At 39.0% G+C, this 576716-nt stretch overlaps 6 protein-coding genes, 1 long non-coding RNA gene, 2 pseudogenes and 8 gene segments (V, D, J or C); 14 read left to right on the top strand and 3 right to left on the bottom strand.

Moving 5' to 3' along the window:
* The first annotated feature begins 3268 nt into the window (after nt 1-3268).
* On the top strand, nt 3269-3847 carry LOC130888604 (T cell receptor beta variable 13-like). The segment is given in 2 exon segments: nt 3269-3347; nt 3450-3847. Coding segments are annotated over 2 exon segments (477 nt in total).
* An 11331-nt stretch (nt 3848-15178) lies between these two features.
* Nucleotides 15179-16702, top strand: LOC130888568 (T cell receptor beta variable 13-like). The segment is given in 3 exon segments: nt 15179-15257; nt 15360-15704; nt 16626-16702. Coding segments are annotated over 3 exon segments (501 nt in total).
* Nucleotides 16703-32312: 15610 nt separating this feature from the next.
* On the top strand, nt 32313-32786 carry LOC130888511 (T-cell receptor beta chain V region C5-like). The segment is given in 2 exon segments: nt 32313-32358; nt 32452-32786. Coding segments are annotated over 2 exon segments (381 nt in total).
* A 3873-nt stretch (nt 32787-36659) lies between these two features.
* Nucleotides 36660-37217, top strand: LOC130888465 (T cell receptor beta variable 13-like). The segment is given in 2 exon segments: nt 36660-36738; nt 36841-37217. Coding segments are annotated over 2 exon segments (456 nt in total).
* Nucleotides 37218-92615: 55398 nt separating this feature from the next.
* On the top strand, nt 92616-93187 carry LOC130888376 (T cell receptor beta variable 28-like). The segment is given in 2 exon segments: nt 92616-92664; nt 92793-93187. Coding segments are annotated over 2 exon segments (444 nt in total).
* Nucleotides 93188-105980: 12793 nt separating this feature from the next.
* LOC130872023 (T-cell receptor beta-1 chain C region-like) lies at nt 105981-554888 on the top strand. The segment is given in 8 exon segments: nt 105981-106034; nt 106157-106454; nt 220461-220467; nt 549607-549646; nt 553306-553683; nt 554121-554138; nt 554230-554336; nt 554648-554888. Coding segments are annotated over 8 exon segments (918 nt in total).
* On the bottom strand, nt 135514-149180 carry LOC130872145 (uncharacterized). The gene is made up of 5 exons (XR_009056887.1): nt 149066-149180; nt 143138-143280; nt 141132-141398; nt 135838-135978; nt 135514-135659 (listed from the first exon to the last, which is right to left on the bottom strand). It is a non-coding gene; the product is annotated as an uncharacterized LOC130872145 (long non-coding RNA).
* On the top strand, nt 216041-219875 carry LOC130872071 (trypsin-4-like). 2 transcript variants are annotated; one of them, XM_057765873.1, is made up of 5 exons: nt 216041-216080; nt 217092-217251; nt 218689-218942; nt 219325-219461; nt 219726-219875. In XM_057765873.1, the coding sequence occupies exons 1-5, from the start codon at nt 216041-216043 to the stop codon at nt 219873-219875; spliced, it is 741 nt and encodes a 246-aa protein (XP_057621856.1). The 2 variants fall into 2 exon arrangements, with proteins under 2 accessions (XP_057621856.1, XP_057621862.1); XM_057765879.1 differs by having other exon boundaries at nt 218689-218948; nt 219331-219461.
* On the top strand, nt 247993-251791 carry LOC130872106 (trypsin-4-like). Its single transcript, XM_057765925.1, has 5 exons — nt 247993-248032; nt 249046-249202; nt 250605-250858; nt 251241-251377; nt 251642-251791. The coding sequence occupies exons 1-5, from the start codon at nt 247993-247995 to the stop codon at nt 251789-251791; spliced, it is 738 nt and encodes a 245-aa protein (XP_057621908.1).
* On the top strand, nt 284195-288016 carry LOC130872116 (trypsin-4-like). The gene is made up of 5 exons (XM_057765935.1): nt 284195-284234; nt 285239-285395; nt 286819-287072; nt 287461-287597; nt 287867-288016. The coding sequence occupies exons 1-5, from the start codon at nt 284195-284197 to the stop codon at nt 288014-288016; spliced, it is 738 nt and encodes a 245-aa protein (XP_057621918.1).
* On the top strand, nt 328994-332779 carry LOC130872051 (trypsin-4-like). The gene is made up of 5 exons (XM_057765849.1): nt 328994-329033; nt 330058-330217; nt 331635-331888; nt 332271-332407; nt 332630-332779. Exons 1-5 carry the CDS (start codon nt 328994-328996, stop codon nt 332777-332779), a joined length of 741 nt encoding a protein of 246 aa, XP_057621832.1.
* Nucleotides 358067-362499, top strand: LOC130872061 (trypsin-4-like). Its single transcript, XM_057765860.1, has 5 exons — nt 358067-358106; nt 359500-359659; nt 361313-361566; nt 361947-362083; nt 362350-362499. The coding sequence occupies exons 1-5, from the start codon at nt 358067-358069 to the stop codon at nt 362497-362499; spliced, it is 741 nt and encodes a 246-aa protein (XP_057621843.1).
* On the bottom strand, nt 389043-481016 carry LOC130877434 (trypsin-4-like; annotated as a pseudogene).
* LOC130872082 (anionic trypsin-2-like) lies at nt 470654-474238 on the top strand (annotated as a pseudogene).
* On the top strand, nt 537024-540264 carry LOC130872101 (trypsin-4). The gene is made up of 5 exons (XM_057765912.1): nt 537024-537063; nt 538006-538162; nt 539063-539316; nt 539707-539843; nt 540115-540264. The coding sequence occupies exons 1-5, from the start codon at nt 537024-537026 to the stop codon at nt 540262-540264; spliced, it is 738 nt and encodes a 245-aa protein (XP_057621895.1).
* Nucleotides 554889-558917: 4029 nt separating the features above from the next.
* Nucleotides 558918-564904, top strand: LOC130872135 (T-cell receptor beta-2 chain C region-like; the record flags this gene model as incomplete). The annotated part of the segment is given in 5 exon segments: nt 558918-558993; nt 563278-563655; nt 564162-564179; nt 564310-564416; nt 564691-564904. Coding segments are annotated over 5 exon segments (600 nt in total), but the record flags the coding sequence as incomplete, so codon positions are not given.
* Nucleotides 564905-573632: 8728 nt separating this feature from the next.
* On the bottom strand, nt 573633-574331 carry LOC130888273 (T cell receptor beta variable 30-like). The segment is given in 2 exon segments: nt 573633-574009; nt 574286-574331. Coding segments are annotated over 2 exon segments (420 nt in total).
* Between the last annotated feature and the right edge of the window lie 2385 nt (nt 574332-576716).

The following is a 576716-nucleotide window of genomic DNA, read 5'->3' as shown; positions in this document are numbered from 1 at the left end:
AAAGAAAAAACCCCACATGATTCTCACAATTGATGCTGGAAAAGCCTTTGACAAAATCTAACACCCCTTCATGATAAAGGGCTTGAAGAAGATCAGAGACACAAGGAACATACCTAAACATAGCAAAGGCAATATACAGCAAGCAAGATTGCAAACCTCTTCCCACTATAAACTCAGGCCATTATGTGGCATAAACAGCAACAGTGTTAGATGAGCTGAAGTTACCTCTCTGTCCTACACAGAGGCTTATACTGATTGGCAGAGAAAGATGTAGAAAGATGGTTAAAAGTATTCTATATAGATATAAAATATAAACATTGTATTATGCCAGTATTTGAAGAATAACTGCACCAGTTTTGGAGTGAGGCTATTTCTTGGGCACTCTGACCATTAAGAGTTAATAACACACTGTTTGAGACATGGCAATATGCCTGGGATGGTTTGAAGTTTGTCTTGCTCTAATGTCCTTGTAATCACAAAAGCAACTAACCTGCGAACACCCTGTCATATGCCTCTAGATTCTTAAAAATTGGGTTATAGGGTTAATGAGTAAGAATGATTAAAAATGAAAACTGTTTATCAATGATATCAAAACTTAAGGAAAAATGATTGGAAATGATAATTCTGTTCTATCACACCTTATCAATGATGACTAAAAGATAAACAAGAGGAAGAAAAACACATGTCCAAAAACAAAATTGATATGGTCTATGTTTTGGAACAACATGAATGTATCCCTACTTACCAAATTCTGTATAAATAAAGAAACACTGTGGCTGCTAGGCAGTCAGGCTTGTCAGTAACATTCACCCGACCCCCTGGCCTGGCTCACTCTCTTTCCTCACCAACTCCTTTTATCCTTTGCTGGCACATGACCAGAGCCAGGGGTGGATCCCAGCAGAAAATCTGTGTTTTGTCTACCAGGAGATGCTGAGAGAAAGGCTTTTTTTCTTGTATTTGTTTTTTCCCAAGAACCTTTAGGTTAGAAGAAGAAGGAACCAAAGTAGAATAATGGACAGTCATTTTTTGAACGTCATAACTGTTTTTATATCTATAACTACCTTAGTTAGGTTTTCTATTACAGTGAGTAGACACCATGACCACATCTACTCTTACAAAGGACAGACATTTAATTGGGCTGGCTTACATTTTTTAGATGTTTACTCCATTATCATCATGGCACAACATGGCAGCATGCAGGCAGACATGATGCTGGCTACATCTTGATCCGACAGAAGCAGCAAGTGAACTGAGTGTCACACTGAGCAAAATTTGAACAAAAGAGATCTCAACGTCCACCTCTACAGGGACACATAATGTCCACCAAGGCCGCACCCACTCCAGTAAAAGCCACACCTCTTAATAGTGCTATTTCCTATTAGTCTAGGAGGGAGCAGCAATTATACTTAAACTACCACAATAAACCCCTGGTATTGTATAAATATTCAGTGTATTGTAGTACCATCATCACTGTGTATTTCCCAATTCTTTCTCCTCTATACACCATTGAAGCTCTATTTTCCTCTTAAACCAGGATTTTGCCTATTTTTGGAAGCCTAAATTTTGAATTATAATTTCTTTCCCTTTGTGCCTTATTTCTATTTTCATATAATATTCATACTTTTTAATTTGAATAAAAACTCGACTTATTTTAATAATTCATGGGATTGAAATTGTGCATTTTTATACCTACCCACAACTTTATGGTTTTTTTAGGTCATGTCCATCTTTATGTTATATACCCATCTTTGCCAAAGTCCACGAGGAGCAACGACCTCCTGGGAATTTCCCTGATGTTGTTTCTCAGTGACTTAAGCCCATTGCAGAATAAAGTTATGAATGTATTAATAAGAAAATCATGGTATTTAACACCACCAAACATAATATATACAATATGGTGTCTAATAAAAGATTTTAGAGTCACAAATAAGGAAGAAAATAGGACTCACCACTAGGGAAAAAATTAACTACTGGAAACCAACTTATTTCTGACAAATTGGCTGACAGTGGCATTAAACAGTAAAAATGCAGCTCATGCCTTGACAGGTTGGGCAAAAAGGAGGGAGACATTCAAGTTCCCAGGCAAAATTACAGAAGTAAAATTTGCAGTATCTGTGACAGGAAATAGGTGACTGTAAGACCAGGAGACTGGATGCTCCATAAGGAAAGATTGACGAATTTGAAGATGGTATTCATAAGGAAACACAGAGAAAAGGAGAACAAGGTGTAAGTGAGCTGGATACAACCTCAAATGGTCAAATAGGCAATCATAGACTCAGACCTAGAATTCCAATATTTAAATTTCTTCAAAGACAAGCAGGCTGTCTACAACGATAATTCCAACCTTCTACCCTCCTCAGTTTTCCATTCCTTAGGCAGGATGAACTTCCAATTGCTTAGAGATTTCTCCACTAATGTGGGTGCAGTCAGGCCTTCTAGGTATTTCCTTTGATCAAAGACTGTTTTTGCCATGACCAGCCCTGTCCAAGAGAGCCAAACAACCAATGACTAGTATGAAATAACTTAGGTTTTATTCTCTTGTTTGGTTTGAGTTGGGGGGGGGGGGACTTGGTTTCTTTGTTTCATTTTGAAAAATGAAGTTTCCTTCATGCACCTCGCTACCACAGGGAATATTTGAGATTATAGTAGGTAAAGGGTTACTGGTAACAATTCTGTGATGTTTTCTGTCCTACCTCCGATGCTTGATTTTGGGAGCTCTGAGCCTCTACCATAGCTAGTAGAGGTACAGTCCAACAACCGCATAGCTGGTCACTAGAGGGCACTGCAGATGCACCGACACAGCTGTGGTCAGTGCTTCAGAAGGTGGATGCAGAGTTGTAATATGCAGCCCGCAGTAGGGTAGCTGTGTAACCAGAAACAGTGCTGGCTCAGGAGGTAGAAGGCAGGGGATAGCTAGTCAGTCTTTGCACACACATTGAGCATCACCACAGCAAGCCATGAGCTGTAACCCTTCCAATCCGAAACACCCTGGATATAGCAAAAGGGAAGGAAGCAACTGCCTCAGAGGAAGAATGAGAAGAACTTCCCCACATTCAGCCATATTTATTCAGCACAGTTATCTCCCCTTCCACAAAGAAGGCTGAGTCTTAAGGGGGAAGGGTTGAGCCAGCAGAGTATGCTAAGGGCACAGAGAGCCTATGGGAGCCAACAAAATCACTGACCTCAGAACCTGACATCACAGGCAATGAGCTGAAAGGAGGAGCTGACTCCTGCTCTCACCAGGGAGAGCAGCATGCTGAGGAGAAGGATGTGGGGCACTGCCCTCCCTGGCTCTGCCTGGGGCCCCAGTATGCTCTGCTGTGTCACTGTCTTTCTCCTGGGAACAAGTGAGTCCTGAGCTCTGGGGGGACTGCTCCTGAGTTCCTCTACTGCTGCTGCAGCCATGCTCTCTTTCTCTAGATGCTCACTCCTGTTTCCTACCTCCCCAGGTTCAGCAAATCTCGGGGTCATCCAGTCTCCAAGACACATAATCAAAACAAAGGGAGGAAGGTCCAATCTTAAATGTATTCCCATCTCTGGACAAGACAATGTGTTCTGGTACCAGCAGACTCTGGGGAAGGAACTCGCGTTCCTCATTCAACACTATAAAAGCATGGAGAGAGCGAAAGGAAACATACCCAACCGATTCTCAGTCCAGCAGTTCAGTGACTCCCACTCTGAGATGAACATGAGTGCCTTGCAGCTGGAGGACTCTGGGGTGTACTTCTGTGCCAGCTCACCACAGCCTTACAGAGTGACTGGGTTTCTGTCCTTTAATCTTCCTGCTCCCACTGGTGATATACTAGAGAGGGCTGTGGAGGGCATACTGCACACTGTTCCTCGCTAAGACACAAGAATGCATTAATTCTGTACTAACACCCCCCACCCCCGGGCCGCCTAGCTGAACTCATACAGAGTTCTAAACCTTGCTTTGGGCTCCAAGACTCCAGATGTTCTCACTTGTCTTCTAGTATTTTCCAGCTCCAGGCCAGTAGTAGAACGCTAACTCTATGTTTGGTGCTTGTGTGTTGGCATAATCTAGATGTTTCATTACAAGGGGATACATTAGCGATCCATTTGTCAGTAAAGATTTCTACAAACCACTTTAAATATAGAAATGGCAGCTTATGAAATTACCCAACTTTTTATGTATGAGATTATCAATACTAGGTTTGAATCCTACAACTCTTCATTTTCAAAATCAAAGTATGACTTTCCATGATATTCTCTGCTTTGGTGAAAAATGTAGCAGCTCGGTGTCCCTTGTGTTATAAGACAAGCTGAGCTTAGTCTGTGTACGTTGAAGAGTTGACAGGTTATAGGCATATGTTAAACCATGTAATGTTTTCTTTTTTATAATTTCATTATGAAACTTTCATTTTCAACAAAAGAAAATTTGTTGCTCAATAATGAAGCAACTAAGTTGAAAGGAATATAAAGTGATATTTATGGCAGAGGCTTCTTTCTCCAATGAAATTAGAATATTGTATAGAAGACTAACATTACGGGTAGATTAGACCTTATTCCTGAAATGAGCCGAAGAGCTATGAAATTTCATGCTCCCCTTTTCAAACATCTAAGTCTTAAATAGAAAGTGAATCCTTTTTAGACAAAATTCACCACGAACAGTTGTCTTTTTTCTTGGTGAATTCTGGTCTCTGCAGACCAACCAATCTCAGGCCATAAATGAGAATGTAGTTTTTAGATTCTAGACTCTGTTTCCAGATTCTTCTTATGGATGCTCTGCTGATCTTCTTTGTCTCTGCTTCTGATGTTGAGTCCTTCCTCACCAGGGTAGCATAGTAGAAAGTATCCGTGGCAATTACACCAGGATATGTGGTCAAAGAATGGAGGTTTCAGACTTTGCTATTGTCTGCGTAAGCGATAGCTGGGATACCCTTTACTTAGGAAGGATCCTATATTGCCTTTGAGTAGAGGTAAGTGTTTCAAGTTAGTAAACTATGACAAAGGTGGTGCAAGAGATTTTGTATGATTTTGGTACATTTCTCTGGGACGCTAGAGTCACCAGACCTGCACATTATTAGGCAAACAGCTCACCCACATTGAGAAGGGGGTTTACCCTTGACACGATGCAATCCAGTCTCACTTGAAACAAAGGCAGAAATCCATTGAATAAAGATGAACTCTGGGCTGAGTCTAGAATTTAGTGTCTGTGTCCCTGAATTGGTATAAGACAGCTTAAAACAATGGTTCAAGTGTGGTAACCTCAACCTTGGTGTTTTATAAACTTCCTGGTGTCAAGCAGTCCTTGGAGTGATAGATGGCACTAAAGGTTTATCTGGAGGTATTTAGGCAGAGTGAAACACTAGGAGAAAACTCATTGAATACAACAGGTCATGACAGTGCAATAGAAACTATGAAAATAGTGAGAATTAAACCAATATAAAATAAGGAATCACATCACAGTAGGAATAAAATAAGTCTAGTATATTAACTAAAATCAGAGAAAGAGTACATGCATGTATAATTAAAAAACAAACCACAAACTCTTTCCTATATGTGCTGCTATTTTGATAATACAATTGGAAATGTTGTATATTCCAACTATGTGATTATAATTGAAAGTTGACTTCCTTCTAAAGGAAAGGGATGTGGCAAGTTTACTGTGCAGCTCAATATTTGCTGGAGACAGTGACATCGCTAAGTCACTGAGATACCCGTTTCAAGTTTACAAAAACAAGGCTGAAAGGCATCAGATCTTGACGTGGTCCTGAGATGGATTTTAGGCTCTTTTTTTTTCTTTTTTTAAAATTGATATTCATTGAGCTCCACACTTTTCTCTGCTTCCTTCCCTGCCTCTCCCTCCTCCCTTCAATCCTCCCTCAAGGTCCTTATGTTCCCAAATTACTCAGGAGATCTTGTCTTTTTCTACTTTCGTCTTCTCATGTAGATTATATCTATGTAAGTCTCTCTTCGTGTCCGCATTGTTGTCTAAGTTCTCTGGGATTGTGGTTGGTAGGCTGGCTTTGTTTGCTTTATGTAGGCTCTTATGTGTAGCCTTGAGTCTCCTGTGTTCAACTGAGTGCTGGACAGGCCACGGTTGTGCTGTTCTCAAAAGAATTCCCAGGTCTTTTAGCTAAGATGACATCATCATTCTCTGCCTTCCTCTATTACAGAACACATGGAGGCTGCAGTACCCAAAGGCCAAGAAGCAAGGTGACAGTAACAGGAGGAAAGGTGGAACTAAGCTGTCACCAGATGGATAATCACAACAATATGTACTGGTATCGGCAGGACCTGGGTCATGGACTGAGGCTGATCCATTACTTATATGGTGCTGGCAGCACTGAGAAAGGAGATGTCCCTGATGGGTACAAAGCCCCCAGACCAAGGAGGGAGGACGTCTCTCTCATTCTGGAGAAGACTTCCCCCTCTCAGACATCTGTGTACTTCTGTGCCAGCAGTGATACACATCAGTGTGTGTCTGCCTCCCCTCTGCACAGAAAGTAAACTAGGAAGTCAAGATGCCTGTGTGCCCCAGGAAATCCCTGCCTCTGTAAGAGTCCCTGGGCTCTGAAAAAAAGAACACTTTAGCATGAGTCAGCCTCACTGAAGTCCACTCTAACAGCTCTTCATGGCTGCTTGTCTTATCTCTACCCCTTATTTCTGCTTTCAGGGAGAAACCTGAATCCTTCATTGAAGTCCTTCTGACTCTTTTGAAAAGCTCATAGCCACCATCACCCTCCCTGTGGCCTCAGTGAATTCTTCAAGATCTTTATCATGCAACTGAATCACTTATATTGTCTCTTTCCAGACTGTGTTTACTGAGTCAGTAGCTCCTTTGTTCTATAGGACAGTAGCCCATAAGGTCCTATGTTGTTTCCTTCACTCATCTCTATCATCAGCCTTCACCCCGACTTCCCTGGTTCTTTCCTCTATAGCTAGAACTATTCTACATTCTTTTACTTCTTCATACATGCTGTGTTGTTTACAGCTCTGGAGATATTTTCCTAGGACATTTCTTCAGCACTGAAGACATGTTTTTTCCTCTTGCTCTGGATCTTTAGTTCCTGTGAAAATATATTTCAAGTAGGATTATTTTTCTTTTGCCTTTTAAAGTTTTAATTTAATTACATTATTTATTCCCTTCTTCTTTTTCTAGCTCCCCACATGATTCTTTCTGCTTTCAAATTCATGGTCTCTTATTCTGTTATAATTGTTATTTTTGTTTGTTTTTGTGTATGATATGAGTAAATAAATTCAATCTGTTGAGTTTATTTAGTGTTACTTATTTTTACATTTTTAGGAATGCCTGCTTGTGATTGGATAACCTTAGGAACACTAACTCCCCACTCTCTGCAGTTCTTAATTGCAAAAAAACAAAACAAACAAACAAACAAAAAAAAAACCAGAGGAATTACCATGTTAGATTTCAAAACATATTACTCTTTTTAAATATATTTTGGCTAGTTTACAAATAAAGTATCAGATTTCCTTGTTATAATGTATCAGTACCTTTGCCCTTTGCTCCGTGGGTGGTAATTGGGTAGACAATTGTAGGACGTTACTCATGCTATACTTTCTTTTACAGAATGAGCAATAAACCTGAGTTTGGATCAGCATTGAGTCTGGATATTCATGTCATAGTCATCTTTTTGGTCTCTTGCCATGTCTAAAATAGTAAAAGAAGAAGGTGTGTTTTACCTCAGTAATTCAAAATTTTGTTCCATGATTAATTGGACCTATGGTTTGGGTTTCTGTGCTGTGGCGGTACAGGCTGCCAGAAAGAATATAGCAGATTTGTGTTGCCCATCTCTTGACATCCAAGAAGGAAAAGAAAGAAGAGAAGAAGATAGAAGAGCATAAGGAGGAAGAAAAGGGGAGGAAAGAGAAAGTGTATATGTGAAAGAGATCTTTTCGCCGGGCGGTGGTGGCGCACGCCTTTAATCCCAGCACTCGGGAGGCAGAGGCAGGTGGATCTCTGTGAGTTCGAGGGCAGCATGGTCTAGAAGAGCTAGTTCCAGGACAAGAACCAAAAAAAAAAAAAAAAAAAAACTGTCTCGAAAATCCAAAAAAAAAAGAGAGAGATCTTTTCTTTTCACTGCATTCCTCTGACAACCTATATCCTCCTACATGGCTCTGCTTTTCATTATAAATCTATCTATATATTCGTCAGTGGAGAAATGAAAGTTTTGTGATCCAATCTTTCTCAAAGTCATTCCTCTGAACATTTGTAGACAAGTAAGCTTTTTAATGTGCGAATCTTTGGGGGAAATGCTTCTCCTCTAACACAATAAGCACTATTTTTGCTTTGTAATATTGCAAACTTTGCCTAATATAATAAACTAAAGTAGAAAAATAACACTTATTTATTTTTATTGGAGATAGAAACTTCTTTTATATAGTACATTCCAACTACAGTTATACCTCTGTCTATTTCCTCTAGCTTCCCCCTTCTTCAGATCCTTTCCCACTCTATTTAAGAGCAGGCTTCTAAGAGAAAGCAGTCAAAGAACACAAAACAAGGAGCAATGGAGGGAAGGGGAATTGTGCTTGGAGGTACTGTATTAGAGAAGAATGAGAAGAAGAGGAGGAAGAAGAAAAAGAAGAAGAAGAAGAAGAAGAAGAAGAAGAAGAAGAAGAAGAGGAGGAGGAGGAGGAGGAGGAGGAGGAGGAGGAGGAGGAGGAGGAGGAAGAAGAAGAAGAAGAAGAAGAAGAAGAAGAAGAAGAAGAAGAAGAAGAAGAAGAAGAAGAAGAAAAGACTGATGGAGGTGGGTCTTGTATTAATCTGTTGCTTTCATTGGTTAATAAAGAAACTGCCTAGGCCCATTTGATAGGCCAACCCTTAGGTGGGTAGAGTAAACAGAACAGTATGCTGGGAGAAAGAGGCTGAGTAAGGAGTCGCCATGATTCGCCCACCAGACACAGACGCAGGTTAAGATCTCCCTGGTAAGCCACCAGCTCGTGGTACTACACATAATATTAGAAATGAGTTAGATCAATATGTAAGAGCTAGCCAATAAGAGGCTGGAGCTAATGGGCCAGGCAGTGATTAAAAGAATACAGTTTCCATGTAATTATTTCGGGGCATAAGCCATGCGGGTGGCCGGGTGCCGGGGACGCAGCCCTGCCGCTCATATTACAACAGAGTAGCACCCAACGTGCTAATGAACTCCACGTAAAACCTGAGAGGGCTTAAAAAGGAGAGAGAGAGAATTCAAGACAGTTTTTTGCTGTTTGTGGGTTGCGTGTGGCAAAGAAATTGTCCTGACTCAGCAACAGGAAAAAACTGGCTGTTTTAAAATGCCGGCTTTCTGGGCTGTGCCGCCATTGCGATCTCTGTCTGGCTCCTGCGGGAGACAGAGCTTTTAAACGGAGCATTTGGAGTAAAGTGCTATGGCTTGCTTGATGGCAATGTGGACTACTGTGTGCCTGGAACTGTGAGTGGTTCAGGGGCACCAAACGGCTCAGAGGCACAAGCAGCTCCACCACGCTACTGGTACAATGTGCAAGGATCAGAGGCACGAGCGGCTCCGCCATGTTGGACTGGGCGGGGCAAGCAGGCAGTACCTGTTTTTGACCTAGGAATGTCACAGCTTAGATTCTTAAGCGCTTAGCGATTTAAAAGCACAAAACAAAGTGCTCCTGGATAGTAAAAAAATTACAGATTCACAATAGAACAGATTCAGACATAAAAGACCTCTATGGGTCACAGTGTTGGATGAATGTACGTAGGCTTGAGAGAGAGAAAAATATATATATATATAGAGAGAATAAAGTTAATGCCCTTAAAAAGGGGGGGGGATAAAGTCTTTAAAGAGACAGAGTACAGATAATTATAGATTAAAAGAAATAAAGAAAAATAAGCCACGTAAAAATGGAAAATTCACAGAGAGTCTGGATTCTTTGTATTATTGTGTTTTCTTTGAAATTTTTGACTGTAAAGGAGCTAAGTGCAGAGAGACATTTCATTATATGGGCTACCAAGCTAAACCACAATGGATACAAGGGTATTATGATTTCAGAATATGGGTCTAAGGATATGATGCTTTGGAGAGGGTCTTCTTTTGTTTTCACAGGGGATGAGACTCTGTGGATTGTGTCTATCCTGATATGGTATGATAGACCACGCCCTCCTGAAAGGTTGCTGTGAACAGCTTCAGAAAATTACTTCACTCAACTGCCGACTGAGATGACCCTGACACACAGGTTACACCATGAAAGACTTGAATAACAGCGCCCCCATTCAGCAGGAAGCAGTTTGGAGAGAAAAAACTACGCCCATATTCCCAAATATTGTTTATAAATGTTCTTTTACATTTAAAGGGGGATATGATATAGATATGAATAATTTGCATTGGTATGGATTTGAAGGTCAATTTTGTTATATGTATATGCATATTTCTAATCTTGATTAAGGTATTGTGATTGTATAGTTCATTTAAAATGTAATGTATAATTAGGAAATATAGGTTGTTAATGGACAATCATCAATAATAGTCAAGCTTGTAGTCATGTTAGTTAGATTTTCTAGATATATAGAGATATATTTCAGCTAGATAGGCATTCTTCATATCTTTCAAAGACTGCAGAATATGGCATTTAAATGTTTTAATAACTTAGGGCTTTTCATGACAATGAAACACGTCTGCTCATGGCAGCACCAAGCTACTTCAAGAGGAAGATGGGCATCGAAGACGCTCCTTATGGAGTTGGTTAGCCATTTGGGCAAGAAACTCCTCTTGCCTGGACTGATACATAAACTGGACACAGAGAACCCTCAGAGAGAGGACTGTTGAACTTGCCTAAAGGTAAGATGGTCTTTCGGGGTTCCTGACTCATGCAAGAGTCTGCAAGACATTCTGCAGGACACAGCAGAAAATGACTGAACTGTCTTTGGAATTTCCTGCTTCATGAAAATGTCTGCTGGATACTATGGGCCTGAAGGCTGAAGATGGATGCCCCAACGGTACAAAAGAACTTTGGGTGACTGTCCAGGCAGCGAGATGTCTCTGTCATTTCTAGAGTTTTGGATCTCTTATTTGCTTAGGTAATATATCCTTCTGGAGTCTTTGATGGAGTTGAAGAATGGTTAGTTATAGTTATAGTTTTCCTTAGTTATGATAAAGGATAAAATAGATATAAATATTGCAACTGTAATTCTTGCTTGATAACTGTTTTGTTATATGTAATCTTACTATGTTAAAGTGAAAGCCTTTCTTTTTTGTTTAAACAGAAAAAGGGGAAATGATGGAGGTGGGTCTTGTATTAATCTGTTGCTTTCATTGGTTAATAAAGAAACTGCCTAGGCCCATTTGATAGGCCAACCCTTAGGTGGGTAGAGTAAACAGAACAGTATGCTGGGAGAAAGAGGCTGAGTAAGGAGTCGCCATGATTCGCCCACCAGACACAGACGCAGGTTAAGATCTCCCTGGTAAGCCACCAGCTCGTGGTACTACACATAATATTAGAAATGAGTTAGATCAATATGTAAGAGCTAGCCAATAAGAGGCTGGAGCTAATGGGCCAGGCAGTGATTAAAAGAATACAGTTTCCGTGTAATTATTTCGGGACCTAAGCTAGCCATGTGGGCGGCTGGGTGCCGGGGACGCAGCCCCGCCGCTCTTATTACTACAAAAGACAAGAAAAGTCCCCATACTGAGGTTGGACAAAGTAACACAATAGGAAGAAAAGAGTCTCAAGAGCAGACTAAAGAATCAGAGATACTCTCACTCCCACTGTTAGGAGTACCACAAGACATACACACAAGGGACCTAGAACAGATCCATGCAGGCTCTTTGCTTGCCATTTCAATCTCTGTGTGCCCATGTGAGTCCCACTTAGTTGATTTGGTGGAATCCTGACTTCTATGTTGTTCCCTTACTCTCTTCTGCACAGAACCTAGATCTCAAAAGGGAGGGACCCTATGGAGAACTCCAGTTTAGACTTTCCAAATAATGTCCGGTTGTGGGTCTGCACCCACTCCCATACTGCCTGAGAAAGCTTCTGTAATGATTATTGGACAAGGCTCTCATCTTTGAGTATAGCAGAATATCAATAGGAATCAGTCTGTTGGTTTTTTATTAATAAAGAGGACTACCTAATACACACAGCAATATTCAGTATATGATATCAAGTTACAAAAGAATAAATAGGAATTAGCACAAATGTTAACTTTTTCATTGTCACTTAAAACAACACATCAGCAGCTGAAGTGATGAGTCTTGAATTCAAACTTATCAGACAGGAACATTTTCTGACGAATTACAAAACAGAATGTGGAGCCATGAACTTCCAGGAACTGTGTTAAACTACAGAAGAAAACTACAACCACATCAATAAACATTCCATGGGCTGTAATCTAAAAAAGACCATCTCATTAATTACCAGTGCATCTGAATTACTTGGGTTCTTTTCCTTTAAGTATGTCTATGGAGGATTCAGTTATATTCTCTTTTCTTCTCTTTGTCGTTTTGAAGATAGTCTTTCTCTCCTTTGTAATTTTTATGATTGTAATGAAATTCATGGTAATAACAAATTTACTTTGATGTTTATTGGGGAAGGTATAATTGTTTACTCTCCGCATTGTGTTTATTTAATAAATTCACAGATTAAATTGCAAAAAAGGCGTGCAAGCTAACTGCATGCCTCTGGATGTGAAAGGAAAAGACAGTGGCTATTGGTACTGAGAAACTTCTATTTCTTTTTCACAGGCTGGGTTGTCGGGAGATCCACGAAGACTGAGGAAGGATAAATATTTAGGGGAAAACAGAAAATGTCCTTAGGAGATGGATGTTAACTGCTGATAATTCTGAGTATAGGCCTTCATGGTGACCTCCTTTGATACAGCTTAATCCTCTGGTTGGCTGGACTTCCATGAAGAGGTTCACATGCTTCTTTAGAAGATTCTGTGTTTTGTTGTTAACTAAAGTTTCTGTCCCGCCTGGTCCTGTAGCCACTCAGTCCCAAAGAAACAAACAGAGATCTACATTAATTATAAACTGGTTGGTCTATTAGCTCAGACTTCTTATTAACTCATAACTTACATTAACCCATAGTTCTTGTCTGTATTAGCCACGTGCCTTGGTACCTTTTTATCAGCGAGGTATTCTCATCTAGCTTCCTCTGTGCCTGGGTGTTGACTGCAGACTGACCCTTTCCGCTTCATAGAATTCTCTTTTCTGGTTGCCCCACCTATACTTCTTGCCTGCATTCTGGCCAATCGGCATTTTATTAAAATATACACATGACAGTGTACAAGACCATTGACCCACAATATTTTGTCTACCAGGGAAGCTGAGAGGAAGAATTTTATCCACACTTGTTTTTCCAAAGCACCTTTTTTTCAGAAGAAGCAGAAACCAAAGTGGCATACTGGACTGCTGATTTTGAATTCCATCACTGCTTTTATATCTATAATCCTGTGGTATTTTACACATATCCATTATGAAATTCAACTATCATTACTTGTTTTAAAAAAGTTTTCACCTCTAAATCCATTAATCAGATACCCCATCCTGCCTGTTTTAGAAAGTCTATATTTAGAATTATATTTTTTCCTTTGTGTCTAATTTCTTTCACTTCACATAATATTTGTTACATTTTAATGTGTATAAGATTTTGACTAATTTAAATATTTCTTTGCATTAAAATTGTACATTGTGTACCTACCAATCAGTTTGTGGATTTTTAAGTTGTGTCCACCTCTATATTTTATATATACCTTTGCAAATGTTTGCAAAGAGCAACACTGATATGCTAGGAATTTCCCTAGTTTTTATTTCTCAGAGACTTAGGAACATGGGAGAATAAAGCTATGAATGTATTAATTAGAAAACCATGGTATCTAAGACTGCCAAATATAAATATACAGTTTAACATCTAATAAAAGATTACAGATTTGCAAAGAAGGAAGAAAATAGGATTCATCACTAAGGGAAATCAATCACTAGAAAGCTACCAATTTCTGACAAATATGCTGACAATGACATTAAACAATGTAACTGCAGCACATACCATAACAGGTTCTTGGAAATGAGGAAGAAATGCTAACTTCCCAAATAAAATTATAGAAATAAAATTGTAATGTCTGTTATGAGAAATAAATGACTACAAGTACCAGAAGATTGGATTTTAATGAATTTGAAGGTGATATTCATAAGGAAAGATACACAAAATGAGAGCAAGGTATAATTGAGCTGAGGATACTCAAATGGTCAAAAGGCAAGTGGGATTCCAACATAAAATATTAATATTTAGATTATTTCAAAGATAAGCTAGCTGTCTGCAACAATATTTCCAATGTTCTACCCTTCTCAGCGTTCTCTTCATAGGACTGGTTTAGGTTCCAACTGCTCAGGGGCTTCTCCACTGATGGTGTCTGCAATCTGGCCTTCTAGGAATATCCTTTGACCAAAGACTGTTTTCCTTTACATCTTACATGTTCCTGAAACACTGTGATGAGACTCGAATATATTCTGTTGTGATTTTATTTAGTTTTTGATTCTTTGTTTTTCTGTTTGTTTCTTTTTTGAAAAATTAGTTCCATGAGTGGCTCTCTCACAACCACAGGAAAATGTGGGATTTCGGTAGGGAACTGTAAAAAGAACAAGTCGATGATGTTTTCTGGCCTACAACAGGCTACTGATTTTGATAGCTCCCACCCAACCTCCCCCAGAGTCAGTAGAGGTACAAACCATTGACAGCCTAGCTGGTCACTAGGGGGCGATGCAGAACCAAACAGTGAACTGCTGACTTCAGGAAGTGGATGGAAGCAGAGCTCTGGTATGGAGGCCACAGGAAGGCATTGGCTGTAGAGCTAAAACTGTGCCGGCTCAGGAGGCACAGTGTGAAGGGCCGGTGGTCAATCATCTTTGCACATCGACTGGACATCACCACAGGGAGTCATGAAATGTAGCCATGCAATCCAAAACCCATGGAGATTGGAGAAGAGAAGAAAGCAACTGCCTCAGAGAACATCATGAAAGAAGTCCCCACAGCCTGTCATTTCTATTCAGTACAGCAGCTGTCTCCCTTCTCTTTAGCACAATGACCTTAAAGGGAAAAAGGCTGAGCCAAGAGAGTATGCGCAAAGGTACAAATAACCTACAGGAGCCCACAGGATCACTGATCTCAGAACCTGACATCACAGGCAATGAGCTCAAAGGCGGAGCTGACTCCTGCTCTCACAAGGGAGAGCAGCATGCTGAGGAGAAGGATGTGGGGCACTGCCCTCCCTGGCTCTGCCTGGGGCCCCAGCCTGCTCTGCTGTGTCACTATCTTTCTCCTGGGAACAAGTGAGTCCTGAGCTCTGGGGCGACTGCTCCTGAGCTCCTCTACTGCTGCTGCAGCCATGTACTCTTTCTCTAGATGCTCACTCCTGTCTCCTGCCTCCCCAGGTTCAGCAAATCCCGGGGTCATCCAGTCTCCAAGACACATAATCAAAGCAAAGGGAGGAAGGTCCTTTCTCAAATGCATTCCCATCTCTGGACATGCCAGTGTGTTCTGGTACCAGCAGACTCTGGGGAAAAAAATGACATTCCTCGTTCAGCATTATGAAAAAGCGGAAGGAGAGAAAGGAAACATACCCAACCGATTCTCAGTCCAGCAGTTCAGTGACTATCACTCTGAGATGAACATGAGCGCCTTGCAGCTGGAGGACTCTGCTGTGTACTTCTGTGCCAGCTCACCACAGCCTCACAGAGTCACTGGCTTTCTGTCCTTTTATCTTTCTGCTCCCACTGGTGATATACTAGAGAGCGCTAGGGTGCCATACTTCACACTCTTCCTAGCTAAGGCACAAAAATGCATTACTTCTGTACTAACCTCCTCTGCCTAGCTGAACTCATAGAGTTCCAAACCCGGCTGTGGGCTACAATACTCCAGATGTTCTCATTTGTCTTCCAGTATTTTCCAGCTCCTAGCCAGTAATAGAACGCTAACTCTATGTTTGGTGCTTGCTTGTTGGCATCATCTAGATGTTTCAATACAAGAGGATACATTAGTGATTCATTTGTCAGTAAAGATTTCTACGAACCACTTTACAGATAGAAATGGCAGGTTATGAAATTACCCAACTTTTCATGTATGAGATTTTCAATACTAGGTTTGCATCCTACAACTCTTTGCTTTCAAAATCAGTGCTTTCCATGATATTTTCTCCTTTCGTGAAAAATGCAGCAGGTTGTGATTGGATAACCTTAAAAAGCCTAACTCCCCTCTCTCTGCAGTTAAAAAAAAAAAAAAAAAACAAAACACAGAGGAATTACCATGCCAGATTTAAAAACATATTACTCTTTCTTTTTATATCTTGGCTAAAGTACAAATAAAGTATCAGATTTTCTTGTTATAATGTATCAGTACCTTGGCTCTGTGGGTGGTAATTAAGTATACAATTGTAGGAAGTTACTCATGCCATTCTTTATTTTACAGAATGGGCAATAAAACTGAGTTTGGATCAGCATTGAGTCTGGATATTCATGTCATAGTCATCTTTTTGGCTTCTTGACATGTCTAAAATAGTAGAAGAAGAAGATGTATTTTTACCTCAGTACTTCAAAGTTTTGGTCTATGATTAATTGAACCTATAGTTTGGTATCCTGTGTTGTGGCTGAACAGGCTGCCAGAAAGAATACAGCAGAGTTGTATTTCCCATCTCTTGACAGCCAAGAAGGAAAAGATAGAAGAGGAGAAGATAGAAGAGGAAAAAGAGGAAGAGCAGGGGACAAATGAGAAAGTGTAAGTGTAGGAGAGATCTTTTAACTGCCTTCCTCTGGTGACCTCTATCCTCCTACGAGGCTCTTCTCTCCATTATAAATCTATCTATACATTAGTCAATGGTGAAATAAAAGCCTCCTTGATCTAATCTTTCTCAAAGCTCTGCCTCTGAACATTGTGTAGACAAGTAAACCTTTAATGCATGAATCACTGGGGAATGCTTAACGTCTAACCAAATAAGCACTATTTTTGCTTTGTAATAATGCAAGCCTTGCCTAATATAATTAACCAAAGTAGAAAAAGAACATTTTATTTATTTATTTTTATTGAAAATTGATCCTTTTTTTATATGGTGCATCCCAACCACAGTTACCTCTCCCTCCACTTTTCCGAGCTTCCCCCTTCTCTAGATCCTTTCCCATGTCATTTAGGAGTAGGCTTCTAAGAGAAAACAGTCAAACAGCACAAAACAAGAAAGAATAGAGGGAGGAGAAACTGTAATTGGATGTACTGTCTTAGAGAAGAACAATAATGAGAAGAAGATGAAGAAAAGGAGGAGGAAGAGAAGGAGGAGGAGGAAGAAGAAGAAAAAACAAGGCAAAAGTCCTCATATTAACATTGGACAAATAACAAAATAGGCAGAAAAAAAGTCTCAAAAGCAGTCTAATGAGTCGGGGATACTCTTACTCCCACTGTTAGGAGTACCACAAAATGTACTCACAAGGGACCTAGGACAGACCCATGGAGGCCCTTTGTTTGTCATTTCAGTTCCTGTGAGCTCATATGAATCCCGCATAGATGATTTGGTACAATATGTTCTCCTGGTGTTCTATATCTCTCTGACTTCTAAGATGTTCCCTTACTCTCTTCTTCACAGAACTATGGTCTCAAAGGGGAGGGACCTTATGGAGAACTCCAATTTAGACTTTCCAAATAATGTATCTTTGTGGATATGCACTGACTCCCATCTACTGCCTTAGGAAGGTTCTGTGAGATTACTACACAAAACTCCCAACTTTGAATATAGCAGAATATCACTAGGAATCAGTTTGTTCATTATTTTTATTAAAGAAGAAGAATATACATAGCAATATTCTGTATATGTTATCCAGTCAGACAGGAATAAACAGGAATTACCACAAATGTTAACTTTTTTATTATCACTCAAAACAACCTATCAGCAGCTGAAGTGATGAGTCTTGAATTCAAACTTATCAGATAGGAAGATTTTCTGAAGAATTACAAATCAGAATATGTGTGGAGCCATGAACTTCCAGGAACTGTGTCAAACTACAGAAGAAAACTACACCATATCATAAAACATTCTGTAGGATGCACTTTAACAAACATCATTTCATTAATTACCAGTGCATCAGAATTACTTGGGTTCTTTTCCAAAGTATGCCCGTGGAAGATTTGTTTATTAATACTTACTTTTCTTCTCTTTGTCCTTTTGAAGATAGTCTTTCTCTCCTTTGTATTTTTTATGATTTTAATAAAATTTATGGTAACAACAAATTTACTTTGATGCTTATTGGGAAATGTATATTTGTTTATTCTCTGCATTGTGTTTTTTTAATGAATACACTGATGAACTTGAAAAAAGCTATGCAATCTAATTACATGCCTCTGGATGAGAAATGAAAGGACAATGGCTATCTAAAGACTGACTGGTATCGAGAAACTTCTATTTCTTTTCCATAAGCTGTGGTGTAGGGAGATGCAGGATGACTAAGGAAGAATAAATGTTTAGAGGAAAACAGAAAATGTCCTTAGGAGATGGATGTTAACTGCTGACATTTCTATCTGTGTATAGGCCTTCAGTGTTACCTCCCTTGATAGAACTTAATCCTCTCTGGTTGGCTGGACTTCAAGGAAAAGGCACACATGTTTTGTTTTTTTATTTTGTTGTTGACTGAGGTTTCTGTCCTGCCTGGTCCTGCAGCCGTTCCATCCCAAAGAAACAAACAGAGGTCTAATTAATTATAAAGTGCTTGGTCTATTAGCTCAGACTTTTTATTAACTCATAACTTACATTAACCCATAATTCTTGTCTATATTAGCCACATGGCTTGATATTTTTTATCAGCAAGGTATTCTCATCTAGCTACCTCTGTGTCTGGGTGTTGACTGCAGACTGACCCTTTCCTCTTCCCAGAACTCTCTTGTTCTAATTGCCCCACCTATACTTCCTGCCTGGTCACTCTGCCTTTACTTCCTGATTGACTACTTGATAATCAGAGTTTTATTAAAATATACAAGTAACAGGCTACTGACCATTGTCCCACAATACTTTGTCTACCAGGGAAGCTGAGAGGAAGATTTTTATCCACACGTACTTTTCCCCAAGCACTTTTAATTCAGAAGAAGCAGAAACCAAAGTAGCATACTAGACTACTATTTTCTAAATTCCATAATTGTTTTTATATCTATAATTCTGTTGTATTTTATACATATTCATTATGATATATAACAAACATTATTATTTCCCAAAAATGTTTTGACCGCTGAACACATTAAACAATAAATTTTTTTCTATACACAATTCTGCATATTTTAGAGAGTCTATGTTTCGAATTATAACTTTCCCTTGGTGTCTGATTTCTTTCACTTTACATAATATTTGGTTCAATTTAATGTGTATAAGAACTTGACTTATTTAAATATTTCTTTGTATTAAAATTGTGCATTGTCTACCTACCCATCAGTTTATGGATTTTCAAGTTGTGTCACCTCTATATTTTATATATACTTTGCAAATGTCTGTAAAGAGCAACAGTGATTTGCTAGGAATTTCCCTAGTTTTTATTTGTCAGTGACTGAGGCACATGGAAGAATAAAGCTATGATTGTATTAATTAGGAAAACAAGGTATCTAAGACTGCTGAACATAAAATATGCAGTTTGGCATCTAATAAAAGATTACAGATTTGCAAAGAAGGAAGAAAATTGGTTTCATTAATAGGGGAAATCAATCACTAGATAGCTACCGATTTCTGACAAATTTGCTGACAATGACATTAAACAGTGTAACTGCAGCACATACCATAACAGGTTCTTGAAAATGAGGAAGAAATGCCAACTTTCCAAATAAAACTATGGAAATAAAATTGTAATGTCTGTTATGAGAAATAAGTGACTGCAAGTACCAGAAGATTGGATATTAATGAATTTGAAGGTGATATTCATAAGGAAACACAAAGAACATGAGAACAAGGTATAAGTGAGCTGAGGATACTCCAAATGGTAAAAAGGCAAGTGGGATTCCCACGTAAAATATTAATATTTACATTATTTCAAAGATAAGCTAGCTGTCTGCAACAATATTTACAATGTTCCACCCTCCTCGACATTCTCCTCATAAGACTCATTTATGCTCCAACTGCTCAGGGGCTTCTCCACTGATGGTGTCTGCAATCTGGCCTTCTGGGAATTTTCTTTTACTAAAGACTGTTTTTCTCAAGAATAGTACTTTCCAAGGGCAATGGCATCAGGTGATGTACATCTCCCTGAAACACTGTGATGAGTCCCAAAAATATAATGTTGTTATTTTATTTGGTATCTGGTTCTTTGTTTTTCTGTTTCTTTTTCTTTCTTTCTTTCTTTCTTTCTTTCTTTCTTTCTTTCTTTCTTTTTTTCTTTCTTTCTTTCTTTCTTTTTTTTTTTTTTTAATTAGTTCCATGAATGCCTCTCTCACAACCACAGGAAAACGTGGGGTTTCGGTAGGGAACTGTATAAAGAACAAGTCGATGATGTTTTCTGGCCTACAACAGGTTACTGATTTTGAGAGTTCCCACCCAGCCTCTCACAGAGTCAGTAGAGGTACAGACGGGGGCGCTGCAGAACCAAACAGTGAACTGCTGACTTCAGGAAGAGGATGGAAGCAGAGCTCTGGTATGGAGTCCACAGGAAGGCATTGGCTGTGGAACTAAAACTATGCTGGCTCAGGAGGCACAGTGTGAAGGGCCGGTGGTCAATCATCTTTGCACATCGACTGGACATCACCACAGGGAGTCATGAAATGTAGCCTTTGCAATCCAAAACCCATGGAGATTGGAGTGGAGAAGAAAGCAACTGCCTCAGAGAAAATCATGAAAGAATTCCCCACAACCTGTCATTTCTATTCAGTACAGCAGCTGTCTCCCTTCTCTTTAGCACAATGACCTTAATGGGAAAAGGGCTGAGCCAAGAGAGTATGCGCAAAGGTACAAATAACCTACAGGAGCCCACAGGATCACTGATCTCAGAACCTGACATCACAGGCAATGAGCTGAAAGGAGGAGCTGACTCCTGCTCTCACCAGGAAGAACAGCATGCTGAGGAGAAGGATGTGGGGCACTACCCTCCCTGGGGTCCAAGCCTGGGGCCTCAGCCTGCTCTGCTGTATCACTATCTTTCTCCTGGGAACAAGTGAGTCCTGAGCTCTGGGGCGACTGCTCCTGAGCTCCTCTACTGCTGCTGCAGCCATGCACTCTTTCTCTAGATGCTCACTCCTGTCTCCTGCCTCCCCAGGTTCAGCAAATCCCGGGGTCATCCAGTCTCCAAGACACATAATCAAAGCAAAGGGAGGAAGGTCCATTCTCAAATGTATTCCCATCTCTGGACATAACACTGTGTTCTGGTACCAGCAGACTCTGGGGCAGGAATTGAAGTTCCTCATTCAGCATTTTGAAAAAATGGAAGTAGAGAAAGGAAACATCCCCAACCGATTCTCAGTCCAGCAGTTCAGTGACTATCACTCTGAGATGAATATGAGCGCCTTGCAGCTGGAGGACTCTGCCGTGTACTTCTGTGCCAGCTCACCACAGCCTCTCAGAGTGACAGACTTTCTGTCCTTTAATCTTCCTGCTCCCACTGGTGATATACTAGAGAGGGCTGTGGAGGGCATACTGTACACTGTTCCTTGCTAAGACACAAGAATGCATTAATTCTATACTAACCTCCTCTGCCTAGCTGAACTCATACAGAGTTCTAAACCTTGCTTTGGGCTCCAAGACTCCAGATGTTCTCTCTTGTCTTCCAGTACCTTCCAGCTTCTAGCCAGAGGGAGGAGAAGCTGTAGTGGGATTACTGTCTTAGAGAAAAAGAACAATAAAAAGAAGAAGAGGAGGAGGAGGAAGAGCTGGAAGAGGAGGAAGAGGAGCATGAGAAGGAGTAAGAAAAGATAAGGAAGAAGTCCTCATATTAAGGTTGGACAAAGTAACACAATAGGAGGAAAAGAGTCTCAAGAGCAGACTAAAGAGTCAGAAATATTTTCACTCCCACTGTTAGGAGTACCACAAAACGTATACACAAGGTACCTAGGACAGACCCATGCAGGCCCTTTGCTTGTCATTTCAATCTCTGTGAGCTCCTATGATTCCTGCTTAGTTAATTTGGTGGAATATGTTCTCCTGGTGTTATCTACCTCTCTGACGTCTACAATGTTCCCTTACTCTCTTCTGCACAAAGAGTGGGAAACCTATGGAGAGCTCCAATTTAGTCTTTCCAAATAATGTCTGGCAATGGGTCAGCACCCACTCCCATCTACTGGCTGAGCAAACTTCTGTAATGATGACAAGGCTCCCATCTTTGAATATAGCAGAATGTTACTAGGAATCAGTTCATTGATTTTTTTTTATTATTGAAGACTACCTAATATATACAGCCATATTCAGTATATGTTATCAAATCATACAAGAATAAACAGGAATTACCACAAATGTTAACTTTTTTCATTGTCACTCAAAACAACACATCAGCACTGAAGCGATGAGTCTTGAATTCAAACTTATCATATAGGAACATTTTCTGAGGAATTACAAAGGAGAATGTGTATGGAGCAATGAACTTCCAGGAACTGTGTCAAACTACAGAAGAAAATTACACAATATCAGAACACATTCCATGGGATGCACTCTAACAAACATCATTTCATTTGTCACCAGTGCATCTGAATTACTTGGGCTCTTTGCCATTAAATATGTCTGTGGAGAATTCAGTTATTAATATTTACTTTTCTTCTCTTTGTCATTTTGAAGATAGTCTTTCTCTCCATTTTACTTTTTATGATTTTAATAAAATTTATGGTAACAACAAATTTACTTTGATGCTTATGGGGAAATGTATATTTGTTTACTCTCTGCATTGTGTTTATTTAATGAATTCACTGATTAACTTGCAAAAATCTATATAAGCTAACTGCATGCCTCTGGATATGAAATGAACAGACAGTGGAAATCTAAAGACCTAGTGATATCTAGAATCTTCTCTTTATTCTTACAGGCTGGGTTGTAGGGAGATGCAGGATGACTAAGGAAGAATAAATGTTTAAAGGAAAACAGAAAATGTCCTTAGGAGATGGATGGTAACCACTGACAATTCTGTCTGAGTATAGGCCTTCAGTGTCACCTCCCTTGATACAACTTAATCCTCTTTGGTTGGCTGAATGTCAAGGAAGAGGCTCGCATGTCTTTTTTTTTTTTTTTTTGAGATTCTGTCTTTTGTTGTTGACTGAGGCTTCTGTATTAACTGGTTCTTCAGCCATTCAGTTGCAAAGAGACATACAGAGGTCTACATTAACTATAAAGTGGTTGTTCTATTAGTTTAAACTTCTTATTAACTCTTATAACTTACACTAACCCATAATTCTTGTCTGTATTAGTCACATGGCTTGATACCTTTTATCAGCAAGGTATTCTCATCTTGCTTCCTCTGTGTCTGGGTGTTGACTGCAGACTGACCCTTCTCTTTTCCCAGAACTCTCTTGTTCTGATTGCCCCAACCATCCTTCCTGCCTGGTCACCCTGCCTTTACTTCCTGCCTGACTACTGGCTAATCAGAGTTTTATTAAAATATACAAGTGATAGGCTACAGACCATTGTCCCACAATATTTTGTCTACCAGGGAAGCTGAGAGGAAGATTTTCATCCACACGTACTTTTCCCTAAGCACTTTTAATTCAGAAGAAGCAGAAACCAAAGTAGCACACTGGACTGCTGTTTTCTGTATTCCATCACTGTTTTTATATCTATAATCCTGTGGTGTTTTATACATATTCATTATGATATAGAAACATCATTACTATTTCTCAAAAAGTTTTGACCTCTGAACATATTAAACAATAAATTTTTTCTTCTATACCCAATTCTGCATATTTTAGGAAGTCTATATTTAGAATTATAATTTTCTCTATGTGTCAGATATCTCTCACTTCACATAATATTTGGTACATTTCAAGAACTTGACTTTTTAAATATTTCTTTGTATTAAAATTGTGCATTGTCTTCTTACCCATCAGTTTATGGATTTTTAAGTTGTGTCCACCTCTATATTTTATATATACCTTTGCAAATGTCTGTGAAGAGCAACAGTGATTTGCTGGGAATTTTCCTCATTTTTATTTCTCAGTGACTTAGGCACATGAGAGAATAAAGCTATGAATGTATTAATTAGGAAGGCATAGTATCTAAGACTGTCAAACAGAAATATGCAGTTTGGCATCTAATAAAAGATTACAGATTTGCAAAGAAGGAAGAAAATAGGATTCATCACTAGGGGAAATCAATCACTAGAAAGCTACCGATTTCTGGCAAATTTACTGACAATGACATTAAACAGTGTAACTGCAGCACATACCTTAAAAGATTCTTGGAAATGAGGAAGAAATGCCAACTTCCCAAATAAAATTGCAATGTCTGTTATGAGAAATAAGTGACTGCACGTACCAGAGATTGGATCTTAATGAATTTGAAGGTAATATTCATAAGGAAGCACAAAGAACATGAGAACAAGGTGTAAATGAGCTGAGGATACTCAAATGGTCAAAAGGCAAGTGGGATTCCAAAGTAAAACTTTAATATTTACATTATTTCAAAGATAAGCTAGCTGTCTACAACAATATTTCCAATGTTCTACCCTCTTCAGCATTGTCTTCATAGGACTGGTTTATGGTCCAACTGTTCGGGGGCTTCTCTACTGATGGTGTCTGCAATCTGGCCTTCTAGAAATTTCCTTTGACCAAAGACTGTTTTCCTTTACATCTTACATGTTCCTGAAACACTGTGATGAGACTCGAATATATTCTGTTGTAATTTTAATTAGGTTTTTGGTTCTTTGTTTTTCTGTTTATTTCTTTTTTGAAAAATTAGTTCCATGAATGCCTCTCTCACAACCACAGGAAAACGTGGGGTTTCGGTAGGGAACTGTATAAAGAACAAGTCGATGATGTTTTCTAGCCTACAACAGGCTACTGATTCTGAGAGTTCCCACCCAGCCTCTACCAGAGTCAGTAGAGGTACAGACCATTGACAGCCTACCTGGTCACTAGGGGGCGCTACGGAACCAAACAGTGAACTGCTGACTTCAGGAAGAGGATTGAAGCAGAGCTCTGGTATGGAGACCACAGGAAGGCATTGGCTGTAGAACTGTAACTGTGCTGGCTTAGGAGGAACAATATGGGGGGGCAGGTGGTCAATCTGTTTTTCATAACCTGGGAAATATAAAAACCTCCTGAAACTAGAAGGGAAGGAAACAATTGTCTCAGAGGCGATCATATAAAGGACTTCTCCAAGCCAGCCATCGTTTTTTAGGAAGACATTTCTCCTTCACTAAGCAGGGTGACCCTAAAAGGGATAGGGCTGAGCAAACAGAATATGCCTAAGGGCACAGTGAGCCTATGGGAGCCAACAAGATCACTGATCTCAGAACCTGACATCACAGGCAATGAGCTCAAAGGAGGAGCTGACTCCTGCTCTCACCAGTAAGAGCAGCATGCTGGGGAGAAGGATGTGGGGCACTGCCCTCCCTGGCTCTGCCTGGAGCCCCAGCCTGCTCTGCTGTGTCACTGTCTTTCTCCTGGGAACAAGTGAGTCCTGAGCTCTGGAGGGACTGCTCCTGAGCTCCTCTACTGTTGCTGCACCCATGCACTCTTTCACTAGATGCTCACTCCTGTCTCCTGCCTCCCCAGGTTCAGCAAGTCCCGGGGTCGTCAAGTCTCCAAGACACATAATCAAAGCAAAGGGAGGAAGGTCCATTCTCAAATGTATTACCATCTCTGGATATAACACTGTGTTCTGGTATCAACAAACTCTGTGAAAGGAACTGAAGTTCCTCATTCAGCATTATCAAGAAATGGAGGGAGAGAAAGGAAACATACCCAACCGATTGATTCTCAGTCCAGCAGTTCCGTGACTATCACTCTGAGATTAAACTGAGCACATTGCAACTGGAGGACTCTGCTGTGTACTTCTGTGCCAGCTCACCACAGCCTCACAGAGTGACAGGCTTTCTGTCCATTAATCTTCTTGCTTCTATTGTTGATGTGTTAAAGAGTGGTTATGAGATACCACAGAGCCTTAGCAAAGCCCCAGAAATATTTCTAGATCGTTACTAATCCTTTCACTGCCCTTCCGAGTCCATACTACAAGATCTAAACACTGGGGTTGTCCCACGACTTTAGATGTTTTCACATCTTTCCCAGTACCTTCCATCTTCTATTCAGTGGTAGGAACCTTAGTCTCTATTGGGCTGTGGCCATAGACAAGATGTTTTAAGACAAGGGTAGAGACAATATATCTCTTTTGTACATTAAGATTCCTATATATCGGGGCTGGAGAGATGGCTCAGAGGTTAAGAGCATTGCCTGCTCTTCCAAAGGTCCTGAGTTCAATTCCCAGCAACCACATGGTGGCTCACAACCATCTGTAACGGGGTCTGGTGCCCTCTTCTGGCCTGCATACACACAGACAGAATATTGTATACATAATAAATAAATAAATATTAAAAAAAAGATTCCTATACATCACTTCAATACAAATAGTAAGTGGCTCATGAAAATTGTCATCAGTTCATGTTTTAGAATATTGACACAAGGACTGAAACTTGTAACACTTTTACTTCTAAGTAAATGTTCTGAATTTCTTTGGTGTTTCCCAGTTTCGGTCAAAAAACTGTAGCAGCTAATTATCTCTTATGTTTAAAGACTAGCTGGGGTTAGTGTGTGTGTGTGTGTGTCTGAACAGGGTGTGCAACATGTTATAGATGTATAATATTAAGTTAGATAATATGTTTATGGTTGTAATTTTAAAATGGTGCATTCATTTTTAACAACAAAAAATTCATTACTCAACAACTCAACAATTAAATTTAAAGGAATATAAAAAGATATTTTTTGCAGGTGCTTCTCTCCAATGAAATCAGAGAACTGTTCATCAGATTAATATTACTGGCATATCAGACCATATTTCTGAAATTAGGCTCGGAGCTATGAAATTTCATGTTCCCCACTTTTAACATCTAAGTCTAAAAGAGAAAGTGACTCTTCATTGGATAGACTCAACCATGGACAATGGTTCCCTTTGTTGGGGCAGCTGGTCTCTGAGAACCAGCCAAGTTTTAGACCTAGATGAAAATATCCTTTCTGGGATGGCCACACCCTGTCCCTAGATTCTTCATATGGATGCTGTGCTGATCCCCTTTGTGTCTGCTTATAATTTCGAGACCTTCCTTACCAGGGTAGGATTAGAGAAATTCTCCATCGAGATCTGACCAGGATGTGGTGACAGAAAGTGCGCTTTTTACTTCAATATTATCTGTGTTGTCAGTAGTGGATATAGGCTTTATAGGAAGGAACCTATACTGTCTTTGAGTGAAGGTAAGTATTTCATGTCAGGAAACTTATGACATGAGGTTTTGAATGAAGTACTTACATTTCCCTAGGAACCAAAACAAACCAGACCTGCACATTATAAGGCAAAGAGCTCACCCACATTGCTGAAGGAGATTTTCTTTTGACAGGAATCACAGTGTGAAAAGCTTAGGTAGTCCTCTAGAGCATTTCGTGAAACAAAGGGAGATTTTTTTAATATATATATGTAGTGGGGGCTGTGGGCCTCTTCCCACAGCCCAGCTCATGGCTGCCTAGCTAGCTTATGACCCGAAATAAAAACACACAAATTGTATTTTTTTAAACACTGTTTGACCCATTTCTGTTTATATGTGTAGCACCCAAGGTGTGCTTACCGGGAAGATTTTAGCCTACGTCTATCCTGGGTTGGAGTTTTATCGCGTCTGCTCTGGAGAGGAGAGCATGGTGTCTGTCTCTGAGAGGAGCTGCCTTGCATCTGCCCGGGAGAGGGGAGCATGGCGTCTGTCTCTCAGAGGAGCTGCCCTGCATCTGAGCTCACTTTCTCTTCCTCCCAGCATTCTATTCTGTTTACTCCACCCACCTATGTTTTAACCTATGAGGGCCAAGCAGTTTCTTTATTACTTAACCAATGAAATCAACAGATTGATATGACACTCCCACATCACTTCCCCTTGGTGCCACTCTGTTGAAATATGAGCGGCAGGGCTGCTTCCCACCGCCACCTGGCTAGCTTTACCGGAAATAATTACACGGAAACTGTATTCTTTTAAACACTGCTTGGCCCATTAGCTCCAGCCTCTTACTGGCTAGCTCTCATATCTAGATTAACCCATTTCTAATATTCTGTGTAGCACCACGATCTGGTGGCTTACCAGGGAGATCTTAACCTGCGCCTGTGTCTGGTGGGTGAATCATGGCGACTCCTGACTCAGCTTCTTTCTCCCAGCATTCTGTTCTGTTTACTCCGCCTATCTAATTTTCTGTCCTATCAGGGCCAAGTAGTTTTCTTTATTAATTAACCAATGAAAGCAACAGATAAATACAAGACCCACCTCCATCATATATATTGGTGAGGACACACTGAGGGCCAAATCTAGATATAGAGCTTTTGTCCCTGAATTGGTATGAGATCGCTCAAAACAATTGTTCAAATTGTAATGACCTGACCTTGGTGTTGTATAATCTTTCTGGTTGTCACACCGTACTTGGAACCAGAGATGACACTGAAGAGTTATCTCAAATATTTAAGGCAAGGTAAAGAATTAGTAGAAACTTCACAGAATACTACATGTTGGAGGCATGCAACTGAGATTGTACATATAGTAAATAACAAAACAATGTAAAATAATGAATTTTATCATAGTAGAAATAAAAGAAAACTAATGTTAACTAAAAAAGTAAACATGTAAGTATAAATACAAAGCAAAACTCAAATTTCTCAAATCTGAGTCGTGGACTTCAAAATATTGTTGTGTAATCCAACTATCCAATTATACTTGAATTTGCTTGCTTCTGGAGGAAAGGGGTATGACATGTTAGCTGTGCAGTTCAACATTTGATGGAGACACTGATGTCACTAAGTTCCTGAGAGCCCCAGTTCTAGTTTCCACAAACATGACTGGAAGACATCAGTTCTTGCCTGGTCCTGAAATGGACTTCAGGCTCCTGTGTGTGACCTTGAGTCTCCTGTGTGCAAGTGAGTGCTGGACAGGCCACAGGTGTGCTGTCCTTAACAAAATTCCTTAGACTGTTTCTTTTGTTTTCTCCCCCATGTTCTCAGAGGCTTCTCCACTGGCAGCATTCACAGTCAGGCAGTCTTAAAAATTCTCTTCAACTAAAGGTATTTTGCCTAGGTTCACTGCCTTCCAAAGGTCTGGCATCTAATGACTAGTATATGTCTCCCTACAGCAATGTGATATGACCTAGACGTAGACTTTTTCCTTTCTTTTTCCTTTTTTAACGAGATGCTTTAATGCCTCTCTCACTAGCACAGGCAATGTTTGAAATTTTGGTGGGTAAACTGGAAATGGCAACAACCTCTACCATTACCAGAACAAGTAGAGCACAAACATTGCACACTTAGTCGCTAGGGGGCACTGTGGATCCACCGAGTGAGCTGCTACAGAGCTCTGGCATGGAGCCCACAGGAGACTATATTTGCTGTGGAACCAGAAATAGTGCTTTCTCAGGAGGCACAAGGCAGGGGACAGGGGGTCAATTAGCTTTGCATACCTACTAGGCATCACCATGAAGTACAGCTTGGAAAATACAAAATCTCCTGAAACCAAGAGAAGAAAACGACTGCATCAGAGGTGATCAGGTAAAGGACTTCTCCAAGCCAGCCATATTGATTCAGCACAGACATTTCCCTTACACTAAACAGGCTGAGCCTAAAAGGGAAAGGAATGAGCCAACAGAGTTTACCCAAGGGTACAGAGAGCCAATAGGAGCCAATGAGATGACTGACCTCAGAATCTGACATCACAGCCAATGAGCTGAAAGGAGGAGCTGACTCACCAGGGAGAGCAGCATGTTGAGGAGAAGGATGTGGGGCACTGCCCTCCCTGGCTCTGCCTGGGGCCCCAGCCTGTTCTGCTGTGTCACTGTCTTTCTCCTGGGAACAAGTGAGTCCTGAGCTCTGGGGCGACTGCTCCTGAGCTCCTCTACTGCTGCTGCAGCCATGCTCTCTTTCTCTAGATACTCACTGCTGTCTCCTGCCTCCCCAGGTTCAGCAAATCCCGGGGTCATCCAGTCTCCAAGACACATAATCAAAGCAAAGGGAGGAAGGTCCATTCTCAAATGTATTCCCATCTCTGGACATGCCAGTGTGGGCTGGTACCAGCAGACTCTGGGGAAGGAACTGAAGTTCCTCATTCAACACTATGAAAAAATGGAGAGAGCGAAAGGAAACATCCCCAACCGATTCTCAGTCCAGCAGTTCAGTGACTATCACTCTGAGATGAACATGAGTGCCTTGCAGCTGGAGGACTCTGCTGTGTACTTCTGTGCCAGCTCACCACAGCCTTACAGAGTGACAGACGTTCTGTCCCTTAATCTTCCTGCCCTGACTGATGATGTACTACTGAGGGATGGGGAGATGCCACACAGCCTTAGCCAAGGCCCAGAAATGCCTCTAGATTTTTACTAATTTTCTCACTGCCCTACCGAACTCATACAGAGATATCTAAACACTGGGGGTCCCAATTCTCCAGATGCTCTCATATCTTTGCCTTCCAGCTCCTACAATACCTTCTAGCTCTTATCCAGTGGTAGGAACCTTACTCTCGGGTGGGGTGTCGCTATAGGGAATATGTTCTAAGACAGGATAGACATTAAACATATCCATTTTGTAGATGAAGTTTTCTCTACATCACTTCAATAGAAATCAATAGTTCATGAAATTTCCAACACTTGATGTTTAAGAATATCACCGCAAGGATTGAAACTTGTATCTCTTTGCTTTCTATGCCAAAGTTCTGACTTTCTTTGGTTTCTTCCATTTTTGGTAAAAGTATAGCAGCTCACTATCTCTTCTGTTAAAAGACAAGCTAGGGTTAGTGTGTGTGTGTCTCTGTGAATGGGTATTTGTGACAGGTTATGATGTATATTATTAGCTATATAATATGTATGGTCATAATTTCAAGAAGGTGTTACATTTTAAACCACAGAAAATTCATTATCCAACAATTCAGCAATCAATTTTAAAGGCATATAAGGAGATATTTTTATCTCTCCAATGAAATCTGAGTATTTGTCAGACGACTAACGTTACGGGTAGATCAGACCTTATTTCTGAAACGAGCCTCAGAGTTATGAAATTTCAAGTTCCCCATTCTTAACATCTAAGTCTATAATAGAAAAGGACTCTTGGACAGAGACAACCATGGACAATGGCCTCCTTTGTTGGGGCCTGTTGGTCTCTGGGAACCAGCCAAGTTTTGGACCCACATGAGAATATCTTTTTGGGATGGCCACACCCTGTTCCCGGCTTCTTCATATGGATGCTGTGCTGATCTCCTTTGTCTCTGCTTTTACTTTCAGGACCTCACTCACCAGGGTAGGATTATAGAGATTTTCCATCAAGAGCTTACCAGGATGTGTGGCCATAAAAATGAGGCTTTTACTTTGATATTATCTGTCAAGGCAGTAATTGAGATATGCTTTGTAGGAAGGAACTTATACTGCCTTTGAGTGAAGGTTAGTGTTCCATGTTAGGAAACTAATGACATGAACTTTTGAATGAAGTACCTACATTTCCCTGGGAATCAAGACAACCAGACTTGCATATTAAGAGGCAAACAGCTCACTCACATTGCTGAAGGGGACTTTATTTTGACAGGAAGCACAGACAGAAAAGCTTAGGTCGACCCTCCAGAGCATCTCCTGAAGAAAAGGAGATTTGTTCTAATAGTGAGGACACACTGATGGGCCAAGCACAGAATGTAGAACTTGTGACTCTGAATTGGCATGAGATAGTTTAAAACAATTGTTCAAATTGTAATGACCTAAACCTTGGTGTTTTATAATCTTCCTGAGTGTCATACCGTCCTTGGAGCCATAGAGGGTACTGAAGTTTTATTTTCAATATCGAAGGTAATGGGTAAAGAATTTGTGGAAACTTCACAGAATACATCATGTTGCCAGCATACAACTGAGACTTTACAAACAATAAATAATCAAGCAATGTAAAATATTTTTACCATAGTAGGAATAAATGAAAACTAAGACGTTAACTAAAATCAGAGAAAGAATTCATATACATATAAATACATAACAAAGCACAAATTCTTTAAATCTGAGCTGTAAGCTTTTGTATATCTACTCTAAATACTGTTATGAAATTCATTTATTCTTGAAAGCTGCTTGCTTCTGGAGGAAAAGGATGTGACATGTTAACTGTGCAGTTCGAGTATTTGTTGGAGACAGTGACATCACTAAGCCACTGAGAGGCCCAGCCCTAGATTTCACAAACAGGACTGGGAGACATCAGATCTTGCTTTGGTCCTGAAATGGACTTCAGGCTCTTCTGTGTGACATTGAGTCTCCTGTGCGCAAGTGAGTGCCGGATAGGACACAGGTGTTCTGAACTGAATTCCTAGGTCTTTTAGCTAAGATGACATCGTCAGGCTCTGTCTTTCTCTATTACAGAACACATGGAGGGTGCAATCACCCAAAGACCAAGAAGCAAGGTGACAGTAACAGGAGGAAAGGTGGAACTAAGCTGTAACCAGACGGATAACCACAATTATATGTACTGGTATCGGCAGGAACTGGATCATGGACTGAGGTTGATCCATTACTCGTATGGTGCTGGCAGCACAGAGAAAGGAGATGTCCCTGATGGGTATAACGTCATCAGATCAAGCCAAAATGACTTCACTCTCATTCTGGAGAAGGCTTCTCCCTCCCAGACAGCTCTGTACTTCTGTGCCAGCAGTGATACACATCAGTGTGTGGCTGCCTCCCCTCTCCACAGAAAGTAAACTAGAAAGTCCAGATGCCTGTGTGCTCCAGGAAGTCAGTGCCTCTGTAAGAGTCCCTTAGCTCTGACAAACTAGGAACATTTCAGCATGGGTCTCAGGCTTACTGAAGTCTACTCTAACAGCTTTTCATGGCTGCTTGGCTCATCCCCACCCCTTGTTTCTCCTTTCAGAGAGGAAAATGAATCTTTCTGTTTTGTTTTGCTTTAGTTTTTTGTCACAATTTTTCTGTGTAACTGTCTTGACTCTACTGGAACTCATTCTAAGGCTAGAGAGGCCAAAACCTCAAAGATATCTCCCTGCCTGTGCCCCTCTACTGCTAGGAATAAATGCTTGTGCTATTAATTCTATGACCAGGTGAAAAGGAATCATTAATTGAAGTCCTCATGACCCATTTGATAAGGTCAAAGCTACCATCTCCTTCCCTGTACCTTCAGTGAACTCATCAGCCATTTTACCATTCGACTGAACCTATTATATGATCTCTGTCCAGGCTGTGTTAACTCTATATGTCAGTAGTGAATAGCCATAAGGTCCTATGTCATTCTCTTCACTCATCTCTATTACCATCCTTTATTCAGCCTCCCCAGGTCTTCCTTTCCAGATAAACATGTCTACATTCCATTCCTTCCTCATATGTACTTTGATATTTTCATCCCTAAAGATGGTCTCCTAGTACATTTATTCTACTGTCCGGAGCCACTTTTTGGGGTGACTTCTGCCGCAATCTTAGCTGCAGCAGATTCGTATGTTCTAGAATAGGTGCATGAGGATTAGACAAGTTAGGTTTGAAGAAACAGAGATGTGAAAGAAATACAGAGACATAGGGTAGTAAGGGCAGGGCAACTCAGTGAATACTGAATGCTGAATTCACCAGGTTTGTTCATACACTTTCATACCCCAATACAAAAGGGAGGAAAAAGGAAAAGTCTGCTTTAACATGGTACAAAAGACAACCAGAACAGCCATTTACTCCAATACTTGAGACATCAAGCCATTAATTCTTGAGAAAATTATTTGATGCTTGGTGCAGTACAAATACGCTAGACCAAATGTCCTGCAGGCTGCTGCTCACTAAGTCAAACCTCCTTTTTCAAAAGAAGGAGAAGTATGCTTGAATTCTCTGACCATTGGTCAGGGTGGAGAGGATCTACCTCTGTGGACCATCTTAAAGTCCAAACACCAACTAACCACAGCCTAGGTCAGGCTGTGTAGCCACACTTTGTTGTCATCAGCTTTAAGCAAGTAAAATAAATTCAAACTCTCTGACCATTAGACAGCGTGGACAAGGCTCATATTTTTGGGCCTGCACATTCTACTCTGAGGACATACCTTTTCCTCTTGTCCTGGATCTCTTCTTTCAATGAAAATCTATTTCAGGTCGGATTATTTTCTTTACTTTTTGAAGATGTTAACTTAATTACATTATTTATTTCATTGCACTTTCCTCTAGCTCATCACATAATTTTCTCCTCTTTCTAGTTCTTGCCTTCTTATTCTGTTTTATTATTATTTTTATTGAATGTTATGAGTGAATAAATTAATTCAACCTGCTGCATCTATTTAGTGTTATTTATATTTTTACTTTTAGGAATGTCTGCTTGTGTTTGGTTAGCAATTGTAGTATTTTAAAAGTAGTTCCCCTAGAAGCTCAGAAGGAATTCTACTATTAGGAGGTATGGCTTTGTTGAAGTAGTATTAAACTGCCAAAAATGCTGGAGGAATTGTCATGCCATTTTTTCAGGATCTATTATTCTTTTTCCATATCTTGATGAAATTACAAATGAAAGTATCAGATTCTCCTGTTGCAATATGTCACTAACATGGAGCAGTGGGTAGAAAATGGTAGGAAGCTGCTCATGCCACACTGCATTTTACAAAAGGGGCAGTAAAACTGAGTTAACATTGTGTTTGGAGTTTCCGTCATATAGTTACAATTATGACGTCATGACATGTCTGAGAAAATAAAGGAAGGAGTTATCATTTGGATTTTGGCTCAGTATTTCAAAGGTTTTTGTGTATGATTAATTGGACTTTCTGTTTTGGAGCCTGTAGTGTGGCAGAACAGCATGGCTGAGCTGCTTATCTCATGACAGCCAAGAAGGAAGAGAAAAGAGAAGAGAAAAGAGAAGAGAAGAGAGATCTTTAACTGCATGCCTCTATTGACCTATATTCTCCTATAAAATGCTGTTTTCAAAAATTGAAATTTCAAAAAGCATCACTCAATGTCCATTCTAATATAAACCAGTTCATGTATTAGACATTGGAGGTATTAAAACCTTCATGATCTAATATATCTCAAAGATCTTCCTCTGAACACAGGGTAGACAACTAAATCTCTAATATGTGAATCTTAGAAGGAATATGTCTCATCTAAACTGAATAAACACGATTTTACTTTGTAATATAGCCAACCTTGCCTAATATAATTATTATCCAAGATGGAAAAAGAATATTTTGCAATAAAGATTACCTGATAAATACAGTAACACTCTACCTAAATTTTCAAGTTTCAGAGGAGTAAAGAGCAATTACCACAAAACATGACCTTTTTTCACTTTTACCCAGAAATAGAGCATCAGCAATTGAAGTGAAGAGTCTTGAACTCAAACTTATCAGATAGCAACATTTTATAAAGAATTACCAAGCGGAATGTGATCAGAGCTGTGTGCTACTAGGAACTATGTTATACTAGAGAAGAAAATTACAACCACATCTAACAAACATAATTTATGTTAGTTGCTAATATATCTCAATTACTTGGGTTCTTTCTCTTTAAGTACCTCCATGGAGTAATCAGCTAATTATTATTTACTTTAATTCAGTTTTGTAATTTTGAAGACGTTCTCTGATTTTTACTTTTTAATAAAAAATACACAGTAATATAAAATTTCACTTTAACAGCTGTACAGAAGTGTATTTTGCTCTACTCTCTGCATTGGGTCTATGAAATAAATTAAAAAATGAATAGGGAAAAAGCTATGGAAACTAATTGCATTTCTAGGGACATAATATGAAAGAAAAATTTATATCAAAACACCTATTGGTATCTAGAAACTTCTCATCCCTCTTTACAGGATGATGTAGGCAAGCTGGGGAAGAACAATTTGTTTGGGGAAAGCTGAAAATGTCCTTGCATATAGATGGTAGGCTCTGAGAAGTCTGTCTGGACATGGTACCGGCCTCCAGTGTCTCCTCCTGTGATAACTTAAATCCTTCCTGATTGCCTGGTTCTCGGGGAGAGACTCACATACTTATTTTGAAGAATCTGTGTTTCGTTTACCAGGTGAGGCTGAGAGAAACATTTTTTCCATACTCGTTTTTTTTTTTTTTTCCCCAAGCACTCATACAGAAGAAGCAGAAACTGAAGTAGTCCAGTAGAGGTATTGACTGCACACTTTGTCACTAGAGGGCACTGCAGATCCACTGAGTGACCTTGGGCAGTGCTTCAGAAGGTGGATGCAGAGCTATAATAAGGAGTCCACAGTAGGACATTAACTGTGAAACAAGAAACAGTGTTAGCTCAGGAGGCAGAGCTCAGAGAACAGGGGATCAATCATCTTTGCCCATAAATGGGCATCACCACAGAGAGCCATAAACTGTAGCCTTGGCAATCCAAAATACCCTGGAGCTAGGAAAACAGAAGGAAGCAGCTGCCTCTGAAAAAGAATAAAAAGAACTTCCGCACATCCAATAATAATTATTCAACACAGCCCTCTTCCCTTCCACTAAGCAGGCTGAACCGAAAGGGGGAAGGGCTGAGCCTATGGGAGCCAACAAGATCACTGACTTCAGAACCTGACATCACAGGCAATGAGTTGAAAGGAGGAGCTGACTCCTGCTCTCACCAGGGAGAGCAACATGCTGAGGAGAAGGATGTGGGGCACTGCCCTCCCTGGCTCTGCCTGGGGCCCCAGCTTGATCTGCTGTGTCACTATCTTTCTCCTGGGAACAAGTGAGTCCTGAGCTCTGGGGGGACTGCTCCTGAGCTCCTCTACTGCTGCTGCACCCATGCAGTTTTTCTCTAGATGCTCACTCCTGTCTCCTGCCTCCCCAGGTTCAGCAAATCCCGGGGTCATCCAGTTTCCAAGACACATAATCAAAGCAAAAGGAGGAAGGTCCATTCTCAAATGTACTCCCGTCTCTGGACATAACACTGTGTTCTGGTACCAGCAGACTCTGGGCCAGGAACTGAAGTTCCTCATTCAGCATTATCAAGAAACGGAGGGAGAGAAAGGAAACATCCCCAACCGATTCTCAGTGAAGCAGTTCCGTGACTATCACTCTGAGATGAACATGAGCACCTTGCAGCTGGAGGACTCTGCTGTGTACTTCTGTGCCAGCTCACCACAGCCTTACAGAGTCACAGACTTTCCATCCCTTAATCTTCAGGTTCCACCTGGTGATGTAGTAGAGAGGGTTGGGCTGCCCTAGCCAAGGCACAAGAATACATTAATTATTTACTAAGTCCCTCTGCCTAGCTGAGCTCACACAGAGACCTAAACCTTGTTGTGGGTTCCAAGTCTCCAGATGTTTTCGCATGTCTGTCAGTAGCTTCCAACTCCTAGCTAGTGGTAGGAACCTTACTCTGTGTTGGGTGCTTCTGTGTTGACATAAGCCACAAGTCTCATTACCAAGGTATACTGTAGTGATCCATTTGTTGATGAAGATTTCTACAACCCACTTCATAGACAGAAATCGATGACTTATGAAATCATACAACTTTTCATGTTTGAGAATATCAATACTAGGATTGAAAACTACATCTCTTTGCCTTCAAAATCAAAGTATGACTTTACATGATATTCTCTGGTCAAAAATGCAGCAGTTCACTGTCCCTTGTATTATAAGACCAGCTGAGCGTAGTCTGTGTATGTGGGGGTGGGTTGACAGACTATAGATGTATGGTATTAAACCAGGTAATGTTTTTCTTCTTATATTTTCAAGATGAAACTTTCATTTTCAACAAAAGAAAATCTGTTACTCGATAATCAAGCAACCAAGTTGAAAGGAATATAAAGAGATATTTATGGCAGAGGCTTCTTTCTCCAATGAGATTGGATTATTATAAAGAAGACTAACATTCTTGGTAGGTCAGATCTTATTTTGAAAATGAGTCCTAGAACTATGAAATTTCATGTTCCCCACGCCAAACATTAAGCCTTAAGTAGAAACTGACTCTTTTCTTAAATAGATGGACTCCACCATAAGCATTTGCCTTTTTTTTTGTTGATGTTGGTACCTGGGAATCAGTGGGAGACGAGAATAAATTTTCTGAAATGGCCAGACCCTGTTCCCAGATTCTTCATATGGATGCTGTGTTGATCCTCTTTGTCTCTGCATCTGCTTTTGAGTCCTTCCTCACCAGGGTAGGGTTATAGAAAGCATCCATCAAAATCCAACTAGGAAGTGTGGCTTCAGAAAGAAAGTTTCATACTTTGATATTATCTGTGGAGGCAGTTACTGAGTTATGCTTTATAGGAAAGAACTTATACTGCCTTCGAGTACAGGTAAGTGTTTTATGTTAACAAATTAAGGACAAAGGTGATACAAGAGCTTTTGAATGATTTTCGTACTTTTCTCTGGGATCGTACAATCACCAGACCTTTACAGTACCAGTTAGACAGCTCATCTACTTTGCTTAAGGGGGCTTCATCTTGAGAAAAAAACATAATGACAAAGACTTAAACCTACTTCCAATAGCCTCAGCTGAAACAAAGGCAGAATTCCTATTAATGAATTCTGGAACTTGTGTCCCTGAATTGATATGAGATAGCTTAAAACAATTATTCAAATTCTTATGTTCAAATTCTAATAATCCTAACTTTGGTGTTTTATAAGCTTTCCAGGGGTCAAGTAGTTATTGTAGCCATAGATGACACTGAGGTTTTCTTCAAATGTTTAGAGAAAGTAATTAGTAGAACCCTCATAGGACACAGCATGTTGTATTGAAGTGGTACAACTGAGACTATTCAAATAGTAAAAATAAAGCCATTTAAAATAGGGAATTGTATATTGCTTTTATTATGTTTAGGTATGTTTCTTGTATTCCTGCTCTGTCAAGACCTTTATCATGAAGGGATGTTGTATTGTGTTGATGTTTTTTTCAGCAACTAATGAGATGATCATATAGTTTTCTTTTTTTTTTTCAGTTTGTTTATATGGTGGATTGCATTGACAGATTTTTGTATGTTTAACCATCCCTGTTGACCTACTTGGTCATGGTGGATGATTTTTCTGATGTGTTCTTGATTCAGTTGGCCAGTATTTTATTGACTATTTTTGAATCAATGTTCATGAGTGAGATTGGTCTGTAATTCTTTTTCTTAGAAATGTCTTTGTGTGATTTGTATATCAGGGTAATTGTAGCCTCATAAAAAATTTTGGCAATGTTCCTTCTGTTTCTATTGTGTAGAATAATTTGGGGGAGAATTGGTATTAGTTGTTCTTTGAAAACTGTGTATAATTCTCCACTGAAACCATCTGGTCTTGGGTTTTTGTTGATTGGGAGACACTTGATGATGGTTTCTATCTTTTTTAACAGTTATAGTTCTATTTAATTTGCTTATCTGCTCTTGATTTAATTTTGGCAAATGTTATTTATCCAGAGAATTGTCCATTTACTTTTAGTTTTCCAATTTTGTGTAGTACAGTTTTTCAAAGTATGATCTGATGATTCTTAGGATTTCTTCCATGTCTGTTGTTATGTCCCCTTTTCGTTTCTGATTTTGTTAATCTGGGTATTTGCTCTCTGCCTTTTAGTTAGTTTGGATAAAGATTTGTCTATTTTGTTGATTTTCTCAAAGAACCAACTTTCTGTCTCATTGATTCTTTGTATTGTTTTCTTTATTTATATTTTGTTGATTTCAGCTCTCAATTTCACTATTTTCTGCGGTCTAGTCCTTCTCAGGAAGTTTCTTTCTCGTTTTTTCTTGAGTTTTCAGGTGTTCTGTTAACTCAATAGTGTGAGATTTTTCCAGCTTCTTTCTGTAGGCATTTAGTGCTATTAACTTTCCTCTTAACAGTTTTCATCGTGTTCCATAAATTTGGGTGTGTTGTGTGGTCATTTTCACTGAATTTTAGAAAGACTTCAATTTCCTCCTTTATTTTTTCCTTGACCCATTGGTGACTCAGATGAGCACTGTTTAATTTCCATGTATTTGTGGGCTTTCTGAAATTAGTGTTGCTGTTGAATTCTAATTTTAAGACACGGTGATCTGATAAGATACATGGAGTTATTCCATTTGTGTGTGTGTGTGTGTGTGTGCCTGTTGAGGTTTTCTTTGTTACCTAGTATGTGGTCAGTTTTTGAGAGGTTCCATGAGGTGCTGAGAAGAAAGTTTATTCTTTATGTTTAGATGGAATGTTGTATATATGTCTGTTAAGTTCATTTGAGTCATAACATCTGTTAGTTTCCTTATTTGTATGTTATGTTTCTGTCTGACAGACCTGTCCAGTGGTGAAAGTGGCATGTTGAAGTCTTCCACTATTAGTGTATGGGGTTTACTGCCTGACTTAAACGTTAACCGTGTTTCTTTGACATGTGAGGGTGCCCTTGTATTTGGGGCAAAGATATTCAGTATTGAGATTTCCTCTTGATGCATTTTTTTCCTGTGATAAATATGAAATGTCCTTCTTTGTCTTTTTTGACTGCTTTTAGTTTGAAGTTTATTTTGTTAGTTATTAGGGCACCTACACTAACTTGTTTCTTAGGTCCATTTGATTGGAAATTTTTTTTCCCAACATTTTACTCTGAGGTGATGTCCATCTTTGAGGTTGAGGTGTGTTTCTTGTATGCAGCAGAAGAGTGGATTCTGTTTGTTTCTGATCTGTTAGCCTGTGTCTTTTTAGAGGTGAGTTGAGTCCATTTATATTAGGGGATATTAGTAACTAGTGATTGTTAGTTCCTTTTATTTTTAGTTTTTGTTGTTGGTTATGTTATTTTGTGTTTTTCCCTCCTTTGCAATTTGTTGCTGTGAGACCATCTATTATCTGTGATTTGGGGGATGTAATTAATTTCCTTGGGTTGGAGTTTTCCTTCTAGTACTTTGTATAGGGCTAAGTTTGTGGCTAGGTATTGATTAAATCTGGTTCTGTCATAGAATATCTCGTTTTGTTCACCTATGGTGATTAAAATTTTGCTTGGAATAGTAGTCTGGCATCCATGGTTTTTTAATGTTTGCATAAGATGATAAATTGGCTGAGAAAAAAAATCAGAGAAAGATCAACCTTCACAATAGCCACAACTAACATAAATTATCTTAGCGTAACTTTAATCAAACACGTGGAAGACCTGTATGACAAGAACTTTAAATCTTCGAAGAAAGAAATTGAAGAAGACACCAGAAAATGGAAAGATTTCTCATGCTCTTGGGTAGGTAGAATTAACATAATAAAAATGGCAATCTTACTAAAAACAATCTACAGATTCAATGCACTGCCCTCAAAATCCCAGAAAAATTATTCAGAGACCTTGAAAGAACAACACTCAACTTTATATGGAAAATAAAAAAAACCCAGGACAGCCACAACAATTCTCTACAATAAAGTATCTTCTGGAGGCATCACAATCCCTGACTTCAAACTCCACTACAGAGCTACAGTACTGAAAACAGCCTGGTATTGGCATAAAAGCAGACAGAAGGACCAACAGAACAGAATCAAAGACCTAAATATTAATCCACATGCTTACAAATAGCTGATTTTTGACAAAGAAGCAAAAAAATATAAAATGGGAAAAGGAAAGCATATTCAACAAATGGTGCTGACATAACTGGATATCAACATGTAGAAGAATGAAAATAGATCCATATCTATTGCCATTCACAAAACTTAAGTTCAAACAGATTAAAGACCTCAATATAAATCTGATCACACTGAACCTGATAGAAGATAAAGTGAAAGATAACTTTCAATGCATGGGCATAGGAGACAACTTCCTAAATATAACCCCAGTAGCACAGACACTGAGAGAAACAATTAATAAATGGGACCTCCTGAAACTGAGAAGCTTCTGTAAAGTAGAAGACATGGTCAATAAGACAAAACAGCAGCCTACAGAATGGAAAAAGATCTTCACCAACCTCACATCTGACAGAGGACTGATCTCCAAAATATACAAAAACCTCAAGAAACTTGACATCAAAAGAACAAACAATCCAATAAAAAATGGAGTACAGACCTAAACAGGTAATTCTCAACAGATGAATCTAAACTGACTGAAAGACACTTAAGGAAATGTTCAGCATCCTTAACTATTAGAGAAATGCAAATCAAAACAACTCAATATTCCATGGAGATTCCATATTCCATCTCTAAGAATGGCCAAGATCAATAACACTGATGACAACTTATGCTGGATAGGATGTAGGGTAAAGGAAACACTCCTCAATTGCTGGTGGGAGTGCAAAATGGTATAGCCACTTTGGAAATCAGTATGGTGATTTCTCAGAAAATTAGGAAACGATCTATGTCAAGACCCAGCAGTACCACTTTTGGGTATATACCCAAAGGATGCTAAGTCATACCCCAAGAAATGTGCTCAAATATGTTCGTAGCAGTATTATTTTTCATAGCCAGAACCTGGAAACAACTTAAATGTCCCTCGACTGATGAATAAATAAAGAAAATGTAGTACACATGGAGTAGTAAACAGCTGGGAAAAATAATGACATCTTAAATTTGTGGGCAAATGGATTGATCTAGAAAACATCATATTGAGTGAGGTAATCCAGACACAGAAAGACAATATAATATTTACTCACTCATAAGTGACTTTTAGACATAAAGCAAAGAAAAATCAGCCTATAATTCACAACCCCACAGAACCTAGACAACAAAGAGGACTCTAAGAGAGATATACATTGATCTAATCTACCTGGGAAGTTGAAAAAGATAAGATATCCTGAGTTAATTTGGAGTGTGGGGATCATAGGTGATGGTAGAAGGAAGTGGAGAAAAATATATAGCTCAATAAAAGCAATAAAATATGTTAAAAATAAATAAATACCATTTATACAAAAATAAAATAGAAAATTGTATCATAGTGGGAATAATATAACCCTAATATGTTGACTAAAATCAAAGTAAGAGTACATGCTTCTAGAAACAAACAAGCAAAAAAACCCACAAATCCTTTCTGATTTGAAGTAGAAATTTGTAAATATATACTCCAAATATTGTTTTGTATGCCAACTATGTGATTATAATTGAAATTTGACTTGCTTCTGTAGTAAAGGGGTGTGGCATGTTAATTGTGCTGCTCAGCATTTGTTGAAGACAGTGACATCAAAAGCAACCAAGAGTCACAGCTCTGGTTTCCACAAGCAGGGCTGGAAGACATCAGATCTTGCCTTGGTCCTGAGATGATCTTCAGCCTCCTCTTTGTGGCCTTGAGTCTCCTGTATGCAAGTGAGTGCTGAACAGGACACAGGTGTGCTGTCCTTAACAAAATTCCCTAGTCTTTTATCTAGATGACATCATCAGGCTCTGTCTTTCTCTATTACAGAACACATGGAGGCTGCAATCACCCAAAGCCCAAGAAGCAAGGTGACAGTAACAGGAGGAAAGGTGGAACTAAGCTGTAACCAGACGGATAACCACAATTATATGTACTGGTATCGGCAGGACCTGGGTCACGCATTGAGGCTCATCTATTACTCATATCGTGCTGGCAGCATCGAGAAAGGAGATGTCCCTGATGGGTACAACGTCACAAGACCAAGGACAGAGGACTTCTCTCTCATTCTGGAGAAGGCTTCCTCCTCTCAGACAGCTGTGTACTTCTGTGCCAGCAGTTATACACAGCAATGTGTGGTTGCCTCCCCTCTGCACATAAATTAGGAAGTCAAGATGCCTGTATGCCACAGGAAGTCCCTGCCTCTGTAAGTATGATATCTTTCCAGGCTGTGTCTACTGTACAGGTCAGCAGCCCCTTTGTTCTTTAGGACAATAACCTGTAAGGTTCTATGTCTGTTTCTTCACTCATCTCTTTACTTAGCCTTCCCAAGTTCTTTCGTCTCCTGCTAAACTTGTCTACATTCAATTACTTCCTCATATGTATTGTTCTGTTTTCAACTCTGAAGATATTTTCTAAGGATATTTCTTCTGCACGGAACACATGCCTGTCCCTTATTTCTGTATATCTTCTTCCCATAAAATATATGTTAAGGTAAGGCTATTTTTCTTTTTAAGACTATAATTTAATTACTTTGTTTCTTCCTCTTCTCCCTCTAATTGTTCACATTTACCCTATTCAAAATTAATTATCTCTCAATTTTTAATGATTATTTTGGTGTTTTTTTTCGGTGTGGTGTGAATAAATATATAAATGTAACCTAATACCTATTTTGTGTACCTACAAGTATATATACCCATGTTTGTAAAATGGAGGACTAAATCCCATCTTCCCGAAAAAGAAATGGCGTGATTAGCATTCCAGAAATCAAGCTATATACCTCGTTCTCCAGTTCTTGATGAATTTAGAAATATAAATATCATATTCTCTTCTTACAATGTGTAAGTAACTTGGCTCAGTGGGTGGTAATTGGGTAGACAATGAAAGAAAACTGTTTATGCTACACTGCAGTTTACCGAATGGGCAATAAAGCTGAGTTGACTTTGAGTTTGGAGATTCATGCTGTAATCACTTTTCTGGTGTCATGACAATTTCAAGAAAATAAAGAAAGGCCAGGCGGTGGTGGCGCACGCCTTTAATCCCAGCACTCGGGAGGCAGAGGCAGGTGGATATCTGTGAGTTCGAGGCCAGCCTGGTCTACAAGAGCTAGTGCCAGGACAAGAACCAAAAAAGCTACGGAGAAACCCTGTCTCAAAAAATCAAAAAAAAAAAAAAAAAAAAAAAAAAGAAAGAAAATAAAGAAAGGTCTATTTTGCCTCTGTATTTCAATGGTCTATGTTTAATAAAACCTGTTGTTTGGGAGCCTGTGTTGTGGCGGAACAGCCTTGTAAGAAGATTATGACAGAGTTGAGGTACCCATTTCATGGTAGTCAAGAAGAAGGATAGAGAAAGGGAGAGGGAGAGGAAGAGGGAGCGGAAAGGAGAGAGACAGAGAGAGAGAGAGACAGAAAGAGAGAGAGAGAGATCTTTTAGATATGCCTCTACTGGTCTATGTCATTCTACCTTTCCCTTCTTTCTAAAATTGTCTTCATGATTAATTGTCCTTTCTATTTTAAACCTATCCATAGATTAGCCATTGGTGAAACCTAAACCTTCATGATCTTCCTTTGACACTGGGTAGACCAGTAAGTCTTTAATAACTGAATCTTTGAGTATCAGTTAATATCTAAACAAAACAAACATTATTTTGCTCTGTCATATAGAGCAAATAGAACTCTTATCCCCCCCAAATAAATAATACTGTTTTTAATAAAGAGATAAGCCAGGAAATATAGAATGCTTCTCCTGAATTGTCAAGTCAAGAAAGAGTAAATAGGATTAGCATAAAACATTAACATTTTTCATTGTCACTTATCAGCAACCCATCAGCAGCTGAAACGATGAGTCTTGAATTCAAACTTACCAGAAAGAAACATTTTCTAAAGAATTATAAAGCAGAATGTGTGTGGAGATGTGAACAGGAGAAAATTACAGCCACATCAGAAGCATTCCATGGGACACTTTCTAGAAAATCCCATTTTATTAGTAACCAATATATTTCATTTACTTAAATTCTTTACTTTTAAGTATATTCACAGAGAATTAAGCTATTAATATTTATTTTATTTTCTTTGTCATTTTGACGATAGTCTTTCTTTCCTCTCTTTTTTAATCTTTAGAATCACAATGAAATATAAGATAATAGCAAAGTTTATTTTGATGTTAATAGGAGAAGATATATTTGTTTACTTTGCATTGTGTCTAGAAATAAATTCACAGATTAAAAAACAAAAACATATAAATGCTGATTGCCTGGGGACATTAATTTAAAGGAAAATGAATAAACACCTACTGATATCTAGAAACTTCTATTCCCTCTTCACATGCTGAGGTGTAGGGTGATACAGGAAGGCTGGGGAAGAATAAATGTTTGGGAGAAAATGGAAAATAATCTTAAGAGATGGATCTTAGCTGCTGACAAGTATATCTGGGCATGGTATGGACCTCCAGTGTCTCTTCCTGTGATAACTTTATACTCCCTGGTTGCCTGTACTCCCAGGCAGAGGTTCACATGCTTATTTTGGAGAATCTATTTCTTGTCTACCAGGAGAATCTGAGAGAAAGATTTATTCCGTACTTTAATCCATAGGCATGATCTTGTCTATTTTAGGAAGTCTCTGTTCAGAAGTATAATTTTTTCTCTTTGTGACTGGTTTCTTTCATTTCTCATAATATTTATTACATTTGTAATCTGTATAAAAACTTGACTTATTTTAATACCTCATTATATTAAAATTGTACACTTTTCTACCTACCCATTACTTTATGAATTTTTAAGTTGAGTCCATCTCTATGTTTTATATAATTTTTTGAAAAAGACTGAAGAAGGACTCTTAAAAGAAATCCCACACTAGCTCAGAATTGAGTATACTAGAGGGTTATTTATTTAGGGGTAGACTCACAGATCACAATTCTCTGCTGGAAAGGGGAATAGCAACCAAATCCCGCAGCAGGAAAAAAGAGGCCCTTGTGTGCTTTACATTGTTATAAGTTGTATAAGAGTCCATGCCTAAGTGGGTGGGTAATTTAAAGCCTATTGGTGGTAGGAATTCCTACAGCACCACCCCCTTTCATTTAAATAAGAAAGTTCTAAGTCTAATGTAAAGTTATATACAATAAGAACAAATATCAGGCATAAAAACTAGGATTACAACCAGCATAAACAATATCAAGCAAGAAACATATGATAAATGTTTCATTAATTATTAATATTCATTAATCCTAATGAGTTTATGTCTTGTATATAAATAGCTTTGCCAAGTCATGAGAGGAAAGTAGCTACAGCTATCTAGTCTGCAGCCCCAACAAAGATCTAAGAAGGGAAATAATATTACTTAAGTAAACAGAAAGTGCAATCAAGCAACTTCTAAAATTTTCAACAAATGACAGAAACAACTGGTCACCTGAGAAATCACCCAAATTGTCATTTGCAACGTTGGAGCAACCAACTTTGACTAAGGCCTAGAATAACTGACAGACCGTTTTCAGAGGCAGGAAAAACTTTCAAAAACATCTTATCCTTTTCTGTGAGTTTGAGGCCAGCCTGGTCTACAAGAGCTAGTTCCAGGACAGGAACCAAAAGCTACAGAGAAACCCTGTCTCAAAAAATCCAAAAAAACCCATCTTATCCTGTCTTGGCAAGATTTGACAGTCATTTTTCTTGTATCCTGCTTATTCTGTCTGGACATCATGCATTTTGTCAGTGATCAGTACATGGGCAGTTCCTTGCCCAAAGGCCAGTTTTGCCTAGAAGAAAACAAGCTCCAAGTGGAGTGTCTTCGGTGCTCAACATTCTCTCAGGAATAGATCAGTGCTGCCAAGAGCAATCGTGTTTCATGTCAACAGAAACCTAAGTTACTTAAATGCCATATATTATAGCTCTTTGAAGTGGTTGAAGACTACCTATCCATGTAGAATGAAATCTCTATGTATCTAAAGAAATGATTAGTCTAACTATTAGTATGACAAACATAGAGACTATTGTTCTATAATTCTTAATACCTATATAACTTAAAGACTAAGATTTCATATTAGAATATTATATAATAAACAGCTGTGCAACAAATGAGGACAATGACATCAAAATGTAAACAATGTATAAGTATCTTCATCAGAGGTATAAATGTTTGTTGCAATATGATAAATATATCCTAAAATTTTATCAATAAATAAAATGTCTTAAGCAGAGGTAGAAGCATGCATGCATACAATATCACAAAATAACTTTGCCTAGGTATACAAATATTGTGGATGAAAATAGGAACATATTCAATATAATTTAAGCTTGTATTAATATACAAGAATCTATACCAATGTAAATTGCCTATAAATAATAGCTCACAAGTATTCACTCTATTACTCACTATTATTATTAGTGTGATTAAGCTCACACTAATCTATTATCCCATCCAATTTTCTCTTTTTCCAAAAGAAATCCCTGAGTCTACATAATTTCCCCCAACCCCCAACCCTATAGAAATTATAATTAACCCCTAAATGATGCCCCATCCCTGAGGACAAACTTTGGTGGATGTCATCTTCTAGAATTACTTCCAGCTGTCATGGGGCGATGTTCTTTCTATGGGATTTTGTGAAAGTAAAATAATGGTTAAGTTCCAAGAATATTATCTGGTATAATTGCAAATAGTCTCTGAGTATTTTGTAGGGTTTTTCTGAGGTTCCTATTTGGAGTTCTGGACAGAAGGTTGTAAAAAAGTACACCCCACATTGGGTGCCAGATGAAGAAGGATGCTTAAAAGAAATCCCACACTAGCTCAGAATTGAGTATAATAGAGGGTTAATTGTTTAGGGGTAGACTCATAAATCACAATCCTCTGTTGGAACAGGGAACAGCAACCGAACCCCACATCCAGAAAAAAGAGGCTGGATGCGTACTTTACATTGGCATAAATTGTATAAGAGGCCACGCCCAAGTGCATGGGTAACTTAAAAGCTACTGGTGGTAGGAATTCCTACAGCAAAAGACTGCCGACAAAGACCAGGAATGATCTTCTATCTATTTCCCTGATTTTAATTTCTCAGTGACATCAGCATATTGCAGAATAAAGCTATGAATTTGTTAATTACAAACCATAATATCTAAACGTGTTCAAGATAAACCATACCATTTGGTAGCTAATAAAAGATTACAGCTTTACAAAAGGGGAAGAAAATAGGAATCACCACTATGGGTCAAATAAATCACTAGAAAACAACCTATTTCTGACAAATTGGCTGACAATAACCTTAAACATTGCAACTGCAGCACATACCTTAACATGTTAGTAGACATGAGGGAGATATGCCAAGTTCCCAGTCAAAATTCTAAAAACTGTAGAGTCTGTGATGAGAAATAACTGACTGCAAGTAACAAAGATGGATGCTCCATAAAGGATTAATGAATAAGATCATATTCTTAAGGAAACATAGAGAAAGTGATAACAAGGTGTAAGTGAGCTGAGGGTAACTTCAAATTGTCAAATTTTGCAAGTGAGAATTTCAAAGTAAAATTTTAATATTGAAATTTCTTCAAAGACAAACTAGGTGTCTACAATAATTGCAACATTCTACTCTTTTTGCTTTCCCTTCCTTAGACCGATTTAGTTTTCCAAGCGTTCACTAGTCCTATCCACTGACAGCATCTACTGTCAGCCTATTATATATATATATATATACATATATATATGTATATATATATATAATCACTGTGATTCATGTTAGTCCTTCATTGCTGGTGGGAGTGCAAATTGGTCCAGCCCCTTTGGATATCAGTATGTCCATTTCTCAGAAAATTAGGAAACAACCTTCCTCAAGACCCAGGAATACCACTTTTGGGTATATACCCAAAGGATGCTTAATCATACCACAAGGACATGTGCTCAACTATGTTCACAGCAGCACTGTTTGTCATAGTCAGAACCTGGAACAACCTAAAAGCTCCTTGACTGAAGAATAAATAAGGAAAAAGGTGGTACATTTACACAATGGAGTACGACAGAGCAGAAAAAAATAATGACATTTTAAAATTGGCAGGCAAATGGATGGAGCTAGAAAACATCATATTGAATGAGATAACCCAGACCCAGAAAGGCAAATATCATATGTACTCACTCATAAGTGGCTTTTAGTCATAAAGCAAAGAAAACCAGCCCACAAATCACAATCCAGGAGAATTTAGACAACAATGAGGACCCTAAGAGAGACATACATGGATCTAATCTACATGAGAAGTAGAAAAATACAAGATCTCCTTAGTAAATTGGGAGCATGGGGACCATGGGAGAGGGTTGAAAGGGGAGGGGAGATGAAGAGAGGGGAGGAGAGAAAAATGTGTAGCTCAATAAAATCAATAAAAAAAAATCTTTTAGACTAAAGTTTTTTTGTTGCCAAGGTCCATCCCCCTTCCATCGGCATCTGGCATCTAATGACTGGAATATGTCTCCCTGCAACACTGTGATACAACTTAGAAATTACTGTGTATTCTTCTTCTCCTTTTAAATGAGTTCCCTTTATGCCTCTCTCACTAGCACAAACAATATTTGAAATTTTATTAAGTAAACTGGAAATGCCAACAACTCTGCAGTGTTTTCTGGTTGACACCCGATACCAGATTTTGAGTTCTGAGCCCTCAATCACAGCCAGTCAAGGTACAGTCTAGTGATTGCAGAGATGACCACTAGGGGGCACTTTGAATCCACGGGATGAACTGCTGCAGAGATCTGGTTTGGCACCTGCAGTAGAGTATTAGCTGAGGAACCAGAAACAGTGCTGTCTCAGGAGGTAGAAGGCAGGGTCCAGGGGATCAATCATCTTTGTACACCCACTGGGCGTCACCACAGGGAGTCATGGACTGTGGCCTGCGCAATTCAGAACCTACTGAAACTAGAAGAGAAGGAAGCAACTGCCTCAGAGGGAAACATGTGAACGACTACTCCAAGCCAGCCATAGTTATTCAGCACAGCAATTTCCCTTACCATTAAGCAGACTCAGGCTAAAGAGGGAGGGCTGAGCTGGCAGAGTATGCCCATGGTTACAGAGAGCCTATGGGCGCCAACAAGATCAGTGACCTCAGAACCTGACATCACAGGCAATGAGCTGAAAGGAGGAGCTGACTCTTGCTCTCACTAGGGTGAGCAACATGCTGAGGAGAAGGATGTGGGGCACTGCCCTCCCTGGCTCTGCCTGGGGCCCCAGCCTGCTCTGCTGTGTCACTGTCTTTCTCCTGGGAACAAGTGAGTCCTGAGCTCTGGGGCGACTGCTCCTGAGCTCCTCTACTGCTGCTGCAGCCATGCTCTCTTTCTCTAGATGCTCACTCCTGTTTCCTACCTCCCCAGGTTCAGCAAATCCCGGGGTCATCCAGTCTCCAAGACACATAATCAAAGCAAAGGGAGGAAGGTCCTTTGTGAAATGTATTCCCATCTCTGGACATGACAATGTGTTATGGTACCAGCAAACTCTGGGCCAGGAACTGAAGTTCCTCATTCAGCATTATCAAGAAATGGAGGGAGAGAAAGGAAACATCCCCAACCGATTCTCAGTGAAGCAGTTCCGTGACTATCACTCTGAGATGAACATGAGCACCTTGCAGCTGGAGGACTCTGCTGTGTACTTCTGTGCCAGCTCACCACAGCCTCACAAAGTGACAGGCTTTCTGTCCCTTAATCTTCCTGTTCCTGCTGGTGATATACTAGTGAGGAATTGGGAGATGCCACACAGCCTTACCCAAGTCCCAGAAATGCTTGCAGCTCTTTCCCTTCAGTGCTCTGCTGAGCTCATATATTGAGTTCTAAACACTGGAGTGTGCCCCAAGTCATCTAGATATTTATGTCTCTGCCAGCACCTCTCAGTTCCTAGCTGCTGCTAGGAATCCTGCTGTGAGCTGGGTACTGAGGGGTGGGCATAAACCGTATGTTTTTAAAAGAGGGTAAACATTAATGTATCCATTTGCTGATGAAAATTTCTTCCTTCCTCCCTTCTTCCTTCCATCTTTTCTTCCTTTCTTCCCTTCTTCCTTCCTTGCTTTTTTCCTTCCTTCCTTTTTAACTTTTTTTTCCCCCTTTTTTCTGAGACGGAGTTTCTTTGTAACCTTGTTTGTCCTGGAACTCACTCTGTAGAACAGGCTAGCTTCAGATTCACAGAGATCTGCTTGCCTCTGTCTCTGGAATCCTTGGATTAAAGGCATTCTCCACTATGTTTTTTCTATAGAAGACTATTTCTACATGTCACTTGATACATAGGAATTGATGCTCATAAAATTTTCCAACATTTCATGTCTAAGAATATGAACACTAAGATTGAAATCTACGTATTTTTGTCTTCAAAAATCAACATATGGTTTTCCAAGGTGTTCTCAACTTTGGCCTAAAACTTAGCAGCTCACTGGCTCTTGTGTTATAAAACCAGCTGAGCTTAGTGTTTCTGTCTCTGAATGGGGTGTGTGACAGGTTATAGATGTCTAATATTAAGCTATATAACATGTGTATTGTCATGATTTCAAGAAGGAGGTTATATTTTAAACAACATAAAATTCATTCCCTCATAATTTATCAATTAATTAAAAGGAATATAAAGAAATATTTATGGCAGATACTTCTCATTTGAATGATATCAGAATATTGTTCAGCATCCTAACATTACTGGTAGATGAGACCTTATTTCTGAAATGAACCTCAGAGATATGAACTTTCTTGTTCCTCACTCTAAACATCTAAGTGTAAAGTGGAAAGAGCCACTTTGAACAGACCCAACCATGGGCAATGGCCTGTTCTCTTGGTGGTTGCTGGTCTCTGGAAACCAACCAAAAACTGGACATAGATGAGAATGTGGGTTTTGGAATGGACAGACTCAGTTTGCAGCTTCTTTATATGAATGATGTACTGATGCTCTTTTTCTCTGCTTCTTCTTTTGAGTTCTTTTTCACCAGGACAGGATTATAGAAGCTTTCCATCAAGATCCCACCAGGATGTGTGGCCACAGAAATGAGGTTTCAGACTTTGATATTATCTGTGTAGGCAGTAACTGAGATATGCCTTATACAAAGAAACCTATACTGCCTTTGAGTACAGGCAAGTATTTCTTGTTAGCAAATCTATGACAGAGGTGATACAAGAGCTTTTGGATAATTTTGGTACATTTCTCTGGGACTCTAGAGTCACCAGTCCTGCACATTTCCCGGCAAATAGCTCACCCACATTGCTGAAGAGGGCTTCTTCTTGACATGATGCACAGTGACCAAGTCTTAGGTGCACAATCACAGTCTCACCTAAAACAAAGGCAGAATTCTATTGAATGAAGTCACACTCTGGGCTGAGCCTAGAAGTTAGAGCCTTTGTCTCTGAATTGGTAGGAGATAGCTTAAAACAGTGTTTCAAACTGTAATGACATCAACCTTGGTGTTTTATAACTTTGCTGGGTGCCAAGCAGTCCTTGTAGGCATAGAGGACTTGCTGGGTGCCAAGCAGTCCTTGTAGGCATTAAGGCAAAGTGAAAATCTAGTAGAAACTCCATAGAATACAGCATGCATAAGACTATAAAAATAGTAAAAATTAAAGCAGTGTAAAATAAGGAATAGGTCATAGTAGAAATAAAATAAGCCTAATATGTTAACTAATTCAGAGAAACAGCACATGCATGTATAAATACAATATAAACGACAAACTTTTTCCTATATGTACTCTCCTAAATATAATTGAAAATATTGTTGTATATTCCAATTATGAGATTATAATTGAAAGTTGACTTGTTTCTGTAGGGAAGGGGTGTGGCATGTTAACTGTTCAACTCAAGCATTTGTTGGAGACAGTGACATCACTAAGTCACTGAGAGCCCCAGCTCTAGTTTCCAGAAACAGGGCTGGAAGGCATCAGATCTTGCCTTGGTCCTGAGATGAACTTCAGGCTCTTCTGTGTGGCCTTGAGTCTCCTGTGTGCAAGTGAGTGCTGGACAGGAAACAGGTGTGCTGTTCTCAAGGGAATTCCTAACTCTCTTAGCTAGGATGACATTATTAGACTCTGTCTTCCTCTATTACAGAACACATGGAGGCTGCCATCACCCAAAGTCCAAGAAACAAGGTGACAGTAACAGGAGGAAAGGTGGAACTGAACTGTCACCAGACTTTCAACCATGGCAATATGTATTGGTATCGACAGGACCTGGGTCATGGACTGAGGCTGATCTATTACTCATATGGTGCTGGCAACATTCAAAAAGGAGATGTCCCTGATGGGTACAAGGTCACCAGACCAAGGACAGAGGACTTCTCTCTCATTCTGGACATGGCTTCTCTGTCTCAGACATCTGTGTACTTCTGTGCCAGCAGTGATACACATCAGTGTGTGACTGCCTCCTCTCTGTACAGAAAGTAAACTAGGAAGTCAAGATGCCTGTGTCCTCAGGAAGTCCCTGCCTCTCCAAAAAATCACTGAGCTCTGACAAACTAGGAACATTTCAACATGCATCTCAGCCTCACTGAAGTCCACTCTAACAGCTTTTCATGGCTGCTTGACTCATCCCCACCCCTTGTTTCCGCTTTCAGAGAGGAAAATGAATCTTTAATTGAAGTCACAACGACTCTTTTGTTAAGCTCACAACCACTTTTTCCCTCCATGTGGCCTCACTATGCAACTGAGTCACTTACATGCTCTCTTTCCAGGATGTGTTTACTCTACAGGTCAGTAGTCCCTTTGTTCTATAGGACAATAGCCCATAAGGTCCCATGTTTTCTTCACTCATCTCTATCATCAGTCTTTACCCAGCCTTCCCCGGTTCTTTCCTCTCTAGCTAAACTTGTCTACATTCCATTACTTCTTCATTTATGTTGTACTATTTTCAACTCTGGAGATATTCTTACTAGGACATTTTATCTGCACTAAAGGCATGCCTTTGCCTCTTCTTCTGGATGTCTTCTTTCCTTGAAAATCTGCTTCAGTTTGGATTATTTTTCTTTTACCTTCTTAAGATTTTAATTTACTTATATTATTACTTCCCTTACTTCTTCCTTTAGCTTCCCATATGATTCTCTTCACTTTCTATTTCACCCCTCTTATTATTTAGTTAAATGTTTTTTGTTTGTTTGGCTTTTTTTGTATGTGCTATGAATAAACAAATAAATTCAACCTGTCAAGTCTATTAAGTGTTCCTTATATGCATGTTTTAAGGATGCCTGATTGTGATTGGATAGCCATCCTGTAGAAAACTACTTCCCTCTCTCAAGAGTCTTTAAATTCTTTTTTTAATGTAATCATTTCAGCATTTTATGCATATTTACTTTTCAGTTCTCTCTTTTTTAAAGATTTATTTATTATGTATACAACATTCTGCCTCCATGTATGCCCGCATGCCAGAAGAGGGTGCCAGATCTCATTACAGATGGTTGTGAGCCACCATGTGGTTGCCAGGAACTGAATTCAGGGCCTCTGGAAGAGCAGCCAGTGCTCTTAACCACTGAGCCATCTCTCCAGCCCAACAGTCTTTAATTTCTAGAAGAAAAAATCTGGAGGAATTAACATGTCAGATTCCAAGATGTATTGCTCTTTTCCTATGTCTTGATGAATTTATGATTAAAAAGTCAGATTCTCTTGTATAATGTGCCAGTGACTTGGCTTAGTGGACAGTAACTGGGTAGACAACCACAGAAATCTGCTCATGCCACACTGCATTTTACAGAATGGGTAGTAAAACTGAACCATTGTTGAGTTAGGAGACTTTTGTCATAGTCACCTTTCTGGTATCATGAGAGGTCTGAGAAAATAAAAACATAAAAAGAAGGAGTGTTTAACCTCAGTGTTTCAAACGTTTGAGTCTGTGATTAATTGGACCTATTATTTTGGGACATGTGGTGCGGTAAAACAACTGGTGGAAAGACTATGGCAGAGCCTTGCTGTCCATCTCATGACAGCGAAGAAAGATGAGGCGAGGAGAGAGAGAGAGAGAGAGAGAGAGAGAGAGAGAGAGAGAGAGAGAGAGAGATATTCTACATAATTCAACTGGTTGTTGCTCTTTGAAACTGTCTCCATGATTAAATGCCCTTTCTCATACAAATCTATCCATTGATTAGCCATTGGTGAAATAAATGCCTTCATGATCTAATCTCCTCAAAGCTCCTCCTTATTGAGTCTTTGGGAATTTCACATCATGAACCCTAATTCTGCACACCTCCCAGACCTTTCGTATCCTCCCCTTATGCCTGCAGTACCCCCCAAATGGAAATTCAAATAAACCAAACCAAGCAAATAATAACAAGAAAAACAAAAAACAATAAAACCCAAACCAAACGAAACATCCTCTTAGCTCCTCCATCTTCCCTGCCTCTCCAACATTTCTTCATTTGTCTTGGTGGCACTGGGAGCTGAGGTGTGTCACACAGGATACCCCTTTGTCCAATCAGCTTTCCTTGCAAATGTTCATTGCACTGAGTCACTGGTCTGGTTCAAGGCATCTGGATTCTGGTACACCATCATCACTGGATGTTCACTGAAACTCCTCTTAGCTTTCTCACAGTTGTCCTGAGTCTTAGAAATCCTGTGGGTATTGTTCCACAGGACCAGTCCCTTCACGAGCTTCAGCAGGTCCCAGTGAGGTTAATTGTTACAGTGGACCAAGCCCCAGTTGTGTGCCTTGGTGGGAGTTGTGTTGTTCAGTCCAGGCCAGAGGGCCTCTGCTCTCAGGCAAGGGTGGAGGTACTTCCCTATGCCTATTCCATCAGCATTGGATCTCCCTCTCTCATGGTTAGAGGTGGGAATGTTTCTCCCAAGTCGTGGATAAGACAGCTCTTCTGTGAGGGTCAGGGCCAGAAAGCTCTCTTATTGCAGTAACCAGTGAGGTGCAGGGTCAGCTCTCCCAAGACAGTGGAGGGTGGGGCCTCCTCACCCTAGCCTTCTGATCTAATCATACATGGTTCTTATGGCCCCCTGAAGTGACATGAGTCACAGACATCAACACAGACCCTACAGCAGGGTCAATAACCTAAACATGGCCCGTAGGAGCAGCTTGGGCTCCAATGACATCCTGGCTCCAGGTAGAAGCAGAAGTCACTCAGATCAGGATGGATGCTGGGAGCAACATGGCACCAGGCACTAAGAAGGCCACAGGTTGTGATCCATAATCTTTTGGTGGCAACACGGGCCTCAGATTTCAACACATACCTTGACTGTGGTAGGGCCACAAATTCAGACATGGTCCTCGGCATGCTGCCAGGTTTGGATGTCACCATTGTCCCAGATGGCAATGCAGGCCACTCAGATTGGCAGGCATCCAATGAAAGTACAGCCCTTGGACACTAACATGGCCCCAGATTTCGGACATCCACATGGCTTTTGATGGCAGCAGGAACCCCAGATATCAACACAGACACAGCCTGCTGTAGAACCATGGATCCAGACATGGTCCTCAGCAGCAGTGCTGGAAGGCCTGCACATGACATGGCTCTTGACAGTAGCTTGAGCCTCTATGCCACCATGGTCTCCAGTGGCAACAGGCCTTAAAGATTAGCGTACTCTGTACAGCCTCTATTTCTTCCATTCTGCCTCTTTCCACAGCATATGAACCATTCTGCTTCTCTTTCTCTCATTTTTGTCCACCACATACTTGCTCATGGAACCAGGTGGGCCTGGAGATGTTATCCCACCATCCTGTCTTGAAGATGCAGGCTGGCCTGTGGGTGGCTTGTAACCACTGACAACTAAGTGTTTGGAATCACTAATTTGTTTTGTAACATGGCACACCTTGATTATTATGATTCATATACAAAGTAGATCAATAATAGTATTAATAATATAGAAAACAACTTAATAAATATAGCAATACTTCAATATTGTCAAGTCACAATAAATAGAAATTACCACAAAACCTTAACTTTTTTTCATTGTTACTTGTAAATAAATCAGAGCAGTTGGTATTGAGACTTGATTTCAAACTTCTCAGGTAGGGATATTTTCTAAAGTATTGCAATGCAGAACAGGTAAGGAGCTGTGGACTACCAGGATCTCTATTATTCTACAGAAGAAAATTACAGATACTCTGGAAAACTTTGCATGGGATGCTCTCTCTCTCTCTCTCTCTCTCTCTCTCTCTCTCTCTCTCTCTCTCTCTCTCCCCTCTCTCCTCTTTATTTCTCTCTCTCTCTGATGCATGCACGTGCACACACACATTTCACTTTGATGATTGTGCATGGGAGTTTATTTGTTTACTTTCTGATATAAGTTGATGAAATAAATTCACAAATAAACAGTCAAAAAGTTATGCAAATGAAAAGAAAATGAATATCTAAACACCTACTGGCACCTAGAAGCTTCTATTCCTTATTTACAGACTGAGATGTAGGGGAATGCACACAAGTTGGGGAAGAGTAAATTATTTGGGGAAATCTGAACGTGTCCTTGTGAGACGGAGGGTAGACTCTAAGAAGTCTGCCTGGGCATGGTATGGGCCTCCAGTGTCTTCTTCTCTGGTAACTTAATCCTCTCCGGTTGGCTGGATTCCCAGGGAGAGCCTCACATGCTACTTTAGGAGAATCTGTACAGGGGAAGCTGAGAGAAAGTTTTTTTTCCTTCAATGTTTATTCCCAAATTCAGAGGAAGCAGAAGCCAAAGTAGCATACTGGTCTGCCATTTTCTGAACTCCATAAGTGTTTTTATATCTGTAACTTTGTTATTTGACACATATTCATTGTGTTGTGAATATGTATGTGCTTCCCAGAAGGTTTTCATCTGTCAGCCCATTAAGCACTAACAATTCTTCCCTCAAACTCATTTTTGAGTCATAGGAATTGTGTCTGTTACAGGAAGTATATGTTTAGAATTATAATTTTTTTCTCTTTGAGTTGGATTTCTTTTACTTCACATAATATTTGTTACTTTGTAATGTGTATTAGAACTTGCCTTATTTCAATACTCCATTGTTTTCAAATTGTATATTTTTCTATATAGCCATCACTTTATGTATTTTCAAGTCTCAGTTCTTGTGAATAATACTCAATTGACATTGACATTGAACTTTAATTATCTCTTTACCTCCTAGTCTTCAGCTTTTTTGAATGTTTGTCTGTACATGATTGCCGAGTCATTCAGTAATTCTCTTTGATATTTTCAGTAACCATCAAACTTTTGTTAAGGCAGATGTACCATTTTTATCTTCCCAGTATTGATGTGTGAGGGTTCCAGTTTCTCCACAGCTTTGCCAGTGTCTTCATTTGTTCCATTAATGCTGTTGCTGTGACTGTCTCTGTGTGAATTGTCACCACACTGTGCAGTTTTGAGCTTCTTGGGGACCAATGAGATCAAGCATCTACTCACATGTTCGTTCATGGCATATTTGTATGTCTTCTTGGGGGAAAGTCTTTTATTTTTTCAGATGTACTTTAGATATTATTGCAGCCCTTAGATTTTTAAAAGTTTTCTGTGATGAGGTAGAAGTTAAAAATATAGTTTTACTGATTTTAGACAAAATCTCTCCATTATTTTGGCTGAGTCCAGCCTTTTTTATGGGAAGGGACAGTAAACACATACATGCATGATTCTTCCAGAACCTGGAGTTATATTCATCTTATAGGATTTGAGCCTGTCATCAATGTGCTGATTTAACACTAGGTAGTGCTCTACGCCCAGGTTTGCAGTGATTCTGCTTTATACTTAGAGACATAGAAAATAGCAGCTTGATAGGGAAGGAGCTGGTAACTTAAAGCATGCAGCTGTCCTACGTACTTGTTCTTAGGACTAACTACTTGAGATTAAATAACCTATTATCAAGAAGTTCCTCCCTTCTTCAAAAGCCTGTAGCTCTCTCTCTCTCTCTCTCTCTCTCTCTCTCTCTCTCTCTCTGTCTGTCTCTCTCTGTCTTTCTTTCTCTCTCTCTCTCTCTCTCTCTCTCTCTCTCTCTCTCTCTCTGTGTGTGTGAAAATATACCAAAAATAATAATTATGTATATATGTAACCACAATAATTATAAAGATGTCATTAATTCAAGAAGGATTTAGAGGAAACACAACAAGAGCTGGAGTCTAGGGAGGTAAGAAAATGATGTAGGTATGGAAATAGAATATTCACACAAAAAATCCACAAATCACAATCCCAGAGAACCTAGACTACAATGAGGACTCTAAATGAGACATACATGGATTTAACCTACATGGGTAGTAGAAAAAGACAAGATCTCCTAAGTAAATTGGGAGCATGGGGATGTTTGGGAGGGTTGAAGAGGAGCGGGAAAGCAGGGAGGGGAGCAGAGAAAAATGTAAAGCTCAATAAAAATCAATAAAAAAATTCTCAAAATAGTAAAGAAATTAAAGATGCAACTGTCAGTCAAAGCTCACCACTTTCTATGGAATCTCACAAAACTCATTTTATTCATTATGATAAATTTTGATGAGCCACTCTTTGGCCTCTTGGAGCTATACATGTCTGGAGATAGATGTAAATTCTATGTCTCTACAGTGGTTATCAACTCTAACTTTGAGAAACTGATTAAGTATAAACAGAAGTAGAGTGGTGCTTTCCCCAAATTGTTGCCTGACAAAATGAGCGGTAGAGGCAGGCCCAGCACATGACTGATTCCAGCCTAGCTCTGACTTTAATGTATACAGAACAGAAGTCGCACCATTGTCCTTGAACCATGGTGAGGAAACCTCTGAGTCAGCAGCCATCAAGAGGCACTGGAGTTTGGTGAAGACCCACATGGTTTGCCAATGAGCATGAATGTGGAGTGTGGCTTAATATCATTGTCTAGTGGTTTGGAGATGCCATGAATAGTCAGTAATACATGAAATACTACACAAAGGTTTTTTTCTTCTTTCACTGACATAGGTGGATGCTTCTCAGTGGGAAGAGAGAGCTGTAGCAAAATCATTAGGTGGAGAATATTTTCATCCTGTCCAGTACAAGGATGCTGGAGCACAAGTCAGGCTGAGCACTCAGAGACCTCTTTACAAGGAAGGAATACTCAGAAGCACATGAGAGTAGCGTTAACCCTGCACCTATCCCCTTCATTTAACCACACTGGCCAATGCATAGAGTGACATAAAATGTGTATATGTCAGAAGGATAAAAGCAAATATTTCTAGATATTTCTAGCTGGACTTGTTTGAAATTTGGGCAACAACACTACAAGTATCCTTAACATGAATTGGTTTTCTCAGAATCACAAATTATTCTACTCTGAACCTTACATGGGTTCTGTATTCTATTTCTTTGTCTTTCTTGAGAAGTAGGGGATGTCATGGAACACACAGGAAATTTCATCCCTGATCTTTTTTTTTTTAATTTTTTTATTAAAGATTTCTGCCTTCTCCCCGCCACCACCTCCCATTTCCCTCCCCCTCCACCATCAAGTCCCCCTCCCTCATCATCCCTAAGAGTAATCCGGGTTCCCTGCCCTGTGGGAAGTCCAAGGACCACCCACCTCCATCCAGGTCTAGTAAGGTGAGCATCCAAACTGCCTAGGCTCCCACAAAGCCAATACGTGCAGTAAGATCAAAAACCCATTGCCATTGTTCTTGAGTTCTCAGTAGTCCTCATTGTCCATTATGTTCAGCAAGTCCGGTTTTATCCCATGCTTTTTCAGACCCAGGCCAGCTGGCCTTGGTGAGTTCCTGATAGAACATCTCCATTGTCTCAGTGTGTGGGTGCACCCCTCGCGGTCCTGAGTTCCTTGCTCGTGCTCTGTCTCCTGCTCTTGATTTAGAGTACTACTCAGCAGTAAAAAACAATGACTTCCTGAATTTTGCAGGCAAATGGACGGAAATAGAAAACACTATCCTCATTGTCTCAGTGTGTGGGTGCACCCCTCGCGGTCCTGAGTTCCTTGCTCGTGCTCTGTCTCCTGCTCATGATATGGACCTTGAGATTTCAGTCCGGTGCTCCAATGTGGGTCTTTGTCTCTGTCTCCTTTCATCGCCTAAATGTTTTTCTTTGGGTTCAATTTCTGTGACACTTCAGAAACTATCTGAGGAGCACAATCTTTAACACTGACTTACGAGCAATCTCTAGCAGTGTCTAAGAGCACAGTCTCTAACACTGACTGAGGAGTACAGTCTCTAACATTGACTGAGGAGTACAGTCTCTAACACTGACTGAGGAGTACTGTCTTTAATGTTGTCTGAGGAGCACAATCTCTAGCATTGTCTGAGGAGCACAGTCTCTAACATTGTCCGAGGAGCATAGTCTCTAGCATTGTCTGAGGAGCACAGTCTCTAACATGAGGAACACAGTCTCTAGCATTGTATGAGGAGCACAGTCTCTAACATTGTCTGAGGAGCACAGTCTCTAACATGAGGAGCATAGTCTCTAACATTGTCCAAGGAGCACAGTCTCTAGCATTGTCTGAGGAGCATAGTCCTTAACATTGTCCGAGGAGCACAGTCTCTAGCATTGTCTGAGGAGCACAGTCTCTAACACCCTTACATGCTGCTGTCACTCAGCATGCTGGTCAGAGAATGAAGCATACACTGTCCTTTTGCTATGAGGAGACCCTGTATCACTGAGTTATCAGCAAACACAGCTTACGCTGACCTCACACCAGCAACTTCCCTTTACTGTTGATGGAGACCAAATGAACAAAAACCTGTTGCTCTGGTAATGAACTTCATACCTGGTGTCATAGGCATGTGTTTCCTAAACGTGGGAGACTGACAGCTTATCTTCGACCACTGAGCTACACCATTCCATGTCTCTGTGCACAAATCATCGCTTTGTTTCTCCTGCCAACTCCTAAAGGTTCTCAACTCCCTCTCCCACCCCACCCCACCACCCAGGCAAAAAGTATATGTCTTTGTACCCAGTATTTCTCCAAATATGGATTAAAAACAGTCAAATGCTAAATAGTGCAGTTTGTAAATTGTATCTGAGTTGTCAATTTTTGAACATTCGTAAACCTTAAAAATATGTTTAAATTTGTTTTCATTATTACAATGTCCACAATGATGATTTCTAGGCCAAGAAAGATCTCTATATTAGAGAAAACGTAAATTCTAACATTTATTCCTTGGTGTTCTAGAAATGCAGGCTGTATGACAGCGAAGGCTTTGGAATGTAAAGCATAGAGAAGGCTAGTGAAAGTTCACTAACTGGAACTTCAGACAAAAGAAAACCTACGTGTGCTGAGGGCATCACTTTACCCCTCTTGGAATATATCAGCTAGTTTAATATGGTGCCTGGATTATACTCTGCCAGAACCTGATAAAAGAGACATGCCCAAAGTGAGAGATAATGACAAGGACAAAGAGATCACCAGCTGATAATGTGTCTTTGAGTTGCCTTTGTGATACTCAGGTAAAAACATCAATCGGACCTTAGAAAAAGGGTGTCAAGATGTTGAGGAAGGCCAGAGCTGCCTGTGAGGACATTGGATGAATTTGCAGGCTGTCTGTGCTTATGCTGGCCATTCACATTCACAGTCGCTGCTCTACGACTGTTTCTTAGAGACAGTAACATCATTGTGGGAACTGTCATGTGGTAACATGTAACGCAGCTCACAGGCCCCTTGATGTCTTGGTGAGCTTTCTTCTCTCTTGACCCAGCCATGGGCACCAGGCTCCTCTGCTGGGCAGTGCTCTGTCTCCTGGGGGCAGGTGAGTTTTTAGAAAAGCAACGACTACATTTCTGCATTTCTCTGGGGATTTTTCTAATCATTTCCAGTTTGAAACCACCATATTCTTTTCCCGCAGTACTGTCTGAAGCTGGAGTCACTCAGTCTCCCAGATATGTGATCATACGGGAAAGGCAAGAAGTTTCCTTTTGGTGTGACCCTATTTCTGGACATAATACCCTTTACTGGTATCTGCAGCCCAGAGACCAGGGCCTCCAGTTTCTAGTTTACTTCCAGAATGAGGCTGTTATGGATGATTCACAATTGCCCAAGGATCGTTTTTCTGTAATGCGGCCTGAGGGAGTCAGCTCCACTCTGAAGATCCAGTCTGCGAAGCTGGAGGACTCAGCCACATATCTCTGTGCCAGCAGTTTAGCCACAGCAGTGCAGAGGCACCTCCCTGCTGTGTACAAAACTGATGGTTTTCCTCAAGCCAGCATTCAGCAGAGACCTCTGCTTGCTTCTCATCCCCCATAGACGGAATGGGTCCTTGGACATAGGCTATGCTGCATATAACCAGAGGTCACAAATTCTTTCCTGAAACACGAGGACAGCCAATGTTTGAAAATAATATCCCAGAGACTCGAAATACTTCTCGGTGACAGTTCAAGAACCCCAAACTGAAAGTGACTTTTCACAGATGCAATCATTTGAATCTGGAGACACCTGTTTTGTAAAATATGCAGTCAGGAAATCTATCTAAAATAGTAATAGAGATGGAAGCTATCTGTGAGCAACAGGCAACAGACATTTCCCCTGGAGCAGGAACATCAGAAAGTTTAAAATGCTACCCTTGGTGACATCTTTATATGACATTGCTTCTATTTCTTTATACTAGAACTTTCTATGGAACAAGTTCTCTGTGCTATATGTTTGTTGGGAGGAATTCTTTCTACTCTTCCTTATGTGGAAATATACTACTACTACTAATACTGTTGATAATATTTGTGTGTGTGTGTGTGTGTAATTTTAACTCATTTTAAGCAATGTTTTAACTTCATAGAAATGCACAAAAGGGAAAATTTAGCAAGGATTCCAGAGGTTTTTTTTTTCAGAATATGTTTGAATTCCCATGAATTTTTGGTTCTCTAGCCCATAGCTTCCAAGCTATGGGTTAGAGGCATATGACAGCATGCCCAACTCAAATCTCTGCTCAAACCAAGCACTACTTTCCACAGCATGCTGTAACTTTCCAATATCAGAGACACAGCCTCAAACTACTGCAGGATTGATCCAGGTAGTTCAGAGGCCGTTGGAAATGTTTCATCTGTCTACTTTTATCTATTAAAATAGTACCTTAGCATGCTAAAAATACACCTTGTAAGAGCTTCTGAAACAACCCAGAGCCCCCATGTTACCCCCAATGATACCTTCTTTATGTATGTCTTTATATCTCTATTAACTTCCTCCTGATCCTCTAAGAGAGATCAGGCTGAACTGTTGGGAGTGCTTAAAGAAGAGCGCAGTGGGGACGCTCTGCTGCACCTCCACTCGCAGGCCCTCTTGGTATTCCTGCTGTCCTTACAGAGTCTAAGGGCAGGCAGTTCACAGCTTCTGTAAATTTGCATTCACTTCAGATCTTCTTGTCTATTGGGTCACAAGTTGCGTGGTAGGTGATGACCATCCGTCGTCTCTTTGTCAGAATCTAAAAATTAGACCAAAATAATGCCAATATTGATTATTTATTCTCTAACACTAACACATTATAAAATCTCACACCTCTTAGATTAAATGAAGGCAGTCAAAACTTCTCTGTGTTTGTGTTGCTGCATGTCACTGGCCACTAGAATGCACTGTGGCTTCACTGTCACTTAGAATCTGTGGAGGGCTTAGAAAAATATAGTTAAATGCCATTCACTCTGTATTTTTTTTTTTTTTTTTTTTTTTTTTTTTTTTTTTTGTGATAGGGTTTCTTGCTGGCCTGGAGCTTTCAAAGCAGGCTAGGCTGGTCAGTCAGGGAGCCCCAGTGGTCTTCTTGTCCTGTCTCTCCAATATAGGGAGACAAGCTCACATCATGGCCAGCTTTTAAAATGCAGCTTCTAAGAACTGAACTCAGGCATTTTTTTCTTTTTGCAATTTTCCTCTTTTAATTAAAATAAATTATTCTTTTATACACCATGCTCTGATTACAGTTTCCTTTTCCTTTTCTCTTCCCAGTTCCTCACCACCTCCCCTCACCTCCAGATCAACTCCTTTTCTGTCTCTCAAGAGTAAAAGAACAGATTAACAACTAAACATTTCAAAATAAAATATAATAAGATAAACAGTAACCATCACATCAAGGTTGGACAAGAAAACCCAACAGAAGGAAAAGAGACCCTGAGAGAAGGCACAGAACTAGAGAGTCATTTATTCACAAACTTAGGAGTCCAATAAAAATACTCAGCTGAAGGCTGTAACAAATACACAGAAGACCTGGTCTGGGTGAAAGCAGGCTCATGCTTGCTGTTTTAGTCTCTGTGTGCTCATAGAAACCTTGCTTTTTGAGCCGGGCGGTGGTGGCGCACGCCTTTAATCCCAGCACTCGGGAGGCAGAGGCAGGCGATCTCTGTGAGTTCGAGGAACCAAAAGCTACAGAGAAACCCTGTCTTGAAAATTCAAAAAAAAAAAAAAAAAGAAAGAAAGATTTGCTTTTAAGCAGTTAACTGCCTTAACTGCTTAACAGAGGGCTTTGTCCTTCTGACATCCTCCATTTCTTCTGACTCTTACTCTCCTTTCACTTTCTCTTCTTCTGTGGGGTTCTCTGAGCTCTCGGGGGAAAGATTTGAGGGGAACTTCCCATATAGAGTTATGAGTTCCAAGGTCTGTCTTTCTACATGATGTCTGGCTGTGGATTTCTGCTTCTCTGTTGATGTCTGAATCTATGAGTATACCAAAATGTCACTAGGGGTTATTTCATTGATTTTTTTAAAAAAAGGTTTGTAGTATTTAGTTTTACCCTAGGTCTCTAGGTTATCTAGTCTCTGGTCCCTGGTTACGCAAGCATTATTGGATGGGTGTGAGTTCCAGCTCACTGAATGGGCCTTAAGTCAAATTAGGTGTCATACTCCCACCACGTTGTGCCAATATTGTCTGAGCATATTTTGTAGGCAGGACTGGTTGTGACTCAAAGGATTTTTGGCTAGGCTGGAGTTTAGTTTTCTCTTTGATAGCCTGTGGAATACTTTCCAGCACTAAAGACACTAGAATGTAGGGGTGAAGGTTCTATTTAGGCACCAGATAAGAATACATGGTAAATAAAGTTTGCAAAATTTTATTTGCAAATCACCTTTAAGAACAAGGAATCTTTGCTTGCTTCATTTTAGGAATATAGGGGAGATTGTGGAGTTCAGGTATTTGATATAATTTAAGAATAATGTATCACAGAGGTCTTTTAGCACACAGAACTTTTCAGTATAACCAGTTATCAGTGAATCAACTCCTGGCCTGTAATTTCTAACAGAGCTGACATCATTCCTGTGGTGTTTAAGGGACAGTTCTTAAATGATCACGGGAGATCTGAGTGTGACAGTGCGAGGACCATGAGGAAATATGGCAGTTTTCAGAGAAGCTGGCTTGCGAGAAGACTGTGAATTCGTCTTTAAATACTGGGGGTTTGGAGTGCAAATGGAAATAACAGCTTCTTATAAGAGGAAACGTATAGGGAAGGACTCAAGAATTGACAAAGCCAAACAAAGCTATCAGGAACCCCCAAACATGCCAGTCTTCACCTTAGTTCAGTTGTAGCTGCATCCAGCCCTCTTTGATTCCTCTCCAGAGCTGCAGCCTTCCCTTAAAGAAGCTTTCAGGCTGGGACTGGGGTAGGAGGTGTTTGTGGCTGATTTGATGATGTCACTGACCAATAGACTCTTATGAGAATTCAGTCTCCTCAGAGTCACTTCTCTGCTCATGTAAAGCCCTGGTTTGGATGTTCTTCACCTGGAGTCATCCTGCTATGGGCATCCAGACCCTCTGCTATGTCGTCTTCTGTGTTCTGGTAGCAAGTAAGTCCCGAGGATACTTAAACATCATCACACTGGCTTTCCTTATTCAGGTCTCCCCAGAGTTTTCTTATTCTCTCTTCCACTTTGTCTTTTTAAATATAGATCACACGGATGCTGGAGTCACCCAGTCACCCAGACATGAGGTGGCAGAGAAAGGACAAACAGTAACTCTGACGTGTAAACCAGTTTCAGGTCACAATGATCTTTACTGGTACAGACAGACCAAGGCACAGGGACTAGAGTTGCTGAGATACTTTCGCAGCAAGTCCCTTATGGAGGACGACAAGACAGGAGAGGACAGATTCACAGCTGAGATGGTAGAGTCATCTGTTTCCACTCTGAAGATACAGCCCACAGAACCCCAGGACTCAGCTGTGTATCTATGTGCCAGCAGCTTAGCCACAGAGCTACACAAGGATGCTCTGCCAGTGAAGAAACCTTGGGTACCTCTCTCCCTCCAGTCCCTATCTCTTCTGAGTGAAGTTTTCTGTGCTCCTTCATATTAAACACCAAGGGCATTGCAAAGACAAGGAATAATACTGCATCAACACAGCAGAACTTGGGTAGGAAATGATCTTGAAGGGAGTTCAGAGATTCCTCATGTATTGTTTGTGGGCTGAAAGCTCAAATGCCATGTAAATATAAGCACCTGTGTTACAGATTCTATGTTTTCTATCTCCAACTAAGTTTGGCAGTTCTGGTAAGGTCAATGTCCTGTAAACTGTTCTGTTCATTCATTCTCTTTTCACTCTAATTTGTAAAGATGGTATTTTAATGTTAATTTCAACTTAGCATTTCCATAGCATTTTGTTTTTATCATGCATATGTGCAAAGCCTGGTCCCAATGGCCATCTCCTGTAGTATCAGAATGCTTACGGTTATGGAGACTATCTTGATGTCCCGGATGGTCCCAATATGGAGACATCCCAAAACAAAAGAGTTTTTCCTGTCTTGTTTGTCCTCTCCTTCCCAATTCCATCCCCTTAATTCTTGTCTATATTTCCTTCTGATCTGTGTTATGTATGCTGCCCAGGAAATGTGTCTCACCAGTTTTAGCAAGAGCTTCTACTATCTTATTCCACATTGATGAGTTCCTATCAAGATTAAACCATGCAAAAGATGCTTATATTTGAGTCACCAAGGCAATTAGGTTGACCCACGTTCTGCCATATAGACAAATTCCTTCTCTCCTTGAGCTAATTGTGTCACTTAAAGTGCTGACTTTTGAATTGAAACAATACAGAGTAGCAAGCAGATATTCTTATGTTCACCAAGAGACACACTGTACATCTCTCTACATAACTTATCCTGGCTCCTTCTTGTTTCCTCCTGATTATTTCCCCCTCCTACTATAAGCCCAGCTCATTTTCATACGGCATCTTGTCTCATTTAGTCCTTCTGTGCGGCATTTACCTTGATGTCACCATCACATGGAAAATGTACTCCTTGTTTTATTTCTCCATTTTGTGACCTTATTACTCTGGAGGATTTTGCTTTCCTCCAAATATTTTCAAACTTGGTTTTGTGATTATAGTATATGCATGTTGATCAGAAGAACTTTTTTTTTCTTCTAACCTTAATCATCCAGAGAGGTGAGACATTGTCTGATATTTTCTCCACAAATCCTAACACTAAAGAAGGTTAAAAATGAATAACTCAATGCATTTGAACTGAAAATGCCAGGGAAAGTTGTTTAGAGTTGCTGTTCTGTAGCACACAATGTGCTCGGCATTCCCATAATCAGGCTGCTGAATGAGACACCAGTGTTTTCAGTAGAAACGTGTGCAGATGCTCTGACTTCTTTTTGGTCTTCCAGCAGCCCACAAGGCTACTTTGCCTTTGTGCATACTTCAAAAGTCCTCAGTATGTTACAGCGTGACCCAGTGGTCTGGAGACACACTTTCCATCTCTTCTATGTTCATTGTTTGTCCATTGAGAAGAGGATCACAGCCCCATTGAGTGTGGCAGCTGATGTTTCAGATGGTTAAGTAGTCAGATGTTCATAATCTTCTTGCTAAACATTCTTAGACAATCTATCATCTCTCTGTGGATTTACTTTTGCAGATTCCACCACCATCAACACATTTTTCAGCTCTCTAACCTCTCTTGGATGATGCTGTGTGAAGCAGAAACAGTTGTACTTACTCTTTTTCCGCCAGAGGATACAACAAGGCTCATATGCTGGAGGAAGAACATGGAGGTAGGGCAACATCATTTTTACTGGTTACAATATGATAACCAGGGACTTCATGAGCATCACTCCAGTCTCTTGTGCTTCTATTTAAGTGCCCAGTGCTCATCGTTTAGCATCATCCAAGACAACATTTCTTCACTAACTTTGTTCTTTGAAAGACCCTGTTAAGAGTATCAAAACGAAAGCTGCAGAATAGAGAAAGTGTTTACAAATCATCCCTTTAATGAAGTGGCTAACATTAAAAATACTGAGTCAAGATTCACAAAAGCATCCCTCCAACCCATAAATTCAACAGTGTAAACGCACAAGTTGTGCTCTAACCCAGTGAATTTTGAGGATGCTCTGTCTCACAGCTTTACTTGATGAGTATCATGCATTAGAAAACATCTCTGCTGTCTCTCAGTGATTCAAGACTGGGAATAGTATTTACTGAGGCCGGTACTCCAGCATTTATTGTTCTTATACACATAAAAGTAAATTCAATAATGTTTCTTCTAAAAAATATAATATAGGAGGCTGGATAAATGGCTCACCACTTAAGAATACTCACAGCAGTTGGGCAGTTGTGGTGCACACCTTTAATCCAAGCACCTGGGAGGCAGAGACAGGTGGATCTCAGTAAGTTCAAGGCCAGCACGATCTACAAAGTGATTACCATGACAGTCAGGGCTACACAGAGAAACTCTGTGTTAAAAATCAATAACAAAACAAAAACAAACAGATAAACATAAAATAAAGAATACTTCCTGCTTTTCAAAAATACCTGAGCTCACTTCCTAGTATCTTACCAAGGGTAGGGCCCCTTATAACTTCATGTAACTCTTGCTTTTGGAGATCTAACGCCTTCTTATGGTCTCCACAAGAACCTGAACACACTTAGGGTGTGTGGGCATGCACATGTAAAAGTACGCCTTAAAATGTTCAAATACTTCACCTACAAGGACAGAATCTATTTATCTTTGCACTGGGTTACTATACGTGATGGTAAAACACAAAAGATGTAATTGGGATTAATAACGGGGATATTAACATCTCCAATTGTTCATTTCAAATGCAAAATAGATATTTGAATGTTGCTGCTGCAGGCTTTGGTTTGTCTACAGCATACAGAATTATCCAATAGCCACTGTTGTTGTCTAAATATTTTCTAGAATGATGGATGATTACAAATTCTCTGTTCAATGGTAAGAGATTAAGAAAAAAACTAAAGGCTTATCTGATATTCAGTTTTTCAGACAGTGAAAAATTGCTCATTGAAATGGGCTCATCAGGTAGATTATCACAGGAGAATTTCTGTTTCTAAATGTCTCTACAAAGTCAAGAAGATAAACTATTCATAAGAGTGAGCTCCCAGGCAGAAATAATTTAGAGTCTGTGATAGTCAGCACATCTGGTCAGGCTCTTTCTGATGAAGTAAATGTGCTTAAGAGGACTCTCAAGGCAAAGGAAATTAGACTATGTATACACGAAAATCCAAAATCAATCAACACAATTATTACAACAGCTCAATGGATGATTATTAGGAACACCGGTGGTCGATGCAGTGTGCCAAAGGGAATTCAAATCTCCTGAGAAAATATATAAGATTGCACTGTGGTTTGAATTTTGTTTCCTCCTTACCATCAAAGCAACGAAAGGATTCTTAAAATTGAGAGATGCCATAGGTACCTACTACATATATCTTGAAGAAGGTGCTGGATACACTGTACTAATTTCCATCCTTGAAAAGCAGGAAACAAAAAGGCAATGTATATTAGGTTGCACCAAATAAACTGTGGATAAACAAACTCACATACATTATAACGTTAAGAACCTAAATTAAAAAATAATCTACAAATTGCTACAAACAAAATAAAAACATGGGTTCTTATAGAAAATGATTTCTGTATGAGAAAAGCAGCACCTTTGAACACACACACCATCATGTGGAAGAAAGGAGGGTCTAATTGGATTCTTACAGCAAGAAGAAAAGGACTTAGGTTTCATGTCTCTCAGGGGAGACAAGAGAGAGGTTTATTTTTGGTTTTACTAAATCTGGAAAACCAGTAAGATAACCAGAAAAATACCATTAGAGGGAAAAACCAAGCTCTTGGAAGCAAACTGGAATGGCTCCCCAGGAGATGACAGGATCCAGGAGACTGTCAAATAATAGCTCTGAAAATCACAAACATGGGGAGTTTTGACAGAGATGTCTGGGGAGATTAAGGAAAATATTTAAGTTACATGATCTTCAGCTATTTGACAAGGGCACCTACTGAGTTAATTATTAAAATTACAGCTCTCAGAAAAGTGTGGTGTATATGAAAGGCAAAAAGTAAGGAGAAAAATATAACTATAAATTTGTGTGACAGACAAAATAGAAGGTATTAAATATTTATTTTAATAGTTTTTGTTTAAGAGATTCCAGAGTTTATAAATTTTATCTCTTTCACCAGGAAAGATCATAGAGATAAAGTTTAGTAGAATATATTTTAAAGACTAAAGCTGTGGGCCTGGATGCAGACATAAAGTTAATGAAGTTAGGATATGCCAGTAAATACTATTTGTTGGGTTAGAATTTTAAAATAAACCACTTTCAACATTGACAAATTCAATTTAATCTTCCTTAAAAGATTGGGCAATAACACATTGAGAGAAAAATGATAAAATGTGTGTTATAGTAGTGGAAATAAAAATATTGTAATAGAAAAATCTATTAAAGCCTGAAACAGAGCAGAATTGAGAAAAGTTACTGAATTGATAATTAAAAAGACAGATTTGTTTTTCCTAGGGCATTACAAAGATTTTTTTCCTTTTTTATACTTATTTGTTTATTTACTTTTATTTGCACACACATGCATCTGTATAAGTTTATGTGTACCACGTGAAAACAGGTGCCCACGGAAGTCAGAGGGTATTGGGTTCCCCTGGGACATGAGTTCCAGGTATTTGTTTGCCTCCTGATTTATGTTCTGAGAATGAATCCAGAGTTCTCTACAATGGAATATATACTCTTAACCATTGAGGCATCTGTCTAATTCATGAAAGAAATTTTGAAGAAAAGTAGTTCATATCATATCCAAATTTAGGTCATCTATGAGTATTGCTGTTATGGTATTGGTAGTTCATTCTGATACCGCTGAAGCTTGTCGTTGGGTGCTTTTCTTCATACTAGGAGATAAAGCAGAACAGACTGTCAAAATAATAGCACCTGGAAGTTGGTATCAGACCTGGAAGCTCTTTATGATAATATTGACAATTTTTGTGTGTGTGTGAGGCTTAGCTTAACTGTCCAACAGTGATGCCAAGGTTCTACTGTAGAGAGTACTGAAGGGTATCCTTCAAGACTACTGGAACAGGGAGGTCCTCACAGAGTAAGTCTGAAGTGTCTGGGCAAATATTGTGGACCTCATAAGGGCTGAATCTGCTAAACAATATCTCTAGTCAGCCTCTGCTCTTCCTACCCTTCTCTGCAGTAGGAGAACTGAGTCTAATTACATGAAAAAAGAAACTGGGCATATTAAACTCAAGTCCTCTACATTTTTCTTTGTGTTTGTTTGCCTAAGAGAATATGAAAATAATGTCTATTTTCCTGCCTCAGAATTACTGAAAACAAATTGAGTCTCTGTCTCTATCTCGATCCATCGCCAGATGAAGGTTCTAAGGTGATATGTAAGATATTCATCAGTATAGGATAGGATCATTTCAGGTTCCCTCTCCTCAGTTGCCCAAGGTACCAGCTGGGGACATCTCTCTGGACACCTGCAAGCCCCTCTAGAGTCAAGTCTCTTGCCAACCCTAAGATGGCTCCCTTAGTTAGGATATATACTTCGCTGCTCCCGTATCCACCCTTCCTATATCCCAACCATCCCAATCCCTCAAGCTCCTCCCATCCTCCCCTTCTCACGTTTCTCACCCCATTTCCCCTTAGCCCCAAGCCACCTCACCCACAAGTTCCCAGTTTTTGCCCGGCAATCTTGTCTACTTCCCCTATCCAGGCGGATGACTATACGATTTTCTTTGGGTTCACTTTCTTATTTAGCTTCTCTAGGATCACAAATTATATGCTCAATGTCCTTTATTTATGGCTAGAAACCAATTATGAGTGAGTACATCCCATGTTCCTCTCTTTGTGTCTGGGATACCTCACTCAGGATAGTATTTTCTATTTCCATCCATTTGCATGCAAAATTCGAGAAGTCATTGTTTTTTACCGCTGAGTAGTACTCTAATATGTATATATTCCACACTTTCTTCATCCATTCCTCCATTGAAGGGCATCTAGGTTGTTTCCAGGTTCTGGCTATTACAAACAATGCTGCTATGAACGAGATAGAGACAGAGACTCAATTTGGAGCAACGGTCTGAGCTCTTAAGGTCCAAATGAGGAGCAGAAGGAGGGAGAACATGAGCAAGGAAGTCAGGACCATGAGGGGTGCACCCACCCACTGTGACAGTGGAACTGATTTATTGGGAGCCCACCAAGGCCAGCTGGACTGGGACTGAATAAGCATGGGTTGAAACTGGACTCTCTGAACATGGCGGACAATGAAGGCTGATGAGAAGCCAAGGACAATGGCACTAGGTTTCGATCCTAATACATGAACTGGCTTTGTGGGAGCTTAGCCTGTTTGGACGATCACCTTCCTGGACCTAGATAGAAGTGGGAGGACCTTGGTCTTTCCGCAGGGCAGGGAATTTGTACTGCTCTTCAGTATCGAGTGGGAGGGGGAATGGAGTGGGGGGAGGAGAAGAGGAGTGGGGATAGGGAAAGGGGAGTGGGGGGAGAGGCAATATTTGGGAGGAGGGGGAGGGAAATGGGAAACGGGGACAGGTGGAAATTTTAATTAAAAAAGAATAAAAATAATAAAAAAAAGAAAAAAACAGAATTACTGGAAACATAATTATCAGAGGCTTCTTTCGGTTGAAGAGGCTGACTTAGAGAAAATCAGTCAAAGTTTGGTGTACTCTATTCAGAATGAGGCAAGCTGGGCAATTTAATTGAGTAGGTTATTCCTTCCATCACCAAGATCAACATCGATGCTTTGACGTTTGCTTTATAGACTTTGTTATCCCATTCTCAAGTCTTTTTTCCATGTCAGGTGAGAAAGAGTTATATCATTTTTGAACCCATACAATTCTAACAACTGTAATTTGCATTGCTGCAGCATCATCCACACTGGCCAGAGAGCTTTTTCTAGAGCATCTGCCCCAGTGGCCACCAGCAAGCACTGTGGGGACTCTACAGAGACTAGACAAGAGGACTGTGTGTCAGTGGGGATTCTGAAGAAGATGCTCAGGCTCAGGCTTTGAATGATCAGTCCTTACTACCAGGTAGATAATGGAAAAATGAAAAGAGTTGGGTCTAACCTTCTCTTGTGTAAATTTGTTAAGAACAATCGTGAGCATGTGATTCTAGAAAAGTTTGGATGTTTCTCCGACAAAGCAGCGACTAACTCACCATGGCTACTAATTTCCAAATTGAAAACATGTTTATTGAAGGGATTTGGTGAGAAAAAATGCAAAGAAACAAACAAAAAGAACGAGTGTTCTGTTCCTTCATATCCTCCTACAGAAGGCTCCCTTCCAAGAGATGTTCTCTAAGGTGGAACTGAGACAGACTGCAAAGATTGAGGTCAGTGTTGCAATTCTGTGATGGAGAAAGCCTCTGCCTTCTCACCCCTTGGGGGCCACTCAGATGGGGCACCAGGATGTATCTCTATGGCCGTGTCATTGCTCCTACTATGGAATATATTCTTGATGAAAACAAACAAGACAGTTGTGAGCTGTCGCGTAGGTGCTGGGAATCAAACCCGGCTCCTCCAGAGCAGCCAGGGCTCTTAACCACTGAACCATCCCTCCCTCAAGTCCATAAATTTATTTTATTTTTAGATAAAATATAATTACATCATTTCCATGCTCTGTTCTCTCCTTCCAACTCATCCCATACCTCTTGATTCCCTCTCAAATTTGTGGCCTCTTTTTCTTTAATTTTTGTTGTTATATATAAGTATATAAATACAACCTGCTGGATCCCCTTAGTTTTGCATATATATATATATATGCATATGTATATATGTATATAATTTTCTTAGTGCAGGCTTCTTGGTAGTGCTGGCTTCTTGGTATTGGAGAGCCAAATGGAGTCATGTCTGGGAAAGACTAATTGCCCTCCTCTCAGCAGTTATGAATTGCTTGCAGTACTTTATCTAGTAGTGGGCGACCTTGAGATAAATTTTCTCATCTCTGTTGGAGAGTAAACTAGTATTGCCATTGCTGAGATCTTTTTATACAGTCACATTTTTGATATTTCATGGGTATAGTGCTCATCTCATCTAGAAATCAGAAACTTGCTGTTGACTTGTGATTTTCAGGTGACTTCCTGGTTTTATCATCTATCTGCTCCCTCTTCCACGGTGTTCCTGAGTCTTAGGTGTAGGTATTACATTGTAGTTCTATTAATTGAGCATGGACAGCCACCTGCCAGTTGTTCTTTGCCAGTTTTGACCAGCTGTGGCTTTCTGTAAAGTTCTCCATGTGCTTTAAAAAGAGGTTTCTTTGATGAGAGATAAGATCTACATTTATCAGTGGGCACAAGGATAAATGTTTTGAATGCATACAGCAATTATACTAGTTTAGGAAAGTGGTGGGAACAGATTCTCTTCTATGATCCATGGTCTCAGCAGCCATGAGTAGTTGGCTGTATTTCCAGTCGTATGGATGACTTTTCTCCTGCTATGTGGGCCCTAAGTTCAATTAGACAACTGTTGGTTACTGCCCAGATGGATGTGCTACTATTGCATCGTTAGGGCTATCTCACCATACTCGTCATTGTTGTGGTTCTTAGGTTTTACAACCAGGTAATATTAACTGCCCTTCCCTTTTGGCAGCTTCCAATGAGCTTTTTGGTACTGTGAAAGCTGGTCCTTTCAGATCAGATCTGGCTAGATTTTGTTGTGTCCAAAGTTCAAGGTGTGTGGTTTCTTTGGTGATGAGGGCTTGCTTTCAATTTTGGGAGAAAATCAAGGGCAACAACAGTAGCCTATAATGTTTTAGTAGTATCTTGGATTCCACTAAGACTTGAAAGGAAATTTTTTACACCTGGTATTGGAGTTTTTATTAGATACTTTACAGCTGTTGGGGAGATCATTATTACCCCAAATGACATACATTCATTTTTTTTTATTCTTTTTTAATTAAAATTTCCAACTGCTCCCCGTTTCCCATTTCCCTCCCCCTCCTCCCACACATTGCCCCCTCCCCCCACTCCTCTCCCCCATCCCCACTCCTCTTCTCCTCCCCCCAGTCCATTCCCCCTCCCTCTCGATACTGAAGAGCAGTCCAAATTCCCTGCCCTACAGGAAGACCAAGGTCCTCCCACTTCCATCCAGGCCCAGGAAGGTGGGCATCCAAACAGGCTAAGCTCCCACAAAGCCAGTTCATGTATTAGGATCGAAACCTAGTGCCATTGTCCTTGGCTTCTCATCAGCCTTCATTGTCCGCCATGTTCAGAGAGTCCAGTTTCAACCCATGCTTATTCAGTCCCAGTCCAGCTGGCCTTGGAGAGCTCCCAATAGATCAGTTCCACTGTCACAGTGGGTGGGTGCACGCCTCGTGGTCCTGATTTCCTTGCTCATGTTCTCCCTCCTTCTGCTCCTCATTTGGACCTTAAGAGCTCAGACCGTTGCTCCAAATTGGGTCTCTGTCTCTCTCTCGATCAATCGCCAGATGAAAGTTCCTGTGCCATTCTCCTTGGCCTCTCGTCAGCTCTCATTGTCCGCCACATTCAGAGAGTCCGGTTTTATCCCATGTTTTTTCAGTAGCAGTCCAGCTGGCCTTGGTGAGCTCCCAATAGATCGGCCCCACTGTCTCAGTGGTTGGGTGCACCCCTCATGGTCCTGACTTCCTTGTTCATGTTCTCTCTCCTTATGCTCCTCATTATAACCTTGGGAGCTCAGTCCGGTGCTCCAGTGTGGGTCTCTGGCTCTATCTCCATCCATCGCTAGATGAAGGTTCTATGGCGATATGCAAGATATTCATCAGTATGATTATAGGATAGGTTCATTTCAGGTTCCCTATCCTCAGGTGCCCCAATGAACTAACTGGGGACATTGCCCTGGGCATCTGGTAGCCATTCCAAGTTCAAGTCTCTTGCCAACCCTTAGGTGGCTCTCTTACCTAAGGTATGAGTTTCCCTGCTCCCCTATCCAACCTTCCTTTATCCCCAATCACACCGATTCCCCCAGTTCCCCTCATCTTCTCCTTCACACTTTTCTCTCCCCATCACCCCTCATCCCCATCCCACCCCACTCCCAAGATTGCAATTTTTTGCCCATCAGTCATGTCTATTTCCCATAGCTGGGAGGATATCTATATGTTTTTCCTTGGGTTTACCCTCTTGTTTAGCTTCTTTAGGATCACAAATTATAGACTCAGTGGCCCCTATCCATGGCTAGAAACCAATTATGAGTGAGTACATCCCATGTTCTTCTTTTTGGGTCTGGGTTACCTCACTCAGGATCGTATTTTCTATTTCCATCCATTTGCATGCAAAATTCGAGAAGTCATTGTTTTTTACCGCAGAGTAGTACTCTAATGTGTATATATTCCACACTTTCTTCATCCATTCTTCCATTGAAGGGCATCTAGGTTGCTTCCAGGTTCTGGCTATTACAAATAATGCTGCTATGAACATAGTTGGACAAATGCTTTTGTCATATGATAGGGCATCTCTTGGGTATATTCCCAAGAGTGGTATTGCTGGGTCCAGGGGTAGGTTGATCCCAATTTTTCTGAGAAACCGCCACACTGATTTCCAAAGTGGTTGCACAAGTTTGCAGTCCCACCAGCAATGGATGAGGGTACCCCTTTCTCCACAACCTCTCCAGCAAAGGCTACCCTTGGTGTTTTTGATTTTAGCCATTCTGACAGGTGTAAGATGATATCTCAAAGTTGTTTTGATTTGCATTTCTCTGATCGCTAAGGAGGTTGAGCATGACCTTAAGTATCTTTTGGCCATTTTAACTTCTTCTGTTGAGAATTCTCTGTTCAGTTCAGTGCCCCATTTTTTAATTGGGTTAATTATCCTTTTAAAGTCTAGTTTCTTGAGTTCTTTATATATTTTGGAGATCAGACTTTTGTCTGTTGAGGGGTTGGTGAAGATCTTCTCCCAGTCAGTAGGCTGCCTTTTCGTTTAATGACAGTGTCCTTTGCTTTACAGAAGCTTCTCAGTTTCAGGAGGTCCCATTTATTCAATGTTGCCCTTAATGTCTGTGCTGCTGGGGTTATACATAGGAAGCGATCTCCTGTGCCCATATGTTGTAGGGTACTTCCCATTTTCTCTTCTATCAGGTTCAGTGTGTTCAGATTGATATTGAGGTCTTTGATCCATTTGGACTTGAGTTTTGTGCATGGTGATAGATATGGGTCTATTTTCATTCTTCTACAGGTTGACATCCAATTGTGCCAGCACCATTTGTTGAAGATGCTTTCTTTCTTCCATTGTATACTTTTAGCTCCTTTATCGAAAATCAGTTGTTCATAGGTTTGTGGGTTAAAATCGGGGTCTTCTATACGATTCCATTGGTCGACTTTGCTGTTTTTATGCCAGTACCACGCTGTTTTCATTACTGTAGCTCTGTAATAGAGTTTGAAGTCAGGGATGGTAATGCCTCCAGAAGTTCCTTTATTGTATAAGATTGTTTTGGCTATCCTGGGTTTTTTGTTTCTCCATATAAAGTTGATTATTGTCCTTTCAAGATCTGTGAAGAATTTTGATGAGATTTTAATGGGGATTGCATTGAATCTATAAATTGCCCTTGGTAGAATTGCCATTTTTCTATGTTGATTCTCCCAATCCAAGAGCAAGGGAGATCCTTCCATTTTCTGGTATCCTCTTCAATTTCTTTCTTCAATGCCTTAAAGTTTTTGTCAAATAGATCTTTCACTTCCTTGGTTAGAGTTACCCCAAGATATTTTATGCTTTTTGTGGCTATCGTGAAAGGTAATCATTCTCTTAGTTTTCTCTCTGCTTCCATATCCTTTGTGTATAAGAGGGCGACTGATTTTTTGGAGTTGATCTTGTATCCTGCCACATTACTAAAGGTGTTTATCAGCTGTAGGAGTTCTTTGGAGGAGTTTTTGGGGTCGCTCATGTACACTATCATATCATCTGCAAATAATGCAAGTTTAACTTCTTCCTTTCCAATTTGAATCCCCTTTATCCCCTTATGTTGTCTTAATGCTATTGCTAAAACTTCGAGAACTATATTGAAGAAGTATGGAGAGAGTGGACAGCCTTGGCGTGTTCCTGATTTTAGTGGGATGGCTTTAAGTTTCTCTCCATTTAATTTGATATTAGCTGTTGGCTTGCTGTATATAGCTTTAATTATATTTAGGTATGACCCTTGTATCCCTAATCTCTCCAAGACTTTTATCATAAAGGGATGTTGAATTTTGTCAAATGCTTTTTCAGCATCTAATGAAACGATCATATGGTTTTTTTCTTTCAGTTAATTTATATGATGGATTACATTGATAGATTTGCGTATGTTAAACCAGCCCTGCATCTCTGGTATGAAGCCTACTTGATCATAATGGATAATTTTTCTAATGTGTTCTTGGATTCGGTTTGCCAGAATTTTGTTGAGGATTTTTGCGTCGATGTTCATGAGTGAGATTGGCCTGTAATTCTCTTTCTTGGTTGGGTCTTTGTGTGGTTTTGGTATCAGAGTTACTATAGCTTCATAAAAGGAATTTGGCAATGACTCTTCTGTTTCTATATTGTGAAATACATTAAGGAGAATAGGTATTAGGTCTTCTTGGATGTTCTGGTAGAATTCCGCATTGAAACCATCTGGTCCTGGACTTTTTTTGGAAGGGAGGTTTTTGATAACAGCTTCTAATTCTTCACGACTAACAGGTCTATTTAGGTTGTTCACCTGGTCCTGGTTTAACTTTGGTATATGGTATTTATCTAAAAAAGCGTCCATTTCTTTTACATTTTCCAGTTTTGTGACATACGGGCTTTTGTAGTAAGATCTAATGATTGTCTGAATTTCCTCTGTGTCTGTGGTTATGTTCCCCTTTTCATTTCTGATCTTATTAATTTGCAAATTCTCTCTCTGCCATTTGATTAATTTGGATAGGGGTTTATCAATCTTGTTGATTTTCTCCAGGAACCAGCATTTTGATTCATTGATTCTTTCAATTGTTTTCTGTGTTTCTATTTTGTTGATTTCAGCCCTCATTTTGATTATTTCCAGTCTTCTACCCCTTCTAGGTGAGTCTGCTTCTTTTTTTTCTAGAGCTTTCAGGTGGGCTGTTAAGTCTCCAATGTGTGCTTTCTCTGTTTTCTTTAAGTGGGCAGTTAGTGCTATGAACTTTCCTCTCAGGACTGCTTTCATAGTGTCCCATAGGTTTGAGTATGTTGTTTCTTTATTTTCATTGTCTTCAAGGAAGAGTTTAATTTCTTTCTTTATTTCTTCCTTAATCCAGGTATGGTTCAGTAGTTGACTATTCAGTTTCCATGAGTTTGTAGGCTTTCTGCGGGTAGCATTGTTGCTGAATTCTAGCTTTAATCCATGGTGATCTGATAAGATACAGGTGGTTATTAATATTTTTTTGTAACTGTGGATGTTTGCTTTGTTACTGAGTATGTGGTCAATTTTTGAGAAGGTTCCATGAGCTGCAGAGAAGAAGGTATATTCTTTCCTATTTGGGTGGAATATTCTATAGATGTCTGTTAAGTCCATTTGATTCATTACCTCCATTAATTCTCTTATTTCTCTGTTAGGTTTCTGTCTAATTGACCTGTCCATTGGTGAGAGAGGAGTATTAAAGTCTCCTACTATTAATGTGTGCGGTTTGATGGCTGCCTTGAGTTTTAACAATGTTTCTTTTACGTACGTGGGTGCTTTTATATTAGGGGCATAGATATTCAGGATTGAGACTTCATCCTGATGAATTGTTCCTGTTATGAGTAGAAAATGTCCCTTTCCATCTCTCCTGATTGATTTAAGTTTGAAGTCAACTTTGTTAGAAATTAGTATGGCCACACCTGCTTGTTTCTTAGGTCCATTTACTTGATAAGCCTTATCCCAACCCTTTATTCTGAGTAGGTGCCTGTCTTTGTGGTTGAGGTGTGTTTCTTGTAAACAGCAGAATGTTGGATCCTGTTTTCGTATCCAATCTCTTAGTCTGTGCCTTTTTATAGGAGAGTTGAGTCCATTGACATTAAGTGATATTAATGACCAGTGGTTGTTAACTCCGGTCATTTTTTAAGTTGTAAATTTTGTGTGTTCCCCTTCTTTGTGTTGCGCTGGTGAAGGGTCTCTAGTTGTCTGAGATACTGTGGTCATTGTTGGACTCCTTGGTTAGTGATTTTCCTTCTATTCCTTTCTGTAAGGCTGGATTTGTGGCTACGTATTGTTTAAATTTGTTTTTATCCTGGAAAATTTTGTTTTCTCCATTTATAGTGAACGAAAGCTTGGCTGGGTATAGTAGTCTGGGCTTGCATCCATGGTCTCTTAGTTTCTGCAGTACATCTATCCAGGACCTTCTGGCTTTCATGGTTTCCATAGGGAAGTCAGGTGTAAGTCTGATAGGTTTGCCTTTATAAGTAACTTGGCCTTTTTCCTTTGCTGCTCTTAGTATTCTTTCTTTATTCTGTATGCTTTGTGTTTTGATTATTATATGGCGAGAGGATGTTTTTTTTTTGATCCAGCCTATTCGGTGTTCTGTATGCTTCTTGAACCTTCATAGGTATATCTTTCTTTAGGTTGGGAAAGTTTTCTTCTATAATTTTATTAAATATATTTTCTGGACCGTTGAGCTGCGCTTCTTCTCCTTCTTCTATTTCTATTATTCTTAGGTTTGGTCTTTTTATTGTGTCCCATATTTCCTGAATGTGTTGTGATGAGAATTTGTTGGCCTTGCTGTTTTCTTTGATCAGCGTGTTTATTTTCTCTATGGTATCTTCAGAATCTGAGATTCTTTCTTCTATCTCTTGTATTCTGTTGGTTATGCTTGCTTCTGTAGTCTCTATTCGTTTACCTAGATTTTCCCTCTCCAGCTGGCCTTCTGTTTGTGTTTTCTTCTTTGCCTCCATTTCAGTTTTTAAGTCTTGAACTGTTTCCATTATCTGTTTGATTGTTTTTCCTTGGTTTCCTAGGGTATCATTCACTGATTTTCTCAATTCTTCAAACTTTCTGTTATACTTCTCATCCATTTCTATAAGGGCATTTTTTACATGTTGTTTAAGGGCGTCAATCACTTTCATAAAGTCAATTTTATCTACTTCTTCATGATTAAGGCGTTCATGTCCTCCTGTTCAGAGGTCGCTGGGTTCTGGTGGTTTCATATAGTTTTTCAGATTGTTAGGTGAATTCTTGCATTGGCGCCTGCCCATCTCTTTCTCTGAATGCTCCCCTATGGATCTTCTTTTACCGGATCAGGTCTCCTTGCCTACTGATGTACCTTCCCAGTGATGGCTCTCTGCAGTGATAGCTCTCCTGGTGCTCCAGTGATGTCTCTCCTTGCTTGTTGCAGGCAGGCCAGTGAAACAAAGGAAGTCTCCTCTGCCTACTTGCCCTGAGGATTTGCCCCCAGTGCCAGACAGACTGAGCTGGATGGTGTTATGTGCCCAAAGAGGAAAGGGGGCAGAAGGAAGAAGGGTTCTGGATGCAAGCTGGGTGGGACAAGAAGAGAGAGGCAGTATGCGGGGTATAGAGCCCCTGCAGGGAGCCCAGGGAGTATAGGGAGGGGGATGAGGAACTTCAGAGTTCCCTGTCCAGGGCTGCTTCTGCCGCCACTGGTCACAAACTCACCCCACTGCTGTCTTTCCTGGTGCCGAGATCAGATCTCCGTGCAGGTTGGGTAGTTCGTAAACAAAGCGCCTACCTTGGTTTGTGCAGGCAGGCCAGTGAAACAAAGGAAGTCTCGCCTGCCTACTTGCCCTGAGGATTTGCCCCCAGCGCCAGACAGACTGAGCTGGACGGTGTTATGTGCCCAAAGAGGAAAGGGGACAGAAGGAAGAAGGGTTCTGGATGCAAGCTGGGTGGGACAAGAAGAGAGAGGCAGTATGGGGGGGTAGAGCCCCTGCAGGGAGCCCGGGGAGTATAGGGTGGGGGATGAGGAACTTCAAAGTTCCCTGTCCAGGGCTGCTTCCGCCGCCGCTGGTCACAAACTCACCCCACTGCTGTCTCTCCTGGTGCCAAGATCAGATCTCCGTGCAGGTTGAGTAGTTCGTAAACAAAGCACCTACCTTGGTTGGTGCAGGCAGGCCAGTGACACAAAGGAAGTCTCGCCTGCCTACTTACCCTGAGGATTTGCCCCCAGCGCCAGACAGACTGAGCTGGATGGTGTTATGTGCCCAAAGCGGAAAGGGGGCAGAAGGAAGAAGGGTTCTGGATGCAAGCTGGGTGGGACAAGAAGAGAGAGGCAGTATGCAGGGTGTAGTGCCCCTGCAGGGAGCCCAGGGAGTATAGGGAGGGGGATGAGGAACTTCAGAGTTCCCTGTCCAGGGCTGCTTCCGCCGCCGCTGGTCACAAACTCACCCCACTGTTGTCTCTCCTGGTGCCGAGATCAGATCTCCCGCACTGCTGTCTCTCCTGGTGCCGAGATCAGATCTCTCGACATACATTCATTTTAAGGACATACACAAACACACATACACACACATACACACACACACAGAGAGAGAGAGAGAGAGAGAGAGAGAGAGAGAGAGAGAGAATTTTAAATAAATATAAAATAATATGATTTCCTTTGGCTTTTCAAACATCCTCAGTACTATTTATCCTTTCTCTCTCCCTTTTGTCTTTGTTCATAGTTTATTTTATAACTTCTCATATGCTAGGGTAGTTGTGTCCTAGGCACATCCAATGATGCTGTGGCCCAATTCTGAATGTTTATGAGCTATTTGTCTTTCATCTTTCCTCCTCACTCCTGCAGCCAGCTTATGCCTTCTCAGTGTGTGCGTGCCAGGATGCTTCAGAGCATCAAGATACATCATTAGAAAGGGAGTATAAAAGGAACTCAAGGCATACACACATATATGCATGCTTATACACAATCACACATACACACAGATACACATATACACACAGAAAAAACACACATATGCACACATACACTGACACCCATGCATACGCTTGCATACACACACATGCATACTGGCAGCAATACTAGAGAAGGAGTGGGCATTACTGAACTTTCAACATTAAGAATATTTCCACAACTACCTTCCAAACCTACCTGTAATTTGCTTCTCTCTGTTGCCTTGACATAACAGAAACTGTATTATTCTGCTCTGCTCCCCCACAGATGGTCAGCACTAATTTAACTCAGTGAAATAATAATAGCAACAATAATAATAGTACTGCTGACAGCAAAAGAGAACATGACATTGTGGGGAAGAAGAGGGAACTTAGAGAAGGTTAGATTAACTGGGAATGTGGATCTGACTAAAACACATTAAGCACACATATTTTCCAAATTTTCAAAGAAGAAGTAAGAATTACAACTAAAAGAAGAAGTGTCCAGTAGGTTAGTAGGTAATTTGATATGTGATGTATCAGGGAAAGTGGAGTGGGTGTGGGGGTGGGACAGTCATGGAGGTACAAAGGCTTTAGGAGATAACTCTTGGCTGGGGTGCTTTGTGTCTTTAGATGAACTACCCACCCATGTGTCAGAACAATTGTTTATTTCAGTTTTTCTTCTGCAGAGGATCGATGCTCACTTTTGAAAGGAGGTTCTCTGATGTCACCATGAGGCCATGCCCCACCTTGGGGAGAGAGAGGTCCTAGAGCCTTCAGCTCTCACTGATCATTCTCATGTAGGGTTAGTATGGATGAAGCCACTGCCTCATCTTGCTATGGCCACCAGGCTCCTTTCATGCATGGTCCTTTGTTTCTTGAGAGCAGGTGAGTTTCCCAAAAATAAAGAATCTGCAGTTTCGGACAATGCTTGTTATGTTTGTAATTGAATTCTTTATTCTCTACTCCTTTCTGTTTCTTTTCAGAATCAACAAATACTGGGGTCATCCAAATACCCAGGCATAAGGTGACAAAGATGGGACAAGAAGCAACTTTGAGATGTGAACCAATTTCAGGACACCGTGGTGTTTACTGGTATAGGCAGACGACTGTGCAGGGACTGGAATTTCTGATTTCCTTTAGTAACCAGGCTCCTATAGATGAAACAGGGATGCCCAAAGAACGATTCTCAGCTCAGATGCCTAATGAGAAGCTCTCCACTCTGAAGATTCAGACCACACAACCCCAGGACTCAGCTGTGTATCTCTGTGCCAGCAGCTTAGACACAGAGCTACAGAATCATATCCGGCTGGGTCAGAAACCATGCTTCCCCTTCCCTGTCTATCTCCCAGAAACAGTTTTCAGCAGTGATCCTGGGGTCTTCTCAGAACAGGAAGGATGTGGGTTTAATGTCTTCTCTGTGCCTAGAGAAGACATTCTCCTGTAGAAAAGTATGTATGTGGAGAAAGGTATATGTGTGGGGGAGTAGTGAGCAGGCAGAATTGGTTCTTGGGGTTCCTCACGTTTTCCACAGGGGTGAGTGAGTCTAAGATTAAGAGTATGTGTCCTTCATTGGGTCCTTCATGAAGACTGAGTAGTCAGGCAGGCACAGGAGGAATGATCATCTCCTGTTGTTTTTCATTATAGCTTTACCATTTTTGTTCCCTCTCCTTAAAAGCACCCAGTTACCTTAATGGCTTCCAGTATTGATGGGATACTTTCACTTGGTATCATGTCCTCACCTGTTCACCTCTTTCGAATCCTCACATTTTATGGCCATAATGGCACTTGGCTCAAGTCCCTATAAAATAGCTTTATATATAGTATATGATATATATAATTATACATTACATGTTTAATGTTTTTATAATTGTCAAAAGTTTATGATGTATGAATGCATCCAACAAACTCAACTAAAATAGAAAATATGTTGACAAAGTAACATACAATTTCCTATGCATGCATGACTTTACATACTTCCACACATCCTCCACAGCTACAGTGCTGACGGACAAGAGTTAAGGACCTAATAGGGTATTTGTGTCATGCAAAGAGGTGCAGAAGAGACACTTTTTTTTCTAGTTAAGAAACAGATGACATTTGAATTTCTTCTGTTGAGAATTCTCTGTTCAGTTCAGTGCCCCATTTTTTTAATTGGGTTAATTAGCATTTTAAAGTCTAGTTTCTTGAGTTCTTTATATATTTTGGAGATCAGACCTTTGTCTGTTGCAGGGTTGATCAAGATCTTCTCCCAGTCAGTGGGTTGCCTTTTTGTCTTAGTGACAGTGTCCTTTGCTTTACAGAAGCTTCTCAGTTTCAGGAGGTCCCATTTATTCAATGTTGCCCTTAATGTCTGTGCTGCTGGGGATATACGTAGGAAGTGATCTCCTGTGCCCATATGTTGTAGAGTACTTCCCACTTTCTCTTCTATCAGGTTCAGTGTGTTCAGACTGATATTGAGGTCTTTAATCCATTTGGACTTGAGTTTTGTGCATGGCGATAGATATGAATCTATTTTCATTCTTCTACAGGTTGACAACTAGTTCTGCCAGCACTGTTTGTTGAAGATGCTTTCTTTCTTCGATTGAATACTTTTAGTTCCTTTATCAAAAATCAGATGTTCATAGGCTATAAGGGAATGCAAATTAAAACAACTTTGAGATACCATCTTACACTTGTCTGTTGAGGGAGCTGCGGGCCTCTTCCCACAGCCCGGCTCCCGCATGGTTAACTTTATACCCGAAATAATAACACACGCATTGTATTCTTTTAAACACTGCTTGGCCCATTAGCTCTAACCCTTACTGGCTAATTCTCATATCCCGATCAACCCATCTCTAATAATCTGTGTAGCATCAGTCTTACCAGGAAAGATTCAGCATGTCTGACCTGGCGGCTTGCTTCATTGCTTCTGGCTCTGAGAGGAGCTGCCCTGCATCTGAGCTCACTTCCTCTTCCTCCCAGCATTCTATTCTGTCTACTCCAACCACCTAAGGGATGGCCTATCAAATGGGCCAAGGCAGTTTGTTTATTGACAAATAACCTTCCTCCATCATTATGTTAAAGTTAAAGCCTTCCTTTTTTTTTTTTTTTAAACAGAAAAAGGGGAAATGATGGAGGGGGCAATGGATGGGAGGAGGAGAAGGGAAATGGGAAACGGGGAGGAGGTGGAAATTTTAATTAAAAAATAATTAAATAAATAAAAAAGAAAAGAAACAGATGACAGAAAATGGTGTTCCTTGAGTATATGTATGAAAACACACATACTTCTCTTAGACTGTGGAGTTAATAAAGAAAGAGAGAAATCCTATCTAGAGATGGCAGTTTGGAACTGCTGCAGTCACAGCATCAGAGAAATGCACAATAAAAGAAAGGAACATGGTAGGACAATAGAAGAAATCCAAAGCAAAATGGTCACATTTACTTATTCACTGGGAGAGACAGGTAAGATAAACTGTCAAAAGAGAATATTCTGCAAAAATTCTTTGCAAAATAATATAAGGAATATGATCTTATTTAAGAAAAGAACAAATTCCCATCATAGTCTTGACCTCTTTGCTCATATACACACTCCTCCCACTCTTTGACTGGACTTTGAGAGCTCAACCCAGTGCTCGGCTGTGGATCCCTGCCTCTGATTCCATCAGTTGCTGGATGAAGGTTTTATGATGACGTTTAGGATAGTCATCAAGCTGATTACAGGGCAAGGCCAGGTCAGGTACCCTCTCCACTATTGCTTCGGGTATTTGTTAGGGGTCATTCTTGTTGATTCCTGGGAATTTCTCTAGTGCCAGGTTTCTTGCTAGCCCCATAACTACCCCCTCAAACTACTCCCTAAATCAAGATATCTCTTTCCCTCCTCTCCATCTGCAGTTTACCTGAGCTAATGGTAGCCAACAACTCCAGCCCGATAGGGAAGGAACCAGCATAGGACCAAAGTAGGCCCTCTGAATGAGAATTATATGGTTAGGGAAGACTGTGGGGCCATTGGCAGTGGGACCAGGATTTAGTTCTACTGTTTGTGCTGGCTTTTTGGAACCCATTTTCTTTGGAGAGATACCTTGCTCATATAGTAGCGAGGGCCTTGGTTCTTCCTCAAAGCAATGTAATAAACTTTGTTGAATTTCCATGGGAAAGTTTACCCTCTCTGAGGAGTGGATGGGGGATGAGTTGGGGGGAAGGTGAAGGGAATGGGAGGAGGGGAGAGAATGGGAATTGGGATTGGTATGTAAAATGAGAAAAAATAATTTGTTTTTAAAAAATAAAGAAAAATTTTAAAAATGTAAAAAAAAAGAAAAGAGCAAATCAATAAATCAATATAGGTACTAGTTGAAGTTTATAGCCACTTTCTTAAGGAAGGAGAAAATTACACAAAACATTTCTAGTTAGCATGAGAAGGTGAAAAAACAGAGGCAGGGCAAAGAAACCATCAGTCTTATCTTAATCTATTTTCTTTTCTTCTTAAATTTGAAGCACTATTTACCATGACATTTAAATGTAAAAGTAACAAAATATTCATGCAGTATAAAAGGAAAAACAATTTTACTTTTTAGAAAGAGATAGTTGATAAACTAATATGTTGGAAAAGTTAAATTCCTAATAACCTACATGCTTTTGGGCCAAATGTGGGCATCATAGTGAGAACTGAAAGTTTAAATACCATTTAAAGAACTAGTACAAAGAGTTCTAGAATTACATCTCCTGTATTATTCTCAGAGCCTCAAAGTGGTCTCATTCTTCATGAAGAAAGATCATTACAATTGAAAATCCAGACATGAAGTTAGAATAGTAAATGTTTGATCAGGCCTTTCGGTGAAAGGTAAAAAACATATATTAGCAGAGAGAAACAAAAATTTCTTTCTGTGTCCTCTATGTTTGTGAAATGCTACTGTATAGAAGGAAAATCACATTCTTAGGGCCTGGGAAGCTGGCTCAGCAGTGAATAAGATGTATTGCTCTTAAAGAGGATCCAAATTTTGTTCCAACCACCCATGTCCTGCAGCTCACGACTGTCTATAATTTCAACTCTAGAGTATTTAAGACAAATTTATGGCCTCCAAGGGAATTTACACATTTAATGCATACACACACACACACACACGTTTCAAATTAAAAATAAATCTTTGAAAAGAAAGACAAAGAACCATGTGCTCAGAATCCTGTTTACAACATTCAAGCAGAAAGCACTTGGATTTATTGTGTGTGTTAGAGCTGAGCCCTACTACAACTAGAAACCTGTTTTTCCAGGGAATAATGCAATCTTGGGGTTCACAGTGTGATCAAACTCCCTGCAGCAGTGCACATTCATAACATGAAAAAGAAGACAAGGTATCATGTCTTCTTGATGTGAATATTATACTGACTGGGAAGTACAAAAAAATAGCAGGAAGTAAATAGTATGTTTAAATATGCCACCTACTACAGACAGAAGGGTGGGATTGGAGTTGCCAGAGGAAGAGTCTTGAAACTCTAAATTAGTTGTTCAGAGAAGAACTCAACAATGAAGTGGCCTTTGAAACTGCAATACTTAGACACCAAGAGACTTGCAGAGATCAGGGGGAAGAGAATTGAAGCCAGAGGTAAAAGTGGAGACACTCAGCTCTTGGATGAGAGCCTGGGAGATGTGTCCACACTGAAAGCCTGCAGGACTTGGAGGACACTGGCGCTTATTTCTTTGTTTGATGCTAAAACACTGTGGCTATTCATGTTCTTCAAATGTAGGCAACATCCCTCTGTCCTTCCAACTCCAGAAGCATTCACAGAACTCTGTCTCCACGCTTGCTTCACTAAGAAGCTGGAAATCTCTTGATTTCATTCTTGAAATGCATAAGCACCAAAGAAAACGTGGTTGATCACATTTAGGTTTTGAGAAACTCCTCAGTTTCCTAACGTCAGAGACAAAATTTGCATTCTGATATTTTATTTTGTTTTTGAGTTTATGGTACCCTGCTGGACTGAAAGGAAAAGTTTATGACACTGAGTGTCAGCCTACATCTTTAAATCCCTTCTTATAATCATATTGGGGATACTTCATGATGGAAGTAAAAACAATGAATCATAAACTATTCACTGTTGGTTCATAGGGTTCTCAGCGATGAGGACAGAAATAGGGTCAACAGGTACTCCAGGTTACATTTGTATAGCTTGTGTAAATTTCCAAATATCTTAGTAATTCCCATGGTTGACTGGATTAACCAGGTTCTTTCTCAGAGATTAAGGCTAACCTTCCTACCTAGAACAGGTATGAATTTTTAAATTTGAAGCCTGGATAACAGTATCTCCAGGTGCATTTCAGCCAATCCAGAGCATTTTTAGAGCAACCTCAGTTGTAGAAATATAGCTGTGTGGCTAATGAGTAAAAAGACATTAGCCTGGATCCAATAGTTCTTTGTAAATGTTTAGACTCAGGAATTCCCTCCCTTCTGTTGTCCATATTTTGAAAATTACCCTGAAATTCATTAAAGTAATTTTTATTTTCCCTAGCTTCATCAGATTTAGTACTTCAAATTATCATCCAATTCATTTCCTACTTTTTTTAGATAAAATGGAAAATATATAGTGACCTCAACTTCCAGTTTTTCCAAACTTTTCAAATCTCATTTTTCTATTCCAATTGTGAAGGTTTGAAATTTTAGACCATGTGCACTCTATTATTCTTTTTCTTTATATAAGTGGGGATATTCAATTTTTCTCACAAAACCATGAACACATTCCTTACCTATAACTTGCCATTACCTTCTTTAGAATAATAAGCACAATGGGAAATTGATTTCTCAAATACTTATATTTTGAGCTTAAGTTTTCACTTAAAATTACAGGTAGAGGACACATGCAGAGTGTTCTTTCTTTTGTTATACTGTGTAAGTCCTGACCATAATGTGTAGCAAGTTGTCCATTTATTCTTCTACTTTTTAATCTTGCAATAACAACTGAAAATAGCAGCTACTTAGCAAACCAGGCTCTCAATGTGTGAATTGTTTGACTCCAAAGCACAGTCAGTGAGAGTTTAATTAAGTACTTTGACATTTGAGAATATGAACACTCGGTATTACCTCCTACCACATAACACTGTTCCTTTTATAGTCTTGCTACCTTGGACATTTTATTTTTCTTCTTTCATTTATTCAGTTGTCTAAGCATTAGGAGATATGATTGACAGATAAAAATGATACATGTTTGATCTTTTCAGGGAATGCTTTGATGTATGCACATTTATGTTACTACTTAAAGCTAAATAACATATTCATCATTTAGTTCCACTTTTCTTCCTTTCATTTTTTTTGTGTGATAACAGTTTTTAAGAACAGTGTTCTTACCAATTTTCAAGCATGTAGTATCATATGATTCATCGCAGTCACCATGTTATACAACAGATTTCCAGAGCTTTCAAGCATACTTCCAATCACCATTTTCTCTTTTGATTAAGTCTAAAATATGTCTCAGTGTTCCAAATAATAGATATTATTAGACGGTTAAATGGCAGGGAGGGCTACAACAAAAGGCAGCTTCTTGGAGGAAGTAGCAACGAGAGTTTTCAGGTCTTTTCATTCCCCATAATATATAAAAGCTACAATTTGAATCCAATATGAATAAATCAAAGACGACTACTCTTTTAAACAGCTGGCCTTTTCTGACCCAGGATGTCTAGAATTTATATGTCTAACATGACAGAGGAAATTCTATATGAATCTGGAAAAAATATAGCTCTGGGAATGAAAAGAAGCTGTGTACTGAAGGCTAGAAGAACCACAGGGTCCTTTGTGGGATGAAGGGGATGAGGGGCCAGTGCCTTATTTCCTCATACTGACATTAGACCTTGTATATTGCTTTTAATTAATAAATTTCCCTCCTCAAAATAACTATGATGTGAAACACGTCTTTAAAACCAGAACCCAAGATGTATGTCAACTATGAAGGTATCTCCTAGAAAATACTACCACTCACTGCCACATCTAGAACAGATTTAAGAATGATTCACCTGTGAATAACACAGTTTCTAGAAAATTTATTCATATATGGCTGTAAGTGCCTACAACCAGGAATATAAAACATAATGACGAATGAGCTCTGAGCTACCCTGCAAGAAACTAGAAAGCAAGATGGAAAGTCCCAGATAAACACAAGACAGATAAACCATGAAATCGCCCAGAGAAGCAGTAAATGATACAGGAAATAAATTTCTGCTTCACACCTGGTATATCTGAGACAGATTTCCCTACCAGCAGGAAGCTGAGCACACATACTATTGCAATGAGCAATGATCCTGCCCTCGTGAGTCACAGGCAGGTCTTCCTATAAGGGACCAGGGACTGTCAGAACTCCCACCTCTCAAGGAGTAGAGGTAGGCTTAAAACTTTGAACAGAGAAATGCCTTCCTGTTCTGGCCCTTCCATGGGTCTTAGACTCCTTCACCGTGTAATCTTCTGTCTTCTTGGAGCAGGTGAGTCCCGAGCAGGAAGGAAATCATTGGATAAGACTGTCATGTCCTCACTTCTGAGCCCTGCATTTCATGATGTCTAATTGGTGTCCACCTTGACTCACTTAAGGCTTTACTTTTCTTCTCTGCAGCTTGTGTGGATGCGATGGTCATGCAGAACCCAAGATACAAGGTTGCCAGGGTTGGAAAACCAGTGAATCTGAGCTGCTTTCAGAATCTGAATCATGATGCCATGTACTGGTACCAACAGAAACCAAACCAAGCACCAAAGCTTCTGCTCTACTACTATGATACGACACTGAACAGGGAGGCGGACACTTCTGAAAACTTCCAATCCAACCAGCCCAACACTTCTTTCTGCTCTCTTGGCATCCGCTCTGCAGACCTAGGGGATTCTTCCATGTACCTCTGTGCTAGCAGCAGAGACACAGGGCTACAACATCACCAAGCCTCTGTGCATAAACCTTTCTCTTTCCCAGACCCAAGCCTTTCATTTAGAACAACCCCTCCCTTCTTACAACAGTAGGAAGTGGGTTTATGGCTGTCATTTCTCATCCACAGACAGTAGTTGACTATAAACCAACAAAACCATTGGCAGTTATGTCAAAAGAAGAATAGTGGTTACGTAGTGCCCAATATTCAGTTTGTGATATTTTCTTATGATCTCCAATTCTTTCTTCTTCAGTGGAAAAATAGAAAATAGTCCAACTATTTTCTTTAAATCTAAGTTGGATTCTTAGCATGATCCTGTTATATGAGGGATGATAAAGAGCTAATGCTATAAACAGACATTTAGAAATTTTGTTGTATTTTGTATTCTATAAGAATTCATACAATTTTCAGTCCAGTCACCAAACAACTACTTGTCTAATGGGAAAGGGAAATTAACAGTTCCTCAAGATGAAAATCTCTCAGAAAAAAAGTCATCTCAGAGGAAAATATCCATATATTGATCTGTTCATACTTGCATAAGAGGTGCTGTTGACATGACTAAATGGAAATCATTAGTAGGTTAAGAAATTATACCGAGAAAAGAATGTGTTTGTGGCTAAAGCCCTCACAGTCATCTGTATATAAGTAGATGATCATGCCACCAAAGTAGACAAAAGCTCAGGAAACTGTTCCAAAGGAAAATTACAGAGTAAGGACAACTACAGATGAGAGATCCTTAACCACTTGTGCAAGCTAAACAAGATCGGAACAGTAAATATTGTAACCTTATAAACAGTTGCATATAAACATATATTTTATATTATAATTAGCATCATTGGTGATAACAGTGTTCTGAAGAAAAATAGAAACTATAAAGTAATAGGCTAATCATAAAACATCCACTCCCTGGGCACCTCTGTGCTTGATTTAAAATTGCCTTTTGTTCATTAAAAGTTCAGAAATGTTTCACTGTTTCCATTTTTTTGGTATGATTTCTCACATTCTATTACCTCATGTGGACTCACAACTCATAACTAAAAAAAATCTATGTCCTATAGAAATACATGATACAATATAAGGGCCAAGGATTTTGTGTAAGAAGGGCACTAGAACATAGGAAGTATGCTTTATGCTTCATGCGCAGTATTCTCCTTGGTTTTCTCCTGCATCCAAAAAGAAGAAGGAAGAGGAGGAGGGAAGAGAAGGGGAAGGAGAAGAAGAAGATCAATCTGAAATGTCTTCTCTTACTAATTGAAGTTCAAAGAGAGTCAGTATGATGTACAATAAGTTGATCACTAGTCTGACATTTGAAATAGTGTTTCATTGGATTCAATTCACTGTTATTATCATGTTTAATTAAAAGTGACAAATGAGTTAGACAAGCAGATAAAGAAAACTCAAGGGTGCCGACAGCTAAGGGCTGGCTATTAGAGGTAGAAAAGCAGAAAGTCAGATGGTGCAGATGATACCAGGAAAATAAAAAGCAGCAATTTCTCTGGAGAAAGATAAGGCTGAGTGTATTTCCCAGTATGGGGCACAAGTCTGAGCTCCGATGGTTCTTTCTGTCCTGTGACTACAGAACTTGTGAACAGCTTTGGAAAACTCTGGTATCATTTTCTTCATTGTCAACTTGACTGGATTACGAAATATCTAGGTGAATTAGAAATAGCCGGGTGATTAAGAAATACCTGGGTGTGACTGCGGTGTTTTCATAGATGATTTGGCTATATGGGCTCTGACTCAGTCAGTGACTGGGTTAAGCCAGGGATGGATTCAAATCCTGAATAGGATGTGTGGAGTGGTGAGCTGTGAGTGACAGGTCTGGCGGGAGGATCTGGGTTAAAGGAGATGTGTCCTTCGGGGTTGTGTCTGAATGTGGTCCCTCTCATATGACTGACTCCCTTCTGATACCTGTCCATCAGGATGGAATATCCTCTCTGTCTATTTCCTGAATGATGAGGTTTAAGCTGCACTTGTCCTGGGGTGGTTCTTTTCTAACTGTGAGCTAAATAAATAATTCCTCCCTTACACTCTTTATGACAGATAAGTTGGTCACAGTTAGCAGAAGCAACTAATGCACGTTGCCTGAGAAAAGTAGGAATTTTGACCATTGAGAAGCCTGGTATGGGGTCGAGTGGCTGTCAATATAACATTTTGGCTACAGCTTTTTTTTTTTCTTTTTTGTTTTATTTTTTTATTGGGCTTTAAAAAATCTTTTCATTGAAAATGGATTTTTTTCATATAATATATTCTGATCACAGCTTCCCATTTCGCTATGCCTCTCAGTTTCTCCCTACTTCTCCTCCCATCTGGAACCATACTTTTTCCGTCTCTCTTTAGAAAATAAACAGGCATTGAAGAATAATAACAAAATAAAATATAAAACAAACAAATCAAAAGAAACAGGCATTGAAAAAATAATAAGAAGATGAAATACATATATAAACAAACAAATCAGAATCTGACAAAACAACCAATCCAGAAAAAGCAAAGAAAAAGCACAAAAAGTTCATAATACATATAGATGCAGAAACCCAGAATTTGCACACCAGAATATCATAAAATCCCAAACTGGAAAATATAATATTTATGCAAAGAACTTGCAAGGTTGAAAACAACAACAGAAAGAAAAAATGTTGTACTAAGAGCGGTGGGCTAAGTTCCTAGCACCCGGCCGCCCGCATGGCTAGCTTATGTCCCGAAATAATTATACGGAAACTGTATTCTTTTAATAATTGTCTGGCTCATTAGTTCCAGCCTCTTATTGGCTAGCTCTTACATATTGATCTAACCCATTTTTAATATTTTGTGTAGCACCATGATCTGGTGGCTTACCAGGGAGATCTTAACCTGCGTCTGTGTCTGGTGGGCGAATCATGGCGACTCTCTTACTCGGCTTCTTTCTCCCAGCATTCTGTCTGTTTACTCCACCCACCTAAGGGCTGGCCTATAAATGGGCCAAGGCAGTTTTTTTATTAAATGAAAGTAACTCCTCCATCAAAAAAAAAAACAAAAAACCAAGAACCCTTCAGCAAAGCTGGGCTTAATGTTATTTGTTATTTGATGAGAACCTCCAAAGATGCCATTGAATTAGTTTTATGTTAGCCGTCTACTAATGTGTGCGGGGCCTGCCCTTAAGAGTGATTTCTCCAGTGAGACTCCCTTATAGGAAACTAATTTTTCTTTTGCAAGCTATTATCAATTGGAGATAGCTCCTGTGGTAAGGAAGGGGGTGTATGTACATCCACTTCCCTTTTCAGCTCTAGGGCCCTGTCTGGTACAGACAGATCAGGCCCTGTATATGCTGCCACATTCTCTGAGTTCTTAACTGTTCTTAACCGTCAGCCCTGTTATGTGTAGAAGAACTCTTTTTCCTGGTACCTTTCATCCTCTCAGGCCTTTACACTCTTTCAGCTTCCTCTTTTTCGGAGTTCCCTGAGCTCTGAGAGGAGGCATTTGATAGAGATAGCTCTTTTAAGGCTGGCTGTTCCACTCTCTACCAATTTTCTGGCTGTGGGTCTTTGTTCCTCTCCATTGAAAGATAAACACGGCATGTATTAGCTTATACGTGGATGTTAGCTGCTAAGTCATTGATAAGCAGGGACCAAGGGTGGGGACTGGATTTTTCTAGAAAGAAGAAATAGAATAGATAGTGGTGGCTGGAAAGGGATAAGCCAACTTAAGTAGAAGGGTCAAACACGGAGGCAGATAGAGGGGAGTGAGAGAGAGACAACTAAAAACTAAGGGCCATTTGAGGTGTCATATGGAAACTACTATAGCTTCCTATACTATGCACATATATGAAGGCGATCTAAATGAAATCACCAAATCATGTTTTGTTTTAAATAAATGGAGATAACAGCAAATTCCAGTGCTGAATTTCCATGGTGGATATGAGGTGGGCCAGTGCTCGAGTTCACAGGCTGCTGTGATGATTATTCCAGCCTCTCCCTCAACTTCTGTGAAAGGTGTCTATTGACCTAAGAGCTGAGTCAGCAGGTTCCTAGGTGCCCCAGAGCAGCCCAGAGGAATTTGAGCAGGGGGAGCGGCAGAGGCATAAATGTGCACGCTCATGCCCAGCATTGTAGTTCTGAGATACCCAGAGAGAACGAGACTCTCCATGCTTCATTTCCACTGTCCAGGCCATAGACTGATTGACATGTTTCTCTCGAGGTCCCTGGCTCTAAGAGCTGCCCTGACATTTTCATTAGTAAACTGTCTCTTCTGCTCATTTTTCAGGTTCTGCCTCTTTGCCCTTTAGCCATCAGAGGTGATTATATCCGGTGAGATGCACACATTTGGACAGGCTAGGGAAGAGACTGAGGGCTATCTTGTAGTCTAGCACACACTTCCGTGTTGAGGGATGGAGGAATAGCATGCTTTTTCTTGCAGCAGTCACCCCTAAGGATTTGTATTCAATCTTTCTCACTTTAAATCTACCCTCCCTTATCTTTTCCCCTGCTGTGATAAAGGAAAAAGTAGAAAGAAAAAAACACAGAAAAGAAAAAGAAAGAAAAACCGAGAAAAGCAGCTTAAGAAACAAAGGGTTTGTTTGGCTCACAATCCAAGATCTTCGTGGTTGGGAAATACCGGTGACAGTAATTTGAAGTGTCTGGTCATGTTGCATCCACCACTAGGAAGCAGAGGGAGATAAATGTTGGTTGAGTCAGAGACTGTCTTAGCATCAAGTTACACAGCTGAACAAGTAGATGTCTGTCTCTGAAACTTAGAGAAAATCAGTGAGCCCAGACCTAACAAAACTCAGTAACTCATGATATTATAAGCAAACCAGTGATTCCCAGTGAAGGAGAATGACAAGGCCAAAAGAAAAAATTAATGATTTAGACTTCCTCAGTGTATATTGATTAGGCTTGTCATCAAAGACAAATTCATCTTTTTAAAGAACAGACTTTGCTTTATCATTTTTCTATTTCATTTAATTGATTATTATCATCCTTCTTTTGCATGGTTTTATGAATTGACTTTATTTCTTTATTTACTTCTTTTTTTATTTTTTTATTAATTAATTTATTTAATTATTAAAGATTTCTGCCTCTTCCCCGCCACCACCTCCCATTCCCTCCCCCTCCCCCAATCAAGTCTTCCTCCCTCCTCAGCCCAAAGAGCAAGCAGGTTTCTCTGCCCTGTGGGAGGTCCAAGGACCACCCACCTCCATCCAGGTCTATTAAGGTGAGCATCCAAACTACCTGGGCTCCCACAAAGCCATTACGTGCAATAGAATCAAGAACCCATTGCCATTGTTCTTCAGTTCTCAGTAGTCCTCATTGTCCGTTATTTTCAGTGAGTCCGGGTTTTGTCCCATGCTTTTTCAGACCCCGGCCAGCAGGCCTTGGTGAGTTCCCGATAGAACATCCCCTTTGCCTCAGTGTGTGGGTGCACCCCTCGCGATCCTGAGTTCCTTGCTCGTGCTCACTCTCCTTCTGCTTTATTTACTTCTTTATTTTACATCCTGGCTGTAGTTTACCCTCACGCCTATCTTCCCAGTCCCTCCCCCTCCTCACTCTGCCCTCTCCCTCTGCCCCATCCACTCCTTCTCTGTTTCTATTCAGAAAGTGAAAGTCTTCCCATGTACACTGATAAGACATGGGATATCATGTTGCAATAAGGCTAAGCACCTCCCTTTGTATTAAGGCCAGACAAGGCAGCCGAGTTTGAGGAATATGGTTGCAAGAGCCAATAAAGGAGTCAGAGACAGCCCCTGCTCCTGAAGTTAGGAGTCCCATAAGAAACCAAGCTCACAGCTGTCACATCCACACCGAACACATCTGATCTCATCTGGTAAATTCATTTCAACTCAGGGAAATCTCTAAGAGTTGTTGAAGAAAATTTGAAAGAGAGAAATGTTTTTGTTTTGTTTTTCAGGTATAGATTGACAGACTTTTAAGACTTATTTAATGTTAGAAGTAGCAAAGTTTAGAAAGATAGAAATGGTCCTAAGATTCCAAGAATAGCTGTACAACCAACAAACTATAGTCTGCAAACAAGAATATTTAAGAAATGAGAGCTATGTATTCAAACTCAGCTATATTTAAGGCATATCTATACTAAAGATCGAAGGAAAACAAGTTTTCCCTTTTCATGAAGACTGAGTCTTCACCGATTGCTGCACCACATGGCAGGACATGTGCACACATGCATCCACATGTACACACGTGTACATTTATACACACATACATCAATATAAAGACTCACCTTAGCCTTCTTTCTACCTTCACTCCCATCTCTTCCAGCAGATGGCAGTATTAGATTCACAAAGTCATCTATTTTAACATTTAAATAAATTTTATTGCATATACTTAATAAGAGGATGCATTTAGGTAGTGAAATGGTTGATTAGGCACAAACATTTACCTGTCATCTTACATAACTACTTTATTTTTGTGACCATGGCAGTGAGAAAATGATTAAATAAGAATCTTCAGTGTGATGTGATATTAACTACAGTGCTACAGACTCTAGGCTCATGCATCCTAGAAACCTGTAATTTATATGCTCTGAAGTACATTTCTTCACTGCTCAGTAGTACTGACTTTATCGTTCCAAATATAAGTAAGATCATGCACTATTCTTTCATGTGTCTGGCTAATTTCCCTTGGTATAATGTTATTCATATTAAATTATTCTGTGGAAAATTTCAAGATGTCTTTTTTAAGGTTAAATAACTTTGTGTTGTATTTCGTTACCACAGTTCCACAGTTCCTTGTCTATTTGCACATCCATAGACACTGAGTTATTTACTCTCCTGTCTTTTGTGATGAATTCCCCGATGAGCCAGAGAGCTCAAACATTTTTATGAGATGCTCAGCTTATTTTCTTCATGCGTGTATCCAGGTGAGCATCTGTTGGGTCTTCTGGTAGTCATATTTTTAATTTCTTTGAGAATGTTCATAATGTTTCTGGTATTGACTACATTAATTTATATTCCACAGACAGAAGAGGAGGTGCTTCTTGCTCACACTTCAGTAAGACACTTGTCATGCCTTGTCTTTTGACAATAGCTCTCCGAATGGGCATGAGATAATTTCTCATAACAGGTTTGACTCTGATGGTAAGTCATCTGAAGCACCTTAGCTACCCATTGGCAAGGGTTATCTATATTCATTGAGAATTTTGCCACCAGAAGAAAAAAATCTCACTCCTGGTGTAATATCAGGATGGAGAGGGAGACTTTGCTTTCTATCCTTTCTGGAGGATCTGAGTTTGAAGATTGGACCAGGCAAATTCCAAGAGTAAAGATAGCAATGTCCATTATATTAGTACCTTTAAAGCCAAGAGAGTCTAGCTGGATGTGAGAGTGACTTTTTTTTTTTAAATTCCCCTTTTTAGTAGTTGGAAAAGAGAGTAAATATTGACATAAATTTTATTAAAGGAGACAAAAATAGAAGAAAGGAAGATCTCTCAAACCTAGGCATGTATCCATAGTTACAGAGAATAATCAAAAGTAGATGTATAGACTCAGGGGACATGGGTCACTGGAAGAATTCATAATTATTAAATGTTTGTATTTAAGCTATTTACATACATAAAATTCAAATGAAATGACATAGGAAGAGAAATATGCATAACAAACTGTAATATAAATTTATTCCAATATTATTGAAGCCTTGCTGAGCCGAGATGGGTGCAGGGAAGGAAAGTGAGAAAGGAGAAAGGTGGAACCTTTTTCACCCCTGGTGATGTTCATTTTTACTTCTCTATCTCTTAATGTGTGTATTTAGATGACCTTTGGTAAATACCTCTATCTAGCAGCAGCCAGAAAAAAACAAAAATATGCTTAGAGACGGTGAAACAAAGATAACGGAATAAAAAGCATGCTTGAGAATTTTAAAGACTAATAATAACAAAGTAAAAATGAAACTCTGTCCTGAACTCTCCCTACTCCAAAAACATTCTGAGTCATATTATGTATAGTTAAGACTAAAGTATTCACCATTTCAACTGAAATACAGGATTAGTTCTAGAACACTATCCACTGGGTAATGGAGACCTCACAGGACATCTACCTTAGAAGAAGTAGCTGTGAGTTCTAGCCTCCTGACCTGAGGCTGAAAAGACCCGGCCTAGATCTGTTTACAGCTCACTTTCATGCCTGTGTCTACAGTGGGCACTTAACTTCTCTCCTATGTTGCCCATTTGACTCCTTGGAATAGGTGAAAACGGAGCCAATAAATCGGCACCACTGGGTCTGTGGTTCTGTCTCTCTCTGTCTCTGTCTCAAAAGTGTATCCTGGACCTATATGCTACCCACAGATTTTCTGGAAGATACCAACACCTATGAAAATAAGTAATTGCATTGTTGAGTAGAATGGAACTTCATGTGAATTTTCACGGGCATATAAGGAACTGCAAAGTCACCTAACATCACAGTGGTCTACTCCATTAAGACACATAGTACAGCTCTGTCTCATGAACTCTCTTCTTCCCCAATGTCACCCTGAACCCAGGATACATGGTGAGGAAGAGAGGACAGTATGCAACCCTTTGGTGCACACCAATGAAAGGACATAGTCATATTATGAGGTATCTACAGCTCCTGGTGGAGATATCATGTGATTTATGTCCAGAAAATGTCATAGGCAGTTCAGTAATGCTGGAGAAATGGTTCTCTGATAAATTTCCCAAAGAGAATCCCAATATCATAAATATGGAGCCAACAGAGCTGGAAGATCCAGTGCTGTAATTCTGGCCACCTCATTACCCACATCGATACAAACTCAAGTGTTTGCAGGGCAGAAATATCTACCTGGCTCTATCTGGAAGCAGCATGGCTGAGGGAGACACATTTGGGTTATGAACATACCAACTACAACACACTTTGCAGGTTGATGATGAAGGTAGGGGAATATTATAGGACATGGAACATCTCATCCCACTATGCCCAGGAAATAAAATTTCACTTAAAAAGCATTAAGGATTAAAATGATCATAATTGTTAAGTTAAGCATGTATTGATCAACACAGTTCTCCTATTTCTCCAGACTGCATATGAAGTCACATATCTTGTTTCATGCATAATTTTATGTGATCCATAGGAGAGTTAGGAAAGGAAAGCCTTTTATTAATTTTATCACAAGGAAATTTGCTTCTACCAGTTAGTTATTAATTCTAAAAATGAAAAAAATAAATTAAAGGAAGAAAAGCAAAGATTAATAAGTTACTAGGACAGGATTCAAATACAAATATGCCTGAATAAAAGCTGTGTGCTCTTATATCACACAATACTGTTTGGTATTTATTGCATAATTCTTGCTTTGTTCTTTAAGTAGTTCCTGTACAGGCTTGACTAGATGCCAGGATACATAACTTCTGCCACAAGATAAAAATGTCGACGAGATGGGCTGGATATGTAGCTCAGTGGGAACAAAGCTTGGTTAGCATATATGGAGTCCTGGGTTACATTCCCAGTTCTGTAAACCTGGTAAGGTGGCCCTTGCCAGTAATCATGGCCTATATTCTCAACACTTGAGAGGTAGAAACAGGAATATCAGAAGTTCAAGGTCATCCTTAGTCACATAATTAATTTAATACCAACTTGGGCTACTTAAGATCCTGTTTCAAAAATAAAACAAATCACAAAAGTAGAATATCTGACAGATGTTAGACATGGAACTGGATAAATACTGGAACACAAGAGAATGCTCTAGCCCACAGATCTTGCTTATTGAACTGTGTCACCTACACTTTTTGCTACCTCAATGAATGTGTGTTTGTTTAGTCTCTTGATTTGACCAGTATTGGGCACTGGGATGTTATTTCTATATACTTGTATAAAATAATTTTTGAATCTCAAAAGGCAGACAAGTGCATGGTCATTGGAGAAGACCAGACATGTGACAAGTCCAGCATCACCAGGTGGGGAGATAAACCGTAGCACTGCTCTGCATGTTTTATACATCTTGATTTCCTCAAATTATTTCAGGTGGTTCTGTTTTAGCCTCACCTACCTCAGAAAGAAATAAAGAAAACAAATAGCAAAATAGAAAAATTCCCCGCTGGCAGGAGACAGTTCTAGAAAGAAAAGATACCCTTGATTACCCAAGAAGAAAAGACGCGGTGAAAGAGAAAGTGAAAGTCCATCTATTCACAGAACAAGGCACATGGTTTATTTATTTTATATTTTTATTTTATTTATTACTTCTATTGTATATTTGTACAATTGATGTATGTGTATGAATGTTTGTGCACATATGCCATGTGCATATGTGGGTCAAAGGACACTTGTGGAAGTTCATTCCTACAATCTGGGGATTGAAATCAGGGATCAGACTTACACAGATAACACTTTAACCAGTTGAGTCATTTTGCCCACCCAAGGCTTGTGACTTATAAGGGGAGTTTTCTAAAAGTATTACTTCTAAGGGAGACCAAAGAAATCATGCTGCTGCTGGTTATAACAATAATAACCATATTGTTATTAATAACAATAATAACAAATGACCCAAGGAAGGTAGAGAGTTCTAAGACAACATTTAAGGATGAGAAGAGGAAAATGGGGAAAAATCAGAACTCTACAAAATGGAAGAGAAACATAAAGAGGACCCATAACCAACAAACAAAAGGTTCCATACACAAAACTTAGGAAGATTTAGCTAGGATGATAGTAAAAAACACTTTCTTCTCTTTTTTATTGTTTTTATTGAGCTATACATTTTCTCCACTCCATTCCCTTCATCTCCTTTTCCTTCTACCCTCTCCTGTGACCCCCACTTCCCCAATTTGCTCAGGAGATTTTTTCTTTTTCATCTTCCTATGAATATCTATGCATTTTGCTCTTAGTGTCCTCTTTGTTGTCTAGGTTTTCTGAGGTTGTGGATTATGGGTTGGTTTTTCTTTGCTTTATGTCTAAAAGTCACTTATGAGTGACTACATACTATATTTGTCTTTCTGGGTCTGGGTTACCTCACTCAATATGTTTTTTTTTTTTTAGATTCATTTATTTGGCTGCAAATTTCAAGATACCATTATTATTTTTACCACTGTGTAGGGATCCATTATGTAAATGTACCACATTTTCTTTATACATTCTTCAGTTGAAAGGCATCTGTGTTGTTTCCAGATTCTGGCTATTACCAATTATGCTGCTATGAACACATTAGAACAAATGTCTTGTAGTATGATTGAGCATCTTTTGGGTATATGCCCAAGAGTGGTATTGCCGGATGCTGATATCCAAAGCAACTGTTCCTGTTTTGTATTCCCACCAGCATTGGAGGAGTGTTCCCCTTACTTCACATCTCCAGCATAAGCTGTAATCAGTGTTTTTGATCTTGGAATCTCAGACCTGTTTTATTTGCTTTTCTCTGATGCCTAGTGATGTTGTGCATTTCCTTAACTGTTTTTCAGTCATTTGAGATTCATCTGTTGAGAGTTCTCTATTTAGGTCCATACCCCATTTTTTTATTGGATTATTTTTTGATGTCAATTTTCTTGAATTCTTTGTATACTTTGGAGATCAAACCTTGGTCTGATGTGGGGTTGGTGAAGAACTTTTGCCATTTTGTAGAATAGAAAAAACTTTTCCAACACATTGAAGGACATGCCTATGAAGGTACAAGAAGCTTGTGGAGCACCAAGTAGACTGCACCAAAAAAAGTCCCCTCGCCACATAATAATTAAAACACTGAATGTACAGAATAAACAAAGAATATTAAGAGCTGCAAAGGAAAAAAAGACCAAGTAACATTTAAAGGGACATCTATTAGAGTTACACCTAACTTTTCAATGGAAACATTGAAAGCCAGAAGGACCTGGTCAAGCCTTATGTAAGCATTAAGAGACCACAGATGCCAGCCCAGACTACTATATCTAGGAAAACTTTTAATTTTTCCTAGACGGACAAAACAATATATTCCATGACAGAACCAGGTTTAAACAATACTTAGCCACAAATCCAGCACTACGCAAAATACTAGAAGGAAAACTCCAACCAAGGAAATCAGGTTCAACCACAAAGAACATTTTTAAAGAGTGTCCCCAAAACACAAATAGGCAAAAAAGAGGTCTATCAATAAAAGTAAAAAGAAAAGCAGCAAAACCAAAAGAAACAAAAGAAGAAATTGACTGAACTCAAGAAAGATATGAAAGAAAAATCATCAAAATAGATTTTACAAAAACATGTGGAAGAAAAGAACTATTGCAAATGAGAACTTATTAAGGAGCATTTAAAAAAGGCAGCAAAACACATGTGGGGATGATAAGATCTTTTTTTTTTTTTTTTTTTTTTTGGTTTTTTTCGAGACAGAGTTTCTATGTAGCTTTGAAGCCTGTCCTGGAACTCCCTTTGTAGACCAGGCTGGCCTCGAACTCACAGAGATCCGCCCGTCTCTGCCTCCCTAGTGCTGGGATTAAAGGCGTGCACCACCACCGCCCGGCTAGGGGATGATAAGATCTTAAAGAGGTAGAAACAACCGGATGAGGGTGAGGAAATGCCAAAAGTGAGCCTGGAGATGAAATGGGTTCAGAACATCACTGGTGTTAGATGTGTCTGGCCCCTTGGCCACACTACCCCTAACTTCCACCACAGACACCGTACAGACTCAGAGAAAACTGAAGGCATTGAAAACAAACCCTGCAGCTATGATAAGCAAAGGTCTACAATTCTCCCAAGGTAGTCAAAACAACATAACCCCAAAGATAAAAACCAGAGGGCTGGTTTGAGTAAGAACAACCCCTCCTCCCAGAACTGGTGCAGATGCCTGGAACCAGTACCTTGCTCTCTATTCTCTCTCCCCTTGTAGCTCACTGTGAACATCTTAAGACTCTTCCTTCCAGTCTAGTCTCTGTATTTACCCAGGTGGATCCACTAGCCAAAGAGGTTTACTTGTTTCTCTTTTAACTAAAGTCCAGAGTCAAAGAAAACTCCTTCCCCACTATGAGCAAGCAGGCGCTCTGCTGGGTAGCTCTTTGTCTCCTTGCAGCAGGTGAGTCCTGGGCTCTGCGGTAAGTTCCCATCCCCAGATGCACATCTTAAGGCCCCTGCTCTGGACAGCAGCACCAATTCCCTCCATGCCTATTTCCTGACTCACTCTTTTACTTCCCCCAGGAACCACACACGGTGCCATCACTCAGATACCCAAATTCCTGATCGGACTGCAAGGGCAGAGACTGACGATGGAATGCCAACAGGATTTTAATCACGATACCATGTACTGGTACCGGCAGGATCCAGGGAAAGGGTTGAGACTGATCTACTATTCATTAACTGAAACAGATATCCAGAAAGGGGAACTATCTGAAGGCTATAGCGTCTCTCGTGAGAAAAAGCCACTTTTCCCTCTTACTGTGACATCTGCCCAGAAGAACCAGATGGCTGTCTACCTCTGTGCCAGCAGCATTACACAGTAGAACACAGCCATCTCCTCTCTATGCATAAATGTGTCCAACTCCTGCTCCCCCTACCAGGTGGCTCTTGGGTTCTCCCCCAGCCCCTGCCCTTTACATTAGCTAGACAATTGAAACAAAGTAGTTACCTCCTGCCTTCTGTACTTTCTGTGGAAAGGTGTAAAATCCAACCCATTCATTAAATTGGCTTCTAAAATTGCACACATATTCATAATACATAAATATACATCAATTACATATACATGAGAGAAGGAGTCAGAAAGACATGGAGAAAGGAGAAGAAAGAGGTTGATTTTTATCACATAGAGCTTTAAGATAATTTTACTGAACATTAGAAAGAGAAAATTGTTCCTTCCCTTGAAAAACATTAAAAGTGCGGTGGAAGAGGGGAAGATGTGGAAATAAACCTTACAGTGATATGTGTTATGTGTGTGCTTCAGTCAAAGGTGTTGGACTGCAGGGGCTGCTGCAGCCAGTTTGGCCTTGTAACATCGAGAAGGGCTTCAGAAGGAGTAACTTCTGTGATTAAAAGAAAACACACACACACACACTCACAAGACAACCACCACAGCAAACAACAACAACAGCAAAACTGAGGAACAAATGGGACAAGAGTGTAACAGGCGTAAGGACTTGTGAAGAAAGAGAGATGAGAAGAGATTGGCAAAGCCGGCCGGCAGGTCCATCCTACTCTAGATGTGATAAGAAGGAGGACTAGGAATAATAAAGCTATTGAAAAACATATAAGTGGGAGGCATATGTAAATCTTTGTCTGGTGGTTATAAAAGAGATTGGGACTGGAGAGGAGTTTCTGAGTCACTGCTGAGCAGACAGATAGATAAAACTATGCAAATAACCTTGATGCTGTCTGTAAGTGTTCCTCTCTATACGCTATCCTCTTCGATTGAATGAGAAATGTAGTGTAGTGTTAATTCTTAGGACTGTTTATAAATATTTATATGATCACATAGCTCTCTTCCTTAAAATATGTAACTCTCCACAGCATAAAGCTGGTATTGCTTATTTTTTAAAAAGTACTCTCAGTAGAAATGTCAAAGAACTCTAGTTTTTCTGATATTTTTTTTTTTTTAAATCTATAGATTAACTGAATTAACCTGGGGTTCCTGGAGTACCTTTGCAGAGTACACAACCTTGACTCTAAACATTATCTTTGAATTTCAACTTCTATACTGGGTTTAGCTTTGAGTTTTCCTCACAACTGTGGAAGTTTAACTCAGACAGTCACACAAAGACCAAAAATCCCAAAGATCTGGTATGTTGTTTTTCTTGTTACTTCAACAGGATGCCAACCAGAAACGATCTAAGGAAGAGAGGTGGTCCCGAAAATCTCATATGTTGCCTTTCTTGCTGCTCCAATAGCATGCCAGCCAGGAGCGATTGAAGGAAGGGAAGTATTTACAGCTTAGTGTTTCAAATGTTTCTGTTAAGGTGGAGAAGGCCAGACAAATGGAGAATGTTGGTCTATAACGGGGGGGAGGGGAGTATAGCATCAGCTTTTTTGTTGTTTTTTTTTTATTTTTTTATTGATTTTTATTGAGCTCTACATACATCAGCTTTTTCTTGTTAATGGCACCAAACAGAAAGTAGAGAGCTGAGGCCAGAACTAGAAACACTGATGCTTGCCCCAGCAACTTGACTTCTACTAGCTAGGCCACACTCCCCAAGATTCCACAATCTCCGCAAACAGAACTACCATCAGACAACAAGGGTTTAAGCATATGAGCCTACTATAGGGTAAATTTTACATTTAAACCTTAAAATGCCACTCTTGACCTCAATTAGCTGCTTTTCTTATAATGCAAAATCTATTAGATGCACCTTCAGCAATCTATGTAGTCTTCCTTTGAAATCCAAGGCTTTGGTTTACCTGTGACCCTTTTCTCAAACTTAAACAAAACAAAGTAAAGGCCCGACCAGAGCAGGAACCTGCAATACAATGGAATTTGGTAGTCTACCATGATAAAGTAGTACCTTTTTCTTCATGATGACCTCAAACTTGGAAAATATCCCTGTAGCCATCAACAATGGAATTAGTAAGTCAAAAGAGTTATACTTGGTGACATGATGAAATTAATTTTTTGAAAAGATCGAATATTGCTTGAAACAAGATGGATGATGCTGAAGGAAAGTATACAGACAGACAAATGCTTCTGTGGAGGTCAAAACTCTGCTTTCCTTTGGCTATGGCATTTGTTTTTCTTAGAGGGGATAAAGAAGTTTTGGAACTCTAAAAATGTGTTATACCTTGATATAGGTATGGCTACATGAATACATTGATTTGTTTCATGGATGAGTTTGGTTTATCACTTAAGAACTATATGGTTGATGATATATGTTCTTTGCCTCATTGGAAATCTTAGATAATTCAAAGTCTCAGGAACTATCTTGGAAAATGGGGCAGAAAGCTTGTAAGAGCAGAGGTTGTGGAGGACCAAAGAGATGTATTGTCTTCTGGTCATGACTGAACCACGGCACTCATGAACTCACAGCAGCCTTGGCTGCCTAGGCAAGAGTTTTACATGACCAAATCAATCAACATTCCATCTTGGAGTAGGGAGGGATTCGTGAGGTTCTTCATGGCTTGACCATGCTACAGTTAATGACTTTGCACCATACATAAGTGTTTAGTGCAAATTAAATTCACTGTGTTATTAAAATAAGGAATGAAATTTAAAAAGAGGCCATAAAATTGGGAGTGGTAAAGAATAGAAGGTAGATCTGAGGTGGAAATAGAAGAACTAGGGAAAACAATAAGGAGTGGCTATGATCAAAACATACTGTATGAATGTATGAATGTGCATTCTCAAAGAATTAATAAAACTGTGACCTCAGAAAGGGAGAGCTCTTGACATGAATGTGAGTGCTGGAAGGTGACATTGGTCTCGTGGCAAGGCACCCTTAAAGGCTAGATGTCACAGCTACCTGAACCTTTGTGAGCTTCTATTAATATTTTTTCTTTAAGTACAGCTTTATTTAGTATGTATTTACTACATTTAGCTTTATTGTCTTTGTAATTTTTAAGTGAAATTTATTTTAATATATGTGTAAATGGAAAGTTATACATCTTGATGGGATTCTGTGTGGTGTATCAAGACATGCATGTATTTGTGATGTTTTAATCACTATAGTTAGTATTTTTTGTTTTATAGATTTTTTCTGTATAAACTAACTCAGAGTAGAGAGTTCACCATGTTCTAACTTTTCTTCTTTCTACATAGTGCTTTGTTACTTGCCTTTAATTACTGATGGCATACATATCCTACAGTAAAGCTGTAGAGCCCCATTCAGCTCTCAGGCCCCAGTACTGAGGGTTTGCTATTGTTGTTTGTTCTACAATCCAGTGATCCCTGGACTTTGACTCTGGCTTCTTTATCAGTGATTCTCACAGATATTAAGATACTAATTGATAAAGAAAATGACACTGAGATATTCTAGAAGAAATAAGGAAATACAGCATGTGTTGACTATTGACAAAAGACATGACTAGGCCATGGTTAATCCATAACTGTAAGACAGCATCAATGATGACACAAATATTATGTTAGTGTTAACTAACATACAACCGGAGGAGAAACACTGCCACTATTCAGGAACAAATAGTTTTTTTTTTATTGAAATCAGGCCTCATACAAGTAGAGAATAAGTTAGATTTTAAAAAATGAGTTGAAAATTCTTCTACCTACTTATGGGGAGGTGAAGGGATATATAAGGTTGCTGACTCTGAGTCCCAATTGTCCCTTAAGTTCTTAGGCATGCATCTGGAGGTGGCCTGCAGGTAACTATGGATGACCAAGGAGGTTACAGGTCCCTGTTGATCAGTAAAGTGGTCTTCAGATTCCTATGGGTCAGTGAGGTGGGCGCAGGTGCCTGTGGATCAGCATGCAAGACCGTTGGCATGGAAAACTGGATATCAAATAGGGAGAAACCTGAGTAGTTAGTACCTCATGAATAACTCTCTTCTTCTTCAGTGTTGGAGAGTGAAGTTGACCAATGTCCTACAACTGAGTTGTAAACACAGCTTAGCACTTTGAATCTTGTTTGCAATGGTTTCAGACCAATTGTGACATTCAGTAAAATGATGACAGCCATTTTCCTTTGTTTTTTCCACTCTGTGAACAGCTCCAATCCCAGAATTGTATCAAAATAGAACTTTATGGCAGAAACACACTGATGGCTAGTGTCATTCCAAGAAAGGAGGAAGGGTTTGTTACGATTCCAGATGTATTTTCACTAAGATGTTCTTGTTCATTGCAGAAAAAGAGCAGTTTCCCTGAGGTAGCCCCATACTAATCAGACCCAAATCAGCCAGAAACAGAAGTGCAGCCCAGGATCAGACAACTGCCCTTCAGCAGCTGCATTAATGTAAATGTGGCTCTAACGATGTTTCTAATAAGAGCTGTTTCAGTCCACACAAACAACATCTATGGGTCCATTTCTACTTCACCTTTCTAACGACTCAGCCACAGAAACCCAAATGTACAAATCAAACGAAAACATAGTGAGAAGGGTGGAAGTGAAAGCAGAGTGTTTTAGGAAAAACAACAAAACAGGAAACCATGCAGCTCATGGCAATTCCTGTGCATTTTCAATACTTATCCATTAAAAAGATGAACCCAGCATGTGCAAAACAGTTTCCTAATCATCATAAACTGGTGATTGGCCAGTAGCTAGTATGACTGTCATTGCAGTAAAATTACTATAAATAATTTTAAATATCATGGTAATGTAAAGACATAGATCACAAATAAGTATTGTCATAATTAAGTCTACTGATATTAAGAGAACATTATGTTATGTCTTCATGTTATAATCATGATGTTATGTTTAAAAGATAGGAAGTCTTCAGTACCATTGTGAAGAAACACTGAACTTGCAGCCTAGGCTCTGCCTGGCCTTTGTGGACACATAGGACAGTTCCAACCTGCAGTTCTAGTGGTTAGCAACAATCCAAAAGTCTTGGTATGAGAACTTTGAGGTTATGCCACAGAGGGAAAGGGTGGATTCTAATGCTGTTTATCAACCAAATACACATCCATTTCCGTTTAAGAAACACACTGAATCATTTTACTGTTACAGATACCAGTGTGTCTTCTGTGTTTAGAAGTAAATCAGGGTGTTTCTGAAGCTTCTCTAGGCATATATGTTTGATCATCAGAGATTGAGATAGTCTGTATCACTGACAAAAACTACCACCAGGGGGCAGACTCTAGTGTTCCTAGGATTAAGTGATCAAGCATCCATCATCCTAGAGCTTGGCCAGACCTCTCTTCAGAGAAGGTGTGTGAGGATAACACTGAAGATGCTGCTGCTTATATTACTCCTGGGGCCTGGTATGAGCTTTGTTGTACCTTGGAGCTTGTGCGTGTGTGCGTGCGTGTGTGTGTGTGTGTGTATGTGTCTGTACTCATTCATGTGTGCAAGTGTATGTATTAACCTGAGTGAACTACTGAAAAGTTTTTATGAATTGTTTGTGCTGATCACATAAGGAAATACATCTAGGGTGCCTAAAGTATATGAGTCACCATCCAATGAAAGTGGTGGATTGTGTCTCAGTTATCTCAGAAGACGCTTGTCTAAGTCCAAAGGAAGACTTTCCAGGAGCTTAAAGAAAGATGATGGAATGAGCCAGAGTTTTCTGGGTATATCTGACTCAGGTTCTATCTGATTCTGGGGCTTCTGATGTCTTTCATAACCTTGGCCTCTGTTTTGGCAGGCTGTGGACTTGGTGCTCTTGTCGATCAATATCCCAGAAGGAGCATCTGTAGGAGTGGAACTTCCATGAAGATTGAGTGTCACTCTGTGGGTGTTCAGGCGACTACTGTGGCTTGGTATCGCCAGTTCCCTCAAAGGGCCTTTGAACTGATAGCAATTTCTACTGTGAGCTCTACAGTCAAGTATGAGCAAAATTTTCCCGAGGACAAGTTTCCCATCAGTCATCCGAACTTAACCTTTTCATCTCTGACTGTTTCAAATGCATATCCTGAAGACGGGGGCCTCTACATCTGTGGTGCTAGGGACACAGTGCTGGGCAGGAACATGACACCACAGCAATAACCTTTGCAGCAGCCTTCCTTCCCCAGTACTCAGAAACTGCATGAGGTGTTAAAGAGTAAAAACCACAGCTCATCTGGTTGAGATCTCTCTCTCTCTCTCTCTCTCTCTCTCTCTCTCTCTCTCTCTCTCTCTCTCTCTCCCCGTGTGTGTGTGTGTGTGTGTGTGTGTGTGTGTGTGTGAAGAAATGGGGAGGGAAGGGATGAGGAGGGAGAACCTTTGAAATGATGCCCTCTATATTCAGGGTGTGGATTCTCACTTCAGTAAGGAAAAATTACAGGCATGCCAGCAGGTCAACCTGATCTAGGCAGTCCTCAAAAGCAGTGGTTTTTTTCAACCTTCTTAATGCTTTGACGTTTTAATAGAGTTCCTCATGTTGTAGTGACCCCCAACCACTAAATTATTTTCATTGCTACCATAGAAACCAGGTGGTAGTGGTGCACGCCTTTAATCCCAGAACTAGAGAGAATTATGAAACGGCAGGAGACAGCTCTCAGGCTCAGGCTCATTCTGATATTTGTGGAGCAGGAAGAGGTTTAGACCAGAGTCATTTGTATAGGACACTCTATTCTGTTGAGCTGCCTGCAGACTGTAAAGGGTGCTCCAGGTTTCTCAGATCTGTGAGTTGTCATCCATACTGGGGTGGGATTTGGTTTTACAGCTATCTCCGAGTCATTTCTGATCCTGTAAGTAACTTCTCACCTATGTTTCAGGATCACCATTTTTGGACTGAGGTCGAGGTGAGAGCAGGTGGCTGACTGCTTTTTTTTTTTTTTTTTGTCTTTATGTTGAACCCAAACTTCTGCCGAACTTCTATCTCATATAGCCATTCATGCTTGTTCTAGTGTGGATTCATTTCCCTAACAAATTAGAGTTGTTCAAGCCACTAATGTCTAATGTTTTCTCAAAGTCATCATTGTGAACAAACCAATTCTGCAATGAGTATGGAGTCACTTACATTCGCACCTTGGCTCTGTTTTGCCACTGTTGCTGCTGCTGCTCAGATAACTCACCGGGGTGCAGTCATTTCAGACTGTGCCTGTTAATGCTGGAACAAAGAACTCAGAGCTGCAGCCTTTCACTATACCAATGGATTCAGTTTAGAGAACTAGTGAAATGCTTCTCAATACTTCAACATCACCAATACAGACTTCACCAATGACATGGATGGTAAGAAAATTTAAGTCTGATCTATGTGAGAACCTGGTAACACGGCTATTGCCTGGAGTCATTTAGTCCCCTCCACACAATGAGCTGAAGAATATCTAAGGCCATCTTCACAGACAGCTTCTGTGTTCAGACCCGACCCCAGCTGCCTCAGGGACACAGCTGCTCAGTGTGCTGCTTTTAGGGAGTATGACAATAGCATTGAACACAACACAGTGCTCACGTCTTATCTAAAGGAGGGTCATGGAAATAAAGTCTTAATAACATGCTCCCTAAACATCTGATAGTATAAACAAAGAGACTCTTTTTTAAGTGTGTACTTTCCATACTTTTATTCCATGTTTTGGGTTATATTTCATTAAAACAAAGTTCACCTTTGAGATATACTCTTAACTACCCTTTAGAAAACACAAACATAGACATACGTATACACATCTACACATGTACACAGACTCACACACACACACACACACACACACACACACACACACTGAAACACTGGACTGTGCTATAAAAGGAGATGCCATAGGGGAATTTTAAGAGATGCTATCTGTGCCTTTTAAGATCTTCGTTTCTGCCCAATTTATTTTCTGTCGCTGTGATAAAGTACTAACCAAAATCAACCGAGGGTGTGGGGGAGGGTTTACTTGGCTAATACTTACAGAAAGAATCCATCTTTGCAGGAAGTCAAGATAGAAGCTCATGAAGGAACCTGAAGGCAGAAACTTAAACAGAGCACTGTGGAGGGGAACTGTTGACTAGTTTGCCCAGTTTATTTTCTTAAACAATCCAAGATCACCTGCCCATGAATTGCACCACCCTCCAAAATCAGTTCCAATACATCCTGTATAAATGTCCACATTCACAGACGAATGTTATAGAAGAATTCCTCAGTCATGTTTCTTCTTCTCGGGTAACTTATTTATGTCGCGCTCATAAAAATTAACCACAATTCCCTTGGACAGGAAGAACACACCCTTACTCTGTTTTCTTACACAACTGCCTAGCTGTTGCAAACGAAGTTAAGTGGCACTGCAGTTCACTACTACACAAGAATAACATTCCTTGGCAGTAGGTTATGGAGTTTTCACCCAGTCGCTACAGGTCTCAGACTTCAGGTGTCTGAGTATCATCATTTGATAGCTATTTCTCAACTTCTAACTGTAGATGCCAGCCTCCCCCGCCCATGGAATATGGAAAGAGTTTTTTATAGACTAATATCAATTCCAAATATCCATGAATATTTAGTGTCTTTTTTATCAGAACTATACTCTCTGGGTCAATTTTAAAATCCAGTTAAGATGTTTTTGAAACAAAAATTGATATGATTAACTTACTGAGGGTAACCCTTGACCCAACCCCCTGCAGAATGTGAATTACCTAATTTTATACTTATGTCTTATTTTCCTTTTAAGAAAAATTATGAGAAAAACTGTAAATACTGTTATTGAATGTTTTGCATGTATACTAAGTGGAAGTGGGGATAATGAAAGTTAAAAGATCATTTAAGAAAGATGGAAGAGCCAATGAAAATGTTTTGTTCAGGAAAGAAATGCAATAATTAATGTATTGAGAGAGGGGAGCAATGAAACAATGAAACTTGGCAATTGCTTAGGTATGAGTAGCAATACACAGGTTTGGAAATGACTACCTCAGCCAGCAGGGTTAAGGAGGTCATGGGACAATGATCTGAATTTATGTTGAGATTCAGGAAGCTCTGAATCTGGGAAAATGCTGACGTCATTCCGATGGACCCACCAAGGATCAGAAAATGGCTAGTATAAGGGGAGTATAGTTGGGATATTTAGCATAGTTGGAAAAATGAGTGTGGATGACTGTAGACAGACATATGCTGAAAAGAACAGAGAACTTAGGGCAGATATTAGGGCTGTCAGCACACACACCCTGGCCAGAGAAAGTTTGTGAAAGCAAATAATAACAAAACATCCGTCAATCCGTGTGCCGATGAAACAGACTGCTAATATCAGTTCTCTGGACTATGTGAAGATAACCACGCTAAGTACTGCCTCCTTTATAATTTTTCTATGAAGCTTAATATGCCTTCTGTTCACTCACACAGGGACAATAAAACGGACAGATGTAGATGAATTTGCCGTTTGAACACTAGGGGGCGATGTGGGATTTTCTGTAAAATACCTGTGCGGTTTAAAGAGCAGACCAAATCAGCATTTGGAAAGATTTTCAGATGGCTGAAATGCTCCCGATGAGAGGGATTAAAAGACTGACTTTCGATATCTGAGAAGCTATTTGAATAAAAAATTATCGAGATTTAATATTAAATCTTTCCATCCCCAGAATATCTATCCATAGATGTGGAACCTGAAATAGATTGTTCTAGTTATACATGACCGATAAATAAGTGATCAACACCACTCATCTCTTTGATTAAACATTGTAATGATTTTGCAGTTAGTGGAACAAGAAGAAATGTGGCTATGAGAAACAGGGAAGAGAAAAGTAACCACTGGGAGATGAAGTTTAGAGAGACGGAAAAAACCATAGGAGCATTGTACCGCTAGCAGCTAAATCCAACAGGTTTGCTGGGTATAGTGCAGATATAAAAGGTCAGTTTGCTGGGCGGTGGTGGCGCCTGCCTTTAATCCCAGCACTCAGGAGGCAGAGGCAGGCGGATCTCTGTGAGTTCGAGGTCAGCCTGGTCTACAAGAGCTAGTTCTGGGACGGGCACCAAAGCTACAGAGAAACCCTGTCTCGAAAAATCAAAAAAAAAAAAAAAAATCAGTTTTCATTATACATACAGCAGTCTTATCACACAATAGCTAAAAATTTAAAGAAAGAAAAGTTCTTAAACATTTACAAATAGAGGCACCTTAGCGATATACAACAAATAATCCAAAAGGAGGCAAAGAAGGGTAAATAGCAAAATTTGGAGGGAAAAAAAAGTGTGAGGAAATAATTATAACTATATTATAATATGGAAAATAAAAGAAGTATTTAAAAATAGTAGCAAAATGTAAAATTTAAATAGTCAGGAACATATACATAAAAAGAACAGCAAGATTCTAATACAAGAAATTATTTAGATTACAGAGGAATACATTTCAGAAGTCTGAAAAAGTAAAAATCTACACTATGGTCAGAAATAAATAAGATAATAGTGAAAATACCGAGTCTCAGCAGTATTATTCGAGTATCCAGAACAACACTAATTTCAAAATTAGTGGAACTTTTCTGTAAAATTTGGAAAAGATTAAAATTTAAGTGGAAAAGGGAAGTGTATAGGAGAGTAAAATAATATTGGAGAACTAGAAGCAAAGTACTTTGCCCTATGGCTATCAAATTATTTTGCCACAACTGACACTTAAAAAAACATAGATAATGAATGGAAATAATAGTGAAATAATAAAATAGACATTCATAGATGAACTTAATATACAAGAGAAATGCCCCTGCAGATCTAGAAGGGGGCAGTGTAGCATATTATAAATTATTCTAGAACAAGTGGCTTTCCTGATAAAGAATGATGCATTTAAACCCTTCTTCATGGGTATAAAACAAGATGAATTACATATTGATTAAATGCTTAAGTGTAAACTCAAAATGCTAAGTACCTTGGTAGATAATCTAGTAGATATTTGTGAGGTTGATTTTAAAGAATTTCTTATAAATAATACAAATATTCATATACTCCAAAGAATAGTAATTGTACTACATTTAGAAATGTAACAAAAATCTTTGCAAAAATGGTGTATATATAAATCATACAAATGAAGATCAGCAAGACAGACAGCCAAGAAAGGATTAGTATCCTGGAGACACAAAAAAGTCATGGGTAAATAATAACTAATCAGCCAAAAACTAATGTGGGCAGCGTACCATGTCTGGGACATACAGGTTGTCTGTGAATGTAAAAAGTATTCAGTCTCCTTATCAGACGTGAATATAAATCAAAATTATATTTTACCATGAAGTACAATTGTAGCTTAATTAACAAAATCAGACAACTACTGAACATTAGTTATAGTCCTGAATGTTGTTTATTGAAAACACTCCAAACTATTATCAGAATTATTTGGCTTCATCATTTCAGAAAGGATTTTGCCATATCATGTAAAGTTGATGTGGATGTCTGGATTTTCCCAAGGTCAGAGAAAATCTATATGTATAAATGAAACGTGTGTACTGTCAAGACATGTAGAGTATGGTTTGTATCCGTAAGAAACCTGTTGTGGCAAAAGTACCAAGTGGGCAATGAGCTCCAGCGATCGAGCAGAATGGAATGCTCAGTATGAGTGGGAATAAACTGTCTACAGTTGTTCATAGAAAAATGAATATGAATGGAAAATAGCATACTAGAAAACATAAACATAACTCCTCTTAGTTACATTAAAATGACAAGATTGCATGACATCATTCTATATATATGTATGCGCATATATATAGTAATGAAAATGTAACGTAAGTTGTAATGAAAGCGAACAAATGGCAAGTGTAAATGTCAGCGGTTCAGCTCTCTGGACATCAATGGAGTGTGGTGAAATCTAAGAACAGTACAGATTAAACCTTCTCAGCCGCCTTCTATCTCTTCAACTCTGGTTAAGGCAAGGCTGTTTGTTGTATTAATTCTCTAACTGCATTGAGCATTCGTCTAAATAGTCTTGTAAATTTCACTATTTGAATCTCTAAAGGGGCTGCTATGTGGTGTTGTGGCTGTGGTAAAAGCTGTGGAGCTCATCAGGAAATACCCAAGTTCACTTCCCACACTGAAATGGAGAAAGCAACTAAGTTTAAAGTAATTACATAAATGAATAGCATATGAACAATTTTATTGAAAAGAAGCAAAACAGTAGGCACAGGAGAAGATAAACAAAAGTAGGCTGAAACTCATCTCATCTAAGACAGCTTCAGCCTCCCCTCCCACATCCTGTACAACGTTTCTGCCTCATAGATCTAACAGTTGTGTAGTCCATAGGGAGAGATTATGTCATGAGAAGATTGCCTAAGGCAACAAGGAAGAAGAAGGCAGCTGAACAAGAGTCTCTATGAATCAACCATGCACTTCAGTCTTCTCTACTATGTGGCCCTTTCATTCTGGACCACAGGTAAGTCCCTGTTTTGAGCGAGTTGTATTCCAGTTTCAGCAGGTTCTCTGACATCTGTGACAATGGACTTGTTCTGGACTTATCTTCAGTTTCTGTTTCCTTTCTTCACAGGCTCCATGGGCACAGAGGTCATCCAGAATCCCAGATATCTGGTCAAAGGAAAAGAACAGAAAGCCAAAATGAATTGCACCCGTATAAAAGGGCATAGTTATGTTTATTGGTATTACAAGAAGCTGGGAGAGGAACTCAAGTTTCTGGCTTACTTTCAGAATGCCGACATCTTAGACAAAATAGACACGATTGGTAAAAACATTTCGGCCAAATGCCCCACAGATTTACCATGTACCATTGAGATCCAGTCCAGCCAGCTCACAGACTCAGCTGTGTACTTCTGTGCCAGCAGTCAATCCACAGTGCTGACTGCTGGCTTTTCTTAGAACACAAACTCAGTATGGACCCTGCTCAGGAAATAAGTGCCACACTAGCTTGTGGAGAGCTAACAGAGACACAGTGTGAAAGAATAGAAGCCAGAGTAGAATCTGTAGATAATGGATCTAGGTGAACTAAAAAAATCAAATAAACAGACAAAACAATAAAAAGGTGAAGGGACAGTAGTACAGGGAAGGGCAAGGAGAGGGTGGAGAGGCCCAGTTCCACTGTGGGCTGGATCTTAGGAAAGATTAGCCTTGGTTCATTGATTTTATTTCCTCTCCCCTACCTCTGATTGATGAATTTCTGTCAAACATAATTATACCTCCGGTAAGGCTGCATGCTGCAGAGTAAGAGACAAACACATCAGCTTGGCTTTTTCATGGACCCTGGTGATTTGGTCCAGACTCACGGGGATATGCAACTTCTTCTCAAAGCCACTCCTTTCCCATAGAAACTTGCCTGAGACTTTCAGCAGCTCTTGTCCTCTGAAATCTTAAACCACACACTTTTAAAAACAACATTATCTACAAATAAATAAATATCCTAAAACACACCCTTTGAAGTATGCAGTTCTACAAATTTTGATAATTTTTTTATATACAAGTAACCACTGTGCATTGAGATGAAGGATATTTCCAATTTGCATGAACTTCTCCAGCATTTCTTTGTTGAGATCTTTGATATTAATAATAAACCCTCAGTATTGATATGCCATTTTACTATGTAGGTATCCCACATATTTTATTAATTTTTCTGAATGTATTTTATTTTATTGATGCAGAATCCCGTTATTCAGCTTATTCTGACTTGATTCTCAATCTTCCTCTCTCAATTTCCTGAGTTCTCTAATTACAAACATCAGTTACCACACCCAGCTTCTAAACTTATCTTAATAAGCTTATTAATTATTCTATAATATTCACCAGAAACTTATTTATTAAATCATTTCTACAAATAATTGACATCAGATTAATTCTGTATAGTCTTTATACTTCTCTACTGATATCTCCCCCTCAGCATATTACATAAAATCCTCCAAGTTATGGAGTTGTGAATATGATCAAAATATGTTTAATGCTTGTATGGTACTAACAAAATAAAATCCATTACATCACATATGGATACACATGAACTAAATGCCTTCTACAATGGCTGTGACTTCAAGCAAACCTGTGCGAGCCAGTGACATCAGTTGTCTTTTACAGGAATCAACCTTTGTCGTTCTAGTTTAATATAGACAATGTTCTTTCTACCCTGTGAGGAAACTTGTAAAACTTATGCAAGGTGCTCACCAAGAAATATATTTTCTCATGAAAACAAGCTTCCATGTTAGGAATAAAGGGAGCCCAAATGGGGAAGTATGTGATGTGGTGCAAAGAATTTGGCATTACTGTGGGAATCATTCATGGTGCCTGAAGTCTTGTATCACAGAGAAGATGCTAGGCTATGGGTTCCAGAAGCACTAACTTCCACTTTCCCACTTGTTTTGCTGTGAACTTAACATGGTCTAAAAATAGTTTACTAATTTAATAATATGTAAAAAGTCAGAAGAATAATTACCGCTAAGGAGTGATGTCGTAAGATATCAGTTGAGAAGTGTAAAGACAACAACAACAATAATGATAAACCTGATGTCAGTTCTTTGCAGAAATAACTTTCTGTATATATTTCTCATAGTACATTGTCTGATAGCATATGGGGCAAAGATAACAGTAAACCCTTCTTCATGATGTACTCCTTTGAGTTATCTTTGAACTACAAAATGTTTACAATGAATAAAACAAAGATCTTTAATCCAGTAGAACTGTACACACTTCTCTCAAAAAGACTAATGTGCATATTACTTTACCATATTGCTAAGTTCTAAGGCAGAGTTGAAATTAGTAGCTATGGCAAAGAATTTTTAAAATACGATGTTCTGCTATATAATCCTGGCTGGCTAAGAACTCCCTAAGTAGACAAGGCTATCCTTGAACACATAGAGACTCTTCTACCTCTGTCTCCTGATGCCAGAATTGCAAGGAAGTATATATATCTTTCTGTGATTCTGATTATGATTATTTTTTGCTGATTACAGGATTTCTTAAGTTGACATTTCAATTTTTATTTTTGAGGGTATGCACTAACCTATGACAGTTCAACCATACTCCTGGGGAATCACATGCAAGTGAGGAGGAGGATGGTGATGATGGTGGCTCAGGTTAAAAAAAAAGTGTGTCTGTCAGTAAATATATCTTGTAGAAGGACTGATTGTGGAAAATTTCTTCATGTTCCCAACATCAGGATACAAGTTTGGTTGAATGCTTATTATATTTTAAATCTAAAAGTCAGTACGAAGAAATAGTTCTGGTTACCCTTGGACAATGTTGAGAATTATACATCTACACAGTGCATTTGGAAGATATTCAAGCTTCTCATTATTTCATATGCATGGATTTAAGTGTGAAGCATGCTTTTTCTTAAGGTAGAAATGTTTTACCCATAATTGCACATCAGGAATCAGCCTCGACAAAAATACCACTTGCCAGGATAGGGCATGAAGATTTGAAAATATTAGTAAAGAATACAAAGACTTGAAAATAATTAGACAGAAAAAAAATAGAATAGTATTGGGAGAGAGTCCCCGTGAATACTGAAATTGCCTGTGTTTAATTTCCAATTGCTTAAAATACTCCTAACTCTGAAGGTAGGAGTAAGAAAACAAACAAACAAAAAACAAAAAAACTGCATTAAGATGATATAATGAAAGGAACCGACCAATTGAAGGTCAAAGGCTACTTCCATGGTTAAACATTCTATTACTACAACAAAACAAGTCACACTTACACCCTAGACCAAAAGATTCTGTATGCAAGCCATTCTTTGGGTGGAATCCAAAATTATCTCCTTAACGAAACTGAAACCATAGTTGGATCCTAAGATTTTTTTTTTTTTTTTGAGGTAGAAGCATATCTACTTCTCTATTCCTGAAATACAAGGTCTGGATATTAGTCACACCTGTTGACAATAACCTTGAGAGAGCAGAACTCTGATCTAAATCTAGGTGGGACCTAGAAGGAATAGATGTAAGTTCCTACTCTCTAACCTTTGGTCAACATAGAAATAGGCTCACATTTTTGGGGCTCCACAATCACTGGCCTCTAAGGGCTACACAGGTAAAATTTAGAGAATTCATGGGTTTGAATAGAAAAATACTTCTTTATTTTCTCTCATGTCTTAACTGAAACACATCATTTCCATCCACAATAAAAATAGGGAGAGGTAGGGAGGGGAGCAGAGAAAAATGTAGAGCTCAATAAAAATAAAAACATAAAAAAATGGTGAATAAAAAATAACAGCTTTGGCTACATCTGTGACAGACTATAATGTAAATCACATTAATTTTTATTTGCATGCAGTTGAAGTCAATTTTGTTTTTTATATTGCACTACACAGAGCAAGCATCATTTGCCTTCATCACTGTTTTGAAATCATGATAGTTTTCAGATTAATCAGTATATATTTTATTCATTTGATTTGAAGTTATCTATACATTAATACGTCATAAAATTTTAAGTAATATTTTGATATCTGCACTTGAAAAGAGCTGGTTTCATTTGTAATATTATGAATCTCACTTCACACATTTAGATGCGATTCTCAAAATGGATTCTTGGGGTTTGCCAGACTTACAAAAATGAAGAGGCCCTCATAAGGGATGAGGCCCCCACCTCTGTGGTGTGATTGAAAGCCTAAAGCCAAGACGTAGACATTGCAAGTGACATAGTGCTTCTTTAGTGAGTGTTACTCATTCCCGTTCCTTCTCTCCTTTTCCCCCACCCACACATTCTACCCCTGACCTTTCCCTTGTAAAGTCATGGTGTCTCTAACTTCACCCTCTCATCCAGCAGGTGTCACCAACAGCTGCGAAACCATTGTGTTCCAACCAGAAGGTTTATATGAAACCATTATACCTTATATTACAGATGACCTTGGACGAAATACAAATTAGCATTTGTTCAGCAGATTAACAGCATTTGTTAAGCAGTGATTACCATTCCTTTGTTTACCTCAGACTCTTGAGAAGAACCTATTTTGTACAATAAATTTACACTTATACAAATTCTAATTCAAATTCAGTGCTGGGAAATACTTTAATTACCAGGTAAAATCCCATGTCAATAAATGTCTGATTCCTCTTGACATGGTATTAAATTCTTAATGCTTTTTTGATTAGAATACCAGATCTTAAAATTAATAATAAGAAACACAAATGTGTTATTTGTTATGGAGTAATAACTACTCTAATTCTGTATATTATTTTGACATGGATGCTCATTATTTCATATTACAGAAGATAACATTAAATCAGGGAGAGGTCAGTAATGTTACAAAGAATGCTTGGCTGACAAATGGCATTGCTGGGATTTGGGCCTCTTCTATCTCCCAGTGCTAGGCTCTAATCTATTGAGGGGAGCTTCTGCAGCTGCTAAGCTTCCAGAAATGGTCTCACTACATTACCATGTTAATTGCTTATGGCAAATACAGGCAACGGATAAAAAACAGCCTTAAAAAGAAAAACCAGAGCATTTGAAATGCCTGTTATGTGTGGGTTTCTTCATTTCAGCAGTATTTGTGGGAATGAGAGGAGTCGAATCTGAGAGGTGTATGTGATTACCTTCCCAACTCTAGCCATAGTTGCCACATGTGACATTCTGGATGCATCTTTTGACAGGAAATAATGGATACTGGCTTGTCCCATTGCTATTTTTACATTTAGAAAGAATATACACAGCTTCCAGAAACAGAAGGAAAAGTATGAGAGCCTGGATGTTTCTCAATCTTTTCTCACTATCAGAAAGAGTAGCTGTGACAATTGTTATGTACCAGTGATGGATTCTACACACAGTACAGTGGGGGATACCTGCCTTTTAATTTATGAGAGCCTTTATGATGGTGTTTCAGAGAGAGGTTTGTCATTGAAAGTGGCAATTTCATTGTTTGCCTCGTGATTTTCTGTCTTTTTTTAAATAATGACTTGCTCTTATTTACTTGGGAATGTCAACATTTTAACAGCTCTCAAATTCAATGGGATCAGTGCATGTCTTTCTATAGAGCTGGATCTGAGTTTACATTGATGGTTCATGAACTCTTGGTTCTTTTTTTTTTTTTTTAACAAAATACAACATCCCATGTTCTTGGATAGGTAGAATTAACATAATAAAAATGGCAATTTTATCAAAAGCAACATACAGATTCAATACAATGCCCATCAAAATCTCAACAGAATACTTTACAGACACCAACAGAACAATGTTCAACTCCATATAAAAAGACAAAAAACCCAGGACAGTCAAAACAATCCTGTACAATAAAGGGACTTCTGGAAGCATCACAATTCCCAACTACAAACTCTACTGAAAACAGCTTGGTTTTGACATAAAAACAGACAGGAGCACCAATGGAATCAAGTTGAAGATCCAGATATCTGTTCACACACCTACGAACACATGATTTTTGACAAAGAAGGAAAAAATATAAAATGTAAAAAAGAAAATATATTCAACAAATGGTGATGGCACAACTGCATATTGACATGTAGAAGAATGCAAGCTAGTACAGTCACTTGGGACATCAGTATGGTGATTTCTCAGAAAATTATGAAACAACCTACCTCAAGACCCAGTAATACCACTTTCGGGTATATCCAAAAGATGCTCAATCATACAAGGACAAATGCTCAACTATGTTCATAACAGCATTATTTTTTTTTATAGCCACAACTTGGAAACAACCTAAATGCCCCTCAACCGAAAATGGATAAGGAAAATGTGGTACATTTACACAATGGAGTAGTATACAGCAGAAAAAAATAATGCATCTTGAAATTTGCAGACAAATGGATGGATCTGGAAAACATCATATTAAGTGAGGTAACCCAGACCCAGAAAGACAAATATCATATTACTCACTTATAAGTGGATTTTAGACATAAAACAAAGAAAAATCAGCCTACAATTCACAATCCCAGAGAACATAAACAACAAAGAAGACCCTAAGAGAGACATACATGGATGTAATCTACATGGGAAGTAGAAAAAGGCAAGATCTCCTGAGCAAATTTGGAGCATGGAAATCAAAAGAAGGTAGAAGAGGAGTGGAAAGAAAGGAGGAAAAATGGAGAAAAACATATAGCTCAATACAAACATTTTTTTTTTTTTAAAAAAAATATGTCCTTTGAGAGAAGGTGAGTCTGAGTTCAATACATGCAAATTCCCTTCCTAGGCTTGCCAGATCTCTGCCTCACAACTTCTTTCAGTAGCATCATGCTCCCCTCTGAATAGTCTTCAGTCCTTGTCTCTTCTGCCCACAAAATCTGTGGATGCTACAGCCTTTCAGAGACTATTACTATTTATTACAGTTTGACAGGATTGACTCTGTGATATCAGCATAATTGGTATATAGTGCCATGTACTGGTAAGAGCAGGACCTAGAGAAAGGACTGAAAATGACTTTTACTCAATCATTGAAAAGGATGCCCAGAGAGGAGATGTGAGGAAAGCCTGCAGTGTCTCTCTCAAAGTGAAAGGACTCTTTTTTCATTCATGAAGTTGATCCACACCAAAAAAATGGCTTTGTACCTCCATTCTGGTAGCACTCCACAGTAGCACAGGCCAATCTCCTTTGTGCGTCACACTCTCTAGTCCTTCTCTCAAAACATATCCTCGTTTATTTCATTTCTTCTACTAGCTGTTATTCCCTGCTCTCCCTGCCTAATTCTCACTGAGAGATCACGAGAACAGTTCCACAAGATCCACTTTTATTCTTGAGATTTTACTCTGTCATGCTAGTTTTTCAAACACTGAGTGTTAGCAGAATAGAAACCAGATTTCTCCACAGTGCTAATAATCCAGTGAGTCCACAATTGTAATGGAATTTAACATGACTGAATAGCACTTGCCAGGGTGGTCAGGGTACATGCCCATTTCTTTCTGGTTAGATCAGAAGGAACTGAAAGACTTCTTTGAATTTTGCTAGATTAACCTGGTCTAGAACAGAATATGATGGACAAGAGGAATAATTTCCACAAAAGCCTGTCAAAGAAAGCAACATTTGAGGAGCAAGTATCAAAGAAGCTAGCATGCTATGCCCGATAGGATAAGTTTAAGAACATAAACTGAATATGGATATGTTTTCTTTTAATTGAGTTTCTGGTTCTGTGAATATGAGTGTGATTTCCCTGAACGTTTTGCTCAAAAGAGACAGGCCATCAACACAATCATTTTAGATTTTCTATCTATGTTATTGGTTCTGTGCAAAGACAAACATTTAAAATGAAACAGGATCTTGCCAACAATAGTAATTCTCACTTCAGATATAACATTCTCAAAGGTTTGTGGAACACTTGGTGAAAATATTAGTAGACTGGTATCTCAATGTGAAATGAAGATACAGTATAGCTAAAATATAATTTAGATTATACAGAAGTCAGTGTATAAAGGATCAAGCTATGGGTCCAGAAATTCCACAAAAAATAAATATAGACAGGGGAGAAAAAAATCATTGGAAAGAAAAACTATAGCTTTCTAATAATTTCAGATAATTAAAGTAATCCAAGAGCTGGGAGCAATCCTATTGTAAAATACAAATGCAGAGGAATAAGGACTAATGTTTGATATTTCTAGGAAAGTAAGAAGAAGCAGAAAGGTTCCAGAATTCACCAAAGGTATGTTCTGTAAGCAGGTGGAAGTGTATGTAGTGTTGTGTGCTGTATGTTAGTTGTATGTGGTATGTTAGTTGAAGTTTCTTTAGGGTATTTTCAGAAAGACACAGGCTATAGATCATGCACGAATACGTGCACACACACACATGCACACATACACACACACATGCTCAAACACTGTAAAGATCAATGGATGAACATGAATCACCATCCACAGGCTGACTGGACATAGGACTTGATGAGATGGGCATGCTGAAAAGTATGGGAAGAGGATGTGATTAGACACGTGATATCTTTCCTAACCAATCACTTTATGGGACTCTGGTATACATATTTCAGATATTTCAAAGTCGAACATATTTAAATCAGCAATACTTTTAGAAAAGTTAGTCAAAGAATATTAAAAACATTTACATGACCTCAGAAAAAAATGGTCAAAAAATTCCTCATTGAAAGTATGGGTTGTCTCTAACTTTATTGCCTGCTTTTGGAACCCTTTTCCTTTCTGAGTTACCTCCTCCAGTCTTAATAGGAGAAAAGGTGCTTAGTCTTACTGTAACTTGATATACCATAGCTAATGGATATACGTGGGAGGCCTCCCCTTTTCCTTCCTCCATCCACTTCTCCTTTCTCTTCAGAACTTGTAAAAGAGACATAAAAGAGTCATCCACATAGGTAGGCATAGTAGCACATGCCTGCTTTCCTAGTGCTTGGAAGATAAGTTCAAGAGTCAAGAGAACCAAGGTCATCCATCCTCACCTCCATACTGAGTGTGAGCTTGAGGCCAGTCTGAGCTACATGTGACACTATCTCATACAACCAAAATTGAAAAAGGGTGGTTCTCTGCACAAAAACTTCAGCGTTATTAGAAAACAGAGAGCATGGATGCAGGAAAAGAAACAAGAACTTTCAAAAAGCATGGTAACTATTTCTTAACTCAAATTAACTACATGTTTACTTTGTTAGCATTATCAAAGTTTATTGAATATATTCAATATCAATTTAGAAGGTGGAGGAACCTTTAACTGAATGAGTAAGGAAAAATTCATGGAAATGCATACGTCAGGCTGTTGACCTATTTGCCTAGAAAGAAGATAGGAAGAGGGGCAGAGAAAAAATCAAGACATAAAAGTCACAAAAAGATTGTACAACTTAAAATAAACATGTACTGGAAACTGGGGCAAGAAAAAGCGAGACTAACTAAAAACAAACCCTGGTAAATGGACAAGCTGAAAGACAGAAGAAAATAACCACAGGAATAAGTGTCTTCAAAGCAGTGGGTGGTAACAAAATTATAAAACAGAAGTGGTAATAGAGATCAGTTACATAAAGTTAAATAGGTGATAAATAGCCAAAGACAATGTCCATCTGTGAGAAAGAAACCAATGCACAAGTTTATGTAAAAGGATACATAGGAGCCAATTGAAAAACACTGAACATAAACTAAATAATGTATAAAATGAATATACACTGACAGGGAAGGATAACAATTAGCTAAAAAGGGTTATGAGACCAATTAAAATAATTTAGCAAAATAATGTGTCTCAGTACATATATGTACATATGAAAATAATCATGCTTACACACACACATACACACATATAAATACTATGGAAAGAGGGACTAAGACAGAGAATATCAGAGATTATCACCAGTGTGTGGACAGTGTGGTCATTGTCTGGTAGTCATAGATGCTTCGTGCTGTGACTTATTTTTAGCTGTCTAAAATATGTTTGTGTTGTTCATATTAGTAAAAAATAAATGTATTCATTGTAGAAATTTTTCTTCTATACTGTGAAATGTGTCATCAACATGTGTCTGTATCATGATGACTATGAATCTGAAGAGGGATGATGTCACAGGAAGGTTGCTAACAAGGTCTGATGCCTCCATTTGCTCTTTAGTGCGACCATGAACATGAGGCTTCTCTTTTGTGTAGCTCTTTGTCTCCTGGGAGCAGGTGGGTCCTGGTTTTAGGATTGCTCACAGTAGCTCTAATATTTGCTTCTTGGGCTGTTTCAGAAAACCTTCTACTTTCTCATCTTTTAGGATCTTTGGATGGACAAGTTATCCAGACTCCAAAACATCTATTCAGAAGGAAAGGACAAGAAGCAAAGATGAGCTGTATTCCTGAAAACGGACATACTTTTGTTTATTGGTACCAACAGAGGCAGAATAAAGAGTTGAAGTTTTTTTTTTTTTTTTTTAATGAATGCTTTTTTTTTTTTAAAGAATCGTAGATTTTATTTATTTATTATGTATACAACATTCTGCCTCCATGGATGCCTGCAGGCCAGAGGGCGCCAGATCTCATTACAGATGGTTGTGAGCCACCATGTGGTTGCTGGGAATTGAACTCAGGTCCTCCGGAAGAACAATCACTGCTCTTAACCGCTGAGCCATCTCTCCAGCCCTCAAGAGTTGAAGTTTTTGATTTATTTTCAACGTCAAGAAGTTCGTGAAAGAATAGATTTTGTCAAGGAGCGATTCATAGTCCCATAAACTCACCCTGCAGCCTGGAAATCCAGTCCTCTGAGGCAGGAGACTCAGCCCTGTACCTCTGTGCCAGCAGTCTGTCCTCAGCACTGAAATGTGCTTTCCCCTCAGTGCACAAACCCTCCATGGAGCCAGCTCAGGAAGCAGGTGCTGCTCTGGGTGGGAAGGAAGCAGCAGAAATTAACTGGAGCCAGTGCCAGTCACAGCAGGATTCCCAACCTGGCCGTTCTGAAAGACCATGGGGCCAGAACTGGAAAGAGTGATCTACATATGGTGCTCTTCTCCTCTTTTCTCAGCTTTGTCAATTTCTGTTTTTGTTTGCTTTCTATCTCTTTTCATGTGGTACTCATGTGAAAATAAGGGGGTCACCGAAGATCTGAAATCACTTTCAATATTACATTATTACCAATAAAGATCAACCTGGCTCTTTCATAGCCTGGGTGTAAAGATCTCAAAAGAAAAAAAATACATAACCAGTTATGTGATTATTGATAAATGAAGTAGATATTTTGTATATCTGCAGAATATGAGAGGACTCTTGAAACTCATTGTTGGTTCTAGTCTTAATGTAGAAGTTCAAAGCATTTCTTCCAAACCTTTTGTCTCCCTACAATGTTTCCCACCATTAAGCAGTGCCAAGTAGAGATTTCACAATCTCTTTCTCTCTCAAGACATCATCAGTTTTATTATAAAGTTGAAGAGGATGATTTCAGAAACATAAAGTCAGTACTTCAGTAGAAAAGAGCGAGTGCAAGAAAGAAGAGAAGGAGAAAGATGCTGATGGTACTGTGGTAGCTAGTGCCTAGGATCCAAGCTAGCAAGATATGAGAGGAATTCAAGTGCAAGCAAGTTATAGACTATAGTGTAAGTTTTTAATATCCTGATACAAAATCCTTGAGAGAGAGAACACTAAAATACCATCGTGTTATAGGTTAAGGATTTATTATTATCGAACAGTAACATGATATTGTAAATTTGATATTGCTTATTTTATAACTTCTTAAAATACAGATGTGCTATTATGACAACAAAGTAGATATAATTTTTTTTAAATGAGTGAAACTTTAACAAATTATATTTCCTTATTACAGAAATGCTCTTCCCAGAACATGAACTGCTTTGGTGGTAACATAAACCAATAACATAACAACTGAGTCTACCAAAGACTGACATCACAGGAAGGTTCGTGATGAAGCATACAAACACCACATTCTTTGCTGCCCCAGTGTGGCCATGGGTGCATGGCTCATCTGTGTAGCACTTGGCCTCCTTCAGGCAGGTGAGACCTGAGCTTATAGGATAAACTCTTGTTTACATTTCACCAGCAAGACCCAAATAATTTTCCTTGTCAGACCTGTTCCTGGCCTATGTTCATATTTTCTGTTTTATTTTCTTCTAGGCTTTGGTGATGCAGCCGTTAACCAGACTCCAAGACATCTGATCAAAATGAAGGGACAGAAAGCAACGATGAAGTGTAGCCCTGAAAAGGGACACACTGCTGTTTACTGGTACCAACAGAAGCAGGACAAAGAGTTAACGTTCCTGATTTACTTTCAGAATAAACAGCCTCTTGATCAAATAGACATGGTCAAGGAGCGATTCTTGGTCGAGTTTACCTCAGATTCAGACTGCAGCCTGGAAATCAAAAGTTCAGAGGCAGGAGACTCTGCCCTGTACCTCTGTGCCAGCAGTCAGTCCACAGCACTGAAATATGCATTCCCCTCAGTTCACAAACCCACCATGGAGCCAACTTAAGAAGCAGGTGATGTTCCGGGTTGGAAGGAAGTGAGAGAAATGAGCTGGAGCCAGTGTAACCACAGCAGACTTCATAAAGAATGAAGAACGTTTAGAAGCCACAGTTCAAAACCAGGGATGTCTGCTCTTCATGTGCTTCTCTCCTCACTTTGTCTGTTTTGCTGTTCTGACCCTGCACACCACACTTTTCCCTTCATGTGGTCTTCATGGGGAGGCTCGGGTGATTACCAAGAGATTACCGAGATCATAAGGTTGGCTGGCATCATTTTCCCACACTGATAAGTCTAGTTATTTCTGAGCCCATATTTAAAATTTTAAGAGAAAATGGATTTGTAATGAAAACAGTCATGGTTTTCTTACGGAGCACTGAACTCTGCCCACTCATAGAGTATCTTAAGATCAAATAATACAGTGTTACTGCTTGTATTTACCTTGAGCTCAACTTGAACAAAACACTTCATGCTTCTTTATGTTCATCTACTCTGCCCCTTCTAAATGAAAAAAAAAAATTCAAAATCTACTTTTTTTTTTCCAGAAAGGAAATAAACCACCCACAGATTTCTTCCAGGATTGAAACTCTTATACGTTACCTACATCATAGACGATTATAATAACTTTATAGTATTACATGTCCTGGCATATGAGTGCTGGAACCTCAAGAATATTCGCAATTGATGTATGTTTTAGTCCCATAATGAAGCACACAAGTCTTTCTCTCATATCTCTCCCACTGGCTTTATCTAATAACCAGAACAAGCCCCTTCTAGCAGTGATAGTAGTTTCACTCTATTCCACAATCCCCCTTGCTCTGCCTCAAGACATCATCAATTTTATGATAAAGATGCAGAGGGAGACTTAAGAAAAAATAGATAATGTCAATAGTTTAATAGGAAAAAATGATGGAAGATATTTTGGTACATTAATATATGTAGAGATGAGAGCAGGAGGAAACTGCTGTGGTGGTTTGAGCCTGTAATCACAATAATGGGGTGGCTGAGAGAGAGAATCACTATTGAATTAAGAAAATAGAAGGGAGACTTGGGAAGAAAAAGTGGTTCATTGGGAAGGGAAGGCAAGTGGAAACAGTGGCAAGAATATGATCAAAGTAATACATATATATACATACATAAAACATATATATATATACATACATGTAATGATTATGTATGTAATGAGATCGTGAAATAATAAAATACAAACATAGTGTAAGCATTATCTAGCTGTTGTATATTTCAATTCCGATATTCCTATAATTTCATGATTTCACTAACCGGGAATGCAGTGTTTATGTTAGTAAAATACACACAAACTGTTCTGCATGATTAGTCAATGAGTTATCTTTATGAAGGTGAGGAAAATCCTTTTCTTCTGATACTGAGAACGTCCTCAGTGGTAGCATGAGGCAGAAACACATTTGAGTCTGCAGAGGATCACGTCACAGGAAGGCTGTGGATGGAGCATGAAAACAGTGCATGTATCCTCTGCTTGCCCTGGTGGGGCCATGGGTGCAAGGCTGCTCTGCTGTGTAGCACTTTGTCTCCTTGGGACAGGTGAGTACTGAGGAAAAAAGGCCGTGTCTTCACACGCCAGATCACAGATGTGAATCTTTTACCTTGTCAGGGACCCCCTCAAGCTGTTCTCATTTTCTGTCTCCTCTTCTTCCAGGCTCTTTTGATGCCAAAGTAATACAGAATCCTAGACATCTGGTCAAAGAGAAAGGACAGAAAGCAAATATGGATTGTTTCCCCGAAAAAGGGCATACTGCCTTTTACTGGTATCATCAGAGCCAAAAAGAATTTAAACTTTTGATTAACTTCCGGAATGAAGAAATTATTGAACAAACAGACATGGTCAAGAAGCGATTCTCCGCTAAGTGTCCATCAGACTCACCCTGCAGCCTGGAAATCCAATCCTCTGAGGCAGGAGACTCAGGGTTGTACTTCTGTGCCAGCAGTCAGTACACAGCACTGCAATGTGCTTTCCCCTCAGTGCACAAACCCCATTGTGGACAGACCTCAGGAAGCAGGTGATGCCAGACTCTGGAAGAAAGTAGCTGTTGTAATATGAGCGGCAGGGCTGCGTCCCCAGCACCCAGCCGCCCGCATGGCGAGCTTATGCCCCGAAATAATTACACGGAAACTGTATTCTTTTAATCACTGCCTGGCCCATTAGTTCCAGCCTCTTATTGGCTAGCTCTTACATATTGATCTAACCCATTTCTAATATTCTGTGTAGTACCATGAGCTGGCTTACCAGGAAGGATCTTAACCTGCGTCTGTCTGGAGTGGGAGAATCATGGCGACTCCTCACTTGGCTTCTTTCTCCCAGCATTCTGTCTGTTTACTCCACCCACCTAAGGGCTGGCCTATAAATGGGCCAAGGCAATTTCTTTATTAAATGAAAGTAACTCCTCCATCAAGTAGCAGAAATTTACCAGACATGGCATCAGCCACAGCAGATTTTACACAAGATCGGAGGGTGTTTAGAGGAACAGGAGCAACAAGCTATGACATCTCTGAAATAGACCTCTAGGCCAGGTCTTAGATACCTGTCTTTCCTATCACAATCTCGCCTCCCTTTCTGGTCTCATGCTTATCTGACCCTACCTGCCATCACTCCCCTTTCACACCATGCCCATGGTTGGAACTAGATGGTCACTTAAGATCAGAACTACTTTTAGCCTCCTTCTATCCCATTAATTTTGCTTTGTATCATATTTTTTGAATTTGTATTTGAGGTTTAGCTTAAAAATATTTGTGTGTGTATATATGCATGTATGCACAAATACATACACGTACATATTTGAGTGCAGATGCCCATGAAACCCAGAAGACATGATCATATCTCCTAGAGCTTGAGCTATAGATATGGTCATCTGATATGAATGCTAGGTTCTAAATTCCTGGCCTCTCTTGGAGCCAGATGCCCTTAGCTGCTCAATATCTCTCTAGCTCCTGAATTTGGGTAAAAATCTCAAGAGAAAGAAACAAGTCTTGATGGTGCAGTCACTGTCTTCTTGAGGACATCTGTATGTACACAAGTCATGCAAATGTTAGTGTATTATGGGTGCAACTCCGGCACTCCATTTCTCTGCTAGCATCAAGTTAGCAAAGCCCTATTTCTGCAAGTTGTGCAGTCACCCTCTTCTAATGACCACAACAGTCTGCATCCTCTTATGGAAAAGAAAACAAGTTTCCCTCCGTCTTCTGCCAGCACTGAAAGCACTCATATAGAGCATTTATACATGGTTATCATGTGCCTTAATAATTGTATTATTGTATTGTATTTCCAGAATCATGATTATTGATACTTGGAGGGGACTTTTTTATTTTATTTTGTTTTATTTATTGACATGGCACCAGAGAGTGCCATTTTAGAATATATCAGAGTCCCCCTTTAGCCTCCTATCTCCTCATGAAGTTATCTTGTTGTCTAGATCAAGGTAGTTTTGCAGTGCCTCTATATTAAGATATAGCAACCTTTTGCCCTTTTCAAAGATATCATTTGTTTTATCATAAAATGAAGATGACAACTTAAGAAGCAATAAATCAAGTTTTTAATAGAAAAAGGCACAAATTAAAGAAAAAGCATGAAGTGTGGTATCCACTGACTGTAATACCTGCAGTGGGCATGTGGAGGACAAAGCATCACAATTTAGTCTGGAATGGCAGAGGAGTGGAAGAAAACAAACAGTATTTCTAAAGATGACATTGCTAGCAGTATAGTGCTTTATTTTGACAGTGGGCAAACCTGCATAGGACCAAATAAAACCCACTGAATGAGGGAACAGTTGTGGGGCTTGGACAGTCTGTAGGGGTATTGACAGTGCAATCAGAATTTACCTATAGTGCTTGAACTGGCATCTAGAAGCACATTCTTTTTCGTGGGATACCTTACTCAGCCTAGATATAGGGGAGAGGTCCTTGGTCTTCCCTCAAAGTGAAGTGTCAGACTTTGTTGACTCCCCATGGGAAGCCTTACTTTTTCTGAGGAGTGAATGGAGAAGTGGGATGGGGGAAAGGAAGAAGGAGAGGGTTGAGTGGGGAACAGGGATAGCTTTGTAAAATGAGAAAAGATTGTATTAAAAATTCTTAATAAAAAGAAAAATATGGATTATTGTACATTTTAAAAGACAACTTAAAATGTTTTATGAACTATATGGTATGCAACCATATTTGCTAACTTAGCATATTTGATCAGCAATATGACAGTTGTGAGTCTGTGGGGCGCACATCACAGGAAAGCTGCAGGTGAGGTGTGAGACCCTCATCCTTTCCTTAGCTTGAAGACATCCTCACTTCAAGGCTCCGCTGCTGCACAGTCCTCTGTCTTCTGGGAGCAGGCAAGTCATCAGGATAAAAGGACAGTTCTTATCCTGAGATTGCTAACTACACATCCAAGACTATTTTTGCCAATATTCTTTTTGGTCTGCATTCCATCTTCTGTTTTCTTCTCTCCTAGGTTATTTTGATGTCAAAGTTATGCAGATTCCAAGTGACCTGATCAGGAGGAAAGAACAGAGAGAGAAGATGAAAAAGGACATATTACTGTTTCCTGATAGCAGCAGGACCAGAACAAAGAATTTCAGTTTTTGATGTACTTAGAGAATCGAAGAGTTCTTTCAACAAACAGACATATTCAGTGAGTGATTCTTAGCTGAATGTTCCCCAAACTCACCCTCCAGCTTGCAAACACAGTCCTCAGAAGCAAGAGACTCTGCACTGTATTCTGTGCTAGCATCCAGTCCAGATAGATGAAATTGCATTCTCCTTAGCACACAAACCCTATCTGGAGCCCACGCAGGGAGCAGGTGATGCTCTTGATTGGAAGGAATAACAGAAATTAACTGGAATAAATGCAAGCAGCTGAGAACTTTGTTTTTCACAGGTCCTAGAAGTCAAGGACTGATAGGCTGAGAATTCTGAAAAAGTTCTCCCATGCCCAGAATCTGGACTAAGATAGTTGTTTTCACATCACGATTTTCTCCTCCTGTGTGTCCCTTATCATTTTATCTTTTGATCTATAAATATTTTCCCTTTATCCACTGTTGTCGGAGTTTCTGTCATGCCCAGTTCCTGTAGTCATTAAGTCCCAAAGAAATCACACAGAGGTCTACATTAACTATAAATTGATTGACCCATTAGTTCAGGCTTCTTATTAACTTTTACAACTTATATTAGCCCATTATTCTTATTGGTGTTAGCCACATGGCTCAGTACCTTTTTCAGTGAGGCAGTCACATCTTGCTTCTTCTGTGGCTGGGCTAGGACTGTGGAAGGAACTTCCTTCTTCCCAGAATTCTCCTGTTCTCTTTGACCTGCCTCTACTTCCTGTCTAGTTGTCCCACCTATACTTCCTGCCTGACTACTCACCAATCAGCGTTTATTTAAAATATATTGACAGAATACAGGCAATTGTCCAATAATCCACTACTAATATTGATGATAAAATGGTCATCAAGATTACAAATAAACCACATATTGCTCTACCATGCTGATAAATATCAGGTTAGCTGCAAAAATAGTCAGGGAGACTAATGAATTGAATAGAGCATCCATAAATAAATTCACCTATTTACAACCTCCTAATCTTTGAAAAAGACATGATATTTATAAACAGAAAAAGAGATAACCTTTTTAATAAATAATGCTTAGAAAACTGAATACCATGTATATAAGAATGAAACAAGTTACACATCTTTCTCTGCTAAAAATCAATTCAAAATTAATCTAAGATATCAATGTAAGATCTGGAACCTTTAAAATACTAGAGGAAAAGAGAAGTAAAATACTTCAAGATACAAACACAGGGAAGGCCTTTATGAAAAAGGATTCTAACAGCACAGGAAATAATCCCAAGAATGTCATGTAATTTAAATTTTCTCGCAAAAGAGCAAGTTATCTCTAGAGTAAAGAGATAGTTTATGTAAATGGATAAAATCCTCTCTTCTGTGTATCTGAAGGAGATTTTTAATCTATAATCCATGAAAAGTTTCAAAGGTTAAACATTGCCTCACATCAATTATCCAGTCAACAAATGAATAAATAAATTGAATATACATTCTCAAAAGAATAGATACAGATGGTTAATGTAAATATAAGAGCTCAACACCCTTAGCCATCGGGGAAATTCAAATTAAAAGCACATTGAGATGTTATCAGAGGCTATTGTGAAGAAGACAGGTGGCAAGAGACAACTGTTGGTAAGAACATGGAAGAAGAATCATTTTATATTACTGATGGGAGTGCAAATTGATGCATCCGTAGAGCAATTGGTATGGAGGGACCCCAAAATTGAAAGCAAAAGCATCATGAACCATTTCCACCATATACTATGTGGGAAAATTCCATGGATTTACACCAGCATACCAGAGAGATATTTGTAGACCCTTATTTTATACTTCACTGTTCACAATGGCACAGTATAGAATGAGACCAGAGCTCAGATAAGTGGAGAAATTATATATATATATATATATATATATATATATATATATATATATATATATAAGTACTGTAGAATTGTATTATTCTGTAAAGAAGAATGGAAAAATGCAAAGAAGAAATCAGTGTAAAAAGAAAAATTATCCAGGTTTAGAATGAAAATATCAAATATGCTTTAACTTAAAAGCAGAAAAATATCCTGTTTTCTCTCATATGTGAATCTAGGATTAAAGTATCTATATGGCATGAAAGCACTAAAGGAACTGTGATACAGGAAGAAAGAACCTAACGGGTAGAGGAAAGCATGGGAAGGTACTGGAGTGTGTACAACAGGAAAATGAGAGGGGGTCTTTGGGAGGGGGAGGGAGTGAGAAAAAGAAGGAAAGAAAATGCCAGTGTACTTTTCAAATGCGTTTAATGATTAATGCATATATGAGAATGAAAAAGTCATACTAAAACAATGATTTGTATGTTAATTTTATTTTGTTTCTAAAGTAAGCTTGACTCTTTCTAAGTTTGGCTTAATATCCCAAGAACACAAATGCTGCATTATAATCCAGCCATAACTTTCTCAGTGAGTTCCAAATCCAAGTCATGTGAACATGTACTTAAAGTCATATCGATGTTACTCTACCATGAATGAAATTCTGCCTCTTAGCGTTTCCCTCTAAGCTCAAGTAAGTGACACACTTCATGTTTTTGTTTGCTTATTCTCTTTCTTTTAAATCACACATAGTATCCCTTTCCATATTTGCTTATTCCAGGAAATAAACCAATTTTATTTCAATCTCCTGTCAGCACAGAAATCCTTGAACAGAACAATGAAATATAATTATATATATAATTATATATATATAATAAACAACATATAATATATATATATATATAAACAATGGATGGTTATAATCTCTTGATGTAGTATAGATGGAAGCACGAGGGTAGAGACACAAGCTATTGCAACATGTGTGTTTCACCTTACATAACTGAATATTAACAAAATACTCTACAAAAATCACCCATTATCTGCAGTTCCACATAAAGGTACACAAGCTATCCCCCACGCCTGACACTCTCCACTATCTGGATTAAGCCAGTCTAGCAGTGACAGTAGGTTCAATATATTCTACAATGTTATGCTCTGTCCCAAGATGTCACCAGTATTATGATAAAGAAACACATGTATTGTGTGGCCACCAGTAGTGGGGCCAGGAGAAATCCCTAATGAATGATCTACCTTTTTGGAGTCCATTTCCTATGAAGTAGGAAGAGGAGAAGGTGGAGGGTGCAAGAGGGGAGAAAGGGGGAACTGGGATTGGTATGTTAAATAAAGAAAAGTAAAGAAATAATAAAGACAATGATCAATGATGTAAGAAGGGGAGATAGTTAAAGATTAGAGATATGTTAGTGGAGAGAGAGAGAGAGAGAGAGAGAGAGAGAGAGAGAGAGAGAGAGAGAGAGAATTGTGACTTTGTGACTTCCAGGGGAGGGAAAGTCATTTTTTTTTTTTGGTGGGTGGCCATTAAAAGGGTATTCATACCCTGTTGGATGACTTCATGTCCACAAATGTAGGGATCTCACTAACTGATATCAGGGGATCATAATCAATTAATTGATGGAATTGGGAGGAATATGTGCTGGCAGTTCCTGGGAGGGTGTTGAAAGTGGAAGTGGAAAGACACATTGTCCTCAAGCATGAATCTTTCAAAGTATAAATTAAAAATATTCTTTAAAAAGAAAAACAAAAAAAACGGGGCCAGGCAGTGGCAGTACATGCCTTTAATCCCAGCACTCGGGAGGCAGAGGCAGGCAGATTTCTGTGAGTTCGAGGCCAGCCTGGTCTACAAAAGCTAATTCCAGGAAAGACTCCAATGCTGCAGAGAAACCCTATTTCGAAAAAAACAAAAAACAAAACAAAAAAAAACCCAAATAGGTAAGAAGTAATTACAAGAAAATATTAATGTAAGTGTTACATAACAATTATATAGCATTTTTAAAACTAATATTTGTTGATTCTAGGATGTCTCAAAATATGGCTATACTGTTTATCTTAGGAAAACAATTATAAAATAGTTTTCTGTAGATGAACCATCAACAAATTATAGTTACTGTGTAGGGAACTTTTTTTTTTCTGTTACCATGAACATTTTGAAGATAACATAAAACAGTAACATAACTGTTGAGTCTGCCAAGGAAACATGTCATTAAGGTTGGTGACAAAACTGAATGTATTGCATTATTCTTTCACTGCTCCAGTATGGCCATGGGTGTATGGCCCATATCTTTTTGTCTCCTGGGGACAGGTAGTACCTAAACTTAAAGAAACTTCCTGGTACTGAAGTTGTCAGTCCCAGATCCAACTCTCTATCTTTGTCAACATTTATACCAGGCTATATTTCCATCTCCCATTTCTTTCTCTTCCAGGCTCTTTAGATGTCAGTATTGTCCAGACTCCAACACATCTGGTCCAAGGGAAAGGACAAAAGTCAAAGATGAGCTGCAGTCCTAAAAAAAAAAAAAAAAAAAAAGCAAAAACCAAAAAAACCAAAAACCAAAACAAAAAAAAACCCTGCTGTTTATTTTACTAACAAAGGCAGAACAAAGAGTTAAATTTTTTGATTTGCTATGAGAATCAACATATTTTTGAGCAGTTAGACTTGGTCAAAGGAAGATTCGGAGCTGAGCGTCCCTTAAACTCACCCTTCACCCTGCAAATCAAAACCTCAGAGGCAGAAGACTCAGCACTGTACTTTTGCAGCGGTCTGCCCACAGTGGTGAAATGTGCATTCCCTCAACTCAGAATCATGATTTTTAAGAAATGGAGATGTGTATTTATGTTATTTTTGTTATTGACCTAGTCTCTGGAGGGTTCTTCTAAAATTCTAAAATTCCACTAAATTGTGTTAGACTTCCTCGTTTTCCTTTCTATCTCACGAAATTATCCTGTGATCTTTTAGAGACAGTCTAGCAGTGTTAGGACACCATGACATTTTAGACTATCACTTTTTCTAAAGACATCATTTAATTATAAAACACAGATGGGAACTTAAGTAATAGTAAGTAAAATCAAATATGTAGTTTTAAAAATAACTTGAAAAAGTTAGAATGCTAAGTAAGGATAGAAGATGAGAAGTTTGAGCCTAACTTAGGCTAAATAGAAAATCTTACACATATACATCCAGAGAGAGAGATTGAGAGAGACAGAGAGAGAGAGAGAGAGAGAGAGAGAGAGAGAGAGAGAGAGAGAGAGGAGAGATTAGGGGGACTATGACCAAGCCACTGCTGATGGTACTGTTACAAAGTTTTTATTTTGTTATCTGCTTTATAATATTTTATAGATTGTCTGGATTTTTATGAGGTCAGTATAAAATATGTTTAAATGTATAAACTATCACCCAGTCAATTTGATGACTTCATGTAAAAGCTATTCTATTGCCAGCATGAGGGAGTTCAGCGAATAATGAACAATCATGAGTTTGCAAGGGGATCATGTTGCAGGAAGGCTGCTGATGAAGAGAAAAAGTACCTCACCATTTTCCTAACTATAAGGTGCCATGGATTTTAGGCTCCTTTACTATGTAGCACTTCATCTCCTTGAAGCAGGTAGGTAGGTCCTGAACACAGAAGGACCATCCTTGTCTTGAGATGGCAATCCTAGAATCAACCCCTTTTTGTCAGCATCCCTCCTGTATTCAACACTTCTGTGTCCTCCTTTCCGGGTTCATTTGATGCTGACATTACTCAGACTGCAAGCCATCTGGTCAAAGGGACAGGACAAAAAAAAGATGAGGTGCAATCCTAGAAAAGAACACAATTTGTTAGTTGGTATCAACAGAAAGAAAACAATTAAAATTGTTGTTCTGTTTCAGAGTCAACAAGTTTTGGAACAACCAGACTTTGTCAAGGAGTGATTCTCCATTGAATGTCCCTCAAACTCACCCTGCAGACTGGAGATCCAGTCCTCAGATGCTGGAGAGTTGGCCCTGTACCCCTGAGGTGGCAGTCTGTCTACAGTGCTAAAGTGTGCACTTTACTGAGCGCACAAACCAGTCACAGACCTAACCCATGAAACAGGTGATAAAGTGAGCTAGAAATGAGTAACAGAAATTAACAGGAGCCAGTGTGAGCTACAGCCTGCTTCTCAAAAAGCCAGAGTGTTTCAGAAGTAAAGGGCCAGCAAACTGATAGCTTTGAAACAGCCCATGTCAGATGTGGAAAGGTTGCTTTCCACATCACACATTTCCTTTTCTTCTTTTGTCTGCAATGTGCTCTTCTCTCTGTGACATACCCAGCATCTCTCTCCTTTCCTGCAGTACTCACAGCAGGGATAAGATGCTGGCTAAAGATTACAGATTCTTCAGGTATCATTTCACCAGACTGATAAAGATCAGCCTCAGTCTTTCTCAGCCTGGATTTTAAATCTCTAAAGGCAGAATCAAGTTGTGATGATCTCATGGGGGACTTCTCAGGGAATACCCAACTCTGGTCACATCTGTATATGTTTAAAGCCACACTGGAGGTATTTTATTTTGGATGCAACCCCTTCACTTTTATTTTTCCCTTAGATTCACAATGAGAAAAGCACTTCATGTTTCTGTGCATTCATCTGTGTCCTGTTACCTGGTTTTCCATAGCCACTTCTTCCAGAAATAAAGCCAATTTTCTGTCAATCTTTGGACAACAATAGAAATATATGTACCAAAAATTTTATAGTTAATCACCTACTTTTATAATCACTCTAAATTATTATATTCCCAGAATTGTGGCTATTGAAACATGGTGTACTGTCATGTCTTATGTATTTCTTATTTTTTGTCTTATATATTTCTCCATTTAACACTAGATGTCTATTCAAAATTACTGTGTAGTCTACTGGCAGTGTTGAGTCATACATTCAAGGCAAGCACTTTCTCACTAAAGTAATACAGCCTTAAACCTAGAAAATAAATTTAAACATAAAAAATATCACCCATTCTGTTTGCCATTTTAAGGTAAAAGATATCCTCAAGTACCATGAACGACATTGGGAAGTAACGTGAATTAGGAACGTGACAATTATGAGCCTACAGGGGTCACGTCACAGGAAGGCTGCTGCTGAAGAATGAGAAAACCTCACCCTTTTCCTCCCTCTAAGCCACCATGACTACAAAGCTCCTCTGCTACACAGCCCTTTGTCTCCTGGGAGCAGGTGAGTTCTGAGCCCAAAATGACAAGCCCTGTCTTGTAATTGTCAACCCAGATACAAGTATTTTTCCTTGTCAAGGTTCTTTCTGGGCTGTGTTCACATCTTTTGTGTCCTTCTCTTCTAGGCCTTTTAAATGCCAAGGTCATTCAGACTCCAAGATATCTGGTCAGAGGGAAAGAACAGAAAGCAAAGATGAGCTGTAGCCCTGAAAAGGGGCACGCTGTTGTGTTCTGGTATAAACAGAATAACAACAATGAGTTTACATTCTTGATTAGCTTTCAGAATCAAGAAGTTCTTCAACAAATAGACATGGTCAAAAATCGATTCTCAGCGGAGTGTCCTTCGAACTCACCCTGCAGCCTGGAAATCCCGTCCTCTGAGGCAGGAGACTCAGCCCTGTACCTCTGTGCCAGCAGTCTGTCCACAGCACTGAAATGTGCCTTCCCCTCAGCGCACAAACCCTCCCTGGAGCCAACTCAGGAAGCAGGTGCTGTTCTGTGTGGGAAGAAAGTAGCAGAAATTAACTGGAGCCAGTGTCAATCACAGGAGATTTCATATAAGTAGGCATTTCACAGTCTAGGAGTGATAGGCTGACAATTCTGAAATAATTCCTTTTGGGTCAGGTGAGGCTGACCGCCTTTCCAGCTCTCATTTTTCTTCTCTTTTGTCTGCTTTGTGCTTTTTCTCATCCTGCACAGTCTTTCTCCTTTCATCCAGTATTCATGGCAACAATAATAATGTCACCAAATATCACACTTTTAGTAGGCACCATTCCACCATTTTGATAATGAGCAGTATGCTAGCAAAAACAGAATAGTCTTGTGTAATAGAATTGAGAACTCAGAAATAAAGTCACACAGCTATAGCCACCAAATTTTTAAAAATGTTTCGAAAACATACTTTTGAAAAAAGACAACCTCTTCAACAAAGGATATTGGGAGAAACAATTTACCATTTTCTGATCAGACTCAAAATCCGCTTGCTCTACAGAAGAAAGTTCATGCATGTTACTGCAAACCTGGCCAGGAATCATGGCTAGCCTCTAAAGGAGAAACTAGTTTTGCTTTGCTTAACGGGTATAGTATCAAACTGCCTTCTACAAAATGATCTCTATATACATAGATTAGTACAGCTCTTGGGCTTCCTAAGAGAAGTGTCTTTGTATAGTGGGCATGATTAATACAGAGATTCACAATTGGTCAGTGTGTGGAGAGTAAGTGTCTATGTAGTGCTCAGCCATAAATAGAACATCTGTGTCACATATCTTCCTAGCCAAGATTCGGGGATGTTTCAGAAGGGGGGCAGGACGATTGTAAGAAGAGTTCAGAAAGGACTGGGGTTAAACAGTACCTTCTGGACATGACTGGGTCCTGCTGTTCATAAACTCATGGAAACTGTGGTTACCTGCAGAAGACCTATACAAGGTTATGACATTCAACATTCTAGCATAGACAAAGGAGGGGCTCATTAATCTCTTCCCTTTACTGAATAACTACCTGTAGTTTGTTTCTGGGCCAGGACAGGGTGAGAAAGTTGTTTTTTTTAAGGATGTGGACCCTGGTTGAATGATCATGCTCCTGGTGGTGTTTCCGCATCCATGAGTATATGAGCAGCACTTATTAGATTCAGCAGGTTATAAACAATATATAAAGGAAAGATTTAAAAAAAAAAGATAGGGCACAAAGCTGGGATAGTGACATGAAGGGGAGTTGGGGGAATGATGAGACGGTGAATATTATAAAACTACAGTGTGTTTGTTTGTGTTTATGTATGAGTGTATCAAATAATACATTAACATATTTCTGAATGATGTTGGAAAATCTGAATGTACACATATAGAGTAAAATTATATCCATATCTACTCTCTTCTCAAAACTAAATTTTAAAGAGAAAAATATTTAGGATAAAATCTGACACCTGAAAGATCTAGTGGGAAATATAGGCAACACTTCAAGATCATCCACATAATAAATAAAAAATTATTAAGTAGACATACCACTCACTGTCTTTCATTATCACTTACATATTTGAGGAACATAGAAAACTTCTGTCCATTACTTCACCACAAAATATCCTAATCCATAAACAATTGCCTTTCACTCAAAAATTCTGTGCATTTTAAAAACAAACAAACAAGTGAACAATTTATTTTACATTCCAACTGCAGTTTTCCCTCCCTCCTCTCCTCACCATCCTTCCCCCCAACCCCGTTCAGTTCCCATACCTCAATCCATTCCTCCTCTTCTGTAACATTAGGGGCCTGCTTGTTGGGGTTTCTGTCCTGCCCAGTTCCTGCAGCCGGTAATCCCTCAAAGAAATTACACAGAGGTCTACATAAGTTATAAATGGATTGGCCCATTAGCTCAGGCTTCTTATTAGCTCTTAAACTTATATTAACTTATTATTTTTGTCTATGTTAGTGACATGGCTCAGTACCTTTTTCAGTGGGACAGATCACATCCTGCTTCTTCCGTGGTCTGGGCAGGACTGGGGAGGAGTGGGCTTCCTTCTTCCCAGCATTCTCCTATTCCTCTTTCTACGTATCTACTTCCTGTCTAGTTATCCCACTTATACATCCTGCCTGGCTAATGGCCAATCAGCATTTATTTAAAGCATAATTGACAGAGTATAGAATTGTCCTATACCACTCTTCTGTTTAGGAAAGGGCAGGTCTCTCATGAATATCAACAAAACATGACATTTCAAATTGCAGTCAGACAAAGGACCTCCCCATGTATTAGGGTAACCCAGTATGAGAAGAGTCCCAAAGGCCTTCAAAAGAGTCAGAGACAGCCCCTGTTCACACTGTTAGGATTCCCACAAGAGGAACAAGGTTGACAACTATAACATATGCAGAAGGCCTATGTTAGTCCCATGCAGTCTCTCTGGTTGTTGGACCCATCTCTCTGAGCACCTATGAGCCGAGTTTAGTTGATTCTGTGAGTTTTCTTGTGGTGTCCTTGACTCCTCTGACTCCTACAATCCTTTCTCTCTTTCTTCTACAGGATTTCCCAAGCTTTGCCTAATGTTTGGCTGTGGGTCTGAATCTGTTTCCATCAGTTGCTTGGTGAAGCCTCTCTGATGACAATTGGCTTAGGCACCAATCTGGTCAGAGGGGATGGTCAGATCAGGATATGTATCTGCTATTGCTAGGGGGTCTAACCTGGTGTCATCCTTTCAGATTTCTGGGAGATTCCCGTACATGAGTTTTTTTTACCTGCCTTGCAATGCCCCCTTTCCCAGTATTGTCTTTCAGTATTCTCCCTCTCTATCCCCCCAACCTGATCGTTCATGTTTCCATTCAGAATCACCCTCAGTCCACTCATGAAAGCTCTTCTATTTCCCCTTTCCAGGGAGATCTGGATATCCCTCCACGAACCCTCCTAGTTGCCTAGCCTCTCTGGATCTGTGGATTGTAGCATGGCTGTCCTTTATTTTACAGCTAAAATCCACTTGTGAGTGAGTAGATAACCTGTTTATCTTTCTCACTGGAACCTTACCAGTATGCCACAGCCTCGTTAATAATAGACATGAGTTAATGTAAGATGAAGGAGTTAATTAATAAGAGGCCTGAGCTAATAGGCCAAACAATGTTGTAATCAATATGGTTTCTGTGTGATTATCTGAGTCTGGGTGGCTGGGAAATGAATGAGCAGTCTTCGACTACACTCCTCCAATGCTGGTGAGAGTGCAAACTTGTACAACCATTTTGGAAATCATTTTGGTGGTTTCTGAGAAAACTTGGAAACAACCTAAAATAAGACTCAGTTATACCACCCTTAAACATATACCCAAAGAATACTTAATTGTACCAATCATGCCACAAGGACACTTGCTCAACTATGTTCATAGAAGCTTTACTTGTAATAGCCAGAACCTGGAAACAACTTTGATGTCCCCCAACTGAGAAATAGATAAAGAAAATATGATTATTTGCACAATGAAATATTACTCAGTGATTAAAGAGAGGAATACCAGGAAATCTGAAGGCAAATGAATAGAACTAAATAAACTGTGCATTTTTTTGGTAAAGTTCATAGAAATTATTTTCCTAGTCTTTCCCCTAATTCTATCATGCTGTCCTATAGCAAGGGAGCATCAAGACCTCACACAATTTTTTCTTAAAAATTCATTTCTTTACATTTACACAATGAAGTACTACACAGCAGAAAAAAAACAACATCTTGAATTTTGCAGGAAAATAGATGGAGCTAGAAAACATAATTTTCATAAAGACAATTATCACATGTACTCACTAATAAGTGGTTTTTAAACATAAAGCAAAAAAAAAAAAAAAAAAAAACCAGGCCGGGCGGTGGTGGCGCACGCCTTTAATCCCAGCACTCGGGAGGCAGAGGCAGGCGGATCCCTGTGAGTTCGAGACCAACCTGGTCTACAAGAGCTAGTTCCAGGACAGGCTCCAAAATCACAGAGAAACCCTGTCTCGAAAAACCAAAAAAAAAAAAAAAACCAGTCTACAATTCACAATCCCAGAGACTTTAGACAACAATGAAGACCCTAAGAGAGACATGCATAGATCTAATCTACACGGGAAGTAGAAAAAGACAAGATCTCCTGAGTAAATTGGGAGCATGGGGACCTTGGGAAAGGGTTGAAGGGGAACAGACAAAAATGTAGAGTTCAGTAAAAATCAATAAGAAAAGTAAAAAAGATTGAACTTTTGTCTGTACATTGTCCCTTCCATAGTCCACTCCTATCCTCTGACATCATCAATCTCATTAATTTCTTGAGTGGCAGCTCAAGGTCAATTTATCCTTTCAGAGTAGCTCTCACTGCACTAGAAAAGACTGGAGAATCTCTAGTTGTACTACACAGAATATCAGTCTATGTAAGCAAAGGAGGCTAGCAAGAAGAACCATGAATAATGTACTTCAAATATGTGACGATGACAAAAGTATAAATTTTAAATGAAAATCTGTCACATTCTCTGTAAGAGAGATTTATCGCTAGATAAAATAAAATAGTGCCCCGAGGCCAAAATTCTAAAAACTGTTAGCACTGTGTCATCCACAATTCTAATTCTGAAATGAATAAAGGCAATTCCTGCCTCTCGGTGTCTTCACCAGATCAGATGGCAAGGTTCGCATCAGATTCACAGTGATGGGTCTGTGACAGAATTCACAGCCACGCCTTACACATGTGTGCAGCATGCGTACAGCTTGTAGATTCAGGCTTTGTTTGAACTGAGCCTTGTTCTAAGACAAAATATTTAATTAATTACCATAACTCTGTGATAGATTGTGGTTTCTTTGGCAAGTGTTTGTGGCAAATTATGTAATTATGTTATTCAGCCTCAAAGATTGACAGATTGCCACAGAGTAGAAGTTACACCTTTCTAGAAGGGCACATTACAGGCTAGGTAAAGGCGTGCTCTCTCTCCCTCTGTGTATTTCCATTATCTAGTAAAATTGGTTCAAGTATACAGATTATTTTTCAGTATAAATTTCTTATCAAAGAGATTCCTGCATCCAAACTGACATTATTCCTGAAAGCAATACATTTAGAAGACAACAGAATTTCACTGGTGTTGCAGTTGCTTTAGATTCAGAGCACAATTGTAGTGACCACATGAAAATACAAACAAAATGTATTTTCTATGGAAATTCTTAAAATATAATAGGATGTTTTGTCTGTTTCTCAAACTGGCACAACCTCTGGGGACTGTAATTCATGTGTGTGTGTATGTTTGAGTAGCCTAGGTACCCACCTCATGGATTCAAACATATTTCTTTTTTTTTAATATAATATTTTGATTTATTATTTGGGAATTTCACATCATATACCCCAAACACATTTATTTCCCGGTCTTTCCATGTCCACCCTTAGCACTTGTGACCTCCCCCCCACCAAAATATAAAGGAAAAAAAATGAAAAATAAAGAAAAAACCCAAGTCCAATTTCTGTGATCAATGTCAATGCAAATTACTGGGGTTGTATTTTCGAAGTTTGCCACCCCAAAACAACTAGAGTAGGCTATTGCTGTGGATATTAGCATAGTCTGAAACCTGAAATGCTGGGCAGATGTAGGAAAAACATCAAAACACCTGTCCTTGGAGAAGTGTGGTATAGAATACACCTGAAAATCACAGAAATAAACATTTTTGTCCTTTCATTTGGAGCATCTTCTTAGCCCTGGGCACATACTGTTGAGGCTTGAGTTGCCCAGCTCTAACTGACTATATCAAATTGTACTTTCATAGACTCTGAAACCTGAAGAAGTTTATGAGAGAAAACATGACACAAAAATGAAAGCCAGTACCTAAATTCCTTTGAAGGTCTTTGACTCGCCCAGCAGGTCCTAAGTTACTCCAGGGTCTTGAAGAGGCACTATCTGACATGCGGGGAGGGGGAGAGAAACAGACGCCAAACAGTATTCCTTGTCAAGGCATCCCGTTTATTGAAGCAAGTTTTATGTCTTATATACTCCTCAGAAAGGAGCTAGGGCAAGGGGGAACTGAGGAAAAGGGGAAAGGAAGGAGGGGCTCGGTAGCTAGGCAACTAAGTGGGGCGGTTTGGCAGCTAAGCAGGGCAGTTGCAAGGTCAGTGGCTAGAACACCTGCGGTTAGTGATAAGTAGGAAGCCATGAATACACTCTGTGGTGCTTTCCAGAGCTTGAGTCTCCATGGTCAGCACCTAATGTTTTGGCTAACTTTAAGTTTTCTTGTCTCAAGATTTTTCCTTCAAGGCCCTGTGAGATGTGAGAAAGGAGAAGCCTGAAATGGCTCCTGACAGGTCTTAATAAAGATGAGATAGAAAGAGGGGATAATTTTTAAGATTAATCTCTCACTGAATACATGATGCAGTCTGGGTGAGATATATAAAGCCCTTCACATTTTTCAAGATACCACTGGTGAAGAGATACATCAGCAAGACATGCTGAGATCATGCTGTACAGAGTCCAAGGCAGTCAGACAAAAATAGCCTCTGTGGTCTGTCACATATCTGCTTTCATATTTCATGGGAATATGTCTACTTCTAAACTTGAATAATTTTGACTCCAAGAAAAGTATTAGATATGGTAAGAAATAAGAAAATATAACCATACATAGAAACCAAAAAAATCAATAGAGAGAAACCACAAAATAACACAGAAGTTGGAAATTTCAGTCAATGAACTGATGTCCACAGGAGTTAGAGGATAGAGGATGATATTCTCATAATCTGATTAGTTGGTTTATTGATCCTAGGAATAAAGACAAGGGAGCAAAGATGAAAACTACCAAGCCAATGAGGCAAGATGGAATTTCTTTATCACTGCAACAGACATTAAAATGATTATAAGGAATCACAACAACTCTGTGCCAATCAATTCTATGTGAATCTTCATTACTGAAGAAACAGAGCTTAGAAATAGACTCACATTGAGATCTGTGAAGAACTGTGTATCAAAAGTAATTTTTTAAAAAGAAAACTATAAATCCAGATTTCTTTCTTGGTCAACCCTGTAACAACAATAGTTGTAGTTATTTGCACAAGATCAAGTAAAGTCAACCAAGCTACAATTCCAGCATGGATTGGGGAGGGATGGGGCTGGTGAGATATCTAGCTGAGGAGCTATCGGCAGTCAAGGGTGGCTGGAACACAGTAAGCAATTTTTCTTTGGGCATTCAGTCACTAGTATGTGTCTCATGAGCCAGTGGATGGTCCTACATACACACACACACACACACACACACACACATTGGAAACATGAGTTGGACACAATGAGATGTGAAGGCAAAATAGAGGGGAACAGATCTGGGGAAGAGGGGAGGCATTTGTGCAAGATAAATGCTCTAAGAAAACCAGTCACACATGCAAACTTTCTCAATCTGATGGAAGTTACTGACAAAAATTTGTAGCTAATATCATATTTAACAGTTATTAAAAATTTTCTTCTTATAACAAGGAACAAAGCATCAAATTTTCTTGCTCCCATTAATCAAATTTTAACCAAAATGACAAAGCAACAAAAATGAGACTAAAACAAAAACAAAATTTTGTAGACTACAAAGTTCTTTAAGTTGAAAGGCCCTGTGGAATCATTAAACAAGTAGAAGCAATTAGTAAATTTAGTAAGATCACATGATATTAGATCAACATAAATAAATCAAATGTTAAATTTACTATTTTTAAAGATGTGGAGAATGCACTTCATAAAATAGCAATATTTAGAATAATATCAGTGACAAATGAATTACAAAGGAATTCAGCAAAAACATTGGATAAGATCTATAATACACTGCTAAGGAAAATTAGGGAGGACATTAAGAAGAGAAACCTATATCATTCTGTGGACAGCAAGTTATAGTACTTTAAGATGGTTAGTTCATAACAAATGATACTGAAACAACCAGACACAAAAACTGAACCTGTACTGTCACTGACACCATAATGAAAATAAATGAGGTGTAACACAGACTTAATTGCAAAAATCTCAACTCAAAGTTCTAGAAGAAAGCAGAGGAAAACACTTCTGTAAGTGAAGAGTGGGCACAATTTTCTGCTTCAGCATGCCATTTATCAAAAGTTGTGTGTCATACAGAGAAATAATTCCCAACTGAGGAAAGAGTGTTCATCAATTCCTCAGAAGCCAGGCAGTTGCAAGCAAGTGAGGAGTGTGGTATGTGAGTTAACCTGAGTGTTATACACTATGCCTGTTGTAGAGGCCCACTCAGATGGAAAGTGGACCATAAATATGGCTTAAAGGATAGGTGTGCCATTCAAGAGTAGAAAAATATAGGCCTACATCATATAGAACACAACTAGTTGGTCAGGAATTGGGTTGCCTTTTCGGTGCCTTCGCCATTCATTTCTCCGATATTTTCTCACCTGTCCTGGGCTATAGATTCTTCCCCTGAGATAATTATGCTTCATTTCTCCTCACCACACATCTAAAAGTTTCTGTCAAGCATAGCTGAGCAGTGACCTCATAATCATGTTATTGTGCTCTCCACTGGTGTGACATCCCAAGATAGTTTATAGTCATCCCAATCTCACTTCTAGCTAGTTGACTCTACAGCAGGGTCAGCAGGTCAGAAAATCTACTTCAAATTTTCACATCAGAGAAATGCTATTATTTTATTAATACTAAGGACAAACTCCAAAAACAGCTTTAATTAATCAAGCACCCATACAAGCAATTCACTGGAATAATCTCTATTTCTTCTTGTGCTATAAATAGAGCATTTTAATGAAATTCAGAAGAAGGGGAATACTTAAATAATTTACAAGATATATATATATATATATAGTGTCAGTAAAATGTGCTTGGGTGCTCTTGAATAAAGAAGAAACTAATCAAAATAGTACAGAAGAAATAAAATTGTATCAAGGATAGATACAGCAGACAGTCCAAGAGCTGGTAATTACAAAACTTGAGTAATTTGGTCACTTTCAATAAGTTTGAAATTTTGAAATTAATAAAAATGAAGATATGGAAACACTCTGAGTGGATAGGTTAAAAAGAAATGGGGAGGAGGATAAGAAAGAGGAGGGTAGAAGACAGAGATGTAGCCATTTCTAATAATACATTTAAAAAGCCATATGGAAACCTACTAGTTTGTAATTTTATTGAAACTATAATCTAAAATAAAAAATAAACCAGATGTGCCTTTCATGGATAAGTAATGCGCTTCCTAGATGCCCTGGGCCATGAAAATTCCACTGCCACTTGTGGAAAACCCCTCTGCCCTATGAGTTTATTGTCAAAGAGACTCCAGAGACTCCCCCGCTCCCCCAAAAGCAACATTGTAGTTTCTCTTGGTTTCCCACCAGAACTTGTTGGTGATACCCTACTGTTGAAGACATCACACATAGTGGTCACAGAACAAGATAATTAAAGCTAAAACTGATCTGTGACCTCTTCCAGACTTTCTTATTCCAAAGATTTCTGTGAAGGATCCTGGGGAGGGTTAGTCATAGAATTCTTACCCAGCTCTGAATCCTGTGAGTTGTAATAGTGGCTAGAATAAACAGTGACTAGTGCAATTATGACATGGCTGTTATTGGTTCAACCAGTTGTTTTCTGATTGGATTTGAGACCTGATCCACAGAAAAGAACCCACACCTGGTTCTGTAAATTTGTTCAAAAGCCTGTGGTTGTGGGAGTCAATGGCTCCACAGAGAACTTGATAGGCTGTTTTCTAATGGCCATGTTCTTTTTTTTTTCCTCATTATTTTATTCTTTTTTAATTAAAATTTCCAACTGCTCCCCGTTTCCCATTTCCCTCCCCCTCCTCCCACATATTGCCCCCTCCCCCCGCTCCCCTCCCCCTATCCCCACTCCACTTCTCCTCCCCCCAGTCCACTCCCCCTCCCTCTCGATACTGAAGAGCAGTCCAAATTCCCTGCTCTACAGGAAGACCAAGGTCCTCCCACTTCTATCAAGGTCCAGGAAGGTGAGCATCCAAACAGGCTATGCTCCCACAAAGCCAGTTCATGTATTAGGATCGAAACCTAGTGCCATTGTCCTTGGCTTCTCATCAGCCTTCATTGTCCGCCATGTTCAGAGAGTCCAGTTTCAACCCATGCTTATTCAGTCCCAGTCCAGCTGGCCTTGGAGAGCTCCCAATAGATCAGTTCCACTGTCACAGTGGGTGGGTGCATGCCTCGTGATCCTGATTTCCTTGCTCATGTTCTCCCTCCTTCTGCTCCTCATTTGGACCTTAAGAGCTCAGACCGTTGCTCCAAATTGGGTCTCTGTCTCTCTCTCGATCCATCGCCAGATGAAAGTTCCTGTGCCATTCTCCTTGGCCTCTCGTCAGCTCTCATTGTCCGCCACATTCAGAGAGTCCGGTTTTATCCCATGTTTTTTTCAGTAGCAGTCGAGCTGGCCTTGGTGAGCTCCCAATAGATCGGCCCCACTGTCTCAGTGGTTGGGTGCACCCCTCATGGTCCTGACTTCCTTGTTCATGTTCTCTCTCCTTCTGCTCCTCATTATAACCTTGGGAGCTCAGTCCGGTGCTCCAGTGTGGGTCTCTGGCTCTATCTCCATCCATCGCTAGATGAAGGTTCTATGGCGATATGCAAGATATTCGTCAGTATGATTATAGGATAGGTTCATTTCAGGTTCCCTATCCTCAGGTGCCCCAATGAACTAACTGGGGACATTGCCCTGGGCATCTGGTAGCCATTCCAGGGTCAAGTCTCTTGCCAACCCTTAGGTGGCTCCCTTAACTAAGGTATGAGTTTCCCTGCTCCCCAATCCAACCTTCCTTTAACCCCAATCACCCCGATTCCCCCAGTTCCCCTCATCCTCTCCTTCACACTTTTCTCTCCCCATCACCCCTCATCCCCATCCCACCCCACCCCCCAAGATTCCAATTTTTTGCCCATCAATCTTGTCTATTTCCCATAGCTGGGAGGATATCTATATGTTTTTCCTTGGGTTTACCCTCTTGTTTAGCTTCTTTAGGATCACAAATTATAGACTCAGTTAATGGCCATGTTCTTATACTGTCTTCTAGGGACTCATGTTTATGCTCACAGTTTATACCCATCATCAACAACATCATGTATGTCCCAGAAAAGCTTACGCATACACGGGCAGCCCATTTATGGCAGTTGGGTTATTGCTATACCCAAGGTTCCACAGGCTTCCTTTATGCTGTTGATCCAGTGGTTCTTTTTTTTGGGGGGGTCTTCCCCTTCACCTTATTTCATACACTCCTCCAAGTGGTGTTATCTTCAGGTGTCTGCCATCGTTCATTCTCATAAACACTGCTGAAGTATCTCAAGCATCATTGCTATATCCCATAATTTACTTCCTTCTGTAGATGGGGATGTTCCCTAATGTAATTACACAGCCTATCTCTTCATGAGACTCCTAGAATCCTCTTGGGACATGCCATCTCAAATACATTCAGCTGCTGTTCTGAGGAGCATTTCATTGTCTAGGTTTTGGAATTGTAAAGAAGGCAGCTCAAGATAAATGTCTCATATACTTACAACTTTGTTGTTGTCATTGTGTTTCTTGTTGATCAGACCTTTTCTAGTGCCTGGAATACAGACCTCGCTCTCACTATCTACCTCTTCACGTCTGAAATAGTTCCCTTCTTTGAACTGTGGTGTCCTTTCAGATAGACAAATTGACTGCTTGCTTGAGGTTCTGATTCTTTATTACAGGGTTAAAATCCTTGTGCAGTTCTCCCATGTGTGGAATTAATAGCAGCAACAACCCTGGAGGAGAGGAGATAGGTAGGAAGATAGGTGTTTTGTGAATCAATAACTTATGTTTCACCCATGATACAGCACTAATTACTGAAAGTCCAAATGAGTTGCAGGTCAGGATAAGCAGAGTGGTGGAAGTAAGTATCTTTGCTTATAAAAACTGTGGTATGAAAGTAAACATCAAGAAGACTGAGATAGTTTATACCCATAATCCTCTATATACCATAGCTATGTTCAGCCTTCATCAAAAGAGCATTTTACTTCAGTTTGATCAATGCAGAAATCTATAGTTGACCAAAGTGCTAAGAATAAATGACATTAGAATGCTCGACCCTAAATGGGACAGTTATGTTACCCCAAGGCTTATGATATATTGTGGAAGAGGAAGCAGGAGAAATGTAAGAGCCAGAGGATGGGAAGATATGTGATCAGAATGTGACACAGCCTCAGACTCACAAACCCACTGCAGTTGTGCTCATCATCACAAGACCTGCCTGTGATTGGGCATTCACCTTTCATCACAGAGGGAGCAGCACTCGTCCTTGGGGCTATGGACAATTAACAATCGTTAGGAATGGGGGTGCAATCTTTAGTAGTGTAGTTACGGATAAACTGCTCTTGTTCTAAGAGTAAGTAATTTCTCACATACTTAAGCAAGAAACCCTAATTAAATCCAGTGGTTCACATACACAAAAAAGTCACGGGAGTAGGAGCAAAACTTGGTGGAAAGGAGGATTTCAATGGAAGGAGGGAGGAAAGGGAGGGAAATGAAGGGTGAAAACCACCAGAACCCACTTATAAATGTCATAGCTGTCAAACAATAAAAATATTTTAAATGAACATGGTGGTGAGAAGACATTGGTTAAAAATGCACCTTGTTAAAAATAGATAGGAAGAATATAGTCTTGTGTGCTGTGGTACAGCAAGATGATTGTAGTCAAAAGATTTGAACATACTCAACATTAGCAAATGATAAAGTTTAGGGAGATGGATATGGTAATGGCCCTGAGTTGACCATCACCCAATGTTTATGTGAATCAGGATATTACCTCGAACTTCATAAATATAGATGAAGATTATTAGTCAAATGTAATTCATTTCTTTCAAAATTTAAAAAAATAAACAAAAATAAAGGAATGCTCCCAATTCAATGTGCAATAAGGTTGACTAATATAGATGAGGGCATATTAGTGGATATGGCAAAGCTGAAGGAAGCATAGGACCTGAAGAAGCAAGAAGCCAATTGATTTTTCTAGCTGACCAGGTTTCACACAGTAACTCTGTAACTCTGAGATACTTGTACTGAGTTGTTAAATACTTTCTCTCAAAAGTTAGGAATAATTTGCTATGATAAAAAAGATTATTTTCTACCTGAAAATACGAGTGAACATATTAAGCATTTCTTAGAAATACAAAATCATTTCTTGCAATGAACCTATATTTCTAGTACCTATCTCCACCTAGAAAATATTGACCAAAGCTGCAGCACTCATGAAGGAATGGGAAATTTGGGAACAGTCAGTATGTAATTCAGTCACTGAATTTTCACAATGAAAGCCTCAAATTTTAGAGAACAGATTCCATTTACAGAAATCACCTAGACATGAGTTAGATTTGACTTTGAAAAACGGAGAGAAAAGTTACAGTTTCATAACATGACGGTGAAATTTGAAGGTATTCTTCTAGCCTAGGTCCACACAGACTTTACTATGGAAACACCTAAATACCTCAGTTATTTATATACTATAATTAGACATTTTGTCATGATAAATTTTTATTTTTTTATTGACTTTATTGAGCTACATATTTTTTTCTCTGTTCCTCTCCCTGCTTCTGCCTTCCCCTTTAACCCCTTCCCCTAGTTTCCGTGCTCCCAATTTACTCAGGAGATCTTGGCTCTTTCTATTTCCGATGTAGATTAGATCCATGCATGTCTCTCTTAGGATCCTCATTGTTGTCTAGGTTCTCTGGTATTGTGGTTTGTAGGCTGGTTTTCTTTGCTTTATGTTTTAAAACCACTTATGAGTGAATACATGTGATAATTGTCCCTCTGGTTCTGGGTGACCTCACTCAAAATGATGTTTTCTAACTCCATTCATTTTCTTGCAAAATTCAAGATATCATTATTTTTTCTGCTGTGTAGTATGCCATTGTGTAAATATACCATATTTTCTTATCCATTGTTCAGTCGAGGAGCATTTAGGTTGTTTCAGGTCCTGGCTATAACAAACAATGCTGCTATGAACATAGTTGAGCCATGATGACTTTTTAAAGTGATATTTTTATTATTTATTTGAGAATGTTGTACCCCTTCTCTCAAGGTTCAGGGATCTTCTTAGAAGGTAGATCAGAAAAAGTGTAAGAGCCAAAGGTGGTAGACACTTCAAGGAAACAGTGTTTTCTAGACACAAGAGGGTAAAAGCTCGTAGGAACTCACAAGAATTGTGACAGTGTACACAAGGTCAAGTCAGTCAAAGTCAACATGGAAGGGGGAATGTGGGCAAGAAGCCCCATTGCTAGCTGAGAAGCTTTGGAATCTGATTGATGTTGAGGGAAGGAGAGTCAGTTTTCTCTAATGGTAAAGGATTCTGTACATTCTGAATGTCAAGAGGGTGGTGTTGTCATGAGTAAAGAAACAGACCTTGGAAAGATGAAGAAAAACAACTCTCTGCTAACTATTGATGAAAAACAAAGAGGAAAGAATGAAGTGAATAAGCCTCTGTGACCACCAAGAGCATTTGTAAAATGCAAGCCAAAAGGTCTTCTTCTTCGTGAGTCAAGTATAGGTGTAAAAGTTTTCTGATATACGGTTGTATCTGCAAGCGCCTCTCAGGCTCAGTATAGAGGAGGCATCTACTTTGAGTGTTAATATTTTCCCTTTCCTGTTTTCATGTCCTAACTCCCCAGACGTTTAGAGCTGGAAACACCTTCATCCTGCCTCTTTATCTCATCCTTGCCATGGGATCTATACTACTCAGATGTGTGGGTTTTTTGTTTCCTGGGAACAAGTAAGTTTGGAAAATAAATGGAGAAATCTTTGAGCTTTTCAGACTGGGATTAGGCCTCTTCTTTAGACCATAGAATACAGACCTTCTTCAGCTCTATTTTCATTTTTTTCTTATTTTTCCAAAAGGGCCTATGAATTCTGATATTATTCATATTCCACAGAACAAGATCAGAAAGGCAGGTAAGAGCCCTACTATCGAATGATCTCATACTAAGAATTATGACTGAATGTATTGGCATTGACAAGACCCAGGAAAAGGACTGTGTTAGATCTCCTAGTTCCTTCATACCAATGCCATTCACAAAAGAGGTATCTTTGATGAGTATAGAGGATGCTTATCTTTCTCAGAAGGAGCAAGATAAATGTTTTGTCTCTAAACAACACCTGCCGTAATCAGACATCCCTTTGCATTGGTGCCTGCACTTATTTGCACAGTGCTTCTGGGCCACTTGCTAACTACACCAAAAGATAGGCAGATGGGTCAGTAATTTTCTCAGAGGTCAGAAGCTTGCCTTAATGTAAGATGTGGGATACTTAGGATTTTGGATAGTCTTAATTCAGTGAGTCACATTTAAGTGTGACTTTGGGTGTCTGCAGACAACATTGTGATTCTGAAACCCCATTGTTTCCTTTCTGTAAGAAGGTAAGTTACATAGTGAGGTTTCAGGAAAAAGAAGGGTGATCCAGTAACAGTCTTTCAGAATAATGAACTCAAATATTTAACAATATTTAATATTTTTTCAAATAATAAAATAAAATATAATATCTTTTTAAAAAACTAATGCATTGAAAGCAAACAGAACCAAAAGAGCACAATAGAAACACATGAAACAGAGACCAACTCTGAAATCCCCTGATTTCAGACCAAATCTGAAAACACTAAACTGGAAAGTATAATAAATAAACAAAGGACCTTGTGCAGAACCATGCCAGTCCTGTGCATGTTGCCTCTGTCTCTGTGAGTTCATGTGCCTTGACTATGCCGATTTAAACAGCCTTTTTTTCTTGGTGTCCTCCATCCCTTCTGCTCTTACTCTCTGTCTTCTCTTCCATAGAGTTCCCTGAGCCCTTTGGGGAGGGATTTGAAGGAGACATCCCATTTTGGGCTGAGTGTTCCAAGGTCTTTCAGTTTGTACACAATGCCTGCTGTGGGCTTATGCAGTCACACCCATTTACTTTAGGAAGAAGTTTCTTCAGTCATGAGAAAGGCACTGTTTTGCTTTCCTGACCTGAGTAGTTTAATGATTTTTCTTAATCAGCTCAAATATACTGTGCTACTATATATTTTCATAGTTTGTCCTACGGTTGCCATGTGCATGGCAACACTCCCCACTGCACTAGGTTCTCACTAACAGCCTCCATAGTCAGTGTTCCATTTCTTCATCTCATTTCCTCTACGCTCAACTCCACACTTTAGCTCCATGCCTGCTTGTCTGTATATTAAGAACAAATGGCCTTGATTTTTAGATTTTACCTATAAATCAGTTTAATTATCACTGTACCTGGCTCAGAAGTTAGACATTCGAGAGTTTGCTCTATAAAAACAATTATTCTTCTAGGGCCCCACATTTTGAGCTGCAACAAGAAGAATTTTAGTTTGTAAGAGAAGTCAGACTTTTGTTGTTATCTGCATTTTCTGAATTAAAAATATCACACATCTGCCTATTATGGGAATAAATTGGAGCATAGAGATGCCTCTTTCAGTATTGTCACTTGATTAGCCCCATGGTTCCCCTGCAGCAGGGTTTCTTCTGGAAGCCAACTGAGGCTCATGTACAACAGTATTTGATCAAGGACTTCCAGAGAATAAAGTGGAAGTGTGCCTCAGAATCAAGTCAAAAGCTCCAGCAAGTCCTTTGTCGTCTTTCCCCACAAGCTTCAATCACTCCAGCAAAAGAATTGACTGGATTTTGTTCAGAGAGGGAGGACCCAACTGGTTGTGTTTTCTACCTGTTTTCATCTGAAAAGAGTGCCACTCTTTTCTCCAGTCTCCCTTGTATGCTCTGAATGATTGAACTGATCTCTTTATAAAAGAACATTCTCATGGATTTTGTTCTTGCTTTCTAAGCAAGCTTCAACAGTAGTTTCATATATAACTGAAATTCTCTCAGAAGCTAATAACCATTCCATTTAATTATTTTCTGACTGTTACATGTTCCCTTCAAGTTTTTTCATCATTAGTCATCACATCTTTTTACACTTCTGGGTGACAAAATCAGCCCTCCAGTGAATAATGCATGTTAGCTTCCTCACAGGCCACTCAAGGGTTTAATTACTGAATTTGTTGCCTTCTCATCTGTACCAACCCCATCCTGCATTTCCATCTCGATGATTGTAGCAATGATTCTGGGCTCCCCTTTTCTATTACATAAGTTTCCAAATCTATTAGTCCTCTGTCCCACATTGTCACAAGTTAAATTCTTAGAAGAAGGTCAGTAGTTGCTGGAAATACTATGGCAGTCAACATGGGTAAATGGCAAAGTATATGTTTAAACAGAAAAGGAGCTGGACTTGCTTCAGCAAAGGACATTTATGGCTCTTCAAGGAACTCTGAAGCTGGATAGCATCTGGAATAATTCTAATGTGAAGGAGGCAGAATTCATGCCCACTTTCAACATACGCACATCACTGGCTATGGCTGCACTAAGACACGTTAAGGGGCAGGCTTCTCTAGCTAAAACATTTCACCAAGTTGATAGCTAATGCCACAATTCCCAGAGAAATGGTATTCATCAGATTCGATTTCCTTCTTCCCTCACTCTTTCTGATTTAGTGTAGACTTGCACTGTCCACCCTCTAGAAAATAACATAAAACTTTCATTACTGGTCTCCCGAACTTGAAGCTCATCTATTGGCTCTGGTTCACACTGCCACCAATATGCCCTGGTTTAATATTCTTTATGCAGCACATGAAGCCTTTTATAAGTGTTTTCATGCATGAAAAATCAAATCAAATGTTCTAAATTCCTTCCAGTAGTTTGGATTTCCGCTTAGTTGAACATTTTATAATTCTCTGAATAGACCATGTTGAATTGGGACAGCTGTACCTTTTCAAACGCCTTCTCCTGAGTCTACTTCTTTATCTCTTACACATTCTCCCATCCTTTAGCCAGAGAAGAGCTGTCTACAAAAGCTCTTCTGACCCTTGTAGAAAAAATGAACCAGTTCTTCTCTTCTGTTGAAATGATTGCTAAGCATTGTGGCTGCGTTTTTTATGATTTTTTTTCCATCCTGGTTCTTCACAAGATTCTTTAGATCAGGGGTGATATCCTGCTAACTTCACACGCCTGCTACTGAGTATAATTCCTGGAAGATGACTTGTCGAGAGGAAGGAAGAAGTGAGGAGGGAACAAAAGTAGGCTCAAACATGTCTTCATGCAGTTAGATCTTCAAGATTCTCTTCCAAGAACATATTTTCTGACTTCTGGTTCATGTCTATTTAAATTTTCCACACCTCTCACGTCTAAGTCCCCTTGAAAAGAAGATATGTTTGGTTCTAAGCATACTGGTTCAGAGAAATTTAAAAATAGAAGGATGTTTCACTGGATCAAAATATGCATGGATATACATAGTATTTCTCCAAATTATATCTGATGGTGACATATGATTAACTGAGAACCAGGAAGAAAAAATTACGTAAGAATGGTGTCTGGGGAAAAGAAACCGTTTTCCTTAGTGGACTCTGGGTTCTGAAAAGAAGCTAGGGAAGGAAAGATTCATGTGTGTGTGTGTGTGTGTGTGTGTGTGCGCATAGATATTCATCATGATTTAATTTCAGCCAATGTTACCAAATTATGTGCTAGGGATAAGTGCAAATTGGGGTGTACTGATCTCTCAGTATTTGGAATTCCTGCTAAAGAACGACAAGCCTAAAATCATCATAAGAAAAGTTAATGAAGGCTTAACAAGTCCGTGGAAATGGCGCTGAGATGGTTGAATGATAACCATATAATCACTCTATATTTTCTGAAAAATCTATGATTGTCAGTTGTTGCTCCAGATCCTTCAGATATATAAATGGATGATTTACTCTTTAAAGTTCTCCCGCTATTTGGTCTGATGCGGTGACTCTGTTGATGAACCTTTCTGTTGAGTAATCCTCCCTTTCAGCCTTGCAGAGTCTGTTCCTGCCTAACCTTCAGAACTCACACTGTATTGCTTCCTTTCCAGCTTTCAAAATTAGGCCAAATCCTATTGTTATAGCCCTCAAAAGCTCTGCAGAATATTGATCTCCAAAACTTGTGAAACAGTTGTAATGGAACGTTTCCTAAGACTAAGAGAGACTGGGGAGAAATATACAGGTGGCCAAGCCTACTTTGGATGAGGAAACCAAACAAAAGTAGCTTTTCTTTGATATGAAAAGTAATGCAGATGAAACTGTTGAATAGGCTTGGTGTGGAGCCCAGAGCAGATGACAAGGTTATGCCATGATTCATTAACTTTCAGAAGAGCCCATCCTGTGGCTCTGGGGCTGGAAACTCCTGCTTTAGCCCAGCCTGCTCCACAGATGCAAACTTCTTTAGCTCTCTGGCATTTAGTCATTTGGGTGTAGGTAAGATGCAGAGTTTCCAAACTCAGGAAGGAAAATTTCTCTGTGTGAGTTTTGTTCTTGCCTTATCTTCCAATCCCACCCTGGACTCTGCTGCCAAATGCTCTCATTCTGGAGGCCTGTTGGATGCTGGTATCTGCTGGATCCTAAAATACTGCATTATAGGGATAGGAAAGAAAATGACTCTGGGATAGTCTTAAACCATGGACTGTGACAAAATCTACTGATATCGCAAGACCCAGGAATGGAACTAGAGCTGATTCATTGCTCATATGGCAATAATAATACAGAGAAATTTGAGTTTTCTTTTGGATACAGTCTCCAGACAAGAAAAGTATATTCCCCTCTCACACTGCAGTCTGCCAGACCCTTAAACAGGTCCTGGTACTCTGTGCCAGCAGGGAGGACACTGTGCCACCTGAGCACATACACATTGCATGAAAAGGGCAGCTGCATTCAGAATCCTCATCTTAAATGGAAGAAACCACTGGAAATCTTCCCAGACTTCTCATGTACATGTAAAGAATGGCCTGAGTAATGGTGTAGACTAGGAGTGGCCCATGGCTCATTTGACAAGGGGAGAAATGTCTTGCTCCACAGCCAGTGCTCAGCTTCTTTGTATCTAACTGCCAGTTCCACTGAGGGACTCACTCTTTGTCTCTTATGGCTGTTGTAAGAAGAAGGATATGATTCTTTTTATTTTTCCAACAGCCTTGTTCATGGATTCTTCCTCATATTAAATCGATCCCTTCACATACAGCGCTCCACACTCCTGTCTCTTCCTATCCCTAATCCTTATTACCCAAGCTTCAGTTCTTATGTATGACTTTGCACTTTGAACAACCGAATGGCACAAACTGATGTCCTTCTTAGAATTCTCCTTACATGATTCTTGGCCTTGATTGTCTGGTCTTGCCTTTCAAAGGTGGTATGCTGGCTGGGGATATTCCTTAGTGACAATACCTCTCACTGCACAACACGATAAAGTGAATTCAGATCCCTGGAACCTTTATATTAAGTTAGTTATGGCTAGCCATACCTATAACTCCATTGTTATGAGGACCAGTTGTTAGAAACAAAAAGATAACTGGCCCTTACTGGCCAGACAGTCTGTATTCCAAAGTATTTAAATAATTTGTTCCATGTTTTAGTGCTGAAATTGTTGCAACCCGTGGACATGTCACTATTTGTTCATCTATCCACTTGTCAAATGTACATCTGATCCTTTCCAGTTTTTATGAATAATGCAGTTGTGAACTTTTATGTGTAAGTCTGTGAAGAAATGAACTTTCTAGAAATATATTTGCCCAGTCTGAGTGGAACTATATATAAAATCTTTTAAACATAATAACAGAAGTTTTTGTAAAATGCTCTTAAATTTAACCATTTCTTACTCTTATCTTCCTTCTTTTAGCCAAAATAATGACGCCAAAAAATGTTTACGTCTTCTTTCTCAGAAACTATGGCTACATTACTTTATAGAGAGAATGAAGTTTGTAGGTGCAGTTAATCTAATCATATCCGAGGAGACTGTTTTAGATTATGTTGCTACGCTTGGTCTAAACACACATCTTTAAAAGTGACTATTGTCAGTGCAGTGTCACGGTGTCACTGTTTTTGAAGATAAATAATAAGGATCAAGGCATGAAGGTGTCTCTAGGAACTGTAAGAGTGAAGAGACAGATTCCCCCATGGGGTCTCAAAGAGGAACACAATCCATCCTGTATCTTGACATAAATCCAGTGAGGACTATGCTTAATTTCTAATCTGTAGTATGTTCCATGGTAGGTTTAATGCTTTATGACATAAATTTTGCAGGGATTTACTACAACACCCATAGAAATCGATTTCAGGGCCCCATTTCCAAGCAACCAAAAGAAGGCAAAGGTGTTGTGGGACGTAGCCCAAAGAGAGACAAAAGGGCCAGAGAGGGTTTCCACTTCTAAGAGCAAATGTCACTAATTTCTGCCTTTAGCCTTCTCTGTTTATGAAAACATCTCATTGCATTTTATGATCAGAATGTCCCATCAAGCATCTTTCCAATCATCTTTACCTCGGAGAGGGATTGTTCTTGTAGGAAGAGTTCATTCTTCCATTTTGTTTGGCAGTGGCCAGCAGAGAATGCATTGGCCTTGTTATGTAGCTGCTGATGAAGCAAGAATGTTGTGACAGAGGAGAGGAGCAACTTGATTAGGATGTGATTGGTTCTTGAAACTATGAGTCTCAGAAAAAAAAAAAAAGCCTCACCCCCTTCCACTGTACCTCTGACAAAACCGGAAAGGCACCTTGCATGAGAAAGTAGCATACCGCTTCTCAGAAGGGTGACATGATGTTTTTATAGGAAACATTTAGCAAAATAAATGGTTAAAGTAGAAGATGAGGATGGAGGGTCTGTAAATAAAAACTTCTATTTATTTCAATTCAGGGTGTCAATCTAACACAAAATATATTAGGTTGTCAGGACAGAACAAAACAATAACCCTGCTATAATATCATTTTAAAAAAACAAAACAGAAAAAGACTAGCAAATTGAAAGACAGTGGGGACTCATTTCAAAGCTGCTGCTTCTGGTAATACCACATCCCACTCAGCCTGGCAGCAGAGCTAACATGGCTGGGGAGACCCAGTTGCTTCATCCATGGCTTAGAGGGAGCCGGACAAAGACAACATAGCACACATAAGGATGAAATATGATAAGAAATAAGTTATCAAAGAAAGTATATTAGGTATGCTTTAGGTGTAGAAAATTGAGTCAAGTGGGAGCAGTTTCTACAAGGAGAAATAGACAGGCCAAATAGCTTTCAAATCAGAGGATTTATTATTCACCTAACCTAAACATGTCCATAGAAATACTGAAATATTCAAAAGCTGTGGTTGAATGCAGGATCCACAGTTAGGCAAAGCTGGCTAATTCATAGCTTTAGGAATGCAATTATCCCTCTAAGACTTCAGTTTCTCATTTATAAAATACAGAAGCTAGCATATCCATCTCAGAACTGAGGAGAAATTTCTAAGAAACAATATGTGAATAATTTAACACTGAATCCTCACTGAAATAACACTTCAAAATACTGTCATAGAGGCAGCAGTGAGACGGCAGTTGAGAACTGTATGACTGACAAAACCTTACCCTCTTTATTCTACTTTGATCATTTCATCATCACCTTAACAAACCTCTGAAGTTGGTAATATTCTCATGGCTACAGGATGACTTGTACCTGTCTGCTGGATTTATGGGATGAAGTCTCAAGCTAATTCTTCAGAGTATGACTTGCTTGGAGATAGTATCTTCAAAGTTGTAATTAATAAAGTGAAGTCATATGGGTGACACCCTAGCCTATATGCAAAATGATCCAGACAGAGACACAGGGAGGAAAGACCTTGAGAAGACACAGGACAAGTATGTTCATCTACAAGTCAAGAAGAGAAGCCTCTGAGGAGACTGACTCAGCTGACACCTTGATCTCAGCCTACAACACAGTGGAAAATGGAATTTCTACCACTTAAAGCAGACTGTAGTACTTTGTCATGGTAATTTTAGTAAACCGGCAATACCCAGTCACAAACAACTTAACCACAGATTGCGTAAGTAAGTTGCCCAAAGAATGGGATTCAAGCTTAAACATGTAAAAATCTGCCTCCCTGCCCATAGTAAGAGTCATGCTCTTATATTTTTGGTTGTGAGCCTAGCATTTAACGGCTGAGCCATCTCTCCAGGGATGTACTCACTCATAATTGATTTCTAGCCATAAATAAATGACATTGAGCATATAATTTGTGATCCTAGAGAAGCTAAATAAGAAAGTGAACCCAAAGAAAAACGTATAGTCATCCGCCTGGAGAGGGGAAGTAGACAAGATTGCAGGGCAAAAACTGGGAACTTGCAGGTGAAGTGGCATAGGGCTAAGGGAAAATGGGGTGAGAAACGTGAGAATGGGAGGAGCTTGGGGGATTGGGATGGTTGGGATATAGGAAGGGAGGATACGGGAGCAGCGAAGTATATATCCTAACTAAGGGAGCCATCTTAGGGTTGGCAAGAGACTTGACTCTAGAGGGGTTCGCAGGTGTCCAGGGAGATGTCCCCAGCTGGTACCTTGGGCAACTGAGGAGAGGGAACCTGAAATGACCCTATCCTATACTGATGAATATCTTACATATCACCTTAGAACCTTCATCTGGCGATGGATCGAGATAGAGACAGAGACCCAATTTGGAGCAACGGTCTGAGCTCTTAAGGTCCAAATGAGGAGCAGAAGGAGGGAGAACATGAACAAGGAAGTCAGGACCACGAGGGGTGCACCCACCCACTGTGACAGTGGAACTGATCTATTGGGAGCCCACCAAGGCCAGCTGGACTGGGACTGAATAAGCATGGGTTGAAACTGGACTCTCTGAACATGGCAGACAATGAAGGCTGATGAGAAGCCAAGGACAATGGCACTAGGTTTCGATCCTAATACATGAACTGGCTTTGTGGGAGCTTAGCCTGTTTGGACGTTCACCTTCCTGGACCTAGATAGAAGTGGGAGGACCTTGGTCTTCCCGCAGGGCAGGGAATTTGGACTGCTCTTCAGTATCGAGAGGGAGGGGGAATGGAGTGGGGGGGGGGAGAAGAGGAGTGGGGATAGGGAAAGGGGAGTGGGGGAGGGGCAATATCTGGGAGGAAGGGGAGGGAAATGGGAAACGGGGACAGGTGGAAATTTTAATTAAAAAAGAATAAAAACAAATAAATAATAAAAAAAGAGTCATGCTCATCTTAAAGAATACATGACTTGGCAAACAAAGATGTGTGAGAAAAGATGCACAGGCAAGAATAGAACTGTGGAAAGGGGGATGCTTTTCCCTGAATTGAACTTACCTAAGAAATACGTACCTTGCTGAAGTTCTGTCAGGAGGACTGGTTGTAAAGAAATCATTGGGGACACTGGTCTGTGGGGCCTTGGGGGGCAGGAGTGGTTAACTTCGAGTGTCAGGGTCTCCAGCTATTGATTGCTGCCTTCACATAGGTTTTTTAGGGAGCTCTCCATTTGGTTTCTATTCCTTTCTAACATAGGCCTCATGGAAATCAACACAACATGGGCTAGAGAACCTAGGTCAGAGAAGCAGCATGAATGCTTTACTGAGATATTCTCAGACTATCAAATCAGACTGGACGTCCAGATCAATAGATCCAGGACAAAGAATAAAGTTAATTCATTATTTCCCTGACATTAACATCTTTGAAAATGATGCTCTGGATGAAAATTGTCTTAGTACTATGAAAAGATACAATGGCTGTGGCAACTCCTATAAAGGAAAACATTTAAATTGTGGTGGTTTGCTTACAGTTCAGAGGCTTAATGCATTATCATCATGGCAGGAAGCAAGGCAGCATGCAGGCAGACATGGTGCTGGAGAAGGAGCTGAGAACTCTTACACCTTGATTCACAGGCAACAGGAAGTCATCTGAAACACTGGACGTGACCTGAGCATCTATGAGACCTCGAAGCCAGCCTCCACAGTCAAATACTTCCTCTAATGAGAACATATCTACACCTACTCCAAGAAAGCCACATCTACTAATAGGGACACCCCTTTGGGAACCATTTTCTTTCAAACCACCACAAATAAATTTCTCACAAACAGTGAGGTGTTGGAGACTGAGTCATTGATAAAGGACTTACATAGCATGAGCGTGGCCCTGGGTTCAGTCTCTAGCATGACCACTACCACCACAATAACAAATAAAGAGAATAATTAGCCCAGACTTTTTAATCTTTCAACATTAATAAGTCACTTAGATATCTCAGTGCAGCTGTGTCTTCTCTGTACAAAATATCCTACAATCCCAAGGTGTACAAGACCCATTGTCCAGCTCCAGTCACCTACATACAAGGACCTTTCCTGTCCTTAATTACTCTCCTTCCCTTTGTACTTCACTTCCTAACCGTGTTCTATTCCAGGCTTACTTACTATTATGATCCTACCAATTTTTATTGATATAATACAAATTAATATAGAGCATGGGTCTTAAAACAACCTAGTCCCACCTGACAGAAACTGAGTAAGTAGGAGAGCTGCGTTCCTTTATGAAGGATTGAGGGGAGACTCCCTTTGCCTGGTTGTTTCTTTCTTTCTGCCTTCTTCAAAGCTAGCTGCATTCCATCAATCTGACTCTCTTCTGTATAACCATGCTTCCCTTGAAACATAGCTAAGGAAGGTTCTATATTTTAAGAACTGATGTGATCAGAGTCTGACCACCTGTATTAAAGGAATATTCTCCCTGTACCATCATCTGCTGATGAATAGCTTCAGTGACTTCTGCAACCTTAAATCCCCTATGCCTATTTAATTAAGTATATTCATAGATTATAGAGTATAGGCTTTAACTAGGTTCAACTGATATTCACTGTGATATTCCACTAGAGGGTGCTAACATATTCTGTAATGTAGACACCACATTTCAAATAGTATTGTGAGAATGTAACGAAGTTGAATATGTATGCATAATTTTTAAAACACACATTTTAAAAAATTTGGATTCTCAAAGGTTGGTAGTAGATAACAGAATGATGTAAGGTAGAGTACACTTTTCAGAATTGAAATCACCTGAGCATAAAATGACATGGGACTCGAATTATGACGATAATTCTGTTAGTCCACATCTGGCCTCAAAGTCGTATAAAAGAAAAGATGGCTGTGTAGCTGAAGTGTAAAGCATGTGTTCTCAAACAAAGCTTTAATAAATGGCTCTCCCATTACAGATGAGATACAAGCATAGGGTTTTGTGAAGATACTTTTTGCCAGGGTAAGCAGATAAGAGACAAGTCCTAGACTAGTGCCCTGAAGGAGGAAGAAGATAGCAGATACAGATCATATTCCACCCTTATCCTACATAAAACCTTACCCATTAGATATACTTGAATTTTTAATATTATTTTATGTCTGGTGTGTTTTTGTGCATGTATGTCTGCACAACACATGTGTGCATGGTACCAGTGGAGGATATAAGAGGGCATCAATCCTCTAGAACAGGGACTATACACAGCTGTGAGTTACCATGTGGGTGCTGAGAATCAAACCCAAGTCTTCTGGAAGATCGAGTGTACTTTTGACCACTGAACTTTCTTTCCAGCTCTTGTACTTTAATTTTCAAAAATTAGCCAGAAAAGCAATTCTCAGACATGCTATGCTTCTCACCATGCCTCTCCTGGAGAAGAAAAGGGAAGAAGAAAGGCACAAAACATAATATAATAAATGCCAGTCAAGCTGGTGTTGTAATATGGAGCGGCGGGGCTGCGTCCCTGGCACCCGCCCACCCGCTTGGCTTTACCCGAAATAATTACACGGAGACTGTATTCTTTTAAACACTGCCTGGTCCATTAGTTTTAGCCTCTTATTGGCTAACTCTTACATATTGATCTAACCCATTTCTAGTATTTTGTGTAGCACCACGAGCTGGCTTACCAGGAAAGGTCTTAATCTGCGTCTGTCTGGAGTGAGAGAATCATGGCGACTCACTGACTCTGCTTCTTTCTCCCAGAATCCTGTTCTGTCTACTCCGCCTACCTAATTTTCTGTCCTATTAAAGGGCTAAGGCAGTTTATTTATTTAACCAATGAAATTAACTCCTCCATCAAGCTGGTGCTGGCTCTGGCAGCAGCAAGCCTGTCTCACCTGCTAAAGAGCAAAGGATAGGTGGGTGTAAGGTTGTGGGTGGGATACATGAGGGCAAAATCATTTGTGGTGTGAAGAATTTGACTGAGTTTTTTACACCTTTGCATCCTTTAAAAGACAGTGTCTAAAAAAACACAGCAGAGAGTAGGCTAGAGAAGACGCTTGGAATCTTTCCTGCAGAGTAGAAATAGCTTCTAAAAATAAAGTGCAATTTTGATAGTAGAGTAAGCTTTCTGTTCTCACATTTCTAGGTGATAGTCACACGTTATTCCAGTTCAGATCGTGAGGATCTAAAATTCATAAATATTTGACAATTTTTACAAGAGTGTGCTAATACAACAACACTCCACATGCATACAGACACGTGGCCTCAAAGAAACTGAAGAAATGGCACAGCTCATAAGGCTGCTTCAGTGCCCGTGTACACACCAAACTGCTGCAGAAAGGGGGAGGAGCTTTCCTCCCTCAAATGCTCCTGGCACCCATGATAGGGAGAGAAATGACACATAAATTAGTGGTAGCCTCAAGGTTCACAGAGAACTAACTGAAGCAGGAGTTTCATTGTAATAACACCATGGTCACCATTCTCCTAAGCTGTGTGGTCCTTTATCTCCTAGGGACAGGTGAGTCCTGGAACACATGAGTGACCCATGGCTACAGCATGTAGACCAGGGCTCAGATCTTTTCCTGAAAGGGTACAGAATTATCTCTTTTCACCAAACTGGCTATCTCAACCTCTATGTTCTTCATTCATAGGCTCCACGGAGGCTCAAGTCTCCCAGGCTCCAAGACACCTCATCACAGAGACTGGGAAGAAGTTGATAATAACTTGCTCCCAGAATATGAATCATGATTATATGTTCTGGTATAAACAAGACGCAGGTCTGGGTCTAAAGCTGATCTATTACTCAATTAATGCTGATCATATGGATAAGGGAGAAGTCTCTGATGGGTATAGTGTCTCTAGAAAAGAAAAAGAAGCCTTTCCTCTGACACTGGAATCTACCAGAGTCAGCCAGACCTCCTTGTACCTGTGCGCCAGCAGTTATCACAGCTCTGCACAGCCCGCTGCTCTCTGCACAAAAAGGACAACCACATGGGCGATAAGCCTCCACTCTCAGGAGGCCCCACACCAGCCAAGAGAATGTAACATCTTTTCCCACTGCCAACAGCCATGGGAGCTCTCTATAACTCCCCGGCCTCAGGGCCTCTCATCAGGGCACTTCACTTAGTGCATGACTCCCATGCTCCAGTTCTCAACTTGTTATACCACAACTTTCAAAACGCAGACAGAGCAAGATCCTTGTATTAGGTCTAAAGTGCCAGGACACCACTGTGTTCCTTTCTTCCTGTGGGACTTAAATCTTCAGATGCAATGGAGCTGCTGCCCCAAGGCAAGTTTGAGTTTTCTCATATTACTGCCTTTGTTATTGATATTTTTGACTCTTTTTTTGTGTGTGGGCAGAAATACCATATTCTGAATTGTTTACCAAATTGAACTTTGTCATTCACCAATATGCAAGATCACAATGCGGGAGTGATCTTCCCTGCCCCTTTGATGTCTTTCTACACCAAATCCATACCCGTGTTTTTCACACCTCTAAGTATTAAGTTCCTTGCAATTTATACTGGTATTCTCCACCCCACCATTACTGTGTAATCTTTCACCTGGAATCCAGTTACCACCCTCCAACCAGCCACCCTGTCTGCCCTCTTGCCAGCTGTTCCTTCCCACAAATGAGATGAAAACCTTTAAGATTCTTTAGTTAACTATCTGGTGTCTATTGTTTTGTGTACTTGTAAGTTTCCATATTTTTATTTAAATTTTTTTTTTACTTTTTTATTAACGATTTCTGCCTCCTCCCCGCCACCGCCTCCCATTTCCCTCCCCCTCCCCCAATCAAGTCCCCCTCCCTCGTCAGCCCTAAGAACAATCAGGGTTCCCTGCCCTGTGGGAAGTCCAAGGACTACCCACCTCCATCCAGGTCTAGTAAGGTGAGCATCCAAACTGCCTAGGCTCCCACAAAGCCAGTACGTGCAGTAGGATCAAAAACCCATTGCCACTGATAGTTGAATTCTGGCCCACCTTTCTGTTATAAAGCTCTACTTTCCTTTAGCTACTCTGACTGCTCAAGTTCTCATGCAGAAGTTTCTCAAAGTGTGCCCTGTGCTAACTCACTCCTCATTCTTCATTGGTGATGCCCCTCCACCAGATCACCTCTTTAAGTTTTGGTTAGAATCCTCTTGGCTGCTTAATTGGTTGAGTTAACAACATGATGAGTTCTCTGACACATGCTCTTGTTACAGCCTGAGCAGAGCTAGCAGAAATTCCCCGACCCCATCTTCAGCTCTCCTACCATGGCCACGGAATTCTGTTTTGTGGTCCTTTGTCTTCTTAAAAAAGTCAAGTCAGAGGCATAAGTATGATGGAGATACATTACTACCTTCCCTAAATTATCTGTATTGTGTACATAATATCTCTGGGTCACAATTTCACTGAGATACCTGTTAGATATCATCATCAGTCCAGAAATTAAGTCAGCAATGTAACTAGAATATGTACCTTGGCCTCCATATGTGGATCTTGACATAGGACATTTTTTAACCTATTAGTCACTTGGTTCCTGCAGTGCTAAGTAAATGCAATTGTTTAAAAAGATAGGGTGTTTTTTTAAAATAAGACTAAGCATTTCTCCCACGCTCCATATATGTAGACTCTCTGCCCTCTGCCATCAGTTAGACCACAACACTGAAAGTCACATCCTCCATGCACAAAAATGGTTGTCACAAAGGGAGGAGGTGACTCTTGCTTCCTGAGCCCTCCCCTTACCATGGGGGAAATACTGTTCCCACAGAAAAGAAGAACCCAGAAGCATTCTCCATCTCCCCACACAGGAACACATCTGAAGTCCCAGGTGCCCTGGTGGTAGGAGTCACAACGGATTACTTTGGCTTACAACCTGAGTGGTTCTCAACATTTCTGCTGCTGTGACCCTTTAATGCAAGTTCTTCAGGTTGTGGTAACCCCCAAACATAAAAATATTTCATTCTACTTCATAACTGCGGTTTTGCAACTGTAATGTAAACTATACAGGATAACTAATATGCGACCCCCGTGGGGGATATGACCCATATGTTGAGAACCGCTGGAATTGTCAGTGTTCTTTTTTCCATTACTTTTTATTGGCTCTTTTAATGGGGATTCTTCAATCCAGACCCTGTAACAAAATTAGCCTTAATCCACCCAGTATGCTTCACCTCACCTCCAGGGAAGATCTGCAGACTCTGAGACTCACAAAAGCTTTCTTTGCATTTATCTCTGTGTGTCAGAGAGCATTTAAATATTAGTGTAACTCTTCTCGCTTAAGCACGTTATACTACGTTGTGCATTTACCGACTCTGTTAACATTTGCACAGACATTGAATGGAGTCATCTACCACCAACATTCCTAGAAATTTCTGACACACGACAAAAACATAAAAATTTAAAGTACATTTTCCAGCATATTTGCCTATACTTTACACTTTATTGCTTGGCCATAAACCCACTCTTGGTGCACCACTGACCCTTCCAGCTCTCTTCTCTTGCTAAACCTCTAAATAATATTTACACCACTGCTGTCACTACCACCAGTGAAACTTGAAGAAAACAAGATGCTTCGTGATGGGAACTAATCTATTGCATATGGAAAACATCAACTACAGTTGCCTCTATCCATGGATACAATAATTAGAAGTATCTAAAAATAAGTTCTTTCAGCAGACTAAATTAGTGTATTTCCAGACTTGCACAATGCCATTCCAGAAGTGTGTGCATAAAAGTGGAGAGAGAGAGAGAGAGAGAGAGGGAGGGAGGGAGGGAGGGAGGGAGGGAGGGAGGGAGGGAGGGAGGGAGAGAAAGAGAGAGAATTCTGTGATACCCTCTTTCCTCTCTGAGATCTCCAGATGTTTCAGTCTAGATGACGGAGACAAGCTCACGAGTGTGGTCATGAACAATGACATCATAGACAGTCAGTGTAAAGTGGCAAGAAGACCCACACATTCTTCAAAATGGCCTTGGAAATCAGACTCATCTCTGCTGTGGTGCTTTGTTTCCTAGGACTAGGTGAGTCCTGGAGACTGGTATGTCCTGGGCATTGAGGGCAAACTGCATACTGTTGCTTCTAGGCTGTGATATCAGACTTTTCTAGTATCAGGCTGATTGGTAACCTTGCTTTCACTTCTTCTACACTAACAGGCCTTGTGGACATGGACGTAATCCAGACACCAAGATATCTGGTCAAAAGAACGGGAGAGGAAGTTTTGTTGGACTGTGTACAGGATATGGGCCATGAAAGAATGTTCTGGTATCGACAAGACCCAGGTTTGGGTCTACGGTTGATTCATTTTTCATATGATGTTGACAGTAACAGTGAAGGAGACATCCCTGAAGGATACAGGGTCTCTCGGAAGAAGCGGGAGCATTTCTCCCTGATTCTGGAGTCTGTGAAAACCAGCCAGACATCTGTGTACTTCTGTGCCAGCAGTTTATCCACAGCTCTGCAGAGCCACATCCTCTTCACGCAAAAAGCACCTACGGGAAGGAGATGGCTCTGCCTCCAGGTTGACGCTGCTTTTCATGTCACATAATGCCAGTTAGAAAGAGATGGCCACTAAAGGGGAACCTCTGCACATTCTTAAATTAGAAAAATGAAGCCACAAGATATTCTCACTCCTTAATAATTCAGAAGACAATGTGAACTTAACCTGACCCAAAATATGAATAGTCCCTAAACTAAATTCATGAGACTGACACCTTACAAGATGTCATCTTCCATATTTGCCCAGAAACAGTGTTTAACATTTTAAATAATTTCATCGTTCCATTATAGGCTCCAATCCCTCTCAATAACTTGGTTTTCTTTGTTCTTTGTAGCATGTCACCAGAGGGCACTAACACATCTCTCCTCTCTAGATTGTCTGTCCCAAAAGGCTTATAAAGCTTGAATTTTATTTATCCCATTTCTTAATTTATTTCCTTGAAAATCAAACCAGTCTGACTGATCAACAACACAACTTGAGATTTTCTTATCAATTATTTTTCACTGGACAGTCCCTAATCAAGGCAAGAGTCAACCAGGGTCCAGGTGGTCAGGCTGTTACCATTCTCACAACCACCTGGATAGTGCGTTTGTTTGGGAGAGTGAAACACAGAAAATATTAGCTGGGTCCCAAATTATGAGATATTTATTAAACAACTAATAAGACTAAACAAACCTGAAATATATTTTAATTTTTATTTATTCATTTTTGCAATTTGTTGTGTGTATGTGTACATGTGCACACATATGTGCACATGCACATGTACATGCATGCTTTCATGGGCATATCCATTCCCACATATATCAGAGAACAACTTGCAGGGATTAAACTCAGGTTGACAGGTTTGGCTTCCGGTGCCTTTACCCACGAAGATGTGTAGTTTTGTCGTAAGACAATGTATTAATATTTGGTGCATGTACAGGAAGGCAGGGATGAAAAGTAAATACGTATTATAAAGTTTAGGACTACGTTTACATGAGAAATTGGAAACTAGATGATATGGAATTAATGGAAGGCAAGAATAGAAGAATTACAAAAAAGAAAAAGTGTTCTGTTTTGTGTACAATACCCCTGAAGTGAAGGAAAAGACTACAGGAATGAAAAGTCTCCTGACTGAAGTCAACATCCAGAACAGAGACAAAGGATCCCCACAGAAGATAACTACTTAGCAGGACTACATACAGGGATCTTTGGTGTGTGTGTAAACCTCACATTACCCACAAATCCACTATGTCCCACAGTAAGCAATGCTGACGCTCAGATCCAACGAAGGATAGAGGAACAGGTCTACATGGTGTTTGCATTCCTGTTGCCACCAGGAATCATCATCATGCCACCAAAGTCGAGTCCCTGGATCAAAGTTTGTCACGTGACTCTCAGGTCCAGCCATAGTTGTCATTTGTTTCCTCTACCGTGTCCATGTATTGTATCCTCAGCAGAAAGGAAAGGAACTAGAATAAAATGACAGTATGCAGCGATGAAATAGCACTCATGGGACTAAAAGATTGTTGAAATATTGAGGATGTTTGAGTTTGGGCATAAACTGAAAAGTAATGAATGCTCAAAATATAGCTTCATAAAGGCAAATAAAGCCTCACTAATCCTCTTAAAATACTGCATACTATTTCAACACATATGCATCATTTTAAAATTGGAGCTTTTCCAGAAAGTGAGAGATTTTAGAAGACTCAGTCCTAAATGAGATGTCTTCACCAAACGCCTCCCCTCAGGGCTCAGGGAGCTATGCAAAGGAGGAGGCAGAAAGATGACTCTAAAGAAAGAGAGAAAAGATGTTTAAATGTGGACACTTCCATAGCATTCTCTTCTGGGGCACAGTGAGGCATAGTTTTCCCTGCAGAGAACAAGAACAGTGAAAGCAGGAAGTCATTTCTCTAGAGGTGTTCCCGACAATGTAACACAATGTTCTTGGCACATACAGAATGTTTCCTTACAATTAACGATAAACTGGATTAAAATAACTTGCTCATGGCCACACAGCTCATGAACCTGGTCAATATGCTTTAAATTGTTTGTTCTCCAATTCTATTTGTGATTTGTTGGCTCTTAGAAGAGTCACCACGCAACACTCGACTTGGTTTAGTCTTTCTGACACCTGCTCAATAGCCACTAGACTTCCTGGTTCCTTTTTACACCCGATGCTTCGGAAGACTCTATTCTTTTAACAGGATCACTGTTTTATTGTCCTATTGTCACCCTGAGACTTTCATTTGTTAGTCTGAATTAGATTCTTTTTCTTTTGGTTCACTGTATCGATCTACTAGGAAAACATTATGCATTAATGTCCTAAGAAAAATGAAATAAAAGTAAAAGTTTTGTACTTAGCATAAATGAAAATGTCTTTTTTATGTTTTTCAAATCTTGTATTAGTATGGAAATCTGTGTTGAAAATTACATCCTATCTGAATGTTAGAAACTTTTCCATGACATTTTATAAATCATTGTTACTAAGAAATCGATGACTGCTACAGGAGGAAGAGTCAGTTTTCCTTAGGGATGAGGGACTAAAGAGGCTAGCTATAGCCCAGGAGATGATCCTATACCCACACACATACAGATAGCACTGATTAGACTCAGTGGGTTTATAAAATGCAGAGCATATGAAATTGAGAAGTAAAAATGATGGTGGGGAGATATGGGAGGAATTATGGAGGCAGGAATGGACTTGATAAAATACATTATATGTATGTATGGCTCTTACAATCAGTAAAATAGTCTAATGGTATTTCTCATTTCAATTGTTTTATTGAGGGGAAGGAAAGGGTTTATTTCACTCATTGTCCCATATAGTTCATTATCAAAAGCATTAAAGGTGCCAGACACACTGCCACACTCCTTTAATCCCAGTGCTCGGCAGGCAGAGGCAGGCAGATCTCTGTGAGTTTGAGGCCAGCTGTTCCACAGAGTGAGTTCCAGGACATCCAAGACTAAAATTACACAGAAAAACCCTGTCTCCAAAACCAACCAACTAACCAACCACCCAACAAAAAGAGTGAGGGCAGGAACCAGGAGGCAGGAGCTGAGGTGATGGAGAGGTGCTGCTTTTTGGCTTGCTTAACCTGCTTTCTTTTATAAAATCCATGACTACCAGATCAGAGATAGTACCATTCACAATGGACTGGGCTGTTCCCCATCAATCACTAATTAGGCTTTTTCAGTCACCATCCAGCTGCCCTTGGTGAGCTCCCATTAGATCAGCCCCACCATCTCAGTGGGTGGGCACACCCTTCACAGTCCTGACTTCCTTGCTCATGTTCTACCTCCTTCTGATCCTCATTTGGACCTTGGGAGCTCAGTCCAGTGCTCCAATGTAGGTCTCTGTCTCTAGCTTCATCCATCGCCAGATGAAGGTTTTATGGTGATATGCAAGATATTTATCAGTATGGCTATAGGATAGGGCCATTTCAGGCTCCCTCTCCTCAGCTGCCCAAGGATCTAGCTGGGGACATCTCCATGGACACCTGGGAACACCTGTAGAAGGAGCTGTGGGCTGACCTGGGAGCTGCGGGCTGCATTCCTGCCACTCGGCACCCAACCGCCAGCTAGCTTATGCCCCAAAATAACAACACACAAACTGTATTCATTTAAACACTGCTTGGCCCATTTCTATTCATGTGTGTAGCACCCCAAGGTACACTTACCAGGAAGATTCTAGCCTATGTCCATCCTGGGTCCGAGCTTCATCGCGTCTGCCATGGGGAGCAGAGCTATGACATCTGTCTCTCAGAGGAGCTGCCCTGCATCTGAGCTCACTTCCTCTTCCTCCCAGCATTCTGTTCTGTTTACTCCACCCACCTATGTTCTAACCTATGAGGGCCAAGCAGTTTCTTTATTTTTTAACCAATGACCTTCCTCCATCAAACACCTATAGAGTCAAATCTCTTGCCAACCATAAAATGGCTCCCTTAATTAAGATATATACTTCCCTGCTCCCATATCCACCCTTCCTCCATCCCAACTGTCCCATTCCCCCAAGCTCTCCCCATCCTCTCCTTCTCTTCAGATCATATAAATCTTTTGCCTTTTACCATGTGATTTTTAAAAACCTTTTTAATGTTTTTGTCTGTTTTTGGTTTGTTTTTTTTAAGATAAGGTTTCTCTTTGTAACAGTCCTGGCTGTGGTGTCCTGGAACTTGCTCTTGTAGACCATGCTGACATCAAACTCAGTGAGATCCACATGCCTCTTCCTCCCAAGTGCTGGTAGTAAAGGTATGTGCCAAGATTGGCTATCTTCTTTTTAATTTTCTTTTATTTTGTATTTTATTTTGTACGACTGACTCCCTTTGTGTCTCATTGTGTCACATTAGTATCTTGTGCCTAGAGTCAATAGTTTTAATTTTTAATTTATAGATTCAGTACATAAGTTTTCTTGTACTGAATATTTTTAATCCTCAGGATTTTGAAATTCTGTGAAGATAAACCACTGATTCATTTGTTCTATGTTTATTAAACAGGCAGGAGAACACGTTTGTAGTACACACACACATGTATATACACATACATTTGAATACAAATGGTGAGAAAGTAAGAGGAAGTAAGAGCATAATTTTATAACAGAATCTTGGAATCAGGGGAATAAGACATGTTAGTTTTGCAAAACTGTCTTCCTGGATTCCATATGTACTTTAGGAAGTCAGACTTGCCATTCTCAGTTACCAGTTAGAAAAACACAGTAAACTGTAAAAGTGAGGCAATCTTTGGTAGCTCTGATGCTAATCCATGGTTCTGGGATTACAAAGACATGAATTTGAACCATATTTTTTTTGTCACCTCTTCTTAAAATTTACATAAGTTATGCTCTCTAGGTCTTATGTGCAAAAATTTCCAATTGGTAAAACACAGCGACAATCATGTCTAAATAACAGCTTCTGGGGCTGGAGAGATGGCTTAGAAGTTCGAAGCATTAGCTGCTCTCCAGAGGACCCAGGTTTGATTCCTAGCACCCGCATTATGGCTCATAACTATCTGCAACAGCAATCAAGAGGATCTCTTCTGACCTTCAAGGGCTCCAGGACATTCTTATACATAAAGCAAAATAAATAATTATAATAAAAAATGAATCATCTCATAAATAAAAAGAAACTTAGCTGTACTTTTTCTCATAAGTAATATGCATAAGTAATTGTATGATATAAGGAATTTATTACAAAATAATGACAAATCATAGCACTGTATTCAAACTATAGAAAAGAATGACCTTATCTGTAGTCTACACTAAACTGAAATATAATAAAATAAATATTATTACAGCTGGGCGGTGGTGGTGCATGCCTTTAATCCCAGCATTCGGGAGGCAGAGGCAGGCGGATCTCTGTGAGTTCGAGACCAGCCTGGTCTACAAGAGCTAGTTTCAGGACAGGCTCCAAAACCACAGAGAAACCCTGTCTCAAAAAACCAAAAAAAAATTATTACAAATTTCCAAGGACTATTTAAATATTAATTATTGTGAAATTGAACTAAGGGAAGATTTATAAGACATATTTCTTCATCTAACTTTTGATTTAATAAATAAGGCTGGTGAGAAACAGTACCTTAATTACTTTCTTAACATAAAGAACCAAACAATGAGATGCCACTTATTGGAAGAATTGAAATTCAGAAATAGGTGTTATTTAGTACTGTATGCATATTGGAGGAGGAACACTAAGTTCAAGTAGGGACAGCATGATGAAGACAATAGACAGTTTAAATTGATTAAAGTCAATGTTGCATCTCATTTGTGTTTGTCTACTCAGAAAGGAGCACAGTAATGATGGATAAATGAATGTCATACAGGTGGTAACTGCATTGTGAGATGCCTTTCGAATAAATGACCCAGCCTCAGTCAACAACTACATAGCTCCTCTAGGGGGCAGTGTATTTTTTATTTTATATGTTTAGCAAAAAGTCACCTTCTTACAAAAAGAAACTCATATTTGGTTTCTAGCCATAAATAAAGGACATTGAGACTATAATTCGTGACTCTAGAGAAGCTAAATAAGAAGGTGAACCCAAAGAAAAACATATAAGCATCCCCCTGAATATTAACCTTCATCAGGCGATGAAAGAAGACAGAGACAGAGACCAACATTGGAGCACTGGACTGAAGTCTCACGATCCAAAGGAGGAGCAGAAGGAGAGTGAGCACGAGCAAGGAACTCAGGACGGCGAGGGGTGCACCCACACACTGAGGCAATGGGGATGATCTATCGGGAACTCACCAAGGCCAGCTGGCCGGGGACTGAAAAAGCATGGGACAAAACCAGTCTCGCTGAACATAATGGACAATGAGGACTACTGAGAACTGAAGAACAATGGCAATGGGTTCTTGATCCTATTGCATGTAATGGCTTTGTGGGAGCCCAGGTAGTTTGGATGCTCACCTTAATAGACCTGGATGGAGGTGGGTGGTCCTTGGACCTCCCACAGGGCAGAGAAACCTGCTTACTCTTTGGGCTGAGGAGGAAGGAAGACTTGATTGGGGGAGGGGGAGGGAATGGGAGGTGGTGGCGGGGAAGAGGCAGAAATCTTTAATAATTAAATTAATTAATTATTAAAAAAAATCAGAAAAAAAAAGAAATTAACAGAATGAGTAAAAAAGCAGTTGTGCAGTGGGGAGGAAAGATGAGTGTGGCCTTGATGTTTTAGTGCCTTTTCTCAGAAAAAGACCATTGCTTAAGGATGTGGACTCTCCTACTACTTCTCCTGGGCCAAGGTAGGAACTTTGTCCTAAATAAAGCCTTGGGTCAATGTTAATGCTGAATTGAGGTATGAGGACACTTTCCTGAACCAAAGCAGACTATATATGCCAGAGGATAAAGATTCCCTACATTAGAAAACTCTGACAGAGAGTGTTGGTAAAAGGGAGGGGCGTGCTACATGGTTTGGGAAGTCGTGTGATACCAGAGTGGATAAAGCAGAAATCTTTGTCCAGATGTGTCTGACTCGAGACTTGTTTGCCTTCATGGATTTCTGTCTCTCTAAAACTAGGCTCTGTGTTCAGTGTCCTCATCTCCCAAAAGCCCAAAAGGAACATCTGTCAAAGCGGAACCTTGCTGAAAATCCATTGTGTGCTTGACAGTCAAGTTGCTGGGATGTTCTGGTACAGAGAGATCCCAGGACAGAGCTTGGTGCTCATGGCAACTGCAAATGAAGGCTCAGAAGCCACGTATGAGAAAGAATTTGCCAAGGACAAGTTTCCTATCAGCCGCCCAAACCTAACATTCTCCACGTTGACAGTGAGCAATGCGAGGCCTGAAGACAGCAGCTTCTATTTCTGCAGTGCTGGAGACACAGTGCTGGTTACAAGTGAGAGATCTCAGCAAGAACCCCATCTCCTTCCACCCAGCTCTGCCGAGATGAGCCTAAGGGCCCTGCCAATGTACTCAGCATAAAAACCACAGCTTCTGAGTGACAGTTGTTCATGTGTCTGTGGGCACCATGGATGGAAACGGAAGGTGAGGAAGGAGAGAGAACTTACCAATACTCTGCTAACACAGATACAATCTGTCTGAAGTAACAAAGCCAAAAATCACTTCTTAACTGTTTATCTCATTAATATATTTTATTTCTTCTATATTTTATTTCAAATGATTTTGTATTAATGTTTGTTGACCGATGTTTTTTTTTTCTCTGTTATTTTTTTTATTTTAATAAAATTTCCAACTGCTCCCCGTTTCCCATTTCCCTCCCCCTCCTCCCACACATTGCCCCCTCCCCCCACTCCCCTCCCCCCTCCCCCCTCCTCTTCTCCTCCACCCAGTCCATTCCCCCTCCCTCTCGATACTGAAGAGCAGTCCAAATTCCCTGCCCTACAGGAAGACCAAGGTGCTCCCACTTCCATCCAGGCCCAGGAAGGTGAGCATCCAAACAGGCTAAGCTCCCACAAAGCCAGTTCATGTATTAGGATCGAAACCTAGTGCCATTGTCCTTGGCTTCTCATCAGCCTTCATTGTCCGCCATGTTCAGAGAGTCCAGTTTCAACCCATGCTTATTCAGTCCCAGTCCAGCTGGCCTTGGAGAGCTCCCAATAGATCAGTTCCACTGTCACAGTGGGTGGGTTCACACCTCGTGGTCCTGTTTTCCTTGCTCATGTTCTCCCTCCTTCTGCTCCTCATTTGGACCTTAAGAGCTCAGACCGTTGCTCCAATTTGGGTCTCTGTCTCTCTCTCGATCTATTGCCAGATGAAAGTTCCTGTGCCATTCTCCTTGGCCTCTCATCAGCTCTCATTGTCCGCCACATTCAGAGAGTCCGGTTTTATCCCATGTTTTTTCAGTAGCAGTCCAGCTGGCCTTGGTGAGCTCCCAATAGATCGGCCCCACTGTCTCAGTGGTTGGGTGCACCCCTCATGGTCCTGACTTCCTTGTTCATGTTCTCTCTCCTTCTGCTCCTCATTATAACCTTGGGAGCTCAGTCCGGTGCTCCAGTGTGGGTCTCTGGCTCTATCTCCATCCATCGCTAGATGAAGGTTCTATGGCGGTATGCAAGATATTCATCAGTATGATTACAGGATAGGTTCATTTCAGGTTCCCTATCCTCAGGTGCCCCAATGAACTAACTGGGGACATTGCCCTGGGCATCTGGTAGCCATTCCAAGTTCAAGTCTCTTGCCAACCCTTAGGTGGCTCCCTTATCTAAGGTATGAGTTTCCCTGCTCCCCTATCGAACCTTCCTTTATCCCCAATCACCCCGATTCCCCCAGTTCCCCTCATCCTCTCCTTCACACTTTTCTCTCCCCATCACCCCTCATCCCCATCCCACCCCACCCCCAAGATTCCAATTTTTTGCCCATCCGTCATGTCTATTTCCCATAGCTGGGAGAATATCTATTTGTTTTTCCTTGGGTTTACCCTCTTGTTTAGCTTCTTTAGGATCACAACTTATAGACTCAGTGGCCCCTATCCATGGCTAGAAACCAATTATGAGTGAGTACATCCCATGTTCTTCTTTTTGGGTCTGGGTTACCTCACTCAGGATCGTATTTTCTATTTCCATCCATTTGCATGCAAAATTCGAGAAGTCATTGTTTTTTACCGCAGAGTAGTACTCTAATGTGTATATATTCCACACTTTCTTCATCCATTCTTCCTTTGAAGGGCATCTAGGTTGCTTCCAGGTTCTGGCTATTACAAATAATGCTGCTATGAACATAGTTGGACAAATGCTTTTGTCATATGATAGGGCATCTCTTGGGTATATTCCCAAGAGTGCTATTGCTGGGTCCAGGGGTAGGTTGGTCCCAATTTTTCTGAGAAACCGCCACACTGATTTCCAAAGTGGTTGCACAAGTTTGCAGTCCCACCAGCAATGGATGAGGGTACCCCTTTCTCCACAACCTCTCCAGCAAAGGCTATCCTTGGTGTTTTTGATTTTAGCCATTCTGACAGGTGTAAGATGATATCTCAAAGTTGTTTTGATTTGCATTTCTCTGATCGCTAAGGAGGTTGAGCATGACCTTAAGTATCTTTTGGCCATTTTAACTTCTTCTGTTGAGAATTCTCTGTTCAGTTCAGTGCCCCATTTTTTAATTGGGTTAATTATCCTTTTAAAGTCTAGTTTCTTGAGTTTTTATATATTTTGGAGATCAGACCTTTGTCTGTTGCGGGGTTGGTGAAGATCTTCTCCCAGTCAGTAGGCTGCCTTTTTGTCTTAATGACAGTGTCCTTTGCTTTACAGAAGCTTCTCAGTTTCAGGAGGTCCCATTTATTCAATGTTGCCCTTAATGTCTGTGCTGCTGGGGTTATACATAGGAAGCGATCTCCAGTGCCCATATGTTGTAGGGTACTTCCCATTTTCTCTTCTATCAGGTTCAGTGTGTTCAGATTGATATTGAGGTCTTTGATCCATTTGGATTTGAGTTTTGTGCATGGTGATAGATATGGGTCTATTTTCATTCTTCTACAGGTTGACATCCAATTGTGCCAGCACCATTTGTTGAAGATGCTTTCTTTCTTCCATTGTATACTTTTAGCTCCTTTATCGAAAATCAGTTGTTCATAGGTTTGTGGGTTAAAATCCGCGTCTTCTATACGATTCCATTGGTCGACTTCTCTGTTTTTATGCCAGGACCACGCTGTTTTCATTACTGTAATGAGTTTGAAGTCAGGGATGGTAATGCCTCCAGAAGTTCCTTTATTGTATAAGATTGTTTTGGCTATCCTGGGTTTTTGTTTCTCCATATAAAGTTGATTATTGTCCTTTCAACATCTGTGAAGAATTTTGATGGGATTTTAATGGGGATTGCATTGAATCTATAAATTGCCCTTGGTAGAATTGCCATTTTTACTATGTTGATTCTCCCAATCCAAGAGCAAGGGAGATCCTTCCATTTTCTGGTATCCTCTTCAATTTCTTTCTTCAAAGCCTTAAAGTTTTTGTCAAATAGATCTTTCACTTCCTTGGTTAGAGTTACCCCAAGATATTTTATGCTGTTTGTGGCTATCGCGAAAGGTGATGATTCTCTTATTTCTCTCTCTGCTTCCATATCCTTTGTGTATAAGAGGGCGACTGATTTTTTGGAGTTGACCTTGTATCCTGCCACATTGCTAAAGGCGTTTATCAGCTGTAGGAGTTCTTTGGAGGAGTTTTTGGGGTCGCTCATGTATACTATCATATCATCTGCAAATAATGCAAGTTTAATTTCTTCCTTTCCATTGCAAATCCCCTTTATCCCCTTATGTTGTCTTATTGCTATTGCTAAAACTTCGAGAACTATATTGAAGAGGTATGGAGAGAGTGGACAGCCTTGGCGTGTTCCCGATTTTAGTGGGATGGCTTTAAGTTTCTCTCCATTTAATTTGATATTAGCTGTCGGCTTGCTGTATATAGCTTTAATTATATTTAGGTATGACCCTTGTATCCCTAATCTCTCCAAGACTTTTATCATAAAGGGATGTTGAATTTTGTCAAATGCTTTTTCAGCATCTAATGAAACGATCATATGTTTTTTTTCTTTCAGTTTATTTATATGATGGATTACATTGATAGATTTGCGTATGTTAAACCAGCCCTGCATCTCTGGTATGAAGCCTACTTGATCATAATGGATAATTTTTCTAATGTGTTCTTGGATTCGGTTTGCCAGAATTTTGTTGAGGATTTTTGCGTCGATGTTCATGAGTGAGATTGGCCTGTAATTCTCTTTCTTGGTTGGGTCTTTGTGTGGTTTTGGTATCAGAGTTACTGTAGCTTCATAAAAGGAATTTGGCAATGACTCTTCTGTTTCTATATTGTGAAATACATTAAGGAGAATAGATATTAGGTCTTCTTGGAAGTTCTGGTAGAATTCCGCATTGAAACCATCTGGTCCTGGACTTTTTTTGGAAGGGAGGTTTTTGATAACAGCTTCTAATTCTTCACGACTAACAGGTCTATTTAGGTTGTTCACCTGGTCCTGGTTTAACTTTGGTATATGGTATTTATCTAAAAAAGCGTCCATTTCTTTTACATTTTCCAGTTTTGTGGCATACAGGCTTTTGTAGTAAGATCTAATGATTCTCTGAATTTCCTCTGTGTCTGTGGTTATGTCCCCCTTTTCATTTCTGATCTTATTAATTTGCAAATTCTCTCTCTGCCGTTTGATTAGTTTGGATAGGGGTTTATCAATCTTGTTGATTTTCTCCAGGAACCAGCTTTTTGATTCATTGATTCTTCCAATTGTTTTCTGTGTTTCTACTTTGTTGATTTCAGCCCTCAGTTTGATTATTTCCAGTCTTCTACCCCTTTTAGGTGAGTCTGCTTCTTTTTTTTCTAGAGCTTTCAGGTGGGCTGTTAAGTCTCCAATGTGTGCTTTCTCTGTTTTCTTTAAGTGGGCAGTTAGTGCTATGAACTTTCCTCTCAGGACTGCTTTCATAGTGTCCCATAGGTTTGAGTATGTTGTTTCTTTATTTTCATTGTCTTCAAGGAAGAGTTTAATTTCTTTCTTTATTTCTTCCTTAATCCAGGTATGGTTCAGTAGTTGACTATTCAGTTTCCATGAGTTTGTAGGCTTTCTGGGGGTAGCATTGTTGCTGAATTCTAGCTTTATTCCATGGTGATCTGATAAGATACAGGTGGTTATTAATATTTTTTTGTAACTGTGGATGTTTGCTTTGTTACCGAGTATGTGGTCGATTTTTGAGAAGGTTCCATGAGCTGCAGAGAAGAAGGTATATTCTTTCCTATTTGGGTGGAATATTCTATAGATGTCTGTTAAGTCCATTTGATTCATTACCTCCATTAATTCTCTTATTTCTCTGTTAGGTTTCTGTCTAATTGACCTGTCCATTGGTGAGAGAGGAGTATTAAAGTCTCCTACTATTAATGTGTGCGGTTTGATGGCTGCCTTGAGTTTTAACAATGTTTCTTTTACGTACGTGGGTGCTTTTATATTAGGGGCATAGATATTCAGGATTGAGACTTCATCCTGATGAATTGTTCCTGTTATGAGTAGAAAATGTCCCTCTCCATCTCTTCTGATTGATTTAAGTTTGAAGTCAACTTTGTTAGAAATTAGTATGGCCACCCCTGCTTGTTTCTTAGGTCCATTTACTTGATAAGCCTTATCCCAACCCTTTACTCTGAGTAGGTGCCTGTCTTTGTGGTTGAGGTGTGTTTCTTGTAAACAGCAGAATGTTGGATCCTGTTTTCGTATCCAATCTCTTAGTCTGTGCCTTTTTATAGGAGAGTTGAGTCCATTGACATTAAGTGATATTAATGACCAGTGATTGTTAACTCCGGTCATTTTTTAAGTTGTAAATTTTGTGTGCTCCCCTTCTTTGTGTTGCGCTGGTGAAGGGTCTCTAGTTGTCTGAGATATTGTGGTCATTGTTGGACTCCTTGGTTAGTGATTTTCCTTCTATTACTTTCTGTAAGGCTGGATTTGTGGCTACGTATTGTTTAAATTTGTTTTTATCCTGGAAAATTTTGTTTTCTCCATTTATAGTGAACGAAAGCTTGGCTGGGTATAGTAGTCTGGGCTTGCATCCATGGTCTCTTAGTTTCTGCAGTACATCTATCCAGGACCTTCTGGTTTTCATGGTTTCCATAGAGAAGTCAGGTGTAAGTCTGATAGGTTTACCTTTATAAGTAACTTGGCCTTTTTCCTTTGCTGCTCTTAGTATTCTTTCTTTATTCTGTATGCTTTGTGTTTTGATTATTATATGGCGAGAGGATGTTTTTTTTTTTGATCCAGCCTATTCGGTGTTCTGTATGCTTCTTGAACCTTCATAGGTATATCTTTCTTTAGGTTGGGAAAGTTTTCTTCTATAATTTTATTAAATATATTTTCTGGACCGTTGAGCTGCGCTTCTTCTCCTTCTTCTATTCCTATTATTCTTAGGTTTGGTCTTTTTATTGTGTCCCATATTTCCTCAATGTTTTGTGATGAGAATTTGTTGGCCTTGCTGTTTTCTTTGATCAGCGTGTTTATTTTCTCTATGTTATCTTCAGAATCTGAGATTCTTTCTTCTATCTCTTGTATTCTGTTGGTTATGCTTGCTTCTGTAGTCTCTATTCGTTTACCTAGATTTTCCCTGTCCAGCTGGCCTTTTGTTTGTGTTTTCTTCTTTGCCTCCATTTCAGTTTTTAAGTCTTGAACTGTTTCCATTATCTGTTTGATTGTTTTTCCTTGGTTTCCTAGGGTATCATTCACTGATTTGCTCAATTCTTCAAACTTTCTGTTATACTTCTCATCCATTTCTATAAGGGCATTTTTTACATGTTGTTTAAGGGCATCAATCACTTTCATAAAGTCAATTTTATCTACTTCTTCGTGATTAAGGTGTTCATGTCCTCCTGTTGGGTGGTCGCTGGGTTCTGGTGGTTTCATATAGTTTTTCAGATTGTTAGGTGAATTCTTGCATTGGCGCCTGCCCATCTCTTTCTCCGAATGCTCCCCTATGGATCTTCTTTTACCGGATCAGGTCTCCTTGCCTACTGATGTACCTTCCCAGTGATGGCTCTCTGCAGTGATAGCTCTCCTGGTGCTCTAGTGATGTCTCTCCTTGCTTGTTGCAGGCAGGCCAGTGAAACAAAGGAAGTCTCCTCTGCCTACTTGTCCTGAGGATTTGCCCCCAGCGCCAGACAGACTGAGATGGATGGTGTTATGTGCCCAAAGAGGAAAGAGGGCAGAAGGAAGAAGGGTTCCGGATGCAAGCTGGGTGGGACAAGGAGAGGCAGTATGCGGGGTATAGAGCCCCTGCAGGGAGCCCAGGGAGTATAGGGAGGGGGATGAGGAACTTCAGAGTTCCCTGTCCAGGGCTGCTTCCGCCGCTGCTGGTCACAAACTCACCCCACTGCTGTCTCTCCTGGTGCCGAGATCAGATCTCCCGCACTGCTGTCTCTCCTGGTGCCGAGATCAGATCCCCGTGCAGGCTGGGCAGTTCGTAAACAAAGCGCTCCCCTTGGTTGGTGCAGGCGGGCCAGTGAAACAAAGGAAGTCTCGCCTGCCTACTTGCCCTGAGGATTTGCCCCCAGCGCCAGACAGACTGAGCTGGATGGTGTTATGTGCCCAAAGAGGAAAGGGGACAGAAGTAAGAAGGGTTCTGGATGCAAGCTGGGTGGGACAAGAAGAGAGAGGCAGTATGGGGGGTAGAGCCCCTGCAGGGAGCCCGGGGAGTATAGGGTGGGGGATGAGGAACTTCAGAGTTCCCTGTCCAGGGCTGCTTCCGCCGCCGCTGGTCACAAACTCCCCGATGTTGTTAAATAGGATCATAAAGTTGTCCCAACGTGACACACAAACGTTAGATCAGTGCAGAATTTGCAAAATTTCAGGAGCCTGCTCCATGGTGAGCTCTGGAGTATCCCAAGAGGTCTGATTCACATTGGCCTTTCTCCTTTAATAACTGTCAGTGTGTTATTACCACCGCAAAGGAAGAGGCACAGTGCTCAGTCCTTTCTTTGGATGTGCTCCACTTGGCAGTACTATTCTTCTCTGTTTGTGACATAACGTGCAAATCTAAGATGGTGCTTGCAAGGTGAAATAGTGAATAAACGTATGATGAAAGCTTCCTGCTGCTAGGGCACAGGCCAACCGGACCCCGATCCTCTTAAGCGTCTATTGCCAGAGACAGGTTGATCTCTCAGTTTGAGACCAGCCTGTTGTACATAGTTCCAGTCCAGCCAAGCATACATTGTAAGGCCACATCTAAAAGAAAATAAAAAAGAATCTATTATTAGACAAATGTGGTGGCATAGCCTGTAGTCCAAAACCCAAGGAGTTTGCGAGTATGGGAGGATTTAGACTTCAAGTCCAATCTAGACTGCACACTCCAGTCTCAAAAATGAAAAAGCCACAAGGACAAAACAAATTAAAAGGGCCTGTAGTAAATAAAGAGTCTTGTCTAGATCCCTCTATCAGATATATTTTATAAAAGGAAACTAGGAAGAAAATTCACTTTGTTCTGGTGGTCACTTTAGGTCTGAGACCTAGGCTGTGTTTTATGACTTGCTTGCCTTCTCTGATATAGAACACTCATAAGGACATGTTATATTGAGTTATATTGTTTATAGATAGGCAGTTATGTATAGCAGAGGACTGAGATTTACATATCAGGTATGATACCTAGGATGCAAGGGCCCTTACCTGCACATACTTCACTTGTACCAAACTGAGGGAGCCTAGAAAATATCCCTCTCCGTGTTTTATGCAAATTCCATTCCAGGCTTCAGTGCTGAAGGAGATTATGATTTTAGAGAGAGACATCTCTTCCTATGTTGATGTTCTATTATTCTATAAAATTAGTTTCCATATTCAGAGGGTTCTGACTGTTCACTCTGTTTGACCTCAAATTATCATTTTTTTCCACCTAAAATGTTACCAGAGTGAACAAGTACAGACACAGAAAATAAGAACAAATTTGCAGAACACCCATGCTTAGAAAAAAGGGGGAGATGATGGGGAAACCTTGTTAGCCAATTGTCTTTAAGAGGTGGATTTAAGTTAAGGCTTGGCTTTCTGGGACCCAGAGAGAAAAACGTGTGCACAGACCAGGTGCCCTCTTTCTGTGTGATTGTGCCGCGACTGGGCAGAGCCTGTACTTTCTGTTCCTATGATGTGAAGTTCTCCTTATAATAAATAAAATATACTTGTTTATTCTTTAAGCTAGCCTGGTTATATCACGAATCAAGTTAGCTTCTACACATAATTTTAATTAAATTTTTAAATTTTGGCTCACACAGCTATAAGCTTTCTTTTAAGAACTGTGTTTGGTTTACTAAAGAAATCATTCAGGTAAATTTCATTTTAAAGTTTCCTCCTAGGAATATTTCAATTTCTCCATTATTTCCTCTATGAACAGGTGGCCATTCAAACATTCTTTATTAAATTTCTATGTAGTTATATTGTGTATCATTTTCATTGTTTCTAATTTTGTTTTGTTCTTAAAGAATACAGAAAATTTTTTATTTGTGAAGATTAGTGTTATAGTACAAGATGTGATGTGTTTTAGAGAAAGCTTCAGGCATTGATGAGAAAAGTGGCCACTTACATCTACTTAGTCTATGTAGCATGTGAACTTTGAAGTGTGTGAAATTTCTACTTGAACGGCACAGGCACTAAGGAGAATGGAATATTGTAGCCACTCACTGTCACTGCATTGGCTTGCATTTGTCCTTTTATAACAAATAGATAGATACTTCTATGAAATTGAATTCACAAATGATAAGTGTATTTATATTTACAATTGTTTTATATTTGGTGTGTATTTTATATTTTATTAGGATGTAGTGATGTGATTTATCTGTACTTATAAATTTTTCATTCATGTCTACTTTGAAAGATATTTGTGTAACTGCTTCTGGTTGTTTCTGATGTCCATTCCTTGAAACACACTTTCCAATCCTTTCACTTCTAGTTTATGTTTGTCTTTGCCAATTAGATGTGTTTCTTTAGTACAAGTACAAATTACCATTCTATCTCTTTGAGTGGATAGTTAAGACCATTTACACTATGATCTGTTGTCTGAGACTGTTAGTTCATTCCCAGCTGCCCAGACTTGAAATAACTACACAGAAATTGTATTAATTAAATCACTGCCTGGTCAATAGCTTAAGAGTCTTTCTCCCTAGCTCCTATATCTTAAATTAACCCGTCTTCATTAATCTGTGTGTCACCACGAGGTTGTGACCAACTGACAAAGTTTCAGCAGGTTCTGGTTGAGGCATCTGTCTTCTGTGGTAGCTACATGGCTTCTCTTCAACTCACCTATTCTCTCTCTATATCTTTCCCAGCCCTGCAATGTTCTGTTAAACCACTTTCCAAAAACAGCTATATTCATTAAACAATAAAAACAACTCATATTCAGAAGGACTTCCCACATCATTTCCCCTTTTTTTATCTACATGAAAAGGAAGGTTTTAACTTTAACATAGTAAAATTACATATAGCAAAACAAACAGGCATCAAGCAAGAATTACAGTTACAATATTTATATCTATTTTATCTTTTATCATAACTAAGGAAAGCTATATAACTATTTATATTTTCAACTCCATCTAAGACTCCAGAAGGATGTAATATTACCTAAGTTAAGAAGTCCATTGTATGCAACTTCGAACTCTAGAATTAACAGAGACATTTCACTTCCTGTACAGTCACCCAAAGTTCTTTTGTAACATTGGGGCATTCATTTTCAGCCTATAGGTCCATAGTTTCTAGCAGAATTTCCCATGAAGCAGGAAATTTCAGAGATAATTTCACCTATATTAATCATTTTCTTCTGTGTCCTGCAGAATGTCTTCTCCTTTGCAGATTCCTTTATGAAGCAGGAATCCTGAAAGATTGTCTTACCTTTAGGCAAGTTGAGCAGTCATTTTTCTGTGGGTCCTGCATGTCCAGTTCATACAGCATAACATCAAGCAGTCCAGGCAAGAGCAGCTTCTTGCCCAAATGGCTAACCAATTTCATAAGGAACCTCTTTGATGTCCATCATCCTCTTCAAATAGATTGGTGCTGCCAGGAGCAGATGTGTCTCATTGTTGAGAAAAGTCCCAAGTTCTTAAAATATTTTAAATGCCACATTCTGTGACATAAAATTTGTATCAGTAGAGCAAGATTCATACCAGTGCAAAGTATTCATATTTATAGTATATCCCCCTTTAACTGTAAGCAAACGTTTTTAAACAATCATTTAGGGAATTTGGGTGTTGTTGTCTAAACTACTTCCTGCTGGTTGGGAATGCTATTAATCAGGTCTGTCATGGGGTATCCTGTGTGGTAGGTCCATCTCAGTCAGCAGTCCTCAAGCTGTCATATCCAGATGTTAGACCATCTGGACCATCATTTTAGGGTTTTTTGTTTTTGATCAAAGTACATTAATCTGGAAGGAATCCTTAGATTCTCATCCTCTGTGGAAACAAAAGTAGAACCTCTTTTTTCAAAGCGGTATATCCTTAGACCCAAATTTTTAAGTCAAGATACCTTTAAAATATATATGTTGGTTTATCTTAGCAGCTCGTACAGTAAAATGTCTCTCTGTACTTAGCTCATTCACAGTCCAAAAATTCTAAGAAAACACAATAATATACATAATCCAGACTTTCTGTGTATATTCCATATTTATGTGGCTTATGTTTCTTCCTCTGTGACTGTCTGTACTCTGTATCTTTGAAGATTTTGCTTTATTTTTAAAAACAATTTACTTTTTTTTATAACACTCTATTATCTTTTTCTTTTCCTCCCCTCTCTCAAGCCCACACACATTTATCCAACACTCTGACCCATTTAGAGGTCATATCTATCTGAATTTGTCTTTATTGTATATCTGTAGTAATTTTCTGACCAGGAATGCTTTTACAATGGTCAGCAGTTTGTTTGCCCTGGCTCTGGATACTGGTTCCACCTCTCTCAGGTTTTCAATATGGCAGAAGTAGTTCACCACTTGTTCTGGAACTACTTAGTGGGAACTGTCCTCATCACCTCAACTCTGGGTCACACCATGCAGCATATAAACCCTTTTTTATCTGAGTAAAAGCTAAATTTGCCATGCAGGGCATAACATGGACTGGAAATAGCTCTTTGTATGTATGGTGGTGGGAATGAGCCATGCTTTCATGCCTGTGCTCTCCTAGCAGACCAAATCCCCGTGCTTGCCCAGACCAAGCTGCAGCATGGTCTCAGCTACTTTACTTCTCCGAGTAGTCACATGAGCATCTAAACCCCAAGGGAGTGCCAGGCATCCATCACAAATATTTCAGATCACGTTGATGTGCCATTCTGTTGACAGAAGCTGCTTGGCCAATAAATTAAGCATATTGCTATCTAATCCTCATATCCTAAACTAACCCATCTCCATTAATCTGCGCATCACCATGAGGTCGTGGCCTACCGGCAAAATTTTTAGCAGGCTCCAGTGTAGGTGTCTGTCTCCTGTGGCAGCTATATGGCTTCTCTTTGACTCTGCTTACTCTCTCTATATATCTTTTCCAGCCTAGCTATGTTCTGCTAAACCACTGGCTGAAACATCTTTATTCATTAACCAATAAAAACAACACATATGCAGAAGGACTTCTCACACTAGGAAATTATTAAAGAGTATTGTTTTTGAATTTCTCTGTGGATTTTTCCAACCCTGTAATATATGTTTCCTTTACCCTAACTCATCTTAAAAGTTTGCTTGCTTACTGGATTGAGCTTATTTGATTGATTTATTAATTTGTTCACTTATCTACTACTATACATCCTGCAAATTTTAGTTTTCTTTAGGTCTCTTGTTTGCGAATTTCTTAATCCATGAACAGGGTTCTCTTAAATATTTTCTGAAATGCTATAGAAGTATAGCACACAAACACACACACACACGTGTGTGTGTGTGTGTGTGTGTGTGTGTGAATAATTCACTTTGTCCATGATTATCCTGCAAGGTCTTTGTCTGTTTGAAAAATCAAAAGACAGCTTTGCAGATATAATTGTATTAGTTGACAGGTATTTACTTTTAATTCTTGAAAGCTACTATTAACTTTGTTTTAGACTTTAGAGATTCTGCTGAGAGATCAGGGATAATTATGTTTATGTATTTTGGCAAATTCTTATTATTATGTCAAACATTCTTTCTTTTATCTGTAGTATTAGTAATTTTAACAATAATTTTAAATAGAGCATTTTCTTTTGTAATGCCTTTTGTAGTTGAATATCCATTTAGTTTCTAGATTTGGAAAATTTTGGTAATAATTCCACAAACCAGGTTATCTTTTACTTTGCTTGGTATCTCAAAACCTATGGTACCCCTGAGGATCCTTAGATTTTATCTTTTGATCATTTCCCAAATTCCCAAATTTTGTGTTCATGATTTCTGTTTTTTTGTCTTTCATTTCTCTCTGGATATAAATTTTCCTCATCCTTGTGTTCAGGACCATATTGATTTTTGTTTGTTTATTTATAGATTCACCTATGCTCTCAGCCTTTCTTTTCACAAGTGGTTCTATTAAATTTTTTGAGTTGTTCCATTCCAAAATATCTTAGCCACATTTAGGACCATAAACTTGCTAAATCTGCTGCTTAAGGTCATGAAGCAGGGTCTTACCTCACCTTTTTTTTCTTTTATCATTTTTTTTCTGAGCTCACAGCTAATTTTATAAATGAAATATTTGAAGGCCCCATCAATATTTGAATCATTTTGGTGAAGAGAATTTATTTATTAAGGAGTTGAAAACTTTCAGAAGTATTATATTCTTGCCTCCTTCATATAATTTTGGGTTTTACATTGTTATTTATTCATGTACTATGTTGTATATCTTGTTGTGATTTTTATCTGGTGTTATTCCTGAGAGATATAATGTTCTGAGTGTTTATATCACAACTATTACTCTGAGGAGAGAAAGCCACCACCAGTAACTAAAACAGTCAGCAACAGCCAGAGTTTTAGTTTCATGACACTCCACTGGAGATATCAACTCAATCATCAGTGTTTGAAAATAAAGTAACTATGATAGTTATTTATAATCAAAATGTATACATAATTAGAATGAAATTCTTTATAATTAAGTAGTGAAAAGGATGATAGCCTGGGAAAAGGAAACATATAGAAGAAAACAAAGAGTAGAAAAGATATGGGATAAACCTTTAAGAAGTGACACTGTTGTTGGAAAGATGGCTCATTAGTTGAGTGTGCTTGATGTTCTTGCAGAGGACCTGTGTTCAGTTTCCAGCATCCACATTGGCAGCTCACAACTACTTGGAATTACAGCTTCAGGGAATCTATTTCCTCTTCCTGTTTCTGTGGACAGTTGCTTTCCTGAATTATAGCATAATTCATTCAGGCACAAACATATACACATAAACAAAAGCAAAAAATGTGAAGAAGTAATACTGAGGGAGAGTATAAAATGTACAGTAGAAAGCATAAAAATGAAACATATCTTTCTTATAGGAAACAGGATGTATCTATCTTATCAAGCTTGATATCTACAGCTTGCCTTGTCAGGAGGTGGAGTGAGAACAAGCCTTTATACGTTTATATCCATAACATCCAAATAAACTAAACCAGAAAAAATTGAAGACCGAGTTTCATCTCCTCTTCCCAGACAGAATGAATGCATGTGGAGGAGTCACCCACAAATTGCTCTTACCAAGTCACCATAATAATGTACACCTGTTTTAAGGTCTCCTTCCACCACAGCATCTTTTTATCCCACCAAAGTATTCTATGTATGTTCTGTGTGAGAAATTTTTGAACATAATTTGTTTTTGTTGATCTCTGTGTCACTCTGAGAATGTTCAAAATATTCAAGCCACAGTGTTGTGTAGGATGAATCTCTGATTGATTCTTATAAGGCCTGGACTCACAGTTCTCTGCTTTAGCACTTTCTTCCCAACTTGTATTAACACAAGGATGAGCCTTCGTCTCTCAAGCTAGTTCAAGATTTAGTTCCACTGGTGTGTTACCCTTAGCTTATCTCATGGGCCTGGTGGCACCTTTCACACAAGAAGATATGAATGCTTCTGTTAATTAGAGGTCATGTATCCATCAGTTTCCAATGCTCATACTGATTCTCAAGATGTTCCCATGATTATACAGAGAAGATGGGTGAAATTTGGGGATTTGGATTTTTAAAACATACTGTCTTAGCCACTCTCCAGCTGAGAAGTGTTACTGCATGTCATCTCCTAAGGCCATACCCCTACATACATGAACAACCTGTGCAGTGCCAATGCAATATTACTGCCACTTGTCTACTTTGTGGAATACAGATCTCTGACCTTAAACATCAGTTTGGTAAATCACAGGTTGATATGACCAGTTCCGTTTTCAACATTGAAAAACCATACTTTATTAATAAAGTTGATTTATTATAAAGTTGCTTCTCTTTCTATTGGTTATTTTAATTACATGCATTCCAGATTATTAAAATGAGATTTTGGGAAATCACCAAGTTGCAATAAAATCAGATCACATGATATATGTTGTTTAAATTTGTTCTATTAACCAAATAATATTTCATAAAAATTATTGCATTCAAATGTTACCTTTGCATTTATGAATGTATTTTACTGTGTTGAGCACCTTAGTTCGTATCGTCACATTTTTATAAGCAAAACCAATGGAAGGGTAATTAATTACATGCTGGATGATAGAATTACTTTATTTTAAAGCAAACTGAGTGTGTGTGTGTGTATGTGTGTGTTGGTTATTGTTAAAACTTGGGATAGAATAAGGAAGCCTTCTTTATTCCTTCTCTTCGTAATTACTTCTTATACAAGAGTTTATTGTACTATCATCTCTCCAAAGATAACTTCCCTGTCCACTCACAATACCCTGCTTTAAGAACACCTGGTCACTATTTTTAAAACATAGTATGCACAGATAGATAGATAGATAGATAGATAGATAGATAGATAGATAGGTAGATAGATAGATAGATAGATAGAATTAGTTATATTTATTTATTTTCTTACTTTAGTCACTTGTACATATATAAGTTCAATTAAGACAAGGTCCCATTTTTTTTCCTTCATTTGTGTTCACTTTAAGCATAGAAGTATGGAAATAAACCAGGAATTCAGTAAATATTTGTTAAGTAAATATCCTCTATATAAAGGAAAAATTTGTTAAGCAATTGTAGATTTCTTTTTTATTTATTTATTTATTAAAGATTTCTGCCTTCTCCCTGCCACCACCTCCCATTTCCCTCCCCCTCCCCCATCAAGTCCCCCTCCCTCATTATCCCTAAGAGTAATCTGGGTTCCCTGCCCTGTGGGAAGTCCAAGGACCACCCACCTCCATCCAGGTCTAGTAAGGTGAGCATCCAAACTGCCTAGGCTTCCACAAAGCCAGTACGTGCAGTAGGATCAAAAACCCATTGCCATTGTTGAGTTCTCAGTAGTCCTCATTGTCCATTATGTTCAGCGAGACCGGTTTTATCCCATGCTTTTTCAGACCCAGGCCAGCTGGCCTTGGTGAGTTCCTGATAGAACATCCCCATTGTCTCAGTGTGTGGGTGCACCCCTCGCGGTCCTAGATTTCTTCACCCAAAAAGAACTTTACTCATTCACCTGAGGTTAGATGATCTAAGCCAATAAAGGATTAGACAGTCATGGGCACATAGCTGCAAACCCAGCATTAGTACCCAAGAGCTGAGGCAGGATAATTGTGATTATGAGTATATCAGGGATTGTTAGAGTCTCTGTTTCCAAATAAATAAAAAATTAGCAAGGTTGTTCTAAAAGGGAAGTTCTAAAAGATATTTATTTGAAGAAAGCTACGTATTTGATTAAGGCTAGCAATGTGTATGTACCCACTTCCCCTCTGCTGACTTTCCCAAGATTGTGAAAGAGAGCAGATGTGGGTTTGACCAGGCAATGCCAAGTCAGCTCAAGCACAATGATATAAATATACAAGGTTTTCTTGCTGGCAAAGGCAAATGGATAATTCTATGGGCTTGGAAATCTTTACAAGATTTTTCTAGTTCTATACACCTAGATGAGATGAATTTACCATCTCTCGGTCCTCCAAATGTATGGCACAATTTATACACTTTATGAACAAAGTCAAGTGAAGGGAGCTGCTAACAGGTGATATAATCTGAATCTAATATGACATATTATGATATAAACTTAATGTATTAAACTTTGCATTTCATGGAAGTCACAGGTGCTTCCATAATAATAGTCCACATAATGAGAGCTTCTGGAACCTCTACTGGATTTTCCAAGCTTACTCTTCATTAGTCTCAATTCATCTAAGCAGTTCCAGTAAGCCCAGAAAGTGAATAGAAAAAGTAACTGTTGTATAAAGACGAACACTCACAATTTCATTATACCAGGTGGTCAATCTTTATTAGTCAGAGCACTGTAACTGTTAATCCTTCATCTTTGGCTCTCCATGATGAATGGTACCTGAGCAAGAAGTTAAAAAATGCAAATAGCACATCGTCAATATGCAACAGGGACAGGAAATAAGGGCAGGAAGTATGAAGGTGTGTATTAGTCACACTTATCACTGTGAGTGGACACCTAATATGAGTTTCTTAAAAGAGGATCACAGATTCAGAGTTTCCATTTCACAGTCTTTGGCTCTGCTGCTTCTGTGCCTATGGTAAGGCTAAACCTCAATTTTTTTTTTTTTTTTTTTTACTATGAAGAGAAAGCACAGACCCAGTGGGAGACAGGACCTGAGCAAGACACTGGCACAAGGACAAGATAGTGATGTAGTATCTTCTACAGAGAGGTCCCATATTCTACTTTTTCTAGATCACTCCTAAATAACATCACCAGAAGTATACAATATCTTCCACAATGAATTTTTGTAATATATTTCATAGTCAAATCACAATGTTTCAATCCCGCCTTCAGTGACTAATGATTGTCTTATTAGTCAAAGACATCCAGTGAATCTCAAAGTATCCTAATTGTTACAATGTTTCAAACTACCAAGACAAGTATATCCTCTGAGACTCAAGATATTCTTTTCTATGAGACCTAATGCAGTATAAAACTAAAACTATGTATTACTCACACATAAAAACACATGATATACATTCTCATTTTAGGAAGATAATGGGAAAGGAATTTAATAAAGCAAGGACAAGATATAGGAAGTCACATAGTAAATCTAGGTCCATTTGGACCTTAGCATTCCATTCTTTCTAGTTGCAGCTCACATGACCTCTCTGTTGGTATAACTCTATCACTTCCCCCAGCTTTCCTTAAGTACATTCTCTATTCATGGCATCTGTAGCTTATAGGGCTACCTGGGAAGTTTATACCCACATTTGTGTATGTCGTACTTTCTCCTTGAGTGTTTCTCTTTATCCCAACCCTTATTCTTAAACCTATATTAAAATATCTGTAATAAATTCTACACCTCTGTTTCAAACTGACTAAGTGTAATTAATTCCATTGAGGTCTATAAATGATTATAGGAACTCCTCAAGCTGCTGATAGTTACGTTATGAAGCGATATCTCTATCCCTTACATCTACATCATCTAGGGCAGTGGGTCGAGACCCCCTTGGCCAACCACTATCACCAAAAATACTTACATTACAGTTCATAATAGACACAAAATTACAGTTATGGATTATCAACCAAAATAATGTTATGGTTGGGGAACTGTATTAAAGGGTCACAGCATTAGGGAGGTTGAGAACCACCAGGGACTCCTGGAATCAGTTATAAGTCTCCTGGGTTTAGTAGTCTCGTATGTCAGATTTTTTCTTTCAAGACATAAAATAGATCCTTTCTGTCTTTGAAAGTGTTAAGTGATAATTGTACTGTTAGTCTGATGGGCCCACCTTTTTATATGATTTGGTTTTTCTAGATCGCTACCTTCAACATACTTTCTGCTTTTTATATTAACTAGTGTTTTGGGTAGAATATAATGAAGTGAGGTTCTTTTCAAGTCTTATCTTTTTGCTGAACTAAATACATTCTGTTTCTGTAACATTTGGTCATCCCTGGAAAATACTGTGAATCTTTTGAAAATATTTTTAATGCTTTTAGATAGATATTCTTTTTCTTTGCCCAGTAACCTCTATATTTTATCTTTTCATTGAGAATCATGTGAGAGTTCACATTGCTTCTCCTTTTACCTTTGTCCCGGTTGGAATTTTCTAATTCATTTACTTTGTCTTCGAGCCCAGATATTCTGTCCTCTCCTAGATCAATTCCACCAATGAGGCTTTCCGTGTAGCTTTGCAATTGATTATGCTTTTTCCTTTCCAGAATTTCAGGTTGTATTTTCTTCAGTATTTTTATCACTTTTTTCTTTTTGTTTCTTATCATAAGAGCAATTTTTTCTTTCTTTATTTATTTTTATTTATTTATTTGTTAAAGATTTCTGCCTCCTCCCCACCACCACCTCCCATTTCCCTCCCCTTCCCCCAATCAAGTCCCCCTCCTTCGTCAGTCCTAAGAGCAATCAGGGTTCCCTGCCCTGTGGGAAGTCCAAGAACCACCCACCTCCATCCAGGTCTAGTAAGGTGAGCATCCAAACTGCCTAGGCTCTCACAAAGCCACTACATGCAGTAGGATCAGAAACCCATTGCCATTGTTCTTGAGTTCTCAGAAGTCCTCATTGTCCATTATGTTCAGCAAGTCCGGTTTTATCCCATGCTTGTTCATGCCTTGGTGAGTTCCTGATAGAACATCCCCATTGTCTCAGTGTGTGGGTGCACCCCTCGCGGTCCAGAGTTCCTTACTCATGCTCTCTCTCCTTATGCTCCTGATTTGGACCTTGAGATTTCAGTCCAGTGCTCCAATGTGGGTCTCTGTCTCTTTCTCCTTTCATTGCCTGATGAAGGTTAATATTCAGGAGGATGTCTATACGTTTTTCTTTGGGCTCCCCTTCTTATTTAGCTTCTCTAGGATCACGAATTATAGGCTCAATGTCCTTTATTTATGGCTAGAAGCCAAATATGAGTGAGTACATCCCATGTTCCTCTTTTTGGGTCTGGCTTACCTCACTCAGGATAGTGTTTTCTATTTCAGTCCATTTGTATGCAAAATTCAGGAAGTCATTTTTTTTTACTGCTGAGTAGTACTCTAATATGTATATATTCCATACTTTCTTCATCCATTCTTCCATTGAAGGGCATCTAGGTTGTTTCCAGGTTCTGGCTATTACAAACAATGCTGCTATGAACATAGTTGAGCATATACTTTTGTTGTATGATAGGGCATTTCTTGGGTATATTCCTAAGAGTGGTATTGCTGGATTCAGGGATAGGTTGATTCTGACTTTCCTGAGAAACCGCCACACTGCTTTCCAAAGTGGTTGCACAAGTTTGCATTCCCACCAGCAATAGGTGAGTGTACCCCTTTCTCCACAACCTCTCCAGCAAAGGCTATCACTGGTGTTTTTTATTTTAGCCATTCTGACAGGTGTAAGATGGTATCTTAAAGTTGTCTTGATTTGCATTTCCTTGATCACTAAGGAAGTTGAGCAAGACCTTAAGTGTCTTTTGGCCATTTGAACTTCTTCTGTTGAGAATTCTCTGTTCAGCTCAGTGCCCCATTTTTAATTGGGTTTATTAGCCTTTTACGGTCTAGTTTCTTGAGTTCGTTATATATTTTGGAGATCAGACCTTTGTCAGTTGCAGGGTTGGTGAAGATCTTTTCCCAGTCAGTGGCTTGCCTTTTTGTCTTAGTGACAGTGTCCTTTGCTTTACAGAAGCTTCTCAGTCTCAGGAGGTCCCATTTATTCAATGATACCTTTAATGTCTGTGCTGCTGGGGTTACACGAAGGAAGTGGTCTCCTGTGCCCATGTGTTGTAGAGTACTTCCCACTTTCTCTTCTATCAGGTTCAGTGTGTTCAGACTGATATTGAGGTCTTTAATCCATTTGGACTTGAGTTTTGTGCATGGTGATAAATATGGATCTATTTTCGTTCTTCTACAGATTGACATCCAGTTTTGCCAGCACAATTTGTTGAAGATGCTCTCTTTTTTTCCATTGTATACTTTTAGCTCCTTTATCAAAAATAAGGTGTTCATAGGTTTGTGGGTTAAAGTCAGGGTCTTCTATTCGATTCCATTGGTCGACTTCTCTGTTTTTATGCCAGTACCAAGCTGTTTTCAATACTGTAGCTCTGTAATAGAGTTTGAAGTCAGGGATGGTAATGCCTCCAGACAATCCTTTATTGTATAAGATTGTTTTGGCTATCCTGGGTTTTTTGTTTTTCCATATAAAGTTGATTATTGTCTTTTCCAGATCTGTGACAAATTTTGATGGGATTTTAATGGGGATTGCACTGAATCTATAGATTGCTTTTGGTAGAATTGCCATTTTTACTATGTTGATCCTCCCAATCCAAGAGCAAGGGAGATCCTTCCATTTTCTAATGTCCTCTTCGATTTCTTTCTTCAAAGACTTAAAGTTCTTGTTAAATAGATCTTTCACTTCCTTGGTCAGAGTTACCCCAAGATATTTTATGCTATTTGTGTCTATTGTGAAAGGTGATGCTTCTCTGATTTCCCTCTCTGCTTCCTTATCCTTAGTGTATAGGAAGGCAACTGATTTTTTGGAGTTGATCTTGTTTATCAGCTGTAGGAGTTCTTTGGTAGAGCTTTTGGGGTCGCTTATGTATACTATCATATCATCTGCAAATAACGAAAGCTTAACTTTTTCCTTTCCAATACGAATCCCTTGATCCCCTTATGTTTTCTTATTGCTATTGCTAGAACTTCAAGCACTATATTGAAGAGGTATGGAGAGAGTGGACATCCTTGTCATGTTCCTGATTTTAGAGGGATGGCTTTGAGTTTTTCTCCATTTAATTTAATATTAGCTGTCAGTTTGCTGTAAATAGCTTTTATTATATTTAGGTATAACCCTTTATCCCTAATCTCTCCAAGACCTTCATCATAAAGGGGTGTTGAATTTTGACGAATGCTTTTTCAGCATCTAATGAAATGATCATATGGTTTTTTTCTTTCACTTTATTTATATGGTGAATTAAATTGATAGATTTGCGTATGTTGAACCAGCCCTGCATCTCTGGGATGAAGCCTACTTGATCATAATGAATAATTTTTTTAATGTGTTCTTGGATTCGGTTTCCAGTATCTTATTGAGAATTTTTGCGTCGATGTTCATGAGTGAGATAGGCCTGTAATTCCCTTTCTTGGTTGGGTCTTTGTGTGGTTTTGGTATCAGGGTAACTGTAGTTTCATAAAAAAATTTGGCAATGACTCTTCTGTTTCTATATTGTGAAATACATTAAGAAGTATAGGTATTAGCTCTTTTTGGAAGTTCTGGTAGAATTCTGCATTGAAACCATCTGGTCCTGGTCTTCTTTTGGAAGGGAGATTTTTTATAGCAATTTCTATTTCTTCTAGACTAACAGGTCTATTTAGATCATTCACCTGGTCTTGGTTTAGGTTTGGTATATGGTACTTATCTAAAAAAATGTCCATTTCATTTGCATTTTCCAGTTTTGTGGCATACAGGCTTTGTAGTAAGATCTAATGATTCTCTGAATTTCCTCTGTGTCTGTGGTTATGTCCCCCTTTTCATTTCTGATCTTATTTATTTGCATGTTCTCTCTCTGTCCTTTAATTAGTTTGGATAGGGGTTTGTTGATCTTGATGATTTTCTCCAAGAACCAACTTTTTGTTTCATTGATTCTTTGGACTGTTTTCTGTGTTTCTATTTTGTTGATTTCCACCCTCAGTTTGATTATTTCCAGTCTTCTACTCCTCCTGGGTGCGTCTGCTTCTTTTTTTTTCTAGAGCTTTCAGGTGTGCTGTTAAGTCCCCAATGTATGCTTTCTCCATTTTCTTTAAGTGAGCAATTAGTGCTATGAACTTTCTTCTGAGCACTGCTTTCATCGTGTCCCATAGGTTTGAGTATGTTGTCTCTTTATTTTCATTAAATTCAAGGAAGACTTTAATTTCTTTCTTAATTTCTTCCTTGACCCAGGTGTGGTTCAGTAGTTGGCTGTTCAGTTTCCATGAGTTTGTCGGCTTTCTGGGGGTAGCATTGTTGATGACTTCTAACTTTAATACGTGGTGATCTGATAAGACACAGGTGGACAATGATATTTTTTTGTATCTGTGGAGGTTTCCTTTGTTTCCAAGTATGTGGTCAATTTTCGAGAAGGTTCCATGAGCTGCAGAGAAGAAGGTATATTCTTTTCTATTTGGGTGGAGTGTTCTATAGATGTCTGTTACGTCTCTTTGCTTCATTACTTCCAACAATTCTCTTAATTCTCTATTAGGTTTCTGTCTGATTGACCTGTCCATTGGTGAGAGAGGTATTTTGAAGTCTCCTACTACTAGTGTGTGTGGTTTGATGTCTGCCTTGAGTTTTAGTAATATTTCTTTTACATAAGTGGGTGCTTTTATATTAGGGGCATAGATATTCAGGATTGAGACTCATCTTAATGAATTGTTCCTTTTATGAGTATAAAGTGTCCATCTCGATCTCTTCTGATTGATTTTAGTTTGAAGTCAGTTTTGTTAGAAATTAGTGTTGCCACACCTGCTTTTTTCTTAGGACCATTTGCTTGAAAAACCTTTTCCCAACCCTTTACTCTGAGTAGATGCCTGTCTTTGTGGTTGAGATGAGTTTCTTGCAAACAGCAGAATGTTGGATCCTGTTTTCGTATCCAATCTCTTAGCCTGTGTGTTTTTATAGGTGAATTGAGACCATTAATATTAAGTGATATTAATGACCAGTGATTGATTACTCCGGTTATTCCTATTATTTTTGGTAGTAGAGTTTGTGTGTCTCCCTTCTTTGAGTCGTGCTGGTGAAGGGTCGCTAGATGCCTGAGTTATTGTAGGCAGTGTTGGCAATGTTGGATTCCTTGGGTTGTGATTTTCCTTCTATTACTTTCTGTAGGGCTGGATTTGGCTACGTATTGTTTAAATTTGTTCTTATCCTGGAATGTCTTGCTTTCTCCATTGATAGTGAACGATAGCTTGGCTGGGTATAGTAGTTTGGGTTTGCATCCATGGTCTCTTAGTTTCTGCAGTACCTCTATCCAGGACCTTCTGGCTTTCATGGTTTCCATAGAGAAGTCCGGTGTAAGTCTGATCAGTTTACCTTTATAAGTTACTTTCCCTTTTTCCTTTGTAGCTCTTAATATTCTTTCTTTAATCTGTATACTTTGTGTTTTGATTATAATATGGCGAGGGGATTTTTTTTTGATCCAGTCTGTTTGGCGTTCTATATGCTTCCTGAATATTCAAAGGAATATCTTTCTTTATGTTGGGGAAGTTTTCTTCCATAATTTTGTTAAAAATATTTTCTGGGCCTTTGAGCTGTGCCTCTTCTCCTTCTTCTATCCCTATTATTCTTAGGTTTGGTCTTTTTATTGTGTCCCATATTTCCTGAATGTTTTGTGATGAGAATTTGTTGACTTGCTGTTTTCTTTTATCACTGCGTTTATTTTCTCCATGTTGTCCTCAGAATCTGGGATTCTTTCTTCTATCTCTTGTATTCTATTGATTATGCTTGTTTCTGTAGTCTCTGCTTGTTGACCTAGATTTTCCATATCCAGCTCGTCCTCAGTTTGTGTTTTCTTCCTTGCTTCGATTTTAGTTTTCAATTCTTGAACTGTTTCCATGACCTGTTTGATTGTTTTTTCTTGGTTTCCCAGGGTATCATTTACGTATTTACTCATTTCTTCAAACTTTTTGTTATACTTCTCATCCATTTCTATAAGGGCATTATTTTACATGTTGTTTAAGGGCCTCTATTGCTTTCATAAAGTCAATTTTTTTCCACCTCTTCTGTGTAAGGGTGTTCAAGTCCTTCTGTTGTAAGATCATTGGGTTCTGGTGTTTTTATGTTGTTTTTCATATTGTTGGGTGAATTCTTCCCTTGGCGCCTGCCCATCTCTTCCTATCGATGCTATCTAATGGGTCTTTTAAAACAGGAACAGGTTTCCCTGCTGGCCAAGGGCCCCGCTTACAAAGTGCCCTCACTCCGTTTCCTGGATCCTGCCGTGGGCCAAGATCTCTCTCATCTCTCAGAAGGATCTTCAGGACAAGGACCAGGCTCACCGTTCACCAGGGACCTCGCCAACATAAGGCGAACCCCTCTGCAGGGCAGCCACCAAAACAGTGAAACTCCCGCTGCCCTCTGCCCCGAGCTCCTGACCCAGCATCCAATCAGGCTATACTGGGTGATCCTGCGGAAGGGAGGGGGAGTGAAGGAGGGCCCTGGGCGCAAACTGGGATGTGCCAGGGAGAGAGAGGTTGCAGCAGAGTAGAAGCAGCCCCAGCAGCGGGTACCAGCCCTCACAGGCTAACGGGGGGGGGGAGGGCGGTCAAGGGGATCCGGGAATGCCCCCGCTCTGTTTCCTGTGTCCCGCCATGGGCCTAGAACACTCTCTCCACTCAGGAGGGTCTTCAGGGACAGGACCCGGCTCCCCGTTCGCCTGTGGACCTCACCAATAAAAGGCCTCTCATTCTGCCGGCCAGGCCCCAAAAAACCTACTTGATTTAATTGTAGTGGGGCGATCTGCTTTCAGTGTGGGCTTCACTGTTTCATGCCTGGACTATTCCTGCCTTTTTAAATCCTGCCTTTACTGTCTCTGTTCAGTTGTTTGTACACTCATTTAAGGGCTTATTTTCTTCCTTGTCTTCCTTAAACTTCTAATCATAGAAATTGTTCTTCTGAGTTCTCTGTCTGGAATTTCATCTAATTGACTTATTATGGATGCTATTACTGTAGAATTAGTTTAATTTTGAATTAATCATGCCTTTTCTTTTTCTTATATTACAAAATATGGATGTACACTTCTGAAGTTATTTAATTGCTTGCTTTATTCTTTTAGCAGCAATGCTCTTTAACCAGTGGTATTTAAAATGTTCAAGTGTGACCTAGATGTGGTAGAGTTGAGATGCAAAGTACATACTATTTTGGGTGGAAACTGGAGATGTAGCTCACCAATTAAGAGCATGAACTATTCTTCCAGAAGACACAGATTCCATTCATAACACTCACATGACAACTTAAACTATCTGTAACTCTAGTCCCAGGGAAGCATGTTGTGCACAGACATACATGCATATATGCAAACAAAAACCCATATAAATAAAATAATACATATTTTAAAATATTATTAATTAGCATATAAATTTCTTGCTGTAGCAATATCTCCAATTTTATTACAAGCATTTCCTTTCTTCTTCCCACCATATATTAACTGTTATAAATAATGGTTTCCATGATGATATTTCTACACATGTATACATTGTGGGGTCTTTTTTCCAGTTTTTCCTCTTCCCATATCTGTTGTTAACCCTTCCTCAGAATAGACCCTACTGTAATTTTCTGTCATTTTGTAAATATCTAGTATCTGAATAAGAGAGAAAATTGGAGTATTTGTCTTTGTGAGTCTGGCCTATTTTTTTAATATGATGATTTTCAGTTTGACTAATTTTCCTGCAAATGATACAATTTCATTCTTTTCTATGAATAAGTAATACATTGTTGTGTATACATACCCATTTCCTTTATTAGTCTATTAATGATAGCCTTGGTTATTATTAATACTACCACAATAAGCAATAAGTATTCAAGTACTTCAATTGCCTGCTGACTATGCTTTTCTTTTAATTAACCAGTTTTATTTATTTATTTAAAACTTCCTCCTCCTCCCATGCTCCTATTTCCCTCCCCCTCCCCCACTCCCCATCACCCTGCTCTTCAGTCCTAAGAGAAGTCAGGGTGCCCTGCCTTGTGGGAAGTCCAAGGCCCTCCCTTCCATCCTAGGAAGGTGTGCATCCAAACAGATTGGCTCCCCAAAAGCCAGTACATGCAGTAGAATCAAAATCCAGTGTCATTATCATTGGCTTCTCAGTCCGCCCTCGTTGTCAACCACATTCAGAGAGTCCGGTTTGATCACATGCTCATTCAGACCCAGTCCAGCTGGCCTTGGTGAGCTCCCACTAGATTAGTTCCACAGTCTCAGTGGGTGGTCACACCCCTTGTGGTCTGACTATGCTTTAATCAGGCATATGTCTGAAGTTTTAATCTAATTAATCTTAATCAATAAAAACCAGAGGTCAGATATCAGGGTAAAAACCAGGTAAATAAGAGAACTGGGAGAAAGTGACAATTGCTTCCTAACTTTCTCTGTTCCTCCATCCAAAAGGGCACAATTATTCTTTCCACCCCACCTTATCACTTCCTGTCTCTCTGTATAGTCCTCCAGACCTCCATGGTTAATGACTGACTAGCTCTGCTCTCTGACTCCAAACAAGCTTTATTTGTCAGAACACAAAATATCAATCAACATTTCCCCCCTTTTTGTATAAATAAAAAGCAAAGGTTTTAACTAACATAGAAAAAATATATACAATAAGTAAGACAATTATATGCAAATAATTACAGGCACGAATTACATTAACAATGTTCAGCACATTGACAAACTCAGAGAAATTGCTCCGTTATCTATCCTGTCTTGGTGAGTCCAAAGTGCTGTACCTATTTCACTTTCTATCCTAACATGTATGACCAACCCAGAACTATTTTTTATGTCTTTCAAACTTCTACACTTTACCTCCTTTGTAAATTTCTTTTTTGACTTTGGTAACAAAGAAAACTATAACTATAACTATCTAGTCTTTAACTCCATCAGAGACATGAAAAAGAAATATTGCCTGAATAAATAAGAAGTTTAGAGCAAACAACTTCCAAACTTATAAAATTACTGAAACAGTTGGCTTCCCAGAAAATCATCAAGTTTCCTCTGTGACATAGGGGCATCCATCTTCAGACTGCAGGCATAGAATATTGGGCACTGAAAATATTGAAAGACTGTCCTATCTTGTCCTGACAAAGATTGGTAGTTGCTTTCTTTTGTGTCCTGCTTTTCCAATTTGGACAGCATACTGTCAACTGTTGAGGCAAGAGCAGTTTCTTGTCCATTGGCTACCTTTTGCTGCAAAGAAAGAAAACTCCATATGAAGTTTCACTGATGCCCATTATCTTTTCTGAAGTAGACTGGTACTGCTAGGAACAGACATGTCTAACTGTCATTAAAAATACAATAGTTCTGCACTCTGACCCCAAGCAAGCTTTATTTGTTAGAAAAAAACAAAATATCACACAACATATACCTATTAGCCATATCACAGGATTATATAGTAGTTCTGTTTTTTTTTATTCTTTTTTAATTAAAATTTCCAACTGCTCCCCGTTTCCCATTTCCCTCCCCCTCCTCCCACATATTGTCCCCTCCCCCACTCCCCTCCCCCATCCCCACTCCTCTTCTCCTCCCCCCAGTCCATTCCCCCTCCCTCTCGATACTGAAGAGCAGTCCAAATTCCCTGCCCTACAGGAAGACCAAGGTCCTCCCACTTCCATCCAGGCCCAGGAAGGTGAGCATCCAAACAGGCTAAGCTCCCACAAAGCCAGTTCATGTATTAGGATTGAAACCTAGTGCCATTCTCCTTGGCCTCTCGTCAGCTCTCATTGTCCGCCACATTCAGAGAGTCCGGTTTTATCCCATGTTTTTTCAGTAGCAGTCCAGCTGGCCTTGGTGAGCTCCCAATAGATCGGCCCCACTGTCTCAGTGGTTGGGTGCACCCCTCATGGTCCTGACTTCCTTGTTCATGTTCTCTCTCCTTCTGCTCCTCATTATAACCTTGGGAGCTCAGTCCGGTGCTCCAGTGTGGGTCTCTGGCTCTATCTCCATCCATCGCTAGATGAAGGTTCTATGGCGATATGCAAGATATTCATCAGTATGATTATAGGATAGGTTCATTTCAGGTTCCCTATCCTCAGGTGCCCCAATGAACTAACTGGGGACATCTGTTTTTAATTTTCTAAGAAATATCTGTCTTGATTCCCATAGTGGTTGTACAAATTTATACTCTCTCAGCACCAGTACTTAACAATAGCCCCCATGATTCTCACTCTTGATAGAATTTTTTGTTGTTGATGGCAACCAATATGACTGAAGTAACACAGGATTTTAATGAATCTTTTATTTGCCTTTTATTTAAAACTAATAATGGTGAGGATTTCCAAATATTTATTTGTCATTTGTACTTCTATCTTTTAAGAATTCTTTTCAATGCCCATACTTAATTTTATGACTTGAGTTGTAATGAATTATTTTTAGGTTTATTTAATCAATTTTACATGTTAAGCTTCTCTAAGATATGTACTTTTTCTCTTTCTGAAGGTTAGCTTTTTCAAACATTTATTTTTGTGGACAGAAACTTTTAATTTCATGCAGTCCCATTTAGTTTTTCTTGCTACTGACTCCTTTGTTATTGAATCTGATAATCAGTGTAATCAAAATATCAAAATACTGTAGATATTCCTTGTGTAGATCTGTGTACCATAGTGCTTTTCCTATGTTTTTATTCAGAAGTTTTGGTCTTAAGCTAATGTATTTTAACATTTTGGATTTTTTTGTGAAGGGGGAGAGGTGCATATCTACATTTATTTTTTCTTCATGTATATTATTTTGTTTTCTTTTTGAGAAATTTATATGTGAACACATCACTCCTGCCTTCCTCCCTCCAACTCCACTAATACTTCAAAAATATATGATCTCATTTTAAATTATATGTGTGTGTATGTACATATGCACATGTGCTGTGTTGGTATATATAAAAACATGTATAAGCAACCTATCAAGTTAATTTAGCATATGTACATGTATCCTTGGCTGGCCATTTAAAGCTAGAAAAATTAGGAAGTAGCTTGTTCTTGTAGGAAACAATTTATTCTTCTTTCCAAAGCCATTGACTACCTCTAATTCTTCATCCAGATATTGGATCACATGGAATTTCATCCATCTATGTTAACATGTCAACTCATGTTGTCATAATGCTTATTTTTCTCAGACAACCATACAGTTGACATTATATGGCCTCATTTTTCCATGCCATGTCTAGAGGACATCACCTAGCAAGAGATGTCTGAGCTTTGGGTTTTTCTGTTCTTTTTAGTTAAACTTTTCCCAGCACTATTTGTGGAGAAAGTAGTCTTTTATAAAGTGTGTTTTGGGCACCTTTGCAATGATCAGGTAGCTGTAGCTATGTGGGATTTTTTTAAGTTATTTAGTTTATTAAATTAATCTACATATCTGGGTTTTGTTGATACTAGGGTGGTTTTTTTTGTCAAAATTACTGTGTATTATGACTTGGATGTGTAGTGTAATTTAGACTGCATCTTTTTTCTACTCAAGATTACTTTGACCTTTCAGGTAAGTATAGATTTTAGTTTTATTTCACCTAATTCTTTAAAGGATACCATTAGAATTGTGATGGAAGTTAAATTAACTGTGACAATAAAATTTGCTAAAATAATTTTCCTTTAATGTCTTTATTTAATGTTCTATGATTGTCTTTTACCCTCATAGGAAGGCATTATTATTTTTTGTTGATAATATTGCATATGAGGGTTTCATTTTGTTTTTTTATCAAGTTTATTATTGCTCTATGAAAAGGCTACTGAGATTTGTATACTGATTTTATCATACTACTTGGTGGTAATGATCATGTCCATAAAATTTCTGCAGAAGTCCTTTAGTTTTTATTAAGAATAAGATCATATCACCTTGCAAAACACAATAATTTATTATTTACTTTGCTATTTCTATTCATTGAGCATATGCATATGACTAATTGAACTTAATGAGATATCTAAAAAGAAAGTATAAAATTGGGAGAGAGGTAGGTTATGGGGAGTAGAGTACTATAAGGGAGAAATGTGGTTAAATGTGATCATATTTTGTTGAATAAATATATTAAATTCTAAAGAAGAAAAATAATTTTGCTTTTAATTATTTGAGATTATAATATTATTATAACATTTCCCCTTTCCCTTTCTCCTTAAAATTCATAGTCTCTCCTTTCATTGCTATATGTGGCTATATACATATATGCATGTATATTCCTGACTATAATCTGATCAGTCTGTATAATGTTACTTTTATGTATGTTGTCCGGGCTAACCATTTGGCATAGGCAAACATCTAGTGTATTCTTCCCTGGGGAAGACCACTTCTCCCATTTCCTGCTTTCCTTGGGTACTTATAGCTTGTTATATAGTTTTGAGTCCTCATGATTTTTCCTACCTACTTCAGCATGCCAACATGTCTAGTATTTGCTCAGCTCTCATTTGCGCAGTACTATTGATGAAGAATTAAGGGCATAGCTACTGACATTACTATAGGAAAATTTTACACAACAAATTCCCTCATCTTCAGGCTTTAGAATCTTTCCTTCCTATCTTATGCAATGCTCTTAGAACCTTATGTATAAGACTGTTTTGTTTTTTTGTTTTTTTTAAGACTGTTTTTGATTGATTATAGTTTTCTGTAATGATCACTATTTGTTGCAGAGAATTTTCCTTGATTGGAGTGAAGACTATACTTACCTATAGGCATAAGGAGAAAATGTATTTTTAATCTGTTTACTCAACTACAGGAAAATAACACTCCATTCTGTAGCAAAATAGTCGGTGGGGGGGGCGACTTAATTTTCAGAGAAAGAGGTAGTTCAGGTATCATCTATGAAGTCAGTTCTCTTCAAAGATATAAAGTCTTTATATATGATTGAGATAACAATATCTGTTATCAGCCTCTTTCATGAGATGGCACCAAGTATATGCAAGTCAAGGCAAGCAGATAGCTCTTGTCTGAGTGTACCAATCTAGAATATAATTATCATGCTTTATTTTACACTAGTTGTTTCATAAACTTAAAAACCTTAATTCCACACTGTAAACCACCTGATCATCTAGAAATGCAGAATATTAAGATAAATATGAGGTTCATCAAAGAATGTAATCAAGTATAAAATACACACTGAGAAACTAACCTCTATTTCCAAAATTAAAATGCAATCATTGATATGCCAAGCATTGGATGGGGACTAAGAGAATGTTTTAGAGAAAGATACAAAGGAATTCGTATATTAGATTGAATAACACCAGGAACAGCACAGACTTTCAAATGGAGTGTAAACAGCTGTTTTTGTGTATCTACCCTACTTATCTCAGTTTAGAACATGAGAAAATAGTTATGATACACAGTAGTCTTCTAAACTATGATCTCTGATAGCCTGGAGAAAGCTGTCCTCAGGTCATAAATAGGAGCACAAATATTAAATGACTGAAATCCAAGCTCTATCTATAGGGCACTGGTGTGCCATACCCTTCAATATTGATTTACAGATAGGGTCATACTGAGATCAATGGAGGTCAACATCCCACTGGCTAAAATGGTTTTCCATATTCATTGGAGATAATCCCATTATGGGCAGCTGGCTAGATTATACTGGATGTGGAAATACTAGAAGAAATAGCTAACTTTTTCCTCCAAACCAGTAGGCCTCTAAATAATTATGACAAGAAAGCAAAACACAAATTTTACAATTGGATTTACCAATATGACAGAAATGTTTCTTAGAATCCAAACTAAACATAATGATATCAACATATTCTGTCATCTGGACATGAGGACCAAAATGTGTGTCTAGTGTTACACATGGAATAGCTGGGCCATGATAAAGTAGGGTTCTGAGACACAATGCCTGGAAAATATTAATTTGGTGTTCACATTGTGTCAAGGGAAAAAATGGCAAGAGGAGCCAGATGTTTACCTTGGCCCCTAGGAACCTTTGGCTTTTGGCAGTAACCTTTTACATGCCACCTGTGACAAGTTTGATACTTCACAAGAGTTTTCTCATCTTTTTGAAGCCTTGAGACCTTATGACAGCTTAGGATAGATTCTTGCAAAATCTATTAATTAAATCCATCTGAGTCAATGTACCTTACTTATTAATTAGAAATAATTCATTTCTTCATACTTCACCATAACAGAGGGGTTTTTTTGAGACAAGGTTTGCCAAAAGAAAATAAGGTTCCATACATAAGAAATGTAAAAAAGTTTCTTAAATAAAATGAGGTTCCATACACAGGAAATGTAGTGCATGACTCTTGTGTGAAAGAAATGTCTTGAAATTCTCTAAGCTATTATAGAAATAAAATAGTACTCCACTCAGGTATGACCCCATGGCACATTTTATAACATTTAGCATATGGATGTGAGAACTCAAAGTACTAATTCTGTTGTGCAGCTTAGCTAGTCATCCCAGGAGTGGGTACAGAGATACTTAACAGGCCTTTCAAGGTTGTTTTCTCCAGTACATGCTGGTAACCATTTCTTTCAACACCCTGCAATCCCAGTACATCAAAACCAATAACAAGACTCTGAACTCAGATTTTTTACTCATTTAAGAACTTCTAAAATATATTTTCTCTATAATTTAGAGAATTTAGTCATGAAATTTGTTTGTTCTTGTCCCTCAACACTGACATTGGACTAATTAGAAAATAAACAGATCCTACAACAGGGTTCCTCAAGTTGTATGATAAATTAGGTATAATCTGACATAGCAATTCTTTCAATGCACTTTTTCTGGCAGGTTAGTTCCCAATAAATTTCAAGGCTGGTATTTGGTGTTTTTTTTTTTTAAGAACTAGTTAAAGGATCTTCTAGATGAAAATTTATTTTGAATAGAAGTCAGACTGACCATCGTACAAGGCTTTTCTCATACCTCATTTGGAGAATGATTTCTATTTCAAACTGCCTAGTTCTAGATGACATGGAAGTATTATTTTTTTGCAGATTGCTAATACAACCATGAAAAAGCTCAAACTGGATCAATAAAAGCATAAACAGCAAGAGTCAAAGGTCATGACACAGAGGAAAGGGTAATGTGGTATTGATCTATCTTTGGGATACACTGAGGAGGCCCGTACTTACACTTTATCCCTCATACTTCAAATCAATTGCTCGGTATGGGCCTTGTTACAATGGTTAGTCAGCTGAAAGCCAATAGTTTTGAGCAAATCCCTTCATCCATTTGTTATAAATTCATTCTCTAATTCTGATGACCTTATCTTTCTATATATAGATTATTCTGGAGATAAGTCTCTTCAGCTCATATTTATAAGATACAGAAACAGAGTAATTCTTCTCACAGGACTCTAGATCTCTAAATACCCACGTAACTACCAATACCAGGTCTTCCTGAAATTAAGTTTCTTTGAATTCTGGGTATGTCTAAGGAACATGATTGTGCTCTACCATCTAATGTCTTTATATAAGCCTAAGAAGACCTAGCTACATAGATAGTTTTACTTCCATTGTTTCTGCATCTGGTTTCCTTTCAAGAATGATCTGTTCTCCTCACCAAGGAAAAAAGTTTCCTTATCACATGTTGCTGACTTACCCACAGAATGGACAAATAAAGCAGAGATAATGCATGACATAGGAAGGGGAAACCCACAGGTGTGCTTGGGAAGGGGCAGTGGGGCACCTCCCCTCTGTACCTCCTTCTTCTTCTAGCACAGTATAAATGCCAGTTCTCCCCAAGCACTCACTACCTTCTGCCAAGATGAGTGCACTCTTGTTCCTGGCCCTTGTGGGAGCTGCTGGTGAGTTCCATGCCTTAACACAGGTCCTACTCTTCCTTCTCTTAAGGCCATGAATCCTACCACTAAAGATGCTTCTTGTACTTTCTGTACTCCAGTGTCCTCTGTCTTGCTACCATAGCTGTGCATCTGTATTTTCTTGTTTCTTTGCAAGCTTCATCTTTATTCCCCTCTCTACTGTTGTTTACTATGGTATCCCAATGGCTAGAAATGGAAGGCATGCGGCGGTTTTACGAAATGAATCATAAGAACTCTGGTTTGGGTCCAACAGTTTGGGGATAGCTTAGCCACGAATATATTTCCAAATAAATACTCCAATTCAGAAGTTAAAAACTTCATTCTATTGGGGATTAATGTCTTAAAGTTCTGAGCTTATTTGTCTGGAGCATCAACTTTGTAATAGGAAGTACATTTCTGATATATATAATATATATATATCGTAATTTTATATGTATTATGTTTTATTAATACATATAAAATGTAGAAATGATATCAAGATTTATAAACATGCAATCAAGGTTGAAAATCAATGATCTTGGTCAATAGCATTCTATCCCTATATCCTACATGGGACCTCAATATAAAGACTGAGCTGTAAACAACTTAGATACATTTAGGTCTACATACCCAAGATATATTCCAAGATAGTTTCAACTATCCTAATCCCCTTAATCTCTGTTAGAAACAGGGTATCAAGGAATTATGAACAAGAGATAACAGTAAGTAGTGGATCAGACAACAATCCCTGTGCTCAATCCTGCAGTCTGAGGACATCCATTACTCTATCCCCTGTAACCCATCAGAACACCGTTACTTACAGAGAATCTTTCTATTGTAATATGGACACTGCTCTATATTATGAACTATTAGAAGACACCATTGGTCTACTGTTTCCTTTTGCCATTAGTTACTGTAATAAATAAGATTTCCTAATAGCTTAAGGTTGACACAGGACTGAGGACTGCAATTTCCAGTAGCTTGATGAATTGTCTTCTCTCTTCTTTTCTACTAAAGTTGCTTTCCCTGTCGATGACGATGATAAGATCGTTGGAGGCTACACCTGCCAGAAGAATTCTGTCCCCTACCAGGTGTCTCTGAACTCTGGCTACCACTTCTGTGGAGGCTCCCTCATCAATAACCAATGGGTGGTGTCTGCAGCTCATTGCTACAAGAGGTAAGTGATGGGCTCTGTCTTTACAGAACACATATGACATTTTCAAAAGAATGGGATTAGATCAGGCATCAACTGAGGTATTTAGATGAATGGAAGAGTCAGAGAAGAGAGATTATTGACTGCAACTTCTTTCATGAGTGTGTAGAGAATTAGGTCTTAATGAATATTAAGCCCTTTACAACCCTGAACCATCCAAAGTCAATCAGGGATACAAATAACAAAAGAAAAGAAAATGAATATTAGGAATAATAGACCTAACATGAAGTCACTCAAAGCCTTCACAAAGTTACATTGGGTCCTGTAGCAGGGATATAAAGAGAGTTTTCTGAGTTTGGAAAATGAGAAGCTTTTTTTGAATTATAAAGGAGGTCTAATATATCCATTCTCATTAAGGAAGTGGACAGAACTTTCTTGAGAGATCATAAAAACTCATCTTTTAACTATAATATCTAAATGGATGTCAACATCAACTACATTTCTCTGATGCTACTCCAGTTTTGGCCTTAAACATTTTCATATGTAGTCTCTATGATGGCATAGTTTCTATAAAATATATTGCTCAGCAACATGTAGTTTTGGTTTTTAAGTACCAGGTTTCTAAATGGGTGATTGAGATTTGTACAATCCTGGGGCAATGTCTTCATTTTATAAATTGTTGAGTTGAAGCTTTGATTGGGGGTAGTGGACATGGGCAGAGGGGACACTTGAAGAAATAGCAAAGTGACAGCTGAAATTCTAATGTCATACATCTCTCTTTGACATCCACTAACATAGGGAATGTTGAGAAGACACAGTGACAGCTCAGGGCATGAGCTCAAACTGCCTATTTAAACTCATTTCATTATGTAGAGATAACTGGGTATTAGATTCATTAAAAGGGGGTTTCTAACCAGAACATGCATCCGGATCATCAAGATTCTAATTTAGAAAGTTGAGAAATACACCCAGATAGCTAAAATTCAAAGCAAGTTTTGAGGTGGCATAGTTGCATGGTTCAAGCTATTGTTTTCTTGTTTGTTATTTGCTTGTTTTTATTGAGATAGGGTTTCTCTGTGTAGCTCTGACTGTCCTAGAACTCACACTGTAGTCCAGGCTGGCCTTGGTCTCAGAGATCTTCCTGCCTCTGCCCCTGAGTGAGGGACTAAAGGCATGTGTGTGCATCCGCTGCTGAGCATTAGACCATTTTATTGGATGGTGTGCGTCTGTTGGGGAACAACATATGAGTGAGCAGTCTTCATCTGCTCATATTACTTGCCTTTAAAGTAGAAAGAAATTTGGGTCTCAAGATGGTACTTCCACATCACACCTTTGCTACTTTGTTGTGGTTAAAGCAGGCTTCATCCCATCTTTAGACTTATCCAGCTAAAAGAGTTACTTGACCTGGACTATCTGAGGAAATCGATAGGAATTTTCTGCCGTGTCTTTTCTTTCCAACAGCCGCATCCAAGTGAGACTGGGAGAGCACAACATCAATGTCGCGGAAGGCACTGAGCAGTATGTCACTGCCTCCAAGATCATCAAGCATCCCAGCTTTAGTTCATCAACCCTGAACAATGACATCATGCTGATCAAGCTTGCTTCCCCTGTGACCCTCAATGCCCAAGTGGCCACTGTATCTCTGCCTACCTCCTGTGCAGCTGCTGGCACTCAGTGCCTCATCTCTGGCTGGGGCAACACCTTGAGCTCTGGTGGTAAGTACTTCATCCACATCTTTTGAGAACTAAGCCAGATTCTACATATAAATTATTGGTTCCTAGGCCATAAGTTCATTGCACTATCCCCAAAACAGAAGGTTCTTAGATGGTAACAACAGGCATTGACCTATATTATGATCTTGTTCCAGAATGTACACAGGAGAATTGCTGAATGAATGATCATTAGTTCCAAGAAAGACATCAATAATGATTATTCTTAATATCTTGATGAAAACACAGAAATCCTCTATCTCAGACTATCCCAGGGTGACTCTAGTACCTCTTCAGCGGCAGCTTCAGGGTTCACATACTGAACAACACTGGAATATTGATTCCTAGCCTGGTCACAATCACATTCCTTCTTCTCTTTTATTTAAAGTGAATAACCCAGATCTGCTCCAGTGCCTGAATGCCCCAATACTGTCTCAGTCTGCCTGTCAATCCGCCTACCCTGGACAGATAACCAGTAACATGATTTGTGTTGGCTACCTGGAGGGAGGCAAGGATTCCTGCCAGGTAATTGGCTCCCTTCTCATATGAATATCTTGTTTTCCTGGGAGTGGGTGTGGATTGGCCTGACAAGTGGGTCAGGAAGTTTCCTCTTGTGGTTCCATGGAAAAGGGAGGAGGTCTATTCCAGATGTCATTTCAACACAGTAGCAAGAATAGGGGATTGGATATAAAATGGAGATCCACGGAGGCTAGAATTGTATCTTCAGGTCAGAGTGAATGTAGTCTATTTTATATGCCCTTCTTTAAACACTTTATTCCTCTATTCTAGGGTGACTCTGGTGGCCCTGTGGTCTGCAATGGACAGCTCCAGGGTATTGTCTCCTGGGGCTATGGCTGTGCCCAGAAGAATCTCCCTGGTGTGTACACCAAGGTCTGCAACTATGTTACTTGGATTAAGAACACCATTGCTGCCAACTAAGAATTCTTTATCCCCCTGAAATCGCTATGTCAATAAACTGAATTCCTTAATTTCTGTGTCTTGGTCTTATCACTTTATACTCTTGTCTATGAGAAATACATACCCATTTGAGGTTATCTTTATCTATCCTTGAGATATGGAGAGCTTTCTACACCTCCCAAAATGTTACATGGAATTGTAGGTCAACAGCAATTGAAAAAAAACTAATGTAAATGGTAGAAGGAACAGAGGTTTTGGTTTTCTTTTATATATCAGAATATAGATGATAAAAATGTCTTAATTTTCTTTTACATTTATGTGTGGTTTTTGAATGAACACTTTCATGAGCACATTCATCATTAACAATAAATATCATGTATTTTAAACAAAGGTTTTAATATTTTTTTGCAATGGGTCCTGAAGGTGTTAACATACTCATTTATCATCATAGGTGCTAAGATTTTTACACACATTGATTAGTGTGGAAACATTTTTTTTTTCAACACAGAAAAGATGTAGGACTTGTGTATGTGCCCACGGAATAGCTTCCCCCTATCTCTATTCCTCATATGCCTATAACAGTTCCTGCTACTTATCCACAATAAGAGAATATGTATGCAGCAGTCTGAGATCTACATACACATTCCAACATTTAGGTTGTTCTCCCTATAGAGTGTTTGTTTTTGGAGTGGCAAAGCTAGACAAGAAATGCACAGAGGGCACTGTCCTACAGCATCCTTCTCCAAGCAGATGATGAACCTGGGGATTGCCTCTTCTCCATTGTGCTAACTACCCTGCATTGCATTTACTCCTGTAGCATCTCTGCTAACCATGAGAACTTTGTACAGCATGCACATTGTCTGAATAGGTTCTGTGAAACACCATGGCAAAGAATCTCAACTTAGGCAAAACACACCCATATTATCACTTGCTTTTGTGTCTTTATTACCAGATGTAACCTTGAGCAAGCTCAATTATTTCTCTACATGTTATATACAACCTAAAATTTCATCATAATTTCTTTTCTTTTTGAGACAACATATTACTCCAATTCTCTGGTGACCTTTGAACTGTCAATGTGAACCACTATGTTTGAGTCTAGTAAAGAGTCTTTTTCTCACAGAAATAAAAAATAAAATAAAATTTGAGATCAATAAGGAGTCAGGGCTCATTTCCTCTGAGTTGTCTCTCTTTATGCTATCGATTACTATTTTCTCTCTTTTTTTTACCCTTCCAGCCTCCTTTGCACATCTACACTTTTTAAAAAGTGTTTTTAATTTAAAAAGACTTCCATCACTTTGGTATCCCTTTTCTCCTCAAGCCTCTCCCAAAAACCCTCCCTTAGGCCTCTCCCATGGCCCACTATTCTAAAATTTTCAGTCTCTTTTTTTTGGATTATGTTTATTTCAAATGTTTGTATGCCTTTGTGTGTGTCAGGGTGTGCATGTGTATGTGAGTTTTGTATGCACCAATCAATTTTTCAATGATGATTTCTCATATAAGTGAGTTAATCCTAGCCTTCATGAGTCTTTAGGTCTATTGGTGCTTCCGACATCTGCAGTCTTGCTAACAACTCCTGGCACCAGGAAACCTAGTCCCACAGAAGGCACTCAGGTCTGTTCAGCTCTGAATCCTCTGGGCCCCGTGTCTGAAATGCATGATATATTCAAAATAAGGGACTTACTTTTTATCTCTGGGTGCAAACAAATGCAATAGCAATAGTTTGTAAGATTTCAAGAGCCTCTTGGACAACCCTAATGAACAACTCAAAAGGGGGCTTTCCAAATGTAGAATTTTGGATCTGTTAGATATTTGGCCCCTGCAGGAAGTATTTTTAGCCCCCCCCCACAGTTGTACAGCTATACAGGTATTATAGGTTTTTAAAAATTTTATTGTTATAATTCTTTCAATATTTTCAGGTAACATTGCTTTTATTTTACCCTCCAGCCTCCTTCTCTGTTTATCTTCTTTGCCACTCTCTCACTTGTCATTTTTCCTTTTCCCAATCATCTCTCTTATATTCTCTCTTTCTTTCACCATTGCTCTCCCATTTCCCTACTCTGGAAACGGCCTCTTTTTACCTTCCTAGATTTTACTTTTTCAATTTATTCAAGGATATGTACTCACATCTTAATATTTTAGGCTACGTGCCTCCAATGAGAAAGAATATGTGCCATTTGGATTCTGGGTTATTTCACTCAATATGCTCTTTTAATGTGTTCCATTCATCTACCTACAAAATTCATGATGGATGGAATGTACGTCTGGTATTGAAAAAGAACAAAATACCCAGGGCTACTTTAGTCACAAATCCTTAAGATAAAGCTACAACCATTACTTTATCAAACCAGTACAATCCCTAATTAAATTTTAAATATTTGTCTTTATGCCTACAGAGATATATAGTCCTCACTCTGCATTAAGGAAACTTCTCTTTGCAACAGCTGGAGAACACTAGAGAAAACCATAACCAATAAAAATTGGTAGTTGTGGAGCTCAGTCCAATAGATGCATCAACAAAATAATTACCATACCCAAATCTCTACAAAAGAGGAGGTTAATCTATTTTAAGAGACAAAGAACCAGCGATTTTGCTGTGAGATTGTTACTCCTAGTTAGGTCAGATGCTAAGCCCATAAAGTCTCAACAATGTGATTGCCTAAGCATAGGCTGAGAAGAGCAACAACAATACATATGCCAAAGTGTACATAGAGAAGCCTTACACAATGAACCATAGCTAATTAAGGCATGCTAGATAGGGAGAAATAGTCATCACCAGGTAAAGTGAATCATGTGGACATCCAATATAAAATGGTCGGCACCAAGACATACATATAAGTAACATAATACAGGCAAAGTAGAACATATTTGTGTGTGTGTGTATATATATATATATATATATATACACACACACACATATACATAGTAACAAATTTAAAGAATCTATGAGTTTAAAAGATAGGAAACCAGTGTATAGGAAAGAGTAAAGAGTTCAGAAGTAAGGGCAAAATAATGTAATTATATTTTAGTCCAAAAAAGAAAGGAAATCATAAAATATTGAACAGAAATTATGTATATAAAACACATTATATGTTCCTCATAGACATAAAACAATTAAGGTTTAAGCAGCTAACAATCCCTCCAGGCTGTGAAAAACATCAATTTTTATATTAAATCTTTCTTTTTCTTTTGTGGTTTTCATGTGCACTACTATTTGGTGTTCATTTACAATTTTTATTATATTGTAAATAATTATTGATTTTGATGCCATGGGGAAGCTTGGTTCAGCTTCAATGTGATATGATATTCTTTGTTAAACCCAAGAGATGCTTGCCCCTTTCTGAAGAAAGAAGGATTGGATGGAAGAGGTAAATGGTAGGTGAGGCAGGGAATTAGAAAACAAGATGGAGAGGAAACTATAATTGAAATAAAATATTAAAAACTTAAACAGCAATTTGAGTACTAATTTTTATCATTCCCTGAAACCTGAATGTCCACATAATACAACCAAACCACCCCAAATTTAAGTACCCATATTTTTACCTTTCCTAGCATGATAAATTGCCTCAAAACTGTGAAGACAAATAAACCCTTTCACAGTTAAATTACCTTGTTAGATATTTTTTAAAGTAACAACAAAATGTGTTAATAACAAAGTTTGTCTACTGTGACTAAGGTTTTTGTCAATTTTGTTCTTGCTGTTGGTGTTATTCTTTTCTTTGTAAAGAAGATAATAGGCACTTTTACTTCAAAAAAAGACTACTTATACTATGTCTTAAGAAAATATTCCCCCCAAAACTGAAATATGTAATCTATAAATGTGCTAATTGTGACACAAATGTGTGTGTGTGTGTGTGTGTGTGTGTATATATGACAACATATATTTTACAAAGGACTAACTCCACAAATACTGAATTCAAAGACATTACATTTGTCAAAGTACCAAGAAAATGAATGTCTGCTTGTGAAATGATGAATAAATGAATGATTTCAAAAAGGTTACAAATAAGCACATGAAAAACATGAGAAAATGAGTTGAGAGTCTGGGTGAGAAATTAACCATGAAGAAGGTGAAATTTAGCTATGATATTGAAATTTTGAAACAAAGCAAATATACCAAACATAACAGTTAATAAGGGAAAAACCCCAGAAAATTAAATAGAAATGGCAGTGAAAGAATTCTCTAAAAGGCTTGAGGAGAAGAAAGAATGTCAGGGAGAGGGAGACTTTCAAAGAAGACTTAATGCCAATACTCTTCTAATTATTCTACATATTAAAAACAGAAGGAACATTTCCCAATTAATTTTATGAAAGACAATTTCACTCATACTTAAACTACATAAAGACCCAGAAATAAAAGAGAATTTCAGTCCAGCTACCCCATCAACAAAGATAGAAAGCTTCTCAATAAAGCACTTGCAAACCAAATACAAAAACACACTGATTAAGCATGCTTCTATGTTTCAACTAAGGGATGCATGGATGATTAAACATGAGTCAGTCACTAAGTAAAATCCACCACATGCACAGACTGAAGAAAAAAGGCCACATATCATTTTATTAGAAGAAAAAATAGCCTTTACTAAAATCCAACATCCTTCATGATCAAATTCCTGGAAAGACTAAAGATACAAGGGACATTTCTAGAAAAGAGAGAGGTGATATACACAGTAAGCCCCTAGCTAACATCAAACTTGATGGAAACAAACTCCAATTATTACCAATAAAACCAGGAACAAGACATGGTTATTCACACTATGCCTATTCAATATAGTACTTGAAGTCATCCCTAGAACAGTAAGACAACTAAAGGAGACCAAGGGGATGAAAATTGGAAGAAAGAAGTCTAAGTATATTTATTCTCAGAAGATATGATAGTGTTCAATAATGTCCCAAATTATCCACTAAGAACTACAACACCCGAAGAACACTTTGGTTAAAGAAGCAGAATATAAAATTATTACAAGGAAATCTGTTGCCTTTGCATATACAAATGATAAGCAGACTGATCATGGAAACAATACTTTTTGAAATAGCCTCAAATATATGTATTTGGGTAACTCTAACCAAGCAAGTATGAGACATACATAATCAGCACTTAAAGACACTAAAGGAAAAAAGGAACAATCTATCAGAATATGGATAGATCTCCATTTTCCCTTTGTCCCTATCTCCAAGGGACCACAAATATCTTCTTTTCCAAAATTAATAGTTTCAACTCATCCCAAAACCCAATACCAGTATGCATTCACTCCAATGGCAAAAATGAAAAAAACAGGGACACTGATCAAACCTTCAAGTCTCATCCCAAACACTATAGCTGACCTCAGAGAATCACCTCTCTTCACTGTCTACCTGCATTGCAAGGAGACTAAAGAAGCAGATCCTTGTTGACCTCTCTGCTCTTCTCCTTCTTGTGAAACTCTTCAGATACCTAGCCTAGCCCCATTCCTATGTGTCACCTCAAATACTCAAAAACACATTCTAACTAGAACCCCCAATGGCCAATCCTACCAGGTAGGTTCACAGAAAATTTCCTAACAGACAACACAGAGTCATCAAGCTTTCCTAAAATCTAGAGTGGAAAGTGAAACTGTAGAACAAAACACCTCTCTCCAAAGTCAAAAGCAGATAAAGCCCCTAAAACTGCAATCAGTATTATCCTAAATGCCTGGATGCCAGCATGAAAATAAAATAAGAACAGCCAGGGCAATATGTCTTCACTAAAGGCCAGTGACCCTACTACAGCAGGTCCTGAATATTCCAACATGGCTGAAGCACAGGATCTTAAAAGAGCCTGTAGTAACATGATAGAGATGCTTAAATAAGAAATGAATAAATCCCTTAAAGCAATCCTGGACAACACAGAGTGTGAAGAATGTAAAGAATCTCTTCAAGACCTGAAAGTGGAAAAAGAAGGAATAAAGAAAACCCAAAGTGAGGGAATTGTGTAAATGAAAAATTTAGGATTTTGAATATAATCTCTGAATACAAGATACACTTAAAGAACATAAGAAATGAAAAAGAGAACCTCAGGTGTTGAAGACATAATATAGGAAATGGATTGAACTCTTGTAAAGAGGAAATGATTAGCAGTGGGGGAGTTTTATGGATCTCATTTGAAAAGGAAAATGTATTTTATGATTCTATTAAGAATGAGAGAATCAGATTGCAAGGATCAAGTGGGAGACATGTAGCCGAAATAGGGTTGAGGGAGAAAATGAGTAGACAGAGTTTTCATTTCAGGCAGCTCTATCAAAAACACACTGAGGCTTATATTAATTACAAATACTCAATCAAGAGTTCAGACTTGTTACTAACTAGCTCTTACAGCTTAAACCATTTCTGTTAATCAATGTGCTTCCTCAAGGCTTGTGACTTATAACTCTACCCCATTTTGTGTATCCAACTCTTTCTCTAGCTGTCTGGCAACTCCTTGCCTCTCTCTTTCCTCTTCCCAGCATTCTCCTAGTCAATCTTTCCTGCCCATTCACTTTCTTTCTAGCTATTGGCCAGTCAGTTTCTTTATTAAACTGAGCATAGCATTGTACATTCACACAGTGTAAAGGAATATTCCACAGCAGAAATGTGTGGAGAGACAGTTAGGATTGAGGGATAGTTGAGGGTGGGTATGGAAACTACTACAAGAAATCTCCTAATTGGTATATATGGATAATGTTAATGAGGATTCCAAATAATAAGGGAGACAGAGTACCAACAAACCAGTATTTTCACCAAAGGAGGCCTCTATTACCAGGACTGAGTTATATTCAGTGAAGTCCCTGGCCCAAGGGATACTTGGAAATCTCCAAATAACACAGAAATTTGCCAATATAATTTTTCTCTCTATAAAAGAACAGCAAAATCTGATTGCTAAAAACAGCATCCCATGCATCTCATTGAATATGATGCCTACATACAACTTTTACCCCTATCTTCTAGTGTCTTCAAAGGGAGGGTCTCCTACAAGCTACCAAAAACAAACACAAACAACCCAGCCGTAAAACCTTTGATCTATACTGCTGTTCTACCTGCAAAATATGTTAAGCCAATGGTTTCCCAAAACTTAGGTAAGTAACCAACCAATGTCTGATTAGACTTATGGCTTATTCCTCTAATTTGAATCCATACCACACATTGCTGTGGTGAATGACTACCAGAAATCAGAGTGCCTAGAGATACAGGGTAAAATCAAATACTACTTTTTGAAAAAAGTAACAATAAAATAATTCCTAATGATATTCTTCCTTATTCATATATCAGTGCTTTATTTAGACATTGTCAGAGAAACTTTCTACTTCAGTAGATAAGAACTTTAGAACCAGTAAACACAGGGCTAACATAGGACTTTACTAGATCCTCTGTACATATATTATGGCTTTTAATTTAATAAATTTTATGGGACTGCTTAGTGTACGAAATAGTGTGTCTTAGTTTTCTAGTTGCATGGATCTTGAAAAGACAAAGTTGGATATGGAAACACAAAAATAAGAGGAGAACTAAAACTATTTTGATTAAGAATTAACTCTCTAGTGTCAGTTTTCTTCCTAGCCTCATAATACCTCCCTCAATCAAGATATCTCTTTCCTTGCTCTCCATCTTTGTCCTTCCCCCATCTCAACCATCCCTTTCCCTCAAGTTCTTCTTTCCCTCCTCTTCTCCTCTGATGTAGGAGTTCTCTCTGTGTGTTGCTTGCATTATTTGATGAATAAATAAAGTGCCTTGTCCTGATAGGGCAGAACTTAGTTAGAGAAGACAGAACTGAATTCTGGGAAAAGAAAGCAGAGTCAGAGGGATGCCATGGATATGTACCTGAGATAGATGTGCTGAAAATTTTCTGGTAGGCCATGACCTCATGGTGATATACAGAGAGATAGAAATGGGGTAAATAAAGATGTAGGAGCTAGCCAATAAGATGCTAGAGCTAATAGGCCACACAGTGATTTAATTAATACAGTTTCTGTGTGGTTATTTCAGGGTTAAGCTAGCCGGGCAGCTGGGAGGAGAAAGCAGCTCCTCCCCTTCCATGATCCCATTCACATTTTCTCAAGATATCTTGTCTATTTCTCATACCCAGGGAATCTACATGCCCTCCAATATTTAATTAACAATGGACAAATATTTAGAAAAACCAATATTTGGAACTATAGATAGTATATGGTTCAACATATAAGTGTTTTCTTTAATTTGAAAATGTAAGCAAAGATAATTTGGCTTCATATCTCTTACAATATAGGACATTTATTATTTTGTAATTTGTTTATTTTGTACCCTTATCTGGACATCCTAGGCAAGAGAATAAATATAAAAACATATGGACAACATATGTATATATATATATATGCTTAGCTTGTCTCAATTGGAATCTAATAACAACTGAAGAATAACTGATAAAACAGGCAACTTCCAAATTAGTAAGGTTGCCCAAAACCCACCCCCATCGACCAGACCCTTCAAGCTACTAGCCCCATCCCGCCACCAATATTGCCTACCCTCCTACAACCTTGGTAAAACTCTGAAACATAGCTTGCTATAATACTGAGGGGACTAAGATTTGAGTGACCAGACATTTAGTGTGACACCCCACTCTCTAGGATTTCCATAGTGGGACAAAACTTTGGGCCCCTTCCCCAACTGCCTTGGCTTCTCTAGTCAGCCTTCAGCAGAGTTTCCTGTGTGTAGCCTGCCTCAATACCTACCCCATCCACTGGACCCTGAAATGTACTAGCCCTATCCAACCCCCAAACTTGACTATCTTCCTGCAACCTCAGTGGAACTCTGAAACACAGCTTGCTACAATATTGAGGAGACCAAGAGAGAAAACCAAGATAGTAAATTTGGAGCAAATACCAAGAGAACAGGCTTAAAGAGACTTCAGTGGCTCCCTGAGACACAGATATTGACAGTACAGAGCAGACCAAGAACAATTCCTAAAGACTCAGATATCAACTACAAGTACTGGACCAGGACACATAGTCACTGATGGCCTCATTTGATGGAAGAGATGAGTAGGCACCAATACAAGAATTCATACAACAACCTAAAAGGCATCATGGTAATATCAGAACCCTGTGGCCACGCAAGAGAAATACTTGATCATCCTAACCCAAATGAAGCAGAGGAAAACAATTTAAATGTAGCTTTATGAAGATGATGGAGACCTTTAAAGAGGAAATGAAATATCCCTTAAAGAAATGGAGAAAAAGACAAACAAAAAAATTTTAAAAATTTAAAAAATTTAATAAATCCCTTAAGGAAACCGAACAAAACCAAGAAAATAAAAACAAATAGGTGAGGTAAACAGTTCAAGACTTAAAGACTGAAATAGAGGCAATGAAGAAAACACAAACCAAAAGAATTCTGAATATGGAAAATTTGGGTAAACAGACAGGAACTACAGAGGTAAGTATAATCAACAGAAAACAAGAGATAGAAGAAAAATGTCAGGTATTGAATATATTATATAGGAAATAGATTGATTGGTCAAAGAAAACATTAAATCCAACAAGTTCTTAATGAAAAACATCCATAAAATCTGGGACACCATGAAAAGACCAAACTTAAGACTAATAGGTATAGAATAAAGAGAAGAACTCCAGCTCAAATGCACAGAACATATATTCAAGAAAATCATACATGAAAACTTACCCAACCTAATGAAGGATATCCCTGTGAAGGTACAAGAACCTACAGAACACCAAACACAATGAATCAAAAAAATTCCCTCACCATATAATAATCAAAATGCAAAACATACAGAATAAAGAAAGCATAGGAAGAGCTGCAAAGGAAAATGATCAAGTAACACATAAATGTTTACACCCAATTTCTCAATGGAAACCATAAAACCCAGAAGGTCCTGGACAGAGTGCTGCAGACAATAAGAGATCATGAATGCAAACCCAGACTACTATACCCAGCAAATATTTCAATCACCGTTAATAGAGAAAACAAGATATTCCATGACAAAATCAGATTTAAGCAATATGTATTCACAAACCCAGCCCTACAGAAAGTATTGGAAGGAAAACCTCAACCCAAGGAAAATAACTGCACCCAATAAAGTCAACAGATAACCTCCCACCAGAAAACCCAAAGAAGGGAAACACTATTACCAAAAAATAACAGGAATTAACAACCACTGATAATTAACATCTTTTAATATCAATGGACTCGATTCACCTATAAAAAGACACAGGCTAAGAAAAAGATAAAAGACAGGATCCAGTTTTCTACTGAATACAAGAAACACACCTCAACCTCAAGACAGGCATTACCTCAGGGTAAAGTGTTGGAAAAAGATTTTTCAGTCAAATGGACCTAAATAGCAAGCGGGTATAGCTATCCTAACATCTAATTAAACAGATTTCAAATTAAAATCAATCAGAAGAGATGGAGAAGGACACTTTATATTCATAACAGGAACAAGCCATCAAAATGTAGTCTCAATCCTGAACATCTGTGCCCTTAATTCAAGAGAACCCACATATGTAAAAGAGACATTGCTAAAGTTTAAATCACACCTCAAACCTCAGATATTAACAGTAGGAGACTTTAGCACTCTATGCTAGCCATTGTAAAGGTCAACCAGATAGAAACTTAACAGAGAAATAAAAGAATAATCTGATGTCATCAATCTAATGGCCTTAACAGACATCTATGGAACATTCCACCCAAACACAAAAGAATATACCTTTCTTTCAGCACCTCATGTAACCATCCCAAAAATTGTCTACATACTTGGACACAAAGCAAACTTCAACAGATACAAAAAAAATTGGAGTATCCCTCTGTATCTTATCGGATTACCATGATTTAAAGTTAGAATTCAGCAACAACACTACTCTCAGAAAGTCTACAAACTCATGGAAATTGATCAGTGAACTATATAACCACCACTGGGTCAAGGAAGAAATAAAGAAATAAATTAAAGACTTCCTAGAATTCAATGAAAATGAAGGTACATGGGAGACTATGAAAGCAGTGCTGATGGGAAAGTTCACAGTACTACATGCCTACATAAAGAAAACTGAAGAAAGCTCACATCAGTGACTTAACAGCACTTCTGAAAGTTCTAAAACAAAAAGAAGCCGATTCCCCAAGAGTAGAAGGAAGGAAGTAATCAAATTGAGGGTGGAAATCAACAAAATAGAAAGAGAACAATACAAAGAATCAATGAGACAAAGAGCTGAACTTTGAGAAAATCAACAAGATAGACAAACCCTTATCCAAACTAATCAAAAGGTAGAGAAAGAGCATCCAAATTAACAAAATCAGAATTTAAGGGGCACATAATGACAACATTGAGGAAATTCAGAGAATCATTAAGTCATATTACAGAAACCTGTACTGACCAAAATCAGAAAATCTAAAAGAAGTGAACAATTTTCTAAATAGATATTATATACCAAAATTAAATCAAGAACAGGTAAAAAATTTAAATAGACCTATAAGCTACAAGGAAATAGAATTTGTCATCAAAAACCTGCCAGCCAAAAAACAAACAAAACCCCAGGGCCTGATGGTTTTAGAGCAGAATTCTAACAAAACTTCCAAGAAGAGCTAATACATATACTCCTCAAAGTGTTCCACATAATGGAAACAGAAGGAGCATTGCCAAATATTTTTTTTATTTCTTTTTTTTCTTTTTTTATTCTTTTTTAATTAATATTTCCACCTGCTCCCCGTTTCCCATTTCCCTCCCCTCCTCCCAAATATTGCTCCCTCCCCCCAATCCCCTCCCCCTATCCCCACTCCTCTTCTCCACCCCCCACATCATTCCCCCTTCCTCTCGATAATGAAGAGCAGTCCAAATTCTCTGCCCTGCTGGAAGACGAAGGTCTTCTATCTAAGTCCAGGAAGGTGAGCGTCTAAACAGGCTAAGCTCCCACAAAGCCGGTTCATGTATTAGGATCGAAACCTAGTGCCATTGTCCTTGGCTCCTCATCAGCCTTCATTGTCCGCCATGCTCAGAGAGTCCAGTTTCAACCCATGGTTATTCAGTCCCAGATCAGCTGGCCTTGGTGGGTTCCCAATAGATCAGTTCCACTGTCACAGTGGGTGGGTGCATCCCTCGTGGTCCTGATTTCCTTGCTCATGTTCTCCCTCCTTCTGCTCCTCATTTGGACCTTAAGAGCTCAGACCGTTGCTCCAAATTGAGTCTCTGTCTCTACCTCGATCCATCGCCAGATGAAGGTTCTAAGGTGATATGTAAGATATTCATCAGTATAGGATAGGGTCATTTCAGGTTCCCTCTCCTCAGTTGCCCAAGGTACCAGCTGGGGACATCTCCCTGGACACCTGCGAACCCCTCTAGAGTCAAGTCTCTTGCCAACCCTAAGATGGCTCCCTTAGTTAGGATATATACTTCGCTGCTCCCGTATCCACCCTTCCTATATCCTAACCATCCCAATCCCCCGAGCTCCTCCCATCTTCCCCTTCTCATGTTTCTCATCCCATTTCCCCTTTGCCCCATGCCACCTCACCCGAAAGTTCCCAGTTTTTGCCCAGCAATCTTGTCTACTTCCCCTCTCCAGGCGGATGACTATACGATTTTCTTTGGGTTCACTTTCTTATTTAGCTTCTCTAGGATCACAAATTATATGCTCAATGTCCTTTATTTATGGCTAGAAACCGATTATGAGTGAGTACATCCCATGTTCCTCTTTTTGGGTCTGGGATACCTCACTCAGGATAGTGTTTTCTATTTCCATCCATTTGCACGCAAAATTCAAGAAGTCATTGTTTTTTACCGCTGAGTAGTACTCTAATATGTAATATTCCACACTTTCTTCATCCATTCCTCCATTGAAGGGCATCTAGGTTGTTTCCAGGTTTTGGCTATTACAAACAATGCTGCTATGAACATAGTTGAACAGATACTTTTGTCATTTGATGGGGCATCTCTTGGGTATATTTCCAATAGTGGTATTACTGGATCTTGGGGTAGGTTGATCCCAAATTTCCTGAGAAATCGCCACACTGATTTCCAAAGTGGTTGCACAAAAGTTTGCAGTCCCACCAGCAATGAATGAGTGTGCCCCTTTCTCCACAACCTCTCCAGCAAAGGCTATCATTGGTGTTTTTGATTTTAGCCATTCTGACAGGTGTAAGATGATATATCAAAGTTGTTTTAATTTGCATTTCCCTTATCGCTAAGGAGGTTGAGCATGACCTTAAGTGTCTTTTGGCCATTTGAATTTCTTCTGTTGAGAATTCTCTGTTCAGTTCAGTGCCCCATTTTTTATTGGGTTAATTAGCATTTTAAAGTCTAGTTTCTTGAGTTCTTTATATATTTTGGAGATCAGACCTTTTCTGTTGCAGGGTTGGTGAAGATCTTCTCCTAGTCAGTGGGTTGCCTTTTTGTCTTAGTGACAGTGTCCTTTGCTTTACAGAAGCTACTCAGTTTCAGGAGGTCCCATTTATTCAATGTTGTCCTTAATGTCTGTGCTGCTGGGGATAAACGTAGGAAGTGATCTCCTGTACCCATATGTTGTAGAGTACTTCCCACTTTTTCTTCTATCAGGTTCAGTGTGTTCAGACTAATATTGAGGTCTTTAATCCATTTGGACTTGAGTTTTGTGCATGATGATAGATATGGATCTATTTTCATTCTTCTACACGTTGCCAACCAGTTCTGCCAGCACCATTTGTTGAAGATGCTCTCTTTTTTCCATTGAATACTTTTAGCTCCTTTATCAAAAATTAGGTGTTCATATGTTTGTGGATTAAAATCAGGGTCTTCTACTCGGTTCCATTGATCGACTTCTCTGTTTTTATGCCAATACCAAGCTGTTTTCAATACTGAGGCTCTGTAATAGAGTTTGAGGTCAGGGATGGTAATGCCTCCAGACGATCCTTTATTATATAAGATTGTTTTGGCTATCCTGGGTTTTTTGTTTCTCCATATAAAGTTGATTATTGTCCTCTCAAGATCTGTGAAGAATTTTGATGGGATTTTAATGGGGATTGCATTGAGCCAAATATTTTTTATGAGGCAACACTTACCCTGATACCACAACCACACTATGTCTTAATCAAGAAAGAGAATTACAGAGCAATCTCCATGATGAACATGGATGCAAAAATATTCAATAAAATACTTGCAAACAAAATCCAAGAACACATTAAAAAAAACCATCCACTCTCATCAGGTTGGCTTCATCACAGAGATGCAGGGATGGTTTAACATACTAAAATCTATCAAAGTAATCTATCATATAAATAAACTGACCGAAAAATCCATATGATCATTTCATCAGAGGCTGAAAAAAGCATTTGACAAAATCCAACACTCATGATAAAAGATCTTGGAGAGATCAGGGACACAAGTAATATGTCCATACATAATAAAAGCAATATACAGCAAGCTGATGGCCAACATCAAATTGAATGTAGAGAAAGTCAATGGGATTCCACTAAAATCAGGAACAAGACAAGGCTGTCAACTCTCTCCGTATCTCTTCAACATAGTTCTTGAAGTTCTAGCTATAGCAGATCAAGGGGATATACAAATTGGAAAGAAGAAGTCATACTTTCATTCTTTGAGGATGATATGATAATATATATAAGCAACCCTAAAGCTCTTCCAGGGAAATCTACCAGCTAATAAATATATTACATAATGTGGCAGGATACAAAATCAACTAAGAAAAATCAGTAGCCCTTCTATATACAAAAGATAAAGTACCTGAGAAAGAAATCAGAGAAACATGAACTTTCACAATAGCCACAAATAACAAAATATTTGTGGCAACACTAACCAAAGACATGAAAGACCTGTATCACAAGAACTTTACGCCTTTGAAGAAAGAAATTGAAGAAGATATCAGAAAATGGAAAAATCTCCCATGCTCTTGTGTAGGCAGGATCAACACAATAAAAATGTTAATTCTCCCAAAAACAATCAAATCAAAATCCCAACACAAGTCTTCACAAATCTTGAAAGAACAACTTCATATGGAAAAACAAACGATAAAGGATAGCCAAAACAATTCTGTACAATAAAAAAACTTTCGGAGACACCACCATTTCTGACTTCAAGCTCTATTACAGAGCTTCAGGAATGAAATCAGTTTGATGTCAGCATAAAAACAGAAAGGATGACCAATGGAATCAAATCAAAGACCAAGATATAAATTCACACACCTATGAACACCTGATTTATTTATTTTTACAAAGAAGCTAAAATTATAGAATGGAGAAAAGAAAGCATCTTCAACAAATGGTGCTGGCATAACTGGATGTCAACATGTAGAAGAATGAAAATAGATCCATATCTATCCCCATGTACAAAAGTCAAGTTCAAGCATTTAAGACATCTATATAAATCTGACAACACTGAACATGTTCGAAGAAAAAGTGGAAAGTAGTCTTCAATTCATGGATACAGGGAACCACTGCCTAAATATAACCTCAGTAGCATAAAAACTGAGAGCAACAATAAATACATGTGACCTCCTGAAACTGAAAAGCTTCTATAAAGCAAAGGACATAGTCTATAAGACAAAAAGGCAGACTATTGAATAGGAAAATATCTTCACCAAACCCACATCATACAAAGGACTGAAAATATATAAAGAACTCAGGAAATTAGACATCAAAATTCTTAATAACTCAATTTAAAAATGGGGTACATATCTAAACAGAGAATTCTCAACGGAAGAACTCAAATGGCCAAAAGACAGTTAAGAATATGTCCAGTATCCTTAGCCATCAGGTAAATGCAAATTAAGACAACTCTGAGATACCATCTTACCACCTGTCAGAATAACTAAAATCAAAAACACCTATGATAGCTTCTTTTGGAGAGAATGTGAGGTAGGGAAACACTCATCCATTGCTGGTGGGATTGCAAACTTATACAACCACTTGGAAATCAGTATGGCAGAAAATTTGGAATCAATCTATCTCAGGATCCATCAATACCACTCTTGGGCATAAATGTATATGATTCTCAACGACACTATAAAGAAATTTGTTCTACTATGTTCATAGAAGCATTGTTTGTAGTGGCCAGATCCTGGAATCAAACAAGATGCCCCTCAACCATAAAATGGATAGAAAGTGTGGCACATTTACAATTTAGAGTACTACTCAGTGGTAAAAAAAAAAAAAAAAAAAAAAAAAAAAAAAAAAAAAGACATCTTGAAATTTGCATGCAAATAGATGTAAGTAGGAAACACCATCCTGAGTGAGGTAAGCCAGACCCAAATAAATAAATATGGTATGTCCTCACTTATAAGTGGACACTAGCCATAAATATAAGATATTGAGCTTTAGCTTATGATCCTAGAGAAGCTAAGTTACAAAGTTATCCCTAAGAATAAACATATAGAGATCTACCTGGATAGTCAAAATAGAGCAGATCACATGAAAAAATTGGGACTATAGAGGTGGAGGAGAAGAAGGGTGGATGGAAGGGAAAGAGGAGTGGAGGGGCAAAGAGAACTTGAGGAAACAGCATATATGAGATGGAGGAAGGACAGAGATGAGAGCAAAGAAAGAGATATCTTGATTGAGGGAGCCATTATGGGTTTAGGAAGAACCCTGGCTCTAGAAAAATTTCCACAAATCCACAAGGATGACCACTACTAAGACCCTAAGCAATAGAGGAAAGATTGTTTGAACTGGCCTTGTCCTGTAGTCAGACTGATTAATATCTTAAATACTACCATAGAAATTTTATCTAGCAACACATAGAAACAGAAACCCATATCAAAGCACTGGACTGAGCTCCCAAAGTCCAGTTGTATTAGAAGGAGTGAGACTATGAGCAAAGAGGTCAACTCTGAAACAGTTTACCTGAGGTAATATTGTATGGGAGGTCTTTCTATGTGCTGCTTTTATTGGTTAATAAATAAAGAAATGGCTTGGCCTATAGTATGGAATGAGGAAGGCAGAGTTGGAGAGATGCCATGGAGTCACTGGATATAGACATGTTGAACCTTTGCTGGTAGGCCCTAACCTCATGATGATATACAGATTAATAGAAATGGGTTAAATTAAGATGTAAGTGTTAGCCAATTAGAAGCTAGAGCTAATGGGCCATGCAGTGTTTTCATTAATATAGTTTCTGTGTACTTATTTTGGTTCTGGGCAGCCGGGATGAATAAGCAGCCTCCTTAAAACAGATTGGCTCCCATGCAGCCAAATAAAATCCACTTAAAACCCGAGAGTGCTTGAAAAGAAATTCTAGACACTAAAAAACAAATTTTGGCTGCATTTTATTGCAACTGTGCTTTGGTTGAGGTGGTATTCTGTGTCTTTTTTAAGAGAGGTCTTACTGATTAAGTATTAGCAGCTGTATGGCTTCAAAATGGCAGCTTCCTAGAGGTGGGCCATGCTGCTAGCATGAACTCTGAGTTCTTCAGGAAACTGAGCATTTGGGTGGGGTTTGTGAGCAGTGTTATACAGTTTGATTGATGGCAACATGGACTGGTTGTGTGAGTGGCTCTGCCATGCTGAATTGTGCAACAGTACCATATATACCCTAGTAATGATTCACCTTAAGTTTTAAGAAGTGCTTAACATTTTAAAAAGTGCTCCTGGACAGTAAACAATTACAGTTATTCAATAAAGACAATCAAGGTGAGTCATAGTCTTGGAGAAATGTATGTAAGCTTGGAAGAGAGAAGAAAAAGAGTATAGAGAGCCGTAAAATAAAGCTAATGCTTTTTTTAAAAAAAAGAAAAAAAGAAAAAAAAGAGGGTAAATTCTTTTAAAAAATCAGAGTATAGATAGTCATATATTTAAAGGAGTAAAGAAAAATAAGCCATGTAAAAATGGACTATATAAAGAGAGTCTGTATTATGTATTTTATTATCTTATATTTGAATTTTTTGACTGTAAATGAGCTAAGTACAGAGAAACATTTTATTGTACGGGCTGCTAAGCTAAACCAGAATGTATATTATAAATGTATCATGACTTCCAAATTTGGTCTAAGGATATGTACCTTTGTAAAAGAGATTCTTCTCTTGTTTTCACAGAGGATGAGAACCTGTGGATTGCTTCCAGACTGGTGCAGTTTGATGTAACAAAACCTCCTAAAAGGTTGCCTGGAACACCCCTCAAAAAAATTACTTCTCACAATAAAGAGGAGAAAGAAGTTTGGACAGAACTAAGTCAATATTTCCAAATATTATTTTAAATGTTTCTTTGTATTTAAATGGGGTTATAATATACATATGAATATTTTGCATCAGTATGGATCTTGGGTTATTGATAAAAATTTAAGGTCAGTTTTGTTTATATTTCTGCTCTTGATTAAGGTATTGTGTTTGTACAGTTTATTTAGAAATGTAATGTATAATTAAGAAATACAGGTTCATAGATAATCATCTATTATAGTCAAGCTTTTAGTAATGTTAGTAAGGTTTTCTAGATGTATAGAGATATATTTCAATTAAATAGGTTTTCTTCAAATCTTTCAGAGAACTTCAGAATATGGCATTTAATATGTTTTAATAACTTAGAAACTTTCATGACAATACTCCTGGCAGTACTAGCAACTTCAAGAGGAAGATCGGCATCCAAGAGGCTCCTTATGGAGCTGGTTAGCCTTTTGAAGATAAAACTGCTCTTGCCTGGACTGTTGCATAAACTGGACATGTAGGACTCACAGAGTAATGACTGATGAACTTGCCTAAAGGTGACATGGTTCTTCAGGATTCCTGTATCATGAAAGAGACTGCCAGACATTCTGCAGGACACAAAAAAATGGCTGACAAACTGCCAATATAGGTAGATTTGTCCTTGAAATTTCCGGCTTCATGGAAAATCTGCTGGATAATATGGGTCTGTAGGCTAAAGATGGATGCCCAACAGTGCACAAAAACTTTGGGTGAGATGTCTCTATCATTTCTAGAGCTTTGGAAATTGCTTACAATACACTTCCTGTTTACTTAGGTAATATTTTATCCTTCTGAAGTCTTTGATAGTGTTGAAGAATAAATAGTTATTATAGTTTTTATTATTACAGTTATGATAAAAGATAAAGTAGATATAAATATTGTAATTGTAGTTCTTGATTTATTACTGTTTTATTATATGTAATTTTATGATGTTAAAGTAAAACCTTACTTTTTTGTTTAAACAAAAAAGGGAAAATGGTGTGGGAGATCCTACTGTCTATGTGTTGCTTTTATTGGTTAATGAATAAAGAACTGGCTTGGCCTATAGCATTGGAAAAAGAAAGTGGAGTCGGAGAGAGACGCCACAAGGTAGACCTACTGAAACTTTGCTATTAGGCCACAACCTTGTTGTAATATACAGATTAATAAAAATGGGTTTAATTAAGATGTAAGAGTTATCCAATAAGAAGTTAGGGCAAATGAACCAAGCAGTAATTTAATTAATACAGTTTCTGAGTGATTATTTTATGTCTAACCTAGCCAAGTGGCCAGGAACCAACAAGCAGCCATTCTTTTTACAGTAATGAAAGCTCACTTACTCTAGCCAGACAGAGAAGGAAACAGCATAGGTCCAAACTAGTCCCTCTGAATGTGGGTAAGAGATGAATGGCGGGGGCAGACTGTGGGGACACTGGCAGTTGCAGCAGAACTTATCCCTACTGCTTGTACTGGCTTTTGGGGCATCTATTCTCTTTGGATGTATGCCTTGCTCAGCCTAGATATAGTAGAGATGGCCTTGGACCTTCTCCCAAATCAATGTGCCTTTCTCTCTCTGGAGAGTAGGTACGGGTGGAGCAGGGGAGGATATGAAGGGAACTGGAGAAGGGGAGATAGTAGGAACTTGGATTGGAATATATAATAAAAAAGATTGTTTTTTAATTAAAAATTTTGAAAAATAAAAAAGCTAAAAAGGCCTCTAGAAATTGCTGGTTTAAAGATTTTTTTTAAATAAATAGAAAATTAATCTAAAATTCAAATTCTATGTTAGAACTAAAGATAAATTCTGAGAAAAATGACAGTCTTCATCCTTCTAATCATGCAAATTCTCAATCAAAGTAATACTTCTAGCCTATTTTAGAATGTAACTTAGAAAAAAAAAGACACCCCATGATATACTAAAATTTTTCAATTTCTAGGTCAGGCTACCTGGAAAGCAGATACCTATATTTGGGTAAGTCTTATTTTCTCCTTGAGTGTGTCTCTTTCTCCCAACCCTTATTCTTAAACCATTAACAAATTCAGAAGATGCTCCATTATCTATCCTATCTTGTTGAGTCCAAAGTGCTGTACCTATTTCCTTTCTATCCTAATACGTATGACCAACCCAAAGCTATCTATTTATGTCTTTCTAACTTATACATTTTACACCTCCTTTGTGGATTTCTTTTCTGACTTTGATAGCAAAGAAAACTATAACTCTAGCTATCTATGTTTCAACTCCATCAGAGACCTAAAAAAGAAATATTGCTGAATAAATAAGTTTAGAGCAAACAACTTCCAAAATTATGAAATTACAGAAATTTGGCTTCCTCGAAAGTCATCAAGGTTCCTCTATGACACTGGTGCATCCCTCTTCAGACTGAAGGCCTAGAATATCAGGCAGACATTTATCAGAAAAAGGAAATTTTGAAAAACTGTCCTACCTTATCTTGACAAGTAGTTTGCCAAGTTTGGTAGTTGCTTTTTTTGTAACCTGCTTTTACAATTAGGACAGCACACTGTCAGCAGTTGAGGGAAGAGAAGTTTATTGCTCAGTGGCTACCTTTTTCTGCAAAGAAAGTAAACCCCATATGGACTTTTACTGATGACCATCATCTTTTTTGAATTAGATTTGTACTGCAGGATTCTATGATAGATCTGTTTTTAATTTTTGAGAAAAATCTGTCTTGATTCTCACAGTGGTTGTATTAATTTGCACACTCTCAGCACCAGTGCTTAATAATATCCCCTATAATTCTTAGTAATGTTAGAACTTTTTATTTGTTAATGACAACCAATTTGACTGAGGTAACACAGGATTTTAATGAATCTTTTATTAGCCTTTTATTTAAAACTAAGAATGCTGAAGTTTTACAAATATTTATTGGCCATTTTACTTCTGTCTTTTAAGAAATTCTTTTCAATGCCCATACTTAATTTGATGACTTGGGTTATAATCAAATATTTTTTGATTTATTTAATCCATTTTACATGTTATGCTTCTCTAAGATATGTAGTTTTTTTCTCTTATCTTAAAGGTTAGTTTTTTTTTTCAAAAATTTACTTTCTTGTACATAAACTTTTAATTTCATGCAATCCTATTTAGTTTTTCTTGCTATTGACTCCTTGGTTATTGAACCTGATAATCAGTGTAATCAAAATATCAAAATACTGTAAAAAGTCCTTGTGTAGACCTATGTACCATAGTGCTTTTCCAGTGTTTTCATTCAGTAGTTTCAGTCTTAAGATAATGAATTTAAACATTTTGGATTTTTTGTCAAGCCTGAGAGAATAATATCTGCATTTATCTTTTCTTTAGGTATATTCTCTTGTTTCCTTATTGAGAACTTCATATGGGAACACATCACTCCTGCCTTTCTCCTTCCAACTCCACTAACACTTCAAAATTCATGATCTCATTTTAAATTGTGTGTGTGTGTGTGTGTGTACATGTGCTGTGTTGGTATATATAAAAACTTGCATAAACAATCTATCAAGTTAATTTAGTGTATATACATGTATCCTTGGCTGACCATTTGAAGTTAGAAAATTTAAGGGGTAGCTTCTCCAAGTAGAAAACAACTCATGCTTCTCTCTACAGCTGTTGACTATTTGTAATTCTTCATCCAGATACTGAATAGCACGGAATTTCACCAATCTATGTTAGCATGTCAACCCATGGTGTCATAATTCTTATTTTTCTCACAAAACATATAGTTGATACTGCATGTGTTCATTTTCCATGTCATGTCTAGAGGACATCACCTACCAGCAGAAGTCTGAGCCTTGGTCTTTTCTGGTTTTTCTGTTGTTTTTAGGTATACTTTTCCCAGAACTATTTGTGAAAAAAGTTACCATTTCTAAAGAGGGTGAATTTTGGGCACCTTTGTAATGACCAGGTAGCAGTAGCTATGTGGATTTTTTTTAAATAAGTTCCTTTGTCTACTAAATTCATCTATATATCTTGGTTTTGTTGGTATTAGAGTGTTTTTTTTTTTTTTTTTTTTTTGTTACAATTACTGTGTATCATGCCCTGGATGGGTACTGTAGTTTAGCCTGCTTTTTTTTTTTTCTACTCAAGATTATTTTGACCTTTCAGGTAGAAATGGAGTATGGAGTTTAGTTTTGTTTCACCTAGTTCTTTAAAAAATAACATTAGAATTGTGATGGAGAATGAGTTAACTGTGACAATCAAATTTTGTAAAATAATCTCCTTAAATTACTTTATTTAATGTCTATCATTTTCATTGTAAATGTCTTTTACCCTCAAGTGTAGGGATCACTAGTTTTTGTTGATGATATTCTATACGATGGTTTCATCCTCATTTCTTTTTTTATCAAGTTTATTATTGTTCTATAAAAAGGCTACCAGGATTTGTATATTGACTTATCATGCTACCTGTTGGTGTTTATCATGTTCATAAAATTTCTGCAGAAGTCTTTTAGTTTTTATTAGGTATAGGATCATATCACCTTGCAAAATGCAAGAATTTTACTCTCTACTTTGTTATTCTATTCATTGAGCATATGCATAGCACTAATGGAAGTTAGTGAGATATCAAAAAAGAAGGTAGAAATTTGGGACAAAGACAGGTTGTTGAAAATGGAGTATTATAAGGGAAAATGTGGCTAAATGGGATCATATTTCACTGTATAAATACATGAAATTCTCAAGAAGAAAATATTTTTGCTTTTATTTATTTGAGATTATAATATTATTATAAAATTTCTCCTCTACCTTTCTCCTTAAAATTCTTGGTCTTTATAGTCACTTATATATAGTCTTGATTAAAATCTCATCAGTTTGTATAATATTGCTATTACATATGTTTTCATGGTTTACCATTTGATACAGGAAAATTGATTAGTGTGTTCTTACCTGGGGAAGACCGCTTCTCCCATTTCCAGCTCTCCTTGGGTACTTATACTTCTTTATAAATATTTATTTATTTATTATGCATACAATATTCTGTCTGTGTGTATGTATGCAGGCCAGAAGAGGGCACCAGACCTCATTACAGATGGTTGTGAGCCACCATGTGGTTGTCAGGAATTGAACTCAGGACCTTTGGAAGAGCAGGCAATGCTCTTAACCACTGAGCCATCTCTCCAGCCCACTTATACTTCTTTATGAAGGTGTGAGTCCTCATGTTTTTTTTTTTCCTATCTACTTTGGCATGAAAACAAGTCTAGTATTTGTTCAGTTCTCATTTGGGCAATAATGTTGGTGAGGAATTACAGGCATAGCTACTGGCTATAAGAAAATTTTACACAACAAATTACCTCATCCTCAGGCTTTAGAGTCTTTCTTCCCCCTCTTCTGCAATGCTCTCAGAGCCGTAGGTATAAGATAGTTTTGCAGATATATCCACTGTGATTGGGTTTCACAATTCCGCATTTTGATTGATTATAGTTTTCTGTAATTATCACTGTCTGTAGCAAAGAGGATTTTCCTTGTTGGCGGTGAAGACTATTCTTACCTGTGAGCATAAGGAGAAAATGTATTCTGAATTTGTTTACTCAATTACAGGAAAATAAGAAACACTCCATTCTGTAGCAAAATATTTGGGGGTTGATATTCAGAGGTTTAGGAGTCATCTATATAGTCAGTTCTCTTTAGACATATAGACTTTCTTATCTGAAATTGAGATAACAATATTTGTTATCTACCTCTTACATGAGATGGCAGCAAGTACAGCCAATATCAGATAACTATTGTCTGAGTATATCAGTCTAGAATATGGTCACCATGCTTTATTTTACACTGGTGGTTGCATGAATTTAAAAACCTTAACTCCACACTGTAAAGCAAACTTGATCATCTAGAAATGCAGAATGTTAAGAAAAATATGAAGTTCATAAAATACTGTAATCAAGTATAAAATATACACTGAGAAAATAACCCCCATTTCCAAAAGTAAAACGCTGTCACCAAACATTGAATGGGTACAAAGAGAATGTTTTAGAGAAAGACACAAAGAAAATCTTTTTTTTTTTTTTTTTTTTTTTTTTTTTTTTTTTGGTTTTTCGAGACAGGGTTTCTCTGTGGTTTTGGAGGCTGTCCTGGAACTAGCTCTTGTAGACCAGGCTGGTCTCGAACTCACAGAGATCCGCCTGCCTCTGCCTCCCAAGTGCCACCGCCCAGCTAGAAATTCTTTTTTATTTATTTATTTATTTTTATTCTTTTTTAATTAAGATTTCCATCTGCTCCCCGTTTCCCATTTCCCTCCCCCTCCTCCCACATATTGCCCCCTCGCCCCACTCCCCTCCCCCTATCCCCACTCCTCCTCTCCTCCCCCCACTCCATTCCCCCTCCCTCTCGATACTGAAGAGCAGTCCAAATTCCCTGTCCTGCAGGAAGACCAAGGTCCTCCCACTTCTATCTAGGTCCCGGAAGGTGAGCGTCCAAATAGGCTAAGCTCCCACAAAGCCAGTTCATGTATTAGGATCGAAACCTAGTGCCATTGTCCTTGGCTTCTCATCAGCCTTCATTGTCCGCCATGTTCAGAGAGTCCAGTTTCATTCCATGCTTATTCAGTCCCAGTCCAGCTGGCCTTGGTGGGCTCCCAATAGATCAGTTCCACTGTCACAGTGGGTGGGTGCACCCCTCGTGGTCCTGACTTCCTTGCTCATGTTCTCCCTCCTTCTGCTCCTCATTTGGACCTTAAGAGCTCAGACCGTTGCTCCAAATTGGGTCTCTGTCTCTATCTTGATCCATCGCCAGATGAAGGTTCTAAGGTGATATGCAAGATATTCAACAGTATAGGATAGGGTCATTTCAGGTTCCCTCTCCTGACACTCATCCATTGCTGGTGGGAATGCAAACTTGTGCAACCACTTTGGAAATCAGTGTGGCAATTTCTCAGGAAATTTGGGATCAACCTACCCCAAGATCCAGTAATACCACTCTTGGGAATATACCCAAGAGATGCCCTATCATATGACAAAAGTATCTGTTCAACTATGTTCTTAGCAGCATTGTTTGTAATAGCCAGAACCTGGAAACAACCTAGATGCCTTTCAATGGAGGAATGGATGAAGAAAGTGTGGAATATATACATATTAGAGTACTACTCAGCGGTAAAAAACAATGACTTCACGAATTTTGCATGCAAATGGATGGAAATAGAAAACACTATCCTGAGTGAGGTATCCCAGACCCAATAAGAGGAACATGGGATGTACTCACTCATAGTTGGTTTCTAGCCATAAATAAAGGACATTGAGCATATAATTTGTGATCCTAGGGAAGCTAAATAAGAAAGTGAACCCAAAGAAAAACGTATAGTCATCCGCCTGGATAGGGGAAGTAGACAAGATTGCTGGGCAAAAACTGGGAACTTGCGGGTGAGGTGGCATGGGGCTAAGGGGAAATGGGGTAAGAAACGTGAGAAGGGGAGGATTGGAGGAGCTTGGAGGAATGGGATGGTTGGGTTATAGGAAGGGTGGATACGGGAGCAGCGAAGTATATATCCTAACTAAGGGACCATCTTAGGGTTGGCAAGAGACTTGACTCTAGAGGGGTTCGCAGGTGTCCGGGGAGATGTCCCCAGTTGGTACCTCCGGCTAGAAATTCTTGTGTTAAGATGAATAATATCAGAAAAAGCACAGACTTCTAATGGAGTGTAAATAGCTGTTTTTGTGAATCTACCCTACACACCTCAATACAGAGCATGAGAAAATTGTTATGATCCACAGTAGTCTTCTAAACTATGATTCCTGATAGTCTGGAGAAAGCTGACCTCCAGTCATAAATAGGAGCACATAATATTAAATGACTAAATTTTAAGCTCTAGCTATAGAACCCTGGTATGCCATACCCTTCAATAATGCTTTACAGATGGGGTCATAATGAGATCAGTGGATATCGACATCCATCTGGCTAAAATAATTTTCCATATTCATTGGGGATAATTCCATTGTAGCCCACCTGTCTAGAATATATTGGAATGTGGAAATACTAGAAGAAATATTTGACTTTTTCCTCCAAACTAGTGGGCCTATAAATAATTCTGACAAGAAAGTAAAACACCAATTTTACAACTGAATTTACCAATATTATAGAAGTATTTCTTAGTATCCAAGCTAACCCTAATGATATCATCACACTCTGTCATCTGGTCATGAGGACAAAAATGTGTCTGGTGTTATAAATGGAATAGCTGGGCTGTGATAAAGTAAGGTTCTGAGACACAATGACAGGAAAATATTAATTTGGTGTTCACATTGTGTCAAGGGAAACATGGCAAGAGGAGCCAGATGTTTACCTTGTCTCCTTGGAACCCTTGGCTTTTTGGCAGCAGCCTTTCACATGCCACCTGTGACAAGGTTGATACTTCACAAGAGTTTTCTTATCTTTTTGAAGCCTTGAAACTTTATGCCAATTTAATATAGTTCCTTGCAAAAACCTGAAACCATCTGAGTCAATATATCTTCCTTTTTAATTAGAAATAATTCCTTTCTTCATATTTCACATTAAAAGAGGTATTTTTAAAAAAAATGAGGCTCCATACATAGGAAATATAGTGCATGACTCTTGTGTGAATCCTCATGAAAATCTATGGTGAATTTTAGAATACTCATAGTATTCTAAATAGTACTCAACTCAGACATGACCCCCATGGGCCATTTTGTAAAGTTTAGAGTATAGAGATGAGAGTTCTAAGTACTAATTCTGTTGGGCAGCTGAGCCAGTCATGCCAGGAGTGGGTACAGAGATATTTATCAGGCCTCTCAGGGTTGTTTTCTCAAGTACATGCTGCTAACCATTTCTTTCAACACCCTGCATGCCCAGTATATCAAAAACAATCACAGGATTCTGAACTCAAATTTTCCACTCTTATAAGCATGTCAAGGATATTATTTTCCTACAATTTAGAGAATTCAGTAATGAAATTTGCTTGTTCTTGTCCCTCAACAACACAGACATTGGACTAATTAGAAAGTAAGTAGATCCTCCAACAGAATTCCTCAAGTTGTATAATAAATTAGAAATAATCTCACATAGTATTTTTCAATACACTTTTTCTGGAAAGTTAGTTCTCAATAAATTTCAAGACTGGGATTTAGTGTGTTTTTTTTTAACTTGTTCCTGGAACTTCTAGAGCAATGTTAACTCTGAACAGAAGTCAGACTGAACATTTTCAAAGGCCTTTCTCATATCTCATTTGGAGAATTGATTTCTATCTCCAACAACCTACTTCGAGATGACAGGGAACTATTAATTTATAGCCAGATTTCTAATACAAGCATGAAGAAGCAGAAACTGGATCTATAAAAATATAACCAGTGGGAGTCAGAGGTCATGACACAGAGGAAAGGAGAATGTAGTATTGTTCAATCTTTGGGACACACTGAGGAATCTCCTACTCACACTTTTTCCCTCATACTTCAAATCATTTGCTAGGTATGGGCCTTGTTACAGAGGTTAGTCAGCGGAAGGTTAGTCAACAGTTTTGAGGAAGTCCATTCATCTGTTTGTCATGAATACATTCTCTAATACTGATTACTATGCTCTTGAATATGACCTTTCTATATGATAGATTATTCTTGAGATAAAACTCTTCAGCTCATATTTATACGATAGAGAAACAATATAATTCTTCTCATAGGGTTCTAGATCTCTAAATACTCATATAACTACCAATACCAGTTCTTCCTGAAATTAAGTTTCTTTGAAGTCTGGGTATGTCTAGGGACCATGATTGTGATCTACCATCTAATGTCTTTATATGAGCCTAGGAAGACCCAGCTACGTAGATAGTATATAGTTCTACTGTTTTTGCATCCTGGCTTCCTTTCAAGAATCAGCTGTTCACCTCACCAAGAAAAAAGTTTCTTATCACATGTTCCTCACCTACCCATAAACTGGACAAATAAAGGAGAGATAATGCATTACCTAAGAAGGGGAAACCCACAGGTGTGCTTGGGAAGGGGAAGTGGGGCAACTCACCTCTGTACCTCTTTCTCCCTCCAGCAGAGTATAAATGCAGGCTCTCCCCAAGCACTCACTACCTTCTGCCAAGATGAGTACACTCCTGTTCCTGGCCCTTGTGGGAGCTGCTGGTGAGTTCCATGCCTTAACCCAGGTCCTACTCTTCACTCTCCTAGAGGCCATGAACCCTACCACTAAAGATGCTTCTTGTACTTTCTGTACTCCATTGTCCTCTGCCTTCCTACCATAGCTGTGCATCTGTATTTTCTTGTTTCTTTGCAAGCTTCATCTTTATTACCCTCTTCACTGTTGTTTACTATGGTATCCCAATGGCTAGAAATGGAACAGATGAGGCGGTTTTATGAAAGGAACCATAAGAACTCTGGTTTAGGTCCAACAGTTTGGGGATAGCTCAGTCACAAATATATTTACAAATAAATACTCCAATTCAGAAGTTGAAACTTCATTCTATTGGGGATTAATGTCTTAAAGTTCTGAGCTTATTTGTCTGGAGTAGTAACTTTGTAATAAGAAGTACATTTCTGGTATATATTTAATATATATCCTAATTTTATTACACATTATGTTTTATTAATACTTATTAAATGTAGAAATGATATTAAGATTCATAAACATGCAATCAAGGTTGAAAATCAATGATCTTGGTCAATAGCATTCTATTCCTATATCCTACATAAGACTTCAATATATACACTGAGCTGTAAAAAAAGCTTAGATATATTGAGGGTTACAGACCCAAGATATTTTCCAAGATAGTTTCAACTATCCTAATCTTCTTAATCTCTGTTAGAAACAGGGTATCAAGGAATTATGAGCAAGAGATAACAGCAAGTAGTTGATCAGACAACAATCCCTGTGCTCAATCCTGCATTCTGAGGTCATTCCTTTCCCTGTCCCTTGTAAACCATCAGAACACCGTTACTTATAGAGAATCTTTCTATAGTATTATGGACAATGCTCTGTATTATGAACTATTAGAAGACACCATAGGTCTACTGTTTCTTTTTGCCTTTAGTTTCTGTAATAAATAAGGATTCCTAATTAGTTTAAGGTTGACACAGGACTGAGGACTGCAATTTCCAGTAGCTTGATGAATTGTCTTCTCCCTTTTTTTCTACTCAAGTTGCTTTCCCTGTCGACGATGATAAGATCGTTGGAGGCTACACCTGCCAGAAGAATTCTGTCCCCTATCAGGTGTCTCTGAACTCTGGCTACCACTTCTGTGGAGGCTCCCTCATCAATAACCAATGGGTGGTGTCTGCAGCTCATTGCTACAAGAGGTAAGTGATGGGCTCTGGCTTTACAGAACACATATGACATTTTCATAGGAATGGGATTAGATCGGGCATCAACTGAGGTGTTTAGGTAAATGGAAGACACAGAGAAGAGAGATTATTGAGTGCAACTTCTTTCATGAGCTTGTAGAGAATAAGGACAAAGAATAAGAAACCCTTTATATCATGGAATTATCCAAAGTCAATCAGGAATATAGATAACAAAAGAAAGGAAGGTTAATTTTAGGGATAATAGAAATAACATGAAGTCACTCAACGGATTTACATAGTTACACTGGTTTCTGTAGCAGAGAGATAAACAGAGTTTTCTAGAGTTTGGACAATCAGTAAGGATTTTTTTATTATAAAGCCTATATAATATATCCATTCTCATTCCAGAAGTAGACAGAAGTTTCTTGATAAATCAAAAATTCTTGTTTCAACTAACTGGATGTCAACATCAACTGCATTTCTGTTATGTTACTACAGTTTTGGTCTTTAAAACTTCATATGTAGTTTCAATGATGGCATAGTTTTTAGAAATTATGTTGCTCAGCAACATGTAGTTTTGTTTTTTAAACTAAATGGGTTAATGGAGGTTTTTAAAATCATGGGGCAACATCTTCATTTTATAAATGGGAGAAAATAAAACCGTGATTGGAACTAGTGGACATGGACAGAGGGTCCACGAGAAGGAATAATAAAGTGACAGCTATTTCTAATGTCATATTGTCTCCTTGACATCCACTAACATAGGGTATGTTGAGAAGACACAGTGACAGCTCAGGCCATGAGCTCAAACTGCCTATTTAAACTCATTTCATTATATAGAGATAACTGGTTATTAGATTCATTAAAAGAGGGTTTCTAACCAGAACATGCATCCGGATCATCAAGATTCTAATTTAGAAAGCTGAGAAATACACCCAGATGGCTAAAATCAAAGCAAGTTCTGAGCTGCCATAAATGCATGGTTCAAGCTATTCTTTTTTGTTTGTCTATTGTTTCTATTGAGATACGGTTTCATTGTGTAGCTCTGACTGTCCCAGAACTCACTCTGTAGTCCAGGCTGGCCTTGGTTTCAGAGATCTTCTTGCCTCTGCCCTTGAGTGAGGGACTAAAGGCATGTGTGTGAATCCACTGCCCAGCATTAGACCATTTTATTGGATGGTGTGCATCCGTTGGGGAACAACATGTGGGTGAGCAGTCTTCAACTGCTCATATTACTTTAAAGTAGAAAGAAATTTGGGTCTCAAGATGGTACTTCCACATCACACCTTTGCTACTTTGTTGTGGTTAAAGCAGGCCTCATCCCATCTTTAGACTTATCCAGCTAAAAGAGTTACTTGACCTGGACTATCTGAGGAAATCGATAGGAATTTTCTGCCATGTCTTTTCTTTCCAACAGCCGCATCCAAGTGAGACTGGGAGAGCACAACATCAATGTCGCAGAAGGCACTGAGCAGTATGTCACTGCCTCCAAGATCATCAAGCATCCCAGCTTTAGTTCATCAACCCTGAACAATGACATCATGCTGATCAAGCTTGCTTCCCCTGTGACCCTCAGTGCCCAAGTGGCCACTGTATCTCTGCCTACCTCCTGCGCATCTGCTGGCACTCAGTGCCTCATTTCTGGCTGGGGCAACACCTTGAGCTCCGGTGGTGAGTACTTCATCCACATCTTTTGAGAACTAAGCCAGATTCTACATGTAAATGATTGCTTCCTAGGCCATAAGTTCATTGCACTATCCCCAAAACAGAAGGTTCTTAGATGGTAACAACAGGCATTGACCTACATTATGATCTTGTTCCAGAATGTACACAGGAGAATTGCTGAATGAATGATCATTAGTTCCAAGAAAGACATCAATAATGATTATTCTTAATATCTTGAAGAAAACACAGAAATCCTCTATCTCGGTCTATCCCAGGGTGATTCCAGTACCTCTTCAACGGCAGCTTCAGGGTTCACATACTGAACAACACTGGAATATTGATTCCTAGCCTGGTCACAATCACATTCCTTCTTCTCTTTTATTTAAAGTGAATAACCCAGATCTGCTCCAGTGCCTGAATGCCCCAATACTGTCTCAGTCTGCCTGTCAATCCGCCTACCCTGGACAGATAACCAGTAACATGATTTGTGTTGGCTACCTGGAGGGAGGCAAGGATTCCTGCCAGGTAATGGGCTCCCTTCTCATATGAATATCTTGTTTTCCTGGGAGTGGGTGTGGATTGGCCTGACAAGTGGGTCAGGAAGTTTCCTCTTGTGGTTCCATGGAAAAGGGAGGAGGTCTATTCCAGATGTCATTTCAACACAGTAGCAAGAATAGGGGATTGGATATAAAATGGAGATCCACGGAGGCTAGAATTGTATCTTCAGGTCAGAGTGAATGTAGTCTATTTTATATGCCCGTCTTTAAACACTTTATTCCTCTATTCTAGGGTGACTCTGGTGGCCCTGTGGTCTGCAATGGACAACTCCAGGGTATTGTCTCCTGGGGCTATGGCTGTGCCCAGAAGAATCTCCCTGGTGTGTACACCAAGGTCTGCAACTATGTTACCTGGATTAAGAACACCATTGCTGCCAACTAAGAATTCTTTATCCCCCTGAAATCGCTATGTCAATAAACTGAATTCCTTATTTTCTGTGTCTTGGTCTTATCACTTTATACTCTTGTCTATGAGAAATACATATCCATTTGAGGTTATCTTTGTCTATCCTTGAGATATGGAGAGCATCCTACACCTCCAAAAATGTTTCATGGAATTATAGATCAACAGCAGTTGAAGAAATCCTAACATTAAATGGTAAAAGGAACAGAGGTTTTGGTTTTCTTTTAGAAAGTCATATATCAGAATATAGATGATAAAATGTCTTAATTTTCTTTTACATTTATGTGTGGCTTTTGAATGAATACTTTCATGAACACATTCATTATTAGCAATAATTATCATGTATGTTAAACAGGAGTTTTTCTATTTGATTGCATTGGTTCTTGAAGGTGTTAATATACTTATTTATCATCATAGACGCTAAGATTCTTACACACATTGATTATTGTGGAAACATTTTTTACCGCACAGAAAACATGTAGGACTTGTATGTGTGCCCAAAGGCATAACTTCTCCTTATTTGTGTTCCTCATATGCCTATAACATTTCCTTCCACTTATCCATGATAAGAGAATATATATGCAGCAGTCTGAGATCTACATACATATTCCCACACTTAGGTTGTTTTCCCTATAGAGTGTTTGCTTTTGAAGTGGCAAAGCTAGACAACAAATGCACTGAGGGCATTGTCGTACAGCATCCTTCCCCAAGCAGATGATGAACCTGGAGATTGCCTCTTCTCCCGTGTGCTCACTGCCCTGCTTGGCATTCGCTCCTGTAGCAACTCTGATAAACATGAGGACTTTGTACAGCATGCACATTGTCTGCCTAGGTGCTGTGAATCATCATAGCAAAGAATCTTAACGCAGGCAAAACACACTCAAATTATCACTTGCTTTTGTGTCTTTATCACTAGATATAACCTTGAGCAAGATCAATCATTTCTCTACATGCTACAATGTAAAATTGCATCATTATTTTTCTTTTTGAGACCACACATTAATTTGATGATAGGTAGTCCTTGAACTCTCAGTGTGAACCACTATGTCTGAGTCCAATAAAGATTCTTTTTCTCGCAAAAATTAAAAAAAAATAAAATTTGAGATCAATAAGGAGGCAGGGTTTATTTCCTCTGAGTTGTCTCTCTGTATGCTACCGATTATTATATTCTCTCTTTTTCCCTTTCCAGCCTCCTTTGCACATCTACATTTTTTTTCAAATGTGTTTTTAATTTAAAAAGACTTCCATCACTTTGGACTCCTTTTTCTCCTCCAGCCTGTCTTAAACACCCTCCCTCAAGCCTCTCCCATGGCCCTCTATTCTAAAATTTACAGCCTGTTTTTCTATGGTTATGTTTTTTTTTTTTGGGGGGGGGGGTTTTCGAGACAGGGTTTCTCTGTGGTTTTGGAGCCTGTCCTGGAACTAGCTCTTGTAGACCAGGCTGGTCTCGAACTCACAGAGATCCGCCTGCCTCTGCCTCCCGAGTGCTGGGATTAAAGGCGTGCGCCACCACCGCCCGGCTTCTATGGTTATGTTTATTTCAAGTGTTTGTATGTCTTTGTGTGTGTGAGGGTGTGCATGTGTTTGTGTGTGCATGTGAGTTTTGTATTCGCAAACAGATTTTTAAATGACAGTTTCTCAAAAAGTGAGGTGATCCTAGGCTTCATGAGTGTTTAGGTCTATTGGAGTTTTGACATCTGCAGTCTTGCTAACAACTTCTGGTACCATGAAATCTAGTCCTACAGAAAGCAACTTAGGTCTGTTCAGCTCTGAAGCCTCTGGGATCTGTGTCTGAAATGCATAGTGTATTCAACACAAGGGACTCACCTATCATCTCTGGGTGCAAACAAATGCAATAACAATAGCCTCTAAGTTTTCAGTAGGCTCTTGGACAACTCTAATGAACAACTCAATAGGGGGTTTCCAAATGCAGGATATTGGGTCTGTTTAAATTTTTGATTCCTGGAAGAGGTTTTCTTAGCCTAGATAAGAAATTTTCTATGTGTGTGTGTGTGTGTGTGTGACACACACACACACACACACACACACTCTCTCTCTCTCTCTCTCTCTCACACACACACACACACACTTTTACAGGTATTATAGGTTTTTTAAAGTTTTTGTTATAATTTTTTATTGTATTTTCAGGTACAATTGCTTTTATTTTACCCTCCTGCTTCCTGTGTTTATCTTCCTTGCCACTCTCTCACCTGTCATTTTTCTGTTTCCCAATCATCTCTCTAATATTCTGTTATTCTTTTACCATTGCTCTCCCACTCCCCTACTCTGGAAATGGCCTCTTTTTACTTTCCTAGTTTTTTACTTTTCCTACTTATTTCAGAATACTTACTCACATCTCAATATTTGGAGCTAAGAGCTTCCAATGAGAAAGAATATGTATCATTCCGAGTCTTGGTTACCTCATTCAATAGGATCTTTTAATGTGTTCCATTCATCTACCTGTCAAGTTTGTAATAATAATGCCAATTATGTCACAGCCTTACACTGAACCATAGCTAACTAAGGCATGATGGGATAGGGAAAAATAGTCATCACCAGGAAGAGATCAACATGTGGACTCGGAATGACACACTAAAATCACCTGAGAAAATACACATGGCTTGAGAAAAATAATATTATACTTCTAGGACAAGATGGCCTATGAAAAGATATCAATTATCATATACCAAAAGTGGAGAAAGGTCATTGTGATGATGGATCAAGACCATGGCATTGTGTCTCTTTTCTCAGGTGATTTTAGATTGCGTGAAGTTGACAGTTAAAACTAAACCAACACAGCACTCAATTACTGCAATTCCCTCTCTTTTGTAGAATATGTATAGAAAGTTCAGGACAGGATTGAAAGAATGAGACTAATCCTCCATTACTGTATTCAGCATTGTGCTTGCTGTCTCCTATATTCAACTCATTTTCAGGGCATCTCACCGCTTTGATATAAATCACATAAATTGGGAAGTATATAGAGTGAGTGTGAAGTTACCCTGAACATAGAAGACAAAGCTTTGAAAGGCCAACATGGGTTCCTGGGTTACAAGTAAGGAAAGTCCTAAAATGAAAATAATTTTGGAAGACAATTGGCCCTTGATTAGTCTTAATTCAGCACCTATAAAGGAAAATAATTACAGAAGATATTCCTACCAATTGAGGAACCTTCACAAGGTTAACATCAATTCTATGGAATCTAAAGAGAAGCTGATCTATATCTTGACTTTTCTGTAATGACTGAATTTTATGTTTTATTTCCTTTAGTTTTTTTCTTCTCCACCATAAAAACTAAGTATCCCAAATTATTTTTTAAAATTTCTTTCTGCATACATTTCTTATATCTCTTTATTGTCAAATGGATTTTTTCCATGGAGGGAAATCTTACACTGTTTTCTTTGTTATTCACATTTTGCTTCAATTTTATTTAATCATTTTTCCAATAAATATTTTTTATTCTTTTGTAGCTATGATGTGCACTACTGTTTGGTCTTTATTTACAATTGTTACCATATTGTAAGTAATTATTAACTTTATTGCAGTGGAGAAGCTTGGTTCAGCCTCAATGTGATATGACATGCTTTGTTGAGTCCCATGGGATGCCTACCCAATTCTGAACAAAGAAGGATTGAATGGAAGGGGCAAATGAGAGATGGGGCAGGGAATTGGAAGATAACATGGGAAGGAAACTGTAATTGAAATAAACTATTAAAAACTTAAACAGCAATTCGAATACTAATGTTCATCATTCTCTGCCACCTGAATGTCCACACAATATAACAACAAACCCAAATTCAAGTACCCATATCTTTATCTTTCCTAGCATGATAGATTGCCCCAAAACTGTGAATACAAATGAACCCTTTCACAGTTAAATTACTTTCTTAGGTATTTTAAAAGAAACAACAAAATGAATAACAAAAATGGCTAATGTGATGGAGGTTTTCATTGCTTTTGTTCCTGCTGTTGGTGTTATTTGTTTCTTTGTTAGGAAGGTAATAGGCACTTATACTCCAAAAGAAGATTACTTCTTAAGAAAATGTTTCTCTCAAAAGTGAAATACCCAATCCATAAATTTGCAAATTGTGATACAAAAGCATATATAAAATAACATATATTTTACAAAGGACTACCTTTACAAACACAGAATTCAAAGACATTACATTTGTCAAAGTACCAAGAAAATGAATGCTTACTTGTGAAATGATGAATGACTTTTAAAAAAAGGTTACAAGTCAGTGGTTGAAAAATATGAGAAAATGAACTTAGAGTCTGGGTGAGAAATTCACCAATATGAAGGGGAAATTTAGAAATGATATTGAAAATTTGAAGCAAAGCAAAACACCAAACATAAATGTTAGCAAGGGAAAAACTCACAAAATTAACTAGTAATGGCAGTGAAAGAATTCTCTAAACGACTTGGGGGGAAGAATGTCAGGGAGAGGGAGACGTTCAATGAAGAGTTAATTACAATGCTCCTCTAATTATTCTACATATTAAAAACAGAAGGAATATTGAGGAATATGGCCCAATTCATTTTATGAGAGACAATTACACTGATACTTAAACTACATAAAGACCCAGAAATAAAAGAGAATTTCAGTCCAGATATGCCATCAGCAAAGATGGAAAACTTCTCAATAAAGCATGTGAAACCAAATGCAAAAATTTACATTGAAAAAATTATCCACTATGATTAAGCATGCTTCTATTTTTCAACTAAGGGATGCATGGATGATTAAACATGAGCAACTTACTAAATAAAACCCACCACATGCACAGACAGAAGGGAAAGGCCACATGATCATTGTATTAGAAGAAAAAAAAATAGGCTTTACCAAAGTCCAACATCCTTTCCTGATCAAATTCCTGGAAAAACTAAAGATACAAAGGACATCTCTAGAAATGATAGAGGTGATATACACAGGATGCCCATAGCCAACATCAAACATGATGGAAATAAACTCCAATAATTACCAATAATATCAGGAACAATACATGGTCATCCATATTATGCCTATTCAATATAGTACATGAAGTCATCCCTAGAACAAGAAGACACCTAAAGGAGACCAAAAAAATATAAATTTCAAAAGAAGAAATCTATTTATTCACAGAAGGTATGATAGTGTTCAATAATGACCCAAATTATTCATTAAAGGCTACAACACCTAAAGAACACTTTGGGTAAACAAGCAGGATACAAAACTAATACAAGGAAATTTGTGGCCTTCCTATATACAAATGACAAACAGACTGACGATGGAAACAATACTTTTCAAAATAGTCCCAAATATATGTATTTGAGTAACTCTAACTGAGCTAGTATAAGACCTACATAATCAACACTTAAAGACACTGAAGAAAAAAAGGAACAATATATCAGAATATGGAAAGTTCTCCATTTCCTCTCTGTCCCTATCCCCAAGGGACCACAAAGATCTTTTCCAAAATTCATACTTTCAACTCACCCAATAATCCAATACTTTCATTTCATTCACTCCAAAGGCAAATATGGAGAAGCCAGGTATTCACATCCAGTCTTCAAGTCCCAATCCAAGCACTATAGCTGACCTCTGGGAGTCACCTCTCTTCACTGTCTATCCCCATTGAAAAGAGATAAAAGAAGCAGATCCTTGTTGAACTCTGTGGTCTTCTCCTTCTTGTGAAGCCCTTCAGATATCTAGCCTATCCCCATTCCTATGTGACACCTCTCAATACGCAGAAACACATTCTACCTAGAAACCCCAATGGCCAAACCTACCAGGTAGGCTCACAGAAAATTTCCTAACAGACAACACAGAGTCATCAGGCTCTCCTAAAATTTAGAAAGGAAACTGAAACTGTAGAACAAAACATCTCCCACCAAAGTCAAAAGCAGATACAGCCCATAAACTATAATCAGTATTATACTAAATGCCTGGATGCCAGCATGAAAACAGCATCAATAACAGCCAAGGCAATATGTCTTCACTAAAACTTAGTGACCTGACCACAGCAGGTCCTGAATATTTCAACATGGCTGAAGCACAGGACCTTAACAGGTCCTGTAATATCATGATAGAGGTGCTTAAATAAGAGATTAACAAATCCCTTAAAGCAATCCTGGGAAACACAGAGTGGGAAGAATGTAGTGAATCTGTTCAAGACCTGAAAGTGGAAAAATAAGGAATAAATAAATCCAAAACTGAGGGAATTATGTAAATGAAAAAATTAGGATTTGGATATAATCTACAGATGCAAGCTACACTAATAGAACATAAGAAATGGAAAAGAGAACCTCAGGTGTTGAAGATATAATAGAGGTAATGGATAGAGCTCTAGTATAGAGGAAGGTATTAGCAGTAGCGAAGTCATATGAATCTCACGAGGAAAAGAAAATTGATTATATTTTATGAAATTACTGGGAATGAGTGTATGGGAATGCAAGAATAGAGTGGGGGAAATAGGATTGAGGAAGAAATGAGTAGGAAATTTTCCTTTCAGGCAGTCTTTCTCAAAAACACACTGAGGCTTATATTAATTATAAATACTCAGCCAAGAGATCAGGCTTGTTACTAACTAGCTCTTACAACTTAAACCATTTTTGTTATTCAATGTGCTTCTCCAAGGCTTTTAACTTATAACTCTACCCCATTTTGTTTATACTACTCTTTCTCTGGCTTGTTGGCAACAACTTGCCTCTGCCCTTCCTCTGCCCAGCATTCTTCTAGTCAGTCTTTCCTGCCCATTCTCTTTCTTTCTAGTTATTGGCCAGTCAGCTTCTTTATTAAACTGATCACAGCATAATACATTCACACAGTGTAAAGGAATATTCCACAGCAGAAATGTGTGGAGAGTCAGCTAGGATTGAGCAACAGTTGAGGGTTGGTGTGGAAACTCATACAGTAGAAATCTCATAATTTATATAAATGGATAATATTGAGGCTTCCATATAATAAGGGAGACAGAATACCAACTAACCATTTATTTTCACCAAATGAGGCTTCTATTACCAGGACTGGGTTATTTTCAATGAAGTCCTTGACCCAAGGAGTCCTTGGAAATCTCCAAACAACACAGGAGATTGCCAATATAATGTTACTCTCTGCAAATGGACAACAAAATCTGATTGTTGAAAATAACATCCAATCCTTGTCATTGAACATGATATCTACATACTACTTGCTACTTTTACCCCTATCTTCTAGTATCTTGGAAGAGAGGGTATCCTACAAGCTAACAAAAACAAAAACAAACACCAACCTAGTCATAATACCTTTGATCTACACTGCTGTTTTACCTGCAGAATATGCTAGGCCAATGGTTTCACAAAACTTGTGTAAGTAACCAACAAAATTCTGGTTAGACTTATGGCCTATTCCTCTAATTTGAACCCATACCACACCTTGTTGTGGTGAATGAGTACCAGAAATCAGAGTGCCTAGGGATCCAGGGTAAAATAAAATACTACTTTAAAAAAAAGTAACACTTAAAATAACTCCTAATGATATTCTTTTATATTCATATATCAGTGCTTTTTTAGACATTGTCAGAGAAACTTTCTAGTGCAGTAGATAAGAACATCAGAACAAATACAATGTCCCACAATGAGACATCACATACATGCACACAAACACACACACACACACACACAGTCACATACACACACACATATGCACATTCACACACACAGAGAGATAGAGACAGAAAAACACAGACAGAGACCTTTGAACAAGTAGCTCTAAATGGAATATGTAACAGGAATGAGCAAGCAGCTTGTCATCCCAGCAGCCTTGCTATCTTACATCCAATACAGAAACTGTATTAATTAAAACACTGCTTGGCCATTTTCTGTAGCATCCTATTGACTAACTCTCACATCTTGATTTAACCCAATTCTATTAAATCTGTGTTCACCACGAGGTTGTGGCTTACTGGGAAAGATTCAACATGTCTGATTCTGGCAGCTCCATTGCAGTTCTCTGTCTCTGCTTTCTTCTTCCCAGAATTCAGTTCTGTCTCCCTGCCTACCCAATTTCTGCCCTATCACCAGGCCCAAAACAGTTTCTTTCTTAACCAATGAAAGCAACACAAATACAGAATGGCCCCCTATACCATTTCCCCTTTTCTGTTTAAACAAAAAGGAAGGTTTTACCTTTAACATAGTTAAATTGTATATAACAAAACTGTTATCAAGCAAGAATTACAGTTGCAATATTTATATCTATTTTATCTTTTATTATAACAAAGGAAAACTCTAATTCTAACTAGCTATCTATTCTTCAACTCCATCCAAGGCTCCAGAGGGATATAATATTACCTAAGTAAACAAGAAATAAGCAACTTCCAAAACTCTAGAAATGACAAAGACATCTCACTGCCTGGACAGTCACCCAAAATTTTTCTGTACCATTGGGGCATATATCCTCTGCCTGAAGGCCCATAGTATCCAGCTGACATTTCTATGAAGCAATAAATTTTAAAAACAGTTCACTCACTTTTTCTATGTCCTGTAGAATGTCGCTTTGTATGTCCTGCAGACTCTTTCATGAAACAGGAAACCCGAAGGATCATCTTACATTTAGGCAAGTTTAGCAGTCACCTCTCTGTGGGTTTTTTATGTTCAGTTTATGCATCAGTCTAGGTGAGAGCAGTTTCTTGCCCAAAGGACTAACCAACTCCATAAGGAGCCTTTTTGAGGCCCATCTTCTTCTTGAAGTAGATTGGTGCTGCCAGGAGCAGACGTGTCTCATTGTCATGAAAAGCCCGAAGTTATTAAAACATTTTAAACCCATATTCTGTAGTCTTTGAAAGATATGAAGACTAAAATATACTTCTACATATCTAGAAAATCTAACTGACATGACTACAAGCTTGACTATTATTGATGATTATCCATTAACAACCTATATTTCCTAATTATACATTACATTTTTTAAGGAAACTACACAATCATAATACCTTAATCAAGAGCAGAAATATTTATAACAAAATTGACCTTAAATTTATATCAATAAATCAAGATTTATATCAATGCAAATTATTCATATCTATATCATCTCCCCCTTTAAATGTAAAAGAACATTTATAAACAATATTTGCAAATATGGGCACAGTTTTTTCTCTCCAAACTACTTCGTGCTGTATGGAGGCACTGTTAATCAGATCTTTAATGATGTATCCTGAATGCTAGGTTTATCTCAGGTGGCAGTTGAGCAAAGTAAGTTTTTGAGGGTGTTTATGGCAACCTTTCAGGATGGAATGATCTATCACACCATATTGATTTAGAAGAAATCCATAGGGTATCATCCTTTGTGACAACAAAAGAAGAACCTCTTTTACAAAGCATCATTTCCTTATCCCCAAATTCTGAAGTCAAAATACCTTTATAATATAGATGTTGGATTAGCTTAGCAGTACACACAATGAATTGTCTCTCTGCAGTTAGCTCCTTCACAGTCAAAAAATTTAAAGAAAACACAATAATATACAGAATCCAGACTCTGTGAATTTTCCATTTTTACATTGGTTATTTTTACTCTATTGCTTTACTCTGTCTCTTTAAAGACTTTACACTTGGAGTTCCTGTGTAGGTGCCGAGAAGTTTCATCGGGACGGGTGAGTGTGTGCTATCCTGGGGCGGACTGTCCCGGTAGAGAGCACAAACACCCCTCCCCCAGCTCCTGCTGCAGGGCTTGCTCTCCTACACACCCGCCCCCACCCCCACCCCCAAACCTGCCTTGTCTGCAAGGTCCTTAGCTGTGGAACAGTTTCCTGCCATTTCACTAAGGCTACCAACCCAGAGCAGTGAGTCCCTGACCAGAGGGCAGGCCTCAAGGTCCCCGCCAGGGAAAGCGGGCCCTTGCTGCTGGGGCTGCAGTCTCTGCTGTGATCTGCTGGACCTGCTCTGCCTGCGCCCTACTTCCCTTAGTCCCTGGCTCATTGGGGCATCCAGGAGTTCCTGTGTAGGTGCCAAGAAGTTTCATTGGGACGGGTGAGTGTGTACTATCCTGGGGCGGACGGTCCCGGTAGAGAGCACAAACGCCCCTACACTAAGGCTACCCAACCAGAGCAGCGGGCAGGCCTCAGCAACCCCCCCGAAAGGGAGCGCAGGCACCTCCAGCTTGTACTGCAGTGTCGCCTGTGTTCTACTGGACCCCGCCCGACCCCTTGCATTCGGCCTTCTTTACGCGGGTCATTGGAATACCACGCATCCATGTTTTGGTGTTGAGGAGTTCACCTGGAAGGGAACGGTTCCTGCCCCTACACTGAGGAGATACACCTAGAGAGTTAGTCACAGCAAAGACTGGTCCAAGACATCAGGCCTCTCCTGGCTCCATTTGAAGGAAAAGATGGGCAGGCGCCAATGCAAGAATTCCCCCAACAACTTGAAAGGCAACGTGACATCACCAGGATCCAGGAATCCCGAAATGAGAAGTCTAAACCCTAATACAGAAGAATTAGAAGAATTCGACTCAAAAGTGAATTTTATGAAAATAATAGAGGACCTTAAACAGGAGGTGAAAAACTGCCACAACCAATTAGAGATTACAAACAAAAAGGTAGAGGAAATGAATAAATCTCTCAAAGATACCCAAGAAAACCAAGAGAAACAAGAAAAAGTAATCAAACAGGTAAGGGAAACGGTTCAAGACTTGAAGAACGAAGTGGAAGTAATAAAGAAAACACAAACCGAGGGAAGGATGGAGATGGAAAATTTGAATAAACGAACAGGAACTACAGAGACAAGTACCACCAATAGATTACAAGAGATAGAAGAAAGAATCTCAGACACTGAAGATACCATAGAGAAAATAAACACTCTCATCAAAGAAAACAGCATAACCAACAAATTCTCATCACAAAACATTCAGGAAATCTGGGACACAATAAAAAGACCAAACCTAAGAATAATAGGGATAGAAGAAGGAGAAGAAGTACAGCTCAATGGTCCAGAAAATATATTTAATAAAATTATAGAAGAAAACTTTCCCAACCTTAAGAAAGATATTCCTTTGAAGGTCCAAGAAGCATAGAGAACACCAAATCGACTGGATCAAAAAAAAACATCTCCTCGTCATATAATAATCAAAACACAAAACATACAGAATAAAGAAAGAATATTAAGAGCTGCAAAGGAAAAAGGTCAAGTTACCTATAAAGGTAAACCTATCAGACTTACACCTGATTTCTCTATGGAAACCATGAAAGCCAGAAGGTCCTGGATAGATATACTGCAGAAACTACGAGACCATGGATGCAAGCCCAGACTACTATACCCAGCCAAGCTTTCGTTCACTATAAATGGAGAAAACAAAGTTTTCCAGGATAAAAACAAATTTAAACAATACGTAGCCACAAATCCAGCCCTTCAGAAAGTAATTGAAGGAAAATCACAAGCCAAGGAGTCCAACAATGCCCACAATAACTCAGACATCTAAAGACCCTTCACCAGCACAACTTGAAGAAGGGAAACACACAAACTCTACTACCAAAGGAAAGAAAGGAAGAAAGGAAAAATGACCGGAGTTAACAACCACTGGTCATTAATATCACTTAATATCAATGGACTCAACTCACCTATAAAGAGGCACAGGCTAAGAGATTGGATACGAAAACAGGATCCAACATTCTGCTGCTTACAAGAAACACACCTCAACCACAAAGACAGACATCTACTCAGAGTAAAGGGCTGGGAAAAGGTTTATCAAGCAAACGGACCTAAGAAACAAGCAGGTGTGGCCATACTAATTTCTAAGAAAGTTGACTTCAAACTAAAATCAATCAAAAGAGATGGAGATGGACATTTTTTACTCATAACAGGAACAATTCACCAGGATGAAATCTCAATCCTGAATATATATGCCCCTAATATAAAAGCACCCACTTATGTAAAAGAAACGTTACTAAAACTCAAGGCAGTCATCAAACCACACACACTAATAGTAGGAGATTTCAACACTCCTCTCTCACCAATGGACAGGTCAATCAAACAGAAACCTAACAGAGAAATAAGAGGATTAAGGGAGGTAATGAATCAAATGGACTTAACAGACATCTATAGAACATTCCACCCAAATAGGAAAGAATATACCTTCTTCTCTGCAGCTCATGGAACCTTCTCGAAAATAGACCACATACTCGGTAACAAAGCAAACTTACACAGTTACAAAAAAATATCAGTAACCACCTGTGTCTTATCAGATCACCATGGATTAAAGTTAGAATTCAACAACAATGCTATCCCCAGAAAGCCTATGAACTCATGGAAACTGGACAGTCAACTACTGAACCTCACCTGGATCAAGGAAGAAATAAAGAAAGAAATTAAAGTCTTTCTTGAATTCAATGAAAACGAAGACTCAACATACTCAAACTTATGGGACACTATGAAAGCAGTGCTAAGAGGAAAATTCATAGCATTAAGTGCCCACTTAAAGAAAACGGAGAAAGCACACATTGGAGACTTAATAGCCCACCTGAAAGCTTTAGAAAAAAAAGAAGCAGACTCACCTAGGAGAAGTAGAAGACTGGAAATAATCAAATTGAGGGCTGAAATCAACAAAATAGAAACACAGAAAACAATCCAAAGAATCAATGAAACAAAAAGCTGGTTCATGGAGAAAATCAATAACATTGATAAACCCCTATCCAAACTAATCAAACGGCGGAGAGAGAATACGCAAATTAACAAAATCAGAAACGAAAAGGGAGACATAACCACAGACTCAGAGGAAATTCAGAGAATCATTAGATCTTACTACAAAAATCTGTATGCCACAAAATTGGAAAATGTTATAGAAATGGACACTTTTTTAGATAAGTACCATATACCAAAGTTAAACCAGGACCAGGTGAACAATCTAAATAGACCTGTTAGTCGCGAAGAATTAGAAGTTGTTATAAAAAACCTCCCCACCAAAAAAAGCCCAGGTCCAGATGGCTTCAATGCAGAATTCTACCAGAACTTCCAAGAAGACCTAATACCTATACTCCTTAATGTATTTCACAATATTGAAACAGAGAAGTCATTGCCAAATTCCTTTTATGAAGCTGAAGTTACTCTGATACCAAAACCACACAAAGATACAACCAAGAAAGAGAACTACAGGCCAATCTCACTCATGAACATCGACGCAAAAATACTCAATAAAATACTGGCAAACCGAATCCAAGAACACATCAGAAAAATTATCCATTATGATCAAGTAGGCTTCATTCCAGAGATGCAGGGCTGGTTCAACATACGAAAATCTATCAATGTAATCCATCATATAAATAAACTGAAAGAAAAAAACCATATGATCATTTCATTAGATGCTGAAAAAGCATTTGACAAAATTCAACATCCCTTTATGATAAAGGTCTTAGAGAGATTAGGAATACAAGGGTCGTTCCTAACTATAATAAAAGCTATTTATAGCAAGCCGTCAGCTAACATCAAATTAAATGGAGAGAAACTCAAAGCTATTCCACTAAAATCAGGAACACGACAAGGTTGTCCACTCTCTCCATACCTCTTTAATATAGTGCTTGAAATTCTAGCAATAGCAATAAGACAATATAAGGGGATCAAAGGGATTCAAATCGGAAAGGAAGAAGTTAAACTTTCATTATTTGCAGACGATATGATAGTGTACATAAGCGACCCCAAAAACTCCAGCAAAGAACTCCTTCAGCTGATAAACAACTTTAGTAGCGTTGCAGGATACAAGATCAATTCCAAAAAATCAGTTGCCCTCCTATACACAAAGGATAAGGAAGCAGAGATGGAAATCAGAGAAGCATCACCCTTCACGATAGCCACAAATAGCATAAAATATCTTGGGGTAACCCTAACCAAGGAAGTAAAGGATCTATTTGACAAGAACTTTAAGTCAATGAAGAAAGAAATTGAGGAGGATACCAGAAAATGGAAGGATCTCCCTTGCTCTTGGATAGGGAGGATCAACATAGTAAAAATGGCAATTCTACCAAGGGCAATTTATAGATTCAATGCAATCCCCATCAAAATCCCATCAAAATTCTTCACAGATCTTGAGAGGACAATAATCAACTTTATATGGAGAAACAAAAAACCCAGGATAGCCAAAACAATCTTATATAATAAAGGATCGTCTGGAGGCATTACCATCCCTGACCTCAAACTCTATTACAGAGCCTCAGTATTGAAAACAGTTTGGTATTGGCATAAAAACAGAGAAGTCGACCAATGGAACCGAGTAGAAGACCCTGATTTTAACCCACAAACTTATGAACACCTAATTTTTGATAAAGGAGCTAAAAGTATTCAATGGAAAAAAGAGAGCATCTTCAACAAATGGTGCTGGCAGAACTGGTTGTCAACGTGTAGAAGAATGAAAATAGATCCATATCTATCACCATGCACAAAACTCAAGTCCAAATGGATTAAAGACCTCAATATTAGTCTGAACACACTGAACCTGATAGAAGAAAAAGTTGGAAGTACTCTACAACATATGGGTACAGGAGATCACTTCCTACGTTTATCCCCAGCAGCACAGACATTAAGGACAACATTGAATAAATGGGACCTCCTGAAACTGAGTAGCTTCTGTAAAGCAAAGGACACTGTCACTAAGACAAAAAGGCAACCCACTGACTGGGAGAAGATCTTCACCAACCCTGCAACAGACAAAGGTCTGATCACCAAAATATATAAAGAACTCAAGAAACTAAACTTTAAAATGCTAATGAACCCAATAAAAAAATGGGGCACTGATCTGAACAGAGAATTCTCAACAGAAGAAATTCATATGGCCAAAAGACACCTAAGGTCATGCTCAACCTCCTTAGCGATAAGGGAAATGCAAATTAAAACAACTTTGAGATACCATCTTACACCTGTCAGAATGGCTAAAATCAAGAACACCAATGATAGCCTTTGCTGGAGAGGTTGTGGAGAAAGAGGCACACTCATTCATTGCTGGTGGGAATGCAAACTTGTGCAACCACTTTGGAAATCAGTGTGGCGATTTCTCAGGAAATTTGGGATCAACCTACCCCAAGATCCAGTAATACCACTATTGGGAATATACCCAAGAGATGCCACATCAAATGACAAAAGTATCTGTTCAACTATGTTCATAGCAGCATTGTTTGTAATAGCCAAAACCTGGAAACAACCTAGATGCCCTTCAATGGAGGAATGGATGAAGAAAGTGTGGAATATATACATATTAGAGTACTACTCAGCAGTAAAAAACAATGACTTCTCGAATTTTGCGTGCAAATGGATGGAAATAGAAAACACTATCCTGAGTGAGGTATCCCAGACTCAAAAAGAGGAACATGGGATGTACTCACTCATAATCGGTTTCTAGCCATAAAATAAAAGACATTAAGCATATAATGTGTGATCCTATAGAAGCTAAATAAGAAAGTGAACCCAAAGAAAATCATATAGTCATCCGCATGGAGAGGGGGAAGTAGACAAGATTCCAGGGCAAAAACTGGGAACTTGCGGGTGAGGTGGCATGGGGCAAAGGGGAAATGGGATGAGAAATATGAGAAGGGGAGGATGGGAGGAGCTCGGAGGATTGGGATGGTTGGGATATAGGAAGGATGGATACGGGAGCAGCGAAGTATATATCCTATCTAAGGGAGCCATCTTAGGGTTGGCAAGAGACTTGACCCTTGAGGGGTTCGCAGGTGTCCAGGAATATGTCCCCAGCTGGTACCTTGGGCAACTAAGGAGAGGGAACCTGAAATGACCCTATCCTATACTGATGAATATCTTGCATATCACCTTAGAACCTTCATCTGGCGATGGATCGAGGTAGAGACAGAGTCTCAATTTGGAGCAACGGTCTGAGCTCTTAAGGTCCAAATGAGGAGCAGAAGGAGGGAGAACATGAGCAAAAAATCAGGACCACGAGGGATGCACCCACCCACTGTGACAGTGGAACTGATTTATTGGGAGCCCACCAAGGCCAGCTTGTCTGGGACTGAATAAGCATGGGTTGATTCCGGACTCTCTGAGCATGGCGGTCAATGAAGACTGATGAGAAGCCAAGGACAATGGCACTAGGTTTCGATCCTAATACATGAACTGGCTTTGTGGGAGCTTAGCCTGTTTGGACGCTCACCTTTCTGGACGTAGATAGAAGGACCTTGGTCTTCCCGCAGGGCAGGGAATTTGGACTGCTCTTCAGTATCGAGAGGGAGGGGGAATGGAGTGGGGGGAGGAGAAGAGGAGTGGGGATAGGGGGAGGGAAGTGGGGGGAGGGCAATATTTGGGAGGAGGGGAGGGAAATGGGAAATGGGGAGCAGGTGGAAATTTTAATTAAAAAAGAATAAAAATAAATAAATAAGTAAAAAAAAAAGACTTTACACTTTTTTAAGTATTAACTTTATGTTACGACTATGTCAAGCCTATGTTCATTTATATAACACTCTGACCCATTTAGAGGTCTTTTATGTCTGAATCTATCCTATTGCATTGTCTTTCATTCTCTACTATCTCAAAGTGCTTTTAAAATGCTAAGCGTCTTCGTTGCAGCTGCTCTGAATGTTGGCTCCACCTCTCTCCACTTTCAAAATGGTGGATGTACCATTTCAGGTAGCTCTGGGGCCTCCAGGTAGGAGCCACACTCAGCACTTTAACTCTGAGAATGAGCATGCAGCATATAACCTCGTTTTATCTAAGTGACAGACAAATCTTCCACATAGACCACTGTGCAGCCTGGAAACATATCTATGTATGGTTGCAGGAATCTGTCATTCTCTTCTGCCTGGCCAAATGTAGTAGACTTGATTCTACCACCTGCCCAGATAGGAAGAGCTGATCCACAAGCATGGTCTCAGATACTTCATTACCAACCCCGGGTGAGCACACAAACACCAGGACTCACAAATGCTCCATAGCCAGAGTTTGCCCTGGCAGCACAGCCCAGGATGCTGTGTTTTAAAAGGGCACAGCTTTTTTTTCCTGCTGCTATTGCTGAGTCAGGAAAATCTCTCTGCAGCAGTTCACCAGCAAACAGCAAAAAGCTGTGTTAAATTCTATTTTTTCTGTGTGTCTAGAATCCTTTTCAAACCCTCTTAGGTTTTACATCGAGTTAGTCGACCACTTTGAAGTGATTGGGTGCCAATCTGTAACAAAAGGAGCGGGTTCGCTTTTTGTCCCAGCTGCCCAGTTAGCTTATACCTGAAATAATCACAAAGAAACTGTATTAATTAAAGCATGGTTTGGCCATTAACTCTAGCCTCCTATTGGCTAACTCTCATATTTTTATTTAACCCATTTCCATTAAATCTGTGTTCACCTTGAGGTTGTGGCTTACTGGGAATGATTCAACATGTCTGATTCTGGCAGCTCTATGGCAGTTCTCTTGGTCTCTGCTTTCTTTCTCCCAGAATTCAGTTCTGTCTCCCTGCCTACCTAAGTTCTTCCCTATCAACTGTCCCAAGGTAGTTTCTTTATTAACCAACGAAAGCAACACAAATACATACCAACCTCCTACAACAAGAATATCTATATTGAATTTTTCCATTCAGTATTCATGGTACCACATAGAAGAGAAGATGGAAAGTATAAGAACTGAGGGGATGAAAGACAAAAGGAGAATTTGGCCCTCTGATTCAGCTGAGCAAAGCTCAGATGAACTCATGGAGTTCAAAGAAGTAAACATAGGGCTAAGATGAGTCTTCACTATATCCTCAGTATGTATATTATAGCTTTTAATTTAATGCATTTTATGGGACTGCTTAGTGTATAAACTAGTGTTTCTTAGTTTTCTAGTTACATGGATCTTGAAAAGACAAAGTTCATATAGAAACACAAAAATAATAGGAGAACCAAAACTATTTTGATTAAGAATTAACTCTCTAGTGTCAGTTTATTTCCTAGCCTCATAATGTCTCACCCAATCAAGATATCTCTTGCCATTCTTTCCATCTCTGTCCTTCTCACATCTCAATCATCCCTTTCCCTCAAGTTCTTCTTTTCCTGCCCCTCTCATCTGATGTGGGAGTCCCCTCTGTGTGTTGCTTATATTGATGAATGAATAAAGCAACTTCCTTGGCCTGATAGGGCAGAACTTAGTTAGGAAGAGAACACAGAATTGAATTCTTGGAAGAAGAAAGCAGAGTCAGAGGGATGCCATGGATCTGTGGCCTGAGGTAGATGTGCTGAAATTTTTTCTGGTAGGCCACAACCTCATGGTGATATACAGATTGATAGAAATGGGGTAAATAAAGATGTATGAGTTAGCCAATAAGAAGTTAGAGCTAATGGACCCAGCATTAATTTAATTAATACAGTTTCTGTGTGATTATTTTGTGGCTAAGCTAGCCAGGCAGCTGGAATGAATAAGCAGCCTCTCTTTGCAACACTAGTCCTCCGCTTCCACCCTCCCATTCACATTTCTCAGGAAATCTTGTCTATTTCTCCTTTAAAGGGATTCTATATAACCTCCAATATTTAATTAAGGATGGATGAAATATTTAGAAAAACCAATATTTGGATGTATAGATAGATGTATTTAGGTAAGTATATGGTTCAACCTGTAAGTATTTTCTTTAATTTCAAAATATAAGCAAAGATAATTTGGCTTCATATCTCTTTCAATATGGGACATTCATTATTTTGTAATTGGTTTATTTTGTACTCTTATCTGGACATCCTAGGCAAGAGAATAAATATAAAATCATATGGACAACATATAGGTAAATATGGGTAAATTGGCTCATTGGAATCTAATAACAACTGAAGAATATATGATAAAATGGGCAACTTAAAAATTATTAATGATGCCCAATACTCACTCCCATCCACCAAACCCTGGAAACTACTAGCCCCATCCTATCCCTAATTTTGCCTGTCCTCCTACAACCTCATTGGAACTCTGAAATATATCTTGCTATAATACTGAAGGCAGTAAGATATGAATGACCAGCCACATAGTGAGACACCCCACTCTCTAGGATATCCATAGTGGGACAAAACCCTGGGCCCCTTCCCCAATATCAAAAAAAAAAATCATCAACTATCATCAGGTTGAAAAATCGGATCCAGCCTTCTTCTGTATACAAGAAACACATCTCGACCTCAAACAGATATTATCTCAGATAAAAGTGCTGGGAAATGATTTTTTCAATAAAAGGGCATAAGAAACAAGTGAGTATAGCTACCTTTATATCTAACAAAATATATTTCAAATTAAAATCAATCAGAAGAGATAAAGAAGAAAACGTTATACTCATAAGAGGAACAAGCCATCAAGATGTGGTTTCAATCCTAACCATCTATGCCCCTCAGACACGAGAACCCACATATGCAATAGTAACATTACTAAAGCTTAAATTGCACATCAAAGCCCAGACATTAACAGTAGGAGACTTCAACACCCTACTCTCACCATTGGACATGTCAAACAGACAGAAACTTAACAGAGAAATAAAAGAACTAATGCCATTGATCTAATGGCCTGAACAGACATATATAGAACATTCCTCCCAAACACAAAAGAATATACCTTTTTCTCAGCACATCATGGAACCTTCTCTAAAATTGATCACATACTTGGTAAAAAAGCAAACCTCAACGGATACAAAAAAAGTTGTAGGAACCCCCTGATTCTTATTGAATAACCATGGTTTAAAGTTAGAAATTAACAACAACAGTACTCTCAGAAAGCCTAAAAACTCATGGAAATTGAACAATAAACTATTGAGCCACCTCTTGGTCAAGGAAGAAATAAAGAGATAAATTAAAAACTTCCTAGAATTCATTGAAAATTAAGGTACAACATACCCAAACCTATGGAACACTATGAAAGCAGTGTTAGGAGGAAAGTTCATAGTACCAAGTGCCAACATAAAGAAACTGAAGACAGCTCACCTCAGTGATTTCACAGCACACCTGAAAGCTCTAGAACAAAATGAAGCAGACTCACCCAGGAATAGAAGACGGGAAATAATCAAATTGAGGGCAGAAGTCAACAAAATAGAAACAAAGAAAACAATACAAAGAATCAATGAGACAAAAAGCTGGTCTTTGAGAAAATCAACAAGATAGACAAACCATTATCCATACTAATCAAAAGGCAGAGAGAACATCCAATTAATGAAATCAAAAGTTAAAAGGGGGACATAGCAAGAGACACTGGTGTAGGAGGTTCTTCTTTCTATGTTTTGCTTATATTGGTTAATGAATAAAGAAAATGCCTTGACTTAATAGGGGCAGAATTTAGGTAGGTGTGGAGAAGACAGAAATGAATTCTGGAAAGAAGAAAACAGAGTCAGAGGAATGACAGAAAACCACCAGACAAAGACAGGCTAAATCTTTCCCCGTAAACCACTGCCATGTGACAATACACAGATTAATAAAAATGGGCTAAATCAAGATGTAAGACTTTACAAATAAGAGGCTAAAACTAATAGACCAAGCAGTGATTTAATTAATACAATTTTTGTGTGGTTATTATGGTGCTAAGCTAGCTGAGTGCCTGGAATGAACAAGAAAACAAGCAGACCCTCACCCTGGAACCATACACTGAGGAAATTTTGAGAATCATTAGGTTATACTACTGAAACATGTACTGCACAAAATTCAAAAATATAAACGAAATGGACAGTTTCCTAGGTAGATATCATATACCAAAATTAAATCAAGAGCAGGTGAACAATTTAAATAGACTTTTAAACTGCAAGGAAATAGAAGCTGTCATCAAAAACCTCCTAGCAAAAAAAAAAAAAGCCAGATATGCATGGCTTTAGTGCAGAATTCTACCAGAACTCCCAAGAAGAGCTAATACATATACTCCTCAAAGTATTCCACATAATGGAAACAGAAGGAACATTGCCAAACACTTTTTATGAGGCTGCAGTTACCCTGATACCAAAAACACACAGACTAAAGCAAGAAAATACTGACATCCAAATTCAAGAACACATCAAAAAATCATCTACCATCATCAATTCAGCTTCATCACAAAGATGCAGGGATGGTTCAACATACTAAAATCTATCAATGTAATCCATCATGTAAATAAACTGACTCAAAAGAATCCGTAAGATCATCTCATAAGTGTTGAAAATGCATTCATCAAAATCCAACACTCCTTCATGATAAAGATGTTGGAAAGATCAGAGTTAAAAGGAACGTATCAAAACATAATAAAAGCAATATACTGCAAGCTGACAGTCAACATCAAATTTAAAGGAGAGAAACTCAATGCAATTCCACTAAAATCATGAATAAAATAAGGTTGTCAACACTCTCCATATCTTTTCAATATAGTTCTTGAGTTCTGGCTGTAGTGATAAGACAACAAAGGAGATCAAGGGGATTCAAATTGGAAAGGAAGAAATAAAACTTTCATTATTTGCAGATGATATAATAATATATATAAGCGACCTCATAAACTCTCCCAGTGAAATCCTCCAGCTGAAAAATACCTTAAGTAATGTGGCAAGATCCAAGATCTACTTAAAAAATTCAGTAGCCCTCCTATATACAAATGATAAAGTGATAATAAAATCAGAGAAACATCACCTTTCACAATAGCCACAAATAATTTAAAATATCTTGGTGTTACATTAACCAATGAAATGAAAGACCTGTATGACAGGAACTTTAATCTTTGAAGAAAGAAATTGAAGAAGATACCATAAAATGAAAAGATCTCTCATGCACTTATATGAGTAGGATCAACATAATAAAAATGGCAATTCTACCAGAAGCAATCAAATCAAAATCCCAATACAACTGTTCACAGACCTTGAAAGAACAATAATCAACAACAATGGAGTCAAATAAAAGATCTAGATATAAATCCACATAACTATGAACACCTGAATTTTTTTTTACAAAGAAGCTAAAATTATACAATGTAAAAAAGAGCATCTTCAACAAATGGTGCTGGCATAATTGGATGTCAACATGTAGAAGAATGAAAACAATTCTATATCAACCCCCATGCATGAAAGTCAAGTTCAAGTGGATTAATGACCTTTATATAAATCTGACAACACTGAATATGATAGAAGAGAATTTGTAAAATAGCCTTCAATGCATGTGCACAGGAAACCACTGCCTAAATATAACTCCAGTAGTACAAACAGTGAGAAACCAATAAATAAGTGTGACCTCCTGAAACTTAGAAGATACTGTAAAACAAAGGACACAGAAAATAAAACAACATACAAACAACTAATCTCCAAAATATATAAAGAACTCAAGAAATTAGACATCAAAATTCTAAATACCTCAATTAAAAAATAGGGTACAGAACTAAACAGAGAATTCTCCACAGAAAATTCTCAAATGGCCAAAAGACAGTTAAGGAAAAATCTAATATCCTTAGACATCAGGGAAATGCAAATAAAGACAACTCTGAGATACCTTGTTCCATCTGGCAGAATGGCTAAGATCAGAAATGTCAATGATAGTTTATACTGGAGAGTATGTGGAGTATGGGGAACACTCATCCATTGGTGGTAGGAATTCAAACTTGTATAACCACTTGGAAATCAGTATGGCAGTTTCTCAGAGAACTGGAAATCAATCGATTTCAGGATACAACAATACCACTCCTAGGCATAAATCTAAATGATATTCAACAATACTATAAAGACATTTATTGAACTATGTTCATAGAAGCATTGTTTGTAATAGTCAGAACCTAAAAACAACTAGATGAGCCTCAACTGAAAAATGGATAAAGAAACTTTGTCAAATTTATACTTATTTACTACTCATTGGTAAATAAAATGACATCTTGAAATTTGCATGAAAATGGATGTAACTAGAAAACACCATCCTGAGTGAGGTAACCCAGATCCCCCCCAAAAATTGTTTGTACTCACTTATAAGTGGACACTGGCCATAAACACAGGATATTGAACCTATAGTTCATGATCGTAGAGAAGTTAAATTACAAGGTTATCCCTAAAAATAACATGTATAGATCCGGACTCTCTGAGCATGGCGGTCAATGAAGACTGATGAGAAGCCAAGGACAATGGCACTAGGTTTCGATCCTAATACATGAACTGGCTTTGTGGGAGCTTAGCCTGTTTGGACGCTCACCTTTCTGGACGTAGATAGAAGGACCTTGGTCTTACTGCAGGGCAGGGAATTTGGACTGCTCTTCAGTATCGAGAGGGAGGGGGAATGGAGTGGGGGGAGGAGAAGAGGAGTGGGTATAGGGGGAGGGAAGTGGGGGGAGGGGGCAATATTTGGGAGGAGGGGAGGGAAATGGGAAACGGGGAGCAGGTGGAAATTTCAATTAAAAAAGAATAAAAAAAAACATGTATAGATTCACCTGGAGAGTCGAAATAGAGAAGGTCACCTGAGAAAACTGAAAATATAGGGGTGGGGGGAGAAGGGTGGATGAAAGGGGAAGAGAAGAGAAGGAGGGACAAGGAAAAATTGAGGGAACAGCATACTTTAGATGGAGGAAGAACAGAGATGAGAGTAAGGAAAGATATAGCCTTATTGAGAGAGCCATTATGAGATTAGGAAGAAACCTGGCTCTAGGAAAATTTCCATGAATCCACAATATGACTCCACCTAAGACCCTAAGCAGTAGTGGAGAGGGTGTATTAACTGGTCTTGTCCTCTAGTCAGACTAATGAAACTTAAATATTACCATGGAATATTCATCTGGCAACTGATGGAAACAGACACAGAGACCCACACAAGAGCACTGGACTGAGCTTCCAGCATCCAATTAGTGTAGAAGGAGTGAGATTATGAGCAAAAAGATCAACACCATGATAAGGATACCCACTGAAACAGTTTACCTGAAGTAATGTGTTGTAGAAGGTCTTTCTGTCTATGTGTTGCTTTTATTGATTAATGAATAAATAACTGATTGGCCTATAGCATGGGAGGAGAAAGGCAGAGTTGGATAGACACTATGGAGGCATTGGAGATAGACAAGCTGAAACTTTGCTGGTAGGCCATGACTTTGTGGTGATATACAGATTAATAGAAATGGGTTAAATTAAGGTGTAAGATATAGCCAATAAAAAGCTAGAGCTAATGGGCCAAGAAGTGTTTTAATTAATATAGTTACTGTGTGGTTATATTGGTTCTGGGCTGCTGGGACAAATAAGCAGCCTCCTTATAACAGATTGGCACCCATGTGGTCAACTTAAACCTACCTAAAACCCTAGAGAGCTTGAAAAGAAATTCTAGACACGAAAAAGCAAAGTTTAGCTACCTTTTTTCCCAAAGGGGTTTGCTTGAGGTTGCAGGCTATGGCTTCCTTTAAGAGAGGTCTTACTGATTCAGCACTAGGTGCTGGATGGTTTTAAAATGGCAGCTTCCCAGAGGTGGGCCATTCTGCTAGAATGAACCCTGACTCTTTCAGGAAAATGAACATTTGCATGGGGTTTGTGAGCAGTGTTATGCAGTTTTCTTGATGATAACATGGGAAGGTTGTGTGCCTGGAACTGGGGTGGCATGCGAGGCTCAGAGGCACAAGTGGCTGCACAATCCACTGGATTGTGCAACAGTACCATATAGACCCTAGTAATGACACAGCTTAAGTTTTAAAAAGTGCTTAACATTTTAAAAAGCAATCCTGGACAGTAAACAATTATAGATATTCAATAAAGACAAATCTGCATGAGTCATAGTGTTGGATAAATGTATGTAAGCTTGGAAGAGAGAAGAACAAGTGTATAGAGAGTCATAAAATAAAGTTAATTCTTTTAAAAATGAAGGGTAAAGTGTTTATAGAGATAGAGTACAAATAGATCTAATGGAGTAAAGAAAATTAAGCCATGCAAAAATGGACTATATACAGAGAGTCTGGATTATGTATATTATTGTGTTATATTTGAATATTTTGATTGCAAATGAGATAAGTACATAGAGACATTTCATTGTATGGGCTGCTAAACTAAACCAGAATGTATATTATAAAGGTATCATAACTTCCAAATTTGTTTATAAGGATATGTTGCTTTGTAAAAGAGGTTCTTCTCTTGTTTCCACAGAGAATAAGAACCTGTGAATTGCTCCCAGACTGGTGTGATTTGATGTAACAATATCCCCTAAGAGGTTGTCTGGAACACCCCTCAAAAAATTAGTTCACCCAACAAACAGTAGAGAGAATGCTGCACAAAACTATGACCATATTTCCAAATAGTGTTTTTAAATGTTTCTTTATATTTAAATGGGGATATGATATACATATGAATAATTTGCACTGGTATGGATCTTGGTTTATTGATACATTTTTAAGGTCAATTTTGTTATATGTATATGTACTTCTCTTGATTATGGTACTGTGTTTGTGCAGTTCATTTAGAAATATAATGTATACTTAAGAAATACTGGTTAACAGATAATCTATCACAGTCAAGCTTTTAGTCATGTTAAGTAACGTTTTTTAGATGTATAGAGATATATTTCAGTTAGATGGGTTTTCTTCAAATCTGTCAGAGACCTTCAGAATATGGCATTTATAATATCTTAGGATTTTTCATGACAATCATACCTATCTGCTCATGGCAGCAAGAGCTACTTCAAAAGGAAGCTGGGCATCGAAGAGGCTCCTTTTGGAGTTCGTTAGCAATCTGGGCATGAAACTGTTCATGCATGAACTGTTGCATAAACTGAACATGCAGGACTCACAGAGTAATGACTTGTGAACTTGTCCAAAGGTGACATTGTCCTTAAGGGTTCCTGCTTCATGAATGAGACTGCTAGACATTTTGCTGGACACTGAAAAAAATGACTGAAAAACTGCCAATATAGGCAGCCATGTCTTTGATATCTCCTGCTTCATGGAAATGTCTGCTGGATACCATGGGTCTGTAGGCTGAAGATGGATCCTCCAAAGGTACAGAAAACCTTTGGGTGACTTTCCAGGGAGCAAGATATCTCTGTTATTTCTAAAGTTTTGGGAAGTTGCTTACAATGCACTTCCTGTTTATTTAGATAATATATCATTCTGGAGTCTTTGATGGATTTGAAAAATAGTTATTATTATAGTTTTTCTTAGTTATGATAAATGATAAAGTAGATATAAATACTGTAATTGTAATTTTTGCTTGGTAACTGTTTTGTTATATGTAATTTTACTATGTTAAAGTTAAAACCTTCCTTTTTAAAACAGAATAGAGGAAATGATGTTGGAAGTCCTTTTGTCTATGTTTTGTTTTTATTTGTCAATGAATAAAGAACTGGTTTGGCCTATAGCATGGGAGGAGAAAGGCAGATTGTAGAGTTGCCAAGGAACCACCAGAGATAGAAGTGTTGAAACTTTGCTGGTAGGCCACAACCTCGTGGTTATATACAGATTAATAGAAATTTGTTAAATTAAGATGTAAGTGTTAGCCAATATGAAGGTAGAGCAAACGGACCAAGCAGCAATTTAATTAATACGGTTTCTGTGGGATTATTTCATGTCTAACCTAGCCAGGTGGCCAGAACAACCAGCAGCCCTCTCTCCTCCAGTAATGGAAGCTTATCAACACCAGGCAGACAGAGTAGTAAACAGCATAGGTCCAAACTAGTCCCTCTGAATGTGGATAACAGTTGAATAGCTGGGGAAGAGTGTGGGGCCACTGGCAGTGGCACCATGATTTATCCCTACCTTCTGTACTTACTTTTGGAGAGCTTATTCTCTTGGGATATATACTTTGCTCAGCCTAGATATAGTAGAGAGGGCCTTGGACCCTCCCCAAATCAATGTGCCTTATTCTCCCTGAAGAGTAGATAGGGGTAGGATAGGGGGATATGCGATGGGAATGGGAAGAGGGGAGGTAGTGAAAACTTGGATTGGCATGTATAATAAAAAATACTGTTTTCCTTTAGATTTCAGGCTACCTGGGAAGTCCATACCTATGTTGGGTAAGTTTAATTTTCCTTGAATGTGTCTCTTTCTCCCAAACCTTATTCTTAAACCTAAATTAAAATATCTGTAGTAAATACTCCAACTGCTTTTCAAAGTGGCTATGTGTAATTCATTTCCTCTGCCTCTAAAGATTTATGGAAACTCTTCAAGCTCTTAATGGTTATACTATGGAGCTATATTTCTATTTCTTATACCTATATCTTCTAGGGCAGTGTTTCTCAAACTGTAAGATGAGTCCCCTTGGCCAACCCCTATATTCAAAGCCATTTACTTAATAGTTCATAATAGTTACAAAGTAGCAATAAAAATATTTTATGGTTGGGGAAGTACGTTAAAAATTCATATCATTGGCAATGTTGAAAACCATTAGGGGCTCCTAGGATCAATTATAATAAAACATCTGGGTTTAATAGCCTTGGATGAAGCAGAAGTTTTAAGTGATAATTCTACTGTTAGTCTTGTGGGCCCAGCTTTCTAGATGATTTGGTGTTTCTAGATTGATCCCTTCAACGTAATTTATGTTTTTTGTATTATCCTAGTGCTTTGGATATAATATAATGAGGCAAGATTCCTTTATCTGTTTGATGAAATAAATTTAACTCCTATATCTGTAATATTTGTTTGACTCTAGAAAATATTTAATGAATCTTTTGAAAATATTTTCTATGCCTTTAGATAGATATTATTTTTCTATTACCAGTAACCTCTATATTTTATTTTTTCATAGAAAATCATCTGAGAGTTCACATTCCACCTTCATTTACTTTTGTCCATTTTGGATTTCTTTTGTCTAATTCCTCTACTTCGTCTTCAAGCCCAGATATCCTGATCTCTCCTTGATCAATTCCCCTAATGAGACTTTCCATGTATTTTTGCATTTGATTATGCTTGTTTCCTTTCCAGAATTTCAGGTTGGATTTTCTTTTTTCTTTTTCTTTATTATTATTAAAAATTTCCACCTCCTCCTCACCTCCCATTTCCCTCCCCTTCCCCCACTCCCCTCTTCCTTCCTCTCCAGTCCAAAGAGCAGTCAGGGTTCCCTGCCCTGTGGGAAGTCCAAGGTCCTCCCCTCTCCATCCAGGTCCAGGAAGGTGCACATCTCCCAAAGCCCAAATGAGGAGGTGAAGGATGGAAAACATGAGCAAGGAAGTCAAGACTGCAAGGGGTGCGCCCAGGTTGGATTTTCTTCAGTATTTTTTCTTTTTTAAAATTCTGCTTTAATTTTAAAATTATGCTGATGGAGGAAGGTCATTGGTTAATAAACAAACTGCCTTGGCCCATTTCATAGGCCATCCCTTAGGTGGGTGGAGTAGGCAGAACAGAATGCTGGCAGGAAGAGGAAGTGAGCACAGACACCATGCTGCTCCTCTCCAGGGCAGACATGATGAAGCTCCGACCCAAGATGGACGTAGGCTAGAATCTCCCTGGTGAGTCACCACTTTGGGGTGCTACACACATTAATAGAAATGGGCCAAGCAGTGTTTAAAAGAACACAATTTGTTGGCCGGGTGGTGGTGGCGCATGCCTTTAATCCCAGAACTTGGGAGGCAGAGGCAGGCAGATCTCTGGGAGTTCAAGGCCAGCCTGATTTACAAGAGCTAGTTCCAGGACAGGCTCCAAAGCTACAGAGAAACCCTGTCTCGAAAAACCAAAAAAAAATAAAGAAAGAAAAGAATACAATTTGTGTGTTGTTATTTAGGGGCATAAGCTAGCCAGGTGGGTGGGAATGCAGCTCGAGCTCCTTCTACATTATGCCTTTATTATCTTACATTCTTTTCCTCTCTCTATTCAGCTGTTTGTATATTTATTCAGAAGTTTTTTTTTCTTCCTGATCTTCTCTAAAATAATAATCATTGAGATCATTCTTCTGAGTTCTCTCTCTGGGATTTCATCTAACTTATTTACTTACTGGATGTCATTACTGTAGAGTTAGACATTTTTGATAAGTTAGACTGTTTCTTTTCCTTATATTACTGATTTGGGATGTACACATCTGGAGTTATTTAATTGTTTGCTTTATTCGTTTTGCTGCAATTTTTTTTAACAGAGGTATTTGCAGTATTCAAGTGTGACCTAGATGTGGTAGAGTTGAGATCCATACAAAGAACATACTATTTTGGGTGGAGACTGGAGACATAGCTCACCAATTAAGAGCATGCACTGTTTTTCCAGAATACCCAGATCCCATTCATAATACTTACATGGCAGCTTAAAACTTTCTGTAACTCTAGTACCAGGGATGCATATTGTGCACAACCATACATGAGTATATGCAAACAAAAACCCATATAAATAGAATAATAAATACTTTTAGAAAAATTTTATTTATTAGCATATAAATGTCTTGATATACCAATATCTCCTATTTTATCACTATCATTTCCTTTCTTCTTCTCACCATATATTAACTGTCAAAAAGTGGTTTCCATGATGATATTTCATACATGTATACATTGTGTGGTCTTTTATCCAGGTTTTTCTCCTTCTCTCTATTGTTAACATTTCCTCACAATAGTCTCTACTGTAATTTTCTGCCATTTTGTAAATACCAATAAGAGAGAAAATAATAGTATTTGTCTTTGTGAGCCTGGCCTATATTTGTAATGTGATGATTTCCAGTTTGACTATTTTTCCTGAAAATGGTATAATTTCATTCATTTCTATCAATGAGTAACACTTTGTTGTGTATATACACCACATTTCTTTTATTAACCTATTGATGTTAGCCTACATTATTATTAATGCTACCACAGTAAACATCAAGTATTCAAGTATTTCAATTGCCTGCTGACTATGCTTTAATCAGGCATATGCCTGAAGTTTTAATCTAATTAGTCTTAATCAATAAAAACCAGGAGTAAGATATCAGGGTAAAAACCTGGAAGATAAGAGAATTTGGAGAAGGTGGCAGTTGCTTCCTCACTTTCTCTGAACTCCATCCAAAATGGCCCAATTACTCTTTTCAGCCAAACTTATCAATTCCTTTTCTCTGTGTAGACCTCCAGACCTCCATGGTTAATGAGTAACTAGTTCTGCTCTCTGATTCCAAGCAAGTTTTATTTGTTGGAACACAAATTATCACTCAACTTTCCCCCTTTTTGTATAAATAAATAACCAAAGGTTTTAACTAACATAGAAAAATATATACAATTAGTAAGATAACCATATACAAATATATACAGGCAAGAATTATATTAACAATGTCCAGTCCATTGACAAATTCAGAGAAAATTCTCCATTATCTAACCTATCTTGGTGAATCCAAAGTGCTGTACCTATTTCACTTTCTATCTTAACATGTATGACCAACCCAAAACTATCCTTTTATGTCTTTCATAGTTATACACTCTACACCTCCTTTGTGGATTTATTTTCTGACTTTGATAGCAAAGAAAACTATAACTCTAGCTATCTAGTCTTTAACTCTATCAGAGATCTGAAGAAGAAATATTACTTGAATAAATAAGAAGTTTAGAGCAAACATCTTCCAAAATTAGGAAATGACAGAAATAGTTGGCTTCCTGGAAGATCATCAAGGTTCCTCTGTGACATCTTCAGAATGAAGGCCTAGAATATCTGGCAGACTATTATCAGAGAAAGGAAATTTTGAAAGACTGTCTTATCTTGTCTTGGAAAAGTTGGTAGTTGCTTTCTTTTGTGTCCTGGTTTTCCAATTTGGACAGCATATTGTCAACAGTTGAGGCAAGAACAGTTTCTTGTCCAGTGGCTACCTTTTGTTGCAAAGAAAGTAAACTCCAAATGGAGTTTTACTGATACCCATCATCTTTTCTGAAGTAGACTGGTACTGCCAGGAACAGACATTTCTCATTGTTATTTTTTTAAAAAAAGCTCTGCCCTCTGACTGCAAGCAAGCTTTATTTGTCAGAACACAAACAAAAATCACACAACATATACCTATTAATAATATCACAGGATTGTATAGTAGGTCTGTTTTTAATTTTTTAAGAAATATCTGTCTTGATTCCAATAGTGGTTGTACAAATTTATACTCTCTCAGCACCAGTACTTATTAATAGCCCCTATAATTCTTACTAGTGTCATAATTTATTATTGGATGATGACAAGCAATCTGACTGAGGTAAAACAGGATTTTAATGAATCTTTTTCTTCTTTTATTTAAAACTAAGAATGCTAATGTTTCCAAATATTCATTGGTCATTTTTATTTCTACCTTCTATAACATTTAGAGTATAGAGGTGAGAGCTCAAAGTCCTAATTCTGTTGTGCAGCTGAACTAGTCATGCCAGGAATGGGTACAGAGATATTTAACAGGCCTCTCAAGGTTGTTCTCTCCAGTACATGCTGGTATCCATTTCTTTCAACATCCTGCATGCTCAGTATATCAAAAACCAATCACAGGGCTCTGAACTTAGATTGTTCATTCTTATAAGCACTTCTAAAATATTTTCCTCTACAGTTTAGATAATTCAGTAATGAAATTTGCTTGTTCTTGTCCCTCAACAACACTGACATCAGACTAATTAGAAAGTAAATAGATCCTACAACAGGATAAATTAGATATAATCTCACATACAATATTTAAATGCACTTTTTCTGGAGGGTTAGCTCTGAATATATTTCAAGGCTGGTATTTAGTGGTTTATTTTTTTTCAAACTCGTTCATGGATCTTCTAGATGAATATTTATTTTGAACAGAAGTCAGACTGACCATTGTTCAAGGCCTTTTTCATACCATGTTTGAAGAGTGATTTCTATTTCAAACTGCCTACTTCTAGATGACAGGGAAGTGTTAAATTTTATGCAGATTGTTAATACAACAATAAAAAAGCTCAAACTGGGTCCATAAAAACATAACCAGTGAGATTCAAAGGTCTTGACACAGAGGAAAGGAGAATGTGGTATTGTTTTATCTTTGGGACTCACTGAGGAAGCTCCTACTCTCACTTTATCCCCATGTTTCAAATCACTTGCTAGGTATGGGCCTTGTTACTAAGGTTAGGCAGCAGAAAGCCAACAGTCTTGAGCAAGTCCTTTCATCGATTTGTCACGAATGCATTCTCTAATTCTGATCACCGTACCTTTCTATATGATAGATTATTCTGGAGATAAGACTCTTCAGCTCACATTTATAAGATACAGAAACAATGTAACTTTTCCAATAGGGTTTCATGTCTCTGAATACCCACTTAACTACCAATACCAGGTCTTCCTGAAATTAAATTTCTTTGAAGTCTGGGTATATGAAAGGACCATTATTGTGCTCTACCATCTAATGTCTTTATATAATCCCAGGAAGACCCAACTACATAGCTAGTCTAAAATTCTACTGTTTTTGCATCCTGGCTTCCTTTCAAGAATTAGTTGTTCTAGCCAAGAAGAAAAATTTCCATTTCACATGTTTCTCACCTACCCACAGAATGGACAAATAAAGCAGAGATAATTCATGACCTAGGAAGGTAAAACCCACAGGTGTGCTTGGGAAGGAGCAGTGGGGTACCTTTCCTCTCTACTTCCTTCTCCCTCCAGCAGAGTATAAATGTTGGTTCTCCCCAAGCACTCACTACCTTCTGCCAAGATGAGTGCACTCCTGTGTCTGGCCCTTGTGGGAGCTGCTGGTGAGTTCTATGCCTTAACCCAGGTCCTACTCTTCACTCTCCTAGAGGCCATGAACCCTACCACTAAAGATGCTTCTTGTACTTTCTGTACTGCAGTGTCCCCTGTCTTTCTACAGTAGCTTTGTATTTGTATTTTTTGTTTCTTTGTAAGCTTCATCTTTCTTACCCCTCAACTGCTGTTTACTATGGGATCCCTAAAGTTAGGAATGGAAGGCATGTAAAGGTTCTGTGAAATGAACCTTAAGAACTCTGGTTTGGCTCCAACAGTTTAAGGATAGCTCAGCCATGAATATATTTACAGATAAATACTCATATTGGAAGTTGAAAACCTCATTCTATTGGGGATTAATGTGTTAAAGTTCTGACCATATTTGTCTGGAGCAGTAACTTTGTAATAGGAAGGACATTTCTGATATATATATTTAATATATATTATAATTTTCTTATTTATTATTAATTATTATTAATATTAAATGCAGAAATGATATTAAGACTCATAATCACACAATCAAGTTTAAAAAAATCAATGCTATGGTCAATAGTATTCTATCACTATATCCTACATAAGACCTTAATATGTAGATTGAGCAGTGAAATCACTTAAATATATTGAGATCTATATACCCAAGATATTTTCCAAGATAGTTTCAACTATCCTAATCCCCATAAGCTCTATCAGACATGGGGTTTCAAGGAATTATAAATGAGATCAAAGCAAGTAGTGGATCAGACAACAATCCCTGTGCCTATTCCTGCAGTTTGAGCCCTTGCCCTGTCCCCTGCAACACATCAAAACATTGTCACTTACAGAGAATCTTTCTATTGTAATATGGACAGTGCTCTGTATTATGAACTATTAGAAGACACTATAGTCCTGTTGTTGCCTTTTGCCTTTAGCTAATGTTAAAAAAAAGGATACCTATTAGCTTAAGGTTGACACAGGTCTGAACGCTGAAATTTCCAGTATCTTGATGAATTGTCTTCTCTCTTCTTTTCTACTAAAGTCGCTTTCCGTGGAGACAATGATAAGATCGCTGGAGGTTACACCTGCCAGAAGAATTCTGTCCCCTACCAGGTGTCTTTGAACTCTGGCTACCACTTCTGTGGAGGTGCCCTCATCACTGACCAATGGGTGGTGTCTGCAGCTCATTGCTCCCAGAGGTAAGTGATAGGCTCTGTCTTTACAGAACACATATGACATTTCCAAGGGAATGGGATTAGATCAGGTATCAACTGAGGTATTTAGATGAATGGAAGAATAAAAAAAGAGAGATTATTGACCTCAACACTTTTCATGAATTTGTAGAGAATAAGGACAAAGAATATTAAGCCTGTTACAACTCTGAACCATCCAAAGTCGACCAGGGAAAAAATAACAACAGAAAGAAAAATGAATATTAGGGATAATAGAACTAACATGAAGTCACTCAAAGACTTCACATAGTTACACTGGGTCCTGTAGCAGGGAGATAAACAGAATTTTCTGAGTGTGGACAATCAGCAAACTTTTTGAATTATAAAGGAGATATAATATATCCATTCTCATTCTGGAAGTGGACAGAACTTTCTTGATAGATCATTAAAAATCATATTTTAGCACATCTAACCGAATGTCAACATCAACTGCATTTCTGTGATGCTACTACAGTTTTGATCCCTAAATGTTTCCATATGTAGTCTATATGATGGCACAGTTTCTATAAATTATATTGCTCAGTAACATGTAGTTATGTTTTTTAAGCACAAGGTTTCTAAATGGATGATTGGAGGTTTGTACAATCATAAGGCAATATCTTCATTTCATAAATGGGGGAGACTTAAACCATGATTGCGGATAGTGGACATGGACAGAAGGGGCCACCTAAAGAAATAGCAAAGTGACAACTGGCTTTCTAGTGTCATACTTGTCCAATTGATGTCCACTAACCTAGGGCATGTTGAGAAGACACAATGATGGCTCAGGCCATGAGCTCAAACCGCCTGTTTAAACTCATTTCATTATACAAAGATAAACAGGTATCAGCTTCATTAAAAGAGGGTTTCTTACCACAGCATGCATCTGGATCATCAAGATTCTAATTCCGAAATTTGATAAATAAACCAAGATAGCTAAAATTCAAAGCAAGTTCTGAGGTGCCAAAGTTGCATGGTTCATGCTATTCCTTTTGGTTTGTGTGTGTGTTTTTATTGAGATAAGGTTTCTCTGGGTAGCTCTGACTGACTGAGAACTCACTTTGTAGTCCAGGCTGGCCTTGGTTTCAGAGATCTTCATGCCTCTGCCACTGAGTGAGGGACTAAAGTCATGTGTATCTTCTGTCAAGCATTAGATAAATTTATTGCATGGTTTGCATCCATTGGAGAACAGTAGGGTAGTATGCAGTCTCTAGCTACTCATATTACCTGTCTTTGATATAGAGAGGAATTTGGGTTTCAAGATGGTACTTCCACATCACACCTCTGCTACTTTTGTGACACTAAACCGGCCTCATTCCATCTCCAGATTATCCAGAAAAAAGAATAAATGACTATGAACTATCATATGTAATGGAGACAAACATACTGCCATGTCTTTTCTTTCCAATAGCCGCTTCCAAGTGAGACTGGGAGAGCACAACATCAATGTCGCGGAAGGCACTGAGCAGTATGTCACTGCCTCCAAGATCATCAAGCATCCCAGCTTTAGTTCATCAACCCTGAACAATGACATCATGCTAATCAAGCTTGCTTCCCCTGTGACCCTCAATGACAAAGTGGCCACTGTATCTCTGCCTACCTCCTGCGCAGCTGCTGGCACTCAGTGCCTCATCTCTGGCTGGGGTAACACCTTGAGCTCTGGTGGTGAGTACTTCATCCACATCTTTTGAGAACTAAGCCAGAATCTACACATAAAAGATTGGCTTCTAGGCCATAAATTCATTGCTGTATCCCAAAACACAGGGTTCTAAGATGGTCACAAGAGGCATTGAACCACAGAATGATCTGCTTACAGATGTAAACAGGAGTGTTGCAGAATGTACTATCATTAGTACCAAAAAGACATCAATAATGACTATTCTTAATATCTTGCAGAAAAACACAGTAATCCTCTATACCAATTTATCCCAGGGTGACTCTAGTGCCTCCGTGGTCTTCAATGACAGCTTCAGGCATCACATACTGGACAATACTAAAATATTGATCCCAAGCCTGTTCTGGATCACATTTCTTTATTCTCTTTTATTTAAAGTGAACAACCCCAACCTGCTCCAGTGCCTGAATGCCACAATACTGCCTCACACTACCTGTCAATCCACCTATCCCGGACAGATAACCAGTAACATGATTTGTTTTGACTACATGGAGGGAGGCAAAGGTCCCTGCCAGGTAATTAACTCCCTTTTCACATAAATATCTTATTTTTCCAGGAGTGTGAGTGGATTGTCCAAGTATGTGATCAGGAAGTTTTCTCTCGTGGTTCCAGGGAAAAGGGAAGAAACATCTTCCGTATGTCATTTTAACACATTAATGGGAATAGGGGATTAGATTAAAAAAACAGAGATTTAGGGAGGCTAGAATTGTATCTTCAGGTAATAGTGAGTGTGGTCTTTTTTTTCACATGCCCCTTCATTAAATACTTTATTCCTCTATCCTAGGGTGACTCTGGTGGCCCTGTGGTCTGCAATGGACAGCTCCAGGGTATCATCTCCCGGGGCTATGGATGTGCCCAGAAGAACCTCCGTGATGTGTACACCATGGTCTGCAACTATGTTACCTGGATTAAGAACATCATTGCTGCTAACTAAGAATCTTTCATTCCTCTGAAATCACTATGTCAACAAACTGAATTCCTTACATTCTGTGTCTTGGTCTTATCACTTTATGCTCTTCTCTGTGAGAAATATATACCCATTTGAGGTTATCTTTATCTATCCTTGAGATATGGAGAGCATCCTACTCCTCCAAAAATGTTGCATGGAATTGTAAGTCAACAGTAGTTGACAAAAAGCTAACACTAAATTGTAGAAGAAACAGAGGTTTTTTTTAAAATTATATATCAGAATATAGGGACAAAAATTCTTAATATTCTTTTACATTTATGTATGTTTTTTGAATGAACACTTCCATGAACACATTCATCATTAGCAATGAATATCATATATTTTAAACAGGAGTTTCTCTATTTTCTTGCAATGGGTCCTGAATGTATTAATGTATCCATTTATCATCATAGACGCTAAGATTCCTACACATATTGATTATTGTGGAAACATATTTTTTCCTCATAGAAAACATATAGGATTGGTTCATGTGCCCACAGGAATAGGTTCTCCCATCTCTATTCCTCATAGGCCTATAACATTTCCTTCCTTCCACTTATCCATGATAAGAGAATACATATGCAGCAGTCTGAGAGCTACATAGACATTCCCACACATAGGTTACTCTCCCTATAGATTGATTGTTATTGGAGTGGCAATGATAGAAAATAAATGCACAGAGGGTTTTTTTTTTCTTACAGTACCCTTCTCCAAGCAGATGATGAACCTGGGGATTGCCTCTTCTCCCTTGTGCTCACTGACCTCCTTTGTATTTGCTCCTGTAGCAACTCTGCTAAACATGAGGACTTTGTGCCTCAGGCACATTGTCTGTCTAGCTGCTTTGAAACATCATGGCAAAGAATCTCAAATCAAGCAAAACACACTTAAATTATCACTTGATTTTGTTTATTTGTCACTAGATATAACCTTGAGCAAGCTCAATCATTTCTCTACATGCTACATTACAACCTAAAGTTTCATTATATTTTTTTCTTTTTGAGACAACATATTACTTTCATACTCAGGTGGCCCTTGAAATGTCAGTGTGAACTACAATGGCTTAGTTGTCTCTCTGTATGTTACTGGTTACTGATTAGTATTTTCTCTCTTTTTTCCCTTTGGAAACTTCTTTGCACATCCACATCTTTCAAAAGTGTTTTTAATTTAAAAAGACTTCCATTACTGCTGTCTCCTTTTTCTCCTCCAGCCTCTCCCAAATACCCTCCCTCAGGCCTCTTCCATGGCCCTTTATTCTAAAATTTACAGCCTATTTTCTTTGGTTATATTTATTTCAAATGTTTGTATGCCTTTGTGTATGTGAGGGGGTGCATGTGTTTGTGTGTGCTTGTGAATTTTGTGTGCACAAATAGATTTTTAAGTGACAGTTTCTCATAAAAGTGAGGTGATCCTAGGCTTCATGAGTGTTTAGGACTATTGGTGCTTCTGACATCTGTGGTCTTGCTGACAATTTCTGGTACCATGAAACCTAGTCCTACAGAAGGCACTCAGGTCTTTTCAGCTCAGAAGACTCTGGGCCCTGTGTCTGAAATGCAGGTGTATTCAACTCAAGAGATTTACCTATCATCTCTGGGTGCAAACAACAAATGCAATAGCAATAGCCTGTAAGTTTTCAGGAGTCTCTTGGACAACTCTAATGAACAACTCAAAAGCGGTCTTTCCAAATGTCAGATATTGGGTCTGTTTAGATGTTTGGCTCCTGGAGGAAAGATTCTTAGCCCAGATAAAAAATTATCTATGTGTGTGACACACACACACACTTTTTTAGATATTATAGGTTTTATAAAAGTTTATTGTCATAATTCTTTACCATATTTTCAGGTATCAGTGCTTATATTTTACCCTCCTGCCTCCTTCTGTGTTTATCTTCTTTGTCACTCTCTCACTTGTCATTTTTCATTTTCCCAATCATCTCTCTTATATTCTGTCTTTCTTTCACCATTTTTCTCCCATTCCCTTACTCTGACAATTGCCTGTTTTTAACTTCCTAGTTTTTAGCTTTTCCTACTTATTCTAGAATATGTACACACATCTCAGTATTTGAGGCTAGCAGCTTCCAATGAGAAAGAATATGTCATTTGGATTCTGGGTTATTTCACTCAATATGATCTTTTATTGTGGTCCAGTCATTTACCTGCAAAGTTCATGATTTCAATTTTCTTTACAGATAAATAGTATTTCATAGTGTATATGTACCACACTTTCATATCTACTTATCTGGTTGAAAGATATGTAAGTTGTTTACAATTTCTTCCTAGGATGTCAAACCTGGCAGTATCCAACAGTTCCCTAATTGGACTATAAAACATGCTAAACAGGAGAGAATGTATGTATGGTGTTTAAAAAGAATAAAATACACAGGACTAGCTCAGTCACAGATCCTTAAGAAAAAGCTACAATCATTACTTTACTAAACAAGTACAATCCCTAATTACATTCTGAATATTTGTCTTCACGCCTAGAGATATACATAGTCCTCACTCTGCATTAAGGAACTTATTTTTGCAACAAATGGAGAACACTAAAGAAAACCAAACCAATAAAAGTTGGTAGTTGTGGAGCTCAGTCCCAATAGACACATTAACAAAATAATTACTGGCCGGGCAGTAGTGGAGCACGCCTTTAATCCCAGCACTTGGGAGACAGAGACAGGCGGATCTCTGTGAGTTCAATGATAGACTGGTCTACAAGAGCTAGTGCCAGGACAGGCTCCAAAGCCACAGAGAATCCCTGTCTTGAAAAACCAAAAAAAAAAAAAAGAAAGAAAATAATTCCTGTACCCAAGTCTCTGAGAATTAAGAGGTGGGAAGACTTTCAGAGACTGAGGTTCAGCGGTTTAGCTGTGGGTATGTTTCTCCTAGTTATGTCAGATGCTAAGCCCATTAATCCTCAACAATATAATATGCCGTAGTAAACATAGAAAAGCCAATGATGCTACAAAATTACACAATGAACTGTAGGTAACTAAAGCAGGTTGGGATAGGAAGAAATAGTCATCACCAGGAAGAAAGCATCATGTGTACATCCAATTTAAATGGTCAGCACCTAGACATACATATAAGTACGTAAACGAATGCAGACAGATTGTAAAAATATATACAGCTTTAATGGGGAAATAGACTTACAGAACCACCGTTCCCGTGGAGACCAGGAAAGCAGAAGCAAGCGTTGCGAGTGAGGTAACCCAGACCCAAAAAGATGAACATGGGATGTACTCACTCACAATTGGTTTCTAGCCGTAAATAAAGGACATTAAACCTATAATTTGTGATCCTAGAAAAACTAAATAAGAAGGTGAACTCAAAGAAAAACATATAGTCATCCTCCTGGATGTTGGAAGAAGACAAGATTGCAGGGCAAAAATTGGGAACTTGGGGGTGGGGTGGGATGGGGGTAAGGGGAAATGGGGAGAGAAAAGTGAGAAGGGGAGGGTTGGGGGAACTTGGGGGAATGGGATGGTTGGGATAAAGGAAGGGCGGATATGGGAGCAGGGAAGTATATATCCTAATTAAGGGAGCCATCTTAGGGTTGGCAAGAGACTTGACTCTAGAGGGGCTCCCAGGTGTCCAGGGAGATGTCCCCAGTTAGTTCCTTGGGAAGCTGAGGAAAGGGAACCTGAAATGGCCCTATCCTATAGCCATACTTATGAATATCTTGCATATCACCATAGAACCTTCATCTGTCGATGGATGGAGATAGAGACAGTGACCCACATTGGAGCACCGGACTGAGCTCCCAAGGTTCAAATGAGGAAAAGAAGGAGGGAGAACATGAGCAAGGAAGTGAGGACCGCGAGGGGTGCACCCATCCACTGAGACAGTGGGGCTGGTCTATTGGGAGCTCACCAAGGCCAGCTGGACTAGGACTGAAAAAGCATGGGATAAAACCGGACTCTTTGAACATGGCAGACAATGAGGGCTGATGAGAAGCCAAGGACAATGGCACTGGGTTTTGATCCTACTTCATGTACTGGCTTTGTGGGAACCTAGCCTGTTTGAATGCTCACCTTCCTAGACCTGGATGGAGCGGGGAGGACCTTGGACTTCCACAGGGCAGGGAACCCTGACTGCCCTTTGGATTGGAGAGGGAGGGGGAAAAGAGTGTGTGGGGGGGGGAAGGAGTGGAGGGGAAGGAGTAGGGGGAGAGGGGGAGGAGTGGGGAGAGGGAAATGAGAGGCAGGGGGAGGCAGAAAATTTTCCAATTAAAATAAAGAAAAAAAAAACAAAGCAAACTGCAAGTTAAATGAATCAGGATTAATTTAAAGGAAGACATTTATGTATCTGTCTCTATTTTTACTATAGACTGAAATAGTAATAATAGAATTATTCTTTATCTCACCTTCTCATACTTCTTTCCTACTAAGATAGTCACCATATTAGCATCTCCATAGAGTTTCTGCCCAGTAGACCTATACCTCATAGCATACGAGCACCCAGTACTATTTTAGCAGCTTGTCTCATCACCAGAGACAAACTTAGAGAAAGTTGTAGGCACATATTTCCTACTTCTCATATCTGTTTATCCCATGAGTGTGGAATCACACAATGAATAGTTAAAGGGCACAGAAACAAAGCATGGCACTATTTTCTATATTACTCTTTGATTCAACTCTAGAACACTTGTAATAGCCACAGAATTTTATAAATATTTCTTGAGTAAATATATACAGTTTGAGGAAAAATATTGCACTTCTAGGACAAGATAGCCTATGAAAAGATATCAGTTGTCATATAACAAAAGTGGAGAAGGGTCATTGTGATGATGGATCAAGACCATTGCATTCTGTCTCTTTTCTCAGGTGATTATCAATTGTGTGAAGGTGACAGTTAAAACTAAGCCAACACATGACTCAATTACTGCAACTCCCTCTCTTTTGTAGAGTATGTATACAGAGTTCTGGATAGGTTTGAAAGCATGAGACTGATCCTCTACTCTTGTGTAAGTATTCTATTTGTTGCCTCCTATATTCAACTCATTTTCAGGGCATATCAGCATTTTGATATTAGTCACATAAGTTATGGCAACTGGGAAGTGTATAGAGTGAGTTAGAAGTTGCACTGAACATAGAAGGCAAAGCTTAGAAAGACCATCATGGGTTCCTGGTCACAAGAAAGGAAACTTCTACAATGAAATTTTTTTTTTTTAATTTTTCGAGACGGGGTTTCTCTGTAGCTTTTGGTTCCTGTCCTGGAATTAGCTCTTTTAGACCAGGCTAGCCTCGAACTCACAGAGATCCACCTGCCTCTGCCTCCTGAGTGCTGGGATTAAAGGCATGCGTCACCCCCGTCCGGCAATGAAAACAATTTTAGAAGACAATTGGCCCTTGATTAGTCTTGATTCAGCACCTATCTAAATGAAAACAATTACAGAAGATTCTCCTACCAATTAATGAATCTTCACAAAAAAAAATCACTTCTATGGAAACTAAAGAGAAGCTGATCTATATCTTGGCTTTTCTGTAATGACTGATTTTTATGTTGCATTTCTTTTTACTTTTTTTTCTTCTCCACCATAATAACTAAGTATCCCAACCTATTTTTTAATTTCTCTCTGCATACATTTCTTATATCTCTTTATTTTAAAATAGATTTTTTTCCATGGAGGAAATTCTTACACTGTTTTCTTTATTGTTCACATTTTGCCTCTTTTTTATTTAATCATTTCTTACATCAAATCTTTCTTTTTCTTTTGTAGTTATTATGTGCATATTGTAAATAATTATTGACTTTGATGCAGTGAGGAAGCTTGGTTCAGCCTCAACATGATATAAAATGCTTTGTTGAGTCCCATGGGATACCTGCCTCTTTCTGAACAGAGAAGGTTTGGATGGAAGGGGTAAATGGGAAGTGGGGCAGGGAATTGGAACACAAGATGAAGAGGAAACTGTGTTTGAAATAAAATATTAAAAACCTAAACAGCAATGTAAGTAAAAATGTTTATCATTCTCTGCCATCTGTCTACATTATACAACCAGCCAAACCAAATTCAAGTATCTTTATCTTTCCTAGCATGATAAACTTCCCTAAAATTATGAATACAAACAAACCCTCTAACAGTTAAATTACTTTGTTAAATATTTTAAAAGAAACGACAAAATGAGTGAATAATAAAGTTTAGCTACTGTGATAGAGGTTTTCATTCCTTTTGTCCTTGCTGTTGGTGTTATTTGTTTCTTTATCAGGAAGGTAATAGGCACCTCTAGTCCAAAAAAAGACTACTTCTTAAGACAATGTTTCTCTCAAAACTGAAATATCCAATCCATAAATGTGCTAATTGTGACACAAAAGCATATATAAAACAACACAACAAAGGACTAGCTCCACAAATACTGAATTCAAAGGCATTACATTTGTCAAAGTACCAAGAAAATGAATGTTTACTTGTGAAATAATGAATAAATTCAAAAAGGTTACAAATAAGCACATGAAAAACATGAGAATATGAACTGAGAGTCTGGGTGAGAAATTCACCAAGATGAAGGGGAAATTTAGCGATGATATTGATATTTTGTAACAAAGCAGAAAACACCAAACATAAATGTTAGCAGGGGAAAAACTCACAAAATTAAATAGAAATGACAGTGAAAGAATTTTCTAAAATTATTGAGGAGAAGAAAGAATATCAGAAAGAGGGATACATTCAAAGGAGAGTTAATGCCAATACTCCTCTAACTATTCTACATATTAAAAACAAAAGAAACATTGCCCAATTAATTTAATGAGAGACTATTACACTGAAACTTAAACTACCCAAAAACCCAAAAATAAAAGAGAATTGCAGTCCAGCTACCCCATCAGCAAAGCTGGAAATCTTCTCAATAAAGCACTCACAAACCAAATGCAAAATACATTGAAAAAAATCATCCACTATGATTAAGCATGCTTCTGTATTTCAACTAAGGGATGCATGGATGATTAAATATGAGTCAGTCACTAAATAAAATCAACCACATGCACAGACCAAAGGGAAAAGCCCACATGATCATCTTATTGGAAGAAAAAAATACCCTTTACCAAAGTCTAACATCTCTTCATGATCAAAATCCAAGAAAGACTAAAGATACAAGGGATCTCTAGAAATGATAGAGGTGATATACACAGCAAGCCCATAACATACATCAAACTAGATGGAAAGAAACTCTAAATATTACCAATAAAATCAGGAACAAGATATGGTTATCCACACTATACCTACTCATTATAGTACATAAAGTTTTCCCTAGAACCATAAGACAACAAAAGGAGACCAAAGGGATGATAATTGGAAGGAAGAAGTCTAGTTTATTTATTCACAGAAGATATGATAGTATTCAACAATGACCCAACTTAATCACTAAAAATTACAACACCTGAAGAACACTTTGGATAAAGAAACAGGATATAAAGGGACATTTGTGGCCTTCACATATACAAATGACAAGCAACTCATGATGGAAACAATACTTTTCAAAATAATCTCAAACATATGTATTTGGGTAACTCTAACCAAGAAAGTTAAGGCCTATATATAAACACTTAAAAACACTGAAGAAAAAATGAACATATCAGAATATAGAAAGATATCCATTTCCCCTCTGTCCCTATCCCCAAAGGACCACAAAGATCTTCTCCTTCAAAATTCATACTTTCAACTAATCCCATAAACCAATACCAGTATGTATTCATTTCAAAGGCAAATATGAAAAAGCCAAGGACACTGATCCAACCTTCAAATCTCATCCCAAGCACTATATCTGACCTCTGGGAGTGACCTCTCTTCATTGTCTACCTCTATTGCAAGAAGACTAAAGAAGAAGATCCTCTGCTTCTTAGACTCTCTGCTCTGCTCCTTCATGTAAAGCTCTTCAGATACCTAGTCTATCCCTATTCCTATGTGTCACCTCTCAATACTCAAAACCCATTCTACCTAGAAACCCCAATGGCCAAACCTACCAGACAACACAGAATCATCAGGCTCTCCTAAAATCTAGAGAGGAAACTAAAACTTTAGAACAAAACATCTCCCACCAAAATCAAAAGCAGATACAGCCCTTAAAACTATAATCAATATTATCCTAAAACCTGGATGCCAGCATGAAAACAAAATAATAACAGGCAGGGCAATATGTCTTCACTAAAGCCCAGTGACCTGACCACAGCAGGTCCTGAGTATTCCAACATGGCTGAAGCACAGGACCTTAAGAGTCTGTAATAGCATGAGAGAGGTGTGTAAATACGAAATTAATAAATCCCTTAAAGCAGTCTTGGAAAACACAAAGAGTGGAAAGAAAGTAATTAATCTGTTTAAGCCCTGAAGGTGGAAAAAAGAAGGATAAAGAGAACCCAAACTGAGGTAATTATGTAAATGAAAAATTTAGAATTTTGAATATAATCTACAGATAGATGCTACACTTATAGAACATAAGAAATGAAAATGAGAACCTCGGGTTTTGAAGATATAATATAGGAAATGGATAGAGCTCTTGTATAGAGGAAGTGATTAACAGTGGGGGAGTCATATGGATCTCACTAGAAAAGAAAATAGATTTTATTTTATGAATCTATTTTGAATGTGGGAATGGGAATGCAATGATCAAGTGGGGGACATGTAGAGGAATTAGGGTTGAGGGAGGAAATGAGTAGGGAGTTTTTATTTCAAGCAGTCTCTCTCAAAAACACACTGAGGCTTATATTAGTTATAAATACTCAGTCAAGGGCTCAGGCTTTGTAGAAGGAGCTATGGGCAGGCCTGCTTTTCGTCCTGCCCAGCTCTCACATGGTTAGCTTTACACCCAAAATAACAACATACAAATTGTATTCTTTTAAACACTGTCTGGCCCATTAGCTCTAGCCTCTTACTGGCTAATTCTCATATCTTGCTTTAACCCATACCTAGTAATCTGTGTAGCATCACGAGGTTTGGCTTACCAGGAAGATTCTAGCCTATGTCCATCTTGGACTGGAGCTTCATTATGTCTGACTCACTTCCCTTTTTCCCAGTGTTCTGTTCTGTCTACTCCACCCACCTAAGGGTTGGTCTATCAAGTGGGCCAAGGCAGTTCCTTTATTAACCAATGAAATCAACAGACATATGTCCTTCCCACATCAAGGCTTGTTACTAACTAGCTCTTACAACATAAACCATTTCTGTTAATCAATGTGCTTCCCCAAGGCTTGTGACTTATAACTCTACCTCAATTTGTATATCCACCTCTTTCTCTGACTGGCTGGCAACTCCTTGTCTCTGCCTTTCCTCTTCCCAGCATTCTCCAATTCATTGTGTTTCCTGCCCATTCACTTTCTTTCTAGCTATTGGCCAGTCAGCTTCTTTATTAAACCAATCACTGCATCATATATTCACACAGTGTAAAGGAATATTCCACCACAGAAGTGTGTGGAGAGACACCAAGGATTGAGGGACAGTTGAGGGTTGGTGTGAAAACTACTACAGTAGAAATGTCATAACTGGTATATATATATAATGTTAATGAGGTTTCCAAATAATAAGGGAGACAGAGTACCAAGTAACCATGTATTTTCACCAAAAGAAGCTTCTATCACCAGGACTGGGTTATATTCATTGAAGTTCTTGGCCCAAGGGGTCCTTGGAAATCTCCTAACAACACAAGGAATTGCCAATATAATACGTTTCTGTCTACAAATGGACAACAAAATCTGATTGCTGAAACATCCCATGCATCCGATTGAACATGATACCTACATACTATTTTTACCCCTATGTTCTAGTGTCTTGGAAGGGAGGGTACCCTATAAGCTTCCAAAAACAATCAAAAAAACCAACCGAGCCATAAAACATTTGATCTACACTGCTGTTCTATGTGCAGAATATGCTAGGCAATGGTTTCATAAAACTTGGGTAACCACCCAATGTATGATTATACTTATGGCCTATTCCTCTAATTTGAACCCATACCACACATTGCTCTGGTGAATGAGTACCAGAAATCAGAGTGCCTACAGATCCAGACTAAAATCAAATACTACTTTTTTAAAAAAGTAACAATAAAATAACTCCTAATGATATTCTTCTATATTCATATATCTGTGTTTTATTTAAACATTATCAGAGAAACTTTCTAGTGCAGTAGATAAGAACATCAGAACAAATACAAAATCCCACAGTCACACATCACACACATGCACTCAATCACACACACACACATGCATACAGAGAGAGAGAGAGACAGAGACAGAGACAGAAAAACACAGAGACCTTTGAACAAATAGCTCTAAATGGAATGTCTCCATCAAATCCTTCCACTCTGTATTCAGGATACCACACAGAAGAGAAGATAGAAAGAGTGTAAGAACTGAGGGGATGGAAGACAAAAGGATAACTAGGCCCTCTAATTCAGCTGAGCAAAGCTCATTTGAACTCATAGAGTTCAAAAAAGTAAACAGGGATAACATGGGACTTCACTAGATCCTCTATACATATATTATGGCTTTTAATTTAATATAGTTTATGGGACTGCTTAGTATACAAAATAGTGTTTCTTAGTTTTCTAGTTACATGGATCTTGAAAATACATAGTTCATATGGAAATACAAAAACAATAAGAGAACTAAAACTATTTTGATTAAGAATTAACTCTCTAGCACTTGGGAGGCAGAGGCAGGCGGATCTCTGTGAGTTTGAGACCAGCCTGGTCTACAAGAGCTAGTTTCAGGACAGGCTCCAAAACCACAGAGAAACCCTGTCTCGAAAAACAAAACAAAACAAAAAAAAAAAAAAAAAAAAAAAAAGAATTAACTCTCTAGTGTCAGTTTTCTTCCTAGCCTCATAATGCCTCCCTCAATCAAGGTATCTCTTTCTTTGCTCTCCATCTCTGTCCTTCCCCCATCTCAACCATCCCTTTCCCTCAAGTTCTTCTTTCCCTCCTCCTTTCCTCCTTTTCTCTGATGCAGGAGTCCCCTCTTTGTGTTACTTGTATTGATGAATGAATTAATAAACTGCCTTGGCCTGATAGGGCAGAACTTAGGCTTAGAAGACAGAACTTAATTCTTGGAAGAAGAAAGCAGAGTCAGATGGATACCATGGATCTGCGACCTGGGATAGATTTGCTGAAAATTTTCTGGTGGGCCATGACCTCATGGTGATATACAGAGAGATAGAAATGGGGTAAATAAAGATGTGGGAGTTAGCCAATAAGGTGCTAGAGCTAATGGGCCCAGAATTGTAAGCTAGCCAGGAAGCCTCTACTTGTAACACTACTCTTCCCCTTCCATCCTCCCATTCACATTTCCTCAGGAGATCTTGTCTATTTTTCCTTCCCAGGGAACCTACATATACTCCACTATTTAAGGATGGATGAAATATTTAGAAAAACCAATATTTGGAACTATAGATAGTTTTATTTAGGTAAGTTCAACATGTAAGTATTTTTTTTAATTTCTTTAATTTGAAAATACAAGCAAAGATAATATGGCTTCATATCTCTTTCAATATGGGACATTTATTATTTTCTAATTTGTTTATTTTGTACTCTTGTCTGAACACCCTAGGGAAGAGAATAAATATAAAATCATATGAACAAGATATAAATATATATGGGGAGATTTGCTCAGTTGGAATCTAATTACAACTCAAGAATAACTGATAAAATATACAACTTACAAATTAGTAATAATGCCTAATACCCACCCCTATCCACCAGATCCTACAAGCTAATAGGCCATATGCTTCCAATTTTGAATCTTGCAGATCCTCCTACAACCTCGGTGGAACTCTGAAATGTAGCTCGTTAAAATACTGAGGGGAATAAGATGTGAGTGACCAGCCATGTAGTGTGACACCCCACTCTCTAGGATCTCCATAAGGGTCAAAACTCTGGGCCCCTTCCCCAACTGCGTTGGCTTTTCTAGCCAGCCTGCAGGAGAGTTTCCTGCAGGTAGCCTGCCCCATTACCCAACCCCATCCATCGAACCCTGTAAGCTACTAGCTCTGTGCTGCCCCCAGACTCGCCTATTTTCCTGCAACCTTGGTGGAACTCTGAAACACAGCTTCCTACAATACTGAGGGGACCAAGAACTTGCTATAACACTGAGTGTACCAACGTGTAATCAGGAGCAGAGACCAAGAGAACAGGCTTAGAGAAACCTCAGTGGTTCCCTGAGGCACAGACATTGACAGTACAGAGCAGACCAAGAACAATTCCTAAAGACCAAGACATCCACTGCAAGAATTGGACCAAGACACATAGTCACTGCTGGACTCATTTGAAGGAAGAGTTTGGTAGGCACCAATACAAGAATTTATACAACAACCTAAAAAGCAACATGGTAATATCAGAAACCACTGGTCACACAAGAGAAAGACTTGATCATCCTAAACCTGATGAAGCAGAAGAAAACAATTTAAATGTAGCTTTATGAAGACAATGAAAACCTTTAAAGAGAAAATGTAATCTCCCTTAAAGAAATGGGAAAAAAAGACAAACAAAAAATTAGAAAAAATAATAAATCACTCAAAAAAAAAAAAAAACAAGCAAAACCAAGAAGAGATAAATAGGTGAAGTAAACAGTTCAACACTTGAAGACTGAAATAGAGTCAATAAAGAAAACACAAACCAAAGAAATTCTGGATTTGGAAAATCTGGGTAAACAGACAGGAAGTACAGAGGTAAGTATAAACAACAGAATACAAGAGATAGAAGAAAGAATTCAGGTGTTGAATATACTATAGAGGAAATAGTTTCATTGGTCAAAGGAAACATTAAATCCAAAAAATTCTTAACAAAAAAAATTATAAAATCTGGGATACCATGAAAAGATTAAAATTAAGACTAATAGGGATAGAAGAAGGAGAAGAACTCCAGCTCAAACACACAGAACATATATTCAACAAAATCATACAAGAAAACTTCCCAACCTAAAGAAGGATATCCCCGTGAAGGAACAAGAACTTACAGAACAACAAGTAGGTTGGATTTAAAAAAAAAAAAAACCCTCACCATATAATAATCAAAAGGTAGAAGATACAAAGAAAACATAGTAAGAGCTGCAAAGGAAAATGGTCAAGTGACATATAAAGGTTTTCACCCAATTTCTCAGTGGAAACCATGAAAGCCAGAAGGTCCTGGGCAGATGTGCTACAGAAAATAAGAAATCAGAAATGCAAGCCCAGACTATTATACCCAGCAAAGCTTTCAATCACAATCGATGGAGAAAACATGATATTCCATGACAAAAACAGATTTAAAACATACGTATCCACAAACCCAGCCCTACAAAAAGTATTGAAAGAAAACCCCAACACATAAAAGTTAACTTCACCCACAAAACACAGGCATCCAGAAGTCCCCCCTTCTGCCTCCCTCCCCTTTTAGGGCACATAACATCACCCAGCTCAGCCTGTTCGGGCGCTGGGAGCAAATCGTGAGGGCAACCAGGAGGGCAGTAGTTCCTTTGTCTCAATAGCCTGCCTGCAGCAAGCAAGGTAGGCCCTTTGTTTAAGAGCTACCCAAGCAGAACAGTGATCTGATCTAGACACCAGGAGAGCCATCACTGGGGAGTAACATCACTGGGAAGGTACATCAGTGGGCAAGGAGACCTGATCCTGTAAAAGAAGATCCATAGGGGAGCATTCAGAAGAAGAGATGGGCAGGCGCCAATGCAAGAATTCACCCAACAAGCTAAAAAACAACATGAAACCACCAGAACCCAGCGACCTTACAATAGGAGGACATGAACACCTTAATCAAAAAGAAGTAGAAAAAATTGACTTTATGAAAGTGATAGAGGCCCTTAAACAGCATGTTAAAAAAAAAACGCCCTTATAGAAATGGATGAGAAGTATAACAGAAAGTTTGAAGAATTGAGTAAATCAGTGAATGATACCCTAGGAAACCAAGGAAAAACAATCAAACAGATAATGGAAACAGTTCAAGACTTGAAAACTGAAATGGAGGGAAGGAAGAAAACACAAAGAGAGGGATGGCTGGACATGGAAAATCTAGATAAACGAATAGAGACTACAGAAACAAGCAAAACCAACTGAATACAAGAGATAGAAGAAAGAGTCTCAGATTCTGAAGATACCATAAAGAAAATAAATGCACTGATCAAAAAAACAACAAATCCAACAAACTCTCATCACAAAAATAAAAAGACCAATCCTAAGAATAGTAAAAGTAGAAAAAGGAGAAGAATTGCAGCTCAATGGTCCAGAAAATATATTTAATATAATTATAGAAGAAAACTTTCCCAACCTAAAGAAAGATATTCCTACGATGGTTCAAGAAGCATACAGAACACCGAATAGACTGGATCAAAAAAAAATCCCCTCAACATATAATAATCAAAACACAAAGCATATAGAATAAAGAAAGAATATTAAGAGCTGCAAAGGAAAAAGGCCAAGTTATTTATAAAGGTAAACCTATCAGACTTACACTTGACTTCGCTATGGAAACCATGAAAGCCAGAAGGTCCTGGATAAGGTATTGCAGAAACTAAGAGACCATGGATGCAAGCCCAAACTACTATACCCAGCCAAGCTTTCGTTCACTATAAATGGACATAACAAAATTTTCCAGGATAAAAACAAATTTAAACAATACATAGCCACAAATCCAGCCTTACAGAAAGTAATAAAAGGAAAACCACTAACCAAGGAGTCCAACAATGCCCACAATAACTCAGACATCTAGAGACCCTTCACCAGCACAACCCGAAGAAGGGAAACACACAAACTCTACTACCAAAAAAGTGACCGGAGTTAACAACCTCTGGTCATTAATATCACTTAATGTCAATGGACTCAACTCACCTATAAAAAGGCACAGACTAAGAGATTGGATAAGAAAACATGATCCAACATTCTGCTGTTTACAAGAAACACACCTCAACCACAAAGACAGGCACCTACTCAGAGTAAAGGGCTGGGAAAAGGCTGATCAAGTAAATGGACCTAAGAAACAAGCAGGTGTGGCCATACTAATTTCTAACAAAGTTGACTTCAAACTTAAATCAATCAGAAGAGATGGAGAGGGACATTTTATACTCATAACAGGAACAATTCATCAGGATGAAGTCTCAATCCAGAATATCTATGCCCCTAATATAAAAGCACCCACTTACATAAAAGAAACATTGCTAAAACTCAAGGCAGTCATCAAACCGAACACACTAATAGTAGGAGACTTCAACACTCCTCTCTCACAAATGGACAGGTCAAACAGATAGAAACCTAACAGAAAAATAAGAGAATTAATGAAGGTAATGAATCAAATGGACTTAACAGACATTATAGAACATTCCGCCCAAATAGGAAAGAATATACCTTCTTCTCTACAGCTCATGGAACCTTCTCGAAAATTGACCACATACTCAATAACAAAGCAAACTTCCACAGTTACAAAAAAATATTAGGCCAGGCAGTGGTGGCGCACGCCTTTAATCCCAGCACTCGGGAGGCAGAGGCAGGCGGATCTCTGTGAGTTCGAGACCAGCCTGGTCTACAAGAGCTAGTTCCGGGACAGGCTCCAAAACCACAGAGAAACTCTGTCTCGAAAAAGCAAAAAAAAAAAAAAAAAATTAGTAACCACCTGTGTCTTATCAGATCACCATGAATTAAAGTTAGAATTCAACAACAATGCTACCCCCAGAACGCCTACAAACTCATGGAAACTGAACAGTCAACTACTGAACCACGCCTGGATCAAGGAAGAAATAAAGAAAGAAATTAAAGTCTTCCTTGAATTCAATGAAAATAAAGAAACAACATACTCAAACTTATGGGACATTATGAAAGCAGTGCTAAGAGGAAAGTTCATAGCACTAAGTGCCCACTTAAAGAAAACGGAGAAAGCACACATTGGAGACTTAATAGCCCACCTGAAAGCTCTAGAAAAAAAGAAGCAGATTCACCTAGGAGGAGTAGAAGACTGAAAATAATCAAACTGAGGGCTGAAATCAACAAAATAGAAACACAGAAAACAATCCAAAGAATCAATGAAACAAAAAGCTGGTTCCTGGAGAAAATCAACAAGATTGATAAACCCCTATCCAAACTAATCAAACGGCAGAGAGAGAATAGGCAAATTAATAACATCAGAAATGAAAAGGGGGACATAACCACAGACACAGAGGAAATTCAGAGAATCATTAGATCTTACTACAAAAGCCTGTATGCCACAAAACTGGAAAATGTAAAAGAAATGGACACTTTTTAAGATAAATACCATATATCAAAGTTAAACCAGGAGCAGGTGAACAATCTAAATAGACCTGTTAATCGTGAAGAATTAGAAGCTGTTCTCAAAAACATCTCAACCAAAAAAAGCCCAGGACCAGATGGTTTCAATGTGGAATTCTACCAGAACTTCCAAGAAGACCTAATACCTATACTCCTTAGTGTATTTCACAATATAGAAACAGAAGAGTCATTGTCAAATTCCTTTTATGAAGCTACAATTACTCTGATACCAAAACCACACAAAGACTCAACCAAGAAAGAGAATTACAGGCCAATCTTGCTCATGAACATCGATGCAAAAGTCCTCAATAAAATACTGGCAAAATGAATCCAAAAGTACATTAGAAAAATTATCCATTATGATCAAGTAGGCTTCATCCCAGAGAGGTAGGGCTGGTTCAACATACGTAAATCTATCAATGTAATCCATCATATAAATAAACTGAAAGAAAAAACCCATATGATCATTTCATTAGATGCTGAAAAAGCATTTGACAAAATTCAACGTCCCTTTATGAAAAAAGTCTTGAATAGATTAGGGATGCAAGAGTCATACTTAAATATAATAAAAGGTATTTACAGCAAGCCAACAGCTAACATAAAATTAAATGGAGTGAAACTCAAAGCCATCCCACTAAAATCAGGAACACGACAAGGCTGCCCACTGTCTCCATACCTCTTCAATATAGTGCTTGAAGTTCTAGCAATAGCAGTAAGACAACATAAGGGGATCAAGGGGATTTGAATTGGAAAGGAAGAAGTTAAACTTTCATTATTTGCAGATGATATGATAGTGTACATAAGCGACCTCAAAAACTCCACCAAAGAACCCCTAGAGCTGATAAACACCTTTAGTAACGTGGCAGGATACAAGATCAACTCCAAAAAATCAGTTGCCCTCCTATACACAAAGGATATGGAAGCATAGAGGGAAATCAGAGAAGAATCACCTTTCACGATAGCCACAAAAAGCATAAAATATCTTGGGGTAACTCTAACCAAGGAAGTGAAAGATCTATTTGACAAGAACTTTAAGGCACTGAAGTAAGAAATTGAAGATGATACCAGAAAATGGAAGGATCTCCCTTACTCTTGGATTGGGAGGATCAACATAGTAAAAATGGCAATTTTACCAAAGGAAATTTATAGATCAATGCAATCCCCATCAAGGTCCCATCAAAATTCTTCACATATCTTGAGAGGATAATAATCAACTTTTTATGGAAAAACAAAAACCCAGGATAGCCAAAACAATCTTATACAAGAAAGGAACTTCTGGAGGCATTACCATCCCTGACTTCAAACTCTATTACAGAGCTACAGTAATTAAAACAGCGTGGTATTGACATAAAAACAGAGAAGTCGACCAATGGAATCGTATAGAAGACCCAGATTTTAACCCACAAACATATAAACACCTCATTTTTGATAAAGGAGCTAAAAGTATACAATGGAAGAAAGAAAGCTTCCTCAACAAATGGTGCTTGCACAACTGGATGTCAACCTGTAGAAGAATGAAAATAGACCCATATCTATCACCATGCACAAAACTCAAGTCCAAATGGATCAAAGACCTCAATATCAATCTGAACACACTGAACCTGATCGAAGAGAAAGTGGGAAGTACCCAACAAGATAAGGGCACAGGAGATCGCTTCCTATGTATAACCCCAGCAGCACAGACATTAAGGGCAACATTGAACAAATGGGACCTCCTGAAACTGAGAAGAGTCTATAAAGCAAAGGACACTGTCACTAAGACAAAAAGGCAACCTACTGACTGGGAGAAGATCTTCACTAACCCCGCAACAGACAAAGGTCTGATCTCCAAAATATATAAAGAACTCAAGAATCTAGACTTTAAAATGCTAATTAACCCAATTAAAAAATGGGGCACTGAACTGAACAAAGAATTCTCTACAGAAGAAGTTTAAATGGCCAAAAGATACTTAAGGTCATGCTCACCCTCCTTAGTGATCAGGGAAATGCAAATCAAAACAACTTTGAAATATCATCTTATACCTGTCAGAATGGCTAAAATCAAAAACACCAATGATAGCCTTTGCTGGAGAGGTTGTAGAGTAAGGGGTACCCTCATCCATTGCTGGTGGGAATGCAAACTTGTGCAACCACTTTGGAAATCAGTGTGGCAGTTTCTCAGAAAATTCGGGATCAACCTACCCCAGGACCCAGAAATACCACGCTTGGGAATATACCCAAGAGATGCCCTAATATATTACAAAAGCATTTGTTCAACTATGTTCATAGCAGCATTATTTGTAATAGCCAGAACCTGGAAACATCCTAGATGTCCTTCAATGGAAGAATGGATGAAGAAACTGTGGAATATATATACACTAGAGTACTACTCAGCGGTAAAAAAACAATGACATCTTGAATTTTGCATGCAAATGGATGGAAATAGAAAACACTATCCTGAGTGAGGTGTCCCAGACCCAAAAAGAAGATTATGGGATGTACTCACTCATAATTGGTTTCTAACCATAAATAAATGACATTGAGTCTATAATTTGTGATCCTAAAGAAGCTAAATAAGAAAGTGAACCCAAAGAAACACATATAGTTATCCTCCTGGATATGGGAAGTGGACAAGATTGCTGAGCAAAAAATTGGGATCTTGAGGGTGGTGGGGGATAGGGGTAAGGGGAGATGGGGAGAGAAAAGTGAGAAGGGGAGGATGGGGAGAACTTGGGGAATTGGGATGGTTGGGATAAAGGAAGGATGGATATGGGAACAGGGAAACATATATCTTAACTAAGGGAGCCATCTTAGGGTTGGCAAGAGACTTGAACCTGGAGGGCCTCCCAGGTGCCCAGGGGGATGTCCCCAGTTAGTTCCTTGGGCAGCTGAGGATAAGGAACCTGAAACGGCCCTATCTTATAGCCATACTGATGAATATCTTGCATATCACCATAGAACCTTCATCTGGCGATGGATGAAGATAGAGACAGAGACCCACATTGAAGCACCAGAATGAGCTCCCAAGGTCCCAATGAGGAGCAGAAGGTGGGAGAACATGAGCAAGGAAGTCAGGACCGTGAGGGGTGCACTGCACCCACCCACTGAGACAGAGGGACTGATCTATTGGGAGATCACCAAGGCCAGCTGGACCTGAACTGAAAAAGCATGGGATAAAACCGGACTCTCTGAACAAGGCGGACAATGAGAGCTGATGAGAAGCCAAGGACAATGGCACTGGGTTTTGATCCTACTTCATGTTCTGGCTTTGTGAGAGCCTAGCCAGTTTGGATGCTCATCTTCCTAGACGTAGATGGAGGGGGTAGGACCTTGGACTTTCCACAGTGCAGGGAACCCTGACTGCTCTTCGGACTGGAGAGGGAAGGGAAACAGAGTTGGGGGGAGTGATGGAGGAGTTACTTTTATTTAATAAAGAAACTGCCTTGGCCCATTTATAGGCCAGCCCTTAGGTGGGTGGAGTAAACAGACAGAATGCTGGGAGAAAGAAGCCGAGTCAGGAGTCGCCATGATTCTCCCACTCCAGACAGACGCAGGTTAAGATCTTTCCTGGTAAGCCAGCTCGTGGTACTACACAGAATATTAGAAATGGGTTAGATCAATATGTAAGAGCTAGCCAATAAGAGGCTGGAATTAATGGGCCAGGCAGTGTTTAAAAGAATACAGTTTCCATGTAATTATTTCGGGGCATAAGCTAGCCATGCGGGCGGCTGGGTGACAGGGACACAGCCCTGCCGCTCTTATTACTACAGGGGGAGGAGGAGAGGAGTGGGAGGAGGGGGAGGGAAATGGGAGGCTGGGAAGAGAGGGAAATTTTTTTTTCAAAGAAACAAAACAAAACAAAAAAAAAAAGAGGTGCAGGCGAATCTCTGTGAGTTCAAGTCCAGCCTGGTGTACAAGAGCTAGTTCCAGGACAGGGTCCAAAACCACAGAGAAACCCTGTCTCGAAAAACAAAAAACAAACAAACAAACAGAAAAAGAGGTGGGTGGTCCTTGGACCTCCCACAGAGCAGGGAACCCTGATTGCTCTTTGGGCTGAGGAGCAAGGAAGACTTGATTGTGGGAGGGGGAGGGAAATAGGAGGCAGTGGCAGGGAAGAGGCAGAAATCTTTAATAAATAAATAAATAAATAAATAAATAAATAAATAAACCCACAGGCAACAGATAACCTCCCACCAGAAAACCCAAAACAGGGAAACACACAAACACTACTAACAAAAAAATAACAGGAATTAACAACCACTGTTCATTAATATATTTTAATACCAATGGACTCGATTCACCTATAAAAAGACACAGGTTAAGAGAATGGATATAGAAACGTGATTCATCCTTCTGCTGTATACAAGAAACACACCTCAACCTCAAAGACAGACATTACCTCAGAGTAAAGTGTTGGGAAAATATTTTTCAATCAAGTGGACCTAAGATGCAAAAGGGCATATCAATCCTAACATCTAATTAAATAGATTTCAAATTAAAATCAATCAGAAGAGATGGAGAAGGACACTTTATACTCATAACAGGAACAAGCCATCAAAATGTAGTCTCAATCCTGAACATCTATGCCCTTAATTCAAGAGAACCCACATATGTAAAAGAGACATTACTAAAGTTTAAATCGCACCTCAAACCTCAGATATTAACAGTAGGAGACTTTAGCACTCTATGCTAGCCATTGCAAAGGTCAACCAGATAGAAACTTAACAGAGAAATAAAAGAATTATCTGATGTCACCAATCTAATGGCCTTAACAGACATCTATGGAACATTCCACCCAAACACAAAAGAATATACCTTTCTTTCAGCACCTCATGGAACCATCCCCAAAATTATCAACATACTTGGACACAAAGCAAACTTCAACAGATAAAAAAAAATGGAGTAAACCCCTGTATCTTATCGGATTACCGTGATTTAGAGTTAGAATTCAGCAACAACATTATTCTCAGAAAGCCTACAAACTCATGGAAATTGATCAGTGAACTATATAACTACCGCTGGGTCAAGGAAAAAGTAAAGAAATAAATTAAATACTTCTTAGAATTCAATGAAAATGAAGGTACAACATACCCAAACCTATGGGGCATTATGAAAGCAGTGCTGATGTGAAAGTTCATAGTACTATATGCCCAAGAGAAGAAAACTGAAGAAAGCTCACATCAGTGACTTAACAACACACCTGAAAGTTCTAGAACAAAAAGAAGCCTATTCACTCAGGAGTGGAAGAAAGGAAATAATTAAATTGAGGGCAGAAATCAACAAAATAGAAAGAAAGAGAACAGTACAAAGAATCAATGAGACAAAGAGCTGGCCTTTGAGAAAATCAACAAGATAGACAAACCCTTATCCAAACTAATCAAAAGGTAGAGAAAGAACATCCAAATTAACAAAATTAGAATTTAAAAGAGGCACATAATGACAGACACTGAGGAAATTCAGATAATCATTAAGTCATATTACAGAAACCTGTACTGACCAAAATCAGAAAATCTAAAAGAAGTGAACAATTTTCTAGGTAGATATCACATACCAACATTAAATCACGACCAAGTGAACAATATAAACAGACCTATAAGCTGCAAGGAAATAGAATTTTTCATCAAAAACCTGCCAGCCAAAAAACAAACAAACAAAAACCCAGGTCCTGATGGTTTTAGTGCAGAATTCTACCAGAACTTCCAAGAAGAGCTAATACATATACTCCTCAAAGTTTTCCACATAATGGAAACAGAAGGAACATTGCCAAATATCTTTTATGAGGCAACACTTACCCTTATACCACAACCACACTATGTCTTAATCAAGAAAGAGAATTACAGAGCAATCTCCATGATGAACAGGAATGCAAAAATATTCAATAAAATACTCACAAACAAAATCCAAGATCACATAAAAAACATCCACTATCATCAGGTTGGCTTCATCACAGAGATGCAGAGATGGTTCAACATATTAAAATCTATCAAAGTAATCCATCATATAAATAAACTGACAGAAAAATCCATATGATTATCTCATCAGATGTTGAAAAAAGCATTCGACAAAATACGACACTCATGATAAGGATCTTGGAGAGATCAGGGACATGAGGAATATGTCCAAACATAATAAAATCGATATACAGCAAGTTGACTACCAACATCAAACTGAACGAAGAGAAACTCAATTCAATTCCACTAAAATCAGGAACAAGATAAGGCTGTCAACTCTCTCCATATCTCTTCAACATAGTTCTTGGAGTTCTAGCTGTAGCAGATCAAGGGGATATACAAATTAGAATGGAAGAAGTCATACTTTCATTCTTTGAGGATGATATGATAGTATATAAAAGAAACCCCAAGATCTCTCGAAGGAAATTCTCCAGTTAATAAATACCTTAAATAATGTAGCAGGATACAAGATCAACTACAAAAAAAAAATCAGTAGCCCTCCTATATACAAATAATAAAAAAGCTGAGAAAGAAATCAGAGAAACTTCACCTTTCACAATAGCCACAAATAACAAAATATCTTGTGGTAATACTAACCAAAGAAGTGAAAGACCTGTATGACAAGAACTTTAAGTTTTTGAAGAAAGAAATTGAAGAAGATATCAGAAAGTGGAAAACTCTCCCATGCTCTTGTATAGGTAGGATCAACATAATAAAAGTGTCAATTCTACCAAAAGCAATCAAATCAAAATCCAAATACAATTCTTCACAAATCTTGAAAGAGCATCTTCATATGCAAAAACAAAAATTCAAGGATAGCCAAAACAATTCTGTACAATAAAGGAACTTTCAGAGATATCACCATTTCTGACTTCAAGCTCTGTTACAGAGCTACAGCAATGAAATCAGCTTGGTATCAGCATAAAAACAGAGAAGTTGACCCATGGAATCAAATTAAAGACCCAGATATAAATCCACATGACTATGAACACCTGATTTTTTTTTTACAAAGAAGCTAAAATTATACAATGGAAAAAAGAAAGCATCTTCAACAAATGTTGCTGGCATAACTGGATTTCAACATATGGAAGAATGAAAATAGATCCATATCAATCCCCATGCACAAAAGTCAAGTTCAAATGTATTTCGGACCTCAATATAAATCTGGCAACCCTGAATCTGATCAAAGAGAAAGTGAAAAAAATAGTCTTCAATGCATGGACACAGGGAACCATTACCTAAATATAACCTCAGTAGCACAAAAACTGAGAGCAACAATTAATAAATGTGACCTCCTAAAACTGAGAAGCTTCTGTAAAGCAAAGGACACAGTCTATAAGACAAAAAGGAAGCCTATTTAATGGGAAAAGATCTTCACTAACCCCAAATCATACAAAGGGCTGATCTCCAAAATATATAAAGAACTCTAGAAATAAGCATCAAAATTTTAAATACCTCAATTAAAATATTGGGTACAGAACTAAATAGAGAATTCTAAGCAGAAGAATCTCAAATGACCAAAAGACAGTGAAGGAAATGTGCAATGCCCAGAACCATCAGGAAAATGCAAATTAAAACAACTCTGAGATACCATCTTACAACTGTCAGAATGGCTAAGATAAAAACACCAATGAGCTGGGCGGTGGTGGCACACGCCTTTAATCCCAGCACTCGGGAGGCAGATGCAGGTGGATCGCTGTGAGTTCGAGACCAGCCTGGTCTACAAGAGCTAGTTCCAGGACAGGCTCCAAAACCACAGAGAAACCCTGTCTCAAAAAACCAAAAAAAAAAAAAAAAACCACCAATGATAGCTTCTGTTGGAGAGGATGTGGAGTTAGGGGAACTCTTATCTATTGCTGGTTGGAATGCAAACTTGGAAATCAGTATGGCAGAAAATTTGCAATCAGTCTCTCTCAGGATCCAGCAATACCACTCTGGGGCATAAATCTATATGATGCTCAACCATACTACAAAGACATTTGTTCTACTATGTTCATAGAAGCAATGTTTGTAATAAGCAGAACCTGGAACCAAACAAGATGTCCCTCAACTGAAAAATGGATAGAGAAAGTGTAACACATTTATACTTGTACTATTCAGTGGTTAAAAGAAAAAAAAGAAAAAATCTTGAAATTTGCATGCAAATAGATGTAACCAGAAAACACCATATTGAGTGAGGTAACCCAGACCCAAATAGATAAATATGGTATGTACTCACTTATAAGTGGACACTAGCCTTAAGCACAGGATATTGAACTTACAGCTCATGATCCTAGAGAAGCTAAGTTACAAGGTTATCCCTAAGAATAACATAGAGATCTACCTGGAAATTCAAAATAGAGAAGATCACCTCACAAAATTGGGAATATAGGGGTGGGGGAGAAGGGTGAATGGAAGGGGAAAGGGATATGGGCAAGGAGAACTTAAGAGAACAGCATAGTTGAGATGAAGGAAGGACAAAGATGAGAGCAAGAAAAGAGATATCTTGATTGAGGAGCCATTATGTGTTTAGGAAGAAGCCTAGCTCTAGAAAAATTTCCACAAATCCACAAGGATGACCACATCTAAGTCCTTAAGCAATAGAGGAGAGGGTGTCTAAACTTGCCTTGTACTATAGTCAGACTGATGAATATCTCAAATATTACCATAGAAATTTCATCTAGCAACAGATGAAAACAGAGGCAGAGACCTATATCAGAGCACTGGACTGAGCTCCCAAAGTCCAGTTAGATTGAAAGGAGTGAGAATATAAACAAATAGGTCAACACCATGATAGGGATATCCACTGAAATAGTGTGCCTGAGGTAATGTTGTATGGGAGGTCTTTCTGTCTATGTGTTGCTTTTATTTTTTAAAGAATAAAGAAATTGCTTGGCATATAGCATGGAAGGAGGAAGGCAGATTTGGAGAGATGCCATGGAGCCATTGGACATAGACATGCTGAAGCTTTGCTGGTAGACCACAACCTCGTGATGATACACAGAGTAATAGAAATGTGTTAAGATGTAAGTGTGAGCCAATTAGAAGCTAGAGCTAATGGACCATGCAGTGTTTTCATTAATATAGTTTCTGTGTAGTTATTTTAGTTCTGGGCTGACAGGATGAATAAGCAGCCTTCTTACATTGGCCTCCACGTGGCCAAATAAAATTCATTTAAAACCTGAGAGAGCTTGATAAGGTATTCTAGACACTGAAAAACAAAGTTTAGCTACATTTATTGCAAATGTGCTTTGGTTGAGGTGGTATTCTGTGTCTCCTTTAAGAGAGGTTTTACTGATTCAGCGCTAGTAGCTGCATGGCTTCAAAATGGCAACTTCCCAAAGGTGGGCTATGCTGCTAGCACAAACTCTGACGCTTTCAGGAAACTGAACATTTGAGTGGGTTTTGTGAGCATTGTCTGTGGTTTGCTTGGTGCCATCAAGGACGGTTTATGTGCCTGGAACTGTGGTGGTGTATGAGGCTATGAGGCACAAATGGCTCTGCCATGCTGAATTGTGCAACAGTACCATATATACCGTAGTAATGACACTGCTTAAGTTTTAAGAATTTCTTAGCATGTTAAAAAGCGCTCCTGAACAGTAAACAATTACATATATGCAATGAAGAAAAACCCAGATGAGTCACAGTGTTGGATAAATGCATATAGGCTTAGAAGAGAGAAGAAAAATAGTATAGAGAGTTATAAAATAAAGTTAATGCTTTAAAAAAAAAGAGGGTAAAGTTTTCTTTATTTTTATTATTTAATTAAAAATTTCCACCTCCTCCCCTCCTACCATTTCCCACCCACTCCCTCATCCCCCTTCCCCTTCCTCTCCAGTCCAAAGAGCAGTTGGGGTTCCCTGCACTGTGGGAAGTCCAAGGTCCTCCTCCCTCCTTCCAGGACTAGGAAAGGTGAGCATCCAAACAGGCTAGGCTCCCACAAAGCCAGTACATGCAGTAGGATCAAAACCCAGTGCCATTATCCTTGGCTTCTCAGTCAACCCTCCTTGTCAGCCACGTTCAGGGAGTCCGGTTTGCTCACATGCTCCATCATCCAGCCGGCCTTGGTGAGCTCCCATTAGATTAGCCCCACTGTCTCAGTGGGTGGGCGCACCCCCTCGCGGTCCTATCTTCCTTGCTCATGTTCTCCCTCCTTCTTTTCCTCATTTGGACCTTAGGAGCTCAGTCCAGTGTTTCAATATGGGTCTCTGTCTCTAGCTTCATCCATTGCCAGATGGAGTTTCTATGGTGATATGCAAGATATTCATCAGTATGGCTATAGGATAGGACCAGGCAAAAATTGGAAACTTGGGGGTGGGGATGGGATGAGGGTAAGTGGAAATGGGGAGAAAAAAGTGAGAAGGGGAGGATGGGGAGAGCTTGGGGGAATGGGATGGTTGGAATGGAGGCAGGGTGGATATGGGAGTAGGGAAGTATATATCTTAATTAAGGGAGCCATTTTAGGGGTGGTGAGAGACTTGACTCTAGAGGTGTTCCCAGGTGTTCATGGAGTTGTCCCCAGCTAGATCCTTGGGCAGCTGAGGGTAAAGTTTTTAAGCACATAGATTAGAGATAGTCATAAACTAAAAGGACTCAAGAAAAATAAGACACATAAAGATGTACTATACACAGAGAGGATGGAATATGTATATTATTGTGTTATCTTTGAATTATTTGACTGCAAATGAGCTAAGTACAGAGATATATATTCTTGTAAGGACTTATAAGCTAAACAAGTATGTATATTATAAAGATATCATGACTCCTTAATTTGGGTCTAAGGATATGTTGCTTTGTAAAAGAGGTTCTTCTCTTGTTTCCACAGATTATGAGAACCTGTGGATTGCTTCCAGACTGGTGTGATTTGATATACCAAGATCTCCTGAAAGGTTGCCTTAAAAGCCTCTCAAAAAATACTTCACCCAATAAACAGCAGAAAGAAGTTTGGGGAGTACTACACCCATATTGCCAGATATTGGTTTTAAATGTTGCTTTATATTTAAAATGGGATATGATATACATATAAATAATTTGCTTTGGTATCGATCTTTGTTTATTGATGCAAACTTAGGGTCAATTTTGTTATATGTATATGCATTTCTGCTTTTGATTAAGGTATTGTGTTTGTGTGGCTCATTTAGAAATGAAATGTATAATTAAGAAATATAGGCTAATAGATAATCATTTATAGCCGTCAAGCTTGTAGTCATGTTAGTTAGGTTTTCTAGATGTATAGAGATATATTTCAGTTAGATAGGTATTCTTCAAATCTTTCAGAGAATTTTAGAATATGGCATTTAAAATGTTTCAATAATTTTGGGGTTGCCTTGGCAATGGGAGACATCTGCTTCTGGCATCACAAACTACTTCAAGAGGAAGGTGGGCATCGAAGAGACTCCTTATGTAGTTGATTAGCCATTTGTGCATGAAATTGCTCTTTCTTGGACTATTGCATAAACTGGATATACAGGACCCACAGAGCAATGACTGCTGAACTTGGGTAAAGGTGACATGATCCTTCAGGGTTCCTACTTCATGAAAGAGTCTGCCAGACATTTTGCAAGACACAGAAAAAATGGCTGTCAAACTGCCAATATAGGCAGACCTGTCCTTGAAATTTTTGGCTTCATGGAAAATTCTGCTGGATAATATGGGCCTGTAGGCTGAGGATGGATGCCCCAAGACTACAGTAAAACTTTGGGTGACTGTCCAGACAGTGAGATGTCTCTGTCATTTCTAGAGCTTTGGAAATTGCTTACAATGCACTTCCTATTTACTTAAGTAATATTTTATCCTTCTGGAGACTTAAGAGTTGAAGAATAAATAGTTATTATTATAGTTTTTATTATTATATTTATGATAAAGCATAAATAGTTATAAATATTGTAACTGTAATTTTTGCTTGATAACTGTTTTGTTATATGTAATTTTACAATGTTAAAGTAAAACCTTCCTTTTTTTGTTTAAACAGGAAAAAGAAAATGGTGTGGTGGGCCCTTCTGTCTATGTGTTACTTTTATTGGTTAATGAATCAAGAATTAACTTGGCCTATAGCATGGGAAAAAGGAAGTGGATCCAGAGGGAGATGCCACGAGATAGACATGCTGAAACTTTGCTATTAGGCCACCACCTCGTGGTAATATACAGATTAATAGAAATGGATTAAATTAAGATGTAAGAGCCAATAAGAAGTTAGGGAAAATGTGCCAAGTAGTCATTTAATTAATACAGTTTCTATGTTATTATTTTGGGTCTAAGCTAGCCAGGAGGCCAGGAACCAACAAACAGCCCATTTTTCTACAATAATGAAAGCTCACTTATTCAAGCCAGAAGGGAAGGAAACAGTATAGGTCCAAAATAGATGCTCTGAATGTGGGTAACAATTGGTAGGCTGGGGCAGACTGTGGGGACACTGTCAGTGGTACCAGGATTTATCCCTACTGCTTATACTGGCTTTTTGGGAATCTATTCTCTTTGGTTGTATACCTTGCTCAGCCTAGATATGGTAGAGATGGCCTTGGACTTTCCCCCAAATCAATGTGCCTTACTCTCTCTGAAGAGTGGTTAGAGGTGGAGCAGGGGAATATAAGAAGAGGATGGGAGAAGGGGAGGTACGAGGAAATTGGAATGTATATATAATAAAAAAAGATTTTTTAAAACAAAAAAATTAAAAAATTCTGAAAAATAAAAAAACTAGTAAGGTCTCTAGAAATTGCTGGTTTAAAGATTTTTTAAAATAAATAGAAAATTAATCCAAAATTCAAATTCCATGTTATAACTAAAGATAACATTCTGAGAAACATGACAGTCTTCATCATTTTAATCATCCAAATTCTCAACTAAATCAAGTGATACTCATAGCCTATTTTAGGTTATAAGTAGAAAAAAGCCATCCCATGATATACAAGGATTTTTCAGTTTAGTGGTCAGGCTACCTGGGAAGACCATACCCATATTTGGGTAAGTCTTATTTTCTCCTTGGGTATGTCTCTTTCTCCCAACCCTTATTCTTAAATCAAAATAAAAATATTTGTAATAAATTCTCCAAACTGGATAGGTATAATTCATTCCCCCAGTTTCTCTAAAGAGTTATGGGTACTCTTTAATCTCTTGATGGTTATATTACGGAGCTATATTTCTATCTCTTAACATCAACATCTTCTAGGGCAGTGGTTCTCAATCTGTAGGGTAAGGCCCCCTTGGCCAACCTTTATCTTCAAAGCAATTCATGTTATAATTCATAACAGTTATGAAGTAGCAATAATAATAATTTTATGACTGGTGAACTGCAACATTAGCAATGTTGAAAACCATTAGGTGCTTCTAGGAACAATTATAATAAATCATCTGGGTTTAATAGTCTGGGGTGACACAGATTTTTGTCTTTCAAATCTTAAAATAGATCCTTTCTGTCTTTGAAAGTTTTAAGTGATAATTCTACTGTTAGTCTGACAGACCCACCTACTAGATGATTTGGTATTTCTAGATTGCTACCTTCAACATATTTTCTATTTTCTGTATTATTGTCTTTTATTGTCACTATAGTACAGTGACATTCTTTTCCAGTCTTATATGTTTGCTGAACAAAATACCTCCTGTATCTGTAATATTTGCTTATCTCTGGGAAATATTGTTGTGAATATTTTCAAAATGTTTTCTATGCCTTTAGATAGATATTCTTTTTCTAATACCAGTAAGATCTACATTTTATCTTTTCATAGAAAATCATGTGAGTTCATATTCCACATTCATTTATTTTTGTCCATTTTGGATTTTACTAATTCCTCTAATTTGTCTTCAAGCCCAGACATCCTGATCTCTTCTTGATCAATTTCCCTAATGAGACTTTACATGGAGCTTTGCATTTGATTATGCTTTATTACTTTCCACATTTTCCAGTTGAATTTTCTTCAGTATTTCTGTCTTTATTTCATAAATTCTGCCTTAATTTTGAAATTCTGCCTTCATTATTTTTACATTTTTTCCTCTTTATTCAGCTGTTTGTATTCAGAGGCTTCTTTCCTTCCTGATCTTCTTTGAACGTATCATCATTGAAATAATTCTTCTGAGTTCCCTGTCTGGGATTTCATCTAACTTACTTACTTACTGGATGTCATTACTATAGAACTGGTTATCTTTTGATGGATTTTGCTGTTCCTTTTCTTTATATTACTAAATTGGGATGTACATATCTTGAATTATTTCACTGCTTGTTTTATTCTTTGCTCAGTAATGTCTTTTAGCAAAGGTGTCTGCAATGTTCAAGTGTGACCTCTATGTGGTAGAGTTGAGATACATACAAAGTACATACTATTTTGGGTGGAGACTGGAGACATAGCTCACCAATTAAGAGCATGGACTGTTCTTCCAGAAGACCCAGATCCTATTCATAACATTTACATGGCAGCTTAAAACTATCTGTTACTCTAGTCCCTGGGAAGCATATATGCAAACAAAAACCCATATAAATAAAATAATAAATAATTTTAAAATATTGTTACTAATTAGCAGATAAGTTTCTTGATGTAGCAATATCTCCCATTTTTTCATGAACATTTCCTTTTTCTTCTCACCATATATTAACTGTTACAAATAATGGTTTCCATGATGATATTTATACACATGTATATATAGTGGGTTTTTTCCTATTTTTCCTCTTCCCCTCTCTATTGTTAATCCTTTCTCAGAATAGACCCTATTGTATTTTTCTGTCATTTTGTATCTAGATTCTGAATAAGAGAGAAAAATGAAGTATTTGTCAACATGATTCTGGCCTATTTTGTAATATGATGATTTCCAGTTTGATTAATTTTCCTGAAAATGATATAATTTCATTCTTTTCTATGAATGAGTAACACATTGTTGTGTATATACATCACATATTTTATTAGCCTATTGATTATAGTCTTGGTTATTACTAATGCTACCATAGTAAGCAATAAGTATTCAATTACTTCAGTTGCCAGCTGAATATGTTTTAATCAGGCATATAACTGAAGTGTTAATGTAATTAACCTTAATCAATAAAAACAAGAGGTCAGATATCAGGGTAAAAATCTGGTATATAAGAGAATTGGGAAAAGGTGGCAGTTACTTCCTCAACTTTCTCTGTTCCACCATCCAAAAGGGCACAATTATTCTTTCCACCCCACCTTATCACTTCCTGTCTCTCTGCATAGCCCTCCAGACCTCCATGGTTAATGAGTGATTAGCTCTGCTTTCTGACTCCAAACAAGCTCTATTTGTCAGAACACAAACATGATGGAGGAAGGTCATTGGCTAATAAAGAAACTGCTTGGCCCTCATAGGTTAGAACACAGGTGGGTGGAGTAAACAGAACAGAATGCTGGGAGGAAGAGGAAGTGAGCTCAGATGCAGGGCAGCTCCTCTCAGAGACAAAAGCCATGCAGCTCATCGCCAGAGCAGACACGATGAAGCTCCGACACAGGATGGACATAGGCTAGAATCTTCCCGGTAAGCGCACCTTGGGGTGCTACACACATTATTAGAAATGAACTAGTCCAGGTGTGAGAGTTAGCTGAGAAGAGGCTAGATATAAAGGACCAAGCAGTGTTTAAAAGAATACAGTTTGTGTGTTGTTATTTTGGGGCATAAGCTAGCCAGGCAACCAGGAGCTGGGGTGGCAGGAACACAGCCCACAGCTCCTAGTACAAAATGGCGCCCAACATGGTAGCAGCAATTTCTTGGGTCTGCTCTGCTTGCTAGAGGCAAGCAAGCACTCTCATCTAAGAGAGGCTTCTTGACTCAGCTTTAGCTGCAAAACCCTGCAGCTCTTAAGAGGTCCTGCCACAAAACACTTAAATGGTATTGATAAAAGTTGTGAATGCTTGTTTGTTTTCAGCAGTAGCAGGAAACAAGCTGAGTTGTTTTAAAATAAAGGCTATGTGGGCCATCCTGCCAGAACAAACTCTGACTGTTTGAGGCAGGAGGCCCGACTACAGAGAGAGGACTTGAGTGTTGTCTGTGGATATAGTGTTACAGCTTGCTTGCTGGCAGGGACTTTGAAATGCCACAGAGTTGTGGTGATAAACATGGCTACAGCCGGTACCTACACCATGAGGCTGGAAAGCTAAGGAATGGGCTGGATCTAGCTGGCAAAGCCATGGCTTTAATCCTACCCATATTGCTCAGTAATTTAAAGGCTCACGTGGTCAGAAAAAGAGAGAGATACAGTAAAGAGAGATTCAAAGACAAAGAAAACCTTTAAATGATTTACAGTGTGCTTAAAAATATATGCAGGCTAAATGTTAAAGTCCTTAAAAGTAAAAAAGGAAGAAAGAAAGTAGTTGGGTGTGGTAGTACACACCTTTAATCCCAACACTTGGGAGGCAGAGGGAGATTGACCTCTGTGACTTCAAGGTGTAGTAGCACATACCTTTAATCCCAGTGCCTAAAAGGCAGAGACAAACAGATCTCTGTGAGTTCAAGGTGTAGTAGCATACACCTTTAATCCCAATGCCTGGGAGGCAGAGACAGGTGGATCTCTGAGAGGTCAAGGACAGCCTGGTCTACAGAGTTATTCCAGGTCAAAGATACAGAGAACCTGTCTCAAAAAGCAAAAAATAAAAGTAAAAATAAGCAAAATCGAGGTTAAAATAAAGCACACAAAGATGGAAAATACACAGAGAATTTTGACACTGTACGCTATTATGCTCTGTTTGAATTGTTTGAATGCTGAGGAAAGAGCAACAGTTGCTAAAAGATATTTGTTTGTAAATGCTACTGAACTAATCCAAGATAGATATTTTGAAAATACCTTGACTTCAGAATTTGGATCTAAGGATATGATACTTTGGAAAAGAGATTCTTCTTTTGTTTTCACAGACGATGACACCCTGTGGATTGCTTCCATCCCAATATGGTATGATAGACCACGCCCTCCTGAAAGGTTGCTGTGAATAACTTCAAAAAATTACTTCACTCAGTTGACGACTGAGATGAACCTAGCACACAGGTTATACCCTAAACTATCTGATTAACAGCGCCCCCATTCAGCAGGAAGCAGTTTGGAGAGAAATAACTACTTCCATATTCCCAAATACTGTTTATAAATGTTCTTTTACATTTAAAGGAGGATATGATATAGGTATGAATAATTTGCATCGATATGGATTTTGCTTTAGTGATTTAAATTTAAGGTCAATTTTGTTATATGTATATGTATTTCTGATATTGATTAAGGTATTGTGATTGTGTAGCTCATGTAAAAATGTTATGTATATAAGTTGTTAATGAATAGTTATCTATAATATTCAAGTTTGTAGTCATGTTAGATTTTCTAGATGTACATAGATATATTTTAGATAGGCATTCTTCATATCTTTTAAAGATTATAAAATATGGCATTTTAAGTGTTAATAACTTAGGGTTTTTCATGACAATGAGACATGTCTGCTCCTGGCAGCACCAATCTACTTCAAGAGGAAGATGGGCATCAAAGAGGCTCCTTATGGAGTTTGATAGCCATTTGGGCAAGAAACTGCTCTTGCCTGGACTATTGCATAAACTGGACACAAAGAACCCACAGAGAGAGGACTGCTGAACTTGCCTAAAGGTGAGATGATCTTTCGGGGTTCCTGATTCATGAAAGAGTCTGTGAGACATTCTGCAGGACACAACAGATAGTGACTGAACTGCCTTTGAAATTTCCTGCTTCATGGAAATGCCTCCTGGAAACTATGGGCCAAAGATGGATGCCCCAATGGTACAGAGGAACTTTGGGTGACTCTCCAGGCAGCGAGGTGTCTCTGTGATTTCTAGAGTTTTGTAAGTTGCTTACTTCTTGTTTGATTAGGTAATATTATATCCTTCTGGAGTCTTTGATGGAGTTGAAGAATAGATAGATAGTTATAGCTGTTTTCATTTGTTATGATAAAAGATAAAATAGATGTAAATATTGTAACTGTGATTCTTGCTTGATAACTGTTATATGTAATTTTGCTATGTTAAAGTGAATGCCTTTGCTTTTTGTTTAAACAGAAAAAGGGGAAATGATGGAGGAAGGTCATTGGCTAATAAAGAAACTGCTTGGCCCTCATAGGTTAGAACACAGGTGGGTGGAGTAAACAGAACAGAATGCTGGGAGGAAGAGGAAGTGAGCTCAGATGCAGGGCAGCTCCTCTCAGAGACAAAAGCCATGCAGCTCATCGCCAGAGCAGACGCGATGAAGCTCCGACACAGGATGGACATAGGCTAGAATCTTCCCGGTAAGTGCACGTTGGGGTGCTACACACATTATTAGAAATGAGCTAGTCCAGGTGTGAGAGTTAGCTGAGAAGAGGCTAGATATAAAGGACCAAGCAGTGTTTAAAAGAATACAGTTTGTGTGTTGTTATTTTGGGGCATAAGCTAGCCAGGCGACCAGGAGCTGGGGCAGCAGGAACACAACCTGCAGCTCCCACTACACAAACAAAATATTACTCAATATTTTCTCTTTTGTATAAATAAAATTCAAAGGTTTTAATTAATATAGAAAAATATATATACAATAAGTAAAATAACTATATACAAATAAATACAGGCAAGAATTACATTAACAAATTCAGTAAAGATGCTCCATTGTCTATGTTATCTTGGTGAGTCCAAAGTACTGTACCTATTTCACTTTCTATCCTAACATGTATGATCAACCCAAAACTATCGTTTTATGTCTTTCAAACTTATATACTTTATACCTCCCTTGTGAATTTCTTTTCTGCCTTTGGTAACAGAAAACTGCAACTCTAGCTATCTAGTCATCAACTCCATCAGAGACCTGAAAAAGAAATATTGCTGAATAAATAAGTTTAGAGTAAACAACTTCCAAAATTATGAAATTACAGAAACAGTTGGCTTCCTTGAAAGTCTTTAAGGTTCCTTTGTGACATTGGTGCATCCATCTTCAGACTGAAGGCCTAGAATATCAGGTAGACTTTTATCAGATTAAGGAAATTTTGAAGGACTGTCCTAGCTTGTCTTGGCAAAGTTTGGTAGTTGCTTTCTTCTATGTCCTGTTTTTCCAATTAGGAAAACACACTGTCAGCAGTTGAGGCAAAAGAAGTTTACTGTTCAGTGGTTACCTTTTTCTGCAAAGAAAGTAAACCCCAGATGGAGTTTTACTGATGCCCATCATCTTTTCTGAATTAGATTTGTACTGCAGGATTCTATGATAGATCCATTTTTAATTTTTGAGAAATATCTGTCTTGATTCCCATAGTGGTTGTACTAATTTATACACTCTCATTACCAGTACTAAATAATAACCCCTATAATTCTTAGTAATTTTAAACTTTTTATTTGTTAATGACAACCAATCTGACTGAGGTAACACAGGATTTTAATGAACCTTTTATTTGCCTTTTATTTAAAACTAAGGATGCTGAGGTTTTACAAATATTTATTGGCCATTTTACTACTATCTTTCAAGAATTTTTTTCAATGCCTATATTTAATTTCATGACAGATTTTAATCAAATATTTTTAGATTTATTTAATTAATTTTATATGTTAATCTTCTCTAAGATATGTAGGTTTTCTCTCATCCTAAAGGTTAGTTTTTTTTCAAAAATTTACTTTCTTGTACATGAACTTTTAATTTCATACAGTCCTATTTAGCTTTTCTTGCCATTGACTTCTTGGTTATTGAATCTGATAATCACTGTAATCAAAATACCAAAATATTGTAGATAGTCCTTGTGTAGACCTATGTACCATAGTGTTTTCCTATGATTTCATTCAGAAGTTTCAGTCATAAGCTAATGTATTTTAAAACTTTTGGATTTTTTTTGTCAAGCATGAGAGAAGCATATCAACATTTGTTTTTTTTTCTTTATATATATTCTCTTATTTTCTTATTGAGAACTTCATATGGGAACACATCACTCCCACTTTTCTCCCTCCAACTCCATTAACACTTCAAATTTTATGATCTCATTTTAAATTATATGTGTGTGTATGTACATATGCTGTGTTGGTATATATATATATATATATATATATATATACTTGCATAAACAACCTATCAAGTTAATTTACTATATAAACATGTGTCCTTGACTGATCATTTGGAGTTAGAAAAATAAGGGGATAGATTGTTCATGTAGAAATCAACTTATGCTCTCTCCACATTTGTTGACTATTCAGATACTGAATAACATGGAATTTCACCAACCTATGTTAGCATGTCAACCCATGTTGTCATAATTCTTATTTTTCTCGGGAAAACATATAGTTGATATCGCATGGGTTCATTTTTCCATGTCACGTCTAGAGGACATCACCTACCGGCAGAAGTCTGAGCCTTGGTCTTTTCTGTTTTTTCTGTTCTTTTTAGGTATACTTTCCACAAAACTATTTAAGAAAAAAGTTTTCTTTTCTAAAGAGTGAGTTTTTGGGCACCTTTGTAATGATCAGGTAGTTATAGCTATGTGGATTTTTAAATAAATTCTATAGTCTATTAAATTAATATACATATATGGGTTTTATTGGTATTAGAGTTTTTTTGTGTTATAATTACTGTGTAATTTGGATGGGTACTGTAGTTTAGCCTGCTTTTTTTTCTACTCAAGATTATTTTGAACTTTTAGGTAGGAATGGATTTTAGTTTTGGTTCACCTAGTTCTTTAAAGAGTAACATTAGAATTGTGATGGGGAATGAGTTAACTGTGACAATTAAATTTTGTAAAATAATCTTCTTTTAATTATTTTATTTAATGTCTATCATTTTCACTGTAAATATCTTTTACCCTCATGGGTAGGCATCACTAGTTTTTGTTGATGATTTTCTATATGAGGCTTTCATCCTCATTTCTTTTTTATCAAGTTTATTATTGATCTATGAAAAGGCTACTGGAATTTGTATATTGACTTTATCATGATACCTGATAGTGTTTATCATGTCCGTAAAATTTCTGCAGAAGTCCTTTAGTTTTTATTAGGTATAGGATCATATCACCTTGCAAAATGCAATAATTTTACTCTTTACTTTGTGATTTCTATTCATTGATCATATGCATAGCACTAATTGAACTTAGTGAGATATCAAAAAAGAAGGTATAAATTTGTGTCAGAGACAGGTTGTGTAGAATAGAGTATTATAAGGGAAAATGTGGTTAAATGGGATCATATTTCATTGTATAAATATATGAAATTCTCAAGAAAAAAAATATTTTTGCTTTTATTTATTTGAGATTTTAATATTATTATAACATTTTTTCTTTGCCTTTCTTCTTAAAATTCTTGGTCTTTATATTCACTGCAATATGTATACATATGTATCTTCTTGACTAAAATCTGATCAGTCTGTATAATATTACATTTAGGTATGTTTCCATGGTTTACCATTTGGTACACAAAAATAGATTAGTGATTAGTGTGTTCTACCCTGGGGAAGACCACTTCTCCCATTTCCAGCTTTCCTTGGGTACTTATAGTTCTTTACGCAGGTTTGAATCCTCATGTTTTTTCTATCTATTTTGGCATGACAACAAGTCTAGTATTTGTTCAGTTCTCATTGGGCCATAATGTTGGTGAGGAATTATGGGCATAGCTACTGGCTATAAGAAAATTTTACACAACAAATTCCTTCATCTTCAGGCTTTAGAGTCTTTCCTCCCCCTCTTCTCCTATGTTCTCAGAGCCTTAGGTATAAGACAGTTATGCAGATATATCCACAGTGATTGGGTTTCCAAATTCCACATATTGATTGATTATAGTTTTCTGTAATTATCACTGTCTGTAGCAAAGAGGATTTTCCTTGTTGGCGGTGAAGACTGTACTTAACTGTGGGCATAAGGAGAAAATTATTCTGAATTTGTTTACTCAACTACAGGAAAACAAGAAACACTCCATTCTCAGGTATCATCTATGTAGTCTGTTTTCTTCAGAGATATAGAGTCTTTAATCTGAAATTGAGATAATAATATTTTTTTCTACCTTTTTCACGAGATGGCAACAAGTATAGCCATGATCAGATAGTTCTTGTCTGAGTATAATAGTCTAGAATATGATCATCAAATTTTATTTTACACTGGTTGTTGCGTGAACTTAAAAACCTTAATTCCACACTATACAGCACACTTGATCATCTAGAAATGCAGAATGTTAAGAAAAATATGATGTTCATAAAATACTGTAATCAAGTATAAAATACACACTGAGAAACTAACCCTTATTTTAAAATGTAAAATGTAGTCACTGATACGCCAAGCATTGAATGGGGACTAAGAGAATGTTTTAGAGAGAGACACAAAGGTATTCATTATTAGGATGAATAATATCAGACTTTCAAATGGAGTGTAAACAGCCATTTTTGTGACTCTACCCTACTTAATTCAGTCTAGAGCATGAGAAACTAGTTATGATCCAAAGTAGTCTTCTAAACTATGATTCCTGATAGCCTGGAGAAAGCTGACTTCAGGTCATAAATAGGAGCAGAAAATATTAAATGACTAAATTTTAGCTATATCTATAGAACACTGCTGTGCCATTCCTTTCAATATTACTTTACAGATAGGGTCATGGTGAAATCAATGGGTGTCAACATCCCTCTGGCTAAAATAATTTCCAGTATTCATTGGGAATAATCCCGTTGTGGCCCACCTATCTACAATATAGTGGAATGTGGAAATACTAGAAGAAATATATCACTCTTTCCTCCAAACCAGTAGGCCTCTAAATAATCCTGACAAGAAAGTAAAACACCAATTTTACAATTGGATATACCAATATTACAGAAGTATTTCTTAGTATCCAAGCTAAGCCTAATGATATCATCATACTGTGTCATCTGGACATGAGGACCAAAATGTGTGTCTAGTGTTATAAATAGAATAGCTGGGCCATGATAAAGAAAGTTTCTGAGACGCAATGCCAGGAAAATATAAATTTGGTGTTCATACTGTGTAAAGGGAAAAAATGGTAAGACGAGCCAGATGTTTACCTTGTCCCCTAGGAACCCTGGTTTTTTGGCAGTAGCCTTTCACATGCCACCTGTGACAAGTTTGATACTTCACAAGAGTTTTCTTATCTTTTTGAAGCCTTGAAACCTTATGCCAATTTAATATAGTGTCTTGCAAAAAAACTGAAACCATCTGAGTCAATACACCTTCCTTGTTAATTAGAAATAATTCCTTCTTCATATTGTACCTTAAAAGAGGTTATTTTTAAATGAAATGAGGCTCCATACATAATAAATGTAATGCATAACTCTTGTGTGAAACATCTTGAAAATCTATGAGGTATTTTAGAAATAAAATAGTACTCACCTCAGGCATGACACCCATGGGCCATTTTATAACATTTAGAGTATAGAGGTGAGAGCTCAAAGTACTAATCTGTTGTGTAGCTGAGCAAGTCAGGCAAAAAAAGTGGGTACAGAGATATTTGACAGGTCTTTCAAGGTTGGTTTCTCCAGTACATGCTGGTAACCATTTCTTTAAACATCCTGCATGTCCAGTATATCAAAACCAGCCACAAGACTCTGAACTCAAATTTTCCACTCTTATAAGCACATCTAGGACTTTTTTTCCTACAGTTTAGATAATTCAGTCATGAAATTTGCTTGTAATTGTCCCTCAACAACATTGACATAGGACTAATTAGAAAGTAAATAGATCTTACAACAGGGTTCCTCATTGTATGATAAATTAGATATAAACTGACATAGCATTTTTCAGCACTTTTTTTTCTGGCAGGTTAGTTCTCAATAAATTTCAAGATTTGGATTTAGTGATTCTTTTTAGAACTTTTCATGGATCTTCTAGAGGAATGTTTATTCTGAACAGAAGTCAGACGGATCATGTTTTCAAGGCTTTTCTTAATTCTCATTTGGAAAATGGATGTCTATCTCAAGCTACCTACTCATAGATGACAGCCTGATTGTTAATACAAGGATGAAGAAGCAGAAACTGGATCCATAAAAACATAAACAGTGAGAGTCAAAGGTCACGACACAGAGAAAAGGAGAATGTATTTGTCTATATTTGGGACACACTGAGGAAGCTCCTACTCACACTTTATCCCTCATACTTCAAACCACTTGTTGGTATGGGCCTTGTTACAGAGGATAGGCAGGTGAAAGCCAGCAGTTTTGAGCAAGTCCATTAATCCATTTGTCATGAATTCATTCTCTAATTCTGATCACCAAGCCCTTGAATATGACCTTTCTATATGATAGATTATTCTAGAGATAAGAATCTTCAACTCATATGTATAAGATACAGAAACAATGTAATTCTTCTCATAGGATTATAGATCTCTAAATACCCACTTGATTACCAGTACCAGGTCTTCCTGAAATTAAGTTTTTTTGATTTCTGGGTATGTCTAAGGACCATGATTGTGCTCTACCATCTAATGTCTTTATATAAGCCTAGGAAGACCCAGCTACATAGATAGTCTATAGTTCTACTGTTTTTGGATCCTGGCTTCCTTTCAAGAATCAAATGTTGGCCGGGCGGTGGTGGCGCACGCCTTTAATCCCAGCACTTGGGAGGCAGAGGCAGGCGGATCTCTGTGAGTTCGAGACCAGCCTGGTCTACAAGAGCTAGTTCCAGGACAGGCTCCAAAACCACAGAGAAACCCTGTCTCGAAAAACCAAAAAAAAAAAAAAAAAAGAATCAAATGTTCACCTCACCAAAAAAAAAAAAGTTTCCTTATCACATGTTGCTGACCTACCCACAGATCGGACAAATAAAGCAGAGATAATGCATGACCTAGGAAGGGGAAACCCACAGGTGTGCTTGGGAAGGGGCAGTGGGGCATCTCCCCTCTGTACTTCCTTCTCCCTAGCACAGTAAAAATGTAGGCTCTCCCCAAGCACTCACTACCTTCTGCCAAGATGAGTGCACTCCTGTTCCTGGCCCTTGTGGGAGCTGCTGGTGAGTTCCATGACTTGACCCAGGTCCTTCCCTTTCTTCTCCTGGAGACCATCAACCAGTAACTAAAGATGCTTCTTGTACTTTCTGTACTCCAGTGTCCCCTGTCTTCCTAACATAGTTCTGCATCTGTATTTTCTGGTTTCTTTGTAAGCTTCATCTTTCTTATCGCCTCTACTGTTGTTTACTATGGGATCCCAATGGCTACAAATGGAAGGCATGTGGAGGTTCTATGAAATGAACCATAAGAACTCTGGTTTGGGTCCAACAATTTGGGGATAACTCAGCCATGAATATCTTTGCAGATAGTATTCGTATTTGAAAGTTGAAAACCTAATTACTCTGAGGATTTATGTATTAAAATTCTGCCCTTACTTGGCAAGAGCAGTAAATTTGTAGTAAGATGGGGATTTCTGAAATATATGTATATATGAACTTAATATATATTAAAATTATATTATGTATTATTATTTATTAATAAATATTAAATGCAGAAATTATATTAAGACTCATAAACATGCAATCAAGGTTAAAAATCAGTGATCTTGGTCAATAGCATTTTATCTTTATATCCTACATGAGACCTTAATATATATACTGAGCTGTAAAAACACTTAGATATATTGAGGTCTACATATCCAAGATATCTTCCAAGATAGTTTCAACTATCCTAATCCCCTTAAGCTCTGTTAGACACAGGATATCAAGGAATTATGAATAAGAGATCAAAGCAAGTAGTGAACCAGACAACAATCCCTGTGCTTAGTGCTACAGTCTGATGAGATCCTTTGCCCTGTTTCTTGTAATCCATCAGAACACTGTTACTTACAGAAAATCTTTCTATTGTATTATGGACAGTGCTCTGTATTATGAACTATTAGAAGATACCATAGCCCTACTGTATCCTTTTTGCCGTAAGTTACTGTAATAAATAAGAATTCCTAATTAGCTTAAGGTTGAAACAGGACTGAGGACTGCAATTTCCAGTATCTTGATGAATTGACTTCTCTCTTCTTTTCTACTAAAGTTGCTTTCCCTGTTGATGATGATGATAAGATCGTTGGAGGCTATACCTGCCAGAAGAATTCTGTCCCCTACCAGGTGTCTCTGAACTCTGGCTACCACTTCTGTGGAGGCTCCCTCATCAATAACCAATGGGTGGTGTCTGCAGCTCATTGCTACAAGAGGTAAGTGATGGGCTCTGTCTTTACGGAACACATATGACATTTCCAAGGGAATGGGATTATATCAGGTATCAACTGAGGTATTTAGATGAATGGAAGAGTCAGTGAAGAGAGATTATTGACCTCAACACTTTTCCTGAATTTGTAGAAAATAAGGACAAAGAATATTAAGCCCGTTACAACTCTGAACCATCCAAAGTCAGTCAGGGATAAAAAATAACAAAAGAAAGAAAAAATAATATTAGGGATAATAGAACTATCATGAAGTCACTCACAGACTTCACATAGTTACACTGGGTCCTGTAGCAGGGAGATAAACTGAGTTTTCTGAGTTTGGACTATCAGCAAGCTTTTTTGAGTTATGAAGGAGATCTAATATATCTATTCTCATTCTGGAAGTGGACAGAACTTTCTTGATAGATCATAAAAATTCATATTTTAAATATAGCATCTAAGTGGATGTCAACATCAACTGCATTTCTGTTATGGTACTACAGTTTTGCCCTTAGTTGCTGTCATATGTAGTCTCTATGATGGCATCGTTTCTATAATTTATATTGTTCAGCAACATTTTGTTTGGTTTTTAAGCACAAGATTTCTAAGTGGATGATTGGAGGTTTGTACAATCATGGGGCAATCATTTTATAAATGGGAGAGACTGAAGCCATGATTGGGGATAGTGGACATGGACAGAGGCGGCACCTAAAGGAATACGGAAGTGACAGCTGGAATTCAAATGTCATACTTGTCTCATTGTCATCCACAATCCGAGGGCATGTTGAGAAGACACAGTGCCAGCTCAAGCCATGTGCTTAAACTGCCTATTTAAACTCATTTCATTATATAGAAATATCCAGGTATCATATTCATTAAAAGAGCGTTTCTTACCAGAAAATGCATCTGAGTCATTAAGATTCTAATTCAGAAAGTTGAGAAAGAAACCCAGATGGATAAAATTCAAAGCAAGTTCTGAGGTGCCATAGTTTCACGTTTCGAGCTATTCTTTTCTATTTGTTTTTTATTGAAATAGGGTTTCTCTGTGTAGCTCTGACTGTCCTAGACCTCACACTGTAGTCCAGGCTGGCCTTGGTCTCAGAGATCTTTGTACTTCTGCCCCTGAGTGAGGGACTAAATGCATGTATATCTGCTACCAAGCATCAGAGTATTTTATTGGATGGTTTGCATCCATTGGGGAACCGGAGATTGGTGAGCAGTCTTTATCTGCTCATATTACTTGTCTTTGAAGTAGAGAGGAATTTGGATCTCAAGATGATACTCCCACATAACACCTCTGCTACATTTTTTGACGTTAAAAAAGCCTCATCCCCTCTCCAGACTTATCCAATTAAAAGGGTTACATGACCTGGACTATCTGAGGTAATGGATAGGAATTTTCTGCCATGTCTTTTCTTTCCAACAGCCGCATCCAAGTGAGACTGGGAGAACACAACATCAAAGTCACAGAAGGCACTGAGCAGTTTATCACTGCCTCCAAGATCATCAAGCATCCCAGCTTTAGTTCATCAACCCTGAACAATGACATCATGCTGATCAAGCTTGCTTCCCCTGTGACCCTTAATGCCCAAGTGGCCACTGTATCTCTGCCCACCTCCTGCGCAGCTGCTGGCACTCAGTGCCTCATCTCTGGCTGGGGCAACACCTTGAGCTCTGGTGGTGAGTACTTCATCCACATCTTTTGAGAACTAAGCCAGATTCTACACATAAATGATTGGCTTCTAGGGCATAAATGCATTGCAGTACCCCCAAAACACAATGTCCTACGATGATCACAAGAGGCATTGACCTACAGAATGATCTGGTCTGAGAATGTAAACAGAAGAATTGCAGAATGTACTATCATTAGTTCCAAGAAAGACATCAATAATTACTATTCTTAATATCTTGAAGAAAACACAGCAATCCTCTATACTAGTCTACCAAGGGTAATTCTAGTGCCTCTTCAATGACAGCTTCAAGGGTCACATACTGAACAACACCAAAATATTGTTCCCTAACCTGGTCTCTATCACATTTCCTTCTTCTCTTTTCCTCAAAGTGAACAATCCAGACCTGCTCCAGTGCCTGAATGCCCCAATACTGTCTCAGTCTGCCTGTCAATCCGCCTACCCTGGACAGATAACCAGTAACATGATTTGTGTTGGCTACCTGGAGGGAGGCAAAGATTCCTGCCAGGTAATTGTCTCCCTTCTCATATGAATATGAGAAGTTTCCTCTCATGGTTTCATGGAAAACGGAAGAGGTCTATTCTGGATGTCATTTCAACACATTAGTGAGAATATGGGATTGGATAAAAAATGGAGATCCATGGAGGCTAGAATTGTATCTTCATGTCAGAGTAAATGTGTTTTTTTTTTCACATGCCCCTTTGTTAGACATTTTATTCCTCTATCCTAGGGTGACTCTGGTGGCCCTGTGGTCTGCAACGGACAGCTCCAGGGCATTGTCTCCTGGGGCTATGGCTGTGCCCAGAAGAATCTCCCTGGTGTGTACACCAAGGTCTGCAACTATGTTACCTGGATTAAGAACACCATTGCTGCCAACTAAGAATCCTTTCATCCCTCTGCAATCAGTATTTCAATAAACTGAATTCCTTACTTTCTGTGTCCTGTTCTGATCACTTTATATTCTTGTCTCTGAGAAATACATAAACACGAAAAACCACTGAGGTTATCTTTATCTATCCTTGAGATATGCAGAGGATACTATGCCTCTGAAAATGTTGAATGGAATTGTAGGTCAGCAGCAGTTGAAAAAATCTAACATTAAATGGTAGAAGAAACAGAGGTTTTGGTTTTCTTTTAGAAAGTCATATACCAGAATAGAGATGATAAAACGTCTTAATTTTCTTTTACATTTATGTGTGGTTTTTGAATGAACACTTTCATGAACACATTTATTTCATCATTAGCAATAAATATCATGTATTTTAAACAGGAGTTTTCCTATTTGTTTGCAATGGGTCCTGAAGGTGTTAACGTACTCATTTATCATCATAGACGCTAAGATTCTTACACACATTGATTAGTGTGGAAACATTTTTTTTCCTCACTGAAAACATGTAAGACTTGTACATGTGTCCATAGGAATAGCTTTCCCCTATCTATATTCCTCATAATCCTATAACATTTCTTTCTATTTATCAATAATAAGAGACTATCTATGCAGCATTCTTAGCCCTACATAGATATTCCCACATATAGGTTGCTCTCCCTGTAGAGTGATTGTTATTGGAGTGGCAAAGCTAGACAACAAATGTACAGAGGGTATTGTCATACAGCAACCTTCTCCATGCAGATGATGAACCTGGGGATTGCTTCCTCTTCCTTGTGCTGACTGCCCTGCTTTGCATTCGCTCATGTAGCAACTCTGCTAACCACAAGGACTTTGTACAGCATGCACATTGTCCGCCTAGGTGCTGTGTAACATCATGGCAAATAATCTCAACTCAGGTAATACACACCCAAATTATCACTTGCTTTTGTGTCTTTATCACTAGATTTAACCTTGAGCAAGTTCAATCATTTCTCTACATTCTACAGTACAACATAAAATTGCATCATATATATATTTTTTTCTTTTTGAGACAACCTATTACTTTGATTCTCGGGTGACCCTTGAGCTGTCAGTGTGAACCAATATGTCTGAGTCTAATAAACATTCTTTTTCTCACAGAAATAAAATAATAAAATTTGAGATCCTGCAAGCTGGTAGCCCCATCTTACCCCCAATCTTGCCTAACCTCCTGCCACCTCAGTGGAACTCTGAAATATAGTTTGCTTCAATACAGAGGGGACTAAGAAATTAGTGGACAGACATGTGGTGTGACACCCCATTATCTAGGATCTTCATAGTGGAACAAAACTCTGGGCCCCTTCCCCAAGTGCCTTGGCTTCTCTAGACAGCCTACAGGAGAGTTTCCTGCAGGTAGCCTGCCACAATACCCAACCCCATCCACTAGACCCTGTAAGCTACTAGTCATATCCTGCCCCCAAACTCATCTATCCTCCTGCAACCACAGTGGAACTCTGAAACACAGCTTGTTACAATACTGAGGAGACCAAGAGAGTGCTATAAAACTGAGTGTACCAAGGTGTAATCAGGAGCAGAGACCAAGAGAACAGACTTAGAGAAACCTCAGTGGTTCCCTGAGATACAGACATTGACAGTACAGAGCAGACCAAGAACAATTCCTAAAGACTCAGACATCCACTGCAAGGATTGGACCAACACACACAGTCATTGCTGACCTCATTTGAAGGAAGAGATGGGTAGGCATCAATTCAAGAATTCATACAACAACCTAAAAAGCAACATGGTAATATCAGAACTCAATAATCACAAAAGAGAAAGACTTGATCATCCTAACCCAGAAGACACAGAAGAAAATGACTTTAAATGTAACTCTATTAAGATAATGGAAAACAAAAGGCTTCCTTTCAAAAATGGAGAAAAAGACAAAAAAATTAGTAGAAATTAATAAATCTCTAAAGGAAACCCAACAAAACCAAGAAAAAAACAATCAAACAGGTAAAACAAACAGTTCAAGACTTAAAGACTGAAATAGAGGCAATAAGGAAAACACAAACCAAAGGAATTCTGGATATGGAAAATCTGGGGAAATGGGAAGGAACTACAGAGGTAAGTATAACCAACAGAATACAAGAGCTAGGAGAAAGAATGTCAGGTGTTGTGTATACTATATAGGAAACAGATTCATTGGTCGAAGAAAACATTAAATCCAACAAATTCTTAACACAAAACACCCAGAAAATCTGAGACACCATGAAAGACCAAACTTAAGAATTATAGGGATAGAAGAAGGAGATGAACTCCAGCTCAAAGGCACAGAAAAATATATTCAACAAAATCACACAAGAAAACTTTCCTAACCTAAAGTAGGATAACCTTATGAAGGTACAAGAATTTACAGAACACCAAATAGATTGGATCAAAAAAAAATCCCTCACCATATAACAATCAAAATGAAAACATACAGAATAAAGAAAGCATATTAAGAGATGCAAAGGAAAAAGTTCAAGTAACATATAAAGGTATACCTACTAGAATTACACCTGACTTCCCAGTGTAAACCATGAAACCCAGAAGGTCCTGGGCAGATATGCTGCAGACAATAAGAGATAAAAAATGCAAACCCAGACTATTATACCCAGCAAAACTTTCAGTCACAATCAATGGAGAAAACAAGATATTCCATGACAAAAAGAGATTTAGAACATACCCAGCCCTACAAAAATTATTGGAAGAAAACCCCAATACATGAAAACTGCACCCACAAAAACACAGGCAACAGATAGCCTCCCACCAGAAAACCCAAAGAATGGAAACACACGAACACTACTAACAAAAAATAACAGGAACTAACAACCACTGTTCATTAATATATTTTAATATCAATAGACTCAATTCACCTATAAAAAGACCCAGGCTAAGAGAATGGATTCAAAAACAGGATCCAGCCTTCTGCTGTATACAAGAAACACACCTCAACCTCAAACAGGCATTACTTCTGAGTAAAGTGTTGGGAAATGATTTTCCAATCAAATGGACCTAAGAAATAAGTGGGTTTGGCTATCCTAATCTCTAACAAAATAGATTTCAAATTAAAATCAATGAGAAGAGATGAAGAAGAATGCTTTATATTCATAACAGGAACAAGCCATCAAGTTGTAGTTTCAATCCTGAACATCTATGCCCCTAATACAAGAGAACCCACATATGCAATGGGAACATTACTAAAGCTTAAATTGCACATCAAACCTCAGACATTAACAGTAAAAGACTTAAACATATTACTCTTGCCATTGGACTGGTCAACCAGACAGAAACTTAACAGAGAACTGAAAGAAGTAATTGATGTCATGAATCAAATGGCCTTAACAGACAACCATAGAACATTCCACCCAAACACAAAGAAATATAGCTTTTTCTCAGCACCTCATGGAAGCTTTTATAAAATTGATCACATACTTGGTAAAAAAGCAAACCTAAACAGAAACAAAAAAAGTTGTAATAACCCCCTGTATCTTACTGGATCACCATGGTTTAAAGTTTGAACTTAACAACAACACTACTTCCAGAAAGCTTAAAAACTCATGAAAACTGAACAGTAAACTATTGAACCACCCCTGGGTCAAGGAAGAAATAAAGAAATTAATTAAAGACTTTCCAGAATTCAATGAAAATTATGTTGCAACATACCCAAACCTATGGGATACTATGAAAGCAGTTCTAAGAGGAAAGTTCATAGCATCAAATGTCCACATCAAGAAAATGGAGAAAGCTCACTTCAGTGACCTAGCAGCCCACCCAAAAGCTCTAGAACAAAATGAAGCAGACCTAGGAGTAGAAGAAATGAAATAATCAAATTGATGACAGAAATCAATAAAATAGAAACAAAGAAAACAATACAAAGAATCAATGAAACAAAAAGCAGGTCTTTGAGAAAATTAACAAGATTATCAATCTCTTATCCAAACTAATCAAAAGGCAGAGAGAGAACATCCTATTAACAAAATCAGAAGTTAAAAGGGTTACATAGTGAGAGACACTGGTGTAGGGGGTCCTTCTTTCCATTTTGCTTATATTGGATAATAAATAAAGGAACTGCCTTGGTCTGATAGTGGCAGAACTTAAGTAGGCAGAGAAGACAGAACTGAATTCTGGGAGGAAGAAAACAGATACAGAGGAACACCATGGAGCCGCCAGAGAGAGACATGCTAAATCTTTCTGAGTAAGCCACTGCCACGTGATGATACATAGATTAATAAAAATGAGTTAAATCAAGATGTAAGATTCAGCCAATAGGAGGCTAAAACTAATGGACCAAGCAGTGACTTAATTAATACAATTTTTGTGTGGTTATTTTGGGGCTAAAATAGCTGAGTGGATGGGATGAACAAGTGAACAAGCAGGTCATCACCCTGTAACAATACACTAAGGGAATTTATAGAATTATTAGGTCATACTTCAGAACCCTGTACTGTACAAAATCAGAAAATATAAAAGAAATGAACAATTTTCTAGATCGATATCATATACCAAAATTAAATCAAGACCAGGTGAATAATTTAAATAGACCTTTAAACTGCAAGGAAATAGAAGCTGTCATCAAAAACCTCCCAGACACAAAAAGGCCAGGGCAGGTTGGTTTTAGTGCAGAATTATACCAGAAATCCCAAGAAGAGCTAACACATATACTTCTCAAAGTTTTCCACATAATGGAAACAGAAGGAACATCACCAAACACTTTTTATGAGGCTGCAGTTACCCTGATACCAAAACCACACAGACTAAATCAAGAAAGAGAATTACAGACCAATATCTTTCATGAACATGGATGAAAAAATGCTCAATGAAATATTGGCAAACCGAATCCAAGAACACATCAAAAAAATCATCTACCATCAAGTTGGCTTCATCACAGAGATGCAGAGATAGTTCAACATAATAAAAATCTATCAATGTATATCATCATATAAAAAACTGATGCAAAAAATCCATATGGTCATCTCATTAGTTACTGAAAAAGCATTCATCAAAATCCAACAATCCTTCATGATAAAGATCATGGAGAGATCAGGGATACAAGGAACATATCCAAACATAATAAAAGCAATATACTGCAAACTGACAGCCAACATCAAATTTAATGGAGAGAAACTCAATGCAATTCACTAAAATCAGGGACAAAACAGGGCTTTCATCTCTCTCCATATCTCTTCAACATAGTTCTTGAAGTTCTGGCTATAGCACTAAGACAACAAGGGAGATCAAGGGGATTCCAATTGGAAAGAAAGAAGTCAAACTTTTATTATTTGCAGATAATATATAAGCAACCCCAAAAACTCTTCCAGGGAAATTCTCTAGCTAATAAATACCTTAAGTAATGTAGCAGGATACAAGATCAAATTAAAAAAAAAAAACAAAACAGTAGCTCTCCTATATACAAATGATAAAGAAGCTGAGAAAGAATTCAGAGAAACATCACCTTTCACAATAACCACAAATAACATAAAATATATTGGTGTAACACTAACCAAAGAAGTGAAAGACCTGTATAACAAGAACTTTAAGTCTTTGAAAAAAGAATTTGAACAAGATACCAGAAAATGGAAAGATCTCCCATGCTGTTATATAGGTAGGATCAACATAAAAAAAATGGCAATTCTACCAAAAGCACTCAAATCAAAATCCCAACACAATTTTTCACTGACCTTGAAAGAACAATAATCAACTTCATATGGAAAAACAAAAAACACAGGATAGACAAAATAATACTGTACGATAAAGAAACTTCTGGAGACATCACTGTTTCTGACACCAAACTCTATTACAGAGATACAGCAATGAAAACAGCTTGGTATTGGCATAAAAACAGAGAGGTTGACCAAGGAATCAATCAAAGACCTGGATATAAATCCACATATCTATCAACACCTGAGGTTTTTGTTTTGTTTTGTTTGTTTGTTTGTTTGTTCAAAGAAGCTAAAATTATACAATGGAAAAAAGAAAGCATCTTCAACAAATGGTGCTGGCAGAACTGGTTGTCAATATGTAGAAGAATGAAAATAGATCCATACCTATCCCTATGCATAAAAGTCAAGTTCAAGTGAATTAAAGACCTCAATCAATATATATCTGACTACACAGAATGTGATAGAAAAGAAAGTGGAAAATAGCCTCCAAAGCATGTGTACAGGAAACCACTGCCTAAATATAACCCAAGTAGCACAAACACTGAGAGCAACAATAAATAAATGTGACCTCCTGATACTGGTTGTGTGCCTAGAACTGGGGTGGTGTGAGAGGCTCAGAGGCACAAGTGGCTCTGTCATGCTGGATTGTGCAACAGTATCATATATACCCTAGTAATGATGCACCTTAAGTTTTAAGAAGTGCTTAACATTTTAAAAAGTGTTCCTGAACAGGAAACAATTATAAATATTCAATAAAGACTATCCAGGTGAGTCACAGTGTTGGATAAGTATATGTAGGCCTGGAAGAGAGTAGAAAAAGAGCATAGAGAGTCATAAATTAAAGTTAATGCTTTTAAAAAGAGAGGTAAAGTGTTTAAAAAGACAGAGTACAGATAGTCATAGATTTAAAGGAGTAAAGAAAAATAAGCCGTGTAAAGATGGACTATATACATAGAGTATGGATTATGTATATTATTGTGTTATATTTGAATTTTTTCACTGTAAATGAGCTAAGTACAGAGAGACATTTCATTGTATGGGCTGCTAAAATAAACAGAATGTGTATTATAAAGGAATCATGACTTCCAAATTTGGTTCTATGACATCTTGCAGTGTAAAAAAGGTTCTTCTCTTGTTTCCACAGAGGATGAGAACCTGTGGATTGCTTCCAGACTGGTATGGTTTGATGTAACAAAACCTCCTAAAAGGTTGCCTGGAACACCACTCAAAAATTACTTCTCCCGCTGGGCGGTGGTGGCGCACGCCTTTAATCCCAGCACTTGGGAGGCAGAGGCAGGCAGATCTCTGTAAGTTCGAGACCAGCCTGGTCTACAGAGCTAGTTCCAGGACAGGCTCCAAAACCACAGAGAAACCCTGTCTCGAAAAACCAAAAAAAAAAAAAAAAAAAAAAAAAAAAAAAAAAATTACTTCTCCCAATAAAGAGGAAGAAGAAGTTTGGAAAGAATTAAGCCAATATTTCCAAATATTATTTTTAAATGTTTCTTTATATTTAAATGGGGATATGATATACATATGAATAATTTGTATTGGTATGGATCTTGGTTTGTTGATACAAATTTAAGGTCAATTTTGTTACATGTATATGTATTTCTGCTGTTGATTAAGGCATTGTGTTTGTGCAGTTCATTTAGAAAGGTAATGTATAATTAAGAAATACAGGTTAATAGATAATCATTTATCATAGTCAAGCTTGTAGTCATGTTAGTAAGGTTTTCTAGATGTATAGACATGTATTTCAGTTAGGTTTTCTTCAAATATTTCAAAGAACTTCAGAATTTGGCATTTAATATGTTATAATAACTTAGAACTTTTTGTGACAATGAGACATATCTGCTCCTGGCAGCATTAGCAACTTCAAGAGGAAGATGGGCATCAAAGAGGCTCCTTATGGAGTTGTTAGCCATTTGGGCATGAAACTGCTCTTGCCTGGATATTGCATAAACTGGACATGCAGGACCGAACAGAGTAAAGACTGATGAACTTGCCTAAAGGTAACATGGTCCTTCAGGTTTCCTGCTTCATAAAAGAGACTGCCAGACATTCTGCAGGACACAGAAAAAATTATTAACAAACTGCCAATATAGGTAGACATGTCTGAAATCTCCTGCTTCATGGAAAAGTCTGAACGCTATGGGTCTGTTGGCTGAAGATGGATGCCCAAACAGTACAGAATACCTTTGGGTTACTTTCCAGGCAGCATGATGTCTCTGTCATTTCTAGAGCTTTGGAAGTTGCTTACAATGCACCTCCTGTTTATTTAGGTAATAATATATCTTTCTGGAGTCTTTGATGGTTTGAAGAATAAATAGTTATTATCATAGTTTTTTTAGTTATGATAAAAGATAAAGAAGATATAAATATTGTAACTGTAATTCTTGCTTGGTAACTATTTTGTTATATGTAATTTTACTATGTTAAAGTTTAAACCTTCCATTTTTATTTAACAGAAAAGTGGAAATAATGTGGGAGGTCCTTCTGTCTATGTTGTTTTTATTGTTTAATGAAGAAAGACCTGGCTTGGCCTATAGTATCGGAGGAGGAAGGCAGAATTGGAGAGTTGCCATGGAGCTGTTGGAAATAGATGTGCTGAAACTTTGCTGGTAGGTGATTTAGAGATTAATTAAAATTGGTTGACTTAAGATGTAAGAGTTAGCCAATAGAAAGTTAGGACTAATGTGCCAAGCAGTCATTTAATTAATACAGTTTCTGTGTGATTATTTCATGTCTAACCTAGCCAGATGGCCAGGAACCAAAAAGCAGCCCTCCCTCCTACAATAATGTAAGCTTACCAACTCCAGTCAGAGAGGGAAGGAATCAGCATAGGTCCAAACTAGTTTCTCTGAATGTGGGTAACAGTTGAATGGTTGGGACAGACTGTGGGGCCAATGTCAGTGGCACCATAATTTATCCCTACTGCTTGTGCTGGCTTTTTGGGAGCTTATTCTCTTTGGATGTATACTTTGCTCAGCCTAGATATAGGAGAGAGGGCCTTGGACCTTCCCCCAAATCAATATGCCTTACACTTTCTGAAGAGTAGATAGGGGTGGCAGTGGAGTGTATTTGAAGGGAATAGGAAGAAGGAGATAGTGGGAAATCGGATTGGTATGTATGGAAAAATATTGTTCTCTTTTTACAAATTTAAAAAATTTAAACAAACAAAAAACTAGTAAAGCTCTAGAAACAGCTGGTTTAAAGATTTTTAAAATAAATAGAAAATTAATCTAAAATTCAAATTCTGTCAGAACTAAAGATACATTCTGAGAAACCTGACAATCTTCATCCTTCTAATCATCTAAATTCTCAAAAAATTAAATAATACTTATAGCCTATTTTAGGGTGGAACCTAGAAAAATAATCCCATAATATACTAGGATTTTCCAGTTTAGATGTCAAGCTACCTGGAAAGTTTATACCTAAGTTTGGGTAAGTCTTACTTTCCCCTTGAGGGTCTCTTTTTCACCCAACCCTTATTCTAAAACCTAAATAAAAATTCTGCAATAAACTCTCCAACTGTTTTTCAAAGTGGCTATGTGTAATTCATTCCCTTGGTGTCTCTAAAAATTTATAGGAACTTTTCAAGCTCTCAGTGGTTATATTATGGAGCTATATTTCTATTTCTTACATCTACATCTTCTAAGGCAGTGGTTTTCAACCTGTAAGGCGACACCCCCTTGGCCAACCTCTATCTTCAAAGCTATTTATGTAACAATTCATAACAGTTATGAAGTAGCAATAAAAATAATTTTATGGTTGGGGAATTGTGTTAAAGGGTCACAGCATTAACAATGTTGAAAACCATTAATTAGGGGCTCCTATAATCAATTTTAATATATCATCTGGGTTTAATAGTCTGGGATAATGCAGATTTTGTCTTTCAAGACTTAAAATAGATTCTTTCTGTCTTTGAAATTTTTAAGTAATAATTCTACTGTTCTTCTGATGGGCCCAACTTTCTAGGTGATTTGGTGTTTCTAGATTTCTATCTTCAACATAATTTATGTTTTCTGTATTATCCAGTGTTTTGGATATAATATAATGAGGTGGGACTCTTTCCTTGTCTTATCTGTTTGCTGAACTAAATACATCCTGTATCTGTAATATTTGGTCAACCCTAGGAAATATTGTTGTGAATCTTTTGAAAATGTTTGCTATGACTTTAGATGGATGTTCTTTTTCTATGACCAGTAACCTCTACATTTTGTCCTTTCATAGAAAATTATGTGAGAGTTCATATTCCACCTTCACTTACTTTTGTCCATTTTGGATTTTTCTAATTTCTCTACTTTGTCTTCAAGCCCAGATATTCCAACCTCTCCTTGATTGATTCCCATAATGAGACTTTCTATGGAACTTTGCATTTGATTATACTTTATCCCCTTCCAGAAATTCGGTTGGATTTTGTTCTATATTTCTATCTTTTTATAAAAAAAATCTGCTTTAATTTAAAAATTCTATCTTTCTTGTTTTACATTCTTTCCCTCTCTCTGTTCAGCTGTTTGTATATTCATTCAGAGGTTTCTTTTCTCTCTTATCTTCTTTGAACTTAAGATCATTCTTCTGAGTTCTCTGTCTGGAATTTCATCTAATTTACTTATTTACTGTATGTCATTGCTGTAGAATTAGTTTTGATAAGTTATGCTGTTCCTTTTCATTATATTACTGAATTGGGATGTACATATTTGGAGTTATTTCACTGCTTGCTTTTATCTTTTCTCAGCAATGTTCTTTTAGCAGAGGTATTTGCAATGTTCAGGTGTGACCTTGATGTGGTAGAGTTGAGATACATACAAACTACATACTCTTTTGGGTGGAGACTGGAGACATAGCTCACCAATTAAGAGCATGGACTGTTCTTCTAGAAGACCCAGTTTCCACTCATAACACTCACATGACAGCTTAAAACTATTTGTAATTCTAGTCCCAGGGAAGCATATTGTGCACAGACATATATGCAAACAAAAACATATATAAATAAAACAACAAATAATTTAAAAATATTGTTAATAATAAGTATATAAATTTCTTGCTGTATCAGTATATCCAATTTTATCATGAGTATTTCCTTTCTTCTTCTTTTCACTACATATTAACTGTTACAAATAATGGTTTCCATGATGATATTTCTACACATGTATACACTGTGGGGTCTTTTTTCCAGTTTTGCTCCTTACCCCTTATGTTGTTAACCCTTTTTCAGAATACACCCTATTGTAATTTTTTTTCTGTCATTTTGTACATATGTAGACTCTAAATAAGAGAGAAAAATGGAGTGTTTGTCTTTGTGAGTCTGGCCTAATTTTTTAATATGATAATTTTCAATTTGATTTATTTTCCTATAAAATTTAAAATTTCATTCTTCTCTATGAATAACATGTTGTGTATATATACCACATTTCCTTTACTCATCTATTAATGATAGCCTTGCCTATTATTAATACTATCACAGTAAGCATTATGTTTTCCAGTACTTCAAGTATCTGCTATTATTTAATCAGTCATATACCTGGAGTGTTAGTATAATTAATCATAATAAATAAAAACCTGGAGTCATATATTTGGTTAAAAAACTGGAAGATAAGAGAACTGGGAAAGGGTGCCAGTTGCTTCTTAACTTTCTCTGTTCCTCCATCTAAAAATACTCAAAGCCTCTTTCCACCCACTTTATCATTTCCTATCTCTCTGTATAGTCCTCTAGACTCTGTTGTGTAATTACACACAAGTTTTATTTGTAAGAACACAAATAATATCACAAAGAATTTCCTTCTTTTTGTCTAAATAAAAAGAAAAGCTTTTAACTAACATAGAAAAGCTGTATAAAATAATTACAATAACTACATATAAATATATACAGGCAAGAATTACATTCATAGTGTCCAGTGCATTGACAAAATCAGATTAAATACTCCATTATCTGCCATATCTCAGTGAGTTAAAAATGCTGTACCTAATTCACCTTCTATCATAACATGTATTACCAACCCAAAATTATCTTTTTATGTCTTTCAAACTTAAACACTTAGTAACGTCTTTGTGAGTTTCTTTTCTGATTTTGGTAAGAAGAAAAGCTATGGCTATAACTATAACTATCTAGTCATCAACTTCATCAGAAACCTAAAAAGGAAATAATATTAGCTCAGTAAATATGAAGTTTAGAGCCAACAATTTCCAAAATTAAACAATGACAGAAACATTTCACTGCCTGCAAAGTCACTCAAGTTTCCTCTGTGATATTGAGGCATCCATCTTCAGCCTTCTAGCCCAGAATATCAGGTAGACTTTTCTCAGAAGTAGGAAATTTTGAAGGGCTTTCCTGCCTTGTCTTGGCAAAATTTTGTGGTTGCTTTCTTTTGTGTCCTTCTTGTCCAATTTGGACAGTATACTGTCAGCAGTTGAGGCAAGAACATTTTCTTGCCTAGCAACTAACTCTTGTTGCAAAGAAAATACACTCCATAGGGAGTTTCTTCTATGTCCATCATCTTCTCTGAAGTAGATTGGTATTATCAGAATCAGACATGTCTTATTGTCATTAAAAAGTAATCTAACTCTGCTATCTGACTCCAAGTAAGCTGTATTTGTCAGAACATAAACAAAATATCACAAAACATATACCTATTAGTAATATCATAAGTTTGAATGGTAGATCTATTTATAATTTTTTGGAAATGTCTGTATTGATTCTCATAGTGGCTGTACTAATTTATATTCTTCCAGCCCCTTTACTTAATGATAGCCCCTATAAATGTCACTAGTGTTAGAATTTTTTATTTGTTAATGACAACCAATCTTATTGAGGCAACACAGAATTCCAATGAATCTTTTATTTAACTTTTATTTATGGCTAAGGTTTTTGATGTTTTCTAAGTATTTATTGGCCATTTGTACATCTATCTTTTAAGAAGTTCTTTTCAATGCCTGTACTTAATTTGGTGATTTAGGCAGTAATGAATTAATTTTTTTTAGATTTCTTTCATCAATTTTACATGTTAATCTTTTCTAAGATATGTTATTTTTTCTCTCATACTAAAGGCGAGCTTTTTCAAACATTGACTTTATTACCCAGAAATATTTAATTTTATGCTGTTCCGTTTAGCAGTTCTTGCTATTAATTCCTTCAATATTGAATCAGATAATCACTATAATCAAAATATCAAAATGCTGTAGATAGTCATTGTGTATGCCTATATACCAAAGCACCTTCCCTATGTTGTCATCCAGATGTTTCAAAGTCTTAAGATAATGTCTTTGAATCATTTTGGGCGTTTTGTCAAGGGTGAGAGATGAATATCTACATTTATTCTTTTCTTTATGTTTATTCTCTTCCTTTTCTTTTTGAGAACTTCACATGTGAACACTCCTTCTACATCACTCCCTCCTCCCCTCCAACTCCACTATCACTTCCAAATTCATGATCTCCTTTTCAATAATATTTCTTTCTCTCTCTTTCTCTCTCTCTCTCTCTCTCTCTCTCTCTCTCTCTCTCTCTCTCTCTGTGTGTGTGTGTGTGTGTGCATGAGCACATTGCTGTGTTTGTATGTATGAAAACATTTATAAACAGCCTATCAAGTTAATTTAGCATAATTAATATGTGCATGTATCTTTGACTGACCATTTAGAGCTAGAAAAATTAAGGAGTAGCTTCTCTATGTAGGAAACAACTTATGCTTCTGTCTAAGCCATTGACTACTTATACTTCTTCATCCAGATATTGGATCACATGGAACTTCACCCATCTATGTTATCATGTCAGCTCATAATGCTTTTTTTCCCCTCAGACAACAGTATATTTAATATTATAAGGGTTCATTTTCCATGTCATGTCTAGATGACATCACCTAGTAGTAGATGTCATAGCTTTGAAATTTTCTGATTTTTCTGTTCTTTTAAGGTATACTTTCCCCAGAATTATTTGTGGTGAAAGTTATCTTTTTAAAGAGTGTGTTTTGGGTACCTTTCTAATGATCAGGTAACTGTAGCTATGTGGATTTTAAAAATAAGTCACCGAGTCTATTAAATTAATGTACATATCTGGGTTTTGTTGGTACTAGGTTGTTTTTTTCTTACAATGAATATATATCATAACTTGGATGGGACTGTAATATAGCCTGCTTTTTTCTTTCTCCTTAGGATTACTTTGACTTTTCAAGTTGGTATAAATTTTAGTTTTATTTCATCTAGATCTTTAAAGAATAACATTAGAATTGTGATAGAGATTAAATTAACAGTGAATATCAAATTTGGTAATGTAATTTTTAAATTATTTTATTTAAGGTTCTGTCATTTTTATTATAATATCTTTTACCCTCATTGGTAGTATTACTAGTTTTTGTTGATATTGTATATGAGGGTTTTATTCTGATTTCCTTCTTGCAAAGTTTATTATTGTTTTATATATTGGCTACTAGGATTTGTAAATTGATTTTATTATGCTACTCAGTGGTGTTTATCATGTACATGAAATTTCTGTTGAAGTCTTTTAGTTTTATTAGGTATAGGATTATATCAGCTTGCAAAACACAATACTTTCACTCCTTACTTTGTTATTTCTATTTGTTGAGCATATGGATAGCACTAGTTGAACTTAGGGAGTTATCAAAAAAAAAAAAAGATATAAAATTGGGAGAGAGACAGGTTGTGGGAATATAGTGTAATAAAGTAGAAATGTGGTTAAATATGATCACATTTCATTGAATAAATATATAAAATTCTCAAGAAAAAGGAAAATAATTTATTTAATTTCTCTTTCTTTTACTGAAAAAATTTCTGCCTCCACCTGCCTCCTATTTCCCTCCCCTCCCCCCACTCCTTCCCCCCTCCCTCTCCAGTCCAAAGATCAATCAGGGTTCCCTGCCCTGTGGGAAGCCCAAGGTCCTCCCCCCTCTATCCAGGTCTAGAGGTGAGCATCCAAACAGGCTAAGCTCCCACAAAGCTAGTTCTGCAGTAGGATCAAAACCCAGTGCCATTGTCCTTGGCTTCTCATCAGCCCTCATTGTCTGCCATGTTCAGAGAGTCTGGTTTTATTCCATGCTTTTTCAGTTCCAGTCCAGCTGGCCTTGGTGAGCTCCCAATATATCAGCCCCACTGTCTCAGTGGGTGGGTGCACCCCTCACAGTCCTGACTTCCTTGCTCATGTTCTCCCTCCTTCTGCTCCTCATTTGGACCTTGGGAGCTCAGTCCGGTTCATGCTCAACCTCCTTAGCGATCAGCGAAATGCAAATAAAAACAACTTTGAGATATCATCTTATACCTGTCAGAATGGCTAAAATCAAAAACACCAATGATAGCCTTTGCTGGAGAGGTTGTGGAGTAAGGGGTACCCTCATCCATTGCTGGTGGGTGTGCAAATTTGTGCAACCACTTTGGAAATCAGTGTGGCAGTTTTTCAGGAAATTCGGGATCAACCTACCCCAGGACCCAGCAATACCACTCTTGGGAATATACCCAAGAGATGCCCTATCATATTACAAAAGCATTTGTTCAACTATGTTCATAGCAGCATTATTTGTAATAGCCAGAACCTGGAAACAACCTCGATGCCCTTCAATGGAAGAATGGATGAAGAAATTGTGGCATATATACATATTAGAGTACTACTCAGCAGTAAAAAACAATGACTTCTTGAATTTTGCATGCAAATAGACGGAAATAAAATAATTTTTAAAAATTTTTGAGATTATAATATTATTATAACATTTATCCTTTCCCTTTCTCCTTAAAACTCATGATCACTCCTTTCATTTTTATATGTGTCTATATACATGCATATTATATATTTACAAACGATAACCTTATCAGTTTGTAAATGTTCCTTGTATGTATGTTTTCAGGACTTTTCATTTGGCACTGGACAACCAATTAGTATGTTATTCTCTAGGGAAGACCACTTCTCCCATTTCTAGCTTTGCTTGAGTGCTTATGGTTCTTTGTGTAGGGTTGAGTCATCATTTCTTTCCTATCTGCTTTGGCATGCCAAATAGTCTAGTATTGGGGCGGAGACAGACCTGCGGGCCGATGCACGCAGCGGAGACCAGCGCACCGACGCGGCGGAGACCGGTGGATGTGGGATAGTCCAAGCATGAAACAGTGAAGTCCACACTGAGAGCAGATCGCCCCACTACAATTAAATCAAGTAGGTTTCTTGGGGCCTAACCTGCAGGTTGGGGAGGCCTTTTATTGGCGAGATCCACTGGCCTGTCCCTGAAGACACTCCTGGGTGAGGAGAGTGTTCTTGGCCCACAGTGGGCCACAGGAAACTGAGCAGGGGCATTCCCGGACCTCCTTGACCCCTCGGTTAGTCTGTGAGGGCTGGTCCCCTCTGCTGGTGCTGCTCCTCCTCTGCTGCGACCTCTCTCTTCCTGGCCCATCTCAGCTTGTGCCCAGGGGTCCCCCTTCACTCTCCCTCTCTTAGGCAGGGCTGCAGGATCACCCAGTTTAGCCTGTTTGGGCTCTGGGTCAGGAGCTCGGGACAGAGGGCAGAGGGAGTTTCTCTGTTTTGGTGGCTGGCCCACAGAGTGGTAGGCCTTTTGTTGGTGAGATCCCTGGCGAACAGGGAGCCTGGCCCTGTTCCTAGAGACCCTTCTGAGTGGTGAGAAGGATCTTGGCCTGCGGTGGGAGACAGGAAATGGAGCGAGGGCATCTTGTAAGCGAGGCCCCTGGCCCAGCAGGGAAACCTGATCCTGCTTTAAAAGACCCATTAGATAGCATCAATAGGAGGAGATGGGCAGGCACCAAGGCAAGAATTCACCTAAAAATCTAAAAAACAACATGAAAACACCAGAACACAATGATCTTACATCAAAAGGACTTGAACACCCTAACACAGAAGAAGTGGAAAAAATTGACTTTATGAAAGCAATAGAGTCCCTTAAACAACATGTAAAAAACACCCTTATAGAAATGGATGAGAAGTATAACAAAAAGTTTGAAAAAATGAGTATATATGTGAATGATACCCTGGGAAACCAAGAAAAAACGATCAAACAAGTAATGGAAACAGTTCAAGAATTGAAAACTGAAATGGAAGCAAGGAAGAAAACACAAAAACAGTTCAAGAATTGAAAACTGAAATGGACCAGCTGGATATGGAAAATCTAGGTCAACGAGCAGAGACTACAGAATCAAGCATAATCAATAGAATACAAGAGATAGAAGAAAGAATCTCAGATTCTGAGGACACCATAGAGAAAATAAATGCACTGATCAAAGAAAACAGCAAAGTCAACAAATTCTCATCACAAAACATTCAGGAATTATGGGACACAATAAAAAGACCAAACCTAAGAATAATAGGGATACAAAAAGGAGAAGAGTCACAACTCAAAGGCACAGAAAATATTTTTAACAAAATTATGGAAGAAAACTTTCCCAACCTAAAGAAGGAAATTCCTTTGAATATTCAAGAAGCATACAGAACACCAAACAGACTGGACCAAAGAAAAATATCCCCTCGCCATATTATAATCAAAACACAAAATATACAGATTAAAGAAAGAATATTAAGAGCTGCAAAGGAAAAAGGGCAAGTTACTTATAAAGGTAAACCGATCAGACTTACACCTGACTTCTCTATGGAAACCATGAAAGCCGGAAGGTCTTGGATAGAGGTACTGCAGAAACTAAGAGACCACAGATACAAACCCAAACTACTATACCCAGCCAAGCTATCGTTCACTATCAATGGAGAAAACAAGACATTCCAGGATAAGAACAAATTTAAACAATATGTAGCCACAAATCCAGCCCTACAGAAAGTAATAGAAGGAAAATCACAACCCAAGGAATTCAACATTGCTAACACTGCCTACAATGACTGGGGCATCTAGCGACCCTTCACTAGCACAACTCAAAGAAGGGAGACACACAAACTCTACTACCAAAAACAATAAGAATAACTGGAGCAAACAACCACTGGTCATTAATATCACTTAATATTAATGGTCTCAATTCACCTATAAAAAAGCACAGACTAAGAGATTGGATACGAAAACACGATCCAACATTCTGCTGTTTGCAAGAAACACATCTCAACCACAAAGACAGGCATCTACTTAGAGTAAAGGGTTGGGAAAAGGTTTTTCAAGCAATGGTCCTAAAAAAAAAAGCAGGTGTTGCCATACTAATTTCTAACAAAACTAACTTCAAACTAAAATCAATCAGAAGAGATCGAGATGGACACTTTATACTCATAATAGGAACAATTCATCAGGTTGAAGTCTCAATCCTGAATATCTACGCCCCTAATATAAAAGCACCCACTTACGTAAAAGAAATATTACTAAAACTCAAGGCAGACATTAAACCACACACACTAGTAGTAGGAGAATTCAACACACCTCTCTCACCAAGGGACAGGTCAATCAGACAGAAACCCAATAGAGAATTAAGAGAATTGTTGGAGGTATGAAGCAAATGGACTTAACAGACATCTATAGAACACTCCACCCAAATAGGAAAGAATATACCTTCTTCTCTGCAGCTCATGGAACCTTCTTGAAAATTGACCACATACTCGGAAACAAAGGAAACCTCCACAGATACAAAAAATATCAGTGTCCACCTGTGTCTTATCAGATCACCACGGATTAAAGTTAGAAGGCAACAACAATGCTACCCCCAGAAAGCCAACAAACTCATGGAAACTGAACAGTCAACTACTGAACCACACCTGGGTCAAGGAAGAAATTAAGAAAGAAATTAAAGTCTTCCTTGAATTTAATGAAAATAAAGAGACAACATACTCAAACCTATGGGACACAATGAAAGCAGTGCTAAGAGGAAAGTACATAGCACTAAGTGCCCACTTAAAGAAAATGGAGAAAGCATACATTGGGGACTTAACAGCACACCTGAGAGCTCTAGAAAAAAAAGAAGCAGACATGCCCAGGAGGAGTAGAAGACTGGAAATAATCAAACTGAGGGCAGAAATCAACAAAATAGAAACACAGAAAACAGTCCAAAGAATCAATGAAACAAAAAGTTGGTTCTTGGAGAAAATCAAGAAGATCGACAAACCCCTATCCAAACTAATTAAATGACAGAGAGAGAACACGCAAATAAATAAGATCAGAAATGAAAAGGGGAACATAACCACAGACACAGAGGAAATTCAGAGAATTATTAGACCTTACTACAAAAGCCTGTATGCCACAAAACTGGAAAATGCAAAAGAAATGGACATTTTTTTAGATAAGTACCATATACCAAAGCTAAACCAAGAACAAGTGAATGATCTAAATAGACCTGTTAGTCGTGAAGAATTAGAAATTGTAAAAAATCTCCCTTCCAAAAAAAGCCCAGGACCAGATGGCTTGAACGCAGAATTCTACCAGAACTTCCAAGAAGAGCTAATACCTATACTCCTTAACGTATTTCACAATATAGAAACAGAAGAATCATTGCCTAATTCCTTTTATGAAGCTACAGTTACCCTGATACCAAAATCACACAAAGACCTAACCAAGAAAGAAAATTACAGGCCTATCTCACTCATGAACATCGACACAAAAATTCTCAATAAAATACTGGCAAACACAATCCAAGAACACATCCAAAAAATTATCCATTATGATCAAGTAGGCTTCATCCCAGAGATGCAGGGCTGGTTCAACATTTGCAAATCTATCAATGTAATCCACCATATAAATAAACTGAAAGAAAAAAACCATATGATCATTTCATTAGATGAAGAAAAAGCATTAGACAAAATTCAACACCCCTTTATGATAAAGGTCTTGGAGAGATTAGGGATACAAGGGTCATACCTAAATATAATAAAAGCTATTTACAGCAAGCCAACAGCTAACATTAAATTAAATGGAGAAAAACTCAAAGCCATCCCAGTAAGATCAGGAACATGACAAGGCTGTCCACTCTCTCCATATCTCTTCAATATAGTGCTGGAAGTTCTAGCAATAGCAATAAGACAACATAAGGGGATCAAGGGGATTTGTATTGGAAAGGAAGAAGTTAAGCTTTCGTTATTTGCTGATGACATGATAGTATACATAAGGGACCCCAAAAATTCTACCAAAGAACTCCTACAACTGATAAATACCTTTAGTAATGTGCCAAGATACAAGATCAACTCCAAAAAATCAGTTGCCTTCCTATACACTAAGGATAAGGAAGCAGAGAGGGAAATCAGAGAAGCATCACCTTTCACGATAGCCACAAATAACATAAAATATCTTGGGGTAACTCTGACCAAGGAAGTGAAAGATCTATTTGACAAGAACTTTAAGTCTTTGAAGAAAGAAATTGAAGAGGACACCAGAAAATGGAAGGATCTCCCTTGCTCTTGGATTGGGAGGATCAACATAGTAAAAATGGCAATTCTACCAAAAGCAATCTATAGATTCAATGCAATCCCCATCAAAATCCCATCACAATTCTTCACAGATCTGGAGAAGACAATAATCAACTTTATATGGAAAAACAAAAAACCCAGGATAGCCAAAACAATCTTATACAATAAAGGACTGTCTGGAGGCATTACCATCCCTGACTTCAAACTCTATTACAGAGGTACAGTATTGAAAACAGATTGGTACTGGCATAAAAACAGAGAAGTCGACCAATGGAATTGAATAGAAGACCCTGACTTTAACCCACAAACCTATGAACACCTGATTTTCGACAAAGGAGCTAAAAATATACAATGGAAAAAAGAGAGCATCTTCAACAAACTGTGCTGGCAAAACTGGATGTCAATATGTAGAAGAATGAAAATAGATCCATATCTATCACCATGCACAAAACTCAAGTCCAAATGGATTAAAGACCTCAATATCAGTCCGAACACACTGAACCTGATAGAAGAGAAAGTGGGAAGTACTCTACAACACATGGGCACAGGAGACCGCTTCCTACGTATAACCCCAGCAGCACAGACATTAAGGGCATCATTGAATAAATGGGACCTCCTGAGACTGAGAAGCTTCTGTAAAGCAAAGGACACTGTCACTAAGACCAAAAGGGAACCCACTGACTGGGAGAAGATCTTCACCAGCCCCACAACTGACAAAGGTCTGATCTCCAAAATATATAAAGAACTCAAGAAATTAGACCGTAAAAGACTAATCAACCCAATTATAAAATGGGGCACTGAGCTGAACAGAGAATTCTCAACAGAAGAATTTCAAATGGCCAAAAAACACTTAAGGTCATCCTCAACCTCCTTAGCAATCAGGGAAATGCAAATTAAGACAACTTTAAGATACCATCTTACACCTGTCAGAATGGCTAAAATAAAAAGCACCAATGATAGCCTTTGCTGGAGAGGTTGTGGAGAAAGGGGTACACTCATCCATTGATGGTGGGAATGTAAACTTGTGCAACCACTTTGAACAGCAGTGTGGCAGTTCCTCAGGAAATTCGGGATCAACCTACCTCTGGACCCAGCAATACCACTCTTGGGAATATACCCAAGAGATGCCTTATCATACTACAAAAGTATATGCTCAACTATGTTCATAGCAGCATTGTTTGTAATAGCCAGGACCTGGAAACAACCTAGATGCCCTTCAATGGAAGAATGGATGAAGAAAGTATGGAATATATACATATTAGAGTACTACTCAGCAGTAAAAAACAATGACTTCTTGAATTTTGCATGCAAATGGATGGAAATAGAAAACACTATCCTGAGTGAGGTAAGCCAGACCCAGAAAGAGGAACATGGGATGTACTCACTCATATTTGGTTTCTAGCCATAAATAAAGGACTTTGAGCCTATAATTCGTGATCCTAGAGAAGCTAAATAAGAAGGTGAACCCAAAGAAAAACATATAGGCATCCTCCTGAACAATAACCTTCATCAGGTGATGAAAGCAGACAGATACAAAGACCCACATTGGAGCAACGGACTGAAATCTCAAGTTCCAAATCAGGAGCAGAAGGAGAGAGAGCACGAGCAAGGAACTCAGAACCGCGAGGGGGGCACCCACACACTGAGACAATGGGGATGTTCTATCGGGAACTCACCAAGGCCAGCTGGCCTGGGTCAGAAAAAGCATGGGATAAAACTGGACTCGCTGAACATAGCAGACAATGAGGACTACTGAGAACTCAAGAACAATGGCAATGGGTTTTTGACCCTACTGCACGTACTGGCTTTGTGGGAGCCTAGGCAGTTTGGATACTCCTCTTAATAGACCGGGATGGAGGTGGATGGTCTTTGGACTTCCCACAGGGCAGGGAACCCTGATTGCTCTTAGGGCAGATGAGGGAGGGGGACTTGATTGGGAAATGGGGAGGGAAATGGGAGGTGGTGGTGGGGAGGAGGAGGCAGAAATCTTTAATAAATAAATAAATAAATAAAAAGGAAAAAAATTGTCTAGTATTTGTTCAAGTCTTATTTGAGAAGTAATGTTAGTAAGGAATTGTGGGCATAGCTACTGACATTACTATAGAAAACAATTTACACAAGTATCCTCTTCTTCTGGCTTTAGAGATTTTCCTCCTCCTCTTCTGCAATATTCTCAGAGCCTTGCGTGTTTAGTCTGTTTGCAGATATCCACTGTGACCGGGCTTCATAATTCTGCATTTTGATTAGTTATGGTTTTCTGTAGTGATAACTATCTGTTACAAAGAGAATTTTTCTCGATGGGGGTGAAGTTTTTACTTTCCTGTGAGCATATAGAGAAAATATATATTTTAATCCCTTTACTAAACTACAGAAAATTCAGAAACACTCCATTCTGAAGCAACATAATGGAAAAAAAAAAAACCTCAATTTTCAGAAGAAGGATGTGCGGCTATCATCTATAAAAAAGTCAGTTCTGTTCAGAGATGTAGATTCTTCAAATCTGAAAATGAGATAACACTATCTGTTATCTGCCTCTTTCATGACATGGAAGCAAATATAGTCAAGGGCAAGGCAAACAGATAGCTCTTGTCCGAGTTTACCAGTATAGAATATAATTCCAGTGCTGTATTTTACACTAGTTGTCACATAAACTTAAAAACCCTAATTCCAAACTGTAATGCCCACCTGATTGTCTAGAAATGCAGAATGGTAGGATACATATTATGTTTATAAAGATTATAATTGATTGTGAAATGCACACAGAGAAACGAACCACTGTTTCCAAAGTTGAAATGCAGTCATTGACATGACAAAAATTGATAGGGGACTAAGAGAATGTTTTAGAGAAAGAGACAAAGGAATTTAAATTTAGGATGAATGGGGTAGGGAATAGCACAGAATTTCAATTGGAGTGTAAACAGCTGTTTTTTGTGAATCTACACTAATTACCTCAGTCTGGAGTATGAGAAAATAGTTATGATCCACAGTAGTCTTCTAAACTATAATCCCTGACAGCCTGGAGAAAGCTGACCTCAGTTCATAATTAGTAGCACAAATACAAAATGACTAAAATTCAAGCTCTAGCTATAGAACCCTGGTGTGCCATACCCTTCAATATTGCTTTACAGATAGGGTCATAGTGAGATCAATGGATGTGACCATCCCTCTGGCTAAGATGATTTTCCGTAATCATTAGGGATAATCCTGTTTTGGCCACCTGGTTAGTATATAGTGGAATATGGAGATACTAGAAGAAATATCTGACATTTTCCTCCAAACCAGTAGCCTTAAAATACTTCAAGCAAGAAAGTAAAACACCAATTTTACAATTGAATTTACCAATATTGCAGAAAATTTTCTTACTATTCAAGCTAAAAATAATGATACCGTCACACTCTATCGTCTGGACATGAGGTCCAAAATATGTGTTCCTGTTTTACACATGGCACAGGTGGGTCATGATAAAGTAAGGTTCTAAGACACAGTGCCAGGAAAATATAAATTTGGTGTTCACATAGTGCCAAGGGAAAAACTGACAAGAGGAGCCAGATATTTACCTTGTTTCCTGAGGACCATTGGCTTTTTGGCAGTACCTGTTTGCATGCCACCTGTGACAAGTTTGATACTTCACATGAGTTTCCATATCTTTCTGAAACCTTGAAGCCTTGTGCCAATTTTAGATATTTTCTTGCAAAAACAAAAATGAATCCATCTGAGTCAATGTACTATCCATCCTTATTAATTAGAAATAATGCTTTCTTCATACTTCACCATAAAAGAGTTTTTAAAAAGAAATGAGGCTCCATACATAGGAAATGTAATGCATGTCTCTTGTGTAAAATGTCTTGAAAATCAATGAGGTATTTTAGAAATAAAATAGTACTCCACTCAGGCATGACCCCATGGGCCATTTTATAACATTTAGAGTATAGAGATGAGAGCTCACAGTACTAATCCTGTTGTGCAGCTGAGCCAGTCATGCCAGGAGTGGGCACAAAGATATTTAACAGGCCTCTCAAGGTTGTTTTCTCCAGTACATGCTGGTATCCATTTCTTTCAACATTCTGCATACCTAGTATATCAAAACCAATCACAAGATGCTGAACTCAGATTTTTCCACTCTTATAAGCACCTCTAGAATGGTTTTTTTTCTACAACTTAGAGAATTCAGTCATGAAATTTGCTTGTAATTGTCCCTCCACAACACTGACATCAGACTAATTAAAAAGTAAATAGATCCTACAACAGGGTTCCTCAAGTTTTATGATAAATTAGATAAAATGTCACACCATTTTTCAATGCACTTTTTCTGGCAGGTTAGTTCTCAATAAATTTCAAGATTGGGACTTAGTGTTTTTTTTTTTTTAGAACTCACTGATCTTCTAGATGATAATTTATTTTGAACAGAAGTGAGAGTAACTATTGTTTAAGGCCTTTCTCTTACCTCATTTGGAGAATGCATTTCTATTTCAAACTGCCTAATTCTAGATGACAGGGAAGTATTAATTTTTATACAGATATATATTAATATAACTATGAAAAAGCTCAAACTGTATCCATAAAAGCATAACCAACGAGAGTCAAAGGTCATGACACAGAGAAAAGGAAAATGTATTGGTCTATCTTTGGGACACACTGAGGAAGCTCCTACTCAGACTTTATCCTTTATATTTCAAATCTTTTGCTAGGTATGGGCCTTGTTATAGAGGATAGGCAGGTGAAAGCCAGCAGTTTTAAGCAAGTCCATTCCATCTATTTGTCATGAATTCATTCTCTAATTCTGATTACCAAAGCCCTGGAAAATGACCTTTCTATATGATAGATTATTCTAGAGATAAGAATCTTCAGCTTATATTTATTAGATACAGAAACAATGTAATTCCTCTCAGAGGGTTCTGACCCACTTAACTACCTTTAGCAGGTCTTCCTGAAATTAAGTTTGATATTTGGGTATGTCTAAGGACCATGATTGTGCTCTACCATCTAATGTCTTTAAATGACTCTAGGAAGACCCAGCTACATAGATAATCTGTGGTTCTACTGTTTTTGCATCCTGGCTTCCTTTCAAGAATCAGCTGTTCACCTCACCAAAAAGAAAAGTTTTCTTATCACATGTTGCTGACCTACCCACAGAATGGACAAATAAAGCAGAGATAATGCATGACCTAGGAAGGGGAAACCCACAGGTGTGCTTGGGAAAGGGCAGTGGGGCACCTCCCCTCTGTACCTCCTTCTCCCTCCAGCACAGTATAAATGCCGGTTCTCCCCAGACACTCACTATCTTCTGCCAAGATGAGTGCACTCCTGTTCCTGGCCCTTGTGGGAGCTGCTGGTGAGTTCCATGTCTTAACCCAGGTCCTACTCTTCCCTTTCCTAGAGGCCACAAACCCCAGTAATACAGATGCTGTTTTCTTCTATCATATTCCAATGACCCCTGTTTTCCTACAGCAGCTCTACATCTGTATTTTCTGATTTCTCTGTAAGCTTCATCTTTCTTACACCCTGTACTGTTGTTTATTATGTGATGCCAAAATCTAGAAATGGAAGGCATGTGGAGGTTCCATGAAGTGAACCGTATGAACAGTTTGGAGATAGCCCAGCCACAAATATCTTTACAGATAAATATTCTAAATTTGAAAGTTGAAAACTTCATTTTACTGGGGATTAATATCTTAAAGTTCTGACCTTTTTGTCTGGAGCAGTCACTTTGTAATATGATGGAAATATATATATTATGTCACGACCGCCTCGGCCAGCAAGGAAGATGCAACACCGGAATCTTCTTTCAGCAGTTTATTCAGGAACCTTGAACAATCTTCGAATACCGGAGAAAGCCAACCCACAGCTAAAATAGCCCCCGGTTAGCCAGCCCCAGCAAGCTACGGATAGGTCTAGGTACACAGAAGCAAGCCACATTCTCAGTATAGGCCATATATGGGATGGTATGTGGTTGAGAGCACATTCTCAGTCTTAGCCATATATGGGATAGTACGTGACTTAGAGCACAATCTCAAGAGGGGGTGATGGGCGGAAACCAGTGCCACCTTCATGGCACGGCACAACACAGCTCTCTACATATATATATGTATATATATGTATATATATATATAGTAATAGGATTAAAACTTTGGAATTTAATATACATTATAATTTCCATTATATTGTTATTTATTAATACCTATTAAATGCTGAAATTTTATTAAGACTTATAAATATACAATCGAGGTTAAAAATCAATAATTTTGGTCAATATCATTCTATCCCTGTATCCTACATAAGGCCTTAATACATAGACTGAGCTATAAAACCCCTTTGTCATATTGACGTCTACATAAACAGGATAATTTCTAAAATAGTTTCAAATATCTTAATTCCCTTAACCTTTGTTAGACAAAAGAGTATCAATGAATTATGAAAATGAGGTCAAAGCAAGTAGTGAATCAGACCACAATAACTGTGCCCCATTCCTGCATTCTGAGGTCATACCTTTCCCTGTGCCTTGTAACCTATCAGAACACTGTTACTCACAGAGAATCTTTCTATTGTATGATGAACAGTGCTCTGTATTATAAACTCTCATAAGACACCATAGGCCTAATGTTGCCTGTTTACCTTAGTTTCTGTAATAAATAAGGATTCCTAATTAGCTAAAGTTTGACACAGGACAGAAGGCTGCAATTTCCAGTATCTTGATGAATTGTCTTCTCTCTTTTTTTCTACTCAAGTTGCTTTCCCTGTTGACGATGATGATAAGATCGTTGGAGGATATACCTGCCAGAAGAATTCTGTCCCCTACCAGGTGTCTCTGAACGCTGGCTACCACTTCTGTGGAGGCTCCCTCATCAATAACCAATGGGTGGTGTCTGCAGCTCATTGCTACATGTCGTAAGTGATGAGCTCTGTCTTTACAGAACACATGTGACATTTCTAAGGGAATGGGATTAGATCAGGCATCAACTGAGGTATTTAAGAACCAACATGAAATCACAAAAAGGCTTTCACATCATTACACTGGGAGATAAGTATATAGCAACAGGGAGATAAATAGAATTTTCTAGAGTATCCATAAGCCTTTTTTTGGAATTTAAAGACTATTTAATATATTCATTATCATTTGAGACATGGACAGAAGTTCCTTGGGAGAACATAAAAATTATTATTTTAGCTATAAAATCCAACCAGTTGTCAAAATCAACTGCATTTCTGTGATACTTCTACTATTTTGGTCCTTAAATGTTTTATATGTAGTCCCTATAATTTCAGAATTTCTATAAATCATGTTGCTCAGCAACATGTATTATTGAAAGAAGTTTCTGTCATGCCCAGTCCCCACAGCTGTTCAGTCTCAAAGAAACATAAAGATGTCTACACTAACTTAATTATAAATGCCTTGGCCTAGTAGCTCAGGTTTTCTTATTAACTAACTCTTACACCTCATATTAACTCATAATTCTTGTCAGTGTTAGCCATGTGGCTTGGTACCTTTTATCAGTGAGATATTCTCATCTTGCTTCCTCTGTGTCTGGGTTACAACTGTAGACTGAGACTTTCCTCTTCCCAGAATTCTCCTGTTCTTGTCACCCCACCTATACTTCCTGCTTGGCTACTGGACAATCAACATTTTGTTAAACCAGTACAAGTGACAAATCTTTACAGAGTACAAGACCATTGTCCCACAGCAATACAGTATTGTTTTTTAAGTCCCAGGATTGTAAAAGGGTGATTGGAGGTTTGTAAAAACATAGGACAATATCTGCATTTTGTAATTGGGAGAGAATGAAGTCATGATTGGGGATAGTAGACTTGGGAAGCAGTGCCATCTGTAGAAATAGCAAAGTAACATCTGGAATTCTAATGTCATACTGTCCCCTTGGCCTCCTCACACCTAGGGCATACTGAGAAGACACAGTGAAGAAGACACAAGCCATGAGCTCAAACTGTCTATTTCAATTCATTTCATTATACAGAGAAAACCCAGAGTCAGTTTCATTACAAGAGGTTTTCTCATCTGATCATGAATCTGGGTCATCCAGAATCTAATTCAGAAAGTCTAGAAATAAATCCAGATTGCTAAAATTCAAAGCAAGTTCTGAGGTGCCATAGTTGCATGGTTCAAGCTATTATTTTTTGTTTGTTTGGTTTTATTGCAATAGGGTTTCTCTGTGTAGCTCAGACTGTCCTAGAACTCACTCTGTATTCCAGGCTGGCCTTGGTCTCAGAGATCTTCCTGCCTCTGCCCCTAAGTGAGGGACTAAAGGCATGTGTGTGTATCAGCTGCCGAGGATTAGACCATTTTATTGGACGGTGTGCATCCATTGGGGAACCGTTAGTTGGTGAGCAGTCTTCATCTGCTCATATGACTTGTCCTAGAATTAGAGAGGAATTTGGGTTTCGAGCTGGTACTTCCACATCACACATCGGCTACTTTTGTGACATTAAACCAGGCCTCATCCCATCTTTAGACTTATCCAGCTAAAAGGGTTACATTATGTGAGGTAATGGATAGGAATTTTCTGCCATGTCTTTTCTTTCCAACAGCCGCATCCAAGTGAGACTTGGAGAGCACAACATCAAAGTCACAGAAGGCACTGAGCAGTTTGTCACTGCCTCCAAGATCATCAAGCATCCCAGCTTTAGTTCATCAACCTTGAACAATGACATCATGCTGATCAAGCTCGCTTCCCCTGTGACCCTCAATGCCCAAGTGGCCACTGTATCTCTGCCCACCTCCTGCGCATCAGCTGGCACTCAGTGCCTCATCTCTGGCTGGGGCAACACCTTGAGCTCTGGTGGTGAGTACTTCTTCCACATCTTTTGAGAACTAAGCCAGATTCTACATATAAATGATTGGCTTCTAGGCCATAAATGCATTGAGGTACCCAGTAAACACAAGGTTCTAAGATGGTCACAAGAGACATTGACCTACAGAATGATCTTGTTCCAGAATGTAAAAAGGAGAATTGCATAATGTACTATCATTAGTTCCAAGAAAGATGTCAATGACTATCCTTAATATCTTGAAGAAAACACAGCAATCCTCTATACTAGTCTATCCCAGTGTGACTCTAGTGCCTCTTCAATGGCAACTTTAGGGGTCACATACTGAACAACACCGAAATATTGATCCCTAGCCTGGTCTCTATCACATTTCCTTCTTCTCTTTTCCTCAAAGTGAACAATCCAGACCTGCTCCAGTGCCTGAATGCCCCAATACTGTCTCAGTCTGCCTGTCAATCCGCCTACCCTGGACAGATAACCAGTAACATGATTTGTGTTGGCTACCTGGAGGGAGGCAAAGATTCCTGCCAGGTAATTGGCTCCCTTCTCATATAAATATCTTGTTTTGTCAGGAGTGGGAGTGGATTGGCCTAGTGTGTGGGTCAGGAAGTTTCCTCTCGTGGTTCCATGAAAAAAGGAAGAGGTCTATTTCAGGTGTCATTTTCAACACATTAGAAAGAATAAGGGATTGAATAAAAAATGGAGAACCAAGGAGGCTAGAATTGTATTTTCAGGTCAGAGTGAATGTAGTCTATTTTATATGCCCCTTCTTTAAACATTTTATTCCTCTATTCTAGGGTGACTCTGGTGGCCCTGTGGTCTGCAATGGACAGCTCCAGGGCATTGTCTCCTGGGGCTATGGCTGTGCCCAGAAGAATCTCCCTGGTGTGTACACCAAGGTCTGCAACTATGTTACTTGGATTAAGAACACCATTGCTGCCAACTAAGAATCCTTCATCCCCCTGAAATCACTATGTCAATAAACTGAATTCCTCACTTTCTGTGTCTTGGGTTGATCTCTTTATACTCTTTTCTGTAAAAAATACATATTCATTTGAGGTTATCTTTATCTTTCCTTGAAATATGAAGAGCATCCTACACCACCAAACATGTTACATGGAATAGTATGTCAACAGCAGTTGAAAAAAAACAACATTAAATGGTAGGAGAAGCAGTGGTTTTGGATTTCTTCTAGAAAATCATATATCAGAATGTATATATGTAGTTGTTAAAAAGTCAACATTTTCTTTTACATTTTTGTGTGATTTTTAAATGAACACTTTCATGAACTCATTCCTAGTTAGGAATAAATACGTATTTTAAAAAGGAGTTTTTCTATTTGATTGCAGTGGTTCTTGAAAGTGTTAATGTACTTAATCATTTATCATCATAGACGCTAAGATTCTTACACACATTGATTATTGTCGAAACATTTTTTTTCTCAGAGAAAACACATATAGGGCTTTTTCATGTGCCCATATGAATAGCCTCCCATTATCTCTATCTCTTTCATATATATATATATATATATATATATATATATATATATATATTTAACATTTCCCTCTACTTATCCATAAGTAGATAAGAGAATATGTATGCAGCAGTCTGAGATCTACATAGACATTCTCACACTTAGGTTGTACTCCCTATAGAGTGATTGTTTATTACAAATGTTTGTATGCCTTTGTGTGTGTGAGTGTGTACATGTGCTTATGTGTGTTTGTGTTTTACATGCATAAATAGATTTTTTAAATAACAGTTTCTCATAAAGATGAGGTGATCCTTGGCTTCATGACTGTTTAGGACTACTGGAGCTTCTGACATCTGTAGTCTTGCTAACAACTTATGGTATCATGAAAGCTAGTCCCATAGAAGAAACTCATGTCTGTTTAGCTCAGAAGCCTCTGGGCCCTGTCTTTGAAATGCAGGTGTATTCAACACAAGGGACTTATCTATATCTCTGGGTTCAAAAAAATGCAATAGCAATAGCCTGTAAGATTTCAGGAGACTCTTGGACAACTCTAATGAACAAGTCAAAATGGGTCTTTCCAAATATAGGATATTGGGTCTGTTTAAAGGTTTGACTCCTGGAGGAAAGATTCTTAGCCTAGATAAGAAAATATATATGCTCACACAGACACACACACACAGACACACACACACAGACACACACACACACACACATACATGCATAAGTTTATATGTATTATAGACTGTCTTTTAAAAAGTTTGTTGTTACAATTCTTTACTGTATTTTCAGGTACCACTGCTTTTATTTTAGTCTCCGACCTCTTTCTTCTGTGTTTATCTTCCTTGCCACTCTCTCACCTGTTATTTTCTTTTTTTTTTCAATAAGATCTCTTATATTCTGCCTTTCCTTTATCCTTGCTCTCCCATGCCCCTACTCTGACCATGGCCTCTTTTTACTTTTCTAGCTTTTAACTTTTCCTTTTAATTCTAGGATATATACTCACATCTCAATATTTGGAGCTAGGAGCCTTCAATGAGAAATAATATGTGTCATTTGGAGTCTGGGTGACTTCACTCAATATAATCTTTTATTGCTTTCCATTCATCTACCTGCAAAGTCCATGATTTGAGTTTTCTTTACAGGGAAATAGTATTCCATAGTGTATGTGTACCACGCTTTCATATCTACTCATCTGTTTGAAGGATATTTAGGATGCTTACAATTTCAACCTCTGATATCAAACCTGGCAGTAAACAACAGCTCCGTATTTGGACTATAAAACCTGCTTAACCTGTGGGAATGTATGACTGGTACTGAAAAAGAACAAAATATACAGGGCTAGCTCAGTCACAAATCCTTAAGAAAAAGCTACAGTCATTACTTTACTAAACCAGTAAATCCCTAACTACATTCTAAATATTTGTGTTTATGCCTACAGATATACATAGTCCTAACTCTCCATTAAGAAAATGTCATCTTTTTCATTTTAATTTATTTTTTATTGATTTTTATTGAGCTCTACATTTTCCTCTGCTACCCTCCCTGCCTCTCCCCTCCTCTTCAACTTTCCCCAAGGTCCCCATGTTCCCAATTTACTCTGGAGATCTTGTGTTGTTCTACTTCCCCTGTAGATTAGATTCTATGTATGTCTCTCTTAGGATCCTCATTGTTGTCTAAATTATCTGGAATTTTGATTTGTAGGCTTGTTTTCTTTGCTTTGCAACAGATGGAGAACACCAAAGAAAGCCATGACCAATAAAAGTTTGTAGTTGTTGAGCTCAGTCCCAATAGATACATCAACAAAGTAATTCCTGTACCTAAGCATCTGTGAAGAGGAGGTGAGAAGCTTTTTGGAGACAGCGGTTAAGCGGTTTTGCTGTGAGGTTGTTTCCTAGTTATGTCAGATGCTAAGCCCATATAGTCTCAAAAATGTGATTGTCTACACATAGGCTGAGAAGAACAGCAGCAATACATATGCCAAAGTGGACATAGAAAAGCCACCTGGTATATCATGAAGAAGTCAGGAAAACACTCTGGAAAAAGAACAGCATCAACAAACAGTACTGGTCAAATTGATGCTGCGGGTAAGAATAAGTAAAATAAATCCATCTTTATCACTCTACACAAATCTCAACTCCTAACTTTCTTGCATAGGCAATAAGATAAAAAATTAGCCTAGAAAAGCTAAATAGCAAGGTGACCCCCCCACCGAAAAAAAAAAAAAACATGTAGTTATCCTCCTGGATATTGGAAGTAGACAAAATTTCTAGGCAAAAATTGAGAGCTTGCGGATTGGGGTGGGACGGGGGTATGGGGAGATGGGGAGAGAGAAGTGAGAAGGGGAGAATGGGGAGAACTTGGGGGAATGGGACAGTTGGGATGGAGGAGGAGTGAATATGGGAGCAGGGAAGTATGTATCTTAATTAAGGGAGCCATTTGGTGTCCAAGGAGATGTCCCCAGCTTGTTCCTTGAGCAGCTGAGGAGAGGGCGCCTGAACTGGCCCTATACTATAGCCACTCTGATGAATATCTTGCATATCAACATAGAACCTTCATCTGGCGATGGACGGAGATAGAGACAGAGACCCACATTGGAGCACTGGAATGAGCTCCCAAGGTCCAAATGAGGAGCAGAAGGAGAGATAACATGATCAAGGAAGTCAGAGCCGCGAGGTTTGCGCCTACCCACTGTTATGGTGGGACCTATCTAATGGGAACTCACCAAGGCCAGCTGGACTGGGACTGATGGAGCATGTGATCAAACCGGACTCTCTGAACGTGGCTGACATGGAGGGCTGACTGAGAAGCCAAGGACAATGGCACTGGGTTTTGATTCTTCTCCATGTACTGGCCTTGTGGGAACCTAGTCTGTTTGGATGCTCACCTTCCTAGACCTGGATGGAGGGAGGAGGACCTTGGATTTCTCACAAGGCAGGGAACCCTGACTGCTCTTTGGACTAGAGAGGGAGAGGAAGGGGGGAGGGGGAGGGAAATGGGAGGAGGTGAAAATTTGTAATAATAATAATAATAATAAAGAAAAAAATTAACAAATGGAAACTTATGAAAAGGAAAAGCTTCTGTAAGGCAAATGACACCAACATTCAAAGAGGCAGACTGCACAATGATTAAAGATTTTTAGCAACTACACATCTGATAGAGGCCTAATGTCAAAAATACATGAAAAACACAATAAACTGTGCATTAAGAAAACAAGCACCTCAATTAAATCATACGGTACAAAGATACACAGAATTTCCAAAATAAGAAGCCCAAATGGCAGAGAGGCGCCCACAAAAACGTTCTACATCCTTAGTAATTAAAAAAATACATGTCAAAACTACTTTGAGATATAGCCTTATATCAGACAAAATGGCCAAATCAGTAAAACAAATGACAATTGGGGTAAAGGTGGGGTAAACGGCAAGAAAATGTGATAAAGCATTTGCAGGACCCAGGATATCCTGGCCACACATGGGAACACAGCTGCACAGCTGCCCTAGCAGGAAGCAATGGGTTCCAGGAAAAGCCATAAACTGGCACCACCCAGGAACAGAACATCCATAAAATTTCTAACATTCCAATTATTGTAGGTAGGATAACCAGCCAGTGCACACCCATAGCTTTTCACCAGAACACCCCTAGACAAATGTCAGCCTGTGAGGGGTCTTGGACCTTAGAAATCCCTACTTTTTTTTTTTTTTTTTTGGTTTTTCGAGACAGGGTTTCTCTGTGGCTTTGGAGCCTGTCCTGGAACTAGCTCTGTAGACCAGGCTGGTCTCGAACTCACAGAGATCCGCCTGCCTCTACCTCCCGAGTGCTGGGATTAAAGGCGTGCGCCACCATCGCCCAGCCTGAGAAACCCCCACCTTTAATACTATAAAAACCCAACCCTGCCACATCCACGGCTGTCCCGCCTTTGTGACAAAATGCCTCTCAGGTGGTGGCCGTCTCAAAATGAGGGGCTCGTGCTTCCCGGAGCTTGGCCCCGGTTCCCTGGCAGTCTGCTCGAGTTGAGGTACCTGATCAGCCTCAACGATCTCGTTCACTTTGTTCCTGGCGATGGTTTCTTGCATTGACTCTGTTTCTGTTCTATTTTTCTCTTGACAAAAACTTAATCTGTTCAAGGAACCAGGAAGCATCTCCAACGGCTCCTTGAATACGGAGGAACTGATGTGTCAGTTCCCTCCCTTGATTCAGACCATTAATGTTATGATTAAAACTCCAGCTCACTCTCTGGGGGAATTTATAGATACCCTAGAACAGAAAGAGCCCATGATAGGAGATTTGGTAGAATATGGGTAAATTATGAAGGAAAATGTATGGAATGGCATGAGTTACCATTTATGGAGAGGCTAGCCAGAATGAGAAACCCCTGGTGCATTTTAGATAGGAAAGAAAGGCAGGCTATTCTTGATAACATGAAGTCAGTCATTCAATATTGGAACAAACCCTGGGGGTGGAATCCTGAAGAATGGTGTTTGGGTTACCTTGGTTACCTTGAGGGCAGATATGATTTAGGGCCATGAGAAAGCACAGTTAGTTAGTGGTGTGAGACGAATTTCAAAGAAAAGCTGGCCCTGACCACAAGACTTGCTGAGAATAATCAATTGTTTGTAATCATTTTTCTATGGAAACTTTTATGTCTGCCAACTTCCTTCTGTAATCTCTTAAAAGTGATGCTTGAATTTTAGTAAAGTTGCAGCAGATTCAAATCTCATTAGAGTTGTGTCTGTCTGTCATTCGCCAAATCCTGGGTTCTCCTAAGCCTTCACCCCTGTTCTCCCTCGGTCTTCGATCTCCAAGAGAGTCAGTCCACGGCACAACCCCACCTAAGCTTGAGCCCCTCTGATAGCTCCAATACATTGGGAACACGGTGAGACTGAGTTTGCAAACTTGTGTAAGAATAAAAGCAAAGATCCACTGTCACAGTGGGTGGGTGCATCCCTCGTGGTCCTGATTTCCTTGCTCATGTTCTCCCTCCTTCTGCTCCTCATTTGGTCCTTAAGAGCTCAGACCGTTGCTCCAAATTGAGACTCTACCTCGATCCATCGCCAGATGAAGGTTCTAAGGTGATATGCAAGATATTCATCAGTATAGGATAGGGTCATTTCAGGTTCCCTCTCCTTAGTTGCCCAAGGTACCAGCTGGGGACATATTCCTGGACACCTGCGAACCCCTCAAGAGTCAAGTCTCTTGCCAACCCTAAGATGGCTCCCTTAGATAGGATATATACTTCGCTGCTCCCATATCCATCCTTCCTATATCCCAACCATCCCAATCCTCCGAGCTCCTCCCATCCTCCCCTTCTCATATTTCTCATCCCATTTCCCCTTTGCCCCATGCCACCTCACCCGCAAGTTCCCAGTTTTTGCCCTGGAATCTTGTCTACTTCCCCCTCTCCATGTGGATGACTATATGATTTTCTTTGGGTTCACTTTCTTATTTAGCTTCTATAGGATCACACATTATATGGAACTGATTTATTGGGAGCCCACCAAGGCCAGCTGGTCTGGGACTGAATAAGCATGGGTTGATTCCGGACTCTCTGAGCATGGCGGTCAATGAAGACTGATGAGAAGCCAAGGACAATGGCACTAGGTTTCGATCCTAATACATGAACTGGCTTTGTGGGAGCTTAGCCTGTTTGGACGCTCACCTTTCTGGACGTAGATAGAAGGACCTTGGTCTTCCCGCAGGGCAGGGAATTTGGACTGCTCTTCAGTATCGAGAGGGAGGGGGAATGGAGTGGGGGGAGGAGAAGAGGAGTGGGGATAGGGGGAGGGAAGTGGGGGGAGGGCAATATTTGGGAGGAGGGGAGGGAAATGGGAAATGGGGAGCAGGTGGAAATTTTAATTAAAAAAGAATAAAAATAAATAAATAAGTAAAAAAAAAAAAAAAAGAATAAAAGCAAAGAGCCTTGCTTTTATATATAGGACTCGGTCTCTGAGTTGGTTTTGGGGGACATTCTGTGATCTGGGCATAACAACATACACTCATCAATTGCCAGGGGGTGTGCAAACTTGGAGAGCTACTATGGAAATAAGCACTGTACTTCCTCAGGCAGGTGGGAATTGATCTCCATTAAGCTCCAGCTACACCATTTTTGAGTAGATACTAAATGGATGGTTCATCCTACTACAGATTCATTTGTTCAACCTTGTTCATTGCTGTTCTATTCCTAATAGTGAAAATTAGAAATAGCAGTTGTGAAAAAATCTTTACCAGCTTCTTCGTGGGTTTGTAAGAGGAGAAAACAAGCATTCCTTTCTTCAAGAATCATTATTTTACCTATTTTATGGTGTGTGTGTGTGTGTGTGTGTGTGTTGAAACATCTTATTGTATGTCAGTGTTTGTTCAAAGACTGTGAACATCAGATGTTGTCAGAGTCTCAGTTTTTTTCCCCATCTTTCCCTTTCTCCTAGAACTTCACCGCTTGCCCATATAGTTGCCTGGTGTAAAGATGCCCCAATTTGTGAGCACTGCAGTCAGGAAACCATCACTTTCTACTTGTAACAATGAGCTACAGACACATTGATGAAGGAGACTCCACAGAAGTGGTAACCAGAGTTCAGAGACACCTGGTAGGGAATAAAATTCTCCTGGCAGCTGTAGCCTCCAATGATCTTGTCATTGTCATAATAATAAAAAGCAACTTGAATGAGAGGTAGAAAATGATAACAAGCCAGTTGGTCAGGGTGTTGGAAGATGTAGTCATTAGCTCTATGGAGCCTAAACCTTAGGATTTCTTACTGAGCACAATGAGTATAGAAAAGACTGGATAGCTTTCTCCAGTAGGTAACATAGATTGTAGGGCTTCCAGATTAGGGGCTTTGAGGGAAAGATACATAAATCACACAGGGCTCAGATCTCTTTTGAGTATCAGGATTGGGACAGCAAGAACAACCTAAGAACACACTTAGTGTGATCGCTTTACATGTCAGTTTTACCCATTGCCTGCTTTATTTGTACATACATTACATGTTTGTGCCACCTGCATATTGCCTTTTTTAAAGCATCAACAGCAAAAGCAACTAGAGAGGAGACAGAAAGAAGAACCAAATTTAGCAGGCTATTGGAAGGTGGATTGCTCAGTATCATATCACCTTCCCACGGTTTTGATATTACTTTCTAAGTGGAACAACTAAGAGAAATCAAGGAAAACACTATCCTTAGAAATAGGATTCAGTATCTTCTCAGGGAAATGACTGCAGGACAATTAATTATATCCTAGTGGGCTTAGAACTCTTTAGAGTTTCAGGAAAAGAATAGAATAAATGATCCAAGAACACATTTTATGGGATCTGATTACATGTCAGTTGTCTAGTCAATTGCTTGATTCCCTCTGAAATTCATCAAAAACTATGTTGTTTCAGTCCAAGAATAATGTCTTCTGGTCCATTTTTTGCACCCTTCATTTGACCTCATTCTCAGGCTCAATAGTCAAGACCCTTAACTCTACAAAGGAGGTTGTAGAGAGTGTATTGAGTTAGACAGGAGTAAAGTTAAGCTTGATAGATTACAAAAGTTGAAAATAATGTGTTGTTATGCTAAAGAAATTATATAAACTTTAAATTTAATGTAGCAGAGACAGCAGAAAAAGAGGAATCCACACTTTTCAATTAATTAGAAAAATACAACCAGACATAGTATCAGTCTTACCAACAGCTTGCATAAGGGCCAGGATCAGGAGTGCATTCATGGTGGCAGAAATTAGTGAGCGTTGAAGGTGAGTGTGCCGTTATATGCCTGAGAAGGAGAAACTCTGCTTTTTGAGGTGGATATATGATGTCATTCATTCCTACTGAGCAAACACACCTGTATTTCCCCCTTCTTGGATTTTCTGTCAATTCTTTTTGGAGTTCTTGGCTGTAGGAGCCCTTCAGGTGTCAAAAAATTGTTCTCAGGGAAGAGAAAGGGAAACAGCTGATTCTTGAAAGAATGCTAGAATGGGGGAAACAGTGGTAGTCAAACTTTGTCTACACTGCTCTGTTTTATATACTAAATTCATGGGTATTGGAGAAGAAAGACTCTATGCTTAGAATTCTCTTGATGGACACCACAAGAAAGCCCATAAAATTTACTAACCTGGGCTCATAGGGGCTCACAGAGACTGTACTTACAACCAGGGAACCTGCATGGGTCTGCACTAGTCCCCCATCGTATATGTTATAGTTGTGTAGCTTGGTCCTCTTGAGGACCTCCTTATAGTGGAAAGAGGGTCTGTCTCAGTTTATTGCCAGTTTCTGGGACACTTATCCTCATACTGGGCTACCTCATTCAGCTTTCAAATTGATAAGTCATGTTTTGTTGGGAGGCCTGCTTTTCTCTCAATAGAAACTGAAGAGGATGAGTGATGACAAAGGAGAGAAGGGAGATTTGGGACTAGGTAAAGACAAAATAGTGTATACAAGGCAGGGTAGTAAAATAAATAGATAGACAGACAGACAGACAGCTAGATCGATAGATAGCTAGATAGATGATAGATAGAAGGCTAGATAGATGAAGAAAGGAGATACAGAGTTTCTAGTAAGTGTGGGCTTTTAAAGAATATGCTTCCTAACCGGGTTTACAGATTTTAGACATGTTGGACAAGAATAACGGTGGTTGCATAGGGTATGGTTTGCCTTCTATGGTAGTAGAGAACTCCATGAATACAGTGGTCAAATTCTACAACAATTTTGAGATATTTCTTGAATATTCTCATGTTCATACCATATTAAGGCTATCCATAAACTTGGAGTGTATCCAAACAATAACATTAGTTATATACTTTGATTATCTTAAGGATTATCAATGTGGTTCTGGATATCTATATCAAAAATAACTATCCTGTGTTCTAGGTCAAACTACCTATGCTATAAGTCCATACTCATTTTGAAGAATAGGATGTCTTTGGACCATGTTCCACATGATTTCTGAACAAGAATGAAGTACAGGTAGAAATGGGAGGATTGTAGATATTTCTATTATATATGTTAAAAGTGTGATGTTCTGTTCAGTCAGTGATGACTCTTCATGTATTGAATCCAGTTTTTTTATAATCCTAAATTATCCCTAAAACTTAGTTTCTGTTATACCACAGAATAAGTGAGCCACTCTTTCAGGTTCTCAGAATAGTACCTGACTGTAAGTCAGTTTATGCCTATTTATAAGACCCAATTGGAGGGTCCTTCCCATCAGTTGCTTTTCTTTCCACTCACCCTAGATATAGGAAATATATTGGAGATGAGATGAGGATTGAGTTCTCTGAAAGCTAGTAATGGTTCTGGGGTTATATATTAATGTAGAAGAAGCATTTTTACAGTTGTGGCAGTTGAATTAGAGGGAGCAAACTGACTGGAAATTGGAGGAATTGGAAATCAGAAGAAACTTTAGGAAATGCCACTATGGGCTTCATAGCATATGTTGTTGTCCTATTACTGGCATGGCTGGGTGAGCTTCGCATCTCCAGACAGCCACTTGGACTTATCATTCTTGCATCCTGCTTCTCATTTATTTCCTCCTGAGTCATTCCTAACTGGAAGGGCTGTCATATTGTGATGCCTGTCAAATTTTTCAGACTATTCATATACTTTAATTTTTATCAAACATATTGGTCGTAAGTATTCAGAAAGGAGTTATTTGGATGTCTTGGTTTTCACCTTAGAAATTATCTATAACTGACATGCTGCTCCAAGGCCATAGGAAGATATGGAAATTGTTGGAGGATGTGAGAGTGACTGCAGGTGGCAGCAAAATGGTTTGCTGGCAATCAAATCAGAAGTACCAATGGAACAAACTGCATATTCATTTTCCTTCTGGCATTTGTTTACCTCAAAGAACCTGAACATAGAATGTTTTGTTTCTCTAATAGTGCATTGTTTTTTGCCACACTGTGGAAAGGGACCCATTTAAGGAAAGTCTGGGTATCTGGAGTATGAAGTCCAGATTACTCCTGGTTGTTTCTGTGGAATAGAGTTACTCTGGGATGTCTGCTTGAAGAAAGGTGGATGTTTCTAGATTCCACATGGTTGTTTTCACATACTTTTAGACTGCTCTCCAATTTTATCAGATCACCTTCATCACCCTTCTTTATCTCTTGTATCTTTCACTGCTCCATACTTCCACTTTGTAATTTGAGGATATGCTCCCCTTTAATCTCTATTTTCTTCCATTGTTTTTCATGACATACATTCATTTTATCCAATGAATTTTGCTTCATGAATATGAAATCAAATATTTCTCTACTCTGTGGAGTGAAGAAATCCTTTGTGTCTTTCTCTCCAAAAATCATGTTTAGTCAATATCTATTATGCCAAGACTGACCATAGGTATTTACCTAATTTCAGATATATTCTATCTAGCTGACTTGTGGCACCTTACCTTGATTTTTTTGCATGTCAGTAATAGATAATTTCTCAAGTCCTACATTATTCAGGGATTTTATTTATTCAAGTGTTTTTTTTTAAAAAAAAATCTAAATCCTAAATGAGAACTCTCTATGTTTCAAGGGATCAAGAATTGTTTGGGATTACTAGGTCTGATAGTGAAACTGTTAATTCCACGGAGGTACAAAAAAAAATGACATCAGTCAGGTTTAACAAATTGCTGTTTTCATTCCAAAATTTGAAGGAAAGAAGCAATACAACAGGACAGGGAACATGTAACAGGACTGTTAAATGCTACAAAGACACAAACAGGTAACTCAGAGAATAAAAAAAACAAAACAGTCTATAGAGCTAACACTACTCCATGAAACAGAGATGTGTCTCATTTTGGCAGCAGAGGAAGCTAATCCTCAGAGGCTGGATCTCCAAGATCAAATATGTGCTGATGGCTAATAATGGATGTCAACTTGACTCATGTGACTAAAACCACACCCATGCAGCTTTGAATGTGAAAGAGAAATTTTCTTTACTGAATAGCTGGAAAAATCTGCCATAGCACGGGCCATACCTTCTAGTGACAGCCCCCTTAAAAGTACATGGAAGAGGGTAGTTTTTGATTTTCTCATGCTTACTCTCACACTCACTGGCTGAGGCATTGATTCACAGGTATTAAAGCCTAATTCTAAAGAGTTGTGCTGGATAGTTGACACAAGCTAAAGTCTCTTCAGAGAGGGAACCTCAATTAAGAAAATTCTCCATAAGATCAAGTTGCAGGCAAGACTGTAAATCATTTTCTTAGTGTAAGCAGGTGAGCCTGTAAGTCATGTTTGATGTGGAAGTACCCAGTTCATTGTGAGAAATGTCATCCCTGGGCTGGTGGTCCTTGGTTCTATATGAAATCAGGCTAAGCATGTAATGGGGAGCAAGTCAGTAAGCAGCAGTTCTCAATGGCCTCTTTATCAGTTCCTTCTCTAGGTTAATGACTTGCTTGATTTCCTATCCTGACTTCCTTCAAGGATTAACTGTGAAAAGGAAGTATAAGCTAAATAATTTCTTTCCTCTCCAACTTGCTTTTGGATCATGGTGTTTCATTGCAACAATATAAATTATAACTAAGCCAGGAGTCTAACATATACTCAAAACCAGTATCTATCTAACAGCTCTCTAGGATTAATTGTACACTGGAGGTGCTGAAACATCAATTTCTCGTGGAATGAACCACTATAGAATTCTTGGCCTTGAGACTTCAGACAACCATGATTGAATTACCTGAACCATAGCTGTATCTCCTTCTAGTAAATCCCCTTTTAATGTGTTTATATACACCTTCCAGATCTATTCCATTAGAGAAACCTAACAAATATACTAAAACATCAAAAATTATTAACGGGTAAGTTTGCAATAAATAGTTGTCTTTGGTAATAAAATATCAACAACTATATATACAAAAACACTATGTTGTTTCCAATACTTAACTTTAACATGTGTAGTGTAAATGTGTGCATGATTTAGATTATTAAAATATTTTACTCATATCACATGCAGCATTTACTCTATTTTTGTCTTCCATCTTTGACCTTTCTTCTTCTGTAAAAGCCAATATACCAGTGATGTCTCAAATATGATTTCTCTTTGATTATGTCATTTCTAATACTTATGTGTAGTACTTTTAATTCATTGTTTGTTTCAAAATCTCAAGATCGCTTTTCTTCCCCATGTTGTTGTCATTCTTACCAATGCTTTCAATAAATTTCCTTATGTCATTAATTAATAATGTAATCTCATTATCCTTATTGAATATTTTTCAAGTAAATTTTCAAATGCTGCCTGTCATTTTAACTAATTTAGTATCTTTGAAATTAGTATTTCCAGAGCTAACATTTTGGAAGGAACTATCCTGTCTATCTATCTTTTAGATACTTTTGTTTTATTTTATCTATCTCTCTATATATATTTTTTATTTATTTTATTTAATTAAAAATTTCCACTTCCTCCCCTCCTCCCATTTCCCTCCCACTCCCCCCATCCCCCTTCCTCTCCCTCTCCAGTCCAAAGAGCAGTCAGAGTTCCCTGCCCTGTGGGAAGTTCAAGGTCCTCCCCCCTCCATCCAGGACTAGGAAGGTGAGCATCCAAACAGACTAGGCTCCCACAAAGTCATTACAAGCAGTAGGATCAAAACCCAGTGCCATTGTCCTTGGCTTCTCAGTCAGCCCTCCTTGTCAGCCACTTCAGGGAATCTGGTTTGATCACATGCTCCATCATCCAACTGGCCTTGGTGAACTCCCATTAAATACACCCCACCGTCTCAGTGGGTGGATGCACCCCTCACGGTCCTTACTTCCATGCTCGTGTTCTCCCTCCTTCTGCTCCTCATTTGGACCTCAGGAGCTCAGTCCAGTGTTCCCATGTGGGTCTCTGTCTCTAGCTTCATCCATCACCAGATGAAGGTTCTATGGTGATATGCGAGATATTCATCAGCATGGCTATAGGATAGGGCCATTTCAGGCTCCCCCTCCTCAGCTGCCCAAGGATCTAGCTGGGGACATCTTCATGGACGCCTGGTAACACATCTAGAGTCAAGTCTCTCGCCGACCCTAAATTGGCTCTCTTAATTAAGATATATACTTCCCTACAACCATATCCACCCTGCCTCCATCCCAACCGTCCCATTGCCCCAAGCTCTCCCCATCCTCCCCTTCTCACTTTTTTCCTCGCCATTTCCTCTTACCCCAAAGTTTCCAATTTTTGCCTGGCAATCTTGTCTCCTTCCAATACCAGGAGGATAACTTTATGATTTTCTTTGGGATCACCTTCTTATTTAGCTTCTCTAGGATCTCATATTATAGGTTCAATGTCCTTTATTTATGGCTAGAATCCACTTATGAGTGAGTACATACCGTATTCATCTTTTGGGGTCTGGGTTACCTCACTCAAGATAGTGTTTTCTATTTCCATCCATTTGCATGCAAAATTCAAGAAGTCATTGTTTCTTTACCGCTGAGTAATACTCTAATGTGTACATATTCACACTTTCTTTATCCATTCTTCCGTTGAGGGGCATCTAGTTTGTTTCCAGGTTCTGGCTATTACAAATAATGCTGCTATGAACATAGTTGAACAAATGCTTTTGTAGTATAATACAGCATCTCTTGGGTATATTCCCAAGAGTGGTATTGCTGGGTCCTGAGGTAGATTGATCCCGAATTTCCTGAGAAATCGCCACACTGATTTCCAAAGTGGTTGCACAAGTTTGCATTCCCACCAGCAATGGATGAGTGTTCCTCTTACTCCACATCATCTCCAGCAAAGGCTATCATTGATGTTTTTGATTCTAGCCAATCTGACAGGTGTAAAATGGTACTCAAAGTTGTTTTGATTTGCATTTCCCTGATCACTAAGGAGGTTGAGCATGACCTTAAGTGTCTTTTGGCCATTTGAAATTCTTCTGTTGAGAATTCTCGGTTCAGATCAGTGCCCCATTTTTTAATTGGATTAATTAGCATTTTAAAGTCTAGTTTCTTGAGTTCTTTATATATTTTGGAAATCAGACCTTTGTATGTTGCGGGGTTGGTGAAGATCTTCTCTCAGTCAGTAGGTTGCCTTTTTGTCTTAATGACAGTGTCCTTTGCTTTACAAAAGCTTCTCAGGTTTAGGAGGTCCCATTTATTCAATGTTGCTCTTATTGTCTGTGCTACTGGGGTTATACGTAGGAAGTGGTCTCCTATGCACATATGTTGTAGAGTATTTCCCACTTTCTCTTCTATCAGATTCAGTGTGTTTAAATTGACATTGAGGTCTTTAATTCATTTGGACTTGAGTTTTGTGCATGGTGATAGATATGGATCTATTTTCATTCTTCTACAGGTTGACATCCAGTTGTGCCAGCACCATTTGTTGAAGATGCTTTCTTTCTTCCATTGTATACTTTTAGCTCCTTTGTCGAAAATCAGGTGTTCATAGGTTTGTAGTTAAAATCTGGGTCTTCTACTAGATTCCATTGGCCAACATCTCTGTTTTTGTGCCAATACCAAGCTGTTTTCATTACTGTAGCTCTGTAATAGATTCTGAAGTCAGGGATGGTAATGCCACCGGAAGTACTTTTATTATACAGGATTGTTTTGGCTATCCTGGGTTTTTTGTTTTTCCATATAAAATTGATTATTGTTCTCTCAAGGTCTGTGAAGAATTTTTTTGGGATTTTGATGGGGATTGCATTGAATCTATAGATTGCTTTTGGTAGAATTGCCATTTATACTATGTTGATCCTCCCAATCCAAGAGCAAGGAAGATCCTTCCATTTTCTGGTGTCCTCCTCAATTTCTTTCTTCAAAGACTTAAAGTTCTTGTCAAATAGATCCTTCACTTCCTTGGTTAGAGTTACCCCAAGATATTTTGTGCTATTTGTTGCTATCGTGAAAAGTGATGCTTCTCTGATTTCCCTCTCTCTTTCCTTATCCTTTGTGTATAATAGGGCAACTGATTTTTTGGAGTTGATTTTGTATCCTGCCATGTTACTAAAAGTGTTTATCAGCTGTAGGAGTTCTTTGGCAGAGTTTTTGGAATCGCTTATGTACACTATCATATAATCTGCAAATAACAAAAGTTTGACTTCTTCCTTTCCAATTTGAATCCCCTTGATCTCCTTATGTTGTCTTATCGCTATTGCTAGAACTTCAAGCTATTTTGAAGAGGTGTGGAGAGAGTGGACAGCCTTGTCTTGTTCCTGATTTTAGTGGGATGGCTTTGAGTTTCTCTCCATTTAATTTAATGTTAGCTGTTGGCTTGCTGTATATTGCTTTTATTATATTTAGGAATGAACCGTGTATCCCTAATCTCTCCAAGACCTTTATCATAAAGGGGTGTTAATTTTGTCAAATGCTTTTTCTGCATCAAGTAAAATGATCATATGTTTTTTTTCCTTCAGTTTATTTACCTTTTCTTTAAATTTATTTATTTATTAAAGATTTCTGCCTCCTCCCGCCACCGCCTCCCATTCCCCTCCCCCTCCCCCAATCAAGTCCCCCTCCCTCAGCATCCCGAAGAGCAGTCAGGGTTCCCTGCCCTGTGGGAAGTCCAAGGACCTCCCACCTCCTCCCAGGTCTAGTAAGGTGGGCATCCAAACTGCCTAGGCTCCCACAAAGCCAATACGTGCAGTAGGATCAAAACCCAGTGCCATTGTTCTTGACTTCTCAGCAGTCCTCATTGTATGCTATGTTCAGCGAGTCCAGTTTTATCCCATGTTTATTCAGACCCAGTCTAGCTGGCCGTGGGAGTTCCCGATAGATCATCCCCATTGTCTCAGTATGTGGGTGCACCCCTGGCTGTCCTGAGTTCCTTGCTCATGATCTCTCTCCTTCTGCTCCAAAAAACACTTAAGGTCCTGCTCAACTTCCTTAGCGATCAGGGAAATACAAATCAAGACAACTTTAAGATACCATCTTACACCTGTCAGAATGGCTAAAATCAAAAACACCAATGATAGCCTTTGCTGGAGAGGTTGTGGAGTAAGGGGTACACTCATCCATTGCTGGTGGGAATGCAAACTTGTGCAACCACTTTGGAAATCAGTGTGGCGGTTTCTCAGGAAATTCGGGATCAACCTACCCCTGGACCCAGCAATACCACTCTTGGGAATATACCCAAGAGATGCCCTATCATATGACAAGGCTGTTTCAGTGGGTAAGCTGATCATGGTCTTGCTCTCTTTGCTAGTAGTCTCACTACTCCCTCTCTTCGACTGGACTTTGGGAGCTCAACCCAATGCTCCACTGTGATTCTCTGACTCTGCTTCCATCAGTTGCTGCATGTAGGTTATATGATGATATTTAAGAGAATTATCAATCTCACTACAGGGCAAGACCAGTTCAAGTACCCTCTCCACTACTGCATAGGGTATTAGCTGGGGTCATCTTTGTGGATTTCTAGAAATTTTTCTAGTGCTAGGGGGAGTAGGAGGTTCTTCTGTTCATGTGTTGCTTTCATTGGTTAATGAATAAAGAAACTGCTATTGTCCTGATAAAGCAGAACTTAGGTAGGCGGAGAAGACAGAACTGAATGCTGGGAGGAAGACAGGCAGAGTCAAAAAAGCCATGGATCCTCTTCCTGAGATGGGCGCTGGTTAGAATCTCCAGTAAGCCACAGCCACATGGCAATACACAGATTAATGAAAATGGGTTAAACTAATATGTAAGAGTTAGCCAATAAAAAGTTAGAGCTAATGACCAAGCAGTGTTTTAATCAATACAGTTTCTGTGTGATTATTTCAGGTGTAAGCTAGCTGGGTGGCTGGGACAAACAAGGAGCCATCCCTCCTCATACAACACTTGGTGCTTCAACGTGGTCAACTAACTCCATGTAAAACCTGAGAGGGCTTTACAACAGTTATGTTTCTTGCTAGGCCCATAATGGCTCCCTCAATCAAGATATCTCTTTCCTTGCTGTCCCACTCTGTTCTTCCCCCATCAGGAACATCCTGTTCCCTCTAGTCCTCCTACACTTCCATATCCCCTCTTCTCTTTGCCTTCTACCCTCCCTTCTCCACCTATATCCACATTATCATTTTTCTCAGGAGATCTTGTCTATTTCCCTTGGCCAGGGAGATCTATGTATGTTTCGCTTAGGGTTCTCCTTGCTACTTAGCTTTTCTGGGAACATGGACTATAGGCACCTTATCCTTTGTTTTACAACTAGTATTCACCTATGGGTGGGTACATGCCATGCTTATCTTTCTGGGTCTGGGTTACCTAACTCTTGATCTTTTTTTTCTAGTTCCATCCATTTGCATGTGAATTTCAAGATACCATTGTTTTTACTGCTGAATAGTATTTCATTGTGTAAATATACCATATTTTCTTTATCCATTCTTCAGTTGAGGGGCATCTAGGTTGTTTCTAGATTTTAGCCATTATAAACAATGCTGCTATGAACATAGGTAAATAAATGTCCATCTACTATGGTTGAGCATCCTTTGGTCATATGTCCAAGAGTGGTATTGCTGGTCTTGTGGTAGATTGATTCCCAATTTTCTGAGAAACTGCCATACTGATTTTCAGAGGGGTTGCACAAGTTTGCATTCCTACCAGCAATGGAAGAGTGTTTCCCCTTACTCTGCATATTCTCCATAATAAGCTATTGTTGATGCTTTTGTTCTTAGCCGTGGGGAATAAGTTTCACAAATCCAGCTCATATGCTAAGGACAGATCCAGCCTGGGCTGTTTTCTTTTTTCTGCAGTGTGTACTACAACACACTCACTGATGCCACCCATATTTATGGTAACCATTTCTACATCAGTTAACTACAGATAATCTTTCACAGTAGCTTTCAGTGATCAATGTTTAATATAATGTATGTAATCTCTCATAAGAATATAGAGAGGCTTTTCTTCAATGTGATTCTGTAGCAAGCCCAATGGAAATAAATATATACAATACACTAACCAAATAGCAAAGAATATAGAAACACTTAAATTCAATAAAGTATGCTTCTGTACACAGATCTAATTTACATGGGAAGTAGAAAAGACAAGATTTCCTGAGTAACGACCATAAAACATAAAATGACAAAAATATACACAAAGGTTCAAAGTCAATAATTATTTAGACTATGATAAAAATTGTAAGTGAATACACAATAGTAGGATGCACCATAACTAAAAAAGGAAAAGCAAGAATTAAAGTAAGGAATGACTAGAGAAAGGAAGTAACAAACATGAATAACAAAGAAAACTGTAAAAATTCCCCTCCATGGAAAAAAAGTCTGCTTGACCAATAAAGAAAGCTAAGTGATGTATATAGAAATTTTTTTGACTGTTTAAACAGTTTAATGGTTATGTTAAATTTAAACTGTGTTACAACTTAACTTTTTTTTAAAACAACATGTAAATAATAAGTATGTAGTGGGAGCTGCGGGCCTGCTTTTCATCCTGCCCAGCTCCTGCACGGCTAGCTTTACACCAGAAATAATTACACAGAAACGGTATTCTTTTAAACACTGCTTGACCCATTTCTGTTCATGTGTGTAGCACCCCAAGGTACACTTACCAGGAGGATTCTAGCCTACGTCCATCCTGGGTCAGAGCTTCATCGCATCTGATCTGGAGAGGAAAGCATGGCGTCTGTCTCTCAGAGGAGCTGCCCTGCATCTTAGCTCACTTCCTCTTCCTCCCAGCATTCTATTCTGTTTACTCCACCCACCTAAAGGCTGGCCAATCAAATGGGCCAAGGCAGTTTCTTTATTAGCCAATGACCTTCCTCCATCATTTCCCCTTTTCTGTCTAAACAAAAAAAAAAGGAAGGCTTTAGCTTTAACATAGCAAAATTACATATAACAAAACAGTTATCAAGTAAAAATTACAATATTTACATCTATTTTATCTTTATCATAACTAAGGAAAACTATAACTATCTATATATTCTTTAACTACATCAAAGACTCCAGAAGGATATAATATTACCTAACCAAACAAGAAATAAGCAACTTTCAAACTCTAGAAATGACGGAGACATCTTGCTGCCTGGACAGCCACCCAAAGTTCCTCTATCCTGTTGGGGCATCTATCTTCGGCCTACAGGCCCATAGTTTCCAGCAGACATTTTCATGAAGCAGGAAATTTTAAAGGCAGTTCAGTCACTATCTGCTGTGTCCTGCAGAGTGTCTCGCAGACTCTTTCATGAATCAGGAACCCCGAAAGATCATCTCACCTTTAGGCAAGTTCAGCAGTCCTCTCTCTGCGGGTTCTTTGTGTCCAGTTTATGCAATAGTCCAGGCAAGAGCAGTTTCTTGCCCAAATGGCTATCAAACTCCATAAGGAGCCTCTTCAATGCCCATCTTCCTCTTGAAGCAGATTGGTGCTGCCAGAAGCAGATGTGTCTCATTGTCATGAAAAACCTTAAGTTATTAAAACATTTAAAATGCCATATTCTATAATCTTTGAAAGATATGAAGAATGCCTATCTAAAATATATCTATGTACATCTAGAAAATCTAACTAACGTGACTACAAGCTTGACTATTATTAATTATCCATTAACAACCTATATACATTACATTTTTAAGTGAACTACACAATCACAATACCTTAATCAATATCAAAAATACATATACATATAATAAAATTGACCTTAAATTAATATCAATAAACCAAGATTCATATCAATGCAAATTATTCACATCTATATCATCTCCCCCTTTAAATGTAAAAGAACATTTATAAACAATATTTGGGAATATGGACGTAGTTATTTCTCTCCAAACTGCTTCCTGCTGAATGGGGGCGCTGTTATTCAGGTTTTTTATGGGATAACCTGTCTGCTAGGTTCATCTCAGTCAGCAGTTGAGCAAAGTAATTTTCTAAAGGTGTTCACAGCAACCTTTCAGGAGGGCGTGGTCTATCATACCATATTGAAATAGAAGAAATCCACAGGGTCTCATCCTCTGTGAAAACAAAAGAAGAAACTCTTTTCCAAAGTATCATATCCTTAGATCCAAATTCTGAAGTCAAGGTATTTTGAAAATATCTATCTTGGATTAGTTCAGCAGCATTTATAAACAAATACCTTTTAGCACCTGTTGCTCCTTCCTCAGCATTCAAACAATTCAAAGAGAGCATAATAGCATACATATCAAGATTCTCTGTGTATTTTCCATCTTTGTGCAGTTTTATTTTAACTCTATTTTGTTTATTTTTACTTTTGTTTTATATTCTCTGTATATATTTGTCCTGGAATAACTCTGTAGACCAGACTGTCCTTGAACTTTCAGAGATCCTTCTGTCTCTGCCTTCCAGGCATTGGGATTAAAGGCATGTGCTACAACACCTTGAAGTCACAGAGGTCAATCTCCCTCTGTCTCCTAAGTGTTGGGATTAAAGGTGTGTACTACCACAGCCAACTACTTTCTTCCTTTCTGTCTTTTAGCCTGCATATATTTTTTACACACTGTAAATCATTTAGAAATTTTCTTTTGTTTTGTTTTTGAGTCTCTCTTTACTGCGTATCTCTCTTTTTTTATCTGACCACATGAGCCTTCAAATTACTGAGCAATATGGCTAGGATTAAAGCTGTGGCTTTGCCAGCTAGATCCAGCCCATTCCTTAGCTTTCCAGCCTCATGGTGGAGGTATCGGCTGTAGCCATGTTTATCACTACAACTCTGTGACGTTTCAAGGTCCTTGCCAGCAAACAAGCTACAACACTCAAATGCTCTCTCTGTAGCTGACCTCCTGCCTCAAAGAGTCAGAGTTTGCCCTGGCAGGATGGCCCACAAAGCCAGCATTTTAAAACAGCACAACTTTTTTCCTGCTATGGCTGAAAACAAACAAGCATGCAGCCAGCTTTTATCAATACCATTTAAGTGTTTCGAGGCAGGACCTCTTAATGAGCTGCAGGGTTTTGCAGCTAAAGCTGAGTCAGGAAGCCTCTCTTAGATGAGAGTGCTTGCTTGCCTCTAGCAAGCAGAGCAGACCCAAGAAATTGCTGCTACCAAGAAAACACGCTTTACTCTATTCTTTCCCAAGCTTTCTCAGGCTTTCTGTAGATTCAGTGCCCCACGTTGGGCGCCATTCTGTAGTGGGAGCTGCGGGCCTGCTTTTCGTCCTGCCCAGCTCCTGCACGGCTAGCTTTACACCAGAAATAATTACACGGAAACTGTATTCTTTTAAACACTGCTTGACCCATTTCTGTTCATGTGTGTAGCACCCCAAGGTACGCTTACCGGGAGGATTCTAGCCTACGTCCATCCTGGGTCAGAGCTTCATCGCATCTGATCTGGAGAGGAGAGCATGGCGTCTGTCTCTCAGAGGAGCTGCCCTGCATCTTAGCTCACTTCCTCTTCCTCCCAGCATTCTATTCTGTTTACTCCACCCACCTAAAGGCTGGCCAATCAAATGGGCCAAGGCAGTTTCTTTATTAGCCAATGACCTTCCTCCATCATAAGTATATTTTTAGATGCTTAAGATATATAAATCAAGAATACTGTATTTTATTTGTTGTACTAGGAGAGTTAAATATGAGCTTTCAAACTATATATGTTTCTTTTTTAGCTTCTTTTTTTCTTTCTTTTATTGATATTTATTGACCTCTACATTTTTTTCTGCTCCCCTCTTTGTCTCTCCCCTCCCCACTTCAGCCCTCCCTCCAAGGTCCCCATACTCCCAATTTACTCAGGAGATCTTATCTTTTTCTACTTCCCATGTAGATTAGATCTATGTAAGTCTCTCTTAGTGCTCTTATTGTTGTCTAAGATCTCTGGGATTGTGATTTGCAGACTTGTTTTCTTTGCTTTATGTTTAAAAACTACTTATGAATGAGTACATGTGATAGTTGTCTTTCTGTGTCTGGGTTACCTCACTCAAAATAATGTTTTTCAGCTATATCCATTTTCCTGCAAAATTCAAGATGTCATTATTTTTTTCTGCTGTGTAGTACTTCATTGTGTGAATGTACCATATTTTCCTCATCCATTCTTCAGTCAAGGGGCATTTAGGTTGTTCCAGATTCTGACTATGACAATCAATGCCGCTATGAACATAGTTGAGCACATGTTTTTGTGGCATGATTGAGCATCCTTTGGATATATACCCAAAAGTGGTATTACCAGGTTTTGAAGAAGGTTGTTGCCTAATTTTCTGAGAAATTGCCACACTGACATTCAAAGGGGCTGTTGTATATGGTGTAATAACCAGGCTAGCTTAATATGAAACAGAAAATTTTAATGAAGAGATAGCTTACAACACCAGGGATCCAGCGATGGGCAGGAAATACAAAAAAGGGCGGTGGGGCTTATGCCCGCCAGATTTATATCTAAACATTAGCCTGAGGCGAACACGCCACACATTGGGCTGGGCTTCCCCTACAGGCTGCACCAACTTTCATTCCCACCAGCAATGCAGAAGTGTTCCCTTTTCCCCACAATGTTTCCAGCATAAGTTGTCATCATTGTTTTTGATATTGACCATTCTTACAGGTGTAAGATGAAATCTCAGAGTTGTTTTGATTTGCATTTCTCTGATGACTAAGGACATTGAACATTTCTATAAGTGTCTTTCAGCCATTTTAGATTCAAAAGAGGCTTGGGATACTTAGTTATTACAGTGGAGAAGATAATAAGAATTAAAAGGAATTAAATACAAAAACATTCTTTACAGAAAAACAAGATACTAGATCAGCTTCTCTTTATGTCCCATAGTATTGATGTTTACCATGTGAAGGTTTACCAATTGATATCTGACTCTTCTTTAATTATTTCCATTTTGGTAGATGCTGAATAGAGAGTCCTCAAGGCCAGTTACCTTTCAAAATTGCTTTCATTTTAGGTATTTCCTTTCTTGTAGCCCGGAACCCCTGATGTCCTTTCAAGCTTCGCATTCCATGTTCATGGGTAGTTCTCACTCATTCCATGTGCTTGCTAGTTTATGTAACTTGTATGACTTATATCAAAGCAGTGAGATGTTCTGAAGATGAGTTGAATATAGGAGGCGGCAAACAGAATACTGAACACGGTAGCAAAGGATCCGCTTCAGTGCTTTCTATATATACTCTATATGAGGGGGGGAGTTACAGAAATTGAGTTCCGTGTTGGTTAGTTTTAACTGCCAACTTTACATAACCTAAAAGCACCTGAGAAGAGAGGCACAATGCCATGGTGTTGATCCATCATCACACTGACATTTCTCCACTTTTATTATACTACAACCCATACATGTTCATGCTCCATCTTGTCCTAGAAGTGCAATATTATTTTCTCAAGCCTGTTTATTCACTCAAGAAGTACATAGTGAATTCTGTGAGATAGTACAGTGATCTATGCTCTAATCAAAAAGTAATATAGAACATACTGCCAGGCTTGGTTTTGGTGACATTTAACTATACACTGAGTGAATCCACACTCATGTGGTAAATAGAACTGGGAAGTAGAAAATGTGTGACTCCAACTGGGGATGAGACAAGGTGCTGAAACAGAACTGGGAGTGGCTAAGCTATGAGGTACAGGTCCACTGGGCAGAAACTCTATGGATATGCTAATATAATGAATATCTTAGTAGGAGGAAGTATGAGAAGGTAAGATGACTAATGATTCATTTTCATCATTTGAGTATATAGTAGAAGTAAAGACATATCCATGATTTTTTTTCCCATTAAACTATTCCTTATTCATTTAACTTGCCATTGATTTTGGTTGTATGACATAGAAGTTGGACAACAATACCTGAATTTTGCCTGCAAATGTTGATATATGCCTTTGAAAGGAAATGGTATTTTCTAATTATTAATAATAGAGCATATGGTAAAATGATACTGATGATCTAGGTTCATTACAGATCACTGCTTCTCTATTTTTAACTTTAATAGTGTGATACTTCATAATAAATATGGATATTATATACATAAAAGAATGAAAAGCATCATTAGTAAATAATAAAACTTCAAAAATGGCAAAATCTAAGTAGCAAAAACAATTAGAACTTTAGGAAAATGCCAGCATAATACAGACAAACAAATTTAGGTACAAAAATCACTAGTTGTTTAATCATAGGCTGGAGATATTACTCAATGTTTAAAGCCTTAATTGTTTTGTCTCAATCAGGAAAAGGAAAATGTCTTTTATATACATAACTTTTCAATTTATTATTATTTCTTTTATTTTTTGAGACTATAAAATAATTACATCATTTTCCCCTTCCCATACTTCTGAACACTTCCAAAGTCTTTTAAAGTCTTGGACTCTTTTTTACTGTTAACATGGGAATATGTGTAAAGATACATATATACATAAATACACAAATATTTCTTATCTTGGCTAAGAATAGCTTCTCCAAGAGCTAAAGACTATCTAACAAAAACCCTTTGTTTTTGTTAAGAGGACTTTGAAAAGTCCTCTTTTGAGTTGTTCGCCATGGTTGTCCAAAAGACTCCTGAAACATTACAGGCTATTGCTTATTGACCATGGTTGTCCCCAGAAGCAGAATATAAGTCCATTTCGCTGAATACACCATGTGTTTCAGACACAAGGTCCAAAGCCTTCTGAACTTAACTTATCTGAGTGCCTGCTGTCTGAGGACCAGCTTTCATGATACCGGGTGTTGCCTAGCAAGTGTCCTGAGGACAGAAGCACCAACATTCCTACTCAGCCATGAAGCCTATAGTTTCTTATCGTTTTATGAGAAACTGTCATTTAAAAATCCATTTGTACACATACACACAAACACACACATATGAAGACATAAATCCAATGTAACAAATATAATCAAAGAAAAGGAGGCTGTAAATTTTAAAATAGCGGGCAATGGAAGAGGCTTGAAGGATGGTATGTGGGAGAGGCTAGAGGTGGAAATGGAGAGCAAAGTGAAGAAAGTCTGTTTAAATTAAAATCATTTCTGTAAAAGAAATGTGGATGTTCAGCAGAGGTTGTTTGAAGAAGAAAGAAAATGTCAATCAGTTACACACAGAAAGGCAACTCAGGAAATCAAACTTGCCTCATTATTGAATGCAAATTTTAAGACTTTGCTTATTTCTGTACGAAAATGAAATTGACAGAAATCCTTATTAGAGTCAGACATGATGGATCGTATCGCAGCACATGGAAAACTGGGCAGGAGGACCACTGAAAGTTCAAGGGCCACCTGGGAATCAGAGTATGATGTTGTCACAAAAAGAAAACAATATGATTTTATAGGTTGCAATGTAGCATATAGAGAAATTATTGAGCTTGTTCAACATTATATCTAGTGATAAAGAAACATAAGTAAGTTTTAAATTTGGGTGTGTATTGCCTGAGCTGACTTTCTTTGCCCCGTGCTGTTTCACCACAATGTCCTCATGGTTAGCAGAGTTGCTACAGGAGCAAATGCAAAGCAGGGCAGTAAGCACAAGGGAGAAGAGGCAACCCCAGGTTCATCATTTGCTTGGAGAAGGGTGCTGTAAGAAAATGCCCTCTGTGAATTTGTTGTCTAGCTGTGCAACTCCAATAATGATCACTCTACACGGAGAGTAACCTAAGTGTGGGAATGTCTATGTAGCTCTCAGAATGCTGCATGCATATTTTCATATCACAGATAAGTGGAAGAAAATGTTATAGGCATATGAAGAATAGAGATGGGGGAAGCTATTCCTGTGGGCACATTAACAAGTCCTACATGTTTTCTCTGAGGATGAAATATTCACACAATAATCAACATGGGCAAGAACCTTACCACCCATGATAGGGAAAGAATATATCAATACCTTCAGGACCCATTGGAACCAAATAGAAAAACTCATACTTGAAATACATGATATTTATTCCTGCACTCTGAATGTGTTCATAAAAGTATTCAATAAAAATCACACATAAATGTGAAAGAAAATTAGGGAAGATTTTTTTAACATCTGCATTCTAATATGTGTTTTTCAAAAAGAATATACAGCCTCTATTTCTTCTACAATTTAACTCTAGGTTTTTGTTTTGTTTCATTTATTTTCAACTGCTGTTGACCTACTATTCCATACAACATATTTGGAGGTGTAGGATGCCCTCTACATCTCAAGGGTACAGAAAAATGACCTCAAATGGGTGCATATTTTTCACAGACAGCGGTATAAAGAGAGCAGACCAAGACACAGGAAGTAAGGAATTCACTTTATTAGCACAGTAATTTCAGAGGGATTAAAGATTCTTAGCAGGCAACAACGGTGCTCTGAATCCAGTAGACATACCTGCAGATACTGGTGGACACACCAGGGCTATCCTTCAGGGTGCAGCAATAAACCCAGAAGATGATGCCCTGGAACTCTCCATTGCAGAACCACTAGAGTCATCCTGGCATGTAGGAATGCATTGTTTGAGAAAGGAGCGTGTAGAAAAGGACCACATTTCCCCTGACCTGCCACCATTCTAGCCTTCCTCTGTGTCTCCATTTGTTATCCCACCCTCTATACTCACTAATGTGTTGAAATGCCATCCATATTAGTCCTCTTCCCTTTTCCACAGAACCACAGGAAACTTCCTGACTAATACAGCTGGGAATTCCACTCCTACTCCTGAAAAAACAACGTAGTTTATATGAGAAGGGAGACAACAACATGCCAGGAATCTTTGCCTCCAGGAAGCCAGTGCAGATCTTCTTATTGGTGATCTTTTCAGTGTAGGAGGCTTCACAATCAGCCTGAGACAGATAGTGTGGCACGCAGGCACTGGAGCAGGTCTGGGTTGTTCATTTTGAGGAAAGGAGCAGAAATAAATGTGACCCCTGAAGCAATCTTCAAAGTAGTAAGGTTCCGCAAGAAACTTAAACTCCAGAATAGTCATTATTGATATCGTTCTTGGAAGTAATAATAGCACATTTGTCCTGTTTACATTCTAGAAACCACCACCTTAGAAGCCTGTGTATACTGGGAACTGACATGTACTTGCTGGTTACAAGTCAATGGCTTAAGTTTGGAAACTGACTGAGATCTGGAGAACTGTAGAGAATGTAGATCAAGTGTCTTACTCATCACCAGAGCACAAGGTGTTACTCCTGCCAGAGATGAGGCACTGAGTGCCAGCAGATGCACAAGAGGTGGACAGAGATAGAGTGGCCGCTTGGGCATTGAGGGTCACAGGGGAAGAGAGCTTGATCATCATGATGCCATTGTTCAGGGTCCTCCCGCTAATGTTGGGATGCTGGAGGATCTTGGCAGCATGACAAACTGCTCATTGCTCCCAAGGATATTGATGTCCAGTAGCTACTAGGGAGAAAAATAACTTCCTCTCCATTACCCCAGACAGTCCAGAGTTATTCAACACTTTTTGATAATAAGTCTGAAATAGAGAGGAGGCCTGGTTTAACATCACAGAAGTAGTAGTGGTGTTGTGAGCAGGTGCCACTGTGAGCCTTGATTTCTTTCAACTTCAAAGACAGGTAATAGGACTGAGGTGCAGGACTGCAGTTGGAGTCTTCTCATCAACCTACTGCTCCCCTTTGGGTGCAAAACTGATTCTTGTATCTTCATTTTTCCTCTGTTTCTTTTTAAAGTACAAAATACATTAAATCCTTTGATCTTAGACAAATTCAATTTGTAATAAGAAAAATTGGTCTAAGACCTAGAAGTCATGAAACATTCCTTTAATCCCAGCACTGAGGAGGCAAAGGCAGGAAGATCTCTGAGCCAAAGGGCAGTCTTGTCTACAGAGTGAGTTCCAAGAGAGTCAAGGCTTCACAGAGAAACTCTGTCTAGATGAAAACAGGCAAACAAAAAAGAATAGCTTGTCCCATGCAATTTTGTCAACTCACAATTTGCTATGAATTTTAATTTTCTGGGTTTCTTTTCCAGACTTTCTTAATTAGAATTTGTATGATTCAAATGAATGTTCACGTGAGACACCCAATGGTAATGAACTGACACCCCGTTTTCTCTATATAGTGAAATGAATTGAAATACAAAGTTTTAAAAAGTTTACAAATTGTTCATAGTCTAGAAAATCTGTTTATTTTGCTACTACAGGACCCATTGTAACTATTTAAAAATTTTTGTGTGACTTCATGTTAGTTCTTTCATCTCTAAAATCAACTTCTTTGTTTTTGTTATCTATATCCTTTGGACGATTTAGGGGTATGGAAGACTTTCTAATCTGTATCCTTATTCTGTTCTACATCATGAAAGAAGTTACAGTCAGTATTCTCTCTTCTCTAACTTTTATCATTCCCCTAACAACCACAGTTAATGCCTGATCTAATTCCATCCCCTTGAAAATACCAAGAGTTTGTTCTGAAAAAGTCAGGACTTATCACTTACGTCTTGCAACAGTGAGCTGCAGACACCACCCATTGGTTATTGATGAGGGAGCTTCCACAGAAGTGGTAGCCAGAGTTCAGAGACCCCTGGTAGGGGAGAGTATTCTCCTGTCAGGTATAGCCACTGATGATCTTGTCGTCATCATCAACAAGAATAGCATCTTGAGTAGAGAGAAGGGAGAAGTCCATTCATCAAGGTGCTGGAAACTGGAGCCCTCAGTCCTGTGTCAGTCTTAAGCTAATTAGGAATCCTTATTGAGGACAATAACTGAAGGCAAGAAGGTAACAGTAGGCATGTGGTGGCTTGTAGTTATCCTTAATAGATAATACTGCAAGTTGATAGAAAGAATATGCTGTAGGTGATGATGTTCTGATGAGGTACAAAGGACAAGACAAGGAATATTCTCAGCATGAAGGAATGGGTCACGGGGATGGTTGTCTGGTCCACTATTTGCTTTGATCTCATGTTCATCATTCTTTGACAAAATGGGCTAACAGAGCATAGGGGGATTAGGATAGTTTTGAACTATCTTGGAAAATATCCTAGTTATATAGAGTTCCATAAGTTGACATGTTTTTTGTTTTTTCCTTCAGTCTGTATATTAAGGTCAAACTAGAGAGTGGGCTTTATGTGGATACAGGGATCAAGTGTTATTGCTTATTGATTTTTAACTTTGATTATATATTTATAAGCTTTAAAGTCACTTTGTCGTTTTTAATATATATTAAAGAAATGGCCTTCTTAATACAAAGTGACTGCTCTAGATACATAAGGTCAGATTTTTAAGACAGCCATCCCCAGTATAATGGGGTTTTTAATTTTCAAATTGGAAGTATGTTTCTGTAAAGTTAGCCATGAGTGAACTATCCCCCCCACCACAGATGCTGGACCTAGACAGGAGGTCTCTTGCTTCTTTTAATGGAAGCTCTACAGCCTTCAATTTTTAGCCTCTCTGATTACATAGTAAATGGCAGTAGAAGGGGTAGGAAAGGACAAGGCTACACAGAAGTCAGAAAATGTAGAAGCCAAGCTGCTTTAGGAATATACAGTAAAATGGAGTACAGATAGGGTGAAAAAGCAACTTCAGTGGTGGGTTTCATGGCCATTAGGAGAAGGAAGATCAGGACCTGGGTTAAGGCATCAAATTCACCAGTTGATGTGGGAGGGTCTTCTGTTTCGTGTTGATTTCATTGGTTAATAAAGAAACTGCCTTGGCCATTTGATAGGCCAGCCTTTAGGTGGGTGGAGTAGACAGAATACTGGGAGGAAGAGGGAAGTGAGGCAATTGCCATGCCTCTCCTCTCTGGGTCAGACGCAATGGAGCCAGCCACCAGGTCAGACATGCTGAATCTTTCCTGGTAAGCCACCACCTCATGGTGCTACACAGATTAATAGAAATGGGTTAATCAAGATGTGAGTTAGCCAGTAAGAAGATAGATACAATGGGTTAGGCAGTGTTTAAAAGAATACAGTTTCCATGTAATTATTTTGGGTAAAGCTAGCTGGTGACAGGGAGCTGAGTGGACCACAGCTCATCACTACAACCAGCAGCTCACACAAGGGCCAAAAACAGGAGTGTACTCATTGTGGCTGATGGCACTGAGTTTTTGCAGTGAACCTGCCTTTATATCCCACTGAAGGAAGAAGGAAGTACTGAGCAGAGGGCCCCCACTACTCTTACACAAGCACACCTGTGGTTTTCCCATTCCCAGGCCATGCGTTATCTCGGTGCTGTATGTCTATTTTGCACGTAGATGAGGAACATGAGATGAGGAAACTTTTCTTTTTGTTCTTGATAAAGTGAGCAGCTGATTCCTGAAAGGAGGCAATGATTCAAAAACTGCAGAACCTTAGACTATCAATGCACCTAGACCTCCCAAGGCTGATTTAAAGATGTTGGGAGGTAGAGAATGGTCATGGTCATAGATATACCCTGACTTCATGGAACCTATTCCATTTTTGTGGGGGGGGGAAGATTTGATATTGGTAGGTAGGTTGATATTTAGGGACCTAGAGACCCATGAGAAGAAAAACATTTTGTCTGAATCTAATAAAAAAAAACTGTGGGCTGATGTTTCTTATCTCTAGAATAATCCATCATATAGAAATATCATACCCAAGAAATTTAGTAATCAGAATTAGAGTATGAAGTAACATGACAAAGGGAGAAACAGACATGCTTTTTACTGTGGGCTGTGACCTGACTTTCCTTTCTATCAAAGTTCATACATAGCAAGTGATTTGAAGTATGAGGGACAAAGTTTGAGTAGGAGCTTCCTTGATATGTTTCAGAGAATGATCAATACCACATTCTCCCTTCTTCTTTGCCATGACCTTTGACTCTCACTGTTCATGCTTTTATGGGTCCAGTTTTAGCACCTTCATGGTTGTATTAGCAATCTGCATTAATGATTTATACTACTTTATCTTCTAGATTCAGGAAGTTTGAGTAGAAGTTCATAATCCATATTAGATGTGAGAAAGGCCTTGAACAATGGTCGGTCTGATTTCTATTTAGAGAATTGCCTTCGGTAGAGAGATTAATATATTAACAAGGAGGATGAACAAGAATCAATTTTTAAAATATAGGAGGATTTTGATATCCTATGAACTTATTTCAGAAATGCTATTATATCAGACTTAGTTAAGAGTAAATGTTCTTGTAGAAGATCTGTGAATGTGTGATAACAAAGCCATTGAGGTTAGCCTTGAAATTTATTGAAACCTAACCTGCACAGAGGGCGTGTATTGAAAAATTTATATGAGATTACATTTAATTTTATCATACAGTTTAAAGAACATCCTTGACTTGCTCCTGATTTTAATGGAATTTCATTGAGTTTCTTTCCATTTAATTTAATGTTGGCTATTACTTTGTTGTTAGATATAATTTATGAGTATTCATGGGTTTTGGTCTGAGATTCTTCTATTTCTTCTATTCCTATTATTCCTAGGCTTAGTCTTTTCATGATGTCCTGTAGAGAGCTGCGTTGTGCCATGACATGAAGGTGGCGCTGGTTTCCGCCCATCACCCCCTCTTGAGAAAGTGCTCTTAGTCACGTACTATCCCATATATGGCTAAGACTGAGAATGTGCTCTCAACCACATACCATCCCATATATGGCCTATACTGAGAATGTGGTTTTCTTCCGGGTACCTAGACCCATCCACATTTCCCACGTAGCTTGCTAAGGCTGGCTAACCAGGGTCTACTTTAGCTGTGGGGTGGCTTTCCCCTGTATTCGAAGATTGTTCAAGGTTCCTGAATAAACTGCTGAAAGAAGATTCCGGTGTTGCGTCTTCCTTGCTGGTCAAGGCGGTCACGACAATGTCCTAGATTTGCTGGATATTTTCTGTAATGGGTTTTTAGTTCTAAATTTTATTTTGGTCAATGAATCTATTTCTTCTAATGTATCTTGAATGCCTGGAATTCTTTCTTCTACTTCTTGAATTCCATTGGTGAAGCTTGTATCTGTAGTTTCTGTTCACTTACCCAGATTTTCCATATCTGAAATTCCTTAATTTGTGTTTTCTTTATTGCTTCTATTTGGATTTTCATGTCTTAAAAAGTCGAGATTTTTTTTTAGTTGAATAAATACTTATTTTACACTAAAGGCCCAAAACGTAGCTGTAAAAACAGATGATAGAGATGTATGGTTTACCATCAGGGCATGTGAAAAAAAAATTAGGGTTTTAGATGATACAAGTGAATGTGCTACCAAAAAAAGAAAGAAAGAAAAATAAAATATTTTTGCAAATTTAGCTTTTTTTTGTTGATCCTTTGTGGATTTTACATCATGCATCTCTATCCTATTCATCTCTGCTTCCTTTCCCATTTGCTCTCTACACTTGCAACCCCCAAACCAGGGTAAAACAAGATAAAATTTAAAATAAATGAGAAAGAAAAGAAAAGCCTCGTTGTGGAAGTTGTCGTGCGACACAGTGACTCTTAAAGTCCTTTAGTCCATAAATTGTTACCTGCAAGTGTTCATTGAATTGAGTGATTGGTCTAGTTTGAGGTCTCTGGTTTTTGCTATATCCTCAATGCGAGGCCCTCACTGGTTCTCCCCTTGGATATCATGTTGTTATCCTGTTTCATAGAGATCTTGTCACTTTGGATTGTAGAGCGAACCACTTCATATGCTCCAACAGATCAGAGATAGGGTGAGGGATGCAGTCAGCCAACTCATAGGTCTAGTTCTGGGTCTGGATGTTTGCTGCACTGGTCCACCCGTGAGCTTTTCTTCATCCTCAACACCAGGGTGACTTCTGCATTAATGCTCGCCCTCACTTATGTAGTAAGCAGCAAGGCATGGGGCTGCTTCCTCTGAAGTCATGACCTTCAGGTCAGCTTGCCCACACCTATACAACTGAGCCTGTTATGCTGTGCTTCCTAGTACAGATGTAGGAGGTCACTCTGCCTAGGGCTACAACTGGTTGAGAGGATACTCATAAGATACAGATCTTAGAAAAGTTTACTACTGATAAGATGCAAGTTCTACAACTAATAACTAAGAAAAATAATGCAATTTTAACTGATAAGTTACAAGCCTTAGGAAAAAATCTTATTAAAACATGTAATAGAGATATTCAGATATAGACAGAGAAATTTAAAGGTGAACCAATCCAACTATTACATTATGAAATTATGGAGGAAGAGCTCCAAACAACCTTAATTTATCCAGTCACCATACAAAACAATCACCAAATGACAGGTACCTTTTGATTAGAAGAGGCACTACTTCATCAAACACTATGACCATTCAATCTAAACTGATTTATAAGAATAACAAATGCTTTTCATTTGATCAGATATAATTTGCCAAAAGGGAAACTTCCAAAAGTTAGGTTGGAGCAGAGTTTTGTTTTTGTCTTTCCAAGAAAATGAAGGTATCCTATTAGGGAATCTGAAGACCACTGAACAAATGAGACACTTGAAGGAAAAGGACAAATCATCCAGAAAAAATGTCCCAAGAAAAAAGAGTTATTTGGGCTATTGGTGTATCACTTTTCTACCAAGAAAAAATTTCAAAAATCTTTTCAAATCTTTCTTCTGTTCTCTACAAACATATAATGCAAATGGTCTTTTGTAGTCTTGGTTCAATTAAAAATTAAAACTGGCTTTGGAGTTGGGGAATGGCTCTCTCTTTCTCTAAATTCAAGCATGCTTGTTAAAAGAAAATCTAAAATCTCTGCCTCATGTCAGAAGAGCTGATGGAGGAAGGTCATTGGCTCATAAAGAAACTGCCTTGGCCCATTTGATTGGCCAGCCTTTAGGTGGGTGGAGTAAACAGAATAGAATTCTGGGAGGAAGAGGAAGTGAGCTGAGACGCCGTAGCTCTGTTCCCCAGGGCAGACGCGATGAAGCTCTGACCCAGGATGGAGGCTAGAATCTTCCTGGTAAGAGCACCTCAAGGTGCTACACACATTAATAGAAATGGGCCAAGCAGTGTTTAAAAGAATACAGTTTGTGTGTTGTTATTTTGGGGCATGAGATAGCCAGGTGGCCAGGGAGCTGGGTGGCAGGAACGCCAGCCGCAGCTCCCACAACAAAGAGCCACTTGATATGGGACAAAATAAAATCTAAAATTAAGGGACTATTCACTTGTCATTGGTCTCATAATTCTTTGATTTTATCTTGACTCTTTAAAATTTTTCTTAAGTTATAAATACTATGTCAAAGTTTATAAAATTTATGTATATATGTGTATATATATATATATAATTTTTGTCACAGTATTAACAATCATGCAAAGTACAAACTAAATCTATAAAAGGGCTTCATTTATTTTCTTGTACATGATTTCAGGTTTGAGTATCAGGTAATTCAGAATTAAGTTTTGTTTTCTAGATGTACATAGCAAATAATTGTCCTTTAACTTCTTTGAAATCTGTTGCACAAGGCATTTAAAATGATTAAGTTTTCTGCAGTGAACCATGACCATGCCTAAAAGTGACCTTTGAAGTCTCCAAAAGGAAGATGGGGTCCCACAGTGATGATTCCACCTGGGTTATGGTAACACCACTAAACTAATACACATCACCTGATGATCAGCTTTGGACTACAAACTGCTCAGCATTATTTCAGGGTATCTACCTGAGAATACCCAGCCTCACAAAATTACCCATGACTTGAAATAAGCCCTGCACTTTCCCATTAAACTGAAGCTGAACAATGAATATTACAGCTAGCTCTATCAGTACTTGACAATTATTCCAATTTTTCTAGAGTCCCCAAATGCTGCCATTACCCGCAGACAGCAGGAAGTAATTTTAAGAACATAATGCCCACATTCCTAAGAGGTGTTGTGGGTGGTTTGATCCTTCCATGGGTTATGTATATTTGTCATCATTTTTGTGGTTGGTTGCAAGTTGTTATTGGTAATAGTCGAAATAAAACTAAACAAAGATTATATTTAAGGATTTTGTTCTTAAAAGGGGGTATAGAAATAGTAGAATAAAAGTTTAGATTTTTAAATCTACTTTTAGGCCAAAAATGCAACCACTAGTCTTAAATATTTTATATTAGTGTGGATTTTTGTATATTAATACAAACTTGAGGTTATTTTTATACTATACACATGTTTATACTTTTGTTTAAGATATTTTTATATATAGTACAGATTTAAGATTATTTTTATGAACCTATGGTACATACATTTCTATTCTTTTTCAAAGCATTATACCAATACAACTCACTCAACAATATAATGTAAATTTGTAGCCCTTGAAAATTATTATTACAAACTCTTTAGGAAAATAAATAAATATATGTTAATTGTTAGTCACCTACTTCAATCAAACTTTCAGTCATATTAGGTATGTTTTCAAAGTCAAGCAGATATATTTTGATAGATGGGTGGTCTTAAAGTATTTCAGAGATCTACAGAATATGGCATTTAAGATGGTTTAATAACAAAGCTTTTAATGACAATGAGTTATCTGTGTCCCCGGCAGCACCAATCCACTACAGAGAAGTTAATGGGCATAAAAGAAACTCTATATTGAGCTTACTTTCTTTGTGGCAATTGTCAGCTACTGGGCAAGAGACTGCCCTTGCCTCAATGACTCACAGTATGCTGTCCAAATTGGACAAGGAGGACACAAAAGAAAGCGACTGCCAAACTTTGTCAAGGCAAGGCATAACTGCCCTTCAAAAATCCTGCTTCCTATAAAAGTCCATCACATATTCTAGGCCTATAGGCCAAATATGGATGCCCCAAAGTTACAGAGGAACCTTGGGTAAGTGTCCAGAAAGAGAGCTGTTTCTGTCATTTCTTAGTTTTGGAAGTTGTTTGCTCTGCACTTCCTGTTTACTCAGGCAATAATATAACCTTCTCAGGTCTCTGATGGAGTTGAAGACTAGAGAGTTATAGTTCTCCTTGTTACTACTAAATTCAGGGAAAAACTCATAAAGAGCTATAAAGTGTATGTGGTTGTGGGATATAAAAGGATGTTTGAGTTAGTAATGCAAGTTAAGGATTTAGGGCAGGGCTATATCTCCCATATTCACACTCTCAGTGTCATCTAGCCTGCATCGCTCTCTACAGGATAGGCTCCACTAAGCTGTCTATGGAGGTGCTAGTACTGCTCTCCCTAGTGTTGCAGTTGATGAGGTATAGAACTATTTCTCCCTAGTATTGCAGCCAATAGGAGGCATATCCAACTCTGTGCAGCCCTACTTTATCAGTCCTAAGTGGTAACAGGAGCCAAGAACATCAACAAAGACCACAGCTGCAGCAGGACTACAAGGGAAGACATGGCCTTTTGCTGCAGCTCAGACTTGAAAGGCATCATGGCCTCGGGTGGCAAGTAGACCACTTACCTCAGCCTTCTCCTTCCTGAGTTCACTTTTTCAGATCTACCTTTTTCTACTGGATATAAATAACTCAATCTCTTTCTCTTCCATACCCCACCATAAATTTGCTCACCATTAGGTGCCACATGAGCAAATGCTTTTGTTTTTCTAGGCACTGGGCAGAATTTGTACTTTTGTCTCCCTGTCAGTCTTATTGGTGTTATGCAGGCACCTGTCATCTCTTCCAGGACACAGTATACAGCTTTCAACAAAATAATTTATCCACTTATCTGGACTGATGAGGGGATTCTTATGAGAGAACAGACAGACGAATGCCAGATACCAGACAGACTCATGGGAGAATTCTTCCTGCTTCAAGACTAGGTACCTGCAAAAGAGCTGGACTGGTTCTTCATAGTGTACCAGGCCGTTGAGTAATTTTCTTAACCTATTTGTTTTTCTTGACTTTCTTGGTATTTTTTAAGGGATTTGTTGATTTATTTTAGTTTTTGGTTGTCTTTTTCGTTATTTCTTTAGGGCAGATTTTCAATTCCTCTTTAAGAACTTTGATCATCATCCTAATTTTCCTATTCTTCCACTATAGTAGAATATCAAGGGCTTGCTTTAGTGGGATGCCTAGGCTCTGCTGATGACATACCACCATGGTTGTTGCTGTTTGTGTTCTAACACTTACATTTAGGCATCTTTGCTGTGGGACATTGGTCTTATCACCTGTAAAGATTTGTCAGTTGTACTGATTTGATAAAATGCTGATTAAAAGTGCTAATTTAAGATGTAAGAGTTAATAAGAAGCCTGAGATAATAGGCCAACCAGTTTAATTAATGTAGACCTCTGTGTGTTTCTTTGGGACCAAATGGCTGCAGGACTATCCAGGACAAAATCCTTTGCCAACACATCTGGATTTGAAGTGATTATAGGTTCAGGTGATAATTTCTGAATTGATCTTTGTTGTGTAGGTATTTTCACACTTTGTTTCTGTTTTTTTTTTCTGAAATTCTGTGGCTGTGGCCTGTAGTTAAGTAGAGGGTCTCTGCCAGTGTGGTGAGTTGGACTTCTGTTGGCCTGAGTGGCCTCTTCACTAGCAGAGCATTGCTGCCCATTTTGGATCTGAAGTTCTAGCTGTGTATGTACATTGCCATTGATCTAGCTGGGGATTCTCTGGGGTTCAGTGCTGGAATTTCTTCTATCAGGTTTGGGGGGATTTGCCCTGTTCTTTGGGGTTCAGGATGCTATTCTAGCCTCAGAGGATCAGGGATCTCTTAAGGGGTGGAAGGCTTCCACCAGAGGTACTGCGCTGATATGGTAATGAGGAGAAGAGGGGCAGCTGTAGTCATGCTGAGCAAGCTTAGGCAGAGTGAGGGGGAGGACAGTATTTCCTGGGGCTCAGCATGTTGGCCTGGCCTCTAGAGGAAGAGCAGTTTTCCTACAAATATGCGGGCCAGTATATTATGACAAGGAGAGGAGGGGCAGTTGTTGGTTATGTTGGGTAGGTGTGGGTGGGATAAAGAGTGTTCTTACCGGGGCTTCAGGCTCTAAAAAAATGTTGTTGGGAATGACACAGTGGTGTTCTATCACTGAAGTTTGAAGTTTAACCGTTTGATATTTTGTGGTCACATTTAGCACTTAAGATCAGTTTTCCCCAAGCTATCAAGAATCATAGGCTAATAAGACTACTATAGATCCCAATTATTACCTAATACTCTAGACCGAGGTGAGTAGGGTAGATTCACCAAACCAGATGTTTACACTCCATTTGATAGTTTGTGTTATCCCTGATGATATTCATCCTAACATACAAAATTTTGTATCTTTCTTTAAAATAGTATCCTAATCTCCATTCAATACTTGTCATATCAAATTATTATGTTTCATTTTTGGAAGTTGTAGTCAATTTCTGTGTTTGCATTTTACATTATTGATTATAGTCTCATGTGGATCTTATATTTATGCTATCATTTGGCAATTCTAGATGACCCAGTGGGCTTTACAGAGTAGAATTAAGGTTTTTAAATTTAAGCAACAACTAATATAAAAGTCTAGCATGGTATTTATATTCTAGACTAGCACATTCTAGCAAGAACTTTCTGGTCACCTTGATCTTATACCCTCTTTTCCTCTGATTTATAAACCAGGAAGATAATAGATACTGTTATCTCATTTTTAGATGTGAAGAATTGACATCTCTGAAGAGAACTGACTTCTTCATAGCTGCTTGGGAAAAAAAATGTAGAGATGATATCTGAATCCCTTCCTCCAAAAACTGAGGATGTTTCCTATTAGGTTGCTAAAAAATGGAGTGTTTCTGATTTCAATGAAGTTGAGAATAAAATTTCTTTCTATACCCATAGATCAGCATAGTCTTAACTTCTCATCAAGTTAAATTGTCTTAACAACAAGCAGTGACCACTACAGAAAATCACAATGAAACAAAATGCAGAATCAAAATGTCCAGTCACACTGGATATATATATCCTGTATCTAAGGCTCAGAAAACATTGCAGAATAGGGGGAGGAAAGGCTCTAAGATCTAGAGAATTAGGGAGTTTTCTATGAGGTTGTCTCTCCCGGTAATGTCCAAAGCTATTCCGATGAAGTCTCACAAACACGACTGCCCAAATGATATCCAAACAAGTACACCACAGGGCATGCCAAAACAAATGAGAAAAACACCCATGAGGACTCAGACCTATATAACGAAATACAAGCAATCAAGGAAGGATAGAAATGGGAGAAGTGGTCTTCTCTAAGGAAAATTGCACCAATTGGTTCTCCAGTACTTATTGGCCAGCCTGGAAAATATACATACAAGTAATATTATACAAGCTGAGTTTATTAAACTCAGAAATATATATACATGTACATATCTTCATACAACTATGAAAGGAGAGACCATGAATTTTAAGGAAAAAGAGAAAGGAGACACACTGTAAGCATAGTAAAATCTCAAAATAATTAAAAGCAAAAAAATAGTTTCCTTATTCTTGAGAACTTAATGCATTTATCCAGTGAAATATAATCACATTTAACCATATTTCCCCCTTCTAGCCCTCTATGCTCCAAACTTGTCTTTCTTACAACTTTATGCATTCCTTTTTGATAATTCACTAAGTCTAATAAGTGCTTTCTTAGTCTGTTTGTCATTAGCATATAGAAAGGCCACTAATTTCTAAGTATTAATTTTATACCCTGCTTCTTTTTTAAAACTATTTATCAGTTGTAGTAGCTTCCTGGTGAAGTTTTTAGGGTCTTTTATATACACAATTATATCATCTACAAATAAAGATACTTCTTCCCTTCCCATTTGTATCCCCTTGATCTCCTTACTACTCTAGTTAAGACTTCATGGAGTATACTGATTCAATATAGAGAGAGTATCTAACCATGTCTCATTCCTGATTTCATAGGTGATACTTGGAATTTATATCCATTTATTTGATGATGGCTGTGCACTTACTGTGTAAATCATCCTATCATTTCTAATGGTTTCCCTTATATCCCTAGTCTTTTTAGGATTTTTATCATGAAGGGATTTTGGAGTTTGCCAAAGACCTTTTTCTATCCAAGGATAGGGTTTTGTTTTGAGACAGTTTATGTGGTGCTTAACTTACATTGAATCATCCCGGAATATATTCACCCCTGAAGCAAAGAAGCATAGTTAATCATGGTGGATGACATTTTCAATGTGATTTTTTTTGATTGTTGCCAAGGGAAACAGGACTGTAATGCTTTCTTTGTTGGGTTTTATGTGGTTAGATGTCAGTGTAATAGTGACCACATAAAAGGAATTGGGCAGTATTCCTTCTGTTTCTGTTATGTAGAATAACTTGAGGTGTATTAGCATTAACTCTTCTTTTAAAGTGTTCCTCTTCCTGACTTTCTTCTGTTCAAGACTATCTTTCAGAGATGCTTTCCACTATAAATTCTATTTCATTTTTGAGTTTTTCATGATAATAATTGTGTTTCACGTCTTTTATTATAAAATCTCATGGCTAAATTTCCCATTCATCTTGCTCAATTTCTCACTCAAGCTCTCAGTTGATTTTCTCATGTTATTCATGTGCTTATTCATAAATTCTTTGAGGTCATTCATCATTTTTACAAGTAAACTTTCATTTTCTTGACCTTCTAACCAATTTAATGTCTTTGAATGCAGTACTTATGGAGCTGTTAGCATTTGAAGGAGGTATGCTTTGTCCATTTGTCTCTCTCTCTCTCCTCTCTCTCTCTCTCTCTCTCTCTCTCTCTCTCGTGTTCCTGGAATTTTGTGTTACAAATTTCATACTTATTGGGGTGTATATCACTCCTGTTTATTTGTGGGGCATCTTCTTAAGGAGTAACTGCCTTTTTTAGTATGACAAAGAAAGAAATAACAACCACCACATGAACACACACAAAGAAAACCACTTTTAAAGCAGCAGTTACTCATTTTAATTTTTATTCACAGGTTTAGGGCAACCCGGCTGTGGGGTATTTGATCACACTGTGAAACCTAACACTATGTTAATAAAATCAACCTTAAGTCAGGCGACAAAGCCAGAATCTAGCTTACAGGATATAGTCATAGAAAGTAGAGGGGAGCCAGGAAGACAGAGAGAGATGCACAAGAAGAAATAGTGAGGGACATGAAGTTTTGTGGTCTTTTGTTGTTTGGGACATCTGAAGAAACATTCTTTTTTGCTGAATGTATAGCCAAAAAGGAAAGTCAACTGTTTGCTTCTTAGTCTGTTTGAGCTATCAGATTTTCACCTCAAGATCTGATTTCTGAGTCTTCATTGATAAATAGAGCAATACAGACTTAGAAAATAACTACATTTGACAGTAGTAGCAGAGCCAAGGTTGGGGGGACAGGACATCCTGCCAGGCCATGGGCTATGTGGCAGATTGTTGATAACAGGGGCCCTGTGTTGCAGGGGGAGTCTTGTCATTTACTGGCTGCTAAGACTTCCAAAATAATCACACAAAAACTATATTTATTAAATCACTTCTTGGCATATTAGTTCTAGCTTCTTATTTGCTAACTCTTAGATATTAATTTAACCAATTTGTGTATTGCCATGTGGCTGTGACTTACCAGGTAAAGTTCCAACTCATTTGTTCCCAGAGGTGGCTATATGGCATCTCTAAACTCTGATTTCCTTCTCCCAACATTTAGTTTAGTTTTCCCCACCTAGCTCTATTATTTTGCCCTATCACAGGCCAAGATAGTTTCATAGCATACAGAGAGGAATCCCACATCACCTCCCTTTTTCTGTTTAAATAAATAAATAATAAATAAAAAAGGAATGTTTTAACTTTAACATAGTAAAATTACATATAACAAAACAGGCATCGAGCAAGAATTATAGTTACAATATTTATATCTATTTTATCATTCATCATAACTAATAAAAACCATAACTATATATTCTTCAGCTCCATCAAAGATTCCAGAAGGATATAATATTAAATTAATAAATAGGAAGTACATTGTAAGCAACTTCCCAAACTCTAGAGTTGACAGAGACATCTCACTGCCTGGACAGTCACCCAAGTTCTTCTGTAATGTTGTGGGCACCCATATTTAGCCTATTGGCCCATAATATCCAGAATATTCTTCCATGAGGCAGAAAATTTCAAAGACAGTTCTGCCTATATTGGCAGTTTGTCAGTCACTTTCTTCTGTGTCCTGTGGAATATCTTGTAGACTCTTTCAAGAAGCAGAAACTTCTAAGGATGGTTTCACCTTATTAAGTCAGCTTTAGCATTCATTTTTCTGTGGGTCCTGCATGTCCAGTTCACACAGCATAACATCAAGTAGTCCAGGTAAAAGCAGTTTCTTGCCCAAATGGCTCACAAGCTCCATAAGGAGCCTCTTCAATTCCCATCTTCCTCTTGAAGTAATTGGTGCTGCTAGGAGCAGATGTATCTCATTGTCTTGAAAATTTCTAAGTTATTAAAATATTTTTAATGCAATATTCTGAAGGTCTTTGAAAGATTTGAAGAATACCTATCTGAATGTGTCTATCAGAATGTATCTCTAAATATCTAGAAAACCTAATTAATATGACTATAAGCTTGACTATTATAGATGATTATCTATTAACCCATATTTCTTACTTATACATTACATGAGCTGTACAAACACAATACCCTAATCAAGAGTAGAAGTATACATATAACAAAATTGACCTTAAATATGTATCAATAAACCAAGATCCATACCACTGCAAATCTCTATAGCATATCCCCCTTTAAATGTAAATAAACATTTATAAACAATATTTGGGAATTTAGGCATCATTCTTTCCAAACTGATTCCGGCTTTTTGTTGAGTGAAGTAATTTTAGGGAGTATTTATGGTGACAGTTTGGGGGATCTTGGTCCATCAAACCATACTAGTCTGAAGGGATTCCACAGAACCAAAAGCAGAACCTCTTTTCCAAAGCAACATATCCTTAGACCCATATTTTCAAGTGAAGATCATAGTTCTCTCCAAACTGCTTCCTATTTTTGGTTGGTAAAGTAATTTTGGGTGGTGTTAATGGCAACCTTCCAGGGGTTCTTAGTTTATCAAACCATGTTAGTCTGGAATTAATCCACAGGTTCTCATCTTCTGTGGAAACAAAAGCAGAACCTCTTTTCCAAAACAACAAATGCTTAGACCCAAATTATAAAGTCAAGATACCTTTGTGTTGGTTTATCTCAGCAGCCCCCAGAATTAAATATCTCTCAAAAGTCAAAAAATAAAAAAAAGCACAATAATATACATAATCCAGACTCTCTGTGTATGTTCCATCTTTATGTTTAGAGGTCTTTTATGTCTGAATCTGTCCTATTGTGTATCTATAATCCTTTTCTGTCCTAAAGAGCTTTTAAAATGGTAGGCAGCTTGGACTCAGTGACCCTGGGGGCTAGCCCCACCTCTCTCCACTTTTTAAAATGGCAGAGGTACAATTACTGCCAGCATTGGGACTTCCGGGTAGGAGCTGTGCTCACCACTTTAACTCTGAGAAGGAGCGTGAAGCACATTAAACCCTTTTTATCTGACTAATAGCTAAATCTGCCATGTATCACACTGCGTGGCCTGAAAATATCTCTGTATGGCAGCAAGAATCCGCCATGCTCTCCTGCTTATACATGCCTAGTAAAACTGATTTTGCTGCTTTCCCAGGCTGTGTGTGTGTGGGGGGGCACACAAACACCCAGACCCACAAACACCATTCAACATCAAGTGCTCTGCCTCCTGAAAGAGTAAGAGCAGTTTGTACTGCTGTTTTGAAACTGCATGCATTTTTTTTCTAAAACAGCTGAATTAGGAAGAACTGTCTTAAAGGAGCTACAGCATGCTGCCAGCAAACAGAGCCCATCCAAAAAAAAAATGCAGCTAAACTTTGTTTTTTAGAATTCCTTTCCAAGGCCTCTCAGTTTTTATGTGAATTTAGCCAGCACATGTTGGAGCACCAATTTGTTGTAGGGGGAAGCTTATTCATTTCCAGGCTGCTCAGACTCACAAAATAATCACACAGAAACTATATTAATTAAATCACTGCTTAGCCTATTAGCTCTAGCTTCTTATTGGCTAGCTCTTAGATATTAATTTAACCCATTTCTATTAATGTGTGTATTGCCATATGGCTGTGGCTTACTGGGTAATGTTCCAGCTCGTCTGTTCCTGGGCAGTGGCTACATGGCTTCTCTAAACTCTGACTTCTTTCACCCAGCTTTCAGTTTAGTTTTCCCCACCTAGCTCTATTCTTTTGCCTTATCACAGGCCAAGACAGTTTCTTTGTTAACCAATGGTATTCATGGCATACAGAGGGGAATACCACATCCCGTCCTGGGTGATAGATGGTAGCTATAATATTAGTAGTTTCAGGTGCAACTACTAAACTAATGGAAAACAACATTTGGCATTCCGATATAGGGCATACCCACATGAATGGAGAATCCATGTCAGCAGATACTGCTACAGTCAATTGCTGCCCTCATGAGGTTCTGCTGCCATGGGTGAAGTTACTTGTGAGTACTCTGTAAGGTGGGAAAGTACTCAGAAATTGTGAAGGGGAGCCTGAGTTAACCACTGACTTCACTGCTGCTGACAAACTGAGAACTCAGCAAATCTAGTGAGACATCTGGGAAATTCTTTAGGAGAGACTTAAGTAGTACTAAATTACAACTATACTACAGGGAGTTATGACTCTTTATATTTCTGCTATAGATGGCCTGAAAATGGAAAAATTAAATGAGGTACTAATAAACTTTCTGGGATTGACATAATGCCAATTGTAATCACTGTCAATATGTTAATAATATTTTATCCTTAAAAAATGGTTTGATAACTGTGAAAAAATATGAAAATTTGCCTGAAAACTACAAGCCACAGAAAGACTTACAATTGCTCTGACACAACCTTAAAAGATTTATTGTTGATAAAATACAAGCTTTAGAAAGACTTACTACTGATAATATAACAAGTATTAGAAAGTCATACTAATGAAAATAAGAAAAATATTCAGATACAGACAGAAGAATTTGGACAGGAACACACCACACCACTGCATGATCAAACTGTAGTGGGGCAAGCCCTGTGGAAGAGAAGGTAGGAAGATCGTAAGAGTTATAGGGAATACAGGGCACAGGGAAAGAGTGCATTATAAACACAGGAGGATCATTGCACATATAAACTCACAGAGACTTCTGGAGTGTGCACAAGGCTTGCAAAGGTCTGTGCCAGATGTGGCCCCAGTGTGAGAATGGAAATTAACACAGGCCCATTTCTAATCCTGAAACCTTCATCAATTAATAAACACTTGCTAATGAAAAATTAGTTTTCTCCAGTGGAATCTCATTGAGTAAACAATACAGACAAGAAACCATTACTTAAAACTTGTCACAGTGAGCCACAGACACCACCCATTGGTCATTGATGAGGTAGCCTACACAGAAGTGGTAGCCAGCATTTAGGGACACCTGGAATGAAATGGAATTTATCTGGCAGGTGTAGCCTCCAACAGTCTTGTCATCATCAACAGGTAAAGCAACTTGATGGAGATAAAAAATAAGAATAAGACAATTCATCAGGGTACTTGAGAGTGAATCCATTGGCTCTATGGGAGCTTAAACCCTTAGGATTTCTTACTAAGCCCAGTGACTATAAGAAACCTGGGGTCACTCTGTCTTCAATAGGTAACATAGATTATAAGATTTCCGAGTACTGTGACTCTGCAGGACAGATAGGTGGTTCCTACAAGGCTCACATCTCTTCTCAGGAAAAGTGTTGGGACAGCAAGAACTACCTAAGAACACACTGGGTGGGATCCCATTAGAAGCCAGTTTTGTCCATGGCCTACTGTACTTTTCTTTTTTTAATCAGTTATTTATTTATTTATTAAAAATTTCCACCTCCTCCCATCCTCCTATTTCCCTCCCCCTTTCCCCACTGCCCCTCCCCCTCCCTCTCCAGTCCAAAGAACAGTCCAAGTTCCCTGCCTTGTGGGAAGTCCAAGGTCCTCCCCCCTCCATCCAGGTCTAGGAAGGTGTGCATCCAAACAGACTAGGCTCCCAAAAAGCCAGTACATGCAGTAGAATCAAAACCCGGTATCATTATCATTGACTTCTCAGTCCGTCCTCATTGTCAGTCACATTCAGAGAGTCCGGTTTGATTACATGCTCGTTCAGTCCCAGTCCAGCTGTCCTTGGTGAGCTCCCATTAGATCAGTCCCACCATCTCCGTGGGTGGACGCCCCCCTCGCTCCTGATTTCCTTGCTCATGTTCTCGCTCCTTCTGCTCTTCATCTGGGCCTTGGGAGCTCAGTCCAGTTCTCCAATGTGGGTCTCCATCTCTATCTCCAACCATTGCCAGTTGAAGGCTCTATGGTGATATGTAAGATATTCATCAGTGTGGCTGTGGGAGAAGACCAGTTCAGGTACCCTCTCCTCTGCTGCCCAAGGACCTAGCTGGGGAAATCCCCTTGGACACCTGGGAACCCCTCTAGAGCCAAGTCTCTTGCCAACCCTAAAATGACTCCCTTAGTTAATATATCTTCTTCCCTGCTCCCGTATCCACCCTTCCTCCATCTCAACCATCCCATTCCCCCATGGGGAGAGAGAAGGGAGAAGGGGAGGATTGGGGAGACCTACTGTACTTTTCTATTACTTATTTATGCTACTTGAATGTTGACGTTTTAGAGTCTCAACAGGGAAAGCAACTAGAGAAGGAAAGAAGAATAAAATTCATCATGCTTTTAGACAGTAGACTGTTCAGTACCATATAACCTTCCCACTTTTTCAGTATTACTTTCTGAGCAGAATGACTAAGAGAAAACAGGAAAAGCACTGTCTCTAGTAGTCAACACTGGCATGGGAAATGCAGGGCAGGCAAGTAGATCCTTGTGTGCTTAGAGGTATTCAGAGTGCCAGGAAAAGGGTAGAAGGAATAAACAAAGAAGACACTTCATGGGATCAGATTATATATCAGTTACCTAACCCATTGTTTACTTCCATCTGTGTAAATCATCAATAACCATGTATTCCCAGTGAGGTTGCGATCTACAGAATAGGTTTCCTGGCTCATTTTCTCCACCCTTAGGTTTGTCTCCCTTTCTGCCTTGATAATCAAGGCTCTTAATTCAACAAAGGATATTGTAGAGAATGCATCAAAGGAAACTGAATTTTACTTAAGTTTATGAGATTATATATATGTTGAAAATAGATGCTAGAGAAGGAACATGAACATAAGAATTAATGTAACAGGGGTAGCAGTGAAGTAGGAGTCCATATTTTCTAATTAATTAGAAAGGTGGAACCAGATATGGCTTAAAATTGATCAGCAGCTCCCAAAATGGCCAGGATCTGAAGAGCATTCATGATGGCAGAAGGCAGTGAGTGCTGTATATGCCTGAAGAGAGAGAACTCTGCTTGTTGAAATGGAAGTATGATGTCATTGATTATTACTGAGCAAACACTCCTGTATTTTCCACTTCTTGGATTTTTATGTCAACTACTTTTGGATTTCTTGGCAGTGGGAGACTTTCAGGTGTCAAGAAAAATTTTATTCTCAGGGAAGATGGAGGGAAACAGTTGATTCTTGAAAGAAGGGTGGAGTGGGAAAATTGTCAGTCAAGCTTTGTCTACACAGCTCTGCTTTACTATATCAAATTCAAGAGTGCTAGAAAAGAAAGACTCTATGGGATGCTTAGAAATACCTAGACAGACACCACAAGAAAACCAAGAGAATCAACTAACTTAGACTCATAAGGGCTCACAAAGACTCAATTGACAACCAGGAAGTCTGCATGTGACTTACCTATGCCATCTGGATATATGTTATATTTATGTCTTTGGTCTTCTTGTGGATCCCATTTCAGTTGGAGTAGGGGCTGAATCTTTCCAGTTTGGGGGACCCTTATCCTCATACAGGTATATGTCATCAAGAATTTAATTAGAATACCATAATTTGTTGATTTCCTTGAAAGGCCCTCCCTCCACTGAATAGAAAAGGAGGAGGCTTGGATAAGGACAGTGGTGCAATGAGCGGATGGTATGGGAAGAACAGGGAAAAGAGGAAGCAGAGAAAACAGCTTTAGGATGACTAAACAAACAAACAAATAAATAAATTATTGAAAATAAAGAAATACCTTTTAGTAACTTTGAAGAAGACCTGGTTCTGATAGATAATGAGACTCTTTGAACATCCCTAACTGAAATATTTATCAGTGATACCTAATTTGATATCATCTTGGCTAATCCCTTTAATAATTAGATCTCTATGGAACAGGAATGGAACATTAATGATGTGAAGAAGGAAGGTCCAGAGTTACTAATGAGATGGGATTTTAGAGAATATGATTTCACAGCAGTTTCAGGGATTTTAGACATGTTGGATGAGAATGATGATGGTGGAGCAGGAAATGGCTTACTTTGTAGGGTAGTAGAGAACTACATAAATATGGTAATCAAGTTCTGCAATAATTTTAAGATATTTGTATCTCATTCTCAAGTCATATTAAAGCTACCCAGGAACCTCGAGAGCATACAAACAATGTCATGGGTATATACGATGATTATCCTAGGATTATCCATATTGCCCTGGGTAACTATCTTAAAAAATGACTGCCCTGTTTCCTAGGTCCAACTGCCTGTGTTAGAATTCTCTACTCACTTTGAAGAATAGAATGACTTTGGGCAATGATCAACATGAATTCTGAACAGGAATGAGATACAGTTAAAAATAGAAGGATTATGGATGTTTCTATTATGTATGTAACAAGAATATAATGCTGTGCTCTGTCTTGGATGATTCTTCTTTTATTGAATCCATATTTTTTTAAACTTAAATGATCCCTAGGTTTCAGTTTCCATTTTGCTACAATATAAACCTGCCATAAGATTTCAGTGCCTATGTCTCAGATTGTGTCTATTTATAAGACCCATCTGTAAGGTCCTTCATATCAGATGTTTCTCCTCTCCATTGACTCCCAGGTATAAGAACTATATGTTAGAAGTGAGATCAGATTTGTATTCTGGACTACAGTAATGTAACCGAAGCTTGGTTATAATAGTGGCAAATGTAACTGAAGGGGCAAAATGACTGGAAGGTGGAGGAATTGACAATCAGAAGAAACATTAGGAAATGCCAACATGGGCTTCATAGCATGTGTTATTGTCCTATTACTGGAATGACTGGGTCAGCTTCACTCCCCGACAGCCACATAGAGTCCTCGTCCATGCATCCCGTTTCTCATTTATCTCGTCCTGGGTCACTCCTCAGTGGAAAGACTGTCATGTTGCCCCATCAGTAAGAATTTCAGACCATTCACATACTTTCACATTTTGCATACATATTAGTGCTGCTGTGAGCTTTCCAGAAAGAAAAGTCTGGGCGGATTCTTTTCTACCTGAGAAATTATCTAAATCCAAATGCTGCTCCAAGGTCCTAGAAAGATATGGAAATTGTTGCACCATGTGATACTGGCTGCAGATGGCAGCTAAATGGTTTGCTGACCATCAAAGCAGAGGTTACAATGGAACAAACTGCACACTCATTTTCCTTTAGGCATTTGTCTTCCTAGTAGAAAAAAAAATAACACAGAATTTTAAGTTTCCCTAACATTGCACTGTTTTGCTACATTGTGCAATTGGGACCATCCAAGGATAGAGGTGTTTCTGCACTTGGAGTGTAAAGTCCACATTGCTCCCAGCATTTTCCTATGGAGTAGAGTTTTTCTGGGTTCCTCTGTAAGAGGAAAGGTAGAACTTTATAAATTCCACATGGTTGTTTTCATAGTTCAATTAATCTCAAATTTTATCAGATCACCTCTTATTCATCCATTCTTATTTCTTGTATTTTTTACTACTCTATACTCCCACTTTGCACATGAGGATAGGTTCCTCTTTAATCTCTACAATTGTGTTCTGTTGTTTTCTCCAACCTGCTGTTTCTTTCATATCACAGTGTCATGTAATCCAAAAATGTGATTATTTATTATGACATACAATAATTCTTTCTGTATAGTGAAGAATTTTTTTTTTGTTTGTTTGTTTTGTTTTGTTTTGGGAAGAAATGAAAACTTCAGGTAAAATCCCTGATTCTAAGATGGGAATAAGGACTCAGCTAATTTAGATTGATCTTCTTTTCCTATCCTACTTGATGCTCCTCACTTTGAATATATACATCATATTCAATGTTCCTGCTGTGGGTAACTTCATTTGGAGATTTTATTTATTCCTCTACTTTATCCCAATCTAAAAGCAAATGAAAAATTTCTGGGTTTTGAAGTATCAAGAATCATTTGGGCTCCTATTTCAGATGGTGAAATTTAAGCTCTTCCTTGGTTGGATAAGGCACTGAGTCATTTATTGATTTGATAGTTTAGACATCCAACCTGTCATCTGGGTCATGTCTTGTATTGACACCCCACTTCAAAGGATAAAGAAGAAGTATGATTTTGCTTTTTGTCTGATTGCTCCCACACTCCATGACAAGTTTGTATAACATAAATCCTAGAATATCCTGACACATTGATTAGACTGAAACCAGCAGCTCTCTTAGAATTCTCTAGAATCAATACCACACTTGGAATGCTGTATCAGCAAACCTCATAGAGTAAACAATTCAGAAATCTTGGCTTATCTGACTCAAGACAGCCACTGTTGAACTATCTGGAACACAGCCTGTAAGTCAGTCAGAAAATCTCCTTTTAACATTTATTTGTTTGTTCTATCATTTCTCTTCCATTACAGGCCCTGAATAGTGCACTCCATGAGGTAGAACCCATACCTGGCAGTACTAAAGTATCCAAGAACCTGAGACTGGATAGTTTATAAGTACAGGGGAAACCTATAATGTTATAATTCACTATAAGAACATAGCAACAAAATGACTCTCTGTAACAGTTTTCTGTACCCATATAGACAAGTCCATAAAATTTCACCAGAGAATCTTCATGTTGTAGATAATAATTGACACAGATACCTACAGCTGCACAATGTGCAGAGTTGAGAACATTTTAAAGCTCTCAGTTCTAAATGGGATGTCTTCATCAAACCTCTCACTCTAAGGCTCCTGGGTCTTTGCATAAGAGGAGTAAAACAGCTTTTGAAGCATCAAAAGTAGTAGATGACATCAAGGTATCAGTAAATTCTAGATACAACAGGAGTAATGCACATAGGGATTCAGAGAATCAATAATAGCATCACAAGACCTGTGTAGGACTGACTGCTTTCCCAAATTGAGAGGTGGTCCCAACCCTATGCAAGAAGCTTTTTTTTCACTTGATGCATTTGAAAGGGAAAGTCAGTTTTCTCCACTGGAGTGTCATGGGGTATATCATCCACACATTAGGGAAGGCCACATGCCTATGTGAGTTGAGCCATAGAAAGTGGTCTTTATGTTTTCTTATATTTTTTTTCAGTTGGGTTTTCTCATCTTATTGGCTTTCCTTTTAGCATATTGTTCATTTTCATTTTTGTTTTATATTTTTGAGAGAGCAAGAAGGAACATGAAATTAGTTGTGTAGGGGTGTGGTGATAATATGTAAGGATAAATATTGTAAGTGTATATTGCATGAATATTAATATAAAATATTTTATGAGGGGAGTTAATATAAAAATTGAATATTGATTGCAATGAAAGACTAGATCAAGAAATTCAGTCATGAGTTACATATTATTATAGAGCATCCATCTTGGTACTACAAAACTGAATATATCAAACAAAATATAGTCAGCAGCATTAATGATGGAGTAGAAAAGCTTTAGGAAAGAATTCCAGATGTTTGAGACAATGTTGATAAATGATTATGCCTAGAGAGTAATGATAAAAACAATCATTCATGAAACTAATGTCCGGGAGATCTGGATGAAAGGTCAGACAAGCAAGTGTATGATAGCTATCTGACCTCTCTTCACTGAGTGGTTGGCTACTCTGTTGCTACTTTCCTTTAGCCCTGAGAGACACTGATGAAGTTTGGGTACTTCTGAAATTTCATTATTATCACCTTACCAAATTTCTTTTCCTTTTTAACCTAAATTGTTACTATTAGTGTACCATGTTGTGGAGTTTACTTTGACATATTCAAGCATGTATATCATTGTCCACTTTCATATTGATCCTCTGCATTATAGTCTTTGACCTTCTTACCATAATCCCTTGATCTTCATCTTCCCAACCTTCTTTATTCTACTTTCATTGATAGGTCCATCTTATGAGTAAAAAGTGCAATATTTGTGTGTATGAGAAATGTGCTTTTTTCTTCATGGGAAAATGTCAAGTTCCATCCATGTTTCCTGTAATATTTATCTAGTACTGAGATGCAGTTAAAACTAATACAACAATGAAATTAAAGTGGTGGAGCAAGATAAATGAAAAGGAAACTGATGAGGCTAAATAAGACAAGAGAATGCCTTGAGGGAAAGAATAACAGGGAATATATGTGATGAAAAAAGAAAAAGATATAAAAATACAAATATAAAATAAAGTCATATGTGAGTAAAATTAGATCCCAGAAGCAATAAAGAATATCAATCCCAAATGTTTTAAGATAAAACAAATGCTACAGAATAATGGCAAAATGGAAAGTATTAGAGTAAGAATAAGACGAAGAAAAAATAAAAGAAAAACAAAGTCTCATATATGTTTCCTCATGGGTCTTCTAATATTATAATCCACTTTGCTGGAAAGAGAGTGTTGAATATCATGGGATTTTGTTACTGTACTTCCTTCCCATTACCAGCACATTGGCTAGTGTTTTTGGTATAATGCTGGTTTCCGTGTCACGTTTATATTGTCATTGTCAAGTCTGGATTTATTTTAGAGCTGTCTTTTCTTTGCCTACATGGTTCTACTCATGGACCAGTGACTTTGCCCTTTGCCAGCTGGGAAGTTTCTTATTTTTATTAGAGGCATCCTTATTTACACAAAGTAGTGCAAAAATCCAAGCTAAGTGGCATGTTGAGAGTACATGAGAGTAGACATGACAAAAGCCCTGAGGTCTGCTCTGGAAGGAGAAAACTGAGGGAACTGAAATTCCACTGCCACGTTTCAGTGCAATCAAATACTTCTCAATAGTGATAACAGGGTGGATGGGGATTCCATGGAAATGAGTGAGATAAAGGACATATAAGATCAGAACTCTCAACACTTGCTGGCACAGCATCTATGGGAACAAAGAAATACAAGGAACTTGGAGCTCTTACTGTCTCCAGCAATCCACTTACTGGAGGACTTACACATTGCATTAGAGGACTAGATTAGAAATTGAATAATCTTCCTTAACCTCAATTTTCTGTCAGTCTATGCATTTTCCTCAGAGCCTCATATATGACTAGCTAATATGGTTGCATTCTAGCCAAACAACGCAGCAAATTGTTTCTAAGTTTGAAACCTAAGATCGTCTACCTTATTTTTAAATCATCCCAGAAATTCAATATCAAGAATTAGGCACCTTCTCAAGATGGTGCCTGGCTATAGACCTCTGAAATATGGCAATGGTGAAAATTATATCTTATTCATTTCTGATTAGCTACTAATGTAAGCCCAATTATATAAAAAAGAATACCAACCAAAATATAGTAAACACACAAAGGCATGTGCATGAACATGTGCATGCACGCACCTGCACACACAGAGAGAGACACAAATGTCACCCTGGAATTTATTACTAGAAACAACATAGGTTTTTATAATTATTGATACTTATTGTCAAAACCATATGTTTGCATTGAGCTTACATGTTAATAATTTTTGATGTCCTAGTATATGAGTCAGGGTTTTCTAATGTAACACATCTGATTATATATATATATGAATGAGCATTTATTAGAATGGGATACATGTTATGGTTCAGGTATTCCAATCATGGCTATCTTATGGCAGAAAGGTAGAGAATCCTATAGTGGTTCACTGTATAAGAATTGATGTCTCATCACCTCCAATGTACAATTGATTCTAAAGGGCTCTTAATAGCTACTGACTTTGAGTGTATATTGGATTCCTGGCTTAATTTCAATTTCTATTGCTGCAATGAAGCACCATGATCTAAAAGCAAATTGGAGAGGAAAGAAACTATTTGTCATATGTTTTCATTAATCTGTTCAGCCATGAAGTAAGAATGTGCAGGAGAACAAGCAGGAAATGGAGGTGAAGCAGGAGTTGATACAGAATTTGTAAAGAGCTGCTGATTATTGGCTTTTTCAGCTTGCTTTCTTATTGAATCCTGGACCAGGATCCCAGGAATGATATCCTTCACAATGGACTGAGTCCTCTCTCATTAGGTATAAATAATTTACATTGGTATAGATTTTAAGGTCAATTTTGTTATATGTATATGCATATTTCTAATCTTGATTAAGGTATTGTGATTGTGTAGTTCATTTAAAAATGTAATGTATAATTAGAAAATATAGGTTGCTAATGGATAATCATCAATAATAGTCAAGTTTGTAGTCATGTTAGTTAGATTTTCTAGATATATAGAGATATATTTCAGTTGGACAGGCATTCTTCATATCTTTCAAAGACTGCAAAATATGACATTTAAAATATTTTAATAACTTAGGGTTTTTCATGACAATGAGGCACGTCTGCTGACCTACAAGCCTGCATGCAACCTGATCTCATTGAGGTATTTTTTAAAATGTAGATTCCCCTCTGAGATTACTTTAGTTTGGGTCAAGCTGATGTCAAATCTTAAGAAGTAGTGACAGTAAGTGTGACAGCAAGTAGGAAAAAAAAAAAGAGCTTCTTTCTTCCTTGTCCATTAAGTGAGCTACAACTCCAGTGTGTGACCCAGAGGTAAGGTGGGCTTTTCTAGCTATCCAATAAAGAATATTTCTCATTGGCATACACAGCTTCATGGGTATTTAGTTGAAAACCGTGAAGTTAAGGTATCATCTAGATTATCCATCAGCACCCATCTGATCATGGAGATCCATCCTCTGAAGTTAAACTTTTTTATCTGTTGAAATGAGACAAGTCTCTGTTGCACGGAGTAGTGTTAGGTCTGTAGATGATTTTGCTTATTCTCCGTGTTACCTATTTGTATTTTTATACTCTTAGCAATACTGACTAATGCTCTGTGTTGTCCTACAAGCTTCTCCTCTGCACGGTTTGGAATATAGACATTCATTTGTTAAACTAGCTGATGATTTCTACATGTGCCATGGAGGAATTGCCAGTTTCATCAGCAGACATAGGAATCCTTGATGCTTCTAAATCTAAATAGTTCTCATTTGGCTTTTAGATGTTGAAAGAATTTGAATAAATAAAATTCCCAAATGACAAGAAACACAATACTTGCATTTAAGGCACAAATTAAAAGTGAGGTGCGACATGTGGGCTGTAGGCCCATATTTCTGTATGGCACAAAAGCCATAGGCCCAATCTGAGGTGGTCACATAGCTCTGCAAACAAGCTGTCTCTTCCTAACAAAAGGTCAGGAAGTTGTTGCTTCTTTCTTTGTAATTTGGAGGATATCTTATAGAGATGCTAATTCAGGCCTACATGACAGCTAGCATACAAGTAGAATGCAGACGTGACTAAAGCCCATTCACCTAAGACAGCCTAATGTGTTTTCCCACTCAATTTATGTGATGATATATAAGCTGTTTGGATAATAAACAGGAGAGATCTTCAGGAGATCCTCAGGAGAAAAGACCCTGAGATGCCCGTCCATCATGACCTTGTAAGCTGTGTCTGATTATTCCTCGCGAATCAGTTCAGTTAGGGGAAATAATTATCTGTGTTGGACCCACACAGCCTTCAACAGTGGGCAAAAAAAGAATATATTTGAAATCCTGTAATTACCAATGAACTGCCTTGGCATCAGAGATATTATCAAAGATTTCACTATTGGAGAAGACACAAGTGATTTCTTCACTATACAGAGTAGGGGAATATAGGGTGTCATATTCAGGAAGCAAATTTCACTGGATAAAATGAAAGTGTGACATGAAAGAAATAGTAGGATAGGAAAAAATTATGGAAGAAAATAGTTGAGATTATAGGAGGAAGATGTCCTTAAATTAAAAAGTAGGAGCATAGAGTAGTAAAATATACAAGAAATAAGGAAGGGTGATGAAGATGATCTTTCCTCTACATTCCAAAGAACATGCCATAAGCAATCTGGACTCCACACTTTTCAGTCTTTGCATGCTGCCCTTTACACAGTGTGACAAGAAACACTACACTATTAGAGAAACTGAAAATTCTGTGTTTGTGTTGTTCCTGGAAGACAAATGTCAGAAGGAAAATGAGTGTGCAATTTGTCCCACTGGGACCTCTGATTTAATTAACAGCAGACAATTTAGTTGCCACCTGCAGCCAGTCTCACACAATCCAAAAATTTCCATATCTTCCTTTGACCTTGGAGTAACATGCTACTTTTAGACAATTTCTCAGGTGAAAAGGTGTCCAACCAAATGAATTTGTTCTGAATACATTCCCACAACAGGGTGGCAAAAAATTTAAAATTAAAGTATGCAAGTAGTCTGAAACCTTGACAAACATGGCAATATGTCAGTCCTTCCACTCAGGAATGACCCAGGAGTAAGTGGGAAGCAGGATACAAGGATGACAGCTCTGTGTGACTGTGGGAGTGTGAAGCTCACCCATACATTCCAGTAATGGGACCACCACATATGCTATGAGTTCTATGGGGGCATTTCCTACAGTTTGCCCTGAGTTCCAATTCTTCCCCGTTCCAGTTTCCTCCTCTAACCCAATCGCCACAATTGGCACTTCTCCCATATTAGTGTAAATCCAGAACCATCCGTAGTTTCAAGAGAACTCAAATAGATCTCACCTCCAATATATATTGCCCATATCTACAGTCAGTCGGGAGAAAATCATCAGATATGAAAAACCCTCCAATTAGGTCTTATAAATAGGCACAAGTTGATATACCATCAGGTACTGTCCTTCTATGGGTGGTTTATAAAAAAGTAAAATTAAAATTGAATCCTAGGGATGGAATTTTTTTATTCGTTATTTTTATTGAGCTCTACATTTTTTTTTTGCTTCCCTCCCATCCTCTCCCCTCCTTCTTTCAACCCACTCCCAAGGACCCCATGCTCCCAATTTACTCAGGAGATCTTGTCTTTTTCTACTTCCCATGTAGATTAGATCTATGTATGTCTCTCTTAGAGTCCTCATTGTTGTCTATGTTCTCTGGGATTGTGATTTGTAGGCTGGTTTTCTTTGCTTTATGTTTAAAAACCACTTATGAGTTAGTACATCTGCTAATAGTCTTTCTGGGTCTAAATTGCCTTACTCAAAATGATGTTTTCTAGCTCCACCCATTTGCCTGTAAAATTCAAGATGTCATTATTTTTTTTTCTGTGTGTAGTACTCCATTGTGTAAACATAATACATTTTCCTTATCCATTCTTCAGTTGAGAGATATTTAAGTTGTTTCCATGTTGTGGCTATGACAAACAATGCTGCTATGAACATATCTGAGCACATGTCTGTGTGGCATGATTGAGTATCATTTGGATATATACCCAAAAGTGGTATTACTGGGTCTTGAGGAAGGTTGTTTCCTACTTTTCTGAGATATTGCCACACTGACATCCAAATGGGTTGTACCAGCTTGCATTTCCACCAGCAATGCAGGAGTGTTCCCTTTACCCCACAACCTCTCCAGCATAAGTTGTCATCAGTGTTTTTAATCTTGGCCACTCTTACAGGTATAAGAAGGAATCTCAGATTTATTTTGATTTGCATTTCTCTGATGACTAAAAATATTGAACATTTTCTTAAGTGTCTTTCAGCCATTTTAGATTTCTGTTGAGAGTTCTCTGTTCAGGTCTGTACTCCATTTTTTATTGGATTATTTGTTTTTTTGATGACCAATTTCTTGAATTCTTTGTGTATTTTTGGAGATCAAACCTCTGTCTGATGTGGAGTTAATGAAGATCTTTTCCCATTCTGTAGGCTGTCATTTTGTCTTGTTGACCGCGTTTTTTGCTTTATAGAACCTTTTCAGTTTCAAGAGATCCCATTTCACCATGAACATTGATAAAAAAAAAATACTCAATAAAATACTGACAAATCAAATTCAAGAACATATCAGAACCATCATCCACCATGTGGTCGACTTCATCCCAGAGATGCAGGAATGGTTCAACATATGAAAATCTATCAATATAATCCACCATAGAAACAAACTGAAAAATAAAGACCATATAATCATCTCATTAGATGCCAAAAAATGCTTTCAACAAAATACAACATCCCTTCATGCTAAAGGTCTTGGAGAGAACAGGGATACAAGGAACATACCTAGACATAATAAAGGCAATATCCAGCAAGCCAACAGTCAACATCAAACCAAATGGAGAGAAACTCCCAGCAATCCCACTGAAATCAGGAATGAGACAAAGTTGTCTACTCTCTCCATATCTATTCAATATAGTTCTTGAGGTCTTAGCTAGAACAATCAGATACCAAAAGGAGATCAAGGGAATACAAATCAGAAAAGAAGTCAAACTCTCACTAATTGCTGATGGTATGATAGTTTACATAAGTGATACCAAAAATTCTACCAAGGAACTTTTACAACTCATAAACACTTTCAGTAATGTAACAGGATATAAGATTATTAACAAAAAAAATATTAGCCCTTCTGTACACAGATGATAAAAGGTCTGAGAAAGAAATCAGAGAAATATCACCCTTTACAATAGCCCCAAATAGCATAAAATATCACGGAGTAACTCTAACCAAACATGTAAAAAAAAAATGTGTAACAAGAACTTTAAATCTTTGAATAAAGAAATTGAAGAAGACACCAGAAAGTGGAAAGACCTCCCATGCTCTTGGGTAGGTAGAAGTAGCATAGTAAAAATGGTAGTTTTACAAAAAGCAATCTACAGATTCAATACAATGCCTATTAAAATCCTAGGGATGATTTAAGACAAAAAATAAGGTTCACCTTTGCCTGAGAACAGCACTGTACCCTTATTACACATAATAGTGTATTTATTTTTACCTGTTCCTCACCCTTATTCAGATATCCTGTTGAACACTGCCCAAAGCTATTCTATTCTTCAAAATGAATATATACTTCTAGCAAAAGCTGTTTATATGGACTAGTTTTGTTTAATTCGGGTCTATACTTATCAGCCTTAGCGTCATCATGGCCTGTATTTTCATTATTATTTGTATAATCTCCATGTTCCTTGGTGACCTTAATATAACATGACCATGAAGGGCAAATATCTTGAAATTGAGATCAAAGTAGAGCATTGTATTCATGTAGTTGCCTACTCCATTAATAAAGTAAGACATTTGCTACTCACATCTCACCTTTTCCCACCCACTGTGTCTAAAATCCATGAGTCAGGTTAAAAATCAGAGCATCTATTTTTTTTATTCTTTTTTAATTAAAATTTTCAAAAAAAATCAGAGCATCTAAAAGCCAACATGTGTTAGGAACTCAACCTCCTTTTCTAGCATCATTGGTGTTCCATTGTTGGTTCACAGAACTCTTACATTTCCATTTCCTATTAAATAGATTGACAACAAGTTAGAGTAAAGTAATTTAGAGACTATTCATAGACCATTGGTGGGGGAGGTTTCATAGAAACCTTCTATCTACAAGAACTAGACCTTCTTGAAAGTTACAAAAAATAAACCAATTTTTCAACAAAGTATTTCTAAGCTGCCCATAGAGTCTTTCCGTAGAACCTCAAATCCTGTGTTATTTATGAGGGACAGGGTGTTCCTTAATTTCTCTTAGTCATTCTTCTCAAAGAAGAATATTAAATCATTGGGTTGGTAATGTAAATCTGAGGGATCCACCTTCCAACATCCTAATAAATTTGCCTCTCCCTTTGTCACCATTCTAGTGGCTTTTCTGATAATGATGATGACAATATCACAGAGGCTACACCTGTCCAGAGAAATTGTTCTCAACTGGGTGTCCTAGAACTCTGGCCACCACTTCTCTGGAGGTGTCATTATCAATCACCAGTGACTGGTGTCTGTGGCTCACTACTAGAAGTCATGATTGATGGTTCCCAGTCTGCAGTGCACAGGAGTGGGGCATTTTTTTGATAAGCATCAGTATGGGTAAGTAATAAAGTTGTACGAGAGAGGGGAAAGGTGTGTCAAAGAGAAGTTGGTGGCAGTAGTTGATATTCATGGGGTTTCTATGAACATAGGACCATAGTAGAATGGTTCAAACACCATTTTTAAAAAAAAAAAACTTAAATAGGAAGAAGAATGTGTCTTTAAAAAAAAGAGTTATGGGTCACTGTCTGTTTCAAAGAGAATTTCCCTTGATGAGGGAAGAAAACTAAACTTACCTGTGAGCATGTGCTCTAGAAAGGCTTGTAGCTTGTGGTTACTCACCTACTGGGGCATGACCTCTATACTATATGCACAAATGCAGAACCTGCCTCCACCCCTTTTCCTTCTTCCTCCTTTTCACCGGCTGCTCATTTAGATTGTTGGATTGCAGGATTGGATCTTTATCCACCGTTCAAGCAGAGAATTCTGATTTGTGAGTTTACCCCTAAATAAATAACTATCTATTTCTCATTTTTTTAGCTAGTGTGGGATTTCTTTCAAGCATCCATTCATCACCTGGTTCAATCATCACTTGGTGCCCACGTGGACTTAAACTCCTCACTCACCAGGTGGATGGCCTGGTCCTTCCACAACCCAGACAGGCTTTCTTTTGCCTAAGTTGCTTTTTGTAGAATCCCCATCACAATGGAGCTTCCTGCATGTGGCAACTTGAAAATTTCCCAGGTGCACGTACTCACAACTGCTGCATTTCCCCCTGGGCGATTCCTTGCCACGTGTGGCTTGTGCAGTCTCCAGTTTTCTGCTCCCTGCCCCTAGATTCTGGGTTTTTTTGCTCCATGTATGGAATTAATTTAATTACCTTTAATTTGCCAAGCAATGCATATTTCTCAGTATTTAACCAGTACCAAGGCAAAAACTAGAGCAGCCCAGGACTGATCCCTGTCAGCAGTTGCATTGTTTCTAGTCGTGACCCTACAACCATGCCATCTGCTGGACAATAAAGATTGCTGTTTACTGAATCACATAACAGACAATATGGCAGATTTCATTACCAATGCAAACTTTAGTAACTTGTTTGCTAATACTATGGATTGTATTATGTGAGGCTTATTTGACTATGGGGATACCTCAATTTAATGGTTACTAGGTTTAAGTTTTCTTCTCCATATTCTATCATTAAGGAAGAATATGGCACTCTTAGGAATGATACAGTCTTTACAGACTAATAATGAATAGCTAATTAACAGGATTAATAACATTGAAAGTCACAGGTTATCTGAAAAAGTTAATACTATGGCATAAAAAATTGAAACCACATCTAAGGGTACTAGGAAGTTATCTGAAAGGATTCATACTGTTGAATTTGACTATCAAATGTCAAAATGTTATGATAAATTAACAGAAAAAAATGTATCTCCAAGATAGCAATCTGCATGATATTCAAGTAAAGTCCAGGGAAGAGATGTTATCCTTAAAGGAGAAAATTCAAACCATGGAATCACAGGTACAGAATGAGGACCAGAGAATAAGTGCCTCCATGAAATCACTGGAAATATACTCAGGCCAGGAGATTCAGGCTTTACAAAAGACAATAATAAAAACATTGGAAATGATTGAGGAAATTATTGGAGCTGATGAACAGGGAAAGAAGGCACAAGGACAGGATGCAACATTGCGAGTGGCTGTCAGAAATGGCTTACCCAGGGTTTTAGCTTCCTACCCTATAATTTACTCTGATAAAGCATAAGCTTCTAAAGACTCAAAAGGAGCCAAAGAAGGTAGATGGATACCCATAGGAATGAATGATCTAAAAGAAATTAAGCAAGCTCTTGTAACTTATGGCTTCCATTATGCAATTGTTAAGGAGATGATAAAGCTTTGGGCTTCTAACATCAAGGCAACACCTCACAAAGTTTTTTCAGTTAGTTTCAGCAGTTCTGGATAATGGACCTTTATTGATGTTTAGAATTTATTTCAGAGAGGAATCCAAAAATACTAAACAATGGAGAAAACAAAAGGCCTTGAGATTTCCCAAGATCAAATTCTTGGCGAAGGCTCTTATGCTGACCCACAGGTCCAAGATCGTTACATGAAGAAATCTTATCCCCATTGTCTGCTATGTTCAGCAAGTCCAGTTTTATCCCATGCTTTTTCAGACCCAGGCCAGCTGGCCTTGGTGAGTTCCCAATAGACCATCCCCATTGTCTCAGTATGTGGGTGCACCTGTCGCGGTCCTGTGTTCCTTGCTCGTGCTCTCTCTCCTTCTGCTCCTGATTTGGACCTTGAGATTTCAGTCTGGTGCTCCAATGTGGGTCTCTGTCACTGTCTCCTTTCATCGCCTGATGAAGGTTAATATCCAGGAGGATGACTATATGTTTTTCTTTGGGTTCACCTTCTTATTTAACTTCTCTAGGATCATGAATTATAGGCTCAATGTCCTTTATTTATGGCTAGAAACCAAGTATGAGTGAGTACGTCCCATGTTCCTCTTTTTGGGTCTGGCTTACCACACTCAGGATAGTGTTTTCTATTTCCACTTATTTGCATGCAAAATTCAAGAAGTCATTGTTTTTTACTGTTGAGTAGTACTCTAATATGTATATATTCCATACTTTCTTCATCCATTCTTCCATTGAAGGACATCTAGGTTGTTTCCAGGTTCTGGCTATTACAAACAATGGACTACTGAGAACTCAAGAACAATGGCAATGGGTTCTTGATCCTATTGCATGTACTGGCTTTGTGGGAGCCTAGGCAGTTTGGATGCTCACCTTACTAGACCTGGATGGAGGTGGGTGGTCCTTGGACTTCCCACAGGGCAGGGAACCCTGCTTGCTCTTAGGGCTGACGAGGGAGGGGGACTTGTTTGGGGGAGGGGCAGGGAAATGGGAGGCGGTGGCGGGGAGGAGGCAGAAATCTTTAATAAAAAAAATAAAGAAATAAATTTTTTTAAAAAAAGAAAGAAATTTCATCCCTATAATACAAAGCAGCCTTTATTGCTTGGGACAGGATTCAAGAGCTAGGAACAATAATTGAATTATATACCAGGGTTAGACGGGGACAGAGAGAACCCTTTACTGACTTTTTATAAAGATTAAGTAAGGCATACAAAAAGGAATAAAGAACCCAGATGTTAGACTGTAATTTTTGAATCTCTGGCTTTTGAAAATGCAAACTTAGAATGAAAAAAATATAATTGGGTGTTTAAAGGTTAGATTAGCACCTATGGAGGAATGGATTCTGCATACAATAAATGTTGAGATATTTGACTATAATGCTGAATCTTGGGTAGGAGAAGCAATTTCCAAAGTAATGAAGAGATATCAAACTTCAAAATGTTTTAATTGTGGTAGAATAGTAAATCTGAGAAGGGATTGTAGACAAGGAATTTCTAGGAATAATATCTCTTTTGGGGATGGCAAAAATAGGAGACCTCGGCCTTCAGATATATGTAGATGGTATGGCAAGGGCTGACATTGGACTAATAAATACAGATCAACAACAGACAAACAAGGCAACCCAATACCATCAGGAAAACTTCTTGAGGGTCCTCCCACAGGCCCCCATGCCCAAAGTGTCCCAGTAATTCCCAGTAACTGTAGAGAACATGTCACACAAGGAAAATTAAAAAATCCAGAGCCTTCTGTAAAAGACCATACTGTTCAAAATAATGGCATAAACATGGAGGATAAGTCAAAAATTCAAATAGGAAATAAGAAATGTATATTATGGCAAACTTCTATAAATGATCAAAGACCAAAACTAAGAGTGCTTATCAATGCCATTGTGATTGTTGGCTTCATAGACAGAGGTGCAAATGTGAGTATCATTACTCCAAAATCTTGGAATCCAAATTGGCCTCTTCAAGAGGCAGATGTTCAATTACTAGGAATTGGAACCATATCTCAAGTTAAACAAAGCACAAGATGCATTGACTGTATTGGGCCAGAAGGTCAAAGAGGGAAGCTGAAGCCATATATAGCTGATATTGCAATAAATTTACGAGGTCATGACCTGCTACAGCAATGGAATACCCAGATTAATATACTTGAACTCATAAATCTGGGAAGGATATAATAAGGTACTATGAACATAGGTCACCCAGCCATTCAGGCTGTACAAGAACATAAAGCAACTAGCAAACTTTTAAAGGTACCAACAGCCCTACCTTTAAAATGATTAACTGAGAAGCCTACATGGATTAAGCAATGGCCTCTAGCTGAAGATAAGTTGTAGGCTTTAGAACAATTGGTACAAGAGCAACTAGATGCCCATCATATTGAGGAATAAACTAGGTCTTGGAATTCTCCTGTATTTGTTGTAAAAAAGAAATCTGGTAAATGGAGAATGGTGACAGATCTAAGAGCTGTTAATAAGGTTATTCAACCTATGAGCCCTGTACAATCTGGAATTCCTCTGCCTTCCTTATTACCAAAAGAATGGCCTCTTATAGTTACTGATTTAAAAGATTGTTTCTTTACTATACCTTTACAAGAAAAGGATAAAGAAAAACTTGCCCTCACAGTGCCTACTTATAATAATTCTCAGCCTACTAGGAAATATCAATGGACTATCCTCCCACAGGGAATGCTCAATAACCCCACCTTGTGCCAATACTTTGTAAGCCAGCCATTGGAAATAATACATAAACAATTTCATAATTTTATAATTTACCATGACATGGATGGTATTTTGCTATATGATTCAAACATGGATACTCTAGAAAAAAAATGTTGGAAGTAAAGAAAGTTTTGCCAAAATGGGGATTACGAAATGCTACTGAAAAATACAGAGAGGAGATTCTGTCAATTACCTAGGTTATAAAATAGGTTTACAGAAAATTAGGACACAAAAGACACAAATGAGGAAAGAATGGTTATGGACTCTTAATGGCTTTCAAAGATTGTTAGGAAACAATTCCACTCTATGACTGACTGTTAGGATTACATCTGATCTAATAATTTATTTGAAAAAAACCTTAGATGGTGATAAAAATTTGGATAGTCCCAGAGAATTACCAGCTTAAGCATAATAGGAATTGACAATTGTTGAGGAAAAATTACAGGAGGCACATGTGGACAGAGTGAATCCTGTATTCTATTCATATTGCCTTCCAGAATTTCTCCTACAGGAATTTTAATGCAGAGGGAAGATATCATTTTAGGATGGATCTTATTACCACGTAATAAACAAGTAAAAAATTAAAAACTTATGTGGAAAAAGTTTCTGAATTAATTATAAAAGGAAAATTGAGACTTTATCAATTAGCAGGTATAGACCCAGCAGAGATTATAGTGCCTTTCACTATTGATAAAATAAAAAAGTTATGGGAAGACAATGACTATGGCAAAGAGCTTCTGCTAGTTTTCTGGGAGAAATTAATAGCAACTATCCCAAAAGTGATAGATTTAGCCTTATAACGAGAACTTCTTGGAGTCTTCCCTGAATTGTACGTGATGCTCCAATAACGGGAGCCCATATATTTCATACTGATGCAAATAAATCAGGGAAGGCAGAATACAAATCAGAAGAATTAAGTAAGGTGGAGCAAAGCCCTTATAATTCTGTCCAGAAGGCAGAATTATGTGCCAATCTCATGGTGCTAAGGGGTTTTAAAGAACCTCTTAATAAAGTTACCGATTCACAATATGCAGAGTTATCTTGTAGATTGAAACCACTGAATTTATACCAGATGATGCAGAATTGACTCTATTATTTATCCTGGTGTAAGACATAATCAGAGGCAGATGCGTGGCGGAGACTTGGCGCACGCAGACGCGTGGCGGAGACATGAAGGTCCAAGCATGAAACAGTGAAGCCCACACTAAGAGTACATCGTCCCACTACAATTAATTCAAGTAGGTTCTTTGGTGGTTGGCCTACAGAGTAGTAGGCCTTTTATTGGCGAGGTCCCCTGGCAAACGGGGAGTCTGGTCTTGTCCCTGAAGACTCTCCTGAGTGGTGAGAGTGTTCTTGGCCCGTGGCAGGACCCAGGAAACGGAGCAGGGGCATTCCCTGACCCCCTTGACTTCCCGGTCAGTCTGCGAGGGCTGCTCCCCTCTGCTGGGGCTGCTCCTCCGCTGCTGCAACCTCTCTTTCCCTGATCCATTCCAGCTTGCACCCAGGGGCTTCCTTCCTTCTCCCCACCTTCTGTGGGGCCACAGGATCACCCAGTTCAGCCTGTTTGGGCGCTGGGTCGGGTGCTCGGGGCAGAGGGCAGCGGGAGTTTCTTTGTTTTGGTGGCTGGCCTGCAGAGTGGTAGGCCTTTTGTTGGCAAGGTCCCTGGTGAACGGGGAGCCTGGTCCTGTTCCTGAAGACCATTCTGAATGGTGAGAGGGATCTTGGCCCATGGCGGGAGCCAGGAAACGGAGCGGGGACATTTTGTAAGCGGGGCCCCTGGCCAGCAGGGAAACCTGATCCTGTTTTAGAAGACCCATTAGATAGCATTGATAGGAGGAGATGGGCAGGTGACAAGAATTCACCCAACAATCTGAAAAACAACATGAAAACACCAGAACCCAATGAACTTACAAAAGAAGGATTTGAATGCCCTAACACAGAAGTGGAAAAAATTGACTTTATGAAAGCAATAGAGTCCCTTAAACAACATGTAAAAAATGCCCTTATAGAAATGGATGAGAAGTATAACAAAAAGTTTGAAGAAATGAATAAATACGTAAAGGATACCCTGGGAAACCAAGAAAAAACAATCAAACAGGTAATGGAAACAGTTCAAGAATTGAAAACTGGAATGGAAGCAAGGAAGAAAACACAAACTGAGGACTGGCTGGATATGGAAAATCTAGGACAACGAGCAGAGACTACAGAAACAAGCATAATCAATAGAATACAAGACATAGAAGAAAGAATCTCAGATTCTGAGGACACAATAGAGAAAATAAACGCACTGATTTAAGAAAACAGCAAAGCCAACAAATTCTCATCACAAAAACATTCAGGATATATGGGACACAATAAAAAGACCAAACCTAAGAATAATAGGGATAGAAGAAGGAAAAGAGTCACAGCTCAAAGGCCCAGAAAATATTTTTAACAAAATTATGGAAGAAAACTTTCCCAACATAAAGATATTCCTTTGAATATTCAAGAAGCATACAGAACACCAAATAGACTGGATCAGAAAAAAAATCCCCTCGCCATATAATAATCAAAACACAAAATATACAGATTAAAGAAAGAAAATTAAGAGCTGCAAAGTAAAAAGGTCAAGCAACTTATAAAGGTAAACCGATCAGACTTACACCGGACTTCTACTGCAGAAACTGAGAGACCATGGATGCAAGCCCAAACTACTATACCCAGCCAAGCTATCATTCACTATCAATGGAGAAAACAAAACATTCCAGGATAAGAACAAATTTAAACAATACATAGCCAGAATTCCAGCTTTACAGAAAGTAATAGAAGTAAATTCACAACCCAAGGAACCCAACATTGCCAACACTGCCTACAATAACTCAGGCATCTAGCGACCCTTCATCAGCACAACTCAAAGAAGGGAGACACACAAACTCTACTATCAAAAACAAAAAGAATAACCAGAGTAAACAACCACTGGTGATTAATATCACTTAATATTAATGAACTCAATTCACCTATAAAAAGGCACAGGCTAAGAGATTGGATACGAAAACACGATCCAACATTCTGCTGTTTACAAGAAACACATCTCAACCACAAAGACAGGCATCTACTCAGAGTAAAGAGTTGGGGAAAGGTTTTTCAAGCAAATGGTCCTAAGAAAAAAGCAGGTGTGTCCATACTAATTTCTAACAAATCTGACTTCAAACTAAAATCAATCAGAAGAGATCGAGATGAACACTTTATACTCATAATAGGAACAATTCAACAGGATGAAGTCTCAATCCTGAATATCTATGCCCTTAATATAAAGCACCCACTTATGTAAAAGAAATATTACTAGAACTCAAGGCAGACATCAAACCACACACACTAGTAGTAGGAGAATGCAACACACCTCTCTCACCAATGGACAGGTCAATCAGACAGAAACCTAATAGAGAATTAAGAGAATTGTTGGAGGTGATGAAGCAAATGGACTTAACAGACATCCATAGAACACTCCACCCAAATAGGAAAGAATACACCTTCTTCTCTGCAGCTCATGGAACCTTCTCGAAAATTGTCCACATACTCAGAAACAAAGGAAACCTCCACAGATACAAAAAAACTCAGTGTCCACCTGTGTCTTATCAGATCACCACGGATTAAAGTTAGAAGGCAACAACAATGCTACCCCCAGAAAGCTGACAAACTCATGGAAACTGAACAGTCAACTACTGAACCACACCTGGGTCAAGGAAGAAATTAAGATAGAAATTAAAGACCAGATGGTTTCAATGCAGAATTCTACCAGAACTTCCAAGAAGAGCTAATACCTATACTCCTTAATGTATTTCAAAATATAGAAACAGAAGAGTCATTGCCAAACTCCTTTTATGAAGCTACAGTTACCCTGATACCAAAACCACACAAAGACACATCCAAGAAAGAGAATTACAGGCCTATCTCACTCATGAACATCGACACAAAAATTCTCAATAAAATACTGGCAAACTGAATCCAAGAACATATTAGAAAAATTATCCATTATGATCAAGTAGGCTTCATCCCAGAGATGCAGGGCTGGTTCAACATATGCAAATCTATCAATGTAATCCACCATATAAATAAACTGAATGAAAAAAACCATATGATCATTTCATGCTGAAAAAGCATTCGTCAAAATTCAACACCCCTTTATGATAAAGGACTTGGAGAGATTAGGGATACAAGGGTCATACGTAAATATAATAAAAGCTATTTACAGCAAGCCGACAGCTAGCATTAAATTAAACGGAGAAAAACTAAAAGCCATCCCAGTAAAATCAGGAACACGCCAAGGATGTCCACTCTCTCCATACCTCTTCAATATAGTGCTTGAAGTTCTAGCAACAGCAATAAGACAACATAAGGGGATCAAGAGGATTTGAATTGGAAAGGAAGAAGTTAAAATTTCATTATTTGCAGATGATATGATAATGTACATAAGCGACCCCAAAAACTCCAGCAAAGAACTCCTACAACTGATAAACACATTTGGGAATGTGGCAGGATACAAGATCAACTCCAAAAAATCAGTTGCGTTCCTATACACTAAGGATAAGGAAGCAGAGAGGGAAACCAGAGAAGCATCACCTTTCATGATAGCCACAAATAGCATAAAATATCTTGGGGTAACTCTGACCAAGGAAGTGAAAGATCTATTTGACAAGAACTTTAAGTCTTTAGAGAAAGAAATTGAAGAGGACACCAGAAAATGGAAGGATCACCCTTGCTCTTGAATTGGAAGGATCAACATAGTAAAAATGGCAATTCTACCAAAAGCAATCAATAGATTCAATGCAATCCCCATCAAAATCCCATCAAAATTCTTCACAGATTTGGAGAAGACAATAATCAACTTTATATGAAAAACAAAAACCCAGGATAGCCTAAACAATCTTATACAAAAAAGGATTGTCTGGAGGCATTACCATCCCTGACTTCAAACTCTACTACAGAGCTACAGTACTGAAAAGAGCTTGGTATTGGCATAAAAATAGAGAAGTCGAAGATTCTCTGGCCCAGAAGCGAGCTTAACTCGAGGACGATTTGGAAATAAAAAGCTGAGCAGATACTGCCTCTCTCTTCTTGTCCCACCCAGCTTGCATCCAGAACCCTTCTTCCTTCTGTCCCCTTTCCTCGTTGGGCACATAACACCATCCAGCTCAGTCTGTCTGGCGCTGGGGGCAAACCCTCAGGGCAAGTAGGCAGGCGAGACCTCCTTTGTCTCACTGGCCCGCCTGCACCAACCAAGGTAGGCGCTTTGTTTACGAACTACCAAACCTGCACGGAGATCTGATCTCGGCACCAGGAGAGACAGCAGGGCGGTGAGTTTGTGACCAGTGGCGGCGGAAGCAGCCCTGGACAGGGAACTCTGAAGTCCCTCATCCCCCTCCCTATACTCCCCGGGCTCCCTGCAGGGGCTCTACCCCCCCATACTGCCTCTCTCTTCTTGTCCCACCCAGCTTGCATCCAGAACCCTTCTTCCTTCTGTCCCCTTTCCTCTTTGGGCACATAACACCATCCAGCTCAGTCTGTCTGGCGCTGCGGGCAAATCCTCAGGGCAAGTAGGCAGGCGAGACCTCCTTTGTCTCACTGGCCTGCCTGCAACAAGCAAGGAGAGACATCACTATAACACCAGGAGACTAGCACTGCAGAGAGCCATCACTGGGAAGGTACATCAGTAGGCAAGGAGACCTGATCCGGTAAAAGAAGATCCAGAGGGGAGCATTCGGAGAAAGAGATGGGCAGGCGCCAATGCAAGAATTCACCTAACAATCTGAAAAACTATATGAAACCACCAGAACCCAGCGACCTCCCAACAGGTGGACATGAACACCTTAATCATGAAGAAGTAGATAAAATTGACTTTATGAAAGTGATTGACGCCCTTAAACAACATGTAAAAAATGCCCTTATAGAAATGGATGAGAAGTATAACAGAAAGTTTGAAGAATTGAGTAAATCAGTGAATGATACCCTAGGAAACCAAGGAAAAACAATCAAACAGATAATGGAAACAGTTCAAGACTTAAAAACTGAAATGGAGGCAAAGAAGAAAACACAAACAGAAGGTCAGCTGGACAGGGAAAATCTAGGTAAACGAATAGAGACTACAGAAGCAAGCATAACCAACAGAATACAAGAGATAGAAGAAAGAATCTCAGATTCTGAAGATACCATAGAGAAAATAAACACGCTGATCAAAGAAAACAGCAAGGCCAACAAATTCTCATCACAAAACATTCAGGAAATATGGGACACAATAAAAAGACCAAACCTAAGAATAATAGGAATAGAAGAAGGAGAAGAAGCGCAGCTCAACGGTCCAGAAAATATATTTAATAAAATTATAGAAGAAAACTTTCCCAACCTAAAGAAAGATATACCTATGAAGATTCAAGAAGCATACAGAACACCGAATAGGCTGGATCAAAAAAAAACATCCTCTCGCCATATAATAATCAAAACACAAAGCATACAGAATAAAGAAAGAATACTAAGAGCAGCAAAGGAAAAAGGCCAAGTTACTTATAAAGGTAAACCTATCAGACTTACACCTGACTTCTCTATGGAAACCATGAAAGCCAGAAGGTCCTGGATAGATGTACTGCAGAAACTAAGAGACCATGGATGCAAGCCCAGACTACTATACCCAGCCAAGCTTTCGTTCACTATAAATGGAGAAAACAAAATTTTCCAGGATAAAAACAAATTTAAACAATACGTAGCCACAAATCCAGCCTTACAGAAAGTAATAGAAGGAAAATCACTAACCAAGGAGTCCAACAATGACCACAATATCTCAGACAACTAGAGACCCTTCACCAGCGCAACACAAAGAAGGGGAACACACAAAATTTACTACTAAAAAAATGACCGGAGTTAACAACCACTGGTCATTAATATCACTTAATGTCAATGGACTCAACTCTCCTATAAAAAGGCACAGACTAAGAGATTGGATACGAAAACAGGATCCAACATTCTGCTGTTTACAAGAAACACACCTCAACCACAAAGACAGGCACCTACTCAGAATAAAGGGTTGGGATAAGGCTTATCAAGTAAATGGACCTAAGAAACAAGCAGGGGTGGCCATACTAATTTCTAACAAAGTTGACTTCAAACTTAAATCAATCAGGAGAGATGGAGAGGGACATTTTCTACTCATAACAGGAACAATTCATCAGGATGAAGTCTCAATCCTGAATATCTATGCCCCTAATATAAAAGCACCCACGTACGTAAAAGAAACATTGTTAAAACTCAAGGCAGCCATCAAACCGCACACATTAATAGTAGGAGACTTTAATACTCCTCTCTCACCAATGGACAGGTCAAGTAGACAGAAACCTAACAGAGAAATAAGAGAATTAATGGAGGTAATGAATCAAATGGACTTAACAGACATCTATAGAATATTCCACCCAAATAGGAAAGAATATACCTTCTTCTCTGCAGCTCATGGAACCTTCTCAAAAATCGACCACATACTCGGTAACAAAGCAAACATCCACAGTTACAAAAAAATATTAATAACCACCTGTATCTTATCAGATCACCATGGATTAAAGCTAGAATTCTGCAACAATGCTACCCCCAGAAAGCCTACAAACTCATGGAAACTGAATAGTCAACTACTGAACCATTCCTGGATTAAGGAAGAAATAAAGAAAGAAATTAAACTCTTCCTTGAAGACAATGAAAATAAAGAAACAACATACTCAAACCTATGGGACACTATGAAAGCAGTCCTGAGAGGAAAGTTCATAGCACTAACTGCCCACTTAAAGAAAACAGAGAAAGCACACATTGGAGACTTAACAGCCCACCTGAAAGCTCTAGAAAAAAAAGAAGCAGACTCACCTAGAAGGGGTAGAAGACTGGAAATAATCAAACTGAGGGCTGAAATCAACAAAATAGAGACACAGAAAACAATTGAAAGAATCAATAAAGCAAAAAGCTGGTTCCTGGAGAAAATCAACAAGATTGATAAACCCCTATCCAAACTAATCAAACGGCAGAGAGAGAATTTGCAAATTAATAAGATCAGAAATGAAAAGGGACACATAACCACAGACACAGAGGAAATTCAGAGAATCATTAGATCTTACTACAAAGGCCTGTATGCCACAAAACTGGAAAATGTAAAAGAAATGGACGCTTTTTTAGATAAATACCATTTACCAAAGTTAAACCAGGACCAGGTGAACAACCTAAATAGACCGGTTAGTCGTGAAGAATTAGAAGCTGTTATCAAAAACCTCCCTTCCAAAAAAAGTCCAGGACCAGATGGTTTCAATGCAGAATTCTACCAGAACTTCCAAGAAGACCTAATACCTATTCTCCTTAATGTATTTCACAATATAGAAACAGAAGAGTCATTGCCAAATTCCTTTTATGAAGCTACAGTAACTCTGATACCAAAACCACACAAAGACACAACCAAGAAAGAGAATTACAGGCCAATCTCACTCATGAACATCGACGCAAAAATCCTCAACAAAATTCTGGCAAACCGAATCCAAGAACACATTAGAAAAATTATCCATTATGATCAAGTAGGCTTCATACCAGAGATGCAGGGCTGGTTTAACATACGCAAATCTATCAATGTAATCCATCATATAAATAAACTGAAAGAAAAAAACCATATGATCGTTTCATTAGATGCTGAAAAAGCATTTGACAAAATTCAACATCCCTTTATGATAAAAGTCTTGGAGAGATTAGGGATACAAGGGTCATACCTAAATATAATTAAAGCTATATACAGCAAGCCGACAGCTAATATCAAATTAAATGGAGAGAAACTTAAAGCCATCCCACTAAAATCAGGAACACGCCAAGGCTGTCCACTCTCTCCATACCTCTTCAATATAGTTCTCGAAGTTTTAGCAATAGCAATAAGACAACATAAGGGGATAAAGGGGATTCAAATTGGAAAGGAAGAAGTTAAACTTGCATTATTTGCAGATGATATGATAGTGTACATGAGCGACCCCAAAAACTCCTCCAAAGAACTCCTACAGCTGATAAACGCCTTTAGTAATGTGGCAGGATACAAGATCAACTCCAAAAAATCAGTCGCCCTCTTATACACAAAGGATCTGGAAGCAGAGAGAGAAATAAGAGAATCATCACCTTTCACGATAGCCACAAACAGCATAAAATATCTTGGGGTAACTCTAACCAAGGAAGTGAAAGATCTATTTGACAAAAACTTTAAGGCATTGAAGAAAGAAATTGAAGAGGATACCAGAAAATGGAAGGATCTCCCTTGCTCTTGGATTGGGAGAATCAACATAGTAAAAATGGCAATTCTACCAAGGGCAATTTATAGATTCAATGCAATCCCCATTAAAATCCCATCAAAATTCTTCACAGATCTTGAAAGGACAATAATCAACTTTATATGGAGAAACAAAAAACCCAGGATAGCCAAAACAATCTTATACAATAAAGGAACTTCTGGAGGCATTACCATCCCTGACTTCAAACTCTATTACAGAGCTACAGTAATGAAAACAGCGTGGTACTGGCATAAAAACAGAGAAGTCGACCAATGGAATCGTATAGAAGACCCGGATTTTAACCCACAAACCTATGAACAACTGATTTTTGATAAAGGAGCTAAAAGTATACAATGGAAGAAAGAAAGCATCTTCAACAAATGGTGCTGGCACAATTGGATGTCAACCTGTAGAAGAATGAAAATAGACCCATATCTATCACCATGCACAAAACTCAAGTCCAAATGGATCAAAGACCTCAATATCAATCTGAACACACTGAACCTGATAGAAGAGAAAATGGGAAGTACCCTACAACATATGGGCACTGGAGATCGCTTCCTATGTATAACCCCAGCAGCACAGACATTAAGGACAACATTGAATAAATGGGACCTCCTGAAACTGAGAAGCTTCTGTAAAGCAAAGGACACTGTCATTAAGACAAAAAGGCAGCCTACTGACTGGGAGAAGATCTTCACCAACCCCGCAACAGACAAAGGTCTGATCTCCAAAATATATAAAGAACTCAAGAAACTAGACTTTAAAAGGATAATTAACCCAATTAAAAAATGGGGCACTGAACTGAACAGAGAATTCTCAACAGAAGAAGTTAAAATGGCCAAAAGATACTTAAGGTCATGCTCAACCTCCTTAGCGATCAGAGAAATGCAAATCAAAACAACTTTGAGATATCATCTTACACCTGTCAGAATGGCTAAAATCAAAAACACCAAGGATAGCCTTTGCTGGAGAGGTTGTGGAGAAAGGGGTACCCTCATCCATTGCTGGTGGGACTGCAAACTTGTGCAACCACTTTGGAAATCAGTGTGGCGGTTTCTCAGAAAAATTGGGATCAACCTACCCCTGGACCCAGCAATACCACTCTTGGGAATATACCCAAGAGATGCCCTATCATATGACAAAAGCATTTGTCCAACTATGTTCATAGCAGCATTATTTGTAATAGCCAGAACCTGTAAGCAACCTAGATGCCCTTCAATGGAAGAATGGATGAAGAAAGTGTGGAATATATACACATTAGAGTACTACTCTGCGGTAAAAAACAATGACTTCTCGAATTTTGCATGCAAATGGATGGAAATAGAAAATACGATCCTTAGTGAGGTAACCCAGACCCAAAAAGAAGAACATGGGATGTACTCACTCATAATTGGTTTCTAGCCATGGATAGGGGCCACTGAGTCTATAATTTGTGATCCTAAAGAAGCTAAACAAGAGGGTAAACCCAAGGGAAAACATATAGATATCCTCCCAGCTATGGGAAATAGTCATGACTGATGGGCAAAAAATGGGAATCTTGGGGGTGGGGTGGGATGGGGATGAGGGGTGATGGGGAGAGAAAAGTGTGAAGGAGAGGATGAGGGGAACTGGGGGAATCGGGGTGAATGGGGATAAAGAAAGGTTGGATAGGGGAGCAGGGAAACTCATACCTTAGGTAAGGGAGCCACCTAAGGGGTGACAAGAGACTTGAACTTGGAATGGCTACCAGATGCCCAGGGCAATGTCCCCAGTTAGTTCATTGGAGCACCTGAGGATAGGGAACCTGAAATGAACCTATCCTATAATCTTACTGATGAATATCTTGCATATCGCCATAGAACCTTCATCTAGCGATGGATGGAGATAGAGCCAGAGACCCACACTGGAGCACCGGACTGAGCTCCCAAGGTTATAATGAGGAGCAGAAGGAGAGAGAACATGAACAAGGAAGTCAGGACCATGAGGGGTGCACCCAACCACTGAGACAGTGGGGCCGATCTATTGGGAGCTCACCAAGGTCAGCTGGACTGCTACTGAAAAAAACATGGGATAAAACCGGACTCTCGGAATGTGGCGGACAATGAGAGCTGACGAGAGGCCAAGGAGAATGGCACAGGAACTTTCATCTGGCGATGGATCGAGAGAGAGACAGAGACCCAATTTGGATCAACCGTCTGAGCTCTTAAGGTCCAAATGAAGAGCAGAAGGAGGGAGAACATGAGCAAGGAAATCAGGACCACGAGGCGTGCACCCACCCACAGTGACAGTGGAACTGATCTATTGGGAGCTCTCCAAGGCCAGCTGGACTGGGACTGAATAAGCATGGGTTGAAACTGGACTCTCTGAACATGGCGGACAATGAAGGCTGATGAGAAGCCAAGGACAATGGCACTAGGTTTCGATCCTAATACATGAACTGGCTTTGTGGGAGCTTAGCCTGTTTTGATGCTCACCTTCCTGGGCCTGGATGGAAGTGGGAGGACCTTGGTCTTCCTGTAGGGCAGGGAATTTGGACTGCTCTTCAGTAGCGAGAGGGAGGGGGAATGGACTGGGGGGAGGAGAAGAGGAGTGGGGATAGGGGAGGGGAGAGGGGGGAGGGGGCAATGTGTGGGAGGAGGGGAGGGAAATGGGAAACGGGGAGCAGTTGGAAATTTTAATTAAAAAAGAATAAAAAATAAAAAAAAAAAAAACTTCAAAAAAAAAAAAAAAAATAGAGAAGTCGACCAATGGAATCAAATAGAAGACCCTGACTTTAGCCCACAAACCTATGAACACCTGATTTTCGACAAAGGAGCTAAATGTATACAATGGAAAAAAGAGAGCATCTTCAACAAATTGTGCTGGCAAAACTGGATGTCAACCTGTAGAAGAATGAAAATAGACCCATATCTATCACCATGCACAAAACTCAAGTCCAAATAGATCAAAGACCTCAATATCAATCTGAACACACTGACGTGATAGAAGAGAAAGTGGGAAGTACCCTACAACATATGGGCACAGGAGATCACAACAACCCCAGCCGCACAAACATTAAGGGCAACATTGAATAAATGGGACCTCCTGAAACTGAGAAGCTTCTGTAAAACAAAGGACACTGTCACTAAGACAAAAAGGCAGCCTACTGACTGGTAGAAGATCTTCACCAACCCTGCAACAGACAAAGGTCTGATCTCCAAAATATATAAAGAACTCAAGAAACTAGACGTTAAAATGCTAATTAACCCAATTAAAAAAATGGGGCACTGAACTGAACAGAGAATTCTCAACAGAATAAGTTCAAATGGCCAAAAGATACTTAAGGTCATGCTCAACCTCCTTAGCAATCAGAGAAATGCAAATCAAAACAACTTTGAGATATCATCTTACACCTGTCAGAATGGCTAAAATCAAAAACACCAAGGATAGCCTTTGCTGGAGAGGTTGTGGAGAAAGGGGTACCCTCATCCATTGCTGGTGGGAATGCAAACTTGTGCAACCACTTTGGAAATCAGTGTGGAGATTTCTCAGGAAATTTGGGATCAACCTACCCCTGGACCCAGCAATACCACTCTTGGGAATATACCCAAGAGATGCCCTATCACATGACAAAAGCATTTGTCCAACTATGTTCATAGCAGCATTATTTGTAATAGCCAGAACCTGTAAGCAACCTAGATGTCCTTCAATGGAAGAATGGATGAAGAAAGTGTGGAATATATACACATTAGATTACTACTCAGCGGTAAAAAACAATGACTTCTCGAATTTTGCATGCAAATGGATGAAAACAGAAAACACTATCCTGAGTGAGGTAACCCAGACCCAAAAAGAAGATCATGGGATGTACTCACTCATAATTGGTTTCTAGCCATGGATAGGGGCCACTGAGTCTATAATTTGTGATTCTAAAGAAGCTAAATAAGAGGGTGAACCCAAGGAAAAACATATAGTTATCCTCCTGGCTATGGGAAGTAGACAAGATTGCCGGGCAAAAAATTGGAATCTTGGGAGTGGGGTGGGATGGGGTTAAGGGGAGATGGGGAGAGAAAAGTGAGAAGGAGAGGATGGGCGGATCTTGGGGATACGATGATTGGGGATAAAGGAAGGTTGGATAGGGGAGCAGGGAAGCACATATCTTAGTTAAGGGAGCCACCTAAGGGTTGGCAAGAGACTTAAACTGGGAATGGCTACCAGGTGCCCAGGGCAATGTCCCCAGTTAGTTCCTTGGGCACCTGAGGATAGGGAACCTGAAATGAACCTATCCTATAGCCATACTGATGAATATCTTGCATATCACCATAGAACCTTCATCTAGCGATGGATGGAGATAGAGACAGAGACCCACATTGGAGCACCGGACTGAGCTCCAATGATCCCATTGAGGAAAAGAAGGAGGGAGAACATGAGCAAGGAAGTCAGGACCACGAGGGGTGCACCCACCCACTGAGACAGTAGGACTGATCTATTGGGAGCTCACCAAGGCCAGCTGGACTGTGACTGAAAAAGCATGGAATAAAACCGGACTCTCTGAACATGGAGGACAATGAGAGCTGATGAGAGGCCAAGGACAATGGCACTGGGTTTTGATCCTACTTCATGTTCTGGCTTTGTGGGAGCCTAGCCAGTTTGGATGTTCACCTTCCTAGACTGGATAAAGGGGAGAGGACCTTGGACTTTCCACAGGGCAGGGAACCCTGACTGCTCTTCGGACTGGAGAGGTAGGAGAAGAGGAGTGGGGGGAGGGGGAGAGGGGCGGGAGGAGGGGGAGGGAAATGGGAGGCGGGGAAGAGGCAGAAAATTTTTTTTCAAAAAATAAATAAATAAAATTAAAAAAAGAATCATTGGTTAAGAAGACTACTGTAGCTCATAGCCATCATCTCATATTCTAGACTGAGATGAGTAAGTTGGTTTATCAAAACAGCTGTTTACACTCCAGTTCTCACTCTGTACTCTTCTTTTGCTAGTTATCCTAATATAAAATTGCTTTAAATATTTTTTCTAAAAAAATCTCCTAATCCCAATTCAATGATTTCTATGTCAAATAATTGGATTTTGATTTTGAAAACAGTGTTTATTTTCCTTGTGTGTGTACTTTATGTTGTAGATTATAGTCTTCTAGGAGCCTTGTATTTATTCTAACCTGCATTTCATAGAAAATTAAGTGGTCTTTACAGAGTGAGGTTAAGGTTTTTAAGTGTATGCCACAGATAGTATAAAATTTGAGCATGGTAGTCATACTCTAGAGTGGAATGTTCTGATGAGAACATTGCCTCACTCTCTTATCATAGATGCCCTCACTTCATGAAAGGTAGATATCAGATATTGTCATCTCTTTTTCAGAGATGGATACCCAAGAAAATGTCAGTGCTGCATAGACAACATTATTCCAGGTTTGTACAGCACTGAAATGTGTACAGTGAGGCCAGAAGGGACAGGAGTTCCCAAACAAAATCAAGCAGAAGAAATGAGGGCCCAGAAGCTTGCCAGTATAACAGTACTTATTAACTTTGACTGCAACCTGCTAATATTAAAGTCATGTCAGATGTTTAACCCCTATGTATATGATATACCAGACGCTCTCATCAGAATTACTAAGGTTGAGATATTGGTGAATGACTCCAGGCCCATTTTCCTTAACAGAATCTATGGTGAAGAACTTCCCAGGCTGCTTCAGTGGAGGAATGTGCTTGCCAGTTCATTCTGAGGAAACTTTTTGATCAGCGTTATAGCTTTAGTGATCATAACTAAAGATTTGACTAAGAATTTTGGGGAATGTGGACACATGGAACAGTGACAAATGAAAAGCCAGAGAGAATACAACTGTTGGGAGTAGGATACCAAAGTGTAAATTTGACTACTGCAGAGAAGATAGGTGAGCTGGCTGTGCTGGAAGCTAGGAATCATGTATTCCAGTCAATTGGAATGACAGGGCCAGATTAGCATGGACCCCATCAGCAGCTCCCACAATAGCCAGGGTCAGGAGTGTACTCATCGTGGCAAAAGTGATGAGCACTGATAGGATTCTTATTTTTATATCACTGTAGAGCAAGAAGGCTGCTTGTTGAAATGGAAGTAGGGTCTCGTTACTTCTTACTGAGCCAGTAAATCATTCTCCTCTTTCTATATTCTTATATACATTACCTGTGATCTTATGCCTTCATGGCAGCAGGAGACCTCCTGATGTGAAGGAAAATCTTATTCCCAGGGAATAGTGAAGGAAACAACTTATTGTTAAAAGAATACTGGAATGGAGAAAACAGTAGTACCCAATTTGTTATGCAACTCTGTTGTACTAGTGTAATTCATGGGTGTTTGAAAAGACTCTATGGGCGGCTTTTAAATACTTTGTTGAAGATTGGAAATTTTTATGTAACTTTAAAGAAGGTCTAGTTCTGGTAGATAGAGGGTTCTATGAAACTCCCATTCCTGAATAGTCTATCAATGGCCTTTAAATTTCTTTATTCTAACTTGTCATCTATCTACTTAATAGGAAATGGAAATTTAAGATCTCTGTGGACCAACAATGGAAAGTCAAGGATGTTAAGAAAGGAGGTAGAGCTTCTAACAAGTGCTGGTTTTTAGATACTCTGAAACTGACTCGTCAATTAGACACAGTGGGAAGGAAGAGGTGAGGTTTGAGTAGCAAGTGGAGGAGACAATTATGTGAATATAATGCTCTCCTTTGATATAAATTTCAAGGTATTTGCCTCTCATGGTCATGTTATATTAAAGTCACCAAGGAACATGGAGAGTATATAAATACTAATGTAAATATAAACCATGATGATACTAAGGCTCATCAATGTAGAACTGAATATCTGTATTAAATAAAACTAGCCCATATTCTAGTATGAACAGCTTTTGCTTGAAGTCTATACTCATTTTGAAGAATAGAATGGCTTTGGGCAATGTTCAACAGAATTTCTGAATAAGGATGAGGCTTATAGATACTACTATTATATGTGTCATAAGAGTACAGTGCTGTTCTCAGTCAATGATGAATCATGTTTTTTTTCTTCAATCAGCCCTAGAACTCAGTTTAAATTTTACTATTGTATAAACCACCCAAAGAAGGACAGTACCTGATGTTGTGTCAACTTGGGCCTATTTATATGACCTAATAGGAAGGTTATTCCTATCAGATGATTTTCTTCTCACTGACAGCAGATTTAAGAAATATATATTGGTGAGATCATGTTTGATTTCTCTAGAAACTACTGATAGTTCTGGACTTACACAGTAAGGTAGGAAAAGCATAGCAACAATTGTGGCAATTGGGTTAGAGAAGGAAACTGATTGGAAATGGGAGGAATTGGAACTCAGAACAAACTGTAGGAAATGCCCCCATAGGATTCGTAGCATATGTGGTGGTCCCATTACTGGCATGGATGGGTGAGCTTCACACTCCCACACAGTCACACAGAGTGATCATACTTGCATCTTGTTTTTCATTTAATTCCTCTTGGTCATTCCTGAGTGGAAGAAATGACATATTTCCATGTCTGACAAGGTTTCAGACTATTCACATACTTAAATTTTTCACCATTATGTTGTGGGAATGCATTCAGAAAGGATTCATTTGGATGAAAGCCTTTTCACCTGAGAAATTATCTAAACCTGGCATGCTGCTCCAAGGCTAAGGAAAGATAGGAAAATTGTTGGATCATGTGAGACTGGCTGCAGGTGGCAGCTAAATGGTCTGCTGTCAATCAAATCAGAAGTCCCAGTGGGAAAAATTACACACTCATTTTCCTTCTGGCATTTGTCTTCCAGGAACAACACGAACACAGAATTTTCATTTTCTCTAATAGTGCACTATTTCTTGCCACACTGTGTAAAGGGTAACATGCAAAGACTGGAGAGTTTCTGTACATGGGGTTGGAGTCCAGATTGCTCCTGGCATGTTCCTTTGGGGTAGAAGTTCTTTGGAATATCTATAGAGGAAAGGTGGACATTTATAGATGCCACATGGTTGTTTTCATATTTAACCTACTCTCCAATTTTCTCAGATCACCTTAGTCACCCTTCCTTGTTTCTTGTATCTTTTACTACACCCACTTTGTATTTCAGGGCCATATTCCCCTTATGATCGCAACTATTTTCTTCCATAATTTTTCCTATCCTACTATTTTTTTCACATCACACTTTCATTTATACAATGAAATTTGCTTCCTGAATATGACACCCAATATTCCTCTACCTTATATTGTGAAGAAATCATTTGTGTCTTCTCCAATAGTGAAATCTTTGATAATATCTCTGATTCCAAGACAGTTCATTGGTAATCACATAATTTCAAATATATTTTTCCCTACATATGGCTCCTCACTTTTAATTTGTGCCTTACATGCAAGTTTTGTGTTTCTAGTCATTTGGGAATTTTATTTATTCAAAAGTTCTTTTTCAGTATCTAAGGCTAAATGAGGACTATTTAGATTTGGAGGTATCAAGGATTATTTAGGACTCCTACATCAGCTGATAAAACTGGCAATTCCTCCATGGCACAAATAAAAATCATCAGTTTAACAAATGAATCTCTGTATTCCAAACTGTGAAGAGGAGAAGTTAAGCAGGACGACACAGGGCAAGTGTCAGTATTGCTAAAGGGCATAAAAACACAAATAGGTAACTCAGGGAATAAATAAAATCATCTACAGATCTAACACTACTCCATGCAGCAGAAACTTGAATCATTTTGACAGATAAGAAACCTTAACTTCAGACACTGAATCTCCATGAACAGATGGGTGCTGATGGTTAATCCAGATGATACCTTAACTTCATGCTTTTCTACGAAATCAATACCCATGAAGCTGTGTATGCCAATGAGAAATATTCTGCCCTAGAGTGTGGTTGGTACACTCAATGACACTTCACTGGAGGAAACTGAATTTCCCCTTCGCCAACAGGAATCACTTGCAAATAGCTACTTGGGTAGGCCTCAGATGCTGTATCCCCTTCCCACTCTCCATACTAGGACATTGCTCGCTTTGGAATTTCGCAGGACTACTGGATGCTATCTTAGTTTCTGAGAGTTCAAATGTGCATGAGTGTGGGTGCATCTCTAAAATGCTCTTTTCTTAGAGAAAAGTACCACTTCTGACCCCTAAGATCCTTCTCACTTTTCTTCTGCATAGATCTCTAAATCTTCAAAGGAAAGGTTGATGAAGATATCACATTTACGGCTGGCTTTCCGAAAAGTTTCTCACTCTCTACATATTGCCCAGTTGTTGTACCAGTGTCAATTAATGCAGGAAGAAGTTTTTCTAAAAAGTGTTGAGTATTGGTCTGCTCCATGGGTATAGAAACGTAATAGGGGGATAGTTTTATTGGGTCATTGAACTATCTAGTATCGAGTTCTTGGTTAGATTAGTAGTGACAGATATGAGTTCAAACTCATGGAAATGACATTAATTCTAATCAGATTGTGACTGCTTTCATCCATACTATTTGTGTCTTGTACCAATATTTCTTGCAAGCACATGACTTTTTTTGGTTGCAGAAAACAGGACTTGGTGATATTGAGGATAATGTCTCTCCTCTGATATTGTTCAAAGGAACTTCCAGCATTGTGAAAGCTAGTCAGTAGGGATGAGGCTCTATTTTGGCAGTAGCTTAACGTTTCCATGTTTAATGACAAGTAAATGGTCTCTTTAGCAATAGGGCCTTATGTTCAGGTTATAGAATGTAACTAAGAACACCCATGATAGTTTTTGATGTTTGAGGTTGGTCTATGGGATACTTTTAGTCAATGACTCAACAAGATGCAACACATTCCTAGAACTGAGGATTATACTTGGTGGTGTAACACTTTTACTTCGGACACATCTCACATTATATGGTGACTTTAGTGAAATTCTTTTCATAAATCTATTTTAGGAAGTTTTTATAGTAGGAGATTTACATATTCATTAAAGAGGATTTTAGTGTTACTTGTCCAATTTTACATTCTGTGCTTTAGCTTGACTGCCAATCTTCATTCCTATGTAATCATCCTATTCTAGTTTCTCCCTTCCCTCTTTGTAACAATACACTATATACAATTCCATGAGAACCCTTCCTGTTCCCTGACCTTAAACACTGCATAACCTCTGTGGTTATTAATACTGCAGTACACATATTATAAACTTAAGTGCCAACCCTTACATAGAATTAAACCCATCCAATATTTGTGTTTTGGTGAAGATGCAAGTAACAGTACTAAAACAATAAAATTAATGAGATGGAGTAAGACAAAGGAAAAAGAAACTGATGAGGATAAATAAGACAAGAGAATGAAGGAAAGAATGTCAGGGGAAGCATGTAATTAAAAGAGAAAGGATATAAAAATTCAAATGTAAAATAAGAGTATTAATGTGTGAAATTAGAAACCAGAAGGAACATAAATACAAATACAAAATATCTGAAGATAAAATAAATCTACAAAATAATAGTGAAAAGAAAAGTTTTAGATGAAGAAGAAGACTAAGAAAAAAGGGAAATAAAGACATTTTTGTTTCCTGATGGGTGTTCTACCATTATAACCTACTTTTGTTGGAAAGAGTGTTTTATGTCATGGCATGTTGTTTCTCTCAGTTACCAGCTCAGTTGTTAGAGCTTTTGGTAAAATGTTGACTTCCAGGTCAAGTTTATATGTCAATATCAGGTCTTCATTTATTTTAGAACTGTCTTTATTTGCCTACATGGATTAACTCATGGAACAGTGACCTTTGCTCTTTGTCAGCTGGTATGATTCTTATTGTTATTAGAGGCATCCTTATTTGTAGAAAATAATAGAACACATCCTGAGATAAGTGGTGTGTTAAGAGTACATGAGAGTAGAGAAGATGACCAAAGCATCGAGGTCTGCTCTGAAAGGAGAAAGATAGACAATACTGAGATTCTACTACCCAGTTTTGGTGCATTCAGATACTACTGAGCAGTAGTAACACAATGGATGAAGATTCTGTGGAATGAATGAGCTAAAGGACATAAGCCCAGAACTCTCGATGCTTCCCAGCAAAGCATCTATGGGAACACAGAAATCCATGGTCTTGGAGGTCCTACTGTCTCCAGTACTTTGAATATGGAAATCTTACTCCTTGAGTTAGAAGACAGGATCAGAAATCAAATAATCTCCCATGGCCTGAGATTCCTGCTGTTCAATCAATCCGTTTTCCCCAGAGCCTCATATTTGACTATCTAAAATGGTTGTATTCTCTCCACACAATGCAACAGATAGTTCCCGGGTTTGAAACCTAAGATTTTTACCCAATTTTCAGATTCTCCCCAAATCTCAATAATGAGAAAGGTAGTGCCAGGTTATAGCTACCTTACATATGTCAATGGAAGTAATCACTCTTGTTTGCTCCTTGTATCGTAGTAAAATGTCCTTTTGCCCTCCGCTTTGACTTGGAATAAAAAAGAACCATGAAAATAAACTTGGGGTGGATTCAATATTCACTGGACTGCCTTCCTGAATCTATCTTCAGTCTCTCTTCTTTTTTTTCCTTAATCCACACTCCCCTTCTCAAGAATATACAAACAGGTCAACTGTACCGAGATTGATATTCATCTGAAGCAAGAGCTGATGCAGAGGCTGTGGAGAGGTGCTTGTTACCGGCTTGCTCCTCATGATCAGCTGAACCTGCTTTTCTATAGCACCCAGGACCACCAGCTCTGGGATAGTATCACTCATAATGGACTGGTCCTCTTCCATCAATCACTAGTAAAGAAAATGCCTTACAGGCTTGCCCACAACCTTATCTTTGGAGGCATTCCCTCTCTGATGATTTTAGCATGTGTCAAGTTGACAACAAAACTATGCAGCTCAGTTATCAAGAAGTAGGTTGCAATAGCAGTGAAGTGGTGATTCAGATATTATAGGACATGAATACTTGCCAGTGAGTGTGAAAACAAACCAGAAAAAAAAATCTTCCTTGTCCTTTTAAGTGGATTCCGACTAAAAAGTGTGACCCAGGTCTAAGTGAGATTTTTCCAGCTCTCTCCAGTAAAGAAAATTTCTCATTTCTGTACACAAATGCATGGGTTTGGTTTTATCAACAACACATGAAGTCAAATTGACAACCGTGATTAGCCAACAGTACCCATATGTTCTTGGAAGTTTAGTTTCCTCATCTGTCAAAATGAGACAAGTCTCTGTTTCATGTATTAGTGTTAGGTCTGTAGACTATTGTGTTTCTTCTCTGTGTTACCTCTTTCTGAGTTATTATTATTATTATTATTAATCAGTCACGTAACATGTTCCTGCATTGCTCCTCTCCTTCAGGTTCTGGAATGCAGACAGCATTTGTTAACCAAACTGATGATATTTTTGAAAGCTGATGATTTTTATTTGTGCCATGGAAGAATCACTAGTTTCACCATCTGACCTAGGAATACCAAATAATTCTAGATACTTAAAACCCCAGAGAGTTCTCATTTAAATTTTCCAAATAATTTTAATAAATAAAATCCCTAAAAGACATGGACATAAAATTGCAAGTCATGAACAAATTAAAGGTTAGGGGCCATATGTGGGATAGAAAGAATATCTATGAAATTATGTCATTGTCAATGAGAAGTCTTGTGATCAGTTATTGACTAAGATTTTACTATTGGAGAGAAAGACACAAAGGATTTCTTCACTATACAGAATAGAGAAATATTGGGTCTCCTATTCAGGAAGCAAATTTCATTGGATAAAATGAAAGTGTAATAAAAAATAGCAGTCTAAAGAAAATAAAGGAAGAAAATAGACGAGATTATAATGAAACACCCACGAATTACAAAATGGAAATGTAGAGCATACAAGCATACAAGAATAAGGAAGAGTGGGTAAATGTAATAAAAGGTAACTGGAGAGTGGTTTAAATATGAAAATAAAATGTCGCATTTATACACTTTCAACTTTCCTCTACAAACATTTCATAGAACCTCCACTCCATAGTAAAATACCAGAAGCAATCTGGACTCCACACTCCACATCCAGAAACTCTCCAGTCTTCGAATGTTACCCTTTACACAGTGTGGTAAGAAACATTGCACTATTAAGGAAACTGGAAAATTCTGTGTTCATGTTGTTTCTGGAAGACAAATGACAAATGGAAAATGAGGGTATAGTTTGTTCTATTGGGACATCTAATTTGATTGTCAGCAGATCATTTAGCTGCCACCTGCAGCCAGTCTCACATGCTCTAATAATTTCCATATCTTCCTATGGCCTTGGAGGAGCATGCCAGGTTTTGATAATTTCTCAGGTGAAAGGGCATCCATCAGAACCAATGTTTTTTAAATACTTTTCACAAACATGATGGTGAAAAAAATAAAACATGTGGATAGTCTTCAAACCTTGACAGACATGGCAATATGTCATTTCTTCCATTTAAATGACCCAGGGGGAAATACGTGAGAAACAGGATGCAGAGATAACAACTGTGTGATCGCGTGAAAGTGTGGAACTCACCCCACCATGCCAGTAGCGGGACCATCACATATGCTATGATTTCTATGGGGGCATTTCCTACAGTTTGTCCTCAGTTCCAATTTCTCCCCCTTCAGTTCAGTTTCCTCCTCTAACTCAGTTGTCACAATTGGCACTAAGCGTCTCTCACACTGTTGTGTAAGTTCAGATCCATCAGTAGTTTCTAGAGAACTAAGTCATGATCTCACCTCCAACATGTATTTGCTGTGTCTGCAGTCAGTGGGAAGAAAAGCATCTGATAGGAAGAACCTTCCAATTGCAACTTATAAATAGGCACAAATTAGCACACTATCAGGTACCGCCCTTCTATGATTGGTTTATATTATAGTAAAATTAAAACTGAGTCTTAGAGATAATTTAAGATAAAAAAATAAGTGTCACCACTGACTAAACACAGCATTGTACTCTTGTTACACATATAATATTATTATCTATAAACCTCCCATTTTTACCTGTACTTCATCCTTGTTAAGATATCATGCTGAACATTGTTAAGAGCTCTTCTATTCTTCAAAATGAGTATAGACATTTGAGTATAGACATTTTAGCATAAGTGGTTTATTGTAGAATGGGGGTAGCTTTGTTTAATATACATAACCAGGTCATCATTAATAACCCTTAGTATCTTTATGGCCTATTTTTACAATATTGTTTGTAAACTCTCTTGGTAGCCTTAATATCATGAAATCGATCTCAAAGTAGAGCAATGTATTCAAGTAGTTTTCTACTCCACTAACAAAGTAAGATATTTGCTACTCAGATCTCACCTCTTCCCTTCCACTGTGTCTAAAATCCATGAGCCAGTCCTCTTTGGGCACATAACACCATCCAGCTCAGTCTGTCTGGCGCTGGGGGCAAATCCTCAGGGCAAGTAGGAAGACGAGACTTCCTTTGTCTCTCCAGCCTGCCTGCATCAAGCAAGGTAAGGCCTTTGTTTACAAACTACCCAACCTGCAGGGAGATCTGATCTAGGCACCAGGAGAGACAGCAGCGGGGTGAGTTTGTGACCTGACTGGCAGCAGCAGAAGCAGCCCTGGACAGGGAACTCTGAAGTTCCTCATCACCCACCCTATACTCCCTGGGTTCCCTGCAGGGGTTCTACACCCTGCATACTGCCTCTCTCTTCTTGTCCCACCCAGTTTGCATCCAGAACCCTTCTTCCTTCTGCCCCCTTTCCTCTTTGGGAACATAACACCATCCAGCTCAGTCTGTCTGGCGCTGGGGGCAAATCCTCAGGGCAAGTAGGCAGGCGAGACTTCCTTTGGTTCACTGGCCTGCCTGCACCAAGCAAGGTAAGGCCTTTGTTTACGAACTACCCAACCTGCACGGAGATCTGATCTTGGCACCAGGAGAGCCATCAGTGGGAGAGCTAATCTGGGTACCAGGAGAGCCGTCTTTGGGCACGGAGATCTGATATTGGTACCAGGAGAGACATCACTGGAGCACCAGGAGAGCTATCACTGCAGGGTGCCATCACTGGGAAAGTACATCAGTAGGCAAGGAGACCTGATCCGGTAAAAGAAGATCCATAGGGGAGCATTCAGAGAAAGAGATGGGCAGGCGCCAATGCAAGAATTCACCCAACAATCTGAAAAACTATATGAAACCACCAGAACCCAGCGACCTCACAACAGGAGGACATGAACACCTTAATCATGAAGAAGTAGATAAAATTGACTTTATGAAAGTGATTGACGCCCTTAAACAGCATGTAAAAAATGCCCTTATAGAAATGGATGAGAAGTATAACAGAAAGTTTGAAGAATTGAGTAAATCAGTGAATGATACCCTAGGAAACCAAGGAAAAACAATCAAACAAATAATGGAAACAGTTCAAGACTTAAAAACTGAAATGGAGGCAAAGAAGAAAACACAAACAGAAGGCCAGCTGGACAGGGAAAATCTAGGTAAACGAATAGAGACTACAGAAACAAGCATAACCAACAGAATACAAGAGATAGAAGAAAGAATCTCAGATTCTGAAGATACCATAGAGAAAATAAACACGCTGATCAAAGAAAACAGCAAGGCCAACAAATTCACATCACAAAACATTCAGGAAATATGGGACACAATAAAAAGACCAAACCTAAGAATAATAGGAATAGAAGAAGGAGAAGAAGCGCAGCTCAACGGTCCAGAAAATATATTTAATAAAATTATAGAAGAAAACTTTCCCAACCTAAAGAAAGATATACCTATGAAGGTTTAAGAAGCATACAGAACACCGAATAGGCTGGATCAAAAAAAAACATCCTCTCGCCATATAATAATCAAAACACAAAGCATACAGAATAAAGAAAGAATACTAAGAGCAGCAAAGGAAAAAGGCCAAGTTACTTATAAAGGTAAACCTATCAGACTTACACCTGACTTCTCTATGGAAACCATGAAAGCCAGAAGGTCCTGGATAGATGTACTGCAGAAACTAAGAGACCATGGATGCAAGCCCAGACTACTATACCCAGCCAAGCTTTCGTTCACTATAAATGGAGAAAACAAAATTTTCCAGGATAAAAACAAATTTAAACAATACGTAGCCACAAATCCAGCCTTACAGAAAGTAATAGAAGGAAAATCACTAATCAAGGAGTCCAACAATGACCACAGTAACTCAGACATCTAGAAACCCTTTACCAGCACATCTCAAAGAAGGGAAACACACAAAATCTACTACTAAAAAAAAAAAATGACCGGAGTTAACAACCACTGGTCATTAATATCACTTAATGTCAATGGACTCAACTCACCTATAAAAAGGCACAGACTAAGAGATTGGATACGAAAACAGGATCCAACATTCTGCTGTTTACAAGAAACACACCTCAACCACAAAGACAGGCACCTACTCAGAGTAAAGGGCTGGGATAAGGCTTATCAAGTAAATGGACCTAGGAAACAAGCAGGTGTGGCCATACTAATTTCTAACAAAGTTGACTTCAAACTTAAAGCAATCAGAAGAGATGGAGAGGGACATTTTCTACTCATAACAGGAACAATTCATCAGGATGAAATCTCAATCCTGAATATCTATGCCCCTAATATAAAAGCACCCACGTACGTAAAAGAAACATTGTTAAAACTCAAGGCAGCCATCAAACCGCACACATTAATAGTAGGAGACTTTAATACTCCTCTCTCACCAATGGACAGGTCAATCAGACAGAAACCTAACAGAGAAATAAGAGAATTAATGGAGGTAATGAATCAAATGGACTTAACAGACATCTATAGAATATTCCACCCAAATAGGAAAGAATATACCTTCTTCTCTGCAGCTCATGGAACCTTCTCAAAAATCGACCACATACTCGGTAACAAAGCAAACATTCACAGTTACAAAAAAATATTAATAACCACCTGTATCTTATCAGATCACCATGGATTAAAGCTAGAATTCAGCAACAATGCTACCCCCAGAAAGCCTACAAACTCATGGAAACTGAATAGTCAACTACTGAACCATACCTGGATTAAGGAAGAAATAAAGAAAGAAATTAAAGTCTTCCTTGAAGACAATGAAAATAAAGAAACAACATACTCAAACCTATGGGACACTATGAAAGCAGTCCTGAGAGGAAAGTTCATAGCACTAACTGCCCACTTAAAGAAAACAGAGAAAGCACACATTGGAGACTTAACAGCCCACCTGAAAGCTCTAGAAAAAAAAGAAGCAGACTCACCTAGAAGGGGTAGAAGACTGGAAATAATCAAACTGAGGGCTGAAATCAACAAAATAGAGACACAGAAAACAATTGAAAGAATCAATAAAGCAAAAAGCTGGTTCCTGGAGAAAATCAACAAGATTGATAAACCCCTATCCAAACTAATCAAACGGCAGAGAGAGAATTTGCAAATTAATAAGATCAGAAATGAAAAGGGAGACATAACCACAGACACAGAGGAAATTCAGAGAATCATTAGATCTTACTACAAAAGCCTGTATGCCACAAAACTGGAAAATGTAAAAGAAATGGACACTTTTTTAGATAAATACCATATACCAAAGTTAAACCAGGACCAGGTGAACAACCTAAATAGACCTGTTAGTCGTGAAGAATTAGAAGCAGTTATCAAAAACCTCCCTTCCAAAAAAAGTCCAGGACCAGATGGTTTCAATGCGGAATTCTACCAGAACTTCCAAGAAGACCTAATACCTATACTCCTTAAGGTATTTCACAATATAGAAACAGAAGAGTCATTGCCAAATTCCTTTTATGAAGCTACAGTAACTCTGATACCAAAACCACACAAAGACCCAACCAAGAAAGAAAATTACAGGCCAATCTCACTCATGAACATCGATGCAAAAATCCTCAACAAAACTCGGGCAAACCGAATCCAAGAACACATTAGAAAAATTATCCATTATGATCAAGTAGGCTTCATCCCAGAGATGCAGGGCTGGTTTAACATACGCAAATCTATCAATGTAATCCATCATATAAATAAACTGAAAGAAAAAAACCATATGATCGTTTCATTAGACGCTGAAAAAGCATTTGACAAAATTCAACATCCCTTTATGATAAAAGTCTTGGAGAGATTAGGGATACAAGGGTCATACCTAAATATAATTAAAGCTATATAGAGCAAGCCAACAGCTAATATCAAATTAAATGGAGAGAAACTTAAAGCCATCCCACTAAAATCAGGAACACGCCAAGGCTGTCCACTCTCTCCATACCTCTTCAATATAGTTCTCGAAGTTTTAGCAATAGCAATAAGACAACATAAGGGGATAAAGGGGATTCAAATTGGAAAGGAAGAAGTTAAACTTGCATTATTTGCAGATGATATGATAGTGTACATGAGCGACCCCAAAAACTCCACCAAAGAACTCCTACAGCTGATAAACGCCTTTAGTAATGTGGCAGGATACAAGATCAACTCCAAAAAATCAGTCGCCCTCTTACACACAAAGGATATGGAAGCAGAGAGGGAAATAAGAGAATCATCACCTTTCACGATAGCCACAAAAAGCATAAAATATCTTGGGGTAACTCTAACCAAGGAAGTGAAAGATCTATTTGACAAGAACTTTAAGGCATTGAAGAAAGAAATTGAAGAGGATACCAGAAAATGGAAGGATCTCCCTTGCTCCTGGATTGGGAGGATCAACATAGTAAAAATGGCAATTTTACCAAGGGCAATTTATAGATTCAATGCAATCCCCATTAAAATCCCATCAAAATTCTTCACAGATCTTGAAAGGACAATAATCAACTTTATATGGAGAAACAAAAAACCCAGGATAGCCAAAACAATCTTATACAATAAAGGAACTTCTGGAGGCATTACCATCCCTGACTTCAAACTCTATTACAGAGCTACAGTAATGAAAACAGCGTGGTACTGGCATAAAAACAGAGCAGTCGACCAATGGAATCGTATAGAAGACCCGGATTTTAACCCACAAACCTATGAACAACTAATTTTCGATAAAGGAGCTAAAAGTATACAATGGAAGAAAGAAAGCATCTTCAACAAATGGTGCTGGCACAATTGGATGTCAACCTGTAGAAGAATGAAAATAGACCCATATCTATCACCATGCACAAAACTCAAGTCCAAATGGATCAAAGACCTCAATATCAATCTGAACACACTGAACCTGATAGAAGAGAAAATGGGAAGTAACCTACAACATATGGGCACAGGAGATCGCTTCCTATGTATAACCCCAGCAGCACAGACATTAAGGGCAACATTGAATAAATGGGACCTCCTGAAACTGAGAAGCTTCTGTAAAGCAAAGGACACTGTCATTAAGACAAAAAGGCAGCCTACTGACTGGGAGAAGATCTTCACCAACCCCGCTACAGACAAAGGTCCGATCTCCAAAATATATAAAGAACTCAAGAAACTAGACTTTAAAAGGATAATTAACCCAATTAAAAAATGGGGCACTGAACTGAACAGACAATTCTCACCAGAAGAAGTTAAAATGGCCAAAAGATACTTAAGGTCATGCTCAACCTCCTTAGCGATCAGAGAAATGCAAATCAAAACAACTTTTAGATATCATCTTACACCTGTCAGAATGGCTAAAATAAAAAACACCAAGGATAGCTTTTGCTGGAGAGGTTGTGGAGAAAGGGGTACCCTCATCCATTGCTGGTGGGACTGCAAACTTGTGCAACCACTTTGGAAATCAGTGTGGTGGTTTCTCAGAAAAATTGGGATCAACCTACCCCTGGACCCAGCAATAGCACTCTTGGGAATATACCCAAGAGATGCCCTATCATATGACAAAAGCATTTGTCCAACTATGTTCATAGCAGCATTATTTGTAATAGCCAGAACCTGTAAGCAACCTAGATGCCCTTCAATAGAAGAATGGATGAAGAAAGTGTGGAATATATATACATTAGAGTACTACTCTGCGGTAAAAAACAATGACTTCTCAAATTTTGCATGCAAATGGATGGAAATAGAAAATACGATCCTGAGTGAGGTAACCCAGACCCAAAAAGAAGATCATGGGATGTACTCACTCATAATTGGTTTCTAGCCATGGATAGGGGCCACTGAGTCTATAATTTGTGATCCTAAAGAAGCTAAACAAGAGGGTAAACCCAAGGAAAAACATATCGATATCCTCCCAGCTATGGGAAATAGACAAGATTGATGGGCAAAAAATGGGAATCTTGGGGGGTGGGGTGGGATGGGGATGAGGGGAGATGGGGAGAGAAAAGTGAGAAGGAGAGGATGAGGGGAACTGGGGGAATCGGGGTGATTGGGTTAAAGGAAGGTTGGATGGGGGAGCAGGGAAACTCATACCTTAGTTAAGGGAGCCACCTAAGGGTTGGCAAGAGACTTGAACCTGGAATGGCTACCAGAAGCCCAGGGCAATGTCCCCAGTTAGTTCATTGGGGCACCTGAGGATAGGGAACCTGAAATGAACCTATCCTATAATCATACTGATGAATATCTTGCATATCGCCATAGAACCTTCATCTAGCGATGGATGGAGATAGAGACAGAGACCCACACTGGAGCACCGGACTGAGCTCCCAAGGTTATAATGAGGAGCAGAAGGAGAGAGAACATGAACAAGGAAGTCAGGACCATGAGGGGTGCACCCAACTACTGAGACAGGGGGGCCGATCTATTGGGAGCTCACCAAGGCCAGCTGGACTGCTACTGAAAAAAACATGGGATAAAACCGGACTCTCTTAATGTGGTGGACAATGAGAGCTGACGAGAGGCCAAGGAGAATGGCACAGGAACTTTCATCTGGCGATGGATCGAGAGAGAGACAGAGACCCAATTTGGATCAACCGTCTGAGCTCTTAAGGTCCAAATGAGGAGCAGAAGGAGGGAGAACATGAGCAAGGAAATCAGGACCACGAGGGGTGCACCCACCCACTGTGACAGTGGAACTGATCTATTGGGAGCTCTCCAAGGCCAGCTGGACTGGGACTGAATAAGCATGGGTTGAAACTGGACTCTCTGAACAAGGCGGACAATGAAGGCTGATGAGAAGCCAAGGACAATGGCACTAGGTTTCGATCCTAATACATGAACTGGCTTTGTGGGAGCGCAGCCTGTTTGGATGCTCACCTTCCTGGACCTAGATAGAAGTGGGAGGACCTTGGTCTTCATGTAGAGCAGGGAATTTGGACTGCTCTTCAGTATCGAGAGGGAGGGGGAGTGGACTAGGGGGAGGAGAAGTGGAGTGGGGATAGGGGGAGGGGAGCGGGGGGAGGGGGCAATATGTGGGAGGAGGGTGAGGGAAATGGGAAACGGGGAGCAGTTGGAAATTTTAAGTAAAAAAGAATAAAAATAAATAAATAAATAAATAAATAAATAAATAAATAAAAAAGATCCATGAGCCAGGTTAAAAAGCAGTGTATCTAAAAACCCAGCACACGTTAGGAACACTACCTCTTTTCTTAAAATCCTTGATGTTCCATTATTGGTCCATGGGACTCTTAAATTTCCATTTCCTAGTAAATAGATTGAGAGCAAGTTAAAGAAATTTAGAGACTGTTGACAGATTCTTAGGGTATGGGGGTTTCATAGATACCTTCTATCTACCTCAGCTAGACCTTCTTGAAAGTTAATAAAAATCCATCTATTTTAACAAAGTATTTCCAAGCCTTCCATAGACTCTTTCTGTTCTAACACCCATGAATTTAGTATAGTAAGGAAAACTGTATTACAAATTGACTACCAGTGTTTCCTCGTTTCCAGCATTCTTTCAAGAATGAGCTGTTTCCTCTCTCTTTCCTAAGACTGTGATTTTCCTTCACACCTGTGGGTCTCGTGCTGCAAAGAAGGCCTAAGAGCACAGGAAATGGATGTAAGAATGTAGGAAAAGAGAATATTGTATTTGCTCAGTAAGAAGTAATGAAATCCAACCCCTACTTCAACAAGCAGCCTTCATCCTCCACAGGTTTATAAGAGTAGGACCTTCTTCAGTGCTTATCACTTTGGCCATGATGAGTACACTCCTGACCCTGGCTATTGTGGGAACTGCTAATAGATTCCACATGAATCTGGCCCTGTCATTCCAATTAACTGGAATACATGAACTTTATCTTCCATCACAGCCAGCTCACCTCCTTTCTCTCCAGCAGTCAGATTTATCCTTGGTATCCTACTTCCAGCAGCTATAATCTCTCTGGCATCTCTGCTCTCAGGTTTCCATGAGTCCACACTTTCCAAATGTTTTTCTCAGATCTATAGGTAGAAAGCTGCTCAGGAAGAGGTTCCACAAAATGAACTGGCAAGCACATTTCTCCAGTGAAGCAACTCTGGAAATCCTTCATCATAGATTCTGTTAAGGGAAATGTGCCTGAAGTCACGTGGAAACTAATTCACCAAAGTCTCACCCTTAGTAATTCTGATGAAAGTGTCCTATGTGTCTTACACATAGAGGTTAAAATTATCAGAGGACTTTAATATTACCAGTTTGCAGTCAAAGTTAATAACTACTGTTATACTGGGAAGCTTCTGGGCCCTCATTTCTTCTGCCTGACTTTGCTTCCTAACACCTCTCCTTTCTGGCCTCCCTGTACATATTTCAGTGATGTGCAAACCAAAAACAACATTGTCTATGCGCCTTGGCATTTTCTTAGCTAGCCATATCTAGCTGGTTTCATGAATGGTCAGTTCATTTTTTGTAGCATAAACAACTGATGAAACGTGAAGTGAGGCAACCAGGAAATTAGAAAACTGACATCCAATTGTAGCCCACACAAATCCCCAAAAATATGTTCTTTTTTTTCTTTTTTTTATTTTATTTTATTCTTTTTTAATTAAAATTTCTGCTTCCTCCCCGTTTTCCATTTCCCTCACCCTCCTCCCATACATTGCTCCCTCCCCCCACTCCCCTCCCCCTATCCCCACTCCTCTTCTCCTCCCCCACTCCCCTCCCCCTATCCCCACTCCTCTTCTCCTCCCCCCACTCCATTCCCCCTCCCTCTCAATACTGAAGAGCAGTCCAAATTCCCTGCCCTGCGGGAAGACCAAGGTCCTCCCACTTCTATCTAGGTCCAGGAAGGTGAGCATCCAAACAGGCTAAGCTCCCACAAAGCCAGTTCATGTATTAGGATCGAAACCTAGTGCCATTGTCCTTGGATTCTCATCAGCCTTCATTGTCCGCCATGCTCAGAGAGTCCAGTTTCAACCCATGCTTATTCAGTCCCAGTTCAGCTGGCCTTGGTGGGCTCCCAATAGATCAGTTCCACTGTCACAGTGGGTGGGTGCACCCCTCATGGTCCTGACTTCCTTGCTCATGTTCTCCCTCCTTCTGTTCCTCATTTGGACCTTAAGAGCTCAGTCCGTTGCTCCAAATTGGGTTTCTGTCTCTATCTCGATCCATTGCCACATGAAGGTTCTAAGGTGATATGCAAGATATTTATCAGTATAGGATAGGGTCATTTCAGGTTCCCTCTCCTCAGTTGCCCAAGGTACCAGCTGGGGACATCTCCCTGGACACCTGCGAGCCCCTCTAGAGTCAAGTCTCTTGCCAACCCCAAGATGGCTCCCTTAGTTAGGATATATATTTCGCTGCTCCCGTATCCACCCTTCCTATATCCCAAACATCCCATTCCCCCAAGCTCCTCCCATCCTCCCCTTCTCACATTTCTCACCCCATTTCCCCTTAGCCCCATGCCACCTCACCCGCAAGTTCCCAGTTTTTGCCCAGCAATCTTGTCTACTTCCCCTATTCAGGCGGATGACTATACGTTTTTCTTTGGGTTCACATTCTTATTTAGCTTCTCTAGGATCACAAATTATATGCTCAATGTCTTTTATTTATGGCTAGAAACCGATTATGAGTGAGTACATCCCATATTCCTCTTTTTGCATCTGGGATACCTCACTCGGGATAGTGCTTTCTATTTCCATCCATTTGCATGCAAAATTCGAGAAGTCATTGTTTTTTCCCGCTGAGTAGTACTCTAATACGTATATATTCCACACCTTCTTCATCCATTCTTCCACTTAAGGACATCTAGGTTGTTTCCAGGTTCTGGCTATTACAAATAATGCTGCTATGAACATGGTTGAACAGATACTTTTGTCATATGATAGGGCATCTCTTGGGTATATTCCCAAGAGTGGTATTACTGGATCTTGGGGTAGGTTGATCCCAAATTTCCTGAGAAATTGCCACACTGATTTCCAAAGTGGTTGCACAAGTTTGCATTCCCACCAGCAATGGATGAGTGTGCTCCTTACTCCACAACCTCTCCAGCAAAGGCTATCACTGGTGTTTTTTATTTTAGCCATTCTGACAGGTGTAAGATGGTATCTCAAAGTTGTTTTGATTTTCATTTCCCTTATCGCTAAGGAGGTTGAGCATGACCTTAAGTGTCTTTTGGCCATTTGAATTTCTTCTTTTGAGAATTCTCTGTTCAGTTCAGTGCTTCCATTTTTTAATTGGGTTAATTAGCATTTTAAAGTCTAATTTCTTGAGTTCTTTATATATTTTTGAGGTCAGACCTTTGTCTGTTGCGGGGTTGGTGAAGATCTTCTCCCAGTCAGTGGGTTGCCTTTTTGTCTTAGTGACAGTGTCCTTTGCTTTACAGAAGCTTCTCAGTTTCAGGAAGTCCCATTTATTCAATGATGCCCTTAATGTCTGTGCTGCTGGAGATATACATAGGAAATGGTCTCCTGTGCCCATGTGTTGTAGAGTACTTCCCACTTTTTCTTCCATCAGGTTCAGTGTGTTCAGACTAATATTGAGGTCTTTAATCCATTTGGACTTGAGTTTTGTGCATGGCGATAGATATGGATCTATTTTCATTCTTCTACAGGTTGACAACCAGTTCTGCCAGCACCATTTGTTGAAGATGCTTTCTTTCTTCCATTGTATACTTTTAGCTCCTTCATCAAAAATCAGGTGTTCATATGTTTGTGGGTTAAAATCAGGGTCTTCTACTCGGTTCCATTGATCGACTTCTCTGTTTTTATGCCAATACCAAGCTGTTTTCAATACTGAAGCCAAAAATGTGTTCTTATGTCATTTCTTCTACATTTTCCTTGATCCCAGAAAATGTCTGAGCCCTCCAAGATTTATCTGCCTGTCCTATAGTTTCTTCAACTGTGGTACCTCAAATCCTACGTTGTATAAGAAAGACAGTGTATTCCATAATTTCTCTTAGTCATTCTGCTCAGAGAAGCATACTAAAATATTAGGAGGGTGATATATATTCGAGGATCCACCCTCCAACGTCCTAAGGAATTTTCCTTTACATTTATATCCATTCTAATGGCTTTTCTGATAATGATGATAACAATTTCACAGGAGGATATACCTGTCAAGAGAATTCTGTCTCCTACTGGGTGTCCTTGAACTCTGGTTACTACTTCTGTGGCAGTTTCATCATCACTGACCAGTGACTAGTGTCTGTGGCTCAATGTTGCAAGTCATAATTGATGGTTCCCAAACTGTAGTGCCCAAGAGTGTGGCATCGTTAAAAAAAGTATCAGTATAGGCAACTGATAAAGTGTTAGGAGAGAGGAGAAAGACATATAAAAGAGTGATGGAGGAGCCATTTGTTAGTTCCTGTCTGCTCAGCCCTGAAATAAACACACAGAAACCACATTGTTTGCAATACCATACATAAACTATTTCTGGCTAACTCATATCTCTTAAATTAACCCAGTTCCAGTAATCTGTGTATCACCGCTTGGCTGTGGCTTACCAGGTAAAGTTCCTAGAGTCTGTCTCCAGCAGGGATATATGATTTCTCTCTGACTCTGCTCTTTTCCTCCCAGCATTCAGTTTAGTTTTCCTTACCTAGCTAAGTTCTGTCCTTCTATAGGTCCAAAGCAGGTTGTTTTTATTCATTAATGGTAATCACGGTATACAGAAGGGAAACCGACATCAAAAGAAAAGTTGTTGGCAGCCACTGATACTCACTGTGTTTGGGTAAACAGAGATCCATAGAATATTTCAAGCACTGTTTTAAAAGAAACAACATAATATAGGAAAAAGAATGTGCCTTTGAAAAAAGGAAATTACTACAAAAAATGAAATAAAAAAAAGAAAAGGAAGTTACCAGTCACTGTCTGTTACAAAGAGAATTTTTCTTGACTGAGGGTGGAAATTAATCTTACCTGTGGGCATAAGGATAATAATTATTCTCAAGTTGTAAATACACTACAGGGACATCAGAAACATTCCTCTGTAGCAACAGAATAATGAGAACTAATCTTAGTTTTCAGAGGAATGGTTTGGGTATCATCTATAAAGAAGTCATTTTTCTTCAGACATGTAGATTTTTCATACTGAAAATAAGATAGCAGCATCTGTTATCTGCCTCTTTCATGAGGTGAGGGAAGTATGGTACCATAATGGTCTCATCAGAACACCACACTCTAAAATATGGCTACCATGATCAAATTTTATACCAGTTGATGTATAAACTTAAAAACCTTAACCTCACTCTTTAAAGATCACTTCATCATCTTTGAAATGCAGAATAAAGGAACAAATACAAGGTCCATAGATGAGTATAATCTACAGCACAAAATACACACACAGGAAAAGAAACACACTGTTTCCAAAATTGAAATGCAAATCTTTGAAATAGCAATCCTTGAATTAGGACTAGGAGAATGTTTTAGGGAAATATACAAAGAAATTTGTATATTGGGATGAAAAACAAAGCAATAGCAAAGACTTTCAAATGGAGTGAAGTGGTTCATTCAGTAAATCTACTTTACCCATCTCAGTCTAGAATATGAGGTGATGGTTATGATCTGCAGTAGTCTTTTAAACATATAATTCCTTATATCTTGAGGAAAGCTGATCTCAGTTGATAAGTAGAAGCACAAAATATTAAGTGGTTAAAGATCACACTTTATCTATAGGACACAGTTTTCTTGTGCCCTTCAATGTTTCTTTACAGCTAGCATTATAAATGAGATCAATCAACCTGAACATTCCTCTGGCTAAAAATATTTTCCAAATACTGTAGAAAATACCCTTGTGGGTCAGTGTATGATGGAATGTGGAAATGTCAAAACAAATACCTGACTTTTTCTCCAGCTGTAGTTTTATAAATATTTCACAGCATAAAAATAAGACAACAGCATGCTAACTTCATTACAGAAAATTTTATTACTATGTAGGCTAATCATAATGAGATTATCACACTTTGTTACTTGGCTATGAACACCAAAGGTCACCAGCACCCCGTTCTGCCTTAGATCCCTAAAAAGTATAAGGGTTCCTGTGATATGAGTATTCATTCACTCTGTCTTCAAAAATTGGCCTCTCTCTCTCTCTCTCTCTCTCTCTCTCTCTCTCTCTCTCTCTCTCTCTCTCTCTCTCTCTCCTCTTCAGTAAATTTCTCCTTGGATGAGAATCTAGCACATATTTCTGGAACGTTTATAGGAGATGAGAAAAGGCCTATGAGAAATAAAGCAGTTTTAGTATTTTGACGGTGTTCAGGTTCTTATAGATTGTTGGTGGCTATGAAAACCCCACACTCAAAAGAGTCTATCAATGGTCTCTGAATTCCTTTACTCTAAATGCTATCTATCTACTAAATGGGAAATGTAATTGTAAGAGTTTTCTAGGCCAACACTAGATCATCAATGATGTTAAGACAGGTGGTGTATTTCCTAACCAGTGTTGGGCTTTAGATGCTCTGATTTTTACCCACTGAAAGATGCCATGAGGGATTGTTTGTACAAAGTCAATGGATGTGTAAAAGATCACACCGAACATGGGCAAGATCATTCAGTTTGCTGTGGTAGAAACAGCACTATTAAGTACCTGCTTGCCATGCATGATTGTGTGGTATATCTTTAATATACTCAATGCTGTAATATGCCAAAACACCTGTTTCATTTTACTAAAGACATATGTTGGCTTATTTTCAGCATTAGTTTGTACAGGTATCCCCATGATGGCCATAACTGCTAATAAATGTGTTATTACATAGTCAGCAACAGTCAGTGGTGACTCTTCTTGTATTAAATACATTTTTTTAACTTAAATCTCCCACAAGACTCATTATCCACATATACTATGGCACAAGTTATCCAAAGAAGGGACTGTATCAGCTGTGCCTAATACTGTGACCCAGTTTGAGAATCCTTCCTGTCAGATGCTGGGAGATGAGATCAGGTTTGACATCTCTGAAAAGTAGAAATGGTTCTGGACTTAAAGAGTAATGGGGAAGAAAGGCTTAGCTAAAATCTTGGCAATTGGATTTGAGGGGATAAACTGACTGGAAGGTGGAGGATTGAAACTCAGAAGAGACTACAGGAAAAGCCATCATAGGATTCATAGCATTTGTTGTGGCCCTATTAATGGCTTGGCTGGGTGAGCTTCACACATGAAGACCATTCTGAGTTATCATTTCTGCATCCTGCTCTCATTCATTTCCTCCTAGGCTCATACCTAGTGGAAGGACTGGCATGTTGCCATGTCTGTCAGGTTGTTCCAACTATTCACATACTTTGACTTTTCACAAACACGTTAGTGGGAGGAGTTCAGAAAGGACTGATTTGGATGGATTCTTTTTCACCTGAGAAGTTATCTAAAACTGGCATGCTGCTCCAGGTCTGTAGGAAAACATGAAAATTGTTAGAGCATGTGAGACTGGATGCAGGTGGCAGCTAAATGTTCTGCTGACAATCTTATCATAGGTACCAATGGGACAAACTACACACACATTTTTCTTCTGGCCTTTGTCTTTTTGGAAGAACATGAACACAGAATTAGCATTTCCCTAATAATGCAATGTTTCTTTCCACACTGTGTAAAGGGCAACATCCAAAAGCAGGAGAGTTTCTGTATGTGGAATATGAAGTCCCGAATACTCCTGGAATGGTCCTTTAGCATGGAGGTTCCTTGGAATGTCTGTAGAGGAAAGGTGAAAGTTTATAGATTCCAGTGGTTATTTTCATATTTAAATTACTCTCCAATTTTCTCAGATCACCTTAGCCACCTTTACTTATTTCTTGTATCATTTACTTCTCTGCACTCCCAATCTGTAATTCTAGGACATGTTCCCCTTTAATCTCAATTCTTTTCTTCCATTATCTTCCCTAGCCTACTATTTCTTTCATATGACACTTTCATTTCATCCAATAAAATATGCTTCCTGAATATGACACTTTGTATAGTGTAGAAACTCTCTCTGCCTCTCCAAGATTGAAATATTAGTTAATATCTCTGATCCCAAGGAGTTCATTGATTATCACATAATTTCAAATATATTCTTTCTATACCACTTGAGGCTCCTGACTTTGAAAGTATACATGACATGCAATTTTTATCTCCTACATCATTCAAGGAATTTACTTATTCAAATGTTCTATTCAACATCTATATCTAAGTGAGAACTCTCTAACTTTTAAAATATAAAGAATTTCTAGGTTTGATTCATGGGAATCGGAATCATAAATCTGATGCCGAAAATGGTGATTCCTCTATGGCACAAATAACAAACATCAGCTTAGTTAACAACAAATGTCTGCCTTCTAAACCTTGAAGGAAAGATAAGTGCAAGAACATATGACTGGGATGTTAAGAATACAAAGACACAAATAGGTAACACAAAGAATAAACAAAAGAGTCTATATGCCTGACATTATTTCATGCAACAGAGACTTGTCTCATTTGAAAGATGAGGACTCTAAACCTCAGGAGCTGGATCTTCAATATCAGATGGGTGCTAATGGCCAACTATGGATGTCAGCTTGACTTTATGTGTTGTCAACTAAAATCATATCCATGCAGATTTGAATGTAAATGAAAAAATTTTATGAGGTAATTGGAAAAGCCCACTTTAGGTCTGAGTAACACCTTGCAGTGGCAGCCCACGTAAGGGACAAGGAAGAAACAGGCATATACTTATTTTTCTTCATTTTGTCACACTCACTGGCAAGTTTGCTTATCTTATAATATCCCAAGGCATTGCACTGGTATTAAAACCAACATCTTCAAAGTTGTGCTCGATAGTTTTATGTGAACTTGACACAAGTTACAGTTATCTCAGAGAGGGAACCTAAGTTAAGAAAATATCTCCATGAAATCAGGTTGTAGGTAAGCCTGTAAAGCATTTTCTTAGTTGGAGACTGATGGAGGAGAAGACACTCCATTGTCAGTGAAATCATAACTGTGCTTCTGGTCCTGGGTTCTGCAGGAAATAAGCCTGAATAAGAAATGAAGAGACCACTTCATGGCCAGAAAGAACACCACTTCATGGCCTCTGCACCAGATCATGCTCCAAGTTCCTTCCCTGCTTGATCTCCTGCTTTGATTTCCTTTGAGGATGAACAGTAAAATACTTAAATCCAGTGAAATGTTTGTGTGTGTGTGTGTGTGTGTGTGTTCATGAGTGTGTGTGTGGTCGGTATTGGGTTTTGTTCCAAATGCGATTTTTGCATTACTAATCAGCAATGGGTAAGATATCTTTTTACTGCTGCCATATCACAAACTAGGCACATCTTGAAAAGATACCTTTTTTCATTTGTTTATTTGTTGGTTTCTTCAATTTTTTTTTGAGACAGGGTTTCTCTGGGTAACAGTCATAGTTGGTCTGGATCACACTTTTTAGACCTTGAACTCATAGTGATCCACCTGCCTATTCCACCAAACTGTTTATTTCTTAACTGAGATTTTAGGAGGATTTGCAAATAAGGGGAAAGTCTTAGATTTAGAAATGAGGAACAGGGGCTGGAGAGATGGCTCATAGGTTAAGAGCACTGGATGCTCTTCTAGAGGTCCTGAGTTCAATTCTCAGCAACCACATGGTAGCTAACAACCATCTGTAATAAGATTTGGTGCCCTTTTCCGGCCTGCAGGTAGAACACTGTATATATAATAAATAAATTAAAGAAAAAAGAAAAAAATGAGGAACAATTTGCTGCATTGTATGGATAGATGACAAGCATATTAGTCATAACTCAGGCTTTCAGGGAAACAAACTGAACAGCAGGGAGCCTGAGGAAGGTAATGCAATTTTTAGTCAAATCCTCTAAAACAAAGAGTAGGTCTTTTCATATATGGATTACTGGAGACAGTAAGATCTCCAAGATCCTTGTATTTCTGTGTTCCCATGTAGGTTTTGTCAGGAAGCATTGAGAGTTCTGGGCATATAGACTTCAGTTCCTTCGTTTCCATAGAGTCCTCCATCCACTGTCACTGCTGATCAGTACCTAAGTGCACCACAACCGTGCGGTGCAATACCCAGTCTCCTCAGCTCTCCTCTTCCAGAGCAGACCTCAGTGCTTTGGTCGTCTTCCTCAGTCTCATGTACTCTCAACACATAACGTGCTTGGATTTTTCTACTGTTTGTGAAAATTAGGATGCCTAAAAAAGAATAAGGAAATTCGTAGCTGACAAAGACCATGTTGCAAAGTAAAGACAGTTCTACAATCAATGCTTACTTGACATTGATAATATAAACATGTCTTGGAAAACAGCATTAAACCCAAAGCACTACCCAATGAGTTGACACTGAGAGGATGAACAGTACAACATCCCATGATATTCAACACTTTTCTACTAGCTAAAGTGGGCTATAAAATTAGAAGATCCTTCAGGAAACATAGATAAGGCTTTGTTTTCCTTTTATTTTTTTCACTATCCTCTTCTTCCTCTAAACTTTTCATTTCTCTATTATTATGTACTACTTATTTTATCTTAAAATATGTTGTATTTGTATTCTTTATTCCTACCAGTATCAAATTTACTCACATACGCCTTTATTTTATATTTGGATTTTATATCCTTTCTTTTTATCACATATTTTCCCTGTTATTCTTTCCCTCATTCTCTTGTCTTATTTGTACTTGCCTGTATCTTTTGCCTTTGTCTTGATCTGCCAATATAATTTCATTGTTTTATATAATAATAAAGAAAAAACAAAATCCCTAATATGTATAGAAAAAAAGAAAAAACAATGTGTAAACCAATCAGAAAAATTGCCCATACAGTTAAAGGAATCAGCACATTACTCTCCATAACAAGTAACTGTGAATGTTTCTAATTCACTAATTAAAAAATACAGGGTGGAATTTTAAATTTTAAAAACTGATGAATAAGTAACAGGGAGTATAATGCAATAGACAATAATGTTTTGCTATTTCCAGGAAAAAATTAGTGGAACTTGGAATTTTCATATTAAGTGAAAGACACAGATCTCAAAACCATAAATATTGCATTGTTCACTCATAAGATGAACATATGCATGAAAGTAGAATGGAGACAATAGGGAAGATGGAGGGTCAAGGGATAATGGTGAGAAGGTCAATGACTACTGGGAAGGAACAATATGAGAAGTAAACAATGATATACATGCCTGAAAATGTCACAGTAACTCCTCAATACTGTACAACAATTTTAAAACTTTAGAGAAAAAAAGGACTATAATGAGAGTTCAGAAATACAGAAGCTTTTGCAGTGCCTCTCTGAGCTATAACAGAAGAAGCAGCAGAGTAATCCTTCAGTGAAGAGAGGTCAGGGAGGCATCACATACTTGTTTGTTTGGCCTCCCATAGACACCTCCTGGACATTAGTGTCGTGAATGATCATTTCATTATTACTCTTCAGGTATAATAATTTCTCAACATTTCCAAAACATCTGGAATTCTTTCCTTCTGCTTGTCTGCTCCGTTAGTAATGCTGCGCACTGTATTTTGCTGGATTTTTTCAGCCAATTACTTCAGTTTTGTATATTTTGGAGATCAGTCCTCTGTCTGATGTGGGGCGAAGATCTTTTCCCATTCTGAAGGCTATTGTTTTGTCTTGTTTACTATGTCCTTTGCTTTACAGAAGCTTTTCAGTTTCAGGAGTTCCCATTTATTAATTGTTTCTCTCACTGTCTGTGCTACTATGGTTATAGTTAAGAAGTGGTCTCCTGTGCCAATGCATTCAATTGTACTTCCCACTTTCTCTTCTATAAGGTTCAGTGTGGCTGGCTTTATTTTGAAGTCTTTGGTCCATCTGAACACGAGTTTTGTGCATGTGATAGATATGGATATATTTTCATACTTCTACATGTTGATATCCAGTTATACCACCACCATTTGTTCAATATGCGTTCTTTTTCCCATTTTATATTCAGTGCTGTTTATGGGAGCCCACCAAGGCCAGCTGGTCTGGGACTGAATAAGCATGGGTTGAAACTGGACTCTCTGAGCATGGCAGACAATGAAGGCTGATGAGAAACCAAGGACAATGGCACTAGGTTTCGATCCTGATACATGAACTGGCTTTGTGGGAGCTTAGCCTGTTTAGATGCTCACCTTCCTGGACATAGATAGAAGACCTTCGTCTTCCCGCAGGGCAGGGAATTTGGACTGCTCTTCAGTATCGAGAGGGAGGGGGAAATGTGTGGGGGGAGGAGAAGAGGAGTGGGGATAGGGGGAGGGGCAATATTTGGGAGGAGGGGAGGGAAATGGGAAACGGGGAGCAGGTGGAAATTTTAATTAAAAAAGAATAAAAATAAAAAATAAAAAATAAATTAAAAAAAAAAAAGAGTTCCACATCTGCCAGAACCAGGGCTTCTTGAATGTTGATAAAGCAACCTATGTTCATCAAGGGACTTCATTTTTAATTCCTAAAATTTTATATGTTCATTTAAATATTTATTTTACCACCCTGCCACAGTTTCCCTTCCTTCCTGTTAACTTGGTCCTTCCCATTCCTTCTCTGCTCCAAACCCCATCCATTCCTTTGCAGGCTCTCTTCAGAGGAAGGCAAAACTCCCATGGAAATCAACAAAACAATGTACATGAAGTTGATGGTTCACTGCATTCTAGTATGAGCATAAGTGTCCCAAAAGCTGAAAGTAATCAGAGACAGTCCCTGCTCCAGCTATTAAAAGAAGACCAAGCTAAACAACTATAATGAATATGCTGAGGGCCTAGGTCAGTCACATGCAGGCCCCTGGTGGTTGGGTTGGTTTCTGTGAGACTCTACGAGCCCAGGTTAGTTAATTCTGTGGGTTTTCTTATTGTGTCCAGCTAGGAATTTCTAGCACCCCAAAGAGTCTTTCTTCTCCATCACCCATGAACTTAGTGAGTAAAGCAGAGCTGTGTGGACAGATGTTTGACTGACACTGTTTCCCCAGTCTAACAATGTTTCAAAAATCAGCTGCTGCCCTCCCTCTTTCCTGAGAATAAAATTTTTCTTGACACCTGTAGGTCTCCTAGTGCCAAAAAATCAAAAGGTAGTTGACATTAAATCCAAGAAGAGGAAAGAACAGGTGTGTTTGCTCAGTAATAATCGATGACATCACATCTCCACTTCTATCAGCAGAGTTCTCCTCCTTGGCCATATAAATGCATGCTCACCCTTCAGGGCTCACTACATTTGGCCACCATGAGTGCCCTCCTGATCCTACCCCTTCTGGGAGCTGCTGGTGAGTTTCATGCCATGTCTGGTCCTACTTTCCTAATTACTTAAAAAACGTGGAATCCTACTGCACCACTACATTTACTACAATTTTCTGATGTTCATCTTCTTTTCCAGCATTCTATTTTCAACTTTTGTAATCTCTCAAACTTCAATTTAACCTCTCTACCTCAATGCATTCTCAACAACATCCTTTATTGAATTCAGGCCCTTGACTACTGAGAAATGAATGGGAGGCCAAATTGAGGGTGCCTAAAGTGATCCGGGAGACAAATTTCTCAAGAGCAGCTGAACTGATAAACCAATAAGTACACAGGGAATGAATTACACAGGGAAGAGAGCAAAGAGTTAGGTAAATAACAGGCAATAAGATTCCATGAACATGCTCTTCAATAAATCCTTCTATCCTTTAACTGAAACACATGAAGAATTCTGAGCCCACCAGGATCTGCTTACCTGCCCTGCATTTTACCCTGGCAGATACTGAACACTAGTGCTGACTACTGTGACCGTTTTCCCCTGCTTCCTCTTAGGCATTCTTCTCAGAAAGTAATACTAGAAGAGTGGAAAAGTTGGTGTGATACAAAACAATCCACCCTCCAACATCATGAGGAATGTTATTTTTCTTTTCATCTCCTCTACAGCTGTTTTCCCTACTGAGACTAAAAGGCCAACATTCGAGTGGCATAAACAAGTAATAGATAGAAAAGTAAAGCTGGCCATGAGCAAAATTGATTTCTAGTGGGCTCCCACTCAATGTGTTCTTGGTAGTTGTTTCTGTCCCAACTCTGATGCTGAGAAGTGATTGAGCCCTGATGGCACTACCTATCTGTCCTGCAGATCCTAATATTGAGAAACCCTAAAATCTGTGTTACCTATTGGAGACAGAGTGATTCCAGTTTTCCTACAGTCATTGTTCTCAGGAAGAAATCCTAAGGGTATAAGCTACCATAGAGCCAATGGACTCACTTTCAATCACCATGATAAAATAATATTTCTTATTTCCTGTCTCCATCAAGTTGCATTTCCTGTTAATGATGATGACAAGATTGTTGGAGGTTACACCTGCCAGAAGAATTCCATTCCATACCAGGTGTCTCTAAATGTTGGCTACCACTTCTGTGGAGGCTCCCTCATCAATGACCAATGGGTGGTATCTGCAGCTCATTGCTACAAGTCGTAAGTGATGATTTCCAGACTGCATTGCTCCAAGAGTGGGGTATCTTTACACCAGGCATCTGTGCTGTAGGAAAATGTGAAACTTGAATGTGAGATTAAAAAGAAAGGAAGTGCTGACAGCATCTTATGATTATAGCCTTTGATGAACACTGACACATAATAGGATGTTCAACACCACATACATACCTGTACACACACACACACACACACACACAAAGATAAAATTGGAAGAATAGTGCATCTTGAAAGGAAGGAAGTCATATTTTCCCATCTTACAGTCCAATGAAGCAGTTGCCAAAGTTCATTCACAAATATTCCCTGTGTCCTATATCAAAAAAAATGGTAAATAGGGTTTCCAAAAACACAGCTGAAAATGGCTTTATCTTTCATTTTCTTCTCCTGTTGATTTTATACACTATTAGGCCATGAATAATACTGTTTCCACTATAGACTCTAAATATTGAGTTTGAGTAATAAGGATAAAGAGGAGTTATTACAACATGATCTATACAGCCTCATAATGTACACTATGACTCATTAGATTTGAAACTGAGATCAAGAGAATGAATCCCTCAAAAGGCTTCAAAATCTTACTGTGAAGCATAAAATATCACATTTTGATGTGTCTTGGCCAAATGCAATAGGACAAAAGTCCTATCAAAAGGAAATGATGATAAAAAGTTCATTGTGCCAGGCAAAGTTGGCACATGCCTTTAATCTCAGCACTCAGTAGGGAGAGGCAGGTGGATCTCTGTAAATTCAAGGCCAGCCTGGTCTACAAGAGCCAATTGTAGGACAGGCAACAAAGATAAAAGAGAAACCCTGTCAAAAATAAACTAAAATAAATAAACAAATAGAAAGAAAGAAAGGAAGGAAGGAAGGAAGGAAGGAAGGAAGGAAGGAAGGAAGGAAGGAAGGAAGGAAGGAAAAAAGAAAAGAAAAAAGTTTCTGCGTGTAGTTAACAAGGACACAGTGAATGAAGAAGGTTACAAATAACTCCTTAGCTCTTTAGCCCGGGATATTGTGGGCATATGAGAATGTGAAAACGAATAGGAGAGCAAGGCAAACAATATCCTATCCACCATCCAGGTTCTGCAACATTTTGCACAGCTTCAGAGCCAGACAAGAGTGAGGAGATAAGAAACTTGTGATATCTACAGTTGTAGAGGAAAAGAATCTAGCGTGCCTCTCTTTCAACAGCCGCATCCAAGTGAGGCTGGGAGAGCACAACATCAATGTCTTTGGGGCGATGAGCAGTTCCTCAATGCTGCCAAGATCATCAAGCACCCTGACTATGTGAAGAAGACCAATAACAATGACATCATGCTGATCAAGCTCTCTTGCCCTGTGACTCTCAATACCCGAGTGGCCACTTTAGCTCTGCCCACCTCCTGTACACCTGCTGGCACTCAGTGCCTCATATCTGGATGGGGCAACACACTCAGTTTCGGTGGTGAGTAGAACCAATCACTTTCTATTTCTACATTTATGCTCTCTGCAATCTCCCACATCTCTAGAATTATCCCAGTGGTTTCTAGACTGCAAATTCATTGCAAGTACACAGTTTGTACAGGTTCTGGAACAAATCTAGGAGGAATTTTACAAGAAATACATTGATTCCCCAGGATGCTGTCCAGGCACGTGCAGAATGTGCTCTTACTCATTCAGAAAAGGTATCAGCAGTGAATATTGTGGAATCAATAAGCCACAGTTCCCAAATGAACCATAATAACATAGGGCACACTCCATTGCTTTTTAGTTGTTTCATACCTGGATTGGTGTCTGGATACAGTAGTCTTCAATATTTTCTATTCCTCACAGTCAATAACCCAGATCTCCTCCAGTGCCTAAATGCCCCACTGCTGACTCAGGCTGAGTGTGAAGCCTCCTATCCTGGAAAGATCACTGATAACATGGTCTGTGCTGGATTTCTTAAGGGAGGCAAGGATTCCTGCCAGGTGAGTGGTTCCCTTCCCTTCTTCAGACCTCTCATCTCCTGGGAGTGGTGCTTCAAAGCAGAGTGGTTGTAGGCAGCACACTTTCTGTGGTGGATTGTGGAGAATGAGGAGGTCCACTCTGAATGTCAACACAGTAGTAGGATAGCAGATAGACTACAAGGAAAAGAAATGCACCAAGTGAGAAGAAACTGGTATTTTCGAGTTCAGAATATACACATCTCTGTTTAACATGCCCTTTCCCATGTACTGTGTTGCTTCCTTCTAGGGTGACTCTGGTGGTCCTTTGGTCTGCAATGGAGAGCTCCAGGGCATCGTCTCCTGGGGTGTGGGCTGTGCCTGGCCAGATAATCCTGGTGTGTACACCAAGGTCTGCAAGTATGTGGATTGGATTCAAGAGACTATTGCTGCCAACTAGAGACCCCGATCCATGTGCAGTCACTATGCCAATAAAGTAAATTTTCCTCACTATCTGTGTTTATGACTGATCTCTTTATCTCATTGGATTTGAAGCTTGCTTCTGCTTAAGGTTATTCCTCTCTTCATTTGAGTGTTCTGAAGAACATCCTGTATCCCAAAGTAGATTGTATGTAATAACAGCATGTGAAGAGACAAAACTCCAGACAAGTTTTAAAACAAGCTATATGCCACAATTGTTGCAGCATATTTTGTAGGCACAACACCATTTTAGATTGAATTTTAGAATGGTTTAATGTTTATATTACTCTTTTGGTATAATTGAGAGTACATTTCTGTACCAAAGAGGCCAGTACTCAGGAGCAAAGGTTCTATGCAGGCAACAACTCAATTTCTCCGTTATTAATGCATTGTGTATAGGTGTCGTCTTTAACAATGGAAGCTTGTTATCAGTATGTTGAGAGCAATGTCTAATCTTGGCCCCAATCTGGGTTCTTTGGGAATTCTATCATTTGTTTTTTAAGGAGCGAGAAATATAACAAAAATCTGTGTGTTTAAGGAAATGTAGAGCTTCTGACCAGAATTGGTGGAATGCAAACAAGAATCAAAATATACTCTATGAAGAATAAGTTTTTCAGTTAAAAAGAGAAATTGTACCACAAATTTGCTTAAAGGCAAGTCAGTCTATTCAAGGCCACATCTGAGTGTCTAGAAGAGCACTTGTTTTAATTTAGTTTTAGCTTCTTGAGTATAGCATCATGACCAAATCCAAACAACCACAAAACCAAATAGGGGAAGAAAGAATAGCTTTCCTTACTACTCCATTTTTTAGTCCATCATTTGGGAAGTTCAAGACCAGGTATTCAAATGAGTCACAATATGTTCATAAATCAGTATAACTTGAATATACGGGTTATTCTTGTTTTCTGATCTCAGTTACAATTTTCCATTCTCACACTGTTTGAAATTGATGGCTTATAACTTTGCATAAGTTGCAGTTTTATTTATTGATTTGGTCATTCTGATTGTTACAAGACTAAATCTCAAAGTAATTTTGAATTGCATTTCCCTAATGATGAAAGATGTATATCATTTCTTTAAGTTCTTCTCAGTCATTTTGGTTTCTTCTTTTGTGAATTTTATATATATCTGCATCATATACTTTAATTGAAGTATTTGTTTTCTTGATATTCAATTTATTTATCTCTTCATGTATTTTTTTAAGCCTTTATCAGCTGGAGTTATCCTTGTGGATTCCTGGGAATTTTTCTAGAGCCAAGTTTCTTGCTAACCCCCAAATGGCTCCCTCAATGAAGATATCCCTTTCCTTGCTCTCATATCTGTACTTAGTTCATCTCAACTATCCCATTCCTTCAAGCTCTTCCCAACCCTTTCCTTATCCCTCCTCTTCCCCTTCTCCCCTTCCTTTTACCCTGCCCTCATGCTCCCAAATTTTGTCAGGTGATCTTGTCTGCTTCCAATTTCCAAGTAGACTTATATATGTTTTTCTTTGCATTCACCTTATTACTTAGCTTCTCTAGGATCATGAACTATAGACTCAATGTCCTTTGTTTATGGCAAGAATCCACTAATGAATGAATACATGCCATATTCATATTTTTGGCTCTGGGTTATCTAGCTCAGGATAGTGTTTTCTAATTCCATCCATTTGCATGCAAAATTCAAGGTGTCTTTGGTTTTTTGCCACTGAGTAGTACTAGAATGTGTAGATGTGTCACAGTTTCTTTAGCCATTCTTCCATTGAGGGACATCTAGGTTGTTTCCAGGTTCTGGCTATTACAAATAATGCTGCTATAAAACACAGTTGAACAAATGCTTTTGTAGTATGATTGATCATCTTTTGGGTATACTCCCAAGAATGATATTGCTGGATTCTGAGGTAGGTTGATTTCCAATTTTCTGAGAAACTGCCACACTGATGTCCAAAGTTGTTGCACAAGTTTGCATTCCCACCAGCAATGAATGAAAGTTCCCCTTACTCTAAATCCTCTCCAGTATAAGATATCATTAATATTTTTTATTTTAGCCATTCTGACAGGTGTAAGATGGTATCAAAGTTGTTTTGATTTGCATTTATTTCTCTGATAGCTAAAGAAGTTGAACATGACCTTAAGTAAATTTTGACCATTTAAAATTTTTCTGTTGAGAAATTTCTGATTAGTTCAGTACACCATTTTAATTAGATTATTTAGAATTTAGATCTCTAATTTCTTGAGTTCTTTAGATATTTTGGAGATCAGTCCTTTGTCTGATGTGGGGTTGGTGAAGATCTTCTCCCATTCAGTAGGCTGCCTTTTTGTCTTATTGACTTTGTCCTTTGCTTTACAGTAGCTTTTCAGGTTCAGGAGGTCCCATTTATTTATTGTTGCTCTTATTGTCTGTGTTACTGGGGTTATACTTAGGAAGTGGTCTCCTGTGTCCATGCATTGAAGGCTACTTCCCATTTTCTCCTCTATCAGGTTCACTGAGGGTGCCTGAACTGGTCTTGCCCTGTAGTCAGACAGATAATTATCTTAAATATCACCATAGAACCTTCATCCAACAACAGATGGAAACAGAGGCAGAGACTGACATCGGAGCACTGGACTGAGCTCTCAAGGTCCAGTTGAAGTTGAAGGCACTGGGAAAATTCCAGAGATGTGGGAGATTGCAGAGTGGAAAAAAAAAACAGTAGGAAACTTGTACTACTCACCATCAAAGCTGAAGGTGTTGCGCCATCCAGATATAAGGCACTGAGTTCCAGCAGGTGCACAGGAGGTGGGCAGAGCTAAAGTGGCCACTCGGGCATTGAGGGTCACAGGGGAAGAGAGTTTGATCAACATGATGTCATTTTTCAGGTTATTCCTCATAAAGTAGGGATGCTTGATCTTAGCAGCAGTGCTGAACTGCTGATCACCCTCAAGAACATTGATGTTATATTCTCTCAGCCTAAATTAGATGCCGCTGTTGAAAGAGAGGCATGCTAGATTCTTCTCCTCCATGACTCTAGATATCACAAGTTTCTAAGCTCCTCACTCTTGTCTGGCACTGAAGTCTGTAAAAAAAATATTGCAGCAGTACCATAGGAGAAAAATCATAATGATGGATAAGATGTTGTTTGGATCACACTCTCATTCTTCTTCAGAGAAAGATGGTGTACAGTGGCTGAGGTGAAGGACTGCAGGTAAAAACTGCTCCTGATTTTATTTACACAGCATACTCAGGACTAAGCAGCTAAGGAGTTACTTGAAACTCTCTTCATCCACTGTGTCCTTGTTAGCTACACACAGGAACTTTTAATCATCATTTTCTTTTGAAAGAACTGTTGTCCTGTTGCATTTCAACCACATTGATCAAAATGCAGTGTCTGAACCTCCATGTATCATTCTGAGACCTTGTGAGAGGTTCATTCTCTTCATACCAACTCCAAATCTAATGAGTCACAATCTCGATTATGAGGTTGTATAAACCATGTTGTAATAACTCCTCTTTATCTTTTTCACTCACACTTAGTATTGAGAGTCCTTAGTGGGAACAGTATTACTCATGATCTAATTGCATATTAAATTTGGAGGAGAAGAATGAAAAATAAAGCCATTTTAGCTGTATTTTGAAAATTAGAATTACTATTTCTTGATATGAACCTAGGAAGTAGTTGTGAAAAAAATATTTATCAGCTTCATTGGTTTGTAAGGTGAGAAAATAAAATTTCTTTCCTTCAAAACGCACTCTTCTAAAGAACATAAACACAAAATGCTATCAGCACCTCAATTTTTTTTGTAAAGCCCAATGAGATTTATTTTTTTGTTGTTGTTTGTTTTTTTTTATTTTTATTCTTTTTTAATTAAAATTTCCACCTGCTCCCCGTTCTCCATTTCCCTCCCCTCCTCCCAAATATCGCCTCCTCCCCCCACTCCCCTCCCCCTATCCCCACTCCTCTTCTCCTCCCCCCACACCATTCCCCCTCCTTCTCAATACTGAAGAGCAGTCGAAATACTCTGCCCTGCGGGAAGACGAAGGTCTTCTATCTATGTCCAGGAAGGTGAGCGTCTAAACAAGCTAAGCTCCCACAAAGCCAGTTCATGTATTAGGATCGAAACCTAGTGCCATTGTCCTTGGATTCTCATCAGCCTTCATTGTCCGCCATGCTCAGAGAGTCCAGTTTCAACCCATGCTTATTCAGTCCCAGACCAGCTGGCCTTGGTGGGCTCCCAATAAATCAGTTCCACTGTCACAGTGGGTGGGTACATCCCTCGTGGTCCTGATTTCCTTGCTCATGTTCTCCCTCCTTCTGCTCCTCATCTGGACCTTAAGAGCTCAGACCGTTGCTCCAAACTGAGACTCTGTCTCTACCTCGATCCATCGCCAGATGAAGGTTTTAAGGTGATATGCAAGATATTTATCAGTATAGGATAGGGTCATTTCAGGTTCCCTCTCCTTAGTTGCCCAAGGTACCAGCTGGGGACATCTCCCTAGACACCTGCGAACCCCTCTAGAGTCAAGTTTCTTGCCAACCCTAAGATGGCTCCCTTAGATAGGATATATACTTGGCTGCTCCCATATCCTCCCTTCCTATATCCCAACCATCCCAATCCCCCGAGCTCCTCCCATCCTCCCCTTCTCATGTTTCTCATCCCATTTCCCCTTTGCCCCATGCTACCTCACCCGCAAGTTCCCAGTTTTTGCCCTGCAATCTTGTCTACTTCCCCTCTCCAGGCGGATGACTATATGATTTTCTTTGGATTCACTTTCTTATTAAACTTCTCTAGGATCACAAATTATATGCTCAATGTCTTTTATTTGTGGCTAGAAACCGATTATGAGTGAGTACATCCCATGTTCCTCTTTTTGGGTCTGGGATACCTCACTCAGGATAGTGTTTTCTATTTCCATCCATTTGCACGCAAAATTCGAGAAGTCATTGTTTTAAAGGCAACCCACTGACTGGGAGAAGATCTTCACCAACCCTGCAACAGACAAAGGTCTGATCTCCAAAATACATAAAGAACTCAAGAAACTAGACTTTAAAATGCTAATGAACCCAATAAAAAAATGGGGCACTGATCTGAACAGAGAATTCTCAACAGAAGAAATTCAAATGGCCAAAAGACACTTAAGATCATGCTCAACCTCCTTAGTGATAAGGGAAATGCAAATTAAAACAACTTTGAGATACCATCTTACACCTGTCAGAATGGCTAAAATCAAAAACACCAATAATAGCCTTTGCTGGAGAGGTTGTGGAGAAAGAGGCACACTCATTCATTGCTGGTGGGAAAGCAAACTTGTGCAACCACTTTGGAAATCAGTGTGGCGATTTCTCAGGAAATTTGGGATCAACCTACCCCAAGATCCAGTAATACCACTATTGGGAATATACCCAAGAGATGCCCCATCAAATGACAATAGTATCTGTTCAACTTTGTTCATAGCAGCATTGTTTGTAATAGCCAAAACCTGGAAAGAGCACCTCATTTTTTTTCCCATCTTTCCCTTTCTCTTGCAATTTCACCTGTTGCTCATATACACACGTGGTGTAAAGATACCCCACTTTTTGAGCAATGCAGTCAGCATACCATGACTTACGACTTGTAGCAATGAGCTGCAGACACCATCCACTGGTCATTGATGATGAAGCCTCCACAGAAATGGTAGCCAGCCTTTAGGGACACCTGGTGTGGATTGGAATTCTTCTGGCAGGTGTAACCTCCCATGATCATGTCATCAACATCAAAAGGAAAAGAAACTTAGTGGAGATAAGAAATGAGAATAAGACAATTCATCAGGAGGCTTTAGAGTGAAGACATTGGTTCTATGGTAGCTTAAACCCTTAGGATTTCTTACTGAGCACAATGACTGTAGTAAAACTGGGATTACTCTGTCTCCAATAGGAAATAGATTGTATGGTTTCCCAATATTGGGATCTGTGGTTCCCAAAAAGCTCAAACCTCTTCACAGCATCAGGCTTGTGAGAGCAAGAACTACCTAAGAACACACTGAGTGGGATCCCATTAGAAGCCAGTTTTGTCCATGGCTTGCTTTACTTTTTCATCTATCACTTATTTGTGCCACTGGAATGTTGACTTTTTAGAGTCTTAGCAGGGAAAGCAACTAGAGAGAATTTAGAAAGAAGAATAAGATTCATCATATTGTTGGAGTATCATATCACTTTCCCACTTTTTTAGTATTACTTTCTTAGGAGAATGATTAAGAAAAAGTAGGGAGAACACAGTCCCCAGTAATCAGCACTAAAATTCAATATCTACCAGGGGAAATTAATGAATGCAGGCCAGGTAATTAGATCCTGGTGGGCTCAGAATTCCTGAAGAGTTCTGGGAAAAGGATGGAAGAAAGGACCCTTAGACCATGTTCATGGAATCTGATTACATGTCAGTTGCTTAATGCATTGCTTGCTTCCCTCTGCAATTCTTCAATAATTATGTTGGTTGATTACTGGTTCACTAGCTCCTGGGAAATTGTCTCCTTGTTTAATTTATGCACCCTCAATTTGGATTCTCATTTAGCCTCAGTAATCACTGCTCTTAAGCCAACAAAGGAGGGTGTAGAGACTGCATTGAAGTGAGATAGTTAAAACTGAAGTTTGAGAGACTAAAAAATCTAAAAATAGTATGATGGAAAAAGAATATGAACATCAGAAAAATAGTAAGGTATCAGTGAAGTAGGAGTCCATGTATTCTAATTGATTAGAAAAGTAGGGACAACATGGCTTGAAACTCACCAGCAGCTCTAAGAAGTGCTAGGATCAGGAAGGCACTCATGGTAGCAAAAGATAGTGAGCACTGAAGAGGGGAAAACCTTTATATGACCAAGAAAGGAAAACTCTGCTGATTGAAATAAAAATGTGGGAACTCCACCTTTGGCTGGAGTGGGTCTGAGGCACAAATTCCATAGGAGTGGGACTTATGAGCTACCTATGCTGGTGTGGGTCTGAGAAAGCAAGCTTCATGGGAGTGGAAACAAATTTAGTCCAGGGACATTTGCAGATCAGCACGGAGCCAGAGACTGGGGCCAGAACATACTTGGGACAGCACATTCTACAGGAACAGGTACAGGGGAGTAACCACTCACTGAGCAAGTAAGCCAGAGCCAGAGACCACTGAGTGTCTGGAGGTGAATCTGGGACATTCAAGGGAGTAGAACTAAGCAAGGACTCATGTAGGTCTAGGCATTAGTCTAGGACCTCCGAGAAACTAGGCCTGAGTCAGGACCTCTGTGGGTCTGGGCATGAGTCTGGGAACTGCAAAGGAGTAGGCAGGAACCTGAGATCTCTGCAGGTCCAGGCATGAGCCTGGGACCTCAGAGGAAGTAGGCTTGAGACAGGACATCTGTGGATCTGGACATCTGGACATCTAGTCTGGGACGTCAAAGGGAATAGGCAGGAACCACAAACATCTGCTGGTCTGAGTGTGAGTCTTGGACCTCTAAGGGAGTAAGCTTGAGCCAGGTGCTCTGAAGATCTGGGCATACCCACGCCTTGAAGGGAGGGAGGGAGAAGGCAGGAGCCACAATCCTTTACAGGACCGACTCCAAAGCAGGGAACTCTGCAGAAACTGATGCAGACCAGGGACATTTACAGAAACAGGTCTGAGCCAACAATCTAGGCTGGAGTAGGCCTGAGACAGCAAACTCCAAAGGAGTGGAGGCAAGCCCAAGAGCTCTGAGCTACCTCCAGGAACAGGCAGTGACCAATGGGGTAACTAGAACTGTGGCAATGACTATACAATGAGGAACAATCATCTGAGCCTTGCATTCACTGTCACATAGAAGAGTAATCAACACAATTACAGACAGTCCCAACCACACCTATTAGAGGAAAAGATGAGTAGAAAAGATAAGAACACACACAATACCATGGAGCAATACAACACCAGTAAAACCTAAAAACCCTACAACAGCGAGACTTGAACAACCAAATATAGATGAAGCAGAAGAAAATGACCTAAAAAATAATTTCAGAAGAATGTTTGAAACTCTTAAAGAGGAAATGAGAAATTCTCTCAAAGATATAGGGGAAAAGACAAACAAAAAATTTAAAGACATCAACAAATTCCTTTAAAGAAACCAAGAAAAAGCAATCAAGCATATTAAATAAACTATCTCAGCCTTGAAAACTGAAATAGAGACAATAAAGAAAACAAAAGCTGAGAGAATTATAGAAACAGAAATCATGAGAAAATGATCAGGAACCACAAACACAAGCATGAACAGCAGAATATAGGAGATGGAAGAAAGAATCTCAAGTGCTGAAGATACAATAGAGGAAATAGACTCATCAGTCAAAGAAAACATTAAATCTAACAAAAGCTTAATCCAAAATATCTAGGAAATATGGGGCACCATGAAAAGGCCACACCTAAGAACAATAGGTATAGACAAAGGAGAAGTTCAACTCAAAAGCACAGAAAATATATTTAACAAAATCATAGAAAAAAACTTTTCCAACCTAAAGAAAGATATGCCTATGAAGATACAAGAAGCTTACAGAATACCAAATAGACTGGATCAAAAAAAGTCTCTTCCCCACATAATAATCAAAATGCTAAACATAAGAAAGAATATTAAGAGCTGCAAAGGAAAAAGGCCAAGCAACATATAAAGGTAGAACTATCAGAATTACACCTGACTTCTCATTAGAGACAATGAAAGCCAGAAGGTCATGGTCAACACTATGCAGACATTAAGCGATCATGGATGCCAGCCCAGACTACTGTACCCAGCAAAACTTTCAATCACCATAGAAGGACAAAACAAGATATTCCATGACAAAACCAGATTTAACCAATACCTAGCCCTAAACCCAGCCCTATACAAATACTAGAAGGAAAACTCCAACCCAAGGAATCTGGCTACATCAACAAAAACACAGACAATTGATGGTCTCATAGCAGCAAATCCCAAAGAAGGGGAAAATGCACTAATTAACATCACCAACAATGCAAACTAAACTAACAGAAGATAGCAATCAGTGGTCATTAATATCCCTTAATATAAATAGACTCAAGTCACCTATAAAAAAGCACAGGCTAACAGATTAGATACAAAAACAGAATCCATTCTCCGGCATACAAAAATAACAATTCAACCTCAAAGACAGATGTTGTCTGAGTAAAGGGTTGGGAAAAAATATTCCAAACAACTGGACATAAGAAACAAGTAGGTGTAGCTATCCTAATATCTAACAAAATAAACTTCAAACTAAAATCAATCAAAAGACACAAAGAATGGTGTTACAGGAAATATCCATCAAGATTAATAACTAAACAACTATTTGATGAGGTCTTCTTTTCCTATCCTCTTTGCTGCTCCTTACTGAGGATGGAGGACTATGAAAATGAGTGAATTAAAGAATATATGTCCAGAAAGCTCAATCCTTCCTGGCAAAGCCTACGTGGGAACACAGAAATACATGGATCTTGGAGATCTTACTGTCTTCAGTAATCCATATATGAAAGGACTTACTCTTTCTTTGCCTTAGAGGACTTGACTACAAATTGCATCACCTTCCTCAGATTCCCTGCTGTTCAGTCTGTCTCCCTGAGAACCTGATATATGACTAATATGCTTGTCTTCTATCCAGATTTTGCACCAAATAGGTCCTCATTTTCCAAATCTAAGACTTTCTCCTCCTTTGCAAATTTTCCCAAAAATTCAGTATTAAAAAATAAACAGTTTGAGGAAGATGCAAGTGAATTATTGAGTTTAAGGCCATCCTGGTCTACAAAGTGAGTTCCAAGACACCAACGAATGTTATACAGAGAAGTGTGTCTCCAAACAAACAAATGAAGAAGGTATTTTCTCAAGATTTTCCTAGTTATTAGTTATCTAAGATATGGCAGTAGTAAAAATAATACTGTACCCATTGCTGATTAGTAACACAAAGTAACATTTAGGAAAAAACTTAATACCATCTTTGATATATTAATCACACACATGTATGCACATACACACACACAAACACACACACATACACATACACTCCACTGGATTTAAGTATTGAAAACAACACAGGTTTTTGGGTTTAGCTATAATTGTTGATATTTTGTTATCAAAGCCATCTACTTCAGGCTACCTGTAGTAATCTTTGACATCCTAGTTTAACAGTCAAGGTTCTCTAATAGATCATATCTGACATAATTAATATATACATATCAAAAGGGGATTTATTTGAGTGGGATACAGGTTATGGTGATAAGGTCCATAGGTATGGGTCCATTCTGCTCTGACAGGGTCCATAGCTGTGGGCCAAATCTACCCTGAAATAGATCAAAGAGTTCTGTTCTCTCAAGTGTAGATGGATGCTATAAAGTAGCCCCCAAACTACCTCAGAACTCAGTACAATAAAGGGTTCTTTATTTATGGTTAGACTCACAGACCACAGTCCTCTGTATGAGCAGAGAACAGGAACCAAATCCAGCAGCTGAGAGAGAGACTGCACAAGATTTTTGTCATCATTTATAATACAAGAGACTACACCCATGTGGGCTGATATCTTAAAAGCTATGGCTGAAGGATTTCCCACAGCACCTCTCCCTTTTGTCTAAATAAGAGAGTTCTAAGCCTAATACAAATCTATATACAATAAGAACAAATATCAAGTATAAAAATTAGAATTACAAGCAGCATAAACAATATCGATCAAAAAACATATGCTAAATGTTTTAATAGTTATTCTGTGTTAAAAAGTCTAAGTCTTATATTAGAAATGACTTGGAGAAGTCATGAGAGGATAGTAACTACAACCATCTAGACTTCAACCCCACCAAAGACCCAAGAAGGAAAATAATATTATTTGAGTAAACATAAAGTGCAATCAAGCAACTTCCAAAATGTACAATAAATGACAGAGACAACTGGCTACTTGGGCAATTACCCAAAGTCTCATTTGCAATGTTGGAACAACCAACTTAGGTGAAGGACTAGAGTAAAACTGACAGACTAGTTTTAGAAGGAAGAAAAATTTCAAAACCATCTTATGTTGTCTTAGTGAGGTTTGGCAGTCTTTTCGCTTGTATCTTGCTTGTCCTGTCTGGACACTGCTCATTGTCAGTGATCAAGGTATGGGCAGTTCTTTGCCCAAAGGCCAGTTTTGCCAAAAAGAAAATAATCTCCAAGTGGAGTATCTTAGGTGCCCAATATTCTCTCGGGAATTGAAAGGTGCTTCTAGGAGCAATCAGGTCTCAAGTCAACAGAACCCGAAGTTATTCAATTGCCATATTCTACAGTTCTTTGAAGTGATTGAAGATTATCTATCTATGAGGAATACAATTTCTATGTATATAAAGGACTATATATATATATATATATATATATACTATAAGTATGACAAACACGGATGACTGTTGACCTATAATTATTAATATCTATATACCTTAAAGAGTAAGACTTCATAATAGAATATTAAACAATCTTTAAACAACTATTCAGCAAATGAGGACCATGACCTCAAAATGTGAGCAATGTATAAGTATCTTGATCAGAAGTAGAAATGTATAGTGCAATATGATAAATATATCCTAAAATTATATCAATACACAAAATTTCTTAAGCATAGGTAGAAACACACATGCATAAAATATAATAAAATAACTTTGCATAGGTGTACAAATACTGTAAACAGAAATAGGAGCATAATCAGTATAACAAATATAATTTGAATTTCTATCAATATACAAAAATCTATACCAATGTAAATTGTCTATAAATAATGCATCATAAGTATTCACTCTATTACTCACAATTATTATTAGTGTAAGTTCACACTAATCTACTTATTATTCCATCAAATTTCCCTTTTTTGTCAAAGAAGATTGCTGAGCATATGTAATTTCCACCCCAAACCTATGCCAGTTATAATCAGCACTAATTGATGTTCCTAACCCTGAGAACAAACTTTGTTGGGAAAGGGGATGTCATCTTCTAGAATTACTTCCAGCTGAAATGGGGGCAATGTTCTTTCTATGGGAGCCTGAAAAATTTAAATGATGGTTAAGTTACAATATTACTGTATGGTATAACTGCAAATGGTCTCTGAGTGGTAGAAGGGATTTTTCCAAAGTTCTTATTTGAAGTTCAGGCCAGAACATTGTAAGAAGGTGCACCATTTCAGCTAACCAATTTGGAATCATTTTGAGCAGCTGGTACCCAAAACCTATCTTAAAGTAGCGCTATCAGCATCATTTCATCATATCAGCCAGGTGGAATTGTTGTTGTGAGGCCCCATCATCTTCCTGGAAATTTCAAAGTTTACTGCAGGAAAATTTATTGTTCATTGTGGAAAACTTATTCATATAGACATACATTCAATGAAAGGTACAATAGAGACAAAAATAGGTATGAAGAGAAATAATTTTTTTTTGCTAAATTCTTTCTTCTTTCTGTTCCATACAAGATGATTCCTGACATGAGACAGAAACTCTGAATTTTTCTTTTAACAACACATTTGGATTTAGAGAATAGCAATTGTCCAACTCCAAAGCCAGCTTTAATTTTTAAGTGGAGATTAATACATGTTCAAGCAATGAAATTTTTCCCTACAGATAATACATCATCATGAGACAGATTTCTCTTTGCTTAATGATTCTTTCTGGATAGCTAACTTTTCTTCTTCAGGCATCTAGATATCCAAGGTCTTTCGATATTTTGAAGATAAGTATTTTCCTGCAAAGACAAGAACAGAACCTTTCCCCAACCCTTATGAGGTTGACAACTACATGTATGATTGTCACCTCTGTGGATGAGCTATCATTTCTAAACCAAATCATTATTAATTTTGATGGTTGGATAGCTTTTTTTTCCTGTGGAAATAAGACTAAAACCCCTTCCCCCAATGAAGCACATCTCTTGGTTTCCATTCTGGGGTCAACACATCCTCGAAATATACTGGCTGATTTAAATCAGGTTTTGTTCTATTATCCAATGTCTTTCTGCTGCTGTTGTTCTTTTATTATTAACATTAAAAAAATCAATCTTAATAAAGCATCATGCAATCTGTTTCTGGGGGTATTTTTCATCCCAGTCTGTCTGTTTAACCTATCTTTTGTAGGCCTATTTGATTTTTCTCTAACTGACTGACCTGTAAGATTGCTTGGTATACCTGCAATATGCTTTATATTACAAAAAGGAGAAAGCTGTTTCATTTTCTTAAAGACATATGCTAGACCATTATCTATCTTTATTTATGCAAGTATACCCATGATGGCCATAGCTTCTAATAAATGTGTGATTACTACATCAGTCTTTTCTGACCTCAAAGCAGTTTTCCATTAAAAACCTGATTAAGCGACAAGGATGTGTGTACATATTTTAATTTTCCAGAATGTGCAAAGCGGATCACATCCATCTATCAGATTTCATTCCTTTAAGTACCCTGTGGGTTACTCCCTGCAGGTAGCAGTCTTTGGTTATAGAAAGAGCAAGAAGGACATCTGTTTGTAATCTTCTTAGATTGTTGCTATGTATTGGAAAATTCTTTCTTTAAACTTTTGCTATTGATGTAATTTTTATAAAATTCTGAGGCCTTCAGCACCTTTCCAATCAATAATTGATCAATTTCTGTATTACCTTGTTTAGAGGACCTGGCAGACCCATATGGGATCAGATGTGTGTTATTTATATGAGACAAAGCCTATTCCTGATTATATCTTGAACCTGAATGAATAATGAAGTCAATTCTGTGTCATCTGGTATAAATTCAGTTGTTCCAATATGGAAAACAGCTCTCTGCATGTAGCAAATCAGTAACTACATTGAGGGTTTTTTTTTTAAATGAAATATATCCACATCATTTTTTATTTGAGATTATAATATCATCATATGATTTCTCTTTGCCTTCTTTCATTTAATCCCTCCCATTTAGTCCTTATTTATTTATTTATTTATTTATTTATTTTTTTTTTTTTTTGGTTTTTCGAGACAGGGTTTCTCTGTGGTTTTTGGAGCCTGTCCTGGAACCAGCTCTTGTAGACCAGGCTGGTCTCCAACTCACAGAGATCCGCCTGCCTCTGCCTCCCGAGTGCTGGGATAAGTTATTTTTCTTTTTCTTTTCTCTCTTTATTTTATTCTTTTTTAATTAAGATTTCGTCTCCTCCCCGTTTCCCATTTCCCTCCCCCTCCTCACGCACATCGCCCCCTCCTCCCACTCTCTTCCCCCTCTCCCCACTCCTCTCCCCCTCCGCCCACTCCATTCCCCCTCCCTCTCAATACTGAAGAGCAGTCCAAATTCCCTGCCCTGCGGGAAGACCAAGGTCCTCCCACTTCTATCTAGGTCCAGGAAGGTGAGCATCCAAACAGGCTAGACTCCCATAAAGCCAGTTCATGTACTAAGATAGAAACCTAGTGCCATTGCCCTTGGCTTCTCATCAGCCTTCATTGTCCGCCATGTTCAGAGAGTTCGGTTTCATCCCATGCTTATTCAGTCCCAGTTCACCTGGCCTTGGTGAGCTCCCAATTGATCAGTTCCACTGTCACAGTGGGTGGGTGCACCCCTCGTGGTCCTGACTTCCTTGCTCATGTTCTCCCTCCTTCTGCTCCCATTGAGGGGTTCTTTAAGATATCTTAATGCCATGAAAATAGCATATAATTTTGCCTTTTCAACAGAATTATATTGGCTTTATTACACCTTATTTAAATCTTCTGATTTGTAACCTGCTTTTCCTGATTTATTTGCACCAGTATAATATGTACAGGTTCCAGTTATTGGTGTTTCACATACAATGAAGGAAATAATGCAAGTAGTTCTCTTTATAGGCCAATTCTTTCACTTTTTGGTTAATTGCTATTAATCTTTCCTAAAAAGTTAACACAAGCTCTTTGTCATTGTTCATTGTCTTCCCATATTTTTTTTATTTTATCAGTAATAAAAGGCACTATAATTTCTGCTGGGTCAAATCCTACTAGTTGTTGAAGTCTCAAACTTCCTTTTATAATTAATTCAGAGACCTTTTTCACATGAGTTTTTAAATTTTACTCAGTTTATGTTGCATAAAGGATCCATACTAAAATAATATCTTCTTTCTACATTAAAATTCCTGTTGGAGAAATTATGAAGGCCAGTATGACTAGAATGCAGTTAAGATTTGGATCCACCCAATCCACATATGCCTTCTCTAATTTCTCTTCAAAAGTAATTCATTCTCAGCTGTAGTAGTTAATTTCCTGGGACTATTTAAGTCTTTGTCACCATCTAAGGTTTTGTTTAAATGAATTATTAGAAAAGGTGTTATTCCCAACAGCAGGTCGTAGATTGGAAATGTCTCCTAGCAATCTTTGAAAGTCATTAAAAGTATGCAATCAGTCTCTTCTAATTTGAACTTTGTGTTCTAATTTTCTGTAAACCTATTTTATAACAGAGGAAATTTTTTTATTCTTTTTTAATTAAAATTTCCACCTACTGCCCCTTTCCCATTTCCTTCCCCCTCCTCCCATATATTGCCCCCTCCCAACCAAGGAAATTGATAGAATCTCCTCTTTGTACTTTATCAAGAACAATTAATAATCCCCAATGAGGCAACACTTTATGTCTTCAAACATTCTTTTTTTTAATTGAATTTATTGAGTTATACATTTTTCTCTGCTCCCCTTTCTTATTCTCCCCTCTCCTTCAACCCTCTACCATGGTCTCCATGCTCCCAATTTTACTCAGAAGATCTTGTCTTATTCTACTTCCCATGTAGATTAGATCCATGTATGTCTCACTTAGGGTTCTCATTGCTGTCTAGGTTCTCTGGGATTGTGAAATGTAGGCTGGTTTTCTTTGCTTTATATCTAAAAGCCACTTATGATTTCGTACATACTACAGAGCTACAGTACTGAAAACAGCCTGGTATTGGCATAAAAACAGACAGGAGGACCAATGGAAGTGAATCAAAGACCCAGATATTAATCCACCCACCTATGAACACCTGATTTTTAACAAAGAACCAAAAAATATAAAATGGAAAAAAAGGAAGAATATTTAACAAATGATGCTGTCATAACTGATATCAATATGTAGAAGAAGGAAAATGCATTGGCACAGGAGACTACTTCGTAAATATAACCCCAGTAGCACAGACACTGAGAGAAACGATTAATAAATGGGACTTCCTAAAACTGAAAAGCTTCTGTAAAGCAAAGTACACAGTCAACAAGACAAAACAGCAGCCTACAGAATGGAAAAAGATCTTTATCAACCCCAACAGCAAGCAGAAGACCAATCTCCAAAGTATGCAAACATTCTTTCTAAAGTATCTGCATTTGAATTAGATAGCAAAATATCATCCATGTAATGGTAAATTATATATTTAGGAAATTGGTTACATAGTGTTTCCAATGACTAACATACAAAGTATTGGCACAGTGTGGAGTATTGATCATTTTCTGTGGGAGGATGGTCCATTGATATCTCCTAGAAGGCTGAGAATTATTATGAGTAGGCACAGTGAAGGCACATTTCTCTCTGTTCAGTTCTTGTGAAGGTATAGTGAAGAAACAATCTTTTAAATCAATAACTATAACAGGCCATTCTTTAGGGAATAGGGAAGGCAAAGGAATTCCAGATTGTAGAGGGCCCATAAGTTGAATTAACTTGTTGACAACTCTTAGATCTGTCAGCATTTTCTTTTTTCCAGATTTCTTTTCAAGTACAAATATAGGAGAATACCAGGAACTGGTTGATTCTTCAATGTGGTGAGCATCTAGTTGCTTCTGTACCAGCTATTCTAAAGCCTACAGTTTCTCTTCTATTAAAGGCCATTACTTAACTCATATTGGTTTCTCAGTTAACCATTTTAAAGGTAAGGCCATTGGTACCTCTGAAGGTTTGCTAGTTGTTTTGTGTTCTTGTACAGCCTCAATGGCTGGTGATCTTTTTTTTTTTAATTGTCTTATAATATCCTTCCCAGAAACATGAGTTTCTGGGACTGTAGGAATGTTAATTCTAGTATTCCACTGATGCAGCAAGTCAGGACCCCATAAATTTATGTGATATTAGCAACATATGGCCTCACCCATCATCTCTGTCCTTCTGGTCCTATGCGTTCAACTCATCTCATACTTTATTTCACTTGAGATAGGGTTTCAATTCCTAGGGATTGAACATCTGCCTTTTGAAGAGGCCAATTCAGATGCCAAGATTCTGGAGTAATGATAGTCACATCAGTACCTATGTCTAGTAATCCCTTACAGTGTTATTTATACACATTCTTAGCTTTAGTCTTTGATCATTTATAAAAGTCTGCCAACATATACATTTCCTATTTTCTATCAGAATTTTTGATTCATCCTCCATGTTTAATCCATCATCCGAACAGTATGGTTTTTGAAAACAGGTGCTGGATTTTTTAAATTTTCCTGGTGATACATGTCTCCACAGTGAATGGTAGCAAATATACCACATTCGACCTGGGAGCCTGTGAGAGGCTATCCAATGAGTTTCCTGATGGTATTGGGTTGCCTTGTTTGTCTTTTGTTGATCTACATTCATTGATCCAGTGTCAGCCTTTGCCACATCTTCTACATAATCCTGAAGATTTAGACTTTCTAGTTTTGTCATTCCCAGAGGAGACATTATTCCTAGGAATTACTTGTCTACAACCCCTTCTCAGATTTCCTATTCTACCACAATTAAATATGGCATTTTGATGTCTCCTCATACCTTTGGAAATTGATTCTCCTACCCAAGTCTCAGTGTTATAGTCAAATGTCTCAATGTTCATTGATGCAGGATCCATTCATTCACTGGTGCTGATCTAATCTTTAAAGGAACAAGTACCTTTTTTGCTTTGTAAGTTGGCATTTTCAAAAGTCAGATATTCAATGAGGACTCATCTAGCTTCTGGGTCTGCTACTCTTATTTGTACAGCATTAGTTAATCTTTGTAGGAAGTCCCTAAAGGATTCTCTTTGGCATTGTTTCACCCTAGTATATGATTCAAATTTTTCCTTATTTCATGAATACTGTCCCAAGCATTCAAGGCTGCTGAGTGGCATAGGGACAAGATGTGCTTATCATAAAAATTTGATCCTGTGAGTCAGCATAAATGCTCTCACAAAGAATTTGATCTTGGCAAGACTCAAATTCTTTTGCTCTTCCCTGTTGTTCTAAAATTTTTGCCTCTTCTCGCTTGTACCATTTTCACAGTAGTTGTGGCCCATCTTCCCGGACCACTGAAGCTAATTGAAGTCAATTGTGTGGGATAGCCTTATTGCTGGAAGCCCTTGTTTTTACCATCTCTCTAACAAATGGTGAATACAAACTATAAGATACTATTGTTTGCTTAATTTCTTTTATATTGTTCCTACACATAGGTTTCCATCTACATTCTTTGGACCCTATGGGGTATTGAGTATTTGATGGGTTGTTAGAGGTGATTATGGGTTAAGTAGCTAAAACTCTTGGTTAGTCATCTCTGACAAGTACTGACAATGTTAAATCCTTTCCTTGTACATCCTCTCCTTATTTATCAGTTCTGATAATTTCCTCAATCATTTCAAATCTTTTTACCACTGTGTTTTATAAAGCCTGAATCTCTTGACATGTGAATATTTTAAATGATTTCATTGACTCACATAACCTCTGGTCCTCTTTCTGCACATATGACTCCAAAAGTATGAAATTTTTCCATTAAGGATAACTTCTCATTGTTAGATATTGTTTGGATGGTGTGCATATTGCCTTCCTGGGGAATACTTTATCTGCTAACTTATCATAATTTTTTGACAAATTCATCAATATGAATTCTTTTAGCTAATTTCTCAACAGCCTTTGACATGGATTGAATTTTTCTGTCAAATTGTTTTATCCTTTTTAATGATATTAATTTTTCAGCTAACTTTTGACTTTCAATGGTATCAATCTTGACAGCTAGCTGTTTATTATTAGTCTATAAAGACTGTATGTATCATTTGTAGAAGTGCCTCATTCTTCGCTCTGTTATCAAACCATTTTCTTAAGGATATAATATGAAAAACAAAGCTAAGTCACAATATCCAATAAGTGAATGTATCAGAAAAACCATATAAGCCCTGCAGAATGCCATCCATAGTATAAGCAAAAAGGTTATTAAGTTACTGGATGATAATGACATTGTCTGAAATTATAAACTTTCAAAATTTATTCATTTATTTATTAATCAGTTAGACTTCCCTTCATTATGAGAGTTCATTAAATTGTAGTAGATGTAATAATCTTTATTGGCCAGCAGGTGTCGCAGTTGCAGCCACCTGGTGGAGAGATGCTGTGACCAATGGTGGTGTGAACAGTCCCACTTGGCTCCACATTGGTGCCTGCTTAAATACTAACAAATATGCTTTCTTTGAAAAATTAAGAACAATTAAATCAACTCCATACGGGGAGAGAGATTTGATGGCTAGAATATCAAAGAAACCCAGAGCTTGTGAACAGGAACAGGGAACACAAATAGAAAGCTGTGCAAGTAACTGCAGGCAGGGAAATCAAGTAACTGCAGGCAGGGAAATGGTGGGAAATTGCCAAGTAACCATGGGGTAGGCTCTCCAAAGGTAGCCCTGATGTGGCAGTGTTTTGGCCAGAAAAAGCAAAAAACAAAACAAAACAAAACAAAAAAAAAAAACAAAACAAAACAAAACAAAAAAAAAAAAACACTTAGTAAGTGAAATCAAGCCAAGTGGTAGGGAGTGGGAGACCTTCTGGGCCTTTTTGACGGTAGTGATAGGGGTGGACTTGGTATTCATGTGGGATGCCAGATGTAGATGGGCTCTATAATATGTCTCACACTAGCTCAGAATTGAGTATAATAAAGGGTTCTTTATATAGGGGTAGACTCACTGATGACAGTCCACTGCACAAGCAAGAAACAGGAAACAAACCCAGCAGCCAAGAGAGGGGGAGTGCTCAGCATTTATAATACAAAAGATCATGCCCAAGCAAGCTGGTATTATAAAGGCTATTGATTGGAGGAGTTCCCACAGTATTCAAGGTTATTGTCAACAGGTGTGGCTAATATCCAGACCTGGTATTTCGGGTATTAAGAAGCCAATCTGTGTCTACCCTTAAAAAAAAAAAAAATTAAGGCATCAACTAAGTTCCTATTTCCCTTAGGGAAATAACAGTGGGTTCCATTCAGGGAGTGGTTTGCCTACAGAATATTTTGGTCTAAAGTATGAGTTTTACTTGTTCTAGCAACAGAATGTTTAACTAAGAATGTAGCACATAATCTCATGTTATCACATATCATGTTAAGGTAGTTTTTATCTTACTCCTACCTTTTGGGGTAGGAGTATTTTTGCAAATGGAAATTAAATGTGGGTGGCTTTCAGTATTCTTTAGATGTACCTCGAGATGCTATTCTATGGTTCTATCTCTTGTTTCTCCTATATTTATGTTCCTATAACCTAATAATTTCAATTCTCATGCTCCTACGCTTGAACATACAAACTGGGTTAGAAGTCACCTCCCAAAAGGTAATCCAATCCTATGGTCCAGGTAATCCAATCATGATTGTTCAAGTCAGAGAGGGCAAGAGTTCTATAGTGAGTCATTCCATGAGAACTGATAACTCAGTACCTGCAATTGATCCAAGAGGGCTCTTCCATAGCTACTGGTTTTGATGCTATGTTGGAATCCCAACATAGCTACAGTTTTTATTGGTATAATAAAGCACTATGATCAAAAAGCAAGTTGGAGAGGAAATTATTTGCTTTATACTTCTATTTTACTATTCATTCTCAAAGGAAAGAAATTCAGCAGGAGATCAAGCCGGGAAGGAAGTTGGAGCATGAGCTGATGCAGAGGCCATCAAATGGTGCTTGTTATTGGCTTGCTCCTCATGACTTTTTCAGTCTGATTTCTTATAGAACCTCGAACCAAAAGCACAGTGCTTACTTCACTGACAATGGACTGGCTTTTCTTCCATCAATCTCCAATTAATAAAATGTTTTTACAGCTTTAACTACCCAGCACAGATCTCGAGAAGTAGGTTTTAATACAAGCGAAGCAATGCCTTGGGATATTATAGGATAAGTCAACTTGTCAGTGAATGTGGCAAAAAAAAAAGGAAAATAAGTATATGCCTGTTTCTTCCTTGTCCCTTAAGTGGGCTGCCACTACAAGGGGTGACCCAGACCTAAAGTGGGTTTTTCCAATTATATAATAAAAAATTTTTCTCATTCACATTAAAAAGTTTCATGGATATGATAGTAGTTGACAACACATGAAGTCAAGTTGACATCCATGATTAGCCATTAACACCCACCTGATCCTGAAGATCCAGCCACTGATGTTTAGTTAGTTTCCTCATCTCTCAACTGAGACAAGTCTCTGCTACATTGAATAGTGTCAGGCCTGTAGACTCTTTCGTTTATTCTCTGTGATACCTCTTTGTGTTTTTTGTATACTTTAGCAGCCTTGTCATGTGTTCCTGCATTGCTTTGTTTTTTCAAGGTATAGTATATAGATGGTATTTGTTAATCTGGCTGATGTTTTTTACTTGTGCCAAAAAGGATTCACCATTTTCAGCATCTCTCCTGGGAATCCCAAATTATTTTTGATATTTTAAAACTTTCAGAGTTCTCATTTAGCACTATATGTTGAATAAAACATTTAAGTAGATAAAACCCTGAATGACCTAGAACATGAAAATTGCTATGTCATGCATACTTTCAAGTGTTGGGGACCCTTCCCCAACCTCCTCGGTTATGGATGACCCTGGGTAGTGCCACAGAAATCAGGACACAGGGGATGCAGAGTAGGAGATGCAACTGCATACTTTATTGCAAAGCCAGTGTTCTTTTTATAATACTCAAATCTAGATTCAAACTAAGTTCCCATAATACATGAAAATAGTTTCATAGACTAGTCACTTGGTTGCAACTAATTTCAAGGGCTTCGTGCCTTAGCTAATCTAAACAAAAAGATCGGTGTTATGGGAATAACTCTGGTGGTAATATAATATGTAAAAGCACCTCATCAGAAGACAAACCACAACCTAATCAGAGCCTTTGAACTACAGTGCACATCTGTGTTCTCAAGGACTGACCATTGGCAAGGCACTCTACTGATGGGAGAGGTTTGCCTCCTCCCAACTTGGTTTGCCAAGCCTATCAGCAAGAATGCTACCTCAAGTCTCCCTTGCACAGTTTCTATTCAGTTCAAAACCAACCCTCTATGTTCAAGGTCAGACACTTCAAGTGGTATAGAAAGAATACATCTAAAATTATGTGACTACCAATGAACCACCTTATGATTAGAGATATTTACTAATATGTCATTATTGGGAGAGAAAAACAAAAAGGGTTTCTACACTATACAGAATAGAAGGATATTGAGTGTCACATTCAGGAAGGAAATCTCATTAGATAAAAGTATGACATGAAATAAGTAGTAGGCTGGGGAAAATAATGGATAACAGAGTTGAGATTAAAGGGGAACATGTCCTGGAAATAGAAAGTGAGAGTATAGTAGAATAAAAGATAGAAGAAAAAAGGAATGGTGACTAAGGTGATCTGAGAAAATTGGAGAGTAGTCTAAATATGAAAATAAACATGTGCAATCTATAAACATCCACATTTCCTCAACAAACATTCCAATGGACGTCCACTTCAGAGGAACATGCCAGGACCAATCTGGACTTCACACTCCACATCCAGAAACTCTCCTGTATTTGGATGTTGCCCTTTACACAGTGTGGCAAGAAACAGTGCACTATTAGGAAAACTATAAATTCTGAGTTCGTGTCCTTTCAAAAATACAAATGTTCCAAGAAAAATGAGTATGTAGTTTGTCCCATTGGAACCTCTGATTTAATTGTCAGAAGAATATTTAGCTGCCACCTGCAGCCAGTCTCACATGCCCTAACAATTTCCATGTTTTCCTACGGCCTTGGAGCAGCATGCCAGTTTTAGATAACTTCTCAGGTGAAAAGGCATCCTTCCAAATCAATCTTTTCTAAACTCCTCCCACTAACGTGTTTGTGAAAAGTGAAAGTATGTTAATAGTTTGAACAACCTGACAGATATGGCAACATGCCAATCCTTCCACGTAGGTGTGAGTTTAGAAGGAAATGAATGAGAGCAGGATGCAGAAATGACAACTCTGAATGGTCTTCATGTGTGAAGCTCACCCAGCCATTCCAGTAATAGGATCACAACAAATGCTATCAATCCCATGATGACTTCTCCTATAGTTTCTTCTGAGTTCTACTCTTCTGCCTTCCAGTCAGTTTACCCCTTCAAACCAATAGCCAAGATTTTAGCTAACCTCCTCCCGCATTACTGTCTAAGACCACAATCATTGCTACTTTTCATAGAAATCAACAATGATCTCACATCCAATAATCATTTCTTGATGTCTAGCTAGGGCCTAAAAAGCATCTGACAGGAAGGACTCTCCAATTGTGTCACATTATTTGGCACAGCTGACACAGAGCTGGCACAGAGCTGGCACACGTCCCTTCTATGAGTAGCTTGTGCCACAGTAAAATGGAAATTGAGTCTTGTGGAAGATTAAAGTCAAAAAATGGATTCAATACAAGAAGAGTCACCCACTAACTGAGGATGATTCTGTAATTACACATTTATTAGTAGTTATGGCCATCATGGGGATACCTGCACAGATTTAGACTGACAATACGCCAGCATATGTCTCTAGTAAAATGAAACCAGTTATCTGCATATTACAACATAAAGCATATTACAAATATACCACACAATCCTACATGGCAAGCAGGCATTTAATGATACAGTTTGTATCACAGCACACTGAATGATGTTGCCCATGTTCAGGGTGACCATTTCCACGATAAAGAGGATGAGGATCACATTATAGTTAGCCTACATAGTAGGAAAATTATCTGTAATGTAGTTAGCATGCTGTTGTCTCATTTTCACACGGTGAAATATTTATAAAACAACAGTTTGAAGGAAAGTCAGGTATTTGTTCTAATACACATTCCACCATACACTGGCCAGGTGGCCCACAAAGGAATTTTCCTCAATAGTATTTGGAAAATCATTTTAGCTATAGGGATGTTCAGGTTGATTGTTCTCACTATAATGCTAGCTGTAAAGAAACATTGAAGGGCACAACAAAACTGTCCCCTATAGATAAAGTGTGATCTTTAACCACTTAATATTTTGTGCTCCTATTTATCAACTTAGGTCAGATTTCTTCAGGATATCAGGAATCATAGGTTAAGGAGACTACAGCAGATCATAATAATCACCTCATTGTCTAGACTGAGATAATTTGGTAGGTAGATTTACTAAACCAACTGTTTACACTCCATTTGAAAGTCTGTGCTATTCCTTTGCTATTAGTTCATATATAAAATTGCTTTGTATATTTCTCTAAAACATTCTCATAGTCCCAATTCAAAAAACTGCATTTCAGATTTGGAAACAGTATGTTTCTCTTTCCGTATGTGCATTTTATGCTGTAGATTATACTCATCTATGGACATTTTATTTATTCTATCATTCTGTGTTTCATAGATGATAAAGTGGTCTTTACAGAGTGAGGTTAAGGTTTTTAAGTTCATGCATCAACTATTGTAAAATTTGAGCATGGTTCTCATACTCTAGAGTGGAATATTCTGACGAAACCATTATGGTTGCATCACTCTTGTACCGTACTTGCCCTCATCCCGTGAAAGGCAGAAAACAGATAAATTGTTATCTCTTTTTCAAAAAAGAAGTGACTTCTGCATAGGTGATACCTGAAGCATTCCTCTGAAAACTGAGATTAGTTTCCTTTATTCTTTCCCTACATAGTGGATTGTTCCTGATGACCCTGTAGTCGAGTAAACAGCTTAAGAATAAATTTTCTCCTTATGCCCACAGGTAAGTTTAGTTTTCACCCCTCAAAAAAAGGGAAAATCTCTTTGCAACAGACAATGACCAGTAACTCTCTTTTTTAATGGTACATTCTTCTTCCTATTTTATGTTTCTTTAACAGTGCTTGAACCATCCTTCTATGGGCCTATGTTCACCCAAGCACCATAAATATCAACTGCTGCCAGCAACTTCTCTTTCCCTTCTCTCCTACAGTTTTGTTAATTGCCCATACTGATGCTTGTTGTAAAGATGCCCCACTCCTGGGCACTGCAGTCTGGAAACCATCACTTATGACTTGTAGCCGTGAGCCACAGACACCATTCACTCACTGGTCATGGATGACGAAACCTCCACATAAGTGGTGGCCAGAGTTCAAGGACACCTGGTAAGAGACCAAGTTCTCTGGACAGATGGATCCTCCTGTAATATTGTCATCATCATTTGTTGAGGATTGACCTTGACAAAAATACTTATCAGGGTAGGGGCATGGAAATTGAAAAAAAAATGTAAACAAAGAAAGGAAGACACATAAAAATAGTAAAACATAGGAAGTATAGAGAGAGCATTTCAGTGACTCTTGAAATCCTGAAATGACCCACGTTTATTTTTCCACAGCTTTTATACCCAATGTAAACTGGGGGAGAAGGTAACAAAAGACTTTATTAACATGACACAAAGGATAAATCACACAGTCAATGGCCTGATCACTCTGAGATATTAAATCCTTAACATTCTGTCATCTAGGTACCTGAGGTGCTCTAAGTCACCTAGACTGAAGACCACCCTTCCCTAGGTGACCTCATAGTTACCACAGTAGGAGCAGAAGTATACTTGCATATTCTGACCACCCATCAGGATGGCATTGAGCTATCTTAATTTCGAAGATGCCAGGTAATCACCTCCTCAGTTAAGAGGTATAGTTATGTCTGTCAATCTCCAATCTCTCTAACCTTCAGACAAGGTGGAAATGTTCCTGCATTTTTAGGCCTCCACAATCATTATCAGAAAAGTCATTAGAATGGAGATAAAAGGAAAGGCAAATTCATTGGGATGTTGGAGGGTGGATCCTCAGATATTGTCACCTTCCTAATGCTTTAGTATTCTTCTCTAAGCAGAATGACTAAGAGAAATTAAGGAACACACTGTCCCTCATAAACAACATAGGATTTGAGGTTCCACAGTTGAAACTACAGGATAGGCAGCTAAATCTTGGAGGGCTCAGATGTTTTGAGGGGCTCAAGGAAAATTCAGAAGAAATGACCTAAATACATACTTTGGGAGATTTATGTGGGATACAATCGCATGTCAGTTTTCTAATCCACTGCTTGCTTCACCTCACATTTCATCGTTGTTTATGCTACGGAAATAATGGATCATTCATGAAATCAGTTATATATGGCTAACTAAGAAAATGTCAAGGAGACATAGACAGTGCTGTCCCTAGCTTTTACACCACTGAAAATGTGTACAATGAGGCCAGAAAGGAGAGGTGTTTGGAAGCAAAGTCAGGCAGAAGAAATAAGGGCCCAGAAGCTTGCCAGTATAACAGTAGTTATTAACGTTGACTGGATCCTGGTAATATTAAAGTCATCTGGGAACTTTGACCCCTATATATAAGACACATGAGACACTTTCATCGGAATTGCTAAAGGTGAGACTTATGGTGAATTAGTTCCAGATGACTTCAGGCACATTTCCCTTAATAGAATCTATGATGAAGGATTTCCAGAGCTGCTTCAGTGGAGGAATGTGCTTGCCAGTTCATTTTGTGGAACCTCTCCTTGAACAGCTTTCTAGCCATGGATCTGACAAAGAATTTTGGAGAGTGTGGACTCATGGGAAAGTGAGAACACAAAAGCCAGAGAGATTATAGCTCCTGGAAGTAGGATACCAAAGGTAAATCTGACTGCTGGAGAGAAGGGAAGTGAGCTGACTGTGATGAAAATAGAGTTCATGTATTCCACTTAATTGAAATGATAGGGCCAGATTTGCATGGAACCCATTAGCAGCTCCCACAATACTGAGGGCCAGAAGCTCCCACAATACCATCATGGCCAAAGTGATAAGCACTGAAGGGGTCCTACTCGTATAAACCTCTTATAAACAAGAAGGCTGCTTGTTGAAGAAGGGTTTGGACTAATTACTTCTTACTGAGCAAACACAATATTCCCTCTTCCTACATTCTTACATCCATTACCTGTGTTCTTAGGCCTTCTTGGCAGCAGGAGACCCACAGGTGTGAAGAAAAATCATATTCTCGGGGAATAGAGGAGGAAATAGCTCATTGATAAAAAGGAATTCTGTAATGAGGGGAACAGTGGTAGTCAATTTGTTATGCAGCTCTGCTGTACTATACAAAATTCATGGATGTTAGAAAAGAAAGATTTTATGGATGGCTTAGAAATACTTTGCTAAAATCAGTTTATTTTAGTAATTTTCAGGAAAGTCTAGTTGAGTTAGGTAATGGGTGTCTATGAAAACTCCTACACCTGAAGAGTCTATCAATGGTCTCTAAATTTCTTTACTCTAACTTGTCCTCAATCTATTTAATAGGAAATGAAAACCTAAGAGCCCTTAGACCAGCACTGGAACATCAATGTTGTTAATAAAAGAGTTCTTAACAAGTGTGCATTTTTAGATATCTGCTTCTTAATCTGGCTCATGGATTTTAAACACAGTGGACGGGAAGACGTGAGGTTTGAGTAGCAAATGTCTTACTTTATTAGTGGAGTAGACAATTACATGAGTACAATGCTCCACTTTGATCTCAATTTGAAGATATTTGCCTCTCATAGTCATGTCATATTAAGACCTCCAAGGAACATAAAGAGTATACAAACAATAATGTAAAAGTAGGCCATAAAGATACTAAGGATCATCAATACTTCCCTGGATATCTATATTAAACAAAACTAAACTATATTCTACAATAAACCACTTGTGCTAGAAGTCTGCACTCATTTTGAAGAATAGAATAGCTTTTCACAATGGTCAACATTATTTCTTAACAAGGATGAAGTACAGGTAAAAATGAGAGGTTTATAGATAATGATATTATATGTGTAGCAAGAGTACAATGTTGTGCTTAGTCAATGATGACTCTTATTTTTTATCTTAAATCATCCCTAAGACTCAGTTTTAATTTTACTATAATATAAAGCAGCCATATAAGCACAGTACCTGATGGTGTGTCAGCTCTTGCCTATTTATGAAATCCAAATGGAGGATCCTTCCTATCAGATGCTTTTCTCCCCACTGACTGCTGATACAGCAAATATATGTTGGAGGTGAGATCATGATTTAAGTTCTTTAGAAACTACTGATGGTACTGAACATACAGAGTGATGTGGGAGAAGTTTAGTGACAATTGTGACAGTTGGAATAGAGGAGGAAACTGAATGGAATGTCCATGTCATTTGGGGATTTTGTTTATTCAAGTGATTTTCTCAACATGTAAAGCTGAATGAGAACTCTCGGATTTAAAGTTTCTAGAATTACTTGGAATTCCTAGGTCAGATGGTAAAACTGCATTCCAGAAGTTGAAGGAGAGGAGCAATGCAGGAACATGTTACACGACTGCTAAATAATAATAATAATCATAATAATAATAACTCAGAAAGAGGTAACACAGAAAGGAAACACAATAGTCTACAGGCCTAACACTAGTTCATAAAACAGAGACTTGTCTCATTTTGACAGATGAGGAAACTAAACTTCCAAAAATGTTGCCAAAATTATATCATTATATCTTTTATTTGAGGAGCTCCTCACAGTCTTTTCATTAATGATAGATACAGGGGCCCAATGACGGGAGTTAGTGTGGACCCTCGCCTGAATAGCACACCATACAGAGGTTGTAGAAACTGGCTCAACATGGCATGGTGCCAGGCACGAGGATTGCCCTCCACATGGCCTAAGACAGGGTGCCCTGTGGTCAAAGACCTGCTTACTTTAGGTCTTGCTTCGACAAATACCTGTCTCGGTACAGCTACCTGTCTATATTCTTGAGTATGGATTAAGGGAAAAGTAGAAGAGACTGAAGAGAGTCAGCAAGGCATTCCAGTGAATACCAAATTCACCCCAAGTTTATTTTTCATAGTCCTTTTATACCCCAAGGCAAAGCAGAGGGCAAAATGACATTTTATCATGATACAAGGAACAATCAAGAGTGATTAGTTCCTTAACATGCAAAACATCTGATAACTATGCCTTAAGTCAAACATTCTTCTATTTGAATAAAAATATCCAGTAATTACACCTTAGATAAAACATTCTATTAGCAAGATGTACAACAACTTCATCTTAGGCCACATCCTGTTGTTTGTCCTTGTAGGAGCAATAAAAAGCTCAAACTCTCTGCCTTATGTCAAGATGGAGTGGAGCCACTTCTATGGGCTCCAACAAATACCCTGTTTGATCTCTTGCCCTGAATTCCTTCTAGGATGAACTGTCAAATTTAAGTATAAGCTAAATAATTTCTTTCTTCTCCAACTTATATTTTGATTATAACACTTTATTGCAGCAATAGAAACTGTAACTAAGCCAAGAGTACAATATAAATTCAAAATCAGTATCCATCTAAGAAACCCTTTAGAATCATTGTACATTGGAGGTGCTGAGACATCAGTTCTCTTGGAATAAACCCCTACAGGATTCTTAGCCTTTCTGACTTGAAACAGCCATGATTGGAGTACGTGGACCATAGACTGTATCCCATTCTAATAAATCCCCCTTTAATTTGAATATATACATTCTATTGGGTCTGATTCATTACAGAACCTTGACTAATATACTAGTACATCAATGATTACCAACATGCAACCTGGAGTATTAAGATGACTTAGGCAATAAAATATCAACAATTATATACAAAACACCAGCAACTATTCAAAAGTTGCTTTTGATACCTAATTCCAGTATGTATAGTATGTGTGTCCATGTGTGTATGTGTGTGTGTACGTGTGCATGTGTGTATATGTGTTTACTACACCTTGACCAAAACAAACAAGGTCCCAGTATAGACAGTGGAAAGGGGACACAACATCTCACCTCTACTCGGGAAGCTATTTACAAGTGATGCCTGCTGGGAAAGGGAAAATTCAGTTTCCCCAGTGAAATGTCATTGAGTGTGCCAACCACACTCCAGGGCAGGCCACATACTTAAGAACAGAAGATCACACAAATAGGACTCCATGCTTTCTTGTACTTTTTCTTATGTGTTTTTTACTAGCAATTTTCTCATTTTAGTTTATTTGTTCTAGCTTTCATCTTTCTGTTTTATGGTTTTGAAGATGGTTTGGTGAGAAGGTAGAAATGGTATGTTAGAGAAAAACATGATCAAAATAAAATGAATAAAAATCATTCATTTAAAAATTATTAATGATCCAGCTGGAGAGATAGCTCAGAGGTAAAGGGTAGTGAATGCTCTTCCAGGGATCTTGAATTCAATTCCCAGCAACCACATGGGGGTTCAAAGCCAACTATAATGAGATACAGTGCCCTCTTCTGGTTTGCAGACAAAACACTGAGTACATAATAAATAAATAAATAAATAAATCTTTTAAAAATATTAGTAATCATAAATTAGATTAAATTAAGAACTGAATGAAGTAAAGACAATTCAAGACTAGAATAAGAAATTTCACAAAGGGTTAGAAATTATGAAAAAATAAATCAGGGGCTGGAGAGATAGCTCAGAGATTAAGAGCGTTGCCTGCTCTTCCAAAGGTCCTGAGTTCAATTCCCAGCAACGACATGGTGACTCACAACCATCTGTAATGGTGTCTGGTGCCCTCTTCTGGCCTGCAGGCATACACACAGACAGACTATTGTATACATAATAAATAAATATTTTTAAAAAATCAACTTTGGTACTACCTCACTGACTGAACTACACAAAAGACAGTAAAAGCATCAGGTAGCAGAGTAGACCAGGTGAGGAAACAAATACCAGATGCTGAAAACAACACTGAGAAATTCTTAAATTAGATGGTCATGAAGACCAAAATCATTCATGACTCTAATGTCCAGGACATCTGAGTAGGAGATTGAGCAAATGTGATGCTGGAATGCCTCCCTGCTGTGTTGTGGTGATGCTGGGATGCTCCCTGCTGTGCTGTGGTGATGCTGGGATGTTCCCTGCTGTGAGTGATGCTGGTGATGTTGGGATGCCTCCCTGCTGTCAGGAGCCATTTCAGGCTTCTTCTTTCTCACATCTCACAGGGCCTTGAAGGAAAAATCTTGAGACAAGAAAACTTAAAGTTAGCCAAAACATTACGTGCTGACCGTGGAGACTCAAGCTCTGGAAAGCACCACAGAGTGTCTTCACTAGGCTTTCTGCTTATCTCTAACAGCAGGTGTTCTAGCCACTGACCTTGCAAATGCCCTGCTTAGCTGCCAAACTGCCCCACTTAGTTGCCTAGCTACCGAGCCCCTCCTTCCCTTCCCCCTTTCCTCAGTTCCCCCTTGCCCTAGCTCCTTTCTGAGGAGTATTTTTTTGTTTGTTTTTTGGTTTTTCGAGACAGGGTTTCTCTGTGGCTTTGGAGCAATTTAAGACATGAAACTTGCTTCAATAAACGGGATGCCTTGACAAGGAATACTGCTTTGGCGTCCGTTTCTCCCCCCCCCCCATGTCTTTCAGATAGTGCCTCTTCAAGACCCTGGAATAACTTAGGACCTGCTGGGCAGGTCACCCTGCTGTGCTTCACTGAGGGCTTAGCTACTTTGCTGCTGCTTTGGTTTTAGCCCAGGGAGACACTGATGTTCTGCTGAAGCCTCATTTTAATGGCATTACCAAATTTCCTATCCTTTTCCCCCTTAAATTTTACAATTAGTGAACCATACTGTGGCTCTAACTGTGACATCTTCAAGCATGTATATTATTGTCCACATCTCATATTGGTCCTCTCTATATACCATCCTTTGCCTTCTCACAGTTATCCCTTGGCCCCTTCTCCCTCCCAATTATCTCCAATCGACTTTCACATATACCTTCATCTTACTAGTAAGTAATGGAATATTTGAGGTTTTCCGACTTGCTTCTTTCAGTCACATGAAAATCTCAACTACCATCCATTTTTCACGTAAATAACGTAATAAATCACGTAAATAAATAAATATTATTATTTATGTGGTAATAATAATACCACATAAAATTCCATTACATATTTTTAGTTTTTGGTTTGTAACCATTTGATAAACTTGCTTTTTTTCTATATTTTTATTATTTAAAACAATTTTAAATTTCAATATATTTTAATCATTTATTATAACTCTCCCCAAGTCCCTCCAGATCCTCTCCCTGCCCCTTTACACCCATGATTCAATCAGCCACCTTAAATCTTTTAATTGGAGAATTAAAAACATTTATAGTAAGTTTCAATTTAGAGGTATTTGCTCTAATTTTGTTGGCTGTTTTTCTTGTTGGCTCATAAATTGTTAGTTCCTTCAGTCTTGTCTATGGATTTTAGGGGCTTTCTCACTTATGAAATTAGATTTAATTCATTACATCCTTTCTCTCTCTCTTTCTCTCTCTTTTTTTATTTCGTATGCTCATTTCTCTGTGGGAGGGTATTACGTTTCCTGGAACTGGAATTACAGTGAGCTGCCATGTAGGTGCTGAGAATTGAACCTAGGTCCTCTGAAAGAGCAGCAACAGTACTCTTAACAGTTAAGCTGTCTCTGCAACCCTCCATCCTATTTATTATTGCTTCATCTTTGCCAGTTACCAAATCTATTCTTTTCTTTGCTATCATCGTTGGGACTATCTTCCTCCTCTGTGGTAAGATTCTATTAACTTTCTTATGTAATGCTATTTGGTAGTTATAACTTTCTTGTTAACATTAATCTTGGAAGCTTTTAATATCTACATTGATTTCAATGGACAACAATAGTGTATAGTTACCATTGCTAATAGTTATTAACCTTTAGTCCTTGTAAATAATTATTTCCATATTTTCTATTGTTTTGAATTTCTTCTTGGTGAACTGATATGATTCTGATGGTTGACTCTTATGAGTTGATGTTTTTCCTCACAGGATTTAATGTTTTTTAATTATTTAGCATCTGATCTATAATGTATCCCAGATAGGTTCTTTTTTTACTCATTTTTATTTAATTAATTTACTTATTTTACATCCCAACCACAGTTTCTCCTCACTCATATCCTCCTATTCCCTCCTGTTTGCATCCCTTTCAATCCTGCCCTCACTTAAATCATCCTTTATTTCTGTTCAAAGGGAGATAGGACACTCATGGGTATCAGCAAAGCATGGCACATCAAGTTGCTTACTCATTTTTAAATTAAAGAATTTTAAGGTCTCTTGTCTTGGATGTATCTACAGTTAAGCTACATGGGTTTGAGAAACTTTCTACCTTAACCTCACAAATAGGATTTGTGACTAGTCATCTTCATTATTGTCTTACCTCCTTTCTGGGACCTACTAATTCTTGGATTTTGATTCTTTTAATAGAGAGTCATCAATAATAATCAAAACCTTAGTCCACGTTGGTTAGGTTTTCTAGATATGCAGAGATATGTTTCACTTAGATAGATGATCTTCAAACACTTCAAAGAATTACGTAATATGGCATTTTAAATGTTTTAAGAACTTAGACTTTTCTTGATAATGAAACGTCTACATCTGGCAGCACCACTTACTTCAGAGAGGTTGGTGGGCATTGAAGAAACTCATTATAAAATTTGCCTTCAATGTGACAAGGCTAGTCATTTGGGCAAGAAACTGCTCTTGCCTAAACTGCTTGATGGTATGCTGTAGGAACTGGACATGCAGGACCCACAGAAAAGTGACTTCAGAACTTTCCAAAAATTGGAATGATCCATCAAGGTTCTTATTTCACACAAGCAATTGCCAGACATTCTGCAGAACAAAGAAGAAAACAACTGATGAACTTTGCCATTACAAGGCAGAACAGATCTTCAAATTTCCTGCTTAGTGGAAAAGTCTGCTGGATACCATGGGCCTGTAGACTGAAGATGGATGCCCCAATGTTATACAAGATCTTTGGTGACTGTCCAGTCAGTGAGAAGTCTCTGTCAATTCTAGAACTTTGGAAGTTTCTTACAATGAACTTCCTGTTTACTTAGGTAATATTATATCCTTTTGTAATTCTTGCTTGACACCTGTTTTTTTATATGTAATTTTACTATGTTAAAGTTAAAACTTTCCTTTTTATTTAGACAGAAAAGGGAAGATGATGTGGAATGTCCTTCTGTATATGTGTTCCTTTTATTGGTTCATGAATAAAGCTATTTAAGCCAATGGATTAGGAGAGTAAATCCAGGTAGGAAATGAGAACAGAGATAGGGTGATAGACAGGCAAAGTCAAAGAGATGCCATGTAGCTGGTAAAGAAGACAGACACCATAGCCAGAACCTTACCCAGTAAGCCACAGCCTCATGGCAATATACAGAAGAATAGAAATGGGTTAATTCAAGATGTAAGATCTAGCTAGAAATACACTCGAGTCACTGGCCAGTGTTGTAATTAATATAGTTTCTGTGTGATTATTTGAGTTATAGCAACTGGAAAAGAATTAGTGGCCTGTGCTTACATAAACAGTAGTCACACACAGAGCAAATGGTACATTGTGAGAGTTAAACTGTCAGGGTGGCAGTGTATCTTGGGAGTGCCAACTGAAACTAATGATAAAAAAAATTACTGTATATCAGAAATATTTACTTGAGCATGAACTAGAGGGTTTATAACATTCTGTGTGTTTCCAAGTTCTGAGACTTGTACCTTTAGGGTCTGAAGCAAATTCAAAATATATGACTTTCGATTGTAGGGTATTAGTTCAAAATATTTACATAGTTGTTAGTTAATTTTAATTGCCTTTCCCCTTCCTGGGAGAATATAGGGGAAAAATACTGTCAAAGCGGCTATTGGAATGTAACCCTTTTGTAAATTCTGCATTGCCTGAAACATTTTGCTGGGATATATAAGCAATGAAGAGAGAGAGAACAAATGAGAATAAAGAAGGAGTTAAAATTATTAAAAGGAAAACATCAAAATGAGAGAATTAGAAGGGAAACATTAAAAATAAAAATAGAGTTAGAAAACATCAAGAATGAGAGAAGGAATACAGAATGCAAAAGAAGTACAGAGAATAAAGAAGAGCAGAGTGTTTGAGTATTTTTTTTTCTAACCCCCCTCAGAAAGAAAAGACTTAGCTATACCAATGATGTGGATTCCTTTTGAGCCCTGGGCAGTCTGTAGATTGCCCCCATGGACTGCATTTACTATATGCAAACTCTTTAATATACATAGGTGAGCTGCCTTTATGATATGCTGGTGCAGTGGTATAATACTGATACAAAATGAGTAGGAGCAGTGCTCCATTATACAATCAAATTTAAAATGGACTCAAGGAGATGGAAACCATGTTTGTCGCTTCTAGGGTGCCCAAGAACCTGAGACTAGATAGGCCAGGGACCAAGGAGAAAACAAATACTACTATTCTACTAAGAAATACAGCAATAAAATGACTAGTAACATTTTTATAGATCAGTGTTTTGTTCAATCATCATCAGAGAAGCCTCCTCCTACAGCAGATAGAAATAAGTATAGAGAACTAAAGCTGGACAATACACAGAGAATGAGAGAACTTGTAACACTCAGTCCTAAATGGGATGTCTCCATCAAATCCCTCAACTCAGGGTTCAGAGAACATTGCAAAGGAGGGAGGAATATTGTAAGAGTCAGTGGAGCTAAAAGATGCCAAGTAAACAAAGCCTTCCAGACACAACAGAACTGATGCACATATGAATTCACAGAGACCTATATGTGTCTCAGCAAGATGGAGTCCCAGCACCAGGACAGGATGTGAATACAAGCCCACATTCCTAATCTAGAACCTATCTCCAGTTGACAACTGCTTGCAAAGGAAAAATTAGTTTTCTCCAACAGACATGTCACTGGATATAAAAGCCACACTTATGTACAGCAATAGATAGCTAACAAAAACTGAACTCAATGATATTTTTGGAAGGTTTTTTTTTTTTTTTTTTTTTTGGACTCATAACGTTTTGACTGAGCATTTTATAAAATTCTACAGGTCTTTTCTTATATATTATGGTCCCCAAATTTGGGCTTTCATGAGATTTCTGTGTGTGCATTTCTCTTTGTTTTTATGAGTGAGGGGAGGGGAAGGGAAATGGGAGGTGGGGAAGAGGCGGAAATTTTTAATAAAAAAATTTAAAAAAAAAAATTTTTTAGTTTCCCCAATTTGTTTGTTTGTTTTATCTTATTCAGGATTGTATGCTTTATTTTTAAGTGTTTTTTGTTTATTTTTTGATACAGGGTTTCTTTGTGTATGTCCAGCTGTCCTGGGACTTATTCTGTAGATAAAGCTGGTCTCAAACTTGAACATCTGCCTAGCCCTGCCTCCCATGTGCCGGGATTAAAGTCACCACTGCCCAGAAGAGTGTTTGTTTTATTTTCTAATAAGAGAGAAGGAAAAAGTGTGGATTTGGTTTCTGGGGATGTGGGAAGGGTCTGAAAGGTGTTAGGTAAGGGGAAATTGTGATTAAAGCATAGTGTATGAAAAAAATCTACTTTCAGTAAAAATTTAAATTTAAAACGCTTAAAGAAAATTAAATAAATATAATAATAATAAAAAGAAAAAAGTATAAAAAATAACTAAAATGTAATGTACAAAAAAGAAAGGAATAAACAATATGTTAAATAGTCAGGAAATGAACCAACAAAATTACTTCCTGGGTGGCTACATGGCATCCCTCTGACTCCTATTTCTTTCCTCCTCTATCTCTACTTGAATTTCCCACCTTATTCTATTCTGCCCTACCATAGGACAAAACAGCTTCTTTATTAACCAATGGAAATAAAACATATTCACAGCATGCAGAGGGGAATCCCACATCACTGTTGCTCTGTCTCAGCCTGGGGCTGGAGTCCCCACATGGCTCCTAATTGAGTACTCCCCCACCAGAAGCATAGCATGGTGAGGAGCTGCTGCTGTTGCCATGTCACAGCCCTGAGCTACTGCTCATTTCTGTGTTCATATAGCTGAATTATAACATGAATGTCTCCTGTGACTATAAACTATCTAGTCTCAGGTTCTTGGGCAATGTCAGGTAAGGATTATGTATCATGGAGTGGTCTATCAGGGTCTCTATTGGAACAGAACTGGTAGAATGAGTAAATACAAATTAAGGTGATTTTTAAAAACAGCTTACAGACTGCATCCCATGCAGTTCAACAATGGCTTTCACAGAAGTCCCGAGTTGTTCATTCTATGAGGCTTGCTGTTACAGCAATCCAAATGTTGTATTAATCCTAGAAAATCATGAGAGTGTATCTGGTTTTCGGTCTATGTTGAATACTCAAGAAGAAGGTTCCAATGTCAGTGAATCAATGTCTCAGGATATTTTAATATATACAAACTTACCAATGAGTGTGAGAACAAGCAGACAAAAAGCAAAATGCTACTTCTTCCTAGTACTTTTTAAGTGGGCTGCCAATATGAGAGTTGGCCTAGATCTGAGGTTGGTTGTCTAAACTATCCAATCAAGAAATTACTCAGTACCATATCCAACAGTGAGACAGCTTAAATTTCACCAACTGGCTTAGTAACCCAAATGATTCTTGATAACTTAAAAAACAGGGAGTTTTGATTTACCTTCAGATTAGAATAAAACCACAGATATGTTCCTTGTATTCCTGATCTCTCCAAGACCTTTATCATGAAGGGGTGTTGGATTTTGTCAAAAGCTTTTTAGGCATCTAATGAGATGATCATATGGGGTTTTTTGGTTTATGTATTGTACTGATAGATTTTTGTATGTTTACCCATCCCTACATCTCTGGAATGAAGCCGACTTGATCATAGTGGATGATTTTTTTATGTGTTCTTGCATTTGGTTTGCTAGTATTTTATTGAGTATTTTTGCACCTATGTTCATGAGTGAGACTGGTCTGTAATTTTTTTTTTTTGGTTGAGTCTTTGTGTTGTTTCAATATCAAGGTAACTGTAAGCCTCATAAAAAGAGTTTGGCAATGTTCTTTCTGTTTCTATTTGTTGTAATAAGAGCGGCAGGGCTGCGTCCCCGCACCCAGCCGCCCGCATGGCTAGCTTATGCCCCGAAATAATTACACGGAAACTGTATTCTTTTAATCACTGCCTGGCCCATTAGTTCCAACCTCTTATTGGCTAGCTCTAACATATTGATCTAACCCATTTCTAATATTCTGTGTAGCACCATGAGCTGGCTTACCAGGAAAGATCTTAACCTGCGTCTGTCTGGAGTGGGAGAATCATGGCGACTCCTGACTCAGCTTCTTTCTCCCAGCCTTCTGTTCTGTTTACTCCACCCACCTAAGGGTTGGCCTATCAAATGGACCTAGGCAGTTTCTTTATTATTTAACCAATGACCTTCCTCCATCATCTATTATGTGGAACATTTTGAGGAGTATAGGTATTAGCTCTTCTTGGAAGTTCTGGTAGAATTCTGCACTAAAACCATCCGACCCTAGGCTTCTTTTGGTTGGGAGACTTTTGATGACAGTTTCTATTTTCTTACAGTTTATAAGTCTATTGAAATTGTTCATCTGGCCTTGATTTAATTTTGGTATATGATATCATCCAGAAAATTGTCCATTTTTTATGTTTTCCAATTTTGTGGAGTATGGGTTTTTGGAACATGAACTAATGACTTTCTGAATTTCCTCAGTATCTGTTGTTATGTCCCCCTTTTTATATCTGATTTTAATTTGTATGTTCTCTCTCTGCATTTTGATTAGTTTGGATAAGGGTTTGTCTGTCTTGTTGATTTTTTCAAAGAACCAGCTCTTTGTTTCATTGACTTTTTATATTATTTTCCTTGTTTCTATTTTGTTGATTTTAGCCCTCAATTTGATTGTTTCCTGTCTTCCATTCCTCCTGGGTGTGTCTGCTTCTTTTTGTTCTAGAGCTTTCAGGTGTGCTGTTAAGTCACAAGTGTGAGCTTGCTCTACTTTCTTGAAGTGAGTACTTACTACTATGAACTTTCCTCTTAGCACTGCTTTCATAATGTTCCATTGGTTTGAGTACATTGTGCCTTCATTTTCATTAAATTCTAGGAAGTCTTTGATTTCTTTCTTATTTATTCCTTGACCCAGGTGTGGTTCAATAGTTCACTGTTCAATTTCCATGAGTTTGTAGGCTTTCTGAGAGTAGTATTGTTGTTAAATTTTGACTTTAATACATGGTGATCGGATAATACACAGGGGGTTAGGAATACAAGGAACATATCTAAACATAATAAAAGCAATATACAGCAAACTGACCGCCAACATCAAATTAAATGGAGAGAAACTCAAAGTGATTCCACTAAAATCAGGAACAAGGCTATAGCAATAAGACAACAAAAGGAGATCAAGGGGATTCAAATTTGAAAAGAAGAAGAAAAACTTTTGTTATCTGCAGATGATATGATAGTATATATAAGTAACCCCAAAAACCACACCAGGGAACTTCTACAGCTAATAAATACCTTCAGTAATGTGGCAGGATACAAGATCAACTCAAAAAAATCAGTAGCCCTCCTACATACAAACAATAAAGGGGCTGAGAAAGAAATCAGAAAAACATCACTTTTCATAATAGCCACAAATAACCTAAAATATTTTGGGGTAGCACTAACCAAAGAAGTGGCATTACTATTTGACAAGAACTTTAAGTCTTTGAAATAAGAAATTGAAGAAGATAACAGAAAATGGAAAGATCTCCCATATTTTTGGATAGGTAGGATCAACATAATAAAAATAGCAATCCTATGATGATGGAGGAATGTCATTGGCTAATAAAGAAACTGCTTTAGCCCATTTGATAGGCCAGCCTTTAGGTGGGTGGAGTAAACAGAACAGAATGCTGGGAGGAAGAGGAAGTGAGCTCAGATGCAGGGCAGCTCCTCTCAGAGGCAGACACGATGAAGCAAGCCATCAGGTCAGACATGCTGAATCTTTCCCGGTAAGACTGGTGCTACACAGATTATTAGAGATTAGTTGATCAGGATATGAGAATTAGCCAGTAAGGGCTAGAGCTAATGGGCCAAGCAATGTTTAAAAGAATACAGTTTGTGTGTTGTTATTTCTGGTGTAAAGCTAGCCATGCAGGAGCCGGGCAGGACAAAAAGCAGGCCCGCAGCTCCACACAACACTATGAAAAACAAACTATAGATTCAATGCAATCCCCATCAAAATCCCAGCACAGTTCTTCACAGACTTTGTAAGAACAATAATCAACTTCATATGAAAACAAAAAACAAAAAAAGCGGAATAGACAAAACAACCCAATCACCACCCCTGACATCAAGCTCTATTACGGGGCTACAGTAATGAAAATAACTTGGTATTGATATAAAAACAGAGAGGTTGACCAGTGGAATTAAATTGAACACCCAGATATTAATCCACACACTTATGAACACCTGATTTTTGACAAAGAAGCAAATTATACAATGGCAAAAAGAAAACATCTTCAACAAATGGTGCTAACATAACTGGATATCAACAAGTATAAGAATTAAAATAGATCCATATCTATCCCCATGCACAAAACTCAAGTTCAAATGGATTAAAGACCTCAATATAAACCTGACTACACTAAACCTGATAGAAGAGAAAGTGGGAGTAGCCATCAATGCATGGGTACAGGAGACTATTTTTTAAATATAACTCCAGTAGTACAGACACTGAGAACAACAATAAATGAATGGGATCTACTGAAACTGAGAAAATTCTGCAAAGCCAAGGACACAGTCAATAAGGCAAAAGGACAACCTAGTGCATGAGAAAAGATCTTCACCAACCCCACATCAGACAGAGGACTGATTTCCAAAATATATGAAGAACTCAAAAAAATTAGACATCAAAATTCTAAATAATTCAATTAAAAATGGGGTACAAAACCAAACAGAAAATTCTCAACAGAAGAATCTCAAATGGCCAAAAGACACTAATGGAAATGTTCAAAATCCTTAGCCATCAGAGAAATGGAAATCAGAACAACTCCGAGATACCATCTTACACCTGTCAGAATGGCTAAGACCAAAAACACCAATGATAATTTATGCTGAAGAGGATATGGAGTAAGGGAAATACTCATCCATTGCTGGTGGGAATATAAATTCGTACAACCAGTTTGAAAATCAGTATGGTGGTTTCTTAGAAAACTGGGAATCAAGCTACCTCAGGATCCATCAATACCACTGTTGGACATATACCCAAAAGATGTTCAATCATACTACAAGGACATTTGTTCAATTATGTTTATAGCAGCATTATTTGTAATAGCCAGAACCTGGAAACAACCTAGAATCCCCTCAACTGAAGAATGGATAATGAAAGAGTGGCACACATTAGAGTACTACTCAGTGGGAAAAAAATGACATCTTGAATTTTGCATGCAAATGGATGTAACTATAAAACACTATCCTGAGTGAGGTAACCCAGACCAAAAACGATAAATATGGTGTGTACTCACTCATAAGTGAATACTAGCTATAAACAAAGGACATTGAGCTTATAGTTCATGATCATAGAGAAGCTAAGTAACAAGGTGAACCCTAAGATAAACATATATAGATCCACATGGAAAGTCAAAATAGATGAGATCACCTAACAAAATTGGGGACATAGGAGTGGGGGGAGAAGGGTTGGTGCAAGGGGAAGAGGAGGAGAGAAGGGAAGTACGGAAGTTAACTCCAGGGAATGGGTTAGTTGAGATGGAGAAAGGGCAGAGATGAGAGCAAGGAAAGATATTTTGATTGAGGGAACCATTATGGGATTAGCAAGAAACTTGGCTCTAGAGAAATTCCCAAGAATCCACAAGTATGACCCCAGCTAAGATCCTAAGCAATAGAGGAGAGAGTTCCAGAACTGGCCTTGCTCTATAGTCAGACTGATGACTATCTTAAATATCACCATAGAACCTTTATCTAGCAACTGATGGAAACAGAGGCAGAGACCCTCATCGGAGCACTGGACTGAGCTTCCAAAGTTCATTTGAAGAGTGGGAGAAGTAAGAATATGAACAAAGAAATCAAGACCATGATTGGGACACCCACTGGAACCAGCCTACCAGAGCTAATAGGAGCTCACCACCAGACAGACAAGGAAGAAACAAGCATAAAGTGAAGCTAGTTCCTCTAAATGTGGTTGACAGTTGTATGGCTGAGGCAGACTGGAGGACCACTGGAATTGTCACCAAATTTATCTCTACTTCTTGTACTGGCTTTTAGGGAAGCTATTCTCTTTGAATAAATACCCTGCTCAGCCTTGAGCACCTCAGTAGTGAGGACCTTGGACCTTCCCCAAAGCAATGTGCCTTACCCTCTCTGAGGAGTGGAATGGGGAGGTTGGAGGATAAGTAGATGAAATGGGAGGAGGGGAGTGAGTGGGAACTTGTATTAGGTATGTATAATGAAAAAAAAGTATAGTTTGTTTTCTTTTTAAAAAAATAAAAATTAAAAAACACAGAATAAATAAAATCTTTAAATGGGAGTACCTAAGGCAGGATAATTGTATGTCATGTACACATTCAATGTGACAAACAGCAAGTGAGCTAGGGCAAGAAGATATACCCTAATTAGCTGATTACCTATGACTAGCCTGGATTTCAGAGATTTTGCCTAAGATGTCAGTTTCTGAGAGAAAGATAAAAAGATTCCTTCACTATTCAGAGAGGAATATTGGATGTCATAGTAAAAAAAAATCACATTTTATTGGCTAACATGAAAGTATGACGTGAAAGAAATAGTAGGGTTCGAGACAATATTGGAAGAAAATACTTGAGATTAAAGAAGAACAAACCCTCCCATTAATAAGTTGGAGTATAGACTAATAAATGACACAAGAAATAAAGATGGGATGACTAAGAGGTGATCTAAGGAAGTTTGAGATTAGTTTAAATATGAAAACAACAACGTGGAATATAGAACTTTTCACCTTTCCTCCTACAGACATCCCTGAGAAAGTACACTCTATAAGAAGATGGAGTCCAGGGGCAATCTGGACTTCACATTCTGAGAACATAAACATCCCTGCCTTCAGGTGGTTTCCTTTAAACAGTGTTGCAAGTAACACTGCACTATTATGGAAACAGAATATTCTGTGCCTGTGTTCTTCCAGGAAGACAAATGCCAAAAGGAAAATGAACATGTTTGTTCCCTTGTGGCATCTGATTCTAGTAGAACATTTAGCTTCCACCTGCAGCCAGTCTCACATGACCCAATAATTTCCATGTCTCCCTATGATCTTGGGGCAGCATGCCATGTATAGATAATTTCTCCAGTGAAAAGGAGACCATCAAAATCAGTCATTTCTGAATACCTTACACCAACATGATTATGAATAATTAAAGACCGTGAATGGTCTGAAAATTTTGACAAATATGGCAATATGACTGTTATTCCACTCAAGAATGTCCCAGGAGGAAATAAATGAGAAGCAGGATGCAGAGATGACAACTCTGAGTGACCGTTTGGGGGTGTGAAGCCCACCTAGCCATGCCAGAAATAGAACCACAAAATAGGCTATTAATTGCATGTTGGCATTTCCTGCTGTTTTTTTCTGAGTTCCAAGTCCTCTACCTTCCAGACAGTTTGCCCTCTCAAACCCAGTTTGCCACAATTGTAGCTAAGCTTCTCCTACATTGTTGTGTAACTCCAGAACCATCAGTAGTGTCTAGAGAACTCAATCATGATCTCACCTCCAACATATATTTTCTATATCTACAGTCAGTGGGGAGAAAAGCATCTGATAGGAAGGACCCTCCAATTGGGTCTTATAAATAGGCACGTGCTGACACACCATCAGGTACCGCCCTTCTATAGCTGGTTTATACTGTAGAAAATGGAAACTTAGTTTTAGATTTTTTTTATTTTTTGTCTTAAGGATGATTTAAGGTTAAAAAAAACACTGGATTCAATACATGAAGAGTCACCACTAATTGAGAACAGCCTTATACTCCTGGTTTATACGTAATAGAAATACCCATAATCCTTCCATTTATATGCTTACCTTATTTTTCTTCAAAAGTCAGGTTGAACATTATCTAAGGTATTTCTATTCTTCAAAATGAATATAAACTTCTAGTCCAGACAGTTTAACATAAAATACAGGCTAGTTTGCTTTATTATAGATAATTAGGACAATGTTGATAAGTCATAGGAAAACCATGGTATTGTTTGTATACTCTCAAGTTTCCTGGGTAGCCTTAATATGACAGGACCATGAGAGAAAAATGTCTTGAAATTGTTGCAGACTTTGACCATCATGTTTATGTAGTTCTCTACACCCCTACAAAGTAAGTCATTCTTACTAAACCCTTCTCTCATCCAATATGTCTAAAATCTTTGAACCTTGTCGGAAAACATATTCTCTAAAAGCCCATACATACTAGAAACTCTGTACCGCCTTTCTTCACAACATTGATGTTCCAGTGCTGGCAACAGAGAGCCCCAATTTCTTATTATTAAATAGACTGGAAAAATCAGAACAAAGAAATTTAGGAACCACTGATAAACTTTTGGGGGTGGGTCTGTTCTAAGACCCCACAATTTATGATAACCAGGTTTTCTTCAAAGTTACTAAAATCCACCTACCTTCACTAAGGGATTTGTAAGCATCCCAAAGGGTTTCTTCTCCAACACCATAGAATTTGATATAGTAAAACAGAACTGTGTTGACAAAGGCTTAACTACCTTTGTTTCTCCTATTCCAACATCCTTTCAAGAGTCAGCTGATTCCCTCCCTCTTTTCTGAGAATAATTTTTTTTTCTTGACACCTGAAGGTCTCCTACTGCCAAGAAATCGAAAAACAGTTCACAGAAAAATCCAAGAAGGGGGAAATTCAGGTGTTTGCTTGGTAAGAATCATAAATATCATACTTCCGCCTCAACAAGCAGAGTTGTCCCTCCTCAAGCATATAAATGCATGCTCCCCTTCAGTGCTCACTACCTTCTGCCACCATGAGTGCCCTCCTGATCCTGTCCCCTGTTGGGGCTGCTGATGAGTTTCATCCAATGTCTGGTCCCGCTTTTCGAATTAATTAGAAAATATTGACTCTTTCTTTACTGCTATCTCTACTACATTAATTCTGATGTTTATATTCTTTCTCTAGTATCTTATTTTCAACTTTCATAATATCTCAAGCTTCCATTCCTGTCTCCCTCAATGCCCTCTCTGCAACATCCTTTGTTGAATCCAGGACTTTTATTACCAGGGCTGAAAGGAAGGCATAAAATGACCCAGGAGACATATTCCTCAAGAGCAACTGCACTTGGAATCCAACAACATAGTTACTGATGAATTTCAGAGGTAATCAAGCTATAGGTTAGGTAACTGATGTAATCAGATCCCATAAAGTGTGATCTTCTGTCATTTCTTCAATTATTTTCCTGGAGCTCTTGAAGAACAATGAACCCACAGAAATCTACTTACCTGACCTGCATTCCTTAGTTGAATCCTTTTTTTTTTTTAAATATTTATTTATTATGTATACAATATTCTGTCTGTGTGCATGTCTGCAGGCCAGAAGAGGGCACCAGACCTCTTTACAGATGGTTGTGAGCCACCATGTGGTTGCCGGGAATTGAACTCAGGACCTTTGGAAGAGCAGGCAATGCTCTTAACCGCTGAGCTATCTCTCCAGCCCCTCCTTAGTTGAATCCTAATGTTGACTACTGGGACTGTGTTTTTCCTGCTTTCTCTTAATCACTCTGCTCAGAAAGTAATACTAAAAAAAAAATGGGAATGTGATATGGTACTGAACAATCCACTCTCCAACAGCATGGTGAATGTTATTCTTCTTTCCATCTCCTCTCTAGTTGTTTCCCTGCTGAGACTCTAAAAAGTCAATATTCAGGTGGAAAAAACAGGTAATAAATGGAAAGATAAAGGATGCAAAGAACAAAACTGGCTTTGAATGGGAGCACACTAATTGTGTTCTTGGTAGTTCTTGCTGTCCCAACCCTGATGCTCAGAAGAGATCTGAGCCCTGAGATCTACAGTAGGATTCTATATATTCCCGTCAAGTAGCCCTTAGTTTAGGTGTCTCTCTCTGTTCCTTTCCTTACCCTATTTTCTTTCCTCTTCTCTATGTGATCCTCTTGTTCCAGTCCTCAACCCATCTCTATCCACAGCTATATATTCTATTTCCCCCTCTTCAGGAGATTCTTCACTCTTGGCTAGTTCCAAACTCTATATCTAACATATGTCATTAAAAGGATTATGACCGACTTATTGAAAATTTAAAAGTTAACATCCACATATGGGGCAGATTGAATGAAAATAGCCCCATAGACTCATAGAAAGTGGCATTATTACAGTTATGGCTTGTTTGAGGAGGTGTGTTTCTGGGTCAGGCTTTGAGGTTTCAAAGCTCAAACAAAGCCTATGATATCAGTTCACTTCTGAAGCCTCTAAAGATCAAGGTACAGAACTCTCAGCTCCTTCTCCAGTGCCATGTCTACCTGCATGCTGCCATGCTTCCCACCAAGATGATGATGAACTAAGCCTCCAAAACTGTAAGTTTTCCTTTATAGAGTTGTTGTGATCATGGTGTATCTTCATATCAACAAAACTCTAAGACAACATATAAGCTAATACATACCATATTTGTCTTTTTAGGTCTGTGTTATTCTATTTAGGTTAATGTCTTTCTAGCTCCATCCATTTCTATTCCAGTCTGTTGAGATCATTTTAACAGTTTAGTAATAGTTCATTATGTAAATTTCCCATATTATCTTTATAATGAATCTGTTGCAAGGAGAGGGCTAGGCCACTTGTTCATTCTGGCCAACCAGCTAGCTTAGCCCCAAAATAACCACACAGAAACTGTATTAATTAAAACACTGCTTGGCCCATTAGCTCTAGCTTCATATTGGCTCACCCTTATTTTAATTAATCCATTTCTATTAATCTATATATTTCCACGTGGCAATGGCTTACCAGGTAAAATTCCCAGTGTCTGTCTCTGGCAGATCCATCTAGATGAAGTCTCCAACTACTATTGTGTAAGGTTCAAGGTTCAATGTGTGATTTAAGCTTTAGTAATATTTCTTTTACAAAGTGGGTTCCTTGTATTTGGGGCATAAATGTTCAGAATTGAGACCTCATCTAGATGTGTCTTCCTTCAAAGAAAATGAAATGTCTTTCTCCATCCCTTTAATTTTGGTTTGAAGTCTATTTTGTTAGATATTAGAATATATCAGCCTGTTTCTTAGGTCCATTCTTATATGCAACAGAAGAATGGATCTGTTTTCATACCCATTCTGTTAGTCTGTGTCTTTTTATTGGCAAGTTGATTCCAGTGATATTGGGAGATAATAATAACCAGTGATTAATAATTCCTGTTTATTTCTTATTGTTGTTGTTGTTGATAGTGTGTGTGTGTTTCCCTTCTTTGGATTTTGCTCATGTGAGATTAGTGCCTATGTTTTCATGGGTGTAGCTAACTTCCTTGGGCTATAGTTTTCCTTCTAGATTCTTATGTAGGGCTGAATTTGTTGATGTGTATTGCTTACATTTCACTTTGTCTTGAATTATCTTGTATTATTCATCTACAGTGATTGAACGTTTAACTGGTATAGTTGTCTGGGTTGGCATCTGTGGTCTCTTAGAGTCTACAAGTCATCAGACAAAGTTCTTCTGCTTTTAGAAGAAATCAGATGTGATTCTGGTAGGACTACTTTTATATGTTACTCGACTTTTTTTTTCTTGTAGCTTTTAATATTTTTTCTTTGTTTTGTATGGTTAGTGTTTTGATTATTATGTGGTGGGGGCATTTTCTTTTATGATCAAATCTATTTGGTTTTCTGTAAGTTTCTTGTACCTTTATAGGCACGTCCTTCTGTAGGTTAAGAAATTTTTCTTTTATGGTTTTGTTAAATATGTTTGCTGGGATTTTGAGCTGGAATCCTTCCCTTCCTATTATTTTTAGTCTTGATGTTTCTCATAGTGTTTCAGGTTTCCTGAATGTTTTTTGTTAGAAAATTTTTAGATTTAGCATTTTCTTTGACTAATGAATCTATTTATTTTTCTGTAAAATCTTTAACACCTGATGTTCTCTCAACCATCTCTTGAATTCAGTTCGTGATGCTTGTGTCTATAGTCCCTGCCTGCTTACTCAGATTTTCCATTTCCATAATTTCCTCAATTTGTGTTTTCATTATTGCTTCTTTTTCAATTTTCTGGTCTTGAATAGTTTCACCTGTATGTTTTTTTTTTCTTGGTTTTCCTGGCTTTCATTAAGGTATTTATCCACAGCCTTTGAGAGAGTCTGCTCCAAGACTGTACCCATGATATGCAAAAAAAATCCATGAATGAGGCTAGGGCTAGACTTTTATTTCTGAGGGGTTTTCAGAAGAAAGCACGTGTGTTCTGTTGGTAACTTTCTTTATTACTGAATCTTGAAAAAAAGTATCTCTATCTTCCCATAGCTCTATATCTCTCCACACAGCTACATCTCTCTTCTACATGACCACACATCTGTACACACAGTTACATCTTTTTTCTACATATCTCTTCCTACACACATCTTCTTCAACAACAAAACACTGAGCAATATATGAGTCACGTATTCAGGGTGCAAGCCACTCTGATAAAGCACGAGAAAATCACAATTTCTCTTAGGCTAGGGATGTCACACTGACCGGACAGTGAATAAGCAAGCTTGTAGTTCTAATTGGTCAGTGTTCCCTGATAGAGAGTGACATTGAAATTCAAGACTTAAACAATAAACAGTTAGGTGACTGAACCTTGAGGTTAGGAGTACATGCAGAAAGTCAATTGTTGCTGGGAGTTATATCTTAATGTTATCAGCTTGACTTTGGTTCAACGAACAGAAACTTGGGAATTTGACCCTGTGTATATTTTGCAGGACAACTAGTCTATTTTGAATTTGTTCTGAGGTCTAAAACTAGCTAAATGTGTAAAACACTGTCGTTGTAACTGAGAATATTGTAATTTTTCTGTCAGACTGGGCTATGCAAAATATCCTAATATTATTTCTATTCATCAAAATTATGTGTCTTAAGAAGAAATAATTTTTCTGGTCATCCACAGCTATATGTGTACCCATTAGATGGAATATATGCATGAGATAAACACATAAGCAGTGGGAAAAATACCCATAACTTTTTAGGGAAGAAATACGTGGTACATGAGAAAAATTACAGACAGAAGTATTCAGTTTCAGAGACTGTGGTCCCATAAGCCATGCTTAACAAGATTTCTCCATCAGAGAGTTACTCATCTGGTGGGTTGACACTTGAATTGTTGATTGCTTCCTGTTGCATTATGTCATGGCCCATGACAGGTATTTATTAATTTTCTCCAATTTTTTAGTTGTATTTTTCTCAATTTCTTTAAGGGAGTTTTTTATTTCCTCTTTAACTACCTCTCTCATCTTCTAAGGACCATAATTATCTATCATCTAAGACCCATAAACATGTTTTTAATATGATTTTCTTGTGTTTTAGCTGTCCTGGAAAGCTCAGGTCTTGCTGTCATAGGGTAACTTGTATCTGGTGATGCCATATTGTCCTGGTGATTGCTGACTGTACCTTACAGTGGTGTTTAGGTGTCCGGTTTTGGTATGATTATAGGTCTAGGGCCTGATTTTCTGAGTTTGTCTTTGTTGGATAGTGTTTTTTTTTCTTGGTTTTTGTTTCCTTTTTGGTCGTCTAGTCTTTGTGGCCTGGATTTCTATTGGCCAGAGTGGCCCTTGATCTGGTAGGGAGTCTCTGTCCATGTTGGCACTGGCCTTCTGGTAGTCAGGTTGGCCTTTCATGTAGCATGGGGTCTCTGTTCTTCTGACTGGTGTGACCTACTTTTTTCACTCCTGTGGTCTTCGCCTATTCTTTCAGATGGTGTGGACTGTACCTTAGCCAATTAAATCTTCTGGGGAGTGTTGGCCTCAGTGAGACAGGGAGAACACAACATCAGTGTGCTTGAAAGCAAAAATCACTGTTACTTCTTCTGTGACTATTAGCCACCACGGCTTCATTAGGAAGATATAAAACAATGGTTTCATGGTATCTATACTATCTTCCTCTCTGACTTTCAGTGCCTGGTTGAACCCAGTATCTCTGACAGCTTCATGTGCTTCATCTCTGACTGAGGAAACACTCTGAACTTTAGTGGTCAATAGGATCCTTCATCTGCTTTCCATTTCTGTGTATACATTTCAGAATCTAACAAGTCCCTGGCAGTCGAGCCTTGGGCACTAATCTTCAGATACTGTTCACATACACACTATAAAACAGTCTTTTGCAGTGGGTTCCAGGTATGTCTACATAGTCAGTAAGCTGATCCAGAGAATATAAAAGGGGCAGATGCAGAATATGCTATCATTACCTCCAGAGTGGAGGTGAACAGTGCTTATTCTAGGATCTCATAGCCACAGGTATTTGCTAGAACTTAACTGATATGAGATTCCCCTCTGTATGCTGTGAATACCATTGGTTAATAAAGAACTGTCTTGGGCCTACGCAGGGCAGAATAGAGGTAGGTGGGGGGAACTAAACTGAATGTTAGGAGAAAGAAGGAGTCAGGAGAGGTCATGTAGACCCCGGCCAGGGACAGATGCCAAACCTTGCCAGTAAGCCACAGCCATGTGGTAATACACAGATTAATAGAAATGGATTAAATTAAGATGTAAGAGTGTAAGAGTTATCCTAGAGCTAGTTGGGTGGTGGTGCACACCTTTAATCCCAGCACTCAAGAGGAAGAGGAAGGTGGATTTTTGTGAGTTCGAGGCCAGCCTGGTCTACAAGATCTAGTTCCAGAACAGCTTCCAAAGTTACAGAGAAACCCTGCCCCCCCCCCAAAAAAAATAGAAGCTAGAGCTAATGGGCCAAGAAGTGATTTAATTAATATAGTTTCTATGTGGTTATTTTGGGTCTGAGCAGCCAGGAATGAACAAGTGGCCTCTTACTACACTTAATATCTTGGCGAATCACACCAGTAGTTACCCACAGTGTTTAATGTTGGGTTGCAACAACCTAGTCTGGTCTTAGTCATATTTGTTCTTTCAGATTATTTCCACATAGTAAACAAACCCAGACATGCTGTGGTTCCTGTATGCCCCCTGCTGTCTCAAGCTGACTGTGGCACCTCTAACTTGGGAAGGTCACCAACAACATGTTCAGTGCTGACTTCCTCCAGGGAGACAAGGATTACTTCTAGGTGGTGAACCCCTTTGCATGCAAAGACCTCTCTTTGCCTAGGAGTAGAATTTGATTTCCAAAGGGCAAAGGGCAGAAAAGCTAAAAAGAAGTGAGATTAAAGAAAAGTGAAGAAGTCTTCTCTAAACAAGCATGCCATCCGCTTAGTAAAAGTATAAAGTGGATCACCATGATAAAGTCATGGAGCCACAAGACAACTCAAGTAAGTGACCATATTTCAAAGGCCCTCTTCTTTGCACAGTCTTTCTCCCTCCCAGGGTCTGCAATGAGGAGCTCCAGGGGTCCATCCCTTATATAAGCACAAGCCTAGAGTAGGAGTACACACCAAGTTGTGCAGCTACATGGATTGAATTCAGGCCGCCATTGCTGCGAACTAAAAAGCCCTGCCCTTGTAGTCACTATGCCAATAAAGTGGTTTGGTCCCACTGCCTTGTCTGTGCCTTCTCTCTCTAACTTCTTGACACTGGGAAATACACGCACATTGGAGATCATTCCTTTCTCCCCTTGAAAGTTCTGGAGAGCATCCTAAATCTCCAACTACATCGCATGGAGTTCAGGAGCACTGAAGAGACAAAACCCAAAACAAGGTGGGAATACATTTTCTTGTGAAAATACATTATAGAAAAGTGATATTACATAGAATTCTTGACAGTCTTTTATTTTTATAGGTAATTTTTTTCAATGAACATTACAATGAATAATTCATTTTAATAAAACAAATATACAGTAAAATATAAAAACATTCCTTATTGTGGGTTCTGAAGGTGATAACATTCACAGACATGGATTGTAACATGATTTCATTTAGTCTTATGATATAAAAGCCCAGAGTCAGATATTAGGGGTGAGAGCTGAAAGATCAGAGAAGCAGAGCTGCCCACCACTAGAGTTCTTACCTCTTATCCTGTCTCTACAAGTCCTCAGACCGAATGCCATCTCAGACCTCAGACTGAATCCTGAGCTCCTGTCTCCTTCTACCTTATATTTCTCTCTCTACTCAGCTATATCACTTTCTTTCTCCACTCCCTTAGTGCTGGGGTTAAAGGTGTGAGGCACCACCACTTGGCTCTGTTTGTCTTTTAGACTTATTCAATCTCATGTAGCCCAGGGTGGCCTTGAACTTAGAGATCCATCTGCCTCTGTCTCCCTCGTGCTGGTATTAAAAGTGTGTGCTATCACTGCCTGGCATCAATGGCTAACTAGTGGTTTAGCTCCGCACTCTGATTTCCAGGCATGCTTTATTTGTTATATCACAAACAAAATATCAAGACAATGGATAGCAAAACAATGCCTTCTTTGACTAACTTGGATGCCTTTTTGTACCACGAGCAAACACATCTAAGGGTTGTTCATAATCCCACAGAGAAGATAAAGACTATCTCTGTTTCTGTTCTTCATAATCTGAAGACTTTAGCTTCCATTCATGATGTACCACCTCTCAGTATGCTCCATCTTGAGAACGGTATAGACATTTTTATACTTAGTTCATTCTTTCCTTCGAAACGGTTGTTATTTCAGCTTTCTTGTAGGAAGCAAAGGTGCATAAGGTATTGACTCATAGAAGACTTCCACACAGCTGGTGATAGATCTGGAAATTGCTTCTCCAGCTGCCGTTGTGCTCACTGTATGCACAGCTTTCCAGACTCTCCTTCAGCAACCATTAAAAGATGACAACATTGGATAATAAAATTGTACCACAAGAAACTGTAAAACAGCATGGCTGTGGACTTCAAATCTGTGGGCAAGCACTTACCTGACAGTTTCCTACTGTCTAGTTCCTTTACCTGACCTAGATTTTGCTTTAACTTGTAATGACTCTTGACTACAGTCATCTTACTTTTTTTTATACTTTACTCAAATAAAATTCAGTTAGAATAAAATACTCAGATTATTAATATGAAAAAATAAACACTCAATTGCAATGTAACTGAATCATATACATTACTTTAGTGTGTGTCTGCTAATGACAAATACAAATGCAAACACCATTTCATGTCAAAAATACTGTATTTTATAAATACAATGGTACTGATGACCATCCCTTGTGTCAGCTTTAATAGTTTGAAACTAATAACAGGTTTTCTATCTGGATGATGGATTTATTTAATTAGAAAAAGTTCAAGTGTGTTGTGGGGGGAGAAAGAGAGAGAGGGAGTTTGGTTTTGCTATAGAGTCAGGAGGGAATAATAGAAGTCACCCTCAGTGTACCTTGTCATACTTTGTTTACTGAAATACACCTCCTCAAATTGAATGTTCCCAACCACTCTGCCTGTATTTTATGCATTTTTAACACTTTCTTCTGTTTTAGTAACACTGCCTCACATTCTCTGAGATAAAATGTATTGTTACCATTGTCTGTTGTCTACTTTGCTTCTCTGTCCCTTGCATATCTAGGGAACCATACAATGTGCAAACGAATGTCATGAGAACAAGGTTTTACTTCCTTTTCTATAACATTGTTACTTAAAGTTTTTAATTCCTATAATTTTCAACTAATTCAGCATATATTTATTTAGTTAAAAAATGTCTTAAGGAAAAGAGAAGTTGAGCTTCTGGAATGAGATGGCAGCTGAGAAGCCAATTGTAGTGTAGTAAAGATAGAGAAGACTCGGGGTAACCGTGGAGCCACACTATTGCACAAAAAGAATGGAAGAACACCAGAAATCTCAAGAGAAGTAATTAGACAATCTAAAAAGCGTGGAGAAATAGAAAAGCTATGAAATATGGCTGTAAATATCTATCTCTAGGCAAGGACCACATATGAAGAAGATAAACAGAAGCTTCATTCAGAAAGAGTGTCAAGTACTATACTAGAAAGAGACACAATCTTACACAAAGAACATGCACATGGTTATCACAAGCCTTACACACAGGCAAAAAGTTTTGGTGTGACAGTGATCCCTTCTGTGTGACAGGTCAAAACGAAGGATAAATATATGGCCATTCTTCATACCATGGAGGGCTCAAACAAGATAACATTTTGAGAAGCGAGCCTGTTGATTGAGACCATGATACTTTGCAGTCATAAAAAACAGAAACAACCACAGTAAATGGATCTGGGATACTCTACAAGAGCATCTCAGAGAGAGATGACTCCAAGAGGCAGTTGTGAACAACGGGACAGACAAATATGGACACACTGAAATGAATTAGCCAGGCAGCCTGGCTATGAAGGACCCTATGATTTATGACCTGACCATTTGTAGCAAGGATGAATCCCATCACCTTTGGATAAGTGGAGACTGACAAACGCATACCATTAGCCACAAGCCAGCATTATCTACAAATGTGTTTCTTTGATGTGATTTTTTACCATGAAGTGTAATCTAAACCTCAGGTCAAAAAGAACATTCAACTTCTACAATCCTATTCCTCCTGTAGTACTGAGATATGGTGAGCTATCTCAGGCTCCTTCTGTCATAACTCCCTCACAATAATGGACTGCACCATCAAATGGTGACTAAAATAAATGTCTTGTTGATTGAATACATTTCAGGTATTTTATCACAGTCATAAAACAAGTAACTAGGGCTGGAGAGAAAATTCAGAGGTTATAAGAACACTGCTGCTCTTCCAGAGGTCCTGAATTCAATTCCTAGCAACTACATGATGGCCCACAACCATCTGTAATAAGATCTGGTGCCCTCTCCTGGCCTGTAGGCAAACATGCAGGCAGAACTGTATTTACATAATAAATAAGTTAATTGAAAAAAAAAACAAATAATTTTAAAAAATAAGTAACTAATGAAGTAAAGAAATACTGTTCTTATGTTGGTTTCTTTTTTCTGCATGGTCTTGTAGACTGAGACTTTAAAAGGAGGCTACTCACAAAGAAGACTCAAATAAAGCTAGAAGAAATAGTCATCCCAACCAATGTGCATCTGGATGGAAACTCAAGGAAGCCTAGCTCCCCTAAAAGATAATGGCTCCTTAGGTACTGAATCCAATGATGGTGAATAAGTTAAAATGCCAAAAAAATATATATAAAAATCAAAATCTAATGTTTTGTTTCTTCTTTCGAGATTGGGTTTCTCTGTAGCTTTGGAGCCTGTCCTGGAAATCACTTGTCAGACCAGGCTGGCCTTGAACTCATGGAGATTCACCTGTCTCTGCCTCCCTGGTATTAGGATTAAAGGTGTGCACCACCAATGCCCAGCCGAAATCTATTTTTAACAAGGAAATAAACTATTTCAAAAAGGGAAAAACAAGCACATGAATGGCACATCACTGAGAACTTTAATTGAGATACTGAGATATTGAACCACAACAAAACATAATGAAAATACCAAAAACATAGCTGTTAGAAATGAAAAATTCAAAAACTAGAAAAAATATATATATAATGGGAAGTATTACACGTAGACTATACTAAACAGAAGAAGGAATATCAAGAATCAAAGAAAAGACAGAGAAAATACTACATTCAGCCAACAAAACTGACAAGTAGGAAAAGTCACGTCTTCTCAAGAACTCTGGCATCATGATCAAGAGTTCACTCCTGAAAATAAGTAATCCAGAGGAAGAACGGAAAATAAAATCCAGTCACAGAAAATCAGTTTGATAAAATTACATCAGAAAATTTCTCAAATCCAGGGAAAGACATGGACATTCAAAAATCGTGAGTAAACACAGCCATAAAAGAATATCTCTATGACATAATTAAGATGGAAAGACTACACAACAAGGAAATAATAAAACTGGCCATAAAGAAAGCAAACTCACAAATATAAACCCATCAGAATAACATAAGACTTCTGAGTTGAAATCCATATGAGGAAAGGGGTACAGAATGATATATTTCAAACCCTGAAAGTAAATCACTGTCTAGTATATACTAGAAATCTGTTCAAATCCACATGGAATAAAATCCTTCTAAGAAGAAACACATACATAAAGGATGCTTGAAAAGCTACTGTGGCATACTAAAGCATCAAAAATAGCTTTGACATACCTCATATATTTCATAAAATAAAAATAAATACTATAGGGGAAATGTTGTCACTTAAGAGTGTAATCATGGCTCTTTTTTTTTTCCTGAGAGACTTGCTTAGACCCTGATGAGTAGCATTTGCATAAGGATGTGATGTTACAGAATTTCAGAAACCTGATTCTTATGGGTGAGGGTACTTCCTACAGAATGCTGAATCCCCTGCTAACATTTCTTTTACCTCCACCATAGAAGGCCTCACGGAAGCTCCCATGGGGTACTAGTGATTTTGAAATTCCTTCTTTAAGGAAAACAGTCATCGATACTTTAGTGACTTATGCAAGATAACTTTCATTGTATTGCTTTCTTGATTTTAACCCTCTGAATTCAATTGACCTGACCATTTTTTGAGGAAGTGTGTATCCTCTCCGAGTTAGTCGTCATTATAGAAGTTAATCAGCTCAGAATATTGTGATTATCATCTCAAAGTCTGAATTCATCACTGTAGCTAAGAGTTGCCAGTTGTGGGGCTGGAGATGGAGAGATGGCTCAGATGTTAAGATCACTGGCTGCTCTCCCAGAGGTCCTAAGTTCAACTCCCAGAAATAGCATGGTGGCTCACAGCCACCTGTAATGAGAGCTGGTGCCCTCTTCTGGTTTGAAAGCATACATGTAGGCAAAACACTGCATACATAATAAATCTTTTTAAAAATTGACAATAGTTGCAAGCCAGTATGAAAACTGAAAATCTTTCTATGTAAATGCTGGGAAGCATTCAGAGAGGTAATCTTCTTGACTTTAGAAAGTATAGTCTTTCTTTCCTATTAAGCACAGTACTGAACTAGAAACAATAGTTACTGAGAGACTCCCAGCAAACATCATGATAATCTTAATAAATGAATCTTCCTTTCTCTAAGCCATGCCTAGTCACATTTGTGGACCAAAGAAAGGAGCCCTGGAATGGGAAGACGACACAGAAAATTTAAATCCAGGTAGGTAGGATGAATGGACCAGAGAACACAGGTGAGAGGTCCCAAGATCCAAGTGAGAAGACAGACTTTTGAGAAGTCTGTTTCTGTAAAAATGACTTTTCTGAAGCTTGAATTGATTTCTCTTGCAACGAGAGGAGAATATCTCCTTATCCATGTCTCTCATTCTTTGAAGTTCTGTAAGTGTCCGCCTAACTCTCCCATCATTGTATAGCACTTTGATAGTTATAGACAAAGTCTTTATTTTTCCTCTGGAATTCTGCATAATCTGTGAATGTTTTACTGTTATTTATATTTCAGAATGTTTGATAAGCTACTGTGGTATATTAAAGCATCAAAAATAGCCTTGAAATACCTCATATACCTGATCATTAAAATTGTCTTTTTAGTGTTCCTTATGAATGATCACACTGATTTTGTATTTGTTTATTTTCTGCCATTACCTAAATTTTAAATGTCTTCCTTATATGGCTATGGTCTAATATGAAAATTCTAATTATCTAGGAGTCTTCCTTTAAAAACATGCCAATGCTTTCTCAAAATTTTATAGATGAAACATTCAGCTTTGTTTTTATTTTGTTTTAGACTAACTCTTTTTTAATGATTTTTATTTTTTTTAAATTTCATTTTGCATTCCAATCACAATTTTCGCGCCAACCCCTCCTCTTGCTACCACCACTCCACCTTCCCCCACCCCCACCCCCATCCACTCTTCCCGAAAGGTAAGGGCTTTCATGGGGAGTCAACAAAGTCTGGCACATTAACTTGAGGCAGGACCAAACCCCTTCACCCTGCGTGAAGGTTGAGCATGACATTCCACCATAAGGGATAGGCTCCAACAAGCAAGCATGCATCAGGGATAGATCCTGGATAGATCAGGGATAGCCCCTCAGATAGTCCAAGCTTCACCACTGTCTCCCACATACAGAGGGCTTAGTTCGGTCCCATGGAGACTCCACAGTTGTCAGTCTGAAGTTTCTGAGTTTCCATGAGCTTTGTTCAACTGTCTCTGTAGGTTTCTCCATCGTGATCTTGACTTTTCTTGCTCATATATTCCCTCCTCCCTCTCTTTAACTGGATTCTCAGAGCCTGGCCTGGTGCTTAGTTGTGAATTTCTGCATCTGGTTCCATGAGTGATGAAGGCTCTATGATGACAGTTGGAGCACCTCCCCCCGCTCATTCCACTATTGCTAGGAGTCTTAGCTGGGTTCATCCTTGTAGATTTCTGGAGAATTTCTCTAGCACCAGGTTTCTTCCTAACCCCATAATGTCTCTCTTTATCAAAATATTTCTTTCATTGCTCTCCCACTCTACCCCTCCACTCCTCTCCCATCCTGATTCCTCATTTCTCATCTCCAACTCTTTCCTCTTTACCACACCCCTTCTGCCCCAGTTTACCCAAGAAATCTCATCTAATTTCCTTCCCAGGATGATTCATGCATCCCGCTCAATGTCCTCCTTGTTACCTAGCTTCTCTGAAACTGTAAATTGTAGTTTGGTTATTCTTTTCTTAACATCTAATATTCACGTATGAGTGAGTACATACTGTGTCTGTCTTTCTGAGTCTCGGTTACCTCACTTAGGATGGTTTTCTCCAGGTCCATCCATTTGCCTGCAAATTTCATGATGCTGTTGTTTTTAACAAATTAATAACACTTTATTGTGTAAATGTGCCACATTTTCTTTATCCATTCTTCTGTTGAGAAGCATCTAAGTTGTTTCTAGATTCTGTTACAAATAATGCTGCTATGAACATTGTTGAGCAAGTGCCTTGTAGTATGATTGAGCATTCATTGGGTATGTGCCCAAGAGTGGTATCACTGGTTCTTGACGTAGATGAATTCTCAATTTTCTGTGAAACCACCACACTGATTTCCAAAGTGACTGTACAAGTTTGTACTCCCTCCAGAAGTGAAAGAGAGTTCCTCTTACCCCACATCCTCTCCAATATAAGCTGTCCTCAATATTTTTGCTGTTAGCCATTCTGACAGATGTAAGATGGTATCTCAGAGTCATTTTTATTTGCATTTCCCTGATGATTAAGGATGTTGAGCAATTCCTTAAATGTTTTTTGGCCATTTGAGATTCTTCTGTTGAGAATTCTCTGTTTAGATCTGTACCCCATTCTTAAATCAATTATTTTGTATTTTGGTGTCTAGTTTCTTGAGTTCTTTATATATTTTTTGGAGATCAGCCCTCTGTCAGATATGGGGGTTGGTAAAAATTTTTTCCCATACTGTGGGCTGTCATTTTGACTTATTGACCATGTCCTTTGCTTTACAGAAGCTTTTCAGTTTCAGGAGGTCCCATTTATTGCTTGCTGTTCTCAGTGTCTGTATTACTGATATTATATTTAGGAAGTTGTCTCCTGTGCCAATGTGTTCAAGACTACTTCCTGCTTTCTCTTCTATTAGGTAACTGGATTTATGTTGAGGTCTTTAATCCACTTGGATTTGAGTTTTGTGCATCACAATAGAGATGGATTTATTTGCAATCTTCTATATTTCAATATCCAGTTATGCCAGCCTTATTTGTTGGAGATTCTTTTTTTTTTCCATTGTACCATTTTGGCTTCTTTGTCAAAAAAATTTAGGTGATCATAGGTGTGTGGACTAATGTCAGGATCTTCAATTCAAATCTACTGATCCATGTATCTGTTTCTATGCTAATACCAAGCTCCTTTTATTACTATAGCTCTATAGTTTGTTGTCAGGGATGGTGATACCTCCAGAAGTTACTTTATTGTTCAGGATTGTTTTAACTCTTCTGAGTTTTAGTTTTTTGGGGTATATATATATATATATAGTTGGGTATTGCTCTTTCAAGGTCTGTGAAGAATTGTGTTGGGATTTTGATATGAATCGCACTGAATCTGAAGATTGCATTTGTCAAGATGGCCATTTTCTTCTTTTCAATCTCATTTTATTCATTTTGTTTTTAACAAAAGACTCTTCCAATCATCCAGGCAGTGGTGCCACATGCTTTTAACCCATCAGAAGGAAGGTAAAAGCAGACAGATCTCTGAGTCAAAAACAGCCTGGATCAAAGGTGAATCCAGGATAGCCAAAACTGATACACAGAGAAACCCTGTCTTGAAAAAAATAAAAACAAAAGGTCCATTTAGTCAATTGACAATACTTTTAAATTTAATGTATACATTATGGTTGGGTAGAAATTTTAGTGCTGTGCACTCCAAAATAATGTATGGTAAAATTAAAATGTATACGATTTATAAGACTATTTTAATAAATTATTTATGTTTCTGCTCATCCATAATAGAAGAATAATTGCATCCAAATACTATACCACTAACAATGACAAAACAAAATTCAAAAAACATAATGTGCTATAAACAGGGATAGAAATGAACAAAATACATTTTATGCATGAATGAAATTCTCAAAAATATGTGCATATTTAAAATGTAATTTATAAGGAATAAGCAAGAAAATGAGAAAATGAGGATAAAAAGAGGAAGATATTTAAACTCAAATATAAAATAAGAAAAAATATGTATATGAAGTCATGAAAATAAGAATAAAAAACCCAGGTATAAGATACCTTTAAATAAAATAAATATTAAATATGAGGATAACAAAAAAAACAGTTTAAAAAAAGGAAAAGAGAAGAAAACTCAGAATAAGATAAAGAAGTAAGACCTTGCTGGGCCCTCTAATAGTGTAGCTTATTAGAGGGAGGGTTTCAAGTTCTGCCTGGAGTTTATTTTACATCATTTCAGTTATCACCAATTGATGGCATCCCATCCACCTTGTAGGATGATGACTTTCATGCTAAAGAGACAACAGAAAGACTCTACTCTGCCAATATGTGAAGTGCATGCCTGCTTTCAAGTCTGAGGTACAGAAATGCTTATGTCCCCAGATGGTTCCTTTTATACAGAGTGTCAAGGAACAATCCTAATCTCCGTTTGGTCAAAAATCATTTCTTAGATATTGTTAATCTCCTAACCGTGGGCCACCTGCCAGGGCACAAGGAAATAGGCAGACACTAAAGCAAACATCTCACCACTAAAATAGAAGTCTTGCAAACACACCCCAACCAGCAGAATGCTAACTACATTGTGGAAAATTCTAGAATACACAGAGAGAAACCATTTAAGTCTATAAACACAGAGGTGTTTACAAAGGTGTCTGGAATGCACCTGATGAGAGTTCATGGCCAGGTAAAGGTCTGAGACAAAATACAACGTGGAATGCATTCCGGAAAGACGGGTGCTTACAAAAGGAAAGCGAATGTGTAATTTGTCCCATGAGGACCTCTTAGTTGACAGTCACCTGCAACAAATCTCACACTCTGACAAATTCCATAGTTTCTTAGAGTCTTGGGGAAGCATGCCAGTTTCCGATTAATTTCTTGGGTAAAAACGAACCCTTGTGCATCTATCCTTTCTGAATACCTCATACTAAAACATTTGTGAAAAGTAAAAATGTAAGAATTCCTAAATCTGTCAGACACTGTTCAGTAGGTATGAGCTCAAAAGCCTTTAGGTTGGGTGTAGGTTACAGAAATGAGAGCATTTAGTAGAGGTACTTCCTTGTAATGCTGGCCTAGCAATGGCAGGAATGGGGCCCCAACAGAACCTTTGAAACCCATGTTGGCCTTTCCTGTAGCTCATTCTGCCTTCTCCATCCTCCAGTCATCGTGCCATCTCCAACACAATCGCCACAATTATAACCAAGCTTTTACACCTTTATTTAGCATCTCTAGAACAATCAATACCTTGCAGAAACTTATATATAACCTCAGCTCCAACTCACACCTCCCTAAGCCTCTGGTCAGAGTGGAGAAAGTGAAAGATAAGCAACTGATGCAAGGCTCCTCCAAGTGACTGTATAATTAATTCAGATTGACACATCGTCTGTCAATAAGCTCCTTTGGCCGAATTTTACCTTAATAAATGGAGGACTGTGCCTAGCATAGTTCTCTTGCTATAAACAAAATAGAAAATTACAGAGTCCCTCCATATTTATACACAGCTGATTCTCTGATCAGAGCCTAGACTCTATCCAAACATTTTCTAATATCTAAAATATCATGCATGCTATTAGGTTAGGAGGTGTCTTCCTAATATGGGATATTTATAATTAGTGCAGTCGTCTGGGTCCTTGATGACTCTTAAAAATGACACGCGATGTTAACAAATGCAAAAGGGGAAAAAAAGACTGCAGTTCCGGTGTAAGTGTTCCATCCCTGTAATGTATCCAGGAAGAGCCTACTTAAGTTTTCTCCATGTTGTTCAAGACCCCTGCAACCCATGAACCTAGTTAGAGAATAAAAAATAGTTGAAAGCTCAGATTTGTAAGGAACTCTGTACTTCCTGCTTTTCCATCGTTGCTGCTCTAATTGTGGACCTCAGGGCCCTCTAATTTCTTCTTCCTATTCAGTGGATTCGTTGGCTTCTCAGGTGAAAGGCTCAGGCCAGGCTGTTTCCAAACAGCTCCACTAGCTAGCTACCAGAACTAGGCCATCCTCGAAATTTCTTAAATTAACATCCACAAAGTCAGAGTATTTCTAAGGGTCCTAGACACTTTCTTCCTAACACTCATCTCCTCAGCCTTAGGAATCCCACTGTGTGTGTGTGTGGGGGGGGGGGGGGGCTGGCTTGACTTCCCCTGCTTGCTCTCACTCTCTGGCCTGAGAAAAAACATTTCCCTGTCACCTGTAAGTCTCCTAGTGTCAAGGGTACCAGACATCAAAGCTGATGCAAGACTCTGGGAAAGAGAAATGTGCAGTTGTGTTTGTGCAGGACAATGCCCCCTCCACTGTTATGCCTTCCTCTCTCTAGGGAACTATAAAGACAAGTTTTCTCCCCATACTCACTACCCTCTGCCACCATGAGTGCTCTCCTGATTCTGGCCCTTGTGGGAGCTGCTGGTGAGTTCCATGCCTTTCTCCAAGCTCTTTCCAGCCCACTAACTAGAATGTATTAACTGTCCCAATGCTGTCTCTCTATCTTCTGATAGTCTGTCTCACCAGCCTCACAGATCTTCTCCCCTATTTTCCTGGGCTCTCATTCTTCATCTTTCTCACTTCCCCTTTAATCTGCTCTCGCCACCGCTCTTCTTTGTAATTGGTGCCAAGACCAGGAACTATTGAAAGGTGGGCCTGGCAGAGGTTCCGTGGAATGAGCCAGCATGCCCACTGCTTGGTCCCAGTGAGCCTGTGATACTTCATTCTTAAGGAAAAGTGTGCCTGAAGACACAGAAAACATATTTTTGCCCACGATTTGACCATTAGAGTTCTGCCTGGGTCCTGCCTGTTTACTGGGGTTCTAAAGTCCTAAAATAAGGTTAATCTTAACAGTCACACACTGAAAGTTAAGAAGTGTTGTTACATTGCCCAGTTGCTGTGCTCTCCCTGTGTCTAAGGTGGCTGGGAATTCCTTCTGTTCTGGCCTCAGTCTATAGTGCTGATTTCTCTGGGAAGCTGGTCTAGGTCAAATCATCCTGATATTCCAAAAAAAAAAAAAAAAAAAAAAGCCAACATTCGTGTGGCACAAACAAGTAAAGGTGACCATGGGCAAAACTGGTTTCTAATGGGATCCCACTAAGTGTGTTCTTAGGTAGTTTTTGCTGTCTCAACTCAGATGCTCAGAAGAGATTTGAGCACTGTGGGAACCACCTATCTGTATTGCAGAGCCCAATACTGGGAAACCCTAAAATCTATGTTATGTATTGGAGACAGAGTGATCCCAGTTTTCCTACAGTCAATAGGCTCAGTAAGAAATCTTAGGATTTAAGCTGACATAGAACCAATGGCTTCACCTTCTCACACCCTGATAAACTGGCTTGTTTTCATTTTTTATCTCCATTCAAGTTGCTTTTCCTGTTGATGATGACAAGATCGTCGGAGGATACACTTGCAGCGAGAATTCTGTCCCCTACCAGGTGTCTCTGAACTCTGGGTACCACTTTTGTGGAGGTTCCCTCATCAATAACGAGTGGGTGGTATCTGCAGCTCACTGCTACAAGACGTAAGTGATGGACCTGCCTGCAGAGCCCACAACCCTGGGTCATATTAAGAACATAGCACTTGAGCAAGTGGTTAAGTTGTAAGGTGAATGGGGAAAGCCATGGAGAAAAGTAGTTGCTGGCAGAAGTTCAAGTATCATGAGCAAGAGTGAAATGTGATACCAGAATAGGAAGCCTCTCACTTCCTCAAACAAACTCATACAATAGCAAGGATCACAGGTCATTAAACCAAGAAGAATTTATCTTGCTATCCTAGACACCAGTGAGAAAGTTAAGCAATAACTTTGTATAAGGACCACTAGCTAAAAAGAGTAATGAACTCAAAGTTTTCAGAAATACAGCTAAATATTGGTGAAATCAGTGCAGTCTCTACTGTATGTTCTCAGCCCTGAGTGTGTATCACACAGATGATGTGTCTTAAAACACTGAACCCAGGCTGAGATTCTGGCTCAACTGTTCTGGAGTTGAAGCAAGAATGTAAATTTCTCTCGGGGTCCTATATCACACTGGTGTGGGTCCTGGTGTAACACTTTGGTCTTCATAGGATTAGGGCCCACATCATTGTTTTTAACAAAGTGAGAAATATTATTCAGAATGTTACTATTGTAGCTAACAAATACTCAGAGAGTGGGATGTGCATTAAATATCACCTCGGGTCCACATCCCTGGATATATGAGGGGCTGTGGTATGGCAGATTAAAAGCCAGTTCAAACTGCACCCCTTTGTTTTATACCCTATGTACTGACAATCTCTGTAGATAAAGAGGCCAGGATGCCTAACCAGAAATTGTCCACCACTGAAGAACTTTTCCTTTAAGGCAACCTGAACATGAACCTTTGGAACCTTGGGTGTTTGGGGTAATGTACAAAACCCTCTCTGCCATGTCTTTTCTTTCCAACAGCCGCATCCAAGTGAGGCTAGGAGAACACAACATTAACCTCCTGGAAGGCAATGAGCAGTTCATCACTGCCTCAAAGAGCATTAGGCACTCCAACTATAGTTCAAGAACCCTGGACAACGACATCATGCTGATCAAGCTTGCGTCCCCTGTGGCCCTCAATGCTCGAGTGGCCCCTGTATCTCTGCCCACCTCCTGTGCACCTGCTGGCACTCAGTGTCTCATCTCTGGATGGGGCAACACCCTCAGCTTTGGTGGTGAGTAGAACCAGTCACCTGCTACATCCCTCCTTTCCCATGTTTTCCAAAACTAGCCATGTCTCCAGATTTGAACTTATTGACTTTTATGATGCAAATATGTTTGAAGTGCCAACTAGAATAGAATTATAGCTGGTACCAAATGGATACAAAATACTAAGAAGTCCACCCCTGTAAGCTAAAGAGGGCAAATATATGCTGTTATTATACTGGAAAAAAAGAATCAACAATGGTCAATTTATAGATTTAGAAAGCTATAATTCTTTGCTAAAATTTATACTCTTAATGATCTCTCTGGTAGTTACCAATGGTGTTCAGGGATAAAGTATTGTTCCTCAGGGTGTTCTAATGCATATTTCTTCTTTCTTTGATCATTACCTTTCCTCAAAGTGAATAACCCAGACCTGCTCCAGTGCCTGGATGCCCCACTGCTGTCTCAGGCTGACTGTGAAGCCTCCTACCCTGGGGAAATCACAAATAACATGGTCTGTGCTGGCTTCCTGGAGGGAGGCAAAGATTCCTGCCAGGTGATTGGCTCCCTTTGCATATGAAGCCCCTGCTCTCCTGGGAGTGGGATTTGCAAGCTTAATGTTGTGAGACTAGCAGGTTCACACAGTGGGATCAGGGGCAAGTGAGATCTACTCTGGATGTGATTTCATCTGATTAGTAAGATTAGAGGATGTGTTTCAATGAAAAACAAATGGATTCACAAGGTAGCTGGAATGAGGTCTTAAGGTAAGAGTAGATGTGATCCTTTTTCTTTATGGCCCTTCTTTAAACACTTTTTCTCCATTCCAGGGTGACTCTGGCGGCCCTGTGGTCTGCAATGGAGAGCTTCAGGGCATCGTCTCCTGGGGTTATGGCTGTGCCCTGGCAGGAAGTCCTGGTGTGTACACCAAGGTCTGCAACTATGTGGACTGGATTCAGAACACAATTGCTGCCAACTAAAAATCCACACTCCCTCCTCAGTCCTGCATGTCAATAAAGTGCATTTGCCCTCATTGCCTTTTCCCCTGCCTGACCTCTCTAGCACCTTAGCTCTGGGAGGAAAGCTCTTATCTGAGACCCTGAGATCAGAGTCTCCATGGAAATTTATCCTGGACTGCAAAATGGGCCTCATGAGATAATCAACAACAGCACATGAAACACAAAAATAATTTCAGTGAAATCGTAATGGGGAGTTTATTTCATTTTACTTTTTCAAAAATATGTCATGTCTGAATAATAGAGCTAACGATTTTTCTTCCTTAGTTCTTCAGTGGGGCTTCAAGTTGTAATGACTGTTGTGGTTCACAAGACTACTGATTTCTTTGACTATGGCAGAAACTCTTTGTATCCAATGTAAATCTTAGTGATGCTGACTCTCTACATAAAAAAAAAAAGTTCATGCCAATGCAGTTCTACTCCATCCTAAGAGTGGGGGTCCTTAGATAAGGTCTCACTGGGCAACCGCAATTCCCACTGGATCAAGTAGAATTTCCCCTCCCAATTTCCTTCCCAAGACTCCTTGCTTTATCCCATTCCCAAACTCTAGCAGACATCCCTCTCCACACTGCAGGCCACTTCTGCTACAGAAGCAAACAACCTAACTGCAGATCTTCAAGTCTCCTCCACAACCCAAGCCACATACAGCTCTCCTCCAAGTCCAATCCCCCAGTCTCATCCCCAGCTCTGTAATAGACTACCAGGTGCAACCTCATCTCCCTCCCTGACCCTGTGTCTAGTCAAAGGGGTTTTCTCCTCCAACCTTGTTTATCCCTCCACTCACCTCCTTCTCTTAGTCTCCACACAAGCAAACATTCCCCTGGGAAACCACAGGCCACTAGGAGGCAGGCAGTCTCACCTCCACCTCTGTAGCAGATCTCATGCTGAAACCTCCCCCTACTCCCTGTCCTATCCCATCCCTGTCCTCCCCCGACCCCCACCCCTGTCTCCTCCCCCGACCCCCACCCCCGTCTCCTCCCCCGACCCCCCCCCCATCTCCAACAAACAGTAAATATCTCCTCAAACCTCCTCCCACAAACAATACCTGCCAGAGAGGCAAGTAGATCAATAAAACATGCATGGGGGGGGAGGGCTTTAGACCTTCATGCTCCCTCCTCTCCTCCATATCCAAGCTCCCAGTTTCATCCTCAGTTCTGTAGCAGACTACCTGTTATGGACTCTCCTCACTCTTTGCCCACATTCCCATGGAACTAAGCAGATCCTGGTGAACTTCTGGATTTCCTCTCTCCTGTAGACTCCCTTAGTCCCCCCACAGCCCATCCCATTCCTAAGTGTCATCTTCTAATACCTAGGAACACATTATGCCTAGAACACTACTAGCCACACCTATCAGGATCCCAGAGGAATTTCCTACCAGGCAATGCACAAATACCACACTCTCCTAAGAACTAGACAGGGCAGCAGAAATCAAGGAATTAAACCCAACCAAAACAAGACTAGATATTAGCAACTGGATTTAAAATCTTTCCAAACCCTAGATACCAGCACAAAACTATAGTCAATAGCAACCAGGACAACATGCTTTGAATAGAATTCAGCAACCCTACTATAGTAGGTTCAGAGTATTTCAGCGTAGCTAAACTGCAAGAGCAAGACATTAAAATACCTTTGTGAATATGAGAGAAGTCCTTTAAAGGAGAATGAAAAAAAAATCCTTAAAGAAATCTATAAAAACTAAAACAATGGAAGAAAATAAATAAAACATTTCAAGATTTGAATGAAGAAATAGAATCAATAAAGAAAACCAAACTGAGGAAAATTTAGATACAAAAATTTAGAAACTCAAACAGGAATTTCAGAGGCAAGCCTCGCTAACAGTATACAAGAGATGGAAGAAAGAATGTCAAGTCTTGAAAACATGACAGAATAAATGGTCAAAGAAAATGTTAGATCTTTCGAAAGAAAACGTGGTACAAAACATGTCCAGGAAATCCAGGCACTGTGAAAAGATTAATCCTAAGAATTATAGGAATAGAGGAAGACAGAGAAAATATTTTCAACAAATCATAGAAGGAAATTTTTCTTATGTAAATAAGAAGACACCTATCAAGGTACAAGAAGCATTCAGAGCACCAAAGAGACTGAACCAGAAAAGAGAGTCCCATTGACACATAATGGGCTTCCCTTGTGGTTCTTAACTACTGAACCATCTCTTCAGCCCTGACTCTGAACCTCTTGACAAGAAATCTTGCCTTCACTATCCCAATACCAGTGATTAAAATAAGTCTGCTATGCAGTAATTAAGCGAGTAGAGCTTTGAAGAAGAGTGGAGACAAATGTGATAGAAGACAACTTTTCAGAACGGTTCTGAAAGAACATCCCTTAAAGAGCATCACCAGAATCAGGAGGACTTAGCAAAGAAAGCACTAGCCTGCACTAGGCAAGTACTGAGTAAGAAATCTTGGGGTGGGCTCAGTAACCTGTGCATTAGTGAACCTTCCAGGCCGCTCTCATCTTGATGAGACTCAAGAACCAGTGTGCTAGCAACGCTCCTGCATGCCCAGTATATTACTGCACACCACAATCCCAGCAATAGGAAGGTGGGCGCAAAAGAATACAAGCTTGTATTCAGCCTGGGCTGAATAGTGAAATACCAGAAGAGGCTACACAACAAAAACTTGTCAATAAAATAAAATAAACCACACTCTGCTGTGTTTGCATGAATTATCTCACTTAGTCCCCACAGCTGCCTAAAATAGACATTTTTATTATCATTACCCTTACATATAATGATATTTATAGCTTAAAAGGCTTAATAACTTGCCCAAGTCCTCTAGCCAGAAAAGGTGACCTTATGAGTCCAGTCAGACGGGAACCAGGATTGGACTTCCCAAGAAACGAAAGTGTCAGCTAGGGGCAACAGCCCCAGAATTCAAATAAGGAGTCTCGACGAGTGTGACCTTTTCACTGTTTGCTAACTTGTCGACCGCCTTGACGGGTTACTCTGTCTAGGGTCTGTAATCCGCCTGGCTGGTCAGTTATTCCAGGGTCACGGAGAGGTACCACCTGAAAGACATGGGCTGAAAAGAGGAATGAGGCTAAGCATATTTGTTGAAGCCTCCGTTTATTAAAGTCATGGTTACAGCTTATATAGCCCCTGGATGAGGAGCTTGGGGGGCTGGGGCACAGGATCTTGCCACGTGGTCCATGCCCGTTATGTAGACCAAGAGATTACGATCGGTCAGGTCACGATTCCTTGGTCAGGAAGTCACAAGTTGACCCACCTAGTTCTCTAGATAGTTTGGAATGTGAGGCGGGCTCCGTTAACAGATAGCTCTCTATTAACAGTTAATTTGGGTGTGGGATAGGCTTTGTCAATAAAACTATTCTCAATACAATTGGGAAGTGAAGCCCTCTGCAAAACTCCTCATGGCGGTGCTTCCTATAATAATTTGGGGGGACATGGCTCCTGACACTAACTCATTTTAACTTCTTCATGTTTTAGTTCCTGAGAAACCCACCAGGACAGGACGGGCTGAGAGAATCACATTAATATTCTAAAATTCTGAAAATTGTTCTTGTGTAAAACGCGTTTGTGTGATTCCCCATCTAGCCCCCTTACCACAAGCACACCTTTTTCTATCTTTTTTTTCCTTTTTATTTATTTATTTATTAAAGAATTCTGCCTCCTCCCCACCCCCACCTCCCATTTCCCTCGCCCAATCAAGTCCCCCTCCCTCGTCAGCCCTAAGAGTAATCAGGGTTCCCTGCCCTGTGGGAAGTCCAAAGACCATCCACCTCCATCCCGGTCTAGTAAGAGGAGTATCCAAACTGCCTAGGCTCCCACAAAGCCAGTACGTGCAGTAGGATCAAAAACCCATTGCCATTGTTCTTGAGTTCTCAGTAGTCCTCATTGTCCACTATGTTCAGCAAGTCCGGTTTTATCCCATGCTTTTTCTGACCCAGGCCAGCTGGCCTTGGTGAGTTCCCGATAGAACATCCCCATTCTCTCAGTGTGTGGGTGCCCCCCTCGCGGTCCTGAGTTCCTTGCTCGTACTCTCTCTCCTTTTGTTTCTTTCAAAATGTGTGACTCAGCCTGGCGTCAAACTCATCATCCTCCTGTCTCAGCCTCGCCTCCTTCAGCAAATCCTACCAGCTTGTGCCACCATAACCAACTCAAACACACACCTTTAAAAAGAATCCTTTCCTGCCCCCACAGTGTTCTGCACACTCTTCTTATCCCCTCTACTGGCTAAGCCCAAATGGCAATTACTTAGGACAAAACAGTAAAGTAAAAGGCTTGTTTAGGGATGCATGCCTATATTCCAAGTACTAGGGACCCAGAGGCAGGCAGATTTCTGTGAGTTCGAGTCCAGTTTGGTTTGGTCTACATAGTGAGTTCCAGGACAGCCAGAGCTACAAACCTTGTCTGAGAGAGAGAGAGAGAGAGAGAGAGAGAGAGAGAGAGAGAGAGAGAGAGAGATTGAATAAGGAAAGGCTGCCCCCTGCTGTCCATATATATGAATGACTACAGCATGATTTCTGACAGGTTAAAAAAATAAATGAATTAGTGAATAAACTAGTGAGCGAGTAAATAAAAGAATAGATAGACAGGCAGACGGACAGATGGACGGATGGACTGACGAATGGATGGATAAATTTTTATTTTATTTTATTTTAATGTTGCCACCTTTGTATTATGTCTCAATGCCCAGATGAGAAAACTGGAAAAATGCTACCAGAACCCATGACACTAAGACACATGGTACTATTATCTTCAAAACCAGAAAATATTAAGATACCCAGCTACATGATTAAAAGAAAAAACTCTGGCTTAATGAATAAATTATTGCTAGGAAAGGGTTGTAAGAAATCAAAAGGTGAAAAACTAGATCAAAATAAAATGTATAGCTCAATGGAAAAAAGAATGAAGAGTAGATTTTACTACTTTCCAAACAATCAAAGTGACTGACTTTTTTACTCCGGCTTACAGTGGAGTTGAGTCACACAGACTGTCTCCCCTATGCCCTGCATCAGTTCAAGGCCCCAGGAGCTAGCACTCTGGGGTTAACCAAGTTTTACAACTTTCTGTTTGGCCCAGGAAGTAGCAGGCCTCCTGCTGTGACAAAGGCATACCTAAGAATATCTTCTGGCTATTTATTTAATTGTGTTAGCAAACCCAATCCTAGAGACTTGATTCAGAAGCTCAGCTCAGGGGAATTGGCTAGAGATCTGCACCCTGACAAGCTTCCTGAGGGGCCCAGGCCTCTAGGAGTTAAAAGAGGGTCACAAAACAGCTTCTTAATAAACCAAACTTTGGAAAGAGTAATACCTTGAAGCTAAGTACTTTTTTCAGCAGATTTTCATATTTTTTATATAAAATGACATTTTATTAGTTTTATTCCCTTTGATACTTTTTTTTTAAATTTAAAACAAGTACTATAAGTATATGGCTCCAAAATTGAAATCCTGCCATAGAATTAGCACTGAGAAAAGGGCTGTGCTCTGTTTCTGTACCATCGTTTTTGGGGGCAACGACCTGAGATCCCCTGCTGTTGTCGTTGGGGGGTAATGGCCTTAGTTTGCTTTGTCTTTTTACCAGCTTTTCTTTTTGGTTTTATTTTGCAGTTCTGGTGACTCAAACCCATGGTCCCATCATGCAAGCAATTACCAATGAATTGCTGTCAGCCTTCTTTCCAGATTTCTTTACAAAAAGTCATATAAACAAGTCCATTGGGATGATCTTTAGTTAATTCTTATGCCCAGTCCCCATGAGTTCAATCAAAAGCTGCCTACACCAATGCAATTCCCCAGTTTGTTCTTTGCAGTTAACAGTGAGTGTGAGAGAGCACACTGATATGACACAGTTATTGCACACTCGTTTAAACTGTTTTCGTTCCTAAGCTTTCTGGACTTTCGGAGACAAGTTCTTTCTCTGTAGATCAGACTGGCTTTAAATTCATAGCGATCTTTCTGCCTCAGCCTCCCAAGTGCTAAAATTTTATTTGCATGCAATTGTACCTACAAGGTCAGTTTCCTGGGGTGAGATTTCTGGGTGAAAATAAAAATGAGAACGCACTTGTTGTTTCATTGTTGTTTCTAGTTATTTTCTGTATGGGTTGATTTTATCATTTTATATTTCTGCTAGCAACAAATAAACTAACATCTTTATTTCTCTGCAAAGTCAAAGAAAACGGTCTCTAATAGCCCAATTTTCAAACTGCTGCAAGGCATTCTTTCAATGTGTTTTCTTGGTATTTTGGTATTACCACGGTGAGAACTTTTCCCTATGCTTAAGCACCATTTTGTTATTTTTTTTTCTCTAAAACATCTGCTATTTGCCTTTGTTTTTTGTTTTTTGAATTGAGCTGTCGAATTATCTCCTCATTGATTTTTAGTCCTAGTGGTGAGAATTGCAAATATTTCCCCAGGTTTTCATTTAGCTTTTAATTCTGTTTCTATGTCTTATACAAATGTGACAAAATTACATAGTCAAGTCTATCTTTTCTTCACCTGAGTTTTAAGTCACTACTTGACTGGCAATAAAAGGAAACATCATGGGGTGTGGAGGGGATACGCAGGACATGCAAAGGCAGGTTGGATTTCAGAGTCTGTTCATCTGCTGTCAAGATGGAGTCTCAAAGTGAGGACCTATCTGTAAATTGGCCAAACTGGGCTCAAACTCACATATCTGCCTGCTTCTGTCTCTCAGTGCTAGGATGTGTGGGCTTCCACTCCCTGCCAGACTCATCTTGAGCCAGGAAAATTGAAATATCTACCGATGCTTTGAAACGTCTTCAGAGAAGACTACAAGGCAGCGACGATCACATGGCCTGTGAATATATGAGAAAGACTTAAAAACTGTCTCTATGCAGCCTTCCTGGAGACTTATCCCCGTCTCCCTTGTCCCGGCTCCTTTATGTTTATGAGTTTAAATATAACATTTGTGGTCACTTCACCTCATTTCATACTCACTCCTGGAAGGACGGTGCATCTTCACCATCATTCTAAGAAGTCCAGAGTCTAGTCAGCCCTGGAGAAGGCTTGAGTCTGTCACAAAGAGAGAGAGTCTGTATACTGCACAGTCTTACTCTTGGGAGGAAGCAGTCACCTCTGGGTGATGTACCACCTTGGGGCACAGGCAGAGCCAGACTAGACTGGGGTTGTCACTTCCTCATAGAGTGGGTGGTTCCCTTAAATGATGACAATCTGAGAAGGGCGGATACTAGAGGGGATCCAACCCCTTCAGTAAACAGCAATGCAGTGACACCCAGCTCTAAGAACAAAGGACAGACAAAAGAAGGCCAGGGGCAAGGAGGAAACTCCCTGTTGTCGCTCTTCTTCCCACCACCTTGCACAATGGGGGAAATGTCACCTTCCTTAGCTTCAACTCCCCTCAAAGGAGCAGCTGTTCTGGTGGTTTCTTCCAGCCTCCAAGGGGTGGACCTATGGGTGGGTCGTTTTTGTATAAAGCTGTAACATTGTGGGGACAGGGGGCACGGTGATTCAATTCTATGGGAAACCTTTACAAAAACCTCTCTATCTGTCCTAAGGCCCACAGTCCTCTGCTTGTCTCCTAGGACCCAGGCCTAGAGGTGTTTAGATCCGGAATGCTTCCACTCCACCTCTGCTACCTGCCAGACCAAGATCATGGAAAAGAATAGGGCCTTTCAACAAAATTCTCCTATGCAAAAACAACGCAAGCTTAACAAGAATGACTTAGTAACCCCAGAGGCAGAGGCTGCAGGGACACCCTTCAGACAACCCTTATGGAACAAGACCACCATCAATGGAAAGGTGAACCAGAGGTGAACGGTTCTGCAGATTGCTCAAAAAGAACCATGGGGATCTCAGGTCTAAGCTGGTCCTAGGAACCTGCTCTCTGCAGGCCTCCCTCATTTTGATGGACCCTCAGAGAGAGACAATGTATAGAAAGAGCATCCTTCAGAAAAGGGATGTAGTTCCTACTAGATGGAATCTGCTATGTTCTACATTCCCACAAATGTAATATCAAAATGTTCTGGGGTACAATATCTATAAAGCACACAAGTGTGGTACTCCTAGGGTCTTGTAGACACTGGCTGCGACCATCGTCTCTTCGCACCTTAAGCTGGTTTTCCTCCTTGCCCCACGGCACTGTGCAAACACAGAAGTTTTCTTTGGTAAAGGAACCAGGCTCACGGTTATAGGTAAGATATCTTTCAGATAAGTCTCCCGGACAAAGTGTGTCCTCGATGCCCATTTTCGGGTACCTGTATTCTGTTGTGCAAATTACGACTACACCTTCGGCTCAGGGACCAGGCTTTTGGTACTAGGTAAGGCCTAAGGGCGTTTGGGTGTGGGATGGAAAGGTTGACTGTGTCCTGGGAACAAGAAGAAGGAGCTAGCTCATGGGTCTTCCTTGAGGGAGAAACCGGCTCCTGTCTGGGACAACATTCTAGGGAGGCTGATTGCACAAAGGTGCTCTGAAGGTTCCTGGCTGGGTCAAGATGAGCCTGGGATAGAGGACAGGAAAGAGAGAGGAGGTGGGTTCACAGAGAGTGCAGGGTTTTGAAGTGGACTTAGGAGGCTGTGTTCTGGAAACACGCTCTATTTTGGAGAAGGAAGCCGGCTCACTGTTGTAGGTAAGTTAGGGCCCAAGGCAGCCTCTATCTGGGGTGCCTACAGTGTCGCAGTGCTCATCTGACAGGAAGATCTAAATGTCTGTGTTCGTGCTTACAAGCAGGGAAGAATGTCCAGTCTCAGTATTTCCCAGGCCGACTACGCCAAGCCTGGGCACCCTGCCGAGTGCAGGATCCACTGGGAATCAGCTGCATATACTGCCCCTAGTCCTGCTGTCTGGTCCTCTCATACAAACAGAAGATAGACATCAGAGAAGAGGATGCATGGACCCACCAGAAAAACTGATTCGCAGTTTTTAGTTAGTACTGCATAGCTGCCTGTCCTTCCACTCCCCAGAGATCAAACTGTCCTCAGTGATGAGGGAAGCTAGCTGGCTGGTGGGCATGGGGAGGACGGACAGACAGCAGGAGACAGTTTTACCACCAGGCTTTATTGTTGTGTTCCAACGAAAGATTATTTTTCGGTCATGGAACCAAGCTGTCTGTCCTGGGTATGTAACAGATTTCTTTCTCCGGAGGGTATGTGGTAAACCTAGGGGTGCAGGGGGGCTCCTTGGAGAAGGAAGGGACAGCAAACTTACCCTAGGTTGTGGCTCAGAGAGGATGAAAGGGTGGAGAATGTTGTGTTGTGTCGTAGCCCTGGGGATTCTGTGTGGAGACATAGGAAGGTCCCAGCAGTTTCTCAGGGGTTTACCACTCTCATGTTGTACTGTGTAACAATCAGGCCCAGCATTTTGGAGAGGGGACTCGACTCTCGGTTCTAGGTAAGCTACAGAACTGAAATGATGAGGCTACTGTCCCTTGGAGCCAGAGTGTCTGTGACCCCCAGCACTGGTGGAAGGGGCCGAGAAATTTAGTTATCCCTTTACTTGCTGGGATCTAAGTGACTTCTCTGTCTTCCTCATGGCAAGATGAACAAGCAACTGTTTCAGTCAGTGAGGGGTCCCCTCTCTACCTCCCACGGTTATCTTACCTTTTTGTTTGCATGGATGTCCTCCTGAGTCCCTTCCTCTTGTCCCCCTCCTGTCACATACCTCTTGGAATTACTGTAGTCTAGAATCCTGCCTGCAGGCAGAGAGTGACAGTCATCTGGCTCTCAGGGAACTAGGCTCTCTGCCTCGGGACTGCTGGTGGGTTTTACCAAGGCCTCCTGCAGCTGTGTTCCTATAATTCGCCACTCTACTTTGCAGCAGGCACCAGGCTCACTGTGACAGGTATGGGGGCTCTATTCCTGACTGGAGGAGTGTCTGTGTTGGATCACGATGGTTTGGGAAAGGAACTTAGGTGTAAGATTGGAAGGCAGAGTCACCTGTTCTTATCTGGAACCCTGTGCCCTCTCCGACCTTCCCCAGAGCCTGATAGCTCGCTCATTCCTTCATTCCTGGGTTTGCTTTCTCCTTCTACTTACAGAATGCCTTTGCTTTGGGGCTTTGGGCTTTCTTGCTTTTCTTTTTAATATTCTTTGGACTCCGATTGTCCGTACGTTGTGACTGATGCGCTGCTTGTTTTTTCTCTAATACCACTTCTCTACCCTGTCCATCTCATTCTCCTTCTGCGCTGTTGACCTGCTTTGGTGCATAGCTCTGTCTTCTGATTTCAAATATCACCCTGAACTCCAGTGCAGGCTTCTAATCCTGCCTTCCTCTTTCTCCCTCTCTCTACCAGTCTCTGAAGACTTGTGTTTGTCTTCCTAGTGTGGTTTAAGGGCTAAACGGCAGAGGAGACAAGGCTGATGGTATTAGGCTGATCCTGAGCAGTGGGCACAAGTCTCTGTTATAGCATTAGGGGAACTTTAGCTATCTGCAGGGGAGTTTGAAGTTATTTGTACTTGGTGGGTATTTTTGGCATAGATATGAATAAGCTTACAGCTAGAAAAATGACATATTAGCAAGAGATTATGTAGAACAAAAGAGAAAATAGATAAGTGGTCCTCAGACCCCAGTTCTTCTTGGGCTAATAAACTAATGTATCTATCATGAAAGCCCAACATAACCGATATTGTGCTTGGGAGGAAAGCAGACAGGCTAGGGGAGTGGGGAGGGAAGTGATAATGTCTGAGAGACACAAAAAGATGGGAGAACGGGGCACCTCTATCCTCCCAGGACTGGAAGCTTGCTTAGATACTCTTCTCTAGATAGGACAGATGCAATGGATGATACAGGAAACTCCTCAACACTGGATTCAAGTGCCTGAGGTTCAAAGGAATAAAGCTGGGGGATTGTCTGGGGTGATATACCCATAAAATAAATAAATAAATGTTAAGCTGGCCCAGGCTCTTGAAGACACATAAAATAAAAAGGACAATTTAAAATTAACATAAAGGACTAAGTCAAAATTAATGGTTTTGTTTGTTTTTTAATTTTGAGAACTTCATAAATGAAGTTCCATATCACTCCCATCCTGCCTCTTCCTCTCCTTCCTCCCATACCCCTTTCTCTCTCCCTAATTCTTTTTTTTTTGCATTTTTTATTGAAAAAAATTTCTGCCTCCTCCCCGCCTCCCATTTCCCTCTCCCTTCCCCACTTCTCTCCCCCTCCCCCTAATACTTTCCCCTTCCCTCTCCAGTCCAAAGAGCAGTCAGGGCTCCCTGCCCTGTGGGAAGTCCAAGGTCCTCCCGCCTCCATCCAGGTCTAGGAAGGTGAGCATCCAAACAGGCTAGGCTCCCACAAAACCAGTTCATGCAGTAGGATCAAACCCCAGTGCCATTGCCTTGGCTTCTCATCAGCCCTCATTGTCCACCATGTTCAGAGAGTCTGGTTTGATCAAATGTTTTTTCAGTTCCAGTCCAGCTGGCCTTGGTGAGCTCCCAATAGATCAACCCCACTGTCTCAGTGGGTGGGTGCACCCCTCGTGATCCTGATTTTTTTGCTCATGTTCTCCCTCCTTCTGCTCCTCATTAGAACCTTGGGAGCTCATTCCGGTGCTCCAATGTGGGTCTCTGTCTCTATCTCCATCCATCGCCAGATGAAGGTTCTATAGTGATATGCAAGATATTCATCAGTATGGCTATAGGATAGGGCCATTTCAGGTTCCCTATCCTCAGCTGCCCGAGGAACTAACTGGGGACATCTCCCTGGACACCTGGGAGCCCCTCTAGAGTCAAGTCTCTTGCCAACCCCAAAATGGCTCCCTTAATTAGGATATATGCTTCCCCGCTCCCATATCCACCCTTCCTTTATCCCAATCATCCCATTCCCCCAAGCTCCCCCCAAACTCCCTCCCAAACTCTTTTAAAGAATTCAAAGGTCATCTCATTATCCTGCAAGCCACTGTTTGTCTTTGTCCAAACCCATGTCTCAATTTCTCCCACAAGCCCTCAACTTCAGAGAAAGAGAGCTCCTTTTGTCATGTTTCTGTATGAGAACCTTGCTTTTCTGTCAGAACACAGTCAGAGAGTGAGGACATTAAATTCCACCACATAAAGGAAGGATGCTTGGAGGTTGTGTGCAAACTCTGTCTTCAAAGGGAGTCGTTCTTTTCAATAAACTTAGAAAGTTTTTTGCTTCCCCTCTTTTGAGCATGTGGGGCCCAGGCCTCTCCAGTGGAGACCCACTTCTTTGTGCTTTTAAGGTTTGTTTAGAGGAGCAATTAGTCTTTCACTCCATTAAGGACTGCAAAGTTAGGCTGTGAACTAGACTTCCGCAACTCATCAAGGAGGTTTGCTGAGCACTGGAAAACTAGAAGAGTTCAATGTATGAATAATACCTTCCACAGCATGGCTTTCCTGAGCAAGCCGCCACAGCCCTCTTACACCTCAGTGTAGGAGTGGATGCGGAACATCAGATAGGCAGCCGGCCAGAGACAAGCTGGAACCTCAAAGCAAACTACATGCAGAGGAGAGTGGGGGCGGGAAGAGTTGAGCAAGGTATTCATAAACTTGGAGACTTTTCTGGATGTTAAGGGGGAAAATTGTCTCTTTTAGGCAACACATATTGATAGTATGTACTATCACCAAAACACATTAAAATTTACACCTCACCCCCAAAAGGAAAATAGTAAGCAAAAAAGAAAAAAAAAATCACCTTAGCACTTAGGATCGTGATGCTAATATGAAACTTTTGCCTCAAAATTCAAGCTCTCCCTGTTCCACTATTTCAAATCTAAAAGATCAGATAGCCATGCATGGATTAAGGATTTGAAACACAATACTGCATATATTCTTTTTCACAGGTGATCAAACAAAGTCACAGTACATAAGGCATTACAAGAGTGTTCAGAAAATCAGGGTATGGTTCTTCCTTAGGAAAATGGGGGAGAAATAAACCCATAAAAAAGAAAAAGGGAGCATCAAGGGAGACCCAGAACAGAGTTAGATGGTGACAGAAAGCTAGCGGTACCTATAACAACATAGTTGTACTTTATTCACACAGCCTAAGCCAGACCTAGACAGCTCTCAAAGCAGCCCTCCTCTCTTCATTTTCAGAGGATTTGAGCAAGGTGAGTCCACCCAAGGTCACCTTGTTTGAGCCATCAGAAGCAGAGATCGTCGACAAACAAATGGCCACCCTTGTGTGCCTGGCCAGGGGCTTCTACCCTGACCACGTGGAACTGAGCTGGTGGGTGAATGGCAAGGAGGTCCACAGTGGAGTCAGCACAGACCCTCAGCCCTACATGGAGAACAAGACCCTCACCTACTGCCTGAGCAGCCGCCTGAGGGTCTCTGCGACCTTCTGGCACAACCCTCGCAACCACTTCCGCTGCCAAGTCCAGTTCTATGGGCTTACAGATGAAGACATGTGGACGAAGGCCTCGCCCAAGCCTGTCACCCAGAACATCAGTGCAGAGGCCTGGGGCAGCGCAGGTACGTACGTTCATGGGACCTGGGGAGCAGCAGGTAAGACGAATGAGCTTTGCTAGTGTCTAAGAGAAATGGAAAGATGCAGGCAGAAGCCAGAAAATCCAGACACAGAAAAAACGGTGGCAGGGCACTAAAACTTGCCAAAATTAGACAGCTACAGTTAATCCTAACACTAGATCCTCAGCCCAGCAGCCTTACATGTATGGTCTCCTTTCCACGGCCTTGTGTAATGCAGCCTCTGAATCATTATTATTGGTGCCTAAGGTGTGTATGGGTTTCAAGAATAATAGGTTTGCATTGGCACAATAGAAGAACGAAGGTTCTGGGGCCACCCAGGGAGGCTGATCTGTCAGTCTATGCTAGCCTCGAGGCTGACTTAATTCTCAGTCTGCTTAATAAAAAGAGGTCTCATTCATTTTCCTGCCTCTCTTTTCTTTCAGATTGTGGCATTACCTCAGGTGAGCTGACTCCCTCTTCACCTCTCATGACCTTGACTGCAGTTAACTGCCTGTCCAAAGGTACTGACCTGTTTTCCTTTACTCTCCATAGCATCCTACCAACAAGGGGTCCTGTCTGCCACCATCCTTTATGAGATCCTGCTGGGGAAGGCCACCCTGTACGCTGTGCTTGTCAGTACCCTGGTGCTGATGGCCATGGTAAGGAAAGGGCAAATGGGCCATACAGGGGAGGTGATACACAGCCCACAAGAAACCAAGATCCAGGGGCTCAGGGGCTCTAGCAGAACCAGAGCTAAGCAATAGAGAAAATTTTGCTCCCGTGTCATAAAAGAGAAGCAGAAACTTCAAAAAACTGCAATAAATGAGCCATGCAGAGGACAATCTGTGGTAACCCAAAACCCCAAGGGATATTTGAGGAGCCCTATCATTTCTCTGAATGGCCTTCCTACTTCCTCTCAAACTTCACTGAGCAGGGCCCTTGGTAAATCTAAAACCCTTCTCTTCTGCAGGTCAAAAGAAAGAATTCCTGAGGCCAGACTTGGGGGCGGAGTTCAGAACTTCCAACCTGTTGTATCGCTAATAAAGATTCTCTTTCTCCAGCACTTCTGAAGAGCTGTCCTCATTTGTCTGTGTGTCCCAACGTCTGCTTACTAGTCATGTGTACTTACCCATGTGCATCTGAAATCCCTGGGACCTGGAGAGCACCTAGCATATATACAATCAAAAAACATAACCAATAAACTTGTTCTAGAATGACCCGACTCTGACTCGTGTGTGTAGATGTCTTTATTTCCTGTCTCTCTTTGTACTCCCTGATCAATCATGAAAGATGAGATATTTAAAACAAAAAAATGGTGGCCAGTTCAGGTAAGAAAAGTGAGGGCCCCAACCCTGAGAGTAACAAAAGAGGCTAATGGGAGGTGAGGGGAAGTAGAAATTCTCAAGAGAGAAAGACAATAGTTCTGAGTACAGGAAATTTCTGACCATCAAAAAAGCACTCTGGGGAGAAGTCTTAGGTTACATAAATGTATCCCTCTGCAACTGGTCATGTCCTGGTGACACCTGTGTGTCACCAATCTTCCTTTCAGCCTCTCAATGAACACAAGTGTTTGTTCACCAAGCCACACTCCCAGCTGATCACATGATCATGCACTGTCTTGGAAAATTATATTTCATTGGGAAAGGTGTCTTCTGTTTATGAATCTGTTGGTAAATTTTTAGCTAGTGAAATAGAGGGATTTAAACAATATCCCATGGTTGGGCCTAGAAGTACAAATAATGCAGCTTCTTATCAAAAGCAAGCCTTATTTCTTCATCTAGAAAACCTTCAAGGGCTGTGGTGGCACACGCCTTTAGTCCCAGCACTCAGGAGGCAGGGTAAGGTGGATCTCTGTGAGTTCAAGACCAGCCTAGTCTACAAGAGCTAGTTCTAAGACAAGCTCCAAAGCTGCAGAGAAATACTGTTTCGCGGTGGGGGGGGGGGGGAAGGAAAGCATTCACAAGCTCCCTGTGTTCTCGTTGTTCCCATGATGGGAACAGTCATGTCACCATGGTAATGTAGTCATGTCTCCATGGTAGGGTAGCTGTCATCCTCAAGATGGCATAAAGAACTGATGATTCGCTTTACCTCATAACCCCACATACCCCACTCCTCTCATACTCCCGTTCCATTCTGCATGTTCTCCTGCCAACCCCACCTGGAACATTGTGGTGCCCCTCCTCCCTCAGTAAACCCTATTTGGCTTTAAGCATTGGCTTCAATGTCTTCTTGGAGCCTTCCCTAGCATTTTTTGCTCACTCTTTGCTCCTAACTCCCTAAGGTACAACCTGTATTTTGTTGTCTGGCACCTTGTGAAGACCTCCTTCACGACTCTTACCATACTTGATGGGAACTGTTTCTTACCTGACAACCCCCATGTAACTGGTGGTTCCTTCATAACTAGTATATTATTTTTATAGTACCCTGGAATACTGCATGGTATTTTGTTTCAGGATAGACACTTGGTAGTAATTCTTTAATAAACCTGTGAATGAAGAGGGAAATAAAAGTGACCCTATTTTAGACACACTCATCTCAGTAGGGCCCTCTCAGAACAGTCATCTACACTTCCACACATTCTTCCCCCTCTATTGCATATGATTTCAGAGTTTAATCTATGCAAACTTACATGTCTAGCTACATACAGACGCATACATTTACATGTGCGTTCACATTACCCGCTCACTAAACAAATATAACTGTAATGTATTACTTTTGAAAACCCAGGGAACAGAGCTAACTAAACCAGTCCCCAAGAAATCCATTTCTCCATAAAGGGACTAAGTCACGAAGAAAAAGCAGAAATAAAAGCCATTGCTTTGAAGTTGCTGTGTGAACTGTCTGATAAACTGCGCTTGGCAGCTAGATAATCAGACAAGGGCATGAGAATGGGCACTCTGTGCACTCTAGGGAGTGGTCCTGCTGACCAGAGGCAGCAGAAAAAAAGCACCCACAATATAGCTGCACGTTTCACAGTTTAGGCATTTATTGGATGCAAGAGTCACAGACAGGAATAATCAAAATCAAGGCTGAGAAATCATAACATCACATGCCATTCTGAGAATGGACTCATCTCTTTGCAAATAGCATGGGACCTAACACATATGTGCCCGCTAAATATTTGAGGAATAAGTGAGCGAGGCAGCTGAACTTCATCCATTAAACAATAGCAATGACTGATGGAAGTTTTAGAGCTACTTGTCTCTGTGTTCTAAGATGCATCAACCATTCTGGAGATTCTCCTGCTGGGGCCCTTCCGCTTCACTCCTCCCACCCACCTCACTATAAATGCCAGTCTGAGCAGGTGGGCACTGTGAGTCAAAGAGGGGAGACCTAGTGACATAGATGGTCTCCCAGAGTGAGAGCACGATCAGAACGGGGGCTCCCTGCCCCCATCAACAGCACCACCATTAGTGACAACATCTTCTCCAAGCTCCTCCTTTCTCTTTAAATTTGCCCAGCTTTAGTCTTTTCCCAGCCCCTCTCAGTTGGGCTAACCTCTCTAACACCTGGGCTTCCTGCCCCTGCCAGAGGCAGGAAAGGCACTGGGGGAGGGCATCCGTGGGGGTGAAACATTTTTGTATCATGGTGTAACATTGTGGGGACTGGGGGGGGGGGCACAATGATTCAAATAGAGGAGGTGCTTTTACAAAAAGCTCTACCCTTGAGACCATCAACTCTTTAGCCCAAGGAATGCATTTGTCATGTGAGGAGGGGGGTCTATGTGGGTGATCTCACAAGATCTTACAATATTTATGCATCCCCTTGTCCTAGACAGTTTCCCATGAATGTGAAAACCTATCTAGAGAGTAGGATCACTGTTTAGCCCCTTTCATAAGGCTTACCCTTGGCAAAGTATCTATCTGTACATGAGTGATAAGTTAAGAACTCATTAAAAATATTAAGTAAATAAATAAATGCATTGTAGGAGAGGTGTAACAAGTCTTTTCTGGTCAGAGGCTACCCGACCCCACCAGGAAGCCTTCAGATTTCAAGTTCACTGTGTCAATTCCCCGAGTGAATTAGATGGATATTAATTCCTAAGCCAAATGTATTTCCTCTTCAAATTGAAGTTTGTCTCACGCAGGGTCCAGACTGCTTTACCAGTTCTGGAGACAGATGGGGAAAGTGGGTAACCCTGAGTCTATGCTAAGGAAGGTGAAGAAAGAGGAACAATTCTTGGCAGCCCTTTTCTGCTGTGTTCCTATGCTGAACAGCACTTCGGACCAGGCACGCGACTCACGGTGCTAGGTAAGAAGGCAGTGGCCACACAGGTGGGAGGGAAGGCAGCATAATAGCCAAAGAGACCCCTGGAGCCAGAAAGCCTTAGCAGAATGGGCACTGAGCTATCCGAGGCCCTGCATCAGGATGGACAGGGTTTGTGCCAGTAACCCCAGAACTGTGCAAACACCGGGCAGCAGTACTTTGGAGAAGGCTCCAAGCTGACAGTGCTGGGTAAGCAGGGCAGCTGGGGAGGGACTGTGGGGGGTAAGATGGACAGAGTAGAACAGCTGCTCAGCTTCCTTTCCACCTGAGCTGACCTGTCTAGGTGGAAGGATTTCTGGAGTGGATGCTGGGATCAAAAGGGCACTCTTGGTTGATGGGGCTCTGAGCAAGGGTTGGGATAGCAGGAGTGGGCAACACGGGGTTCTTGTCCTGAGCCTGGAGGCTGTGAGCACAGACACTCAGTATTTTGGCCCAGGAACCAGACTGACCGTGCTGGGTAAGTTTGGAGCTAGTGATGGGAAGATGGGGAATGTCTCCTTACCGAGATTCCCAGGTAACAATAGCCAGTGCTAGTTTTTGTGCTGTGCCAAGGGACTGTGAGCCAAAACACCCAGTACTTCGGTGCAGGCACCCGACTGTCAGTCCTAGGTGAGTTGGGGTGTTTTTGTGCTGGGCTCTGGTGCTGTGACCAAGAGACCCAGTACTTTGGGCCAGGCACGCGTCTCCTCGTGCTAGGTGAGCTGGGGCCCCACGCGCGGTGCTGGCGGGCTGGGGCGCAGTGGGCGCGGGTGCCTTGGCCGGGTTTTTCTGTGGAGTCTCCGGGTTGTGCTTCTCAGTCCTTGGCTTGACTTTCGGAACTGGCAGCCAATTGACCGTGCTAGGTGAGCTACTTGGCAACTGCAGCAGCCAGCCTCGGGGCAGCTGGCGTCTTTGCACAGGGTTCCCAGGCCCTGTGGGAGGCCCAGTAACAGGGAGATTGTCCAGAATCTGAGTACTAGCTCGCTGCACTGTAAGGGTTTGCGTGTGGGGCTGCGCCTCTGTGCTCCTATGAGCAGTATTTCGGTCCAGGCACCAGGCTCACGGTCTTAGGTAAGCATCTTGCGCGCGCTCCCAGCCTTTGTTCCCGGGTCCCTGGAGGAATCTGGTGTTGACCGGGATTAGAGCTCCCTGGGGAGTCTACAGTAGGGTACAGCTCTCAACTTCACGACTTCTGGGACGGCTGCGTGAGGCAAGGTATTGGACGCTAAGCATTGCTTTCGCAAGCCAAGAGAGAGTCGGTTTAGTTCTCTTTTCTCTGAGGTTTGAACGCACTGGCTGGGCGGTGAAGAAAAGGATTTATCTAGGAATCTGGAACAAACTTGTTTTTGATAAGTTAAGAGGAGAGTAAAGAACTAAGGGGCAGATAGAGGGAGCGGGGTCCCAGAGTTGGTACCGCGGACCTCTAGACTGGTCTCATCAGCAACAGTCGTTCGAATGAGGGTCTTCTGAAAGGAGGAGAATGTGCCAGGCAAAAAAACAAGGACAGACAGATAAACACTAGAACATAAAAATCAAAAGCCTAGTGGTGTCAACGTGCTATTGATTGGTTTTTTTTTTCTTTCCTGAACAATTAAAAACAGATCTTTAATTTTTAAACTCCATCACTGTTTTCCCTTTAACTTTAAGATCCCTTGAAGCAGGGATGGAATCCTAGCTAGCGTCCACACCTTCTCATGGCTAGTCAGTCCCAAGTCAGGGGGATCTTATTCACTGAGGTCTATTTATCCTCAAAACTTTTCCCTGAATCCTGACCTAAAATCTTTATAGTGAGCACACCATGCATTTTAGGCTAGACAGATGTGAAGGGAGTGTGTTGCTCACAAACACACATTAAAGTTCAAATATTATCCTGGAAGATGAGGGAAAAAAATGCTTGAACAACCTTATGATCCCAGTACTAGAATGGACCTTAACCATCACTTGGCGATGAGAATCGAAGCTATAGAAGAGAAATAACTCACAGCCTGGGAGTGTGGACCTGTATTGTTGGATAACCATAGCAACAGTGGACAGCGTTTGTGGTTGGAACGCTAAGCTGGCTCCAAGGGAACTCAGCCATGTTAAAGTGTACCTAAAGGATGTGCTGGTTTCCTGTGATCCGGTGGGATAGAGAAAGCCAGATGTTATAACCAGATGAGGCTGAATTCAGTCCTGGCTCTTAGGTAATAAGGTAAGCTTAGATGAGTTGATGTGTAAACTTCTCCTGTAGATACAGATGTGAAGGTGGTTTGAAAAGGGGGGAGAAGAATTTTATAATTTTACCCTCAGCTAGTGCCATTCAAAGCAAAGCACATACCAGCAGCAGCAGCTTACTATAACACACTTCCCCTTCATAGGCAATCCTTTCTCCCAACAATCCTTGGGGACTCACACACATGGATATACATAGGTACCCCAGGCTCCCTATGGAGTGATGCATGCAATACCTCAGAGTCTAGCTCATATTTGCCTCTATTTGTCCTGGCTTTGGCGTAGGCTAATACAGCAGAGAACAATATGCCTCACTCAGGCAAGCCTTTGATTTTCACAGCAGGGGCTAGATGATTACTGAGTGAGGTGGTCAGAGAAGTGCATTCCATTGTTCCCACAGAAGACTGGGTGACTCTCAAAGACTTGATCTCTGAGACACCCGGAGGTTAGTCAGACCCTAAGCAGAGGAATTGAGAGCACCAAGGACCACAGAGAGAAGTAAGAATATTATTTTTCCATGGAGGTTCAGCCCATAAAGTCCTAGGTACATTGCTAAATAGAAAGTGGGGCACCAGGGCAAGAGGCTGAGCAGATGCAGAGGTAGCAAGGATGCTTTCAAGCTTAGCCAAAAAGGAAAATGCGGTCAGGTGTGCTGGCTCACATCTGCAATCCCAACACTGGGGAGACTGAGGCAAGGGGAATGCCATCAATGTGAGGCCAACCCTGGCTACATAGTAAGTTCAAGGGCTGCTTGGACAATATAGTGAATTCTAGGCTATCGTGGGTCATAGACCCTGTAAAAAAAAGAGAAAGAAAGAAGGAACAAAAGAAAGAAAGAAAGAAAGAAAGAAAGAAAGAAAGAAAGAAAGAAAGAAAGAAAGAACGAAAGAAAGAAAGAAAGAAAGAAAGAGGAAAGAAAAATGTGCAGACTTCTACTAAAAAGAGATGGCTGCAGAGTTGAAAACCAAGCACTATGAGCCTGTGATCTTGTATACAAATTGTGCAGGTGGGATGCCAATGTCATGAGCCCTGGAAGGAGGTTGATAGCTGTAGAAATATAAAAAGGGTCAGAATAAAGTTTCTCCATTTTTCAGAAGACTGTGGTTTGCAGAAACAAAATACGTCTATCTCTTCATCTTCACCAAATTTCTTGGAAACCAAGAATAGTCAGAAAAAAATACAAAGAGCTGAGATGGCGTTTGGAGGCAGAGAAATTGACAGGTTTATTTCACACACCACAAAGTTCAATAAACCTTCCATCCTCCTGAACACACTGTAAACCAAGGTCTGTTCACATGCCATGTATGAAAATAGGCCGTCTATAGATCAGGGCCTGAGGGTAGCTTTCTTATGCCAAATATCTATCTCATCCTCAATTATCCTCCTTTCTTTCTGCCCCTTAGCTTCAGATACAGAGAACCCAGCTATGACAGGATATTCTGAATCCTTCTGTCAGTTCTGGAAGTCAGTGCTGCACAGCATCCCACTCTGCAAGCAGACAACAAAACAAAACCACGGTGCAGAGCCATTATAGAGACTCTCCCAAGGTCACACAGATTCAATTTCTGCAATTCTGATTTCTGTGGCAGGCCCTTGTGATCTTGTATACAAGCATAGGATGATCAGAAGTAGAAGACTTCTCTTGGTGGAAAATAATTAAAACAATGTCAATAAAGGGACATTGTGTAGTGTGTTGAACAGGACCATTTATAGTCTCCCCTTATGAGAATGGAAGGACAGGGAACATTGATGTCCACTAGATAAATACAAATAACAGGCAAGGGGAAAGAGAAATGGAATAGTGATTGTAAAGCAAATGGGCCCCACCGCAGCGTGCTTGCTTTTTTAGAAACCCTCTCTATTTCTGTCCATTTGCATGCAAAATTCAAGAATCATTGTTTTTTACTGCTGAGTAGTACTCTAATATGTATATATTCCATACTTTCTTCATCCATTCTTCCATTGAAGGGCATCTAGGTTGTTTCCAGGTTCTGGCTATTACAAACAATGCTGCTATGAACATAGTTGAGCATATACTTTTGTTGTATGATAGGGCATCTCTTGGGTATATTCCCAAGAGTGGTATTGCTGGGTCCAGAGGTAGGTTGATCCCGAATTTCCTGAGGAACCGCCACACTGCTTTCCAAAGTGGTTGCACAAGTTTGCATTCCCACCAGCAATGGATGAGTGTACCCCTTTCTCCACAACCTCTCCAGCAAAGGCTATCATTGGTGCTTTTTATTTTAGCCACTCTGACAGGTGTAAGATGGTATCTTAAAGTTGTCTTGATTTGCATTTCCCTGATCGCTAAGGAAGTTGAGCATGACCTTAAGTATTTTTTGAACACTATCCTGAGTGAGGTAAGCCAGACCCAAAAAGAGGAACATGGGATGTACTCACTCATAATTTGGTTTCTAGCCATAAATAAAAGACATTGAGCCTAGAATTCGTGATCCTAGAGAAGCTAAATAAGAAGGTGAACCCAAAGAAAAACATATAGGCATCCTCCTGAACAGTAACCTTCATCAGGCGATGAAAGGAGACATATACAAAGACTCACATTGGAGCACCGGACTGAAATCTCAAGGTCCAAATCAGGAGCAGAAAGAGAGAGAGCACGAGCAAGGAACTCAGGACCGCGAGGGGGGCACCCACACACTGAGACAATGGGGATGTTCTATCGGGAACTCACCAAGGCCAGCTGGCCTGGGTCAGAAAAAGCATGGGATAAAACCAGACTCGCTGAACATAGCGGACAATGAGGATTACTGAGATCTCAAGAACAATGGCAATGGGTTTTTGATCCTACTGCACGTACTGGCTTTGTGGGAGCCTAGGCAGTTTGGATACTCCTCTTACTAGACCGGGATGGAGCTGGATGGTCTTTGGACTTCCCACAGGGCAGGGAACCCTGATTGCTCTTAGGGCTGAGAGGGAGGGGGACTTGATTGGGGCAGGGAAATGGGAGGTGGGGAAGAGGCAGAATTCTTTAATAAATAAATTAAAAAAACGACTAAAACACACACACACAAAAAAAAAGAAACCCTCTCATCCCTCGAGTTTTTCTTCTCAGATACAAACAGCCTCTAACAGACCCAGACAGCTATCAGCAAAATGCTAATCCTATCCCTCTTTACTTTCCAGAGGATTTGAGCAAGGTGAGTCCACCCAAGGTCACCTTGTTTGAGCCATCAGAAGCAGAGATCGTCGACAAACAAATGGCCACCCTTGTGTGCCTGGCCAGGGGCTTCTACCCTGACCACGTGGAACTGAGCTGGTGGGTGAATGGCAAGGAGGTCCACAGTGGAGTCAGCACAGACCCTCAGCCCTACATGGAGAACAAGACCCTCACCTACTCCCTGAGCAGCCGCCTGAGGGTCTCTGCGACCTTCTGGCACAACCCTCGCAACCACTTCCGCTGCCAAGTCCAGTTCTATGGGCTTACAGATGAAGATGTGTGGAAGAAGGCCTCGCCCAAGCCTGTCACCCAGAACATCAGTGCAGAGGCCTGGGGCAGCGCAGGTACGTGGAACCTTGGGTGTTGGTAAGGAATGGCACCAGTACCTCAGAAAAATGGCAAGATCTATGTAGAAGAGAAGAATAGAGCCAGGAGAAAGCCGGGGTTCTGGGAGGGACGATCAGGACTTGGTGTTAGAAAACCTTAGCATTTACTTCCTCCCACAGAGTACTTAAACTTAATGGGGCCGCTCAGGATCATTGGATCCACAGTTCTTTAGTGCCTCTGAACTGTGCTGGTGGGTTTCCTCACACCTACAATGCAACTCAGCATCTACGAGCTGTGTGTCAACCCCATCACTGGTCCTAGATTTTTAAGTTCACAGTGGCAGTGTCTTGTACTTGTTCTTCAGTGTAAGAATAGCAGGGTGAAGGGGTGCCGATACCATCTGACCTGCACGTGATTGTGGCCTTCGAGTCCAGCTTTCAATTTTGTTGCTTAGGGTACAATATTCCCAAGCAGTGGCATTCTCTAACCCATATTTTCTCACCCCCCCCCCCTCTTTTTTCAGACTGTGGCATCACCTCAGGTGAGTAAGCCTTTCTCTAAGTCTTCCATGGTCTGGACTCTGGGGAGCCAAGAACCTCTAGGTTTCAAGGATGAGGGTTTCCAGCACTGTCTGCTCACAGGAACTACTCATTCTCCTTTCGTGTCAACAGTGTCCTATCATCAAGGGGTCCTGTCTGCCACCATCCTATATGAGATCCTTCTGGGGAAGGCTGCCTTGTACGCTGTGTTGGTCAGTGCTCTGGTGCTGATGGCCGTGGTAAGGATGGTAGGATGGGACAAGCAGTTGAAGGGAGGGTATAGACTACTGAACGTGGAATGGGAGGGCATCTCAGAGGAGAACCCATTATATCCCGTCATCTCAAAAGAACCTGAAGAGATACAGACCAAAGAGAAAATGCGGGAAAGGTTGCCTATGCCCTCCTGGAGGATGAGGAGCTCTTTTCAAAATCTTACTCGAGACCCTTCCTGACCTGTCCTCCTCCCCCTCCTCCATGGCTTCTGGAGCTCTAACAATGTCCTTTCCTCCTTAGGCTAAGAAAAAGAATTCCTGAGACTGGCTCTTGGGCATGCTGGGTCGCTCTCGATCCTGATCCTGGATTCTTCTGCACCTTCTCCAGTCCCTCTTCCTAATGAGTTATTCTTTCTTTGCCACATGCTTTCCCCTCCATGAATATCTGACCTTCCTAGTTGCTTCCCAAAGACTGACCTCTTGACTCTGAAACAGACTAAGGCAATAAAAATATTGACTGGACCTGGTTGTGTCTCAGCAGTATCTTTGGGGGCCCTGCTGTTACACTCCAACGGGTATGAAAAAACAAAAAGTGGCAAATCTGTTTCCTTGCAAAAATGCTTCTTTTCTCCCCACACCAGCCCCCACCCTCAGCACCACATATTGGACTCCAAATCCTCCTTTCAGAGTCATTTCCTCTGAAAGGCAACGAGTCCATTCTGGAACACCAGCAGGATACGGACAGAGGGAGAAAAAAAAAAAAACAACAACTACCAGTAACAATAACCTCGCCCAGCACAGGGCAGAGGCTAAACAGACCTATAGATTACAGAGTCCAATATCTTTTGCTACATTTTTGAGTTTTATCTCTGCTTGTCCTTAATACCTCTGGCTTATCTTGTTTGAAAGTTTTAACTTAAGATCTGTGGAACCTCTCCGTGTCTACCCTGGGGTCTTAGAGAAGGCAATGAGAGTAGAAAAGCTGACGTGTGAAGTCTAGGAGCAGTGGTCTCTCCAGGACCACGACACACAGATTCAGATTCTGGGTGGGGGCCCTGCAGAGGCTAAAGTATTGCACATGCAGTGTAAACCCTTCCAATGTGTAAATTTCCCTCTCAAATTGAGACCAGATCACTTTGGGCTGAGGGTGTTGGGTGCAGTTTCTCAGACAGAGACAATTACCTTAGAAGTACAAATGATGTGATTTAATCATTATAATAGAAAAGTATGCTTGGCAGAGATTAGAGAATCCATAGCATAGAACAAAGACAGTGATGGGGGCTCTATCGAAGTTAGTTGTTAGTGTCGAGGTAAGAAGCAAAGTCCAAAAGCAAAGAAAGGAAAAGGCAATAAGTAAGTTTCTTTTTGAGAGACAGTCACTGTCTCTGGGTCTTAGGCTTGGCAGTGACACGCGTGTTTACAACTACAGTGATACTATTAGTAAATTATTTTCCTGATTCATAGCTGTAGAAACTGTGGTTTGCAGATCTGAAATTGCAGTATACTTTTCTAAAGAAAGTGATCTAGAAGCTTCACCCTCTCAGGGACCATGATGGTGTGTGCTCAGTCATGGAGTCATGGTGACCCTGGAGCAGTAATCACGGTGCTGGGCTCATGTGTGTTTACAGTGACCCTAGAGTAGCTGCTAGCACCCTCTGGGAAAAGGACCTCTAGAAAGAAGCACACTGAGCCTACCTAAATTCCAAAGAATATCAGTCTTCCAGGGTTGTCAACATTACATGTACAAGATATACAACAAAGTGCCACCACTTTTCTTTGGAATCAAGAAAGCAGGAAAGCAGGCACAGAAAGAGGTGGGAGGCTGTGGTAGGAGCTACTGGATGATGCCACAGAGCTTGTCAACGAACGGGTCTTTCCTCTGGAAGATATAAGGCCAGAAGGAGTTCACTCTCTCAGTCCAGGGGCCATAACAGAGATGAAATCACAAACTCTACCCCATCCAACTCTTTGCCTGAATAAGGAAGCCTCAAAATGTCTCTCCGAGTCTTGACGACTGTTTTCTTGTCTGTCTCAAATAACACAAACCACAACACTCGCAGCACTCAGAAGTCCACCTCTTCTGCCTCTGTCCTTTTCTCTAGAATCAAAGTGGATCCTTTTGTACCAGTCCAGCATCTTTTCCATTCTCTCTGAGGGTAAGCTGAGCATCAATGAGTGAGGTGGGGGTATAGTGTTTGTTGTAGGATCTAAGAAAAGTAAGCACAAAGAGGCTACTGAAGATGTGTGACCCTAGGATACAGAGAGTCAACTATAACTGTTCTTATAAGACCAGAGCACAGGACATCTCAGGATGGAGGTTCTGAGGCAAGAGTTGTGTCCAGAGTTATTTTTGCAAAGGAAAACATTATAGAGAGTCTTCATTTATCTGAATAGGTCCACTTATTCTAGACTCAGGTCTGATATAACTTGTTTGCCAGTAAGATACACAGAATGTAAGCTGGCCCACAGCAAACTCAGCAAGTGTCAACAGTGCTGAAGCAAGGCATGCTTACTGGCTGAAGAGACAAGCATAAACCATTCTTTTAAAAGATTCCTGAAGGTCCCCAAGTTTTGACATACACCCGAATTCCTCATAGATAGCACTCTCAAAGAAGAATTAGCTCATAACCTATATAGATCTGTCAATTATGAAGGGTTAGGAGACATCTGGTAGTCATAGCATAATGATAACTTCCTGGAAGGCAGAAGGATTCCTGTGTGGATGACGCTGGATTCAACTCCATTAGCCCCAAGGAATTTTCCTATTGGCACCAGTATCCTTGGAGATATTCCCATTACAGTTCTCAGTGTTGGGCTATGTAAGCTTGTGGAATGGAGATGCTTCAGGAGTCTGCACAATCCTCTGAGAGACAAAGGTTTGTTCTTTCTTAAGAAAGCAATTATGGAGAGATATAAAAAGAAAAAGACATTAGAAAAGGAGTGGTAATTCCTACAGATCCTACTAACAACTCTATTTCTTATGTTGAGCCATGTCCCCATTCTTCCTCTTTGTAGTGACCCAGAGAGAATGGTGTGATGCATGGGCCGACGTGCCTTACATAAGAGCTCTTCGTGAGGGATGGATGTGGGAGTGGAAGATTGGCACTCCACGTCCTCCGCTGACGTTCTGTGTTAAAACACAAATGTGGGCATGTCTAGTCAGCTCTGTTTCGAGTGTTGGGGAACAGAGGGTGACTAGAGCCCACAAGTCCGTTTTCAGATTGCTCAGGAAGTTTGGCTTCAAACACAAAACATGTCATGGTGTTAGGGTAGATACTCCCCCTCCCTCCGAAGGCCTTTTGCAACCTGCATGTTTGCAGATCAAAACTCCCTTCATTTTCTACCGCTCTGCTTCTCTTTAAGATTCACTTTAACAAGCCTAGATCTTACCTGAAACATCTCCTTCCAACAGAAAAAAATATATTCAGTTAACTATTCCCATCACCTAATTCGCAGCTGCATGTTAATCTTCCCTCTCTATCCACAGTCTCTTCATCTCCTGTGCATGTTTTCTGAAGAAGGCTGCCCAGGGGGAAAGCATCTCAGAGAAGAGAAAAGACCATCTCTTGGTCAGCAAAGGGCGTTGAAATAGGCCAACTATTGTGCCTGTTTCCAAAGTTTCATCGGATTTTCAGAAAACTGATTCCAGCTCTTAGCTATGAATGTAAGAGTGTCTTGATCCCCTAAGTACAGCCACCCACGGTGTTACAGCCAGATGCATTGCTGTATGTAAGTGATGGATTTGGGAACAGTGACATCAGATTCAAGCTCTAGGACGCATCAGCACTTACAGCTCTACACATTCACTATATGATCAATTGGTCTGAACTGGACCTTGGTATTATAATCAGTCTACATGTCAAAGAACAGCAACACAGTATTGAACACTCCAACTCTTCCCATGTAGTTTTAACTGTCCTTGCACAAAGAGATCTCCACTGTCTGAATAAGTCCTTCACTGGGCATCCTACAAAGAATTCCTACTTATTGAATATCATGAGTCTTACTCTCCTCAGCTAATACTTCTGTTCCCCTGAGAGGGCTTCAGAAGCAGCTGGAACGTTTGGAGAGGACTATGCAAACCTATGAGCGAAAGTAAAAATGATGACTATAATAAACATAATCTTTAAAGCTAAAAAGTTTTGGATTTAGGCTTTATTACTACATTTCCTCAGCAATGTGACTTTAAGTAAGTTACCACCAAAGACTAAGCTTCCCCTTATATTAGATAGACTCAATATGACCACTTACTCAGTCCATGCAATGTCTACATTGCAGAGTTGATAACTATCAAGTGCTGTAACTTATGTTCACATAAATATGTTTCCCATACTCAACATTGCCAGTTCTCTCATTTTCCCCTCAAACACAGTTATGAGCATTCAGCTCTTCACAAATCGCTTATTTTCTTATGAAACCATTTCACTTCTATCCTGGCCTTCTGAAAGCAGATGTAGGACACAGCCATGACAAGCTCAAGAGAGGCCTGAGTCTCTGTAGTTTATCCTAAGGCAAAACCTGGTTCCAAGAAAGGTCACAAACTGAGACCATCCAGACACCACCCAGGAACAGACCATCCAAAGGAAATTCCTAACATTCCAACCATTGTAGATAGGATCACCTGCCAGCGCACCCTTAGACAACTGTCAGTCACTCACCGGTCCTGAACCTTAAAAATCCCTCACCCCTACCTTTGCTACTATAAAAACCCAATCCTAAATGAACTACAGGCTCTCCAATCACTCCAACATGTTGGGTACACAGAGAGTCTGAGTTTGCACACTTGTGTAAGAATAAAGACTCTTTGCTTTTACATACAGGATTCAGTCTTCTAGTTGGTTTTGAAGGGAGTCTGTGACCTGGGCATAACACAGTATGTTCAGGAAGGACTCAACACCAGATGGGTTCTGACCTACATAGGGTGAAGAGGGACTTAGTTATAACCCTTATTTTCAAGGTCTTAGGTGTCATTTGTGTGGGGTAACTTTTCAGTTTTTATCTATATCCTGCCATTGACTCAGAGATGCCTTGTGACTCAAAACTCTAGCTCTTTATCACACACGCGCTGCTCCTGAGCCATCTATCCCCTCTGTGAGTGCAAACCGTCGTTCTTCTATCTTGGAGGGTGTGGGAGGGAACAAAAAGTCCTGTAATTCTTCTCACATTTCTCTAATGTATCTCTCCAACGTTTCTAGTTTATACAGGGTTCTAATTCTGTAGTTCATTATATTTATCCCTCCATCCTCACACTATCTTAAATGGGATCATCTTGCCTGCTTTATTCTTATACAAGTGATTCATCAAACCGCAGCAAGACCTCAGCTTCATATGGAGCACACTTTCTCGAACTATGCCTGGAGTCCAGGATCTGCTAAGACTCAGAGAATCTGTACTTCACCTTCCTCTGTCCCCAGCTGCAGTATGTTAGACTATGCATTTATCATCTCCAGCCTTCCAGACCTCCTCAATCCCTGTGAACCAAGGTGCTCTGGACGGAGTCTTTAGGCTCTACTTATTGCTTTGGGGGGGGTCAAAATTCTGCAGGCCTTATAGCATTAAGATGATAACTGGGGAAATTTCAGTTCCTCCCAACTCCAGACGCACACCCATCTGTGACATGTCTCATAAGTCGTATGACCTGAGAAGGGACAGTGCTGATCTTGAGTCCCACAGTTAATAAGCACACTGGGGTCTCTAACACCTGCTTCCTTGGTCTCTTCCAAGAAAGATATATAGGACCATGAATGAAATAAGGAAACAGTGATAAGAAGAATGGCTTTCCATCAAACGTCAGTAAGTGATGGGATGCATGTTGGGGTCTTTTAGGTTACTTCAGACAATGGGGGGAAGGGATGGAGGTATCTCAGCTCAGTTCTGGCTGCCAGGCTGTTTATCTCTAAGTGCCATCAGCACCAAGTCAGAAAAGCCACCTGCCCTAGTTCCATCTCAGGGAGTCACAACAGGATGTGGCTTGACATTTACCAGGCCCTACATCTGGGGTGCCTGTGAAAAGTTCCTCCCCTCACCCACATTCTGAGCACTTTGAGAACCACACTTGCCACATCCTGCCCCAAGCCCTTCTCATGCAGGCCTTTCTACCTTGGCCTCTGGCTGTTACCATGACAGTGAGGAGGAGCAAGAGGGGCAAAGAGGGTCTCTAAAGGGGAACCCATATACCTCAGCTCAAGCCCCCCACATAACCCCTCTCACACCTGCTGGAGGTCACACAGGAAGTAGAAGCTGGCAATGTGCACTATGGAGACAGCTGCAATAACTGCTCTGACCTCATTGGAGTTCCTCTGGTCCCACACTGCTCGCTCTGCTCCGACACCCCCTCTTCCCACCACCTCCACATGCCCTCCAACCTCTCTTCACATGTATCTCTCATTTCCTTCTAGTAAAGAAATGAGAGTCCATGCATGTAATAAGTCACAGGAAAAGAGTCTAAATAATAAACAGAATGCAAATTGCATAGTCGCTTGTCATGTGAGCTGTTTGGGTTGCCTTGGCTGGCTTGGCTGGGGTGTCTCCTCTGTGAGTAGAGCCTGCAAAGCTCAGGTGTTTTATATTTCCTGTCCTAGATGGGTAAGATGAGGACGAGAACTACACACAGTACGGGAAAGAATGGAAAGCCAGACCTTCAGAAACTCTCGAAGGTGGGAGTGAGAAGTCAGTTGCAAGATCCACGACGAGCCAATCCTACAAGATCCACAATAAGCCAATCCTACTCAATAGCAGTCAATTAGTGGCCCATCTTGTATTCAACAAAAATCATACAGCTTTGGAAAATCACATGAAGTAGGGTCAGCAGCAGCTTTTCTTTACCTTCCTAAAGCCTTCCAGATGCCCCAGGGTATCCCCTCACCAATCCCACGATGGCTGAGATCCTTGAGGGTCATCTCTCTGACTTCTGTGGTCCCCAGTAACACATGTGTGAAATATGTGAGATATTTGGGGATAGTTATGTTGACACACCTATAAAGTCAGAGTCAAAACTGGGGTCTCTGCAATTCTCTAGAAAAGGAGCCACATCTAGCCAGGAAACATGAGATTGATGTTGGCAGGAGTTGGCACCTGTGATTGGATATGCCATCCTGAACTGCCTTCCCGTTTTTCCAACAGTTACACTGACTGAGGTTGTGGGTTCTGGGTGCTATGGAAACAGTTATGATAACGGGATCATTATGCATGAACCAGGGCAGAAAACTAACTGCAGGATGCTAGCTTGTTCTAGTGTGCACACACGGTCTTCGAGGGTCTCCCTAAATAGCCTCTTCTGCTCTGTGTATGTGCTAGGTTACCCTCAACCATCACCAGGATTTTTTCTCTCTGTGTTTTCCAGATCTTAAATTCACTAAGATCTCTGTGTTTTTATTCAAACAACCCACTCATTTGAAATGTAATTGTCTTAAATATAGCTAAAATGGTTTCTCATTTTAAAGTAAGTTTTCTAGAAATTATCTACAGAATTGCACAGGAATGAAACCTCCAAAGTTTTCCACTTGCGCCACATGACTAGTGGCAATGCCTGCGGTGTTTCTCTCTGCAGACAGATCCTGAGGCAGCATACCGTGCCAATCTAGGATCAATTTAGTGTAGACACAGCATGTGGGACAATTGCCATGGGTTTGCCACACAAGTGTATTTAGCATTCTAATGTTTGTTTCATATTTTCTGGCTAAGTGTTTAACAATGAGATGATTTGGAGGAGCTGCAATCAAAACACTCCGTAAGCAAACAAGAGAGGAAAAAGACACCTGCCAAATATTAGACTTTGTACTAGCACTTGGCAAAAACCTAGTCTCATTTAATATCTAACAATCCATGGAGGAAACATTTACGGGAGAAGAAAATGAGATCTAGAGAGATTGCATAACTCCCCTTGAGTCTTAGCCACTAGGAAATCTAGACTTGAAGCTCAATGTGTGACTTGTGACTTTGCCTGGTACCATCTTTCATATTTGTTATTGTTTTAATCTTCATGACTGCTCACTGTGTCCTAGCTGCTTTGCACAGAGGTCATCATTCAAGTGCAGTAGGGACCTTTGGACATTGTTACGTGTTCTGTTGATCACTTGGTATCTCCCTTTTGATTTTTTTCTCTGCACAGTAAATGACATTAAAATAAACATAGGTCAGAATCATCCTAGATGGGTATGTTATTGTGTGATGCCAGGAACAGAGAATTTTAAGTCTTCTTCTGCCCTCTTGTGGACGAAAAGAGACATTTGGGGGAAAATTCCCTTTTAGGAATTCTGGCTAGTGAGGACCAAGGGTTAAAGAAATCTCAGTTGCTAAGGTAACCAGTGTATCTCTTTTCAACCACTCACATTAGTCTTTTCCTCCTCTTCATTTCCATCCAAGTCCCTATTCTTTTTTAAACCTTTTCTATCACACACAGAGAGTCCTCCTCTTTATCCTCAGACTCCCGCATTTCTTATGCCACCATCTGTCTGTCTCATCTCTGTTTTTACACAAGAGAATTGATGAGAGGCAGAAGAACTGGGAAGTTAAAATGACAACAAGACCATTACAGGCCCTAGTGGCACAGCTTGCGAGGCTGAGGCAGGAGCATTGCTTCAAATTTAAGGGAAGCATAGATAACACAGTAGATTCTGTCTCAAAATAAAGCAAAATAACAACAACAGAACAACAGTCCTAATTCCTGAATGAACACATTCCACAGAACTTTTGCATTTGGCCTTATCAAGCATGCTGAGAACCTTCCTATATTAAGGCTTATCCTGCATATCTGTCTAATGACGTCTTGTTTCTCCCTGATTAATGTCTCAGGTCCACACCTCTGTAAACTTTCCAGCCTCAGCAGAAAGATGCAGAGACTCTCAGAGGAGAAATTAACTAATTGAGCTACATGAGTTGGCATTCCCGACCTCCTCAGCAGTCTACTTGATATCGGGTACAGCTACCCGTAGATCTCAGTTCTCTCAGGCACTAATGTCTGTGAGTATGCCCAGTGTAGCTCAGTAAGAATTTTGGACAAGCATAAGACATTAGACGAGAGCAACGTGTTTTGAGTACTGGCATATGCTAGCCTACTACCAGATATCCATAAACTAGGAACTTTACTATGTGTAGGCAACTCATAGGTTCTGCACACGTGAGTCACTGAATAAAGAATTTAATAAATTTCTTTGAAAAGTTCTGACTTGAATCATGTTGTTTTCCAGACTTGGACTTGGCTACCAGCCAGAAACTCGTGACAAACCCCTCCTCCACCCGTCCCTAGCCAGGGCTCCTATCGAGGGTGGTAGGACTAAGGAGAGGGTGTGGTTTTTGCACAGATGCCTGCCCCACCCCAGTCAGTGTGATACTCCAGGCACAGAAGTAGAAGCCAGAGTGACTGAGAAGCAGCTTCTCAGAGCTCAGGATGAACTGGTCATCTTGGGGTCTGGAGGCCGAGAGGTTCCGAGGTGCCACCAATTCCACATCACCAACAGTAACAGAGTAGAAGAGCTGCTGGAGGGTCCCTCCTTTGTCCTGCCAGTACCAGTAGAGATTGGGGCTTGATTGCCCCTTGATGGTACACTCCAGAGAGAGTGAACTGCCCACAGGCTGCACACTGACAGCTGGCCGTTGATGGATAATCTGAGCACCAACACCTGTAAAAAAGATAAAGATTTATTTAGAGAAGAAGCCCCCCAGGGAAGGGAACTAAGTAGCACACTGGAAGGGCCAGAAATGAAATATGTTCAGAGCAATGGGGGACCAGGAGTTCCAAGTCCATTCTAAAGGATACAAAAATTGAGAGTCACTACTGCAAATGGGCGTTTATCCCAGCAACTGGGAGAGGCAAGCCAGCAGCAAAGACTAGGTTAAAGGTATTGGGGTAGGAGCAAAGATTTGAAGGGAGGCTTTCCAGAGGGAAGAGTACCCACCCAAAAATGTGCCCAGGAGAAAGGCAAGGAGAAAGTGAAGCATAGTTCAAGATGGTCTTTGACTGGACTTGTCTGATCAGTACATCCTCTTCTAGGCCAGAGATGTGCAGGCCCCTCCCACCTCAAGACAGGCTGCCAGAGTGGAAGTTTAGATCCCCTCAAGCTGGGGAGGAAATGAGGCTGGGCTTTCTTAAGCAGGTGGTGAATCATCCCCACCCTCCCTGGGAACCAGCTGTGCTCTGCACTTGTTAGCATTATTGCAATCCTGCTGATGTTCTGGTATGCAAATACAGCTAATGATTCATTATTTACCTGCAAACAAGGAGTTACTCTCTGGGTCCTCCTGGAGACATCAGGGTGTCTTTGACTATCAGAGCAACTGATGCTACTAGGATAATGAAAGGGAATTTTGGTCAGTGCCAGCTTATGTCATCTGCATGGCTGGAAAGGAGGGACATAAAAGCACAGAACAGCTCAAGGGATTTGGGTCTCCTGGGATTTCAAAGGAGAAAAGTGTAGTTCTGAGTAAAGGAAGCTGCTACAGCCAACGGGGTGGGCAGAGGAGGAGGAAGTGCTTGTGGAGAGGAGTGTGTAGGACTAGAGGCCTGGTCTGGCAGGTTGAAAGCTGGCCTCTGTGTTCCATATGCCTCCAAAGGCCCATCTAGATCTATTTTCCCCCTTTAGTTATAACATGAGGCAGAGAGATCATCACTTCCTAAGGCCAGAATTTAATGGGACTTGGTCAGTACTAGAATTCTCTCCTTTTGCTGTGTAGGAAGCCTGTGCTAATTCTATCCTTACTTGTTCTGTTTTAGATGTGACGAATGATACCCTATGTGAAGAACTACAACACCAATAAACGACAAAGGGCTCAAAGATATGTTTTGCGTGGTACCCAGTGAGCACTCTTACAGTTATTGCCTTTAAAGCCCAAGCAAGCAGCAAAGACTGGAAGATCTACAAGGGGAAGACCCGGCAGGTAGGAGCTGAAGAAGACAGAGACGCAAGAAGTATAATGACACTGGGCTGAGGGGAAAGGCCTAAAAGGCAGCTGGTGGAGCTTCATTCCACTGAGATGAGACACAACACCCCAAGATTCTTGGAGGACAGCCAACTGGTCCCTTGAAACCTCACTTATGCTGTTCTTTGTTCTCCGAAGCATTCATTTATAAAACAATTATTCAATCTTAGATGTGAGAGAGTGGTTTAAAGTGAGGACCTGGCAAAGGAAAGAGTAGAGGCGGCCAACCAGGGAGCTTGAGCCTGAAGCAAATGAGGTGTTTGAAGTGCTTCACCACTTCGTCCGGGGCTAGTGACCTAATGCGTTTGTTATTGATGCTGATGCTGTAAAAGCTTGAGTTAATTAATACTGGAGCGCTTCCTTCCGACGGCTTCAGTGGCAGCGCTTTTCATTTGTTTCCATCCGAGTGCACCATGTTTATGAAGGGCAAGCTTTGTTTGGTTGGGGTTTTTCATCTTTTCTAAGTCTAATTAACCCTCTTACAATATTTATTTTCCTGAGAAAGCAAGTGATGCACACATTGTGCATGCAATAAACACTTAGAAAGATGATGAAAAAATGGCTATAGGCGACACAGGAGGCCAAGGCTGTTGGAAAATTGCTCAGTCTCAGTTTATATAAATCTGTTGATAGCACTTGATAGAACATATGCAAGCCAGGATTTGGGGGACTGGACCCAAAATAACAGGCACACATACAGGCTTTGACTGCTTTGTCCATTTATGTTACTCTTCTTTGTTATTGGATTGATTTCTTGGCTGGCTGTGGGGGAGGGCGGGATGGGGAGAGGGCCCTTGAGTGAGAAGTAAGCACGGAGAAGAAGGCAGATAGAGAGTGTCACTGGAGAAAAGTGAATTAATTACTCTGGCTTCCAGTGGGACTGCATCATATTTTCATTAGGCTGGCAGATTTAGCTGTCATCCTAGCCCATGGGACCTGACGTAATCCATTGGTCAGACTGGCTCAGTTCTCACTGCCAAGTGTAGAAGCTACACAGTCTTCCTCCTTCAGCATGAAATAGCAGATTGAGGGTGAGGAGGCATATCAGTCAGAGCAGAATAACCAGCTGGCTCCTAAATCCTGATCATTATCACAATTCTAGCTTGAAGCTCCTTCCATATGGCTGATGCCTTAGGAAGAAAAAAAGCTCTCTTCCTTCTCCACCACCATCTGCAAAGCCGCTTATTCATTCAGTCATTCGAGGCATTCTTTATTGGTGGGGACGTGATCTCTGGATTCTACGGCTGCAGGTCTTGGAGAGGGATGGTTCTGGCCACGTTTAATTCCCCAAGAGGTGTTCACTAGACAATATAATCAGAGACTGGCTTGACCTGTGACCTCCTCTTTCCTTAACCTTTCAAACATTTGTAGGTACAGGCCCATTTCTCTGACAAACCTCCCATCAAATCC

This window comes from Chionomys nivalis, chromosome 1 (genome assembly GCF_950005125.1).
Source record: "Chionomys nivalis chromosome 1, mChiNiv1.1, whole genome shotgun sequence".
In the NCBI taxonomy this organism is placed as follows: domain Eukaryota; kingdom Metazoa; phylum Chordata; class Mammalia; order Rodentia; family Cricetidae; genus Chionomys; species Chionomys nivalis.
This window is presented reverse-complemented; position numbering and strand designations above follow the sequence as displayed.

What these genes read in the sequence shown, in the direction of transcription:
- LOC130872071 (XM_057765873.1), top strand. Translation starts at nt 216,041, where the DNA reads ATGAGTGCACTCTTGTTCCTGGCCCTTGTGGGAGCTGCTG. An exon ending in GGCCCTTGTGGGAGCTGCTG is followed by an intron (nt 216,081 to 217,091) that starts GTGAGTTCCATG and finishes TTTCTACTAAAG; the next exon opens with TTGCTTTCCCTGTCGATGAC. An exon ending in GCAGCTCATTGCTACAAGAG is followed by an intron (nt 217,252 to 218,688) that starts GTAAGTGATGGG and finishes TCTTTCCAACAG; the next exon opens with CCGCATCCAAGTGAGACTGG.
- LOC130872051 (XM_057765849.1), top strand. Translation starts at nt 328,994, where the DNA reads ATGAGTGCACTCCTGTTCCTGGCCCTTGTGGGAGCTGCTG. An exon ending in GGCCCTTGTGGGAGCTGCTG is followed by an intron (nt 329,034 to 330,057) that starts GTGAGTTCCATG and finishes TTTCTACTAAAG; the next exon opens with TTGCTTTCCCTGTTGATGAT. An exon ending in CAACACCTTGAGCTCTGGTG is followed by an intron (nt 331,889 to 332,270) that starts GTGAGTACTTCA and finishes TTTTCCTCAAAG; the next exon opens with TGAACAATCCAGACCTGCTC.
- LOC130872061 (XM_057765860.1), top strand. Translation starts at nt 358,067, where the DNA reads ATGAGTGCACTCCTGTTCCTGGCCCTTGTGGGAGCTGCTG. An exon ending in GGCCCTTGTGGGAGCTGCTG is followed by an intron (nt 358,107 to 359,499) that starts GTGAGTTCCATG and finishes TTTCTACTCAAG; the next exon opens with TTGCTTTCCCTGTTGACGAT. An exon ending in GCAGCTCATTGCTACATGTC is followed by an intron (nt 359,660 to 361,312) that starts GTAAGTGATGAG and finishes TCTTTCCAACAG; the next exon opens with CCGCATCCAAGTGAGACTTG.
- LOC130872101 (XM_057765912.1), top strand. Translation starts at nt 537,024, where the DNA reads ATGAGTGCTCTCCTGATTCTGGCCCTTGTGGGAGCTGCTG. An exon ending in GCAGCTCACTGCTACAAGAC is followed by an intron (nt 538,163 to 539,062) that starts GTAAGTGATGGA and finishes TCTTTCCAACAG; the next exon opens with CCGCATCCAAGTGAGGCTAG. An exon ending in CAACACCCTCAGCTTTGGTG is followed by an intron (nt 539,317 to 539,706) that starts GTGAGTAGAACC and finishes CTTTCCTCAAAG; the next exon opens with TGAATAACCCAGACCTGCTC.
- LOC130872116 (XM_057765935.1), top strand. Translation starts at nt 284,195, where the DNA reads ATGAGTGCACTCCTGTGTCTGGCCCTTGTGGGAGCTGCTG. An exon ending in GGCCCTTGTGGGAGCTGCTG is followed by an intron (nt 284,235 to 285,238) that starts GTGAGTTCTATG and finishes TTTCTACTAAAG; the next exon opens with TCGCTTTCCGTGGAGACAAT. An exon ending in TAACACCTTGAGCTCTGGTG is followed by an intron (nt 287,073 to 287,460) that starts GTGAGTACTTCA and finishes TTTTATTTAAAG; the next exon opens with TGAACAACCCCAACCTGCTC.
- LOC130872106 (XM_057765925.1), top strand. Translation starts at nt 247,993, where the DNA reads ATGAGTACACTCCTGTTCCTGGCCCTTGTGGGAGCTGCTG. An exon ending in GGCCCTTGTGGGAGCTGCTG is followed by an intron (nt 248,033 to 249,045) that starts GTGAGTTCCATG and finishes TTTCTACTCAAG; the next exon opens with TTGCTTTCCCTGTCGACGAT. An exon ending in GCAGCTCATTGCTACAAGAG is followed by an intron (nt 249,203 to 250,604) that starts GTAAGTGATGGG and finishes TCTTTCCAACAG; the next exon opens with CCGCATCCAAGTGAGACTGG.